At 38.6% G+C, this 576,716-nt stretch overlaps 3 protein-coding genes and 2 pseudogenes across 5 annotated transcripts; 2 read left to right on the forward strand and 3 right to left on the reverse strand.

Moving 5' to 3' along the window:
- Positions 1–259: 259 nt before the first annotated feature.
- On the reverse strand, positions 260–65,077 carry MRPL13 (mitochondrial ribosomal protein L13). Of its 2 annotated transcripts, XR_004026253.1 has the most exons (8): positions 64,761–64,856; positions 62,889–63,012; positions 53,558–53,651; positions 46,830–46,890; positions 41,379–41,465; positions 35,439–35,560; positions 16,927–17,043; positions 260–722 (listed from the first exon to the last, which is right to left on the reverse strand). XR_004026253.1 is itself a non-coding variant. In XM_012508102.2 (7 exons), the coding sequence occupies exons 1-7, from the start codon at positions 64,785–64,787 to the stop codon at positions 17,022–17,024; spliced, it is 537 nt and encodes a 178-aa protein (XP_012363556.1). In that variant the 5' UTR covers positions 64,788–65,077; the 3' UTR covers positions 16,762–17,021. The 2 variants fall into 2 exon arrangements, 1 of the variants encoding a protein (XP_012363556.1); XM_012508102.2 differs by lacking the exon at positions 260–722 and having other exon boundaries at positions 16,762–17,043; positions 64,761–65,077.
- A 33-nt stretch (positions 65,078–65,110) lies between these two features.
- On the forward strand, positions 65,111–143,749 carry MTBP (MDM2 binding protein). Its single transcript, XM_003256161.2, has 22 exons — positions 65,111–65,280; positions 66,124–66,204; positions 70,701–70,774; positions 70,869–71,020; positions 73,259–73,317; positions 74,854–74,998; positions 75,975–76,092; positions 78,605–78,739; positions 80,549–80,643; positions 83,062–83,131; positions 90,188–90,305; positions 107,491–107,664; positions 109,798–109,905; positions 116,895–117,056; positions 121,930–122,047; positions 126,321–126,476; positions 129,556–129,651; positions 135,809–136,075; positions 137,688–137,937; positions 138,541–138,654; positions 142,752–142,817; positions 143,404–143,749. Exons 1-22 carry the CDS (start codon positions 65,163–65,165, stop codon positions 143,440–143,442), a joined length of 2,715 nt encoding a protein of 904 aa, XP_003256209.1. The 5' UTR covers positions 65,111–65,162; the 3' UTR covers positions 143,443–143,749.
- A 12,130-nt stretch (positions 143,750–155,879) lies between these two features.
- On the reverse strand, positions 155,880–435,531 carry SNTB1 (syntrophin beta 1). The gene is made up of 7 exons (XM_003256162.4): positions 434,667–435,531; positions 317,513–317,729; positions 262,076–262,283; positions 192,358–192,497; positions 166,617–166,813; positions 161,937–162,127; positions 155,880–159,095 (listed from the first exon to the last, which is right to left on the reverse strand). Exons 1-7 carry the CDS (start codon positions 435,235–435,237, stop codon positions 159,003–159,005), a joined length of 1,617 nt encoding a protein of 538 aa, XP_003256210.3. The 5' UTR covers positions 435,238–435,531; the 3' UTR covers positions 155,880–159,002.
- On the reverse strand, positions 265,562–270,223 carry LOC105739688 (annotated as a pseudogene).
- Positions 404,070–405,817, forward strand: LOC100603244 (annotated as a pseudogene). The gene has a single exon (XR_001116117.2). The product of XR_001116117.2 is annotated as a 14-3-3 protein theta pseudogene (transcript).
- Positions 435,532–576,716: the final 141,185 nt, after the last annotated feature.

The following is a 576,716-nucleotide window of genomic DNA, read 5'->3' on the forward strand; positions in this document are numbered from 1 at the left end:
AGAGCATAATTGTTTGGGAATCACCACTGTTTAAGAGAGACTGGAATGTAAAGTCCAAAAATAGGAGTGGATGGAGATGAGGATGGAAAGGTGAGATTAGAAAAATCTTAGAGACCCTTATAGGTCTTGCTAAGGTATGTGGATTTTAGACCAGGTGATGGGAATAACTAAGTATTTTGGTTTGAGAATGACATGAGGAGACCTCTATGTTAGAAATATCTGCCTAGCTTCAACATGTGCATGAAGTAGAGCCTGGCTCAGCTTGGTTCTTTTGAAATTAGGACATGAAACAAGGATTTCAGGGAAGACAGTTTATTTGAAAAGTGACTAAAGGAAATAGCAGTAAGGGAGCAGCACAAATGAGACAGGGAACAAGGAAAAGCCAACCTAAAGCTGCATTATCAGCAGCAGCTATAGGCAGTGGGGAGTCAGTTCTATCTTGACCTCTGAGAAGTGAGAAGATGCTTCTTAGAACTGTCCCCTAGAGGGTGGGAGGTTGAAGCTTTCCTTCACTGATTCCTGAATCCTTGTGGTTGAGCCTTGTTTCTCAGGGTGTTAACTTTCAATCTCAGGGGCTGTCTTGGCATGAGTACCCTGAGACAGAACACAGAAGCTCCTTGCATATGCATGAGATATGAGCACCTGCCAGTGCCAGTGAGTCTGCTGCACTCTCACCACTGTCCGCCATGGCTCTGGGTAATGTCATAGTAAGCAGAAGGGATCTGTAACAACAGAGTAGAAATTAAAGTTCAAGAGACCCACTAGGAGCTTATTACAATTGCCCAATTTATCATGTACATTTGAACTATGGGAATGTATTTATGGAGCAGTAGCTATATATTCCTGGAATGCTTTGGGGTCTTGAAACACAAGCTTGAGCTTGTACTCTAGTGGGAATGACAGAAAATAAACAATAAACCTAATAAGTAAGTAAATGGTATACTGTATAGGAAAGATGTAGGTGTTATGGAAAAATAAAGGTAAGAGGATTGGGAGAGTTGAGGGTGAGAAGGCGAGGGCTCTAGTTTTAAATGAGGTGGTCAGGGTAGGATTCAAGCAAAGACTTGAAGGAGATGAGGAAGTAAGCCATGAGTCTATACAGTCATGCATCACTGCATGATGGGGATACATTCTGAGATATGCTTTGTTAGGCAATTTTGTCATTGCATAAACATAGAGTGTACTTAACCAAACCTAGGTGGTCTAGCCTACTACACATCTATGCTATGGTATAGCCCATTGGTCCTAGGCTACAAACTTGTTACTGTACTGAATACTGCAGGCAATTGTAACACAATGGCATCTAAACATGTCTAAATGTAGAAAAGGTACCGTAAAGATGGGGTATTATAATATTATAGGACCACCATCTTACAGGGGGTCTGTCTTTGACCAATATGTCATCATGTGGCACATGACCATATATCAAAGAAGAACATTCTAAGCAGAGGAAATGGGAAGAGCATGGCCCCCATGATGGGAGGATACCCAGGCTGTTCCAGGAACAGCAAAGATTAGTATGGCAAAGAAGGCGCAGACGGAGAATTGTAGGAGATGGAATTAGAGAGGTACTGGGATCCAGGTAATGTATTGAACTGTAGGCCATTGTATAAATACTGGCAGCCTCTTCCATGCTACATAAATGCCTCCCAAGCTCTTGACTTTGACTTACCTTGGCCTATAGAATGTTAATGCACACAACACAAGCATAGGGCTAAAATATGCTTGCACAGTTAGGCTTACTTTCTTGTGTTTTTTGACTTTCACCCTGAGAACATGCCTCAGGTAGGCAATGGCCCAAGGATAGCCAGGGACATGTGGACTAGACCTGGACCCAACCTGAAGTCTGGAGGCAAGCCCAGTTGAGGCCAGCTATGGAAATCAACAGATTTTTAGCCATCTGTCACACACAAGCAAAATATATATATATATATATATATATATATATATATATATATATTTTGGGGTGGTGTTATGGAGAATTACTGTGGTAATAATAGCTGAGAAATCTCACACTTAACATTTACTAATATAACTTATATATAACTTATATTTAATATAACTTACAGATTATGTTTGTTATCCACCTCCCTTCAGTAGAATGTACCTCCATGACAGCAGAAAAATTTGTTTTATTCATATATATATATTTATATATATATCAAGCATCTAGAATAGTTTCTGGGACATAAGTATTAGCTAAATGAATGAAATATATAATAGCAGCTGATCCCTTGTTAATACAGACTGCAGAGTTGGCTGTTTAATCACTGCTCCCAAGGTTTAGACTTCTGGATCAAATTTTCTGAAGAATACACATATTCGTATTTCCCCATGATTTACCAGCTCTGCATATACATCATGCTGCTAACAGTGCACTAGTAGTAAAATAACTGGTAATACTCTTCTCACAAATCATACAAATATTTTCTTTGGACAATGTGAATTTGCCAAAAAGTAAAAGATGCTTCACATTCAGAATTTCCTCCAAATAACCAGTCTTTTTAGTTTAGTGATTGCCAAAGAAGATGCCAAATGGCATCGTAATTTCAAAGTATTGATTCTAAATAATTTTGGTTGATGAGCTAGACCATCTATAAAGCACAGGTGTCCAACCACAAACAGAATGGTCTTCTAGTAGCCAGCGTTTGCAAGATTTTAATAGGTATTAACTTTGGAATTGAAAAGTGAATGCGGAGTTTAGTTTTGAAGTCAAGATTTGTTTGAAATCAAGGAGTTTCTCATGAATCAAATGGCACTAATAGAAATGTGTGTGTTTTTCAGAGGTCTTGTTGATGCCATCTTCATGTGGAAAATATATCCTATCCTCCCGGGCTGCTAGTCTAGTAAAAGTTGGCTTTCAGGGGGAGTTGACTGTCTTGTTATATTGGTAGCCAATCTCAGATTCACATTCTTCCAAGCTGAAGCCCCAAGCAGTAGTGATGCTGCAAAACTACTCAACTCCTATTTTAGAATTTTGGACAGAGTGGGAGAAATACCGTTTCTCTGCAAGACCTTCTATTTAAGTTGAAATGGAGCCTTAATATCTGTCTTGGAAAGATCAGACTTTCTTAAATAGAGTTCTATCCAATTCAAACTCCACACTGTAGAGATTGGCAGTAGAATCTCTCCTGGGGCTTCTAGGCTTTGTAGGCTCAAACCTTGCTACCTGTTCCACGGGGCAATTTTTAGCCAGGAGAGGCCTGGACATTTAATGTTTTTCTTGGCTGAATGTGGTACTAACCCTCTTTTCCAAGAGAAGATAGGAAAACAAATCAGTCAATGGCAGCACAGAAAAAAGATGAGCCATATGCATAGTGACAGACTCTAGATCGGGCTTGGAGGAAATTAGCGATAAAGGAGAGGAACTACAATAGAAATCTTGTAAAAACTGCAATTTACATGACTATTTTTAAAGCCTCCTTTATCCACATTAAACCTTACAAGTAAATGGAAACTTTGCTCTTCAATCAGTTTTAAAGATGGCAGCATTATTTCATTACTGCTGGCACATGGCGCAGTTTGCCTAAATCAAGAGACTTTTATAAATCTCACCTGTTATAGTTCTTGGTCGTTATCTTGCTAATTAAGAGTAAGGATTAGGATCAGGAAATGATGGAAACCTGGGCAAAGGATGATTGTAGAGACCTAGTTTAAAACCCAGCTTTATCTTGGCCCACCTGCTAGGTCCTAATGGTCTATGCCTGGAGCTAAGAACAGAATCTACCAATAGTGTCACTATGCCCACTCAAGAGGCATTACAGCGAGGTGCTCCCTACTCCTATCCAGGCATGACAAAGGGATTGCACCAGACTTATTAGTATGGTATCTCCCATGTGGCTCTGTTGCTGGGGTTGGGGAAATGTGACCCGTTAGGACTCTGGAAGAGGAGTCGGACCGGCAGAAGGATGTGCTGAACTAATAACTACAGTGAGTACAGTTGTTTTTTCTGTAATGTGATATATGCATTTCTAAAAATAATGCCTGCGTAATGGAATTTTGAGTTCTAAAAATAACAGGGCTACGGGAAAAGATGGAATTGGGGCAGAAACATCAAAACTTGCAGTCTTATAAAGCTACCACGATTCTAAACATCACAAATTCCTAATAAATAAAGGAATACTATAGTAAATATAGGACACAATTTTGACAGGATATGAAATTTGCTTGGTGCAGGTATTTATAGTGAAGGATTGTGGCTTTGAACTATAAGGAGTAGCCTCATGTGAGCTATGGGGAATTTCTACCTTTGTGGAAGAAAGATCATAGTTTTTACTTTATTTTTAACTGGCAAATAATAATTATATATATTTACGGGGTACAGTGTGGTGTTTCAATAAATATATACTTTGTGGAATGATCAAATGGGGCTAATTTGCATATCCATCACTTCAAATATTTATCATTTCTTTCTGGTGAGAACATTCAAAATCCTCTGTTAGCTGTTTTGAAGTATATATTAACTATAGTCATCATGCTGTGCAATAGACCATGAGAACTTATTCTATCTAATTGAAACTCTGTACCTTTTAACCAACATCTCTCTTTCCCTATACACTCTTGCCTCCTGACCAGCCTCTAGTAACCACTACTTTATTGTCTACTTCTATAAGTTTGACTTTTTAAACTTCTATATATAAGTGAGGTCACACAGTATTCAGCTTTCTGCGCCTGGCTTATTTCACTTAGAATAATGTCTTCCAGGCCCATGTCGGAAGGCTTTTCCTCTAAGATCATGAACAAGGCAATGACGCCCATTTTTATCACTTCTGTTCAACACAGTACTGTATTTCCTAGCCAGAGCGATTAGGCCAGAAAAAGAAAAGGCATCCAAATAGAAATGAAAGAAGTGAAACTATCTCTGTTTCATCATGTATTTCATTATCTTATGTATAGAAATTCCTAAAGACTTCATCAAAACACTGTAAGAACTGACAAAAGAATTCAGTAAAGTTGCAGGATACAAAATCAACATATAAAAATCTCTAGTGTTTCTATAAACTAACAATGCCCTATCTGAAAAAGAAAATTTAAAAAACCAATTCATTTACAATAGTGTAAAAAATAGGGTGAATTTAACTCAGAAGTGAAAGATGACACAAATAAATGAAAAGATACCCTGTGTTCATGAATTGGAAGAATTAATTTTTTTAATTTTATTTTTGTTTTAAATATTTCTTTTATTTCAATAGCTTTTGGGGTATAAGTGGTTTGTGGTTACAGGGATGAATTACATAGTGGTGAATTCTGAGACTTCAGTGCACCTGCCACCCGAGTAGTGTATGCTGTCCATAATATGCAGTTTTTTTTAATCCCTCACTCCCCTCCCACCTTCACCCTTCTGAGCTGCCAAAGTCTGTTATCCACTCTGTATGTTTTTGCATACTCATAGCTTAGCTCCCAACTATAAGTGAGAACATATGGTATTTGGTTTTCCATTCCTGAGTTACTTCACTTAGAATAATGGCCTCCAGTTCCATCCAACGTGCTGCAAAAGACATTATTTTGTTCCTTTTTATGGCTAAGTAGTATTCCATTATATAAAATGTAGTTGTGTGTGTGTATATATATATGTGTCTATTTTCTTTATCCACTCATTGTTCTATTGGCATTTAGTTTGCTTCCACATGTTTGCAAAATTGTGAATTGGGCTGCAATAAACATATGTGTACATGTGTCTTTTCCATATGATGACTTCTTTTCCTTTGGGTAGATACCCAGTAGCAGGATTGCTGGATCAAATGGTAGCTCCACTTTTAGTTCTTTAAGGAATCTCCATACAGTTTTCCACAGATATTGTTCTAATTTACATTCTCACTAGCAGTGTATAAGCATTCCCTTTTTACCACATCCACACCAGCATCTATTGTTTTTTTCACTTTTTAATAATGGCCATTCTTGCAGGGGTAAGGTGGTGTCTCACTGTGGTTTTAATTTGTATTTCCCTGATGATTAGTGATGTTGAACATTTTTTCATATGTTTGTTGGCCATTTGTATATCTTCTTTTGAGAAATGTCTGCTCATGTCATTTGCCCACTTTTAGATGGGACTGTTGTTTTCTTGCTGATTTGTTTGGTTCCTTGTAGATTCCGGATACTAGTCCTTTGACAGATGCATAGTTTGCAAATATTTTTTCTCATTCTGTGGGTTGTCTGTTTACTCTGATGATTATTTCTTTTGCTGTGTAGAATATTTTTAGTTTAATCAGGTCCCATTTCTTTATTTTTGATTTTGTTGCATTTGCTTTTGGGGTTTTAGTCATGAATTCTTTACCGAGGCCAATATCCCAGAGGTTTTCCAAGGTTATCCAGAAGATAACCTCAGAAAAATGTTTTTATGGTTTCAGGTCTCAGATTTCTAAGGTTTTAATCCATCATGAGTTAATTTTTGTATAAGGTGAGAAAGAGGGATCTAGTTTCATTCTTCTACATGTGGCTATCCAGTTTTCCCAGCACCATTTATTAAATAGGGTGTCCTTTCCCCAACTTATGTTTTTGTATGTTTTGTTGAAAGTCAGTTGGATGTAAATATTTGGTTTTACTTCTGGGTTCTCTACTCTGTATCATTGGTTCATGTGTCTACTTTTATACCAGTACCATGCTGTTTTGGTAACTATAGCCTTATAGTATAATTTGAAGTCACATAATGTGATGTCTCCAGATTTGTTCTTTTGGCTTAGGACTGCTTTGGCTATTTGGGCTCTTTTTCAGTTTCATTTGAATTTCAGCATTGTTTTTTCTAATTCTGTGAAAAGTGTTGTTGGTATTTTGATAGGAATTGCATTGAATCTGTAGATTGCTTTGGGCAGTATGGTTATTTTCATGATATAGATTTTTCCAATCCATGAGCATGGGATGTGTTTCCATTTGTTTCTGTCATCTCTGATCTCTCTCAGCAGTGTTTTGTAATTCTCCTTGAAGAGATTTTTCATCTCCTTGGTTAAGTATATTCCTAGGTATTTTAATATTTTTGCAGTATTGTAAAAGGGATTGAGTTTTCAGCTTGGCTGTTGTTTGTGTATAGCAGTTCTACTGATTTGTGTACATTGATTTTGTAACCTGAGACTTTATTGAATTCTTATTTATTTATTTATTTATTTTGCAGCAGGGTCTCACTCTGTCACCCAGGCTGGAGTACAGTGGCACAAACATGGCTCACTGCAGCCTTGACCTCCTGGGCTCAAGCAATTCTCCCACCTCAGCCTTCCAACTAGTTAGGACTACAGGCAGGCGCCACCACACCTGGATAATTTTTGTATTTTTTGTAGAGCTGGGGTCTTGTCATGTTGCCCAAGCTGGTCACAAACTCTTGAACTCAGGCAATCCACCTGCTTCAGCCTCCTAAAGTGTTCAGATTAAAGATGTGAGCCACCATGCCTGGACTGAATTCTTTTATTAAATCTAGGAGTTTTTTGGAGGACTCTAGGGTTTTCCAGGTATATGATCATATCGTCAATGAACAGCAATAGTTTGACTTCCTCTTTTCCAATTTAGATACCCTTTATTTCTTTCTCTTGCCTGATTGCTCTGGCTAGGACTTCCTGTACTATGTTGAACATATGTAAAATGGGCATCCTTGTTTTGTTCCAGTTATCAGGGGGAATGCTTTCAACTTTTCTCCATTCCATATGATGTTGGCTGTGGGGTTCTTGTATATGGCTTTTATTAATTTGAGGTAAGTCCCTTCTATGCCTAGTTAGTTGAGGGTTTTTTTTCTATCATAAAAAGATGCTGGATTTTATCAAATGCCTCTTTCTGCATCTACTGACATGGTCACATGGTTTTTGTTACTGATTCTCTTTATGTGATGTATCACATTTTTTGACCTGCATCCCTGGAGTGAAACCCACTTGATAGTGGTGTGTTATCTTTCTGATGTGCTGTTGGATTTGGTTAGCTAGTATTTTGCTGAAGATTTTTGCATCTATGTTCATCAGGCATATTGGTCTGTAGTTTTCATTGTTGTTGTTATTGTTATGTCCTTTCCCAGTTTTGGTATTGGTTACTATCTTCATAGAATGATTTAGGAATGATTCCCTCTTTCTCAATCTTTTGAAATAGTTTCAGTAGGATTGGTAACAATTCTTCTTTGAATGTGTGATAGAATTCATCTGTGAATCCTTCTGGCCCTGGGTTTTTTTTCTGCTGGCCTTTTCTTCTTCTTATTATTATTGCTGATTCAATCTCTCTGCTTGTTATTGGGCTGTCTGGGGTTTCTATTTCTTCCTGCTTAATCTAGGAGGCTTGTATGTTTCCAGGAATTTATCCATTTCTTCTAGGTTATCTAGTTTATGCGCATAGAAGTGTTCACAGTAGTCTCAAAATGAAACTCTCCAGGTTCATTTCTAATTGAGCTCATTGGAAACTTCTCTCTTCTTTTCTTGGTTAATCTAGCTAATGGTCTATCAATTTTGTTTATTTTTTCAAAGGATCAAGTTTTTCTTTCATTAATCTTTTGTATTTTTTTGTTTCAGTTTCATTTAGTTCTGTTCTGATCTTCATTATTTCTTTTCTTCTGCTAGCTTTGGGTTTGGTTTGTTCTTGTTTCTCTAGTTACTTGAGGTGTGACATTGGGCTGTCAGTTTGTGATTTTTCAGAAAAATTTGCTGTATGCATTTAGCAATATAGATTTTCCTCTTAGCACTGCTTTTGCTGTATCCCAGAGGTTTTGATAAGTTGTGTCACTACTATCATTTACTTCAAAGCATTTTTAAATTTCCATCTCAATTTTATTGTTAACCCAAAAATCATTCAGGAGCAGATTGTTTAAATTCCACATATTTGTAGTTTTGGGGTTTTATTTTAAAGCTGATTTCTAGTTTTATTCCACTGTAATCTCAGAAGATACTTAATGTGATTCTGATTTTTAAAAATTTATCGAGACTTGTTTTGTGGCCTATCAAATGGTCTCTCTTGGAGAATGTTCCATGTGATGATGAGAAGAATGTATATTCTGCAGTTCTTGGGTAGAATATTCTGTAATGTAGAATGTTTTGTAAATACATGTTAGGTCCCTTTGTTCTAGAGTGTAGTTAAGCCCCCCCTCCCCCTTTTTTTTTTTGAGATGGAGTTTCTCTCTTGTCGCCCAGGCTAGAGTGCGATCTTGGCTCACTGCAACTTCTGCCTCCTGGGTTCATGTGATTCTCCTGCCTCAGCCTCCCGAGTAGCTGGGATTACAGGCATCTGCCACCTTGCCCAGCTCATTTTTGTATTTTTAGCAGAGACAGGGTTTCACCATGTTGGCCAGGCTGGTCTTGAACTCCTGACTTCATGTGATCTGCCCACCTCGGCCTCCCAAAATGCTGGGATTACAGGCATGAGCCACTGCGCATGGCCATTCATTTTTGCTTTGTTGACACTGTTTCTTGATCTGTCTAGTGCTGTCAGTGAGCATTGAAGTTTCCCACTATTATTGTGTTGCTGTCTGTCTTACTTCTCACATCTAGTACTAATTGTTTTGTGTATCTGCGAGCTCCAGTGTAAGGTGCATATAAATTTAGGATTATAGTATCTTCTTATTGGATTGATCCTTCCGTCACTGTAAAATGACCTTGTCTTTTTTTTTTTTTTTTTTTTTACTGTTGTTGCTTTAAAGTCTGTTTTATCTGATGTAAGCATAGCTATTCCTGCTTGCTTTTTTTTTCTATTTGCATGGAATATCTTTTTCCACCCCTTTACCTTGAGTTTAGATGAATCCTTACATGTTAGGTGAGTCTCTTGAATACAGCAGATATTTGGTTTGTGATTTTGTATCTATTCTGCCAATTTGTATCTTTAAGTGGAGCAATTAGGCATTTACATTCAATGTTAATATAGAGATACGAGGTACTGTTCCATTCATTTTATTCATTATTACCTACTTTTTATATTGTTATTTTTTTTGCTCTCAATTTTATTGTTTTATGCTCTGTGAGTGTTATGCTCTCAATTTTATTTTTATGCTTTCAATTTTATTGTTAACCCAAAAATCATTCAGGAGCAGATTGTTTAATTTCCATGTATTTGTAGTTTTGGGGTTTTCTTTTGAAGCTGATTTCTAGTTTTATTCCACTGTGGTCTCAGAAGATACTTAATGTGATTCTGATTTTTAAAAACTTATTGAGACTTGTTTTGTGGCCTGTGATATGGTCTCTCTTGGCGAATGCTCCATGTGATAATGAGAAGAATGTATATTCCGCAGTTCTTGGGTAGAATGTTCTGTAATGTAGAATGTAGAATGTTCTGATGTTCTGTAAATACATGTTAGGTCCTTTTGTTCTAGAGTGTAGTTAAGTCCTTTTTTTTTTTTTTTTTTTTTTTTTTTGAGACGGGGTTTCTCTCATCACCCAGGCTAGAGTGCAATGGTGCGACCTCGGCTCACTGCAACTTCTGCCTCCCTGGTTGAAACGCTCCACTGCATTTTATTATTTAATTCCCTAAGTGTGTCTTTCATTTCCAGAAATTGATTGGATTTTCTTTAGGATATCTATCTCTTTAGAAAATTTTTTGTTCACATCCTCAATTGTTTTGAAATTTTCTTTGTTGTTTTTCACCTTTCTCTTATATCTCCTTGAATAGCTTAATAACCAATTTCAATTCCTTATCTGGTATTTCAACAGTTTCATCTTTGTTTAGATTCATTCCTGGAGGGCTGGTGTGAGATTTTGGGGGTGTTATAGAACCCTGTTTTGTCATATTACCAGAATTACTTGTCTCATTCTTCCTCATTTGGGTAGATGATTTCTTCTCATTACTCTTGAATTTGTGTTTGATTTGACTATGTTTTTTGTTAATTTCTTTTTTCCCCCTCAAGGATGTGACTTTAATGTTTGTAGTTTATTGCAGCGTAATTCAGTTCTTGTTCTTGGTGCTTTCACAGGTGAAGATTCTGTATAAGTCCCTCAGTTATAGAGTCTTTGTATGATGGCTTTCGCAGATGCTGGTTGCAGTAGCAATCTGCTTGCTGTGTCACCAAGTTCACTGTATCCTATAGGGTTGGAACGGCAGAGGTCTCCTGAAACTTGTCTCATTCCCTCATGGTGTGCACTATTTATTTATTGCCCAGTATTTTATTTACTGGGTTGAATAGTTCAATAGTTGAATAGGCTTCAGGCCAATAGGGGAGGTGTCCATGGGTAAAAACCAGCTTTGGCTATAGCAGGTGGATACATGTAATATCTAATGGTGTCCTAGCCTTGACAGAGGTGGCTAGGTGAACTCTCAGGAAGACACACTGAGGTCTTATCCGAGGGAAGGACAAGAGCCATCTCAGCGCCCCTGCCAGGGGAAAGCTATCAGCAGGAAAGCTATCCTCCTCTGAGACTAACTTCTAACTCATTGTTCTGGATATTCAGACCAGACAGGCACCTTTTGTCATCTGCAGGAATACTGATGTTCCAAGTAGAGAGAAATTGTGACTCTACCTCTCTTGCAAGCCTACACTTGGAAGGCGCTCCTCCTGTGGGATGCAGTCACCCAAAGTGTTCCTGTAAGGCTGTCTATAGGTGCATCCCTGCCAAGGTCCCATGGGAAAAGCCCCAGCTGTGTCAGCAATGGTGGATGAGGGAGAAAATAAATCTCCAAGAGCCTTCAAAAGCACCAGAGCTGCCTAATTGTTGGGGAAGAGCTACACACTTTCCCTGCTGAGCTCAGCACTGCAACTATGCCTCTGCTGAAAGAAACTTCCCACCAGTGGAAAGATCTGGGACTCAAGGCCTGCTGTCTGGGTTTTTTTGTCCCGCAGGGTTTTCCCTTGATGTGTTGTACTTCCTCTTCCTCTAGGAGTAAGAATACCTGAGAGCCAGAGACTAATGTGAATGCTATTGCTCCTCTGGGTCTTCCACACTCCAGGATGCTGCTGGGGAATGTTTGCAAGGGATCCAGAGATGTGATCTGTCCTCAAGTCTCCCAGCAGTGGGTACCACCACCAGTTCTGATGGGGGTGGCAGGGGAGTGATGCAGACTCTTAGATTCCTTGGTTACAGGTAGCCAGGTAGCCTCCATGTATTGGTGTTCTCAAATGCTGGTTGTAGCAGTAATGAACTGGTCACATGGACAGACTCAAGATCCCCTGGTTAGCCAGGGTGGTGCAGGCAATGGTGATAGCTGAGGTCACACACAAGTTTTCTCCTTTCTGGGTACTGTGTTGTTCCACCTGGAAATGCTGTAAAGAACTGTCAGTTGGCTTCCAGCCAGGTGGTGACACTTGCAAAAGAATACCAGCTGCAGTGGTAATGGTGGGATTTGTGCTTGCCTCATGTTACCCATGGAAGGTACTCTGGTTTCTCAGGTAATGGGCAAGGCCATTAAGCTTCCAAAAATTTCTGTCCTTTGTGTTAAGCTACCAGGGAGGGTGGAGGGACAAAGCCAGGTGGGGGCTGAGTTAGGGAGGTCTATGCTCTGACTCTGCATGACAGGCAAGCAGCAGCCCCTGTGGAAGTTGTGGGTTGGTTCTCTGGCCACTGGGGTAAGGTTTCAAAGAGGAGCATAGCTGCCTCTGTTGCACAGAAGTTTGTGCAGGGAGTAAGGAGCACCCAGCTTCCACGCACTTGGCAAGGCAGATCTCACACCTGCAGTTTTCTGCTAGCAGCAGTGAGCTAAGTTCCAGGCTGTCTACACTCAGAACTAAAAACTGCCCCAGGCCATAAGCCTTCACTGCAGAAATAGCAACCGTGGCTTTTAGGCCATACCCTTCCCAGTCCACCCACATAGCTCCTACATTTGTGGCTGCATCAAACTTCTCATTCGCTTCCCAGCCCCCCTCCCCCTGCCCCGACTGCTTCTGGCTAAGGGTGTTCCCCCTCACTAGAAGTTGTATCACAAAATTCATTTGCGAGCTTCTTTCAATCTGTGACCACTGCCTGAGTAGGCAGACCTCCATGAGGTCCCCGTGAGGCAGAATAAAGAATGGCTTCCCTTGGTTTGCAGTGGAGACTGGGAATGCATGCAAGGTTCGTCCTGCTGCTGTTCCTACTTTTATATTCCTCCCCACTCCCTAAATCAGTTCTAGCACGGTGTAGGGTTAAGGCCTTCCCCCGTGGCCTGGATTTCTAGATTTCCCGGTGGGGGTGTATATCCTGGAGGCAGCCTTTCTCCTTCTCACACTCTATGGACAAAGTTTTCATCTGGCTTATAGTGTAGGCTGCATCCTGCCACATCTTTAAAAGAAACTGTGGATTTCAGTTTTCCTATTAAGTTCCTGCATTGCTTTTTGAAAAAAAAAGTTCACAGTGTGAGTATCTACCCACTGTTTTGTCTTTCCAAGCAGGAGAGGCATGCTAATGATGCCTCCAATCTGCCATCTTGGAAAAAAAAAAACAGAATATCATTAAATATCCATCCTACACAAAGTGATCTACAGATTCAATGCAATCCCTATCAAAATTCCAATGTCATTCTTCACAGAAACAGAAAACACAATCTTAAAATTTGAATAGGGCCACAAGATCCAAATAGCCAAGACAACATTGACCAAAAAGAACAAAGCTGGAGGCATCACACTGCTGGATTTAAAAATATGCTACAAAGCTATAGTAATCAAAACAGCATGACACTGGCATAAAAATAGACACATTGAGCAATGAATAGAATAGAGAGCTCATAAATAAACCCACACACCTATGGTCAATTAATTTTCAAAAAGGGTGTCAGGTACAGACAATGGGGAAAAGGGCAGTCTCTTCAATAAGCTGTGTTGGAAAAAATGCATACCTTCATGCAGGAAAATAAAAATAAACCCTTATCTTCACCCCTTATACAAGAATCAACTCAGAGTAAAGATTTAAATGTTAAGACCTAAAACTATAAAACTAATAGGCGAAAACATAGGGAGAAACCTCCAGGACATTGGTCTGGGTAGTGATTTCTTGGATTGTTCCCCAAAGCACAGGCAATGAAAGCAAAAATGGACAAATGAGATTGCATTAAACTAAAAAGCTTATGCACAGCAAAGGAAATAGTTATCAGAGCAAAAAGGCAACCCACAGATTGGGAGAAAATATTTGTAAACCATACATTGTACAAGGGGATAAGATCCAAAATATATAAGCAACAAAGAAACAAGAAAACAAATAACTATTAAAAAATGGGCAAAAGACCTGAATAGTTGTTTCTCAAAAGAAGACATATAAATCATAGTTTTTTGAATGAAGTGGGTTAAAGAAAGATGGCTGTGGCATATTATCTTGTTTTTCATGTCTTCTAACTGCCTTTAAGCAGAAATACCTTTTTTGTTTTGTTAATTATCCCCTCTCATACTGAAGTTGTGTGGCTCCAGATGAAATTGGATGACACAAAGTGTGCTCATGCTGCATCAGGTTTGTAAGTTATCTTCAACTCCCTGCAAGTGCTTGTCAGTTTTTAGCTCTCTGGAAAGCAGATGATTATTGGGATGTTAATATTAAGCCTTTGTTTGTCTTCAGTGTTATCTGCTATGTTCATCAGTGTGATTACTTTAGGCCCGGTGGCTGTTGCAGTATCACATTCTCTTATTGTAAAACTTTGCAATATGTAAGTCTTTTCCTTTCCTATCACTTACAATAGGACACTTACTCATGTTTTACTGAGAAAGTACATAAATACAGCAGGATATTTCCCATAGGGCAATGGACTTGAGTAAAATGGGGTAAGAGAGGTAAGGTATATTGTATATTCTTCCCAGGTCATTATACTCAGTTGAATGGTGTCTTTCACATTTACTGATATTATCCAATAGTGCAATGCATAGTCATCTGGTGAAGAATGGCTTATGAACAAATATGATTTTGGTTTTGGGGATTCCTTATTTATCTGCACTAATTTGCACATTGAGGATACATATGGTAACAGAAAACATGTTAGTGTTCTTGTTCTTTCCAATGTTTGGAATAATTTGAGTTTCCTTCTTTTTGTATAAGAATTTGTATTATTTTTAAAAAGTCCTCTTCTGTTTCTTCTATTCATTTTACTTTGATAGGAGCTGCTATTCTAGGGTCCAGCTTATCTTCCTCCCTTGGACTACTGAGTCCCATACAGTGAGTTGTGATTTTTATTTGGCTACTTGAGGTTGTATTCTCTCAGGGTATGTACAGATCAGGCAGTTAAACTCTCAGACAATGGCAAGTTGTTAGGCAGTGGGAGGTGTAATAGTTTCTGCTTCTAAACTGTTGCACTATCTTGGCTTAAAGCCTCTCTGAAAAAAAAATAAGTAAAAGTTTTAAAATAAACTTTTCTGCTTCAGTTTTCTCTGAATGCAAAATGGAGTTGTCTCCTAATAGCAAGCAGTAGGAGCAATTCAGTCCACCAATATAGCCTCTGTTTAGGTCTACATGCATCAGCAGAATCGGGCAACCCTTCTTCTCATGCACAGCAAGTAAGAGTGAGGTTTATGGTGATTATTCTCAGTACTGTTATCGAATACTTCATATTATAATGATTTGGCTCAATATTCTTATAGACCATGTCTCTATGATCTTACTTGCTCAAACACTCAAGTTTTGTTAAAAATAAGGACCTTTCTTCAGTGGTCCTTCCGCCATCCAACAAACATGTGCCAGCACTGTTCTAGGTGTTTAGTACACACTGGGCAAAAATTCCTAATAAAGCTGATGTATCAGAAACTGGAGACTTATTTCATATTGGCTCACTCCCCTAAAATTACTCCATCAGAAGTAAGAAGGGGAGGTTCTTTCTGGTCCAACACCTTAAAATGTAACTGAGACGTCCTTCTGAATGGTAGTTAACCTGTGCTGGGTTATACGTGCTTTGTTAAAGAGTTTGTAATACAGAAACATACTCACCTTTTCTCATCTAGCAGTGGCTAAGTCCATGGGCTTTCAAGCCCAACTGCCTAGAAGCAAATCCTGATTTTACCTTGGCCAAATTACTTAATTTATTGCTGCTTCACTGTGTCCCCTTTAAATGGGGAGGATAACAGCACCTCCATTACAGTATGTATTAATTAAATAATTCATATAAAGTGGTCGTGCCTGGCACATAGTAGGTGCTTATGTCATATTTAATGCAGTTATTAAATAAACATGTTTACATCATAATTCACACAGTTGTATCAGCACATTTGACAACCAGTTTTACTTGTTTACAGATCTATCTATACTTCCTTCCCATCCTACAATAGACTCTTTGATGGGGCATGGAAGTGTTGGGGGCAACTTGTATGATTTCTTTTTCCCAGGACCTAGCACTGTGCCTGGCATATAGCAGTACTCAATATATATTTGCTGAATGAATGGGAAAGTTGGTCTGAAATTCATTCCTTGATTGGCTAGGGCAAGAGAAGAAAAAATACCACCATAAAAATGCTCAAATGCAGTGGCTCAGTATCTTAATTTCTAGACAGCATATTTTACAAGCAATAGTCATCCTAGCACCCCAATCTAAGTGCCAGTACAGAGATGAATGGAAGCCAACAGGACAGATATGGGAAAACAGTGTGGACAGTCTACAAACAGAATTACTGGCAGGGAAGAGGGATTTCTAACGAGCAGACAGGCATTATGTATTTTTGTGTCATGTGGGGCCAAGAGGCTATATGGGACACAGAAAAGATATCAGTTTATAAATATTTCAGGGCAAACTTTACCCTACTAAGCTGCAAATATGAATTTAGATGGATGACAGGTTAGATAAAAAAGCCACTGAAATGAAAAGTGAAGGTAGAGCTTGTTCACAAGGGACAAGAATAGTGACCTGCAAACTTGAGAAAATCTGCATGGAGAGGCATTTTTGGAATGTGTAACTGCAATTCTATACACAGGGTCTGTTTTTTATCATTAAATGCAACACTAGTCAACCAAGTAAGTGATTTTATTATTATCAACTATAACACTCAAATCAGATTACATAAAAATGGTTCTATAAAATTATATTTTAATTACAATTTCCTATTGAAGGACTATACCTTCCTGACCTTTCCCCACAGTGATTCGGCACATAAAACAGGTACTGAACTGCTGCAGTTGTTTTACCCCATCCTGTAGGTTAGAGAAACTCATCAGAAGAAAGCTTCAATCACTTCACTGTTATCTTCTGCAATTCTTATTCTCTTATAGCCGATAATCTTCAGGTCTGAAAGAAAAAATCAACATATTTCTTCATGAATCATTATTTCGTTTTCTCCTGACTGATGAAGATTATTTTTCCAATTTAAAATAAAAATAACTGTTCACCAAGAAATAGCTACAAACACTACATCTAAATTTTTGGTGAAAAAAAACATTAACATCAAATCTTTATAAAGTAGAACAGTTAAGTGACAACTCCAAAGTCTTTTTGAAAGTATAAATATAAGCCACCTTGTGCCTATATAAGAATGTATTTAGTAACTTAATAACTTGAATTCAATTTCTCTGTTCCATTTTTAAACACTTTTATAAAGTCCTTATTGAAAAGATTACTGTAATCTTTAAGAGTTTAAAAATCATACAAAGACATGGATTTATAGTACAAATGCAAATTTTGAGTAAGTGATTTTTCCTATTTATATTATCATATGCTAAATTTAATTTTCATTATGATCCATATACAAAATAAGTGTATAAACACCAGTCCTTTAATATTTATTTACAACCATAACTGGTTTTTCTTATTTATGCAATTATAAGATTAACCACACCTGAGAGCTGCTTTCATTAGTAAATTAAAAAAATTTTTCAGAAGTATTAAATTATAACAATAGACAAAATTAAAAATAGGAAATTATAAAATGCAAACAATTTGTCCTGTTATCTTTTCAAAAGTGTATTTGTAGGTGTTGGGTTTCCATATGGAATTTTCTGAAGGAAGTTAGTAACAAACTAAACAGATATTTTGGCCAAGATGGCTGATTAGAAGCAGCTGTGGTCTGCAGCTCTCCCAGAGGAATGAAAATGGCAAGTGAATTCGGCACCTTCAACTGAAATATCGAGGTTCTTACATTGGGACTGACTAGGCGGACAACTCGACCCATGGAGAAAGAACTAAGGAAATCAGGATGGAGTGATCGCCCACCTGGGAGTGGCATGGAGCCAAAGAAACCCCCACTCCCAGCCATGGGAAGCAGTGAGTGATTGTATGACCCCACCTGGGAAACCAGGTTTCTCTCACGGATCTTTGCAGCCTGTGGATCAGGAGATATCCTCGTGAGCCCACACCGCCAGGGCCTTGGGTCCAATACACAGAGCTGTGCAGAGTCTTAGCAGAGCAGTTGCTCAGGCTCACACAGAGAGCCAGGAGTTTAACAGACTCTAGCCCCAGGAATCCCAGTAAGGCAGGAGATCCATCCATAAATTCTCCGAGGAAGGGGGCTGAATCCAGGGAGCCAAGCGGTGTTGTTCTGCGGGCCCCACTTCCATGGCACCTCACAAGTTAAGCCTCACTGGATTGGAAATCCAGCCAACCAGTGCAAGAGGCTGGAGACTGCCTGAGATGGACAAGTTCCTGGGGGGACTTGTCCCTGGGGCAGCTGCCATTTCTGTGGTTAGGTCGACTCAGCCATTCTAGCCTGCCAGCTCCAAGGAGTCCACTGGACGAGGAGGAGTCGCCCACGATGCAACACAGCTGCTGTGCCAGATCACGGCCACACTGCTTCTTTAAGTGGGACCCTAATCCATCCCTCCTCACTGGGTGGGGCCTCCCTGCAGGAATTTCAACAACTCTAGCCAGGGTTATATGAACAGGACTCTGATCCCTCCCTGGGATGGAGCCCTGGGAAGAGACGGCCTCTGTTTCTGCAGTTCATTTGACACAGCCATTCCAGCCTGCCAGCTCCAGGGAGTCCAGGCAGTCCAGACAAGGAGGAGTCCACCATAATGCAGCATAGCTGCTGTGCCAGATTGTGGCCAGACTTTTTCTTTAAGTGGGATCCCGATCCATCCCTCCTCACCAGTTGGTGCCAGTGAGCACCAGCAACTCCAGGAATTTCAGCAACTCCAGCCAGGGTTATACAGACAGATCTCTGATCCCTCCCTGGGATGGAGCCCCTGGTGGGAAGGGTGGCCAACATCTAAGCAGTTCAGTCAACTCAGCCTTTCCAGCCTGCTGGCTCTGGACAGTTCAAGCAGTCCGGATGGGGATGGGCTCCCCACAATGCAGCACACCTACTCTACCAAAAAGCAGCCAGACTGCTTTAAGCAGGTCCCTGATCCTGTCTCTCCTGACTGGGTGAGACCTCCCAACAGGGGTCTCCAGACACCTCCTACAGGAGTGTCTGGGCCGGCAACAGGTCACTACTCCTCTAGGACAGAGCTCCCAAAGGAAGGAACAGGCTACCATCATTGCTGTTTTGTAGGCTTAACTGGTGATACCTCCAGGTAAGGTAAAAACTGAAACAACTAGGGTCTGGAGCAATCCCCCAGCAAACTGCAACAGTCCTATGGAAAAGTGGTCTGACTGCTAAAAGAAAAACAACAAACAAAGTAACAACAACAATATCAACAAAAAAGACCCCACAAAACCCCATTGAAAGGTAAGCCACCTCAAAAATCGAAGACAGATAAGCCCACAAAGACGAGAAAGAATCAATGCAAAAACCTGGAAAACTCTAAAAGCCAGAGTGCTTCTTCTCCTCCAAATGACTGCAACACCTCTCCAGCAAGGGCACAGAACTGGGCTGAAGTTGAGATGGCTGAACTGACAGAAGTAGGCTTCAGAAGGTGAGCAGTAATGAACTTCACTGAGCTAAAGGAGTGTGCTGTAACCCAATGCAAATAAGTTAAGAATCATGATAAAACAATACAGGAGCCAACAGCCAGAATAGCCAGTTTAGAGAGGAGCATTACTGACCTGATGGAGCTGAAAAACACAACATGAGAAATACATAATGCAATCACAAGTATTAATAGCAGAATAGACCAAGTATCTTTCTGAAATAAGACAGGCAGACAATATATATATACACACATACACACATACACACACACACACACACACACACAGGATGAAAAGGAATGAACAAAACCTCCAAGAAATATGGGACTATGTAAAAACCTATGACTAATTGGGGTACCTGAAAAAGACAAGGAAAACAGAACCAAGTTGGGAAACCTACTTCAAGATTATCATCCAGGAGAACTTCCCTAACCTAGGAAGACAGGCCAAAACTCAAATTCAGGAAATCCAGAGAACCCCAGTAAAGTACTCCATGAGAAGTGCAACTTCAAGGCACATAATCTTCAGATTCTCCAAGGTCAAAATAAAAGAAAAAATGTTAAGGACAGCCAGAGAGAAAGGCCAGGTCACCTACGAAGAGAAACCAGTCAGACTAACAGTGGACCTCTCAGTAGAAACCCTACCAGCCAGAAGAGATTGGGGGCCAATATTCAACATTCTTAAAGAAAAGAAATTCCAACCCAGAATTTCATGTCTGGCCAAACCAAGCTTCATAAGTGAAGAAGAAATAAGATCTTTTTCAGACAAACAAATACTGAGGGAATTCGTCACCACCAGGCCTGCCTTGAAAGAGCTCCTGAAGAAAGCATTAAATATGGAAAGGAACAACCATTACCAGCTAAGCCACTACAAAAACACGCTAAAGTACACAGACCAGTGATGCTATGAAGCAACCACATAAACAAGTCTGCAAAATAACCAGCTAGCATCATGACATGATCAAATTCATACATAACAATATCAACCTTAAATGTAAATAGGCTAAATGCCCCAATTAAAAGACACAGAATGGCAAACCGGATAAAGAGTTGAGACCCATCGGTATGCCGTCTTCAAGAGACCCATCTCACGAACAAAGACACACATAGGCTCGAAATAAAGGGATGGAGGAAAATTTACCAAGCAAATGGAAAAGAGAAAAAAGCAGGGGTTACAATCCTAATTTCTTACAAAACAGACTTTAAACCAACCAAAATTAAAAAAGACAGAAGGGCATTACATAATGGTAAAGGGTTCAATTCAACAAGAGTTAACTATCCTAAATATACATGCACCTAATACAGGAGCACCCAAATTTATAAAGCAAGTTCTTAGAGACCTATAAAGAGACTTAGACTCCCACATGATACTTGTGGGAGACTTTAATGCCCCACTGACAATATTCAACAGATTATCGGGACAGAAAATTAACAAAGATATTCAGGACCTGAACTCAGCTCTGGATCAAACAGACCTGATAGATATCTACAGAACTCTGCACCCCAAAACAACAGAACATACATTCTTCTCGTTGCCACATGGCATTTACTCTAAAACTGATCACAGTAAGGTAAAACACTTCTCAGCAAATGCAAAGAACTGAAATCATAACAGTCTCTCAGATCACAGCTCAATCAAATTAGAATTCAAGGCTAAGAAATTCACTCAAAACCATACAACTACATGGAAACCAAACAATCTGCTCCTGAATGACTCCTGGGTCAATAATGAAATTAAGGCAGAAATCAAGGAGTTCTTTGAAACTAATGAGAATGAAGAGACAACGTATCAGAATCTCTGAGACACAGCTAAAGCAGTGTTAAGAGGGGAATTTGTAGCACTAAATGCCCACAACAAAAACCTACTTAGATCTCAAATTAACAATCTGATATCACAACAAAAAGAATGAGAGTACCCAGAGCAAACATAGCTAGCAGAAGACAAGAAATAACCAAGATCAGAGTAGAACTGAAGGAGACAGAGACAAGAAAAATCCTTCAAAAAAAAATCAATGAATCCAGGAGCTGGCTTTTTGAAAAAATAAATAAATAAATAAATAAATAAATAAATAAATAAATAAATAAATAAAATAGACTGCTAGCTAGACTAATAAAGAAGAAGACAGAGGAGAATCAGACATAATCAGAAATGATAAGGGGGTATCGCTACTGATCCTAAAGAAATACAAACCACCATGCAAGGATACTATAAACACCTCTATACACGTAAAGTAGAAAATCTGGAAGAAATGGATAAATTCCTAGACACATAAACCCTCCAAAGACTGAACCAGGAAGAGATTAAATCCCTGAATAGACCCATAATTCTGAAATTGAATCAGTAATAAATAGTTCACTAACCAAAAAAAAAAAACAACCCACAACCAGACAGATTTAGAGCTGAATTTTACCAGAGGTATAAAGAAGAGCTGGTACCATGTCTACTGAAACTATTCTAAAAAATTCAAAAGAAAGGACTCCTCCCTAACTTATTTTATGAGGCCAGCATAATCCTAATACCAAAATCTAGCAGAGGTACAACAACATAAAGAAAACTTCAGGCCAATATGCCTGATGAACATCGATGCAAAAATCCTCAATAAAACACTGGCAAACTGAATCCAGCAGCACATCAAAAAGCTTATCCACCACAGTCAAGTCAGCTTCATCCCCAGGATGCAAGGTTGGTTCAACATATGCAGATCAATAAATGTAATTCAACAACATAAAAAGAACTAAAGACATAACCATATGATCAGCTCAATAGACACAGAAAAAGCCTTTGATAAAAATCAACATCCTTTCATGTTAAAAACTCTCAATAAACTAGGTATTGAAGGAACATGCCTCAAAATAATAAGGGCCATACGTGACAAACCTACAGCCAATATCATACTGAATGGCGAAAAGCTGGAAGCATTACCCTTGAAAACCAGCAAATGACAAGGATGCCCTTTTTCACCACCCCTGTTCAACACCGTACTGGAAGCTCTGGCCAGGGCAATCAGGCAAGAGAAAGAAATAAAAGGTATTCAAATAGGGAGAGAAGTCAAATTACCTTTGTTTGCAGATGACATGACTCTATATCTAGGAAATCCCATAGTTCCATCCCAAAAGCTTCTTAAGCTGATAAGCAACTTCAACAAAGTCTCAGGATACAAAATCAATGTGCAAAAATTGCTAGCATTCCTATACACCAACAACATGCAAGCAGAGAGCCAAATCATAAATCAACTGCCATTCACAATTGTTACAAAAGAATAAAATACCTAGGAATACAGCTAACAAGGGAAATGAAGGACCTCTTCAAGGAGAACTACACACCACTGCTCAAGGAAATCAGAGAGGACACAAACAAATGGGAAAAACATTCCATGCTCATGGATAGGAAGAATCAGTATTGTGAAAATGTCCATACTGCCCAAAGTAATGTATAGATTCAATGCTATTCCCATTAAGCTACCATTGACATTCTTCACAGAATTAGAATAAACTATTTTAAAATTCATATGGAACCAATAAAGAGCCCAAATAGCCAAGACAATCCTAAGCAAAAAGAACAAAGCTGAAGGCACTTTGCTACCCAACTTCAAACTATACTACAAGGCTACAGTAACCGAAATTGCATGGTACTGGTACAAGAACAGACACATAGACCAATGGAACAGAATTGAGAACTCAGAAATAAGACCATATGCCTACAACTATCTGATCTTCGACAGACCTGACAAAAACAAGCAATGGGGAAAGGATTTTCTACTCAATAAATGGTGCTGGGAAAACTGGCTAGCCATATGTGGAAAACTGAAACTGGACCCCTTCCTTACACCTAATACAAAATTTAACTCAAGATGAATTAAAGACTTAAATGTAAAACCCAAAACTATAAAACCCTAGAAGAAAATCTGGGCAATACCATTCAGGACATAGGCATGGGCAGATTTCATGACAAAAATTTCAAAAGCAATTACAACAAAAGCATGAATTGACAAATGGGATCTAATTAAACTAAAGAGCTTCTGTATAGCAAAAGAAACTAGCATCAGAGTCAACAGGCAACTCACAGAATGGGAGAAAATGTCTGTAATCTATTCATCTGACAAAGGTCTAATATCCAGCATCTACAATGAACTTAGGCAAATTTAGAAGAAAAAATAACCCCATTAAAAAGCAGGCAGGCAAAGGACATGAACATACAATTCTTAAAAGAAGACATTCATGCAGCCAACAAACATATGAAAAAAAGCTCAACATCACTGATCATTAGAGAAATGCAAATCAAAACCACAACTGAGATACCATCTCATGCCAGTCAGAATGGAAATTATTAAAAAGTCCAGAAACAACAGATGCTGGCAAAGTTGTGGAGAAAAAGAAACACTTTTACACTGTTGGTGGGAGGGTAAATTAGTTCAACCATTGTGGAAGACAGTGTGGCAATTCCTCAAAGATCTAGAGGCAGAAATACCATTTGACCTAGCAATTCCATTTCTGGGTATATACCCAAAGGAATATAACTCATTCTATTATAAAGACAAACGCATGTATATGTTCATTGCAGCACTATTCACAATAGCAAAGACATGGAATCAACCCAAATTCCCAGACTGGATAAACAAAATGTGGTACATATATACCATGGAATACTATGCAGCCATAAAAAGAAATGAGATCATGTCCTTTGCAGGAACATGGATGGAGCTGGAAGCCATTATCCTCAGCAAACTAATGCAGGAATGGAAACCCAAACACCACATGTTCTCACGTATGGGAGCGGAAAGATGAGAATACATGGACACATGGGATTGGGGGGAACAATGCACAATGGAGCCTGTTAGGAGGGGTTGGGGGAGGGAGAACATCAGGAAGAATAGCTAATGGATGCTGGAGATGGGTTGATCTGTGCAGCAAACTACCATGGCACATGTTTACCTGTGTAACAAACCTGTACAACCTGCATGTGTACCCCGGAACTTAAAATAAATGTTGAAGAAAATAAATAAATATTTTGAAAACAGCTGTAAAAATATGTAATAGTTTGAGTTCCTTTAAAAAGTAGATGACTTTGTTTGCCCAAAAACAACTTAATCTACTAGTCCCTTTCTATATTTATAAATTTATAAATGTTTTCTGAAACTGAATACTCACAGGATACCACATAGCCTACCTAAGAAGATTGACAGTCTACTAGCTGAGTAAAAGAACTCTACTAGAATTTTAAATTGTTTATTATTAAACTCTGAGCAACAAAGGCACTGATCTGGGAAACTAGCCACGTATGCTTTGCCATATCAGCCATCTATAACAATAAGAAGATAAACTGCAGAATTTTGTCACTTTGTTTGTGAAATCTATATCCAAACGTAAAAACTGCATCCAAAGTCTGGGAAATAACAATCTGATGACAGCTACACGCGGCTCCAGAATATACCCTTTTCTCCTTTGGTATGTGACTCAATATACTCAAAGCAGTTCTTAGTAAAGAGACACCAGTACATTTTAAGAAACAATTTATTATCCTATCCAGCTGGTTCATATAATTACAAAGGAGGTGGTGGTAATGCAATTGGAAAGAAATCTAAGTTAATGTCCCACAAGAAGTCTGCAACTCCACTCAATAGAATTAAATGTGTTTAGTCACAGTCACCAGCTGTTTCCACACAAAAGGTTAATTTATTTAATTGAAATGAAACGACAATACCACCTTTCAGTGGAATTTAGAAGTAAAATTGGAATGGTATAATCCACCACATAAAGGAATGTGGACATTGACCTCAAGGCAAATTTCCTCTTTCTCTTTTCTCTGCCTGGCAACCATGACTAATCTTTCAAAATCCACCTCAAATGTTACATTTTCTGTCAAGCTCTTCACAACAATTCCTTTCTAACACAGACTGGGCTCCTTTCTCTAGGATTGCCAGAAAGCTTAATGCATACTTCTACTACAATGTTTCTCTAATCATACTGGCTCTTCCTTGTAAACAACACATGCTGAGTGCTCATTAGGCGCCACAAAGTATAATAAAGACTTCACATGAATTATTTTATCCTCACAAGTACTTTGTAAGAAAGACACTTAATTTCATTCTACAGTGACAAAACTTAGGCTCAGAGTAGCTCAGTAACTTGGCTAAGGTTACACAGCTAGGAGGCAGATGGCAGGGATCTGAGTATAAACAATTTGACTCCAGTGCTTGCAAGCACCATTTTATTCTATATGATGCCTCTTAGGCTGCCAGTCCTTTGAAGGCAGGGCCCTGATATGATTATCTTATACTCCCAGCAGCTAGGGCAATGCTTGATACACCGTGGATGCCTAGTATATCTGAGCACAGTACAGACTACAGTGACCCCCTTGAAAATGCCACTTCATGTGCAAATTCATCTTTAAATAATGGGGATATTTTGCAGATGGTTAATTTGCTTCCAAAGGGGGAAAAGCAGTATCACGGCCAAAGACTAGATAGTTAAGATAGTGGCACAGCTGGAAACATCAACTCATACTGGAGGCAATTAATGATATACATTTTTCAGGAGGTTCCCCTGTGGGGAAAAGAGAGGTTTTTACACTAAATATGGTTTTACTTCTCTCTGTCTCAAACAGAAATGAAAACAAGCGTACAGACAACTTTTCTGTATTGCTTATTCCTTTCCACTAAAACAAAGAAATTCAAGGTAATATAAGAAAGGGGAGGAGAGGGCTATTTATGTCTGTGTTTCTCAAACTTCAGCAGGCATACAAATTGCTTGGATTCTTATGAGAATGCAGCTTCTGATTTCACTTATTCTGTGGAGGGGCTCACAATCTGGCAATCCTAACAAGCTCCCACTTGATGCATTGCTGGTTTACGGACCACATTCTAATTAGCATGGGTTCCCCTTAGACCAAAGGCAGAGCTATTTATAAGACAGAGGAGCACCTTCAGTAAGAAATTACTAATACTATCTAACAGAAGGTAACACACATACTTCTTCCTAAACTAGAGATGACTCCATTTGATACACAGTATCTTTGCTGGTTCTTTTCTCCCAAATTGTAGTTCAAGCAGCTTTAGTACTCAGCAAATGTATTTAGGTTCTTTAAAAGTTGGTAAGCCATATATGGTAACATTATGCAAACTAGAATTGAATTCTCAGATTATGTTGCTTACATACCCTATTTTGTGCTGAGATGACCTAATCTCTTCACTAGATTAAATAATTTTTAAAAACAAGAAGGGTGGCATCTAGCACATTACTTTTCATAGTATAAATGCTTAAATATTTGAAACTTAAATGAAATGGCTTAATCTTTTAAAAAAGGGATGATAGGTGAATGTATATTATACATTAGCCCTACTTCTTTGTCAGTTTCATTGGAAATAACAAATTAGGTAGTTTTAAAATGTGCGTTAATTTTACATAAGGTTAATATATTTGTAAATAATAACAGTATTCTAAAATAATCACATGAAATCTTTAGAGAGATATTTCAAATGCCATTTCTGAAAGCTAACACCTGTCAATTTTTTCATATAAATTTACTCCTTGACAGAAATATAAGTTGTATTTTAATGAAATTACCATGATTGTTCTTTAGACATGTAATACAAAGTATCCAAAACTGTATATATTAGAGTTGCATTAAAGCAAGGCCTGTTAAGAAAAATGTCTATTTTAGCTATAGGTAAACAAGATTTAAGTAAGCAGCAAAACCCAAAACATGAATTTATCACACTTCATGAACTGAACATCAATTTCCCTTTCAGGGAGGATACGATTCCATTCATGCATTCATTTATTCAACAAATTGACTGGTCAGGTCCTGCTGTGGGCACTGGGAATAAAGTAGTGAGGAGGACCAAGTCCTCATCTTTATAAAGCAGTTTCTAACAGTGGATTATATATGTGTGCATGTGTGTGTGTGTGTGTGTGTGTGTGTACGTGTGATATAATTGTTATCTAATACAGCTATGATACATATTTTATATACAATTTATATATAGTATACTTATATATAAAATATATATGAAACATATATAATACATATAAAATATACATATAAACTATACATATTTATATATCATATACTTATATATAAATATATATGAAATATATATACACAAGCTTTGATCTTTGAAGTGAAAGCCGAAAGTTTTAAACTTTCATTTATGTGCTTAAAATATACTTGGGAGATTAATGAATCATCTAAGAAATAGCTAACATAAAACTTTCTTTAATTTATTCTCTAAATTGTGCTAAACTTTCCATAGCTATCAAATGTTCTGTAACAACTATCTATTTTGCAGATACTTGTCACTAGCAAAAACTGCCTTTATACAAAGCAACTTTTGAAAATAGTATTACATTTTGAGTGAGAAAACAGAACTTTAAAAAGGCTCATCTGAGTTGTAGAAAATATTCTATGGTGCTTGTGACTGCTCAAAAACAGTTAAAATCACACCACATGCCACATCATTCTGTTTCCTATAGCAAATTCTTTACCATACGCACCCCTATGCAAAACACTGCCTGCTACTCATTAGATGAAACAAGCAAAATACTGCTACTCATTAGGATGAAATAAGCACATATCAAAAAAACAGATTCAAATTCAGAATTCAGAAATGACAGAGGTCAAAACATTTATGTTATCTTGAAAATGGAGTAATTTCTTACCTCTTAACATTAGGAAAAAACTTTTTGGAGATTTTAGTTTGTATTATAAAATGGTAGGAAAAATTTACTTGGTTGTGAATGAAACAAAACATCAAGTTATGAAGCACATGGTTTATGCTACAGTAAGATTAGTGACACTTAACATTATTGGTCCTACTTCCCAGCACTTTGGGAGGCCAAGGTGGGCAGATCATGAGGTCAAGAAGATCGAGACCATCCTGGCCAACATGGTGAAACCCAGTCTCTACAAAAAATACAAAAAATTAGCCAGGCGTGGTGGCGGGCTCCTGTAATCCCAGCTACTTGGGAGGATGAGGCAGGAGAATTGCTTGAACCCGGGAGGCGGAAGTTGCAGTGAGCCGAGATTGCGCCATTACACCACCCCAGCCTGGGCAGAAAGAGCGAAACTCTGTCTCAAAAAAACAAAACAAAACAAAACAAAAAATACTTTACTGGTCCTACTAAGAATAATCTATTTTTCAAGTAAAAAAATTCCCTATTTCAGCTGTAAGTCCAGGAAATTGAGTGTAGCTTAAGTGTAATAAATCTTAAAAATATTTTTTCTTCATTAAGTTTTATGTCTTTTCACTCTTAAATAATATTTCTTAGTATAATGCTTATTCTGTGAAACATTTAAAAGACTAAAATAATATTTAGATGGTGAACTAATCTTAAAAGCAATAAAAGGTCAGTTTGAGTTTTAAGTCACTTCCATTGTATGAATGAAATTATTTAGAATAAACCATTTCAGGAAATCTGGTGACATCACATATTCGTTAAAGATGTTAGCTATACTGAGAGGTAAAGTAATGGTGCCTTAATACTAATTTTCCTAGGCACTGTAGCACCATCCTGATCAGAAAAAGCTCAACATACATTAAAAAAAAAAAAAAGTTTTTTTAAATCCTTTCTTGATTATTCGTTTTTGTTTCTTCCCTTTAAGATCCAGACCTACAGATCAACGTACTTTTAAATAAACTAAACCTGTAAGATTGTTGAAAATTTTTGCCAAATGATTTTTTTCAATTAAAATGAACAGAAATTGCTATTACATTAAACTACACTTTTTTAGTCAAAATCTGTATCAGCTAGGACTTATGATTTTGTTTTTGTTGTTTAAATAGAGACTACTTTTTTATTTTAATAGCCAGTCCTGATCTGTTCATATCCAAAAGAACAGTACAGCTTAGAATGCCTAATTTGAGCAAAACTCAGGACTGGAAAGACTGAAGTCTATCATTGAAGTCAATGCTGAGCTGGTTGAAATAGGTAGGAAAGTTGGAAAGTAACCTTAGTCTGCAAGTCCAGCTAGTAACTTCTGACTGTGAAGGGCAGCAAATAAAGTTAAATTGTGTGGAGAAAATGCAACATGACTAGACTAGAATAAAATTATGGAAAATCTTAAAGCTGTCCAGATCCCAGCAACTTCTGGGATTAGAAAAGGTAAAAATCCTTCTACACTGTCTTTAAGTCTCTGATCTGAAGCATATTTTATAAAGGCATAGGTAAAAATAATCTTTTTCTGAGTATTAAGTAAATCTGAAAATGGGTAGTTTTTAGGATTAACAGCTTTCATATCAGAGAATATGCACTAAGCTTAAATCCGTGCTCTCTTCTAGAGCTATAGACTGAACAGGATGCTCACCAATGCAGTGCTAATGTTCCCAGCATCTGGAATCCAGCTTTTCTTTTACAGAGCTGAACAGATTACATATTGAACTCCCTAATCCTCATCCTACTTTCGAAGAGACAGTTCTGCATCAGTAATGGTTGTCCTCATACTTCCTTGTCTTCATCCTTACCATCCATCTCTCCTTTGCAGGCACATTTCTAACAGCACACTCTAGAGTATTGAAACACCAGGAACACAGGTTGCTGTTATAAAAACCTGTTTTCAAGCATGTATTGATGCTGAAGCTTTCCATGGTTAGCTTCTCTACAAACGTGAGAGTTTTGCTTAAAATAAGCATTTCTTACTGAATTAACATGTAAGGAAAAATAATGCAAAGCAATTCAAGTTGGATTTTTTCACATACCTAGTTTTCCCTAGGAAAAGCCCTCCTACATCATTTTGCAAAAATTGAAAATAAAGTTTAAAATGATCCAAGACTACATGTTGAAACATTTCCATTACAATGAACATGATTAATTTCCATGATTATTGTTGTGAAATGTGTTGGCAAAACTGCAATAATCATGTAACAATTGGTAGTATTAAAATAAATTGACCATTTTGAAGCTACAATCTTAAGCAACAGAATTGTGAAGAAAAGATAGTGCTATTTTTTTCCTTTAAAGAAAAAAGAAAAAAAAATCTAAGTATAAACCCCACAGTCACCATTTGCACATTGCAAATACTTATCTGCTTTGTACAGTCAAGAAATATAAAATAAACTTCATAACATATTTTCACAAAATGTATCCATGATTTATGTAAAATATACTAATACACCAAGAATATCCACTAACTTAAGAAGTGAGATGAATGGGCAATAGTACCTATAGTATATATAAAATGGTTTTTAGTTTTTAAAAAGTATAATTTTGTCATAAATATAAATTTCATTCCTTATCTCCTACCATAGCTTAAAAATGACAATAACTAATGATGGAACAACTAACAATTAGCAAAAGAAAACCTAATGTATGCTGAAACTAGGCCTGAAAGAATATAATCTTTGAAGATGATAAGGCCGGGCGCGGTGGCTCACGCCTGTAATCCCAGCACTTCAGGAGGCCGAGGCGGGCGGATCACGAGGTCAGGAGATCGAGACCATCCTGGCTGACACAGTGAAACCCCGTCTCTACTAAAAATACAAAAAAAAATTAGCCGGGCGAGGTGGCGGGCGCCTATAGTCCCAGCTACGTGGGAGGCTGAGGCAGGAGAATGGCATGAACCCTGGGGGGCGGAGCTTGCAGTGAGCCGAGATCGCGCCACTGCACTCCAGCCTGGGCGACAGCGAGACTCCGTTTCAAAAAAAAAAAAAAAGAAAGAAAGGTTAACTTTTAAAAAAAAAAAAAAAGATGATTTAAAATAATTTAAATAAAATCCCAACAATGCTAGCTTTTAATTAAGGTTAAAGCAATTTTGTTAATCACCTACTGGGTTCAAAGCTCTTTGATAATTGTTTCTGCTGCTCAGAAGCTTTTAGTCTCTAATAGAAAAGTTAATAAACTTATATTTAACCAAATATTAATAACAGTTCAAATTAGAAGATGTACATTTTAATATTACAAACATATTTTAAGTTTTATTACTAGGGCAGCAAACACCAAAGCAAGCTATTTTTGTGGCTATCTACTTGTGGCGCAGTGCAGGTACATTTGTTTCAGTCAAGTCTCTGCAGATTCACCATCAGATTTATCTTAAACAAATTCCAGTTACTACATTCCAAAGGAAGATTATATTCCTGGCTTAGCTATGTTGGGTAGAACAAAAGCATATCTTAAGCAAGGTCCTCCTCCAAAAGGCGAAAAAAATCTTTTTCTAATAAAGGCAATCCTTTAATAATAAAAACCTCATGTTCCATGAATTGAACTGCATGGCATATCAAATATTTTAATTCTAATTCTAAAGTATATAATATGTAATAGAACTTTATAAAATGGCATAGTCCAATAACTAAAATAGCATAGTCCAATAATGTAGACACTAGCCATATGAAGGTAGTGTAATTTTATTTACTAACATGTAATTTTATTTACTAAAATTACATCAAATAAAAAATTCAGTTCCTTAGTCACATTAGCCACAGTGCAAGGGCTCAAGAGCCACACGTCAACAGTAGCTAATGTATTTGAAGCTCAAATAGAGTTACCTCCCTTCCTCCATCCCTCCCTCCTTGCTTCCTTTCTCTCTCTTTTTTTTTTTTTTTTTGAGATGGAGTTTTGCTCGTCGGGTAGGCTGGAGTGCAATGGCGCGATCTCGGCAACCTACGCCTCCCGGGTTCAAGCAATTCTCCTGCCTCAGCCTCCAGAGTAGCTGGGATTACAGGTGCCCACCACCATATCCGGCTAGTTTTTTTTGTATTTTTATTAGAGATGGGGTTTCACCATGTTGGCCAGCCTGGTCTCAAACTACCGACCTTAGGTGATCCACCGCGCCAGGCTTCCCTCTCCCTCTCCTCCCTCTCCCACTCCCTCTCCCTCCCCCTCTCTCAACAAGTCTTGCTCTGTTGTTCAGGCTGGAGTGCAGTGGCATGATCATGGCTCACTGCAGCTGCAACCTCCTGGGCTCAAGAGATCCTCCTGCCTCAGACTCCCAAGTAGCTGGGACTACAGGTGTGTGCCAACACACCTGGCTAATTTTTTTGTTTTTTGTTTTTGTAGAGACAGGGTCTTGCCATCTTGCCCAGGCCAGTCTTGGGGAACTCCTGGACTCAAGAGGTCCTCCTGCCTTGGCCTCCCAAAGTGCTAGGATTATAGGCATGAACCACCATTCCTGGTTGAGAATTCTTTTCATCATTGTAGAAAGTTCTACTCAAGAGCCTTCAAGTAAATGATCATCTATTTCTTAGACAAGCTTTTGGTTAATCCAAAAATGACTATTTTTTTTCCTGGTCACACACTTTTCACGTAATAAAGACTAACTGGACTTGATGTCAGCTCAAATGTGCAGGGAGAAAGAAATAGAGAATGATTTATATTAAATGACTAGTACACCTATACTATCCGTACATTTCAGTAAATGTATACCTATTTTACTATTTTGAAAATACAAGTTAACATATGCGTGTGACTATTTATGAGGAAAAATCACAACCTTAATAAAGCATAAGGGAAAACCTAGTGTCTAATGCATATTCCTGCCTCAGGGAAATCTGGAATGAAGAGAGAGGGCAGGAAAATCCATTCCCAGAGTAGTAACTAAAAAATGCATCAAGTGGCTCTAAGTTTCTCTAAAAGTCTCCTTAAAAATAGCTATAGAAAAGCCCTTTCTAACTCTATTAATAAAATGAAGGCACTCAGGCACTTTCTAATTTGTTTCAAAAGAAAGCAGAAATCACTCGGCAGAATTGAGAATTTTGGTCAGTACTCTGACTATGATAACACTAAATATAATTTGTGAATTATTATATTAGTGTGGTGCCAGTTTAACTGATTTAGAATACACTTCAGAATATTCATGAAATATGACTTCAAGTGTATAATATGTATTTGCACATACATGACTTAACAGCACCTTTGTTATTTCTAATTAAAAAAAGTACCATTTTATTTTATTTATTATTATTATTATTATACTTTAAGTTTTAGGGTACAATGAATAAAAGTTGGTCTTAAAATTAAAAAAAAAAAAAGAGTACCACACCCCTCTTGGTCAGGAATATAAATTCATTTATGATGGTGTTTCTGTAAGAAAATCAGATACATATTTACAGAACTGTTATAAGAAGGTAACCTGTCAAAACTTCAAGGACAACTTAAAATGTTTTTAGTATATAACTTATCAAAGCTGAATATTTTCAAACTACATCAACTTAAGTACATTTACAATAAAACTCTACACTAGCAAGCATGTTAAGATGGTACAGAATTTGCAATAGCAAAAAAATTCTCCTATTAAAAACTTAGTCAACACTTCAAGTGTGCTAAGTTGCTCACTTATTCCTTCCAGCAATTCTCAGAAGTATGGACTGGCTGTAATTTACAACTGAAGAAACTGAGTTGAGATGAAGAAACTAAGGCTGAAAATGACAGATGACTTACTTAAAGTTATATAGTCAGCTACTATAGAGGCAAGATTTGAACCTTGGTTTGGATTTTTCTAAAACTTAATTAAGCTATTCATGACAATTTCACAATTAATTTTTAGGGAAAGAGCTCATGTCTTCATTCTTTCAAAAACACTTACTGGGTGCCCATTATGCGCCAAGTACTATTTCTAAGTGTTTCTAAGTATTTCTAAGATGTAAATGTTGAACCAGACAATGTCCCTGCCCCCTTGAAGATGACATGCCAATGCAAGAAGGGGCATTCCAGCAGAGTTAGGAGCATGACCCAGCAGCTAGTCACGCAGGCTTGAATCCCTAATATACCATTTGTAACTATGTGATATTAGTCAAGTTACTTTATCTCTCTGTGCCCACGTTTTCTCATTTAAAAAATAAAAATAAAAATTGTACTGACTCACTAGATTGCTCTGAGGATTACTAGATTAATACATGTAAAGCACACAATAAATGCTTTATTAGTGCTTGCTATTTTTATTATTGCCATGAGTGTAGAGAGACAAATAACAGACACGTATATAAATAAATTTATCACTATAAATACAGTAGATAGTGATAAATGCTGTGAAAAAAATGAAAAGTGGTCTTTGCTTCATATTTTCTAGAGATTCTTTCCTAAAGTCACTTATAAAAGATGATAAAAAAGTCTTAATTAATTTATTCAATAAATACTAGCTGAGTGTCTATTTAATTTGTCCAGCACCATGCTCAGTGCTAAATAAGACAAATACGTAACTCCCTCATGAAGTCTAGCAAGAAAGACAGATAGTAAACAGATAATTACACAAATATATAATTAGAGTAAATCAGTAAATGGAAGTGTACGGTGAGAACCCATGAGAGCCTAATCCGATTCAAAGATTACAGGAAGCACTGCCTGAGGAAGTTACACTTAAATGCTTCATCATCTGGATAGCCCTGGCAAAAAAGCCTAGAAACAACTAGATGGGAGAAAGAATGTTACATCTTAGCAGCTTTATGGCCTTAGATAGAGGAAACTGTACAGAGGAGAGCAAAAAGTATTTTTTTGTTTTTCTTTTTGGACCAAGACAACAAGTATCCAAAATTAATGACTTTTCATTAGATAATATTTTTAACTTAGAAACAATGTGGAAAACTGAGAATCATTACGTTTTAGATTAATAACAATTCATATATCATTCCTAAAGACTACCATCAGTCCAAGGAAGGTCAACCCAAACAAAATACTTGATAATTATAGGAACCTATGAACAGCCTCACACTTATCTAGCAAGGTCTTAATTCTTAAAAATTTTTGGTTCTAATACCTACATCTAGAGTTTATTTGTAGGTAGTAGCTGCTGAGTTCCCAGGGGAGCAAAAAAATGAGTTCACTTTTCCCGCCCTCAAGGATCTTATTTAATCATATGGCTGAGGAAACAGAGGATATCAAAAGAAAAAAAAAGACAAGAAGGGAAACACTTACGGAGTCCACAATCTTGGGAAGGCATCTATTTCTTCTTGTGTGTACTCATCTAGACGTTTAGGTATTTTTCGTGGTTGAGGAAGCTCCTCCACTAAATTCTTAAGAATATCTTCTGGAATATCCTACATTAAAAAAAATTTAGACTTCATTTTCTTAAAATATCTTTCTTAGCAATAAATTACTAATACTTAAGTGTTACAAAAATAAGCAAAAGAATGTTCGTAGAATAAGGAAAACATAAAATCTTTAAGATAAAAACCTTATAAAAATTCCCCAAAAGTACATTAGGTTAATAATACAAGTAATCTCATTATAATAAGATACCTATGTTTTTAATGTGCTGTTTATTTCCCTCTTTTCAATTGCAAAAAGATACTGCCATGGCTCATTCTCATGCTTTCTCATCTGACTAGTATATGTACTGGGTCTACCGGGTATAGTGCCACTACCTTTCAATCAGTGCTCCAACTGTGGCCAGAAAAAAATTTGAAAATGAAAATCTTTGAGTCATTTACTTATCTAAGAAACATTTATTGAACTTCTAAGAACCAAAAATTGTGCTAGGTGCTGGCCATATAAAGGAAAATAAAAAGATCACACCTTCTAAAGGCTTATAATTTTTAAAAAGTCATCTCTCAGCTTAAAATTTTTCAGGATAAAGCTCTAACTCCTTTGCTAAACTTGCTTAGCTAGACAGTGTCGTTACCACTAGTCCACCTCTCCAATGTCACTCTCCACAGACACACCCATGGTTTCTGACTAATCAACCTCCTCAACCTTTCATGTGTTGCTTTAGACTCAAATCATGATATCTTTATTAATTGTATTCCCCTGACCAGGACCACTTTCCCCCTATTATGTATCCAATATTCAGAAAAATGAAGAGAAGAGTTGGAAGATTGACCTGCCAACAGTAGACAGAATGAACTGCAGTGGAGAAATGCTGGAGACAAGAACAGTTAAGTGGCTGTTTCAGTAATCAATGTAAGATTTTTTAAAGTTTGAGTTTAGATACTGAAAGGCACACTAAAGAGTAAAGCACATATCTAAGACATTTTAAAAGAAGAAAGCATTGGAACTAGACTAAGGAGGAATGATAAAATGAAGAGTGTGGGTAACCAAAAGAATGAACATTTATATTGTACTCATGACGCAGAAATAAGGCAGCTGGGAGAATGAACTGTATTGTGAGACTGGATGATAAATTAATTTTGGGAACTCTACTTAAATAATGGTAAGATATCAGTATGGAAGTGTCTTATAGGCATTCTTATAAGGAGAGTAGATATAATTCCCTCTTCTCATTATAGTATGTGTACAGGAATTTTCGATAAAAGGATTATCACACAGTAAATTACAGCTCTCTGCAGAAAGCACTATTTTCGATAAAAGGATTATCACACAGTAAATTACAGCTCTCTGCAGAGAGCACTATTACAAGTGGGATTCCAATATCTGGCCAAGGACATGGCATCAAATAAGGCATCACTTTGACCAATTCTTAAGACACGTTGTCTTAAGACATATTGTCTTAAGAATCAGGATAAAATTTTATAACTTTAGGCTCACAGAGCTCTACTGTCTTGTAAGCTTGTTCTAAAACCCAATATAGCAAAATATTTATAATATTTTAAGCAATTTAAATGAATTTAAAAAATTGTGGTTTGGATAGGCTGGGTGATTATCAACATATAGAAAACACAATAGATACTATTGATAATGTGCTTCTTCACTGAAAAGCATTTAACCATATTTAACATCCTTTCTCCTATTGTTATCACTTCCTCAGTATATTCAAATCTGCACAATAATTACAGAGTCAGGGCAAGCAGAGGATGCCTGGACATATAAAAGATTGTTGGTGATACTTATTTTTTACTTATTGAAGGAGACTACCTGTCAGATATTTCCAAAGATGTATAAGTATTTCATACTTCTTTGGAAAGCTAATATAAAATTCCCTAGATCAGCTGTAAAGACAATTTCAAAAAGCTTCTAAGTGCTCACTCAGCATAGAGCATGTGGAACACAGTGGCTTCCTAGCAAATGTTTGCTGAATGGAATAGAATTTTGAATAGAATGAGCCAAATTTCTTTACTATTAGAGGATTTTGCAGAATGGTTAAAATCAATGCAAAATGAGGAATCAAAGTTTTTGATTCGGCATTACACATGAAACCAGGAAGAGGGAGAAGTATCTCCTTTAATGTGCATACAGAGAAGGTAACCCATGAATGCTAACTAAATGTGTTTATGGAGATTTAAGAGTTCTCTTTGGCCGGGTGCAGTGGCTCACGCCTGTAATCCCAGCACTTTGGGAGGCAGAGGCAGGCGGATCACGAGGTCAGGAGATTGAGACCATCCTGGCTAACACGGTGAAACCCCGTCTCTACTAAAAATACAAAAAATTAGCCGGGCGTGGTGGCGGGCACCTGTAGTCCCAGCTACTTGGGAGGCTGAGGCAGGAGAATGGCGTGAACCCAGGAGGCGGAGCTTGCAGTGAGCCCAGATTGTGCCACTGCACTCCAGCCTGGGCAACAGAGCGAGACTCCGTCTCAAAAATAAATAAATAAATAAATAAATAAATAAATAAATAAATAAAGAGTTCTCTTCACAGAGAGGTGGTTAACCTAAGGGGAAAATGAGGGAAAGAGTAAGAGCAACAAACAGAAACAGGGGTCAAGTGATCACTTTTTTTGCAACTTTTTACTTTAGAAAAATTTAAATTTACAGAAAAGTTGTGACAATATAATGAACATTAATCTAATCTTCACCTAAGTTCCCCAACTGTTAGCATGACATGTTTGCTTTCTCTTTTGGTCTGTCTATATACAAACACTTTTTGGGTGAACCATTTTAGAGTAATTTGCAAATACTTCAAACTAAATATTTCAGCATGTATCTCCTAGTCTCCCTATATAACATTAAATTTTATGTTCAGGAAAATTAACATCGATGAAATACTTTTTATCTAATATACAGTACATATTCAAATTTCCCAAATAGGTCTAATATTGTCATATGTAACTTTTCCCAGTTCAGGATCAGGTCAAGAATCACATGCTGCATTTAGTTACTATATTATGTTGTTTACTCTGTAGTCTAGTCTCCTTTTATCGTAAATTTCCTCACCTTTTCTTTAATATTTTCAAGAGTCCAGGCCAGTTATGTTGCAGAATTTCCTTTTATTTGGATTTATACTATTGTTGTTCCATGATTACATTCAGGTTAAGCATTACTGACAAGAGGCCATATAGTTTATGTTGAGTGTTCAGTGCTTCATAGCAGGAGGCACCTGATGTCAGTTTCTCCCAGTGACCAAAGATTTGATCTCTTGGTTATGGTGGTGTCCACCAGATTTTATTAATGTAAAAGCAATGGGAAGATTCCCATCACAAATAATTGAAAAGATTCCCTTTACAAATAATAAATACTCTGTAGTGTGGTATTTGGCAACGATAAATATCCTGCTCCACAATAACCTTTTACCCAGTGGCCACAGAATATGCTGGTAATGATGGCTTTTCTAGTTCAGTATTCCTTCTATATTTTTTATATGATATTCTTCTACAGAGGGCTTTTCTATCCTCAGAAAGAAGTGAGATCATAATAAGTTAAAAATAATTTTTGGATGGTCATTGTAGCCATATAATTTTTGTTTTCTTATTCAATGTAATCCCTTATTATTACCATGTGTTTTGAGGCTCACACAGTCCCGTATTTGGTAAGTAGGCACCACCTAAAGCTGGCTCCATGTTCTCTTGATGTTGCTCCATTAGTTTTTGAGTATTGCCTTATTTTCTGTTACTTTCTATTATTTCACTATTATAAATCATGCAGAAATAATAGTCTTTTGCATGTGTATACCCTATAATAATTTAGTTCTCTCTCTGCTCCAGATCGTGAATCAATCAGTTCTCCAAGAACTAAGTTCCTTTTGGTAGGGAATAGCACGTGGAAAACAAGATTTGGGAACTAGTTGTGCTCACTTCTACTGCTGCTCTCATTTTATTTTTCTAATATATAAAATTTTAACATGATTAACATAAAAAAGAAATTTAAAAGATAGTCTCTGAAAAAAATCTCATTCTTTCCCTATTCCTTTGTACCCATAGTCTAGTAGTTGCCAACTTTCTCTTCCCGTGCTTTATGCAAAAAGTAGTACACATAAATACATGCTTGTATGTAAACACACATAGGTATATATGCATACAAATGTAGTATGCCATCTACATTCTTTTTTACCTTGTTTGTTTTCACTTAACAATATATCCTGGAAAGTACAACTTACCAAGTCACAAAAATATCTGTCATTCTTTTTTTTTAAAAATTGCACAATACTCGATAATTTATTTCCTATGAATAAGCATTATTTATTTTTCTTATTGTACCATTATGAATACAGTGAAAATAATCATGTGCATGTATATCTTCAAGATGTGTTTTTATAAATGAGATTGCTGGATCAAGGATCAATCTTCTGATGTATGTATTTTTGTTAAATGCTACCTAATTAATTCCCAGGATTCCAGATGAGATGCACCACGTTGTGCTACCACCAACAACGTATGAGTGTGCCTGTTTCCCCCATGGGCTTGATAAAATGTACTGTCAAGCTTCTGAATACTTACCAATTCATTTTTGGGAACTAGGCTCATTTATTTTATAGTCTGAAATGAAGTAATTTCCTATTTAACTGAACTACCGTGAATACTTAAAATATCTACACTCAAACGTATCTTGTAAATGAAATAAATATTATTTTTGTGTCTTTTAGAAATCATGGTTTCTAAAGAAAGTGACAATACAATCAGAAATAGGAGTTCTTAAATTCTTGCAATTTCATCATGAAGTGATCCTTGGATGATGATACTGCTCCCATACATGCTACCTTAGAGGTAAAGTGAATAGTGGGAAATTATTCTACTTATTTATTTATAGTGAAGACAATAAATAAATCATTTTGATAAAGCATGAATAACTTACTAATTATTAATAACTATTCATGTATTGTTTAAAGCTTAAACAATAAAGAGCACATAAGTAGCTTGAAAAATCGTTATAACTTGGTATTTTGGAATAAATTTCTACATTATTCCTTCAGGAGGAACAAGAAGGACAATTATAACCATGGTAATGATAGCATCTAGCACTTATTGTGCCAGGTTCTGTTCTAAGCAATCTACAAGTGTATTTTACTTAATCCTTACAACAATCCTGTAAAATAGATACTATTATGTCAACTTCACAGATTAGAAAACAGAGATAAGTAACGAGCCCATGTCCATGCAGTCAGTAAATAATGGGGCACAGATTCAAAGCCAGGCAGTCTGACTTGATAAAATAAAAAATTATCTTATTATAGAAGCTTTAATATTTCATTACATTATATTAAGGAGAAAAGTTAAGTACTTAAAACAATATAATACTAATAAATAAAAATGTTTATACTTTTGTCCAAGTAATTTTTAGCTGAATCAACTGTGAGTATGAACAAAGATTCTAAAGTTAAATCATGGGAAATAATAGCAACCAAAGTTAAGCTATTTATCCATGATTCACAGAAGTTTTGCTACTGGTGACATAAAAAGTGAACTAAATTAACACATTTTCATAGTGAATGAAATTATCAAGAAGTACCTCAATTTAACAGGGTTTCTGATCATAGCTCCTTGTTCAAAAGCAAGCAGTGATTAAAATTTAAAAAAAAAATTTAGATACTTTCAATTTTTAGTCCAATGATGGTTCATTTTACATTTTAAAATATTAATAGAAGTAATTATCATTTTTTATACATACATATTCGTTTAAAAATACAAAAATATTTCAGAAGTTGACATAAAATTTTTGAAAATAAGTCTGTGGCATTTATTTAAAAAGAAAATAAAACATTTAATTGAAAATTTTGGAAAAGCATTGTTACCAATGACCACTGACTTACCTCATCTGGAAAAAGATGCAACCTTTCCATCATTGTTCTTCTGTGAAGGTTTTTTGGCAGCATGCCATAAATAGCTAGTTTTACAATCTGAAAAACAGATATACATAGGACACAATAAGAAAATTGTGACTTGCGATAGAAAACAAACATAATTAGAGATGACGATGAAAATGAGGGGTTTAGATTCAACACGAATATAGGAAAGAAACAGACCTAAGTGGATATGTGGAAGCAACAGACAAGAAACTTTTATTACTGTGTACATTACTATTTTCTTTTGACTCCATTTATTGTTTATTTAGAAAAAGAAAAAAGATTAAAAGTAACCTGTATGTGCCAATTTTAGATAGAATAATTGATTATCATATGCATTCATATTTCAATATAATTTGATGTGTGTTAAAGCTAAACCCACTAAAACAATACATGTTAGAACAGGGTTACTTTGTAAGAGGCCTTCCTCTTTTATTCTCTCATCAAATCAGACTACAAAGCCTCATTACATGCAAAAGCTAATGGGATACCATATACATTTTCCATCTATTTTCTATTAGTGTTAAGACTTTATGTTTTTGAGAGGTCATTTAATATATGTAAATATATATATAAACATATATAAATATATATATAAAATATATAAACATATATATATTTATGTTGTTAAAAGCAATTAAAAATTTAGTTCCTTAGTCATGAAAGCCACATTTCAAGTGGTCGGTTGACATGTAGCTAGTGGCTACCATGTTTGACATTGCAGACACAGAACATTTCCATCACGGCAAAAATTTCTACTACACAGCAGTGATTTAGTTATTAGCGTTTAAATTTTTCAATGTTTTAAAAGTTGTAAATTGAAACTGACAATGTTAAGACTATCTTTTCTGGATAAGCAAGTAATTATATCCTCTGAATATCATCATAAAGGCATTTTATTGTATTAGTAGTGTTACATGGCATTTGATTTTCATGTTTCTAAAAAATTTAGTTGTATTTATTTGAATTACTAAGTTGGTATTTTAAAAATCTGCCCTATTAGAAAATGCAAACTCCACACTCAAATTTAAAAAGGCTAGAAAATGTGAAAAGATTATAAGCTAACAGGGAAGAGAAAAGACAGACATACAAATGTACATAAACAAAGAAATACAGGTGAAACAACATGTACATGCAAAAAAGTAATTCTAGCTGTACGGACATAAAGTTTTAAGAAATTCAGAAAGTAAAAAAAAATAGAATAAGATAAAGTTAGTAAATATCGAAGACCTTCCTCATATAATCTATATCCCAGGGCACGTGCCATTTGTGCCACAGAAGTAACTTATTATTTATAGGAAGGGGAAAAATCAAATAGAGGAACCATGTTAGAAGAAAATACAAGGACACAGAACCACTTAAAGAAGCTAAAACATATGACAGAGAGAAAAAGAACATAAGGAAAGGGCTAAATCGATATATTTATTTGAAATTAGAATAATCTACATCATTTTGAAAAATTTTAAATATTCAACAAACTGTTACCTATTTAACTATTAAACATTAATTAACATATTTCACAAATAGTATTCCAATACTGTACTAATAATCAGAAAGCTGCATTGTGAAACAAATTCTTTGATAGGCCACACACAGTAAGAACTGATGAGCAAATTATGTCTACTGGCAGAGGCCTACTATTCCAGACAAACACTTAGGATTTGAATTAAAAGTAAATAATAAATCTCTTCCTTGATGAGCCATTCTTTTTCAAAACATAGTAAAAATTAAGACTTAAACAATTAAAATCCTTTAATGAGGTAATAATCCAAATGGATTTAACTCTGAAATATTTCCTAAGCCTTCCTCAAACATTTTGCAATCCATTTCAATTACTGCTCATAAACAATAATTTGAAACAATTTCTATAAATGTTACCTAATACCAAATTTTTAACATGAAAAAGTTATACTATACTGCCTCCTAGTGTACAGTTAACATAAAATAGAAACTTTCATTTTAACATTTAAAATATTTATAAAGTATTAAAAGTATAATTTATTAACAGCTGTGATATATGTTATCAGGAGCCCTTATAACTTTTAATGCTATTATATACAAAGCATATTAATATTCAAAATATAATATTTTGACCTGTAAGGCTTAAAAACACACTAGTTATGAAAAAATATTAAATATTTCCTAAGAAACAAACTCTGAGCACACTTTTATAAAACAGATATAAACAATACAAAATAAATAGTAAATCATGAAACTTTTAAATGGCATGTCAGGTCTTATTATAATAAAATATCTTTCCCCCCAACCTTACCAAGAAAATTTTAGGCAGTACTATACCAAACAAATGGTTGTATCCTGACAATAGATGTTTATTTTTATTATTTTAGGGAAACAAAAAATGATATTTTTAGGTCTAACACTTTGCTAATTTATTAATGTATTGCAGTAAAAAGATAAAATAGTCTCTAATAGGAAAAAATGCATCTAACCTATGAGTAAAGTTGAAAGTTTAGGTCTATCAATAGTTAAAGGAAAAATAAAACAACAGGAGACTTTGCCTTTAGCAATATTGGTGGCTAATGTATGAATTAGAACTTCTCCCAGTGTAATACACAAAGAAATAAACATTAGTGAACCATATAAATTTTCCATCTATTTTCTATTAGTGTTAAGACTTTATGTTTTTGAGAGGTCATTTAATATATGTAAATATATATAAACATATATATAAACATAAACGTAAATATATATAAACATAAATATATAAACTTATATATTTATGTTGTTAAAATTAAAAGCAATTAAAAATTTAGTTAGTGAAGTTAATTAATATTGTTTGTAAAAATATTTTTTAAAGTATGAAAAAAAGCTGACCTCACAAGGCATTGGGGCCCCAAATTCATCCTTCTTGTGGGGATCAAAATCCTGTAAGTCTAAAGTTCAGCTCAAAAAACTTAGGTTGTTATAGCCCAATTCACTTAGCCATAAGCTAAGTGAATCTTTTTTGAGGAAAGTCATTTTTAACGCAGGTCTTAAAGAATTCCTGGAGATGAAGTTTCAAGGTACATGAGCCTACCAAGTAAGTTTACTGAGCAGATATTATAAATTGCGGACCTACAAAGGCCACAAATATTAGAATCAGATCTAACGCTAAGAATTATGTTTAGTATGCATAAAGAAATATAAGAGTGAACCAAAACATGATAAACAGAAGACTATTGAAACTGATCAACAAATTTGTAAAAGAACCAAATAATAAAACTTTAAGAAAGAGAAAAATGATAATTGAAATTAGGACCTCAGAAAACGGTTAATCAGATTAGACACAGGTGAAAAGATACAGAACTGGAACACAGATCTGAAGAAATTACTGAGAATGCCCCACAGAGACAGTGAGACGTGAAGTATGAAAGAGAGGTACTGAATCATGTACAATAAAATGCAACTGTCTACTCTTATTATAACCAGATTTCCAAAGGGAAGAAACAGAGAATAAAGAGACCCAATATTAGAAGATTTAAGAGCTAACACATTTCCAGAACTGAAGACACCAGTACTCAAACCAAATAAATAAAAGACTGTAGTAGGAAGACATGAAAACCAAAGACAATGAAAAGGTCTTAAAGGTATCCAGAAAAAAAAGACAAGAGTACACATAAACAATTAAATCGACATCTGATTCATAAAAGCAATAATACAAGCTAAATTCCAATTGAATAATAGCTTCAAAAAGCTGAGGGAAAAAATAATGGAATAATGGTTATCTTAGAATTCCACATATAGCAAAACTATCTTTCAAGAATGAAAGCACAAAATAAAGAAAACAGTTTCAGACAAAAAGGGTGAGTTCAGTATTCAAAGAATGTGGCTAGAAGAATGCCAGTAAGAAGTACTTCAAGGAAAAGGAAATTGATACCAGAAGGCAGGCTGAGTTACAAGAAGGAATTGTAAGAAAAGAAAATTTAAAAAAATCATTAACAGAATAAAACAATAACAAGAATGTTCAATTGGAAGAGTTTTTTTAAAATCCTGAACAAAGAAAGCTTGTAGATTGGGAGGGAAGGTGGCAGTTAAAAATCTTCTAAGGGCTTTCATTGATTTGGAAGAAGGTAAAAATACTGATGAACCTTAGACCTATAATAAATCAATGCAACTAATCCAAAAGAAGGCAAGAAAGAAGAGAAAAAAAAAAATCTAGCTACATGATGTTTACAATAAAAACATCTATAACAGAATAACTTAGTAAAGTGTAAACAATGAAATATATGAGGCAAACACTAATCAAAAGTCTGCTAATGTAGCTATATTAATATCAGAACAAACAGACCTCAAGGTAAAAAGCATTATTGGAGATTAAGAGGATCAGTACATATTGACCCTGATCAATTGTTTAGAAAGATTACAATTCCAATCTTAAATGCATCTAACACTAAACCTTCAAAATACATAAGGCAAAAATTGACAGGAAAAAAAATAAAAAAAAAAATAAAACATAAACAAGCAGGGTGCCTACAGTCTCAGGTGTTTGGGAGGCCAAAACAGGAAGATTGCTTGAGCCCAGGAATTTGAGTCCAGCCTCGGCAATATAGCAAGACCCTGTCTTTAAAAACATAAATTAAAAATAGAATAAAGTCTGAGTGTGGTGGCTCTCGCCTGGAATCCCAGCACTTGGGAGGCCAAGGTGGGAGGATGGCTTGAGTCCATGAGCTCGAGACAAGCTTGGGCAACATAGGAAAACCTGGTCTCTACAAAAAATAAAAAGTTTTAGCAGGGTGTGGTGGTGCGTACCTGTAGTCCCAGCTACTTGAGAGGCTGAGGTGGGAAGATCCCTTGAGCCCAGGAGTTTGTGGCTGCAGTGAGCTATCATTGTGCCACTGTGCTCTAGCCTGGGTGACAGAGTGAGACCTTGTCTCCAGAAAAATAAATAAATAAATAATAAAATAAAATAAAATGAAAGTAGTTTTGTTTTTAAGAACTGTACTATTTTTTCCAGAATAAAATGGACCTGTAAGAAGAAATTAATCTGCAATTGAGATGTTAATAAATAAAAATAAACTCAGATAATATTCGAGTTAACAAAAACAGTCAGAATATAAGAAGAACACACTTAGCGTGTTTGAAAATATATGTATACACATACATACATACATATATCTCTCTCCTTTCCAAGGCATTTCAGCAAACTCATCATATACTAGGTGATCATGCAGGTATCAAAAATTAAAAAGAAAAACATCAGAATTCTTTGACTAAATGCAAAACATAATACCTAGCAATTAGAAAATACAGAGTTGAATATTAAAAATAATACTTATCAAAACTTGTGTGATACAGCTAAAGTGATGAATTTATATTCTTGAATGCTAACTATATTAAAATAATGAGAAGGGAGACTGACAAAACAGTATCTGAATTGGTCTTTCCAAAGATGATTAATAAAAAATACAAGAAACTTACTGCCACTGGATCCCTCAGGTGAAGTTGAGCAGCTGTTACTTGTCTAAATCCACCTGGGTAGCTGTTAAAAGGAGCAAAGACATTAAAACTAGGCATAGGCTGATACTGTATTCTTAAATTGATCATTCTTTTATAAGAAAACTATTTTAATAAATTGTTTCTGGAAACTATGCTGTTCATTAGTGTTTTCAAAATTAAGTAGTAATCTACGCTCTTTGAAATGCTATTCTCTTAAATGGTTAACTACCATTATATCATAAAAAGTTCTACTTCTTGGAAAAATTTATTGGCATAAGTATATTTCTATCTGAATTGTAAGTTATTAATTCACTCACTCATTATGGGGTATTTATTACTATTTGATTTAACAAAGAAATAGAAACAAGCCAGAATATTTCATGTCCTTTACCAAATTAGATAAACTGTATAAACTACGGGTTAGGTCTGGGGAAAATGTTGGTAGTCCACTTGGTTCTGAAGTCAAGTTCATACTCTAGACAGCCCGTAATCATGTTTCTTCTTAGCAGTTTGTAAAGGTCTCTAAGTGCTACATATTGGCTCTAAGTAATATAATATTTCATTGCGTTCAGATCGATTATTCTTTATAAAATGAAAAAAGTGGCAATTACAAAATATACATTGAATAGTACTGGAGACAGCTTAGCTTCCAGATACCCCAGATGCAGGTATGGAATATAGGTTTTGTCAGTGACCCCCAGTGTAATATCAGGCAACTCATTTTACCTCTCTGCATATAATTTTACTCATATGAATAAATAATGCTATCTATCTCACAAGATTTCTGGGTCAAATGAAAAAATATTTGTGAAAGGGATTGGGAAATTTAAAACAAAAACAATAAATATATAGATGTAAGGTTCTATTTTCCTAAATAGATGAAGTCCAAACGATTTTCAAGAAAGGGGGAATTGGAAAGTCAGTGTGGAATCTGCAAAAAACCTTAAGATTACCTAAATGTGATTTTTTCCATATGTTCCCTTCAATAAAATTTGAAAATATTTTAAAGATGATTTAAGAAAACACATTTTAGGAATAAAACTTATCAAAGTTAGAAGTTTGCTGAGAAAGATGGGTAGTTTTAAAATTGATATTCTCTTTTTTCATGGAATTTCAGTTTTAGAAAAAGAAATGCCTGTCTAGACTTCTGTTCCTGCATTCTTTCTCTCCATGGAAAAAAATATTTTACAATTTCTATGTTAAAAGATGATCTTTTCTAGTTTGAAAATTGAGATGGCAAATTCTAAAACATACCATTTACAATATATTTCAGAAGTCTGGACTTTATTCTGAAGTATTTGGAAAGCTAATGTAAAATTCTGAGTGGAGGATGACTTGAGTAATGCAACACTCAACTGATTTTTACTCGTAAGAAAATAACTCATTCTTTCCTCCAATATGGGATGGAATAAGAGAACATTTGTTTTAAATGCTAGCCAAGGGTTTTTCATTGAAATTAATTCAATAAACACTGAATGTGTATCATGCTGGAACTGGGGACACACAGATAAATACAACAAAATCCCGTCCTATTTAAAATTGAACAATTCTGTTGACACAACTAGTCGTTAAGTTGTATCTCTAACTCATGCCAATGTATTTTAGATGACTAAAGACTTAGATGTGAAAGTTCAAGGTGCACGCACACCCAATTCAACCAACCCCTAAAAAATTAGAAGTAAATGTTTATGAAAATCTGAACAAGAAAGAATTTCCAAGACTGGAAAACAGAAGAAATTACAAAGGAAAAGGCATGTGATAATATAAAATTAAATAACTACAGTAAATAACAAAAATTTTGTTAACAGTAAAAACTAAAACAGTGGATTAATAATATTAATAGATAAAATGTTCATAGAAAGTGATTAATTAACACTGAAACTTCATTATTATGTAAATGTAAATATTCAGCTGCATATCAAAAGACAACAGCCTTATTTTTAAAGATAATACTGTGCCTGCACAGATTTGGGATAACAAACATTTGTATGCTCTTCTATGTCTTAGTAAACTCATGATTGAAAATACCTATCAAAAGACCTATAAATGATCATTCCTTTGATATCGAAATACATTACACTTCCAGGGATTTATTTTAAATAATCCTACATATATGAAAAAAAATCAATGGACAAAGATGTCACAGGATACAAAATCAATGTGCAAAAATCACTAGCAAAAAGTCACTAACATTCCTAGACACCAGCAACAGTCAAGCGGAGAGTCAAATCAGGAACGTACTCCCATTCACAACTGCCACAAAAAGAATAAAATACTTAGGAATACAGCTAATTACGGAGGTGAAAGATCTCTATAAGGAGAACTACAAACTACTGCCCAAAGAAACCAGAGATGAAGGCTGGGTATGATGGCTCATGCTTGTAATCCCAGTACTGTGGGAGGCTGAGGTGTGAGCACTGCTTGAGCCCACAAGTTCAAGACCAGCCTGGGCAACACAGTGAGCCCCTATCTCAAAAGAAAAAAAAACTTTAATAATAGAAAGCAATCAGAGATGACACAAACAAATAGAAAAACATTCCATGCTTATGGATAGGAAGAATCAATATTGTTAAAATGGCCATACTGCCCAAAGCAATTTATAGATTCAATGCTATTCCTATTAAACTACCACTGAGATTCTTCACAGAAATAGAAAAAAATATTTCAAAATTCATATGAAACCAAAAAAGAGCCTGAATAGCCAAGGCAATCCTAAACAAAAGGAACAAAGCTGGAGGCATCATGCTACCCAGCTTCAAACTATAGTACAGGGCTATAGTAACCAAAACAGCATGGTACTGATTAAAAAAAAACAAAACAAAAAACAAAACAAAACAAATAAACAAACAAAAAAAAAACCAGACACATAGACCAGTGGAACAAAACCCAGAAGTAAGACCACACACCTACAACTATTTGATCTTCGACAAACCTGGCCAAAAAAGCAATGGAGAAAGGATTCCCTGTTCAATAAAAGGTGCTGGGAGAACTGGCTAGCCATATGCGGAAGATTGAAACTGGACCCCTTCCTTATACCACATACAAAAATTAACTCAGGATGGATTTCAGACTTAACTGTAAAACCCAAAACTATAAAAACCCTGGAAGACAACCTAGGCAATACCATTAAGAACACAGGCATGGGCAAAGATTTCATGACAAAGATGCGCACTGCAATTGCAACAAAAGCATAAATTGACAGATGGGATGTAATTAAACTAAACAGCTTCTGCATAACAAAAGAAACTAACAGAATAAACAGACACCTACAGAATGGGAGAAAATTTTTGCAAACTATGCATCTGACAAAGGTCTAATATCCAGCATCATAAGGAACTTAAATTTACAAGAAGAAAAAACAAACCCCATTAAAAAGTGGGCAAAGGACAGGAACATACACTTTTCAAAAGAAGACATACACGTGGCCAAGAATCATGAAAGAAAGCTCAAAATCACTGATCATTAGAGAAATGCAAATCAAAACCACAATGAGATGCCATCTCACACCAGTGAGAATGGTACTATTAAAAAGTCAAAAAATAACAGATGCTGGCAAGGCTGTAGAGAAAAAGGAATGCTTTTACACTGTTGGTGGGAATTTTACACTGTTGGTGGGAGTGTTCAACCACTGTGGAAGATAGTGTGGTGATTCCTCAAAGTCCTACAGACAGAAATACCATTCGACCCAGCAATCCCATTCCTAGGTACATACCCTAAGAAATACAAATTTTTCTATTATGAAGACACATCCACATGTGTGTTCACTGCAGCATTATTCATTATAGTAAAGACATGGAATTAACCTACATGCCCATCAAAGGTAGACTGGATAAAGAAAATGTAGTACATATATACCATGAAATACTACATAGCCATAAAAAAAGAACAAGATCATGTCCTTTGCAGCAACACGGATGCAGCTGGAGGCTATTATTCTAAGCAAACTAACACAAGAACAGAAAACCAAATACTGCATATTCTCACTTATAAGTGGAAGCTCAATGATGGGAACACAAGTACACATAGAGGGGAATAACACACACCGGGGCCTATTGGAGGGTGGAAGGTGGGAGAGAGGAAAATAACTAATGGGTACTGGGCTTAATACCTGGGTGATGAAATAACCTGTACAACAAACCCCCATGATACAAGTTTACTTATGTAACAAACCTGCACGTGTAACTGAACTTAAAAGTTAAAAAAAAAAAAAGAATTGAATAAAAAGATGTTTATCAGCCCTTTATAAAAGCCAAAATTTTCATTTCAAAAAACAGAACAATGATCAAGTATCGTAGATCATTTTGTGCACTACTACTTAGTAACCAAAAATAATACTTACAAAAAGGTTCTCTGAGAATTTTCTATTAAGTGATAAAGGATATAAACTTGTATATACAGTTATCCCTCTCCATCTGTGGAGAACTAGTTCCAGGACGTCCTGAGCATACCAAATTCCAGGGATGTTCATATCCCTGATATAAAATGGCGTAGTAATTGCATATAACCTACACACATCCTCTTGTATACTTCAAATCATCTCTAGATTACTTATAATACCCAATATAATGTAAATGCTATGTAAATAGTTGTTATACTATATTGTTTAGGGAATAATGACAAGAAAAACGTCTGTACATGTTCAGTATTGACACAATTAAAATAAAAAATCACAGGCCGGGTGCAGTGGCTCACGCCTGTAATCACAGCACTTTGGGAGGCCAAGGCAGGCAGATCACCTGATGTCAGGAGTTCGAGACCAGTCTGGCCAACATGGAGAAACCCTGTCCCTACTAAAAATACAAAAATTAGCTGGGCATGGTGGTGCACATCTGTAGTCCCAGCTGCTCAGGAGGCTGAGGCAGGAGAATTGCTTGAACCTGGGAGGCGGAGGTTGCAGTGAGCCAAGATCGTACCACTGCACTCCAGCCTGGGTGACAGAGCAAGACTTCCATTTCAAAAAACAAAACAAAATGAAAATTTTACATTTCCACATCCATAGATATGGAGGGCTGACTGTATATTAAAATGTTAAGTCATGGGATCAGGAGTGAATTTTAATTCCCTCTTTAAACTTCTCTATATTTTCTAAAATTAGTACGTCCTAAAAATTTTACAACTAGCAAGCTAAATTTTGAATATGTAATTGTAATATAGTGTTATGAGCATAATAAAGCAGTATGTCCAAAGTGTAAGTGAAGAGTCAACAGAAACAAAAAGCAATCAACTCTTTGAGTGATGAGGAAATAGCAAAGGTTTCCCAGAAAATGTGACATCTGAGTCAATTTTTAATGACTAGGAGAATTCCTCACTGTCAGGGGAACAACACATGCAAAGGCAGAAAAGGAATGAAATAGCAATATGTTGTCTAAGAAGAACTATGAAGCAGCAGTGGGAACTGGTTTCCAATGACTTGTAAAGGAGTTTGAATTTTCATCTATCAGTGAGAAAGCACTACTGACAGGGACACTACCAGCTGATGTACACATTATGGTAGCTGTTCACTACTGGCTGTGCTGTTATTTTCCTTCATTTGCAGTAGTACTACATATTATTGCTATAGTAATTACCATAGCATTTTGTGTCAATACTTCCCTTTATGCTTTTATCACGTTATGTTATTCTGACTTTTAATATTTCTTTCCCAATTACCTCTCAATTTTGTAGAACTTGGTTTATACATAGAGATCTGCTAATAGCTGAATTACTAAAGACGGACGTAAATTCAGTTTTGTTAAATTACATAAAGATTTCATGAATGTATTTTAAGGGAAGGAATGGGCAAAGGCTGGCTCAAGGAAGCAAAACAGTTGTTCCAAATATTTAAGATGCACTTGGGGCAAGAGATGAAAAGAAACAAATGGGAACGTTAAAGGCGAAGATGCAGTTGGAAATAAAATAGTGATTTTGATCAAGAATAAAAGATCAACATTTCTAACCATAACCTGAGTAACAGTATAGAAAGTACACTTAATTAAATGTGCACATGACCTGAAGCTGTGGGTTAACTAATACATGAGATGATAAAATCAGGATCTTAAAAGGCTGGAGATAAAATTTAACATGGAGTAAACTTAAGGTCTTGCAATTGAATTAAATCACAACTAAAGCACACAGGAAGGAGAAGACATGATTCAACAGGAATATACCTGAAAAAGACTTAGGAGTTTTAGCTGACAGTAAACTCAAATACAGAAATACTATGGCCTTGAAGAAAAGTTCTACTGCAACAGAAGATTGCCTAACTGAAAAATGGAGGAGAGTCACGTTGTATTTGGAAATCAACAAAACACACCCAGGTGAGTGTATTTACTTAAGAGCGATACTGACAACAAGATTTTATCTAGAGAAGAGCGACCATTCCTTAAACATCTTGTTAACTTTCAGGTGTCTGAGATGGTTCTGAAAACAGCAGTAAGATGAATTACAGGAAGCAGAAATACAAAGTAAAAGAGTGACTAAAACCTGAGAATAATCTCGTTCACAGGTTATATGAAACACTTGTAGGATAAACAAATACTGTCAGGTAATAGCTATATTTGGTATAGTTGTGTGGTTTTTAAAAATTGAGTAAATTATATACATGGCATGAGTAAAATTAGTAATAAATGCCGATTTTAAAAAATATCTTTTTTCTTTTAAGTAAGAACAATTGTATTCTTAAAGTAATATATTTTAACTACCTACTTTCCCTGACAATGGCATTATCTTACCCAGTATGCGAAGAGTATACTTTTTGTTCCCATTTGTTTCCAGAAAATGCAATGTGTCTTGTGTTCATTATAACAACATGATCCCCACAGTCACCTAGATTTTAAAAAGAAACAAGATTTTGTATGAAAAATAAAAACCTTAAGAAAAAGTGGCCTTGGTTATTTATAAAGCTTATCAAAGTTCAAACAACATATTAAAAAATAAAAAGCAAGTCACAGTGCAACATCAAAAATCCTTGAATAGATTTCTGTTACTTTTTAATATAACATCTAAGTATAGAAAGAGCTGGCTGGCTATTTGGAAAATCTCAACACTGCAAAGTAAAAGAAATTTAATAAGGTTGCCAATAACAACAATATATCTTTTAAAGGCAAATTACTGTTATTCTTATGACTTTTCCCATTAATAATTACACTTCAGTAAAAATGTTTGTATTAAGTGCCTTTAAATGTCTGATACAAAATTTCCCTGAAAAACAGCCAAGAAAATGAAAACAGTATGTATATAGATATAAAAAAGTATGTTTTACCTATAGGTAAATTGAAAACATATATAAAACATTACAATTATTATTTTTTGCAAATTTAGAGAATAGACTGCTATGATCTTATTAACTACCATGGAAAGGTTTCTTTCCAACTATGTTTACAGTAAATTTAAACTGCTACTCTCAACTATGACTACACAAGCATATTTGACAGGACAGATGACCTGAAAATCAAAATGTGTATCTGTATTCATTTTCTATTCCTAAGTTTGGCTGTTCATCTAAAAACGAACTAAAAAGTTAACATGTGCATTTTCAAATAACTTACTATACATAACAAAATCAAGTTATTAGAAACATTTATCAAATACCTATTTTACTAATAGAAAAAACAAACCAAGATATTCTAGAAGCTCAAGGAAAAAAAGCACTAAAAATAATACAAGTACAATATATATGAAAACTAAAGATTATAAGATTCTATGCAGAGCTCTAAATTTGAATGGCAGAATTTTCAGAGACGTTCATAGTCTATATAGGATAAGAATAAAGAAAAGAAGATAAAGCAAGTGGGTTTTCATCACTAGAGTGAAAGGAAATTCAGAGGTATGAATGAAAGACCTGGGAAGCTTGCTGTTATTAGATGGAAAAGAATAGTCTGACAATATTTAATTAAATGACTGAAGTTCCTAAAAGTGACACCCTGTTGGCTACTGAGGCAGTTGTGCAAATGCAGCAGAACAGCAAATAAAGAAGGTGAGAAGATAACCAGACAACCTCAAAAAACACTGAAATTACTTTAGCTCACATTCAGACATTTACAGCAGAAGATGATTAAGTAATCTGCAAAGGCTCACACACTAAGTTACCTAACACCCGGTGTAGGCTCTTTCCATAACATCTATTTGGAGGAAAAAAATTGAATCTTTAAACTTTCCACTAAAACTGAATTTATTTTTAAATGGTTACGTTTTAAATATAGGTAAAGCATCTTGAGCCACTCAAAAAATATTTATAGGCCGGGCGCGGTGGCTCACGCTTGTGATCCCAGCACTTTGGGAGGCCGAGGCGGGCGGATCACGAGGTCAGGAGATCGAGACCACGGTGAAACCCCGTCTCTACTAAAAACACCAAAAAAAAATTAGCCGGGCGTGGTGGCGGGCGCCTGTAGTCCCAGCTACTCAGAGAGGCTGAGGCAGGAGAATGGCGTGAACCCGGGAGGCGGAGCTTGCAGTGAGCCGAGACTGCGCCACTGCACTCCAGCCTGGGCGACAGAGGGATACTCCGTCTCACAAAAAAAAAAAAAAAAAAAAAAAAAAAAAAAAAAAAAAATTTTATAGAGAGCAAAAAAGATCTTTCAAGGGGCATTAGACAGATTGCCACAAAGCAAGTGAAAATCATATTCTTTCAGTTGTAAGGTATCACATCTAATCTGGGAAAAATTGTTCTTCCTCAATAATACATGCCAAATCTCTAGTAAATTCATTCTAAGAAGCATTTCTTACTAACTCTAAACAAAAACTAACCAGCAATTAAATACATGTTTTTAACCGTATTTCATTAACACTAAAGTCAGTATTACTGTAAGACTGTAACCCTGGATATAGCACAATTGTTTCTGTCTAAATTTCTATTAAGTTAAATACATATAGTTTCATTTTATAATTTTTAATTTAAAACTGCACATTTAATATATATGTACCAAGTGTAAATAAATCATAGCTCTAGTGCTTGATCAAGAGATGTTCTGAAGAGAAACTAAGTTGAAAAATAGTAAGCAATTTTTAGAAATAGGAATTGTGAGTTTATTTATAAAAATTCTAACCTTAAACTTCTAACTTTATCTGACTCCTCAGTATAATACTAGGTGCTCAATTAAATGGCCAAATAAATTCAAACTAATTCAGACAAAGTGAAAACTCAACAGCTTCATGTCAGGAAACCTAAGGTCTCAGGCAGGTTACACCATCAGGGGCACCTCTTAGTCCTATACCGCCTCAATGTTTTGGCCCATCTTCTCCCTTAAGCCAGAATTAAGTCATAATTTTTCCTCAAAATTGCCTGGGAGGAAAGGAAGTAATAATTATTCAACATCTACATGCAAAGCACTGAGCTAGGCATTTTATATTCACTTTTAACACTCAAAGTCTCACAACTATCTTATTAGGTAAAGCTAATGTACTCCCTCTGCCTGCCACCACTTTTACTATTTAATAATGTTTACTGAGAAAACGGAGTCAGAGGTTAAACTCAGCTAAAATTATATGGCTAATAAGTGGTAAAGTTAAGTTTCAAATACAACTCTAGTAAAACTTCAAAGGCAGATCTTACCATTTCTACCACAACCAGATGGCAAAAAGTGGTAGTTATAATGCCATAAGGAGACAACGATATCATTCACTAATTGATCACATATTCTTATCTGCTAAATTCTAAGATCTCAGAAGTCCTTCTCAGCAAACTGCTCACAGGTTACAGTTATTTGCCATCTTTGTACTTCCCCATGTACCAACTCCTTGGTTAGGGATTCAAGGAGACCTAGAGTATAGGATAACTTTTTGTAGCCTTATTTACCAGTTTTTCCAACACTACTGTCTGTGCCAGGTAAGCCATGCTATTTAGGTCGGTGCAAAAGTATTTGCAGTTTTTGCCACTGAAATGGCAAATTCTACTTTGTTCTAGCATTTGTACAATTTTTTTGGTCCTAGATCCTTGCTGCAGACTCTTAATTATAGATCCCTCACATAGAGTTACCAGACACAGTAAGTGTTTACAAAAATCCCTAGTGTTCATTTTTAACTATGTTTGAGATACTCAGATTCCATGCAAGGGCAGATTCAGATAGAGACACCAATTCAGCTTGCTAGGAGTCTCCAGCTCTTTTAAAATTTGCTTTATAATCCTTTTCCATTGATGAACAAATCCACTTGCTATGTATTACATACTTACTAATGCCGTGTACCATTCTTGATGCTGGGAATACAGCAATGAATGTAACTGAAAAACCTCTTTTTATTTTTTTAAAATTTTATTTTAGGTTCAGGGGTAAATGTACAGGTGTGTTATGTAGGTAAACTGCATGTCATGGGGGTTGAATATACAGATTTTGTCACCCAGGCAATAAGTATAGTACACAATAGGTAGTTTTTTGATCCTCACCCTCCTCCCACCCTCCACCCTCAAGTAGTTGTCTGTTGTTCCCTTCATGCCCATGAGTACCCAATGTTTAACTCCCACTTATAAGTGAGAACATGCAGTATTTGGTTTTCTGTTCCTGTGTTAGTTTACTTAGGATTATGGCCTCCAGCTTCATCCATGTTGCTGCAAAGGACATGATCTCATTTTTTAATGACTCTACAGTATTCTGTGGTGTATATGTACCACATTTTCTTTATCCAGTCTACCACTGATGGGCATTTAGGTTGATGCCGTATCTTTGCTATTATGAATAGTGCTAAAATGAACATATGTGCATGCTTTAAATTCTTTCAGAAATCACCAAATTGCTTTCCAGAATGACTGAACTAATTTGCACTCCCACCAGCAGTGTGTAAGCATGCCCTTTTCTCCTCAGCCTTGCCAATGTCTATTATTTTTTGACCTTTTAATGATAGCCATTCTGACTGGTGTGAGATGGTATCTCATGGTGGTTTTGACTTACATTTCTCTAATCATTAGCAACACGGGCATTTTTTCATTTGCTTGTTGACTGTATGTATGTCTTCTTTTGAAGTGTCTCTTTATGTATGTCCTTTGCCCACTTTTTTATGGGGTTGTTTTTTGCTTGTAAATTTGTTTAAGTTCCTTACAGAGAAATTCTTGTTAATCAATCTTATGCTCTAGTTGAAAAGCCAGACAATAAACAAACAAATAAATGAATATGCAATATGCCAGGAGCTGATGAACATGGGAAGATAAAGAGTAATAGGGTGAAGCAATTAATTGGTACAGGTTTTTCATGAACTTAATTTTCATTTCTCTGGGATAATGTCCAAGAGAAATGAAACTGCTGTGCTATACAGTAAGCTCATGTTTAGTTTTAGAAGAAACAGCCATATTCTTTTCCAGAGTTGCTGTACCATGTTACATTTCTACCAGCAATGCATGAGTAATCCAGTTTCTATGCATCCTCATCAGCATTTGTTGTCACTATTTTTTATTTTAGCTATTTTGATAGTTGTGTAGTATTATCTCGCTGCGGTTTTAATTTGCATTTCCCTAATGGCTACTTATATTGAACATCTTTTCATGTACTTATCTGCCATCTGTTCATGTATTCTGCCCATAGCCTAATTAGATTGTTTGTTTTTTTACCATTGAGTTTTGAAAGTTCTTTATAGTTTAGATATGTCTTTTGTTGATGATGTGGTTTGCAAATATTTTCTTCCAGTCTGTAGCTTGTTTTTTTCCCCTTTATAGGGTTAAATCCTTCCTTAAAAGCTGTTTGCTTTAGCATAGTGGTTTTTAAAGTGCAGGTGATTCAGTCTTAGGCTTCTAAAAGGTGACTCAAGGCACAAGGATCCAGGTTCTTTTTCCTTCAACTAGGACAGTACTGCTTTTATTTATTGGGTTTCCTTGAATATTTAGTTTGAGAAATGCTTGAAAAGTAGCTATTCTGAATTAGTGATAAACAACAAAATTTGGCTTTGGCCTTTATGTTTGTTTCTAAGTTTGGAAGGACAAAAGTCCAAATGGCTACTTCAGTGTTATTTTTGGCATCTCCGAACTTGTGCACAGCCAAAGTGATGAATGATCAGATAGGTTACCATAAAATCTGCTGAATGTATAGATACTGTAACATACAACAAGGCATATTGTTTAATTTATTGACAATATCGACATAGTCACTTCCAAAGAAGATATGTATTCTAGATATAGCCTGAAGCAAAAATCTCCTTCAGTGCTTTGTAGGATGATATTCTAGGAGTGAGGTGAAGTATAAATGTACAATTTAGATTGCAAAATTAAATTGCTGTGATATTAACATTTGAAATACATTTTTACATTTAACTGAATAGTAAGAGAAAAATATGTTAGCTAAGCAACTTTAAGAACAGCATCATAAACTTACAAGGCAGAATACTAGAGTAGATTTAGATCATAAATCTGATCTCTGTTGAATTGTTTGGTATGTTAGCATTCATAGCATTCATTTTTATAAACTGAGTGCAACTTTTGTTTCATTCAATGCAGAACAGAAATATTTTAACATAATCTGATTTTAGCAAAGCTAAAGAAAGGTTTTCCTCTGCTTCCTTTAAATACTCCTATAGTCCTCTTCAATGAATTAATCAGTTGGCAGTGAAAGGAGTAGAATCCTCATGAATAAGTCATACTCCACTAATCACCATATATAACTTATTTTTTGATTTATCAGAAACATGTTCAAAAAGTTCTCAAGTCCCAAATTCAGGAGGGAAGCTCTAAGTAGGAGGGATTCCTTTACTAGTTTCACATCCTTTCTACCTTAACCCACATTTTCCATAAAAAATAACCTTATAATGAAAAGACAGTTTCCACAACACTTCACAGACATCCATTTGACAAATAAGGTAGTTCAAATATTGTATACGTTATGTTCAGATACATTATTTGTTAATTTTTACAACCATTTCTAGAACAATGATCATCATTTGTAATATTATTTTTCTGAGAAACTGTAGGTCAATGTAAAAAAAAATTTGTTTATAGTGATTATGAGCCCATAATGTCTGCTCAATAAATGCTTATTAAACCACTAAATGTTAGAATGTACTCTTAAAACACAACATATTTATAAATTGAAAATTGTTTGCAATTTAAGTTTTGATTTTAGTGACATCTTGTGGACACGAGAAGTTTTGCTAATATGTTAATATTAAATACAGTGAGACATGCCCAGGCAAGGTGGCTCACATCTGTAATTCCAGCACTTTGTGAGGCTGAGGTGAGTGGATCCCTCGAGCTCAGGAGTAAGACCAGGTTGTGCAACATTGTGAAACCACGTCTCCTCAAAAACTACAAAAAACTTAGCTGGGTATGATGGTACACACCTATAGTCCCAGCTACCTGGGAGGCTCAGAAGGTGGAGGCTGCAGTGAGCTGTGATGGCTCCATTGCACTGCAGCCTGGGTGGCAGAGTAAGACCCTGTCTCAAAACACATAGTTAAACAAAAATGCAGTTCGGTCTTTAAAAGGTAAGTTTCTACTTTCACAGAAACCTAATAGGCAGCCACAACAGCTCTTCTGGTATCCTAGCAGAATGCCTATTCATCCGTATCTAAGGTATGCTTTTGCAATGATGACCTGGTTATAAGGAAGCAGAACTTGGAGTGGACAGATAGTGCTATATTTGGAGATGGAAATTAGGTGACTGCTACTAATTGCACTTTTCCTCAAATTTTGTATGATTTGCATTTCTGCAAAGACAACCTAAGAGATCTCATTTATTATGTGCTGATACCATTGCTAAGGAAAAAGCAGCAGGAAAACTCAGTACAAGTGGTTAAGAATCATCAGACTGAAGTGGAATGGGGAATTTCCTACATGAGAAACAGGTGCCTAAGTTCTAGTCCTAGTTCTACTATAATATAGCTGAATAGCAATGAAATCCTGATTTTAGTTTACTCAACTGTCAATGAAGAGATGAGGTGGTTAAACAAAATATCTGAAGTCCTAAGGAATTAAACAACTCTATGAATTGGTAATTCTATGACTATTTTTCTGGTCTGCCAAAAAATACTTTTAAAGTAAACAGGTTTATAAGTGAAAGTGTAAGTCTCCTGATCACTATTTACTTTCAAAATACAGTTGATCTCTTTATTCATAGATTCCATATTTACAAATTTGCCTACTTGTTGAAATTCATTTGTTACCCCAAAATCAATACCCATAGTGCTTTTGCAGTCATTCATGGAGATGTCTACTAGACAACAGATGAATTTGCTTAATAGAAATTTGTATATGTGAGTCTAGAATACAGGGAAGGGGTCAAAACTGGAGATTTAAATTTGGGAGGCATTAGCATATAGATGATTTTTAGATACATGAGACCAAATGCAATCATCTAAGGCATGAGGAAAGGTTCAAGGAGTGTGCACTGACGCACTTCCAATTTTCGGTGAGAAAAGCATTTGAGAGTTTAGAAAGCTGAGGATAGCCAAGGGGACTAAGAAAGGGAGAATAAACAGGGAAACAAGTGAATCCAGGGAAACAAGTGAAAAATGTGTTTCAAGAAGAAAGTTCTCCAGATGAAAATTAGCCTGGACTCCTCAAAAGGTTAATGAGAAGAAAATAAAAGAAGGATTATTCTAGATTAAGCGACTAAAGGAACCTAGGTTGCATCCTGGTTCAAAAAAATAATAGCTGTAAGAAACATACTTGGGACAACCAAAGAAATTTAAAAATACACTGAACATTAGATCATCTAAATAAAGTACTGTTTCTTTTCTTACGTGTGTCAATGGCATTCTGGTTACATAGAGAGTATCTTTATTTTTAGGAGATGCATGCTAAAGTACTTTGGGGGAATTATAATGGCATCTGCAACTTATTTTCCGATGGTTGAATAAAAAATATACGATAAAAAGTTAACAACTGTATTTAGGTGGAGAGTATAAAGAAATTAATTGTACTATTCTTTGACCTTTTCTGATAGTTTGAAACCTTTTATAATAAAAGTAAGAAAAAAGCAAAGGACAAACAACTCAGTGGAAGAATTGACAAAAGACATGCACAGACATTTCACAGGACAGGAAGCTATAAAGGCCAATAAATGAAAAGATACTCAGCCAGCCATATTTGTCATTGGGAAAATGCAAATTGAAATCACAAAGCGAGCATTTTACTTCTACCAGAATAGTCAAAATTAAAAAGAATGAACATATCAAGTGTTATTGAAGATGAGGAGTAATGGAAACTCTTGCATGCTACTGGCATGATAAAGACTCAATAGTTCCTATGCACCTTAAAACCCAGTAATTCCTGTCTTTTGGGCATACCTTGGAAAAATTCTTCCATGTGTGCTAAGAAAATGGCACAAGAATATTGACAGCAACATTAATGTAATATAACATAATGGCAAAAAAATTGGAAACAAACCAATGCTGAGTATATTCATTTCACCATTATAATTGTTATTATGGTTAATTTTCTTTAAAATATCACATATTTTTATATATACATCTTTGTATGTTTAATATATTGCACAATAAAAGCTAAATAAAAATGTGATCAATTGCAGCAAATGCTGTTGACAAGTCAACCAGTATGAGGACTAAAAACTGACATCTGGATCAGGCCATGAAGTGCTAGAGTAAATGAAGTCTATCAAAAACTATCTGTAAGCAGAAATCTTCTAGAATGAAAACAACTTTTTAATTTTATTTTGGAAAAAGGATACAGAAAAGCAAGTCTATTAATCTTATTAGTGAAAATAAGCTTCCCATACCTAGCTAGAACCATGTATTTTTCTAGGGGAAAAGATTTTTTAGAAGAGAGGGCAAAATTATTTCCCTTAAAAACTCTTTATATGCACGTCATCACGTGAAAAGACATACATAAAAGTGAAAGTTTAAGTCATGGGGCAAATCAGGTTATTTCTGAGTGTGAAAAGAAGGGCTACTAATAATTTCGCTGGGCACTAGCATAAAATAGGCTTGTTCCGGGTAAACTGATCCATACGGTTTCCCCGTGAATAGGCCAAATTCAGTTTTGGGCGCTAGTATGGTTTCAGCAAGAATGGAATACAGGATCCTCAGGAAAAATAAAAAGGGCCCTTAAACTCAGCCCCGTCAAACTTCATCAAGATTCTATTCTGGCATGAAAACTACAGTGGTTAATGACAGGTCTAAAATAATACTTACTCAGTGCATGGTACACAGGTTTATGTAATCCCTGAAGTCTTATTGATGCCATAGCAGCAAGTTTGCCAGGTGGCTGCATTTTCCCATCTAAGAGATACCATATTCTAGCAAAAGTGGCCCATTGCTTGGGGAAAAAAAAAAAAAGAAGAGGAAAAAATAAAGATAATTATCATTAAAATGGAAATACAGTAATTAAATTTATTATCATATATCATCACGTTTCTACAATTAATGTCAACAATTTCTTTGAAAAATAACTCTATTGCTAAAGAATTTTTGTTTTCATTTCTATTTCTGGAAAAGGGTTGTTTTTTCTAATCATTCTGCAAAGACAAATACAGTAATTATTCCTTCCTGGTTTCCTGTCAGCAATATGACTTATGTTTTGTTATAAATATCCCAAAGATATATTTCCCTTTACAGTATGACTTTTTTTTTTTTGTATAACACAGAATCTGGAGGGGCAATGAGAAGCTTGTAAGAAGGTAGAAGCTGTTTATGAAGGTCTTCAAAAACATTTAGAGATTAGTAGGTACATTATATTGAAAGCTGAGTGGCCAACTAGAAACTGAAGACGATTCAGGAGTTCAATTCCTGGGGAGAGTTAAATAGAACAATGTAGTTGGGAAAGTACAGATGGATAATGTGGAATAAATTTCAACTTTAAAAAGTTGCCTGAAATAGGTATCTTTAGGTTGCCTCAGGAATAGACCATTGTTTTTACAGTGGTCATCAAGGTATTCAAATTCTTAGAGAATTCTAGGCCAGAAAGATCTCCCCCAGATGCTTTCTCCATGCATATACACAAGAGGCTAAACAATGCTGGAAAAATACAACAAGGCTAGCTGGTCTTATTTTAAATTTACTTATCACAACCTCAAACTAGTCTACATATAAGAAAAAGGCCAGTTTTTGTCCCCATTCATTGTAGACTAATAGTTTGATACTTAGAAAAAAAAAAACTTTTTAATGAAAAAATACAAATGCTGGACGATGTCAAATTGCTAAAAAAGTTTTTTAAAGTTTTATTTTACTTCTTGTATTTATCTCATCACAGACAGGCAACAAACAGCCCACGGAAGGAACCATACTTGGAGCGGCACTGAGCTGAAAGTCATCTTAGACCGATATAACCCAAACTAACTCCTATTCTTCCACCTGAAACCTGGTTCAATCTCAGCCTTCCCTATCTCAGTTGATGACACACCCTCCAGTTGTACAAACCAAAAAACCTTGGGGTAATCCTTGTTTCTTCTTTTGAGGTTGGCCTATATTCAATCTTCAGCAAGTCCTACTGGCACTACCTTCAAACAAAACCTGACCACTTTCAACACACTCCATAGTATTTCTAGCGTGGCCTCTGCACCATCACGTCTCGCCTGGATTACTGTAACACCCTCCAAACATATTCTTTGCTTCTGTCCTCTACTAACCCCTATTTCTGAACAGTCTATTCTCGACCCAGCAGCCAGAGTGCTCCTTTTGACACCGGGTCAGATCATGTTACTCCGTGGATCGAAACCCTCCAAAAGGTCCCCATTTTACTCAGTCAAAAAACAAATTCTTACAAGGGCCTAAAATGCCCTAGGTGATCCACCTTATTACCTCTCCGACCTGCTGTAATCCTCTTCTCCCCCGCCCCCCAAAAAAAGACATGAAAAGGGCAGACTGAAAAGAAGAGGAGACGAGTAACAGACGAACGACATTAAGTGCTTGCCAGACTGACGACCCTCTTGTGCTTTCCCAAGGCACCTCGTGGCCGAGGGTCTCGGCTTCTCTGCCGCCCCAGCTTCACTACTTAATCTGCCGGAACCAACGCTCTCCTTCTGCCAGTATAATGAACCCCATCAAGCCATAAGAGTCCGAGCTCACCTGGGGCGCCCTAGAGAAACTCGACATATTCCTCTACTAGCAGGACGGTCCGTCCTTCTCCTAGTAGCCACGCCGGGTCACTCAGCCTTACTGGCCCGGCGGGAAACGCTAACACCCAAGTAGGACAGTTCCTAGCCCGTCGAGCACTTGTCGGCTTCTCCCTCTTCCTCGAGTTTCCTCCAGTCTTCTCCACGGCAGCAATTTCGTCATGAAAGGAGCAGATAATGCAGTTATTTAGGGAATAACTCCCGAAAATATCTCGCTTGGTGGAAAACTGCGGAAAACCGACGGAGGACATAATTTCCAGCCGACCTAAAGGAAGGGAACCGGAAGTGCGTCATAGCGCGCGTCTGTTTGGATGTGGAAGCCGAGACATAAAATTAGGGGGTGATCTCTGAGGAGATGGATCGGTACCTGCTGCTGGTGATCTGGGGGGAAGGAAAATTCCCGTCGGCGGCCAGTAGGGAGGCAGAACATGGGCCAGAGGTGTCGTCGGGTGAGGGTACTGAGAATCAGCCGGGTAAGCGCTGGGATGAGAAAGAGCGGGAACGGCTTGTGGAGACGGGAAGAAGTTTGAGTTTTGTCATCAAGTTCTGCTGAAGAGGGATCAATAGTAGTTGTCCCACGAAGTTGGGACTTTATCTGGGATAGAGTTAATGAGGGCTGCAAAAATAGCATCTTCATGGAAAAACAGGGATAAATTTGTGGATGCAAGATTCCAGCCCTTAGAAGTTCTTGGCATAGTAAATATTTAACTTAATAATTTTTCTATGCCTTAGTAATGGGATTGCCTGCTTTTTGGAAATATATGCATTTATTATTTCTGCTCCTGTGTTTCACATGCAGGTAATACAGAAAGGGGCAAGATGGACAAAGATCTTGCTGTCCTAGAATTTACATCTAATGGGAGGAGACATCCCACATATAAACTAAGTTTTAAAAACAAATGATGAATTTTAAATGATTTTAATTGTTTGCGATTGCACTGCTTTTTGGTGCACCCATCTAGATTCAATATTGCGTTTTATGTGTTCATTTGTTTCGATCAAACAGGCATTTTGAGGAGTAAATGTATGTGGTTGTGTATAAGGTATTGTCACAGAATTTCCCTTCTCTTTAAAATTATTCTTTTGAGGGGAATTTTGCATTCGTGCTAACTGACTGGCATGCACAGATTGGGAGCCTTTTCTATTTTCTCTGCTTGCTTTAGATTTTCTGTATCAAAACTTGAACAGATCTTGAGCAGCATTTAGTGCTTTTATGTACAACCTACTAGTCTTGAGAGTCTCTGATGGTGAAATTGGAGTAAGTTAGATTATGTAAATCTAGAGCCCTTTGAGTTAGTCTATCTTTTCTTTTTCAGACTTCACAGCAGCAAATGTTTATCACCTCTTGAAAAGAAGCATTAGTGTTTCAATTAATCCTGAAGATAGTACTTTCCCTGGTAAGTATAATAAATTTCTCTTTTCTTTGGCACAGCATTTGTATTGGAAATTAACTTAATTAATTTAGACCCTAAGGAGTACAAGGAAATACTTCTTGACTGTGTACAAGGCACTGAGTTACAGAGGTAACTAAGGGAGTACAAAACCGAAAAATAAATTACCCCTTTCTTCTAGATGCTTGAATATAGTAAAGTTATGAAAATTATTCTAGGTTCTCAGCTTGAATTTTGCTCTTTTTATGAAATTTTCTTGCCTATCTTAGTTCTGTATAACTAAGGGGAGTGTGGCTTTATGAGGATGATTTTATCATGAGTAAAGATATATAAATAATGTTCCCACACTGATTTCCTTACCATTTATTTATTTATTTCTGTTCTTAATTACCTATTTCTGTTCTGATTCTCTTAAAAGTACTTAATAATTACTAAACACAATGAGCTTTTCTCAGTTCTTATCTGCTTTGACTTTTTGAAGTATTTCGCTTTTTTGACCAACCGTGCTTTGTAAAAATCTTTCCTCCTTTAGCTTCTACTGGCATTATACAAATGCATTTACTGACTTTGATAGTTATCTTTTCTTTTATTCCTGCTTCTTGTCCATTACTGGGAATGTCCTTTAAACGTTCTGAAAATGGAGATGCCAAAACAGACCAATACCTAAAAACTGAAGGAAGTTTCTGTCGATGCAAGGAACGGTCTGCTCCTTTTGATAATTTTGTAGTTCCCGTGACTGTACAACCTGCACCTTTCTCTTCTTTCATTAGAGAACCTCTTGTCTCTCAGTGTCAACTAAAACCAATGGGGAATGATTTCTAATATGTATATGCTACCCTAGCCTGTTTTCCAAGGCCTAGTAGTACTCATTAATTTTCAAGTTGGTATAATTTTAGTCTATACTACTATCATTGCAGGAAAGATTTTCTTTGATTTGCACCTCAAATGTATATGTAAAAGAGTTCTTGGGAGTATTCTAGGGGTTCTTATGATAAATTTTACTTCCCCCTTGTGTGTTTAGGGGTTTCTTATACATGTGGTCCTTGTTTTGCATGATAGTGTTGTACTTTATAATTGATTGTGCAAAGCAATCCTAATATAATAATCAATGAGAAAAATTAGAATTGTCCCATGACCTTTAATATTTTTTGTCAAAACATTAAAAATTCTCTTATTGTTATACAATTTTATGGAAATAAAAAAATAGTAAAAATAAAATTTATTTTGTACACTGTAATTTAAAAACCTTAGGTACATTGAGAATTAAAGTGTTTTATTTCTTTGTAAAAACCTTACCAAGAGTAGTTTGAACAGTGCTTGCCACCTTTGCATCATCACGTAACTTACGATACAGAGTGAACATCTTTTCTTTTATTGGCGAATTATCATATTCCAGCTGTATCAACTTCCAATGTTTTATTCTTCGATTTTTTTTTTTTTTCTTTTTTGAGACAGGGTCCCACTTTTTTGCTCAGGCTGGAGTCCAGTGGCCCAATCATGGTTCACTGCAGCCTCAACCTCCCCGGCTCAAGTGTCACTATCCTTCTACCTTAGCCTCCTGAGTAGCAGGGACTATAGGCATGAACCACCATACCTGGCTAATTTTTTAACTTTTTGTAGAGACAGGGTTTCATTATGTTGCCCAGGCTGGTCTTGAACACCTGGGCTCAAGCAATCCACCTGTTTTGGCCTCCCAAAGTGCTGGGATTACAGATGTGAGCCACTGTGCCCAACCTGGACTTTCAATGTTGTGAAATATCTCTGAGTTCCTTTAATATTAAGGTTTTTGCTAGCCTCATTTTCTCTGGGACATCTTCACCTTTTTCATCAAAAGGTGTTTGTCACAGCAGCTATTTTGAGAACTCTGTTTACATTAGCTTTGAAGATTGCTTTCAGTGTTAGCACTTTTTGTTTCTTTGGTGTTTATCTCTCTCTTTTTAAAAAATTCCCTCATCCATTTATCCATTTTTATAAAATATCACATGGGTTTACACTGGGAAACCAGAAGGCAACACAGTTACATCCTTTGCTACCTGTGTGTGAACTGAGTGGCACTTGTGCAGTGACCAATCAGTGACATACTTTAAAAGTAGTAACATGATTGGTTACTGATCATGACACACATCTTTTATGTATACAGTGGTTTTGTAGACTGAGAAGCTTGCAATGAAGTCTTAAACTATGCAATTATAGTTAATGAATATACCATGGTAACTGAAATTTGAATCAGGTTGTTGGGGAACTGGTGTTATTTAAGCTGCAGTAACTGGAATTTGTGCATATCAGAGCCATGCAAATGGAAACTGCCTGCGCTGAATTTCCTGCCCTACTAGGATTATTGATTTCAGTAATATGGCAAGTTTGAGGGACGGAAAGTAGAATATGATTATAATTGGGATAAAGGTGGAGAGGTAGGCATGGCTATTTAGAGGATTTTGTAAATAGTGTCAAGGTGTTTGGATTTTTTCCTAATGGTAATCAGCAGCCATTAAAAGCTTTAATTAAGGAAGAGACATGATCAGATCTGTGCTTTTGAAGTATTCTCCCTGCAGTATAGTAGATGGATTAGAGAAAAGTATAGCTATTTCTGTATAGGGGGATTCTGTAGAAGACCAAATGAGGAATGGGAGAGGCAGCCAGGGTGGAGGAAAATGGATAGATCTGAAGGAAATTATGGGGGTAGAATTCACCTACCTTAGTGTTGAATTGGTATGATGTAGAAGAAGGAAAGGATGAGAAAAGAATCAAGGATGACATTAGGTTTCTGGTGTGGATAACGGCATGATGGTGGCATTTAGTGAGAAAGGAGAACCAGATTTGGAGGGACTATGACATGTTCAGTTTGGAACCTGTTAATAGTTGCCTGTAAGATGTCAAAGTAAAAAGTAAAAATGTAAAAATGTTTTACGTTTACTAAAATAAAATGTAAAAATAAAGTAAAAATGTTTTACAAAAGTTGGATATGTGTGTCTGGAACTCAAAATGTAGGAGAGGGCTGGAGATATTGGGTTGGTGCAAAAATAATGGCAAAAAAACAATTATTTTTGCACCAATTAATACAAATTATAGAACCAATGTATAGATGTCAGGTGAAGCCATGAGAAAGGATGGGATTGCTTATGGATAGTAGGGAGAACAGAAAGCCTCAAACTGAATCCCAGTATTTGGAAGAACTGAACACCAGTTTTTAAAAAGAATAAGGAGCAGCCAGAAAGATGGGTGCCACAGAAACCAAGTGTTTTAAAGAGAAAGTAGTCAAATATGTCATCTTTGATTCTTCTTTTATGCTGAGAGGTCAAATAACAACAGAACTAAAAACTGCTAGATTTAGTAACAAGTCAGTTATTGGTGACTTTGGTGAGTGTTCTTTCAGTGGCATATTGGAGACAAAAAACAAATTGAAATGCATTTGGAAGGAAGTGGAAAAGTTGACAAGGAAATAGAGACAGTCAGGTGTGGACAGCACCTTCAGAAGTTTATCTTTGAGGAAGAGCTAAGAAAGTGAAGTGGAGATGAATTTAAAGGGACCCCTTTTTTAAAAAAAGAAATACTTTGAGAAACACTTGTGTGTATTTAAATGGCAATGACAAAGAACAGACAGAAGGGAGCAGATTGAAATGCAGGAAAGATAATCAGTGGACTAGATAATAGAATCAGTGGTCTCAGGAGGTGTGGGGGATAACATTGAATTGGAAGGACAGTGCCTCTTACAGGTTAAAGGGGAGGAAAGAGGAAAGATTAATGGCAATACAAGTTGAGTTGTGTGTTTCCTGAGAGGATGTTATAGGGATTATTACCTAACAGCTTCTATTTTGTTAAGGCAGTAGGAGTCTTCTGCTGAGATTGTTGGAAGAAAGTGGTAATAAGAATTTAGCATCTTACCTAGCTTCCTTCCATTAGTTAAGCCTCAGTTACTACATTTCTTCTTCCTGTTTTGAGTCTAATTTCTATACATAGCTCTAAATTCTTTATGACTCCTTGACACATACCTTGAGGTGACCCTTAATTTTATATCTTCATGTAATACTCCATTCTCCAAGAAGAGCGTCTTCCTTATCTTTAGACTGGGGTTGCTCTTTAATGCCTCTGTCTCTAGTCAGGCTGAACCAACCTGCATGGTCTTTGGAGAGGGAATTGTTTTCACTAAAATGACTTACATGGTTTTGCTTTACTCAGTAGTAACTGAGTAGCTGTATTTTCAACATCTTTATGGTAGATTGTAATCTGTGTGAAATGATGATTAAAATAATAAAAAATAATAATACGAATTTTGAATTGTGACAAATGAAAGCCAAGTATTTATTGTGAGTAAAGAATTTTGCTCTTTAGGTAGATTGTTTTATTTGAATTTTTAGCAGGGATTTTTAAAAGATCCACATATATATGTTGGATAATTATGTAATATGTTTCAAAGTTATGGTCTGTAAGTACAGTATATATGCTGTGTCATCTACTTATTTATGGTATGCCTTTCTAATAATAAGTGTGGTTTCATTTTCAAGCCTGTTCAGTGGGTGGTATACCTGGTTCCAAGAAGTGGTTCTTTGCAGTGCAGGCAATATATGGATTTTATCAGGTAATATAAATTTAAAAATAGCTACTAATGAATGTCTTTACTAATATAAATAATTTCATGATCCATTATTTAATACAACCTTTTGATTTATTAGTTTTGTAGTTCTGATTGGCAAGAGATACATTTTGATACAGAAAAAGATGAAATTGAAGATGTTCTTCAAACAAATATCGAAGAATGTTTGGGTGCTGTTGAGTGTTTTGAAGAAGAAGATAGTAATAGCAGGGAATCATTATCCTTGGCTGAGTATGCTTATATGGTTTTTGTATTATCATTAAAATACTTAATATTAGACAGTTATTTTAATCCATGAGAATGAAGATTATATATTTTAGCATCTTTACTGACGAAACTCTAATTAATTGAAATTTTTGACTCTTCACTTTGGAAGACATAAGGCAATTTGGGCCTTTTATTTGAATAAAATTCTTTAAAATGCATGTTTCTTAAGCTTACGTAATGTCAAGAATCATAAAAAGTGATAATTTAATTAACATGTTACTTTCTTGAAGATAAATTCTGCCTAATGTTTTATTTTATTTTGAAACAGGGTCTTGCTTTGTCACCCAGGCTGCAGTGCAGTGGTGCAGTCATGGCTTGCTGCAGCCTAGACCTTCTGGGCTCAAGCGATCCTCCGACCTCAGCTTCCAGAGTAGCTGGAACTACAGGTGTGCACCACCACACCCAGCTAATTTTTGTGTTTTTTTTGTAGAGATACCGTGTCGCCATGTTGTTCAGGCTGATCTCGAATTCCTGAGCTCAAGCAATCTGCCTGCCTTGGCCTCCCAAACTGCTGGGAGTACAGCTGTGAGCCACTGTGCCTGGCCAATAATGTATTTTAAAAGCTTGAATAGAAATGTTATTTAATGTTAATAGCTAGCATTCATACCAAAGTATCATTTTCATTTTGCTATTTGAGGCCGAAATCTGTGACTTCTTTATGTGTATTTGCAGCATTTCAGGTACCTTTTAAAATCCATAGAGTTTGTGAGGATTATATATACATGATTGAGTTCACTTAGGTTTTTTTCAATTGTGGTACAATATGTAAGTTGATCCAGGTGACATAAGTTGTGATAATAATTTTTCTCTTCCTGAAATATACCACCTCTTATAGTTAATACCTTTTTTTAGTCTTTCATAACATTTCATGACAAAACTGCTCTTATTTTAGTATTCACATATCTGTAAGTAGCTATAGACTTAAAAAATTTCGTTTTCCTTTTTCCAGATCATATTTGTTTGTACTGATTAATAAAAGGAGACCTTTCCGAACCAGAGAAATATCACTGAACCAGGGATTAGTAGAGGTAGACTTTATTTACACAATCTGAGGCCAGTCACGTAACTTCTCTGGTCCTTTGTTTTCTCATCCATAAAGTACTGAAGTACTGTTAGATGATTTCTTAGGTGCTTTCATTTACCCTTAAAAACTCTTATCGTCCCATATGTTTTCCTACCACTATTAAAAGACAAGTATAAAAGTTTCTGATAAGTGACCTAATAATTATGTCCACAAGGGGGAGCCTGAAAACTAGAGTTTACATAAGATGCCTTAAGTTTCTAAGACGATGGTGGGTTTCTAATAAAGGATTTAAGTACCTTTATGCTATATAATAAACTTTTTTTGAGAAAAAAATTGCATCATATAGATAAAACTAATAAGTTCTGAAGATCTGAAGAGGGTGTCATATTCTTTAGTCAAGACTGTTAAATACCATTCAGAGAAAAATCGTGTCCTTTTTTATTAAAACACTTAGCATTTTCTTACTTTTAAGATTCAGAAAAATGGCTGGGTGCAGTGGCTCATGCCTGTAATGCCAGCACTTTGGGAGGCTGAGGCAGACGGATAACTTGAGCCCAGGAGTTTGAGACCAGCCTGGGCAACATGGCAGAACCCCGTCTCTACAAAAACTAAAAAAATTAGCCGGGCATGGTGGCGTGTGCTTGTCGTCCCAGCTATCCCAGCTATGCAGGAGGCTGAGGTGGGAGGATCTCCTGAGCCCGGGGGATTGAGGCGCAGTGAGCTGTGATCATGCCACTGCACTCCAGCCTGGGTGACAGAGTCAGACCCTGTCTCAAAAGAAACCCAAAAACCAAAAATAAATGAATAAATAAAAGGTTCCAAAAAAATGTTTGGTCTGTTAGTTATGATTTATATTTAATATGCTAGTTATAATTTAGGGAGTTTTATTCCCTTTTTTTTGTTTGTTTTTGGGGTGTGGGTAAGAACTTGTACTCAGGGTTTGAATCCTAGCTTCCATACATACTAATTATGTAACTTTAGGCAAGTTATTTAAAGTTGAGATAATAATAGTATTATAGTAGTACCTCCTGGAATTGTCATAAAGATCAAATGAGATTATACGTCTAACCTGTTTAACAGTGTCTGTACAACAATCTTTTTAGTTAATATTACCTATTATGATTATATATAAATATATTTGTGGGGTTTTCTTTTCCTAACTTACCCTTTTATTTTAGTCTCTATGAAGAAGCTGCAGAAAATTTGCATCAGTTATCAGACAAGCTTCCTGCTCCTGGTAATATTTTGTGACTGCTTTCAATAATTTGTATCTTATCTTATTACACTTTTTATGAATAAATGATAAGTTCGTTCTTTATGTTAGTGTTCTCACTCTAATCTTTAAATTAAAAAATGCAAAGCAATTTTTAATTGAAGTTGATACAGAATGTATCCATGAGAGTACATTACTGAGATGTAGCAGTTCTTTTCATTGTTTTCATTTAGTTAGGCAAAAATTAGAACTTAGAACATTAAATAACTATCTCTGTTTCTTTAGTTATTGCTGAAGAAGAATCTTTCTACTACAGACTGTTGCTTTTCAGAGACGTTCTGTAGAAGACTAATCCCATAAACAGCTCTTTAAGAAGGAGATTATTTAGCGTTGATAATTTGGATAACATTCTTTTATGGTGAAGTTACTATATGCATTATCAAATGGAATGTCATACCATAAAAGAAGGTGTTTCCTCAGCATTTTTTTTATCGAACCTATTTTTTCCCCCATAGTGGAAAGAATACTTTGTGAAATACTGTATCATAATATTCCTAAAACTGTTTTTTTTCTTTTTTCCTTTGTGTTAATCGAGTAGCTGTCTTCTAATATTTGGTACAGTTGGCATCCGCAAATACTTGAGGAGTATTCTTTTCTGAATACTTTGTTTATTGAAGGTCATTATTAAGTAAATATTTGTACTAGCAGCCAAGTGTACCATGATGAATAAAGCATCTGTCATTAACATAAAGGAGCTTATAGCTTATAGTTAGTCTGATCTCTATATTCAAGGAGATCATATATTAGTACAAAAAGCCCCACATAGAAAAATGACTGAATGAGTTGACAAACATATCAACTTTTAAAATGAAATGTGTTGAGTTCAAAGTATGCACTGAAATATTACATAGTTGTTTTGGCAAATTAGAATACTTTCATTATCAAATTTATCTCCAGTTTGTTTCATTTTGATTTCTGTAGTCCTTCGGGAAATGTATAATTTTATAAAATTTAAAGTTTTGGGAGGTTATTTTTTCTCAGGATCCAATGATGATGTCAGTATAATTGGTTTTCTGAGTGTTGTATTGTCCTTTATAAAAGAGACATCATTTATTTGAACATTACAGTTTTGCACTAATTCATTCTCTTTTGGATAACAAAATTATGTTTAGAAAAATATAATGAAATCGCACAGGTTTTTTTTTTCTCTGTTGAGTACAATAGCATTGATGATCTTAAGAGCAATGTGTGTAATTAACCACTGCTGCAGAATTGGCAAGTAATTATGATATAGTTTATTGTTTTCTAGTATATGCTAGCTATTTCAAGATAACATGGCTTTCAGTCAAATGATAAACATTTAAAAAGTTTGAATTCCTGAGGACATATATTGTTTTGAAGAATTTCAGAAATTAAAACTAAAATCTTCCTTTGTCTTCTAAATAAATATGTAATTCATTTTTCTAAATAAACATAAAATTCAGTTGTTCGGGGTACTCTTTTGAGACATTTCAGATCTAACTTTTTAAAAATTACAAAAATGCCTTTTTCTCTTTCTAGGTAGAGCAATGGTAGATATAATACTATTGCTTTCTGACAAAGATCCTCCTAAATTGAAAGACTGTTTACCTACTGTAGGAGCATTAAAACATTTGAGAGAATGGTATTCAGCAAAGATCACTATAGCAGTAAATCATTGTGAAATGTAAGCTTCTTTGTTCATATTTGATTATTGTCTGCGTTGTCTGTTTTCACAATTAACATACTATTCTCTTTTCAGACTCAGCATTTGAAAATTATTTTGATGTGACGAGATAAAATTTTATGTTATACCGTGATTGCAAATTTGTGTATTGAGAAGAATCTAGATGTTTCATATTTTATATTTCTGTTTCTGAGATATTTAAGTTTTTAGTAAATATTATTGATGCTGTTTTACAACCATTATTGAGGATTAATTCTATAAGCACACTGTATGCTTTTGAACATAGATACACTGGATTTGTCATGTTGTATTTGGTTTTCTGTTATGTGTCAACGTAGGAATAAATATACACTTGTATTTTATGATATTTTAGCAAGGATTAATTGTATATTACAATTTTGATCCTTAAATAAGCATTCAGTTGGATTTAATAACTTCATGATTTGTTTTCATTTAACGAATGTTTATTGAGCAATACCTTTACGGCAAGCATAGGAATAGACGCTGGTAAGTTAAGAAAGTGAGAAGACATGGTCTTTTTCATTGAAGTGCAGGGAGAAACAGGAATGCTAACAGTCAAGATAGTCTGTGATGAGTGCTGTTATAGAGTTCCATACAAAGCTGTATGGGGACAATATAGGAGAGCAGTTCTCTTTCTGAAGATAAGGAAGTGACATTGTGCCTGTGTGTGTGTTTATGTACATCTGACACCTTTAAGCCAATAGTAAGAGGAAAGTCTATTTCTTCATCCTTAGTACTAAAGATAATTACTCTAAATTTGTGAGGATGTTGGGAGTAAATGAACATGTGACAGCAATGCACTTAGAGACTGACTTAATAGGTGTTTCATATTAGTAGGAAAAATACAGCAATATAAATTTTGCAATTTTGCCTCTTAGGCTTGTAGTTAACTATAATGATTAAATTAGTGAAATATAAAACCCTGTTTTTAATTGTTGTAATCTTTTTTTTATAGAAACTGTCAGAAAATTGCAGAATACCTTTCTGCTAATGTTGTATCTTTAGAAGATCTCAGAAATGTTATTGATTCAAAGGAATTATGGAGGGGGAAAATACAGATATGGGAAAGAAAGGTAAATGGATTATTCACAGTTTGCCAAATGGGCCTTTCAATTTTATTTACAACACAGATATTTAAATAAATCTTAATGAAAATGTACCTTATAAAGATATTCTAGAATAGCACTATCTAAGTAGAACTTTCTGCAATAATGGAAATGTTCTATATCTGTGCTAATACAGTAGCCTATAAACCACTTATTACTACTGAGCACTTTATATGTGAGTAGTTCCACCAATGAACTGAATTTTTATTTGATTTTAATTAACTTTAATCACATAATAACATGATTATATTCGAGTGCTATTTCCAGAATGTAACGTTCTTTTAAAACGTAGAATTTGACATTAATCAAGTTCATGTTGTTTATCCAAATTGCTTTGTTTTATTACATGTGTAAACTACTAGAAAAATTGCTTAGAGCATGTTGTCTTCCCATAATACTACCTTAGGTGATTTTTGCTGTTTGCTAACCAGCCCCCAGATTTTGAACAAATTTTTTTAACATTACTGGACCCCAGATTTCTCAATTATAAGATGAGAATGTTGTATTAGGTGGACTCTTCTAATCCTGAATTTCTATGAAGTTTGTATTTCATTTTGACGTCTCTTACTATGAAAGAATGTTTGTGGGTTTTGTAAGTTATGTCCATTTTGAAATAAGTGTTCATAGTAATTTATGTATTATGTAGATAGGCAAAACTAAACTAAGAAAGTTTCTTAATGTTTATTTAGGGTAGCATGGGAGCATGAGTAGGCTTTTGAGTTCCTCTGAAGTTTTGTTACACTAATTACTAGAAATTTTTCTTCCTTTTTAATTCACCCTTAATAATGGTTTAATAAAATCTCTGATTAGACAACAGAAATCAATGTGGCTGGATTTGTCTTGTTGATTTGCATGCTTGCTCATCCTAATCTCAGACAGGTTAAATCTGCAGGTGAATTTTCTCTGTAAATGTTTTAATATAAAGAAATCCCACATAGGCAAGGCGCAGTGGGTGGCTCACGCCTATAATCCCAGCACTTTGGGAGGCCAAGGGGGGCGGATCACAAGGTCAGAAGATCGAGACCATCCTGGCTAACACGGTGAAACCCCGTCTCTACTAAAAATATAAAAAATTAGCCGGGCATGGTGGCAGGTGCCTGTAGTCCCAGCTACTCAAGAGGCTGAGGCAGGAGAATGGCATGAACCTGGGAGGCAGAGGTTTCAGTGAGCTGAGATCGCACCACTGCACTGTAGTCTGGGCGACAGAGCAAGACTCCGTCTCAAAAACAAACAAACAAACAAAAAAACCCAAAAAAACCCCACATAGCCAAGTGGAAGAGCGGAAGATAGAGTTTGCTAGAATTGCTTTTGTATGTTTTCTGAAACTGCATGTTTACAGGCAGAGAGATAATGGCAGAGTTCTTTTCATGTGATTCTTTTATTCTCTTGAATAGGAAATTAAATGTCCATATCTCCACTGGATGCATTTAAAACTTGAAATTACTTTTTTTGGTAGAGAACAGCTTTTTAGTCAAGAGGCATTACGGTGATTAAGGACATAGATTCTAGAGTTATATTGCCTACAATCAAATCCCAACCCTTTTTTCTTTCTAGCATGTTGTGTAATGCTTAGCCTCTTGGTGCTGCAGTTGTCTTCGTCTGTAAGATGATGATAATAGTTCCTATCACATAGATTTTTGTGAGGATTAAATTATTTAAAGCACAGAGTAACCACTCAGTAAGCGTTAGCTATCACTATTGTTGTGCCTACCATTACTATTATTAGCATCCTTGCTATTACTACTTCTGCAGCAATTGATCTTATCAGCAACATTTGTCAAAGACAAACTATGTGAGACACTGTACTAAGGATCTAGTAAAGAATAAGATAGAACCAGGTGTGGTGGCTCACGCCTGTAATCCCAGCACTTTGGGAGGCCAAGGCGGGTGGATCACCCGAGGTCAGGAGTTCAAGACCAGCCTGGCCAACATGGTGAAACCCCATGTCTACTAAAAATACAAAAAATTAGCTGGGCATGGTGGCAGGTCCCTATAATCCCAACTACTCAGGAGGCTGAGGCAGGAGAATCACTTGAACCCAGGAGGTGGAGATTGAAGTCAGGCAAGATTGCGCCACTGCACTCCAGCCTGGGCCACAAGAGTGAAACTCCATCTCAAAGCCAAAAAAAAAAAGGAACAAGACAGACAGCTTCTGTCTTTGCATAACTTACAGACTGGTAGGAAGCCAGATATTGAACAATGCAAAAGAGGTTGTTTGGTCCTGTGGCTGCATAGAATGAGCTTAACATACTCTTGCCAGCTGGTGAAGGGCCAATGAGAGCTTTTCATGAAAACCTGAAAAATTGATGTCTAAGTTAAAATAGGATGTGTACCTAAATGTAAGAAGCACACTTTTGAGCTGAGGAATCAAAAATATATACATGGGTTTCCCCTCAACTGTTACATTGTAATAAGATGTATTAATCTTTATAGCATTATTCATGACACTCATAACTGTGTTTTCTTGATCTCTTTTCAGTTTGGATTTGAAATTAGTTTTCCTGAATTTTGTTTAAAGGGAGTCACACCTAAGAATTTTAGTATATCTAATTTAAATACTGACTTCCTTGCCAAAAAGATAATACGATCAAAGGAAAAGAATATTTTGCCAAAGGTAATCGTGTTTAATTTTTTTGTGTTATCATTCATGTGTATTTTTGTTCCTATAAAATATGTTTGAATCTTGACTTAATATTACTAATATATGTACTTAAGTGTGATCACTAGCATAATTTTTAATATAATTAAGAACTTAAGTTATACTGTGTCATCAGCATTAAATTTTGGTGAAATTGTCATTGTTTTAGATGTTTAAAAAAATGTAATGATACTAAATGTGTATAGTCCTGAAACCATCTTTGGTTTGGACTTTACTATGTGACCTGTCAAAGACTCAGTTTGGAAAGAATATGACATAGAGAGAAGAGGATATGTTTTGATGTTAGGTAAACATGGGTTTGGAACCTAACCGTGTCACCTATAAGTTTTTGTTTATAACCTTGGGTAGATTGATTAACCCATTTGTGAAGTGGAGGCAATAGTAACACACTTATCTTACAAAGTTATGAGGATTAAATGAGGTGAGAGTTTAATATGTGACATAGTACCTGATATATGCTTAACTTATAGTGTAAGAAGTATCAGTTCTTGCCCCATATCTCCTGAACATTTGTTCTTAAAATGCAAGTAATTATAAAATATAATAATTAGGAAAAGGTTTAGTTGGCTTTTTAACATTGGAAAAATAACATAAGAAGAGATATTTATATGAAGGTACCTTAGAATTCATTTTAAAAGAACTAATTTAAGAACATGGAAAACAGTGGGCATGAAGTTAAAAGGATGTCAGATTGATGGTTAATATTTTCTAATCAAAGGGTGGTACAAAAAGAGGGTATAATTTGATTTGAACTCATTTCTCAATATTTGTTTAGAATTGCTTACTTTAAGTAACTTACTATGGCCATCTTTCACGGAATATTAAATTCTTTTCTAAAGATTAGAATCGTAAGATTCATGACCTCAACTTTTCTTCAAGTATGAATAATGTATCCAAATTTTTGCTACTGTTGAAGAGAATCTTAGAGTACAACTTCTTCAATAATGTAAAATTCATATTCTCTCTCTCTGTATATGTATAGACACACTGTATAAACACATATGTTTATGATTATAGATATATATACACATAATCATGTATGGTGAAATTACTCTGCTTTTTACAAGTCTAAAACTTTGTGTAACTTCTTCAAGAAGTGTGCCCTTTTCTTTGCCTTTCATGTGAAGTACTGTGGCTCCAACTGTTGAAATAGCTGACCTTCAATAACACACTCTAGTTTTAGGCTTTGCCCAAGAAATACAGTACTGAAATTTTATTTTTTCTAAATGGAGATTTCTATGTTAATTAGCACATGCTGGCTTCACTATCTCTCTCTGTAATTTATTTAGTCTTTTCGCTAGAATTTTTTTTTTTTTTTAATGTCAGTGTACCACTCAGCCTAAGTTCATCCTGGAGTGTCTTTTCTTTCACTTTTTTAGTCTGCAGATTCCGCCTGCAGAGGTAGGTTGCTAATTTGTTTCTTCAACACTATAGCCTATTGTATCACCTGTCTGTCTTGTTGGAGATAAACAGCAAAAGTTGAGAACACTTGTCCTCTGTTGCTTACCTCTTCCCATACTTACTTTCTCCTGTGAAAGCTCTTCCTGGTTACTAAGTGATCTCCATGTCTGTTTCTCTACCCTGAAAGGTAGAATTGAAATTGAAGAAATTCTGCTCTGCTATAGAGGATTAAATGCTAGGCATGCTTAATGTGTAAAAAGTTGCTTTTTAAGATCCATTTTAAAGTTTTAAACCCTTAATCACGAATTTGTTTACTTTCGTTTATGGTATTTAAATATTACACAATTTTAATTTCTTTTCTAGGTTTTCCATTATTATGGCCCTGCTTTAGAATTCGTGCAGATGATAAAATTATCAGATCTACCTTCCTGCTATATGTCGGATATTGAATTTGAGTTGTATCCTTTTATTTACATGTTCATTTTAGATTACATTTTCTGTGTCAGGTAGAATGTTCTGGTATTGTCGGGTAAATATACATGTTAGGTATATATTTTTCATCATATTCATTGTTTTGATGTTGATGTTCAAGTAGGCTGCTGGACTCCTTATTGTTGGAATTGCTGGGGAAGAAGTTCTTGCTTTTCCCCCCTCTTGGATCCTATACTTATTTTATCAGAAATCTTCCTCCCTATGCAAGCATCTTTATTTTCGTTCAGTATTGTTGAGACTTTTCTATGGATAGGGCTGTGGAAATAATACAGAAGTGATTGAGCCTTGCTTCTCTAATGCAATTATAATGTTCTCTGCTTGAGCACAGGACTGATCTACTCTCACACCTAGTCTAGCATTAACTGCAAATTTGTCCTTCCCACCCACTGCCCAGACACCACCACATATATATTTTATGTGCTTTTGTTAACTTTACTATTATTTTTTATAGTTTTAATGCTTTTTGGAAATAATTTCCCTTTTCCTGAAATCCAGGAATATATCTCCATGACTTCTATGTTTTACTCAATATGTTTCTGCTGAAGAAGTCTGTAACTGCAATATATCATAGTATATAGTAAGCACTCAATATTGTCAGATGAATGACTTTGGATTATGTCAGCCTATATCAGAATACTCATTATTTTCTTATTGAAAGTTCTTTGCTGCAGAAAAGATAACATTTACAAAGGCGTAGGAGAACCTTACCCAGCTGAGAACTGTTTGTACTCTAGAATCATTAGAGAGTAGTGGTTTTTTTATTTGGGGGTGTTGAGGGCAGTTGCTAAGTGATCAGATTGGAGAGCCTTTTCAGATTAATCAGGTCCTAAAAGACCTTACGTATCATGATTGGGATTAAATTCTATCCTAAAGATAATGAGGAATCATACAAGAATTATAAGCCAGACAGCAGCTTAATGAAAAGTAAATTTTAGATCATGCTGGTAGGATTTTGGAAACCTGAGCAAAGCTCGAACTAAACAAGTGGCATTTGGAATGGAGAGCCAGGAAAAGTACATGATGTGTTAAAGATGTAAAATCAACATGATATCATGATTTATTTATTACATGCCGAGAAAGTGAGAAGGCCAGAGAATGTAGTTGATTCCCTATGTTGAAACTGGTGTCACTAGTTGAGATAACATGAGATGAGCCATTTTCATAGAGGAAGAGGAATTCAGGTTCGGGTAGTTGGAGTGGTAATGTACATTGTAGTAAGTAGTTTTAAAAATTTTTTATCCATTGTACATTACTGTTGAGAACCATTTAGCCAGCATGCTACCTGGCAGTACTGTAGACGTTACTTTCAGATATAATCTATTATTAATACTTCTTTTCTCTGTCCTCATCTGTTAGCAGCTTGTAGGTCAGAAGCTATTTGACATATTTATCTTATATTAGATTCTTGCCTTAGACCAGTGGTTTTCAAATTATCTTCCAAGGAAAGTCGAGGACTCAGTTCTCCAGATAATGAGATTGAACGATAAGTTGAGTGGGCATGGCTCTTGGCCCCCTGCTACTGCAACCAGAGCAGCACCTGTTCTGCCCTAAATATTGGGTTTCCAGATAAAATGTCACTTGCAAAAAGTTTCTGCATCAAAAAGGTTTGCAAAGTGCACTGTAAACTGTTTTCATGGTACCACCCAACATTTAGATGTTTGGCCGTGTTTTTACATAATATTCAGTATACTTTTTGCTACCATTATGTTAAGAAAAGTTCTACAACTCGAAAAAAAAATCTTCCCTCAAATACTGTATTTATGCTTTTAGAATAGGCAGAGGACTTCCTGGTATATGGTATAGAGAGGAGGGAGAAATGTTAAGAATCTGTGGAAAATAAAATAAGTAATTTATATACTTAAAAAATGTTTAAATGTTTCTCCTGCCATCAGCATGAAGAAACAGAAGAATCAGTCAGCTGATGTATCGTTTTATGTATTTAAGTAAATATAAATGGTATCACATGTATCTGCAAATATAGTCAACATATTTTAAACTCTCTTTTAAAAATATATAAGAATGTTTAGAAATACACCTAAGAACAGAACATTTTGTATAAAAAGAAATTGTTATTGGCTGGAAATGAAACACTAGCATAGTGTTTTTGAATTTTTATTTAGAAGCTACAGTTTTTATAAATTTCTTGTTCTTATAGTTTATAGTAATGCTGTATATAGTAGCACTGTTTCTTAGCATATTTTCAGAATCAAACAAATAATTGGAAAAATATCCTTAGGGAAAGGTGTAATCGTTAATTGCTACAGTTAAATTTTTTAATAAATGAATTTAAGCAACTGTGGAAGAATTGAAATAATGAAACTTATTTTAAGGAGTACATTGTTTCATGGGTACCATTACATCATTTCTTTAACTCCTTAGTACAGAGGATTGACAAACAGTACCAAACAGAATTCTGTGTTGCTGTTGGAGCAGATTTCTTCTCTGTGTAGCAAGGTATTGAGGGTTTCTTGTGGGTTTTTTGTTTGTTTTTATACTTGCCATTTAAGGATGTGTAAGAAAAGGGAATGTAGCTTATTAATCCGTTTGCTTGATGACTTGGTTTCTTTAATGTAAAATAGGATAATTTTGGTCCTAACTCATATTAAGATATTTTGGACTTTTCATAATAACTGTAAAAGTACTCTGCAAACCTAAGTGACATTTTGTTTTTAGGACAGATTTTCAGAAATAAGCTTTATGACTGGTAATTGCTTTAAAGTTTTACAATTTTATAACATGTTATTGTTAACCTCCTTCAACATGCGATTTTAATTCTATGAGAAGACATTCATATACTTGCATTCTTTTTTTCATTGTAGGGCAGGGGATGAAAGTGGAAAAAGTTAAAGTTCTACTAAATTGTCATTTGGGAGTTTTCAATTTTTCTTTCTAAATTCTGATGATGTTTAGGAGATTTATGGCTACTTTAAAAGTTATTTTGTGTATATAATGATGTAAAATTGGTATATTTTTAACTTTAAAAAAATTACAATATAAAGAATTTTAAGTGGACTCATCTATTTAAAATCAAATTCAGTTTTTAATAGGAAAAAGTGAAAGTCTGCTTTTTTTCTGGTTATTTATTCAACTGTTATGTTTCTGTGAAAACAATTTTTAATGCACAAAATGTTTATTGGCAGTACTTACATTACATTTTCTTATTGTTTTAATAACAAGTAGACTAGCAAATAGTCCTGCAGGGAGAAAATGATTAGTGTAATTATAACAGTTTCCCTATGGTGCTATAATCAAGTCTTGGTTATAATTCCTATGGAAAATGGATATAGTAAAGGAAAAATGATTTTGACCTTAGGATGTATACTTGACTATATACTAACTTAAAATTTTGGCTTCTGGCCTCTTTTTCCATAAATTTAATAGTCCTTTGAATAGGGTGCCAAAGTATTTATTTGATGACGTGGCCTTTACCAATATTAACCTGGCTTTCATCCTCTAAGAATAACTAGTTTGCTAAATTTTGAAATTTTGAAATTTATCTTTTATCATTTATCCAACATATATTCTACTGTGTGTGAGGTACTATACTAGATTACGGGAACCCAGTAATGAAGTGTACAGAAGCTTCTATACTTGTGGAACCTACATTTTAGGGGACAAACAGAAAATAAATAACTGCAGACATAATAAGAATTATGAAGAAATAAACAGCCTGAGATAGGGAATAAGTCAAGAGACCCTACTTTAGATAGAGATTAATAAGGCCATACATTTCTCCAAACTATTTGTAGAGACATCTTATGAATTAGTATATATTGTTTAAGTGCACTGAGAATAAAAAATACTGTGCTTCTATTTTAATCCAGGTAGCTAAGTAGCTCTCTATATAACCCTGTCCAGTCACCTAATCTTTTGGAGCTGCTTCGTTGTATGGATTGAGAATATTATTATTTATCATTAATTATCTGTATTGTCAAATAAGGGAGGAAAGGAATATAGATGGTATAGTAGAAAGTCTTAAATAGAAGAGCATGTTTTTTAGAAAACTTGACTTTAAGCCATAGCTATGCCACTCACTGGCTTACGGCTTTTAATATTGTAAACGGGAAATAATAATCCCTCTGTTACCTATTTTAGAGTTGTAATAAAAACCAAATTGAAATGTATTTTATAAACTACCAAGTATGATATAAATGATAGTTGCTAACTAATTTTTTATTGTCTTTGAAGTTTATGTGGCCCAAATGATTGACACACATATGTGAAACAGTTTCCTTGAAAGTATAAAGCACTAGATATTAGATATTCTCTAAGTAATTTGAAGGTATGATGAAATTTATAGAAATTTTACAGAGAAATTTGTAAAAATCTTATAGAGACTTTTTTTTTTTTTTTTTTTTTGAGATGGAGTCTCGCTCTGTCACCCAGGCTGGAGAGCAGTGGCGCTGTCTTGGCTCACCGCAACCTCTGCCTCCCGGGTTCAAGTGATTCTCCTGCCTCAGCCTCCCAAGTAGCTGGGATTACAGGCATGTCTGGCTAATTTATAGAGACTATTTCAAGTCAAAATGAGATCTGTACCTATAGTTTAACACAAGTGTAACATAAGCATTAGTCCATCTAGTTATTGAAGATAGGCAACACTAATCCTAGAAACACCCTAAACTATTAATCTTTAATAATATATTTTCAGTTGTTTTGTTTTAAATTTGTTGTATTAGATTATCATTTTTTCTTCTTGAACCATGACTGTAAAATACTACAACATACTTTATTAGTAAGGAATAGAGACTTTATAACTATGTTCCCAGTTCAATGCAACAAAAGGGATTATTTTTGAAGCAGTATATTATGTAACTTAGAAAACAAATCTAAATATGAAGTAAATTATTTTTCTTACACATTGAGTTATGGTTTGTTTTTTACTCTTTTTTTTTTTTTTTTAGACGGAGTCTTGCTCTGTTGCCCAGGCTGGAGTGCAATGGTGTGATCTTGGCTCACTGCAACCTCTGTCTCCTGGGTTCAAGCAATTCTTCTGGCTCAGCCACTCAAATACCTGGAACTACAGGTATACACCACCATGGTTGGCTAATTTTTTTTTGTATATTTAGTAGAGACAGAGTTTCATTATGTTGGCCAGGCTGGTCTTGAACTCTTGACCTCAAGTGACCCACCCACCTCGGCCTCCCAAAGTGCTAGGATTACAGGCGTGAGCCACCGCACCTGGTCATTTTTTACATTTTTGAAAAAGTGTTTAATTACATACCAGTTCTTTGAAATCCAGTGCTTTATAACTTGGGTTTCAGCTGGGCGCGGTGGCTCACGCCTGGGAGCCTGCTGGCTCCCAGCACTTTGGGAGACCAAGGCGGGTGGATCACCTGAGGTCAAGAGTTCGAGACCATCCTGGCCAACATGGTGAAACCCCTTCTCTACTAAAAATACAAAAAATTAGCCAGTCAAGGAGGCACTTGCCTGTAGTCCCAGCTATGCGGGAGACTGAGGTAGGAGAATCACTTGTACCCAGGAGGTGGAGGTTGCAATGAGCCAAGATCGCGCCACTGTATTCAAGCCTGGGCAACAGAGTGAGAGTCCGTCTCAAGAAATAAATAAATAAATAAATAAATAACTTGGGTTTCATTTATTAAACAATTAATTTTTTTTCTTTTTTTAATGTTTTTACTGCTACTGTCTGTCAGATGCTTGTTCGTAATATTGGATAGAATAAGATGGACAGGCCCTTTCTCAGGAAACTTTCATGGTGCTTAAATTCTATTGCTTTATGTGATATTCAGTCAGCATCTTAGCTTAAACAAATTATCTCTCTATGTACCTATGATTAGCCCCGGAATATAGGTAAAAGCTTCTTGGAGTAAAGCTTATTTTACTAATAATTAAGCTAGATTAGGAAAAGACAAGATAGGATTATTAGGGAGTTATGATGTTCACTAATCTTCTGGCTGGGAAATATTTCTTCAAAGAGGAATTTGCAAGCTAGAAACCTGATTTCCACAACGACTGCTTGTTGGAGAGGACCTACTGAAAAGATTTAATCAAGATTTTGAAACTCAGGCCAGGTGCAGTGGCTCACGCCTGTAATCCCACCACTTTGGAAGGCCGAGGCGGTGGATCACTTGAGGTCAGGAGTCCAAGACCAGCCTGAGCAACATGGTGAAGCCCTGCCTGTACTAAAACAATAGAAAATATTAGCCAGGCATGGTGGCACGCGCCTACTTGAGAGGCTGAGGTGGGAGAGTCGCTTAAACCAGGGAGGCAGAGGTTGCAGTGAGCCGAGATCACACCACTGCACTCCAGCATGGGCAATGGGGTGAGATTGTCTCAAAAAAAAGATTTTGAAACTCAGATTTGAAATGTTATTTGGCGTTTATATTCTGGATATAGAATGATAGCCTGAACAGATCATCCTCAAGTCTCTCAGAGGTTATCTAATGATTAGTGTATGGGTGAGAACAAGTTATCAGCACCTAAGTGTACTAAGAATGCATTATAAACAACTGACAATTTTATTTTGTAGGGAATTATAGTTTGTGTGATTTAGAAATACTTATTTTCATATTTGTAGCAAATGTCTAGTCAATTTCAGGCTGTCTCAAAAGTGTGGCCATTTCAGCTAATGGGTCCCACCACATTTATATTAGGCTATAAGTAATGTATTGAACTGCATTTAGCATCCCTAAAATGTTGAGAAAGCTGTAACTGGGACCCAGTCTGGCATACTCACATTACAGCCTTGTCCACCTTTTTAACCATACAGTCTGGTCACATTTTTTGTGCTATGAAGTCTTATGTATGCAAGAAAGAAGAACTAGGATTTAATGTCGAGAAAATTAGATATATTTTTTATATTCAATGATTATTTTCTGTTGCTAAATATTTTTATTTTTAATTTCTAATTCTTAACTACATAAAATATATTTGACTTTAAAAAGATTATGGCTATAATAATAAAGAAAAACAAGCATATTTCTTTTAACCTTATTTTGTTCCTAACATATTAGGTTGGTGTAAAAGTAATTATGGTTTCAGAACATGAATTTTAAATCATTATAACTAGGCTCAAACACATCTTTATGAATAAAAATAGAAACCATTACAATCAAAACATTTTTGCCAATGAGAATTAAGTTTTTTTATTCCTGTAGTGTAAAAATCCATGCTTTGGAATTCTGTGAACTCTTGGAAAGCGTTTTCTGCATCCTGCCTTGCCTGTGGAAGCATTTTCCTTGCAAAAACTTGTTGAGATGCTTGAGGAAGTGGCAGTCAGTTGGTGAGAGGTCAGGTGAATATGATGGATGAGGCAAAACTTTGTAGCCCAGTTCATTCAACTTTTGAAGCATTCGTTGTGTGACATGTGGTCGGGCGTTGTCATGGAGAAGAATTGGGCCCTTTCTGTTGGCAAATGCCGGCTATAGGTGTTGCAGTTTTCAGTGCATCTCATTGATTTGCTGAGCATAAGTCTCAGATGTAATGGTTTCACCAGGATTCAAAAAGCCGTCATGGATCAGAATGGCAGCAGACCAGGAAACAGTGACCATGACCTTTTTCTTAGTGCAAATTTGGCTTTGGGAAGTGCTTTGGAGCTTCTTCTCGGTCCAACCACCAGGCTGGTCGTCGCCCACTTTTCGTCACACAATCTGATCAAGAAATTGTTCATTGTTGCGTAAAATAAGGGAAGACGACACTTCAAAACAACAATTTTTTAAATTTTTGCTCAGCTCACGAGGCACCTACTTATTGAGCTTTTGGGGGTTTATTTATTTATTTTTTTGTTTTGTTTTTGAGATAGAGTCTCACTCTGTTGCCCAGGCTGGAGTGCAGTGGCTCAGTCTGGGCTCACTGCAACCTCTGCCTCCCAGGTTCAAGCAATTCTCCTGCCTCAGCCTCACAAGTGTCTGGGACTACAGGCGTATGCCACCATGCCTGGCTAATTTTTGTATCTTTAGTAGAGACAGGGTTACACCATATTGGCCAGGGTGGTCTCGAACTCCTGACCTCAGGTGATCCACCTGCCTCAGCCTCCCAAAAGTGCTGAGATTACAGGTATGAGCCAACATGCCTGGCCTTATTGAGCTTTCTAATCTGCTTCAAATGCCGAATGACCATAGAATGGTCGACAGTGAGTTCTTCTGCAACTTCTTGTGTAGTTGTAAGAGGATCAGCTTCGATCATTGCTCTCAATTGGTTATTGTCAGCTTCCTATGGCCAGCCACTATACCACTCGTCTTCAAGGCTCTCGTCTCTTTTGCAAAACTTTTTGAACCGCCATTGCACTGCATGTTCGTTAGCAGTTCCTGGGCCAAATGCGTTGATGTTGCAAGTTGTCTCCACTGCTTTATGACTCATTTTGAACTCGAATAAGAAAATTACTCAATTTGTTTTTCGTCTAACATCATTTCCATAGTCTAAAATAAACATAAACAACAAGTAATAAGTTATTAGCAAGAAAACATAAAGTGAGTGTTGCTCATTAAAATGATGTATAACATAACCACATTTATTTAAGAACATATTCCAATATCAAACGGCAAATTTCAACAGTGAAAAAACCACAATTACATTTGCACCAACCTTAATATTTATTTTTATATCTGTGAATTAAGAATGCATAAGTAAAAATAATAAATAGCAACAAAACATTAAAATATTAGTGATCACATATTTCATGTAACTAGTCCATCGATATAGGACAGTTAAAAGTGATTTTGCACTAGCTTTAAGATCTTTGGCAAATGCTTTGCCTAAATTTTCCCAAAGTTTTAAAATGAAATACTTTTTACTGAGATGTGCCGATTGATGTAGCTGCATTTCTAAAATAACAGGAAAAATATGGCTTTCAGAACTGTGGTTTGTTTTATTCAGCCCTTAATAAACTGAGAATTTACCTAAATAGATTATGGTGATTTTGTTGAACCAATATTTAATAAGCATCTGTATCCCCAGCCCTGGCAATACAAAGATGAATAAGCTGAGTTTGCTCATAAATCAGTCAGAAGTTACTGTATGTTTTCTAGCATATAATTCATTGTCTTCTCATCAGTTTTTACCTATTAGCATTAAATCTCTGATTTCCAGGAACAAAGTTTCTAAATTGCCTTCAAATGTATTTTAATTCTGAAACTAGAACAATAGTTCATCTAGTCAAAAAGTTATACGATGATGGTTGAATATAACAAAATATTTTGGTGCTAGAACTCAGCCTTACACTGTTTTGTATATATACAAATAAATTATGTCCACAACCTGAACTTGAAGCAAATATTGTGAATTTTTCAGAGATGTATACCTCAGTGGAAAAGGGAAGACTGTAGCTTTGAATGCCTTTGCTGTTTTTGTTTGTCTGCATTTTAGCTTTTGTTTTGTTTTGACAGAGGGTGGGCCATTGTTCTTACTTTTTAGTTTTTATAGTGGAGTTTTTGGGAGAGGGCATTACTAATTGCATGTTAAATTGGTGAAATATGAGTGGAAAATTGTCAACTGGCACTATTCAAGAATGAATCTCAATGTGCAATCAATAAAAATATGGTCTGTTTTATTCAGGTTGGTGCTCTTTTTGTATTGCCATGTACCATTAGTAACATACTGATTCCACCTCCCAACCAACTCAGTTCAAGAAAATGGAAGGAATATATAGCTAAAAAGCCTAAAACAATCAGTGGTAAGTATTACATGTTTCAGTTGTTTTAATGATGCAGCATAGTTAATATATGTATCAAATTTGAAGTGAAGATAACATTTCTATATGAGAAAACAGTATTTCATATTATTGGTACTGATTACCAGGAGTCCACATCATTTTAAGATTTTTAATTGCAACCTACTGTAACATAAAGTATTTCTAACCATATTCATTTAAAATGCTAGTGATCTAAAGGCAGAACTCTTGGTTCATTAGATAGCTAATTATATTGAACATGGGTTTTTTAGAGATGTTTCAGGAATCAAATTTGTGAAAAGAGTGGTTCATTTATTATATGGTACATAAAAAATCTGTGATAATTTTTTGAAGAAATTAGTAGAAGTTATTTATTTATTTATTTATTTAGAGATAGAGTCTCGCTTTGTCACCCAGGCTAGAGTGTGGTGGCACGATCTTGGTTCACTGCAACCTCCACCTCCTGGGTTCAAGTGATTCTCCTGCTTCAGCCTCCCGAGTAGATGTGATTATAGGCACCCACCACCACGCCTGGCCAATTTTTATATTTTTAGTCGAGATGGGGTTTCACCATGTTGGCCAGGCTGGTCTCGAACTCCTGACCTCAAGTGATCCGCCCACCTCCGCCTCCCAGAGTGCTAGGATTACAGGCGTGGGCCACCGCATCTGACGTAAAGTTTTTTACTTAACAGTTTAACTATATGTTACACAGTATTCCAAGCATTCTATTTTAGAAATATTGATTCATTTAATTTTTGTAATAACCCCATATACTTATTTTTATCCCCATTTTACAGATGAAGGAATTGGAGCTTAGAGAAGTGACAGAGCTATTAATTGGCAGAACCTATGGCTCTGTCACTTCTCCAAGGGTTTGAACCTGTGCTCTTGTGCTCTTTACCACTACACTGTGTTTCCACTCTGTTCCTCTAGTATGTTCAAGTTGTCTTTATCCAAATGAAAATTTCTGTTATAAAATCAGAGATTAAGTCCAAACCCTAGTATTTTATGAGGTGACTCTGGCTTAGAATGTTAAAATTACTTACCCAAAGTCACATTGGTGAAGTGTGTTCCATCATACTTTGGCTTTGATGTGTGTTTTTTAAATTGAACAAAAATTTTTTACTTTTTTTTTAGCTTATAGTTTTTGTGACCCATAATGTGATGGGACTAAGAACTGTAGTTGAAACTATTATGAAGAAATCTGTAGAAATACTCCACAGGGCCCTTGAATTTTGAGGAATACAGTTTTAAAATCAGTAGCTTATACAGTACAGACTGTCTATTTTTCTGTATAAGAAACAGGAGAGATACTGAATTCTATTTTAACAGATGGTGAATTTCAAATGTAGGTAAGTTATCTATGTGGAAATTTAAATGTAGAGTTTGAAATTTAGATACAGATCTCTAGGTAATAGTCAGGGCTGGAGATCTAGATTTTGAGTTTTCCAGCAGTTTTGTTTATCTATTGTGTAATGAGCCACCCCAAAACTTAGTGGCTTGAAAGAGCAAACACTTTGTTTGCTTATAGTTTTCCAGTCTTAGCTGCCCTCATCAAAGTAGTTCTACCGATCTCACAAGAGGTCATTGATGTGGGTGTTTTGAACTTGCAGATCATTTGGAGGCTGGGTTCAGCGGAGCTGGCTGGCTTTCTCTCTCCGTTTAGTCTCAGAGCCTTTTCCTTGCCACATGGTCTTCTCACATGATCTCTCCTGCAAGTTAGCTGGAATTTTTCCATGGTGGCTCAGGACAAACATATAGAACTTGAAACTACCAAGACTTTTTAAGGCTTAATCCCAGGACTAGCCCAGTCTTACTTCTGTTACATTCCGTTATTTAGAGCTAGTTACAAGAATAGTCCAAATTCAAGGGGGAAGTACCTATCCAAAGGTGTAAATAATAGGAAGCCACCCATGTAAAAAGTCTACCATAGGTGCCTATGAGTTAGGAATGTAGAATGTTAGGAATGGTTGAAAACAACAATACATAAAGAACATGGCTAGAGAAGAGAGCCAAGGATAAGGTCTTTAGAAATACAGTTATCCCTCAGTATCCACTGGGGATTGGTTCCAGGACCCCTGTGGATAACAAAATTCCTAGATGCTCAAACCCCTCATATAAAATGGAGTAGGAGTTGCATATAACCTCTGCACATCCTCCTGTGTACTTTGCATCATCTCTAGATTACTTATAATGCCTGATACAATGTAAATGCTATGTAAATACTTGTTATACTATATTGTTTTTTAAACTTGTATTCTTTTTGGTTGTTAATTTGTTATTTTTAAAATTTTTTTGGAATATTTTCAATTCGTGGTTGGTTGAATCCACAGTGTGAAACCCATAGATGTAGAGGGCAAATTGTACCTGCATGTAAGGTGAAAGTGGAGGGAAAGTTAGGAAATGATATGGTAAATGGTCTTTGGAAGACCCTAGCAAGTTATCATTAACATCAGCATTAAAATACCATTTATATAAAGCGTGGTGCAAAGTGTGGGAAATAAAGGAGCATCAAACTGGGTTTTTACACTTGAGGAAGTAGATTCATCATCTTTTTCTTTGTGAAATTTATACTCAAGAGAGGAATGTACCTAGGAAAATAATTATAAGTCTGTTTAGCCAACATTGTGAAGGCAAGATGAAAGGTACTTCCAGAGCGTATGACCTAACATAGCCTTAAGAGCTCAAGAAAAGTTTCCTATAGGAGGAGACATTATTACTGTAACTTACTGCACCATACTAATACGTGAATAAGTACAGCTTTTAACCCTTCTCATCTCACAGGGAACAAATATATATTTGGTAATTTTGGCACTTGCTAAAACAAAATCAGAAATAGATTTTCTGAGTGGCAATATAGTCAATTTCACTTATTCTACATATAATCATGGGATAATATTGATCCATTTCTCAGCTTTACATATGTCCAAAATTGATTAGACATATGCAGACATATGCAATCAGTGAATCATAATATTAACATCTCCTCAATAAACTTGAGTGTATTCTGGCAGCCCATTCATTATTTATTTTTCCCCTTGTAACTTTCTCCAACTTCAAACAACCATTACGTTGGAACTTCTGATTTTAAGGTAGTTTACCCTTAACTTAGGTGTGGGTTTTTTTTGGCATGATTTCCATTGTAATTTTAAGAATATATCGTGGCTTGGTTTGATTTTTTAAAATTATCTCCTCTTGAAATTTGAGCATTCATATTGGTAACTTGTGAATAATAATAAGACACAGATCTCATAATCTTTGAAGCCAGATTGTTGATTACTGATTAGGCTGGATCATTAAGGGCTGATTAAGCTGACACTTAACAGTATTTAAAAAAAGGAATCTTAGAAGTAGAAATAAAATCAAACTGGACAGTTGATTATTCAGTTCTATTCTACCCATAATCCTCTCTGTAGGATAAATTCTTACCCATTGATGGAACTTTTTTTTTGTAAAAATAGAGAAGCTGAGTTTTAGCTAATGGAAAAGCTTCAATAACTCACACCTGGAAAACTTCCTCTCCCTTCCTAGCATCACTAACAATACCCTTTCTCACTATCCCAAATCATATAGTGACTCACAGATCATTCTCCTACACCGTGACTCTGTTTCTCCACAGTCTACTGCATTATGCCCAACTGTCCTCGATTGTTGCCACATATATTCCAGAATCTTCATTCTAACTTTGTACTGTTTCCTAAAAGTATTCCTTGATTTTATTCCTTTGTGACTTTATTATTCATTCATTCATCTAGTCAGTTATACCTTTTATTCATTTATTTGAATATACAGCAGATATTGTGTATCAAGCATGGTACTGTTATCTTGGGATTACTGATCCATGAGATAGACTTGAGTCTTCCTCTAATGGAATTTACACTGTACCACAGAAAATAGATATTCAGAAGTTATTATAACATTGTATTTAGTAGTCACTGACTAGAAAAAAATCACCAATCCATACTGAATGAAAAAAGCAAGGTATGCAATAGTTATGCTATTATTAATGGTAAAAACAACTTTGTGTGTATTGAGCATTTAAACATATTTTTATATGCATTAAGTATCCACTTTTTCAACAGATATTTTTATCGAGCACTTATAATATATTAGGCACTGTTTTACATGCTGGACTAGCAGTAAATAGAACAAAATCCTTGCCCTAATGGAGCTTACTTTATGGTAGAGGTAACAGGTTTAGTTTTTCCCCCAGATAGCCATTTGACTAGTTCCTAATTTTTTGAAGTCTTTACTCCAAAATCATTTTTCTCTTTTAGGACCTTTTTTGCCAGCCCATCTAAAGTTGCAAACAGACTCTTCTCCTGACCTCTTATTCATCTTCCTAGCTTTATCTTTTTACCTTAGTACTCATGCTGTCTAATATACTAAATGTTTGTCTACCTGACACTTAACAGTTACTCAAAAATATTTGTTAAATAATGAGTGAAGTATATATTTCTAGGTAGTAATAACTGCTCTCCAGACAGATAAAGAAAGACTTTGAATGGACTCCATCCATGTAGTGTGAACCAAAATTTGTGCTCCAGTTTTTATCAGTTTCCTAGGTTTCATCCTTTGATGAAATAAAAAATATATATGTATTAATTTGAACCATATGATGTTTTTATATATCAAAAATTGTTACATATCAGCAATTTCATATAGTTTGAACTAAAATGGACAAACAATGCCCAATTTGAAGTATGGTTTAATTATAATAGCAAATGAATGCCTTTTAAAATTGGTATTCAATAAAATACCCAGAAATTATTGTGATACAGGAAAAATGCAAAAGCACTGTACAAACAAATGCAATTAAGTCAACCTTATTACATTTCAAAAGAAAAATGCCTATATGTAAAACTTTTATTGAGAAGACAGATGAATAGTGAAAAATGTTTGGCTCACCGTGTTTAGAGAGATTTTTATGAAATTGTCAAAAAATTGAATGATCATCTGCAACCTAAACAAATCATAGATAAGTAATAAAAAATTTTATCTCCCAATATTGAAAGCCTACTATGTGCCATATGCTGTGGATTCATTATCTTTAATTCTCAAAACAATACTGAGAAGTAGGTTTTTAAAAAACCTTTATATTACAATTGAGAAAAATAAGGTAATCAAGGAAACCAAGAATCTTATCTAATGTCACAGGGTGGAATTAGAATTTCTACCTAATTTTGAATGTATCTAAAGGCCATGCATGATTTCTTTTGTCACATCATGTATACTTTTGTTGAAAATAATTTTTAAAACTTGGTCTTTTCGGCCTTCAATAAACTTAAACACCCCTTCATGCTAACACTCTCAGTAAGCTAGGTATTGATGGAACGTATCTCAAAATAATAAGAGCTGTTTATGACAAACATATCATACTGAATGGGCAAAACCTGGAAGGATTCCCTTTGAAAACTGGCACAAGACAAGGATGCCCTCTCTCACCACTCCTATTCAACATAGTATTGGAAGTTCTGGCCAAGGTAATCAGGCAAGAGAAAGTGATAAAGGGTATTCAAATAGGAAGACAGGAAGTCAAATTGCCTCTGTTTGCAGATGACATGATTGTATATTTAGAAAACTCCATCGTCTCAGCCCAAAATCGCCTTAAGCTGATAAGCAACTTCAGCAAATCTCAGGATACAAAATTAATGTGCAAAAATCACAAGCATTCCTATACACCAATAATAGACAAAGAGCCAAATCATGAGTGAACTCCCCTTCACAATTGCTACAAAGAGAATAAAATACCTAGGAATACAACTTACAAAGGCTGTGAGGGACCTTTTCAAGGAGAACTACAAAGCACTGCTCAAGGAAATAAGAGAGGACACAAACAAATGGAAGACTATTTCATGCTCATAGATAGGTAGAATCAATACCATGAAAATGGCCATACTGCCCCAAGTAATTTATAGATTCAGTGCTATCCGCATCAAGCTACGACTGACTTTCTTCACAGAATTAGAAAAACTACTTTAAATTTCATATGGAACCAAGAAAGAGCTCGTATAGCCAAGACAATCCTAAGCAAAAAGAACAGAGCTGGAGGCATTACGCTACCTGACTTCTAGCTATACTACAAGACTACAGTAACCAAAACAGCGTGGTGCTGGTACCAAAACAGAGATATAGATCAATGGAACAGAACAGAGCCCTCAGAAATAACGCCACACATCTACAACTATCTGATCTTTGACAAACCTGACAAAAACAAGCAATGGGGAAAGGATTCCCTATTTAATAAATGGTGCTGGGAAAACTGGCTAGCCATATGTAGAAAGCTGAAACTGGATCCCTTCCTTACACCTTATACAAAAATTAATTCAAGATGGATTAAAGACTTACATGTTAGACCTAAAACCATAAAAACCCTAGAAGAAAACCTAGGCATTACCATTCAGGACATAGGCATGGGCAAAGACTTCATGAGTAAAACACCAAAAGCAATGGCAACAAAAGCCAAAATTGACTAATGGGATCTAATTAAACTAAAGAGCTTCTGCACAGCAAAAGAAACTATCATCAGAGTGAACAGGCAACCTACAGAATGGGAGAAAACTTTTGCAATCTATCCATCTGACAAAGGGCTAATATCCAGAATCTACAAGGAACTTAAACAAATTTACAAGAAAAAAGCAAACAACCCCATCAAAAAGTGGGCTAAGGATATGAACAGACACTTCTCAGAAAAAGACATTTATGCAGCCAATAAACATATGAAAAAAATCTCATCATCACTGGTCATTAGAGAAATGCAAATCAAAACCACAGTGAGATACCATCCCACGCCACTTAGAATGGCAATCATTAAAAAGTCAGGAAACAACAGATGCTGGAGAGGATCTGGAGAAATAGGAACACTTATACACTGTCAGTGGGAGTGTAAATTAGTTCAACCATTGTGGAAGACAGTGTGGCAATTCCTCAATGATCTAGAACTAGAAATACCATTTGACCCAGCAATCCCATTACTGGGCATATACCCAAAGGATTATAAATCATTCTGCTATACAGACACCTGCACATATATGCTTATTGTGGCACTATTCACAATAGCAAAGACTTGGAACCAACCCAAATGCCCATCAATGATAGACTGGATAAAGAAAATGTGGCACATATACACCATGGAATACTATGCAGCCATAAAAAAGAATGAGTTCATGTCCTTTGCACAGACATGGATGAAGCTGGAAACCATCATTCTCATCAAACTAACAGAAGAACAGAAAATCAAACACTGCATGTTCTCACTCATAAGTGGGAGTTGAACAGTGAGAACACATGGACACAGGGAGGGGAACATCACACACTGGGGCCTGTCAGGGCCTGGGGAGTTAGGGGAGGGATAGCATTGGGAGAAATACCTAATATAGATGATGGGTTGATGGGTGCAGCAAACCACCATGGCACGTGTATACCTATGTAACAAACCTGCACGTTCTGTACATGTATCCCAGAACTTAAAGTATAATAATAATAAAAAAAAAACTTGGTCTTTTCAATTTTATGTCTTGATATTTGTGGAAATAATTTATTCTCATGTAGCAGAGTAATAGTATCTGACAATTTTATAATTCTAGATGTTTGATAATTTTAGAAGTCTGAACTCCAATATTGCCTCATATTTTTAAAATTGGAATTATTTTGAAAAGAAACATGTTAAAGGCACTCTTGGAGAAAATAATATCTGATTGTTTTGTTGACTAACAATTCTTCTAATAAAAATATTTTTAGAGGGACTAGACTAATGACTGATAGAATGTTTTGAAATGGTGAAGCATGTGCCTTTTCCACATTCAAATCACCATGGTGAAAGTGTTTCAAAATAGTGGGCTGACATCAACAGTGGATTGGATAAAGAAAATGTGGTACATATATACCAGGAATAGTATGCAGCCATAAGAAAAGATCGTATGTATACGCTATGGAATACTATGCAGCCATAAAAAATGATCCATAAACACTATGGACTACTATGCAGCTATGAAAAGATGGTACATATACACCATGGAATACTGTGCAGCCATAAGAAATGTGGTACATGTACACCATGGAATACTGTGGAACCATGTCCTTTGCAACACCATGGATGCAACTGGCGGCCATTATCCTAAACGAATTATCACAGAAACAGAAAACCAAATATCGTATGTTCTCACAAATGGAGGCTAAACCCTGGATATACACAAATATAAAGATGGGAATAGTAGGCACTGGGGACTCCAAAGGAGAGAAGTTGTGTACTATGTTCACAGTCTGGGTGACAGGATTAATAGAAGCACAGACCTTAACATCACACAATATACCCTTATGAGAAACCTGCATGTGTACCTCCTGAATCTACACTCAAAGTTAAAATAATAAATAGTGGGCTGAAACAGATAAGGTTAAAATAGTACAGTACAAGTGATCTATAAATTTCATCTTGAGAAATAAAGGACTGATAAGGATTTTGAAATAAATTTTAGTGACAGAGACAAAGTATTCTTTTAGTCAACAAAAATTTTTCTGTGCCTGCTGTGTGCAAGGCATTACTGTGGTGCTAGGAATACAATGGTAAACCTTTCAACTAACTTGACTACCAACCTTTATTGTACACTTAACTTTATACTCATTCTTTTCAAGCGCATATGAAACATGCTTCAGGACAGACCTGTATACATGCTAGCCCATTAAATGAATCTCAGTAAATTTAAAAGGATAGAAATAATACACATGATATCCTCCAATTTCAATGGAATTAAGTTAGAAATCGACAACAGAAGGAAACCTGAGAGATCTCTCAACTATTTGGGAATTAACACACTTCCAAATAACCTATAGGTCAAAGAAAAAATCAAGAAGGAAATTACAAAATAGTTTTAACTGAATGAAAATAAAAACAAAACATAAAATGTATGGAACACAGCTAAAGCAGTACTAAGAATATCTGAAATGCTTATCTTAGAATGGAAGAAAGACCAACAATCAATAATTTAACCATCAACCTCAGTAAGCAAGAAGACCTAATCTAAATGAGTAGAAGGAAAGAAATAGACCAGAAATTAATTAATAAAATATTGAAGAATATGTCTACCAAAAGAAGTATAAGACATACACTGAAAACCCCAAAACATTACTGAGAGTAATTAAAGAAAATATATGTAAATGGAGAGATATACCATATTTAGAGTTTGGAAAACTCAGCATTATTAAGATAGAACTCCAAATTCAACCCAATGCCTATCAAAATTCCAGCAGGCCTTTCTGTAGAAATTGACAAACTGCAGGAGTTCAAGACCAGCCTGGCCAACATGGCAAAACCCTGTGTTTACAAAAAAAAAAAAAAAAAATTAGCCGGGCGTGGTAGCAGGGCCTGTAGTCCCAGCTGCTCTGGATGCTGAGGCAGGAGAATCGCTTGAACCCGGGAGGCGGAGGTTGCGGTGAGCCAAGATCTCGCCACTGCACTCCAGCCTGGGCAACAGAGCGAGACTCGCATCTCAAAAAAAAAAAAAGAAAAAAGAAAAGAAATTGATAAACTGATCCTAAATTTATATGGAATTGCAAAGCACCTAGAATGGCCAGAACAATTTTGAAAAGGAAAAACAACATTTGAGAACTTATGCTACCTGATCTCATGATTTATTATAAAGCCACAGTTCTCAAGACATGGTGGTATTGGGCTAAGAATACATAGATCCATGGAACAGAACAGAGTCAGATGCCAATGGCAAAAGGACAATTTCAACACACTGCTGGAAGAACTGGATATCCACATGTAAAAATTATGTATATATATGGATATATGTATTTAGACTTTTACTTTAAATGAAAATTAGCTCAAAATGGATCATGTAACTAAATTCAAGAGCTAAAATGAGAAAGCTTTTGTAAGATAACACAGATAACAAATCTATAAATTAGAAAAAGAAAACAAATTTATAAAGTAGAATTCACCAAGGTTCAAAATGCTCACTTTTTGATAAACACTATTAAGAACATTTAAAAACAAGCTACTTAGAGAAAATAGTTCCAGTCATATATCTGACAATGGACAGATATATTTGAAAAATTCTCCCAATTTTATATATAATAAAACAACCCAATTAATAAGTGAGTGAAATGCTTGAATAGACATTTCGCCAAAGAAGATACACGAATAACTAGTAAACTCCATGAAAAGATGCCCAACATCATTAGTCTCTTGGGAGATGCAAATTACAACCAAAATGTGATTCTACAACACACTCACTAGAATGGCCGTAATTGAAAACAGTGACTATCAAATGTTGATGAGGATGTGGAGAAACTGCACATCTCACACATTGTTGCTGGGGATGTACAATAGCACAGCTAGTAAGGAAAACAGTTTGGCAGTTAAACTTGCACTTGACTGTGCAATCCAGCCCTTTCATTCCTAGATATTTACCCAGGAGAAATGAGAACATATGTTTACATGAAGGCTTATATGCAAGTGTTTATAAAAGTATTGTTTGCAATAGCCAACACTTGGAAATTATGCAAATATTTATCATCTGGTGAAGAGATCTTTTTTTTTGCATATAATGGAATACTGAAGAATGAGAAGGCATGAAAAGTTTGGGGTGTACCTGAAAAACATTATGCTTAGTTTATAAATAAAGTCAGACAAGGTTAGATTATTTATTGTAAGATCATATGTATGAAATTCCTATAAAAGGCAGAAGGAGACAGCAGATCAATGGTTGTCTGAGGCCATGGGTAGAAGGGATATTGACTGCAAAGGTGCGATGGAAGTTTCTCAAAACTGGATCATAGTGATGGATGCACAGTTGTTTACATTTCCCGAAATTTGTTAAAGTTAGACTTTAATATATATGTACATATGTAAATACATATATAATTTTACATCATTAAAGGTTTTTATTTTTTATAAGGATCACTTTTTATAAGAATCATTCGGGTCCTTCAACCTAAATGCAGAGTTTTGTTTATCTCTCTAGTTTAATGATTCTTAACACCAGCTATAAATTAGAATCATTTCGACAGTTATTTAAAGTTATTTAAAGAATCACTTTTTTTCTAAGAATCATTTAGGTCCTTCAGTCTAAATGCAGAGTTTTGTTTCTCTCTCTAGTTCAATGATTCTTAACACCAGCTGCAAATTAGAATCACCTTGACAGTTATTTAAAAATGTCAAGCTGAGCTCCACCTGAAAATAATTCAACCCAAATATATGGGGTGGGCCCAGGGTGTCAGTGGTTTGTTAGAGCATCCTTGGTGGTTCAAATGTATATCCAAGATTGAGAACCTCTGCCCTAGGTGGTGCTTTCCCCAACACGAGGTGAAATCACTGTCACTGAAGAATCCTTTAGATGCTCTGAGGCAGAAAAAAAATTGAGAATCGCTACTTTAGGCCTTTAATTCCTTATCTAGAAAATGAGGATACTACTACTTACTTATTGTATCTCAAACTTGTTTGAATCAAACTGGTAATGAAGGTACACACTTTCTAAATTCTGCAGTAGCTTTTTGTTATTCTGTCCAATCTTCTATGCTTCTGTGTCTGTGGAACAATAAAGAAATCATTGCTATTCATAATGAGTAAGATCTGGAAATATCTTCTGAATGGCTTCTCTATTCATTGTAGCTTTTGAATTGTATATTTTATTATATAGTAATTGAGAGGAAATGTATATAGTTTATGATCCTAATATTACTTAATTGTTTAAAATAGTCATGGTGGAATTTATAAATCCTGTGTTTTTATAATTTTCACAGTAGTGAGTTATACACCTGTTCAACAGTACTATTCTTTTTTTTCTTTCTTTCTTTTTTTGAGACGGAGTCTTGCTTTGTGACCAGGCTGGAATGCAGTAGCGTGATCTCGGCTCATTGCAACCTCCACCTCCTGGGTTCAAGCGATTCTCCTGCCTCAGCCTCCCAAGTAGCTAAGATTACAGGCACATGCCACCACGCCTGGCTAATTTTTTGTATTTTTAGTAGAGATGGGGTTTCACCTTGTTAGCCAGGATGGTCTTGATCTCCTGACCTCGTGATTCAACCACCTCAGCCTTCCGAAGTGCTGGGATTACAGGCATGAGCCACCGCACCCGGCCAGTCCTATCATTTTTTTTAACTATTTTAGATTCTTTTTAAAATTGAGCCACAGTCATTTTCTTGAACAATTTCCGTGGCAGCCTAGTTCTATGCTAAATTATTCAAAGCTTAGTCTGATGAATAGGGTGGGGTATCAAGCTAGGAGATACATTTTTGAAGATGGTTTATGAATATAAAGTAATTAGATTTTTTTTCTTGTGCCTCCCCAGCTGGCACTAAGGGCTGTTTCAAAAGTTGAGTCTAGAATTAAACAGTGATCTCATTGTTGAAAAGAGTGTAGCCTCCTAAGATGCCTACATTGGAAACTAGATTTTGTTTTATTATTTCATTTTTGGAATGATTATTAAAATAATTGGTTATATTATTTTGCCATTTCTTTATGAACATATATAATAACTATCAGTAAGTCAGAATATTCACTTACCCAGAATATCCTGTTTCCCCTGTAGTCCTGGGATATATTTTTTCCTTCCATCATGTGGAATATTATTTATCCTTTAGATTATTATAATTTTGTTTTCATATTAGCTGTTAAAATGAGTATTATAAGGTTTTAAGAACCACTAAGAAACTTATTGACAAAGAATATAACTTGATTTTTATTATGTAAGATTTTTTTGCTAATACTAATAAAGACATAAGACTTTATTGTGGTTTATGTGTTATCTGTAAACTTTGATGCAACTAATAGACACTTGGTAGTTTCTGCTTCTCCCATTTTATCGGTATAGTATATCCAAAATATACGTATGCTTTTGGTGGAGAGGGGCATACAAGCCAACACCTTATCAAATGATAATGTAAATAAACATAACAGTTGAAAATAGACTTTTTTTTAGTAATCATTTTCCCTTATTACTTTAGGAAGAGTGATGAGGCTGGAATAACTATGCTAATTGTAAATCTGTTACTCCCTGTGGCATTTACATAAAAGTTATTTAATAAGTCTTCAATTAACACCTGCCAAATCTGGAGCAACATTTTTTAAATGACTGCAGAGTCATTATGGCTAAGAGAGTTCTTTACAGTAAATATTTTTCTTTTGAGGAAAATAAGATTGTTGTAATTACAAGCTTCGGTGATTAAAATGCAAGTAAAGGTGATGAGATTTAAAATAAATGTGGAAAGAATGTCAGATTGAAGAGAGAGATATATATAAGTTGAATCAGCAAGCAGCTAAAATGGTAAATGAATTAAGGTCGCTGTATCTTTTGGCAAACCTTAATTTCAAATAAAACTGGTAACAACAAGTGTTTTTCTTTTCTAATAACCTTTATTTAAATTCATGTTCTAAAACTGCAGTTTATGAGCAGAATTAATGTCACTCTAGCTATCTAATTGTAAAAATCGTTTTTGTTACTTCATCATTGTTTTCGGGAATAGACTATAACGCACAGTATCTTCCTATCTATGAAATAAACTGTAGCTATTGTAATAAAATTACAGTACTTTCTTAGTGTTTTGGGATGTATATATGTGTATATATGACATTCTATATACTACATAAAAGAATCTTTTATTTGCTGTGTGGTTGTCTATAAAGAACTGAAGTACTGTTAAGAACTTTCTTTTTGTGAGCAGAACTTTACATTCCTAAGATAATTTTTAAAAATACAGTTTTATTGAGATATAATGCATACCATACATTTTACCCTTTTAAAGTTTACAGTTCAGTGGCTTTTAAAATATAATCACAGAATTGTGCAACTGTCACTACAATCAAGTTTAGGGCATTTTAATCTCCCCAGAAAGAAACCCCATATGCATTAGCAATGATTGCGCATTTCCACCACCCATTCCTCCCCCTACCCCTAAGCAACCATGTATCTATTCTGGTCTGTATAGATTTGACTGTTCTGGACATGTCATAGAAGTGTAATCATATAATGTCTAGTTTTTAATGACTGGCTTCTTGGACTTAGTATAATGTTTTCAAAGTTCATCCATGCTGTACGTGCTGTAGCATACGCCAGGACATCATCCTCTTTATTGCTGAATAATATTTCATCACTTAGATATACCACATTTTATGTATCCACACGTCAGTTGATGGACATTTGGGATGTTGACACTTTTAGGCTATTATGAATAATGCTGCTCTGAATATAAAGGTACAGGCTTAAAATAATTTTCAGTATAAGTCTAGGAGTGGAGTTGCTGGGCTTCATCTTTTTTCAGTGTCTTAAGGTAGAAGGTTAGGTTATTGATTGAGATCTTTAACACTACTTCAGCTATGTTTGATAAATTTTATATCTTTCATTTATCTTAGAGTATTTTTAAATTTCCATTGTGATTTCATATTTGACCCATTGGTTATTTGTTGGTGTGTTGTTTAATTTCCACATATTTGTTAATTTCCCAAATTTCTTTGAATTATTAGTGTCTAAAAGGACGAATGATCTTAGTCCTTTTAAGTTTATTGTACTTTTCCACTCCAGTGTTTCCATTGGGTTTTTATTTTATATCTTTTCATCTATGTTCTCTATTTGATGAGACATAGTCATCATACCTTTCATTTCTTCTTTAAGCATGGTTTCCTTTAGTTCTTTAAATGTATTTATAATGTTTGCTTTGAAGTCTTTGTTATGTTTAACTTCTGGGACCTCTCACAAGTATTTTCTATCACTTGCTTTTCCCCTTCTGTAGGTATTACACATTCCTGTTTCTTTGCATGTCTCATAATTTCTTGATAAAGATGACAATTTAGGTAATATATTGTAGCTATTGGTTAATTTATCTCCCCCCTTATTAGGTTTGTTTTCTTGTTGTTTGTGTATTTATTTGTTGTATGAGTTGGCTAGGCAATTTTAATGAAGTCTGTTTGACTTTGGTGTCACTCTTCAGAGGGTGCGGCCTTCAGTGTGGCCACATTCACCCTGGGAATCCAGTGGTCTCTACCTGACTCACTTTGCCTTTCCCTGATACCTTCTTTGTCTGCCTCATTTGCTATCACATGTAGCTGCTTTATACCTCACTAATTGCCATCTTCACTAATTGCTTTATTGTTTTTGACAATGCATTGGGGCTTAAATTGTTCCACATCTGTTTAAATTTGATTCATTTTTGTGGCCATTCTTCAATTTGAATTCTGACACCAAGATGACACTTCTTAGCTGTCTCATTCCCTGGTTCTCTCTAATGAATTAGATCTTTTGCTTGTTTCTCTTAATTAAGTGAACTACCAGCCTCCTTTTATTTGCTTATTACCAAGTCTCCATAGTTTTTGAGACCACTTTTAGGCTCCAACTTACCCGCAATCTGAGTCAGATAAAGTCAGTTTCTTTGGGTAGAGCTTAGGGCCTTCTGTTTTAAGGTCTCTTCCCCTGGGTAAAATCTCTGAGCCACTACTTCGGTAGCTGGGCCAGCATGTAGCTTCTGGTCTTCTTTATGTACCTCTCCCAGTGTAGAAACTGCCCTGTGAATGCGCTGAGGTGAGGACGTTTGGGTCCCTATTTTCTCAGCTTTCCTATCCTGGGGTTGAACCTCTACCTTATCAGTAGGGGCTAGGTGGAGAAAGGAAGTCCCTGAATTCTCATCATATGCATCAGGAATTTAGTCTTTTCAACTCAGAATGAGGGGATGAGAAATTGCTGACAGCCTGCTCCTTCCCATGAGATGCTGTAACCCTTTACTGGAAGCCAAGGGAAAAGGGAGACCCATCTTTTTGGCCACAGCCGCTTGGATTGGAGTTTCTGTCCATCTGCGTTGGGAATGGGTGGGGAAAAGCAGGCTGTGGCTGAAGTGCTGCGGACTCTTAAAAACTAAGCCACAACCTGCTTCTTCCCAACCCATTCCCAACTCAATGGATAGAAGCTCCAATCTGTCCAACCTGCTTCTTCCCAATCCTAATCTTAGTATATTTTCCTGAAAAAATGTTTCTTAATTTGGTATATACCCTTAGGATCATTTCACCAGTTGTGCTTGTATTGCTGGGGAGTGGGTCCACAGACTTTCTCACCCTGCCATCCTGATAGCCCCTAAAATAAACTTAAGGGAAATAGAGACATAGATAACTTTTTAAAGAGGTAAGCATTCACTTTGATTCCCTGATAATCAATCAACCCTTAACTCTGCCTTATAGATCTCAAGCCAAAGACACTTTGTTTTACCCTCTCCAGAGAATAAGCCTCTAATCTTCTGACAGTCATTTGCCTGAATAGAATAAGGGATCAGAAGGCCTGTTTCTTAAGTTGACTTTCAAACTCTGTTCCTATTCCAGCTTCATTTTGCTTCCAGTGCCATCTGGGGTCACCATTCCAGAGCCTCTTGAGGACGCGTGTATAAATTGTGTTGCTCTGGGGCTTTCTCTGTTGTTTTTCTCAGCCCCTTAGCAGTGGAGAGATTGAAGTTTGTTACCAATTGTTCATATGCTTTTCTGCTTTCAAATTTTAGTTGTTGTCTCTTCCAGATATTAGTTCTTGTAGATTTATGCTATTTTTAAGATTTCTTTATTCTCATTTAGTGGAATTTCAGGAGATAGTGAATATAAATGTTTATGTCCAACTCACCATCTTCAACAAAAAAGATTCTACTTCTATTTTTAATCTCAAAGGTTTCACAGTTTTTCTTCAACCTTCACTATAACCCTCACTTGATTTGCTTTTAAAATATACTAGACACTGTCTTAACTGACCTTCACATAACTGGCATGCCAGATTAATGAATGCTCTCCATTCCTTCTGTAAAATACATTATGGATGCCCACTGCAAAAAGCTACTCCCAAGTATAGCTGTATCCTTCTGCTCCCACCAATTAAGTTGGTGTTTGTAGGAGTCAGTTTATTCCTCTTTAAAGAAATGGAAGCTGTAAACATTATTGATGTGGTTATTTAAGAAATATACTGTAGAACTCTGGTAAGCCATATCAAAAGTTAAAGAATGAGTACACATACTTTTAAAATAAAAGATTTATGCTTTGTAATTGTTATGATTTTTTGCTTTAACAGCTTTCTCAGTTAAACGAACAACTACTAGCCCTGAATGTATTAACAGCTTGTTTTAAAATAACAAAAAACTTTATTATATCCTATGGATCAAATGTATGGTTCTGTTGTGTTGTGTGCTGAATTTTCACATACTTAACAAGATAATTGTTTTTGTTTAGTTCCAGATGTTGAAGTGAAAGGAGAGTGTTCTAGCTATTATCTCTTGTTACAAGGTAATGGCAATAGAAGATGTAAAGCCACATTGATTCACTCAGCCAACCAGATCAATGGCTCATTTGCACTCAATTTAATTCATGGAAAGATGAAAACAAAGACAGAAGAAGCCAAATTGAGTAAGTGTTAACTTTAGGTAGAAAAACATGTTTACATTGTTTGTGTGTGTAGTTAGCATATGTGGCTTTAAGTAGAAGAAATACTAAAAATTTAATGAATTTATTTTCACCAAACTCCATTCTCTTTCATTAATTTACCTTTTATTTAAAACATATTGTGACATATTTTTACAATTTAATGTGCAAAGAGCAAATTCCTTTTACATTATACCTAGTAAAATTTAGTAGATCAGCCTTCAAGTCTAAAAATGAAATTTTTAGTATTTTCCACTTTAAATACATAGATTTTGTTATATTTCTCATTTTCATTTATATCATCTCAAGCCACATGTTCTATTTTATTGCCTGTCTTTCTTCCCAGGCTTTATTATTTAGGTTATCGATTGCTGCATAACAAACTACCCCAAATTTAGCTTAAAAACAGCAGTTTATTATTATCTCTCATGGTCCTGTGGGTTGAGTGGGCTCAGCTGGATGTTTCTATTTTGAGGTCCTGCATATGATTACAGTCACATACAACTATGGCTCCAGTCATTTGAAGATTCCACAGGGCTTGATGTCTAAGATAGCTTCTTCACACCCATGTTTGGTGCCTGGGCTAGGATGACTGGAACAGATGAGGTCTGATTTTCTCTTCACAGGCCCTTTCCTCACAGCTAGCTTGGGCTTCCTTACAACATCATGGCCTTAGGGCAGACTGACTTCTTTTTTTTTTTTTTTTTTTTGAGACAAAGTCTTTCTCTGTCACCAGGCTGGAGTGCAGTGGTGCAATCTTCGCTCACTGCAACCTCTGCCTCCCAGGTTCAAGCGATTCTCCTGCCTCAGCCTCCCGAGTAGCTGGGACTACAGGTGTGCGCCACCATGCCCAGCTAATTTGTGTATTTTTAGTAGAGACGGGGTTTCACCATGTTGGCGAGGATGGTCTTGATCTCTTGACCTCGTGATCTGCCTGCCTCAGCCTCCCGAAGTGCTGGGATTACAAGCGTGAGCCACTGCGCCCGGCCTAGGCTGACTTCTTATATGGTTGCTGACTTAGAGCAATTGTTCTGTGAAGCTACAAGGCTTTCTGTTTCCTAGCTAGAAGTCATTCAGTGTCACGTTTACGTTACCTTATTTGTTACACAGTGTGAAGCATGCCCAATAATTAGCAATATTAAGGGAGGACTGCTACAGCGTGGAGAATAGGGAAGATCATCACTATGCCAACCACCAGTAATGGGAGTCTAAATACGTCTTTCTGCTGCCCCCCTGGGCTACTATTTAGGTCCACCATGTACTGGTTACCAATTTGTCCTAGTCCGGTGTGACAGAGCACACTCACATACAAGTTATGTGAAGCAGGTTTATTACTTACAGATAGGCAGCAAGGAACAAAAGAAGCCTAGGATCTGTTGTGAGCCAGGCCCCCAAGGCTCATGAAAGCTTCCCAGGACAGATGGAGTCTTGACTGCATGTGCACCATTTGCATCACAGCTAAGGGACCCCAAAAGGCAGCCTGACCTGGCTTCTGTATTTCAGGGGCCATGTGACTCATTGGGCAACGCTTTGAAGGACATCCTGCTTTTAGGGGAGAGAGGAAAAAAACCCAAGCTATCCTAGGCAGTTCCTCCCTATTTCAATACAGTACATTTCCAGTGCATTCTACAGTTATTCTGAGTACAATGGGCATGAAGAATGGGGAGAGAGACACGGCTAAGGCCGTCGTGGGACCATCCAGCACACTTATCTAGGTTGGATTCATTGTGGAGGGGACTGCACAAAAAGGAATAACAGGAGATGTGGTTCATTCAGTGGCTTTTGGGGGTATCTTTAGAGACTAGCTACCATTCCCTATCTGTGATTTCTGATCAGGTAGAAGAAAATGTGATTCAGGGAATTCTACTTTGCTATCTAAATTCCCTCAATTTAAAAATCAGGTCAATGTTTAAAATGCAAAATAATTGAGTATGCTTATTTTCTGCTGCCTAATTATTATTATTATTATTTACTTTGAAATATATGAGATCGAGAGAGGTGAGTGATTGACTTTTATTTTTTGTTAAATCATTGCTATTACACATTTCCTAGCAACTGAGTACTAATTGTTGGCAAAGGGCATTGTTAATGTTGACCTTTTTTTTTCTTATTTCTCAGATTTTCCTTTTGACTTATTATTACTTCCACATTTTTCTGGGGAGCAGATTGTTCAGAGAGAGAAACAGTTGGCTAATGTTCAAGTTTTAGCTTTGAAAGAATGCCTAAGTAAGTAACAATTTGTATATTTCATCCTACTCTAAAAATGTTGACTTGTTTGGACATAAGCTACCTTCATTTGCACACTTTTTCTTATATAGTTGGTCTTTTAGTTATGCTACTTATTTATAGAACTATTTTTGAAAGCGATGATGTAGAGTAGAAGAGACATTTTCACTAGATTCAGAATATTTCTGTTTGTTTGTACATCACTGTTAACATTTGTAAAAATATTTCGTCAGGGAAATTTTGTATTTCAAAATTTGTTTTTAATTGTATGCTAGAAAAGGTATGTAAGTTTTATTTTTCGGTTTAATGTAGATCTCTTGATAAAATATCCTTTTATATATTTTTGGTAGCAGAAGTTGGATGCTACAAATAGGAAAAAATGCAAGTCTTAGGGAAATTAATGTGTTACCTTGAGCATTGATTCTTAGAGTTTAATAATGATCATCAATAATAAGTAAGAACATTTCATGTACTAAGTGACATTGGCATTATAGATTTATCTTATTCAGAAAAGAGTCATAATTTCACATTTTTTCTCTTTTACAGTTAATTTGACTTTCAGTCTTATTTTTTAATATAAATTTTAAGCATTCATTTGTTGCCTAATTGAACTTATTTATTGTTATGTAATTTCTGTGAAATTGATTCAAATTGTGAGTCCTCCTTAGTTGTATGTAGAAAAAAAGTTATTCGAATTATATATTACATATATTATAAAATAAGAGCTATCATTCCTTTCTTTAAAAACATATTTAAAAATTGTGAATTCAGTAGCCTACCTATTTGGTAGAAGATAATTTTAGAATAGTTGGTCTCAATTATTCATGGAAAGATTGCAAACTTTTTCAATTGTAAATATCCAGGGTAATTGTGTAGTCTTGAGCTCCTCTAACCATTGGTGTTTTTTTTTTTTAAACCAAGAAAATGATGTTTGCTCAAGGAAAGCATAATTAGAAAGGCAAATCATTTTTAATAAGTGTAGTACATGCTATAACCAACAAATACATAAATGCACACACACACATATGTACTGAAATACCAGTATTGTTATGCATATAAAATGTTTATTTCAGACATCAGCCAGCCGTATTACTCATTTTTTAGCTTTGCTCTATTCCTGCCAAAAACCCATCAGGCCCTGATTTCCTTGCCATAAGCCTCTTGCAGCTTTTTATAACTCAGTTCCTTCAACATCTCCACTGTTTCATCTTCCCCTCTGTTCCTCACCTTTCCAAACAGAAAAGCTATCAGAAGAGCAGGGACCTCTCTGAAGCTGGTGCATCTCTTCTTTGTGAAAGGAGAAGACTTAACCCCAAGAGGGCCGTCCCTCCTGGTTGTGTGGGAAGGGAAATATGACATCTATAAGTAGGTTGCTGCCTAGAGGTGTGAGTGAAAAGTTCAACAGAGTTGGTGAGAGGGCAGGAGAGGGTACAGAAATGCTAAAAAAAAAAATCGTAGGGATGCCACTAGACTGGGCAAAGAGTAAGGTGGGAACCTGAAACTGAAGAAGACCTTAGAGCTGGTTGCTGCTAGAGACACTAGCTCTGGGTATGTCCATGAAATGGCCAATTTGCAATTGGAAGCATTAAATCTTGATTCAGATAAATGATCCAGTTAATCTATTTATGATGAAAATGCTTACTGAACAAAACTCTTCTCTACCCAGAGAGTTAATACTGGATTAAAAACTTGGAGACAAAGATGCATCTGTTTAGAATGCCTGTGTCTCAAAAGGCAGAGGCAAATGACAGCAAAAGAAAGTTTCCAATGTAAGCATGTCTTAAGTGTCTACTTCAGTGATTTTCAAATAAGTGAAGTGTGAATATAAAAGTACTTAAAGTAATGCAGTTAACTTATTTGTACATGATAAAAAGTGAAGAATATAATGGGAACAGCTCTCTTTGGAAAAAAATTAGTGGTTCAGTATCCATACAGAGATTATAGTGTTGACAGAAAAACAAAATTTGTTCAAAAAGATTTCCTCAAATTATCAACAAAACACGGGGTAGACTTGTTACTCTTTTTCCACTATTTCTCTAATACTAAATTAGAAAGAATAGCCAGAAAAATTTGCACAAAAATGTACTCAAAAATGTACTCACTAATAACACTATTGAGGCACTTTGTTTTTTAAAATAACGCGAAATAAAATTTATTAGGGCTTAATTTTTAAAATTAGTTTATTTTCATTAATTTTATTTTGAAAATTACATCTAATACTATTTAATTAGAATGATATTTAAAATTTATAAGCTTGTGACTTATTTTAGCAAGTTTGTTGGTAATTTATAAGTTTTCGTATTTGAAAATATTAAAAATCTTGTTTCACTGATTTTTCAAGAAAAGGCTTAAGAATGCTGAACGATTTTTAAAGACTGTTCAGTATGATGCAAGGTAAATATGAAAACAGCAGTATTATCATTTTGCTCCAGTATTGCAGTCTCTACTCTGAGCTCCCTACATCTTTGTTAAATTTATAAAACACAGTGCAAAGCTTATGCTCGACCTGCTGATTCCTTTGGATGTTCTGCTTCTACATTTTTCTTTAATAAATCCTTAGTTATTACTAGCTTTCTCAGGAAAATAGCATTTTTATGCTAACTCATTTTTAGACTTTAGTCCAATGTTTTCCTCTCAAATATTTATCTGCCACTTATATGCAAACTAATTTGTGTGAAGATTATGTTTTACCTAGGTAAATTATCCTGCTCATAACTTGTAAACTTCATCTGTTTTCTCTCTCCATTTCTTCATCATTAAGGTCAATATGGATTCTTACTCTGTTCTTCAAATTGTAATATAATTGACAGGTTTAATAAATATAGGTCAGGTTCAGGTTCAGATTTGAGAGTGTGTGTGTGTGTGTGTGTATAATTTTTTTTTTTTGAGACAGAATTTTGCTCTGTCAGCCAGGCTGGAGTGCAGTGGCATGATCTTGGCCCACTGCAACTTCCACCTCCCTAGTTCAAGTGATTCTTGTGCTTCAGCCTCCCAAGTAGCTAGCATTACAGGCATGTACCACCACGCCTGGCTAATTTTTCTATTTTTAGTAGAGATGAGGTTTCTTCATGTTGCCCAGGCTGGTCTTGAACTCTGGACCTCAGGTGATTCACCTGCTTTGGCCTCCCAAAGTGCTGAGATTACAGGAGCAAGCCAACACACCCGGCCAGATTTGAGTATATTTTTAACATTAATAAAAACATAGGGGCTAATTTCTGAAGCAGATTACTCCGTACACCTCCCAGATAAAACCAAACCGTCGATAACTTTTTGTTTTAGAATGGCTCCCAGCAGATTGTGCAGAAAAAGACAATAAGCCTTATGATTTTCTCACTAAGAAGATGTAATAGAGGCAGAATATATTACAGCTCTCATTTTACTGTTACTAATGTTCTTGATTGTGGAAGCCATGTTAGTTATCTTGGGTCAGATTTGGAAGGACCCTACCAATGTCCACATTGGTGATGCAGGATTTTACAGAGGCTTGTATCATGAAGCTGATGTTCTAAAGTAGAACCTTGATACTGTTTGCCTCCTTCTTATTCTACTCCCTTGCATTATTTATGTGCTGACCTCAGATAGTGTAATGTAATAATGCTTTAATCCTCTGTGTCTAAGGACACAATACAGTGCTTTTTAGGCAGTAAGCTCTTAAAATTAATAAATGTGTGTTTTGTTGAATTCTCTATGAACTTTTAGGTTACTGTTTTATTGTGGAAGAAAATGTTACTAGTCTAGAAGTGTTTTAAAATGGACTATTTTTATCAAAGTAATACACGGATATAGTTTGAAAAGTCAAATGATACTGAAAAAACTTCAAGTGGCAAACAGCAATGCACTATCCATGCCTCCCCATCTTTCAGTCCCTGTGTTCATAGACAGCTATCCTCAGCTCTTCCAGGTGGACCCCTATACAAATAATGTACGTATGCTGCTGTTTCTTTTTTTTTTTTTTTTTTTTTTTTGAGACGGAGTCTCGCTCTGTCGCCCAGGCTGGAGTGCAGTGGCGCGATCTCGGCTCACTGCAAGCTCCGCCTCCTGGGTTCACGCCATTCTCCTGCCTCAGCCTCTCCAAGTAGCTGGGACTACAGGCGCCCGCCGAGGCGGGCTGTTTCTTGATTTACCAGTTTCAGGCATTATCTTAACATCTAACTATGGGAGATAAAAACTTCACTTTCCCACATAATCCTCACTTTCTCTTTCTGCTTCTTAAAGTGAAGTCATGAATTTTGGTTAAATCAGTGGTTGGCTTTAACATTATTATAATTTTATGAATAAGTTTACTGCTGAGCCATGGTATAAATGATGATGATCAGATCTCTCTTACATAATTTTTTGTTTTTCTTATGGTTGATAATCACCTTATTTTAAATTTGCCTACTCTTCTGTATAGACAAAACATTGCTATGTATTTCCAGAGGCTCCAACATTTCTGCTGCACTCCTATCATTAACATTCATTGTGTGTTCAAATACATCAGTTCCTTTATATTTCTCTATTGTTTTCTTTCCTGGAGTGTTTCATATTTTGCTCGACTATGGACTGATTGCTTATATCTTGCTAATATCTTGAAGATTTCCCTTTCCTCTTTTCTTCTTTTGCAATGTTCTTTTTCCTAGACCCCTTATTCTCCTTTTTCTTGGACTGTGCCTTTGTTTGGTTGGTGCACTTCTTCCAGTCACTTTTTGAGCAAAGGTTCACGGAGCACAAATTTTTTGAGTTCTTGCATGTCTGAAAATTTATTAACTTCACTAATAAAATTCTAGGTTAAAAATCATTTTCCCTCAGAATTTCAATGATACTACTTCGTTGTCTTCTGCTTTGCTGTGTTTCTGTTGAGAAGTCAAATATAATTCCTATTCTTTGTGGTAATCTAATTTTGGTTTGTTTGGTTTTTACCCACTTTCTGGAAACTTTGTCTCCAGAAGCATTGTCTCTAGAAGGTTTACTCTGAGTCATACTGTGTTTATCTTTCCCCTCTTCCCCACCAGCCCCTGTGTAGGCTGGTATTGGCAATTTAAATGGGAGAGTCATATCTTGAAACTGTGTAGTTGATTGGCAATTTAAATGGGAGAGTCATATCTTGAAATCTGAAATTTTTTTTATCCTTTTAATAATTTTCTTCCTCCTAGTCTCTCTCTTTCTTTCTCTTTCTCTCTGGAGCTCTGGAGCTCTTACTAGATATTGACTTTACTGGACAGAATGCCTGATTTCCATTCCTAGTTTCATATTACTATGTTTTTGTTCTAGTTTTGGGGGGATATCTTCCATTTTATTTTGCAGCTCTTGTACGGAATTTTTGAAATTTGATCTCTTGTGTGCTTAATTTTAGAGTCTTTTTTTGTTCATTGATTTTTTTTTCTTTATCAAAGCATCCTGTACTTATTTCATGGGTGCAGTATCTTCTCATACGTCTATGAGAAAATTATAGCAAACTTTGTTTAGTTTTCTACAATGCTTTTGTTTCTGCTGGGCTCCCTTTTTTCTGTTTGTTTGTGTTAGTCTCTCTTTTGGATGTTTTTTAGTTTGGGATTCCAATGAATAATACCCACTTCTCCCCCCAACATTTGAACCAACTGAAAAATAAATGTAAGAAATATACAGATGGAGAGAAATTATAGATGAAAGCTGTACTAAAGGATATGGCTTTTTAGATCTATGGCCAAGTTGGCCTTCTCATACATACACCCAGCATCGAATTTTGCCACTGAATGGCTGTCAGAGCTAGGCAACTGCAGACCAACCCTGCAGCAGAAGTCTGCAGAGAAAATACATCCTGAAGACTTGCTCACTCAGATGAAAGTCAGAAGAATCTATCAGAGCATGCTTTGTTCATGACTAGCTCAGTGAGTGATGGGAAGGAAGAGGGGAGCTGAAAGTGTTAACTGAATCAAATCTTTACACAGGGAAATAAAGAGCTGCCTCTCCCCCTCAACACCTTTCCTTAATGTCTGGAGATTCTTTTGTTTCCATCCTATCTTGAAATGGAAGTTTTGTATGCTTACTTCTAAAGTAATATCTGTCAAGCTTCACTATAGTATGGTGAAGTGACAATTCAACATTTTGTTCATGAGCTTCTACCCCTAACTCCACCCCTTGCTATCTAGAGTTCTTTTCTCTGACAGCATTCAGTTTAACCAAAGGAGAATCCTCTGATATTTCCAGTGGGGCATTTGTGGATGTTAGCTTTCTGGTATCAAGGCTTGGAGTCCAACCTTTCAATGAATAGACTTTTCCTTAATCCCTTAGTTTTAACCCCAGCCTCAATACTATCTTTTCGTATACCTGATGTTCCATACAAAAAAAAAAAAAAGAAAAAAAATGCAAGCAATGTTGCCTGTCTAATAGGAATAGGTTGCGTAGGGGAAGGACCTGCAATTCTAACTTCCTGTGCTACATCCAGTCCTGTTTCAGTCCAGCATCTCACCACCAACTTTTGTAGTCCTCGGTAGTGCCTCTCTACAGGCATCCAAGGTGGCTGTTCCTCTACTCTGCAGACTCAGTTACCACTCGGCTGTCATTTATGTCTTCCAAAATTTGTTGAAAAATGTCATTATTTATCATTCCTTCTTTTGTTCTCCCTTTTTGTTTCTTTGCTGTGATTTTAGGTTTTGAGAAGAAGAAACAGAAGTGGCCAAGTTACCATATTTAACTGAAAGTCTAACAGGTTTTATTTCTACATAACCATGAACATAAGACCATTTTAATGCTCTGCAATATATTTCTGAAGGCTTTAGTAAACCTGCCTTTATCTGTTATCAACTTACAGTATCAATGAATTACTTCTGTTTGTCTCACAAAACTGGAAATTCTCCCATTATCTACAAATAGGATTAAAGTGAAAGAAGGCCTACAATCCTGAAAACAGGAATGTTGATTTACTAGAGAATTTCACTTGTTTTACTTCTGAAAATATTTTCCACAAAAGAGTAGTAGATGAGCTCCAAAGAGAATAAAAAATAAGTCAGTTGTATTGATTTGTCTTATAGAAAGGAGAAAGTTGGCAAAGCAGCCTGAAACAGTTTCTGTTGCTGAACTCAAAAGTCTGTTAGTACTCACAAGGAAACACTTTTTAGATTATTTTGATGCTGTGATTCCTAAAATGATTCTAAGAAAGATGGACAAAATTAAAACCTTCAATATATTAAATGGTAAGTTTTTTATTACTTTAAATTTTAGTTCTTTGTGTGTGTGTGACAACTATGACATTTATTATTAAAACATAAAATGTATTGGTCAAATCAAAATGTATTTCGCAAATTTAAATAATAATAGATACTTATATAGATACAAGTATGTATGTATATGTGATGAACTGTATTACTCATTTAAACATTATAAATTTTCTAGTAACTTTTTTCATTAAGTATGTTCAGTGTAATTGTTTTTGGGCAGAGGAAGAAGCACTTTAAGATGATGCCTCTCTTTAGTCTTACTAAGCTGCTGAAATGTGTGAATTTCTATTAAGCTACATTTCCATGAAGTGTGGAAAGCAAAATCTACATAGTAAATTTAATAGAGGTAAAAGTCCATATGATAAGATGATGCATATTTAACATTCAATAGGGGAGGAACAGTCAGACTTCACTGAGACAGCTGGAAATCATTTCATTATTTAGTTGTATTTCTTTCTGCTTTCCTGAGTTCCAGTGTTGTGATGAATTTGAATAACCTTGTTTAAGGACACAGGCTGTGGAGCTAAATGGTCAGGGTTCAGATCTCACTTTTGTTACTTGCTAACAATGTCTTTAGGCAAGTTATTCAACTCTTTGCCTGTTTTGTCATGTTTAAAATGGGAATAATAATATAACCCACTTATTAGGATTATTGTGAGGATTAGTAGGGTTATTGTGAGGATTGAATGAGTTGATACCTGTAAAACACTTAGAACACAAGTACCAAAAGAGATGTTATTTGTTTTATCATTATCATCACCATTGCATATCAGTACCCAAGTTAAATAGCATACAGAGTATTCTGAAAGGTGCTGGAGACATTTTTAGATTACCTGTAAATGGGGCATGTGTTCAATAAGTGAGAGACCATAGCTCCATGGTTATAGCATGGACTCTGGAGCAAGACTAGCAGCTTACTTGCTATGTGACCTTGGGCATGTTTTCTGATCTTTGTGCCTCTGCTTCTTTATCTTGAAATTAGGGATGACATAGGTAGTTATGAAGATTAATTATTCCTAAATTGCTTAGGCAGTTGCCTAGTGTAAAGTAAGTGCTGGTTAAATAAATATGAATTTTGAGGAGAGAACTACAAGTAGGGTAGAATAGTCATGAAGGCTGATTAGGAGCCAAGGAAGTTGATGTAGGTCTTGAATGATGCATAAGATCTAGATAGAGGAAAGATAAGATTTGCCAGGTAGAAGCACCATATTCAGGGTCATGGAGGTAAGAAAAGGCAAACTGGATCGAGAGAGAGATTGGCTTACCAGAGGATTTGTATGGGAGATAAGGGTTGAAAGATAGGAAGGGCTCAAATAATTGCTAGGGCTTTTAAAAAAGTTTAAGGATATGTATCTTAGAGTTACCTGTACAAAGGACACCTGACACACTGAGCTGCAGGAGAGCTCATCTTAAAATCAAAAAGGTTTGAGCGAAGGATGAACACAATCTACAGTCAGATTATGTCACTCCTTTGCCCAGACCTTCTTGATTGCTTCTAGTTGTACATAGAATGCATCATCCTTCATATGGTTTGTAAAAACCTTAAATGGTATCTGGCTTCATACTTATTCTAGTACCAGTACATTTCTGTTTCCTTTCTACCACAGGAAGTCCTTTCTTTCCTTGGACATGTTACATTTCTTTCTGCAGTGTCCTCTGCCTGGAATTCTTTTCTTCCAGCCTTTAACTGATTAACTGACGATCATTCTTCAGATCTTGATTTAAATGTCACTTTCTCAAAGAGGCTTTCCCAGACCTTCCCCAGTTTCCGTTGTTTTATGTTATACTCTCTCCCTGTAATTTTTTTTCAAATTATTGGATCACATTTTAAGATTGTATTTATTGAATAAATGAAAGAAACTTGAAAGATTTTTAGAACCTGAACTGAAATTAGACAGGTTATACATTTGAACATGACTCCTAAGAATGAAGCTGTGATTTTTAACATCTTTTGTTGCTTTGATTTGCATAAATACATCTACTTGTAAATTACATAATGAAAGAAACACTAAGGCCAATTAGATATCATATTCTAACTCATTTGCAAGCATGCATATTAGGAGTTATTAGTAATTAATAAGGTTATTTGATCTGCTTATTTTTTGGTAAAAACTAGCATGTATAACAAGTGACAAGTCAGTATGTAGAAAATGCCTAATATAACCATTTATTTACACATTGTCACAAAGTTGCTAAAGACTTTGACAAAGTCTAATGTGATATCTGAACTCATAATACAATAACTGTAATAACTGTCTCCTTTGTATGGGCCCATTGGACACATCAACACACTGCATAAGTTTTCCAGGTAATTCTATCAGATCATTATTTTATTACTTCAAACTCTTAAAAAGGATCTTCTGGCATTTATTTATAATTCTTGCTTTATTAATTTGCAATATAACATTTTCTTTGTGATTTATTCATATTTAAGTATGTAAGGTTATAGTGGCCTCAATTCATTAACCACATAATGTCATCTCTTTTTGTTTGCTGTGATTTGTGATTTTATAGGTCAGTTTTCCCTATTTCCCTGTTGTGTTGGTTCTATTGTTCTATTTCTGTGTTTCCTGTAAAATGGTTTTTTTTTTTTAAAGCAGTGTTCTTGGTTTCTCAGAGAGCCTTTGTGCTTTTTTGGCTGTCAGCATAGCCCAGCGTTTTGACTGCCACATAAATGAAATGTTGTGTTTTATTTTATTGTAAGAATTGTATTAAATGATTCCACAAAAGACATGACACATATAAATGTTTTCCCACCTATTTCTTAATATTTAGCCTATGTTATTTATTTTTTAGGTTGTATATTATAATATTTAGGAACAATTTAATGTTTACTGTTATTTAAGATTGCTTATATTTTTTTATGAACTCATAGCATGAAGCTGTGCAGAAATGCAAGTGATTTTTTTCTTTATACTTTTAGTGGAAAGCCACATGAACATTCAGTAGCATGTTATTTTATTATAAAGCTCATTACTTTTTAAAATAGCATTTCACCACCTTTACTAAAAAATGTGAAGTGTTGTATTTGGATGGTGTTTAGATAGGGCAGTTCAATATAGGTATTGAAAATATTTTAAACTATTCAAGGTTAAATAGTTTAATAAGTAAAAGGAAAATAAGATGCAGTTTGCATTCATTTTCATTTATGTTTCTTGTTTAAAAATTCCTTTAACAGGCCAGGCATGGTGGCTCACGCCTATAATCCCAGCACTTTGGGAGGCCAGATGTTCGAGACCAACCTGGCCAACATGGTGAACCCTTTTCTCTACTAAAAATACAAAAATAGGCCAGGCGTGGTGGCTCACGCCTGTAATCCCAGCACTTCGGGAGGCTGAGGAGGGCGGATCACGAGGTCAGGAGATTGAGACCGTCCTGGCCAACATGGTGAAACCCCGTCCCTACTGAAAATACAAAAAATTAGCCGGGCATGGTGGCGCGCGCCTGTAGTCCCAGCTACTCGGGAGGCTGAGGCAGGAGAATGGCGTGAACCCAGGAGGCGGAGCTTGCAGTGAGCCGAGATCGCGCCACTGCTCTCCAGCCTGGGTGACAGAGCTAAACTCCATCTCAAAAAAAAAAAAAAAAATTAGCCTGGCGTGGTGGCGGGCACTTGTAGTCCCAGCTACTCAGGAGGCTGAGCCAGGAGAATGGTGTGAACCTGGGAGGCGGAGCTTGCAGTGAGCGGAGATCAGGCCACTGCACTCCAGCCTGGGTGACAGCGAGACTCCGTCTCAAAAAAAATAAATAAATAAAATAAAAATACAAAAATAAGCTGGGCATAGTGGCATGTACCTGTAATCCCAGCTATTTGGGAGCCTGAGGCAGGAGAATTGCTTGAACCCAGGAGGCGGAGGTTGCAGTGAGCTGAGATCACACCACTGCACTCCAGCCTGGGCGACAGAGTGAGACTCTGTCTCTGGAAAAAAAAAAAAAATTCCTTTACCAAATCATTATTTTCTCAGTCCTCTCAAAAATATAAAATGAGTATTTTCGTTAATGTTGATAGTTAGTCAAATAGCTAATGTTAATAATTTTCAATGAGTTTATTAGAACAATGTTCAAAACAATTCTAAAACCAGATAGTTTTGTAATCCAAAAAGTAGCACAGTTAGTAATTTTGCCAGTGTTAAAACAGTTCGAATATATTAATACTATTTATAATAATTTCTATTAAGAACGGAAACTGTCCCTTTAGGTTTTCATTGAAAATCCCAATATTATCAGCAATCTCAATATTAGTTCACTGCAGCATATTATCTAGAAAGATAAGCACACTCTTACATATAATATTTGATTAGTAGAAAATAACATTGAATGGTAGTGATTTGAAGGTGTGTGTGTTTAAGCATCTTGGTTTCTGCGAGAGAACATCAGAACATCATAACTTATCTATTATTATTGTAGTTTTGAGAATAAGGTAATCTCTTTTTAAACAATGTAATTTTTTGGTCTACTTGTGCTAATTCCTATTTCTAGTATGAAAATCACACAGAATATCCAATATATTCTCTACAGAGTTATCTTCTTTTCATTTAGAACTGTTTTCACCCAAAATAGCAAAGTTATGCTTTTATTCCATAGGAGTCCTAAATAGTGCTAATTCAATTTTGTGAATTTTAGCTTATGACATTTATTATGAGGTGATACTTTATTTGCAACAAACATTTCTATGGCCTTTTGCACAGTTTAGGCCATCAGAGAGGTCTTTAATAAATGCCTGAGATAAGTATGCCTTTATAGACACACATACACAGACACGTATGTATGTGTCTATAAATACACATTTTTTTATTAACAAAATTCAGTACGTTAATACTTTTCAGACTTACGTATATTTCTTTCACTTTAGATTTTAGTCCAGTGGAACCTAATTCCTCAAGTCTAATGGAAACCAATCCTCTGGAATGGCCAGAAAGGCATGTTCTTCAAAATTTGGAAACTTTTGAAAAAACTAAACAAAAAATGAGGTAATATTTGAATCTGTAGTAAAGCATGTGATAGCTCAGTAATTTGAATGAACTCTTTTTTAAAATAGTTAAATTATGTTCATGAGATTTAAGCAGCTTATAGTTTTATTATAAAAGAAATACATACTGTGAATAGTTAATCACTAGAGTAGTGTATCAATTAAAAGGGAAGTGCTCATCTTGCTCTGCCCTGCACTTGTACTTTCTAGGTCTGTGTCATCACAGTGAACATTTTGGTGTATAGCCTTTCAGACCGTCTTCCATACACATACACAGTATATGAAGATATAAGAAAATCTTACTACAAGAACATGTAAAATGAAGTAGAAGTACTTGCCTCATTTGAACCACTTTGATCTGTTCCTATTTTACATTCATATATGTTTATACAGTGCCTATTAATGAACTGTACGAGGCAGGATTTGTTGTTTTGTTTTGTTTTTGTTATTTTGGTTCAGTACATAGTAGGCCCTTAGTACATAATTGTTAAATGATGGAATAAAACGGGAGAAGCTAAGCTCTCTTACATTACTTTTCTCCCAAATATTACAAATCACATTTTTATTTTTAGCTTCTCCATGGATAGTGTTTTGTCACTTGCTATAGCTTTGTTTCATACACATGAAACAGGCATTTATTGAGTACCAACCATGTGTCAGGCACTGGGAATATGAGGAATAACAAGCTGTGCACTGCCCCTCTCATCTAGAGCTTACCTTTTAATGACAGCAGCAATCAAAACAAGTAACCAGACAAATAAATATAATAGTTGTAAATTATTCTGTGTGTAATGAATGAAATAAAAAGACTGGGGGAGAATAATTTTATTTGTTGTGGGGAGGGAAGTGGTAGTACTCACTTAGATGAGGTAGATGGTCAGGGAGACCTCTTAGAGGACGTTACATTTGAGCTGAGACCTAAGGGATAAATGGGTGAAGTATATTCAGTCACACAGGACCAAATAGGTCCTCATACACGGTTCGGATTTCATTGTAAGTGCATTGGTGGGAGATTTCATATGAAAGAGTGATGGAATATGATTTAGCAAAAATTTTGCTTTCTTGCGGCAAATAAATTGCAGGAGGGAGAGATTAGAGCAGAGAGACAGATGGCTCTATCTGTAGGCTAAGTGAGAGATGACTGTGATTTCAAACTAGAGCAGTAGTAGCGGGAACAAATTTGGGAGATACGTTGGTGGTAAGCTGGTGAAAAGCTTCCTATGATGCATTAGATGTGGAATGGAGGGAAAGGAAACGTTGAAGATCATTTAGATTTCTGGCTTCAATCGAGTGAGTGCTGTTCTTCTGGGGTAGATGGGTGGAAACTTAGGGTGAGGACAGCCTTGGGGAGAAAAAATCAAGAATTATTCTTTAGGGATGATACGTTTGATCTATGAATTATCCAAGTGGAAATAACAAGTGGACTGTGGGGATATCTGGAACTCACTCAATTTGGAGTTATCATCAGTAGGGGTTTCCAAATACATGATGGTTGATGAGTCACGTAGTGAGACTATGAGGCGAAAAGAAATGGAGGCTAAGACCACTCCTTAAGAATCCCTGGTGTTTATAGGTTAGGCAGAAGAAGACAAGAAATAAGAGTGAGAAAAGGACAGGTTCCCCACGAGAGAACCTCAATTTCTTGCCTACCAATTTTAGATGACATCTTATAACTTCCCACTGGGAAAGATGAGTAATTAACACCCTTATTTTTCTTCCCTTTTTATCTTCTATCTCTAAACCTTATGCTGTTTGCAGTATACAATTCTTAATTTTATTTTTCTTCTGTCCAAGTTCCTACTCTAACTTGGCTGACTCTACCTGCATATTTGTTATCCTGGTATTTCTTTTGATTACGTTTTAGATTAGTTCTGTATTTTCTTGGATTTCATATATTAAAGAGAAGTCTGATGCCAGATCGATTTTTGTTCCTCAATAAGTATTTTATTTTGTCTCTAAAACTTTTAAAATTTTCTATTTTCTTTAATGTTCTGAAATTACAAGAGGCCATGGTGTGAGATATTTTAGATTCAAGTTTTTTGTCTTTTTGTGGCTCTGAGAAATATCTTATTATTTCTTCAATACTATTCTTCCCTTCATTTTCTTTTTTTCTTTCTCTCTGAAATACCTATTTTAATTAATATTAAACATTCTGGATTGATGTTTTTTAATTTGATTTTTTTCTTAATAATCTATCTCTTTAACTTTTCTGCTCTATGTTCTGGGGAATTTCCTTCACCTTTGGTTTCATCTTTTCTGTTAAAATTTTTGGTAGTCATATTTTAAATTTCTAATAATTTGCTCTTGTTCTTCTGCTGTATTTTTTCTAGCAACCTATTCTTTTATTAATAAGACTTGAGATGATACTATAAAGATATTAATTAGAATTTTCTTTAAACTTGTTTTATCTGTTTCTTGAATGATCTCATTTCCATTTGCAGCTGTTTTATTTGCTCTTCTGGTGTTTTTCTCTTATGTGTAATTTTTCTCCAGTGTCTGGTGGTCCTTGATTTTCTGTTCATAACTAGGAATATAGGGCCGTGTTGCTTTCTATAGGTAGTTGGTATGTATTTTCTTTCCGTAGGTTTAGTCCTGTTCCCCACGTCTCTCAGTTATATTAATGTTAGGAGAAGGGAGAGCCAGGGTAGAGAATGTTTGTCAGGCTTCACTTTAGGGCATACTTTAGGGTATCAGCAGGCAGGAAGCATTGGTGCTTCACCCAGCACTAAATTACGGGGGCTTTATTCTGGGCCATCACCACTGACACTGAGACAGGCACTGTATCTTTACAAATTAAAATCATTGTATAGCTCCTACCCTGCTGGAGTATGAAGTCCAGAGAAAATTTGAGTGTTTTGTTGACTGTTTTTATTAGATTAATATTTTCAGTTTAAAAACAAAGGAATAGGAAGAGGAAAGAGGCACTGTCAGTATTTTATTGACCCTTAATGTACAGAAATACGTTTAAAACCGTAATGTCAACATTTTAATCATGTAATTATCAGTAATTATGCTTAATTTGAGTAATAAAATAATCAGAAATAGTTGAATTAATATAAAGTTAGGAGAAATTAATTTTCTGTGCACATGTTGAAATATTTTAGTTATGCTATGGTAACAGAGCTATGGTGATATGTGATTCAGTGCATAGTGAAACCTGTAAGTGAAACCTCTAACTGGAAACATCTAACTGAAACTACAGTGTTTTTCACTTGCCAGTATTTAAAACTTTCTGTGAGTTTTTTTTCGTTTATAGAGTCATAGAGTAGAAATGGTAACTAATTTGGAGTTAGTCTGGTTCTATCATTTTAAATAGCTGTATCACCCTGGGTCTGTAATGTAACCTTTTGTATGTTAGCATCTTTACTTGACAAGTAGGAATAATGATTGCTTTTTAAGCTTGGCATGCCGATTTTCACTTTACAAAGTACTTATTTTTAGTTATTATTTCATTTTGAGATAAGACCTATTTCATCTTTTTCAAGGAAACTTGTGAGGATTAAGAATATATTATATGTAAAGCAGTTTGAAAAATATAAAGTCCTGCATGTATTTCAGGTATATAATAATGACTCAGTGCTTATTCATAATGTCATAATCATGGCTACAAGAGACTTTGGGGAGATTTCTGATTATTGTCTAATTTCATGGTTGTGCTTCAAGTAATCTTTCCAGTTCATGGAAAATTGGAACATTCAGTCGCTTCCCTCAAAAATTTATAGTACTGGGGGGAGCGGGGAGGGACAGCATTAGGAGATATACCTAATGCTAAATGACGAGTTAATGGGTGCAGCACACCAACATGGCACATGGATACATATGTAACAAATCTGCACATTGTGCACATGTACCCTAAAACTTAAAGTATAATAATAATAATTTAAAAAAATTTATAGTATTGTGGGGTTTCAGAACATACAAGAGAATTTAGATTTAAGTTTTATAGAATTGGTAACTTGACACCACTGAATAATAGACCATCATTAATAGACAATGTAATTATGTTTAAGTAGTTAAAATATTACTTGTTGACATGATAACTGCAAGTTTTATTGTCACCTAAAGATTTTTAAAAACATAGTTAGAAACTAAGTTTTTTGCAAATATTTTACTTTATTGTCTTTCCTAAATGTTTAATACTCCAATGTTCCTGGTGTGTTTTTCTGGTTTCTGCTGACATCTTCTTTTCCTGACTATACTTTTTTTTTTCTGACTCTGGCTTCTCTCTGGATTGAATCCACTTTTAATAAGTCTGCATAACATTATTTTCCCAGAACTGGTTCATTACCTCATTCATCTGAACAGTTGCTGGGCCACAAAGAGGGTCCTCGGGACTCAATCACATTATTGGATGCTAAAGAATTGCTGAAGTACTTTACCTCAGATGGATTACCCGTTGGAGATCTTCAACCTTTACCGATTCAAAAGGGGTAGGTTATAAACTTATAATTTCCAATTAACTTTTTAAAAATTACTTTTAAATAAAATTGTGTTCATTTCCTTAGTTAATTGACGCCCTATGCTACTCAGGGAAAATTTATAAGTTTGATCCCAATGTTTGTCTGTTGGCCTTAATCTTCACTTTTTACCTTAGCAAAATATCCTACTGCTTTGTGGTATTGAATATAAGAGAAACAGAAATAAGAAAAGCAAACTCACCATATGCCCTGTAGAAGTCAGTAACTTCTATTTGGTATGCAAAGGACAATACTTTCTAATAAAAAATTGGAATTTGACTTACAAAATTTTTTTTTTAGTTCTCTTTTCTTTGTCTCTCTAGTGTTGATATTGCCACTACTCAGCATGAGCATTGTCAGGCAGGCCTAATAGTAGCAAAAAGCATGGCTTTTCACCTGAAGAACAGGAAAGTGTAATAAAAGTGCTTTTGAAACTATGGCATTGCCAAGTAAGAATTCAGTGTCTACGTGAATAATTTACAACTAATTTGACTTCCAAGACAGTTTTCACTAAGTTACTAGTTAATAAATGCTGCATGTTGCTGATGTTGGCAAAATTGCCCATAAAATTGTGACATCAAATACCTGTGAGAATTGAATAATTTACTAATTACTCTAATATCTTTTTAATTGTTAATTCATTATTTTGAAAACCTTACAAAAGACCTTAAAAATTATAGATCACTTTGATCACTTTTATAAGCTTAATTGGAATTATACTGTGATAAATATTGCCTTTAAAGGTGAATTTTAGAAAGGAGTTATTTGAAGGCAGTTATATCTCAGAAATATTGCTGGAACATTATTGCTTTATGGGCACGTTCACTAGAGAGAGAGATAAAGAGCAACTGAAAATTTGAGAGTCTTAATGACTTAATGATTTTAATAACAAAAATTATATAATTTTGGAGTAATTTTTTTCTCATAACTTTAAAAGATTGATAACCTTTTGTTGTGGGAATCAAGAAAGTAAAGAAATATACATGTTTTAATCTATTTAGTTATTGGATTACTGTCCTTTCAAATCATTAAGCACAAACTGGCAGAGTCAGTTGGTTTGCCTATACTGAATTATTTATGTAAGTTGTACTCTTTTTGACAGAATGTCTTTCTAGATGCATTGTAGGGGAGATAAAGTTAGTTCTTTCTGGAAACTAATTGTAGGTGATTTATTTAGGAAAATTTGATGTGATTCTTCAATGTTAGTAAAGAACTGCATGGCTATCAAATGTATCTTCTGTTAACATTAGAGTTGAAGGATGAATTTTCATGGTAATAAATCAGGAACCTATATGCTCTTATTAAATGTTTACCTGCACAAGAAGCCATCCAAAATGCTGTGTTAAACAAAGTACAAACATGACTCCTATGTATATACCAAGGAAATAATAAACATTGACAAAACACATATTTATCAACATGTTTATTTTAGAAAGAAAAACTTATGAGTGAAATTAAACAAAAGTAAGGTTGCTGAGGGCGATTGATATGAGAAATGAGAGACACTATGGTAAAGGGAAGAAGTAAAATGCTAGATACTTAAAGATTTCCATTTTACAAAATTATTTTAATAATCATCGAAATACTGGGGTCATTGTAATTTACTAATGTTACTTTTTGTGGAATAATTTAAATGGATGCATTTGAATATAATGTCTGCTTTTTAGGATTCATTAATTGGCATGAATTTTACATTTTAATGTAATAATTTCAAATGCTCATCATAGTACCCTAGATAATTTTCATTGGCAGGACAGTTTTCATTACTAATGCCATAGTGGGGAAAATATGATAGCAAATTTATTCTTAGTACTCTACTATTTACTTGCCCTTCTACATACCATTTCCAACTCTTCGGAACTCAAGCCCCTGGTATTTCATTTTACCTATTAACTATTTAAAGACTACTGTTGCATAATTTCCCCATTTCCTGAACTTCTGAGCTTCAGGACCATGATCCATTACATTACAACAGTGGTTTCCAGCTCAGAGAAGGATGGCACCTATCAGAATAATCCAGAGAGCTTAATCTAATTGCAGGGACCCTCTTCTTTCCCAGATTTTGATATATCTCTGTAGTTCTAGGTGTGGAAAGGCTTGAGCATGAATATTTTATGTAAACTCGACATATGATTAGTTCTAACATGCCAGTTGATTGAAAACCTACTTCAGAAAAAGAACTGAAATCAGCAGTTAGTCTCTATGCCCTCTGATATTTAAAAAGTTACTGACTCTTAAAGTAGGTGTCAATGACTAATTCTCAGGCAAAGAAAGATCTGGGTCCCACATGTGTTATAGTAGGAAGTAAATACTTTTATTGTTACCAAAGATTCAAGTTGACTTTAATTATTCCCCTGCAGAGAAGGATTTAACTAAATGCCTAAACGTTAGTTTACTCTACCAAGGAAAAAATCTTCTAGAAATAAGGCTGCTTCTTGGCTGGACGCAGTGGCTCATGCCTGTAATCCCAACGCTTTGGGAGGCTGAGGCTGGCGGATCACTTGAGGTCAGGAGTTTGAGACCAGCCTGGCCAACATGATGAAACCCTGTCTCTACTAAAAATACAAAAATTAGTTGGGCATGGGAGCAGGTGCCTGTAATCCCAGCTACTCGGGAGGCTGAGGCAGGAGAATAGCTTGAACCTGGGAGGCAGAAGTTGCAGTGAACTGAGATCACACCACTGTACCCCAGCCTGGGCGACAGAGTGAGACTCCGTCCCCACCACCCCCCCCCAAAAAAGAAAGAAATAATACTGCTTCTTGAATTTCCATTATAAATCATATTCCATTTTTGTTTTACCCATTTCTCAGAATAGTTTTGTGCAATAAATAACATCATAACTTATTGAGGTACAGAAAATGTAAGTGATGAAAGCCAAGGCCTAACTTTGCTTCATTTCCTTCTCATACTTTCTGGTGTGCCTTGACCTTTATCCCATATAAAATTCCAATTGTAGAGGAAAAAGTCAGATTTGTTTCATTAGATACTTTCTTTAACTTTCTCTTTGTCAGTAAATAAACTTTGAATACAAATGAAAAATTTTTTCTTTCAGGGAAAAGACTTTTATTTTGACACCAGAACTTAGTCCTGGGAAACTTCAGGTCTTACCTTTTGAGAAAGCCTCAGTATGTCATTATCATGGAATTGAGTAAGTTTTTATTTGTACTTTACTCTTCTGTATGTTGTTGATACAGTCTCTCTTGTGTGAAGAGTGACTATAATAAAATGATATAAATTGAGACAGAGACCAAGAGGATATGTCAAAAACCTCAAAAAGCAAAGCAGTGCATACAAAAATAATTTGTCTTCTGTTGAAGAAGTTATTTGATGATTAATCAGCTTAACAGCATTTAAGCATCCTATTATTAGTTACTAGATATTTTAATCAAAATTGTTTTGGTCCCTACGTTATAAATGTATATTCACACTATGGGTCACATTAATATTTCCTGGTCACCAATTACATTGTAGTTGCTCAGAAATTGTTAGATAGGGCCCAGCATTTCAATACTAGATATTTTTCCAAGAGAAAGACTTATACAAGTATGCACGTAATAGTTTAATTCTCAATATCCTCAAACTGGAAAGAGACTAGGAGTATATCAATAGGAAAATAGATAAACTATGGTATATTTATATAAAGCAATACTATTCAACTATAACAAGGAACAAAATATCGATACATCCAGCAACATTAAATATCTGTCTGTGTGAAAAATATTTGAAATAAGGATTTGAGGCCAGGCACGGTGTCTAACGCCTGTAATCCCAACACTTTGAGAAGCCGAGGCAGGTGGATCACTTGAACCCAGGAGTTTGAGACCAGCCTGGGCAACACGGTGAAACCCTGTCTCTACAGAAAAAATACAAAAATTAGCTGGGCATGGTGGTGTATGTGTGTGCCTGTAGTCCTAGCTACTCAGGATGCTGAGGTAGGAGGGTCGATTGATATTGGGAGATTGAGGCTGCAGTGAGCCATGAGCATGCCCACTGCACTCCAGCCAGGTGACAGAATGAGACCCTGTCTCAAGAAAAAAAAAAAAAAGAATTTGAAGACTTTGAAATTAGCAATACGAAGTATAACATTCAATAGTGAATTATTTCTAAAAGAAGTCCTGTATGAAATGCTAATTTGAATCTAAATGGTAAGATAAGATTTTCAAATTGTTTTGTGAACAACAGATAGGCAACTTGGAGATAACTACTAAATCATAAAAAGATAAGAAATGCCACCTGATCCATCTTTTTAGTTCTGCTGTTTGACTAAAGGATTCCATGTTTGAGAGGATTATTCTTCTCCCTTTAACATGAAAAAGGTAGGGATGTTTCCCAGATAGCCTTAAATTTAGCTGAAGCTTTTACTTAAACTATTATTTTTAGCCATATACTCTTCTGTGCATTGATTACAAAATTTTACTTCTCTTTTTTCTTTTCCAGACAGTCTCACTTTTTCACCCAGGCTGAGTGCAGTGGCACAATCTTGGCTCACTGCAACCTCTGTTTCCCGGGTTCGAGTGATTCTCCTGCCTCAGCCTCCCAAGTAACTGGGATTACAGGCATGCACCACCATGCCTGGCTAATTTTTGTATTTTTAGTAGAGACAGAGTTTAGCCATGTTGGCCAGGTGGTCTTGAACTCCTAGCCTCAAGTGATCCACCTGCCTCAGCCTCAAAAAGTGCTGGGATTACAGGCGTGAGCCACCGCACCCAGCCCAAAATTTTACTTTTCATTTATACTAAGTTTATTAAATTTAAGTGGTAACATCTTGTTCTACTATATAAACATTTGATTAACAGGATATATTTTTCTGTTTTCCCCCTTTTGATTTTATTAAAGACCTAGAAATTAAACATTACAGAAACGTTTATAATGAAAACCAACAATTCCTTTCCTTATTACTATCTACCTGCAGTCCCAGTTTTTAGAAAAAAAAGAAAATTTTTATTTGTTTGGTTTAGTTTCCCTGGTGGTTATCTCTCATTTTAAAAAATATCCTTATGTCAATATTTTTAACTGTCACAATATAAAATATTGACTCTGCTATGAAGATTTGGTTCTTCTCAAGTTGAGCTCTCCACTATTTACTTTCATGTTTTTAAATATATATACATTTAAACTTCTCCTTCTTATTCCATCAGCTATAAAGCAGTATCTCCCCCACTTTGTTGGATAAGAATTTTAGGACCTCCTAATCTATTAAAGGAAACTAATGAAAAATTTTAGGTATTTTGTATTTAATTTCAATGTGAAAGTTGAAACCAGTCAACAGTGTTTATATTATTATTATGAAAAATAGTGTTCACTGTTGAGAAAATGTACTAGTATTAACATTTGCTTTGCTACATGGCCAGAATACCCCAGGACACATCTGTTTTTCAGTTCTTCGGCCCTATAAACACACTGAAGCACTAATTTGAATAAAATAAGCTACAATAATTACATTTTAACTGCTGACTAAAGTGTCCATCATATCTTATTTAGATTATTTCTCCCAAAATTTTAATTTAGTTTTGTTTATTCTATGTCTCCATCTCGCTACTTTTTTTTCCTGCTGTTTTTAATTTACTATAGAAAAAATCTTGATATATACAAATTTATAAAATTTGTCAAGGATATGTTCTTTATGATCATTTATCAAAATATTAAATTAAGACTTGAGTACTGTGTCCTGAAGGGCTTAAATCTCACAGAGCTTTATTAACTTATACACATACAATGTTATGAAATTCTGATTCACTGTAAAAAGTAATTCTCTTCTCCACTACCTACCTACTCCCATAAACAAATAAACAAATCTATCTGTGACTCACTTTTTTTTACTGTAAATTTATGCTCATTAAACTGGGGACATTGAGACTAGGCTGACAAAGTTGTAGGAGGTGAGCACCATGAATTCAGAAACATGCTTTTTTCAAGCAGATTTGGGTGTATAGTATGAGAGCCGATTTATGTTCAACATAGATTATGGAGTAGAAACAAAGCTAAGTAACATTTTAAAGTAAATATGAAACTACAAAAAAAGTTCTCTTACGTTGTTGTGGGCCTTTAGAACCCTGGAGCTCTTTCTCTGATACAAAGGAATATTTGGAAAAAATGTGTTAATTGCATGGGAGCAAAACAATGTTTTTTAAGGCAAAATAAAATATTAACCACCGTTGGCTTGTTTGTTTTTTCACTTATTTACCCTATCCTGGAATTTAAGATGCCATTAATTGTAAAATGCATTGTTTTATTAAACGGCAAATTAAACTCTGCTCTCATACTCTGACAATCATTTGATCACACCAGGCTCTCATTGCTTTGAAATTTCCTTCATCTACTCCAAGAGATTTGGCAGTTTCTTCTGCCTTAATTGGTATTGGTTGGTTTGTGATAGGCACTATTTTGTCTATTTCTTATTTACAAAACAAAAACAGCTTCATTGTCTTATGGGTGTTTTTCTTTTTTTTTTCTTTTTTCTTTTTTATTATTATACTTTAGGTTTTAGGGTACATGTGCACAATATGCAGGTTTGTTACATATGTATCCATGTGCCAACCCAAATGTCCAACAACAATAGACTGGATTAAGAAAATGTGGCACATATACACCATGGAATACTATGCAGCCATAAAAAATGATGAGTTCATGTCCTTTGTAGGGACATGGATGAAACTGGAAAACATCATTCTCAGTAAACTATCACAAGGACAAAAAACCAAACACCGCATGTTATGGGTGTTTTTCTTTGTTAGGACCCATAAAGCATTTGCTTATTGTTTTGTAAGAAAATATGGAATTGTAGTCATTCATCCAACAATAAATTTTTACTTCACTAATATCAAATATACACCCTGCCCCCTGCCTCTCTGTTTTTCTCTAATTTACAAAGTAAATTTTTGTTCCAATGGCAAATCATAGTATAGTCATTTTAAAGATATTTTAAATGGCAATTAACATCAACATGTACAGTGTGCATAATTCAGTTGAAGCTATGACATTATGGACAGCTGTGATCAAGAGATGTTAAAACTGGAAGAAAAAATCTGCATTTTAGAAATAAAATCTTAAGGTGGAAAGAAATATTCATCTTAGAATCAAAATATGCATCTTTTCTCTCAAAAATTTTCTGTATTCAAGCTCATCAGGCATTATCTTGCCTCTTGCCAGACTCTTGAAATTCACGTTTCTAATTTTACTCTAGATTCTACCAATTACCCATGATAGAAGTAGGACTCATCAGTAACCCTTAGGGTTGCTTCTGGTTTTTAATGAAATATGTTTCTTAAGCAACAGACTAGAGAAAGAATATTAGCTAGAGAGATGCCAGAGACCTAGGTTCTACTCCCTACTCTGCCACCAACTCACATGCAGATTTAGAGTTCAATTTTGTCACCTGTTAAATTAAACTGAGTAGATCAGAGATTTTTCAGTCCTAGTTATAATTTAGAATCATCTAGGTAGGCTTTTTAAAAAGTGTGTATTTTTAATATTTAACTACAATTAATTTTAATATAATAAGATGTTTTGATGTACGTATGCATAGTGAAATGATCACTGTAGCCAAGCAAATAAACATAACCATCATCTCACATAGTTACCTCTTGTTTTGTGTGCTGAGAGCACCCAAGGTCTACTCTCTTAGCAAATTTTCAATATACAGTACGTATGATTAACTATAGTCCTTATACTGTAGGCTAGATTTCTAGATTTATTTATCCTACATAACTCTGCAACTTTGGACCCTTTAATCTACATCTGTTCATAACTTTCGCCGTCCCCATAACCACTATTCTACTCTGTTTCTATGGATTTGAGTAGTTTTTTAGGAATCACCTAGGCAGATTTTTAAAACTGTCAATGACAGAGTATTACCCTAGACCAATTAAATCAGAAACACTGAGCACGTAATACTTCTTGAAAGCTCTTCAGATGGTTCTAATGCTCAGCCATGTGTTGAACAGGAGTAAGATGATTCTTAGACTTTACATAGAGATAGTATACCAAGATGGTTAAAGTCAGGCTCTGAAGTCACCAACCTGGGTTTACATTCTGGCTGTGCTACATATTATCAGCATACTGCCAGCTTTACTGTGGTAGGAAATAAATCTAATGATGATGATAATAATAATAGTAACATACATTTCTTGACTGCCCTGCTTGCATGTTTCAGGCACTGATTCTAAGTGTTTATATGTACAATTCAAGGAATTATCACAATAGCTTTTTCAGATAAGTACTGTAATTCTCATTTTGCGGGTGAAGCAACAGAATCATAGATAAAGTTAAGTAATTTGGCCAAGTTCTCACAGCTAATAAGTAGAGGAGCCTGGATTTAAATCCATGGAATCTGATTCCGTAAGTCTGTATCAAATATGTAAGTGTCACAAGGGAAAGATAAGGTTCTTAAAACCTCCATCAAGCAGTCAGATGTTCAGGAAATGATACACTCCTTGGGAGTTGAACTAAAATCTTTTGGATACAAAAATCTGATTTTAGGCAGTATCTTAGAATTTTGCAGGTAAAAATGACAGATCACAGAGAAAGGTTTTAATTTGTACAGTGCTACCATCACATATGTGAAGCCATTTGTGTTTTTTTAATGCTGTTGTAGATAGGGACGAAAGTGAAGAGTTTTCCAAGGTCACACAGCTCCTAGGTGATCTTCCTGATATCCTTGTTTGTTGTACTTAACAACCTAGGATTTCTTTGAGTCCAGAAGCATTCACTGAGCTGACATTTCATTGATGCCCTGAATCAGATTCAGCTAGAAACCACATGCACAGACAGCCGAAGTGTTTGAAGGAAAATCTGTCAATCAGCTAATAAGGTGGGAACTGAGTTTCAAAGAAAAAATTCGAAATGTTGTAAGCTGTTTGGTGAGCCAGTTTAGAATGCCTTTATACCCTTTTAATCTTTGTGTTGAGAATAAACTTGCCCTTTCTAACAGAAGTCAGCAGTTCATGTTGTCATAGATCAGCCATACTGAGAAATCAGAGGTTGGTAGAGTTTTAAAAAGCATTAAAACAGCAACTGTATTATTTTGAAAATAAGCCAAAGGATTAACTTAATCTGTTGCCCAGAAACATAAGTGAAAGAGAAATCAGATTGTACTTCACATTTTTTAATCTTTTGCCATGTCATGTAGCAAACTAGAAGAAAACTGAACTTGGGAGGGAAATAGGCCAGCCACTCAACCTTCCAGCAATTATTAGGAAATTAAACAAGAACTCTTAAAGTAAATGTCCTGCTATTTTCTAATTGACAGGGAAAAGTCTGTTGCTCTCATGGAGGTTTACATTTTAATGCTCTTTCACTCATTTTAGATATTGCTTGGATGACCGAAAAGCTTTGGAAAGAGATGGAGGATTTTCTGAACTTCAATCTCGTCTTATTCGTTATGAAACTCAAACTACCTGCACCAGAGAAAGTTTTCCAGTACCTACTGTGTTGAGCCCTCTTCCATCTCCTGCAGTTTCGTCAGAGCCTGGAAGTGTCCCTGACGGAGAAGTTTTACAAAATGAACTTCGAACTGAAGTATCCCGATTGAAACGGAGATCTAAAGATCTGAATTGCCTTTATCCTAGAAAAAGGTGATATATTACATGCACATAAATAGTATATTGACAGAAAGTATTTTAGTCTTGAGGATTTTTATTTTATTTTATATTAGTCTTTCAGGTTAATTTCTTCATGGCAAGAAGTTTGTTTTATGAGCTGTTCATGATTTTGCTTATAAGTTATAAAAAGAAATGATTTGGGGAAAAAAAAACCAGTTTCTTGCTTTATATGCTAATATACAGTCCATTAGCACAATGGATTGTAAAGTTTTTAAGCCGTGGAACAGTGGAGATTTCACCCCATAGATTAAGCTGCTGAGCTGCCCTGTTGAAGAGACTGTTTGGGGGTGGGATTTCTCCCATTAGCTCTTCCTTCCCTTTCCCCTCAGTTTCCTGCCTGCATTGTTCCCTTGAGCAAGAGATTCCATGAGGTACCATTTTTAAAACACCTGTTACCTATAAAATATAGCTTTAAACGCTACATAATGATAGAATATATGAAACTTTTCTGGATGCGTTATTTTGCTAACTAAATAAAATGTCCAGATACTTGATCAGAAGTTAGAAGTTTATGTAGTGAACACTAGTTTTTATTGAATTTATGTTATCTTTAGAACCTTTGTCAAACTTAGCTTCTTGGCATCTAAAACAAGGCTTGAATTCTTATTGTATTTAAACCTTGCAAAAAGTATGAACTATATGAAAACATAACTTTCAGGTCTTTTTTTGAATAGTTAAAAAAGTTAGAATACTGTTACCCTGATATGGAAGAACTCAGTCGTTGTTATGAGGACTTTATAAATTCATGGTACTTTTTATACCTGATAAAATTAAAGCGCAACAGTGACATTTGGGGTACTATATTTATAGCCATATTTCTTATTTCTGACCTGTGGCTAATAAAAATATATGTGTTCCTAAAAGGCAAGTACACTGTGGCCTCTGGGTCAGCAGAATTGAGGGCTATAAGACCCTATCTTGTAAAGGGAAACATTTGGGTCTTCTCGGGAACAAATGTAAACATTTTAGGAAGATTGAAGTATGAGCCAGTTTTATAGTTTATTTGTGTTTGTTTTAACACTGATTTATTTTGCAAGGGAGTTCCATGGGTATAAAAAGATACAGGTTGTGGTGTTTCTGTTCAAATTATCTTAACAGAAAAGCATAAGTATTTAACAGATTAGTATTATATCTATAAATAGCAGCACTCTTGGCATGCATAGCTGATTTATTTGAGAAATTATAAATTGGAGGGATGGGAGAGAGTATAACAGTATTGTTTGTTGCTTTCTCTATTAACAAAAATCCTAGTTTGCTATTCATTACCTTCTATGTTTTAGTTACTCATCTGAAGAACTCGGGAACAACTTTATAATATCATGTTTATTGCTTACTTAAGGTAGTAATAGCAATAAATTTTGTTTGCTTTTCTTGAATTTATGTTATAATGGATATAGTGGTAACACTATAACATAGTGGTATAGTGTTATATATTATACCACTATGTTGTAACATAGTGATAAGACAGAAAATGAACTTCGATGTTGATTCGCTTAATGGATATAGTTGTAACATTTAAGACAGAAAATGAACTTCGATGTTGATTCGCTTAATCTATGTTCTTGATTTTTTTCCCCTGCTATAGACTTGTGAAATCTGAAAGTTCAGAGTCTCTTCTTTCTCAGACAAGTGGTAATAGTAATCACTATCATCATCATGTGACATCCAGAAAGCCACAAACAGAGCGGTCCTTACCAGTGACTTGTCCGTTGGTTCCAATTCCTAGCTGTGAAACTCCAAAACTTGCTACAAAGACCAATTCAGGTCAAAAAAGTATGCATGAATCAAAAACATCAAGGCAAATTAAGGAATCAAGATCACAGAAACACACACGGGTAAAGATTTATTTCCCATTTTTCTTAGTTCTACATGGGAAGACTTTTAAAATTTGATTACTTTAAAATATATGTCTAAAAAATTTTATGAATGAAATGAAACGATGTCTAGAATTTACCGGTGTAAGATGGATGATAGGAAAGTAGGTGGGGATATAAATGAAACAAGATTAGCCACAGATTAATCATACTTGAAGCTGGTTAAAAGATATATCAAGATAGAAATTTGTTATAAAATATTCTCTGCATGTCAAATATTCTCTACTTTTCTATGCTTGAAATTTCTCATAATAAAAAATAAATATACACTTACATATCCCTGCTGTGTGTAACTTCAACACTCAGATTTCAATTCAGAACTCATGATTTGAGTTCCTTTCTTAAGACACTGTAGTCATTTCCTGCTAACATATTATTCCTGTGACACTTCTGACCATGTAAATGTTAGATTTTTTTTTTCTTAATCATTTTGTCTTAATGAACCTGTCTGTCTTTTAGCACAGCAAAATGAATGTGTAATTCACAGGATTGAACTCTAAAGCTGAAATAATAGGTTTGTGCCTTTTCCAAGAAATATTAGTCATATGTTATGTTCTGTTCAAGATACTGAAAGAAGTAGTTACTGAAACCCTGAAGAAACACAGTATTACCGAGACTCATGAATGTTTCACTGCATGCAGCCAGCGTCTCTTTGAAATCTCTAAGTTCTATCTAAAGGTACAGTATCTTCTCTACTAATGGCAAAATTTAGTTCATGTTCTAATGTTCCTGTTTGACATAAAAAAAAGTTTGAGTATTTTTTATACTGAGAGCATATACTTGCTGCCAGATTTATTAAATGATGGAGATAGAAAAATTGAAGCCAAAATACTTTATATTTGATTTGATTTGAGTTCTCATATATAGAAAGCTACATTTTAACCAATATCCTATTTCCCCTAACATGCGTTTAACTTATAGGTAATAAGCTTCATAACATGTTTAATTATTAATTTTTTAATACAGTTGGCCCTCCATATCTGTGGGTTCTATATCCATGCGTTCCGCATCCGTGGGTTAACTGCAAATTGAAAATGTTCTGGAAAAAAAAAAAAAAAAGGATGCTGCATCTGTACTGAACATGTACAGACTTCTTAAAAAGTATATGGGAAAATGTGCATAGGATATATGCAAATACTACACCATTTTATATAAGGGACTTGACTATCGGTGGATTTTGGTATTCACAGTGGGATCTTGGAATCAGTCCTTTGCAGAGACCAAGGGATGACTGTGTAGTAAAAAGGCTACTGGACTAAATATCAAAACACCCAGTTTCTAATTTTGCATCCATTATCAGCTAGTCGTAAGACATTGGATAGGTCAGCCACTCAAGATGATGGTTTTCTAAAACTTAGACAATGTTAGATTATGTCCAGCCTTAAGAGTTTCTGACCTGAATCACAGTTATCTGTGGGTTTCTGGTTAAAACTGCAGATTTATCACATATCCAAGAGAAAGGACAGGAAAAAACTAGAAATGTTTTTAATACATATTGAACAATAACAAAAAAGCACATGGAAGCATGGTGTAAGAGAGTGAAAAGAATTACAATTTAATTGGGTGCCTAGTGGAATACTAGTGAGAGGCATGTTAATTCCACAGAACCTGAGGTGCTCAGGATTTGAAGACACCAGGTGTCATGGAAAGCAGGGCCAAGGGTCCACGTAGAAAGCAGGGAAGTTAAATAAAGATCTACAAAGTGACCTGGAGATTGTCCAACTTGCTCTGCATGCCCTTCTCCCACAATGTTAACTACAAGGTCTGTCATGCATAGATTTTTCCACCCACCTCAGTGACAGTGTACGAAATAGTTGCTGGGGAAAATACTGGAAGCTGCAGTGGAAAAGCTAACTGACCATCTTGTCACTCTACCTTGAAAAGAAACCAGTGACAATCTCTGCACAGAGTTTCCAGTCAGATTTTTAGTGTCTCACTTTTAAATATGACTAGACAGCCACGGATTAGCAGGCTTTGAGGAAAGCTTCTAACACAATTGATGCCAAAACATAAAGGAATAAAGGGAACTCTGAAGAAGTAGGAAGTTGAAGAAAACTTCATAAAAACTATAATTCTCATAGAAAGAAGATAATCGCCTCCATAAAACTAGAACAGGATGCTGTTTCCAAAAAAAGCATAAAACATGAAAGCTCCATAACATTAAAAATATGATAAAATCAATTAAATAGAAAGGCCGAACAGTTGAGATGAAAAAAATTTACCGGAAATTAGAATCAAATGACAAAAACATTAAATGCAGGATAAGAAAATTGGAGGATTAATACAGAAGATCAAAAATGCTAATAATATAAATTTTGTATTTTTTGAACAGTTTTATCTCCTTTGTTCTCAAAGTTTAGAAGAGAGAAACTTGTTCGAAAATGTAACAAACTTTTCCAGGAGTGGACACAAGCGTCCTAGCTTGTCCAAACCAATGAATGAAAATTCTTCAATGAGTCACATAATTATGGAATTTCACACCTCTTAGCATGGAGAGAACACTTTCTAAAAGCTTCCCAGGAAATAATCTAGTTTATATGTAGTGAATCAATAATCAGAATGGCACTGGACTTCTCCACAGTAACACTGTATGCTAGAAGATAGTAGAAAAGTATCTTCAAATTCTGAGGGATGTGTATTTCTAGAATTAAAAAAAGAAGAAAGAAAAGAAACTTCTGAGGGAAAGCAACTTACCTAGTATTCTATACCCAGTCTGGAATGCAGTCAGGTATGAGGATTTAATGAAGATACATTCAAACATGGAATATCTGAAAAAGAATCTATTTTACCTTTTTGAGGAATCTGCTAGAAGATGAAGTTCAACAGAACAAGGGACTAAATCAAGAAACAAAGCAAAAACTAATCTAAAATTGAAAAGACAAGTCCTAGTAGGACCAGGCCTAGGCAGCAACTAGAACAAATTAGAGGAGGCTATGGGAGAAAGATCTCCAGGTTTAAAAAATTTAATTAAAAAGACCAAAAGCGGAAAGGAAGCTGAACTGAGAGATTATCCTGTATACTTCAGGGCTTGAAAAAACTTTGCTGTACATTTAGCCCATTTATTGCCAGTATTTAGGAGTGAAAAACCCAGAATTATATACATGGAAAGCTGAACAAATAAAAAAAGCTAACAGGTAGTTAACAGGATAAATAGAATATTGGAAGAAAGATAAATTATAACCATAATTAATTAGCACACAATTGAAAGTATTTACATAGATAAAATAGTACAAACACTGCCTATTTACTAATCAAAAATTGTGGTACAACTGTTCTTCAAAGGAAGAGAAGGAAGATTTTGTGTATGAGACCTGAATCCATCCATGACTGTTCTCCCTAACATCAGTAGTCACTGTCTAAAAGTGTTTAATCACCAAGTAGCAACATAAGCATAGTAGTTAGAAACATTAAGGTATAAATAAGGGAAAAACCTGAAAGAATTGAAAGTGGTTGCCTTTATGGAGTGTAACTTGGAAGTGCAACAGATAACTGCTTCTTATCTTTTTAAATACAATTCTGTTTCTTTTACTTTGTAATTTGATATAATCACTAAATTTTTAAAAGTGAGACATCAGCTTCCTTTTGTATGTCATTCTTCTTTATGATGGAGTCAAATAGCCAAAATGAAGAAAAAATATCTTTTACCTGATAAATAAATACAAACCATATGTTTGTTTCTGGGGTAATGCAGCATTAGTGGATGCTCACGGTGGAGGACAGGAGAGTAATGCAGCATTAGTGGATGCTCACGGTGGAGGACGGGAGAGTAATGCAGCATTAGTGGATGCTCACAGCAGAGGACGGGAGAGTAATGCAGCATTAGTGGATGCTCATGGTGGAGGACAGGAGAGTAATGCAGCATTAGTGGATGCTCACGGTGGAGGACGGGAGAGTAATGCAGCATTAGTGGATGCTCACGGTGGAGGACGGGAGAGTAATGCAGCATTAGTGGATGCTCACGGTGGAGGACGGGAGAGTAATGCAGCATTAGTGGGTGCTCACGGTGGAGGACGGGAGAGTAATGCAGCATTAGTGGATGCTCACGGTGGAGGACGGGAGAGTAATGCAGCATTAGTGGATGCTCACGGTGGAGGACGGGAGAGTAATGCAGCATTAGTGGATGCTCACGGTGGAGGACGGGAGAGTAATGCAGCATTAGTGGATGCTCACGGTGGAGGACGGGAGAGTAATGCAGCATTAGTGGATGCTCACGGTGGAGGACGGGAGAGTAATGCAGCATTAGTGGATGCTCACGGTGGAGGACGGGAGAGTAATGCAGCATTAGTGGATGCTCACGGTGGAGGACGGGAGAGTAATGCAGCATTAGTGGATGCTCACGGTGGAGGACGGGAGAGTAATGCAGCATTAGTGGGTGCTCACGGTGGAGGACGGGAGAGTAATGCAGCATTAGTGGATGCTCACGGTGGAGGATGGGAGAGTAATGCAGCATTAGTGGATGCTCGCGGTGGAGGATGGGAGAGTAATGCAGCATTAGTGGGTGCTCACAGTGGAAGATGGGAGTTATTTTAGGTCAGCTCTATTCGGAATAGGAGAGGAGAGTGAGATCGACTTATGTATATGTGTACGTATTTTGGTTAGAGTATTTTGATGTTTCGGAATGGAACTAAATTATAATCTAGTACTTAGATTTTTTTGTTGTTGTAGTCTGTCCCTAATCACATTGATACTTGTAGAATGATTTAGGATAATCTCAAGTGTATTTTCTTTGTAATTTAATGTGCAGATTGTAAAATACTGTATTTTATTATGTTTAGGATCTTAAAACTTCAAGGGGTCTATTTGAAGAAATGAAGAAAACAGCAAACAACAATGCTGTACAGGTAAAGAAATTATTCCCAAGAAACTATATTCAATTAAATTGGTATTTTATTTCAGGGTTGCTCTGTTGCCATTATATATGCAGCAGTAATTAGTTACTGGTCTTTTTCAACTCTGTCCCTAGGAAAACTCTTTAAGAAACTTAATAGGCTTATTTAGGCTGAGTATTTCATAGTATTTAATAGATTGCTGTGTCAGCAAAAGAGTTTCTAAAGTGACGCTTAGAAAGCAAAAGAAAAAATAAATTATCTGACGTGCTGGAAAAACCAATCCATTTTGGTTAGCTGTTTTCAAAGTTTAGTTTAGTTTATTTGATTGACCATTTGAAACATACTTTCATATAAAGGTGAGAAAATGGAGCAGAATCTTCATTTCATCCAGTGAGAACATTATTGTACTCAGTATTGGAAGTCCAACAAAAATGTTCTTCCATTAGAAAATAAAATGTGTATTTAAGTATAAGATTTCAATATCCTCATTTTTATTTTAAATTTTCTACCATGTTCTTTTGAAGTTTTTACAGTATATTTTTCTATTACTTGTATTTTCAAGAGAAATCTTCTATAATCATATTTTTTCTCCCCCTAGGTGATTGAATGGGTATTAGAAAAGACAAGCAAGGAATGATACATAATCATTCTCTTTAAGACAATTATAAATTGGATGGAGCTATTATTCACTACTTCTTTTCTTAATTTGAAAAGTATAAACAAATTTTAAACTTTATTCAAAGAATAGGTGTTATATTTCTAAAGAATTTCATGAATATATATTCTATATTTGTATAGTTTGAGGGATGCTACATTAATGTATTTTTAATTAGATACATATTTTGTACAGTGTTACTATATTTTAATGTTAAAGTTATTTTTATATGTTTTAAAATGTTTACTCTTATTTAATTACTACAATAAACAGAATTTTTTTTTTTTTACTTTTTGGATTTCATGTCTTTGTTGTTAGGTATACTAAGTTAGGCCTGCCTTACATTTCTTAGACTTTAGTAAGGTATTGCCAATGGCTTTTCCCATGTGTTCCAACAACATAGTTTATTGGACTGCTCCCGATTTAGAGCGTATTGGCAAAAAAAATGCAAACAGGCCTCAGCCCTAGAGCCACCATTGTTGGGGCTGTTAATGTTCATTTGGTATCAAAAATGAAGAAACGATAAATTGTGAAAATAAGACATAATGAAAATGACACTAAGTACAGTCTCCCAGGAAAAAAATTGTCTTTTCCCATGGTAGAAAATTTGGAAAATGCAGAAAATACAAGGAAGAATGAAAAAAAATTACCAACATTTCCCCCTACCGTCTAGACATAACTGCTATATTTTAAAAATATATGCAATTATTTTTAAATACTTTCAAAATTGGAATCATATAATATGTTGTTATGCATATGTCTGTGTTATGTGTGTATTAATTTATAACCTGCTTTTCACATAACAATATGTTGTGAATTTTATGTCATTATTTTAATAACTGCCTAATGCAAATGAACCACAGTTTGTTTAATCCCCCATTATTGGACATAAAGATTCTGTTTTTCCCTGTAACACCTAACACGTTAATGAATCTTCCCAGTATGTCACTATTTTCCTAGTATGCTTTTTTAGGAGGGGAATCTGTGGGTCTTAAGCTTTTTTGTAAATATTTAAAATTGCCCTCCTGAAAGACCAGTATGAACTCCCACCGGCAGAGTCCCCATTTCCTTTTTTGATGACTGAAAATAGTAAGGGTGAATTTTTTTAAAACATGTTGACATCTCTGTAATTGTTTATTTCTAGCTTTTGCCCATTTTAATTTGAACTGTTTTTGACTTTTTCCTATTTGTTGATACATGTTCTTATGTATTAAGGATATTGGCCCTTTGTCTTTTTGTTTCTAGTGTTCTGAAATTTTTAGTTTTTATGTAGTCAAATCTGCCACCTTTATAGTTTCCTCCAATTAAACAAATTTGCTTATCACATATGCTTTGCTTGCCTATGTTGAATTCAAAGTGAATGCTTTCAAAAAGCATTTCTAGGGTTCCATGAAATTGCTGATTTGAAATGCTCCTTTATGTCTGAATTGTTCACTATCATAGGAATTGCAAGAGTGAGCCAATATTCGAATATTCTATTAGGTTAGCAAAATTGTCTTTTGAAATGCTGTACCATGGCTGGGCATAGTGGCTCATACCTGTAATCCCAGCACTATGAGAGGTTGAGAAAGGAGGATTGCTTGAGGCTAGGAGTTCGAGACCAGCCTTGGCAACATAGTGAGACCCCATCTCTAAAAAAAATTAATTAGCTGCACATGGTGGCACGTACCTGTAGCTACGTAGGAGGGGTCTTAAGCTACTTAGGAGGCTGAAGTGGGAGGATTGCTTGATCCTAGAAGGTCAAGGCTGCAGTGAGCCATGATTTCGCCACTGTACTCCAGCCTGTGAGAAAGATCAAGACCCTATCTCAAAAGGAAAAAAAAATGCTGTACCAATAGGCGTTTTTAAATGTAAAATTATTTAATCAGACTAATAAAGATTTATAACATGAGAGGAGCCAGTTGGTTTTAAAGTACAACAGATTAGATCAGGCAATTTGAAAACATTCCTGGGAACAGAGTAATGGTCATAGGAAAGAAAAACTCTCATAACCTCAATTTGCTCTTCTAAAAATGGGGTAAATAATGCTGACTTCACAGGGATCATGAAAAGATGATAATCATGGCCAACATTTATTGAGCACTATATGACAGACATTATCTTAATCATTTTACATTATCTCATTGAGGCCATATTAGGTAGCTATTTCCCATTTTATAGGTAAGAAATTGAGGTGTAGCAAGATTAAGTGTCATATCCAGGATCACATAGCTCAGCAATTACAGAGCCAGAATGAGAACTTGTATTTGTTGAACCACACTGCTTATCCAAACATAGGATCTCTGCAAGTGTTGGTGTATCCATTTTTTTATTTGTTTTTATTCCTTTCTTCCAAGGATCCTGGTTTTCTGCTGTACTTAATAATATCCATGAAAACAAGTTTGAAGATAACCTGTAAGCCTGATACCATTTAAAATATTTCTTTTTGTGAACATGCTGGATAGACTTTTGTAATGCTGTTTGAAATTTAGCATATGTAAATTACATCAGTTAACCTGATTGAAAGCAAAAGTATAAATGAAAAAACTAAATTGATGCAATCACTTATTAAAAGGACATGGGATAGCCAAATAACTTTGTAACAAAAGAACAAAGTTGGGAGACTTGTTTCTTCACTTCAAGACTTACTATAAAGTTACAGTAATGAAGACAATTTGCTATTGGAATTAGAATAAGCATATAGGTCAATGGAACAGAAGAAAAGCTTATAGGTATACCTATATATCAAACTTTTCATTGAAGAAAAAAAGGTCTTTTAAAAAATTGAACTTGAATAAGGGGATATCCATGCATATGGAAAAATAAGTTACCTTCAACCATAACTTCCTACCTTTTGCAACTATTAATGTGATATGGATCATAATTTTATATTTAAAATCCAAAACCATAAAACCTATAGAGGAAAACATAGAAAAATCTTCATCACTCTTGGAATAAAACAAGGATTTCTTAGAAAGGACACAAAAAGTACAAAACATAAAATTAAAAAAAATAAATTTTACTTCAAAATCTAAAAGCTGCTCTTGGAAAGGCAACACTAGGAGAGTGAAAATGTAACCCATAGACTGGGAGAAATTATTTGCAATGCATATATCTGACAAAGGACTTTTATCTAGAATATGTGAGGCACTCTTAACAGCTTAATGATAAGACATAACCCAAATTTTTTTAAATGGGCAAAATATTTGAAAAAAACATTTCACGAAAGAGGATATAGGAATGGCAATAAGCACATGAAAAGATGCTCAACATCATCAGTCATCAAAGGAATGCAAATTAAAACCATAATAAGATGCCTCTAAACACCAACTAGAATGAATGCAATTTTGAAATAGACTTTACCATGTCTTGGTGATTATATGATGCATTTGGAAATCTCTTTTTATTCATGGGTGGGGGTGGAAGAGGGTCTTGCTCTGTTGCCTAGGCTGGAGTGCAGTGGCAGGATCACAGCTCACTGCAGCCTTGACCTCCCTGGCTCAAACAATCCCAAGTAGCTTCCTGAGTAGCTGGGATTATAGGCAAGCACTGCCTTGCCTGATTTTTTTTTTTTTTGTAGAGATGTGGTCTTGATATGTTGCCTAGGCTGGTCTTGAACTCCTGGCCTCAAGGGATCCTACTGCCTCAGCCTCCCAAAGTGCTGGAATTATAAACATTAACCACCTCAACCATTTGAGGCCATTTGTTTGGGAAACGGAGTCACTGGGCCCAAGTAGCTCAGATGTGTTACGCAGTGGTGGTACATTTAGCAAACTGTTGCCCAAATAACCCAGAAAAGAGAAATTCTTCCTAATGAACTCATGGATCTAATTAAGGATATTCCCAGACAATGCTGGAAGTATCAGTGGCCATTTATTTGTTTGTTTAGCTGAATATGATAAGGTATAGGAAATGATAGATAAACAAATTCAAGAAATGTTCCGTTTTCTGGCAGAATTTAGAGGAGATATGAAGGGCTTAGGATATTCTGGGTTGGAAAATAAAATGATTTTCCACTTTCAGTATCCCCAATGGCAAAAAATTTTCTAAGTCAGAAATAGAATCAATCCAGAGGTGTGGCTATATAATCCTTTATTAAGACATTTAAAATAGTTAATGATTTAAAAGTAGGCCCTTTCAGCTGGACAAAAGGGCTTTTAAGAATCTAAAGAGTAGTGTTTCACAGCACCCGACACTGTCAATAAAGAGAGACCTGTCATGAAAAGAATGGGGGGTATGGCTGTCATCAATAGACTATAACGATACACAGAAAGCCCACGAAGTCTCTTTTAGTTGAAATGTAATCATACACACTAGAATTCGTCCTTTAAAGTGTATAATTCAGTGGTTTTAATCCATTCACAAAGTGTGCAATCATCACCCACATCTAATTCCAGAACGATTCATCACTCCAAATGGAAACCCCATATCTGTTAGCAGTATTTCTTATTTTTCTTTCCGCCATTCCCTAGCAACCACTAATCTACATTTTTTTCCTTCAGCTTTATTGAGGTATAATTAACAAATAAAAGTTGTACATATTCAAGGTGTACAACATGATGATTTGATATACATATACATTGTGAAACAATTACCACAATCTGACGATTACCACATCACACATTGGTGTGTGTGTGTGTGTGTGTGTGTGTGTGTGTGTGGTGAGGACATTGGTCATTAATCTGCTTTCTGTCCCTGTGGATTTGCCTATTCTAGGATATTTCATATAAATTGACTCATATGGTATATACAATATATGGCCTTTTGTGTCTGGCTTCTTTCCCTTAGCATAAGGTTTTCAAAGTTCATGTTGTAACATGTATCAGTTCTTCATCCGTTTTTATAGCTGAATAATGTATGAATCTGCTACATTTTGTTTATCCATTTATCAGTTGATGGACATTTGGGTTGATTCCTTTTTTGGTATTATTAATAGTGCTGCCATGGATATTTGTGTACAAGTTTGTACATGGGCAAATATTTTCTGTTATCTTGGGTTTATACGCCTAAGAGTGGAATTGCTGGGATATATGGTGACTTCATGGTTAAGTTCTTGAGAAAATGACAGACTGTTTTCCGAAGTAGCTATACCGCTTGACATTCCCACCAGCAATGGATGAGGGTTCTGGTTTCTCCACAGCTTGCCAACACTCGTTATTTGTCTTTTTTCACAAGAGAATGATATGAAGTAGTATCTCATTATGGTTTTGATTTGCATTTACCTGATAGCTAATGATGTTAAGCATCTTTTCATGTGTTTTCTGGCCACTTACATATCTTATTTGAAGAAATGTTCACTTAGATCTTTTGACCATTTTTTAATTGGCTTATTTGTCTTTTGTTGAATTGTAAGACTTCTTTATATATTCTGGATTCTAGTTTCCAATCAGATATACAATTTGCAAATATTTACTCCCATTCTGTGAGTCTTTTACTTTATTGTTTAGTTCCTGAATTTAGGTCTATGACCCATTTTGACTTCATTTTTGTATAGACTTAATTTTGTGAAGGGATACAGCTTCATTCCTTTGCATATAGATATCCTGTTCCAGCACTATTTAGTGAAAAGACTGTTCTTTCCCCATTGACTTTTCTTGGCACCAGAAATCTCATAAAATGGTAAGAAATTTGTATCAAACTGAAAAGAGGCCTGCAAATTTCAATGGACAGGAAGCAGGATAAGAAAACTCATCAGTTGCATCCTTGGACTGCAGTAAGTCCTCAAGTCATCGATAGGTTCTTGGAAACTGCAACTTTAAGCAAAACCACATACAGAAGATCTCGAATAAAGTCGTCTCTTCCTAGTTGGATTTCAGAATTACTGTGAACGAGTGACTAGTCCCATCTCTTGCAGTTATCCTGTCTCTGCCTCACCATTGTATTTCGGATGTATGGAGGCAGTTACCTTGGTTTTTGTAGGTCACAATATTGTAGATTTTAAGAAGCCACACCCTAAGAGAGCTGTCCCTACCAGATGATCATGAAATATTGGACTTCAGGCTGTATTAATTATTTTTCATGTGGAACGAATGAAAATAATTGTATCCAGAGGGTAGAATATGGTCAAATATAGCCACAAAGCTTTGAGCTCCTCCCACCAAGAGATGGAATCTGTTCCCCTAGTCCTTGCATCTGAGCTGGCAATGTGACTTTCTTTGACCAGTAGCATGTGGCATAAATGACATGCTGTGAGCTGGAACCTAGGCCTTGAGGTTACTGGAACCTAGGCCTTGAGGACCTTATAGCTTCTCTTTTGCTTTGTAGAACCTTGTCCTGCATATAAGGGAGCCACATAAGAGAACTGGTCTAGCCTATTAGAAGGTGAGAGGCCATATGGAAGAGAATAGAGGTTCCCTGACAGCCACACCAGCTGCCAGGCATGTGAGTGAGGCATCTGGGATCTTCCAGCCTAGTGCATGCTCCAGACAAATATGGCCACATGAGTGAGCCCAGGCAAAACCAGTAAAGAGCTGCCCAGCCAACCCTCAGAATAATGAGAAATAATATGTTGCAGTGTTCTAAGCCACTAGATTGGGAGGTAGCTTGTTGTACATAAACATTAGCTTCCACTCACATCCAAAAATTCATTGAGAGGCCAAGTGCAAGAAAGAAAGTTTCAAAAACGTCATTTTTTAAGGCCGTAGTTTGAAGGCCATAGTTGAAGATAAATGAAATTGCTTACTTTTTGGACTGCGTTTCCCTTTTTTATGAGACCCAGAAAACTTGCAGAGGAAGAAGTTCCTTACTCTCTTGTGCGGCCGAGAATTAGGAAGCAGGGGAGCTACAATTCGTTAATGAAGCATTATTCTTAGTGTTTCCTGGAATTGCCTTTGAGTTCTTGGGAGTAAATAGGCTTTATTCATCCAAAGAATGATACAGGAAAGTTGCTGAAAATATCACTGGCTTTGTTTCTTGAGAAGAACAACGTTTTCTTTCAACGTTCCCAGGCCCTGGTCCAAGCCAAGGCAGAATCACAGCCATGAGGCCAAGCATGAGAGCAAGAGCGTCTCCACCTCTGAGATCAGAGTCAGCAGGAGGGGCTTTGTCCATAGGATGCCTTTTCCTGACCACGCTGCCAACAGGCAATGGATGGTCTGATTGTGTGTCAGTTTCCTATCCTGCCTCTTGTCCCCGTAGGGCTTTCTTATTTTTCACTGTCTCCCACCTCTGCCCAGCTCTTCTTGCTGTGACACTGTCTGAGCAATGTTCCCTCTATGGACTCTTACACTCTTCCAAGAAAAAGCCTCATTTATGTACAAGGAAAAAAATAATAGAGAATAAAAGGCCAAAAGAGAGGTTCCTGCGGCTTTTCTGTTATCATTCAAATGTGATTCCATACTCTCCTTGGACATGGTTTAGTCATTTTAATGAGGTATTAGACTTGCTTCCCTCAGTGAAATCAAATTTAGTGTAATTTAGAGGACTCTAGGTGACATGATAATTGATTTCTGGTCACACATTCAAATAGTTCTATTATTCAGGATTTTATAGACAGGTTAAATATATTATTCACCATATCGAACATTAGCCATAAAAAAAGAACCTTTTTTAAAAGGGAATTTTGAAATGCACATTTAAGAAGTTCATGTAATCTAGAAGGGTATTAAGGTCATACCCATCATCCCTAGTCCCATTTCTCAGCAGTAACTGATAGTAAGAGGCTTTTTAAAATTTTTTAAATGTATCCTTCCAGACATTTTAATATATGTACAAGCATATTATATGTGTCCATTGTTTCTCAACTAATCAGGCCCAAACACCCCTTCTATAAGCAGTACTTTTAATGTCTCCTTTGCTGTCACAAGGTGGAATTCATAAATAATGGTCTTAGGCCAAGTTTCCTAGAAAACAAAATCTGAGGCAAAGATTTGTGCTGATGCTTTATTTGGGAGACATGGAGGTGATGAAAAAAAGGGGGGGAAAAGGCAGGGAAGGCAGGAAAGCAAGGCAAGGTGACATTAGTGCTTCATGAGGCCCGGAGAGACATAGCCAACCACTGAGTAGGCATCTTCTCAGTCACATGGGATGTCTCTCAGGATAGAGGGTGTACAGAGAAACCAGGCCTCACATAAGTATGTAAAAAGAGGAAGAAGAGGCCGGGTGCGGTGGCTCACACCTGTAATCTCATCACTTTGGGAGGCCGAGGGAGGCAGATCACTTGAGGTCAGGAGTTCGAGACCAGCCTGGCCAACATGGTGAAACCTCGTGTCTATTAAAAAAAACACACACAAAAAAATTAGGTGGGGGTGGTGGCATGTGCCTGTAATCCCAGCTATTTGGGAGGCTGAGCAGGAGAATAGCTTCAACCCAAGAGGTGGAAGGGTGCAGTGAGCTGAGATTGTACCACTGCACTCCAGCCTGGGTGACAGAGTGAGACTATGGTCTCAAAAAAAAGAGGAAGAAGAGGATTATTTATTTGCTCTGCTCCTCCTTCTTACTGACTCCTGTTTGGCCCCACAAAGATTTAAATCCCCTATAGTTCTGCCTTGCTCAGGTTATTACCCAGCAGCTGCTCTGGAATCCAGCTCCTGTGCCCTGCAGTGTGCTGTCGATCCAAGTCTGGAATTGATGATAGAACTCAAAAATTAAAGTATGTGTCTCCTCTGCCTGGCTGCCTGACAGCCACCAAACAGAGATGGGAGGGGAGGCAACATTTCCAGGCAAGCAATTGGTTGGCTCTAAGTGGCTAAACACTTAGGTGAAGCAGATCCAGCTATGGTGGTGCCTAAGGTTGGGTAAACAGCTGGAAGTTTAGGAGACACCATGATGGCACTGAAGGAACCTGAGGATATACCTAGGAATTGTCCTATACAGTAATCTAACCTATACATACTTAGGCTTTTAAAAATTGCTATCTCTTAACCATAAGGTAAAATTTTTGGAAAACCAAAGTAATTATAATAAAACAGTATGCATTTCAATATGGAGATGCTGGAGTACGACTACACTAAATGACAAAATGAAGTAGTCAAATGTTTGACTTTTACACCAATTAGCCATGACTGAAGTGGTACTGAGTCAGTTGTTTGTAACTCAAGTACCACACAGACTTGTTTTTGTAAAATGTTAATACCTTTTGATAATGCCCTGAGCAAAACGAAACACAATCTTTCTTTCATATACATGGTAGTTGCATATCTAGAAAAGTCAGAATATATTGAATCTGTCAAAATGTTTTCATATTTAAAAGGTAGTCAAGGTCTAGGCTCGGATTATCAAACAGGTTTTTCACCAACACAAAAAACCCAGGACACTCAAAAATTGTGTGGGAAATGGTTCCATTGGATGTAGGGCTGTTATCAGTATTATATCTACCAACTCCGGGTCTTGTTCATTAAATGCCAATAATGTGCCCCCTTCCCCCAATTATTGTGACAACCAAACAGCATTACCACAGATTTCCAAAATGCCTCCATGGGGTGTGTGGAGGGTGTAGTTTGACTCTTCTGGAGAACCATTTAAAACAAACAAACAAAAAATGGGAGATATGCACCTCGCAGAGCTGCACTTAGAGATTTTGTCCATATTAGCACTTAAAGATCGACCATTCTTTGTAACAGTTGCAGAATATTCAAGCTATCTCTGTGCCAGGATTTATTTAGCTAGTGATGGTCACACTGACTTTTTCAATGGTCTTGCTGCAAGCAACGCTGCAGAGATGATCTTTAGACATTAGCCTTTGTGCACTCATACAGTTATATCTCTAGAATAAATTCCCACAAGTCAAAAGGTACATGTATTTTTAAATTTGTATGGCTATTGCCAAATTGCTCTCTCAATTATTGCCAGATATCTGACCACTAAGTATTGTAGAAGGTTTTAATCTTGGTAACTGTAGTTCTTTAAAGATGAAAATGAAGAACTTTAAATGCCCTACTGAAAGCTGTTTTCAGACCATTTTACATTACTTAGTAGCTTCCAGCCTTGACTTGTCTTTTTATATAGGATATTCACGTGGACAGGAAATTGGACTTCCAATATTTTCTAGGGTAGAACCAGGGTCATGACTGAAAGTTAGGCAGACAGAAATTTGTTTTGTTTTGTTTTAAAGATGGAGTCTTGCTATTTTATCCAGGCTGGTCTCGAACTCTTGAACTCCTGGCCTCAAGTGATCCTCTGACCTTAGCCTCCCAAAGCATTGGGATTATAGGCGTGAGCCACCACATCCAGCCAGAAGTTTTGGCTCTAACAATGTAAGAACTTTCAAACATCTCTACCCATCCAGCAATGGAATGACCTGCCTGGGGAGATGAGGTAATTCCCTCTCATATCTGGAAATTTTCAATTTCAGGCTAGATGAATAATTTCAAGGGATGTTCAGGAAGAGATTCCTGAGTTTTATGGAATATTATACAAGGTCAGTGTTTCCAAAGATGTAGTACCTGGGCCATGGCGTATGTGTGGGATGACTTTAAGTGGTACAAACTTTAAAAAGTTTTAATTGGTTTATATTCAAAAAGTTTTAATTGATTTATATTCATTTTTATATGTATATACAATGTTGCTATATTACTAGCAAATCATATACCCTGTTAGTACTGTTGAAATAAAAGAAAGCTTTTTACGGCTGGGCGCAGTGGCTCACAACTGTAATCCCAGCACTTTGGGAGGCAGAGGCAGGTGGATCACTTGAGATCAGGAGTTTGAGACCAGCCTGCCCAACATGGTGAAACCTTGTCTCTACTAACAATTACAAAAATTAGCCAGGCCTGGTGGCAGGCGCCTGTAATCCCAGCTACTTGGGAGGCTGAGGCAGGAGAATACCTGGGAGGTGGAGGTTGCAGTGAGCTGAGATCATGCCACTGCACTCTAGCCTGGGTGACAAAGTGAGACTACGTCTCAAAAAAAAAAAAAAAAAAAAAAAAGCTTTTTACAGTTCGAATCTTCTGGAAACATCAGAGAAAGACTGTCCTTGCCATCCACACTACAGCAAAACTTTGGGACCTTGAACTTTGGGTTCATGGTCTTGCAACTGAGAAGGGTCCCGCCACACTTTTGGAACTGTGCACCCATTGGAACCCCTAAGAGACCATCAAGCTTCAGGTGATCATGCAACAAAGGCTCCAGCCAGTTCCAAGGTGAAGACATCACCCCTGGCCATCAAGAAACTACCCTACCTCCACTAGATAGAGCAGCGCGAGAGTTCCGTGATCCCCAATAGGTAGAGACTACGCCTCAAGTCAGCATGAAGCAGTTACAGAAAAAAAGACCATCGGTCCCTCTGCCTCCCATAAAGATTTATGAGGATCACATCTCTAAGTGGAGAGATGAGGCAGGAAAATAGAGTCTGGAGGCAGGGAACATAAGGCCGATTCACACTTCAGCTATAACAGGAAATAGCCTCTCCATAGGGCGTACACCAAGTAAATGACTTTGTAACTTTACTTCATCCTCTTCGTTTACATAGGGCGTACCCCAAGTAGAGGGTATTTAAACTCACAAAAATTCTGTAACAGGGCCTTTGACCGGCTATGCTCAGGCCCACACTTGGAGTGTACTTTCGTTTTCAATAAAACCCTTCATTCCTTCAAAAGATAAATAAATAAATAAATAATAAACTTTGGGCTAAAATATGGTTGATAGCCTCTAAGATCTCTTCAAAATTGTGATTCTATAGTTCTGAATTTAATCTTAATATTACTAAAGTTTCAACTAGTAAAAAGACTTTGAAACCCCAGTCCATGACATTTATTACAAGCAATTTAAACAAAACCAAATTCTAGTACAACAGAGAATTTGTGTATTTGGAGCTTGGTGTATGTATCAAATCCCATGAAAAATGAGTTAAAAATGAGAGCCCTAAGTCCTAGGTGAAGACCCATCCTGCAACTATATTCAACTTAATAATTTGGGGACAATATTAATATTCTAGGGATCTGTTAAACTTTGCTGCAATGGGGAAAAAACAAAAAACAAAAAACTTTTTTTTTTTTTTTTTTTCCGAGATGGAGTCTTGCTCTTGTCACCCAGGCTGGAGTGCAATGGCATGATCTTGGCTCACTGCAACCTCTGCTTCCTGAGTTCAAGCAATTCTCCTGCCTCAGCCTCCTGAGTAGCTGGGATTACAGGCACCTACCACCAGGCCCGGCTATCTTTTGCATTTTTAGGAGAGACAGGGTTTCGTCATGTTGGCCAGGCTGGTCTCGAACTCCTGACCTCAGGTGATCTGCCCACCTCGGCCTCCCAAAGTCCTGGGATTACAGGCGCGAGCCACTGCGCCCGGCCAAACCCGTATATTTTTAAATGAATTCAGAAAAGCAAAAATAAGTGAATACACAAACATGTTGCTGGTGGCATCCTGTTTATCCCTCGGCACTTCATGGAAGAGAATAGTAAGACTTGCCTTCCTACTCCCATGCTCTTCTATGAGTATTGTAAAACCACTGTCCAGTTCACCCTATTATATATTTAAAATATAATATAAACTTCTGCACTGGAAATCAGAGGTGAATATTTATTTAAGTCATATATAAATTTTACATAATATTCATGGTGCTATAAATATAGGCACATTTTTTAGAAGTCCAGGTACATCCAAAAATTACCCCCTACTCCAGCCTACTCCAATCCCCTCAAGATGGAATATCTAACGTGTTTGGAAAACAGGGCCCAGATAGGCCCTGCCCATTAATTTTAAAACTTTCTGATCATCAAGACCACTCTTTCCTGCTTCAACCAAGCAGAGTCAACAAGGATCATGTGTTTTCAGGGTTTTAATTGCGCTAGTTGATGAATTAAGTAAATGTCTCTGCCTGTGTAGTTTGTAATAGGTTTATGGTTTGGTTTCTCCTACTTAGTTCAAGTCAGAGAAAGAAAAACCAGTATCTATATTCCTATTGGCCTTCTTTAAATCCCTATGAGATGGCTTAAAAGGTTGTCACTGCACCAGAGGACTCACTTAACCACATCTACTGACAAACAGGCAACTTCCCATAAAGTACAGATTAAAACATCATTCATTTATATTGGTTTTCATTTGGGGACAAACATTGTAAATTTAATAATTCATGGGATTGAGCACAGAGCAAATTGGACAAAAACAAATTCCTCAAAGTGACTCGGTTGATTCATTGACTGTACCCAAACATGATCCAGACTTATGAGTTTGTGTCATACATACCAGCACACATCAGACAAGATTAAAATCTACAGTGTAAAGTCATTGTAACTTGAATTCAAAATGAGAAAGAAATGAGTATTGGAAGTTGATTCACTAGAGCCTCTCTATTATGATACATTTTAACTTGGGGGGAAAAATGATTCATATACACAATTATCTTAGTCAAATTTTCTATTTCTTGCTAATAACATTTTAATTTACTCCAGAAAATGCATTAATTTTATTCAAATATATTTTCCTAAAATATAAATAATTAAATTAAATTTTTATAAATGTAGAGAATGTAGTTTCCATTGACCTCCACACAGATATTAATCAGCCAAAATTTAAGTGATAAATCATATTTGTAATTATGATCATTTTAATTTGTCTATAAATATATAATAGAATCTTGACAACTTAATTATGAGCAGTTAACTCATACTTCATGTAGAACCGAGCACCTTAGATTACATATTGTTGAATTTAACTATTGGCATTAATATATGTATTTTAATATGTTATTTACAATACACAATTATAATTCTCTTGTATAACAACATTCCAGTGATTTTGAAAATATATAGTGAAAGAGTGCAATATAATTTACAAATGCATCAAAGCTTTTCTATGGTATTCAAGCTGGGACTTGACTTTTCAGCATTTGAAAATAGAAATAAACAAAAAGTCAATATCCTAAAGCTGTGTTTTCTAAAGCATTTAAAAAAAAACAAAAAAACAAAAAAACAAACCACTAGCTTCACAAGATGCTCCATTAGAAAGGAGTCCCGTAGGTAAGTGTGAGGAATGGCTCACCAGATTTCCCCTTGCAGAACCACAATGAACTTTAAAATCTTCAAGGAGGCAATCGTGAAATCTGTTTAACATTTTTCAGCTCAATATTTAGTAAAGCGTATTAACAAATCCCTGTCTCCCCCTAGCAAAACACCACTCAGTCAAGCCCCTTGGAACTCGCGTCATATGATATATTCTTTGGGGAAATGCTGATTTAAAATAAAACTTTGCAATTCAATAAACAAATATGTCTGAGTGAGTAAAATCGTGTTCCTTTAACACGGTTTCACTTTTTGAAGCTCTTTGCATGGGTATTTGTTAACATATGATTCTTTAAAAACACACAGGTCTAACAATAGATGTCTGTCTGTGTAAACTACAGGAAAAGTGTTAGAAATCTTTATAGAGATCCTAGAGCTCATTTTCAAGGTTTGAGAAAAGTGACTTCAAAATCAATAGGTGTTATTTTTAGTGAATTTGTTTTGAGAGATAAAAGCAAAAGCATTAAATCAGTAACGTGCTATATAATGTCTGAAAATATTCCTGTAGAAAAATATCAGGTCGTTATATTATTTCCCTGGAATTCTGAAAGAACGGCAGATACTATCAATAGATTTGATTATAGCACTCGGTCTATATGTAAAACCCAGCATTATCCAGAATTAAATGAGGCCGCTCTATTACTTGCTTGAAAATGCATGCATACAAGCACAGGCAAAAACAAGGGTCAATAAGTTGCTTAGTATTTCCACTGAAAACCATGAAATGGGGATAATTAGTTAACTCCAACAATGTGGGTTGTTTTATGTGTATATCAGATGACAATATTTTCTGAAAAAATACCCATAATTCACTCTCTATAAATAAAGCTGTAATTCTTGGCTATAAGACAGCAGACGTTGGTGTGAGTATAGTCCCAGAATTAATCATCCTTTGTGCATACAACTCTTTAGCAAAGCTTATCAATTTAAGCAGTCTACTTTGGCTCAGATTCTACTAGCTTACAGCTCAGATCAGTATCTGATGCTTTATTTAATTCCTACTCAGTATATGCTAATGGAGACACTTTGGAATCATTCTACGCCATTGAAAGATAATTCATTTTTTGTAAAGTAACAGCTGCTTCATACTTAAATGAAAGGTGGGTTTCTATTTGAAATATTTTTTCTTTTCCTACAAGGGAAAGTCAACTCAGCAAGAATTAGGAAATAAATCACAATAAGAAAAGGGATCACTGTTACTGGGGATAGGGGGCTAGGAGGAGTAGGTAAAAATGGCCATTTCTCAACTATTCGGCCCTTGCGTACCTGGTGAACAAGCTGCCTAGGAACTGGGATGATTAAGATCTGCACATGCTGTTCTAATGGACATGTCCTTGGTTGTCATTATTTCAAAGCTATGCTGTGCTTTTCCCATCACCTCACCTCTTTAACCTTGTACTGTTCTAGAAAGTTTTACTCTGATATTTCTCATGGTACTTTCGCAGGGTATCCCTTGTAGTTGCTGAAACTGATAGAAGAGTCTGGGACAGTTACATATGACTCTTGAGAGCTAAAGCTGACTGTAGCACGCTACATCTGGTGCGCTGCTCACTACAGATGGTGTCTGACGTCACGTTCTCTGGTGGCATTGCAGCCCTTCTTTTCTCAAAGGCAAGTTGCCTCTGTCTTCAGGCCACCAAGCCCAGTCTTGTAATCTTAGCTGACAGGAAGGAATGAATGATGAAAACAATTGGCTTGGGGCAGGAATGAAGGTCCAGTTGCTGAAATTTAAAAAGAAGAGAGCATGAACGATTTTACATTAATGCTTGATGTAGATGAGTGATTTGCACATCAAACGAATCTATATGCACTTTCTTCTTTTAAGTGTTGACTGGAGCAATTATGCTCTAAAATCATTGCCCCTCAATGAGATAAAGGAACAACTCTTTGAACTTATTCCTTACATCTCATATATCTTTTTTCCAAAATAGTTCCTGTGAAATTCAGATATACCAATACCATAAATATTGATGTTGCCCTTCTTGACTGTCTAAGCCATTTATTTTCGGTACCACAATAGTGATATTTATTCATGTTGGATTTGATACAGTATGAAGCAGTACTAAATTTCACATCTGAAGATTAGGTTTGAATCCTGGTTCTGATGCTTTTTAGACGTACAATCTTGGATAAGTCTCTTAAAATTCTTCTCAGTCCTACTAATTCACAGAGTCATTAGAGTATTAAAGGAGCTACTATATGTGAAACTTCCTCGTAAACTGTAAAACACAGAACCCATGCTAAGCAGCCGTGTTGTCACCATCCTCTAGTCTTGAACTGTTTAAGCACGTATGCCACATCTCTGGGAAGGCACCATCTGAAGTCTTATGCTTCTTGATGTGTTCCTTGAGAACCTGGCATATGCAAAACTTACAGTCTCAGCAGCAGAGTCCTTCAGAAGTTGAATTTTATAACCTGATCTAATTTAGGGAAATTGGGAGAGTTGTTCTCAATTCTCTTCTGCTGTCCCCACTTTTGTTCTGATGATGACACTGTTGGAGAATCAGAACAACCCGAGCATATTATAGCTACCAAAGTTAAGGTGGTACTCATTATGAGCCAGGTACTGTGCTAAATATCTTCCATCCACTATCTTATTTAATTCTCTCTCACAGCGTCCCGATGAGGAAGCTATTGTTATTATCTCCATTTTTTTATATAGGGAAACTAAGATTCAGGGAAGTTATGAAACTTTCTGAAATACAGATCTTACAGTAAATAAACAGTGTGGACTCAAATGCAAGTCTGTCTAATGCCAGAGCCAGGGCTTAACGACAACATTCTATGTCACTAACACAGAAGGAAACTTTTGAAAGAGACATTAAAGATTAGCTACTTCAATCCATGTATTTTATGGATGGGGAGACTGAGATAGAAAGAAATGAAAGGACTTCCCCAAGAGAGTTGGTGAGTTTGTTGCAGACTCAGAAAGAGAACCCGGGTCTTGACCCTCAGTTTATTGCATTTCTTACAGCTCATCTCTGCTCCCTTCCCCCTCCACACTGGGAAGGTCTGTGGCCCACTTCCAGGATTGCTTAAACAGACATACGGGGTAGAGGAGAAGGAGGCTGTGTCTGAATTTGAGCTCGTCAACTAAATGTAGTGGCAGTAAAAATCAGTTCTTCCTAAATCTTCCAAGTCAGGCTGTAATTACAGGCAGAAAGGCTGAAATTTAGACATAAGTGATTTGCCTCATGGGCAAAAATAGCCTTGAATTTTTAAGCCAAGGATAAAGCAGGAGACTGATTCTTGTTCTTTTCCACTTTGCTAGAGAGTAGTCACCTTTAGGAAACAGTACACGATGGGTGATTGATAGAGCAGCAACTGAATTAGAAATATTCTTAGTAAAATGGACTTTCAAGTCACTACTTTATTTCCAAGTGGGTGCCTCACACTGAACCTACTGATTGAAACATACAAACAAACAAACATTCGATAAAGATTCTGTAGATCCGTTTTAAAAGTTAGAAAAATGCTTGGCTAGAAATAACTCTCAGAAAGTGAATGTCAGCAAACCAAGTGTCAGCCACAGGGAATGGCCTCCATCGTGGCTGCCTGTGGCACTCATGGCAAGAAATCTGGTACTGTCTTGGTGCCAGAAGTATGGCATCATTTAGAAGAGCGGGGCTGCAATTTTGAGAGATAAAAAGTCCCTAGGGTCTGTTAAGTGTGTTCTGCCCTTTCCTTCCTGAAAGCCAACAAATTCATTGAGTAACCCAGTGGCCAGGGAGGACCTAAACAGAGATTAGTCATTACAAAATCAAAGTCCTCTTTGAAGTTCTACATTTGACAGCTTAAATGAGATGCTATGTTTTCCTGAAATGCCAAGGATGACACTTGCTAGAGAGCATAAGAATGTGCAATTCTCACCCTTCTGTGCAAGTGAAGTCATATACTTTTTCATTATGGCAGGCAGAAACCATCTCAGGAAATTATGAATTTCAACACATGGACTACTTGCATTGAGATGAGACGTATGTTACTTTAACGGATAAATTTGCTAATTTTATTGCATATTGTTTGACGTCAGCTCCATGCTTCTGTGCCCTCCTCTGGACCTCTCTCCACTCCAGTGGAGTTGATCAGTTTCTTTTCATTTTCCTGCTGCCCTCTTGCTCTGCTCCTCATCTGGCCCCTCCTGTCTCTTTGCTCTCTGTCTTCTCCTCGGAGACTTCCCTGACAGTAGGGACCATGTATTTTACTTCGCTGCATCCCTAATGTCTAGTACAATGCCAAGGTTATATGAGACACTTGATACTTTTTAAAACTGCAGAGTATGTTTTTTAAGCTGGTGAGACCCTATTTGATAAGAATTTAATCTAACTTTGTAAAGGATTCTTTCCTTTGACTCAAATATTTATGTAGTCTTCTAATGGAAAATGAGACTGAAGAATAGAACTTCGAAATAATTGAACCTAATCACTGTTTTTCAAGGATCAAATAAAACATGGCTTGCAAGTACATCGTTAGCAGTCAAATGCTGAATAAGAGTAGGCAGCGTTATGTTGCATAATGAAATATGAATATATGAAATCACACTGTCTAAAGAAAAGTACACTTACAATCTCTCCATCTTTGCCTCCAAAATCTAAATACAGCATCCTGATTCCATCATCTGAAGACGTTTTGAGCTTTTCATAAGGAGACTGTATGATGGTCTTGGGAAAGGCACCCTCCTGTGGTTCAGTGGTAATAGAAAATCCATTCTCATAATGTATGGTCAAACGGCACTCCTGGTTTTTGTAGGTGCAAGCTGAGAGAGAAAGAGAGAGAAAAAGAGACAAGTATGAACCATGGCGATCAATCCATTTTCTCAATCACTCACTTCATGCCTCCTCAGTCTCAGCAATCAGCTACAAATTTCTTACTAAAATAAAAATATAGTCATTGTTCATGAAAATATTCTCCTTTGGATTTATTTTGATGTTGTAATTTTAAAAGCCCCATAGAACTAAGGAAAAATAATGGAAAGAAATTCCTTTTTCTAGGATCTACTGAATGTTATCTGGGTTCTAGTCCCTATCTAGCCAGCTAACAACACACAGGTCTATAGGTGTACTTGCCTTCCAACGGCCCTGTGGGCCTTGTCTCAAGACAGAAAAAACAGAACTTTGATTTAAATAAGGCCAGTGGGCACACTGGCTCACACCTGTAATCCCAGCTTTGGGAGGCCGAGGTGGGCAGATCACTTGAGGTCAGGAGTTCGAGACCAGCCTGGCCAATATGGTGCAACCCCGTCTCTACTAAAAATACAAATATTAGCCAGACGTGGTGGTGTGTGCCTGTAGTCCCAGCTACTCTGGAGGCTGAGGCAGGAGAATGGCTTGAACTTGGGAGGCAGAGGTTGCAGTGAGTCGAGATTGCTCCACTGTACTCCAGCCTGAGCGACAGAGCAAGACTCTGTCTCAAAAAAAAAATTTTTTTTTAAATAAATAAAGCCACCTTTGAATCACCAACCTATCATCAACACACACACACACACACACACACACACACACACACACAAAATTATATCTACCACCTGGTGAAAGAAGACAGCATACACCCATGACATTATCAAAGTTAACTAATGTAAATACATAAGTCAGGAATGAGTAGTTTAAAAATGGTCTAATTTTTAATAGTCTAACAAATCTCTTTTTAGAAATTGAGAGGGGTGCTCTTTTAATTTCGCTGATGATCTTGGATCCTGGAAAAGCTGCTGTTGCTGACAGACCTCAGATGGCATCTTCCATGAAGAACACCCCGAGTGTGGCATCCAGGAATCTCAGGGGTGGTATCCACATGGTGCCCTCCAATCCAAAGAAACAAAGCAAAAACCTTTTGAGCAGGTGCGATGCCAGCTTTTATCTGGGATTCTCACTATGTTTAGGAAAAGAGTCCTGCTCTTTAAGCTTATGAGCTGGGCAAGGGGACTGCCACAGCATCCTAATTCCTATTTAGGAAGACTTGTGAATGTTTAAAACTGTTGATCAAAGAGTTCTGAAAAAGGTTATTCAGGATCAGATTAGATTTTTTGCTTCACAAAACACCACATTTAACAGACCCTGACAAGTAAATTGGCTCAGGTTTTGATCTACATCTAAAAGTTATGTAGGGAAACCAGGACACTCACTGCTGGGGGTGGGGCTTGGAGGCATAAGAGTGAGGGCTTTATTGATTCAGAACTTGCTGTACATCATCATTTGCTCCACTCAGCTTTATAAACCACACACTTCTGAAGCCGGAACACAGCCCAATATTATAGGTGGAAAAAGAAAAGCTCAGAGAGGTGAACACATCACTACCCAGGTTGTTCGGCTTTCAAAATTCAAGTTCTTTCCACTCTGTCCTGTGTCCCTTCTCATGCTCTGGCACTCAGGACAAGGAGGGATGTGGGGAGGGAGCTGGGCACAGAGTCACTCAGCTTTCCTACCTCATGAATAATGACAGTAGGCGAGGAGGCCTCCAAAGTTTCGGGGAAGAAATAGGGATTTCTATTGCTCACAGAATGCGGTGGCTTTTAATCGAAGCTCTGATTAAAACATATGCCCCTTCTCCAGACTGACTTGCAGATATCTTTCGACTTGTAACTAGGGCTGATCTTTTCCTCTAACAGGTCTGTAACTCCTTCTGGGCACAGTCCCTGAATCCTGCCCTCCGCCAGCCATCCCATTCAAGGATGTCTAAGGACAGTAGCATAGAGATTGTGCTGATAGCACTGCCTCCCCGTCTTGACCCCTCCGTTTTTTTTTTTTTTTGAGACGGGTCTACGCTATGTTACCCAGGTTGGTCTCAAACTCGGGGCTCAAAGGATCCTTCCGCCTCAGCCTCCTGAGTAGCTGGGGTTACAGGCGTGTGTCCCATGACTGACGCCATTTTGATACTCTTCATTTCTACGACCCGCACACTATGTGGGTGAATGGCTGTAACAATGGTGTTCTTTTCCCCAATGTTTAAACAAATGTTAAAGCTATACCATCAGATATTCTGAATTAACTGATTGTGATTACTTTTAACTCTAGTTGACTTCAAATGGCATTTGTGGAGTATCTGACCTTGAATACTCTGGTTGACCTCAAATGGTATTTGGGATATTTGTGATCCCATTCTACATAGGATGGAATCAGTTATCTGAAGATGTTCTCAATCTATACAGAATAAATTGAACACATTATCAAGTTAATTGAAGCTCTGATTAAAACATAGGCCTCTTTCCCCAACTCTCTGCAGGCATCTTTCAAATTATAACCGGATCACACTTTGGGTAATTTCCATACTTTCTTCTCCACCACCCAGCTAGCTCACTTCACAGAATTATTTGCTATTCTCCACTGATTAGTCTATCAATAGCCCCAGTGTTTTCTTGTCAAAGCAGAGTTCAGCTTATTAGAGAAAGATTTTACAAAATTTGTAGAATGTAAATTAAGCCAAATGCCTTTGAGCATCTTCATTCTTTCCTACAGCACTCCCCAAATGGTTGCACAGGGTCTGAACTTCTCTGTTATTACACATGTAACCTTAGTAAACTTAGTATTCAGGTGGCTCAAGCTTCTTCCAACTCTCAAGTTCAAAACTTTTTTTTTTTTTTTTTTTGCCATTCAGAGTAGGCATCAAAAATAAAAGCTTCCAAGATACTCCTACAAGGCTTCAACAATGATGGGAAACATTAGAGGACACTAGTTTCAAGATAGTTACAAAAAGGCACTGATCATCTTGGATATGTTGCAGTAGAAGTTCTGGAAAACATCTCATTTTTCATGGTTACATAAATAGAGGAAATTTGGAAAAACTCTACTACATGTTAACATGTGCCACATCTTTCAGAATACTCCTGGGTGGAACCGGACGTGGTGGCTCATGCCTGTAATCCCAGCACTTTGGGAGGCCGAGGCGGGTGGATCATTTGAGATCAGGAGTTTGAGACCAGCGTGACCAACATGGTGAAACCCCATCTCTACTAAAAATACAAAAATTTGCCGGGCATGGTGGCAGGCATCTGTAATCCCAGCAACTCAGGAGGCTGAGGCAGGAGAATTGCTTGAATCTGGGAGGTAGAGGTCGCAGTGAGATCATGCCATTGCACTCCAGCCCAGGTGACAAGAGCAAAACGCTGTCTCAAAAAAAAAAAAAAAAAACTTTGTTTTTCAAAGTATGAAACTACTGACACATTAAATGACTGGCATATAGCAGGTCCTTAATACATACTGTACTATAGAAGGGTTCTTCCTTCTACACACATCTCCCATTTCTACCACCGACTTGCCCTTTCTAAGAGCTCTGTGTGAATGTGGCCTGTGCTCACTCAGCACTTCCATTCTGCCTCTGCCTCTTCATTCACACCAGGGCAGGGGCACCGGTCACCCTTCGCAGAACTGTCCCTTTGCTCTGCTTATCCCCAGCTCAATGCCTTTGGCTCCTGCTCTTTTTTACTCTTTTTACTATTCCCTCCAAATCTCATGTTGAAATGTAATTCACAGTATGGAGGTGGGGCTTGGTGGAAGGTGTTTGGGTCTTCGGGGCGGATCCTTAATGAATAGCTTGGTTCCCTCCTCCTTTCGGTAATGAGTGAGCCCTTGCTTTGAATTCACGAGAGACCTGATTATTTAAAATAGTGTGGCACTTTCCTCTCCTCTCTATCTCTCTCCCCTCTCCTATTGCCATGTGATATGCCAGTTCCCATTTGCCTTCCATCATGATTGGAAGCTTCCTGAGGCCCTCACCAGAAGCAGATGCCAGGACCATGCTTCCTGTACAGTCTGCAGAACTGGGAGCCAAAGTAAACCTCTCTTCTTTATAAATTACTCAGCCTCAGGCATTTCTTTATAGCAGGCCAAAAAGACTCACACACCTGTTTTCTGATCAATTCTATTAACTGCCTAATATATTTCCAATAATTTTATTCTGTGATAGATTACTCAGAATCAGTTTCTGTTGTTTGTAACCAAGAACACTACTCATTCATGTCTCAAAATTCATTCCTTCAGGAAGCCACCCAGAGGTTACAGGTAGGAAATCTGTAACTGACTATCCAACTTACCAACTTTTCTTGAATGAAGATAGGATAAGTCTTTTTATTATCAAAGCCTTAGGTTACATTTTAGTAGGGTATAGAGCTCCTTAATTTAGAAGAATTTAAATTTGCTTCTAGAATTTTAACTATCCCCAGAGAGCAGTGATGAAAACTACTTTAAGGCCCCGGTGGAGTAGAGGGTTCATCTTCCCATAACAGTGTGTCCTTGGTAGCCCACTGCAGTACTCACCAGTGCTGATTTCAGCAATGAGTTCAGCAGAATTGTGGCAACCCTGTACTATGCTCCTTGTCCAGTGGGAGAGGTCCCTGCTGGTCTCTGCTCTGAAGAGGTGTGTTTCAATCCCTTGCCTGGTACCAGTTCGTGTTGCAAAGGACAGATCCACACCAGCCTGGGGTGATCCCTTTCCTGGACCTGAATGGACCAGCCTGGAGACAGAGACAGAGAATGACAGAGAGAGAGAGATCATCAAAATGGAGACTAGTTTATTCACCTGGCATATCACCTTGTATAAGACCCAAATTGGTGATCTGCTCTCATTTTTCTGGTCTGGAATCAAAGAGCTCCACTATACCCTGCTCTTCTGCCATCTCCTCTCCAGTGAGGTTAAGATAGCACCTAAGAGCTGGGCATCTGGACGAATATGCAAGGGAGTTCAATAACATGACTTTAATTTGTGCAAATTCAACTATAAGAAAAATAAATAAATAAATGTGACAGAGAAAAGAATTTAAATACAGTGTAAAATTCTCTCCAGTATTCATTTCCTGAGCATCTATATGTCCCAGCACAAGCATGAAATAAGACTGAGAATCTATTATTTCCTGGGTTAGGCTTCATTCCCCTGTGTATCCTGTAGTTTGAACATCTGGCTGCATTGAATGTACTTCTGGGTGTGGAATTTTTCATGCATGTATCCCCTAAATGCAAACAAACAAGCTGGAACTCAGTTGAAGCAATAGCCAGTGGTGTATCTGATAAAGCTCAAGGAAGAACCGTCAATGCTGGACTTCTTGAGAAGTGGTATGGAGCTGCACTTTAGGGGAGATTTTCAAGAGAGATTTTTACCACACAAGATTTTCACACTGACTTTTGAACTTACACTCAGCATAAAATGTGACTTCCATAGTAAATATTTTCTGAAAGGCCAGACTTGAAAGAGGAAGAATCAAAGTGCTCTGAGGGCCACCTTCGGAGCAGGGGCTAGGTCTTACTTCTCATTCATTGCTTTTAAACACTGGGATCTTTCATGTCTCTCCTACTCCTAGATATCTCAATCTCCTTTTGGGAGAGACTTTTATATCAACCATTTGCAGGGTAGCATAAGTCTAATTTAGTAAATGTGACTTCTCTCTAGGGTATTTGCAATTTCAATCTTACCTTTTAATCCAGAAAGCAACACTTTACAATTTGCTAGAGAAATGCCAGGTGTCTAACCACATGGTGGATACAAGAGTTATTTTCTTAGGCAAAAGGCTTGTTATCCCTAGATTAAAATTGCACAGAGGAAATACAAAAGCTTATGTTCTCTTATAAACCTAAATACTGTAGGAACAAAATTATCAGTAGAATAAAGCATATTATTATCTGTTGAATTTCTGGCAACAAGCTTGTTGTATAACTTGGAGGAGCTTTCTTTAACTTACAAAGTTAAAATTAGGCAGGAGGGGTGGTTTGCAATGCCAACTCTAAGAAAAAGGGTATTTGAAAAGCCTTTAGGTTGGAAGAGTCATTAAAGATATGGAAGGCCAGGCACAGTGCCTCACACCTGTAATCCCAGCACTTTGGGAGGCTGAGGCGGGCAGATCACCTGAGGTCAGGAGTTTGAGACCAACCTGGCCAACATGGGGAAACCCCGTCTCTATTAAAAATACAAAAATTAGCCCGGCATGGTGGCATGCACCTGTAGTCCCAGCTACTCGGGAGGCTGAAGCAGGAGAATGGCCTGAATCTGGGAGGCAGAGATTGCAGTGAGCTGAGATTGCACCACTGCACTCCAGCCTGGGCAACAGTGTGAGACTCTGTCTTTAAAAAAAAAAAAAAAAAAAAGATATGGAAGTTCCGTGAATCTTACTGAGAGTAGAGTCTAGGACTATGTGAAGGGAAATGACTGCTGGCATGGGTGCCCACACACGGGGATTTAACATGTAGAGATTAAGCCCAATTCATTCAGGAGGGAGGAGGGCATTTTGTAATAAGTGAGCAAGAGTCTCTGAGAAGCTGCTAGAGGATTCAAATGCAAGTGAGGCTAAAGAAAACAGAAAGCATTTCTCTGAAGGCTAGCATAGGCTTTAAAGGGATTGAGGATAAGGTAAAAATTCATTAAGAAAAGGTATCTACAAGGAGCAAGAATGTATATTGTGTTTTCTTATTTGCTCAAAAGTGTTTGTGTTTCAAAAAAAGTTTTTAGACTTGAAAGTGTTTAAGCTTTAATTGCTTTAAGAAATTAAATAGCTTGGCCAGGCGCGGTGGCTCACTCCTGTAATCCCAGCACTTTGGGAGGCCGAGGTGGATGTATCAAGAGGTCAGGAGTTCAAGACCAGCCTGGCCAAGATGGTGAAACCCCGTCTCTACTAAAAATACAAAAATTATCTGGGCATGGTAGCACGCACCTGTAGTCCCAGCTACTTGGGAGGCTGAGGCAGAAAACTGTTTGAACCTGGGAGGCAGAGGTTTCAGTGAGCCAAGATTGCGCCACCGCACTCCAGACTGGGTGACACAGAAAGACTCCATCTCAAAAAATAAAAAAAGAAATTAAATAGCTCATGCGAGGTGCCGTGGTGTAATGGTGAGCACTCTGTACTCTGAATCCAGAAATTAAATAGCTCACCCTGCCTTTTTAAAATTTTAACATCTGTATCAGTTGAGCAAAGCTGGCAGGCTGCATGTTAAACTGAAAAAGGACATGGTTTGGGAGGCATACAAAGCTGTATTAGAGCCGTATTTTGTCTGACATTTGTTAAACTTTTTAAGAATCACTACTTCTTAAAAAGTAAGGTCGTGACCACCCTGGCTAACACAGTGAGACTCTATCTCTATTAAAAATGCAAAGAATTAGCTGGGCGTAGTGGCATGTACCTGTAATCCCAGCTACTTGGGAGGCTGAGGCAGGAGAATTGCTTGAACCCGGGAGGCAGAGGTTGTAGTGAGCGGATATCGCTCCACTGCACTTCAGCCTGGGAGACAGAGTGAGACTCCATTTCAAAAAAAAAAAACGAAAAAAAAAAAGTAAGGTTGTTTGTGTTGTGAAGATTAAATAACCAATGCTCTGTACCTATCACAGAAACTAGCATACGGTTTGTGCTCCATTCTTACCCCTACTCTTAGTTTCCTCATTTTAAAAATATAATACCTACCCCATAGGATTAGGATTAAATATAGTAAAATATACAGAGCACTTTGTTCAGTATTTAGTACGTTATAGTCAGCGTTCAATAAAAATTGGTTCCCTTCTTCCTTCCCTGGCTGAACGTGCTCTCATTTTCCATACCCTAAATTTCCATCCAGAGGACATCAACTCTGTCATGATCCAGAGCCAGCATAAATATATTGTAGAGGCAGAAGCAAAGTGAGAAAAAGATATGCCACTCTCATGGAGAATCCTAGGAGTTTCTGTGAATTTCCTACCAATATTTATTTTTCTCCAGAGAGACTATAAAATTGAAGTAAATAATAACTGGGAAAATGCAATTTGTTAGAAAATCCACATTTGGTAGCTCAGGGTATGAGGAATGGAATTACTAAGAGAAAGGAAAGAGGTCTAAGAAAACCTGGAACCAGGCTGACCAATACCCTGAACAGGGAGAGCTTGATGGGGAAGTCCAGTGTGTTCGAGAAGTAATAATGAAGAAGGCTTTTATTTATTTGTTTAGACGGATTCTTGCTCTGTCACCCAGGCTGGAGTGCAGCGGTGTGATCTCAGCTCACTGCAACCTCCACCTCCTGGGTTCAAGCGATTCTCTGTCTCAGGCTCCCAAGTAGCGGGGATTACAGGTGTGCACCACCACACCCTGCTAATTTTTGTATTTTTAGTAGAGATGGGGTTTTGCCATGTTGGCCAGGCTGGTCTTGAACTCCTGCCTGCCTTGGCCTCCCAAAGTGCTGGGATTACAGGCGTGAGCCACTGCACCCAGCCAAAGGAAGCTTTTAGAGCAGCAGTGCCAATCTTTTTGGCACCAGGGACTGGTTTCCCCACCTTTCAGGATGAGGTGGGGAATTGGGGATTGTTGGGAGATGGAGCAGGGGATGGTTTTGGGATGATTCAAGTGCATTACATTTATTGTGCACTTTATTGCTATTATTATTACATTGTAATATATAATGAAATAATTATACAACTCACCATAATGTAGAATCAGTGGGAGCCCTGCGCTTGTTTTACTGCAACTAGATGGTCCTGTCTGGGGGTGATGGGAGACAGTGACAGATCATCAGGCATTAGATTCTCATAAGGAGCAATAGAGTTAGAACTCTTGCGAGAATCTAATGCTGCTGCTGATCTGACAGGAGGCAGAACTCAGGCGGTAATGCGAGCAATGGGGAGTGCTGTAAATACAGATGAAGCTTTGCTTGCTAGCTGCTCACCTCCTGCTGTGCAGTCCTGTTCCTAACAGGCCACAGACCCATACAGGTCCATGGACTGGGTCTTGGGGACTCCTGTTTTACAGGAAGGACTGTTGGTGTTCTGTATTATTCATCTCATCATAAAATTCTCATTGATTAATAAAAAGAGAGAAAAGGAAAATTGATTTTTCAACTAACCAAGTGTATATTCTCTAATATTTATATTAAAGAACCTTGATTTGCCATCTGAGGAACGGCAGACATGTTGAATTATGTGTCCTTTTGGATATGCCAATATTGGCTTAATGAAATGTACAGTACTGTATGTAAACTCTTAGATAAAGCAAATTGTCTTTTCACTACCTAGTGGGTATGCTGTAATAAAAGGATACTTTTCCTAGATAAAACTCAAGTGAAATACGTCAGCTATTTGCTGTATCCATGTGTGTGCATGTCCTCTGGATGCAGTATTACACACCTTGAAATTATAAGTACTATGTGTAAATGTGGGAAAATGCATCTATATTATGGGAAAGCTCTGTAAATGTAACTCAAGGATGTTAAAGAAAAGCTTGAAAACAAAACCATTAAAATGTAGAGCAATTTTATGGCTGATTTTATTTCTTCTTTTTAAAAAATTCTTAAAATTTTCTCTAAGAGGCTAGACAGGGTGGCTCAAGCGTGTAATCTCAGCACTTTGGGAGGATGAGGCGGGTCGTCACGTGAAGTTAGGAGTTTGAGACCAGCCTGATTAATATGGTGAAACCCCGTCTCTACTAAATATATAAAACTTAACCGGTTGTGGTGGGTGCCTGTAGTCCCAGCTACTGGGGAGGCTGAGGCAGGAGAATCGCTTGAACCCGGGAGGCAGAGGTTGCAGTGAGTTGAGATTGCGCCACTGGACTCCAGCCTGGGGAACACAGTGAGACTCCGTCTCAAAAAAAAAAAAAAAAAATTGCTATAAGAAACATATACATCAAGTCCTTAAATATTTTCATTCCATTCAACATCATTTTATTATAACATTAGTGAGAAAAGAAATCGATTCCCGGGGAGGTCCACTGCCTGTGTGGAGTTGGCACATTCTCCCCATGAGTGCCTGGGTTTTCTCTGGGATCTCCAGTTTCCTCCTGCATCCCAAAGATGTTCCCGTTCGGTGACATGGCGTGTCTACATGGTCCTGGGGTGAGTGTGAATGTGGGTGTGAACGTCTGTCCAGGGTTGGTTCCCGCTTTGTGCCCTAAGCTGCTGGGACAGGCTCCGTCTGGCCACCCTTGACTCTGAACTGGAATAAGTGAGTTGGAAAATGAGTGAAGAAATGCATACAAATTAGTATTAAAAAAATATGACATCTACAATAATCATCCAGATGTAGGACAATCAGAGCTGGTTGAAAGCACTCAGCGAGCCTGCCTCATTTGTGATTGGTTTTGACCTGCGTGGTGGGCGGGGGGTGCTCCTTACAGTTTTCACTCGGCAAACATTAATTCTTTAATGAAACCACCACCACTACGACTGCTGTCACTGAGTCACCAAAAATTGGGTAAATAATTATTTTACTTGTTTTTATTCATCTTTCTTAAATGCATGAGAAACTCACATTTATTTCATTGTTTAATATTAGAAGTGTTTCGAGTCTAACACCCAATGCCCGCAGGCTATAGTTATGGAGTAGCCCTTCTCAGAATAAAGTTAACTGATCCACATGGGATGAAACCTACACCTGTGGCCTCATTAATCCCTTACACTGACACACTGGCCTCCAGCAAAGGAGATAGCAGAGATGCTGAGACCTGCCAGTTGAAGGTATAGGATCTTTTTGGACTCAGGGGTACTCTCAGAGGTCACAGAGAAGCTCCTTGCTTTGTTCAAGTCCTTTCTCCCTTCCTTACAAAAGAACACCGAAAATCACTCACTCATTCATTCATTCAGTCAATCTATAAATAAAGATTTCTTCATTCACCAAGTGATATACTCAACAAATATTTATGGAGCACTGTTATGGACTGAATTGTGTCCTCATAAGATTCATATGTTGAAGCCCAATATGACAGTATTTGGAAATGGTGAAGTGGCTACCTTGCCCGGGGTATATTCCCGCCAGGAATATCTGGGGTTGTCCCGCGCCAGGAAAATTTAGAACACGGACATACACTAGGAGTTTAGGAGTGGAGGTTTAATAGGTAGAAGAGAAAGCGAAACAGCTTCCTCTATAGCGAAAGGGGTCTCCGAGCAGAAAGGACCGGCTGACAGCCAATGCGCTGAATTTTACAGTTCGGTTTGAGAAGGCGGTGTCTGATTTAGGCAAGACTCACAGACTGGTTCCATCAAGTATGACTTTTACCTACTGCAGGGAAGGGCTGCTTGCCCTACCCCAATCTTCTTATGCAAATGGACTTTCCAGTTGATCTGTGCCATCTTGTCTGCTTCTTGCTGTACACGTGGCTGGCAGAGAAGGGAAGATGGAGCCGCCATCTTGAAAATGTCTAGTCCGTAGTTCCTGCCGGCATTCACCCCTGAAAGCTCCCAGCTTTCTTGTTTATGTCAGCAGTTCAACTTACAGGCTGCTCTTTGTTAGAAAATGATTTGGGGCTGCTTTTCATTAAAAAGAACAGCCTTACTGAGGACTCCCGTGCCCTTGCTATCTGCCTAAATAATTCCTTAACCCCTATAGCAATAGGACCTACAAGGAGGTAATAAAGGTTAAGTGAGGGGGTCCTAAGAGTGGGGCATTAATCCAATGGAACCGTGTTCTTATAAGAAGAGGAAGAGAAGCCAAAAACCTCTCCCCCTCCCGTGCACTCACAGAGGAAAGACCATGTGAGGACACAGAAAGAGGGCAGCCATCTGCAAGCCAGGAAGACAGTCCTCACCAGAAACCAATCCTGACAGCACTGTGATCTTGGACTTCCAGCCTCCAGAACTGTGAGAACTAAGTCTGTTGTTCGCGCCAGCCAGTCTGTGGTATTTTGTTATGGCCCCTCTAGCAGACTAATAAGCACCTACTCTACACAAACCCAAGTCTAGGTACAGCGTGAACAGAACGGGCATGGATTAAGCCTCAAGGAGACACAGTTTAAAAGGAGAAATACTGTCTCCCCTCCTAATTCCCATGGCCTCTTTACTCCAAGTTGAGCTCCAGTTTTGGGGAGACTCATTGCTGGATTATGGAAGAGAGTCAGAACCAGCTTCTGGTAGATGACAAGCAAAGAATATGAGCCAGGTAGGGTGGATGGGTGGAGAATTATTCCTCCTCACTGGAGCAACCTGATCATTATAAAGATCTTCCTCCAGAGAGGGAATCTGAACTTTCAGGAAAAGCAATTCTTTAAAAATGGAGATCAGTGATTATGGCACAAAGACAAAGAAGGAATCCCACATTTATCAACATATTTGTTATTTCATCCCTATCAAGGTGTTGGAAATAATAGATTTCACTTATTCTTTATGTCATTCCCAACGAATTGCTTCTGATTATCAACAATAATAAGTTGGGGATGAAACATACGAATGTGGACATTCATCACTATACTACCTTATACTGACTGAACAGACAGCTGATTGCTGTACATATTATGGCATTGCAAAGATAAGTCAAGGCCATCGGACAAGATAAGATTAAGATCCTTTCTTTTTTGTTATGTGAGCCAGCAGGGCAATAGGAGTAGCGCCTCCAGAAAGAAATAGAGAAAACTAGTGGAATAATTCAGTTTATAAATGCTCTGTGAAATCTTCCTCTTGAGATTAATTTGCATTGGCATATTACCAACTCCCAGCCAATAAATAATATTGGATATACAATGTTGGATACTGTCTATCTAACAGCCTGCTTACTGATCATCTCCACTCCGATGGCTCACAGGCATGTTAGACTCCAGATAAGCTACAGTCATATTGCATAAGGCCTTTAAGATCTTAAGAACCGAATACTTGAGTTCTAAGTTAAGTAACACCAGGATCCCCAAAGGGCCATGTCCACTGCAAAGGAGAGGAAGTTTATACTGGGAGTCAAAACAGTATTCAAAAGAAATAGTCATTTAGATTGGAAATTGAGGGTCTACATACAGAAAAGTTTCCTAACAATGCCAAAGACAACATGAGTTTGTCTGGAAAAGAGAAGATTTTGTGTGAGGAATGGAAAAGGGGAAAGGGTAAGCATAAATGTTTGCACTATCTGTGGAAGTGTTCAAGCATGGGTTAGTTATTGACTTCCCCAGGGATGTTATTCTCCCCTCAAAAGCCCATGTTTTCATCAAAGCCATCTCTGGACCTTGGCTAATCTAGGAGAGAAAACCATACTTGGAGCAGATGTCTTGCTTCTTGGAAGCCAAGATGAAGTAAGTGCCCTTCCAGCAAGTCTGAGGTTGCCTAAGCTGGCAGCCAACACAGGTTCTTGGGTGCTTACTCTGTAGGGGTTGTTGCTTATGTATCAAAGTTGACAGCTCCTGGGTAAGAAGATAGATGTTGGGGAAAATAAACTTCTGTTGACAGCAAAGTGATCTACTGGAGCTCAAGACCATTTGCTATCTGATCTCCTCTTTGATCTCTTTCTGGAGATAGGCATCCCTCCTCTGGATTCCCACACATCATTATCAATCCATCTACCTTACTGTTTCATAATCACCACCTGATCTCCCTTACTAGACCTTGCTGTCTTTCAGGTAGGAGCCTGGTCTCCTCTCTCTTTAACTTCCTGGAATCTAGCACATGGTAGGTGTTCAATAAATGTTGGCTGGGTAACTGCATGAATACATGTTTTTCAAAAGGTTTTTAACATGTGAATTCAGTTTTGCAAAGGAAAGTATACACATACACAAACACACAACACAACACAATTCTGAAATATTCTGATATTCAGGGCCAGTGAAATGGCCTCCTAATGTGCTCTTTATTTGTAGATCATACTTGGAAACACATTACTGTAGCCAGATTCTGGGAACTAAGTACCAAGTAAATGTCAGCTGGACATTAAGATTTCACAAATCGTCATTTGGACATTTGAAAAGGTAAGGCTAACATCTGTCTGCCTGGCTTTTTCCTATTCTGCCAGGAACAGCCTTTTTACATTTCTTCCAAGATTCTTCCCAAAGATCTGTCCTGATCTGCAGTCTCGGGGGCACTCTGAAATAGCTATTGTTTATGTTTCAATTATTTTACATTTTAAGGTATGTGTGTATCCTTAAAAGGATGACCATCTGTCTCTTATCTGTGGCAAGAACTAAACTATAGCAACCAAGAAAATGCTGTCTCCCTAGAGAAGATAACTTTCTTACCCAGCCAGAAAAAAATACTGGCACCCTGGGACAGGGTTTCAAGCTGCAATTCACACCCAATTTCTAAGTATTATCTGAAACTGCTTGGGAAACCCAAGGACAGGCTTTGTTCTTCACAAAATTGATTAGTTACAAAATTCAGAAACACATTCCCATGGTTGGAAGCAAAGCTACAAATCCCAGAAAGATTTTACATTTCCTATTAGCCAGGAGTGTGAATAAGTGAAAAAAGAAATAGGACCGTATAATATCAGAGAGGGGCAACAGAATGAAGCCATAGGTAGGAGGAGGTAAAGCAGAAATTCAGATACCTGGATTCAAATCCCAGCTCTATTACTCATTATGTGACCTTGGCAAGTTTCTTAAACTCTCCATGCCTTAGCTTCCTCAACTGCAAACTGGGGATAATAATATGGTCACCTCATGGTGGTGTTGTGAAAATTAAGTTAATAAATGAATATTGCATGGAGCAGTGCTTGGCACAGAATACATAGTAATAGCCATTATTATCATTAGAACATAAGCTTGATCAGGATAGAAATTTTTATTTGATTATTCCCTGCTGTATTCCTAGCACCTAGAACAGTTCTAGGCACATAGCAGGCACTCAGTATCTGTTAAATGAACGACTAAATGAATAGCTAGAATATAAAGAGAACAATTTCCCAAGAAGTTTGTGATTAATGACTACTATATGACTCCTCTTCCACTCTCAGCCCTTCAACCAAAGCAGTAACTAATACTAAATCCAAAGAACTTGGGTTTATGTCCACTACATGCTAATTTCCAGATTAATTCAGCCCTGAAAAAAAAGTGATCTTGAAAGGTAGCTGAGATTAGATGTTTTATGAGAACAGCCTAACATCCATTTCCTGCTTCTTCTTTTAAATCTATCTTTAGTGACTGGTGTTTTCAGTAGTAACTTGGTTGTTTAGGGAGGTAGAGTTACCTTCTTTTGGTCTGGGGGATAGAAGTTGCCTATTTTTTGGAAAAAGTGAAAGTTATTAAGATTTCACATTCATGGTCAGCATGGATCCAATTTGAAGACTTATACATAAATGGGTCCCTAAGCAAGATAAAAATAATTTATAAAATGTCTTTAAATTACTTTAAATGCCCAAAGTGATGAATTCCATGAGGCTCAAACTGGCTGCCTGATAGGACCACTTGTGGGCCAAATCTTTGTCCAGGACATTGGGGAACTCATTCCTGCAGGACATCAGGCCAAGTGTTTCTCTCTCCACTGACAACTGAGGTATCAGATTGCATATTGTTTCTGGATCTTCAAATATGCCCCCTTAGCCTGACTAGTTTTGAACAAAACAAAACAAAAAATCCCCAAAAACCTGTCTTTCAGGAAATGCTTATGCATTAATTTAATTCTGGAGAAGTATCAGAGAATGTTGCATAAAATGTTCCATACAAAAACATTATTATTAATATCCTTAATTAAAACACAAACAATTACAGCACACAGATTCAGCCAAATTAGTAAAATTACATATTAGGTAACTGGGTTGCTAAGCAATATTACATCCTCATTTTACTTAATTGCTGTAATTAGCATCTCCCAGCAGATGCCACAATGCAAGCCACAAAAAAAAAAAAAAAAAAAAAAAAGCAACTGGCCAGATCCCTTACATGGTTCTGGCAATCTCAAATACTTTCATCCACTGGCCACCCCTAATAGAGCCTGGGAGTCAACAGACCCTTCAGGAAAGAAATGAGGGTCAAAGAATCACTAACAAGTACCAAATTGTCAGGTGAGAGGGGCTTCCCAGGAACACTCTCTAACTCCCTGCATCATTTCCCCAGCTAGGAATAGCCAACCAATTGCCTCATTTATATCTTCTAACCTCCTTTCATCTGGGCCGGGTGCGGTCGCTCATGCCTATAATCCCAGCACTTTGGGAGGCCGAGGTAGGCAGATCACCTGAGGTCAGGAGTTCGAGACCAGCCTGGAAAACATGACAAAACCCTGTCTCTACTAAAAATACAAAAATTAGTCAGGCTTGGTGGCGGGCACATGTGATCTCAGCTACTCGGAGGCTGAGGTAGGAGAATCGCTTGAACCCTGGAGGCAGAGGTTGCAGGAGAATCGCTTGAACCCTGGAGGCAGAGGTTGCAGTGAGCTGAGATTGTGCCATTGCACTCCAGCCTGGACAACAGAGCGAGACTTCGTCTCAAAATAAATAAATAAATAAATAAATAATAAATAAATAAATAAACTCCTTTCATCTGAATATGGTGGTGAAAGGCAAGGTCCCATGTCTCAGAAAGTTGATATTGAGGGATATTGACTATAAGAAACGAACAACTTAGTACAGGTGAATAAGCAGCAAAACAGCTTGGAGTCAATTCCTGACTATTCAGTGGCATTATCCAGGTAGATTTCCGGAGACAAGTGACTGTCCTCCATACCTTTCTTTGTGCCCTCATGACCTGCCATGGCCATCTGCCAGTAGTATTATGGACAGAGAAAAGTGGATGTTCACCAGGTGAAAGGTTGTGTGGATGCGTTATCTTGTTTAATTTCCACAACGCTTCTTTGAAAGTGGTATTATGAGCTGCACTTTATAAACAAGGAATCCATGGTTCTATGCAGTGAAATAACTGCTTAGGATCCCACAGTTAGTGTCGAGAATTTGAACCGAGGGCTATATGACTACAGAGTCCATACTCTTTCTGTCACACAAAAAAAGGGCCAAACTCCAGCTCACCAACTATAGGTGGGGAAGGAAACGGAAGGGAAAGAGGCTGGGCGCAGTGACTCATGCCTGTAATCCCACCATTTTGGGAGGCTGAGATGGGTGGATCACTTGAGGTCAGGAGTTCAAGACCAGCCTGGCCAACATGGTGAAATCCCATCTCTACTAAAATACAAAAATTAGATGGGCATGGTAGCACATGCCTGTAATCCCAGCTACTTAGGAGGCTGAGGATCGCTTGAACCCAGGAGGCGGAGGTTGGAGTGAGCCGAGATCGCGCCACTGCACTCCACCCTGGGTGACAGAGTGAGACTCCATCTCAAAAAAAAAGAAAAAGAAAAAAAAGAAACTTGAAAGGAAAGATTAGAATGCAGACTTCAGGTCATCCATGAGTTAAATTTATCCCTGTGCTGCTCTTCTCCAGAGGTAAACAAGACTTATAATCTGATGGATATTCTCACGTCATGACAGTCCAATGTCTTGGGAAATTTTTCCTTTGAAGTTAACTGTTTTTTTTTATTATTATTTAGCACTCTTGGAGCTATACTTTTTAAACAATTTTTTGAATCTTTTAATTAACTCTTATATATTCTCTTGTCTAACTATGCTTTAATTAGTTCAACATATGTCCCACTGTGTGTGTAGAATACACAGTATAAAAAGACCTTCAGGAATGTCTGCATGTATGGTAATGACTAAAATCAGTCCTATTTTAATGGAAAATTGAAACCATGAGCAAATAACCTGAACAATCAGCTCTTATAACACTCAGCTTTTCCTCTATTTCATACTCCTTCCAGAAATTCTCCTACCATCAGCCCTGGCTACTATCTTGCCCACTAATAGGAGCCTATCAAGTTTCTCTAACTGAAATGAACATTCCTACCCCAAAGAGGAAGCCATCTTGCAGGCCTCCTGTCTGTGGAGCTGTTACCAGTAGCATTTAGAGCTAGCTCTGTTGTGTGTGCCAAGGAGTTCCAGTCTCCCGACTCCATCGTACCCTCCCCAAACCCATCCAAACAGCCAACAATTTCATTAACCTCAGTCCTTAGAGCTCGATTACTGTGATTTAAGACACTAGGATTCCCAGATAAAATGCAGAGTCAAATATGTCAAATTACTTACTTTAATTTCAATTATTTTCTCTGGTCTTTAACAATTGCTAACATTTATCAATCACTTATGTCTCAGTCATATGCTTAATGTTTACATATGCTATCTCAATCAGTCCTATCAATCACTGTATAAAATGGAAGATACTACCGCCCCCTTTGTTCAGATGAGGAGACTGATTCTGAGAGACTGGTATTTTGCCCAAGATCGCATTGCAAGTAGAAGTCTCAGGATTCAATACCTGGTTTGTCTGATTTCAAAGTCCATGGATCTCCTCACTCTTCTTATATCCCACCCACCACTCCTGAGGGGCTCCTGGTTAGCAGGAGGGAGGACCGGAGACCAGACACCGGAAGATCACTAGGTATATGGGGACAAGTGGGATGGCTGGGTGTGGAAGGCAAACCCCACACTTTTCAGTTTGACAGCATGTAGATTATTGGGCATGTAAATTTCTTCATGCCACCCCAGGCAATGCCCATAGAATATGCCCCACATTCTCTACCAGTGAGGATGCCTCCCAGGGTTAGCATGGAAACCACAGGCTGATTGTAATTTAATGTTTGACAAATGCAATTGGCCAAACTTTCTAGTGAAAAGAATTCCTAAAATTTCTGAGGCTGGCTGACCTGACGCAGCTGCTACTTTTAGCACTTAGAAACGGGTTAATTGCAGGCAACCTTGTTGGGTCCCCATCCACCCTTCCACGCTGTGGAAGGTTTGTTCTTTCGCTCTTCACAATAACCCTTGCTACCGCTCAAAAAAAAAAAGAAGAAAAGAAAAAGAAATGGGTTAGTTGCTTAGGCACCAAGGATTACCCGTCAGGCTTAGCAGAAATATTCAGCATGCCTGGTTCCCAAGCCGTCTGGGAGTAGAGACATGCACATTCTTCAGTTCCCCTTTCAAGGCAACCCCACACCCTTCCCTCAGGCCCATGGGACAATAAACTGGGCTCAGAGCAGTGTCGCCCTTTTTACAAATTCTGTGTTCCCGAAACTCCCACCAGCCACTGGGACTGGCTGTGCAGAATTTCTGGGTTAAACCTCCTCTATAACTCCAGAAATAATGTGACCTTAATCCTCACTCTCCGTAGACCCATCTCATTTGCCAATTATGATGACAGTGACCAAAAAAACCAACACTCTTACTCCATACAAGTGAGCATACCTTTTTTCTTTTTAATGTTCAGCAATATCAAATAAACTTTGGCTAAGCAAAAAATATTCTCCCAAGGACTCATAAAAAGCTGAGGAATGAGAATTGCTAAAATTACAACATGTTTGCAAACTTCCTGAGCGCACTGCTATAAATTGTACCACCAATGGACTCATAGGGGCACCACCGAAGTTTGGCAGTGGAAGAGGAGAGATGACTGCTCATAAACATCTCTGCATGGCAGTCGACACCAGGAACATGTTGTGAGCATTTCTGGTGCCACTTCTATGAAACACAATCAAATTTTCATCCTCCAGAAAAATATAAATTAGATGTGCCTGGGCCTAAAAAGAAAAATCCAAGCAAAGAAACACATCAACTATGAACTCTTTGAGGGAATAACTTGATTTAGAAGAAAACTGTTTCCTACTGGCTATAGTCCTGGCCATTCCCTCTTGTGCTAGAGAAAAGACTGAACGAAGCTCCCTAGCTCTGCTACAGGGAAGAGAAGGGGACTGACAGTCACCTGGCCCTACTACATGTGTTTGTGAAAAATAAGGCTGGCTGGGCATGGTGGCTCACATCTGTAATCTCAGCACTTTGGTAGGCCAAGGTGAGTGGATCACTTGAGGTCAGGAGTTCGAGACCAGCCTGACCAACGTGGTGAAACCCCATCTCTACTAAAAATACAAAAAAATTAGCCAGGCATGGAGGCTCACACCTGTAATCCCAGCTACTTGGGAGGCTGAGGCAGGAGAATCACCTGAACCTGGGAGACGGAGGTTGCAGTGAGCCGATATCATGCCATTGCACTCCAACCTGGGCAACAAGAGCAAAACTCTGTCTCAAGAAAAAAAAAAAAAAAAGAAGAAGAAGGCTGTACATAGGTCATTGCTATGAATGGCATTGTGCCCCTTTCCACCCAATTCATGTGTTGAAGCCCTAACCTCCAAGGTGACTGTATTTGAGATAAGGCCTAAGAGGAGCTGGTTAAATCTAAATGTGGGGCCCTGATATGATAGGATTAGCATCCTCAGAATGGTAAGAGACAATAGAGAGCTTGCATTCTCCTTCCATGCATGCACAGAGTACAGGTCATTTGAGAACATTAAAATAGGGCAGCAGTCCCAGGAAGATGGTCCTCACCAGAAACTGATCATGCTGGCACCTAATCTGGGGCTTCCAGCCTCTAGAATTGTAAGAAAATAAATATCTGTTGTAGAAGCCACCCAGTCTGTAGTATTTTGTTATGGCTAATACATTTATTATATTTTAATTTTCATAACTTCCCTGCAATAGATATTATTATTCTTTTTTTTTTCTTTTGAGACAGAGTTTCACTCTTGTCACCCAGGCTGGAGTGCAATGGTGCGATCTTGGCTCACTGCAACCTCCGCCTCCTGGGTTCAAGCACTTCTCCTGTCTCAGCCTCCCATGTAGCTGGGATTACAGGCATGCACCGTCATGCCTGGCTAATTTTGTATTTTTAGTAGAGACGGGGTTTCTCCCTGTTGGTCAGGCTGGTCTCGAACTCCCAGCCTCAGGTGATCCACCCGTCTCAGCCTCCCAAAGTGCTGGGATTACAGATGTGAGCCACTGCGCCCAGCCTATGATTCTATTTTTTAGATGTGGAAACAGATCAGAGAGAAGACGTTACTTGCCCGTGGTCATAAACTGAGGCTTGCCTGGGCAAAACTGCAGTGTGCACCCAGGTCTGTCAAATCCGATATGATGAAACATTGTTTTCCCTCTCTACCAGCAAATCCAATTGTCTTCCATCTATTAAGGAGATATTTTTGGAGACTTTTTGTTGGCTTATTTCTTAATTTTTTAGTTTCTGCTAACAGGATGGATTTTAAAAGTTTTTTTAGCATTCATGTTGAAACTGAAGCTCCAATGCAAAAGTATTAAGAGGTAAGGCCTTTAAGGAGGTGACTAGGTCATGAGGGCCCCACTCTCATGGACAGGATTAGTGCCTTCTAAAAGGACTTGGGGAGCCGGGTGTGGTGGCTCATGCCTGTAATCCCAGCACTTTGGGAGGCTGAGGCAGGCGGATCACCTGAGGTCAGGAGTTCGAGACCAGCCTGGCCAACATGGTGGCCTATTAAAATACAAAAATTAGCCAGGTGTGGTGTCTCTGTTAAATACAAAATTAGCCGGTGTCTCTATTAAATACAAAATAGAGACCGGTTGTAGTGTCCCTATTAAATACAAAAATTAGCCAGTGTCTTTATTAAAAATACAAAAATTAGCCAGGTGTGGTCGTGGGTGCCTATAGTCCCAGCTACTTGGGAGGCTAAGGCAGGAGAATCACTTGAACCCGGGAGATGGAGGATGCAGTGAGCTGAGATCGCGCCATTGCACTCTGGCCTGGGCGACAAGAGCAAGACTCTGTCTCAAAAAAAAAAAATAAATAAAAGGTGGGGGAGGCTTGGGGAGTCTGTTAGTCCCTTTGCCCTTCCACCCATGTGAGAACACAGCAACAGGCTCCATCTATGGAACCGAGAACATGACTTCACCAGACAGCAAATCTGCTGGCACCTTGATCTTGGACTTCCCAGTCTCCAGAACTGTGAGAACATTTCTATTATTTATAAATTACCCAGGCTAAGGTATTTGGTTATAGCAGCCAAATGGACTCGGACACACCACAAACCCCTGAGAAGATGGGAGGCAGCAGCACACAATCTTCTAAATCAATAGTTCTCAAACTGTAGCCTGTGTCAGAAACACCTGGAGGCTTGTTAAAATCAAAGATGGACTGGGTCCCATCCCCAGAGTTTCTGATTCAGTTGGTCTGGGGTGGAGTTGAACATTTGCTTGTTTAACAGTCCCAGATGGTGCTCCCGCTGCTGGGTAAGCCAGAAACTCTAGGTATCTGATTCTATCCACAACTCTGTCCTCACTCTGCGTGATTAGGGGTAACAATTCCCTTGATTGTTAGCTGGAATAAGAGGCCACCTGTTGCATGATTTATTTGTTCAGGAAAGAACACTTTTATATATGATACACTCAGCAAATTCTAAGAGCCATGGAAACTCTAGGAAATAAGGACATGCTCTTAGGAAGCTGCATAGAATAGTGGATAAGAATCAAAAGGTAGAAACAGAATCTCAGGTCCATCTCTTACTGTTACTGTTGCATGACTGTGGTAAGTAACTTAACTACTTAGTTCTTCAGTTAACTGATCTGTGAAATAGGAATAAAACCTTAAACTTATGGGGTTGTGAGGGTTGAATGCGGTAACCCTGAGAAACATTTTCCTGATGTTTGTTAAAAGCACATTCTCCTGATCCACAACCCCAGCCTAAGCCAGAATATCTAAGGCAGGGTTCTGAAGACCTGAATCTTAATAAACAGCCAGGTAATTCTCATATTGGGCAAGGTTTGCAAACCCTAATAGAATCCACCTAAAGCACGTAGCCTTGATCTATGCCAAATAAGGGCCAGCCACTACTTCATTACAGGGTTGATCTACCTTTTTTTTTTTTTTTTTTAAGAGACAGGGTCTTGCTCTGGACCCAGGTGCTGGAGTACAGTGGTGCCATCATAGCTCATTGCAACCTTGATCTCCTGGGATCAAGCAATTCTCCCACTTCAGCCTCTTAAGTCACTGGGACTACAGGTGTGCACCACCATGCATGGCTAATTATTTTTTATTTTTTGTAGAGACGGATCCCCCATGTTGCCCAGGCTAGTCTTGAACTTCTGGGCTCAAGCAATCCTCCCACCTCAGCCTCCCAAAGTGCTGGGATTACAGGCATGAGCCAAAGTGCTCAGCCCAGCTTGATCTATTTTGAAAATAATATTACCATGGCCTTCTTGATAATCACCCAAGGTGATTAGTTAGTAGACACAGTATAATAAATTTTTTGAAAACATAGCTCTATATCCATAAGTAAAAATTACACCATACCTTTATGATTTGTGCACATTACTATTTATAAATTAGACCTCAATACAAGATTTTTAAAATAAATTTTTAAAAACAGGAATGGATCCTCTTCTTTAGAAATATACAAAGACAAATAATACTACTAGACAGATTACATACCTATGTGGTCATATATAAAGGACATGGTGCTGTATATGGCTGTATAGAATGCATTGGAAGTAAATGAAAGAGTCACCTGTTGAACTTAAATAAGTAGCTAAAAAAGCCAGTTAATGGAAGTGCTGGGGTAACCACTGCAATAGAAGGAGTCTGTTTCCCTTTGAATGCTACCACTTCTGGCACAGACTGTCCCCCACAACCTGCCAGAAACCAACAGCATCAGCCCAGCTTCCCACCTCAGAGAGCCACCTTTATCCACAAGGAGATAAGAGTTTCTATTTCAGCTGGGGTGGACCCTGCCTCCTACTGCAATTCATTGGGAAGCTCAGCCTGGAGCTGCAAAGGGGCTACATCTCCCTGGCATCATCCCACAGAGAAGGCAGGGGTCATTTTTTTCCCATTGTTTGCTTTCTAAAAGTCTTTTTCTAGGTACATCCACAGGGTCTTGGAGAGAAGTTGATCAGGACTGATGCTCTGGTAGCTGATGCTCAAGCCAAAAGGTCAGTTAAAAATCTATTTTACCAAAGTATATTTTCCTTTGGCTTTGGAGACAATGGCATTCCAGTGAGTGTGTTCCACAGATGGGGATTCTGACAGAGGGAGCTGGGGTGATGAGGCTGGGGTTAAGCACTCTTCTGGAGGAAGGAAGACTAGGATGCAAACTCCCAGCTCTGCCATTTCCAGGCTGCCGCCCAGGAGCAGGCAAAAGCTCACCTACTACTTGGAGAGGATAGAGTGAGAATGAATAGCCAGTGCCACCTAAGATCCTGGACATACTCTGCCTCATGGGCTACCAGCCAGAGACCACGGCAATCCTTACAGGCCTAATTGTATCATTCCTCATAGGGCTAATATTCACACAGAATAAGATTTCCTCTTGCAGTTCAGTGCTTAAGCTGGGTAATTTGGGAGAGGGACAGTGAGTTGAGGGGACAACTATTACAACTGGGTCTCCTTTATGGTTGCATCGTAGACACAGATTTTTTTTTTTTACTACATCTTCTGGTTTGTTTGTTTGTTTGTGTGTTTGTTTTTGAGATAGAGTCTTGCTCTGTTGCCCAGGCTGGAGTGCAGTGGCGCGATCTTGGCTCACTGCAATGCTGCCTCCCAGGTTCAAGCGATTCTCATGCCAAAGCCTCCAGAGTAGCTGGGATGACAGGCACCCACCATCGTGCCTGGCCAATTTTTGTATTTTTAGTAGAGACGGGGTTTCACCGTGTTGGCCAGCTGGCCTCGAACCCCTGACTTCAGGTGATCTGCCTACCTCGGCCTCCCAAAGTGCCAGGATTACAGGTGTGAGCCACTGCGCCCAGCCTGCATCTTCTATTCTAAATGATCACAGTGATGCACTGAAGAGGTTTCTGTTTCCTGTTTGCATATTGGATGCAGGCTTATGGGTTTAGGCTATTCATCTGCTTTACTCTCAGTTCAGACCTGGCACCCCTGTCACTTGTGAACCTGTAGCAGACACTTTCAGTGCTCCAGTCAAACCTCTTCAGGTCCCATTTACTGTTTCTGCACATCCATCCCTCCTTCTGGACCTTTGCTTTTAAGGAATCACACTTAGGACTTTCCTGCTTGTGCAGAAGCCTGAAGAGCCTGTGAGATGACATCTCTCCAGGCAGTCTCAGCTGTCCATGGACTGCTGTAGGAATGTACAGGTCCAGTCACTTGCCTGAGTAGGGAAAAACTTGGAAGGAGTCATTTACATGCTCTAGGAAAGTGCTATCTGATAGAATTTTGGTGGTGATGGGAATGTTCTAGATCTGTGCTGTTCAAAGTGGTAGTCACTAGCCACAGGTGGCTATTGGACCCTTGAAATATGGCTAAGGAGGCTGAGGATCTGAATTTTTAATTTCACTTAAATTTAATTACTTTAAATAGCCACATCTGGCTAGTGGCTACCATGCTACACAGTCTAGCCCCTGTAAGGTCAGGCTGAGGCTGAGACTTTGCCTGAAATCCTAGCCTCCCTAACTCCTCCCCCTGGGAGCATTTGCTTAAGATACTCACTGCCACTTCAGTCCTTGTTGCCTTCTCTGCTTCTGAAAAACCAGACCGAAGGCAGAGCTTTTCTCAGTCTCCTCGTCTTACCAGAGGGTTGGAGTCCCAGTGCTAAACCTGGTTACAGGATAGGAAAGCTGAGAAAAAAAACAAAAGAGGGGAGACTCCTGGGGAGCAATTTATGTCTTCCTGTAGCTGAGTACTTTGTATCCTCACAGAAATTTGGTTTTATTTTTATTTCTTTTTCTTTACAATGGAATCAGGATCACTGCAAAATTGTTTGGATTCAGCAGTCACCCCTTGGACATTTGTTATTTGACACCAAATATAAAAATATCTACCCAGATCACATCCATGACTCTTATCATCCCCAAAGACTCCTGCTGTTCCCCACGGTTCCAATTTCAAAAGGTACAAAAGGATACGCTAGTGAAAAGTCTTCCTCCCTATCTTTCACCTCTGTGCCAACCCCCAGTGGTACCAAGGCACAGGTATGCAAGTGACACACAGTCCCAGAACCGGAATCCCACCTCCATCTCTCAGGAGCTACACCACCTGGGGTGATTCCTGAACTCTTCTACGCCTCAGGTACCTAATCTGCAAAATGGACACACTAATACAGGCCTTGCAGAATGGATACACAAGTTGTAAGCGGTAACTTGTGTCAGGTGCTGGGTACTTAGTGAGTATCTGATTCATTTCCCCTCATTCCCCAGGGCCGTACGTGGTGCTCCAACGGGGCCACGCAGCACTGCATGAGCTCTGTGCTTGGATCTCCCCTAAGTCTGGAATGCCCACGCCCCTCTCTGGGCTCTCTTCCCTTGTTCCTCTGGTGAGTTTTCCCTCAGGCTTCAATTCAACATGACTTCTATTGCAAGGAGTCCTCCACCACTGTCCAGGCAGAGTTTGGCATTTTTTGTTGTCTTTATTGCAAACGGTTCCTTAAGTGTTCCTGCACATCAACACACTTTGTTTCAGATAATGCTAGGTTCACAAGTTTGAATTTTTTTCACCTCTTTATCCCTTGCCCTAATTGTAACTCTTGGCACATAGTAGATGATTTATAAATGTTGACTGACGAATGAATGAATGAATGAAAAAGCAGCCCCCATTGTTCCTAATGCCCAGAAACTGTAAGAACAAGGCTATGTATTAGGGTAAATTTTATTTTCATGTTGCCTAAGAGTTGCAGAAACTACCTTATGTCAACTTTTGTGTCTGAAAATCATTTCAAGAGGCTTGGGTCCAATTTTGCTTCTTAGTAACTGGAATCCAGTGACTGTGGTCTAATCTTTCTTTGGTTTCTGTTGTGGGAATGTCTCAGAATCTGAAGATAATGTTGTTCACAGATGAGGACTGTGGATGCAAAGTACAGAAGGCAATAGCGATTGGGCCGAATTCTCATGGGCCCCAAGGCACAGCCTGAGTCTTTGTGTGCAGTTAAGGATGTTTACATTCTGATTATTGAGGTTTTTTGTTTTTGTTTTTTGTTTTTTGAGACGCAGTCCCACTCTGTCACCCAGGCTGGAGTGCAGTGGCGTGATCTCGGCTCACTGCAACCTCTGCCTTCCAGGCTCTAGTGAGTCTCCTGCCTCAGCCACCTGAGCAGCTGGGAACCACAGATGTGTGCCACCACACCCGGCTAATTTTTATATTTTTAGTAGAGATGGGGTTTTGCCATGTTGGCCAGGCTGGTCTCAAACTCCTGATTTCAGGTGATCTGCCCTCCTTGGCCTCTCAAAGTGCTGAGATTACAGGCGTGAGCCAGCATACCTGGCCATGATTACTGCGGTTTTATTACAAAGCTGTATTGTACTTTAATAGCCATTCTGCCAAACATTTTGAAGCCTGAAAGCTTCAAATATTAAATTACTTTTAAATGTTATTTTTTTTAATGGTGATCTAGGCCTGGTTCCTTGCCCCTGAAAACCTCCTCTATTCACCTCTGGAGCCAATAATTTCCATCTTTAGCTCCCCACCTCCCCGGCCCCACCCCCACTACTGGTCTTCATTATCAATCATGACTGGAAGTAACAAGGATTTTTCTGGAATTTCAGCTCTATTCACTACTGGCATTTTAATCTTGTGTTACTTCTTGCTCTGCTACTGGGTCTCATTCTCCTCCTTGCAGCCAGCTGGCCCTTGACCATAACCTGTTTGGCAGCTCAGTCCTTCCTAGATGAAGAGCCCATCTTATTTCTTTCTACATCTTGCTCAGGTCAGATGCTCCAAAACCTCTGTGCACTATACTTTGTCTCTTGGACCAAACTTCTTCCAGAGTTTGTCTCACATTGTTCAATAATTCATCCAACAGGCATTCAAGGGCACAATATTGCCAGGCACTCTGCCAGGAAGGACACGAATATGACTTTATCATGCCTAGCTTACAGGTAAAGAAACAGATATAGAAGGAATGCAAACAGCTCACTGTCATAAAGCACAAATAAAAAGAGCTGGCAAGAGAAGTCAGGTCTGGGAAATGTCAGCTACTTGAAAGCAAGACTCGAGTTTGATTCATTTCTGTTTTTGGGATATAAGCTTTCAAAGAGGGGGACAAGGATACAACACATTAAAACTGTATTTCAGGCCAGGTGCAGTGATTGAGAAGAACGTCTATAATCCCAGCACTATGGGAGGCCGAGGCAGGCAGATCACCTGAGGTCAGGAGTTCAAGACCAGCCTGGCCAACATGGTGAAACCCTGTCTCTACTAAAAAACAAAACAAAACAAACAAAACAAACAAACAAACAAACAAAAATTAGCTGGGCATGGTGGTGGGCGTCTATAATCCCAGCTACTCAGGAGGCTGAGGCAGGAGAATCACTTGAACCTCTGCTGGGAGGCAGAGGTTGCAGTGGGCCAAGATAGCGCCATTGCACTCCAGCCTGGGTGACAACAGTGAAACTCTGTCTCAAAAATAAATAATTAAAAATCAAACTGTATTTTATGTCTTTGTTGCTGTGAATAATGTTGCAATGAACATGGGAGCGTAACTACCTCTTTAAGACCTTAATTTCAGTTCTCTTGGATATATACCCAGAAGTGGGATTGCTAGCTCACATAGAGTTCTGTTTTTAATTTTTGGAGAAATCTCCGTACTGTTTTCCAGAGTGGCTGCACCATTTTACATTCCTATCAACAGTATACAAGGATTTCCTTTTCTCCATTTTACATTCCTAACAACAGTGTACAAGGGTTCGCATTTATCAAACGATAAACAACACTCGTTATCATTTGTCTTTTTGACAATAGCCATCCCAACACACATCCTAACCACATCCTCACTGTGGTTTTGAATTGCATTTCTCAGATCATTAGTGACATTAAACACCTTTTCATACGCCTGTTGGATATCTGTATGTGTTCTTTGGAGAAATGTCTATTCAGGTCCTTTTTGAATCAGTTTTTTTCTTTTTTTGCTATTGAAATGTAAATCTTTATATATTTTGGATATTAACCTTCAATTAGATATGAGGTCTCCCATTTCATAAGCTGCCTTTCCATTTTGTTGCTTGTTTCCTTTGCTATGCAGAAGCTTTCTAGTTTGATGTAGTTCCATTTATTTATTTTTGCTTTTGTTGCCTGTGCTATAGGTGTCATATACAATAAATCATTGCCAAGGCCAGTGTCAAGAATATTTTTCCCTATGTTTTCTTCTGGAAGTTTTACAGTTTCATATCTTACCTTTAAGTCTTTAATCCATTTTGAGTTTATTTTTGTGTATGGTGTAAAATAGGGTTCATTGTTTTGCATATGAATATCCAGTTTTCCCAGAACCATTTATTGAAGAGAATATCCTTTCTCCATTGTGTATTCTTGGCACCCTTGTCAATGATCAGATGACCACAAATGGGTGAATTTATTTTTGGGCTCTCCAATCTGTTCTACTGGTCTATGTGTTTTTATGCCAGTATCATAAGGTTTTGATTATTATAGGTTTGTAGTACATTTTGAAATAAGGAAGTGTGATGCCTCCAAATGTCCGTCTATAGATGAAAGGATAAAGAAAGTGTGGTATTTACATATAATCCAATATTATTCAGCCTTAAAAAAGAAAGAAATCCTCCCATATTTGACAACATGAATGAACCTGAAGAACATTATGCTAAGTGAACTATGCCAGACACGCAAGGACAAACACTACAGGATCCCATTTACATGAGGAATCTAAAATGACGAAGTTCTTAAAGCAGAGAGTAGAATGGTGGTTTCCAGCGGGGAGAGGGAAATGGGGATGTGCTGGCCAAACGGCACGAAATTTTTGTCATGCAAGTTGAATAAGTTCTAGAGATCTACTGTACAGCATAGCACCTGTAGCTAACAACATGGTATTATATACCTAAAAGGTTGCTAAGAGGGTAGATCTTATGTTACATGTTGTTATAACAAAAAATAAAATATAGAGAGAAGGAGGAAATTTTTGGAGGTGATGGGTATGTTTATGGTATCGACTAAGATGGTGGTTTCATAGGTGTACGTTTATCTCCAAATTTATCAAATTGTATACATTAAATGTGTACACAACTTTGCATGTCAATACCCCGATGAAGTGCTTTTTAAAGACATATTTCACATGAATAATAAATGTGCATTGAAGGACCTGAAAAACAGAGCCTGGCAGCCACCCTTCCACAGGAAGCATCATGGAACTGAGAAATAACTTGTTATGAGATTTCCTGCTGAACAAGCCTTAAAAAGCACAGTGGAGCATTCCCATACAACATTCTTTTGTGCCACCAAGTGAAGACCCTTGCTTGGTGATTCTACTTGGACTTCAAGACTACACACATATATGTCTAGTTCATTTCACAAAGGGAATGAGATGGAGATCCAGGAAGGTGGCTAAATGAGGACCATCTCACAGATGTCACTGTTTCTTGATGATGGATGAGTATTTTGTTCTTTGTCTCTGTGTTGTTGCTTCATGTTTGGCCATAAATGATCATTAATCTATGTGGCTAAAAACGTGTGGCTATATTCTTAAGGAGCTCTCAGCCCCTGCTGCAATAGTGAGCAGTAATATAACGTGTTGAGCTAATTGTAATTCATTAAAATAGAATCCACCTACAAACACATCAAACCAAACACAAGGCAATGGCTACCTGGTGGCAAGAAGAGGGTATGTGTGAACTGGGCTGAACCAGGCTTCCTTCCTCCGTGGCATGCTGTCATAGATTAAAAGGTCTTTCTCAGTCAGCACAACCAGGGCTGGTTTCCACTGTTTCTCGCTCTCCCCTGGCACCTGAAAAAGAAAGCAGGGAACTGTCAAACGACAGCCTGAGAAAAGGATGATTATGAGAAGTTGGCATCCCCCTAATCAGAGGACTCAGCAATACATTGAGTGTCTTTTGGTTTGGTTGCAAAATCAAAATGGAAAGAACCTTGTCTTTATCCAATGCTTCCTGATCCTTGAAAATATCTGTTGTCTCAAGGGCCCTGAAATGTATAGTCAGGACAGCCAAGAAGCAGCCCAGCTGCCACACATCTGTCACTGTTTCTCACCTGCCAGTCAGCACTGAATCTTTATTTCATAGTGGGAGGCAAATGCCTGGGGGAATAAGTACTTCCAGCTGATTCTCTGGTACAGTAGCATTTTGTTTTATTATGAAATGGTGAGGTCTAAAAAGTTTTTGAATAAATATCTAAAGGCTCTGAAAAATGTACTATGGTGGCAAATGTCTACCCAGACAGAGTGAGACATCACAGCCTCTTTCCCTAGTCTTTTGCTCTTAGATTGGTTCTATAATTCAGGCATCATCTTGAAACTTTTCTGGTTCTGTTGAATGTCCAGTTCCATTCACCACCCATAATTTATTAACTCAAGGGTTGAGATGACCTGACAGGAATGTGAAAGGATTGTGAAACTCATCAGTAATGATTGGACCAGATGATCTTTGAAAACCCTTCTAATCTGGAGAATCTGTGTAGCTCAGCTCTTACCTCATGAGCCATCCCCTTGGCCCAGTGTTTGCCCTTCCCAAACTTCCTATATGTTCTTCTGTCTATAAAAATGCTTTCCTTCCCATTTGATGGGCCCTAGGATACATCTTTAAGCTTGGTTTAAAAACTCAGTGAATGCTCAATTCTTGCTACTCAAAATATGGACTATGTTCCAGTAGCAACAGCATCATCTGGGAGCTTGCTAGAGTCTCAGGCCCATCCAGATCTGTTGAATCAGAACCTGCATTTTGACAAAATCTTCAGGTAATCCCTATGCTCATTAAAGAAACACCACTCCAGATGAGGTTAAGATTGCTTTTGACACTGACAACTAATCCAAGACTTCATGTTGTCATAATAAGTCACAACTCAAAAATCTATTCAGAATCAAAGTAAATTAGTAAGCTAAATAAGTGATAAAGCTAATTTCTTCCCTTTCTAGTCTTATTATTACTTTATGACACAGTGGAATCTGTATAGAGATAGAAGCATGTGTGTAGCTCTTGCTTTAGGCTAACACCCTAGTATGAGGAATGAGTGATCAAAGTAGAGAAGATTTACAGAATGACGTAAGGCTTGAGTTCTGTAGGTCCTACGTGTAGGCTGCCTAAATCTGAGTCTGTTATTTATTGCCTGTGTGATTCTGGTCAAGATATTCTCTGTACTTCTATTTCCTTACAGATAAGGATAATATCATATACAACAGTGGTTTTGAGTGCTGACTCGGGAGCTAGCAGGCCTGCACACAAATTTGTGTTACTCAGTTTACTAGCTGTGGGGGTCTTGGGCAAGTCAACTAATTTCTTTGTATCTCAGTTTCTGGATCTGTAAAATGAGAAATAATAGTACCTATAGCAGAGGGTGGTTGTGAAGATTAAATGAGCTAAAATTTGTAGAAATACTTAATGCAGTGCAGAATAAGCATCATGTAAGTACCTGTTAAGTAAAGTAGCACTTACCTCATCATGGTATAGTGGAGATTGAGACAGTGTGTGTAATGTACTTGGCATGGTAGCTGGCAGATGGTAACGCCCTCAGTAAAACACAGGATGGGGAAATTGTGTCAGACACCAGTTTTTGAACATGTCAAAAATGGTGTCCTTTGGAAATGGCATCACTATGACAAGGCAATGACTTTCCTTGGGAAAAATTATAAGACAAGCCAAGAATAAGCTTGGTGCTAACAATTTCAATACCTTTTTTCCCATCCTTTCCAAAGTTCTCCCAGGAAGAACTCATTGCTTGATGATCACCTTTATATTTTAATGCCTCCCTTCCAGCAATTCCAAACAAAAACTGTGCTTCTGAAGAAGTGCCCTCCCCCACTCCGCTGCTGTAAAGCTATTTATACTAGAACACGAATGACTGTTGACATATTCCTCACTTTGTGTATTTTTTGCATATTTTAAAAGCTAGCTTTAGTTTATTGCTTTTGTAAAAGGACTTTTTTCCAACAGAACAGCATCTTCAACAGATGAAAATGAATTGTTAGAGAAGGCAATGTACCAGACCCTGCAAGGTGAATAAAGTATGGTCTCAAGGCATAAATTGTTTGGGGCAAGGGGAAGGGGGTTCAGAATAATTTTTTCCAGCTTCTACATTAAATTTAGTAAATTACTTTTCCCGCTCATTAAATAGGACTGGAGAGGCTACAAATGATCCTCCCAAAGTGACTATCTTACTCACCTAGTCAGATGCAATCCATTAACTTTGACCAGAATCAGTCATTTAAAAGTGAAAGCAACCAAGCATCATTCTTCAACAACAATATTAAGTTTGCAAAATAAGACTCAACAGTAAATACCAACAGTATAATGCAGGCTTCTCTACTGGTGGAATCACAAACTCACCCATGTGTCAAGTGGTATATGTAGGTTTAAATAATCCCAAAGCCCTAAAACATTTTGCAGCTTATTGAAGAGTGCTGTGTGGATATGGTAAACTCTACTGTGAGAATACTTGGAGTGGGCACATTCCACTATTCCTGTATGCAGAGCTGTTATTTTAATGCTAATGTAAATGCTTAGAGGTAGAAGGCTGCCTATGAGGACAAACAACTTTCCAAAGGGGAAAAAAAAATCATGTTGAAGAACAGGGATTTTTTTGTTTGTTTTGTTTTGAGACGGAGTCTTGCTTTGTCGCCCAGGCTGGAGTGCAGTGGCAGGATCTCGGCTCACTGCAAGCTCCGCCTCCTGGGATTCACGCCATTCTCCCACCTCAGCCTCCCGAGTAGCTGGGACTACAGGCGCCCGCCACCAAGCCTGGCTAATTTTTTGTTTGTTTGTTTGTTTGTTTGTTTGTTTTTGTATTTTTAGTAGAGACAGGGTTTCACCGTGTTAGCCAGGATGGTCTCGATCTCCTGACCTCATGGTCCACCTGCCACGGGAAGAACAGGGTTTTAAAAGCCATACCTTGTGCTACATACGCTTCATTATTTCAAGCCTTTGAAGACCAATTTTTGTCAGGCTCAAATATTGGTGCTATTGTTCTAGTGACAATGTGCATTACAAATCCAGCTTTCCTGGCACCCAAAGGTATTCTGATATGAATACGACAGTTTTGGAGATGTGTCTGCATTTTGTTAACACATGACTCCTGAAACAGATGTGATTTGCATCTCTGCCTGGCTTCCTGCCTTGAGTGTTGCAGTCGTCAGTTTCTTAAGAACTGATCAGATTTCTAATGAAGAAGGTGAAGAAAGGGCAACAGGGGAATAAAACATTCAATTCTGAAATTATTCTGATGCACAACTTTGGTGAGCTGAGTCCTGTCCTTCTAATCACTTCCACAGAGCATGAGAGGAAAGGTTTACAAAATGGCAAGAATTTGAGAGCTGGTGGTAAGAAGTAATTGGTAACAATTATGGAAGTGTCCTTAATTTGAGACAGGTCTCCCAAATCATCTGGGTCAGTGGCTTCCAAACTCTTTAAATTCAATGATCTCTCTGTTCAGATTAAGTCATAAGTCCTAGAACAATATGTAAAAGAATTGGATGAGCGAGGTAGCTCGGGCCTATAATCCCAGCACTTTGGGAGGTCGAGGCGGGCAGATTGCCTGAGGCTGGGCGTTTGAGACCAGCCTGGCCAGCATGGTGAAACGCCATCTCTACTAAAAATACAAAAATTAGCCAGGCGTGGTGGCAGGCGCCTATAATCCTACCTACTCAGGAAGCTGAGCCAGGAGAATCACTTGAACCCGGGAGACAGAGGTTGCAGTGAGCCAAGATCGCGCCATTGCACTCCAGCCTGGGCAACAGAGCGAGACTCTATCTCAAAAAAAAAAAAAAAAAAAAAAAAGAATTGAAAGAGACTTTATATGGGGTTGCCTCCCAGTGGGGATCTTGGCCCCTCTGAGACTTTATGTCTTCATCCTAGCACTACCCATGCCTCTAAGTGGGGTTGCTACCAATCTTTGGAATATAGTTTGAAAACTGATCTTGTCTCTTCTAAAATATCTAGAATCTGGCAGGGCGCAGTGGCTCATGCCTATACTCCCAGCGCTTTGGGAGACTGAGGTGGGTGGATCACTTGAGGCCGGGAATTCAAGACCAGCCTGGCCAACATGGCGGAAACCCTGTCTCTACTAAAAATACAAAAATTAGCCGGGCATGGTGGTGCATGCCCTGTAGTCCCAGCTACTTGGAAGGCTGTGGTGCAACAATTGCTTGAGCCCAGGTGATGGAGTTGCAGTGAGCCAAGATTGCACCACTGCACTCCAGCCTGCACAACAGAGTGAGACTCTGTGTCAAAAAAGAAAAGAAAACAAACAAACAAACAAAAAACCTAGAATCTTCACATTATTTCCAAAGAGACAGTTTTACCAGAACTTTCAGTGCCTTTTTTGTGGGTTCTTCCAAGGAAAAGAATGATACTGTTGTCTCTTAGGCAGAATTGTAAGGATTAAATGAATTCATGCACATATAGGATTTACAAAGCTGTCTTACAGACAGTAAACAGGCAATCCTTAAAAATCATAGCTATTTTTTACTATTATATTAAGGTAAGGAGAGTGCACATCAGATTAAAGATCTGAGTGAGCTTGGGCAAGAATTACTTGCCTTTGCTGGGTCAAAATTTCCTCCTCTGCCAAATGATGGGGTGGGACTAAATTATTGCTAGCACCTCCTCAACTTCAAAATCCAATCATCTTTTTAAGTTTAAAGTTATCTGCTACTAGGCTGGAACTGCTTCAGCTACTGAGATTCTTGCTTTACCAGCTCTTTGTTCAGTGCACTCTTTTCCTAAGGCAAAAAGCAATATGTGGGTCTCTTTTTCTTGCTTCATACCAACTCACTCTTCCTAACATATTTACTTTCCACCTTCTACTTGAGCACGCATGGCAGGAAGAGCTCACAGTCTTTAGAGCCCAACAGCGTGTCTTCAAAATCTGGCTTTGCCACTTCCCAGCTGAGGGACATGAACAGCTTACTTAAGTGCTCTAAGCACTTGTTCACTGATGTGTCACATGCTAAGGATGGCCTCCCATGCACGTGTCTTTGAGAATCAAATGAGACAATGTATATAAAACTTCCTACATGATGGGTACTCAAAATGATAAACTGCCCCAGTTGCTCACCTTGAGACACTGTTTCCCCCAGCTCCAATGAGCAGGAAGGAAGGTCTAGATGTAAGGGGCAGAGAACACAAAGTGAAAACGTTCACAAAGGAAGAAGGGCCATCATGGCTTTTGTATTGCAGATCGTGTTCATCTCAACAACTTTTTAATTGAAGTCTGTTTCGCCTCAGGTTGCTAGGTGTTTAGAACAAAGGACAAGCTATCGGTGTAATAATAATAATTAGCATTGATCAACTTCCAAATGCTTTACAAACATTAGATAATTAATCCCTGCACCAACTCTCAGGGAGGCTGATAAAGAAGAGAAACAGCATTGAAATGTGGCCACAGGCACATAGGGACAGGGCTAAGCAAGGCCACTCAAATCTCCAGCTCTCTTCTAGCTTGCCCTGAACAATCCCCAGGACCCAGGAATCAGGAGTCAGACAAGACATCTAGAGCTGGTTGGCATGCTGGCTCACGCCTGTAACCCCAGCTACTTGAGAGGCTGAGGCCCGAGACTCACTTTAATCCAGGAGGTGGAGGTCACAGTGAGCTGAGATTGCACCACAACACTCCAGCCTGGGCAACAGAGTGAGACCCTGTCTCAAAAAAAAAGAAAAAGACATCTAGGACATCTAGAGCTGAATGAAAAGGAAGAGAAAGCAAAGGCGAATGAGAAAAAAGGCTGGAAAAAGAAGAAAAGTGCTCTATGGGAGCCTCAGCTTTCTAGGACTAACTTCTCTCTTCTCACAAGCTGTCTGGTACCTGGATCACCTGCTGAATTCAAGATTGGTGTCAAGAGGGGAGCAGAGGCCGGGCATGGTGGCTCACGCCTGTAATCCCAGCATTTTGGGAGGCCGAGGTGGGCAGATAACCTGTGGCCAGGAGTTTGAGATCAGCCTCTACTAAAAATAGAGATCAGTCTTTACTAAAAATTGAGATCAGTCTCTACTAAAAATACAAAAATTAGTGGGGCATGGTGGTGCACGCCTGTAGTCCCAGCTACTCGGGAGGCTGAGGCATGAGAATCGCTTGAACCTGGGAGGCAGAGGTTGCAGTGAGCCAAGATCGCACCATTGCACTCCAGCCTTGGCAACAGAGTGAGACTCTGTCTCAAAAAAAAGGAGAGAAGCAGAATGAGTGATGTATCATGTGGATGGATGTTAAGATAATGATGAAAAATAAAGTAAGGTGAAAAGGATGACATGAAAAATATGGTCTGATCATGGGACACTAAAGAGGGTGTCATTTTTATTTTTATTTTAGTTTTACTTATTTATTTTTTTAGACGGTGTCTTGCTCTGTCTTCCAGGCTAGAGTGCAGTGGGGCCACCTTGGCTCACTGCAACCTTTGCCAGCCTGGCCAACAAGGTGAAATCTCTAGTAAAAATATAAAATTAGCCAGGCATGGTGACACATGCCTGTAATCCCAGCTACTTGGGAGGTTGAGGCAGGAGAATTGCTTGAACCCGGGAGGTGGAAGTTGCAGTGAGCCAAGACCATGCCATTGCACTCCAGCCTGGGCAACAAGAGTGAAACTCCATCTCAAAAAACAAAAATAAAAAGCAAACAAAATATAAAAACAATAGCAGAACACCCACTCATGTCAAGTACACATAGAATTAACAAGATAGACCACACTCTGGGCATTAAATCTAGTTTCGATAAGTTTAAATGTATTCAAGTTAAACAATGTATGTTCTTTGACCAAAATGGAATTAAATTAGAAATCAATAATGGAGATCTATGGAAAATAAAAACACAACATATCAAAATCCTCAAGATGTTGCTAAAGAAGGACTAAGAAGAAATGGGCAATTAATGCCAATATTAGAAAAGAAGAAAGGATTCAAGGCAATGGTCTCAGCTTTCACCTTAACAAACTAGAAATAGAAAAAAAAAATTTTAAACCAAAATAAGCAGAAAATAGAAAAAAATAAAGACTAGTACAGAAATCAATGAAAATGGAAACATAAAAGCATCAGAAAGTTCAACAAAACCAAAATCCGGTTTTTTGAGATCAATGATCAATAAACCTCTAGCCAGCCAGACTGACCATGAAAATGAGAGAGAAGACACAAATTATGAATATCAGAAATGAAATGAGTTCATGTCCTTTGCAGGGACATGGATGAAGCTGGAAACTGTCATTCTCAGCAAACTAACACAGGAACAGAAAACCAAACACCGCATGTTCTCACTCATAAGTGGGAGTTGAACAATGAGAACACATGGACACAGGGAGGGAACATCACACACTGGGGTCTGTTGGGGGATGGGGGACAAGGGGAGGGAGAGCATTAGGACAAATACCTAATGCATGCGGGGCTTAAAACCTAGATGACAGGTTGATAGGTGCAGCAAACCATCATGGCACATATATACCTGTGTAACAAACCTGCATGTTAGGCACATGTATCCCAGAAATTAAAGTAAAATTTAAAAAAATGAAACAGGAGGCATCACTACATAGTCTGCAGATATTAAATATAAGACTGGGTGTGGTGCTCTCATCCATAATCCCAGTGGTTTGGTAGGCTGAAGTGGGAGAATTGCTTGAGGCCAGGTGTTTCAGAACAGCCTGGAAAACATAGAGAGATCCTCTTATAAATAATAATATTAATACATATAATATTAAATTTATGATAATGGAATGTATGAAGAATTGACAAATTCCTTGAAAGACACAAACTACTAAAGCATATTCAAGAAGAAATACTGGAACAGCTGGGGATGGTGGCTCACGCTTGTAATCCTAGCACTTTGCGGGGAGGCCAAGGTGGGGGGATGAGGTCAGGAGGTCAAGACCAGCCTGGCCAACATGGCGAAACCCCATCTCTAATTAAAAGTACAAAAATTAACCAGGTGTGGTGGTGGGTTCCTATAATCCCAGCTACTCCTACTCAGGAGGGTGAGGCAGGAGAATTGCTTGAACCCAGGGGGTGGAGGTTGCAGTGAGCCGAGATCGAGACACTTCACTCCAGCCTGGGTGGAAGGGGAAACTCCGTCTCAAAAAAAAAAAAAAAAAAAAAAACTGGAACGGTACTATATATCTTAAAGAAATTGAATTGGTAGTTTAAAATGCTTCTCCCCAAAATACTCAAGGGCCAGATGACTTCACTGAGGAATTCTATCAAACACTTAAGAAATAATACCAATTATATATAATTCTTTCAGAAAATGGAATAGTAGGGATACTTCCAGCCCATTCTACAGACTAGCTTATGCTGAACCAAAATAAGACAAATATATTACGAAAATAGAAAACTATAAACCAGTACTCCTCACAAACATAGATCCAAAATTTCTCAACAAAATTTTAGCAAATTGAGAATGAAATTATATTTAAGTGGTAATACATCCTGACTAAGCAGGGATTAATCCAAAAAAGCATTACTGTAGCTATCTAATAACAAATTAAACGTGAAGATTGCAGAAGCCTCGGTAGCAGATGCGATCAACTGGAAGAAAGGGTATCGCTGATGGAAGATGAAATGAATGAAATGAAGTGAGAAGGGAAGTTTAGAGAAAAAAGAATAAAAAGAAATGAACAAAGCCTCCAAGAAATTTGGGTCTATGTGAAAAGACCAAACCTACGTCTGATTGGTGTACCTGAAAATGACAGGGAGAATGGAACCAAGTTGGAAAACACTCTGCAAGATATTATCCAGGAGAACTTCCCCAATCTAGCAAGGCAGGCCAACATTCAGATTCAGGAAATACAGAGAACGCCACAAAGATACTCCTCGAGAAGAGCAACTCCAAGACACATAATTGTCAGATTCGCCAAAGTTGAAATGAAGGAAAAAATGTTAAGGGCAGCCAGAGAGAAAGGTTGGGTTACCCACAAAGGGAAGCCCATCAGACTAACAGCTGATCTCTCAGCAGAAACTCTACAAGCCAGAAGAGAGTGGGGGCCGATATTCAACATTCTTAAAGAAAAGAATTTTCAACCCAGAATTTCATATCCAGCCAAACTAAGCTTCATAAGTGAAGGAGAAATAAAATACTTTACAGACAAGCAAATGCTGAGTGATTTTGTCACCACCAGGCCTGCCCTAAAAGAGCTCCTGAAGGAAGCACTAAACATGGAAAGGAACAACCAGTACCAGCCACTGCAAAAACATGCCAAATTGTAAAGACCATCGAGGCTAGGAAGAAACTGCATCAACTAACGAGCAAAATAACCAACTAACATCATAATGACAGGATCAGATTCACACATGACAATATTAACTTTAAATGTAAATGGGCTAAATGCTCCAATTAAAAGACACAGACTGGAAAACTGGATAAGGAGTCAGGACCCATCAGTGTGCTGTATTCAGGAAACCCATCTCACCTGCAGAGACACACATAGACTCAAAATAAAGGGATGGAGGAAGATCTATCAAGCAAATGGAAAACAAAAAAAGGCAGGGGTTGCAATCCTGGTCTCTGATAAAATAGACTTTAAACCAACAAAGATCAAAAGAGACAAAGAAGGCCATTACATAATGGTAAAGGGATCAATTCAACAAAAAGAGCTAACTATCCTAAATATACATGCACCCAACACAGGAGCACCCAGATTCATAAAGCAAGTCCTGAGTGACCTACAAACGGACTTAAACTCCCACACAATAATAATGGGAGATTTTAACACCACACTGTCAACATTAGACAGATCAATGAGACAGAAAGTTAACAAGGATATCCAGGAATTGAACTCAGCTCTGCACAAAGTGGACCTAATAGACATCTACAGAACTCTCCACCCCAAATCAACAGAATATACATTTTTTTCAGCACCACACCACACCTATTCCAAAACTGACCACATAGTTGGAAGTAAAGCTCTCCTCAGCAAATGTAAAAGAACAGAAATTATAACAAACTGTCTCTCAGACCACAGTGCAATCAAACTAGAACTCAGGATCAAGAAACTCACTCAAAACCGCTCAACTACATGCAAACTGAACAACCTGCTCCTGAATGACTATTGGGTACATAATGAAATGAAGGCAGAAATAAAGATGTTCTTTGAAACCAACGAGAACAAAGACACAACATACCAGAATCTCTGGGACACATTCAAAGCAGTGTGTAGAGGGAAATTTATAGCACTAAATGCCCACAAGAGAAAGCAGGAAAGATCCAAAATTGACACCCTAACATCACAATTAAAAGAACTAGAAAAGCAAGAGCAAACACATTCAAAAGCTAGCAGAAGGCTAGAAATAACTAAAATCAGAGCAGAACTGAAGGAAATAGAGACACAAAAAAACCCTTCAAAAAATTAATGAATCCAGGAGCTGGTTATTTGAAAAGATCAACAAAATTGATAGATCGCTAGCAAGACTAATAAAGAAGAAAAGAGAGAAGAATCAAATAGATGCAATAAAAAATGAAAAAGGGGATATCACCACCAATCCCACAGAAATACAATCTACCATCAGAGACTACTACAAACACCTCTATGCAAATAAACTAGAAAATCTAGAAGAAATGGATAAATTCCTCGACAAATACACCCTCCCAAGACTAAACCAGGAAGAAGTTGAATCTCTGAATAGACCAATAACAGGTTCTGAAATTGTGGCAATAATCAATAGCTTACCAACCAAAAAGAGTCCAGGACCTGATGGATTCACAGCCGAATTCTACCAGAATTCGGTACCAGAAGGTACCATTCCTTCTGAAACTATTCCAATCGATACTAAAAGAGGGAATCCTCCCTAACACATTTTATGAAGCCAGCATCGTCCTGATACCAAAGCCTGGCAGAGACATAACCAAAAAAGAGAATTTCAGACCAATATCCTTGATGAACATTGATGCAAAAATCCTCAATAAAATACTGGCAAACTGAATCCAGCAGCACATCAAAAAGCTTACACACAATGATCAAGTGGGCTTCATCCCTGGGATGCAAGGCTGGTTCAACATACGCAAATCAATAAATGTAATCCAGCATATAAACAGAACCAAAGACAAAAACCACATGATTATCTCAATAGATGCAGAAAAGGCCTTTGACAAAATTCAACAACCCTTCATGCTAAAAACTCTCAATAAATTAGGTATTGATGGGACGTATCTCAAAATAATAAGAGCTATCTATGACAAACCCACAGCCAATATCATACTGAATGGGCAAAAACTGGAAGCATTCCCTTTGAAAACTGGCACAAGACAGGGATGCCCTCTTTCACCACTCCTATTCAACATAGTGCTGGAAGTTCTGGCCAGAGCAATCAGGCAGGAGAAGGAAATAAAGGGTATTCAATTAGGAAAAGAGGAAGTCAAATTGTCCCTGTTTGCAGATGACATGATTGTATATGTAGAAAACCCCATCATCTCAGCCCAAAATCTCCTTAAGCTGATTAGCAACTTCAGCGAAGTCTCAGGATACAAAATCAATGTACAAAAATCACAAGCATTCTTATACACCAATAACAGACAGAGAGCCAAATCATGAGTGAACTCCCATTCACAATTGCTTCAAAGAGAATAAAATACCTAGGAATCCAACTTACAAGGGATGTGAAGGACCTCTTCAAGGAGAACTACAAACCACTGCTCAATGAAATAAAAGAGGATACAAACAAATGGAAGAATATTCCATGCTCATGGGTTGGAAGAATCAATATCGTGAAAATGGCCATACTGCCCAAGGTAATTTATAGATTCAATGCCATCCCCATCAAGCTACCAATGACTTTCTTCACAGAATTGGAAAAAACTACTTTAAAGTTCATATGGAACCAAAAAAGAGCCCGCATAGCCAAGTCAATCCTAAGCCAAAAGAACAAAGCTGGAGGCATCACGCTACCTGACTTCAAACTATACTACAAGGCTACAGTAACCAAAACAGCATGGTACTGGTACCACAACAGAGACATAGATCAATGGAACAGAACAGAGCCCTCAGAAATGATGCCGCATATCTACAACTATCTGATCTTTGACAAACCTGACAAAAACAAGAAATGGGGAAAGGATTCCCTATTTAATAAATGGTGCTGGGAAAACTGGCTAGCCATATGTAGAAAGCTGAAACTGGATCCCTTCCTTACACCTTATACAAAAATTAATTCAAGATGGATTAAAGACTTAAATGTTAGACCTAAAACCATTAAAATCCTACAGGAAAACCTAGGCAATACCATTCAGGACATAGGCGTGGGCAAGGACTTCATGTCTAAAACACCAAAAGCAATGGAAACAAAAGCCAAAATTGACAAATGGGATCTAATTAAACTAAAGAGCTTCTGCACAGCAAAAGAAACTACCATCAGAGTGAACAGGTAACCTACAGAATGGGAGAAAATTTTTGCAACCTACTCATCTGACAAAGGGCTAATATCCAGAATCTACAATGAACTCAAACAAATTTACAAGAAAAGAACAAACAACCCCATCAAAAAGTGGGCAAAGGACATGAACAGACACTTCTCAAAAGAAGACATTTATGCAGCCAAAAAACACATGAAAAAATGCTCATCATCACTGGCCATCAGAGAAATGCAAATCAAGACCACAGTGAGATGCCATCTCACACCAGTTAGAATGGCCATCATTAAAAAATCAGGAAACAACAGGTGCTGGAGAGGATGTGGAGAAATAGGAACACTTTTACACTGTTGGTGGGACTGTAAACTAGTTCAACCATTGTGGAAGTCAGTGTGGCGATTCCTCAGGGATCTCGAACTAGAAATACCATTTGACCCAGCCATCCCATTACTGGGTATATACCCAAAGGACTATAAATCATGCTGCTATAAAGACACATGCACACGTATGTTTATTGCGGCACTATTCACAATAGCAAAGAGTTGGAACCAACCCAAATGTCCAACAACGATAGACTGGATTAAGAAAATGTGGCACATATACACCATGGAATACTATGCAGCCATAAAAAATGATGAGTTCATGTCCTTTGTAGGGACATGGATAAAACTGGAAAACATCATTCTCAGTAAACTATCGCAAGGACAAAAAACCAAACACCGCACGTTCTCACTAATAGGTGGGAATTGAACAATGAGAACTCATGGACACAGGAAGGGGAACATCACACTCCGGGGACTGTTGTGGGGTTGGGGGAGGGGGGAGGGACAGCATTAGGAGATATACCTAATGCTAAATGACGAGTTAATGGGTGCAGGAAATCAACATGGCACATGGATACATATGTAACAAACCTGCACATTGTGCACATGTACCCTAAAACCTAAAGTATAATAATAATTAAAAAAATGCACTAATGTAAACATGAAATTTGGTTTTCTCTTTTGAAGACGATGTTCATGTAATGTTAAAGATAATGAAAGGGTTTTGTTTTCTCCTTTGGGTAAATGGCAGGGAAAAAAAGGAAAAGGAAAAGACAGATTCAGCTCACCTCATGCTATCTTCATTGGGTGCTGTTTGGAAAGCTAAGTCTCCTCTGTCAGAGTTAAGGTTTTTCTTTTTTAAAAAATTTTTTGGAGTTATCATTTTGGCCAAATGAATGACTTATGGTGACCTGGGATTGTATTTTGTGATATCCAGTGTTTTAAACCTTTGATATTTGACAAATTTTCTAAAATCAAATTATAAATTGTGTCTCTTTCTATATCTAAAATATTAGGTCCTCTAAAGTCCAAAAATGACATTTGGCTTATTTGGTACAAAAATCATACAGGAAGCATTGTCAAATATGAAATGGTGTTTGGCTTTCTTTGGTCTACGTTTGTGTAAATGTGTTATTAGTATATGTTCCAAAATTATGTAAAACTCCTATAATTCTAATATGACGTAGTATATGTCACCAGTAATAATAATTATTATGTGAACAGACTGTGTGCCACAGAGGTAACAAATTTCCTTGCCAATTGTATCTTTAATTGTGGCAGCCCTAGAATGTTTTTGTCATCCACAGACAATTGTTGTCTTGTTTTGGTCCTCTTTAAAAGATGGTTTTATAATCAGCTATAAAATTTAACAGGTGCTCTTAAATGCAGGATTCTGATTAATAATGCTGGAGATTGTGACATTAGACTAAAGGAAAAACTTTTAAACAGAAAAGTAAATGGTGGTTGATTTACTTTGGACTGTATTTGTATAAATATGTTATTAGCATATGTTCCAAAATTATGGGAAACTTCTATAATATTGATATAATTTAGTGTACATTATTAATAATTCTAATTGTTATGTAAAATTGTTATATGCCACAGAAGTAACTAAAATTCCTAGTCAATTATAGCTTTAATAGTGGCTATAGACTTTTGTCACCCACAGGCATTTTGTCTTGCTTTGGTCCTTTGCAAAAGGCAGTTTATAATCAGATATAGGACTCTAAGTGCAAGTCTCGGATAACTTTAAAAATTGTGCTATTGGAATAGAGGAAAAACCCAATCTTCTAGGACTCTCATGAAAAGATAATGTGTTAAACATTGCTAAGCCTTTTGTTTTCAGAGTCAAGGGAATTTATTTCTTTAGAGCCATTTGGAACTTGTAACGACTGAGTAAAATATACTCCTATGAACAAAATTTGAAGCATATTTGTTTCTCTCTACCTGAGTTCTTCAAAATTTGGAAACTATTTGTGACTATTCTCAATTTATGGCAGTACAGTTAATTACATAAGTGCAATAAAAATCTGTTTTCTTTTGTAACAGGGCACAATTGGAGAAATTGGTTATTTTACCAAGGCTTTGACTGAAATGGCATGATTCCTTTAAAGAATCAAAGTTAGCTTACAGAGCCAATTAAAGCCCGTGGGGGAGTCTGGCCTCATACCTTATCCATGCAGAGTCCCTGTACAAGGTTCCTGACCTGTGGTAAGTAAAGAATATTATTATTATCTTTTTTGAGATGGAGTCTTGCTCTGTAGCCCAGGCTAGAGTGCAGTGGCGCGATCTCGGCTCACTGCAAGCTCCGCCTCCCAGGTTCATGCCATTCTCCTGCCTCAGCCTCCTGAGCAGCTGGGACTACAAGCGCCCGCCACCACGCCTGGCTAATTTTTTGCATTTTTAGTAGAGACGGGGTTTCGCCGTATTAGCCAGGATAGTCTTGATCTCCTGACTTTGTGATCCGCCCGCCTCGGCCTCCCAACATGCTGGGATTACAGGCTTGAGCCACCGCGCCCCGCCTAAGAATATTACTTTCTAACAGGCCCAGGAACCCCAAGTTATCCTGGGACCTCAAGAGGAGAGGAATTTGCCCAATGATAGATATTTAAGGGTATAAACCCATGGCTGGGCTCAGCTTTTAAAAAGTCTTATCTGAGATCCTTCATGGAACAGAGTTCCATCAAAGCCAATGTAAAAAGCCTAAGTGAAAAATAATTATTCTTGCTGCAATTTATGCAAATAATCAGGCCAAGTATAGTAAGACTGAAGTTTATTTTGTAAACAAATCAGTTCTATCCGAATTTGCTTTTAATAAAAATGGGGATTGGAGGCCGGGTACAGTGCCTCATACCTGTAATCCCAGCACTTTGGGAGGCCAAGGTGGGCAGATCACGAGGTCAGGAGTTTGAGACCAGCCTGACCAACATGGTGAAACCCTCTCTCTACTAAAAATATAAAAATTAGCCGGGCACGGTGGCGTGTGCCTGTAATTCCAGCCGAGATTGTGCCATTGCACTCAAGCCTGGGTGACAGAGGAGGACTCTGTCTCAAAAAAAAAAAAAAAAAAAAAAAAAGAAACTTGAAAGAGAAAAATATGCTTCAAAAGAAAAACTATAGTACGCTGTTGTTAGCTGTTCTTGAGGTTTTTTCCTGCAGTTTAGACTAAATTCTAAATTCTTCGTGGATTAGAAGTCCCCAAACTAATGCTTTCAAATCTTGGCTTTTAAAATTGGGAATCATGCTCCTCATCCTATAGGACTTGTTACACTGCAGTAAAACTATAGATAAGACTGGCTCCCACCCAGGAACGGACTGAGCACAAGAAGACAGCTCTGACTCCCTATGATTTCATCTCTGACCAATCAGCACTCCTGGCTCACTGGCTTCCCCCCCGCCCACCAAGTTATCCTTAAAAACTCTGCTCCCTGAATGCTCGGGGAGAGTGATTTGAGTAATAATAAAACTCTGGTCTCTGGCACAGCTGGCTCTGCGTGAATTACTCTTTCTCTGTTGCAATTCCCCTGTCTTGATGAATTGGCTCTGTCTAGGCAGCAGGCAAGGTGAACCCCTTGTATGGTTACATCCAGAACACATACAGTACTCGCAAAACTCAGTAATAAGAAAGAAACTCAATAAAAATAAATATAAACAGTTCAACAATGAAGATACACACAAACCTCAAATAAGCACATTAAAAGATGTGCAACATAGTCATTAGGGAAATGCAATTTAAACTACATGAGGTATCACTACACCCTTATTAAAATGAATGGAATTAAAATGACTGACTATACCAAGTGATAGTGAGGATGTGGAAAAATTGAAATTCTCATACATTGTTGAGACTGAATAATGGTACAACCATTTTAAAAAATGCTGTGGCAGTTTCTTTAAAAGTTAAACATACATTTACCATTTGATCTAGTGATTTCACTCCTAGATATTAACCCAAGAGAAATGAAATATATGGCCATATAAAGACTTGTATAGAAATATTCTTAGTAGTTTTTAGTATCCATAGTTCAAAAAGCCCAAATGTCCGTCAATAGGTGAATGCATAAGCTAATTGTGTATCTATGCAATGGAATAATAATATTTAGCCAGAAAAAGGGAATAAACTATTGGTACATGCAACACCATGGATGAATCTCAAAATAATTTTGCAGAGTGAGAGAAGCCACACAAAAGAAAGAAAAATATGCATACTGAATAAAATTACAGAAAATGCAAATTGATCTATAGTGATAGAATGCAAAACAGTGTTTTCCTGGGAAAGAAAAAACTATATATTGTTGTTCGGGAAAAGCAGCTTCCAAAACAGTGAAACATCATGATAACTTTTTTTTTTCCATAAAACTACACACAGAAATAATTATCTCCAAAGGATAGAATTTTGGGTAATTTTTTGTTTTATTATTTTATTAAAAATAAACCACAAACAGGAATTACTTATGTAATTTTCTTTCTTTCTTTCTTTTCTTTCCTTTTCTTTCTTTCTTTCCTTTCTTTCCTTCCTTCCTTCCTTCCTTCTTTCCTTCTTTCCTTCTCTCTTTCTCTCTCTCTCTCTCTCTCTTTCTCTCTTTCTTTCTTTCTTTTATAGAGTCTCACTCTGTTGCCCAGGCTGGAGAGCAGTGGCACGATCTCCGCTCACTGCAACCTCCGCCTCCCAGGTACAAGTGATTCTCCTGCCTCAGCCTCCTGAGTAGCTGGGATTACAGGTGTGCCACAACCCCAGCTAATTTTTGTATTTTTTTAGTAGAGATGAGGTTTCATCATGTTGGCCAGGCTGTTCTCGAACTCCTAACCTCAGATGTTCCACCCGCCTCAGCCTCCCAAAGTACTGAGATTACAGGCGTGAGCCACCTCACCTGGCCTACTTATGTAATTTTCTAAATGCTATAATAAAAATGTATCAAAGAAACATATGGCTTCTATTGAGATAAGGAAGGAGGTAAAGAGACGAAAGAGGCCTGGTGTTGCACTATTTAAACCAGAAAGGTCACAAGACTATCAAAATTCCTGGGCTCCCCAGCATCCTGTCCTCAGAACTTCCTACCAAGGCATAAAGACAGGAAATTAATAATAAGAAAGTGGCCCAAACACACTATATTTTCAGTCAGTTTTCCAGTTTTCTTTTTTCCCTTTGCATACTTGCAGAAACCAAGTAGACGTTTTGCAAGTTATCTTATTTACTGAGCATGCAGAAGGTCAGATGCTAATGTACTCTAACAGAGGCCCTTGATGATTCTATTAAAAGTAATGCCTTGGTTTCTGGGATTTCATAATGAAGCCAACCTTAGGGCAGGGCACACATATGTAAGGAGATAAGTGTGCAGCCCAGGTTTTAAATCTCCTCTCTTCATACGGCATTGCAAGAAGAGGAGGTGGAAGGCAGAGGAGGGTCTGTGTAGGCTTCGTCACAGCACAGGGCCATGTCAACCACATGAACTTGGCCCTTCAATTGCTTTGCCTCATTTGCTGACTGCTAATGAGACAGCATTTCAAAATGGATACATTCCAAAACGCATTCCAGTTAAGTGGTTCCAGCTTCTCTTCTTGCTTTAAAAGGGTTGTTGGTAGGCAGGCACGGTGGCTCAGACTTATAATCTCAGCAATTTGGGAGGCCGAGGAGGGCGGATCACCTGAGGTGAGGAGTTTGAGACCAGCCTGGCCAACATGGTAAAACCCCGTCTCTACTAAAAATACAAAAATTAGCCAGACGTGGTGGCGCATGCTTATAATCTCAGCTACTCGGGAGGTTGAGGCATGAGAATTGCCTGAACCCGGGAGGCAGAGTTTGCAGTGGGCCAAGATGGGGTCATTGCACTCTAGCCTGGGTGACAGAGCGAGACTCTGTCTCAAAAAAAAAAAAAAAAAGAAAAATCTCCTATTGTAGTTTGGCCAGGCACAGTGGCTCACACCTATAATCCCACCACTTTGGGAGGCCGAGGTGGACCTCCTGACCACAAACCGGCCAGGAATTAGAGACCAGCCTGGCCAACATAGTGAAACCTCGTCTCTACTAAAAATACAAAAATTAGCTGGGCATGGTGGTGCACGCCTGTAGTCCTAGCTGCTTGGGAGGCTGAGGCAGGAGAATCGCTTGAACTCTCTCTCTAAATATATACTATTTAAAAGCTTTAAATCACCATGAAAAATAGGTATTCTTATTCCCACTTTACAGAAGATGAGATTAAAGTTCAAAAATATTAAGTGGTGGCTGGGCATGGTGGCTCACACCTGTAATCCCAGCACTTTGGAAGGCTGAAGCGGGCAGATCATGAGGTCAGGAGTTCGAGACCAGCCTGACCAACATGGTGAAACCCCGCCTCTACTAAAAATACAAAAATTAGCCAGGTGTGTTGGTGGGCACTTGTAATCCCAGCTATTCAGGAGGCTGAGGTAGGAGAATTGCTTGAACCAGGGAGACAGAGTTTGCAGCAAGCCAAGACCAGGCCACTGCACTCCAGCCTGGGCGACAGAGCGAGATTCCATCTCAAAAAAAAAAAAAAAAAAAAAAGGTTCTTAGATTCTACTTGAGTTACTCTGCATCTCTGTTTTACTGCACGTTCAAGATAAACACAATCAAGTCAGACTAATAAATTGCCAAGAACCGGGCCCATTCGCCTGAGGCTGTGGCTCAATAAGTTTCTTTGTGGATTAAAAGTCCCCAAACTAATGCTTTCAAATTTTGGCTTTTGAAATTAGGAATCATGCTCCTCATCCTATAGGACTTGTTACACTGCAGTAAAACTATAGATAAGACTGGCTCCCACCCAGGAACTGACTGAGCACAAGAAGACAGCTCTGACTCCCTGTGATTTCATCTCTGACCAATCAGCACTCCTGGCTCACTGGCTTCCCCCCACCCATCAAGTTATCCTTAAAAACTCTGGTCTCTGAATGCTCCGGGAGAGCATTCTGGAAAAGCCAAATGGAGCCCTGCTGAAGGATTATTTCAGGGAGAAAGAGTGTCCCCCATTTCTTTCTTTCTACTTAACTCCCCTCTGAGGAAAGAAGCATTATTAATCTGATTGTTCAGATCCAAGAACTGTCATCAGGCCTCTTTTAATAGGAGGCATTGTCATGTTTGCCAATAGTCGGTGTCTGTGATCACTACTCTATCACTCAAGTCCCTGTGTCTGCACAGTGAGAACACACACACCTGGCTGATCCTGGGGCAGACTGGCCAGTTTGGTCCACCTCATTAACTTACTTTGTAGACCTCAGCATTCTAGAGTGTGCAGGAGGCAAGACACATGGCTTAGGCCATGTTCTATGTAATCTGACATTTACCCAGAGTTTGGCATTAGTGCTTACTGGGCACTTGCTCAGCTATTAATGTGTTTCCTTGTTATCGTTGTTGTTGATTCCCATTAATTCATCATTCCTTCTGGCTCTCAGTTGGGAGCCACAGAAGGGAGAAAGGGTGAGTCATTACATTACCAGCTCCTACTATGATCCTCCACCCACCCCACGCGGCACTCTGGGAGAAATCCTGGCCATGAACTTAGACCACAAACTGGATTTGCTGTGTGTCCCCCTTGCCATTTCCATGGTGAATGATTTTGTGTGCATTCTCTGTGACTACATTGTTTTTACTCCTTGACAGCTTACTGTGTCCCTTCACTCCCTCCAGAGAAACCCTGACTCCGTGACTGTGAAACTGTTTTCACCTCCCAGATCCAGATTTCTGGATGTAGACTTGCTTTCCTCATCATCCCTGCTCTTATAAAGGGATGACTTCATGAGAAGTCTTTCACTCCTAGAAGGTTTTCTCAGCAACGATCCCATTTAGAGTCAAAATATTTATTTGCCACACACCCTCAGTGTCTTGGCTCAACTGGGAACACCCGGGTCTCCCAGGGGACACTCATTTCCTCAGGACAGCTTCAAAGTACCAGCTGTTGAAAATGAAGGCTTCTTGTTGTATGAAAATAAATTCCTTCTAGTGCTTTATAATGGATTATTCTTTAAACCTGTAAACATTCCCTTTTAATATGTTTACCTGTTTGCTTAGCTCATCTTTCTCTGAGCAAAATCTAAAAGCAACTTTCAAGTCCATGCCCTGCCTGAATTATACAATATTATGTTTCAATAAGGTCAGAATTGTTTGAGATTTGCTCTACCTTTGGATCTCTTAAAAGTGTAGTAAGTTAGGGCCAGGCACGGTGGCTCATGGCTGTAATCCCAGCACTTTGGGAGGCCAAGGCGGGCAGATCACCTGAGGTCAGGAACTTGAGACCAGCCTGGCCAACACTGAGAAACCCTGTCTCCACTAAAAATACAAAAATTAGTTGGGCATGGTGGTGGGTGCCTGTAGTCCCAACTACTTGGGAGGCTGAGGCAGGAGAATTGCTTGAACCCAGGAGGCAGAGGTTGCAGCGAGCCGAGATCGCACCACTGTACTCCAGCCTGGGCGACAGAGCGAAACTCCATCTCAAAAAAAAAAGAAAAAAAAAGTGTAGTAATTTAGAAGGAGCAGTTAGGAGAAAAAAGTTTAGGGAAAATGTAATATATTTGGTTTTGAGTCATTTACAGCTGGTGATTTAAAAATCTAAGTGACAGGGAAAGAATTCTCTCTATCAAGGGAGGAAAGGGCTGAGGGAGTGAACATGTATGACAGTCTACTCTGACGAGCCTTAACTGTGGGTTAAACTGTGTTCCCCCAAATTCATATGTTGAAGTCCTGACCCTAGTACCTCAGAATGTGACCTTATGTGGAAATAGGGTCGTTGCAGATGTAATTCGTTAAGTTGGGATAAGGTCATATTGGAATAGGTTGGGCCCCTAATCCACCATGAATGGTGTGCTAATAAAAGGGGAAATGTGTACGCAGACATGTACACAGGGAGGAGGCCACGTGAGCATGAAGGAAGAGACCAGGGTGATACGTTTCCATGCCAGGGAATGCCAGAGATTGCCAGCAATCTGATGGTGACCTGAAGCTAGCAGACAGGCATAGAACACATTCTTCCTTATAGTCATCAGAAGGAACCAACCCAGCTGACATCTTAATCTCCGAATTCTAGCCTCCAGAACTGTGAGACTATACATTTCTGTAGTGTAAGCCACCCAGTTTATGGTACTTTGTCATGGCAGCCCTAACAAGGACATTCGAGCCCTGTGCTGTAGTTCACCACTCTTAATCCCTTCAGCAACACTTTAAGGTATTTATTATTATCCCCATTTACAGAAGAAGAAACTGTGGTTCTGAGAGGTTATATACTGGCTAAGCACAGGCAGTTAGAATTATAAAGCCACTCATGTGGCTCATGTGTGGAGCTCAGCTGGACTGTCTCCTCTCAGTTGGAGTGCACGGGCCCAGCTCAGTGCAACTGTGCAGCAGGCCATGCTTCTCTTCGGAGCTCTTCTTTCTGTCGTTCTTTCCTGCCTCCTGGCATGTGAGGCTTCACTCAGGCCAGATGTCAATATTTTGATCCAAATATCTAAATTCCCCTCTTAATAATCAAAGCTCTTTATTCCCCAAGCCTCACATCTGCTTAAAGTAATTCAAGACTAAGGTGGAAATGAGTCATAACCCTTAATATGTTGTTCCAGTAAGAGACCTTTCTATTTATAACAAGTAGCTGGGGCAAAATTGGTCCCTTATGTTTACTCTTGATTGCACAATTGAAGGGCTAGTAAATGAAACATAGTCTGTTCTCTAAAGGAGGTGAAACATTTCCATCATTCTATCAATTCAGTTTGCGTGAATCTGTTACTTTAGCAAATCCTGTTTTTTTGCTGGTGTTTTTTGCTCACCCCAGGGCAGATGTTTGCAAGTTTCTAAAAGAGTGAAGTCCAATGTAATATGCTGTGCAGTTTAAAATCAAACATGTCATATGTTTAACAACATATAACACGAATACAGTGGGTTATGAAACAACATTGGAGTAACTACCAAAGTTAGGCTATGAAACAGCATTTGCAACTCCCAAACTTTTTGAGATATCTGCAGTCTAGGAAGTTAAGTGGCTCTTGACCTTTCCAGCTCATGAGATAGAAAACACTGGACACAAAACACATCCCTTCAGCAATGTTACACTAGCTATATTAACCACAGAACCTTCTAGAAAAGGAGTCATAAATTCATATTATTACAGAGGACCAGGTATATAAAGAGAAATAACCTCCATATCACTTATGAGATAACTTCTTTTCAGGAATTAGCCAATTATTACCAAGAATGATTATGGGCATGGCATTGCCAAATCTTCCAGTGTTTCAAGAGAAGCCAGGAATGTGAATGTTTTTATGTAAACTCTCCCTATGTTTAAAAGCTAGTGTATTTGTTTCCTATTGATGCTGCAAGAAGTTTCCACAAACTTGGTGGTATTTGCTATCCTATAGTGCTGGAAGTCAGACGTCCTGAAATCTTGGTGTTGGCAGGGCTGGTTCCTTCTGAAGGCTCTGGGGAGAACCCACTTCCTTGCCTTTTCCTGCTTCCGGGTCCCCCACATCCCTTGGCTCATGGCTCGGCATCATGTTACCTTTTCTCCTGCAGTTTCTGTCACCACGTCACCTTCTCTTGCTTCTGACCCTCCTGCCTCCCTCTTAGAAGGACACTTGTGATGACACTGGGCCCATCTGGATGATCCGGGATCCTCTCTCTATTTCAAGATCCTAAATTTCATCGCATCTGCAGCGTTCCCTTTCCCAGGTAAGTCAACACACTCACAGGTTCTGGGGGTTAGGACGTGGACGTCCTTGTGGGGAACGTTATTCTGCCTACCTCAGGTGGCAATGAATTTAAGTTGAAAAATAACGTATGGAGCGAAATGACAGGAAGTCTGGAATTTGCTTTAAAATCCCTCCCTGGTCCCTTCTAAAAATGGGCAGATGGGGGAAACAAGGTAGATAAAATAGTGACAATTGTTGAAACTGGAGGTTCATTATTGTTTTTTATTTTCCTTTAGGTAAATTTTAAGAATCCCTAAATGGCTGAGTATGGTGGCTCACACCTGTAATCCCAGCACTGTGGGAGGCCAAGGCGGGTGGATCACCTGAGGCCAGGAGCTCGAGACCAGCCTGGCCAACATGGTGGAACCCTGTCTCTACTAAAAATACAAAAATTAGCTGGGCGTGGTGGCGTGTGCCTATAATCCCAGTTACTCAGGAGGTTGAGGCAGGAGAATCACTTGAATCTGGGAGGTGGAGGTTGCGGTGAGCCGAGATTGCACCACTGCACTCCAGCCTGGGCAACAGAGCGAGACTCTGTCTCAAAAACAAAACAAAACAGACAAACAAACAAAAAAACCGAACAACAACAAAAAAGAAAACTAATGTTTTACGGGAGGAAATTTGTATGTGGCAGCTTTAAGAGTTCAGCACCTTTCAAAGTTATTGAGGCACAGTTCTCACAAATTATAAAGATCTCCACAATAATCCTCTGGCCCCATCCCACTACCCATTCCCCACTCCTTTACTAATTCCTTCTAGTTTTGAAAAATCAGCCTCTGGAAATTCTCACATTGTGTGGGATGCCTGTCTTTTGTGTATCATGGTTCCATACTTTATATATCCTTAGACCCTGTGGAATGACTGGAGTACAGTGGTGTTCAACAGATTCTTGCTGAACTCTGAGCAACTAAAGTCACACCTAGTCAACTGTGCCTTAGGCCGCCCCCAGTGAATACTGTAAACCGTTTAAGCATCATTGTTTGAAGAGCTCAGAGGCCTGAGATCTATGTGCTCGCTCACGGACCTTCTTTGCCCACCCATGGCTCCAATTCCCATTTTCCTTCATTAGGTGTGAGCGGTCCATACTCAGCTTCCAGAAATGGATGAAAGGCTGCTTCTAATCTGTGAGCTCACAGATAATTAAATTAGCCTCCTCTCAATGTGGTGGGGAAAGCTATTTTACTTTCATTAACTCCAAAGGGCCATTTCAATTAAAGTTTCTATTTGGTAAACAAGTTATCTTTGACTTACAGACTTTACTTCCTTAACTTCCAGGAAAGATGCCCTTTAAAGGGATGCTGATATGCAGAAATTGACAATTTTTTTTTAAAAAAGCTATCTTTTGAAAGGGAGATAACATTATTGCTAAATCCAAAAACAGCAAGCTGTTTGGGAAAAAAAAATGTATGCTTCAACATCCTGTGTTTTGTTTTCAAAGGATAAAAGGTGGGGTGCGTTTGTGGGCTTCCTTGTCTACTTTCTCATTTTATTGTTCCATCAAAAAAGAAAGCCAGAAGTTCTTTGAAGGAAGAAAATGTTAAAATGTAGGGAGTGTCCGGCCTCAACATCACACCAACATTTCCTAAACTCATGGCCTGGCATTATGGCTATTCGGTAATGTCAGACACCATAATACCATTTACTATATGAACAAAACATCAACATGCTTGCTTTCAGTGTGATCTACCAAAGCTTTATGACTAACCAACCAAACAAAAAAAAACAAACCAAGAATTGGTTTTAGAGAAATTGTAAAACTGTGTTCCAAGGACCAAGTGACAAACAAATTCTGAAGCCCACTTATCCTGCTTTAAACTCCTTCGTAAAACATGCCCCAACTGGGAATACTCATTTTTTGTTTCCTCTGACTTCCTGGCAGCAAGGACGGAATCTAGTAGTAAGGACATAAATCTTATCTGACACTTCTAGTTTGCAACTCAGCTTAGTTATTTTCACTGTGATCTTGAAGAAGTTACTTATCTTCTCCATGCTGCAGTTTCCGCATCTGTAAAATGGGGATATTACTTCTTCTCTAAGACTGTTAGGAGGATAGAATTAGATAATGTATTTAAAGGTGTTTCTCAAAATTTCATTGGTAGATTATCTGCTTCAGAATGAGTGGGGTTGCTGGTTACAAATTCAGAAGTCTGCTCCTTCTAGGATCCAATTATTCAAAAGTGCTGTGGGTGTCTCCCAGAAACCTACATCTATAGGAAGGGGCCTGGGTAAGTCTTCTGCATACTATTGTTTGAGCATATCTGTAATAAGCACCAATTACCATCACTACCATCATAATGTATATACCACTCATTTTCTACCAGTGACCAGTCTCCTTGGATTCCCTGCCTTGTATCACTGGGTATTTGCTATAAATAGATCCTTGAATCCCTGATTCACTGAATCCTGGTATCCAGGAACTGAGACTACACATCTGTATTTATATACCCTCTTTTGAGGACTCTGATGTGCAGACTGCTTTGGGAATCACTGACCCATGTAACTGATTCTGATACTGCATTATAGCCCTTTATTACTTAACAATTTAGCCAGTGTCTACAATACTATCATAAATGCTCGCTGAGATCAGTTGACCGGAATAAAGGTACATCTGCCAAAATAAACCTCCAAGCTATGATAAGCTCTGCTTAGTGATTCCTCCTCCTCATTTCTTTTTAATGTTATATTTATGAACATTTGATTCACTCACAGTAATTTTTCCAAACTCCAAGTCATTAATGTACCACTGTCATGATTTTTGTTGTATCCATTTGTACTGCTGTGAGAATTGCCAATTGCCCATCCATCTTAGTCAATCCTGGCTGCTATAACAAATTACCATAGACTGAGTTGCTTAAATAACAACATTATTTCTCACAGTTCTGGAGTCTGGTAAGTACAAAATCAAGGGACTGGGAGACCTGGTGTCTGGTGACGGCCCCCTTCCTGGTTTGTAGATGGCTATATTCTCATTGTATCCTCATATGGTGGAAGGAGATAGCTAGCTCTCTTGCTTCTTCTAAGAATGGGATAGTTCCCATCAGGACCTAATGACCCCTCATGACCTAATGACCCACCCTCATGACACAATTACCCTTACCACCCCCCGCCCCCAGGACCTGATTCCAAATATCACCACATTGGGATTAGCATTTCAATATATAAATTGTCGTGCAGACACAAACATTCAGTCCGTTGTACTACCCAGAATTTACTCTTTCCTTCTATTTCCTAAAATAACTCCAAAATTATTAGAAGTGATAATATATCCAACCAGAAAATTCCATTTTCCAGCTCCATCTTATCTTGCACGTTCACCCTCCTCTAACAATTCCAACACTTCAGAGTCTTCCACCTCCACCTCATTAGGCTCAGTCAATATCCAAGTTCACATTCCTATGGACAGGCTCATCCTACACTGCAAAGAATCTGCTTCATGCAGCTGTCTTTACCGCAGCTGGCAAATTCTTTGTAGTTATCAAATAGGAAATGATATAAGTGTGATTTCCAAATAGAAAAGTAGCTGTGAAAATGTGGGGCGACACGCCTTGTTCCTCTCTCTCACTTTATTTTTCCCGCTCAAAATTTCCTTTTGCCATGAATGATACATAGGTGGCCAATATGCTCCTTGCTGGAGTTAAAGAATCATGAGGCTTCTTTCTTCTGTCTTTCAATTTCCTACTAGTACCTAATATCAGCCTGATTTAAGTAGATAATAGTATCTATTTCATAGGATTATTGTGACAATCAAATGAGGTAACAGATGCAAAGTAGGAAGCACAGGAAACATTATATAGAGTACTTGCAAGAATGTGTGTTGTAAAAGTGCAGGCCATAATGATTAATGCTTTCTGGAATCCCCACACTCCCTGCTGGTCCTGCAGGGCCCATCACATATGAAATGACATCCGCTGTCTTATCAGCATATCCTTACCCAAGTCTCATCTTTGCTTCTCCTGTGTTCATTATAGGTTTCTTTCTTTTGTTTTCTTTTTCTTTTTTTTTTTTTTTTTTTGAGACGGAGTCTCGCTCTGTAGCCCAGGCTGGAGTGCAGTGGCGCAATCTCGGCTCACTGCAACTTCCACCTGCCGGATCCCGGTTCAAGCAATTCTCCTGCCTCAGGCTCCTGAGTAGCTGGTATTACAGGCATGCGCCACCATGCCTGGCTGATTTTTGTATTTTTAGTAGAGACGGGGTTTCACCATGTTGGCCAGGCTGGTCTTGAACTCCTGACCTCGTGATCCACCGGCCTCGGCCTCCCAAAGTGCTGGAATTACAGGCGTGAGCTACTGTGCCCGGCCTCATTGTAGGTTTCAACCTAACACATAACACTTTCATTCTCTGGAATGAAATACCTGCAAGGCATTAAAGTTTCCAAGAGACAGCATCTGCAGAAGTAGGTACCACACAAAACATATACCCTAACCAGCCTAAAAGTCAGCATCGTGGATTCTCAGATGCTTCTCTCCTAGATTTTCCTCTGTCCTTGGATCAACAGCAAGTTCTGAAAATTAGCCACACCAAACTCCTCCTCAAGAACATGCTTTTTGTCTTTTCATATTTCGCTTCTAACAATTTACTTCTTCCTCCAGCGTCTTCTTATGTGTTCCTCATTTACCAAGCGCTGTGAGATTTAGTCTACTTCATCCTGCCTTTTGACTCTTTGAGAATTGGTGACCTTTTCATTATAGTCAACTTTTTCCTCTATCCATGTTAAGACCTAAGGGTCAAAGGTGTACATGCTATTCTAGATAGATTTGTCAGAGATGCATAGCAACCCCAGGACCTCCTTGCTCTCTGCCAGGAAGGAATGTCTAAGAATAACTCTGGCTTTATACCTCACAATGTGAGGAGTATGAGGTTTTGGACAGAAAACACATTATCCATGATAATGCTATGGGTAGTAGATGTACTGCAGCTGGTATCAACAACTGCTCTGTTTTTACGGCTCTGTAAATGCTTCTTTTGCACCTATTCTGGCACCTCTTCTTTTAGCCTCATACTAACCTCACCCCAACAAATTTCTGAGTCCTTTAGAGCCTTGTTCCCCTGGGTGTCCTATGTAATCCTGTTCCATAAAAACTCAGTTCTCCTCTTTTCCTCACTGTGTGCAAAGAGTGTGATTTAGGATAAAGAAGGTGATTTCCTTGATATGCAAGCATTTCAGTCTCAGTGGTTACAAAGATCCATTTTCACTAAATTGCAAAAGGGACAGCTCAGTTAAAGATGATGATGATGATGATGATGATATCACAAATAAAAAGTAGACCACTTCAGTTTAATTTTTTACTACTTTCTCGTAAAGGGAATGGTAAGGGTCAAACTTTTCCTACTGCTTCTATTATGATAGTCACTAATTATATACAGTTGATCCCATTCATGAAGAAAGCTAAATCACCTATGAAAATAAATTTCGTTTTATTAAAAAGTATGAAAAAGGCTAAAACTTTGATAGAAAGCTACTAAAAATGTAAATTAACAGTCCAATTTCAAGCTAATAAGTAGTTTTTTTTTTTTTTTTCCCAAGAGCGAGGGCCTAGCTCTGTTACCCAGGCTGGAGTGCAGTGTCGTGATCACGGCATGCTGCAGCCTCAAGCTCCTGGGCTCAAGGGATCCTCCTGCCTCAGCCTCCTTTAGCTGGGACTACAGGTGTGTGCCACCACACCAGGATAATTTTTTTTTTTTTTTTTTGTAGAGTCAAGCTGTTGCTACATTGCCCAGGCTGGCCTCGAACTCCTGGCCTCCAGCAATCCTCCCACCTCAGCCTCCCAAAGTGCAGGTGGGATCCACTGTGCCTGGCCAAGCAGAGAATTTTTAAAATAATTCATTTATACCATTAGAACAGCCTTTTCCAACTAAATGAGATAATATGTATTCTTTCATGCTATAAATATTTGCTAAGCCCATGCTGTGTGCCAGACACTGTGCTGGGAGCTACGCACTTTGTGACAAACAGAAGTAGACAAGCTCTCCCTCAGATGGAGCTTTTAGGCTGGCAGAGAGGACAGGCATTACATAAGCCGTCAACTAAAGAAAGAAATACATCATAAACTGTGGTAACTGTTGGTATTCATCATGAGGCATATATAAGAGCTCTATTGAGTCAGTTTCCCTTTCTCCTACTCTGGGGTCTTTGCAATTCCTAATTCTGAATAAATGAATTAAATGCTACTGGGGAGGTGTTAACAGGGCCAGCGAATCTGCTGTATACACCTGCAATAACGCTGCTGGCGTTCTGTAAATATTTCTGCAAACAGCAGATTCCTTTGCGTATGATCCTTTCCCCACACCCCGTTCCCATGGCTTTTTTGTTGTTGCTGTTGGCTAAATGTTTACACAGCTGTTAAAAAGAAAAAGGGAGAATAAAACAACTTTGAGGACACAAAACAAAAACAAAAAAACTCAGACACTCCTATCTTGCTTTGATTTTCCATCTTCTCAAACTTAAAAAAAATCAGTTGTAAAGTTTTGATTCACAGGGTAGATCATGAAGAGAACTATGAGGTCAGTAAAGTTTAATCGTGGTGCCGGGGGTGATATTCAAAATATTTAACAACCGGCACAGACTCCCACTGAAGCAGGCACCGAAAGGAAAGATGCCCTAAGCCTACGCAGTACACAGCAGCTGAAAAGCCATCCAGGGCAGCCTCGCATGCTCACACCACATTTCTTCTGCCTTCCATTATGTCTCAGCACCCTCGGGTCTCATGTCTGAGTCCATTATCTCAAGGTCTTGTAGCCAATCAAATACTTATTGAGTACATCCTGTGTCACTCCATCCCAGGAACTGGACAGTGAATAAGGCTCAAGTAGTCCTTTACCTAATGGGACTCAGTGTCTCTGTTGGTGATGGACAAAAGGAAGGAAACAAACAAATGATGAGATAAAGGAGAAAGAAGAAATGACTCCATTTAAATAAACTCATTCTTACAGGAGGGTTAGGGCTCAAAGAGTTAGTCTTATAAGCAGTATTTGCATCTTAAGAAGGGACAAATCATTAGGCCAAAGAAATGAATTGTTAATGATAGGATTTCAGCCATAAAATGGCATAATGAGAAAATTATTTGGGGAGATGGCACATCCGACAGAGGTTTTTCCTAATCGCATAAATCACCTCATCTGGAAAGCTATCTGGGGATTCTATTTTTAAAGCTGGCCCAAATTCACAAATACAAAAAGTCCTTGTCTGGAAGAGGGGACATACCAAACTCTTCAGGGGATCTTTCTTAAAATGGCATCAGGCAGGGGAGAGAGGAGGGACTTCCATTGTTCACTTCACTCAATTCAATTCTGTATCATTTGAGATTTTATGAGCCTTTGATACTTTTGTTATGTATTATGTACGTAACACATCTCTTCTAAAGAGCTCAGCACATGTCTTTGTTTTTGTTTGTTTGTTTGTTTGTTTTTTTGAGACAGGGTGTCACTCTGTCACCCAGGCTGTAGTGTGGTGGTGCAATCATGGGTCACTGCAGCCTTGACCTCCTGGGCTCAAGTGATCCTCCCCCCTCAGCCTCCCGAGTAGCTGGCACTACAGGTGCATCCCACCACACTGAGCTATTATGTATGTATGTATGTTTTGAGACAGAATTTCTCTCTTGTTGCCCAGGCTGGAGTGCAATGGCGCAGTCTCAGCTCACTGCAACCTCCACCTCTCAGGTTCAAGTGGTTCTCTTACCTCAGCCTCCCAAGTAGCTGGGATTACAGGCATGCACCATCAAGCCCAGCTAATTTTTGTATTTTTAGTAGATGCGGGGTTTCACCATGTTGGCCAGGCTGGTCTCGAACTCCTGACCTGAGGTGATCCACCTGCCTCGGCCTCCCAAAGTGCTGGGATTACAGGTGTGAGACACCACACTCAGCCACTAATATTTATTTTTTGTAGAGACAGGGTCTTGCTATGTTGCTTAGGCTGGTCTGGAATTCCTGGCCTCAAGCGATCCTCCCACCTCAGCCTTCCAAAGTGCTGGGATTACAGGTGAAAGCCACAGCACCTGGCTGCTCATGTCTTAATGTATAAATCTCAAATGATTTCAATTGAATTATCTCAAACTTTGAGTTTCCTCGTGTGTTGTTTTAGCACCTCAGAGGGATATGTCTGCCCTTTCTATAGCTCATGGGTAAAAGTAAAGGCAAAAGAGGACAAGGGTAATGGGAACACTGTTTGATAGGTGTGGGGTTTCAGTTTGGGAAGATGAAAAAGTGCTGTGGCTGGATGGTGGTGGTGGTTGCACAACAATGCAAATGTACTTAATGGAACCATACAAGAAAAAAATAGTTAAAATGGTCAATTTTATGTTATGTATATTTTACCACGCATTCACACGCAAAAAAGTGAAGGCAAGAGTCAAGCAGAAGGCCCAGAGGCTAAAATAAACCTCCTCAGATATTAACTGTCCTTGGTCCTCCTTGAGGCCTGACTGCACAGGCTCCTGGGCCACATCGCTGTGCTTTGTCTCTGCAGTGGACTTGTCAGAGGTGTTTGAACCAGAGCAACTCCATCTTGAATAGGAGCTGGGTAAAATAAGGCTGAGTCCTACTGGGCTGCATTCCCGATGGTTAAGGCATTCTAAGTCACAGGATGAGAGAGGAGGTCAGCACAAGATACAGGTCATAAAGACCTTGTGGATAAAACAGCTTGCAGTAAAGAAGCTGGCCAAAACCCACCAAAACCAAGGTGGCAACAAGAGTGACCTCCGGTCATTCCTCACTGCTACACTCCCACCAGCGCCCTGACAGTTTACAAATGCCATGGCAACATCAGGAAGTTACCCTATATGGTCTAAAAAGGGGAGGCATGAATAATCCACCCCTTGTTTAGTATATCATCAAGAAATAACCATAAAAATTGGCAACCAGCAGCCCTAGGGGCTGCTCTGTCTATGAAGTGGTCATTTTTTTTTATTCCTTTAATTTCTTTTTTTTTTCAGACAGTGTTTAACTCTTGTTGCCCAGTGTTTAACTCTTGTTGCCCAGCCATTGAGCAATGGCTCAATCTCAGCTCACAGCAACCTCTGCCTCATGGGTTCAAGCAATTCTCCTGCCTCAGCCTCCCGAGTAGCTGGAATTGCAGGCATGCACTACCATGCCTGGCTAATTTTATGTGCTTAGTAAAGATGGGGTTTCTCCATGTTGGTCAGGCTGGTCTCGAACTCCCGACCTCATGTGATCTGCCCACCTTGGCCTCTCAAAGTGTTGGGATTACAGGCGTGAGCCACCATGTCCAGCTTATTCGTCTACTTTCTTAATAAACTTGCTTTCACTTTACTCTATGGACTCTCCCTGAATTATTTCTTGTAAGAGATCCAAGGATCCTCTCTTAGGGTCTGGATTGGGACCCCTTTCCTGTAATGGACTCACTTTCTTGATCAATATGTTGAGCTGCTTTTTCATGCATGTGTGTCTGTGTGTGTTAACTACCTTCCCTGCCCATGTTCAATGACATACATATAATCACATACATCCATACCCCCCAGGGGCAGGGGATAAAGCAGAGGGATGTGGATGGTTTCACAAGCTGCTCTTCTTAAATTTTTCTATGTCTTTTAAGCTAAAACAGCATTTTCCAGTGTCTCTCTACATAACATACACACATTAAGGTACACATTCGCAAAGGTTGACATTCACTAAACCAAAAATCTATCATGATATTTTCTCTAATCAGAGACCAGAACATCAACATTTATTAATTTTGAATATATCTATATGTCTGTTATTTGATACCAAAAACTTTAATAAACTGAGGCCTCCTCTGTTTATTAAACCCACTGTTTACAGTGGTGTGTTAGTTTTCTATTGCTACAAACCAATCATGACCCAATGCAGATTTATAGCTGCACAGGTCACAAGTCTGACACAAGTCTGATTGGGCTGAAATCAAGATGTCAGCATGGCTGTGCTCCTTTCTGGAGGCCCTAGAGGAGAATCTGTTTTCTGGCTCATTTAGGTTGTTGGCTGAATTCAGTTCTTTTTGGTTATAAGACCGAGGTCCCCATTTCCTTGCTGACTGTCAGCTGAGGGCCATTCCCAGTTTCTAGAGGTTGCCTGCATTCCTGGGCTCTTCTCCACCCTCCCTTCCATCTTCAAAGCCAGCAATGGTGGATAAAATTTCTCTCCTCCTTCACATCCCTCCTGTGTCTTTCTCTGTGCTCTCTCTGACCACAGTCAGGGAAGTGTCTTTTCTTTTAAGGGCTTATGTGATGAGATTGGGCACATCTGGATAATTCAGGCTACTCTGTTCATTTCAAGGTCCATAACTTTAATCACATATGCAGAGGTTTGGTGCTTAATGCACAGACATCTGTGGTAGGCTGAACAGTGGTCCCCCCACAAATGATGTTCATGTTCCAATACCTGGAACCTGTGCTACCTTATACAGCAAAGACTTTGCAGAGGTCTCGAGATAGGGAGACTAGCCTGAGTTATCTGGATGAGCCCTAAATGCAATCACAAGCCTTAAATGCAATCACAAGAGGGACATTTCAGATAGATGAGCAGAAGGCAGTAGATCATAGAGACAGAGACTAGAGTGATGTGGCCACAAGCCAAGGAATACCAGTGGCCACCAGAAGCTGGAAGAGGCAAGAAATAGGTTGTCCCTTAGAGCATCCAGAGGGCACGTGGCCCTACCAACACCTTGATTTTGGCCCAGTGATGCTGATTTTGGACTTCTGAATTCTAGGTCTATGAGAGAATAAATTTCTGTTTTAAGCCACTGGGTTTGTGATAATTTGCTATAGCAGCTATAGGAAACTAGCACAACACCTCCCAGGGAGCCATTAATCTGCCTCCCACAAGTGATGCGATGGATTTTTATAAGCATGTGTGATTTGCACACTCTTGTTCCATAGCCAGGGTTCCTGCTGAAATGGCATTTTCACAGGACAGCAGTTTTCAGGAGTAGCAGGACACCACATTAGTGAAAAATGAGTATCCTTACAACAAAACCACAAAGAAGGATCCTAATGCATGTGTTTGCTAATTGATTACCATTTTGGCAAGCTCTTAATAAGGATATAAGTCATCAGGTAATTATACAAAGTAAGAATATGGGAGCAACATTATGGAAGGAGGCGGAGCCAATGAATTTGCTGATCTGTGCATTGCAGACTGAAAATGTTCCCCTAGAACTGAGCCACTCTGGCAGCATCAGGACGCAGGCCCCGGCCAGGGATGAATCAGGCTTCTGGCCCATCCTGCAGCCCCAATGATTTACAATCTTAATCCTTCAGAGGCCTACAGTCCTGGAAAGGTTGCGGTTTTGTCAACTTATATATAATTCCAACTAAAATCAAGACAAATTTAAAACAGAACATACATTGTATGTGAAATTAAAAGAGTTTCTTGGTAGATTTTCCAACTACAAAAGTCTTCATTAATTCCTTGAGAGTAAACTTTTCTCTGTTTGGGGATGGGAAGATGCTTTGCTGGTGCTTATTCTGCTCACTGGGAAAACTATATGCACACAAGTCCAGAGCCATCCAGCCTGAAGTCCCACTTCTGGCTCTCACGCATCCCTTTCCATTCCAATTTGTTGTTTTCCTCTTGGTTTTCAAAGTTCCCTCAATCTGGCCTCATGTCATCCCTCCAGGAAGAGTCTCAATTCTTCTCAAGGGAACTCAGGGCTTATCTGGTCATTTCTTCATTGGGTCTCCACAGTTCCACACGACTTCTTCATCCTCATCTCTGCACATTTGCATATAACGGAGCCCCTATCTGTAACGCCAGCTCCACTTCTTTATGCCAGGCCAAACTTTCTTCATCCTTTAGCATTCACAAACTTTCTCCAAACAGCCTTCCCCGAGTATCATTTGTGGCTGAATCACTTAGTATACATTTACTCTGTGCCAAGTACTTAACTGTGGATAGCAGTGAAGAAGTCAGACAAGGTCTCACCCCCAGGAGCTTAGAGTCTAGTGAGGGAGATGAGAATAAAAACAGGGAAGCAAACCAAGCATACAGATTGTAGCAGGCACCAAGTTCATTTCCTGTGCCCCTGTAACACATTACCATAAACCAGGTTGCTTAAAGCAATATGTATTTGTTCCCTTATAGTTCTGGAGGCCAAAAGTCTGAAATTCGAGTTAATGGGGGAAAGTCAAAGCATCCTCAGGGCTGCCCTTCCTCCTGATCCTCTAGGGGAGAGCCCTTTGCTTTGCTCTTCCTAGCTTCTAGAGCTGCATTTTTTTTTCAGCCCTGCATCTTCAAAGCCACAGCCATAGCATCTTCTCTCTCTGACTCTGCTTCCATCGCACGGCTCCTCCTCTGTGTGAAGTCTCCCTTGGCCTCCCTCTTAGAAAGATGCATGTGGTTACATGTAGGACCCAGTGAAATAATGCAGGCAGGATTATGTCTGCATGGCAAGGTCTTCAATATGTACAACTACCCTTTTTCCATATGGGGTAATGTTCACAGGTTCCAGGATTTAGGATCTGGATATGTTTACAGGCCATTATTCTGGCTACCACAGGGCCCTGTAGAAAACAAGCCAGGCAGGAAGAAAGGTGCTACCTCTATATAAGGTGGCCAGGAAGGTGAATGTCACCAGGGAACTTTCAGTCAAGATTTAAAGAGTGAGAACAAGCCTTGGTCCTTGATTATTCATCAGTGGCCGTTACAAAATAGAAATACACATTAAAAGTTAATAAAAATACTGCACAAATAATTTGTATTAACGGTGAGCTGTATAACTGTGTGATTTCTATCTCATCAGAACCTAATGATTACCTCCAGAAAACGTGAGGTTGACAAAATGACCTTGTGTACACATGCAGATTTTTTTTGGAATGTTTCTGAAGCGAATCGCCGCTTGATGCTTTTGCTGTAAATCCAGGTTTTATATTTATTCATGCCTCATTTCAAAATAAATCTGAAGAATTAAATATCATTTTGACAATGATAAATGCTTAAATAAGCATATACATGATCAGTCAGTTCACTAAATATTCAGACTGGCCATTTCACTGTTGGAAAATCCCACTTCTATTCATTTGCTGGAGATTGTTGGAGATTAGCCAACTGAACCCTGAAATCTATAATTTGAAGAGAGTTATTTTACATATGTCAAAGAGATGTCATAGTTGTAAAGAATACAAGATTGGAAATAACTGTTTTTTTAAAATGATAGATGCTTCTCTTTAAATATTAAATGCTTTACTCTTTGCAAAAGTCATAGCTATTGAAGGTTTCTAAAATGCTGCTAATGTTGTCTTTCTTAATGTGGATGCTAGCGACATGGATAGGTACAGCTGGTTAAAATTTATCAAGCTATACTTATAGCATTTGGATTATGCATAAGCTATACTTATTAAAGTTAAAATAGCAATGTATTTATTGTTAAAAACCAGAAAATGCAGGGAAGTAACAAGAAACACAGAAAACATGATCTAGCTCCTCAAAATTTTAGTAGGAATATTTCAGTTCACCGCTTCTTTATCTGTTTACCTGTCTCTGTGTGGCAGCTTAAGGATGGCCACAAATCCATCAAGAGGTAGAGTCTCTTTCTCTCCTCTGGGCAGGCCCCGTGACTTGTTTTGACTAAGAGGATGCAGCAGAAGTAATGCTGTGCAGCTTCTGAAACTGGGTTTGAAGACATTCTGCACCTCCTGCTTTCGTGCACTTGGAATACTGCGCCCCTGGGATCCAGCCACCATGCTGAGAGAGGCCCAACCCATACAGAGAGAGCACATGGAGAACAAAGGTGCTCCAGTTGACAATCCCAGCTGAGCTCCCAAATGACAACCAGGACCAATTATCAGCCATATGTGTGTGCCATCTTGGATGGTACAGCTCAGTGAAGTTTCCAGATGACTGCAGGTCCCGCTGACAGAACACGGAGCAGAAGTTCTTTCTGGCTAAACCCAGTCAGCCCACAGAATTGTGAGAGATGTTAAATTGGCTGTTGCTTTTAAGCTGCTGCCCCAGTGAAAAAGCATTTAATTAAGGTAGCTATTACTCAGCAATAGGTAGTGGAATTCCTTACTTGTCTTTTATTCTATGTATCAATTTGTCATTTAATTTATCTATAATCTATCTTGGTCAGCATAGTGTGGTAGCTCTACAGTCCGACATACAGTTTTGCAGTTCAGTTTGAGGCTGACCATAAGATGGGGCAGCAAGAGAAAGAGGGGAAACTGGGCTTAGTCACAAGGGAGTGGGATGAGGCACAGCTGCAAGGCTGTAGGGTGAAGGAGGCACAAGCAAAAGACACAGGGCAGGGCCATCCTGGGAAATTTGAGTGACGAGATGGGGCACAATGAGAGTCCAGCCCAGCCTTGCTCAGCTTGACTCAGCCCGAGCACAGGGGATTGGTTAGACTCAGATGGGAAGGAAAAGCAAACAGCTCATACAGAGGACAAAACACCACTTCCCCACACTCACATAGGTAAAAGAGCTTGGTGCCCAGCAGACCTAGACAAAGAGGAAGGCAAAGCAGCTAGGCTGGCTCCCCATGGAGTTATGTCAAGAGGTGCTGTCTGCTAGCACTGCTGGGAATCCGGATGGGTCAGACACAACGAACACTTTCACTCTGCAGAATAATCCGAATCTCAGCAAAGAGATTTGCTATTCTTGCAGTCATCATCAGACTGATCTCTAGTGGGGAGGGGGAGTGGTCAGCCTAGGGTGAGGGGCGGTATGCACTCATTACATACCTAAGGGTGGTGAATGTAGATGGTAAAATTTAGATATCGTTAGTCTCATGAGGATGAAAACATCTGATATTCCGAGACAGCTTACTTGGATGAGACCATTTGAAATTATCTTTAAAAATAATTTAAACCGTGTTTTCCAAAAAATACCCCATGGTATTATGTCTGCATGGCAAGGCATACCTGAGCCTAACCCCATTTCTAATCCAGTCGAGAGTTTCACCATATCCTTCGTGCTAAAAAAAATTCAAAGACACAGTTTTAAAGTCCTTTACAAAACAAAAAATACAAAGTAATGTGTATTGGAGACAACTTCATCTACCTCTTGTGTCTCACTCCATCCCTGACTCTCATTGTGTGCTCTGCTTGTGTCTGCAGTGGGAGGTCAGGACTGTCAGCTCTGCACTTGACTGGTTAAGAAATCGCAATATTTTTATGTCTTTGAAGCTGCCATGCCAAAACAGCCTCCTCCAAATAAATTGCTTGGGTGCACATTAATGAAACAGCGAGGCTTGGCTTAATCATCCCATTGTGTCTACAAGATGCGCATGCCAACCTACACGTGTTTTCCACTTGGTTCAGTCATCCCGGGCTTGGCTTTACAGCCCTCAGACAGTCACAAGCACATGGCTGTCTACGGTAATAAAGGTGAGGGCCAGATAGCCAGATACGGCTCCAGAAACCTTGAGACTACTTTCTTTCTACTAGGTCTTTAAGTTAGAGGCAAAACAAACAAACAAAAAACAAAAAACAAACAACAACAAAAAACTTGATTAAATTTCATTTAGTATGCTTTCACCAAAAGTACTAAAGCAGCCTTTTTGTTTTGTTTATTTCATAAAGTTTTTGGTACAGTCATCTGTCTGCATATGAGGATGGAAAGCAGAGGCTTTTGTATTTTTTAACCCATGACTCACAGTAATGAAGGCATTGAAAATCACAAGCCAGTTCACACATAGGTGAGTGTGCAAATGGAAACAAACTTTTCACAAAATGCTATTTTTACTCTGTATGATGGTAAATTTTATGTGTCAACCTAGCTAGGCTATGGTATGCCACTGTTTGGTCAAATATCAGTCTAGGTGTTGCTTTAAATGTATTTTTTAGATGTGATTAACACTTAATCACATTGACTTTGAGTAAAGCAGATGACCCTCCATCAGGTGAGTGGGCCTTATCCAATCAGTTGAAGGCCTGAAAAGACCAAGGGTCCCCCGAAAGGAAGGAATTCTGCCTCTACACTGTCTTTGGACTCAAGACTTTAACTTCATCTTTTGCCACAATTTCCAGCCAGCTAGTCCACCCTGCAGATTTCAGATTTGCCAGCCCCTATAATCATGTGATTATCTTTCCCTGTGTTTTATATATCTATCTAGCTCCCTCTCCATCTACTCACACATCCTATTGCTCCTATTTCTCTGGAGAACCCTGATATACTACATAAACACAATCTAATATTTTCTATTCTATTTAAGAGAAAAATATTGTTTGCAATCTATTAAATTAATTTTTAAAAATTATATGTATAAATTATATGATAAAAAGCATTTAAAAGTCATTTTAAAGTCAATTCTGTGTATAAGCTATATAGCAAAGCTGTTTCAAAGTCATTAAACTTTTAAAAAGCTTTTAAACATTAATAGCTGTTTAAAAGTCATGTTAAGATGACTTTTACACAGATTTGCTATCATGTAATTTATATACCACCACATTATCTCATTTAAAATATACAATTCAATTATTCTCGGTTATTTTTGTGGTGCTATCATCATAATATAATTTTAGAATATTTTCATCATCCACCCCCCTCAAAAAAAACTCTAGATTTTTTTTTGTTTGTTTTTTGAGACGGGGTTTTGCTCTGTCGCCCAGGCTGGAATGCAGTGGCGCGATCTTGGCTCACTGCAAACTCTCCTCCCGGATTCAAGCAATTCTCCTGCCTCGGCCTCCTAAGTAGCTGGGACTACAGGTGCACCACCATGCCCGGGTAATTTTTGTATTTCTGGTGGAGACGGAGTTTCACCATATTGGTCAGGCTGGTCTCGAACTCCTGGCCTCAAGTGATCCACCCGCCTTGGCTTCCGCAAAGTGCTGGGATTACAGGCGTGAGCCACCGCGCCCAGCTACCCTAGATTTTTAGTTGTCATTCCACGCTTGTCACTTTTCTTTTCCTTTCTTTTTTGACAAGAATTGTTCTAAAGCAGTGTAATTCAGAACCAGAATCATCAGCATTGCCTGGGAACCTGTTAAAAATGCAAATTCTTGCATCCCAAACCTACTGAATCAGAAACTCTTGCAGGGGAGTCCAGCAATCTATGTTCTAACAAGTCCTCCAGGCAATTCTGATGCACGCAAAAGTTGAAACAACACTGATCTATAGGACATGACACTGTGCCCATATGCTTTCAGGATGAGAAGGGGAAACTGCTGGGTCCTATGTCACCCACAGGTCCTGTGGGATTCAAGTTTCATTCAGAAATCACCTCAAAATGTTCAGACCTAATATTCAGTTCATGATCAATTCACAAATCAATCTTGGGAGGAATAAAGCTCTTTCTAATGGAATTGGAAAGTGGTTGAATGAAGTTTCCATCTCCCCAGAGGTATATTTTGACCAGGGATGATGAAGAAGAGGTGTCTGCAGCCCTTCTTAGTAGGGACTAAGAGACTTGTCAGGCCAAGGCTTTGTCAAAAGGAATCCTGCTCTTCCAGGGTTCCATACCCAGGTGCCTGCGAGTGAAAGGTGGCATTGGTCCAGATACTCTGATTACAGAAAAGGAAAAATGACTGATATGGGCCCAAATAAAGAGGGAGGTGTAAGTTGAGGATGCCAAGGTCTCATGGAATGCACAGATCAAGAGAGAAACTGAGCCAGGCCTCCTGGGAACTGGAGAGCCATCAGAAACAGAACTAGTTATCTCTTCTTTTGATATCCCCTTGGCGTCTCTGTCGGTATAGTCATCCGTCTCTGCCTGTGAGTGTCCTCTGCTTTCCTGTGGCTCATGGTGGTGCTCTGAATACCTGAATCTGTATCAAATGTCATTTTGGGTTCCACAGCTAAGTGGCCCACTCTTGCAGCCTTTCCATATATCAATTCTTCTCGGGTGGTCATATCATAGGCCACTAATCAGCCCATGGCTTGGAAGCCTATGACTTTTGCTTTTTTTTTTTTTTTTTTTTGAGACAGTTTCTCTCTGTCTCCCAGGCTGGAGTGAAGTGGTATGATCTCGACTCACTGCAACCTCTGTCTCCCGGGTTCATGCAATTCTCCTGCCTAAGCCTCTCAAGTAGCTGGGGTTACAGGTTTTAGTAGAGACGGGGTTTCACCATGTTGGCCAGTCTTGTCTTGAACTCCTGACCTCAGGTGATCCACCTGCCTCGGCCTCCCAAAGTGCTGGGGTTACAGGTGTGAATCGCCGTGCCTGGCCAACTTTTGCATTTTGAATTCATACAGACAACTATTCCAAAAATAGAAGCATCAGACCTAAAGACTGAACTATAGCTCAGTAACCATTCCTGGTAAAAAGATATAAACCAGAATTCAAAGCTAGGCAATTGTTTCCACTAAGATGTGGTGCTTCTTCAAGCCATTGATGTTCCAGAGACTATTAATACTTACAGTATTCGTAAGTCATTGCTGGATGAATGAAAATACTTGAAAAATCTCAGGAGCAGCAGCATCCTGAATCCCCAAGTAGAGGTCCATGTCATATTTTAATCTCCACTCTCCCATTACCAAGAGTGTGGTCCTGAATTGGTCACTGCATATTCCTACACCAATGTGCCTTTGTGTACGAGGAATGCGGAGTGGATGATGTATAAGATTCCTTCCACTTTAATAATTTGATTCAATGGTGCTGACTCTGCAGTCCCCTTTCTATAGGGCTTGGAGGAACAGCAAGAAATGGGCTGAGTCCTTTGCAGTGCATCAATGCCACAGGAAATTTATCTGCTTTCCAGAGTCATTGTGCTGCTCCCATAATTCACAGCTTGTCTCTGAAGGGAGGTTTTACTTACTCCATTTCCTATGGAGATACCAAGCTCCCCAGAAGTAGCTACAAGGCTAACAGCTGGGAACCTGTAGTTTCCAGTGATATTACCATGTCTAACTGTGCTTTTTTAGAAAGTTTACTTGAGACAAGAGTAGTGTATGTTCACAAGCCCAGCCATGACACGTATCTTTGGTTAGCGTTTCTTAAGTAGCCATGCTAAGTTACGTGTTCACCTCTTTTTGTATCTACTGTGTATTAGTGACCCCTGCTTGGTAGATGTCCAGTAGATGTTTGCTGTTGATGGTGATGAAGATGACATATGTCTCAAAACTGAGATTTACATAATGGGAACCTTCTGAAATGATGACCTCACGTTTGTTAAAACAAAGTCCAGATAGGGCAAAGCCCCAGTGTAATACTAGTGTGCGGTTGCACTGTGACTCCTGTGAGCTATGCATGGAATTACGCTTTAGGGAAGTCAGTGCAATCCATGGCCTGTGGTGTCAGCCTTATGGAATCTTTAAGTGAATGATGAAAAGGTGCCCCCTTCTGGGAAAATGCAGCCCTGCAGGTACAACATTTAGCTACAGACAAAAAGGGGCCTCTTCTGGTGAGCCATGACCCTGCCAAGGTGGGAGGCTTGGCAAGTAGAATGTCAATTAGATTTCGCCCCTACTCATCCCTGCATCTGGGAACCTTTGTGGAATGCACAAACTGCACAATCTTGCAGAGTGGCCCTTAGTGAATGCCACCAACTGGCATCTGTGTAAGTATAAACAGATCAGACTAGGGCTTTGCAGTGCTTTATGCAAACATCTTAAAGTAATAGCTATTACCCTAAAATTATATACTGATATGTGTATCTCTATATATAATTATATATATCATATGTTATATGATATGTAATTATAATATAATATAATTATATATAATAATATATAATTATTTATAACATAATTATATTATATAATTATATATAATGGTAAAGTATATATAATACTATATATACTGTATCCTGTATAAATATGGTATACTTTATAAATATATAGTTGTATATTTATGTCAGTATAAAATACTATTATGTCAGTGTGTGTATATATATATACACTCCAAATCATTACACAGCTTCTTAAATTCTTCTCACTTGCTTTTTAGCAAAGAAGACCAGATTTGAGTTTCAGTAAGAAACAAACAATAGGAAGTTTGTGAATACGCAGGTATTATCACTACATTTGGTAACCAAAAGTGGATAAAACTTCCACCTGCAGGTACAGTTGAAGGTCATTATTCACTGAGGTAAAATTTTCAGTAAGTTGTCTTTAAAAGAAAATTGAGCAAGTTGGTTTTGGTCTCACTAAATCAAGTGGTGGTGAGAATTCAAACATGACCATGTACAGAAAACTGCTTTTAAATTCTAAAGACCTATACAAATGTTCATCACTTTAATTTGCAAGGTAGCCAATGTGAAGCTTAACAAGAAACCACAAAAAACATTATTGCTTCTTGACAACACAAGAAACGTTCCTGTTTAAATTAGGGAAAATATAAGAATACTCTTTATCCCCACAATTACATACCATTGTTAAGAAACATCAATCTAGCAAGAGAAATTAAATGGAGACATAAAATATTAGGTGAGAGGGGTAAAATTATCATAATTTTGGGATGCGAAGACTGTATCCCTGGAAAAGCCAAGAGAGGCAGTTGGAAAATTATCATAAACAAAGGAATCCAACAAGTAGGCACCGAATTAGTATACAGAAATTACAGCCTTTACATAAACAAAAAACATTTAGTAGAAGTTAAAATAATAAAGATTCCAAGTATAATAGTCAAAGGTAATAAAAGTGAATAAAAAATAAAATGAAGTACAAATTCACACAAGGAAAAATTTTAAAATCTTATAGAGGAACACAAAGAGTATCTAAACAAATATCCAGTTATTGAGAGGGAAGATTCACTATTTTAAGGCTGTTGCTTCCACCTACAATAATCTATAAATTTAATGCAATCCCAATGAACTTGCCATTTAACTTTTCATTCTTTTTTTCTTTTTTTTTTGTGTCTGGCTTTTTTTTTAAAATTATACTTTAAGTTTTAGGGTACATGTGCACAACGTGCAGGTTAGTTACATATGTATACATGTGCCATGTTGGTGTGCTGCACCCATTAACTCGTCATTTAACATTAGGTATATCTCCTAATGTCAAATGGCCATTTAACTTTTCATTCCAGCAATGAAAGACTTGTTATCTTGAAAACCCTTTTACTACAGATACCTAAAAATGAAGGATAACATCTAACTTACATCGTTTTAAATGAGTAGCTGAAAGCCACTGATGCAAGAAAAAGAAAAAGGGAAGTGATGCAGTGTTGATGCTATGGCACAGCTGGGGTAGAAAGTCTTGGGGAAAATGAAGATCTCCATAATCCCAGATAGGTTTCAGCATGACTTGTGAATAGCTGAGTGCTACACAACTCCATCGGTGGTTCCTGCAAGGTGAAATGTTGTAACTGATGTCCACACTTAAGTCTGGACCCTTGAAAGAATGCACAGCTCGTGAAAGGATGAAAAGAAAAGGTTTTATTGCCAGCAGCTGTGATTTGGATAGGATACAAGGTCTCTGATCATTTACAACCACAGGCTTCTGCCTCATGAGGGTCTGGGGTTAGCATTTATATTGCCTACATGACCCAAGAAACTGCAAGTTTGGTAATTATCATAAACATTGAACAGCGTTGTTGAAACTGTGGCAGCACCTGACAGATCCTTTGGGATAAAGCTGCTCTGTAGGAACCCACCTTTGACCCAGGCACACAGAATTCCCAAAATAAACACCCAATGAAGATGAGCTCACTGTCCAAAATTTCAGATCACAAAAGATAAAAATTCTCCATGAGAACTAGTTAACAAACACATCATATAGGATTATTAGAAGAACATGAACAACAGTTATGGGCGAAATTGTCCCTCCCCACCCCAATTAGTATGTAGAAGTCCTTACCCCCAGTTTCTCAGATGTGACTGTATTTAGACACAGGGTCTTCGAAGAGGTAATTTAAGTAAAATAAAGTCATATGTTTGGGTCTTAATCCAATATGACTGGAGTCATCATAAGAAGGAAAGATTAGGGCACAGACACCCACAGAGGGAAGAACAGATGAAGACACAGAGAGGAGACAGCCATCTACAAGTCAGAGGGAGTGGCCTCTGAACAAACCAGCCCTGCTGACACCTTGATCTCACACTTCCAGCCTCCAGAACTGTGAGAAAATAAATTTCTGTTATTTAACCCATTCAGTCTGCAGTACTTTGTTATGGCAGACCTAGCAAACTAATTCAGCTTCTATAATACAATAAAAGGATAGAGACGGCACTAGAAATCTGTTTAAAATACTAGAAAAATACAGGAGAACACATTTTGGAAGAAAGAAAAGGACTCTTCTGAAAAAGAAAATTACTAAAAGGAGTACTTTATGAAGAAGGAAACTGAATTCCCAAGGAAGTAGTGGGACATAGAAAGCAAAGGTGAGCAAAGAAACCAACGTGTGTGCGAACCTAAGTGATTATTAAATGGATTTTTAAAAAAGTAATTGCTACCTTGGGGAGTGTAAAATAAGATGATAAATAAGACACTGAACAAAATAACATGTTAATATAGGAGTGCAGTAAAATCTTGCTGAGATCCTTATATTTAGGGGGAATGAGTTAGAGATATTAGTTCTGTTTAGATTTTAGGTCACGTATGCGTCTAAAAAAGTAAAGGATGACTACTAAAAGAGCAGACACAGACTGCATAGTAAGTCTTATTCCAAAATCCATAGAAAGGAAAATAAAACAAAGGAAAAGAACAAAGGAAAAGTAATAAATCTAGTACCAGGCAAGAAAAAATATCTTAAAAACTAGACAAGCCAAAGATTCCCAGGTAGAAAGAGTTCAGTGTGGAATTGCCCGCTTCCCTCCTGTGTTAATGTTCTGTTTTCCTTAAACTGAAGACAACAGTGAGTAGACCAGGCATAGGTCCATGCTGGAGTTTTTCTTTCATTGTCAACATATGCCGGGGATCAAATGACCACCTACCAGCAGTAATCCTGCCACCAGGCAGCAGGGGCTGGGCAGGACACCCCTAGCCATCAGAAGAGACTGCTGCTGCTGGTGAAGTACGCAGTTCCCTCCCAACCTGCCACCTGAGGGTGTTGGAGAGCCCCATCAATATGAAAGTATCTTTGGGGAGCGCTGCCAAGCCCTGCAGAACCACCTTTAAAAAATTTGTAATCACATTGAAAAAACAAATAGAAAATAGTTTTTACAATGAGTACAGATTACTTTTTAAAAGAAAATTAACTTTTTAAAAAAAAATCACCAAAAACAAATAAAAAACCGTGTCAAACCTCTCTTTCTGCCTGAGAGGGGGAGAAATGAGAGCTGTCTCACTTTATTATTACATATTACGTGGCGGTACACACAAGTATTCCAGCAGTGTTGGCCACTGTTCTGTCTGATGTTTTCCAGGCTTTGTAAGAGACCGTGGCCCAACACTTCCTGGGAACCATAGCATAGACATCTTGCCCCATGAAAAGGTGTGCATGCAATTCCTAAGGTTACCACAGGTGAGATTTAATAAATTCATATTCTCCTCCCAAATCCTGTCCTTTGGGATCCTCCATGAGGCTAGATCAATGTTTTTAATTCTCCTGATCTCACATTTTTCTAGTTAATCACATAAAGATATAGGCAGTGGTTTAATCAGCATAAGATTATTTTGCTTTGCACACAAAGTTTCTTTATTATTCACTATTTGATTTTGAAACTTTTTTTTTTTTTTTGAGACAGAGTCTCTGTTGCCCAGGCAGGGGTGCAGTGGTGCAATCTCGGCTCCCTGCAACCTCTGCCTCCCTGGTTACAGCGATTCTCTTGCCTCAGCCTCCCAGGTAGCTGGGATTATAGGCACGTGCCACTGCGCCCAGCTAATTTTTGTATTTTTAGAAGAGATGAGGTTTCACCATGTTGGCCAGTCTGGTCTCGAACTCCTGACCTCAGATCCTCCTGCCTCAGCCTCCCAAAGTGCTGGGATTACAGGTGTGAGCCACTGCACCCGGCCCTGATTTTGAAAATTCTTAACTGATTGTTGCCTTCATTAATCATCTTATAAACCTTGAGGATAGGGCCATGGTTTGCATTTGCAGCCCACTGAGCAGGGCTAAAGTTTTTTGTTTGTTTGTTTGTTTTCCAGAGCAGGAGTGGAAGTTTATTAAAAAGCTTTAAAACAGTAAGGAAAGGAAGAAAAGTACACTTGGAAGAGGGCCAAGTGGGCAACTTGAGAAACCAAGGGCACAGCTTTACCTCTTGACTTGGGGTTTTATACTTTGGCCTACTTCCGGGATCTTGCATTGCTTCTCCCCACTCCTGAGATCTTGTTGGGAAGCTGCTGATCAGTTTTAGGTGTTTTCTCTCTGTTAAGAGACTGCCTTCCCTGGTGCCAGCTGTGATCAATTATTACTTTAGAGAGGCAATTAACAACGGCCTAACCATCGCCTGATGATCGCCCAACACACCTGCTGAGTGTGTGTGTGGGGAGCCCGCTCCTGCCCTGCTCATACCTGACTACTACCTACTGTAACACTTCCCCCCTCGATTCCAAGGCCCCAAAGATTTGGGGGAAAACGGACAAAGGTTAGTCTTCTGTAATTGTTTCCTGCTGACACAGAGGTGGTGGTGGCGGTGGTTCTGTGGGTCTTGGCCTCTTGCTGGCCAAATAAGAGCCCTGAGCAGGTCTGACCCTACAGCAAGCACCTAATCTAAATGTGCAGAATTTTCTTGATAACGCTAAACAGAGTGCATATGAAATTAATGCTGGTTGTTAGGCTTATCTATCAGTAAGCTTTGGATTCCTTAGACCTTTGTTCAGGGTCACTTTTGGCCAGCTGGTGGCCAGTTAAACCTTCCGCCAAGAGTGCAGAAGAGGGAGAAAAGGGAGAAGAAGCAAAATCAACAGTTGGCAAATAGCAATTAGAAGCTCTAGAAAAAAAAATCGTTAATAAGGAAACTGGGACTGTTATTTTAAATTATTTAAAAATATTTGTGGAGTTATATGGTCCACATTCCTTACAGCAGTCTGTGAAGAAAATTAAGTCAGAGAAAGAATAATTACCTCTGAGACGAGAGGTAATGGGAAGTCATGCCACACAGCTATCAAGAAGGCAGTGCCACGCCAGGTGCAGTAGCTCACGCCTGTAATCTCAGCACTTTGGGAGGCGAGGCAGGCGGATCACAAGATCAGGAGATCGAGACCGTTATGGCTAACACGGTGAAATCCCATCTCTACTAAAAATAGAAAAAATTAGCCGGTCATGGTGGCAGGCGCCTGTAGTCCCAGCTACTCGGGAGGCTGAGGCAGGAGAATCGCTTGAACCTGGAAGGCAGAGGTTGCAGTGAGCTGAGATCACGCCACTGCACTCCAACCTGGGTGACAGAGCAAGACTGTCTAAAAAAAAAAAAAAAACAATAAAAAAAGGCAGTGCCAGACGTGGCAAATTTCCTTTGGGTTTCTGGGAAGTACTCTCAGTATTACTTATTTTTCTGTGTATTGGTGAGATTGGTTCTTACCTAGAAGGCACCTACTTCAAGATCAGCTCACATGTCTTCTCTGGTGAGCCTTCCACAAGTCCCTCCAAACAGAGTGAGTCGCTGAATTTCCATTTGATTTCATTCATGTCTCCCCTGTAGTGCACATCATGGTGCCTGCAGTTAGCTGCTAAACTTTAACACCGGCAGTGAACAGTGAGCCTTCGAGAAAGCCGTTATGTTTAACTGATCTTTCCACTTTGCGTAGTGGTCTTTATAATAACAATAACAGTAGCCATTACTACGAGTGAGATCTTATTATAATATCAGATGTTATAACAAGCACATTGCATATATTATATCATTTAATCTTCATAAAATATTTGCAAAGTAGTTATTACATCCCTTTCACAGATAGGAAAACTGGAGCTTAGAAACATTAAAGTAGCTTGCCCAGGTCACAAGGCTAGTAAGTCATAGAACCAAGGGGACTAACTCCATAGCATGTGGTCTTCCACAACACAGTATACAGTGGTGGTTATTAAACACTGTTGGGTATCAGAATCTCCTGGGAGCTTGCTGAAAATATAGATTTCCAAGCCCTAGCCACTGGGGTGATTCTGAATCAGTGGGTTTAAGGTAGAGTCCCCAAATCTGCTTTTATTTTATTTTATTTCCTTTTATTTTTTTGAGATGGAGTTTTGATCTTGTCACCCAAGCTGGAGTGCAATGGCATGATCTCAGCTCACTGCAACCTCCGCCTCCTGGGTTCAAACGATTTTCCTGCCTCAGCCTCCCTAGTAGCTGGGATTACAGGTGCACACCACCATGCCTGGCTAATTTTGTATTTTTAGTAGAGACTAAAGTACAGCTGGCCATAATTTTTTTGTTGATACATAATAATTATACATATTCGTGGCACACATAATATTTTGATACATGTATGAAATGTGTAAAGATCAAATGAGGGTATTTAGGATAACTATCACATCAAACATTTATCATATCTTTGTGTTGGGAACATTCCAAATCTTCTCTTCTAGCTATTTTGAAATATATAATATATTGTTAACTATGGTCACTCAGATGGAACTGGAGGTCATGAAGTTAAGTGACATAAGTCAGGCACAGGAAGAAAAATATTGCATTTTCTCCCTCTTATGTGGGAACTAAAAAAGTTGATCTTGGCTGGGCATGGTGGCTCACATCTATAATCCCAGCACTTTGGGAGGCTGAGGTGGGTGGATCAGCTGAGGCCAAGAGTTCAAAACCAGCCTGGCCAACATGGTGAAACCCTGTCTCTACTAAGAATACAAAAAATTAGCCAGGCATGGTGGTGGGCGCCTATAATCCCAGCTACTTGGGAGGCTGAGGCAGGAGAATTGCTTGAACCCAGGAGGTGGAGGCTGCAGTGAGCCGGGATTGTGCCACTGCACTTTAGCCTGGGCAACAAGAGTGCAGCTCCATCTCAAAAAAAAAAAAAAAAAAAGTTGATCGCATGGAGGTAGAGAGTAGAATGGTAGTTATGAGAGGCTGGGAAAGATAAGTGAGGTATGAAGAGTGGTTGGTTAACGGGTACAAAATCTGCATTTTTAATTAACACCATCCCACCATCTCCTCTCCAGGCAACACTCTGGAGATCAACATTACAATACTGCTAGCATATAGTAATGTCATGTACTACAATAGTGTACCAGATGCTCAGTGACAGTGAATGAATAAATACAAGTTTTACTGACATTTATATAGGAAAAAGTACGTGGCATTCTTTGTTTCTGTCTTTATAAGGATAAAATGTAGAATTACCCTGTATCGGTACTGGTTATTAATCTTTGTTGGGTATCAGAATGGTGAGATTGATTTAGGATTCACTATATTAAACAAATTCAAATGTATTTGTTTGTATCAGGACATCTCACTTTTCAGTTATTTGATTGTGGACTCTTTGTTTTCTTTTTCTCATATAAACTGTAGTAACAGACTTGGGGAAGCAGTGTCTTGGAAAATAAATTAATAATAATAGCTTATCTTTATATGGGGATCTAAAGTTTATGCAGTGCTTTCGCATGCATTATTTACCATTTATGAGGCAGGATGCAGGAGCTCAGAGAGACTGTCAGTGGTTTGCCCAAGAAAAAACAGCTTGAAAGAGCAATGAGGATGAGAATTGGTTCTTTAGGGCTCCATGCACACTGTTTATCCACAGCATTACAGCAGGCATCTTTCTTTCTCATATAACATAAATTCTTAGGGAAACCAGTGCAATACAGTGCAAAGTTATTCATCCTGTCTGTGTCTCAGTTTTCTCATCTGTAATATGAGGCAGCTGAAACAAATTTAAGAGAGATACCCTGTCCAAAGTAAAACAGCTATCCTTAGTAGCTTGGTGGAGTGTATAATCAATTTTCATGACTCCTTAACCAGTTCAACCAATCTGTCTTAAACTAGTGGCCAGAAATAGTGGTAGACACTTCAGGGGCAGGAACAAATTAGACACAACTCCTTCTCTGCCATATTATGTCTTTCAGAGTGTGCTGGTAGAAATTCTTTACACCACTGCCTTTTGAAAACTTATTTCCAAGGCCAGAGTAGCATGCCCTTCTATGCCCTAGCTCTGGCCTGCCAGCTCTTGAAGAAAACAGACAACACAGCACTGTCTTGAAATGTCACCAGTGTGCCTGTGGTCAATGCCACATAGCCATGCCTGGAGGTCTTAAATCTACTGTTACTCAACAGCAGGGCTGGACATCAGTTTCCCCTTGGTAATAAAAGCCATTGTCGGACTCTTCAAACATTTCAACTTTTCTCCCTATTTCACAGTTCATAAAGCACCTCTCTGAGGTGGAGGGATTTTTTTTTTTAATTTGAGAGGAGAGGTAAGACAGTATGTTTTTTCCACCTCTAGATTGCATATTACTTCCCATAAGCCATGAAACAGGCATTCTACCAACACGGCTCTTCTAATTGTTCACGTTTATTAAGATGACCCCAGCTCTTTGGGAGGCTGAGGCAGGTGGATCACGAGGTCAGGAGATTGAGACCATCCTGGCCAACATGGTGAAATCCCATCTCTACTAAAATTAAAAAACAAAAAAAAATTAGCCAGGTGTGGTGGCACGTGCCTATAGTCCCAGCTACTCAGGAGGCTAAGGCAGGGGAATCGCTTGAGCCCAGGAAGCAGAGGTTTCAGTGAGCCGAGATTGCGCCACTGCACTCCAGTGTGGTGACAGAGCGAGACTACATCTCAAACAAACAAACAAACAAAACCCCAAAACAAACAAAAAAATGCTAGTGCACTGGGCATCTTGCTTCCCTCCCCGCTACTCCAACTCACTGTGCATCTGGCATTAGCGTCGCCAGAGCCGGGGTTAATGTGTACACCATGAACTCATTAGCTGCACATTAGTGTCAGAGCCAAGAATCAACATGACAGATCCAACAATATGTCTGATCTTAGGTCAGACTCTCAGCTGAGGGCTCACCAAATGCAAAGGTCAGCAGCTTGGCATCAGCTCAACAGTACACACTGAGCACATCTTGCTCAAAGTAGCCATTGGGGAAGACGACGAATATGGGGCCTCATTAAAAATTGAGGGGAAGAAAAATCCCTTTGCAGAACCCACAGGGCTTCATGGTTATCAATTTGTCTTTCTGCTTACATGAAGAATTTATTGGATTTACCACCAAAATAGGAGAAAACTGAACATGAAAATGGCATTATCATATTTCCAGGAACCAAATACCACTCATTAGATGGCCAAGTGAGCAGCCTCAAGGTCAGGGCTGAAAGTTTTAAAGCAAGTCTCTTTAAGTGCAAACGTTATTTCTGCCGTCTGAATAACATAAGCCAGTTTGAATCGAATGGAGGTAAAAAGATTACAGCACGTCTTTCTCCTTCCTTAGTTTTCTTCCTTTCCTTTCATTTCCTTTCCTTCCCTTTATCTTTTCTTCTTTCTTTCCTACCCATTTCTCTCTTAACTGGATGTAGCTCTTTAAAAACTAACTGTTCTTCTCCCTTTATCTTTTCTTCTTTCTTTCCTACCATTTTTTTCCTTAACTGGATGTAGCTCTTTAAAAGCTAACTGTTCCTCTCAGGGTGGGGCCTCCTAAATTATCCTCTGTAATTCATCATTCAGCACCCACATAGTGCCTACACACCTCCTATCACCTTTTCCTGGAGGACAACAAACCCTAATAATATTAGGAAAGGAAGCCTTCCTCACATCTCCAAGTCGGTAATGATTCAAAACTAATTATTTAATAGTACATTTTGGTAGTATCATCAACTTTCCTTTTCTTTAAGGGTGGACCAATGAGGAAGAGATTACTAGCAGTTGGTGATTTTAGATTCGACTGCTTGACTCAACAGTGGTGCTTAAGATTAGCTTGACTTTTTTTTTTTTTTTTTTTTTGAGACAGGGTCTCACTCTTTCACATGGCCTGGGGTACAGTGGTGTGAACATAGCTCACTGCAGCCTTGAATTCCTGGGCTCAAGTGATCTTCCTGCCTCAGCCTTCCCAGTAAGCTAGAACTACAGGGGTACACCACAACACCTGAGTAATTTAAAAAAGTTTGTTGTTTTTTTTTTTTGTAGAAATGGGGGGCTCTTGCTACACTGCCCCAGGCTGGTCTCAAACTCCTGGCCTCAAGTGACCCTCTCAACTTGGCTTCCCGAAGTGCTGGGATTGCAGGCATAAGCCACCATGCCAGGCCTGGCTTGATTTTTGTAGTCCTGGTTTGAAAAAGAAAAACAAACAAATATAATATTATGTTTAAAATTACACAGCATGCAGCACTTCCATTTGCATAAAGCCACTTAAAAAATTAAAGGTCAAACCAATCATTTCAGCACCAAGGATCGGCTTTCTTACCAGCACAATTCAAAGAGTAGTTATTATTCTCAATGATCACATCTTTTCTGGCAGAATCCCAATAAGCACTTTGCACCATGACGACCATGAGGTGCACACAACATTGCTGAAGATGCCTGTGCTCCTCCTGAAAGGGAACGTGGCTCCTGCAGAGCGAGGCCAGCAGCCTGGTGCACAGGCACGTGCTCACTCATCAAACCAACAGTGCTCTGGCAGATAATGGTGTAGGACAAGCTTGTCCAACCGACGGCCCATGGGCCACATGTGGCCTGGGACAGCTTTGAATGTGGCCCAACACAAATTTGTGCTGAAAACATTATGAGTTTTTTTGCAATTTTAAAAAGCTCATTAGCTATCGTTAGTGTTAGTGTATTTTATGTGTGGGCCAAGACAATTCTTCTTCTAATGTGGCCCAGGAAAGCCAAAAGATTGGACACCCCTGGTATAGAATCAGTGAGCTCTTAGCATGTTAAAGGCAGTAAGGAATATAAAATCACTCTATAAAGCACCAAGCAAATATTTAATTTTGCTATTATAACTCGTGTGGTTCTTAGAGTTGGGACACCAAGGAAGAATATTTTTGTGGAATGAGAAACTGGAGTGTTCACTTCTAAATCTACTTTGGTATCATACATAAAGCTCTAGGCTGTATTTCACAAAAGCAATTTGCTACGTCTGTCTAATTTTTTAAAAGAAAGATAATCCACAGATTTATAAATACTGGGTGAAGACTGAATTGATATGTAAAACTCACTAGAATGAGTGCTAAGGTAGAATAGAACATCTACCTGACCCAGTGGTGGGGACTCAAAAAATGCTGTTGAATTATTTTCCAAAGGAACTTACGGCATTGGGCTTCCTCATGCATTTGGGATGCGGTGTTTTGTTGGTCAGCCTTGGTTGGCATAATAGCATGTCCAACCTCGCTTCATACTCAGAACTCGCCTCCAGATCCCTAGCTCTGAGAACGGAGGTCTCCTTAGAATAGGTACAAGGTGATCGGTTAAGCCAAACAGGGTGAAAGTGAAAAAGAGAGAGAAAATACATTTGGACTAAGGGGGATGCCCACGTGACTGTAAAGTAGATTTTCATATACTGCCTTTGAAGGCGATTCCAAAGAATAATTCTAAAAATGCAATACAGCAGCAAACGAGTGAAGGTACAACTGCCTAAGGGTGTTGCTAAGAAAGGCAGTATCACCTCTCTCTCTCTATATATATATTTAGTGCTCTAGCCACCTAAGATTAATGGCTATTCTTAAACGAGGCCATGCATTTTGCGTCTTTAAGCCTTTGCACATACTATTAATGCAACCCAGAAAGTCTTTCTCTACCTGATTTTTAAGACTCAGTTTAAGAGCTTTCTTAACCTCCTAGTCCAAGTGAGCTGATTTCTTCCTTTGAGCCTCCACTGATTTAATATGGAAATAAATTATAGCACGCACAGGTCTGCATTTGAAATTATTAGGTTCCATGTTTGTCTTCCTCATCTGTTTGTGAGTTCCCTGAGAACATCTTTGTATCTCCAGCTCACTGCCTCACCTATTATAAACAATTATCTAAAATTAATCTCCTTGTCCCCTACATTCATATTGCTCATTCTCTTTATCAGCACATATCACCATCTGAATTGTTTGTTTCCTTACAAATTATCTACCTCCCCTGCTGAAAGTAAGCTCCAGTGCAGCAAGGAACTTGTCTGACGTGTCACCATCATAGCCCCAGTACTTTCACTTGCTTGGCATATTGTATGTGCTCAATAGTTACTTACAGAATGAATGAATTATAGGTGCTGAATAGTGTTTATCAAATGGATAAGAAAATGACTAGTCATATATTTGTTTTTTTAAAAAAAATCACTTGATTATTTATAAGCAAAAAGATGTTCAATCCCTAAAAGATGAGGGATAAATAAAAAATAGATTTCTGTGATACTTCCATTCTGGTTTCTGGCTGTTGGATGCTGGATGAAATTACCTTTCAACCCAGTCATTATTCAAGTTAAAGCCTTGAAGCTTGGCAAGGAGGAAAAACAATATGGTAAAAGGGCAAAGGGTGGAAAATCTAGAGCCGGGAGAAGTTGGTTTCCACATTTCTGAGGCCCATTTTCTCCAAAAAATTCAAGGTTCATGGTTAAGCTTCCAGAAACCTGTCTTTTTCAAATGCACCATAATAACTAGCAATTATGTTTAAGGTTCTAGTTTGTTAAAAGTTTAAATAGAAAAATGAGAAAACAATAAAATACATATCTATGGGTTGGTTTCTACAAAAGCCATCAAGAACCCTAAAATTCCTAAAAATACTTCTTCCTTCAATTTCTGGTCTCTTGCAGTGAAAAGAAATACAGCAATTATGAATACATTATTTTATGCTTTTGTTGAAAGATCATTTGTATACTAATTTAAAATTGCCTTTTAAAATCAAGTTTATATAAACTTTAGAAAGGTGTTCTTATAATTTACAGTTCATTAAATATGGAGTTACTTCTATAAGATTCATAATGGGGTATTGGTGAAAATTATACATATATATATAGAGAGAGAGACAGAGTGAGAGAAAGAGAGAGACAGAGAGACAGAGAGAGAGATTTCATTTTCAGGGAACTTGGAATTGATTTACGTAACTCTGACTTATGACCTCTTTTCCAGACATGAAGTAGTATGTTCTTTATTTCAGGACCTTGTGAAATTAGGCAGCAGGTCATCTATGATCCATTTGAAGCTTTTAAATCTTTCCCCTTTTGAAGACTATTCAGCCTGATTTTTCCCATCAAGCTCTCCTTGGAAACCCCATTTCACACTGTGCATTCTCCCTCCCTAATTTTGTCAGCACTATTGTTAAGTATTGATTTTGATTCTTTATTAAGTTCACTTTTTACTCTACCATTTACGGTAGATCTTTGGCCTTCATGATTTAATACAGTTTTTACTCTGTGTGACCTTGAATGCTGATGACTTGCACTAATTTGTCATTGTGTTAAGGGCCAGTTTTGAAGTGTGGTCTGACACTCGGACCTGGAGGAGGCCCAGATAACCCCCTCTCTAGGCATGTCAGCATGGCTCTGCTCTCCTACCCTTGCATGAAGGCATGAAAGACACACACATTTTTGTAAAATGGCCTGAAAAACCAAATGATGGTGTTGATGATGGAAGTTCTATGAAGATGATAGTTCTTTGCCAGAAAATAGAAGTTAGGGATAAATTAAAGAATAGAATATTGGATCAGTAGTTCTGAGCCATTTGGTAAATCAATATTTCAGTAAAAAAGTCCAGTACAACTCATTTTTATTGCACTTAATAGAAGAAAGTGTGTGTGTGTGCACACACACGTATAGTAGCATTCACAAATTTGGAGATTTCTAGAGGCCTCTATACAAACTCCATTCCAAAAATACTCCAAAAGTAACTGCTACTTTTCTAATAAGACATGAAAACTGGAGAGCTGACTGCCTTCATCTGCTGGATTACATTTATTGGATGCTATGTGCTGGCCCTGTGCCAGCCATTATACAAAAACAATTTCAATTAAGTTGTATAAATTATCTTTTGCAGTAGGTATTAATGTCTTTTTTTTACAGACACAAAAAGTGAGGATTAAATATTTTTTAAAAACTTGTCAAAAGTCACTCAACCAGTAAGTAACAAACTGGGGATTAAAATACAGGTAGTTCTCCATGCAAAGCCCCTGCTCTTCCTTCTATAGTATGGTGTATTGCAACCTTCACTGCCCTTCCCTGCCTCCCACATATTCATTCAATAAGTTCTTATTGCATTTACTTGACCCCAATTTTATTTTTAGGTTCTCCAAATTCACCTTAGCCAAAATGGTTGATGTTTGAATTCAACAGCTAATACATAGCCAGTTAAATTGTGCAGCACAACTCCCCCCACCCCCACCCCCCCACACACCAGGGATATTTTTGTGTTTTCAGCACCAACACTATTGACTTCAGGTTATCTTATGGTGTGTTGGGAGATCCAGGCACACAAAAGTGAATGTTTGCCTGAAACTTTGTAAAATACACAGACATGCCTACTGATGGAATCTTCTAGCACACTTTTTTCCAATGCCTCTGATGAGAATCCAATTGGGTTAAAATACATCTTCCTCCCTCCCTCCCCCCCTTCTCTCCCTCCCTCCCTCCCTTCCTCCCTCCCTCTCTCTCTTCTTCCCTCTCTTTTCTTTTCTTTCTTTTCTCTTTCTTTCTCTCCCTCTCCTTCTCTCTCTCCCTCCCCTAGGCTGGAGTGCAGTGGTGCAATCTCTGCTCACTGCAACCTCCACCTCCCGGGTTCAAGTGATTCTCCTGCCTCAGCCTCCCAAGTAGCTGGGATTACAGGCGCCCAACACCATTCCCGGCTAATTTTTGTATTTTTAGTAGAGACAAGGTTTCACAGTGTTGGCCAGGGTGGTCTCGAACTCCTGACCTCAGGTGATCCACCTGCCTTGGCCTCCCAAAGTTCTGGGATTACAGGTATAAGCCACCATGCCCGGCCTTTATTCCCTCTTTCATGCCCACTAGTGGAGGTGCTACTGAGCAGGAAAGTGACCCTATAAGTGGACAGCTAACTAGGGAAAAGAAGATGCAGTAAAGTGTCTAGGGAATCTGTAACTGAGAAGATGCCAAGATTAGTTCACGGAAGATTTAGTCTGTTTGTATACAGAGCAGAGAATAAAAGAACAAGAAGTGAGAAATGGGAAGGTGGAGCGGTAGGGAAGGGAGGTCAGAGAGTACAATGAACAGTACAGCCACATGTTTTGTGAGCCAAAATAAAGTATTGGGTTGGTGCAAAGGTAATTGCATAATTAAAGTAATGGCGAAAACCACAATTACTTTCGCATCAACACAATAGTTCAACAAACAAGTGTAGTAATAGGCATTATGAGTTATATTTCAGAAGCTTTTCAGAACAGAAGGAATGTGTCAATTCTACATAGGGCAAGAGAGAGCTTGGTCAATGGGTCACCGTGACCAGAAACCAACTATCATTCCATCTTCTTCCTCCTTTCATGCTCTCCAAGGTTTCACTCTTTCATTCTCTTTCTCATTTTTCCAGAGGTCTCTTCCACGTTTTGACTCAGACCAGGTGCCTGCCTCCCCGATCCTCAGCAAAGCCACTTTGAACAAATAATGTGAATTGTACCTCATTCCCAGAGAAAATGTGTTGCAGTGTTTACTGGCAACAGGGAATCATTTTCTGGCTAATATCACTGGTCCACCAACTCATGCATTCGACAAATGTTAAGTTGACCACTTACTATTTCCCAGACACTGTCTAGGCACTGGAGCTATAGAACTAAATAAGAAGCAGCCTCTTTTCTCGGCAGGGTTACAAGCTGCAGGGCCAAAACACATGGAGAAATATTTTAGGGCCTCTCTCTCTGAATCACTGTGATAAAGTGACTAATGTAATTCTGAGAGTCCTGCTTGGCCTCTGCAGCTCTGTAAAGATCTCTGTTTTCACCTTGATGCAGCCCATATGTAGATATGGATGTTCTTAAATCAGATTCTAGAATTATAGCTTCACCTGTATTTCTATCCCTAATTATAAATAAAATCAATATTTTAAAAACTTAACATTGACTGACTTGCTAAACCAGAAAATGAATTCAGCTTACAAACCTGAAAATACCAACTTAAGAGTGTTTCAGGATGGAAAATGAAATGTGTTCATTTCCATTGCATAGCAGCCCAGTACTATTAGAAGTAATAAAAAGCCCAAACCAAACATGTAAGGATGCAAAGAAACTCTGAAAATGACGTTTGAGAATTTCAAAGCATTAAAAAAAAAATTATTCCATGATGTGAGGGACAAGGGAGCAAGCAAATGCCAATGTGAATTATCAGAATGTGAATACAGCTGTAAATAAAAGTAAACTTCTAGGTGGTGGCTATAACCTTCAACATGTCACAGTTCTAGCCATTATATTTAAGTCTGTCCCACCTAAAGATCCCATATACCTAAAGGAATCCCTGCTGGAATGCCTTCCCTCATGGGAACACAGCAGTGATTATAGCAGATGTTGTTGGTCCCCTGCCAAAATTCCTTTTTTTTTTTTTTGAGACAGAGTCTCGCTGTCACCCAGGCTGGAGTGCAGTGGTGGGATCTCGGCTCACTGCAGGCTCCACGCCCCGGGGTTCACACCATTCTCCTGCCTCAGCCTCCCGAGTAGCTGGGACTACAGGCGCCCGCCACCACGCCCGGCTAATTTTTTTTTTGTATTTTTAGTAGAGACGGGGTTTCACTGTGTTAGCCAGGATGGTCTCGATCTCCTGACCTCGTAATCCGCCCGCCTCGGCCTCCCAAAGTGCTGGGATTACAGGCATGAGCCTCCGTGCCCGGCCGTCAAAATTCCCATTGTTAGGCCAGTGCACCCTAGCCTTACCTGATGTGCATGTTGACTGGTCACAGCTTAACCTTTTCCTTCTCTAGAGAATTGCCCTTGGCTGATGGGAATGACCTCTCTCTACCTCTATGGAAGCCCACAGCCAATGGCTGCCTTATATGGGTGTACAAAGTCCTGGCTCCCTTGGCTAAAAGTGGGAGAGCTCTGTGCTGCTATTCCTACTTCTGAGCTTCAGTGGGATCAGGCTGAAACTAGATTTCAGCTAATACTACATTTCTGTTTACCTTCCTCTGCAGCCTAGCCTGCTTCACTCACTTCCTTACAGGTTTCTTCTAAGAGCCTCACTCAGTTAATTGCTCCCCAAGAATCTCCATCTCAGACTCTGCTTCTAAAGAATTTGGAGACACTGATCAATGTAAGGCCTCATGATCATAGTAAGGCTTAAAACTTCATGTGTTGCCTTGACATATTTGAGCCTCACATGGCTCCAAAAGCCTACTGGTGAGTTAACCTGGTTCCCTTGATATGCCTGCCACCCAGCTAGTTCTCTTATCAGCTGGACCAGCCACACTGCACCTAGTCCTCAACCTAGTGGGTTTTATTTCCCTAACAGCCTGTGAAATTATTCAAAGTATCCAATCACATCCTCCCCTGGGAACCAGGGCACACCTCATCCTCCTATTACTACAAAATATGCTTCCCAGTGCTTCTGCTGTGTCACTCTGCTCCTGAGTGCAACCCCAATGTGGCCCTGCATGGCGTGCAGTGTCCTTCTCCCAGGCTGTGAGTATATGTGACTAATAAACTGCTGCTAGTCTCATCTGTCCAGTGCTGAGTAGAGTGTGTTCAGCCATCTCATCCTGTTTCAGGTGGGGAATATCTCGCTTACCAGTGGGGCAAAGAGGAGGTGACCACAAAAATCAAATAATAGAAATTAATAGGAAAATCATTGTGTTTTCACCAAAGTCAGGCAGCTCTTCTGGAACACATCTATTTCATAAAGAAAGGGCAATCCGTAATGCCCAATAAGATTAAAGTAGGTTCAACAGAGTCTGCTAGCCACGTGCATTAGACTGTTTTGTGTTGCTATAACAGAGTACCGTAGACTGGGTAATTTTTTGTTTGTTTGTTTGTTTTTTTGAGACAGAGTCTTGCTCTGTCACCCAGGCTGGAGTGCAGTGGCACAATATTGGCTCACTGCAAGCTCTGCCTCCAGTGTTCAAGTGATTCTCCTGCCTCAGCCTCTTGATTAGCTGGGACTACAGGCGTGCGCCAACACACCTGGCTAATTTTTGTATTTTTAGTAGAGATGGGGTTTCACCATGTTGGCCAGGCTGGTCTCAAACTCCTGACCTCCAGTGATCCACCCATCTCAGCCTCCCAAAATGCTGGGATTACAGGCATGAACCACCGCACCTGCCCAACTAGGTAATTTATAAAGGAAAGACATTTATGTCTTATAGTTCTGGAGGCTGGGAAGTCCAAGGATGAGGGGCCTGCACCTGGTGAGGACCTTCTTGCTGTGTCATCCCATGGCAGAAGAAGCCAAGGGCAAGAGAGCATGCACATGAGAGAGACTGGAAGGGGGTCAAACATCCTTTTTATCAGGAGCCCAGTTCTGCAATAGCTAACTCACGCCCATGATAATGGCATTAATCCATTCATAAAGACAGAGCCCCAATGACCTAATCATCTCTTAAAGGTCCCATCAATGCAACTCTGTTGCATTGGGGACTAAGTTTCCAATGCATGAACTTTGGGGACATATTCAAACCATAGCATTCCACACCTTCCCCCCAAAATTCATGTCCTCCTCACATGCAAAATATATTCATTCCATCCCAATAGTCCCAGAGTCTTAACTTGGTCCAGCACCAACTCAAAAGTCCAAAGTTCAGAGTCTCATCTACATCAGATATGAGTGAGACTCAATCTACAATTCATCCTGAGGCAAATTCCCTCCAGCTGTGAGTCTGTGAAATCAAAACAAGTTATCTACTTCTGAAATACAATGATAGGACAGGCATAGGAAAGACATTCCTGTTCCAAAAGGGAGAAATAGGCAATAAGAAAGGGGTATCTGGTCCCAGTTAAGTCCAAAACACAAAAGGGAAAACAACATTAAGACTTAATGACGGAGAATGATCTCCTTTGACTCCATATCTCAAATCCTAGGCACAATGGGACAGACGTGGGGCCTCCGGTGCCTGAGGCAGCCCTGCTGTCTGCATGTGAACTAACAGGAAGTGGCATGAAGTCATCCTTTTTCTCAGGAACCCACTTCTGAAATAACTAATTCATTCCTGTGATAATGGTATTAATCCATTCATGAAGGCAGAGCTCTCAAGACCTCATCACCTCTTAAAGGTCCCAACTCTGTTGCATTAAGGACTAAGTTTCCAACACATGAACAATGGGGGACATGTTCAAACCATAGCACCATGTGACCAGGCACAGGGGGCTTTCTATCTCAAGTTCTATGGTTCTCTCCAAAGAGATTGAAGCAGGCCCATATGAAGTTGTACGAATCAGCCTACAAGAAATAAAATGTACAGACCCCCCTCTCTTACAATGGGCAGCTCTGATGTTTCCACTTTGGTGAGAACAATTCACTTTACTAAATTCAATTTACTAAATTCACATGACTGTGAAGGCATGCAGAAAAGTGGGCATATTTCATACTGCCTCTGCCACCCACCTACTCACTCATCCCAATTTAAAATCTCTGATGTTTCATTTGAGAGAATAGATGATGGAGGCAATCTGAATGAAATTCGTACTGGCACATTTAGTTTAAACACTTGTAGCAAAAGACTAATGGGAAGATTCCCAAGCTGCTGCCAGATTTTTTCTTAGTCTTGCTCCATCTCAGAGGTGATTCACTCAGGAACTTGATGACTCCCTTTTAAAGCAACACAACAGGACTATTAGCACTTAATTGCATTAACAGCCTGTGTTTTCTACCATAACCAATAGTCTTGATTTAGGGATGATGCAAGCCGGGGTAGCTTGGACAGTAGTTCTATTTCTATCTCTTATCAGATGGGAGTTCCCTCAGGTCAGAGACTATTTTCTCCCTGGAAGAAGCAGTGAGAAATTCTGACTTAGGTAATTTTTTTTAGGCAGATGGTGGGGCTGATATATTTAGAGGCTCCAAAAATATCATTCTGTTAATTACACTGTCAAGATCTTGATTACGGCAGCCTGTTTTACTAGGGCCAGGGCTATTTTACATTCACACTGAGATTCTTCTAATGTAGGTGGGCAATGTAGCTAGAAAATGCAATCACTTGGTTCTAGTTACCTAGAATTGGGGGTGATGAGTAAATTGCTATTGTTGGAACTGAAAATTAATGGTGATCTAACAAATTATGTAAGAATATAGACTATAGTATATATATATAGAGAGAGAGAGAGATCAATATATTCACATAGATAAATAGGTAATTAGATAGGGATGAATAGATAGATACAGGGAGGTAGACAGAATGAGATCTCTCAGTTCTGCCTTTGCACAGTAGTGCTGGGTAATAAAAATGACTGTGAAAGCTGAAACCACACTAAGCAATCTTAATCAGTTGGAAAAATTAGGATCATTACATGACCTTTAAATTTTTTTATCAAAATGTTAAAAACTGTCTTACTGTCAATTATATAAGCATAGGGAGATGAAAAATAGAGTAAATGTTTATTTAGTAATCTCTCATTTAAAACATTAGAAGGATTGAGGATTAAAGTGAAGAGTAGTTTGAACAGACCTTTTTGTCTTCTCCTCATCTAACTTATATAGAACAAGCATTTTTTTTTAATGTGTTGACAAATTGTCATCATCCCTTCTAAGGTCGGATCAGCTAGCAACATTTTATCCTTTGCACTTTCAATGATGTGGGCTATCTCTGAGAGTTTCTTTAACGTGAAGTTTTCACAAGTGTCACCTCCTCTGGGGCATCTTCATCCTTTGTCACAGCTACAGTCTTCGTTTACAGGTTATAAGTTTACCTTCCCTAAGTTCTTCTGGTTGCTATCTTGAACAGTATCAGTGTGAACATTCCCAAGGCCAGCTATTTCTGCTATCATTCCACTTATGTTTGATGCAAATTTCATTTCCAGAATTACCACTTTTTGTACCTTTGCTGCACTGTCATCTTTGTGGGACAACTCCCTCTTTCTAGGATCCATTCTTGTGAAGTGTCATATGGATTTGTCACTGGGAGACAGGGGGGAAAGGGAGTTATCTCCTTTGCTGTCTGTGTGTGAACTGATTAACAGAGGTGCCATGGCCAATCACCCACAGACTTTGAAAGAAGTGAAATCCCACTAGTTACATAGTGGGATTTGTGAACTGAAGACTTAGCAATGAGGTCTGTATTTATGAAATTACTCACAGTTAATACGCCGTGGTAGCAGAAATTTGAACCGTTTTGTTGAGAGACTGGCATATCTAATTAAATAATGTGATAACTGAAATTCATGGATATGTGTGTGTGTGTATGCGTATATACAAATTGCCTTCCCCTAATCTGCTGTATGAAATATGATTTCAGTCTCTGTAGGACCTGTTCTTTGAACTTTTATAGTACAAAATTAGGAAGGAAGAGAAGGGAGGAGAATTACTATGTGGAAGATAAAAGAAGGAACCTAACCAGAGAGGTTCAGTTGATTGACATAGTCAAGAATGGAAAAGAAGGACAGAAAGGAGAGAATCTCTTCTCCTTGTTTTTCTTCTTTCAGAGTCATGAGAAGAATGGAAGCAGTTGAAGATATAGGATGGATACGAATAGGAGAGATGAGAAGATCTTGGTAAGTGTCGCCTGGCCTAGGTATATAAATTTCCCTTATTTTCATAATTGTAAAGGATTTGAATTATCTTGGTAAGTCTCTTAGCTCTGGAGCTGTGCTTTTGGTCTGTGATACTGCTCTAGATGGGACTGTTGGAGGCATTACTCATAAGGATAGATGTTTCCTGGGCCCCTTTATTAGCTCAGCTTAGTGGAAAGTGCTGGACTTTAGAGTTAGAAAGAGAAGCTCAAATTCTAAATCTACCACATACTAGAGGAGAGATCTTAGAAAAGTTACTCAAATACTACAAGTTTACCTCATTGGATTTGGATTATTTGAAGCATATTGCCCATAATAAGTATGAATTACCAACTTCCTTTTCTCCAGTAACACCATGGGGTGGCACAACTACATAAATGTTCCCATTTGAAAGAATACGAAATGGAAATGAATAAAGCTGGTACCTGAACTTGCATCTCAGAGCTCCCAACTGGGCTTTTGTTTCGCTGTGTTGTGTTTTTGCGTATTTAATCTGACAAGAAATAGTTTGCAAACCGAGATAACAAGGGAAAGCAAAGGGAACCCTGATGAACTAAGCACAAAATATAACTCAACAATTCTGCTGTGTCCCTGTTTTTTATTGTTTTTCTAAGTAGCAAGAGAGTCAGAACTTAGCTTGTTTTTCTCTTATCTGAAACGTAATGATAACTGTAAAGGGATTAGATGAACTAAGAAACAAAGATTGGGAAAAATGTGTTTGGGGCATGACACATTTTACAATTCACAGGAGTTGGTATTTATGGGTCATCTTGGGCCAGATGGGGGCTTGCAAGGAGTTAAAAGATTTGAGGCTGGCTGGGTGTGGTGGCTCATGCCTGTAATCCCAGGACTTTGGGAGGCCAGCGTGGCCAGATCACCTGAGGTCAGGAGTTTGAGACCAGCCTGGCCAACAGAGCAAAACCCCATCTCTACTAAAACTACAAAAATTAGCTAGGTGTGGTGGCATTTGCCTGTAATTTCAGCTACTCGGGAGGCTGAGGTAGGAGAATTGCTTGAATCCGGAGGCAGAGGTTGCAGTGAGCCAACACTGCGCCACTGCACTCCAGCCTGGGAGACAGAGGGAGACTCCATCTCAAAGAAAAAAAAAAAAAAGAAAGAGTTGAGGCTAATATGGTCATGGGAAAGGCTTTACATTGATGTGCATGACCCATCTACAGGTGACAGTGCTCACAGAGGAAAGCAGATCATCCATAATTGATAGCCAGGTGCAGTGGCACATGCCTGTAGACCCAGTTACTTGGGAGGCTGAGGCAGGAGGATTGCTTGAGTCTAGGAGTTCCAGCCTGGGCAACATAGTGAGACACTGTCTATTAAAAAAATAATCTTCCATAATCAAGTTCTAGTCAAGGTGTCAGGTCCGCTTGTCACTTTTCTCCAGGATGAACTCTCGCTTCACTTTAGATCAGTCTCTGGTCCTCCCCCCACTACCCCAACAAACTGTACTAACACAGGCCTTCCTTCTTTCTCCTCTCTTGGAGTGCAGGGAAATTTCTCCATTCACTCAAATCCCTGTCATTTCTCAGAAGCCATTCTTCAAGTCTCCTGACTATCTCATGAAGAAAAATAATGTTAATATTAAATTTTCCTCCTGTGTAGTATTGAGGAGGTTTTAGGATTTGCACTAAATTGAATTTTAAAAAGGAAGTTGTTGTTTCATATTTTTTGAGTTCATATAAATGCCGCTTCTAAAAACTTGAAATTAAATTAAATATAATCTGTACAACCTTGTCACAGAGTGACTGTGATAAATTTACAAAATCAAAATGTAACAATATAGGAAAAGACAAAGAACATCAATTTAAGATAAATTACAGCTAGATATATATAGGATCACATTTTATGTCTTTACAAATACCAAGTGAATTCATGATACTTGTGATAATATAAGAAAGGCATCGTATTAAGGATTTGCCATTCATTGTAACATTTTGCCAAAAACCATTCATATATCTGCACACCAGGATTCAGTATTAAATATTTATTCAAAAAAATCTAGTTTGGATTTGTTCCCTTAAACTTGATCTATGGTAATCTTCTGAGAAGTGTGAAAATGAAGGCAATAAAAGACATTCTTGCTTCTCATAATTATCCATGATCATTATTGCTCTTACAGATACTCTGCATAATACCCTTAAGGAGACCTCTGGAACAATGATCTGAAATTACATCATAAGAACAATCACATGCTAAAAACAGGAAGAGCTTTATATGCACATTTATTACTGTTCCATGAGAATGTCTAATAATATGTCTGCTAATAATTTGGGATAAGCAAAAGGCAGGAGACAAATTATAGGTGAGAAAGAGTAACTTTTGGAAGATTTTTTAATTTCATGAATAATGGTAATGATTTTAAACATAGCTTGTGATTGAAGAGAAGAGAGAAAAGTACCTTCAAGAATTAAGACCATCAACTTGGTAGATGCAGGGTTGTATGTGTTGGCCAGCCTCCCTTTGCCCCTTCAGATCCAGTCTCTACCTTTCTCATCTTTCTCTGTACCCTGGAAGACTCACCTTAGGAGTGCATCCGTGGGGCTTCTTGCCTCTGGCTTCCAGCCAGCTTCAGCCCGTGGAAGACACTAGCAGGGGGTTAGTGGGCAGGGGTTGGCAGGGGCTGCATTTCTCTTCCAAAGACCACAGCTGGTAGTGGGTGGCACTTTTCTACAGCTACAAGCCTCCCTAGTCTCAGGTAACTGCTGCTTCTCCTTGCCCTTTCTGGTCAAGGGATGGTAGTGGCCTCTTACTACTGTTGGCCCTGGAGTTCTTCTCTATCTCTTATTGGTTTCCCAAACCTTGGCTATACCTTATAAATTATTCCTGCATTAAATCCTTTCCAATGATCCCTTTTGACCTTCCCATCCATCTCCTGCCAGGATCCTGAAATATGTGCTATACCTCCAAGTCCACTCAGAACCTTAACCAAGCAAGAGCATTTTTCATCACAATCAGCTCCTTCTCTTGTTCTACAGTAAATGTTTGCTTTTGCTTCCCTGGTATCCATTCATTCTTTTTCTTGAACAGCACCTGATTTTTTCTATTAGAGAACCACCCCTCCTTGTCTCCACTGCAAATGACTTAGGTGAGGCTGATTTCAGCACTAAGACTGAGCAAATTATCCAAGTCAACCCAATTAGACTTATAATCTCAGGACTTGCGTTGAAACAATTGGGGCAAAGAGGCCTTTCTTCACTGAGACAACCAGGAGCAAAGAAAACATAAGCCTGGCATCGTCAGGCTGACTAGAGAGGAAGCCTGGTAATAAACTAATGAAACGACACAGAAAGACAGAGATGGAGACTTAGACCTAATACATTATTTAAGTGCCTGGATCCCACCATGCCTGAAGCTTATCTTTGGACATTGCAGTTATCAGAACCCGGGCATGCTCATTTTGCTCAAGCTAAATTGAGTTGAGTTTTCTGCCACTTGTAATTGAAAGATCCTTGACTATCAGGCCTTTTCCTAATAAAAACACATACATTTGGAGAGAGTAGAAAGTGGGGAGTAATAGAGATGTGACTTTCAAAATTACATCAGCCATCCAGATTTATGGTCTTGTTTTCTTCAGGAACCCTAACACATAAACTCATGAAAGGCTACGGGTGGTTTGTGTTTATTATGAATTTGGATGCTCCTACCGCCTGCATTGTCCCTTTGGTTCTTTGAAATCTTTGAGAGATAGGACAATACCAAGCCAAACAACCCATTTGGTGTTAAATTTTTAGGCTAAGACCTATGCATGATCTGCTGCAAACAAAGAACAATGGTGGAAAACAGCTAAATGGTGTGTTCGAGTATTATTTCAGGTGCCATTTGACTGGGCCTTCTCAGATGACAGGGTTCTTTGGCAGGAAAGGTGTTATTGTGACGTTCACTATTCCCATTTACTGTCTATTAGAAAGTGAGTCACTGGGAGGTCAGACTATCCCCAAAGTCCAGTGTTCCTGAGCACTCAAGGTCAAATTCAAGGGACAGCAATCATGTGTAAGGACAATGGCAAAGGCTCAATCCTTTGAAATAGAGTAACTCCAAAGAGATGGCCACAAAGTGAATTTTACTATCTTTAACATATCACATAACTTGGGAAAAAAAAATCAGGGACCGTGTTAATATGACCCAAAGTCTTTTCCACAGCAGCTTTCCTCTCTGAGACAGAGGCTAAGTCTTTATTATGTTTTCACTCCCTTCCCCACTCCTGCCTAGCACTGTGCCTCACAAAAGTAGGTGCTCTTTAATGATGACATTAAAGAGTGGCTGGCTTAAGAGCACAAATAAAATATAAGGTAACATAAGAAAAGAGCCAGCATAGTAATTGCTCAACTAATTCTTGCTGTTATTTGTAAATATATAATTGAATCATCTCAAAAGTGTCTGTGTTATTAACAAACAGGCTCATCAAAACCCACACAAACCCTTTTTAAACAGTAATTTTGACTTCCTTGCCTCCCAAAGCAACAGCTCTGTTCTGAGTTTGAGTTATTTTCCCTTCCCTTCATACATAGATATTAAAATCAAACTATTCCTCAACTCACTCATTCATCCATCCAACAACCTGGACCCCATGCAATTTGCCACATGTTTGACTAAGTGCAGGTAATCAAAGTTGATTAAGACAAAACCCCTGTATAATGTAAAGGCCCGTAGCCTGCTGGAGAGGAATGAGAAATCCACACAGACTGTGAATGAGAGAATCAGCCTATGGAATGCGATAACTTTAGTGGTTATGAGCGCTGGGGGAATCTCGGGGAGGATGACTATTACAGAGGAAGATATTTTCCTTACCTTTTCTGCAAGCCAGCCAAGATGCCTAATCTCTCGGCTCCCAGCAATGCCTGTTTTCCCCAGCTGCTCTCTGACTTCAGCAATCACTCGGGTCAGCAGGTCATTAACGCTGGAATGGATGGCACTGAACCATGCCTGGGCGGTGGCTGAGTCCTTGCTCCTTAGGATCACGGTGTGCTTAGCATCTGGAGAGTGGATTTCAAGCTGCCTAGAGGAGCACAGAGAAAAGGGTTAGAATGGAATACTATGCAGCCATAAAAATGATGAGTTCATGTCCTTTGTAGGGACATGGATGAAACTGGAAACCATCATTCTCAGTAAACTATCGCAAGGACAAAAAAACAAACACCGCATGTTCTCACTCATAGGTGGGAATTGAACAATGAGAACACATGGACACAGGAAGGGGAACATCACACTCCGGGGACTGTTGTGGGGTGGGGGAAGTGGGGAGGGACAGCATTAGGAGATACACCTAATGCTAAATGACGAGTTAATGGGTGCAGCACACCAACATGGCACATAGATAAATATGTAACAAACCTGCACATTGTGCACATGTACCCTAAAACTTAAAGTATAATAATAATAATAAATAAATAAAAAGAAAAAAAAAAAGAAAGTTTCCTGGCAGGTCCTGCTTCGTCAAGATCTGGGTCATAAAAGTAAATTAATTCTTTACTCCTACTTTTAGACTTTGTCAGTTTCTAACAGGATGCCTTAACAGTCCCGCCATCCATTCATTCACTCATTAATTCATCCACGCATATTTACTGGGTGCCCAAGTACTGGTCTACATACTGGGAACACAGCTGTGCAACCACCAAATCACCTAAATTAAGGTTATCTGATTTTCTTGTTATTCAGCTGATTTGCTGATTAGTAGTATCATATCGAGACTTCCAAACTGTGAGCTGATACTAATTTGCTTTACTTCTTAATTAACAGAGGATTTTAATAATATACTCACATCCTTGCTGCTGCTGGCAGGAAATAGATTGAAATATATCTAGCCACATGCTTAATCCTGTTGCTCAGTGTTAATCAATTGAGAATATTTTAGAATTGAAGATGACCAAACTTTGCATCTTTTAGGAATTTTGTCTGTAGCACATTTAGCTTCCGCTTAATCCTCAGACCCGTGGTGTAAAGGCATGAATTGGCCTAGGAAGGGGTAACAATGGGGAGAGAGATGCACTTAAAGTATTCTATTTAAAGTCCAGGCCCACCACACTGGCTCACACCTGTAATCCCAGCACTTTGGAAGGCTGAGGTGGGCAGATCACCTGAGGTCAGGAGTTCAAGACCAGCCTAGCCAACATGGTGAAACCCGTCTCTACAAAAATATAAAAATTAGCCAGGCATGATGGCGGGTGCCTGTAACCCCAGCTACTTGGGAGGCTGAGACTGGAGAATTGCTTGTACCTGGGAGGCGGAGGTTGCAGTGAGCCGAGATCAAGCCATTGCACTCCAGCCTGGGTGACAGAGTAAGACTCAGTCTCAAATAACATAAAATAAAATAAAATAAAATAAAATAAAATAAAATAAAATAAAATAAATAAAATAAAAATAAAAGTCCAACACCAAACCTTATGCCAGAACTGTAATTGGATTACTGGAGAAACAGAGTGAGAGATCTGTATACTGTAATTGTGGTAAAAGAAGGAAATTCTCAACAGATACTTTATGTCATTAACTTTTTATTTTGAAGTAATTATAGATTAGCATGGAGTTGCACAAATAGTACAAAGAAGTCTGGGATGCCCTTTACCAGTTTCCCCCAATGGTTATATTTTACCTCCTATAGTACAGTATCAAAACTAGGAAACTGACATGGGTACAATGTGAATGTATAGTTCTGTGCCATTTTTTTCATGTGTAGATTTGTATAAACCCCACTGCAATCACAATGCAGAACTACTCCATCACCACAAAGCAGAGATCTTTAATCTCCCCCGCAACTACCCCTTTTTAGTCATGTGTCCCACACGCCCACCACTATCCCAAATCCCTAGGCAACAACTAACCTGTTCTCCATATCTGTAAATTTTAGACAGATACTTTTTAATTGCATAAAGAAAAAAACCCAATATTCATTCATGTATATATGCAATAAATATCATTTATTCATTCATGTTTACATTAGCAAGATACAGGGATTCGGAAATTCAAAGCTCAATAGAATTATCCATTTATTAACTTCCTTTCATCTCTTAATAATCATGGTATTATTCACTAAGAATCTACTATGTGCCAGGCAAACTTTTAAATCATTTTATATTATTACATATAATGCTTCTAATAGCCCTATGACTGATATTATTAACCCCCCTTAACAGAAGAAAAAATTGAACTTCGGAGAGAGAGAGAGAGGAAGAAGCAATTTACCCAAGGCCACACCGTTGGTGATGCTGGGATTCAAACCCATGTTAAATAGGCTCAAAAGCCTGTGAATTTAAATACTATACCACGATGCCTCTCCTTGAGATTGGACAATGTCCCATGTGGGGCACTCACTGTCTTCTGCAGTGATGTGAAGTGTAGTATTCATTATCAACAACTATGCCCAATAATGTCCCACCTAGATCCTGAGTTTCAAAATAACAATTTTGCAGATGGCCTGAGAGTTAGAAGACCCAATGCAACTTGGCCTTGAAAACATTTGAAACCAACCTTTTACAGTGACTAAACGGTTTTACCACAAGTGTAAGTTGTAGAAGAGAGATGATTTGGAAAGTGGGATGTCACTAGGGGGACTTTAGCCATAATTAGTATTCTTTTTTTTTTTTTTTTTGAGACGGAGTCTCGCTCTGTCGCCCAGGCTGGAGTGCAGTGGCGCGACCTCTGCTCACTGCAAGCTCTGCCTCCCGGGTTCATGCCATTCTCCTGCCTCAGCTTCCTGAGTAGCTGGGACCACAGGTGCCCGCCACCATGCCCGGCTAATGTTTTTTGTATTTTTAGTAGAGACAGGGTTTCACCATGTTGGCCAGGAAGTATTCTTTTTAAGGAATTTGCAAAGCCAGTCTCCACAATAAGATACAAAAATTTTATGTGGTGGAACAAGGAATTCTTTAGGTGACAACTGTCCTTACACAGAAGAAAAAAAATCTGATGCCTCTTAGGCACTTTTCAAAAAAATGGGTAATAAATCTAAGGTGAGAGTTTCCATTCTCTCCCTAAGTTGTCGTCACTCTTCAGTAAAGTTGCAGAGCAGAATACAAACTAGCATTCTCAAGAGCATTAATGAGAGCTCAACTTGTTTTTCTTCTATTTCTTTAAAACTTTATTTTTAATTGACAATGATGGTTATTAACTGGCTTTTCAAGTTATTCTACCAATATTCATTATTCTAGGAATTTAAAACACACAAATACTTCATTTACAATATTTTCTTTCGAAGGCCTTTTAAAAAATTTTGACAAGGGTAACTTTATTAAAGCAAAGAACTGAAGATAATTTTAAAGAACTCTACCTCCACCGTCTTTCCTAACTTCTATCTTCATTGAGAAGTTGGGCAAGATTAAGTTTACTTTTTTCCAGCACTGCTGTTCTGGCTTGCCTTGGTAGTTTCATCTTCATTTCTGATTCTGGTTCTAGAATTTCATGGTCACTTTCAGAGTCAGCCTCAGCAATCTGATGTCTCCTCTTCATCCTAGCTGAAGCTGTGACTTTTCTCTGTCCCCTGTTAGTCTTTTGCTGAGTAGATTTTGATGCCAGGGTTGCTTTTACATCCCTAAGAAGAGTCATATGTACTTCCTTATTCTTTTTATCTTCATTTTGAAAAATAGTTGTAGTCAAGCTGGCATCCTGTGCTGCTTCAGGCTGGTCACCAAATTCTTTATTTCCTTTTTGCTAACTGAATCTTGATTTTCTCCAAAGCTTTCAGACATGCCGTCTCCTTTACTTGCTCCAGAATCCCATTCAATAGAACCAGAAGATCTTTTGCAAGATGGCTATTGAGTTCTAAAGAACTCAAGGCTTTTATAGAGACCTGAATTTCTGGTGAGCATGGACTTCTTAAGATATCACTGCAAATTTTTATAGCCAAATTGTCATGTACTGTTAAGGCCTGATAATCTTAGGAATTCTTGGCCTGAGGATTTAATCTACTTGTTCTTGTCAAATCTGTAAGTAACTCAACAACATTTCTGATATCAATTTCAGCTAAAGGAGAAGATGCAGGAGCATTGGCCAGTGTTTGCAGGCTTGGAAGAGAAACTTCTTCAAAGCATTCCTGATTAGTCCTGCTTGCCTAAGCAAACATGGGGGAGAACATGCCTAGGCAATGTCGAAGTCGAACATCCTCTTCAGTCACAGGACTCTACCATAACAAAATAAGATGGGAAAAAGTCCTGCTGCTCACCAAAAGCCCAGAGAATATCAGCTTGGCTAATCCTTCTGTGGCTCCTGTCCTAAGTGTAGACACCTCACTACCTAAGAAATCAGAAAGGAGTTTCAGAACACTCTTCGCTGTAAGGGCCTTTTCAACTTTTTATGACTCTTGCTCATCAATCACTGTTTATCTCTGCACCTTCAAATTAAAAGGCTTTGATTTTTTAGGTTTAAGTGGTTCAACCCCAAACATTATCAGCTAGTCAAAGATTCCCCTTAAAGCACTTATTTTTATTGTGACATCATCAATTTGCAAAACCTGCAATAATAACACAAAGTGTTACGTGCAAAATTCTGATTCTGTAGTCTGCAGCTCCCGAGCATGAAACAGCCAAGTTTCTTACTATAGGGTAAACATTTATTATTTTAGGAAGAATAAAAAATTCAATGATCCCATTCATGGCTGCACTTATGCCTGTTGAAATGGACATCTGCTTCAACAGTTCACAGCATAAGATAAGAGATTCTGTAATGTTTCTGCGTCATTCTTCTCTACATGGACTTCTTTAATTTCAAGTTGCTCTGTCTCTTACAAAAGGTTTTTTTGACATCTTCTAATGCTCTTATTTCTTCTTTTAATTTTGATGCCGAGTTAAAATCCTGTAAGGTAATGTAATTTTCCAAAGCTTCTTTGGCTTCAATATGCTTAACTTTTATTTCAGCCATCTTGAGTCCTTCCTTTCTTGCATCAGCTGGGTCATCATTAACACCAACAGTAACAATGGGTGCCCCAATCTCTGAGATAAATTCCGTTCTCTTATTATCATCTAGAATAATGTGGAGCAGTCCTTCAAGAAAAGGAACCAGGGATATTGGGGTTGTGGGTAGAGTAAGAATCTCCTGTCAAATAGCCAGCATTTTTTTTTTGTGTGTGGGTTACCAGACATCCCCTTTATCAATAAGAAAGGTTGGATTTTCATGGTTGGTGGATAGGCTGCTGCAAATCTACCCCTTCCTACATCTTCAGTGTGGAAGAAGCTGAAAAACAGTCTTCTCCACTCTCCCACTATCCGTCTCAGTGCCTCGCTGGAGACTTCATACATCTTGATGGGTTAAGGCATGACTATGCCACAGAAAGAGGAATGAGTATTTTCTTATTTATTTATTTATTATTAATTATTATACTTTAAATTCTAGGGTACATGTGCACAACGTGCAGGTTTCTTACATATGTATCCATGTGCCATGTTGGTGTGCTGCACCCATTAACTCATCATTTACATTAGGTATATCTCCTAATGCTATCCCCTCCCCCCTTCCCTCACCCCACGACAGGTCCCATTGTGTGATGTTCCCCTTCCTGTGTCCAAGTGTTCTTATTGTTCAATTCCCAGCTATGAGTGAGAACATGTGGTGTTTGGTTTTTTGTCCTTGTGATAGTTTGCTGAGAATGATGGTTTCCACTTCATCCATGTCCCTACAAAGGACATGAACTCATCTTTTTTATGGCTGCATAGTATTCCATGGTGTATATGTGCCACATTTTCTTTATCCAGTCTATCACTGATGGACATTTGGGTTGGTTCCAAGTCTTTGCTATTGTGAATAGTGCTGCAATAAACATATGTGTACATGTGTCTTTAGAGCAGCATGATTTATAATCCTTTGGGTATATACCCAGTAATGGGATGGATTTCTAGTTCTAGATCCTTGAGGAATCACCACACTGTCTTCCACAATGGTTGAAGTAGTTTACAGTCCTACCAACAGTGTAAAAGTATTCCTATTTCTCCACATCCTCTCCAGCACCTGTTGTTTCCTGACATTTTAATGATCACCATTCTAACTGGTGTGAGATGGCATCTCTTTGTGGTTTTGATTTGCATTTCTCTGATGGCCAGTGATGATGAGCATTTTTTAATGTGTCTGTTGGCTGCATAAATGTCTTCTTTTGAGAAGTGTCTGTTCATATCCTTTGCTCACTTTTTGATGGGGTTGTTTTTTTCTTGTAAATTTGTTTAAGTTCTTTGTAGATTCTGGATATTAGCCCTCTGTCAGATGAGTAGATTGCAAAAATTTTCTCCCATTCTGTAGGTTACCTGTTCACTCTGATCGTAGTTTCTTTTGCTGTGCAGAAGCTCTTTAGTTTAATTAGATCCCATTTATCAGTTTTGACTTTTGTTGCCATTGCTTTTGGTGTTTTAGACATGAAGTCCTTGCCCATGCCTATGTCCTGAATGGTATTGCCTAGGTTTTCTTCTAGTGTTTTTATGGTTTTAGGTCTAACATTTAAGTCTTTAATCCATCTTGAATTAATTTTTGTATAAGGTGTAAGGAAGGGATCCAGTATCAGCTTTCTACATGTGGCTAGTCAGTTTTCCCAGCACCATTTATTAAATAGGGAATCCTTTCCCCATTGCTTGTTTTCGTCAGGTTTGTTCTGTTCTGTTCCATTTGTCTATATCTCTGTTTTGGTACCAGTACCATGCTGTTTTGGTTACTGTAGCCTTGTAGTATAGTTTAAAGTCAGGTAGCATGATGCCTCCAGCTTTGTTCTTTTGACTTAGGATTGACTTGGCAATGTGGGCTCTTTTTGGTTCCATGTGAACTTTAAAGTAGTTTTTTCAATTCTGTGAAGAAAGTCATTGGTAGCTTGATGGGGATGGCATTGAATCTATAAATTACCTTGGGCAGTATGGCCATTTTCACGATATTGATTCTTCCAACCCATGAGCATGGAATGTTCTTCCATTTGTTTGTAACTGCTTTTATTTTGCTGAGCAGTGGTTTGTAGTTCTCCTTGAAGAGGTCCTTCACATCCCTTGTAAGTTGGATTCCTAGGTATTTTATTCTCTTTGAAGCAATTGTGAATGGGAGTTCACTCATGATTTGGCTCTCTATTTGTCTGTTATTGGTGTACAAGAATGCTTGTGATTTTTGCACATTGATTTTGTATCCTGAGACTTTGCTGAAGTTGCTTATCAGCTTAAGGAGATTTTGAGCTGAGACAATGGGGTTTTCTAAATATACAATCATGTCATCTGCAAACAGGGACAATTTGACTTCCTCTTCTCCTAATTGAATAACCTTTATTTCCTTCTCCTGCCTGATTGCCCTGGCCAGAACTTCCAACACTATGTTGAATAGGAGTGGTGAGAGAAGGCATCCCTGTCTTGTGCCAGTTCTCAAAGGGAATGCTTCCAGTTTTTGCCCATTCAGTATGATATTGGCCGTGGGTTTGTCATAAATAGCTCTTATTATTTTGAGATATGTCCCATCAATACCTAATTTATTGAGAGTTTTTAGCATGAAGGGTTGTTGAATTTTGTCAAAGGCCTTTTCTGCATCTATTGAGATAACCATGTGGTTTTTGTCTTTGGTTCTGTTTATATGCTGGATTATATTTATCAATTTGCATATGTTGAACCAGCCTTGCATCCCAGGGATGAAGCCAACTTGATCATGGTGGATAAGCTTTTTGATGTGCTGCTGGATTTGGTTTGCCAGTATTTTATTGAGGATTTTTGCATCAATGTTTATCAGGGATATTGGTCTAAAATTCTTTTTTTGTTGTGTCTCTGCCAGGCTTTGGTATCAGGATGATGCTGGCCTCATAAAATGAGTTAGGGAGGATTCCCTCTTTTTCTATTGATTGTAATAGTTTCAGAAGGAAGGGTACTAGCTCCTCCTTGTACGTCTGGTAGAATTTGGCTGTGAATCCATCTGGTCTTGGACTTTTTTTTGGTTGGTAGCCAAATAGCCAGCATTATTTTTTCCTCTTTCTTCATTCATAGCCAAAAACTTAATAATTAGAATCAATTGTCAATCAGAAAAAACCTCATGACTTTTAGGTTCTTTTCAAATAAATGGGTAATACATCTGGGGTGAGTTCATTGTCTCCCATAGTTCTCACTGTTCAGTAAAGTTGCACTGCAGAACACAACCTAGGATTCTCAAAAGCATTAATGAGATCTCAGCTTGCTTTTCTTTCCTTTCTTTAAAACTTTATTTTTAATCAACAATGGTGGTTATCAAATGGCTTTTCAAGTTATTCTATCAATATCTATTATTCTAGGAATTTAAAGCATGCAAATACATCATTTACAATATTTTCTTTTGAAGGCTGGCATTTGTTTTCAAAGAAACGACATCTTGGGAAACAGCCACTCCACAGGTATCACACACACAAAAGTGATGCCAGCAAAAATGAAAGAAAGATAAAAGAGTATTTTCTTTGTTGGGTTGCCAGCATGGCCCTAGGATAAAGCAGACTTGCAAACAGAGGTACAGATTAGTGATGCAGAGGCCCATTTCTTCCAGGTTTTGACAGTGCTTATCATTATTATTAATTTTTAAGTAAACTTTTAAAGTCTAACATACAGATGGAAAAGTGCACAAATTGTAGGTGTCCACCTCAACTGTATTTTTGCGAAGAGAACATATTTGTGTCACCATCACTCAGATCAGGAAATAGAATATTACAGTCATCCCAGAAATTCCTTTTGTATACCCTTTCTAGCTCCTGTCCTCCAATATAATCACTATTTGAATTTTTTCTAACACTGTGGATTACTTTTGCCTCAGGCAAAAATGGATGAATTTTTGTTTGCTTTTATTTTTTGTTGTTACCTGAAGTGTAGGGAGGATCTAGGACAATTTCTGAGGCAAAGTTGAAATACCAGGTCCCATACTTTTTGGCAGTGATTCTCAAGGCATGGCCACAGACCAGTAGTATTTGCATGCAAATTATAGGTTCCCACCTCAGGCCTACTTAACTAGGAACTCTGGGGGTGAGGTCCAGCCATCATCCTCCAGGAAAATCTGACTCTAGTCAAGTTTGAGAAGGGCTGTGCCATAGGTTCATTTAAAAAAAGGACTGAGCTTAGTTGTTTGCTAGGCTTCTCAGTAGCTGAGAGGGACATGGAATGGTGCACTGAGCTTGCCCTGTCAGTTTTCAGAGAAAGAATACAAAAGACACAGAGCAGAGAGGCCTGTTGCTTTTTATCATCAAAAAGAACAGCAAGGTTCTCAACCAAAAGTATTCTTCAGATATCCTTTAATAGGCTTCTTTTTAAGAAGTCATTCAGTTAAATATAAATGGTTGGACCCTATCCCAGTCCTACTGAGTAAAAATCTCCAGAGATTGAAGCCTGGGCATATGCTTTAAATGTTCCACAAATTATATAGATTAAAGACCACCGCAGGGCTCTCTGAGGCTAAGCTGGAGCCCCTAAGGAGATGTGCCTATTGGTAGTTGTCCCCAGAAGGGCATACAACAGATGGCTCCTGGAGAGTATGTTAGTTATGGACTACTGACCAACAAATTCCTCCCGATTAAAATTTGGTTTAAAATTCCAGGCCAGCCACAGTGACTCATGCCTGTGATCCCAGCACTTTGGGAGGCTGAAGTGGGAGGATTACTTGAGCTGAGGAGTTTGAGACCAGCCTGGGCAAGTAGGAAGGCCCCAACTCTACAAAAAATTTTAAAATTAGTCAGGTATGGTAGTGCACACCTGTAGTCCCAGCTACTCAGGAGGCTGAGGTGGGAGGATAGCTTGGGGCCAGGAGGTCAAGGCTGCAGTAAAAGCCGTGATTGCACTGCTGCACCCCAGCCTGGGTGACAGAGCAAGACCCTTACTGAAAAATAAAAACAAAACAAAACGAAACTCCAAACATCTGTTATCTCACAGTATCTGTAGGTCATGAATTTGGGAATGGCTTAGCTGAGTGGTTCTGGCTCAGGAATTTGTAGTCAGGATGCTGACAGGGGTTGCAGGCATCTGAAGGCTTGACTGGGGTTGAGGATCCAGTTCTAAGATGGCTCCCTCTTATGGCCATTGGCAGGAGGCCTCAGTTTCTTGCCATATGAGCCTTTCCAAAGGCTGCTTGAGTGTCCTCCTGACATGGCAGCTTGTTTCCTCCAAAGAAAAAAAGGAACTGCTATGCCTTTTCTGACCTGGTCTTCAAAGGCACACACCATGTTTGTTGTTATTGTTTCTTTGATTTTTAAATTTCAATAGTTTTGGGGGAACAGGTGGTTTTTGGTTACATGGATAAGTTCTTTAGTGGTGATTTCTGAGGTTTTGGTGTACCCATCACCAGAGCAGTGTACACTGTACCCAATGTGCAGTCTTTTATCCCTTACCACCCTCCCACCCTTCCTCCTGAGTCCCCAGAGTCCATTAGATCATTTTTCTGCCTTTGCATTCTCATAGCTTAGTTCCCATTTGTAAGAACATATGATATTTGGTTTTCCATTCCTGAGTTACTTCATGTAGAATAATAGTTTCCAACTTCATCCAGCTTGCTGCAAATGCCATTATTTTGTTCCTTTATATGACTGAGTAGTATTCTGTGGTGTATGTTTATCACATTTTTTTATCCACTCATTGGTTGATGGGCATTTAGGTTGTTTCCACATCTTTGTAGTTGTGAATTGTGTTGCTATAAACATGAATGTGCAAGTGTCTTTTTCATATAATGACTTCTTTCCTCGGGGTAGATACCCAGTCATGAGATTGCTGGATCAAATGGTAGTTCTACTTATAGTTCTTTAAGGAACATCCATCCTGTTTTCCATAGTGGTTTTGCTAGTTTACATTCCCACCAGCAGACACACCATGAGTTCTGGTTTATTCTTTTTGTTAGAAGTGAGTCACTAAGTCCAATATATATTCAAGAAAATGAGAATTAGGCTCCACTGGGATACAAGGAAGAGTACCAAAGCAATTGAAGACATATCTATATCTTAAAACCACCATAGAGAAGCTTTCAGATGAAGTAAACTCCTGCAAAAAGCCTGTTTGCAAATGTAGAGGGAGAGTTTTTGGAGCTGTGAACAGTAGCCTATGAAGATCTTGCAGATCCAAGTAAAGAGGGAAATCATTCTTTTTAACTAAGCTTTGGCTCTGGATTATAAGATGAGACATATGTTAGACTTAAGATAGGAGTCAATGACAATAGGAGAGTTGAGAATGAGCCTCTCACTGACAACACATGAGAGCAGCATGAAACCACCAAATATGACTGTGGGCTAAGAATTGTTGGGCTGATCTGACAAAACTTTGGCACGGAAAAAGTGTCAATTATTTGTGTAACGAGTAATTAAAAGAATTCAGCAACCTACCTTCCCCCCTTTTTTCCCTCACCCCCAACAAAACCCAAAGGGAGAGAAGAAAGGGCTATAAACTTCCTCTTTTAAAATCAATGAGCTCTACTATCTAAGGCAAATGATAGGTACTTGGTATCCCTGAAGTCCTTCAAATCTCTGGGTGACAACTCAAGATTCTCAACAAGGTCATGGGGTGATTTTATACCTATATATCTCTATTGCCTAGCATTAAATGAACTTCAAACACACACATTTTGACCTAATTTGTTATTTGACCTCATTTTACCAAAACATGATCCAGTGTAATGCATGTTCCAGAATAGAAAGTGATAGAGAGTAAAGAAATTCCATTCCTGGCTGGCTGTGCGGTAGTTCTTTCAGCAGCCCATATTCTCACCAATTGAAAAGATGCATGCTGGAATGCACAATGGCTTTATGACTTTCAGATTGGCTTTGTGACTTATTGGATTCAGATTGGCTTTATGAGTTATTGGCTGTGAAGCATTAGGTAAGTTACTTAAACTCCCTAAGCCTCGATTTCTTTATCTGTAGAATGCCTCAATATACTTGTCTATTGAGATTATTGAAAAGACGAAATAACATGCATGAGATGTCACAGTGCCATGCTCATCTTGATCAGTCTTCCTAGTTTACAATGAATAGTCTTTCCAAATTTGTGCACAATAAAATTGTATTGGTCCAATGAAGCATGGAGAGTCCTCCAGGGCAGGTGGGCTATAGTCCAACTCCGTTCCAGAGTACTGGGATTTGCAGAAAAATGCAAGCCCCAGGAAAAACTAAAAGGTTATACAAAGGCTCTTTCTCTTTCTACTATCCTGGAATGGAAAATAAAATAACTTTAGGGAAAGATGCATGAGTCTTTTGCAAGATACTGAAAGATTTGGGGCAAACCTGATAACATGTCACCCTTTAACCCATCTACCTCTTTGTTCTAAAAACAAAAAAGAGCTATAGGAGGTTCCTGTTAAGGGGCACAAGTTAATGAGAGTTGTGGCCGTAACTAGAGCTACAATTAGCTGTTGAAGTCTCTTTGCTTTCTCATAGCCTGAGCTAATCAGTGACTCTCTAGTGAAAAGAGATGAGAATGGTTTCATTTTTTCAGTAGGTTTTTGCTGATAACGTACCTCAAAAGAACCATTTTGTAGGGTCAAATGTTTAGTATTATGTGTTTTTTTTAAAAAGGTAGTTTCAACTTCAACAATTACATCATGAACATATGGAAGGAGGTAAAATGAGGAAATGCAGTAAGAAGAGGGTAGGGAGAAGGAGACAAAAAGGAAAACAGAAAAAACTCAAGAGTGAAAACTAAGTGGTGTGTGAAAATGTCATTGTGCCTGGGTGGTTGAAGTCATTAAAGTCAGAGAGCCAAAAATACCTAACAGAGTGGAGTGAAAAAAGAGCCGGACAGAACAGTGAGAATAATATATCACTGATGTAAAAACAACTCATATGATGCTTGTAAATGTGGAAACTATAACTATCCCTGGAGGGGTATAGAGATGAGTTCAATTAGGAGGGAAACTGAGTGACAGGAGGACAAAATTGGAAGGGAGATTTTTACTGTATAACTTTGTATCTTTTAAATTTTGTTCCAGGCGCATTTATCATGTATTCAATGCATTTAAACAGAAGAGGAGAAGGACGGGCCATAGGATAGATCTATTGGTTAAAACCATCTTGTCTCAAGCCCAAGCTGTCATTTGTAAACTATGCTTCTTATGGATATCTGTTGTTTGTCTGCCATTTCCATACCCTGCTTTTCTGGTAACAGGCTTTCTCCTCAATCTCATTCTATGTGGTCTGGGGGATTTGATGGCTTGAGGGTTGTAGGTGTGAAACAATTTGGACCAAAGAGATCCAGGCCCAGAGTTTCTGCTGAATCCAGCGTAATGCACATTCCAGAATAGAAAGTGATAGAGAGTAAAGAAATTCTATTCCAGGAATAATGTTAAGGAGACTGTTTCCCCCTCATTGTAAATACTGGGGGGTTGGATGCAATCATGGATTTGTGATGACCACCTTGCCATCCAGAGGGAAGGACTTGGTCTTCTACGTTCCTTTTTTTTTTTTTTTTCTTAAGCCAGTTCAAATTGGGCTACTTTCAAAATACAACCAAAAGTCCTGACTCATACACTGAACTCAAATAGGTCTTTTCATTTCTCTGAGCCTCAAGTTTCTTCATCCCATATAAAATTGAGATGGTGGTGGTAATGATCAAAGTGGTGATGATGATGATAATGAAGGTGATAACATTCACAGGGTTACTGGAGTATCAAATGAGATAATAATTATGAAAGTGCTTTGTGACCTGATGTTAGTAGTTGTCACTTATGTTTTTAGCATTTTAAGACTTTCTGTTGACTCAGTAAATTGGGGGAAAAAACTACATTAGTGAACATAATGTTTTCCTATTATCTATACCTATAGGTCTCTCTTAGAAATTCTATTAGTAAAGAGTCAAGGCATGCATATTGAAACAGAAAATTCCAGTAAATCTCTTGGGTTACAAAACGGAGTAAGAAACATGCAATGCTGTCACAGCTAATTAGCAAGTGTTCTAGAACACTGATGAGGTGTCTGGTGTGTGTCATGTGCTGTAGAGGCAACTGGAGTACATGGTCTCTGCCTCCAATTAACTCACCCTGTGCAGTGCATTGAATAGTATCCCTCCAAAATTCATGTTCCTGGGGAACCTCAGGATGTGACTTTATTTGGAAATAGGATCTTTGCAGATGTAATTAAGGGAAGGATTCAGATGAGATCCTTATCTCATTATTCCACCCAGTGTATTAGGGTGGGTCCTAAATCCAATGAGAGTGCTATTATAAGAGACAGAAAAGACACAGAGAGACATGCAGAAAAGAAGGTGATGTGAAGGAGGAGGCAGAGATTGGAGTGATGTAGCCGCAAGACGGGGAATGCCAATGTGGGCAGGCAACCACGAGAAGTTAGGACAGAGGCATGAAATGGTTTCTCCCTGAAAACATCCAGAAGAAACTGACCCTGCTGACATTTTGATTTCAGACTTCTGGTCTCCAAAGCTGAGACAGGATAAATTTCTACTGTTTTAAGCTACCCAGTTTGTGGTACTTTGTTATGCCAATCCCAGAAAACTATTACACAAATGCATCATATAACTATCTTCCTGGGTATAGCAGAACCAGGACTGCACTACTATTTAAAATATATGGGCGCTTAAAGAAATTCATAAGATGAATTTAGATCATTTAGAGCTGTGGAATCATGTGTCCATTTTAGCTCACTTTGGAGTTAAAAAGTTGTCTTCTTAGGGCCGGGCACTGTGGCTCACGCCTGTAATCCCAGCACTTTGGGAGGCCGAGGCAGGCAGATCATGAGGTAAAGAGATCGAGACCATCCTGGCTAACATGGTGAAACCCCATCTCTACTAAAAATACAAAAAAATAGCCGGGCATTGTGGTGGGTGCCTGTAGTCCCAGCTACTCGGTAGGCTGAGGCAGGAGAATGGCATAAACCTGGGAGGCAGAGCTTGCAGTGAGCCCAGATGGCGCCACTGCACTCCAGCCTGGGAGACAAAGCGAGACTCTTTCTCAAAAAAAAAAAAAAAAAAAAAAAAAGTTGTCTTCTTGGCAATAAATCTTACTCCCACCAACATTCAATTTTATAGCCCAGAAAGAAAACGGGGAACCATTCTGAAGTAAGGAACATATATAAAGCATGCTGGCCCACGGTAGGTCTCTATTCAGTAAAGGACAGTGCCCTCAACTTCCTTCTTGGGGTAAAGAAAATCTAGACAACTTCCTTGCTGGCTGATGAGCCGTACATTTCTGGAACTGGGGAAAAAGAGGGAGGGAGGGAGTAAAGCAGCAATAAAGTCAGGATGGCTGATTGGAGCTATTTTCAGCAGGCCAGTCTTTTATAACTCCTATTTTGTTCCCCAGTTGAACTGACCACTGCTTGATGAATTGTGTTTATCTGTAGTTCAGCGATAAAGTTCTCTTTTAATTCCCTGCTGAATAGAAATATTTAGGGCAATGCCACAGCTGTGTTTATTCTCACACTCCACCACAGTTATGTAAATACTGCCTATGGAACTATTTCTGATAACAGCCCATCCCAACCCCAAGGAATTATACGCTCACTCTCGATGTCTGCCAACATGAGCTGTTTCGATCCAGCTTGGCACAGCGTATGAATGATATCACAGCTTCTCAGAGATCATTTGGCAAAACTCACAATAAAAGAGTAATTTTCTTCCCCTCTTGCTCTCTCAAAGGCTTCCATGGAGCCAAATGATAGTTCCCAGCATCCTCTACTTCCCCTGTTTAGAAACATGAGGCTAATACATAAAACTTGAAGCCTCCTACTATGAAATTAATAAACAAAACTCACAATCTGACAACAAAAGTTTCAAGTGACCTTTCCCCTCCAAGTGACTCTGGAGAAAACACAGATGAAACTAGTCAGGAGGATGAAGTCTTGCTGGCTTGCAGCAACTTTGGGGAATCCAGGAGAATTCAAACCCCATGGTCATTATGGTCGCTTTCAGTTCCTCAAATCTGTGATTCCTATGGTTGATGAAAAATACTTCTCAACAGACAAATAAATAACAGTGGTTAACTCCAGATCATGACATTTTGGGGTGTTTTTATTTCCACCTTTCTGCTTTTCTGTAGTTTCTAATTTTTTTCAGCGTAATCAGGAAAAAATTAGAAAACTTAAAAAAAGAATATCTGTAAACCTTTTGCAATAATGTCATTGATGAAATGCTTCTGTAGAAAGAAAGATTCTTATGTGAAAAAGATAACATCAAAGCAAAAATTAGATTGTTTAAAAAATCCTAAAATGGGTTGTGGCTACAAGATGTAAAAGAAAGAGGTAAAAAGATTGGTAATAATCACATTTGTAATAAGGATAAGCATTTGTTCCGTGAAGATGCAAACTCCACCACCATACTTGTTCGCTTTTCTCATTTTATCCTCATACCATCCTATGAGGTGAATGGTATTAATGTGTCTGTTTCACAGATAAGAAGATGGTGTCTTAGCGGGGTAGCCCATCCTGACTTTTCCCATTAGTAAGAAGTAAAACTGGAACTAGAATCAAAGTTCATTGGACTCCAAAGCCCATGTCTTAATCATTATGCTCCATCTAGCAGGATGGTTATAAAATGTGGTGTTTTGAAAGCAGGGAACATATTTTATGTTGGTTGCTGTTCAGTATCTTTTAAATACCCTTCCTGTGTATTTGGAAAATTTTCCAAATTATACGTTGAGCTTCCCAAAGATATAAGCTAGAATCCAAGTTCCCAGCCTTCCTTGTTGCTCAAGGACAGAACCACTCACACTGAATGGCAATTCTGAAGGAGGCAACGTCAGGAAGCATATGTGCATAGACATGCACAGACTCCATCCTCTGGAAGGCAGGAAGGAGGAGGCACCCCATTTCTAGGTAGAGCTCGGCCAATCTCAGGTGTCATTGGTGTGAGCTGAGGCAGTGTGTGAGTTGTGAGACAGTTGTTATGGAGATGACAACAGGGGTATTTTCCCTAGAGCAGCATTCACAATGCGGTTGGTGTTGAGCTTCCATAGCCTGTTTTTTTTTGAAATTTTGAGGAAATCCGTGAACACCACAATATCCTTAACTAGAGTTGATTCTATTGCCTGAAACTACAATCCTCAGCTAAGAATGTGGATTTAGGAAGCAGGTTGCCTTGGTGGGAGCTGAGGAGATCATTTAAGGAATGTGTCAAGTGTGAGTAGTTAATGAAAAAGAAACCAGAAAAGGTGTTCTGCTATTTTTCACAAAATCCCATTTCAAAAACAGGTCATGCATGATATAGTATTCTGCTAAGCTCTGAGGGAACCTGACCATATCTCTTGTGTGGGCTAGATTTCAGTTTTTCAGTGACACATACATTTACAAAATATGTGAAGAATTTCAGCACTTTGACCTTTCCTGGGGAAATGATATCATTATTAGTTTTAGAGGAAAGGTCAGCTAATGTCAAAACTAAAGAAAACATTTTGTTTTCTCACTATGCATATCATCTATACCTCCCAAAGTATTCTGTGGTTTCATCTTGCTCAGCTGATTTAAAAAAATAATAAGCCATCTAAATAGGCAAGGTGCTATGCAGGGCAAATAAATGTGCATTTGTCTTATAATCTTAGTACTTACATTGATAAATAATCTATCCCACAGCCCAATCTAGATCATAGCATTTAGAGTCTGAGGGCCTATTTTTACTTCTTTTGAATTCGATTATTTTAAACTAGGGTCGTCAGAGTTAGCAAATAAAAATGTTCGATGACCAGTTAAACTTGAGTTTCAGATAAACATGGAATAATTTTTTAGCATTAGTATGTCCCATGTAATATCTAGTGGTGGAGATGGCGTAAAGTACATGAATTAGAAAAAGGTATAGAAAATAAAACCGACCATATGTTATGATAGATGAACTGTGAGGCGGCAGGGAAGAGAGAAGTGTCAAGGTGATGCCTAGGTTTTGGGCTTAGACAACTAAATTAATGACAGTGCTATTTACTACGATAAAAAACTGAAAATGATTTCGAGTTGGAGAGAAACATTGTGAGTTTGGTTAAATATCTCCATTCTCGTTTGGATGTCTTGTTACAATCTCAGATTTATAGTATATACATGTACAAGCTACTCTTCAAGAGTCCATTTATCCTATGATTATTTTGTTTTAATGCCATCAATATCTTTCCAATAATTGAAGTTGGATGACCCAACATCCTTGATGCCTCTTGTCCTCTTCTCTAGGCCCCAGTGTACAAGTTTTCCAGTATTATCTTGGTGGTATCTCCCTTTCAGAAGAGCTAGCCAGACTGTAAGTTACCAAGTTTTCTCAGTGGAGTTGGGGCAATCACTAACCTAGGATGAGATGTAAGTTTTATTTTCTAGGCCAACTTTGATTAAATGGTAGCAGTTGCCTGAAATGATGTCTTGAAAGGAATCTGAGATCTCATTCCAGGCTCATCTAGGATAAGCATCATAATCATTTATGGATGTTTGCTGTGGGCATGGAAATGGGAATTGGCAGCACTCATGCTGCCTACTTAACATTTCTAGAAAGCATTTTGACTTATACCTCTCCAAAAATAGGCTACTTTATCTCCTCATTGCCCCACCCTTGGATTGAGTCCTGGATTTTTTTCATCTAATAATCTCTCTTTCAAGTACAATCTCTCATTATGTCAGAGTTTCATGTAAAATAATAAGATTTATCTGTCTGACCCATTTACAAAATTGTGAGAAAAATGCCTTTTCATTCATCGACTTATCAATTATTTTTTAGTGCCTAGTACTTGCCAGACATGCCAGGAGCCACGTGAAGAGAACTCAACACAGATATTGTTTCAATAATCACTGAGATCATACTCAAGCAATCTTGAACAAGCACACACTCTCTTAAATTTTCAAGTAACTCAAGAAATTCCTAATGTGAGAGAATCATTTGTACCTATTTTAGGTGCAGAGAATCATCATTCAATTCTCAATAAATTATTAAAGCAGTTATTTAGTATGTGAAGTTAGCAGTGCTTCAACATAATAACAGTACTTCACCATTACCAAAATAGCACTCATCCATTCCGTTGTAATTTCTACTAAATCTTTCCTTAGTGAGGGTACAGGAGGAGAAAACGGGAGAGGATACAGATAAAAGCATTGTGTCTCAGGCTTCCATATAAATAAAGATATGTTACCTGTAGAAGGCAGTAAGTTAAGCTATTAGTATCCAAGAACCTGTTAACAGGAACTATCAGTAGCTGCCACCCAGCAGAGAAGAGAGCCATGAGAGAACGGTGAAGAGGAGACAGAAGCTGGATGGGACAGGAAGGATTTAAAGAGAATCTATCACATAAAGGGACTAGAGAGTAGCCAGGGAATTTGGGTTCAGGAAGTAGGAAACACCATAGGTAATTTAGTTAGTACAGGAGAACTAGATACCGACATAACTCAGGGATATCGTGGGTTCAGTTCCAGACCACCACAATAAAGCAAATACGACAATACAGTGAATATCACAATAAAATGATTCTCAGGAATTTCTTTGGTTTCCTGGTGCATGTAAGAGTTATGTTTATATCATACTGTAGTCTATTAAGTGTGCAATGGCAATAAGTCTCAGAAAACAATGTACACACCTTAACTTAAAAATACTTTAATGCTAAAAGTTGCTAATGATCATCTGAGCCTTGAGCGAGTTGTAATCTTTTTGCTGGTGGAGGGTCTCGTCTCAATGCTGACGGCTGCTGACTGATCAGGGTAGTGGTTTTTGAAGGCTGGCGTGGCTGTGTCATTTTCTTAAAATAAGACAATGAAGTCTGCCACATCAACTGACTCTTCTTTTCACAAAATATTTCTTTGCAGCATGTGATGCTATTTGATAGCATTTTACTGTCTGCAGAACTTTTATCAAAATTGGAGTCAATCCTCTCAAATCTTGCTGCTGCTTTATCAACAAAGTTTATGTGATATTCTTTTTTTTTTTTTTTTTGAGACAAAGTCTCACTCTGTCTCCCAGGCTGGATTACAGTGGCCCTATCTTGGCTCACTACAACCTCCGCTCCCCGGGTTTAAGTGATTCTCCTGCCTTAGCCTCCCAAGTAGCTGGGACTGTAGGCGCATGCCACCATGCCTGGTTAATTTTTGTATTTTTAGTAGAGACAGGGTTTCACCATGTTGGGCAGGCTGGTCTCAAACTCCTGAACTCAAGCAATCCACCTGCCTCGGCCTCCTAAAGTGCTGGGATTACAGGTGTGAGCCATCGTGCCTGGCTAGTTTATGTAATATTCTAAATCCTTTCTTGTCATGTCACCAATTTTTACAACATCTTCACCAAGAATAGATTCCATCTCAAGAAGCCATTTTTTTTTTCCTCATCCATAAGAAACGACTCCTCCATTTGTTCAAGTTTTATCATGGGATTGCAACAATTCGGTCACATGTTCAGGTTCCACTTCTAATTTTAGTTCTCTTGCTATTTCTACGACATCTGCAATTACTTCTTTCATTGAAGTCTTCAGAGTTACCCATGAGGGTTGGAATCAACTTCCAAACACCCATTAACATTGATATTTTTACCTCCTCCCATAAATCACAAATGTTCTTAATGATATTTAGGATGGTATATCCTTTCCAGAAGGTTGTTAATTTACTTTGCTCAGATCCATCACAGGAATTAATATCTATGGCAGCTATAGCCTTATGAAATGTATTTAAGAAATATATCTGCCTGTAACTAGTTCTCCTGTGCTAGAAATACATTTCATAAGGCTATATGATTCATGCCTTCACTCATGATCATGTCTTAAATAACAAGACATAAGAGTTAAAATTACTCCTTGATCTATGGGCTACAAAATAGATTCTATGTTGGCAGACATGAAAACAACATTAATCTCCTTGTATATCTCCATCATAGCTCTTGGGTGACCAGCTACAGTGTCAATAAGCAGTAATACTTTGAAAGGGATCTTTTTTTGCTGAGTAGCAGGTCTCAACAGTGGTCTTAACATAGTCAGTAAACCATACTATAAACAGATGTGCACTTACCCAGGCTTTGTTTTCCATCTATAGAACACAGGCAGAGAAGGTTCGGCATAATACCTTGTGGCCCTAGGATATGTAGAATGGCAAGCAACCATTAGCTTCAACTTAAAGTTACCAACTACATTAGCCCCTAACAAGAGAGTGAGCCTGTCCTCTGAAGATTTGAAGACAACGACTTCTCTTCTCTAGCTATGAAAGTCCTAGATGGTATCTTCTTCCAATTCTAGGCTGTTTAATCTACACTGAAAATCTACTGTTTAGTGAAGCCACCTTCATCAATGACCTTAGCTAGATCTTCTGGATAATTTGCTGCAGCTTCTACATCAGCACTTGTTTCCTCTTGCACTATGTTATAGAAATGGCTTATTAAGCCTTATGAACTAACTTCTGCTAGCTTCACACTTTTCTTCTGCAGTATCTTCACCTCTCTTAGTCTTCAAAGAATTGAAGACAGTTAGGGCCTTGCTCTGGATTAGGCTTTAGCTTAAGGAAATGTTGTGGTTGGTTTGATCTTTTATCCAGCACACTAAAACTTTTTTCCATATCAGCAAAAAAGCTGTTTTGCTTTCTTATCATTTGCATTCACTGGAGTAGCACTTTTGGTTTCCTTCAAAAACTTTCCCTTTGCATTCACAACTTGGCTAAGTGTTTGGCACAAGAAGCCTAACTTTCAGCCTATTTCAGCTTTTGACATGCCTTCCTCACTAAGCTTAATCATTTCCAGTTTTTGAATATAAGTGAGAAACGTGTGACTCTTCTTTTTAGTTGAACACTTAGAAACCTTCAAAGAGGTATTCACTGGCCTAATTTCAAGATTGTTATGTCTCAGGGAACAGGGAGACCTGAGGAGAGGGAGAGAGATGGGAGCAAGGGAAGAACAGCCAATCGATGGAGCCGACAGGGTACATACAACATTTAGGCATTAGGTTGTCTGACTTATATGGCTGTAGTTTGTGGTATCCTAAAACAATTACAACAGTAACGTCAAAGTTACCGGTCACAGATCACCATAATAGATACAAAATAATGAGAATGTATGAATTACTGTGAGAATTACAAAAATGTGACACAGAGATACAAAGTGTGCACAATGTGTTGGAAAAATGGTGCCTGAAGACTTGCTCAAGGCAGGGTTGTCACAAACCTTCAATTTGTTTAAAAAAAAAAAAACAGAGTATGTGCAAAGCACAATAAAGCAAAGTGCAACAAAATGAAGTATGCATGTACAGAGGAAAAGCAGAAACCAAAGTTATTCTAGTTAAATGCATGAATGAATAAACGATCAAAAACAATTAATAAACTAAAAGGAATTTCGAGGCCATTTAAATCAATCACTCATTTCACAAGTGAAAAGCCTAACTTCTGGAGAAGAGAAATTATTTACCCAAGGTCACACTTGCAGGTACTACTATTGAGCGTAGAGTCCAGATTTCTTTTTTTTTAAATTTTAAATTTTTATTTTACTTTAAGTTCTGGGATACATGTGCTGAACATACAGGTTTGTTGCATAGGTATACATGTGCCATGGTTGTTTGCTGCACCTATCAACCCATCATCTAGGTTTTAAGCCCCACATGCATTAGGTATGTGTCCTAATGTTCTCCCTCCCCTTTCCCCCCAACACCCCATAGGTCATGGCGTGTGATGTCCTCCTCCCTGTGTCCATGTGTTCTCATTGTTCAACTCCCACCTATGTGTGAGAACATGCAGTGTTTGGTTTTCTGTTCCTGTGTTAGTTTGCTGGGGATGATGGCTTCCAGCTTCATCCATGTCCCTGCAAAGGACGTGAACTTATTCTTTTTTATGGCTGCGAGTCCAGATTTCTTAACAACTAAGTTTATCTATGTTCAGAGAATGGGGAAGGAGTAGAAAACTCGTGGTGTGCTGGAGGCAATTTTAACTTTTTAAATCATTTTCCAGAGAGCTGGTCCTAAATTTGTGACTAGTAGCTCTTTTTGTATTTTAAACACTCACTGTACTTTGTAGATATTTCACTGTCAAGGTCTTTATGGAAATGACAGCTCCATAATTATTTTCTCTGTGGAAGCCTTTGCTCAAAGACACTTTCGCCTCTTTTGTAGATAGCAATAATCATTTTCATTACCTGACTGATTTAAACAAGCACAAACAAATAAATCAGCTACCCACAAAATTGCTATTTTAAAAAATCTATATCTAAACTATCTAGACAAGTTTTAAATTGTCATGCAATTCTGCAAAGAAGGACAAAAATCAGAATAATGCAAATGTTCAACTCAAGTTTTAAAAGGTCACACTACATGAAATTCAATCTTTCTCATCTTATAGTAAATGCCAAGGTGCCAGACAAGTTGGGAAGAAAGTCAGTCTCTCTGTGAAGCAGCAAAGCTATGGGGTCAGATTTGTTTTGTTTCAACTTCATTAGGTCCTGTTTTTTAAGATAATGTGTATTAAAATAGTAGAACAGAAAAATTGTTACAGATGAAAGAAATTAACCCAAAACTTTCTACTTCTTGGCATCAAGGTGCATGGAGTTGGTTGGGAGGGGCAGGCAGTGGAGAGCGAGAGGAGAATTGTGTGTGTGTGCTGCCAGGGAGACCTTCTGAGCTCCTAGGTGGTCAGATGTCTGCCTCTGCCTCAGAGCATTCCAAACATTTGTTCCCTCCAGATGTGTGAGTCAAGTGACTAAACTTTACATCCAGCAGTGTACCCTTGGGCAATTTGTATGAGGGGTGTTTATCAATTATCATGAAAGCATGGACCGACAGCAAGACTTAAATGTACCTTTTACAAAAACGTAAACTGAAAGAGGTCAGATTTTTGGGTGCACCAAGTACAAACAACCTTAATCATGTTTGAATCATTCATTCAAAAATAATCCTTGAATGTTTGCTTTCTGCTAGGCAGCCTGCTAGGTACTAGAGATACTGAGGCAGAAAACATAGCTATGGCTTTCAAAGAGCTCACTGTCCACAGAGGCTGAAGTGTGAGAGTGTGTGTGTGTGTGTGTGTGTGTGTGTTTGTGTGTGGTGGTGGGGCAGGGGGGATTTGGGGGGTGGCAGAGAACCCAGTGACTGCCATCTAGGAGAGGCCACACAGCACAGAAGTTAGAATGTTGTTAACAGAGCCAGTTTGCCCTGGTCCATGTACTGGCTATGAGCTAAGTGGCCCTGGAGAAAGAAATTACTTCTCTGCATCTGAGTTTCCTCATCTACAGATAGAAATGGGCTAAATTACATGTACAATGACTAGAACAGTGATGACCCTAAAGCTTACTTTTGAATGAAGAGGAAAAGTTAACTAAGCCAAAAAGGAAGAGTAGAGGCCAAGGGGAGAGCATCCCAAGGAGAGCAGCAGCCTGAGGAAGAGACATAAGTATGAGAGTACATTGCACATGATAGAATGTGCAAGGAGTTCTTTTTCTCCTGCCTCAGCCTCCCGAGTAGCTGGGATTACAGGCATGCGCCACCATGCCCAGTTAATTTTTGTATTTTTAGTAGGGAGGGGGTTTCACCATGTTGACCAGGCTGGTCTCGAACTCCTGACCTCAAGTGATCTGCCTGCCTCGGCCTCCGAAAGTGCTGGGATTACAGGCATGAGCCACTGCACCCGGTCACAAGTAGTTCTTGAGTGGCTTAGAAGTGTAGGGGAAAGGTGGGCAAGAAAGCAAAGGGACAAACAGGAGGCAGCGTGAGGACTCATTGACAGAATTATTCAAGCAGAGTGACCTGATCAAGCTTGTATTTTAGTGATATCATGCTGAGGAAGACAGATTGGAAAAGACAGAGACGGGGGGCAAGGAGACCAGCCAGAATGTCTCTGCAGTTATAGTGGGGGCGCAATAAGTGCAAAAGAGAGAATGCTTGAGATACTAAAAATCCAAATACAGCAGAGTGGGAGGGCATTCTATTACGACAGTTTTATTTCTGAATTAATGCTTGTATATTTAGGAAATTGTGTCCTCCAAATACTGAACTCAAAAATTACCCATCCATCGTTACAGAGTCTGCTAGGCATAGGAAGACAGGGGATACAAAGATAAATTAGATGTAATCTAAGCCATTTATAGCCTAGTGAGGCAGATGGTACCAAAATAATTATAATACATGGCAGAACAGGTGTGCTGTTCAGGAAGCACAGAGTATACAAGGAAGGAAAGCCATGATATGTGTAAGGATCAGGAAATACTTCAGGAAGATGAAAGCATTTGACATAGGGCTTAAGGAATAAGGAGATTTTGACAGGTGGAGAATGAAGAGAGGGTATTCCAGTCTGTGGGAACATGATGACCAAGGACAGAAATGCATGAGAGCTGAGGATGTTCAGGAATAGCAAATAGTCCAGTTTATCTGCAAGACTATTTCTATAACTGCATTTATTTTTTAATAGCTTTGAGGAATAATTGATATGCAATAAATTGGACATACTTTAAATGTACAATAATTTTAGACATACATACCCCCCATGACAGTCCTTCCCCCATTTCTCTCATTATAAGATTAGTTTGCATTTTCTAGAATTTTAATAAATAAAATCATATAGTATGTCTTCCTTTTGTCTGGCTTATTTCACACAGCATAATTGTTTTAAGATTCATCCATGTTGTAGCATGTATCAATAGTTCATTTGTTTTATGGGTAAGTGATCCATTACATGGATACAGTACTGTTTGTTTATTCACCTTTCTATGGGAAAGTGTGTTGTTTCTAGTTTTTGGTTATAGTAATAGCAGCAAATAATGCTGCTATGAGCATTTGTGGTTTTGTATAGACACATACTTTCATTTCTCTTGGGTTGATAGCTAGGAGAGGAATTGCTGGCTCATATGGTAGGTGTGCCTTTAACATTTTAAGGGACAGCCAAACTTTATCAGAGTGACTGTACCATTTTTCATTTTCAAACTGAAGTATATGAAGGTTTGAGTTCTTCCACATCCTCGCCAATACCTAATATAGTGATCATTTTTAATTTTAGCTAGATTCATATGAATGTAGCAGTATCTCACTGTGGTTTTAATTTGCATGTGTGCATTGACTAATGAAGTAGATCACCTTTTCCTGTGCTTATTTTCTATGCATCTATCTTCTATGATCAAGTGTCTGTATACATTTTTGTCCTTTTAAAAATTGCATTGATTGCCTTTTTATTGTAAATTTAGAGATTTTTTAAATATATAGACTCTTGGCTGGGCATGGTGGCTTACACCTGTAATCCCAGTGCTTTGGGAGGCTGAGGTGGGTGGATCACTTGAGGTCAGGAGTTCAAGACCAGCCTGGCCAACATAGTGAAACCCCGTCTCTACTAAAAATACAACAATTAGCCAGGCATGGTGGAACGTGCCTATATTTCTAGCTACTCAGGAGGCTGAGGCAGGAGAATTGCTTGAACCTGGGAGGCAGAGGTTACAGTGAGCTGAGATCATGCCACTGTACTCTAGCCTGGGCAACAGAGCAAGACTCCATATCTAAATAAATAAATAAATAAATGAATAAATAAAATATTTATTTTATTTATTTAAATTTTTTATTTTTAAATAAAAATACTTATTTTTATTTATTTAAATATTTTATTTATTTAAATAAATATTTTATTTAGGATACAAGTCATTTATGAATACATACTTTGCAAGTATGTTCTCCCAATCTTTGGCTTGTGTTTTTATTCTCTCAATCATAGGTTTTTAATTTTAATGAAATCCAATTTATCAATTTTTGCTTTAGTTATTGTGTTTTTGGTGTCTTATCTAGAACCTTTTCCAAATTCAGATTCAAAAATGTTTTGTTTTCTGCTAGAAGTTTTATAGTTTTATGCTTTACTTTGAGGTTGATGATACCTTTGAAGGAATTTTTGTATATGGTATAATACAAAGATTGAAGAACTTTTTTGCATTTGGATATTCAATTTTGATAGCAATGTTTGTTTAAAATACTATTTTTCTTGAATTGCCTTTGTACTTCTGTTGAAAGTCAATTACCCATATATATGTGAGTCTACTTCTGGACTCCCTATTAGGTTTCATCAATCAATTCGTCTATCTTGATGTCAATACCCCACTGTTTTGATTACTGTAACATTATAAAAAGACTAGAATGAAGTGGTGTTTGTCCTCTAGTATTGTCTTTTTTAAAGCTGTTTGGTTATTCTGAGTCCTTTGTATTTCTATATAAATTTTAGAATCAGTTTTCCAATTTCTATTAAAAGTTCCACAGAGATTTTAATTAGTATGACACTGGATTTACAAATCAATGTGGGAAGTGTTACCATCGTAACATTATAGAGTTATTTCTTTCTGCAGACACATATTTCTATTTGATGTAATTTTCTTTCTGCCTGAAGTCTTCCTGTAGTATTTCTTGTAGTACAGGCATGCAGGTGATGCATTCTTTGAGCATTTGTATGTCTGAGTAAGTCTTTATTTCACCTTAATTTTTGAAGGACATTTTTGCTCGGTATAGAATGCTACTTGGCAGTTATTTTTATTTCAGTACTTGAAAGATGCTGCTTAAATGCCTTCTCATTTGCATTGCTTCTAGTGAGAAATCAGCTGCCACCTCTTTCTTCCTCTCATCATAGATTAGTTTGCATGTGTAATGTGTCTTTTTTTTCTTTGGTGGCTTTTTAAAATTTTCTTTTTATCACTGGTGTTGAGCATTGTGATTACAATGTACTTTGGTGTCATTAATTTCATATTTCTTGCACTTATGGTTTATTGAGCTTCTGTGGACCTGGGGGTTTACAGTTTTTATCAAATTTGAGTAATTTCCAGCCATTATTTCTTCAAATGATTTTCGATTCCTTCTCCCCTTTGTGGACTCCAACTATAGGTGTATTAGGCTGCTTGAATTTGTAGCATAGCTCACAGATTCTCTGTTCATTTTTTAAAAATTATCTTTTCTATGTTTCATTAGGAATAGTTTCTATTACTAGGTATTTTTTTGCTATGAATGCCATTTGGTGTGTTTTTCATCCACACATTATAGTTTCATATTCAGAAGTTTGATATTAATTTTTTTTAAATTTCATGTTTTTACTAACTTTTTGATCATAAGGAATACCGTTATATTAACTATCTAAAGGTCCATGTTGGATAATTGTAACATCCGTGTCAGTTCTGGGTCAGTTTCAGTTGATAGTTTTTCTCTACATCATGGGTCAGATTTGCTCCTTCTTTGCATGTTTGGTAATTCTCTCTCTTTCTGTCTCTCTCTCTCTTTTTTTTTTTTTTTTTTTTTTTTGTAAGAGATAAGGTCTTGCTCTGTTACCCAGGCTTTGCTGCAGTGGCACCATCATAGTTCACTGCAGCCTCAAGCCTCTGGGCTCAAGCAGTTCTCCTACTTCAGCCTTCTAAGTAGCTGGTACTACAGCTGGCTCTAGTGTGCCACCACACTACAACTCACACTGGTGAAAGCTGGCCCCTGGCTGCCCCTCCCTTGCCCAGTAATGTACCTGCCTCAGTGGTTTGGTGGTCATGGAAATGGAGAGAAGTGTTTGGAAATCCATATGTGAGGAAGAATAGACAAGACTCAAACAGTTCATTTAGGACACAAGGAGATACAGGAGGAGAAAATTTCCCAGAGTCTTAGAATAATACACCAGTCAAAATGTGCATCACACCTGGTTAATTATTTTATTTTATTTTATTTTTTGTAGAGCTGGGGCTCTCGCTTTGTTGCCCAGGCTGGTCTTTGGCCTTAAGCAATCCTCTTTCCTTGGCCTCCTAAAGTGCCGGGATTACAGGAGTGAACAACTGCATGTGGCCCTGGTAATTTTTTCATAGATGCCAAACATTGTGAATTTTACCTTATTGAAGGTTAGATATTTTTATATTCCTAAAAATATTCATCAGTGTTTTTTTTTTCTGGGACACAGTTATTTGGAAACCATTTGGTCTTTTCAGGTGTTGCTATTAAGGTTTGTTAGGCAGGACTGGAGTGGTATTCCATCTGGGGCTAATTCTTTCCATAGAGGTGAGGCCCTTATGTGTGCTCTACCCAATGTCCCATGAATCATGACATTTTCCAGTCCCACTGGCAGGACAGGCATTATTTCTGGCCTTGAGTAAGTGCTGAGCACTATTTCTTCTCATCCTGTGGTGTAGTTTTTGCCTCGGCTCTGTGTAGTTTCCTCCTACACATACACTGATCACTTCTCAGCTAAATGCTACAGGACCCTTTTCAAAATCTCCAGAATTCTCTGTGCAGTTCTCTCCTCACTGGTATCTGCCTCGTGAACAGTGGCTGTTTCGGTCTTCCAGACTCTCAGTTCTGCCTTCCCAACCCAGGGAGTCTGTCAGGCTCTCCTGCGGTTCCCTCTCCCTGGGCCGTGGCTTGAGAGATCAAGGCAGGGGCACTTCTCAGAGGGGCATCTCATTTGTTTCCTGTCTCTCAGGAGTCACTGCCTGATGTCCGAGGTTTTGAGCATTGTAGTATCACACATTTTACGCTTTTTTGTTTGTTTCAGGAAGAAGGGTAAATATAGTTCCTGTTACTCCATCTTGGTCACAGTGGAAGTCTTCTACCATGCTTTTTCAGATAAGTCTTTAAGATGTTGTCTTTTCAGTGTGACAGTCTTTATTATGAAGGCATTATGGCATTTCCTTTGATGTTCTAAGTGACAGATAATTAGATTGTATTTGCTTCAGGTCAGTTGAAAGGTATTTATTGGGCAGCTTCTATGTACCAGTTACTGTGTCTATAAACAGGAATCAGTCCCAAAGGGTCTCTATATTCCTGGCATCAGTTTACAAATATAGATAATTGGAAGGGACCAATTATAGGGTTTGTATATTATCCATGCTTTTAGTACTCTCTCCTTTCTTCTGGCGCCTGCTAACACCACCACTAATTCTGCATCGAGAACAGCTGGAGAAAATAAGAAATTCAAACTAAATGATTTTACTAATTCTAATCAGCCTTAGTAAAAAGACTTAGGGGCAGAAGTTGAAACTCTGGAGAGAAATACTTCATGCCGATGAGCTGTTGCTTTCTCTGTTTCATGCTATTACTCTACTCCCATAACCATAATAGAAAGTTGGCTCAACTTCAGATAGGAGAAAATGAAGCTTCAAACGCCTCCACCTTAGAAGCTGGGGGGATGAATCAGGCTGGGACAAGGGCATAAGACTGATGACATCATGGGGTTGGACTGCATACAACCATCAACCATCTCCGTGGTGACTCTGGCTTTGAGATGAGCATTTCATAAAATGTTTGAGGCAATTTATTGACCTTTCATGAGTTGGAGCAGTTGACATTTTGCCTGAATCTGAGCCAGAGTGGGTGCTATTCTAAATGAGAAAACAGTTATCCCATCTGCACTAAAGGAACTTTTTCTGATCCTTTGTTAAAGCTTTATTTCCAAGGCACTGAGTGAATTTAATTAATTTCACTAGCACCATCCCCTCCTTAGTAAATTCCTCACACATGTGGATTCAGTAAGAAATTGAATTTCATCTCTAGAAAATAACAAAAAAGGACATTCAACTAAAGGATGAGAGATTAGTTTGGTGAAAGCTCAGTGAGCTATTCAAAATGAAAATGCCTGTTAAACTGTAATGGGATGAATCATATTAAAATGCAGATTCTGATTCCACAGGCCTGGAGTGGGGTCTGAAACTCAGCATTTCTTACAAATCCCCAGGTGATGTGATGCTGCTAGTGTCCCTGTAATACACTTTGAGTAGCAAGAAGCTAGAAAACGACAAGACATCAATCATTGTCTCATTTTGATGCTAAGTCACTGTTGTAGCCTGGAATACCTTCTCAATTTGACTTTAGTATAAAATTTTCTCTAAGGTTCCTTCCAACTCATAAAAATGTATCATGTCCTAGAAAGTATAGGTCTAGCTTTCTCATTATCCATACATTCCTCTAGTCTATTGTCAGACATTTGTTGAGCACCTATTATGTGCTTTAGGACACAAACGAAATATGGGATTGTGCTTCAGCATGGATAACAAAAAGGAGTCATAGTTTGGTGGAGGAAATAGGCTTTCTTTCCCATAAGCCATACAATGTGGTTAGGGTAGCTTTGGAAGGGGTTTGAAGACAGTGTAATACGATGGTTCCATGCCACATGGGCTTTGAAGTCAGAAAGGGCTAGCTCAAACCCAATTCTGTCACTTAATACCTTGGTCTTCATACGGCAAGGGCTGGAAAAATGATAGCCAGGGTTTCTCAGAATAACAATATCAACAACTCTGGTCTTGAAGGAAGCAGACAGAAACGACTACTCAGAGTAGGTGATATCTGTATGAGGACTGAAGGATGACCACAGGCTTGTGAAGTAGATGTTAGGGGTTGGTGGGTAGGGAAGTGAGAGGATGATTGTAAGCCGAAGATGTCACGTAGGTATCAAATAACCCATTGCTCTATTTACTTAGTATTTTCCAATAAGTGTGCAAATATTATAGCTTTGTAAGTAGATCAAATTAAAACTCCCCTGGGGGAACCTAGATCTTTAAAGGAATCCTATGGACAATTCCTCTTTGAAGTCAAAAGGAGGGGCAAGATTTCGGTGGAAAGTGCATGGTGGACATGCACTCAGAAGCTCTGGGTTTGAGTCTCAGGTCTGCTCCTAGCAGCTCTTCATCATTCGGAGTAGATGGACACAATGTTCTTTCCATTTCTAGCAGCCCCACAACGTAGGTACATGGACACAATGTTCTTTCCATTTCTAGCAGCCCCACAATGTAGGTACCATTACTGTTACTACCATTCTATGAATTAAAAGACTGGAGCCCAGAGACATAGGTAAAATGCTCAAAGTTATCAATTAGTAGAAGGCAGAGCAAATGTCTGACCTCAAGTCCACTGGATCAGGTTTTGTACTTTAGGATGTTTGCCTTTGTTTGATTATTTCAAAAGAGCATTTCTCATACTTCCCCAATGATTACACTTGCCTAGAAAACCTGTTGAAACTGCAGATTTCCAGGCCCCTTTTTTGGAGGTTCCAATCCTATGGATCTGGGATGGGGCCAGGAATCTATATTTTTATCCACTGATATTACCCCCATCTCCCCATACAAGTCTTATTTTTAGAGGAATTTGAGAAGCAGCATGACCTGCAATAATGGGTTGAATAGTGTCCTCTCAAAATTCATTTCTACCCAGAACCTCAGAATGCAACCTTATTTGGAAAAAAGATCTTTGCAATGTAATTAGTTGAGATGAAATCATATTATAATAGATTAGGTGGACTCTACATCTAATGACTGTGTTCTTACAAGAAGAGGAGAGGACACACAATGATACACACATACAGAGAAGGCCAGTAAAGACTGAAGCGGAGATTGCAGGGATGCAGCTACAAGCCAAGAAATACCAAGGATTAAAATACCAAGCCAAGAAATACCAAGGACACTAGAAGAAGGCAAAGGCAAGGAAGGAAGATTCTTCTCTAGAGGCTTCGAAGTGGTACCTTGCGGTTTTGGCCATCAAGACATTGGCCCTACCAATGCCTTGATTTTGAATTCCTAGTGTCCAGAACTATGAGAGAATACATTTCTACTGTTTAAGACACCTGGTTTGTAGTAATTTGTTATGGAAGTCTAGAAAACTAATATACCTGCCATTTGGAAGATTGGGGAAATAATTACTGTCTTAAATTGACATTTTAACATAAAAAGCTGGCAACAGTATTGCTTCTTTGAGAGGAGAACCAGGTGGCCTGGATGTAGGACTTAAAGATAGACTTACTTTTCACTGCAAGTCCTCTGTGCCTTTTGAATATTAAACTAAGTGCATGTACAGATGGTCCCCAACTTACAGTGGTTCGACTTAGGATTTTTCAACTTATGATGGTGCAAAAGCAATGTGCATTCAGTAGAAACTGTACTTCAAGTACCCGTACAACCTCCCTGCTTTTCACTTTCAGTACAGCATTCAATAAATTACATGAGATATTCAACACTTTATTATAAAATAGTTTGTGTTAGATGATTTTGCTCAACTGTAGGCTAATGTAAGTGTTCTGAGCATGTTTAATATAGGCTAAGCTAAGCTATGATGTTCAGTAGGGTAGGTGTATTAAATGCATTTTTGACTCATGATGTTGTCAACTTATGATGGGCTTATCAGGATGTAACCCCATGTAAGTTGAGGAGCATCTGCGTTACTTATTGAAAATATAAATGAATAAATCATGAAATATTTTAAAGTGATACCCTAGAGCAACATGTAAGTTACTTGGGACCAGAAATCTGTATGTTTCTTGCACTCCACCAAAGAAATAAATAAATCACATTAAAGCCATTAAACATTATGGTCTCATTCCAAAGAATGACTTTCAGGGTCAATCCTGAGGGTGAAGATGATTTAACTCACTGATCACAATCTTGTACAATGATAATACAACCTCTGCAAGATGGCACAGAGCTCCCGAAAGACACCAAAGACCAGAATCCTCTACTTGTTAGGATAAGAATGGGGAACACATTTTTATCTCTAGTTTATATCCAGAAATACACTCGAAGGCACGAAGTGACTTATTTCACATAACTGAGAGAGTTAAGTATCAGAGCCATTCAATCCATTCAGTGTAATATTTATTGAGAACGTATTGTGTACTAGGAAGTAAAGACATAGGGAAGAATCAGATGCCTTCCTGTTGCTGTCCTGGGACAGTTTGCCATCAAATCCATTCCTTGCACTTTTCCTGAGTTTGGTCAGTTATCACAGGGGGATGATTCCCTGAGGCTTCTGTGTCACATGGCTTCTGCCAAATAGGAGGCTCTGAAGGAGACTGGAGGGCAGGAGGAAGGGAAAACCGTAGTACCCCAGGTCCCCCACTTGACCTAGTGTGGAATCTCCAGCAGCAAGTGTCTTCTCTATGGCTCCACTAGCTGGGCGTCCACTGTGGTTCTGGCTTTTGCAAAGTGGCTCTGCACCCTGGATGCTGGTAGCATCTTCCCTCTTACTTTGCCCCTGTAGCCTAAGAGAGGTGGAGCTTCCTGCTATTGCTAACCTCCAAGTGGCCTCATCATTTCCTGCTGGATTCTCAGGTCCTTCACCAACAGTGAACCAATTCCCTGCATTCGATTCTCTGCTAAAATGCCCCAGAGTAGTCTGGACCCTGAAAGACCTCTGCAGACTTTGATTTCCCATGTTTTTTTTTTTTTTTTTTTTTTTTTGAGACCAAATCTCAGTCTGTCACCCAGGCTGGAGTGCAGTGGTGTGGTCTTGGCTCACTGCGACCTCCGTCTCCTGGGTTCAAGCGGTTCTCCTACCTCAGCCTCCCGAGTAGCTGGGATTACAGGCATGCATCACCATGCCCAGGTAATTTTTGTAGTTGTAGTAGAGACGGGGTTTCACCATGTTGGCCAGGCTGGTCTCAAGCTCCTGACCTCAGGTGATCTGCCCACCTCAGCTTCCCAATGTGCTGGGATTACAGGCATGAGCCACTGCACCCGGCTGATTTCCTGTGCTTTTAAGCCATCCTCTCTGCTTGGGCTATGATGGACAATGGAGCAGCAAAAAATCTGTCAGATTCCCAGAAGTGCCTGTATCAGGGCCTCTTGCTGTATTATGACTGGTTGGCACCAGGGCCTCCTGGATGGGGAGGGACACTGTCCCTCCCAAGGCCAACCTCTGTGCCAACCTTTCCTCCCAAACAGCCCCTCTGGTTTAGAATTTAAGGTTCTTCAGGACAAGCGATTCTAAGCTGAAAGGCTGCAACTGCAATTTAAAATATCTGCCACATGGAAGTAGGGAGGCTACCTATGATAATCTTAAAGCTATGCAGCTCTCACAAGTAGGCCTACAGAAGTCACAGTTCTGGCTATCATGAAAAAAACAAATATGCCATATAGTGGCCACAGTTGGAGAATATTTTCCCTCATAAGCAGAGCCTCATGGGTTTGGCAAACTATTATACTGACTGAGGCAATCATTGTAAAAGAGAATTTTTTCATTTAGGGACCGGGACTTGGGAGTTCTTGGGGAATATCCAAGGCACCATTAAAAAATCATTGCTGAAGAAATTCTAAACATCTGTTTGACCTGGCCCATAGCAACATGTAGACTGCAGGAATGCTGAATGGGAAAACTGAGAAGCTCATCTCTATTTCCTGGGTCACCCTTGTGTTCCCTTTGCTTTATCCACTCATCAGTCCATCTAGCCATCTATCCATTCTTTCAGGGAGTATTTATTCAATGCCTACTCTGAGCCAGTCACTGGAGTTGGACACTGGGAGATGGAAGGAAGAGCAAAAGCAAACAAGGCTGCTTTACTCATGGAGCTGGTGAGGAAGACAGATGTTACTAACAACAAAAGACAAAATGAAATGTGAAACCACTACATGGTAACAGATATAAGGAGTTGAGGCATTGAGACTCAAGTTGGCAAAGCTCATAGCACACAGTTGCTGAACAGCAATAGGCTGTGGGTTTCTTATGGGCCCTAGTGATGGGGCAAGGACGTCTTCAATGAGATTTGTTTTTTTCCTTACATTCTTATAGCATCATAGTTTATGAAATGCTTCAACACATATTGCCTCATTGGACTGCACACCAATGCTGTAATGGCAAGATTGGAGAAAAAAAGAAGGTTGAGAATTACTGTAGCAGAAGTTAATTCCGATGAAAATATGACAGGAAGGGTACAGAAGTGAGGGCAAAAAGAGAACAAAGTGTTTTCAAGTCTCTATTCTTTATTTTTCAAAAATTAGTGGTCTTGTCTAAAAAAAATCCTATAATTATAAGCTAGGAAGGCAGAAGGAATGTCACAAACTTACATTCTAGCATTTTAGCTGTGGCACAATTTGGTTACGCTACAGTTACACTTAGTTTTGCTGAGGCAAACAGAGACAAGGGTTCCTTTTCTAACAAAGGTATCTTTAGACCCAGAAGGAAAGAAAGTCTGCTGCAAATAGTAAAGGTCTCTAAAAGCAACAGCTAAAATTGCAGTAACAAATAACACTTTTCACATGTTTTAAGTGTGAAAAGGCCCAGTGGTCTTCATCTGGGACCTCTGGGTTACAATCATTCACTTGGATGGCTTCAAGTAAAAAGGAAGTAACATGGCAGCCTTTGGGGCTCTGTATTAAGAACTATATAAAGTGAGGAAGAGAAAGAAAAAATTTCATTTACAAAACAGTCTAAGCTTCCTGAGAATTACTGGTGTTTCTCAGCAAATATTAATCAGCTTGACTGAACTCTTAGTACATTTACATCATGATCCCATGAGTTACAATAGGATAGATTTATACCACGGTATCAAATGGTCCTGAAATCTCAGTCACTTAGTACAACAAAAAGTTTATGAAAATAATATGCTGTATGTCCACAAAGGGTCCTATGTGTCAGAGTGGACACATGCTCCATTAGATTACTGGAGAAGCCAGGCTAAAGGAAGCTCTGTCATTTTGTACTTGCACTTCCAGGAACACACATACTTATCATTGTCTCAGCCCAGAAGTGCATACATCACTTCCAGTCATATTTCATTAGCCAAAATTAGCCACAAGACCCAACATAACTGTGGGAAGGCCTGGAAATGCAGGGGAACAAAGGGACTATTTGGTGAGCACTACTCTCCTTGCCACAAGAACCTCTTTCCAGAATTCCACAAAACTGATCACAGGAGGTAAACCATCTTTGCCACAATTCCCCAAACCATAGTCAGGGCACAGAGTTTCCCTTAAAATCTTATTTTGAGTCTTTAAAAGAGAAGAGATGAGAATTAGCATTTCTTGAGCTTCTACCATGTAGCCAACACTTTGTGCAATGGATACTGTGAACTTACTCAACCTCATTGCATCTTCTTTGTGATGTACCTTGCTGTACTGCAGAGGATAGAATGCTTAAAGATATATCCACGTTCCCAGATTCCCTTGCAGCAAAGCTTCTGGAAATAGGTTCTGCCAGATATATATTTTATGTATTCCCATGAGATGTGGAATGTAGATGTGAAGAGAGGGAAATACTCCTGACGTTTTGGCTTCCACTGCTGGTAAGCAAAGCTGTGAGAAGGATGACAGGCAACTTGGAGTTCTAGTGTCCAATCCTCAGCTTTCTGGGTGTCAGAAGGCAGTTGCAAGGTGCCAGCTCCCTCATCCCAGTTTTCCAATTCAGGGATCACTGTTCTAGTGTAGAATAGTTTCAATGGCAACCTCCTGGTTCTCCCGTTTCACTTTTCTATCAGTTTTGTAGAGTTCTAAGGGTCACTAATGGAGACCCAATCTAAAGTCTTTTCCCAGAGCCTTCCCTTTTTTTTTTTTTTTTTTTTTTTTGACAGCATCTCACTCTGTCGCCAGGCTGAAGTGCAGTGGCACAATCGTGGCTCACTGCAACCTCTGCCTCCCAGGTTCAAGCGATTCTCCTGCCTCAGCCTCCTGAGTAGCTGGGACTACAGGCACTTGCCACCACACCCAGCTAATTTTTGTATCTTCAGTAGACATGGGGTTTCACCATGTTGGCCAGGATGGTCTCAATCTCGACCTCGTGATCCACCCAGCTCAGCCTCCCAAAGTGCTGGGATTACAGGCATGAACGACCGTGCCTGACCCCAATTTTTTTTAAATAGGCAACTAATTCCTTTTATTAAATCCTTTCTGCTGAAGTTACCTAGATTGGTTTCTATATCTTTCACTGAATCTGACTGTGATAACACTTGCTAAATATTGTTATATACGTAAGTTCTTTTAACAACTTTCTGAGAACTCTTGATTGTTGAAATAAGTAAGCTGTGACTATGGGTAGTTTAAGTTTGACCTTAAATAACTACAAGCATAAATTCGTTTGAAGTCTCATGTTGTACTTTGTCATAAAATGAACTCTACAATAAATTCTATCCTTCCAAAATTCAGAGTAAAATTCATGTTCCTAGAAGGTGTACCTTTTCATTCAGTGGCTTTATATATTCCCTGGTAAAATTCATCTTATTCAAGAAGTTATGCGCTTTGAGAGGCAGGCAAACTCTGGCAATTCTGAAAAGTAGATCTTATTATGCCCATTTTATATATGGATTAACTGGGGCATAGAGAGGTGAAGTATTCAAGATCACAAAGAGACAGGATTCAAACCTAGGTCCATCTCATTACAAAGCCACATGCTCTTTCCACTACAACTTGCAGACTGCTGTGAGAGCAGCAATTCATTAGTTCTCAGCTGCTATGAGCATTGGTTTTTAATGAAGTTTTCATTAGTTTATTTTAGCTAAATGCTGGTATACAGCAGTTAGTTTTCTCTTCCACAGCTGAAAAAAGCTCAAAATGTGTACTTCTCACCCTATGAAGGATTCCAAAAGAAAAGGTGGACAGAGCACAACAGAAATAGCTGGAGAACTAGGAAAAAAATGACCAAGGTACATGTTCTAAATTGCTGGTGGCACAATTAAAACTATATAAACAGCTGGGCATGGTGGCTCACATCTGTAACATCAGCACTTTGGGAGGCTGAGGCAGGAGAATTGCCTGAGGCCAGGAGTTCAAGAGCAGCCTGGGCAACACAGTGAGACCCTGTCTCTACTACAGATAATTTCAAAAATTAGCTGGGCATGGTGGGTTTTGTGCACCTGCAGTCCCAGCTACTCAGGAGGCTAAAGTGGGAGAATCGCTGGAGCCCAGGAGGTCAAGGTTGCAATGAGCTATGATCATGCCACTGCACTCCAGTCTGGGTGACAAAGTGAGACCCTATCTCAAAAAAAAAAAGAAACTTTATACACAGAGATAATAATAGATTTGTAAAGGCTGGAAACCTGATGCACATGGAAGTCAACAGAACCCTGGGAAATATTTTGGTCCAAATTTCCACTCTGGCTCATGTACCTTGTTTTATTTGTCACTCTCCTTTTCTACATATCTGACAGCAGGCCAGAGAACTGTGCCATAAAAATTTATTGGAATATTTCTATAAAGCCATATATGGCCTTGGAAAGCTTCTACACCTTCTTAGTGATTCAAGGCCTGTCTCTGTGTTTTCTGCAGAAATTAATCTAAAGATGCTATTTGCAAACTGACCTAGTTCTTCAAACTGTCAGCTACTACAGATGCAGGATTAGAAGTATATAAAATCATGATGTGGTTTTCATTTACCCAAATGGCTATTTTATACTTTTCAACTGAATATACGACTTTCCCAGGACTTAATAAAACCCTCTAAAAAATTCTTAACATATATTCATGATACTGAAAGAATCCTTTGATAAACTTAGTAGGGCTGGATTTTTTTTTTAAGTGGGAAATTGGAGGATTTTACATTTGCTAAGTGTCTAGTATGTCCCAGGCATTAGGCAGATGTCAACTTATTTAATTCTAAAAATAGTATATTCATAGAGATACTATCATCCTCATTTCATATATTCAAAAAATTCAAAGAAGTTAAGTAAATTGCCAAAAGTCACCCAGATAATAAGTAGAAAAGATGGTAATGAAATCCAGGTTGGCCTGGCCTGAAAGTCAATTATCTTTTCAAGGCTGCACAACGGATTTGGTAAAAAATATTGATGGAGTGCTTGAGAAAATAGCTCCAAGAATTCTAACTTCTGGATCTAGGGTTTGGTTTCCAGGTAACATGAGGAAACATTTTCCAATCGTCTGAATGTTTAATAATACAGGCGATGAAAACAAATTGCACTGCTTGGCCTTTATTGTGTGTTTCATAACAGAGATCCAGGAGAGGGTTTACTCTAGGGTGAAAAAAACACCACATTATAAGTCAAAGTGTGCACATAAAGGGTAAGTGATTTGGCATTTTAAATGAAAGTAAATTAATGTTAAAACACATTTTTGCAGCCTAGAGTTTTGATTTCCACTGAGAATAGTTACTGATCAAATGTGCCCCCTTCCTCTCCTTATATCCCGTCTGTCTCTCTGCTGCCTTTTTATGGATATGTCACTATCAAAACCAGCCTGGCGTTGTGACAACGTTCTTACTGGTGCCTTCTCTAGTCTCCAGTTTTGTCATAATGGAAGAACATGGTTCCTGCAGACCTTGGCCACTTTCTGAGAAGAGTAAAAAACTAATCTCCAACCCTATTTCAGAGCTAAGCTGCCCTGTTCTCTCCCTGATACGTAGCTCTTTTGCAACTTCCAGCTTGACCAAAACCAACTCTGTCTTCCTCTGAGCCTCTCAATTGTCACTTCCCTATCCAGCTCATATCACAGTGGCTAAAAGAAATCTTTATCAAAACTCTTTTATTAAACAACTTTTATTAAACAGGAAGCTATAAATACTGATTTGGGCTACCCAAGACATTTTTCTCCAACAGGGTCAGGAAATGAAGTATATGGATTAACCACATTTTCTTATAACTAGTTATCACTTGTATTATACATATCAGACCTATTTTCAAAGAGGCAGAATGTAAATGCAATTTTGTGACTTTTTTTCTTTTTGCCTCCAGATTCATTATTTGCCACTCTTTGCCTTGCTCTGTGCTCCAAGAGGTCAACCTCTATGGGCTAAATGGCATCACTCAGGCCTCTCCCTCAACTCTGGCTTCCAATTATGCATGGCCAACCAGAAGCCCCAAAGGGGATTCCATGGTGGAAGAAAAAGGTTGGGGTACTGACCTACCTCCAACCCCAGCTGGGCCACTGTTCCCCTCCCAGGGCTATAGTCCTCTCCAGGTGGTAGTAACTTGCTCTTTTTGCTCCTCAGACCCAAGGGTGGTAAGAGCTTCCCACTGGGTGCAAGGTCCTCGGTGCTTCCCTATCCCTTGTTGGTTCCTGAGACGGCCCCTTCCTCTGTCTATAGTTCCTGCATTATGCTCTTTAGCTGACATTTCAGGGATGACACCTGTCTCCTGACTGATATCACTCATTTATTCTTCTGTATTTAGTGAGTGATTTCTATATACTATATACGATGTATTTCTATATTTACTGTTCTATAAATTGGCAAATACAAAAGAAAAACCATACATGCTGCTGTCCTTAACAAGCTTGGAAATCCAGTAAGGAACACAAAACTCTCAAAATGCAGTCATATTCTAAGTCTCAATTTAGGCAATATCTCCAAAAGCCTAAACCTTTCCTATGCCTCCACCTACTTCTGCCCTCCATCGAGGCATACCTTGACCTCAGTCCTGTTGACTCAGGACCAGTGCAATAAGCTAGGTAATAGTGGCCAGGTGTGTGGCTGACTATGGCTCTGAGCAAAATTAATTCTGGAATACTTCTTTTTCCTCATCCCTCCAAGCCCATTTCATCACCAACTCCTGCCGATTCTATCTCTTTAAGTCTTTCAAATATATGTAACTATTCTTCAGAATCACTGCCCTAACCTTGTAAAAGAAGCCAGGATTATTTCTCACCTAAATTTCTGCAACAGCCTCCTAGCTGGTCTCCCAGCCTCTAGTCTTGCCTCCTATTGATCCATGCAGCCAGAGAGATCTTTGTTACATCACTCCATGGCTTCAGACCCCTCTTAGAAAAAAGTCCAAGTTATAAAGTGGCTTAGCTCTCATCATGATGACCTCTCCAGACTCATCTCTTGAGACATTCTTTTTTTTTTTTTTTGCTTTCTTTTGAATTTTAATGTTTGTGGGTACACAGTAGGTATAGACACATTCTTCTTACGAATTGCTCCAAAGAAACTAAACCTCCCATTCTTCAACGGAACTACAGAACTATATTTTTTCTTGCCTTAGTGTCTGTACTTACACTAGTTCCTTTGCTGAGAATACCCTCCCTGTCTTCCTATCTCAACCTTTGACCTGGCTTACACTTACTTTACTATTCAAGTCTAAGCATAGACATCACTTACTTTGAGAATCATTCCCTGTTGACAACACCCAGCCTGCTTTAAAAACAGAACTTTGGATTCAGTGTCCTTCCTGCGAGGAAGCCTCCATAGCATCTTGTACTTTCCTCATTGTCTTTCTATGAAATTGTTTGGTTAATTACCAACTTACTTGGAAATTAACTTCCCTACCTAATGGGAAGCTATGTCAGGGCAAGGACTCTGTCTGATGCAGCCCCAACATCCAGCAAAGAACCAAGATGATTGAAACTATCTATTGAAAAGTTGAAATTTAAGAAAAGAAGCAATATGTCAATCAGGTTCAACATATTAGCAATGTCAAAATTCCTGTTACAGTATTGTTTAGGATCAAAAGGAGTATCGGCCAATAGATACACACCTTATATATCCACACAGGTCTTGTTTTAAGTGTATCTGCAGTGCTGTGTCCCAAACTCATTCTCCACTAAGGAAATCCAAATTTCACATGTGTCAAAAGAAGAAAGAGCAGGGGTCTCTTTGTGATGTTCCCATTTCCACTGTAGAATCTCCAGGGTAGGTGATGCCTGCTTGAATAGAGGATGCCTGCATGATATCATTGGAGTTATTTTCAGAGGCATCATTATCTCTGCTTGAAAATCCTTGGGCAGCTTTTTGCAAACAAAATAGAGTTCAATTAATGTATCAAGAACAAAGGATCAAGACCTATATATTGAGCCAACGTTAGCAAAAATCCTTCAGCACCCAGATGGTCAAGTTTAACCTCTCAGAGTGAACTTAGGAAACGCAAATTTTCCAGGAATGGTGCTGATAGCTATGGACATGGGCTAAAATTAACTCATAAGGAGCTGTGTATTGATGAAGTCATAGAACCATGCTTGGTGAGCCCTCTCCTCAACTCTTTCTCAAGGTAAACTGGAGGTACTTAAATTCATTTTTTAACTAGCTTACCATTGCCAGTGAAACCTCATTAATTCATTCACACTGATTAAAAATGTATGATAATTAGGATGAACGCTGAAGTTTATCTAGGAGGAAAACAAATTTTCTTAAAAATAACAAGACTAGAAAAAATTTTTTAAGCTCATTAAAATGAACCTTTTGTGTACTCTGTTATATACCAATATGCAAATTATGCAAGGATTCTCATTGGGAAAAACAGTGGTTTGGCTATTCATGTTGATCTCCTGCCTTTTGTAAGATCCAGTGAAAAGACAGTAAAGGAGGTCTAAACTCACAGGAGAACAAGACAGGCACGACATGTTTGGAGGACAGACAGCGATGGAGCTGGGTTACTGACTCTGCAGAGTGGAGGAAGAGTATAAAATGCTATAACCTAAAGGGCCACAAAGAGAATTCCAGCCAGATGTGAGTCCCTTGGCTCTGCACAACCTGCATGGGCTCAGAACCTCCAGAGACAGCGTAGGGGGTGATATGGCCCTGAAAAGAGGGCCCTAAATGAAGTCTGTATGCTGAGTGTTGGGACTCTCAGAACAGTGGAAAATGGGTATTCTCCCACTATCTACCCCCAATCCACACTCAAAAAGACAGAATGATTCTCCCATAAGTAACTGAACAGACCCAGGTAAAGCTTCTAAACACTGATATTTGCAGAATTGGGAGGGATCTCTTGGTAAGGCTTGGTTCACCAAGCAATAATTCTATGTGAATTCTCACCAGTTGACATCCCCTTTCCCACTCTCCACGTAGGTTCCAACATGTTTTACTCAGTGCAAGAAATGAACAGATAGCAATGGATCACCAGACATTTGAGAAAACCTCCAGTAAAGAAGATGAAGATAAAAACAAACAAACAAACAAACAGAAAACAGTAAATGGAGGAAAAAAGAACACAAAGAAAAGTAAAAAAAGATAATTAATACTCTCCAAGAATTAACAGAAAATATGACACCCAAAAAAGAACAAAATTCTATAAAAGAATTCAGAAAACAAAAAGCTAAAATATGACAGGTAAAAGGTAAACAAAATATATTCATGAGAAGGATTAAAAAATAAAGTAAAAAAAAGTAATGTAAGCAATAGAGAAAAAAAACCTTACAACATCAATCTAGAAGCCCCAACATCCTTCTAACAAGACATGTGAAGAGAGATAATAAAAAGAGAGGAAGACATTATAAAATTAATAAATTCCCATTGCTTTAAAAATAAATCTTTTAGATCTATTTGAGTTTTAAATTATCTGCCTTTATCATTTTGATAACATTTACAATTTCACTTAAAATAACTTAAAAAAGGGAGTGTGTGAGATCTATTTTGTTAGGTCTGTTATGAGTGCCACCAGGCAGTACTTCTTTACTTACTTTCATTCACTATATATGCTTAAAAATAATACAACCATTTAGCACTTGCTTCCTATTTCAAATTTCTGACAAATTCAACCCAACCTCTCTGAACTTCTCCTTCCCAACCACCATTAAAACGATTGCTGAAATGTTACTATGTATTCTACTTCCTAAATTTCTCAAATGCAGAGTGCCCACACTGTTGAATCCAAGGCTAACATCACCTCTCTTTCTATGTATACCCTTCCTACAGTAACAAAGTATTTCACATGGGTTGCCTAAGTGAGAAGCAAATACTGACATGTATGTAGGTGGGTGGGTACATAGGTGGATAGACAGATAGATAGATAGATAGACAAATAGGTAGATACATAGATAGCTGAAAAAGCATGACCAAAATGGTGGTTCTGGTGGTAGAGGGCAGTCCATAATTTCAAATGAAGGAGGTAAATTATCCAAACGATAATACTCATAGTTTTTTGGTTTTAGTTTTTTTTTTTTTTTGAGACGGAGACTCGCTCTTTTGCCCAGGCTGGACTGCAGTGGCGCTATCTGGACTCACTGCAACCTCCGCCTCCTGGGCTCATGCCATTCTCCTGCCTCAGGCTCCCGAGTAGCTGGGACTACAGGCGCCCACCACTGCACCTGGCTGATTTTTTGTATTTTTAGTAGAGACGGGGTTTCACTGCGTTAGCCAGGATGGTCTCGATCTCCTGACCTCATGATCCACCCGCCTTGGCCTCCCAAAGTGCTGGGATTACAGGCGTGAGCCACCGCACCCAGCCTGTTTTTAGTTTTAAATTGAATGATAAACGTTTAACTTCTTATGTTAAATTACACTTGAAAAAATAGAATATTGACTTTTGTTCATGATATACACAGCCGATTACAAGCAATTCCACTGCCGTGTTTCAGGACGTTTCCAGTTCCAGCAAAATAATGATCTACATAAATTCAGGAATGCTTCTGCTATTGACACCTGGGTTTTCTAGATAAAGTATAATAAGAAAAGTGTGCTTGTTTGTGTAATGCTGATCTTACAAGAAAAAAAAGGAAACTCCCAGGTGTCAAAAAAAGGGGGTGGGGGCGGCATTAAAAATCAGAATGGTGAGTATTTGAGCTAATCATAAAGCATCCCTAGGAAAGTGGGTAGGGGTGGGGTTGTGACAGGTAGCATGTAGTGGGTCAGGTAGTGGTGGGTGAGCTGAGGACTTGGAATTTGACAAATAAAAGATAGTTAAGGTATTGAAAACCCATGAGTTGGGAAAATGGAACTGAGGTCCCTACAAAAAGCCAGAAATCTCAAAAGGCTTAAAAATGTCTGTAGAAGAATGTCTTACAAAATAATCTCTGCTTGACAGCTTGACCTTCCAGTTCTCTCTCCTGGACTCTGAGTACAGAGAGAAAAAAAATCCCCTTTTCTTGCACCCAGCAATGAGGATATTTTGACTGAAAGCTACATTTACCCCATAGTAATCCTGCTACCAATTAGAGGATACCAACATTAAGTCATCTAATCATAACAATCAAACATGATTATATTATTGGCCACATTTTATTGATGATGTCTTAGTCTGTTAGGTAATGTCTTAGTCTGCTATAACAAAATACTTCTGACTGGGAAACTTATAAATAACATAAATTTATTGATCACAGTTCTGGGGACTGGAAAGTCCAAGATCAAGGCACTAGCAGATTTAGTGTCTGGTTAGAGCCTCATAGTGCCTATTGTGTGTCCTTATGTAGCAGGAGGGGCAAATAGGCACCCTTGGGCCTCTTTTATAAAGGCACTAATCCTGTTCATGAGGGTGGAGCCCTTATGACCTAATCATTTTCCACAGGCCCCATCTCTTAATACTATTACAATGGGGAGGAGTTGTCAACATGAATTTTGGGGAGACACAAACATTCAGACCATAACATTCTGTCCTGAGCATGCCCAAATTCATGTCTTTCTCACATGCAAAATACATTCATTCCATCACAATAGCCCCCAAAATTCTTAACTCATTCCAGCATGAACTCAAAAGTCTAAAATCTGAAGTCTCTCTAAATGTTGTCTAAATCACATGTAAGTGAGACTCAAAGATATGCTTCATCTTGAAGCAAATTTCCCTCCAGATGTAGGCCTGTGAAATCAGGCAAGTTATGTATTTCAAAATGCAATGGTGGGACAGGCACAGAATAGGAGAGAAAGAGAAAAATAGGAAGAAAGAAAGGAATAACAGGTCTTGACCAAATCTATACCCAACAGGGCAAAAATTGAATTTTTTTTTTTTTGAGACTAAGTCTCATTCTGTTGCCTAGGCTGGAGTGCAATGGCATGATCTCGGCTCACTGCAACCTCCGCCTCCTGGATTCAAGCAATTCTCCTGCCTCAGCCTCCCGAGTAGCTGGGATTACAGGCATCTGCCACCACACCCAGCTAATTTTTTGTATTTTTAGTAGAGATGGAGTTTCACCACGTTGGCCAGGCTGGTCTTGAACTCCTGACCTCAGGTACTTCACCCGCCTTGGCATCCCAAAGTGCTGGGATTACAGGTGTGAGCCACCATGCCCGGCAAAAATTGAATCTTAATTCTCCAGAATAATTTTCTTTGACTCAAAGTCCCACCTTCCAGACACACTGGGATGGGGGTTGGGCTCCCCAGGCTCCAGGTAGCCCTGCTCTTCATGGCTTTGATGGGCACAGCCAATGTGGCAGTTCTCATGGGTTGAAGTTGCATGCCTGCAACTCTCCCAGGCAGGAGTTGTACACTGATGGCTCTACTGGTGGGAGGTCTTGTCCCTGATGGCTCTGCCCTTATGGCTCTGCTAGGCACTGCCTTAGTGGGGGCTCTCTGTGATGGTGCCGGCCTCACAGCTCTAGTGGACATTGCCCTAATGGGGGTTCTCTTTGGTGGTCCCACCTCTGTTCTCTTTCTGGGCCCCAAGGCTCCACATGGCATCCTTTGAAATCTAGGTGGAGATAACCATGTCCTCACTGCTTGTGCACCCTGTGTATTGGTGTAGTGGCACCTTGCAGATACTGCCAAGTTTTACTACCTGTGCCTTCCAGAGGGCAGCCTAAGCCGCCTGGGGCCACTTGAGCCACAACTGGGGCAGCCAAGGATCAATGTAACACAAGGCACAGAGCAGAATCATTAAATTGTTCTGTTCCCAAGGCCCTGGCAGCCTTAAATCTCCAAATGCCTTCAGGGTCATTCTTCCATTGTCTTGATGAATAAATAGCATCGGGATTCCACCTACTCATCCTAATCTCCTTATCAAAGGTTCATTGAGCTACACTCTGTGTTCTCTCCAGAACACATTTTTTTCATTATTTACAACAGGCTGGGAATTTTCCAGATCTTTAAGTGTTGCATGTCTTTTGATTATAAATTCCATTTTTAATCGTTTCTTTCTTCTTGCCTTTTACTATAAGCAGTCAGGAGAAGCCATGCCACACCCTCAACACTTTGCTTAGATATTTCTTCCATCAAATATTCTATTTTATTGTTCATAAGTTCCTCCCTCCACAAAACTCTAGGACATGAACACAATTTAGCAAAGTTCTTTGCCACTTTATAATGAGGATGGCCTTTCCTTCATTGTCCAATACCAAGTTCCACATTTCCATCTGAGACCTAATCAGAACTGCCTTTACCACCATATTTATACCAATATTCTGACCATAGCCACTTAGATAATTTTGAAGAAGACTGAGGCTTTCTCTACAGCTCTCCTCTTCTGAGACCTCACCAGAATTGTCCTTAAATCTCCTTTTACAGCATTGTACCTCAAAATTCTTCCAGCCTCTATCCATTACCCAGTTCCAAAACCACTTCTACATTTTTAGGTATTTGCTATAGCAACACCCCAATTCTGTACCAATTTCTTAGTCTATTCAGGCTGCTATAAAAAATATCTTAGATTGGGTAGTTTACAAACAATATAATTTTTTTTCTCACAATTCTGGAGACTGGACAGTCCAAGATTAAGGCACCAGCAGATTTGATGTCTGGTGAAGGTGTGTTCCTCATAGCTGGTACCTACTATATGTCCTTGCATGGTCTAAGGGGAAAACAGGCTCCCTTTAGCCTCTTTTATAAAAGGGCACTAATCCCATTCATGAAGTATTAACCTCATGACCTAACTGCCTCCCAAAGGTCTCATCTCTTAATATTATTACATTAAAGATTAGGTTTCAATATAAGAACTTGGGGGATGGGGGGACACAAACATTAATACTATAGCAAAGAAGGAACCTGAAAATCAGAGAGATTGGATAATTTACTTAAAATTAAAGGGAATAAGTAACAGACTTGGGATTTAAACCCATATTTTCTATAATAACTGCAACTCTAGAGTTTTATTCACTGATACAAGCATGCAGTTAATCTGGACCTGTTTTTACATACGTAAAACATGACCACTTGTTACAGCACCATATACATATACTTTATATATATTTTTTTCTGTTTCCAAAATGTAATGTCAATCATGAGTTATGGCAATAGTTTCCATTATGAAGCCACCATGACGTGCCTGACAAAGAATGAAGAAACTACATTCAGAAAATACATATTTTGTAGGCCTCTTAAAAAGAGATGCACTTTTCACAAAGACTTACAGAGGAGAAAAGACAGGAAAAAGTACCTCATAAATCATCATTCTCAATGCACTAAAGAAGGAAATGTTTCAATAGTATTCAAAGTTTAATAAATACATTTGAGAGTTCTATATAAGACATGAGGGGGCAATAATGTACCCCCAAACACTGGGAAAAAGGAGAAAGGCTGAACTGGTAAAATGATTCCTCTCTTGTTGGTAGCCACCAAAGACCATCTGTCTATGAATGTGTAACTAAAGTATTTGGAAACATCTAAAACTCAAAACAGGGTACTATGAGAACAACTTCAAGGAGCCTAGAATGAAAAGTGATTAAATTTGATAAGCAAAACCCAAATCCACTGTTTTGTACTCACAGGAAGAAAGAACCATGTTAACTGAAGGGGATAAATTAGCCATGAAAGGGCAGGGAAGGGCCACATGGGAAACCTCAGGCTATTTATGTACAGCTCAAAGGAGTGGGAGGGTTGGCAAAGCAGAAATTTACATACGGGTTACCTCGGCAAGGCTCTCCCCGTCCTGGAAGGGAGGGCTTTCAGCTTACTTGCCTAAAACATACTTCCTAAGGTCTATTAGCACATCTTCTATTGATTCCACACTCACCAAATCACTTTCTTGACAATTTAATTTCTTGTGTAGCTTATCTACTCAGAAAGGGTGCATCGCTCTGCTTTGAAAGTCCACATTGTTTTGAATTATTAATACTTAGCGTTCTGGCATTCTGCTCATATTCACATTTGTCTTCCAATATAGCCTGCTCACAATGAGAGGGTATATAAATCTTCCCATGTGGGCATTTCTGTCTACTTGACAACTGTGTTGCTCATCATAAACAAATTTTGCCTATTTGGTTAATGTGAGTCAACCCCTTAGAGATGGATCTGCTAACACTATGCCCACTAAATCAAGTTTCTGATCTTCTGTGGCTGAAACTCAAGCACTGGATTGTGGTGACATCACTAAGGGTACCTTGTAGCAACATATCCAGGCATCTTACAGGACTTAACAGATCGTACCCCTCTGAATTGCAGTGCAGCCTAGCAGAGGTTTTCCATTTGAAACCAAGACAGCACCTTCTGTGAATGTTTCATTTGTGCACCATAAATAGAGATGTACACTGTTTCCCAAGAAAGATGATGTAAATCTTTCCATAATTTAAGCATGAAAATCTACAGTGGACTCTGTTACGTAGCAGTACAAAGAGCCATGACTTAAAGCCTCATAAACTACCCATTGTAGCACAGTTGCTCACAATCCAGTGACAGGCTTGGTTAATGGATTGTCCTGGTTTCTTTAAGCTTCCTATGTCTGTCAGAAGAGAACTATGCTTTTATTTATTCCCTTATTCCCAAGACTATTTAGTGGAGTATTTTTTCAAAAGACATTTTTAGAGAAGAATATGAACAGCGAGCAGATAAATATACTATTTATCATTTATGAACGAAAATAGTTTTGAATGCCAAAGTTCTAGATATCTGGGGTAATAAAATGAAAATATGGAGTGTCTCAGACCTCAAAAACCTTATGACTTAGGAACTGAGTAGGCATGTAAGAAAAAAATCACAAGTTATTATGAAGCATGCTATAATGAATTAGTTGACACAGAAGGTGTAACAAGACATTGATATCTGAGAAGACTGTTTACCCTGAGGCTTAAAGGGCAAGTAGGAAGTTGTCAGGAAGGGAATTGTAGGAAGTATGCAAATTATTTAAGGGACGCTGGAACAGAAAGGATGAGGTAAAGAGGAGCTGGACAATTAGGGAATATCTAAAGCCTAAAGGGGTTTTTATGCAATACTGAGGAGTTTAGATATGAGTGCAGGTGACAGGGAGCCATTTTGATGGAAGGGGTAAATTTCAGGTTCCCTTGGCTAGCTAGGTATAGAGTAGATGGTGGGAAACGGGGAAAGAGCAAACTAGCAACAAAACACCCTGTAAGAAACATACCCAAATACTCTCAGGGACTAAGGATGTGGGCCTGGCTCAGGGCAGTGGCTGTGAAGGCAAAGAGCTGAATATGAAAAACAAGAGATATTTAAGAGGTAGAATAATAAAAATATATTGTAATTACTGACAGCCACTAGCAGTGACATATTCTTGTGGATTCAATGCCTGCTGGGTGACCTTTTTCACAGAAAGAGCAGCAATCCTGCCTGCTGTTCTATGGCTGTTGTATTTGAGAAATTGAACATTAGAGTTTTTAATGCAGACTAGAGGCACCTGTGTGTCACCAACTGAGGGGATTAGCCCCAAGATGCTGTGGCATTTGTCATCAGTTCTCAGGTTTTAGCTACCAGGAGACCATTAACTCCTGGCCAAGGTGCTTACAGTTCCGGCGAGCTGCTCTGCCAGGTGCTGAAGTTAGAGGCAATGTGTGTGATGATTCAGAAATTGGGCTTGGGGTCAGCTAGGCTTGGGTTTGAATCTGAGATCTACCGTTTGCTTCAACTGTCATTTCTCAGCTAAGCGTCACTGTCTATAAAGTAGAGAGAAGAGTTCCCGCTGCCTATGATGGTTATTTTAATTAAACGAGATTCTTGCTTAAATTCACATATAAGGGATAGAACTAAGATTCCACTGTGGGTCTAACTGACTGCACACTCTACACTCTCTCTTCATCCTTCTTTCTCTTCATATTTAATGGATGCATTATTTTCATTATTATTTATTTTTGAAGAAATGCAACAATATCAGCTTATAGTTCCCTTTTGACCCAAGAGTTATTTTACAGAGAGCTTTAAAAAACCCATGAAAAAAAGGCTTTGTGTGGTTTGGTTTTGTTATTGATTTTCTAGTTTTATTCCACTGTCATCAGAGGCTGTTGTTTATATTATTTGTACCTAATGGAACTTACTGCATTTTCTTTGTGACCTGATCTGTGGTTAATTTTGTCAGTGTTCTTTGTGGACTTGAAGAGTAAGTGTATTCTCTATTATCAGAGTAAAGAGTTTGCAATGCATTCAGATCTACTTTATTTATTATGTTGTTTGGGTCTTCTATATAATTACAGTAAGTTGTCCCTTACTTACGGTTCCACTTTCCATGGTTTCAGTTATCTGAGGTCAACTGCAGCCCAAAAATAAGTACAATAAAATATTTTGAGAGAGAGAGAGAGAGAGACTATATTCACATAACTTTTATTACAGTATATTGTTATAATTGTTCCATTTTATTAGTATTGTTGTTAATCTCTTACTGTGCCTACTTTATAAATTAAACTTTATCATAGTATGTATGCATAGGAAAAACACAGTTATAGAGGAGTCAGTACTATCCATGGTTTCAGGCATCTACTGGGGGTCCTGTTACATTCCTTCCATGAATAAGGGGGGATTACTGTATTTATCTGTGTCCTCTGCTTGCCCTTACATGGATGGAAAGTGGTATATGTTGAATATCTAATATGAGTATGTTTCTGTCTATTTCTTCTTGCATATTCTGCAGTTTCCACTATAAATGTTGCTGTTTTGTTATGTGGTATGTATTCATAACTACTGGATGTTGCTTGTGAACTCTGGCCTTCAACATAAATCAGTCCTTCCTTGTGCTACTTTATGGACATTTTACTTTGGACATTTTTCAGCCTACATTTTACCTTGTCTTATATCAAGATCAAAATCAATGCTTTCTGTTGTTATTTAATAGTTTGCATTTGCCTTGTAAGCTTTTGCCCATCCTTGTATCTTTCACCTTTTAAAATCACTCTGTTAGGTGTGTCTCTTGCATTCAGCATAGAGTTGGGTTTTGCAGATTCCACATTTTTGACTGGTACACCATACTCTGCTCAGCCTGTAACTGGAGTTTCATAAAATATTTGTTTCTTTTTTATTTTCTTCTTTTCCTCTACCATGGGCAAGCCTCACCTAGGCCCCCAATCTTCTTGTTAGAAGCAGTTTGGGACTTGTCTGGATCTGAAGTCCCTTCAGAACCATCTGGCTTAGCTGGATTCTCATGTTTGATTCTGCCCTGCTGGTTCTCACACCACAGCAGAACAGGCTCTCCCTCTCCCACAGGGAAGCCCTATGTATAATCGTCAGTGGTGGACTTGACGAGCACCAATATAAAAGTTTGAAACTTATTCTCCTCTACTGGCTTGACATACAGACTGAAGTTTCCAATATCTAGATTAAGGTCTGATGTCTCCCAAAATATTCTTTAAAATATAATTAAATGACCTGGGAGTACTGTCGTAACGTATAAGTCCTACTTCTGGAAGAAACCCAAGAAATCATCTATTCAAATCTTCTCCCTATTGTATGAATTGCTCCTACAATGTCCCAGTAAGTTTTTGTCTCGGTTTGCATTTTTCTGGAAATGATTAACTGACACTGTCACCCATTTTATAGGCATGAGTTTGAAGCCCAGCTAGATGATATAACAGCTGTATAATGTTGAGAGCTTATATAAAGACTTTTTGTCTAAATTTTTTGTCTGTAGAATGGGGACAATGAAAGAAACTCAGAGAGCTGTTAAGAGGACTAAGCAGGGTTACAAATTCAAAGATCAGGCAGATAATTAATTGAATTCCGTAAGTATAAGGTAATAGAAATGATGAGGAGAGTTCATTCCCTTGTCAAAGGAGAAAACTCTACTGAGCTCTGGTATATTACTGCCCTGCCTGCAACAATGTGGGCCCAGTAACATCACCAGTTCTTCCAACTTTTCTAGAAAAACAAAAACCTGGCTTTTTAAATGTGAAATTTCTCAGTTATTGAACATGGCAACTAATTCCAATTTATGTAAACACTTAGACTATTCCAAAAAAGAGAAAGAACATATCTGTGGGCTGGGTATACCATAGGCTGCCACTTTGCAGTCTCTGGTCTACATTAATTAGCATAATGCACATGATAGGCACTCAATACTACATCATGAATTCATCACATCTGAAAACTTTGACATCAGATCCTTGGGAGATGGGACTTGTTTGATTGGGTGAGTGAATGGCCAGGGAAAAGGAGACTTAGAGTAACCAGCACGTCGACCGCAGGCCCAGGAACTCTGCAGAAATTGTGGGGAACAAAACAGAGAACAGAGTGAGAGTGGACCAGCGATGAGCTGTGTCCTTCCCAGTCTGTCTGCTCTTACCCCTCTTGCCGATACTTGCTGGCTTTCTTGTACAACTGGCCAATCCCTGTACAGAAAGAACTAATACAGGAGGAGTAGGGAGAGCGGGGTAAAAAGATCCTGCAGCTGGCCAGAGCCAGAAGGGCCCTGGCAGCATCCTTAGAGTGAGCTAACTGAGATGAGAACAAAAAAGACATTGAGCTGGGAGCCAAGGAAGCAACTTTCTCCCTGCCCCTATTCCCGATGGCTTTTCCCCATCAGCAACTCTGAGCCTAGCCAAATACTTTCTATTCGGGTGGGTTGCAGCTGTCCCACACACATTCTAAATAAGGGCCAGTCGAGCGGTTCCTATTTTTAGCACTTTAATGTGGATTCAAAGGTCACTAAGATTCCCCATTTGCTGGCTCAATTCCTCGCTTTCTTTATTTCTCTTATTTTCCTCCTAAAATGTATGTTTTCTCTTCTACTGAGCTAAAGTAAGAATTCTGGGGGATGAGGGACCCTGAATTTTACTTCCTCTTGGCTGCATTCCTTATAATTGCCATGGGTTGGGTGATATATCTAGCCTGTGGCATGCAAAGTCATGTACCGACTTTGGGAAACAGCATTCCAGACTTGGACCAAAGCCACTCCTTTTGTTCTCTTGAGCATAAAGAGATGCTTAAAGTAGAAAATAGCCTTAAAGCGACTCTCATCTAACCCTCCAAGTATACAGTTGACAGCACTGAGGCCTAGTAAGGTGAATTTGCTTATTACTATTTAACATTAATAAGAAACTATATAATATTACTATATTATATTATATATAGTATATATATTATATATATTATATATTATATATTATATTATATATTATAGTATATATATTATAATATATATACTATAAGTATTACTATAGCTTATATTCATGGAAGGTTTTCCTGTGCTGAGCACCTTACATGGTGCATTAATTCATTTTGTGTTGCTTTAAAGGAATACCTGAGGCTGGGTAATTTAAGGAAAGAGGATTATTTGGCTCACGGTTCTGCAGGTTGTACAGGAAGCATGGCACCGGCATCTGCTTCTGATGAGGGCTTCAGGGAGATTCCACTCATGGTGGAAGGAGCAGGGGGTGCCGACAAGTTACATGGGAAGAGAGGGAGCAAGAAAGAGCAGGGAGGTATGCCATGCTCTTTCAAATAACCAGCTCTCACTTGAACTAATAGAGCAAGAACTCACTCACTACCTCGGGGCAGGCACCAAGCCATTCATGAGGGATCTGCCCCCATGACCCAAACACCTCTCACTGGACCCCCATCTCCAACATTGGGGATCACATTTTAACATGAGATTTGGAGGGGACAAACATCCAAACTATATCACATGGATTTCCTAATTTAGTTCTCACAACCCCACAAGGCATCTATTTCAATTATTCTCATCTTAGAGATGACAAAACTGAGGCTAAGCGGTTTAAGAAACTTGGCCTAAGTCACATGGACTGGTAATGAGCCCTGAAGACATTTAGGAGGCTGATTCCAGTTCTTCAACTCTTTCCAGAACCAGTGCTCAGTGTATAGATTCTCTCTCTCCTCTGTCTCTCTCACTCTCTCTTTCACACACACACACACCACACACACACACACACACACAATTCTCAGCATGGCCCTTTCATGCTTTTCTTTGGAAGCTATGATGTGTTTTCAGAACATGAGGGCAATCTGGTGAAAGCCCCCATTTAGCCTGAAAGGCCAAGGAGCTGCTCTATACAGTGGAGAGTTTTGACCCTATTTACCTGTTCTCAGGGTCGGCCAAGGCCATACTCCGAGTGACGTAGCACATTTTGAGGGGGATGCTTTTCCGGTCTCTGTGGAAGGAGAAGGACTGCGATGACGGGGGGTCTGAGGTGCTGCCCCCTAACCGAGGGGATTCAGGCGGAGGTGTTTCCCACCCAATCTCAGATACTGGGGATCCTTTCTTCACATAAGGCGTGGCTTCTCGCATGTACTTCACTGCAAGCAAAAAGACAATAAGTGCTTTTAATACATCACGGCTGAATTTCTGGGAAGTCTGATTGTGTTTCTGAAATACACTTGCATTGGATAAGCTCTTAATACTGAACTTCTTAAATTCTCAATGAGATTTCGAATTTCTGTTCCACTCAAGGTAATTATCTTATTATTTAAATTATATAGCTCTGTGGACCTTAGAACTTGCTGTTATGATGTCCTACAGTTGAGAATTGTGTGTAGCTTTTTTCAGCTGTGACAATTTTTACATTTTCTGATTTTAAGTTTTGCATTCTGGGAAAAAGGCTGAAAACATGGGCAGAGATTAGGCTAAAAGATACATTATTCAATATAGATGTAAGGAATATGGCAGCCACATTCATTACCCATGATGCCGTTTTTCTGTTGAGAAACAATCATAGGGTTTTCAATTTAATAGTGTTAAGGAAACACATACAAAGAAATATATATAAGAACACATTTTGTAGTGGTAAAAATGTGTAATAGCAAAAAAATTATTTGTAAGAGCTGAAAACTAGAAACAATGTAAATATCCATTAAAAAGGGACAGATTAAATAAATTGTAAGACATCTATATCATCATTTAAAAAATGAAATATATATATATTTCATATATATATCTGTAGATGATATATATGTATATATGTATATATATATATCTGTAGATGTATTGATGTGGAAAGACCTGTAAGAGCTATTATTAGTGGGGATAATAGGAGAAAGCAATACATATACTATAATATCTTTGTATATAAATTTGTAAATATATGTGCTTATATGCCTACAATTATTTCTGGGTAGAAATATAAGAAATTATTAACACTAGTTAGCTGTGAGAAGTGCAAATAAAAGCCACAATGATTAAGAAATAGGTGTTTACTATTTATTACTTTCATATCATTTTCATGTTCAACCATATGTGTGTATTACTTTTATACAGCTTAAGAAAACAAAAATAACTTAAGAAAACAAAAACAGCTTAAGAGCCCAGTGAAGCAGACGGAAGTTCTGCTCTTTGATATGTTTGCCTTGGTATTAAGAAGTATTTTTGCCTATTCTGAATTTGAGCATTTGGTCTTTAGACAGCTTTTGAGTTGACGGGGCAACGAGATTCTTGGAACATGCAATATAAACTTGCATATTCTTCTTTCTGTCACCCACATACTCTGCTTCTTTGCTGCCTGGGGAGATTGGGCTAAGTCCCTCACAGGTGTTTGTTATTACAACTGGCAGTGAATTGGAATGACAGCAAACTAGGGGGCATTTCCTCCAGATCTTTGACGAATCGGTTCCACCAACTAGTGCCTTCCCTGTGCAAGACATTAACAAGATTATGGAGACTACAGAGATGAACAATACACTCTATACTCAGAGTTACAAGATCATGGGTGACTACAGTGGATGCTGTTGGTGTCCCATCTAGGACCCTTTTCCTATAGCCTGGTTGCTGTGTGTTGGGTGACAACAACTCATAGCTGCCCCCCAATCGTGGCCCAACAGAAGCTGCTAAGCTTGGGAGCCTGCAAAATCACTACCCAATCCCCCAGACAGATGCTCTGCTTCTCAGAAAACCACCTAAGATAGGACATAAGACAAAGTACACAAACTACGGCACAAAGTAGAATGAGCTATGTTTTATAAAAGGAATAAAATGCCTTGGAAGAACCCATTAAAAAAAGGATCTAGGAGCATGAAAGACAGTTCAGGTTCACAAAAATTTAATCAGCAGTTCAAATATACCCAGATGCATGTAATATGGACCTTTATTGAGGCACTCAATCATATCAAAAATAGCCATATTAATACAAGACAGAGGAGCAGTCATTTAACACCAACACATATTTTCAAGGAAGATTTCAGGGTTTTAACTGAAAATAAGTGCAATTAGGAGAAAAGAGCTGCATGGCTGCTCCAAACCTGTTAGCACAGGTTGCAGTTACAGAAGGAGAAATATTATTCATGGACTGTGTATTTTAATAAATATTTATTTCTGGGCAAAATATTTAAAGAGGAACACAGACATACTCAAGAACAAATGCAGAAATTTAGGGGGACATATTTAAGCTGTCTGAGGCTGGAATAAATATACTTCTTTAGAAGATCCTGAACTTGGGCCACACGCAGTGGCTCACGCTTGTAATCCCAGCACTTTGGGAGGCCGAGGCGGGTGGATCACGAGGTCAGGAGATCGAGACCACCATGAAACCCCATCTCTACTAAAAATACAAAAAATTAGCCGGGTGTGGTGGTGGGCGCCTGTAGTCCCAGCTACTTGGAGAGGCTGAGGCAGGAGAATGGCGTGAACCCGGGGAGTAATAAAATGGTCGAGATGGTCCTTCTTGCTGGAAGAGACTCCAGGTCATTTTTACAAGGCTCGGCTATCAATTGTAGACATAATTCTACTGCCAAGCACTCCTGTCCCCAGTCACCAGTTGAAGTCTGAGACTAAGCAGCCCCAGGCAGGGAGTGAAAGCAGGGTAGCCATGCTTGGGTGTGGTAAAGCAGTGGTTCTAATTGGAAATAGAGTGTGTGAAACCTTCATGGTTCTCTGTGCATTAGTGTCCTGAAATTTCTATACCTGGCAATCAAAATAGTTAAGATATCATCTAATTTAGGGAAGGGAAGGTGTTGCTTAAGAATAGATTTATCTATAATAGGCAGCCAACATTAGTGTATTAAGTAATACAGGAGTTTGTTATTCATTTGTCAAAAGTCTAGAGTGAAAGAAAAGGGCTGCTGGGGCAGCTCTGCTCCCTGAAGTTGTCAGGGACTCAGGCTTCTGCTTCCTGACTGCTCTGTATCCCTGTTGTGCTGTCTAATGATCCAATATGGCTGCTGAGTTCCAGCCATCACAACCAAATTCACATTAGTAGGAAAGACGAAGAAGTGAAAAACACACCAACCTTCTTGCTTTAAGGCCACTTTTCAGATATTGACACACTATTTCTGCTTACAACCTGATATGGTTTGAATATTTAGCCCCTCCAAATCTCATATTGAAATGTAATCTCCATTGTTAGAGGTGGGCCTAGTGGGAGGTATTGGATCATGAGGACAGATCCCTCGTGAAAGGCTTAGCACCATCCCCTTGATAATGAATGAGTTCTCACCCAGTTGGTTCACTTGAGATCTGGTTGTTTAAAAGAGTCTGGGACCTCCCCCTTCTCTCTCTCTTTGTCCCATACTTGCCATATGATGTGCTGCTCTCCCTTTGCTTTCCACCATGAGTAAAAGCTCCCTGGGGCATCACCAGAAGTCAAGCAGATGGTGGCACCATGCTTCCTGTCCAGCCTGCAGCACCGTGAGCCAATTAAACCTCTTTCCTTTATAAATTACCCAAGCCCAGGTATTCCCTTATAGCGATGCAAAATGGATTAACACACAACCCATTGGCCAGAACTTACTCACATGGCCACTTCTAGGTGGAAAATAAATTTTTTCTTTATTTTTGACAGCTCTATGTCCACTCAGCTAAAAATGGTAGGGAGAGGTGGCTATTACTGTGGAAAATGAAGAGAATAAATATCTGGAGACAACAGAGGAAGACATTCCTAATCCTCTCAGGACTTAGCATAAATAGATTTTATAACACATAAATACAAAGAAATGTGTTAGAGCAATCAATTAAAAAAAATCATGACTATGTTCCATATACTTTGCTAAGTGTTTTTTTGTGTACTAACTCATTTGAACCTCACAACATTATAGGCATTATAATCATCCCCCTTTCACCAAAGACACTACAATCGAGAGGGGTTAGGTCATTCGCCCAAAGTCACAGTGCTGGAAAATGGCAGAAGCATGAGATGAATCCAGGCAGACTGGCTCTAGAGTCCTTAGGTTCAACCAGGAAGCAATACTGATTCTTGCTCTGAAAAAAAACTGTGTGTGTGTGTGTGTGTGTGTGTACGTGTGTGTGCGTGTATTTAAGTCAATATTTTTATGTGCTGGGAGAAAACATCCAATTAAGAGGCTGTTGCCTGTAACATGAGAGAGTTTGATTTTGTAAGCTTGAACTGTTAAACTATGGCATTTCAATAAATGCCTTTTAAGACACTATAATATGTATTCATAATAGAGGGTTTAACCTGGCAGAACTGAACCACTAGTGTCTGCATAATTACACCTCCATGTGCTTACCGGCAGTAATTTCAGGCAAAGAGCTGTTGAAACTGATTTGAAGCAGCCAGGCCCAGGTTCAGGGTGCCTAGTAATCAGAACTAATTAATAAACCATGTCCTTTTTGGGCATCATGATTTAAAAGCTGTGGTTTAGCAATTAAAATTCCAATCTTCAGTTGTAAGAAAAGGGGCGGAGAGAAGTAAGAAGTGGTCTTCAAACCAATAATCCACCAAGCCATTTTCAATATGTTTGTGTTTTTCATTTGAAGGACAGGCAGTTGTGAAGATTTCAAAACAGCATTCAGTAAAGCCCAAATTTGCTAAGGCTCCAAGTTGCCACAATTAAATCTTTGTTGGGTTGGCCAGATGACATTTGAAAGAAAAAGCAGCACACAGGCTACTAATGAGGAAATGCTTTAGGCAAATCCAATCAACTCTCCTACCAGACTGGTTTCTAAGGAGCCGGAAAGTCCGTCTGATATGTCCAAGTTTTCTTAAAAATAACAACAAACACAACAACAAAAAAAGAATTTCCAGATTACAGGAAGGAAAAAAAAATTCATTGCTTTAGAGGATGTAAACACAAATGTGGAGTTTTAAAAATGTGATTAAGGAGAAAGGGGATTAGCTGGAAGCAAGAAACCTGGGAATTCAGACTTTTAGTGAAATGTTCAAGCTGGGGACAGGTTGGTGACAGTGGGAATTGCCAACAAAATGCAATATAAGATTTACCCTCAATGGCATTTTCCCAGATCATCTTAGGGAGGAAAGATGCAGAGAGAGATTATCAATATTTTCAAAAGGACCAAGAAATGATGAAAGAGGTAGTATGTTTCTCAGAAGTTGTAGCTAATGTCTCGAGAGGCTGAATGATGCAGAGGAAGGACAATTGGCCCTGGGAGTCTGAGACCTGGACTACAGTTCCAGCTCTGCCACTAACTAGCTCTCCAGCCCTGGGCAAGTCACTTCCCTTGCCTGGATCTCATTTTCTTCGCCTGTCAAAGAGGGAAATAAGGTCCCTACCCTTCAAACATTCTCTGATTCCTTGGGAAGCTGCCTTTTCTGACAACATTAAAGAAAAAAAAAAGAATGTGTTTTACCTCATCTTGCTATTTATGTCACCACCAAGAAATAGCCCTGTTCAAATGTGTGCCACATTCTAGACAGAGGCCTTAAACAGATGTGTCTTCTGACTTTTTAACCAAACCCTACAGGCACCTGATAAATAGGAATATAAGTCCACATTGAGATTATGTTCTCAAGTTACTTTTTCTTAGGTTTGGCAGCATTATCTAGAAGAATGACATTTTCATTCAGTTACCAATATTTATTTTACTTCCATTCTGCCAGCTGAATCCTGGTATAAATACATCTGGAAGGGAAGAAGCATTTGAAGGATGGCCAAAATGTTCTGAAGAAGTCATAGGACATTCTTGGAGAGGCGACTGAGTTTTAAAATGTGGAGTTGAGAGTAAAATAAACTAGGTATGAATTTGTTAAGTAATCTTTGGCCTCCAAAGAAAAGATTATCTCAAAATTGTCCTATTTTAGACTAATCCACTCATTCAACATGACCTACCTTGATTCTTCAACAAAGCAAGGTAACTGACGCCAAAGTAAGGCAATGGGCCCACAGAAAGTATCCCATCTCGTGAGTAATCCCAACCATCCACAGCACACTGATTGGTTTAGTTATTAATTAATTCCACAAATGTTTAATGAGCTCTTTCTGTAGGGAGGGCCCTGAGCATTGGAATAGTCACAGTGAATAAGACCGACTGGCTCCCTACCCTTAAGGTGCTTGCATTCCAGTACACATGTGCCTGCTGGGGCATAGGGTGGAGGCATTGAACAAGCAGACAATATAGGGCATTGTTCAGAAAGTGACATGCACTAGAGGACAGGAGCCTGTCCCCATTCACACAGAGCCATTCACCATCTGGCATCTGCCTACTTCCTGACCTAATCTTAGCTGACTTCTTCTCCACAGTTTACATGCAAGCCACAGAGAAGTACTGTTTAATTCGCTGAACATGCCATGTTCTCTCCTGCCTCTGTTCTTTGCACGTGCGGTTTCCTCCACATGGAAAACTTTCTGGAAAACTCCCTACATCCTTTAAACCTCATGCTGGATAAGACCTCCCTTTCAAAGCGCTCCTGACACCTCCAGGCATGCCTCCCTTAAACACCAGCTATGCTTTGTAGCAGCTTCCGCTGATATCAACAGCATCAGGACCATAAACATCGTGATGATGGCTTATTCCACTCCAGGCACTGTGCTGATTAGCTTACAAATATTTTAAAAAGCCCTTATATTTATATGCAATTGTTTGCATAATAAGTCTTTCTAGTAAAACCATAAGGTCTTCAAAGTTGAATGACTACTTTACAAACTCTAGACTCTGGAGCCAGACTATACAGTTCACATCCCAGCTCTGCCACCTGCCAACTATGTAAGCTTGGGAAAATTTCCTTACCCTTTTGATACCTTCACTTTTCCATGTGAAAAATGAGGATGCATAGCCATTCTTACCTGACAGAATTGTTATAAGGTTATGAGGATTAAATGAGTTAACACACACAAAGGGCTTGGAGGTGTGTTTAGCGCATAGAAAGTACTCATTACTGTCAGAAAAAATAAAAACCCAGGGACATGCAATTAACACAAATGTCTGGCTACAAAACATGGAATTGGTGAGCAAATGAACAACAAATAAATCTCCACAACATACTTTCTCAGATTTTTTTTTTTTTTTTGAGATAAGAATCTGGCTCTGTCACCCAGGCTGGAGTGCAGTGGCACGATCTTGGTTCACTGCAACCTCCGCCTCTTGGGTTCAAGTGATTCTCCTGCCTCAGTCTCCTGAGTAGCTGGGATTATAGGTGCACAGCACCACGCCTGGTTAATTTCTGTATTTCTAGTAGAGACGAGGTTGCACCATGTTGGCCAGGCTGGTCTCGAACTCCCGACCTCAAGTGATCCACCTGCCTTCGCCTCTCAAAGTGCTGGGATTACAGACATGAGCCACTGTGTGCGGCCAGTTTCTCAGAGTTGTTCTCTAGGAGCAGTCTCATAACCAATCTTTATTACAGATCAAGTAGTAGAGGCCAGAGAATATCAGTCACTTGCCTAAGGTTACAAGACCAAGGATTCACAGATGAGGGTCAGAAACCCTGCACTCTATCCTGTAAAATGGAGGTAGGCAAGATTTTTCTGTCAAAAGCCAGAGAGAAAATGCTGAGGGCTTTGTGGACCTTAGAGTCTGCGTCATAACTTCATTTTACCATGGTTGCACAAAGACGTCACAGGCTCTACACAAATACATCAGTGTGGCAGCATTCCAACAACACTTCATTCACAAAAACAGGCAGAAGGCCAGGTTGGACCCATGGGCTGTAGTCTGCCAACTCCAGCTTTAGAACAATAACAAAAACTAGCAATTATTGATTACTTACCACGTGTTGGACCTGGCTCTAAATGTGTAAAGTATGCTCATTAGGGAGCAATTCTATGAAGTGGGCATACTATTACACCTATCTTATAAGAAAGAAAATTGTGGCATGGAGAACTGAAGTGACTTGCCCACGGTCACACAGTAGCAATTGGCAGCACTGAGATTTGAATCGAGGGTGTCTAGCTCTACAGCCTCAACTTCCAATCACTTTACCATACTTTTTTCTTGTATCCTGGATGCTGCCTCTAAACATATGCAAATGTTCATGCCTGAAACCTGTTTGTACAACCACAAAAATTTTCGAAGTCATGTTTTTAAAAACATCTTTTAGATGAGCATGGTGGCTCACACCTGTAATTCCTGAACTTTGGGAGTATGAGGTGGGAGAATTGCTCGAGGCCAGGAGTTAGTGACTAGCCTGAGCAATACAGCATGACCTCATTTCTACAAAAATAAAAATTAAAAAATTATCCAGGCATGGTGGTGCACACCTGTAGCCCTACCTGCTCAGGAGGCTGAAGCAGGAGGATCACTTGAGCTCAGTAAGTTGAGGCTGCAGTGAACTATGATCATGCCACTGCACTCCAGCCTGTGCAAAAGAACCAGACTTTGTGTCAAAAAAAGAGAAAAAACAAAAAACTTTTAATCTGCAATGTTTTCTTTTCATCATCTCATAAACTGATAAAATATCAATGTTTGTGTTTTCATAAAGAAAAAAGATAAGCCAGGGTAAAAAGAGGCTGGAACTACCGGGATCTTGCTCATTTGACATCCAGATATTATAAAGCAGCTGGCCCACACCCCTTCAAAGCCTGAAGGTGGCAATGGTTGAATCTAATAGATGAGGTACATAATAGGTGTTGCTTTTATTACTTCAACTTACTAGATAGCTTCTGGGAGAGACACCTAATGCTTATGATGACAAAATTGAGATTTTAAGAGTTTCACATGGGCACTAAATAAAAAGATGAAATATAATAGGGATAAAGTAGAAAGTTTTATCATTGCATATTCAAAATAAAAATCTCTAACATGTAGGACAGGGAGAACTGTGTTAAAAGCTGTTGATAAGAATAAAGATTCTAGGGATTTTCATGGCTATGATTCCCAAAATAAAGTAATAGGATATTAGGCTCCAGTGATAGAAGTATGGCATTCAGAAAAGGAGAGAGAAGTCCTTCTCTTTGCCTCCTTCATCAGCCCATACCTGAAGCTCTAACAGGTTAGACAGGTTAAATGAGGGTAAAGCAAGTGATCACCTTGTTGAAAGGCTCAGGAAATAATTAAACCACACGTTAAATGACAGACATTAGCACAAAAGAGTGAAGTGTATAAACTTTGGAGTCTGACCCTGGGGTCCAATTCCAAGCTCTTCTATTGCCTAGCTCTGTGGTCATGAGCAAATTCCTTGGTTTCCCCACATGCTTGTTCTTTCACTCACTCATAGAATTGTTGTGAGGATTCAATGAGTCAATGTAAGTAAAAATCTACAAGAAACTTGGGATAGTAAACACCGAAAGGTAAACTACAATTATTAGAAGTTGTTCAACCTAGAAAAACAATTTACAGGACTTAATAACTGGGGATTGGGTTAACTTCACTGTGTGTATGTCTGCAGAATACAGCCATGATCAGTGAATACAATCAACAGGGGTAAGATTTGGGTTCAATATAAGAAAAGACTGAGAGGTGATGACTTCCCTATGCTAGTTACATTTCAAGCAGAAACTGGATGAGCTATCTCCCAGTCACATTGCAGCAAATAATTCTACTTTGTGGAAGAGTAGATTGTTTCTAAAATCTCTTCAAGTTGCCATATTCTGTGATTCCTTCTGGAATGTGGTTAATTGAGATGCCTAATCCAAAGACTCCAATATAGTGAGATTGATTCACAGATACATTACCAAGCATAAAATTGTGCTGTACATTTCTTCATTATTATATGCTTATTAGCTACATATTAGTAGTGTGACAATGAGACAATCTGTTAAGCTATCTGGGTCTTAGAATCCTCATCTGTATAATGCGGAAAACATAGATAGGCAGTACAATGTTGCCTTAGATAGGCAATACAATGTAGTGGTTTAAAATATGAGCTCTAGAGTCAGAGCATCTGGGTTGGAATCCCAAATCTTCCATTTACAAGGTGGACTTCCTTAAGAAGGTATATAACCTCCCTGTACCTCAGTTTCCTTACCTGATAATAACAGCACCTATCTCATAGGATTGCTACAAGGATTAAATAATTTCAAAAAATGTATACAAAGCCCTTAGAACAGTATCTAGTGTATGCTTATCACTCAAATTTAAATATTACTATTATGTCATTGCTGTTATTGTTGCTATGAAGTTTCAATGAGAAAATGCATTGCAAGGATGTCTCTTTTCGACTCTTAGAACTGTCAAAATAAAAAGTGCTTGAAAGTATCATTTCTTTCATTCATTTCTTGCGCATAAATTAAGCACTTATGCTGTGCATTGTGTGGGACTAGACATTGCAGGATAGATAATCAATTGGATATACGAGTTACTGCTTCTGAGAATTTTATAATCATGCCAGGCAGAAAAGGCATACAAACCTAAAATACCAAAATTTCTATAGAATATGATTCAATACACACAAATGTAGTCTAAAGTTTATTCATCAGATATTAGTAAGTACTGAGAGGACCTGGATTAATTTGCCAGCAAGGCCCTCACCATCAAAAATAATCATAATTTCTCTTCCCTGGGAAAATAAAGTAACTATTTTAACAGCTATACTCTAACATCTGAAGACAGGAAGTGAGTAACAGGCAGAAAGGATGTTTGAATGCTCAACTCCAAATATTGTTTTTACTCCTTGCTAGACAGAAGATCACATGTGAATGAAACTTTACGTCAAAAGAAGGAAGTGTGTCTCTCTCTTGCCCCTTACAGGTATCTCTGGAAAATAAAACTCTATTATTCCAGGTGTAGCTTCATAATAACATCCTGCAAATCAAACTTGGGGCTCAGTAAATTTGCAGTTATTTTTCAGTGACAGAAGTCCAGAGTCATAAAGCTTTTCCAAAGGAAACCACGTTAAGTAAACTAAATACCATTACCAAGGGTAGAGTCAGGAAAGGTATGACATTTTTCCACCTTACTCTGAATATGCTGCAAATCTAAAGTACTTGTAGAGGCATCTGAAGGTAAGGTAGATGGTGACGGGTTCTTTGAAACATCAGAGTTTGTCAGACTAGACAATGCTATGGATACCTCCTATTCTGAAAGTGTTTTATAGCACTTCCTTGCACAAAACCTCATTGCATGCTTATTGTCACCCTCATCTGAAATATGCATAAGTTGCAAGGCCTTTTAGAATCTGACTATGCATCTATTTTTTGAGACTTCCATGACCCAGAGAGTGAAAGCCTAACAACTTTCCCCATCAAATTTTACCTCCTCCCCCAAACATATGTGCACACATAAACACATCTTGCTCCATAGAACTAATGCCTTTAAGACTCAGCTCAATGTGACTTCACTGTGCTTCTCACTGGATTTTCTCCAAGAGGCCAAACTTAGCTTGGCCTTGCCTCATACTCTCTCAGGAGAGTAATTCCTAAGAATTACACCAGGATGACAGAGGAAAGGCCTAAGCAAGCTTTAAGGTTCTGTCAGAGTCAGAAGAATAAAACCTCACAAGATTTAATGCTAAACCTCTAGAAGATTCACTTGAGGCATGGCAGTCAAGATAGCTGGGCCTTTGTTGTTTTTTAAAAAGGTAGGAAAGGAATGATGGTGAGCATCAGTGAATGGATACAACTCTTTCAATAAATAAACCCATAGAAAAATTTAACAATAAAAAGGTAGGCAAATTGAGTTTCATAGGGTTTAAATGTCTTACTGCAATAGATATTCCAAGCACCAGACCTGGAATTTGATCCCACATCTTATAAATCTAATTTGAAAATCCCTTTCACCATAATCACAGATGTAATAATACATCTACTTCAAGTAATATGAAGACATGAGCTAGATTATTGCAGTTAATGAGCAATAAATTGCTATTGATGCTGGGAAAATCTATGGATATTGGAAAAGGGAACTAAATTAATAAACATACTCTGTGATAATTACATCAGAATTGATGTTATCAAAATATTCCACATGCACCATAAGAAAAAATCTAAAGGTCATATAGGAAATCCTAAAAAACAAACAAACTGTCACATTTGATGAAAATTTAAAAATTGACATAAAATTTGTAGTATAAACAAAAGGGGAAATGACATCAGATATAACATAGATTAAAATAATAAACTCTAAAACATAAAAGAATACTTTTGACAGTTTTATCGTAATAAGTTTGAAAACCTGGAGTGCACAAATTCCTAGAAAAAAATAAATGTAACAAAACTGACCTAAGAAAATAGAGAGCGTGGTTAGTCTTGTAACTCTTAAAGGAATGGGAAAATTCTTTAAAAAGAAGTTTAAAATTTATTCTTTAATTTTAAAGAAAATTTTTAAAAAGAAAATACTAGAATCAGAGCTTATTAGTGAATTCTACCAAATCATTAAAGAACGGCTCATTCAAAACTTAATCAAACTATTCCAGAGACTAGACACAAAAAGAGTCTCCCCAAATTATTCCATGAAGCTAATATAACTTTAATAACAAAAGAAGTCATAGAAAATTTTTAAAAGGAAAATTGCCCATCCATTTTCCTAAATATAAACATAAATTCCAAATGCCAAACAAAATATCAGTAAACCAAGTCCAACAATATATATAGAAGACAGTAGTACAGCATGACCAAGTTTGGACTGTGTGATTTTCCTAAATATAAACATAAATTCCAAATGCCAAACAAAATATCAGTAAACCAAGTCCAACAATATATATAGAAGACAGTAGTACAGCATGACCAAGTTTGGACTGTGTGAATAATGCAAGATTGATTCAATATTAGAAAATGTATTATTTTCATTCAGTATATTAACAAATAAAAGGAGAAAAGTATATGACTACTTAAGTGAGGAAAATACATTTTGTATTTTATAAACTTTAATAGATAGTTATAGGAAACAAAAGAAGCCCTTAGTAAACCAGAAATAGAAGGTAACTTCCTTAACTTCCTAAAGACTATCCACTAGAAATAAAACCAAATTGACATCAAACATTCTGAATAAGGAAATGCTGTAAGCATCTCCTTGAAAATCAGAATGGAATTAACAATACCCTCCCATTACCCCTCTATATAATGTTGCACTGGAAGTCCTAGGCTGTGCTAAATGACAAGAAGAAGCAATTCAATGTATAAGGATTGGAAGGTTAAAAATATTAAACAAATGAATGCATGAATGAATAAGTGAGAGAGTGAAAAAATGGAAGGAAGGGAGGAAAGGAAGGAGGGAGGGAGAAAGAGAGGGAGGGAAGGAGGAAGGAAAGAAGGTGTAGGACAAAGCACCTAGAACTTGTTATACCTGAATTTCCATCATGGCTGGGGTCCTAATTTTCTGAGTAGTTGTTAGCAAATCATTTAACCCTCCAGTGTTCTTAAATTTCCTATTCTATAAAATCAGGGAAACTACCTTGGTTAATTAATTCCATTAAAAAGGATAGAAAATATGGGAAGAAATACAAGCTTCTGGGATGAGAGTGAACTATTTCGGTTTTGGAGATGTGAGGTTTGTGCTGTGGACAGAACATCCAGGAAGAGATAGAGGTCAACAGACAAAATTATGAGTCTGAAGCTTTGGGAAATGGTCAGAGCTTCATCTCAGTTCCAGTGGAAGGAGATGTTACATGACAACCATAATGGTTAGCACTTATTGAGCGCTAACTAAATGTCCAGGGTTTTACACAGATTACGTCTTTTAATTTTCACAACCACCTTGTGAGATAGTACTGTTATTATTAACAGTTTACAGACGAAGACACAGAAGTCAAATAACTTACCTAAGACCCTACAGCCTCAAAGTTGTGATTCAAGCCTGATTCCAAAGCTTTTCCTCTTTCCCACTGTGCTGTGAAAGTCTGCCTTTTGGAATCAGATCTGGTTTAGAATCTTTTCTCCCCAAAGAGCCTTGAGGTCTGGACAACTTGCTACAGTTCTCTAAGCCTGAGATTTCTTCTCTTGAAAAAGAAGAAAATAATACTAAAAGCATGGGGTTGTTGTGTATATTTTACCAGATGATATATGTAAAGTGTCTGGTATTAAAAAAAAAAGGGTATGCCATAAATACAAGGCAAACCTCCTAGAAGCAAACTAGAGAACAAGGACAGAGGGAGATAGCAGGTATGTAACATCCTAGAGCCATTTTCTTATGTTCCAAGTTATCCATATCCTCACTATCCCCCCACCGTTTCCGCAGACAGCCCAGGGGCAAGCAAAAGGGCAAAAGGCAGACATCAAAGCTCAAAAGGGAAATAGATGTTGAACTGAACAGATGACTTAAACTCTTCCTCCTATTCTAAAACACTATCTATGTTCCCTGATCTAATCTTGGAGCAGGGAAGAAGGGGGCGGAGGTTGTGGGTGTCGTGAAGGGAAAACTCAAACTAAACAACAGGAAGCTTATTGGCTTGAGTACCAGTATAGTTGAGCTAAAAGATCACAGACTTTGAGTCAGATCAATCCAGCTTATGTGGCTGATTGCTGCACAAATGGCTACGGGGAACATTTCCTGACCTCTCTAAGACTCACAGAGCCTGTTAACATGTAATGCACAAATTTGCTATTAAATTAGGTAACACTTGCTGTGGTTAGAATGCATCCCCTCCAAAATTCACGTTGAAACTTAATCCTCATTATGATAGTATTAAGAGGTGGAACCTTTTGGGAAGTGATTAGGTCACGAGGGTTCTGCCCTCATGAATGGATTAGTGCCTTATCAAAAGGCAGGAGGGAACTAGCTTAGGCCCTTTTTGCCCTTCTGCCTTCTGCCATGTGAGGACACGGCATTCATTCCCTCTGGAGGACAAAGCAAGGTGCTCTCTTGACAGCAGGGAATGAGGTCCTCCCCAGACACCAAACCTATCGCTGGCTCAGTCTTGGACTTCCCAGCCTCCAGAACCATAAGAAATAAATTTTTTTTTCTTTATAAATTACCCAGGCTCTGGTATTCTGTTACAGCAGTACAAATAGACTAAAACAATATAAAATATTAAAGGATATTTAGCACACATTCTGAAATGTGTTAAAAGGCAACTCTCCCTGGGTACTGATATGAATCTCAAAACAATCACCAGAAAATATTTTAGGGCATATTGACCTGCACTTGGAGAAGAATCCAGAACAAAATCTTTTTGGCTTGTGCAAAAACCAAAAACCAAACCAAAACAAAACCCTACTTTTTGGTGTTGTCTGTGGTAGAACATTGAAACCCAGGTATTCACTGGCAGAAAACAAAACGAGAGTTTTAACAAGCCTGGGACAAGTAGCCTGAAAAAATCTCAAATCACTTCGTGATTCATGTTGTTGTTTAAATGGTGATATGGTTAACTGAATCTAGGTATGAAACTTAAGTTTCCTCCAGGTTGAAAGTGGACTTGAAGTATTTCAATGTAAATAACACCTTTAAATATTACATAATTTAAAAAATCATTAAAAAAATCTTTATACATTCTAAATTGTATTGCCCTAAGGCAAAGTATACTCCACATTTCAAGGCCTCACAGCTCCCTCAGATCAAAGCTCTAGGTTAGCTAAATGGGAAATCCTGGCTGTGAGTTACAGACGAACACTCTTATTATCCATTGTCCTAGGCCTCCTTGCTTCCCTCCATGCAAGACTGTTTACTGTGTAAACAGTAGCTGTGCAGGCCGTCAGGTGTTTTGCACCAAAGAATTCAACATATTTCTGCATGAAAAAATACAAGTGTTTTACTTTCTGTCAGAGTCTAAACTCTTCACCCCTTTTTCTTTTCTGTTCAACGGATAACGCATATTTAAGTATATGACCTCATTAAGTATAAGACAAGCCTACAAGTCATGCAGGATTTCTGACTTAAGCAGGCTCTGAGGACCCTAGAACATAATAAAATATTTGTAGTCTAACATGCTATCAATTATAACAGGAGCAGAACCCAAAAAACAAACTTTTATCTTTAGAGTAGTATATCTTGTTTGTCAATATAAAAAAGAATACATTCATTTTCTTTTCTTTTTTAAATCCTTAGGTAATATTCAAATATGTTTTAAATGGAATCTTCTGCTTTAAGAAAGTCCACCGCATTATACACATAATATTCTAATTACTTCCAAGAAATGCTTCCTTCCAAGTTTGCAACCATTTACAAACATTAAGACATACTTCAGTGAATCACACTGAGAATTCATGGAATTGTAGATTTATAAGTGAATTACACTTGGAATGAATTTTCTTTCAGAACTTAGAAATACATGACAGGCCGGGCGCAGTGGCTCACACCTGTAATCCCAGCACTTTGGGAGGACAAGGCAGGCGGATCAACGAGGTCAGGAGATAGAGACCATCCTGGCTAACACGGTGAAACCCCATCTCTACTAAAAATACAAAAAAATTAGCCAGGCGTGGTGGTGGGTGCCTGTAGTCCCGGCTTCTCAGGAGGCTGAGGCAGGAGAATGGCGTGAACCCGGGAGGCGCAGCTTGCAGTGAGACGAGATCGCGCCACTGCACTCCAGCCCTGGTGACAGTGTCAGACTCCATCTCAAAATAAATAAATAAATAAATAAATAAAAGAAATATATGACATTATTTGTATAGTGAATGAGGTACACACCATCCTAAATTTTTCAACAATTCCTGTTACCAAACAAGGAGGTCAAGGATAGAAGCACTATTAAGTCCTAATTTTACATGCATTTTTTATGTGATGATAAATTAATTATGTAGCAACTTAGAAAAGCTCAGTGGAGACGAAATTGTCACACTGTAAGCCATTGTAATCACATGGTAAACTTATTAATACCACAGGGGCTTTTATTCACCCTTTAACCAAAACTGTGAAGAAGTATCATAGCACCCATTCAGTGATAGTTCATAGGCAATTATGAACTGTCCATGAATGATCAGATTTATGCCTCACTACAGTTTATTTTCCATATGAAGAAGCTGAATCTCAGGAAGGTAGACTCACCCAACTTCTTACGCTGCATAGTAAGTGGCAGAGCGGGAATCTGAACTCAGGCTTTATGATCCAGCACTAGCATTAACCATTACACATGCTGCACACCTGGGACACCGTCTTCTCCTCGTTACTATTGCCAGTACCCCGTCATGTGGTTTCAGAAACCCATCTCTATTCCCGGGAAGAAAAACATCTAAAATGCACTGACTCCATAGTGGAGTAATATAAATATTGTCATTCTTAGAAATTGTTTTAGAGTGGAAAAACCTGAACTAAAGAGTTACGATCATCTGGGTTGACGTGCAGTTCTCTCTTTCAGCTGCATGAGAATGGACAACTCATTTCATCTTCCTAAAGTTCAGCCTCCTCATCTATAGATACACCTGATAGAATTTTTTTTTTTTTTTTTTTTTTTGAGACAGAGTCTTTCTCTGTTGCCCAGGCTGGAGTGCAGTGGCGCTATCTCGGCTCACTGCAAGCTCCACCTCCCGGGTTCACGCCATTCTCCTGCCTCAGCCTCCCTAGTAGCTGGGACTACAGACACGCGCCATCACCCTCAGCTAATTTTTTGTATTTTTAGTAGAGATGGGGTTTCACCGTGTTAGCCAGGATGGTCTTGATCTCCTGAACTCGTGATCCACCCGCCTTGGCCTCCCAAAGTGCTGGGATTACAGGCGTGAGCCACCACGCCCAGCCCTGATAGAATATTTTTAAAAATTCAGGCATAATCTACACAGAGTGAAGTAGTCAGACCTTACATGCATCTTTCAGTCTGGATAAATAGATATTACATGCACTTCATAGGTTTCATTTTCATCTGTCTAGACATTTCCCTCATGCTCCTTTTCAGTCACCCCCACCCCACAGAAAAGTAGCTACTGATCTGTTTTCTGATTTGCTTTCTCTATATTTTTCTATAAATTGAATCATACAGGCTGGGCATGGTGGCTTATTCCTGTAATCCCAGGACTTTGGGAGGCCGAGGCGGGTGGATCGCGAGGTCAGGAGTTCGAGACCAGCCTGGTCAATATGGTGAAACCCCATCTCTACTAAAAATACAAAAATTAGCCGGGCATAGTGGCACATGCCTGTAGTCTCAGCTACTTGGGAGGCTGAGGCAGAAGAATCGCTTGAACCTGGGAGGTAGAGGTTGCAGTGAGCCAAGACTGTGCCACTGCACTCCAGCCTGGGCAACAGAGCGAGACTCCATCACAAAAAAAAAAAAATTGAATCATACGATATGTACTTTTTTGTGTATGTCTGTCTGGCTTCTTTCATGCTGTGTAACATGTTTGAGATTCACTCATGTTGTGGTGTCTAATTACAGTTCATTCCTATTAATAATAATTTGATGGAGGCATTAAAAGAGATAATGTACATTATTACCTGTAAAGGGCTCTATAAAAATACTTACAATTATTATTTAAAAGAGGAAGCCCAGGAACAAGAGAGTGTTAGAGCCAAGAAGAGGAATATCTAAGTCTGTCATAGGCTAGGGTATATTTGGAGTAAGGGGTTCATTAGTGTCTGCCATATCACATTCTTTGTATGTTTAAGGTCATCCCATTCCAGAAACACGTAAATTTGGCTTGTTTGGTCAAACTGAGTTGGATTTAGTCTACCAGACCAGAATTTATGTTTTTTGCTCAGCACAGACACCAAGAGTACCTTCCACCTGTATTTCTGAAACACTCTCTTTTGCCCACCACAGAGACGGAACCCCTCCTCTGTTAGATTACATTTAAGAAACCAGCGTGTGCAAGCTATCCATAATGCTGTCTTCAGAAAGAGTCAAAACTTGTGGTGTCAATTCCAGCCAGCTGTGCAATTCAGTTTTCCCAAGAGAACTTGAGCCTGGCCCTCATGAGTAGGATACAAATACTCCATTTCACAGAAGGTGATTTGGCCACAAAAAATAAATCCATACTCCAGAAAGAAATGGAATCATGGCGGTATATAAAGTCCTTTTTTTTTTCTGGCAAAAACATTCTTCATTAAAAGCAGGATCTTCAAATCTAGACAGGAAGCAGGCACCATTCCCAAAGATTATTTGCAAGAATTACTCTAGAGGATGAGGTATAAATATAAATGCTGAGTCCCCAAGCAAAAATCTCAGAAGCCTCTGTTAATTGAACTAACAGATGGGCTATGGAGATAGTGTCTTTGTCAAGGTGGTAAATTGGGCAAGAATGATATCCTTAAAGGAAACATCAAGATATAGAAAGTTTATTAAAATATCACAGCAGAAGGTTTCAAATCACATTTAGAGGAAGGTATAGAAGAAAGTCTCCTCAAAGTTGCAGCAAGCCAGTGGGTGTAAGTTTCCCTCCTGCTTCCTGCAGAAACAACATCTGTTCTTACATTCAACACAGGCCACCTTTGATATTTATTGCATTTGCTGAATGCTGAAAGGATCTGAAATGTGAAACCTCTTGATCTGTCAGCAGTCTTGGATTTCTGTGAAAAGATGAGCTACATAATAGCACAAATTGGAGAAATTTCTTTTATCTAAAAGACATAAATCTCCATCACAGTTGAATTCCCTTTCAATACACAATTGTAGAAGTTATAGCCAACCTTTGTCTTGTAACTTCCCCTTATTTTCATTCTCCTCTACATGCACAGCTCCATTTCCTTCAAAAAGATGCATTCCAGGTCATTCAGTCTTGACTTTAACCCATTCACTTCTCCAAAGCAAATGTAGCCTAAATGAGTGAAAGTCAAAACATGCATTTGTTTGGTCTCATTAAGCTCACAGTATCCTTGTGAGAGAAGAAGGAAATTTGGTTCATTAGTTTACCTGTGAATGAAGGATAACTTGCTTGTATTTCAGTGGAATTTATATTTTATTTTTATCCAATGCTCAGGTTTCTTGGTTCTCATCAAAAAGTGAGGCTGGTTACTCAACAGAGCCCAGAAAACAATAGCAAATTTTAGTTGATATCAGATGAGTTGTGTATCTGGGGCGCATAAATGGTTAAAAACAAAAAAACAGACTTGGGTTTCATAATTCAAAGGTATCTTTGAAAGAAGCAATAATAAAAGAGGATGCCTAGAAGATATGATAAACAAAGAAAGTGGGTGAAAGGGTGGGAGACTCGATTAAGTTTCTGTGAAGATTTCATGTGATGTCAACACTGAGACAGTTACTTAGCACAGACCAAAGGGTCCAATTGCCAGAGGTTAAAATGACAGGTAATTAGAAGAGGTGGTATTCTTCTCCTTTCCTTTTTTTTCTCCCCTCCTTGTTTCATTTTTTAAGTGCACCCTTTATTCATGATGCTGTCCCACTCACACAGCAGCGGAGAGACTGTTTTGAGAAAGTAATCCGAGTGAAGGTTGGTAAGAAAGCCAAACCTCTAACTCATCAAGGAACTGGAGATTCTGGAGGAGGCAATGAAAAGAACCAGCCGTTATCAATCTGTGATGTCCCATTTACCCTGGGAAATTCCTTCTGAGTTAATCCAGGTGCACATCCTCAGTTCCACAGAACCCTTGGCATCTTTTCTCAGTGTCATAATGAGTGGTTTACATCATCATCTTTCCCACTAGATTCTGGGCTCCTTCTTAGGGGAAGAAACTCCGGTCTTTCATCCTGGTCATTTTAGGGCTGAGCCCATAGTTGGTAGTCAATAAATATTTGATGAATGTATACATAAATGAATGAATGAATGAAGGCATAAATTTTTCTACCTCAAGCATGTCTGCCACAGACTGACTGCCTGAGAAGAATATATTCTGTGCAGAATTCTATTATTATTATCATGACTATTGATAATTTTCACCTGAAATATACTTCAAAGTGTTTTCATGCATTAGTAACTTGAAATTTTTATCCCTATTGAAACTATTCACATAATAAAATGTTATTTTCTTCACATAGCCACACACAAAACAAAACTGATTCCTTAGCCAACATTTTAGGCAAAATATTCTATTTTTGTGAAGGTCAATTCTTGTAGTATGACATCTATTCCAGCAGCTGACTTTGCAAATACACATCCTCCCTCACTTGGGGAGGATGCTAGAGGTTAAGATATAGGTCTCTGTTTTTAGACACTTGATGTTCAGGATTTTGATAATAATGAGAACTTTTAGTAATCAGAAATGTCCACAGCTACAAGCAATGAGTTCCCTCTCCTTGAAGGTGTCCCATGGAGGATGAAAGTCAGCTTGGCGGTGCCTTGCAGAGGAACTAAGCATCACATTGCTATTCAGTTTAGATGTCCTTGCTTTTCTCTTCAACCTAAACTTTTAAAATTTCATGATTTAACATGGGAAATAGAAGATTTTTTTTTCTAGCACTATTAGGTGGTTTGGGGTCTGCAAAATAATTCACATGAGGGCAAAGACTAAGACTAAAGTCTGGGTCTCTCTGAACAGAAATTTCCTTACTGATCTTTCAGCAGTTTTCATGGATTTTAGTACTGCAGCCAAATGAGCTACTCCTCTCTGCAGAAATCCTTAGGTTCCCCAGAAGTGATCCTTTTATTCATAGCACAAGGCCCTTTAACTTGTCACTGAATCTCTCCTTGGCTCATCACGCTCCAGGCATTCTTGCAGATCACTTTTCCCTTAAGAAAGGTGGTTCAGACTTCCTCTGCAAACTAATCATAGGCTTGTAGGAGGCTGCCCAGGAAAATATTAGGCAGACTGATTAGAATGCTCGGATTCTGATCCTCAGGCCACTACGGACCTCACTGATAATGGAAATGCAGCTTAATGTTCCTTTCAGCGCTGTGTAGGCGACATGAAATATCACCTGCAATCCCAGAGTCTGTGGTGCAGCCCATTGAACCCCGCTCAAATGGGCTGCTCTATATTAAGACTCTTCTCCCACTGCACAAGTCGAGAGCTAGAACACAGAGCCCTTTGCAGAAAGACAGCCCAAGCTGAAGGAATGCTTGGGTGACTCCAGTGGCCTAGGGAATGTGACAAAAACTCATGCTCATCAGTTGCTGTTTTGTTCCAACTTTGCCACAATGTACTCTATAATTTCAGTTTTCCTGATGGATTCTGGGGTGGGCAAATAGTGCTAAGCCTCCGAAGCAATGAGGTTGCCTTTCTTCATCACGGGGAAGCTTCCAGCCTTTGCAGCAGAGAACGGGCAGGAGTCCATATAGCTGATTTGTATTGACAGCTTCACCCCTCTCCTGGCACAGATGGGAAATGGCCAAGAATGATGTGCAGAGTGGAAGGCAGTCTGGGTCAAGGCAGATGTTCTATTGTGTTGCTCCAGATACAGAAACAGGGCCAGGGTCAAAAGCTGCTTGTTCAGTCCCCACACTGTTAAAGGAAGGATCTGCAGGGCATGTTTAGAGAAAGCAAAAATAAAATGAAAAACAAAGCCCTCTTTCCTCAAAAAAGAGCCATTCAGTGGCGTGAACCCGGGAGGCGGAGATTGCAGTGAGCCGAGATTGCGCCACTGCACTCCAGCCTGGGCGACAGAGCGAGACTCCGTCTCAAAAAAAAAAAAAGAGCCATTCAGTAGTGCCACTAAAGATGGATGGCTTGAGATGGAAGAAAAGAGGTACTAGATGTGTCTTGTCCATTGGCCCGGAGCAGTCCTGCCCTTTGAACCAGGCTAGGGAGGCCTTTGTCCCTTTTATTCTTAGAGGGCTGTGCTCTGGTATTTTGCTATCTTTCTTCCCACGTAAGGGAGAGTCCTCCAGGCCAAGGGGATAGGCCCAGTTGGAGCCTATGTTCCCCTTCTGCACCCTGGATTTGTCTAATTGGTGTGATGGCTAATACTGAGTGTCAATTTTATTGGATTGAAGGATGCAAAGGCTCCAAGCTTGGGCCTAGGGCCTGTGAGCATCTGTCCTCCCTGTCTGTCCTCCTGAGGGTCACTGTGCCACTGCTTTCAGAAAACCTCTAGGCTCCAGGAGGGCAAAGGGAGCCATGTTTACAGGGGCAGGGCAAGGATAGAGCTTGCATGCTGGGCTGTCCACACATGTGAGCAGAATTCATGTTGTAGTGCCTATGGAACCACAGGTGGGAAAAGAAGAGGGGACGGGCTTCAGGCCAGGGCCACTTCTCCCCCTGGTCTCCCACCAATTTCTCTTCTTTAGGCTCTGGCAAAGAAGGTGGCCAAATATATTTTATTGCATGTTTGTAAATTTGATTGATAATGTTAACGTATTTAGACCTATAGTATATGGACCTCCATTCATACTCATGTTTTGGGCTCTGAAAATATTAGAAGTGGGTCTGGTTCTGACCTCACCCCCTTCCTCCTAACTGCTTCTGGAAGGGGAAGGAAAATAAAGACTTAAGGTGGTTTGACAGGTGGGAAGTGAGGGTGTTGGGGGGCTGAGTAGGAGGTACTTTGCAGCTACTAGAACCAAACAAAAAGTTTAGAGAAAGTAGAACTACCAGGAAGAAATCAAAATAGAGTATGTTTTCTCTCTGTGGTTCCCTATAAACTCCAAATGTTACAAGTGCTAAGGCAAGAGTGTCAATTCTACACACACACAAAAAGGAAGGATGCTATCTCTTGGCTTGACTTGGTAGGTTCAGAGTGACTGTGATACTGTGACTAGGAAAGTGTGGTGAAGGTCACTGATCAGCATCTGCTTCAAACCCAAACTCACCATCTCGGAAGCAAACAGCAAGGTAAAAGGTTTGTCCAACAGCAGAGGGATTGAATAGAGAAGGAACTCATCAACCTGGTGTGATGACTAATACTGAGTGTCAATTTTATTGGATTTGAAGGATGCATGATCCTGGGTGTGTCTGTGAGGGTGTTGCCAAAGGAGGTTAACATTTGAGTCAGTGATCTGAGAAAGGCAGACCCACCCTTAATCTGGGTGGGTATCATCTAATCAGCTGCCAGTGTCGCTAGAATGTAAAGCAGCCAGAGAAACGTGAAAAGGTCAGATTGGCTTAGCCTCCCAGCTTACATCTATCTCCAGTGCTGGATGCTTCCTGCCCTCAAACATTGGACTTCAAGTTCTTCAGCTTTGGGACTTGGACTGGCTTCCTTGCTCCTCATCTTGCAGATGGCCTATTGTGGGACCTTGTGATTGTGTGAGTTCAAACTACTGAATAAACTCCATTTTGTATTCAGGCACACTCCTAGTTTCTTAGAAGCATGGACAATTGGTTGGTCCAAGTCTGTCTAGCTTGCCCAGGTTGAGATGGCTGATCTGATGGGTATCCTTGCCATCCATCATTCCTCCATGTAATTCTCCCCCAAAGCTATGACGTTCAGTCGAAGAAGGTTGAACTCGCTGTCTTAGTTTGGCTTCCCCCAAAAGCAGACCCGAGACAAGGACTTGAGTGCAGGTGGTTTATTTGAGAGGTGAATCCAGGAAGCACAAACCAGGATGTAGGGAAAGAGAGACAAGGAAGACAGAAAAGCCAACATGGTGTCCTGGTGTCTGCTCTACTCACTACACTTACTCTCCCAGATTTCACCTTTGTTCACATCATTCCTCATGCCATGGAATGAGCCTAATCTTTCTGTCTCTCATGAAGAATTCCACTTACGTGAATGGCGGGCAAGGCTCAAAAAACCTTGCCTTCCTATTTGTAAAATGACTTCAAACTGTCTACATAGTTCAATTAAAATTTTATACACTTCCTTCCAGGATTAGAACACAGCTTCCAAATTCTCTTAAATGCCTGGGCATCCATCAAACCTTCCGGTGATCGGTGATGCAGTAAATACGTGGGTTAGGGCAAAGGGGCTGGCAGCAAGACGAGGAAAATCTCACTATCTAACATAAATAACCTAAGTCATAAGACTGTGGAGAAAATTCCCATATGTACTTTCGGGCAGCCCAATCCTGAGATGTTATACCTTCCTTGGCACTCCAGATGGTGAGGCTCTCCTCTCCCTCCAGCTCCCTCCTTGGCCCCTGTCTGAGGGCCCAGTATCCTCCCCGTTCTCACACGAGTCTAATGTGAGTCAGAAAGGATAGATTTACGTGCTCTCAGCACAATGCATGGCCAGTGAGTATCAAGTCCTCCTGACTCTCTGGCCCTGTGACCCTATTCTGACAACTGAGTCTTTTCCGTATGCCTCAGATCTGCCTACCATCTCCTGTTTTCATCTGCTGCAAATGAATCCAACTCCCCAGACAACTATTGAACATTCAATTACTGGCTCAAGTGGACAACTCAAATTACTGGCTTTCCCTTTCTGCCTGACCCAGTGCAGTGACCTCTATCCTATAGTGACTTATGACAAGTAGTATTAGAGCTTCACATAAGTGCTATGAAGAGCATTGATCAGTATATTTTGCAAACCCACCCTGTAAAAATGTATCAAGCCAAATGTTTTCTATGCAGAGGTGACTTGCAGAAGTCATTACTGTTTTGGCAGGATGTTGGGCTAATCAGAAAATGATACTGCCTAATCGTGGTAATCACAGTACCAAGTCAGGAATGAGTGGGAGACTAGATCATACTTATTTGGTGAGAAGAAGAGTGGCCAATCACCTACCTTACCCTTCCACAGGAGCCTCCATCTGTCAGTCAACAAGTCTTTTCCAAGAGCCTTCTATATACTATGCTAAGCTTAGGCACCAGCTTAGGAAACTCAAGTCAGGCATGAGAAGGAGTTTTCTGACCATCATTAGGGGACTTAAATACTTGGGTGTATTCCTGAGACAGCCTGGGTAGCCTCCCTGTTTTGCAGCTTTTATTAATGTGTTAGACTTTTAGGGAAAGCTAAATCAGTGATTTCCTAGCTGAATTTCAGAAAACCCTAGGGTGTCATGGAACCCTAGACTTCTATAAAGTGTGCTTTAAGGGATTATACACATATTTGGTTAAGATTTCACTTTTTAATGAGAATTTACTTTTGACTGTTTAAAAAACGGTAAGAAAAAGTGGCACCCGTGCATTTAAATGTGTCTTATATAAAACTTGGATATGTTGGAACACCAAAGTTTAGGTGCTGCTACAAGGTTAACTCATTTTTGTGCGGACTTGAAATCAAGCTTCTCCTGTGGCATGTATTTGGCTAATTGCAGGGGCATCTGTTAAACAATGATGTTACAAATACCTGTGTGGAACATGATTCCCCCACTCCTATACAATGAAAACAAGATACTGAGGCTTATATAAAACTTCAGCTGTCATCCCTAACTTCCAATTAAAAATTGCTGCCTAGTTGAACGAGCCTTATTACTCTAATTGGCTGGCTTTTTAATGAGTAACTGTGACAAAGCTGTACTTACAAAATGAATTCATACAAATATAACCATAATGCCATTTTTTATTTATGCCATCCATTGATGTTTTATATAGGTTTCCTTAGGAAAAAAAATGAGTCATAGTTAAAAATAACTTTGAGACCATTATTTTTTTTTTCATTTTTAAATTATTTATTTATTATACTTTAAGTTCTAGGGTACATGTGCACAACATGCAGGCTCGTTACATAGGTATACATGTGCCATGCTGGCCAGCTGCACCCAATGACCCGTCATTTACATTAGGTATTTCTCCCAGTGCTATCCCTCCCCCGCCCCCCACCCCATTACAGGCCCCAGTGTGTGATGTTCCCCACCCTGTGACCATGTGTTCTCATTTTTCAATTCCCACCTATGAGTGAGAACATGTGGTGTTTGGTTTCCTGTCCTTGTGATAGTTTGCTGAGAATGATGGTTTCTACCTTTATCCAAGTCCCTGCAAAGGACATGAACTCATCCTTTTTTATGGCTGCATAGTATTCCATGGTGTACATGTGCCACATTTTCTTAATCCAGTCTATCATTGATGGACATTTGGGTTGGTTCTGTGAACAGTGAATAGTGAACCGTGAATAGTGCCACAATAAACATACATGCACATGTGTCTTTATAGTAGCATGATTTATAATCCTTTGGGTATATACGTAGTAATGGAATCACTGGGTCAAATGATATTTCTAGCTCTAGATCCTTGAGGAATCACCACACTGTATTCCACAATGGTTGAACTAGTTTACACTCCCATCAACAGTGTAAAAAGTTTTCCTATTTCTCCACATCCTGTCCAGCACCTGTTGTTTCCTGACTTTTTAATGATTGCCATTCTAACTGGTGTGAGATGGTATCTCATTGTGGTTTTGATTTGCATTTCTCTGATGATCAGTAATGATGATCATTTTTTCATGTGTCTGTTGGCTGCATAAATGTCTTCTTTTGAGAAGTGTCTGTTCATATCCTTTGCTCACTTTTTGATGGGGTTGTTTTTTTCTTGTAACTTTGTTTAAGTTCTTTGTAGATTCTGGATGTCAGCCCTTTGTCAGTTGAGTAGATTGCAAAAATTTTCTCCCATTCTGTAGGTTGCCTGTTCACTCTGATGGTAGTTTCTTTTGCTGTGCAGAAGCTCTTTAGTTTAATTAGATCCCATTTGCCTATTTTGGCTTTTGTTGCCATTGCTTTTGGTGTTTTAGACATGAAGTCCTTGACCATGCCTATGTCCTGAATGCTATTGCCTAGGTTTTCTTCTAGAGTTTTTATGGCTTTACGTCTAACATTTAAGTCTTTAATCCATCTTGAATTAATTTTTGTATTAGGTGTAAGGAAGGGATCCAGTTTCAGCTTTCTACATATGGCTAGATAGTTTTCCCAGCATCATTTATTTAATAGGGAATACTTTCCTCATTTCTTGTTTTTGTCAGGTTTGTCAAAGATCAGATGGTTGTAGATGTGTGGTGTTATTTCTGAGGCCTCTGTTCTATTCCATTGGAGACCATTAGTTTAGATAAAGGTGGGTAATGACTTCAAAATTCCCTTCCAATCTGATTATCTAATCACAACACTTGTTCCGACTATATTGCAGCAATGATACTTTAATAGGAAGAATACTCACGGTGTTATGTTGTTGCTATATGAACAAAGCAGGTTCAAAGAAGCTGTATACAACATATTATATATATTGCATATTCATACATACATATACACATATATACTACGTATGATTTATACTTAGAAAAGACTAAAAGTAAATATGCCAATGCTACAAACTATACAAAAAGCCAATTAAAATTATTTTTAGAAGGCAAAAAACGTGGCATTTCTTCAGTGTAGATGGATGAGTGTGATTGGCATTATTTCCAAATGTACAAAGTAAATAAATGTGGGAGATGAGCCTAGAGTTTGCTAAGCCCACTCTGTATATCCCTTCATTCACTCCTAGTTGGTTTCTTGGCCAGGAGACACATATACTGAAGCAGTGAAGAGGCTGTACAGCTCACCAGTTAGGTGCACTGGTTCAGACAGATAGGCGACTGGGCCCAAGTTCCTCTTATGTCCTTCAAAAGCTGTATATCCCTGGGCATACTTGACCTCTCTCGAATTTTCTGATTTACAAAAGGGGATGATAATATCTGCCCAGCAAGACTACCATAAAGAACATGAAATATGTTTAGAACCCTAGGACAATACCTAGCACATATTGAATGTCCAGTAAATGGCAGCTATTGTTATTGCTAGGAAATGGCTCCTGCCAGAGGGTGTTTCCAGTCTAGTGGGGAAGGCAGCAGACATTTGAACAGATGAATTATACTACATCCCAATTAGCAATGCTATTGAAGCAAAGACTGTGTTGGGAACTCAAGAGAGGCATGCTTAATGGAGTTAGAGCTAGAGAGTCTGAAACTCAGCTTATTCTCCATGAAAGAAAAAGATTACTTCAGGCTCTGCCAAGATCTTTTCAGTCTCTGAAGCTACAGAGGAAACCTATGGAACACAGCAGAAGGCTTTGGAGATGTGCCAGCCTTTTTGCTACAGGTTCAACCTGGGGACTCTGCAAAGGAGCCCTGTTTCAGGGGACCTTGCCCAACACATGGGTAATATGGCCAGTCAGAGCTCTTGTACACTCTGACAAAGTTTGGGCTTTAAGATAAGTGACAGCCATGGGCCCAGGCCTGCCTGCTTTAATTAGTTCCATTACGTGCCTTCAGTGCTGCAAGAGAACACAGAGCCCCTTCGTCTTGTGTCACCTGCCAGGTAAGGGGTATGTGTCTCCTGAGACTGTCAGAATAAAGTTCTCTCCACGCATGCACAAGTTGAGCTCCTCAGCCCACACCACATTACTGCTTTCAAACACTGAAAGCTATTTTTAGTTGAGATTCCCTTTTAGGGAACATGGAGTAGGGAAGAAGGTTTGAGTAATTTGATGGAAAGGAAGCACCAGATTTTAAAGATTCAGCTGCAAATTAGCTCACAATGTTGTGTACAAATCTCTAATCTAATGTAACATTTCAGCTTTGGAAACTACGTTTGTTTTTGTTGTTTTAATGAAATGGAAAGCCAGATAAGAAAGATGAGGCTTCTAAACAAAGATGATTTTAGCTAGAGAGGAAGGAAGAAAAGCCAGGGTGGCAGAATTGCACAGTTGAACTAGGCATGCAGGAGGGAGATGGAGCTGGGGATGAGGAGAGAGGCAAGCTGACTTAGAGGGGCCATGGAAGACTGTGGGTGAAATAAATGCACAAGGCAGAGTGTGAACAGGAGGGAAGTGGGCTAGGAGGTGGAGATGCAGGGCAATTAAAAAATGTGGCAGCTGCTCATGGGATTCCATGGCCCATGCCTTTGACCACTCCTGACTTGAACCACATCTTATTTTAGCTGCAGATGTGATGAGCAGTTCCTTTAACCAGTGAGGACTTCCTGTCTTAAGGCTCCTCAGCTCCTCTGCTTCAGAACTTTCTGCAAAACTGCAGAACCCACTTGGCCAAGTATGGAGGAGTTAATGTGAGGCTGGGAAGAAGGAGGTAAGTGGAGAGAGGCGGGGCAAGGTGAGGGGTTGTTGGATAATGCTCCAGCCTTCAAACCTATGGGAGGTGGGGGGCATCATTATTCTAAGTGCATTCTGAACAATTGCTCAAATTGTCCCCAGTCAGATCCCGCCCCAGTTGCCCAAAGTGGTAACCAGCTCCGTATTCATTCTTTAAGGACTCTCCATTCTTCCCTTTATCAATCTCTCTGCTCTTCATTCCACTTCTTGAGATCACCTCCAAAATCAACTACCTGCACCTAGGTCCTTGTCTCAAATAGACTCTGCTTTTAGGGGAACCCAAAGTTTGAGTAATTTGATGGAAAGGAAGCACCAGGTTTTAAAGATTCAGCTGCAAATTAGCTCACAATGTTGTGTACAAAGCTCTAATCTACTGTGAAATTTGAGCTTTGGAAGCCACTTTTGTTTTTGTTTTTGAAAGTAATGGCAAAACCACAATTAATTTTGCACCAACCTAATAAAAGAGGATTGAAGGAAATGAGTTGGTGGCAGCAGTATCTACAACAGAGAAAGGACAGATTAAATTATGCCCATGGAAAGGTTCCACCATACACAATATTCATCATCGTAACATAGGGCTGAAAGGACTTTTAAGATACTGTCTAATCTGTATTCTTACCTTAAGGCAGCTTCTTCATCTCCTCAGACAGGAGAGCTTTCTTAAGAGTTGCTATTTGAAAATTTCTCAATATCATTAGCAAAATGTATGAAGTTGACAATTATCGTTAGTACTGATAATAAATTAGAACACTGCCACCATAAACTTAAAGTTATCACTGTTGACTTGTTACAAACCAATCTGATCAATCTGACAGATAACCATGTGAGAGGTAAGCCTGGGTGTTCAGTGCTCAATATATTGAAACGACTGCCTCTCTCCCTTCCCACCTCAATGAGGATTTCTGTTTCTCCCATGTATTCAACAGGAAATAAAGTTTTCCCCATTTGCTGATGCCATATAAGCAAAACTATTTTGCTCATCATTGTTTAAGAACTATGTTTATTCAATTTTGAAAAATCTATTTTTGTACACATACATTTCTGAAAAAGTCCTTAGATACCATTTAAAAACCTGAATATTATTTTAGCACTAAGATTATCTTCTCTAGTTTCCTAGATATTCTCAGAGACATTGTTGACTGGAGAGTATACATTTTTTTGGGATAAGGATTAAATTTGTTTCTCTACAAAAGAACCACCTATTTCTGTAGCAATGCTATTTTCTTGACAAACTCAACCCTCTGTGGATTAAACTCCTCTTTCAACATTGACATCAAATATGTAATTCCCACAATTATTCAAATGGCTAAACAAAATTATGAATGAATCTCCAGATAACATGTGAGATGAATGTGGACATTTTGAAATAGACTCCTGTTTAAATATCGTTACCAGGAAAATTCCTCTTCAGCAGAAAGAAAACAGTTCTGTTTTCATGGTACATGGGAAAAAATACAAGATTTAAAAGGGAAATTTAGAGCCATTATCTGGACTATTTCTGCTAGTGCCATAGAATACAGAAAGCTATTAAAGATCTACAAGATAGGAAGTGCATGTAGCTGGTTGTAATCGACACTGAACTTCCAGTAGGGTTTTGAAGAGGCACATCCTGGCAATGTGGGAGAGTGTTGGTAATTAAACAGTCATAAAAATCTGAAACTGGAATGCTGACAAGAAAGCATCCTGGCGTTACCAGCACTAATAGTCTAATAGTGTCTAATAGTCAATCTGCAGTGCTTCTCTTCAGCTTAAATAATGTTTGCCAGAAATCTCAGTCAACACTTTTTCCCCCTTTCTTTTTGCATTACGCTGCAGGAATTATAGGAAGCCTGCTGTGATGGCAAGAGATTAGAAGGCAAGGATGTTCTCCAGGATAGTTTGGTTGGGAGACAGAAGTAAGAGAAACCAGAAAATGCACCTCAATAAAAACTCTTGCCTGCTAGCCAACGCAGTAAAGAATAATACGGGATCTCTGACATGTGGGGTCAAAGGTTGCCTTGTCCTGTTATTTGTAGTTGTAATGCATTAAAAAGCTGCCTAAAGCTTTAGGGGTGTGTGCCAGAACTCAGCTGAGGTGATAATAACTCCGTTTCTCTTCTGGGGTGTCCAAGGGTTATGTCTACAGAGAATAAGACCATTTGATGCAGACAAGAGGCAGGCAAGGACTGTGAGGAGCAGACATGTTGGGGTCAGCCAGATGAGTCTATTTACTTGAGGGAACAGTGAGCAAGTTATCTTATGTTTCTCTTCAGTTTCTGGCCTAAAGATAATAGCAAGAATAGTTATTACCTTGTAGCGTCGTGATGAGTATTAAATGTGATCACATTGGCACAGTGCCTGGCAATAGTAATACTCCATAAATGCTAGCCATTGCTTTCAGAGAAGAAGAAAACTACCACCAGGTGTTTTTTAATCATATGTAGACTATTGCAACAAGACCCAAGTTGAAATTTAGCCAAACTACTGTAGAGAAGATTCATGAAAGAGCAGAAGTTTTTATTATTCCTGTGTAAAATTTACCATGTGCTCAGCACCAGGCTGTGTGGTTGCCTACGAGAATTTTCGGTTCATTGATTGCTGGGCTAATAAATACGGAACACATTCTGTGTGAGTTTGACTCCAAGCCCTATGGTCTTTTGGCTATACCATATAGCTTCCTATCCTAGACCAGAAGAATTCATGAAAGATTAGAACCCTGGCTTCCTAGGCGAGTCTTTCTGAGTGTAACTGTGGTACGGTATTACTATGCAGATATTCCTTCTCCCACCCCTTCCCTCTTGCACGTTGCCTTTGTGGATTATTTTTTATTTTTCATTTATTTATTATTTTTTCTTTTTTTCTGAGCTAGGGTCTTGCTCTGTCGCCCAGGCTGGAGTGCAGTGGCACGATCTTGGCTCACTGCAACCTCCACCTCCCAGGCTCAAGTGATTCTCCACCCCAGCCTTCTGAGTAGCTGGGACTACAGGGGTGTATTTTTGATAGAGATGGGGTTTCACCACGGGCTGGTTTTGAACGCCTGAGCTCAAGCCACTTGCCCACCTCAGCTTTCCAAAGTGCTGGGATTACAGGCATGAGCCACTGTGTCTGGCTGTGAATTATTTTTTAAACAAAATATTCATTATTTTTTCTCCTTTTTCAAAATTTGTTTTATATTCAGGGGGTACATGGGCAGGCTTGTTACCTGGGTATATTGTGTGATGCTGAGGTTTGGGACATAAATGATCCTGTCACCCAGGTACTGAGCATAGTACGCAACAGTTGATTTCTCAACCCTTGTCCCCACTCCCTCCCTCCCACGGCTAGTAGTCCCCATTGTCTATTGTTGCCATCTTTATGTCCAAAATCACCCAATGTTTAGCTCCCGCTTATAAGTGAGAACATGTAGCATTTGGTTTTCTGTTCCTGCATTAATTCACTTAGGATAATGGCCTCCGGCTGCATCCACGTTGCTGCAAAGGACATGATTTCATTCTTTGTTATGACTGCATAGTATTCCATGATGTATATGTACCAAATTTTCTTTATCCTGTCCACTGTTCATAGGCACCTAGGTTGATTCCATGTCTTAGCTGTTGTGAATAACGCTGCAATGAACATATGAGTTCATGCGTCTTTTTGGTAGAACATTTTGTTTTCTGTTGGATATATACCTAGTAGTGGGATTGCTGGGTCAAGTGGTAGTTCTATTTTAAGTTATTTAAGAAATCTCCAAACTACTTCCCACAGCAGCTGAACTAATTTACATTCCTAGAAACAGTGTATAAATGTTACCTTTTCTCCATAGCCTCTCCAGCATCTGTTGTTTACTGACCTTTTTTTTTTTTTTGAAATGGGGTCTCACCCTGTCCCCAGGCTGGAGTGCACTGGTGCTATCTTGCCTCACTGCAACCTCTGCCTCATGGGCTCAAGTGATCCTCCCACCTCAGCCTTACAAGTAGCTGGGACTTCAGACACAAGCCATTAGACCCGGCTAATTTTTGTATTTTGTTTTAGAGGCGTGGTTTCTACAGCCATGTTGCCCAGGCTGCTCTCTAACTCCTGGTCTCAAGTGATCTGCCCACCTTGGCCTCTCAAAGTGTTGGGATTACAGGCGTGGGCCACCGCACCTGGCCTGACTTTTTAATAATAGTCATTCTGACTGATGTGAGATGGTATTTCCACTGTGGTTTTGACAAAATATTTATTAACAGATCTCTATGTGCTGGACACTCTTTAAAGAAAATCTTATTTTCCAAGCAATGTACAGAATTGTTCAAATATGTTATTACTCTGTGAGAAAAAATAATGTATGAATATATATGTGCTTGTATATGTCTAGATATCTCTGAAATATTCTGGAGGAGACTGGGTGAATGGAAGTGAGGGCTGAGGGTGAGAGTTTTGGTACTTGTTGAATTCTCTACTCCATGCATGCATTGATATTCAAAATTAACTTTAAAAATAATATTTCCCTATGTAGCTATAATTCCAATTGCTATCATTTTGATTAATAGCTCTATGCTCTGCCTACATGAATCCAAGTTTGTCTAAGAGCCCAAAAATGAGAGTCCTGTTGCTTTCAGAGCAGCTGATAGAGCAGAAGAGGGACTATGCCGAATTTACCATCAACCTCACAGGATAGTGATGCCACTGAAAAACATGCCAAAAGGGACATTCAGTTTGTTAGATGCAGTCTTTCCACTAACATATTTTTAAGGACAGAGTGTGAGTTAGTGTACCAAGACTTTACCAGAACTGCTGCTCCTATAGCCACCATGCACATGACTGTGGCATCAGGTCAACTGCAAACACAGAGCCTGCAAAAGCAGTTGTCTCACTCAACATACAACAGGTACACTGCTAATTCTGCCAACAACCAGTTAGTGATGTCCCACACATAAATCTCATTTTTATAAATCCAAGTATCTGTTCAACCAAATTAAGTATCCACCTATTCTATGCCAGGAACAGTTCTAATGAAATTTTATTTATTTATTTTTTTTATTATTATTTTTTGAGACGGAGTCTTGCTCTGTTGCCTAGGCTGGAGTGCAGTGGCGCAAATCTCAGCTCACTGCAACATCAGCCTCCTGGGTTCAAGTGATTCTCCTGTCTCAGCCTCCCGAGTAGCTGGGATTACAGGTGCACGCCACCATGCCCGGCTAATTTTTGCATTTTTAGTATTTTTGTAGAGTATTTTGTATTTTTAGTAGAGTAGGGTTTCGCCATGTTGGCCAGGCTGGTATCAAACTCCTGACCTCAGGTGATCCACCCTCCTTGGCCTCCCAAAGTGCTGAGATTACAGGTATGAGCCACGGTGCCAGGCCCAGTTCTAATGAAATTTAAATATTCAAGTGGTAAGCTTAAAACCTACCTCACAATAAGTTTGATTTTACAACAAACTGTTTTTACAAATGAAAGCATTACACCTTCTTACGTCTCTTCAAAATGATTTAAACATATTGTGATTAGGATCTTTGGGATGAATTGGAATCTCAGGTCCATCACTTAGTAACCCTAAGCAAGTCACTCAATATTTTTGAACTTTAATCTCATCTTCTGTAAAGTGGGAACAATAACACCTATTTTTCATGGTGACTTGAACCTTTTAAATAGTATATCTTTAGGGAGAGAGTTTAGCACAGTGCCTGCCAAGGGTTTGCTTAATAAACAATAGTGGCCGGGTGCAGTGGCTCACACCTACAATCCCAGCACTTTGGGAGGCCGAGACATGCAGATCAGTTGAGGTCAGGAGTTTAAGACCACCGTGGCCAACATGATGAAACCCCATTCTCTACTAAAAATACAAAAATTAGGTGGGTGTGGTGGCGGGCACCTGTGCTTTCAGCTACTCGGGAGGCTGAGGCAGGAGAATTGCTTGAATTCAGAAGGCGGAGGTTGCTGTGAGTCAAGATAGTACCACCGCACTCCAACCTGGGCAACAGAGTGAGACTTTTTCTCAAAAAAAGTATAGTAATAAAAAATTAAACAAATAAATAAATAATAGTTAAGAAGAAAAAGTACAGGTATTTTCAGTTAAATGAATAAACCGCTGTTTTATAAATCCAAGTTAAATTATACCCTGCCTATTTCAGCTTGCTCAAGAGGAAAGAAAAAGAATGCTTAGCTCTCTCTTTTTTTCTTTCTTTTCACAAGTCAGAGCAAAGAAAGTATACAACCACAATATACAGGAAACACACGTGTTCTGTAAAAAGGGGCAGCAGCTCTTTACTTTCAGAGAGAGTGAAAGATGTGAAAGCTAGTCAATGGCGGAGCATTAGAAACAGGATCAATAGGAACAATATCACCTCTCTGGGTCAGCTGATGAAAGCCTGGAAGGACTGGGCTTGAAGAGATGACTTCCAAGGCGTCTAGTCCTGATTGCTTAATATTTCATTAGAAAAGGTTAGCTCCCCTGCCTTGCCCGGAGTCATAGGAAGTCAGTGCAGGAAAAGATCTTGGTGATTGTGCAGATATCAGGCTCATTTTACATGGCAGGGGCAGAAAACTGGGGCTCACTGAGAAAAGACTGGCCCTGAATCACCTAGCAAGTGAGTACCAGACCCAAAAACAGAAGCCAAACCTGCAGATGTCTATGGCAGTACTTGTTCCTCTCCATCACCCAGACCCCAGCTGTTGCTGTATACCATGGGCTTAATTCTGGGTTATGATTATGACTTGTTGATTTTTTAAGTTCTCTAAGATGAACTTCAACAGAAAACATTCAGTATTCCCAAATGTTGTATAACTTCTGCAAAGGGGACTAGTATGACAATTTTATTTTGTGGAAATGGGAGGAGTTTATAAGCAGTGAGCAGTGTTTCAAAACTGGAGCTTCCTTTGAAAGCCCTGTAAGGCAATTGGGCTCTTTTGAAGATGCTTATCTCTTCATGAGGGTATGAAAATTAAAAGTTGGAGGCACAATGCCTTTGTAAAGAGCTTTATGACTGACACTTTTAACAGGGTACTGCGGCAGTGTTTGTTTCTTCAAAGTGCTGATAAGACTTGCGGGTAAATCAGCTACTTTTTCAAGTCTCTTTCTGTCATCAAATGGCTTCCTACAACTTGTAGGTTAACTCGACTCATTTCTGCAATGTTGAACAACCAAGAGGAAGCCAGCATTACAGTTTATGATTAAAATAAAGCGAAAGTGTCCAAAATAATGTTAGCTGTGTCTACCAGAGCTCATGCTTTAAAGTAGACTTTTCCAGTTAATACTCATGTTTAACCAGAAAAGCAGAAACCTCACTCTGAGGATGTGGCTTCTGCCTTCTTGAGCTTGAAAGGTTTCCCTTCTGTTCTTCAGATAATTATATCATTTACTTCAGTTAAGAGTTAATCATTTCTATTTTGAACAAAGAAATATTCTATAAATAGGTAATAAACATTTCTTTGAGACACTTGCAGGCTACTCAATAGAAGGGGCATGATAGACTTTGGGAGGCCAAGGTAGGCGAGTTACTTGAGACCAGGAGTTTAAGACCAGCCTGGCCAACATGGGGAAACCTCTTCTCTACTAAACATACAAAAAATTAGCTGGGCATGTTGGCGCATGCCTGTAATCCCAGCTACTTGGGAAGCTGAGGCAGGAGAATCATTTGAACCCAGGAGGTGGAAGTTGCAGTGAGCTGAGATCACGCTGCTGCACTCCAGCCCAGCCTGGGTGACAGAATGAGACACCATCTCAAAAAAAAAAAGAAAGAAAGAAAGAAAGAAATGAAAGGACATGATAGCCTACATAACAGGCATGAGCCAACTCTGCCTGTCTATGCTTTAAGGAGTTTATGCTTTGGGATAAAACACATCTGTTGCAAGGAGCAATATTATTAGAGCGTTTTCATTAGAACTGTTGCTATTAGGTAGTATCCAGAATGCTAGTCCATGTAACAGACATCACACAGATGATTGATAGAGGAAACTAATTTCATTCAACAGGCCCTGACTGGGAGTACAAATCGTGCATATGCCAAGTATGAGGTAGACAAATAGCCTTTCTAACAAACACAAAATGGTAAAATATTACAATAATTTATTTCAGAAGCATTGAGTAGTCTGTTTCTTTCCTCCTCCTAGAGTGAGTCATCACACTTGAGGTATCACTTTGTATGAATGAGAAGGTCTATCCGTGTTAAAAATCTGGCTGTGGTTTTAAATTGAGGGCGCCAAAAGGTATCCTTGGCTGGCGATTGGTGGTCAACGCATAGGCGTCTGTGTCATCTTCCTCCACACAACATTGGTTTTGTGTTCAGCACACTGCTCTGTGGAATTACAGGGCCCAGTCTCAATGATTCTGGAGCTCCAAGCAATAGATCTTTTCCAAACTCCAATTAAGCCAACCAAGTAATATTTCTCTTTCTTCAGCTGCCTTTTATCAGGATGTTGTCTGCGATTTCCAAACTACTTGGTTCCTTTTAAAAGAAGGAATGAAGCATGAATATTTATCTCCTGCTTACAAGGTAATTACAAATAATTAGCTCTGACTTAACAAACAACCATATCCCTTCCATTTCTTTCCATCTCTAAGATTTCAGGGTTTTCACTGATAAGACTCCTAAGGAATGCGAAAGTTGATTATATAATTTCACAACATGTAGTGCTTAGCAATAGTAAGGAAACTCTATTTAAACTCCAAGATCCAGTAATAACTATAGGAAAGTAGGTACTGCCTCAAGGAATAGTAGGCTGCTATAATTATTGTATTATAATTATTAGTTTAACATATGACTTTCTCATTGTACTGTAAGATCTGACAGGAGTGTATAATATCTGTCTTGTTCAAGGCTATATTCTCAGGATTGTAAAGTTCTGTTGGTAATAATATCAGACTTAAGGCTTATTATGAGGAATTAAATAAGATCAACAAATGTAAAGAACTTAACGCAGTGCTTAGAAGATAACAGATATTCAATAAATGTTTTGTTTAATGCAAATAATAGAGGAGCACAAACAGGAGAAGGAAAGCTTATGACCGAAGAAGTTCCTGCCTGTCACAAAGTTTTATTTGCAGGCCAGGCACGGTGGTTCATGCCTGTAATCCCAGCACTTTGGGAGGCCAAGGTGGGCAGATCACCTGAGGTCAGGAGCTCGAGACCAGCCTGGCTAATATGGTGAAACCCTGTCTCTACTAAAAATACAAAAAATTATAGCCAGGCATGGTGGCAGGCACCTGTAATCCCAGCTACTCAGGAAGCTGAGGCAGGAGAATCACTTGAACCCGGGAGTCAGAGGTTGCAGTAAGCCGAGATTGCACCATTGCATTCCAGCCTGTGCGACAGAGCGAGATTCTGTCTCAAAAAAAAAAAAAAAAAAAAAAAAAGCTTTATTTGCAAAATTGTCACGAAAGCTAACATTTATTGAATGCTTGCTATGTGCCAGGCTTTATGCCACCTTACTTCATGTCTGACAGCAAGACTAAGAAGTAGGTTCATTATCACCATTTTATAGATGAAGAGGCTAAGACTGATGGAAATAATGCTCCTGGGTTATCGAACAATTAGATGGCAATTCTAGGGTTCAACCTAGGATTTACCCCAGAACCTGAAGGATGAAGCCCCATGATGCATGCTGAAACACAGCTTGGTGGAACCTCCTCCAGAAAGCGCAAAATTGCAGCGTCTATGTCACGTGGCCAGCACTAAACTGGATGATGGCTGCCTTTTAACTGTCTGCAAAGTCTTGAGAGGAAAAAGAGCCCTCCAGCTTAGAGATTTCTGAGAGGGTCCAGATGGTTAAAGGATGACTGGCTATAAGTGGATGAGAAAGCTTTGGAAGTGAACACATCTCAACTGTTTTTCAAACCAGCCCATAAAAGAACTTGTGAAGTTCTAAGAAGGAGAGGACATAAAATAGAAAGAATGAGTCAGGAAAAGCAGTCAAACTACTTAGGGGCACTTAAGAAAGAGAATACCAGTCTGTCCATTTTGTGTCTTAAGAAAAGTGTCGTTGCTCTGGTGGAAGAGAGCTGTAGCCCAAGTCAGCAGATGAGGCTATGGGCATGTGACAACCCGAGGTCAATGCCACACAGTTTACACAAACCCCAAAGGCAGCTTGAATGTCAGCAAATTTTTGCAGGAGAATAGGAGAGTGGCTTGGAGGACGACACAAGGGACTTCCATAAGGGGACCCTGGAGCCCTGAAGTGAGACCACATGAATGGAAAACAAGACACCAAAGAAACCAAAAAGGGAGGCAGCAAGGCATGAAGGGAGCAAGGTGACGAGATGTTACGGGCCGAGTTGTGCCACCTCTTACAAAATTTATATGTTGAAGCCCTAACCCCCAGGACCACAGAACTGTACTGTATTTGGAGATAGACAGCCTCTTTAAAGAGGTGATTAAGTTAAAACGAGGTCATTAGGGTGGTCCCTAATCTAATCTGCGTGGTTGGTGTCCTTATCATAAAGGGTTATTAGGACACACATAAAAGAAACACCAAGGTTATATGTGCACAGAGAAAGGCCATGTGAAGACACAGGAAGTAGGCAGCCGTCTGCAGCCAAGGAGAGAGGCCACAGAAGAAACCAAATCTTGACCTTGGATTTCTAGCCTCCAGAACCATGAGAAAATAAATGTCTGCTGGCCAAGCCACACAGACTGTGGTATTGTGTTTTGGTAGCCTTGGCAAACTAATACACCAGGGAACAAATGAGCCATCTTTGGATTCTCCTAGGAAGGAGGAAGAACAGGCAGGAGGCAGGAAGAGGTTGGTTCAAGCAGCTCCATGGGTGGCTCACAACAGTTCGCCAAGTATTTTTATTGTAAACTCTGTTCTTTTGAAAGTATCCCCTTCTATTAGTCTGTTTTCATACTGCTATAAAGAATTCCCCAAGACTGGGTAATTTATAAAGCAAAGAGGTTTAATTGACTCACAATTCAGCATGGCTGGAGAGGCCTCAGGAAATTTTCAGTCATGGTGGAAGGCAAAGGGGAAGCAAGGCACCTTCTTCACAAGGCGGCAAGAAGGAGAAGTGCCGAATGACAGTGGGAAGAGCCTCTTATAAAAACCATCAGATCTCATGAGAACTCACTATCATGAGAACAGCATGAGAACAGAACTGTCCCCATGATTCAATTACCCCAACCTTGCCTCTCCCTTGACACGTAGGGATTATGGGGATTACCATTCAAGATGAGATTTGGGTGGGGACACAAAGCCTAACCATATTACCCCTCAACTGGTGAATCATGGAAAATTGGACATATAATAGCTAAGGCCCAGGACAAAAGTTGATATTCTGAAGAGACCTTAGACAAACATAAGACTCTGCAACAGGCAGGTATCAGTGAAGAGAACTAAAAGTATGGCAAGGAGGCCAAAAAGAATAACAAAGAGCCAATGACCATGAACCTGCTTACTGCTGAATTCTATCAAGAGCTGGTTTTGCTGGAGACCAAAGCTTCAGTTGCTGGAAATAACATTTCCGTGATGTATGCTGGGAGGTCAAGAAGCAAAGTAGATATAAAAAGGCTTCACAAATACCTTCAACTGAACCAGCTTGGATTTTATTGCAGAGGACCTCTCCCTCACCCTGGGCTCCCCAGGGATTGCCAACCATCTATTAATATGCAAAGGCTGGTGTGGCAGAACTCAAACACTGAAGCCTTAGAAGCGGGGAGCTGGAGGCAAATTAAATGCATTTCATTCCCACAGCCCTTTTGATTACATAACCACACCTAAGCCATAGGCACACATCATTTTTACGTGATATCCTAATCACACCTGGGGGAGGTATTCAACATGTCTTACCCGTGTCTTAGCCCATCAGTGTTCTTAAACTCCTCTCTCTCCATCTCTCTCTCTTTCCTTCTTTCTGTCTCTCACTTTCTTTCTCAGCAGTTTGTAACATGGAATTTAAACCTAAATATCAAATGGTTTGACTGTTCATCAACATGATATATTAGCATGGTGGAGTGGCAGTCCAAGTGATAGATCCATCTTCAACTTGTTCTGTGACCTTCAGCATATCACACATCCTTTGTTTCTTCATCCATAAAATATGGATATTAAAAATAAGACTTTTCTCTATGCCCAGGGGTTTGTGAAAAGTTATTTACAAATTTTGTCTCATTTAATCCTCTCAACCTTGCAAGGTAGGTATGTATTACCTTAATTTTCCTAAAAGTACTGGGGTTACCTACTTCATAGAGTTACTGCACTAAATAAATTATATACAGCATGAAAAATCACTTTGTCGACTATGAAGCACCAAAGAAATGATAGACAGCTAGATATTTGTTCTCAGTTCAAAGAAATCTCATGACTGTGTACTGTATGTTCCTTCTATTGTCATTTCTAAGAGAGGAAAGAAAAGTAATTTGTGTCCAACTCTGACATATCTTATGAACTAGCAATTTTTGATAGAAGAAAATGAAAACCAAAACAAGCTCAGAAAGATCTAATCACAAGCAATATGCAGAGATTAGAGTTCAGAAGCCAATTAGGAGAACACAGCAGCTGTTGATTTGTATGGCTAAGGGCAAACCTGGGGCCAGCCATGTCAAGGTATGTCTTGGTAAGTCTGGCTTCAGCATGCTCTCCACATACCTTGCAATGCAAACCTCATTTCTTTTCTGTTATCCTCCAATTCAGAGCTTTTATCCACCCCTTTCAATTGTCATAATGTATAATCCCATTTTTCACTCTTCTTAGGTCTCCTAAGAAGGCAGCATATAAGTGGCTGAGCCAATCCAGTTGGTATGTCCATAAATGCTATAGAGTTAGTGTGTTATTTTCCCAAAGTGAGAACTTTATAGCACAGTAGGCCAGTGAATGAAACAATTTTGGGTGGATCAACTGCTATGGTCTGAATGTTTGTATCCTCCCCAAATTCATATATTGAAATCCTAACTCCCAGGGCGATAGCAGTAGGAGATGGGGGCCTTGGAGAGTTGACTAGGTCATAAGGACCTCATGAATGAGATTAGTACTCTTAGAAAAGAGGCCTGAGAGACAGTGCTTCCCCCTTCTACTATGAGGACACAGCAAGAAGACACCTTCTATGAACCATAAGTGGGCCCTCACCAGACACCAAATCTGCCTTGGACTTCACAGCCTCCAGAATCATGAGAAACAAATTTTTGTTGTATATAAGCTACACAGTTTATGATATTTTGTTAGGGCAGCCTGAACAGATGAAGACATCAACTTTTCCTGAGTCATAATAATGTAAGCAATAACACCCACTAAAACTTCTAAAGTACTCTTTGGATGAAGCAATACTTTAATGTAGAGTCTACTGCAGGTGATCCAAGACCTTATGGGACAGATAGGGTAAGAATTATTATTATCTTAACGTTTTAGAAAAGGAAAGCAAGTCTTAGAGAGGCTGAGTGATTGACCTTTCCCCCCTCCTTCTCCCTCCCTCCCTCCCTTTTTTTCCTTCCTTCCTTCCTTCCTTCCTTCCTTCCTTCCTTCCTTCCTTCCTAATGTAACAATGTTCCTCCCTATAACTCACAATCATCCATCCTAGCACTATCTTCTACAGCTATTACTGGAGGTTATCAAACAAAAACCTCAAAACCAGTACTTTAAACCTGAGAAGATAATGTACATAAAAGTCCTATGAAAATTGCAAAGCACAATACAAATATAAGCTATCTAGCCTCAGATTGCATGCATCACCATTAAGGTTTCTGGGGATTTTTCTTTTTAAGCAAAATGGCATGGTTTTTATTTCTATTTTTCACCATACACATGGCAGCCTCAAGAATTCCTGAATCTATTCTGTGCTCTGTTCCAATAAACAGTCACTAAAACAACTTCACTCATCAACCATGTCTGCAGTTTAGAAATAAACTAAAACTGCAAAGCAAATCACTGTTAATAAGAATTGTTCTTCTGTTCGACAGTTGAAGTGGGTGTGAGATGGGCATAGCAATGAATAGTGGGAGCCAGTGAGGTCCTCAGAATGTGGCAAACTCCTCTGTGAAAATGTATCCAGGCAAATGTTTACTGAAAATCTCTAGTAATTTCAAGAGAAAACAGAGTTGCTCTGGAAAAACCCCAAAGCATTATTTAAAAGCCTTCTCTTTTTTATGTGTTTATTTATACTCAATTTACCTAGACCCCTCCTATCAATCAGCAAACCTTCCTCAGGGGAACAGGTGCAAAATCTGCTTAGTTTCAAGGGCCCAGTAGGGTTGTGAAGTTGAAAGAAAATTATTTGAGCCTTTCTGTGGAAATGAGCTAGCCTAATGAGAAGTGAGGACTTCCAACAATGGGAGTTGTTCTCAGACAAAGGCATTCAGTCCTCTTCAAACACAAAGAGGTGTTTTTGTCAAAAAAGGGAATTTCCCAAGAAACCTAAGTTTTTCTGTACAAGCATTTAGGAACTCAAAGTGGAGAGCAGCCCATGCAGGATCCTAATAAACTAAAATTATCTTTTGTAGAGGAATTCGAATGAACTGTCATTTAATGGTAGATGGGAAATATTTGGGCATAGTAGAAGAAGAAAAATAAGACAAGGAGAAAGGGTCAGAAAAGTTCAAGGTTCTCTGTGTTTGGACTGGGGAATTAAACACATCTAAAGAGCTGTCATAATAAAAAGATTCATGTTGGGCTTCACACTCTCCTGACATTTACCTCAACTACTAAGTATTAAATATTTACAAAACACTTGGGCTTGTGGAGTGCTTTTTAACTCTTCTTTACATTTTTGCCTTCTGCCCAGGTGGGGAAGTGTTGCTATTACTCCCATTTTATTGGTGAGGAAGTGGAGGATCATAAATACCATGTGCCATATTCAAATTACAAAGTTAATGGAAGAGTCAGAGCTGGCATGATTAAAAATGACACAGCCATACATGACCCCATGTTCCTGGAGTAACCCATCTATACCCAGGGGAAATCAGTCAATGGCCCTAAGAGAAATTCAGCAGGAAAGCAGTTACTTGCTTCTTTTCCATGATCTGTTTTTGCCAGAGGGTGAATACTTAGATTCTTTAAATTTAGTGACAGGAGGAGAGCTGGAAGAAAAGTGATGCACCTCTTATATATTTGGCTGAAGACAAGATGGTCCATAGCAGCTGCTGCCCTCATTACTTCCTCCACCTTCTGAGCCATGAAGCTGTCACAGTCAAGAACTTGGCACATGTTATATTTTATATAGAATGAAGCATCCAGGTTCAGATTCTCCATCACCTTGGCATCTTTCTTCTAGAGTATGATCTCTCAGAAGAAAATTATCCATTTCCTTTCACTGATTTTGCAGTAAAACAAAAAGAGTAATCACAATAATAATAACTAATATTTACAGAGCATTTCCATGTGTCAGACGTATTTTAAGGACTTGAGGTAGAAGGAAAGAGGATGCCAGAAGAAATTTTAGCTTCTGACATCTACAGTTACAGCAAACAATCGACACAACCTAACTCCTAGGCAAATAAAGAAAAAAGAGGTGGGGAACTGGAACTGGCTTACAGGCCATGGGTAATTAAGCCTTATGTTACGCAGCTCCAGGCATTCCACAACAGTCTCCATAGCAGCAAATAGGAAGCTCTGGCCCAAATGGAAAAACTGATTTAGACTTTGTCCGGAAGAGAGAATGATGGGCGGCCTGTAGGCAAATCCAAACACAGTTATTTTCTTTTCTTCTTCTTTTTTTTTAATCACTTTTATTATTTTTTTTTTGGAGCACAAGAAAAAGAAAAAACTTTAACACATTCTATTACCCAAATATATCAAGCATTTTTAATCTTCTCAACAGCACACAACCACTAGGAAGTGGTTACAATGATGACAGCCATTTCACAGATGTGGAAACTGAAGCCCAGAGAGCTTAAGACTGGTTACCTCCCAGCTAGTCAGTGGTTGAGCAAGGATTTGATCCCACAGCCTGTGACTTTAATCACTAGCACAATAACATCACATCAGTCCTGTCCACACCCTAATGTCAGGCAGTGAGTTTGCACAGGAGGATGCATCTTCTTAGTGTCCAGTGTATCCACTTCTACTTTATACAGCTCTCTTCCTTTTGGATGAGACATTAACCTCACATGATCATATTAGAGATTCATGCCCACATTTACTAAGTCTTCATGGCAACGAGTCGTTGATTTTCTTTCTTTGTTTTAAGCATTTCTAGGCAATTTTGATTAATGTTCTATGAATTTAGACTCAGATACATGTGGTTAGAAGTATAGTGTTTTACGGCCAGGCACGGTGGCTCACACCTGTAATCCCAGCACTTTGGGAGGCCGAGGTGGGAAGATCACCTGGGGTTGGGAGCTCGAGACCAGCCTGGCCAACATGGCAAAACCCTGTCTCTACTAAAAATACAAAAATTAGCTGGGTCTGGTGGTGAGCCCCTGTAGTCCCAGCTACTCGGGGGGTTGAAGTGGGAGAATTGCTTGCACTTGGGAGGCGGAGGTTGCAGTGAGCTGAGATCACACCACTGCACTCCCGCCTGGGTGACGTGACAGAGCCAGACTCCCTCTCAAAACAAACAAACACACAAACAAACAAACAAAAACACCCAAGAAGTATGGTATTTTACCCTCCTAATTTTTAAAAACATGAATCTAAGTGTCTTCTCCACTTATCAGTGGTCAGTAAACTACAGCCAATCCAGCTCTTGGTCTATTTTTGTAGCACCTACATGCTAAGAATAGTTTTTACATTTTTAAACGTTGTAAAAAAGAAAAAGAAGGAGAAGAAGGATAAATAGAGAAGGAAGAGGAGAAAGTGGGGAGAAGGAGGAGGTGGAGTATGCCATAAAGACTCTATGTGACATGCAAAGCCTTCAACTCTATTCTCCAAAGTATTCCAGGGTCAGTATTGAGGTAGGGTATGTGTAAGGGATACAGAAGTAGCCATATAAATATTGTGTTTTATAAACAAAGTTGAGAAAGTAAAAGTTTAATCCGTGGGGGATGGGCAGGTAGAATACACAGGTGAATGGACTAGATGAACAACTGTAGGAAATAATAGGACCCATGAAAACAGGAGAACAGAAGCAAAGACATTCAACTTAAAAGAAAAATCAATTCCTCTGACAGCCAAGCAAAGCACTGCCTGCCATCTTATGGTCCCTGGCTTAAGTAAACCCATTTTGACGTAGAAAGCTGTGCCTTTAAAAAAGATTTTCTTCATTCTCTTGGATGTTGCATTCCATTGATTCAAAAAGCAATAAAAAGATTTTTCACGAGATATCAGTAGAAGTGTACCAACCCAGAATGACTAAGGGATAAGTTACTGAGGCAGGTGACTGGCTCGCCTGTTCTGGAGGATGTAAGCAACTGAAAGAATCACATTTGTCTGAGGCGATTTATTTCTGATTTATTTCTTACAGGAAGCAAAGGGATCGAGTCACAGGATGGCACCTGATCATCCCTGTCTCAGCTCAGGACTCCTTGCTGAGCTTCCTCCTGCAGCTGAGGGCCAGCGTAAGTTCTCCACCTTTCTCACATTGGTGAACCCTTCTAAGGCATATGGGCAGTGTTTCATTCAGCTGTTCCTTTCAGGAGCTTTATTTAAATGGTGCCTTTCCAGATGGGAATAATGAATTTGCCTCTTACAGTAAGACATTTCCTTCCTCTTTCCAGAAATTAACAGACTGATAGGTATCTTTTAGATAGGGAACTTTACACAAAGAAGGTGCTAAACACTGCATGCATCTCTAAACACTAAACTAGGGCTCTCTTCTGGGTCTTGCAGAGAGTGGGGAGGACAGATCAACTCACACCTTGGGAGTGTTGGGGAGGGACAAGTGAAACCAATAGTGATTTCTGGGGACCAGCATAAAGCCAGATATGAATTTCAAAAATTCATATTTTTGAAAATGAGAAGAGAAGAGGTACAGAGACTTGCAAGTGTGCAGAAGTAAGATATTTAGAAAAAAGTAAAGTGAGGTAGGAGTCTACTACAGGGGGCTCTCTGGAGGGTCTTTAGAGGTCACCATAGGGACTACCATTTCTCTGAAAGCAAGTCAGTGACTGTACTATAGAACAGAAATTCTTCTTTATGGGTTTTTCTGCTCAGTTGTTCCACAAGGAAACTTCTGATTAGTAGAGACCAAATACGTGAGGACAATCCTAGTGAAGTTTAATCTTCAAAGGACACAGATCTGGTAGACTGGCTGACTGTGTAATTGGATGACTGTGTTTTCTTATCATTTGGGGTCAGGAAATTGCATGTAGCACAGAGGTAATTATAAAACACGGTTTTGTAATTACAAAACACCCTTTCCTTGGTTTCTTGATTGACATTCTTGATACCTGGCCAGCATTACTCGTGTTAACTGATATCCGCAATGCAGGCAGGAGTGATCGGACTATATTAATGGAAAGTTGCGTAAGGGGTCACGCAAAGACCTGTGTTTAAAGGGTTGTGTGTCAGTGAAGGAAGATGAAATTCTAATGGAGTTTGATTTGCAGCAAAGGTAGAAGTAGTAATTCCCTATTTCCTGATAAAGTAAAACCCCCTTTCAGTCTATGAATAAAACATTCAATAAAAAGCAGGTGGTCTAACGACAGAGGCACTTTTAGAGGTGTGGGGTTTTTCGGGTGTCATCGTTACAACGTTGGCAGGTGGCAATGAAATAGCCTAAATCTGTTCCTAAACTTGTGTGTCTCACACTAAAGTACAGAGCCCACTACTGTTACATCACAGGGCCCAATACAATAAAATGTCATTTCTTTATAAAAATTTAATTTGGGGCTGGGTGCAGTGGCCCATGCCTGTAATCCTAACAGTTTGGGAAGACGAGGCAGGAGGATCGCTTGAAGCCAGGAGTTCAAGACCAGCCTGGGTGACAGAGGATACTTTGTCTCTACACAAAATAAAAATTAGTTAGCCAGCCATGGTGGCATATGCTTGTGGTCCAAGTTACTTGGGAGGCTGAGGCAGGAGGATCACTTGAGCCTAGGAGTTTGAGGCTGCAGTGAGCTATGATTGTGCCACTGCACTCCAGCCTGGGTGACCCTGTCTCAAATTTTTTTTTTTTTTTGGCAAGGGAATCCTTCATATAAGAAGGTAATGGGATGGGGAAATTCAGGTCTTCGCTTTGATTTATTTCCAGTTCCATTGGGAAGAGAAGCCGATTAAATCAATGCTTGGAAGAGTGCATCTACATCTCTTACACTAAAAATTAACTAGCACCTCTCATTTCCTTCTAAAAACTAATGCATCCATTTAAGCAAATGAAGATCAATGTTAGCAATGCAATTTGGTGCAACAGAAAAATGTACAAAGATTCCTTGAGCTACACAAGAAAACAGTCATGAACTGTCATTTGTCTTAGCCCCTCTACCAACCCTGGAAGCTGACTCATCTGCAGAAGATGGATCATTCTCACCCCCTTAGAATACAAATGCAAACCTTTCAGTTACTCTTAGTATGTTTGAAGTGGCATAAATTCAACTTCATTTTTACCAGTAAATATAATGTATTGCTATTATTGCAGAGGAACTCACTGAGAATAATTTTTCCTTCTATTTTAAAATTTTATTATTTTTGAGTGTTGGTAGGTTTTTTTTCTGGACAAAGGAAACTTTGAATAGATACTACACGTGGATTAAATTGGAAAATATTTCAGACTCCTAAAACCAAAACAAGCAGCAAATGCAAATCACATTTGTATGATTTGTATTTGTATTGCTGTCTCTTCTTCTATGTCCAAAGCACCTAATATTGTTGCCAGATTAAAAATAATAATACAATCATATATTACGTGAAATAATGTAATACCATAATTTGGTAGATTTTAAAAATATAGCTATCCCAACTTCCACAGCTTTCTTTTATTATCCAAATAAAATGGCTGGTTAATCTCCATGACAACTTCTTGCCCCCAAATCCATCGTCTTTCTTGATGTCCTGAGAGACTGACCTCTGTGGGCTTCATTAACCAGTCTCGCTTGTCCTCTGACTTCTATTTGGTGCAGACATTAGGACCATAGGCAGAAGAACAAACGTGGAAAAAAAGAGGTCTCGGTGGTTATTTTAACTGTCCTCCCCAACTAGGTGTCCTCTCTGCTCTTGGCTGCACAGACCCACAAGTGTTAGCAGTGGGGCAGAGTGGAGAGTCTTCCCTGCCTGCAGCTTTCATCAGCCCCTGTTGATGCATCTCCCTCTCTGGCCTCCCATGCTTGGGGTGCTGATGGCTCCCCACTGTCACTAGTCCCTGACATCATCCCCATCGTGGTTGGTTACCTAACCTGGGTCACACCTCTACTCCAGCATTCCATCCATTTCCTGCCAGAACCTTGCCCGATATAGCCCCATCCTACAGACGGAGAGAAGCCAGCACTCCCCGGGGGGACTTCTGAAAATTCCAGAAGAGAAGCAGAATTACATTCTGCTGTCACAGTTTGTCTGGATTCCCTCACCTAGATTAATTCTCAGACACTCCATTCACCATGACACCTCCTGGGGATATGTTTCTTTTTCCACCTACTCCTTGGGAGGAGCCCTTCCTAGCTCCCCTCATTTGTCAGTAACATTTTACTGAAGGCTTTGGAAACATGGAGGAGAACTCTTATTTGGAGCAAAACAGGAAATATCTTAAAATTAATTTTAGACATGATGCAATTCCTCAGCTGAATTTCTTCAGCCACCCACCCACACCATAGGGAATTTCTCTCTGGAAGGCTTTCTCTGTAATCCCTACCAGTTGCCATGACACTGGACACTCTGTCTCACCCCAAAGTCCTGTCCCACTGCCCCCATATCTTTACTGCCTCTAACTGCTGCCTCTCCTCCCAAGAGTTACTCCATCATGCACCCTATTATTGCTCTGTTTTGGTCTGAATCTAATCCTTACAGACCATGCCCAAGGGTCTATCCCAGGGGTTGGTTCACCCCAGCTCTGTGGGTCCAATCCGCCTGTGTTTGTAAATAAAGTTTTATTGGAACACAGTCACACTCATTATCCATGACGGTTTGGTGCCACTGCAGAGTTCAGCAGAGTTGAGCCTTGAACAACATAGGTTTGAACTGCATAGGTTCACGTATACTTGGACTTCCTTTCATCTCTGCCACCCCAATGCAGCAACACCAACCCCTCTTCTTCCTCCTCCTCCTCAGCCTACTCAACATGAAGATGATGAGGATGAAGACCTGTATGATGATCTACTTTCACTTAATGATAGTAAATATATTTTCTCTTCCGTATGATTTTCTTTTCTTTTTTTTTTTTTTTTGAGGCGGAGTCTCGCTCTGTTGCCCAGGCTGGAGTGCAGTGGCGCAATCTCGGCTCACTGCAAGCTCCGCCTCCCGGGTTCACGCCATTCTCCTGCCTCAGCCTCTCAGAGTAGCTGGGACTACAGGCGCCTGCCACCACGCCCGCCTATTTTTTTGTATTTTTATAGAGACGGGGTTTCGCGGTGGTCTCAATCTCCTGACCTCGTGATCCGCCCGCCTCGGCCTCCCAAAGTGCTGGGATTACAAGCGTGAGCCACCGCGCCCGGCCTTCTGTATGATTTTCTTAATAACATTTTTTTCTCTAGCTTACTTCATTGTAAAAATACAGTACATAATATATATAACATACAAAATATATGTTAATTGATTATGCTATTGGTAAGGCTTTGGTCAACAGTAGGCTATTAGTGGTTAAGTGAGTGGGGAGTCAAAAGTTATATGTGAATTTTCAATAGCGCAGAGATTGCTGCCCCAAGCCCCGTGTTGTTCAAGGGTCAACTGTGGTTGCAACAGAGATCTTATAACCCACAAAGCCTAAAATATTTACTCTTTGGCTCTTTACAGAAAAAATTTACCTACCCCACCTTTAGCTTTTCATATCTAAATAAACCAAGTGGGCATTTTTCTAAATAAAAGTTACAGTCTTTCCTTAAGATTAATTGTGCCGTTTACTATGATATCAAGATGAATAGACAGGCAGCTTTCAAAATAATGATTTCTTTCTGTTATTCATTATCATAAACATTCAGTATTACTGGACATGGGAGAAATGGCATTTCCTATATTCAGGCTATAGACTGAAACCATGTTTCCAGGGACAGTTTAATCATCTTGAAAATATGCATGGTGTTTAGTCCATTCATGCAAATGTAATTAATTTATCCTAAGGAAATCAGTAAGTATTGAACGAGGATTCAGTCAGTCACAAGGATGTTATCATGAATAGTTTGTAATAGGAAGCAACATGCACAGTCAACAACTGTTGTAGATCTAGGCATGGAATACTCGGAAGCAATGAATTATTTTTTCAGAGAAGAATGTCCATGGTGTATTTTTAAGTAAAAAGAAAAAAAAACGCAGGTTAAAATACAGAATATATCACATGGTCTTATTTATTTATTTAATTTTAAATAGGCATACCCCATATACACCATGGAATACTATGCAGCCATAAAAAAGAATGAGATCATGTCCCTTGCAGGGACATGGATGGATTTGAAGGCCATTATCCTTAGCAAACTAATGCAGGAACAGAAAACCAAATACCACATGTTCTCACTTATTTATTGATTTAGTTTTAAGAAGGGTCTTGATCTGTTGCCCAGGCTGGAGTGCAGTGGCACAATCTTGGCTCACTGTAACCACCGTCTCCCGGGTTCAAGCGACTCTCATACCTCAGCCTCCTGAGTAGCTAGGACTACAGGCGTGCACCACCATGCCCGGCTCGTTTCTGTATTTTTAGTAGAGATGGGGTTTTGCCATGTTGGCCAAGCTGGTCTCAAACTCCTGACCTCAATTGATCCACCCACCTCAGCCTCCGAAAGTGCGAGGATTACAGGCATGAGCCATCACACTGGGTCCATGTTCTCACTTATAAACGGGGACTAAATGATGAGAACACATGGACACATAGAGGAGAACAGCACATACTGGGGCCTTTCGGAGGGTGGAGAGTGGGAGGAAGGAGAGGATCAGAAAAAATAACTAATGGTTACTAGGCTTAATACCTGGGTGAAGATATAATCTGTACAACAAACCACCATGACACAAGTTTACCTATATGACAAACCTGCACATGCACCCATGAACTTAACATAAATTTCAAATTCAAATATAAAAAAAAGGCAAACCCATACACACATATGTATATACACACAAAATAGTCGAGAACAATGTACTAATTTTTAAACATGGTTGTCTCTGGGTAGATATAAAAATTAATATTTTTCTTCTTTCTTCCTCTACTCTTTCACCATAGAAAAGATATATTATGCATTGCTAGTTATTTTCCGTGTGATGAGCCCTTGAATGGACTTGTTTGCCAGAGTTTAAGTGTTTGATGCCTGCTAAAGAATAACTGTTTGCTTTTCTAAATAACTCAAACCTTTCACTCCCCTTTCTCTTGTGCAACCAGGCATCCTCTCAGATAAATTAGTTTGACTCTACTCAAATAAGCTCTGTTGTGGCAACAGTGGACATCCTGTCCATTCTACTCACGGCAAAGTCTCCTGCATCCTCTGTATTAGATCAGGAAGTTGTTTGTTTTGGAGTGGGTTTTTTTTTCTCCCTCCTTTTTAACTTGTTCTAAATATATATCTATCCACATAAATAGAGATGACAAAATACAAAAAATTTGGTCTTCATCCTTCCGTAGTCTGGGAACTGCAGTGTGGAAATTCAATACAAAGGATCTGTTTTCTGAAGCATCTGGCTCATGCAGGAATTGTAAAGACTAGAGGGAAAGGGATGGTGAAGTGATTTGCTGTCCGGAAAAGTCAGATTCATGGATCAGGGGGACTTTGACTTCACAGGACCCAGAATACAGTATATAACATACAAAATATGTATGTTATAAAGCTGCCCATAGAAGAAGTGTGTAAGCCCTTCAATTTACTATGAACCTTCAAGGCAGATAATTCCAAAGGAAAATAAAAAATGGAAATTTCTTCCAGGGGTTATGCTGCTAAAGCTTCATTACCCAACAAAAGACTAGAATGGCACTAAATACATATCCTTGTTTTATTGTATAGGGCAGCGATCTAGTTTCATTAAATATGGCGTAGTAAGATCAAAGGAAAGCCTGGGAAAGAATGAGAAGACATCCTTCAATGGATTAGTTAGGAGGTCTGGGCTGTAGCCTATTTCTAGCTAGTTCTTCCAAAGACCCGTTTTCTCCAATTTTTAAAATCTGCTTGGGCAAACCACAGATTGCAGGAGGTAGTAAAAAGGAAAGGGAAAGCATTCTCTTTCTTCTGTACATGTTTGCAGAATCTGGTTATGGCCAAGGCTAAATCTTAAATTATTCCTTTCACTGTACAGTAGCAGTGGGCCAAACTGCTTACTGAAAAGTCAACTTATTTTAAGGAGGCTACTTAAATATATTGATTTTTCCATGTCTAGAAGTTGGATCAATATACCCTGCATAAACCACTACAGCCCCTCTATGTATCTACGTGATGTATCTTATTCTATTTTTTTCTGGTAGCATCTTGTGGCTGTCTGTATGCTGTGAAGAGGCCCTCTCTTGTGGTTGCTTGTTGAGTTTTTCGGTTATTGAGAAAGTCTTATGAACAACTGTTGATAAAGGTTTGCAAAAAAGGAAACTGAAACAGACTCAGGGGAAGTTAGAAGCCAAATATCTTTCTCGTCTTTACATTTCCGCTGAAAGTCTAGGTATGGCTCAGCAACTGCAATATGTGGGTTGGCTTGAAACATTAGTATGGAAAAGTCTGTGCTGCTCTTGGAATTCCTGTCTGCTAATTCCTGTGAACTCACCTAACTCCTCATGAGTCTAGATTCTGTTTCTTTTTCAGGTGCAAAAACTGTCCAAGTCTTTGACTCAAAGCCATAACATGGTTCTTTCTAAGTTTTAAAGTTTTTGCTTTATAAACCTCTAGCAATCACAGAACATGAACAGAAATTTCCACTTGCAAATTTTTAGTCATATAGCCCAATTATTTTAATTATTAAGAAGTACTAAGAAAGCTTGGTTGAGCTTGCAAGGCCAGCCCTTCCTGTCAGAGACAAATTATTCAATTACTAAAGCTAATAATCCCTCCCTCCTTCCCTCCCTCCCTTCTTCCCTCCCTCTCTTCCTTCCTTCATTCCTTCCTTTTCACCATTGCCCGCTTCCTTCATTTATTCACTCAAACCTTTGTATCTCCAGCACCCTGTGCCCAGGGTCTGGCGATAGCAAAAGGTCAACAAGTATCTTGAATTAGTGCATTTATACAATTAATCATTTTATGGAGAGTGTCTACAGTGTGAAATGAATTGCTGAGCTCTCAACTTCCCCAACGCTGCCGATTGGCTTGCCTGAAATTCCTTCAGTGGTGATTTCCTTGTTGAACTGGTTTCTCTAGGTGTCACCTTATGTTGATAACACACAAAATTCTTATCATTCATCAAAATCAAATTTGTCTTTTCATATTCACTGTCTCTTAAATTGCTGTCCTCAGATGCATTCACTGTGCTCTGACTTGTAATAATGTTGCCAATACAGTTTGTAAAGGGATCTCTGACTCTTGGGAGAAAGATGCTGCCGAAAAGGGAACTGATTTTAAAATAATTGAATACACTGGGGTGTATCTGGCCTTCTGTTTAAATGAAATTGACTCACCGAGGGTCACGAATGCTCATTTGTTCAGAGAAGAAGGATGCTGAGAGATAAGAAAGAGAAGAGGGAGGGACATTTCCATCTATCATGAGGTGTCAGGTGGAAAATGAAAGGCCGGCTTCCCTCTTCCAAGCAGAATCAGCTTTATGCATTAGGAAGGGATTTAAGTACGGGGAAAAGCTCCTGCAGAATCTAAAAGAATCCCCCTTCCCCAAACTACCCCCCATCTGGATATACTACAATTCAGATGTTGAAAACACATACAATCAGCCTGCTACTTAACTATTATGACATTGTCTTCTAAGAAGCAGAAAAATCTTATTATCTATGGCTAAAGGAGTCCATCTAATAACTGACCTATGGTCACCCACTGCTAGCTTTAGAGAACAAGGTATCAAGGAACAGAGAGTCACAGAATGGAGAAGTTCTGATAGAGGAGCGATAATGAAGTGAGATTCAGTGCTTAAGTAAAAAGTGGAGTGAGGACGCTAAGTTATCTCGGGAGAGGGAAGAAGGGGGAGTAAATATGAAAAGACAAACTGAATTTTGATGGAAATCTGATATGTGATGAATGTTGTCCACATTAAGATGACACCTAAAAAAACTGTGCAAGGATATTAATTACTAGGGAAGGAATTTCTGACATGACAACTGGGTAGAGGATATCCTTTCAGACAGGAGGGTTTTGTGAAGGCTCTGAAGTTACTTATTCTATGTGTCTATTTCTACTTCTTTTTATTACTACACATTCAAATAGCCATACAAATTAAATCTTAAAGGATACTTTTTTGTGTGTGCAAGAAATCTGTCCCCATGATCCTTTCTGCACCTGCTATGGTGACAATATTGTTATTGGCACTGGAAGTAAATGTCTGGTCTTACAGCTGGCCCCCAATTTTTCTTTACCCATAAGCATTTGACTTATGATGAAAGCTTCCTTCCAATGAACTATTATATATACATTTATATATATAAATTCCTGACCACCAGCTCCATCACTTACTAGTTATATCTTCTTAAGCCACCTACTTAACCTCTATAGGCTTCCATTTATTTTTCTGCAAAATGGTGATAATAATAGCATGAGGTTTAAATGAAAAAAATATGTAAGGACTGAGTACAGTATCTGCACACAATTGGTGCCCAATAAATAGCAGACATTATGATCGGGTCGCTTTCTCAACCCATTCTCACTTGTTCATCTTGTTCTGGCTGAAAGCAGTTAATGGAAAATGGTGCAAATCAGTACACAGCTCAGCATATCATTCAAAATGTTGTAGACGATCTTGGCATTATAACCTGCTGCCAGTTGTTAGTGATCGTCTTATTTTTCTTCTTGCCCATAAACCTCTCCCAAACACTGGTTTGTCTCATTAAAAATGACATACACAGTGAGAAGAGAAGAACATCAAATTGAGAGAGATAATTAGCAAGAGCCAAGCCTAAGAGAAGGGCAGGTGTATGTGGTTCATTAGGCCAAAAGGGAATGAAAATCCAATTTGATCTCAGATCAGGCACCTTGGCTAGGTTAAAGCTCACAGAAATGCTGAAGTTAGCACATTATATCTGTGTATGTGTATACATGCATATAGCATATATATTGTTTCATACCTATTATATATGTAATATTTAAAAAATCACATTTTTGTGTCTTAGCACATGAACATCAATTTCCTCTTCAGTAAAGTGAGAATAACTTCCCTGACCATCCTCATAAGAATTTGATCCATCGATCTCATTATTGAGTATATATCTAAAGGAAAATCAATCATTCTAGGAAAAAGACACACGCACAACTATGTTCATTGTAGCACCATTCACAGTAGCAAAGAAATGAAATCAACCTAGAAACTCATCAGTGGAGAACTGGATAAAAAAACTGTGATGCAATGTTATTCCATACACACCATGGAATACTACACAGCCATAAAAAAGAATTAAATCATGTTCTTTGTAGCAACATGGATGCAGCTGGAGGCCATTATCCTAAGTTAATTAATGCAGGAACAGAAAACCAAATACCACATGTTCTCACTTATAAGTCTGAGCTAAACACTGAGTACACATGGACATAAGTAAAGGAACAATAGACACAGGGGCCTACTTGAGGATGGAGGGTGGGAGGAGGGTGAGGATTGGTAAACTACCTGTTGGGTACTATACTCACTACCTGGGTAATGAAATAATTTGTACATCAAACCCCAGCAACATGCAATTTACCCATGTAACAAACCTGGATATGCACTCCCTGAGCCTAAAACAAAAGTTGGAAGGAAGAAAAAAAAACAACAAAAGACTTGTTTTTACTGGAAAAGAAGCAATATGTGCTCCTTTCCAAGATTTTCCTTGGGGTTGCTAAGCCTGATGGCACAGGGTGTTTCAGAGGCCCTGGAGGAACATCACAGTTGGGCCATCACTGGCAGTTTGGGAATAGAAATCACCTGTGTCAATCCTGAGGCACCACATTAAACTACTGTTTGAAACTCATATAATACACACCAAGGAAAAATGGTAAGTGTATCAGACCAGTCCACTCACATGCTAGGTTCCTTCCAGCATCATGCCTTCAAGATGGTTTGAAACATGGTAGGATATAATTGCATAACTTTAAAAAGTTCTTCCTTTATGCTGTCTTCGGTCTTCCAATGCCCACTCCACCTCCCAGACTTGTAACCCCATCTCTTTACTCCACCAACCAAATCCAATCTCCAGTTCAAGTCCTTCACCTTCTCTGAAAAGTCTACTCTAAATCCTCCTCTTAAGACCTGCCCTATTTCTCAATAGCACTACTGTGTAGCTCCAAACTGTCAAATAATCCCATGTGTATAATCTTGTCACCTCAACAAAATGGGAAGTTCCCTGAGGGCAGGAACAGAACTTCAGTCCACACATGTATCTTATGCCTTAGATATGTGCCTAAAAATTTGTGTATACAATGAATTTTTCATAATCAAGCTGAAATATCAAAAGATAGAATTACTGTATCAAGGAAACCCTATGACTGACCCTGCAATCATAGAAACATTCATTCTAATTTGTCTCATCAATCTAAATTTGGGAGTATGATGCCTACTTAAATCAGGGACTAAAGTTTGTAAACTAATACCACAGATAAAAGAAATTTCCCAAAGTCTTCTACTTCTGGCCTGCCGACAGTAACTCACTTTCTATCTGAAACTATAAATACATGGCCAGATGGCCAGAGGCTGCATCACAGAGAATAGAACCTGAAAAATTATCTCACTGTCACACAGGTCCTGATGGAATCATATGGGGGAATAGTTAAGAAATATAGTTCTTGGGCCTGGCACTGTGACTCATGCCTGTAATCCCAGCACTTGGGAGACTGAGGCGGGTGGATTGCTTGAGTCCAGGAGTTCAAGACCAGCCTGGGCAACATGGTGAAAACAAGTCTCTACAAAAAAAATCAAGAAAAACAGTAGCTGGGTGTGGTGGTGTATGCCTGTAGTACCAGCTACTGGCGAGACTGAGGTAGGAGAATCGCTTGAGCTATAGTGAGCTGTGATTGTGCCACTGCACTCCAACCTGGGCAACAGAGTGAGACCCTGTCTCAAAAAAGAAAGAAGAAGAAAAAAAAGAAATCTAGTTCTGGGATTGAGATTCCTTGTCTAAGTCTCAATTTTCTTATCCCTAAAGTGGGGATAAGAAGTTTTCCAAATTCAGAGGGTGATTCTGAAGATTAAATGACATCATGCATGTGAAGTGTAGACGTAGAGAGTATATGAAGGCAAAGCGAATGTGTAATAAATGTTACTATTACCATTAGAAAAGCAATGGGAGAAGCTGGTTTGAAGGCCAGTCCTTCAGTGTACTGTCTGTGCCCAGGGCACAAACAACATCATAAGCAAAGGTTACAGAAAGGTACATGAGTTTAAGAATTCAATTACTACTTTCCTTCCCTAATATTAGGTTGGCAACTTGCATCATTTAATACATTATGGACTGTAGAGTTGTAAACGAGGAGGAAAAGACGACAAGCAAGATTATGAGCCAGCAGAAACATTTAAAACAGACGCAATTTTGACTTGCACATGGAAGAAACTGGTATAATAAAAGATGCTCCAGTGAAATACAAGCAACCTTTGTATCCGAGGCAATGGTGTTGGTTCTCATGTCACCCAGTGTGGTTGCAGTGGCCTTCACACAGTAGTGACACAGTGGTCTTGACACAGTACATAAATGTTGAGTCTGTGCTATGCTGTGGTATGTTGTGTGTGTGTGTGTGTGTGTGTGTGTGTGTGAGAGAGAGAGACAGAGAGACAGAGAGAGAGAAGAAAGAGAGAGAGGGGGTTCCATCCAAGGAGATTATAAAAAGAAAAGGTAGGACAATATCCTGCTCTAGAGCACTTATGTTCTGGGTGTAGATTGAACTAAATACTAACATAATAAGGCAATAGCTATCAGAACAATAAATGGTAAGGGCCAAGTGAGTGGTATTAACAGAAGTGGCTTGGGGATTTCAGAGGAGGAGGGTGTGCCATAGGCTGTCATGATCAGGGAGAGCCAAACTATGTTGGGCTGGACGCTTAGCTCTGGAGGTTATGGTCGACAGGTCCATCTGGGACCACAAACTGAATATTTATGTGAAGTACATTTGAGTTCAATGTGAAAAGGGGCAATTTAATGAACAGACTGTCAAAAAAGGAAACTCATAAGATGAGGAACTTCCCAGCTTAAAAGTCTTCTGTCACTAGAAAACACTAATAAAAATAACAATTATAATAGTAGTAGTAGTGGTGGTGGTAGTGATACCAGGAACCATGCCAAATGCATTATCTCACTTATTGCTTATGCTAACTCTATGAGGTAAGGAAGGTAACAACAGCTAACACATATTAAGCACTATGTTCCAAGTTATGTTCTAATAGCTTTACAGACATAACTTCATTTAATTCTCCCAACAGCCAACAACTGGAGGAAATAGTGCTATTATAACCCCCATTTGCCAGATAAAGGATAATAGGTCGCGAAGATGGTAAATTAGTCAACCAAGGTCAGCAAGTGGTTGAGCTAGAATTCAAACCAAGGTCAGTACAGCTCCAGGGCCTGTACTCTTAAGATCAACGGTGCATCATCTCCATGGATTGCTATCTTTCAGAGGTGCTGTGAAAGAGATGCCTACATTGGAGCATTCTGGACAAGATGACCTTGCCTTCTGTGAACCATAACGAGCATATCCAACATAGTCAATCTCTACCCTTCTACCTCTGACATCATTTTCTCTTTCCTTATTTTGTTTTAATTTTTAATACACTTAATACAACTGACATTAAAGCATCTATTTATATTTGTTGTCTGTTTCTTACACTGGAATGTACATTCCATGAGGCCAGGGACTTGGTCTTGTTTACATCTGTATCCTCAATGCCTAAAATAGCAATTTTTTTCAATGGATGGATGGACAGATGTAAAGCGATGAATGGACAGCTAAGGTGGTAAAGATGGGTAGGATTTAGTTTGATGCAGGATACTCACTGGGGTAACGATGTGATAAAATATTCAGATGTGCTTATTCACAGAGTGGGCTTTGGGAGGGGAAATTAACCTGATCTGGATGGGTAGAAGGTGAGTACAACAGAGTAAGGAAAAGTAGACTACAGCCAAAATTTGGGGAACCTCAAATGTCAAGACATTTAGCCAGAGTGAGAATATAAAAACTATGTTTCTTCAATGGAGTTGTAAGAGTTGAGCTAGCACTTTCAGTAAAGCCCCTGACAAGAGTCATCTCTGCCTTTATACCCTCTAATAGCTGACCTGGATGGAATTAACTTTCTAATCCCCTAGCTTGGGATAATGGGGCTTTTATATCCCTCAAGACAATTGGCTTAAAACTTGAGGTAGAAAACAAGAGAAAAGCCACTGCTACATTCCCAGTGGCCTAAGTGCTGGGACTGACATTTAAGGCTTGCAAGAAAAAGAAACTGAAGTCCCGAGGTCCAAATTTTGCCCATGTGGTCAAGTCACCTCTTCATGCTGGCTTTGCCAGGATAGGAAGAATCTGACCTTTTGCTCCATGGGCATGGGATGGAATATAAATTCTCTAACCACATTTTCCTTTCCTTTGGGATGCCAGGAATTGATATAAAAATAATGATGACAGTAACCACAGTTACTGTTTATTGTACATCTACTATCTGCCAGGCCTTGGGCTAAGAACTGTGCATAACTAATCCCTAATCCTTACAACAACACCGCAAGAGGCTGAGTCAATTTCTCAAGGTCATACTTTTATTTAGTAGGAGAGACACATGAATCAAAACAGATCTATTGGGTTCCCAAACCTGTTTGCTGCTGAAAGGACTGCATTCCTACATGATACTGGGTGATTGCTCTGCAGCAGCCAGGCCAGCTGAGCAATGATTAAGGGGAACTCTGGGGACTAAAGCAGGGTGAGAGATGGCAAGGTGATTGCAGAGGTTAAAGAAAAAGAAGAAATAAGAAGTCTACAAGGGTCCTGTTAGAGCTGAAAACTGGAGTAAAAGGTAACTCAGAGACAGGAGACCTGGGTCAGTAGAATGTTGTAATGTGCCAAGTCGTCAGACATGGCAGCTGCATTTAAATATCTGAAAGGTCACAAATGAGAAAGAACTGATTCATTTCGTGTTTCAGAAGACCAAAGTAGGAAGTATAAGTATTCAGTTTAAATTTATGAAGGCACTCCTAATCACCCCAGATGTCTCTAGCAGCTTTCTAGTTGTGTCAGCTTAACAAGTCTTCCCTTCTTCTGTGAAAAACTTCCCTCTATTCCAACTGTAATGTTCTAGTGAGGGTATCCTTCCTTCCTGGCCACTGTGACCACAGAGGTATAGACACTGGATTAAAGTTAAGCTAATCAGATTTCTCCCTAACATGGGGAACATAAGAAACAGAAAGAAGAAATCCCAAATGTTTTCTAATTGTGAAGCAGGGACATGTGAGCTTGGAAGTTACTGATGGCCATGTTTTCCGCTAAGTGGGAAAGACACTCTGAAAGATTAAAGGAGAAGAACAGAGAAAACTGGAAAGAGAAGTAGTAACAGCAGTGGTAGTGGTGGTGATACCAGGAACCATGCTAAATGCATTATCTCATTTATCGCTTCTGCTAACCCTATGAAGTAATAAATGTAACAACAAGTAACACATATTGGGCACTTACTATGTTCCAGGTGATGTTGTAATAGCTTTACATAGAGAAAAGGAAGGAGGGAAAGAGATGAAAAATTAATTATTGATTTCCAATATTTAAATCTTATTTATATTCACTTTTGAAATTTGCCCTTCTCAAATTTTGTCAAGAGAGCTAATAAATATTGTTTTTTGCTGAAACAAATTGATTGTGTCACTTGCAAACCCAAGATCCCTGACTAATGCAGTGTCTAACACTGACGCACATGGGTTGAGGGGAGGATATGAGTTTCTCACCTCCAGACATATTCAATAAGGGCCTGGATGATGATAATAAGAGACAGATTTCATTAAGGTGACCTTTACATTGAGTTAGAGGTCCTCATCAAATCTATACTCTGTGAGAGATTCAAGAGAGTCAATATCATGTTCCTTATTTGTGCTTTAGTTACTTTTGCATGGGTTATTTGCTTCACTAATTCTCCAGCTCCATTAACATGCAATGTAATATACTGATGGCCCATGGACAAGATCTGCTGGGTGGATTTCACAATCACTCTGATAAAAAATATAAGGCAGCAAGGGAATATACCTGTTTCCAGGCCAAACCACAACATAGTGTACAGTCAGAATTACAATTTGGGGACACAGCCAGAAAGACTCAAGGACACTACTCAGTTGCAAACTAGGCAAACCTTAATATACTGTGGCCTACACAGGGGGCCCAAGAGTGGTCACCTAACTTTCCTAAGGAATCTGGACCTCAGGGAAGTTGTGATTAATTAATAAAGAACTCCATATTGTATATTTCCTCGTTGTCTGCATCCATCCTATCATATAAGTCCAGTATGGACCCTTCTGAGCATCAACCCACTTATTTATTTATTTATTATTATTTTATAGAGACAGTGTCTTGCCATGTTGCCTAGGCTGGTCTTGAACTCCTAGACTCAAGCAATCCTCCACCCTCAGCCTCCCAAAGTGCAAGGATTACAGGCATGAGCCACCTTGCCCAGCCCCAACCCACTTTAGCTAAGGAGGCATTTCTGACATCTTATAGCTGTTGTAAATAACAAGAAGGACTGAAAGAATTTCCATCCAGGCCATAGACAAAGTTCTGGAGTTCTACTGTTCTCTACGGAGATAATAACATACATGTATTATAGGATATACATGAGCTAAACAGTTTGTGGTTTATCTTTCCTTTTACTTGAAATCTCTTCAGAGGGCAAAGCAAGTGGGTAAACACTACTGGCAGAGTTCACGATCAACCCAGAAATGTCCAAGCATTCTACCCTTTATAAATGTTTAGAAAACTCTCACTGGTCTCTACTTTCTGAAATTAGGTTGATGGTTTGCTTTGAATACTTTTCTGATACATGAGTCCACTCTTTCCTCAAATTAGCATACTTCTTGATAACTGAAGAATAAAAAAATCATAATGAATAAAGTATGCATGTTTGAAAGTGGCATTACAGTACTGAAGTGGCCACAGCAGCCATAACTGTTGGAAAGATTGGAGCTGAAACTTCTCAGTTCTCAGAAAGTGCAATACATCAATGTCCACCTGAGCTTCGCACTCCTTAAAAGACCCAGCCCTTGGCCCATCATCAAGAAGTTCCTGTTCTACCAAATAGGATGAGCTCCAATGACTTCCCTATGGCCCAAGACGAACTTCATAGCCTTTCATTCTGAACCACTCCAGTTAAATTCTTATTTGGTTGGCCCTCTAGCGTTCCCCACAAGCCTAGAGTCTCCTCAAGAGAAGGCCTATGTCTTCACTCATCTCTAAATGTGAGGATCCTTTCCAGCCCTTGACAGGTGCCCCATCATTTGATTTTCAACTCAAGCACAGTGTCAAGGGATTCAAACTTAACCAGGACCTATGTCTAGAGTGTACTAAAAAGCAGCCATTTCTGTAAAGGGCCAGATGATAAATAACTTAAGTTTTGCTGGCTGTACAGTCTCTGTCACAAATACTCAATCTGCCATAGACTACATAAACAAATGGGAATGGCCATGTTTCAACAGAATTTTATGAACGCAGTATTGAAGTTTGAATTTGATATAATTTTTCCATGTCACAAAAAATTATTTAAAATTTTTTCAATCATTTGGTAATGCCAAAAAACATGCTTGGCTCACAAGCTATACAAACACAGGTGGTAGACTTTGGTTTCTGGTTCTGTAAATAAAGATCATGGTATGATATTTGTCACTCCTGTCCTCACAATAAGAAACAAGCCAAAAAAAAAAAAAAAAACCCTGAAAATCAACAATTCTTCCTGGGTCTATCAGAGAAGTGAGGTCACAGATCCAATCACCACTGCTAAAACCAAAGAGAGGGGTAGATACAAAGAACTATATCTTATTTGGGGCAGAAATCTCACTGGAGCCAGCGTTGGGTAGACATATTTAGAGGATAATTTACTAATTACTGGAGACTGAGCCTGGCCTAGCTTCAGAAATTAAAAACTCCTGGAGACCCAGCCTGAAGGAGGTGGGTGAGGCACATTTGTATGAGTTTTACCTGCGGAAGCTTAACCAGGTTTGCACAGTAAAGGTCAAAGAAAAATCCCCTCACCTTCCTGCAGGGGGAGGGGAAAAGCAACCATTTTTAACAGACTGTTCTGTTCTCCTTAACACGACCTGTCTTTGAGGAAGACTATTTTACCAGAGCCTAACCTAGTAAGATTTTATCAGAGCTCTCTCTGATGAATCAGAGCCCAACTGACCTAGGAGAAGGGAAATACCCAACTCCAGCCCCATCTAGTCTTCCTGTCTCATTTACTAAGGGGTGAAAACCTGAAGACCTTGTGAAGAATTTTATAGTAAAATTTATTAATATTTAAAATTTTTTCTGCATGAAAAAATACCATAAAGTCAAAAGACAAATAGGAAACAGATTTGCAACTAACAAGAGGCTAACTTCTTAAAACTATAAAGAACACACGCAAAAGTTAAGCAGTCCAACAGAAAAATGAGCAAAGACTATAAACAAGGAAAGGAATTAAAAGGTTCTTAAATCTATAATGATGGAATCATTAAAGACTGAGAGCAAATCATAGGGTTATCGAGTGCTTCCCCTTTACCACCACCTGCATTTTAGCGCCACATCAATAGGATTCCAGTATAACAGAGGATGATAGCTGAAAAGAACTGTGATGCTCAGATTCTATTTATAAAGGAGTCTCTAGGGAAACCCAAGACAACAGGGACCCCCTAAAAACAAGGACGCCAGCAGAAATTTTAGCCTCTGACACCTACAGTTACAACAAACAATAAGCACAGACTAACTTCTAGGCAAATAAACAAAAAAGAGATGGTAAGCTGGAATTGACCCACAAGCCATAGACTAACTCCTATGTTAGCAGCTGCAAGCATTTGACACTAATCTCTATAGTTGCAAATAAGAAGCTCTGGCTCAAATGGAAAAATTGATCTAGACTTTGCCCAGAAGGGAGAATAATGGGTGGTCTGTAGACATACATACCTAACCACAGTTCTTTTATTTTTGATCATTTTATTTTATTCTACAGCACATAAAATTGAAAAAGAAAAAGAGAAAACTTGGAACACATTGTATTACCCAAACGTATCAAGTATTTTTAATTGGAGAGATCTCTTCAGCACCTTGACCATATACATATGGGGTGATCATCAGGTAGATGCCAGCTGGAAGAAAACTACTTTTTTCAGTCATCACTTCCCAGACATTTTCTTACACTATGGTACAAGCTCTACAATTATAACATTGCATAGATATAGGATACTTGATGGGGCACCCAGGGACTTTTAATAGAAGTGTTTCTTTTTTATTAAAATAGTAATTCAGACTAAGATGCAGGATTCACATCAAGGCTGGGTTCCAGAAGTCTGTGTATTTCAGCTCATGGATTGCTAGTTCTTAATAAAAATAAAGACACTGGAAGAGGGCCCATAGGATTCTTTACCAAAAATGTCTCTGATACGTTTTCAAGAACAACCTGTTTTTCTTAACTTCTCAGTTTTCCATTTCTGGTGGGGCAATACCCACGTTTAGAAGCCACCATTGCAATGAATTCCAGAGGGCTGAATTTGATTACTCATTATGCCTTGGCTTTCCTTTAAAGATTTATTATAGTATATTTCAAGAGGCACATAAAAGAGCACTAATAGCACCAGCTGGCACGGGGCATGAGACACACCAGCATTTTTATAAATGTCCTCCCTGTCACTACAGCTCTATTCACTGACAAAGGCCCTGCTGTTTTCAACCAACTGCAGGTCCAGCAAATTGCACTTAAATAGGGTAGCGGTTCTGCAAAGCAGGCAAAATGTTTACCAGGATGAGACCAGCCAGGAAACCCATTTCCTTTATCCTCTAATCAGAATGAAAAGCAGGACTGGGGCCATGAAAGGCTGTGCATTAGGACCTGATCCCTGTGCTGTCATCTCTTGTTACCTGATGAAAGAAGGGGATTGTTTGGGTTTGGAGGGTAGGGGAAAAGCTTCTCCTTGATTTTGCAATCCAGCTGCTATTCATTCATAGGCTCATTGCCAACATGTTACTTTGCCATATGTGCCATTCATACTCTAGATTACAAATGCATGGTGCTTTGGGGCCTTATTGATTTAATAAGTAAATTTTATCAATATCTTGCCTCCATACCTCTGTAAAACCTAAGGCTATGGTCTTTGGGAACAGGTACCTTGTTTACTCTTGTTTATACCCCAGAATCCAGTACAGCGTTTAGTACACAGTGTGCACTCAATAAATGCTTGCTGAAAGAAAAAAATACTAGGCAATGGAATTGCATCCAAATAGAGTAATAACAAAATAACTAATATTTATTGAACATTTAAACTTTTAAAAAATGCATAGAACTTTTAGACTTTTAAGAGTGCCTGACAAGAATCCTATGTAGTAGGTAGTATTACTATCTCCATTTTAAAGATGGGGAAACTGAGGCTCAGAGGTTCATAGCCAGGCACAGAATTGGATCTGAACTAGCCTTTCTGACTAAGAAGCTCACTCTCTCACCACTATACTGAACTATCTCAAAAAACTTCTTCCTCTAGAACAATTTATTGATTTCCATTAAATTTCTTTTGTTATTTTTTAATAGATATCATGAGTCTTATATATCGCATTACTATATGTGTTTGTTTTCCAAGAACTGCCTGGTAATGATGCCCATTGTAAAAAGTAAATTTCTTCTTGGAAAGTAGATAGAGGACTGCAGAAATAAGAAATATAGCCTTCCTGGAATACTCTTAAAAATGGTTAGCTTACCAAACCCTGAAGAAAACTACAACAAGGAGTTGATTTCATTGTTGGACTAATTGTGAAAATGTTCTTCCAGGAGGAGCTAAAATTGGCTTCCTTGTAGCTGGTAGTTACACTGGTCTTTGTGCTACCCTTTGGAAAAACAAAACTAACTAGGAAAAAATTGACCTATTAAAACAATCTTAATGTGAGATATTAAACTTTCTACATATGATGTAAAATCTGCATGCCATTTAAAAGTCAATAAACTTGACTACATAACAGTTAAAAATTTTTTTCTGCATGAAAAATACCATAAACAAAGTAACAACCAAATGGGAAACATTTGCAACTAATAAGAGGCTAATTTCCTTAAATTATAAAGACAACCTATAAGAATTAACCAACCCAAGAGAAAAATGGGCAAAGAATATAAATAGAAATTTTTTTAGCTCTTAAATTTACAATATGATACTCAACCTACGATTTTTTTTTTGTTTATTATATGAGCAAACACCAAAATGTTTGTTTGTTTTATAGAGATGGAGTCTTGCTATTTTGTCCAGGCTGGTCTTGAACTCCTGGGGTCAAACGATTCTCCTGCCTTGGCCTTCCAAAGAAGACCAAGTGTTTGGTCACACAATGTAATGAGCAAAAATATATCATCAGAACACTGTTAGTAGAGTAAAAACTGCCATGATACTTATGGAGTGTAATTTGGCAACGTTCTCAAAGTCATAAGGTCAAATGCCTTTTGACTCAGAATAAATTCTAAGTCTTGGAGTACTTTTACACAAACACAAAATGACATATTTCCAAGGTTATTCATTATAGTCTTACTTATAACACAAAATATTGGACTCTAAAAATGTCCAGCCAAATAAATTATTGTATATACAGTTCATCAAGAGAATAAATAATGGTATATCCATGCAATGATATACTAGCCAGCTGTTAAAAACAATGAGGCAGCTTCTCAAGTATGACTTGGAAAGATATCCAAGAAATACTCTTAAGTGAAATATTCCATGTGCAGAGAAGTATGTCTGATATGGTCTCATTTGCTTAAAAAAATAAACTAGATTACATATCCATATATGCATTATAAGCAGTGACTTTATCCAGAAGTCTACACAAAATTTAAATAGTGGTTAGTCACAGTGGTTACTTCTAAAGACAGGGGCTGAATAACTGAGAGCCAAGGGTGAAGAAAAAATTACTTTTTAGTTGTTTTTTCTTTTGCCCCTGTTGATTTTTTTAATGTTTGTATTACCAGTCAAATAAATTAATAAATACCCTTCAGTAATCCCTAGCCATTTTCAATTGCCCTACTTTCTAAATTCAATCTCTCAGAGAATATATATCAGATAAAACTCACAAAGGAAAGCTCCATCAGTTACTTTAGGACCCCACCCCAGGCCCTGCTCAGCTGAAGTAAACACACTAGACATAAAATTATTAAATACATAAGTGTAGACTTTAATAAGTGATGCAAGAAGTTCCCATCCAAGAAAACCATCAATCATTTTGACAGCTTCTTTGTTGCCTCCCTAATATCAATTCTTCCTTTCTTCACTAACATTAGAACCTCTATTTTATATGGGGTGGCTAAGATTCCAGCTTAAAAAAAAAAAACTCACGGCTCGGCACAGTGGCTCATGCCTGTAATCCTAGCACTCCAGGAGGCCGAGGCAGGTGGATCACCTGAGGTCAGGAGTTTGAGACCAGCCTGATCAACATGGTGAAACCCCATCTCTACTAAAAATAAAAATTTAGCCGTGCATGGTGGCAGGCACCTGTCGTCCCAGCTACTCGGGAAACTGAGGCATGAGATTCACTTGAACCTGAGAGGTGGAGCTTGCAGTGAGCCAAGATCGTGCCACTGCACTCCAGCCTGGGTGACAGAGCAAGACTCTGTCTCAAAAACAAAACAAAACAAAACCAAAAAAACTAAAAAACTCACATTTCTCTGTCTTCTTTATAGGGAGTAATGGATGGTATAAGAGATAAGTAGAATTTGTGGGTAGGGATTCCAGGAGAGTTTTTGAAGAGAGATAAGCGAAGTGGAAGAAATGTCCTTGACTATTGCCCTTCCTCTTCCTATAATGTAGACTGTGGTTGTCTGAGTCCATTTTGTGCTTCTGTAATAGTATATCACAGGCTAGGTGACTTTTAAGAAAGGACACTTATTTTCCATGGTTCTGAAGGCTGAGAAGTCCAATATCAAGGTGCTGGCATCTGGTGAGGGCCTTCTGGCTGCATCATCCTATGGTGGGAGGCAGACAGGCAAAAAAAGCATGCATGCAAGAGAGCAAGAAATGGAACTCACAGCCTTGAGCCCTTTAATAATTGGCACTAATGCATTCACGAGGATGAAGCCCTCATGACCTAAACACTCCCACTAGGTCCCACCTCCCAACACTGTTGCACTCGGTATTAAGTTTACAAAACACTTTTTTTTTTTGAGGAGCACATTCAAGTCAGCAGTGGCCATGATACCTAGAGTTTCAGAAGCCATTCTGTGACCTGGAGCATGGAAAGAAAGTGCTAAGGTTGGTTGAACTGAAGGAGAGAAGGGGGTTGTGTCCTTCATAAATTCATGGAGCCACACCAGATCACCTATGTCTGAGCTTTATGTAAGAAAACAAACCCCTAATTTGTAAAGCCACTACAGTTAGATTTCTGTTTTTAAGCAAGGAAACAGAGTTTATGGTGCTCTTCTTTTTAAAATTATTCAGTACTCAGCAGCCATTTGAAATGTTTAATAGAACAAGGCATTATACTGGCACTAAAGAACTGTGAAAATGACAAGAAGAGGGTTCTCACTCTTGGGATATTTATTGACCAAATGCTGCATAACCACTGAGAACAGGATACATCTCTCCCTCCTTCACTTTTACCTACATTTCCTCACTTAATCCTCACAACAAGGTTAGTCTCATTTTTGTAGATGATGAAAATAAGATTCAGAAAGGATAAATAATTGGCCAACCTACTAAATATCAGAGCCATGATTCAAATCCAGGTATGACTGATTATAAAGCCCACACTCTTACCACCAATTTATATTTGTATTTCCAACAGATTTTGCCCCAAGTGGTTTATAGCAATGCTCTTTGGCACATAAAGTTTCCATTTCATTATGTCTTCACTATTGATTATACATTTATAATCACCCACTCTCCTATATATAATATTTTTTCTTTACTATTTTCCTTATATTGTTATCCACTCATTTTTTAAAAATTCAATAAGTCATTTAGCATATATCTGAGCACCAATCATACACCAATTATATATTGGCAATACCAAATTGAATAAGACATAGTGTATCTTCCAAGTAATTAGAGAAGATGTTAACCAACAAAATACTGTATAGTGCTATAATTGGCTAGAATATTTTTAGTCATTAGGTAATGAATGCAAATCACTGCATATCATTGTTAAATCTACTTTGGTATATTTTATATTTTAATAGAAAAATGTAAAGCTATGTATTTGCCATGGAGCTTACACATTGGGGTTCATTGCTGTTGTTCATTTGTTTTCTTACTGTTTCTCTTCCATTATTTCTTTTCCTAAATAGGCTATGTTTTATATTCTATGCCCATTTAGAAGCCAGGCATCTTATTTCTAATTATATGAATGATTATCCCAGAGTTTTTTTCACAAACACAAAAATATTTATGTAATCAAAACAAAGTGTTTAACTATGTTTTACAAATGGCCAGAAACCTAGTACTTATACTTCTCTCACCCTACTCTCCTCCATTTTCCAGCCTTTATTAATTTATTTTGGTTCCTAAGCCTAGTCACTACTTTGTGTGTGTATGGTGAATTTCAGTTTTCTTTTTTTAATTCTCTCTGAAGAACCTTTTTTTGTCCTGTGTATTCTAGTTTGTTTCCATAGTTACAGCAATTATTAGCATCAGCGCTTATGTTGACCCTTAGTATTTTTATTCATCTGATCTTAAAGTTCAAGGAAAGCTGAATGATGATTCTCTGGGGACCCCTGCATTGGGTGGGAAGCTGAAATAAACTTCTAAACCCCCTCCTACTCCAAAGTACTTTATAATTGTACACAGTGTATATAAAGTGTTCATACACACACCATGCATATATATTTCAATAACACAAAGAGCTTGCAAGTTAGTTGGCTTGCTTATACACTCTTTAGACCTTGAAAATGTTAACAACAAAACACCAAAAAGGTGGTAGAAGGATCTAGTGGTATAGCTATTTAGAACATAGGCTCTACAGCCAGACTGTCTTGGTTCAAATCTGGATTCTGACACTCATTACTGTGAGACCTTGGGCAAATCACTTAGCCTCTTTGTTCTTCTTCCTCCTCATCTGTGAAAGGGAGATTATAGTTCCTTAGAGGATTGTTCTGAGCCTTAAATGCAATCAGACACCTAAAGCCATTGCAAGAGTACCACAATAAAAAGTTCTTTCCATTGTAGTCTTTTATTATGCTCTGTTGTTTGTTCAGCACAGTGGCATTTTTATTAATATACTGGTAACTGGCATGTATACCTTTCTGCACATTCCAAGACTAACTCTCTCTCATTCTTGATAATTCCTAAATGATGATTCTGATGGATGAAATGGGAGATGCCACTTCTTTATTCCCCTCAAAAGTCCTGCAGGGATTACCCAGGGAAGATAGTCACAACCCAGCCAAGCAACAATATCTTTCTGTGGCTCAGATTTTTAAATTTCAACTGCATTCAATTGGTTTGTTGATCTGCCCAAGAGCCAGTTGTTTTGAGGTTGTAAGTGCACTGCTGGAAAGGCAGGCAATTGATCCTGTCCACAAAACTTGTCACAGAAAACAGCAGCTAAGCCAGGAACATCTTACCTGGAAAAGAGACTTATCCCACCTGTACATGATGTTACTGCAGTCTCCTATGGAATGCATTGACCTCATGCTGTTCAAGTCCCAGTGAATCAACACCAGCACTAGAACTTCAGCCATGTGCGAGTACCCTACAGCCAGTAGTGATTGGTGCATGGCAGCCCATATCTTCAGAACTTCATGAAGGGGACATTCTAAAGGCAGCAGGTATTAACTATTATCGGGTACACAATGGTACATCGTGTGTGCAAATAACACTAGCTACATTGGTACCTCTTCTATATTCCAATGATATCATTTATATTTGATCCAATTATAGTGGGAGGAGGGGCAGACAGCAAACACATGAACGAGTACACTTACACTATGCAAGATGGTAATGTAATAAGGGATATGGAGAGAAATAAGTAAGGGTGGGTCTTGGGAGTAGTGTGTTGGGGAGGTAGTAAGATTTGCCACACATATATTTGTTTGATTTTTGAGATGTCAAGAGAGAGGATGATGTCCTGCGAATGTGCTTCAAGTCCTTATCAGCTTGTTACTCTGGAAACTTGGTGAATCTATTCCAAGCCTCAGTTTTCTTCTCTGCAAAAGATGGCCAATAATCCCGGAGTTTTGGATGGTATGGGGAAGAAGAAAATGCCTGATGCATCCCTGCCCTCCTCACATTTTTAGAAGAGACAGAGACTTGATCTACTTCTTAAGAAAGGGCAGGAATGAAAGAAAATTCAGGTCCATCTCATCTCAGTGGCTCCCCACCACAGGTGGAGAAGCTACTAATCAGACTGATGCACATTACCAGTGGGTGCCTCAAAAGAACGACAGACTCCCAGCCTCTCTCTTGGCCTGTGGACACAGACCTGTTTGCCTCACCTGGCAGGTCCAGCCAGGCGTCTTCTCTCTCAGTTCCAGACAAGGCATCTGACTGTGTGGATCAGCCAGTTTAGACCCAGGGTCCCTCTATTTGAAATTCAGGATGAAAGGGTAGGACAAGCCCCCATTTCAGCTGGAGGAAGTGTGGCTTTTGGCACAGTTTTAGCACCAACAGTGTTGATTATTTTGATAATCATTTGGCAATAGTTCCTTATATCCTTTTTTCAAGCAGATTTCTGGACAAGAGGAACCCAGTTAGAACCTTTTCCAGAAGTATTAAGTAACATAGTAAAGATGACCGCACCTGCTTTGACACTCCTCCCATTGACAAGTGAGTCAGTTTCTCCTCTTCTTTAATCTCGAGGAGCTCTGAGACTGCTCTGACCCCAGTGGAGCACATGGCAGAAATGATGTTGCTCCAGTTTGTAGGCCCAGACTTTCAGAGACTAGTAGCTTCCACTTCCTGTCTCCTGGATGCTCACTCTGGGTTGAGGGGGCGGTAGTGCCAGCAGCCATGTAAGAAGTCCCACTATCTGAGATCAGCATGCTAGAGGAAGCCCAGGTCAACCACATGGAGACACTGTACAGAGGGAGCTGCTGCAAGAATCCTCATCTGATCCAGCCATCTCAGCCTACGGGTTGCAGTCAGGTGAGTAGAGCCTTCCAACGCCTGACAATTTAATTGCAACCATACGGAGGTACCCCAAAAAGAGCTGCTGAGCTGTGCACATTAATCCCCAGAATGGTAAGAAAGAATACTTTTTTAAAGTTATGAAGCTTTGGATGGTTTTCTACACAATAGATGATCAGCATATGCACAATGCCTAAAGAATGCTCACTATATGCCCAATACGTAATATTATTATGTGATTTACTCAAACTCAAAAACAAGTTTGCTGTTGGACAGGGTCGAGAACAAAAACAGGGTTGAAATCTTAGCTCAGTGTTGTCTCTACTGCACGTAGTTGTTCTCTTACTAATCAATGGGAGTTGGTTGTAACCAGTCACTATATTGTCTGGGAAACATTTGTATGCATCCTAGCTGTCTTTTCTATCAGGAAATGCATCTCTTCCTACCAGTTTATGCTGGTAGCTACTTCAACATCTGACTCTACAGTAGTCATGACTGTGATGCCTTCTCCTATTCGTTGATCCTACATTGCCAGGTGGCTTTTCCTCCCAACAAATATTGATGCTGGTGGAGGAACTGATGATACAAAGTAACAAGAGAAACCACCACCATCCACTTTGCAGAAAGTGAGGTCAGTGTGGATCCTTTCCTTGGCTTCACATTCCCTACAGACGACATCCACCTCTCTCCTTAAGATATGAGCTAGGTCTAGTAATAAAGCATTTTTTTTTTTTGCCTTATTTCAAGTGCTTATCTGAAAACCAGATCTTACAAAAATTTGGTCTCCGGTATTAAAAAGGAGAATATAAATATAGTTTGAGAGAGGTATCTTTGAAAGTACAGACCTTTACGCCAGGCACAGTGGCTCACACCTATAATCCCAGCACTCTGGGAGGCCAGGGCAGTCAGATTATTTGAGGTCGGGAGTTTGAGACCAGCCTGGCCAACATTGGTGAAACCCTGTCTTTACTAAAAATACAAAAATTAGCTGGGTGTGATGGCAGGCACCGGTAATCCTAGCTACTCAGGAGGCTGAGGTTGAAGAATCACTTGAACCCAGGATGCAGAGGTTGGAGTGAGCTGAGATTGTGCCACTGCACTCCAGCCTGGGCAACAAGAGCAAAACTCTGTCTCAAAAAAAATTTTTTTTAAATTACAGACCTTTAATGATGGAACCATCTAATTTCAATGGTCTGTGCTTATTTTCTTATGCAGTTTATGTCTAGTACGCATGTTTACAGACATTTTAATTAGGCTAGGGAATGGGTAGAGGTGCGAAATAATGATCTCAGAATACTATAGCAAAAAGAGTCACTTTGGATCATCTATTTCCTGGATTGTCATTTTTTACCCAGGAGGTTGGTCACTCAGTGGAAGGGTAAAGTAAGTTATTATGTGGGAGGAGATCAAAGAGGCTTTAGAGATGCAGCAACACTGGATTTGTGGGCGGAACAGAATAAAACTAGCAGCTCAGAATCCTCAGGAAGGGAATCTGCTCCGTCCCAGAGGGAGGTGAACAAGGTTTTGGGAAAAGAGAAGGGCCCAGGGACCCAGACAATAATTAGAATCTCTGAATCCAGAGAATGAGATAAAAGATCCAAATTTATAAAATGGAAGAAAATGCTAGGTGGTATGTTCTCTTTTCATTTCTACCATTTCTGTCATCTGGAGAGCGGAAAAATAATTATTCTGAAGAAAAATGCACCTGACAAATTTCTGTTTCCATATGAAAATAAAGAAAAAGACAGATTTAGGAAAAATGTATAAAAAATTTCTGTTCCAATGCATCACAAGTGTTTAAGTTTCTTCTCTAAGAAAACAAATGCATTAAGATTGTGTAAATGCAAGTGTAGTACGCTTACAGCTTCTTTCTAGTAGTCACTCCATTTGGACTGGAGAAGCCCTTAATTGGTTTCTGTCTTCTCCCTAATCAAAAATCACTTTCAGCTCAAGGGTGTGACACAAAGAAATAGAAAAACATGCTCAAAACAAAATGAAACCATGCCTCATTTTTTTTTTTTTTTGAAACTTAAACCCAAACAGAGAGCTTTAATTTACATCAAGCTCTCTGAGCATCTTTATAATTTGGCCCTACTAACTGAAATCTAAAATATATTGCTCTTAAGAATTATGTTAACAGTGTTTCAACACGTTTTGTATCTGTTTTATTTTATTTTATTTTATTTATTTATTATTTATGTATGTATTTGTTTTGAGACAAGGTTTCACTCCCCTTGCCCAGGCTGGAGTGCAGTGGCACACACTTGGCTCACAACCACCTCCACCTCCCAGGCTCAAGCGACACTCCTGCCTCAGCCTCCCAAATAACTGGGTCTACAGGCATGTGCCACCACACCCGGCTAATTTTTGTATTTTTAGTAGAGACAAGGTTTCACCATGTTGGCCAGGCTGGTCTTGAACTCCTGACCTCAAGTGATCCACCTGCCTCGGCCTCCCAAAGTGCTGGGATTACAGGCATGAGCCGCTGTGCCCGACCTGTATCTGTTTTATATCTGTCCTGTCCAGAACCCTCTAGATTGTCTCTCACATATGGGGTTAGGGTCACACAATTTTTTTCTTCTTTTTTTTTTTTTGAGACAGAGTCTCCCTATGCCGCCTAGGCTGGAGTGCAGTGGCGTGATCTCGGTTCACTGCACCCTCTGCCTCCCAGGTTCAAACCATTCTCTTGCCTCAGCCTCCTGAGGAGCTAGGATTATAGGTGCACACCACCACACCCAGCTAATTATTTGTATTTTTAGTAGAAACGGGGTTTCACCATGTTGGCCAGGCTAGTCTCAAACTCCTGATCTCAAGTGATCCACCCACCTCGGCCTCCAAAAGTGCTAGGATTACAGGTGTGAGCCACCATGCCCAGCCAGACGCACACTTTTAAAATGTGTGTGCGTGTGTTTGTGTATGTGTGTAAAATAAACAAGCAAAGGAGGAGGATAAATGTCTCCTGACATCCAATGCCACTGAAGTCAACTAAGCTGAAATGAGAAGGGTGAGAAGCAACCCACATTGTGTATGCCTGCCACAGATAGGAAAGAGGAGAGAACAGGTTTTAAATTGATGGGCTCTGGGATCCAGGGCAGGAATGGAAGTTCCTCTAGTCTAAAACAGGGATCACAACACTCATTCAAGGCTGGAGGGGCCCTTGGAGAGAACAGAAAGAGAAGAAAAAGAAAAGATGGGGAAAAAAGATGCTACCATGAGAGGCAACCCGACCAGGTAACACACTATTCAATGAAAGCCCCCACAACAAGTGTGCTACTGTTGGTGGCAGCAAGATCACGCACAGATCACAGGAGGGAGGTAGTCCAGTCCCCTATCATTTACATGTCAACTACATAGCCCCCAAAATTAAAAATAAACAAATGAAATAATTTAAGAACTGAAAAAAAAGCCCACTGAGGACATACATGTGAAATAATAATTAAAAAAAAAATCAGCAAGGCAACTGGAACTGAGATTTAAAAGAGAGCTCTGAATGAACTTGGGGTAATATGGAGGAAATCTTCTTAGAGAACCCTGTTTTGAAGTGGGTTTTAAAGAGAGATTGAGGCCAGGCATGATGGTTCACGTCTTTAATCTCAGCACTTTGGAGGGCTGAGGAAAGAAAATTGTTTAAGCCCAGAGTTTGGGACCAGCCTGGGCAACAAAGTGAGACCCCATCTCTATTAAAAATAAATACATAAATAATAAAAATAAAGAGAGATTGGCATGGATGTGAGCATGGAGCAGTACCCTAGACGAATTCCAGATTGGGTGGCTGACCACAGTCCAGAAGTAAAACTTCAGATGAAATGTGCCAGGCCTTATCCATTTGAAGAAGTAACTTCTGAACACTTACACTGTGTTCCATGGTAGCCCCTGAGGATACAAGTATGAGTAAGGCACCATCTGGTCCTTTTAGGAATCCTTAATAGGGAAAAAAATGTGTAAACAAATAATTATGATACAGCAGGGCAAGTATGGGAAAAAAAAGATTACTGCCAAAACCCACTGTGTGATTATTGTGTGCCAAATACAATAACCTTATATTTATCTCATTTAATATTCCCACGCACCTTATCAGGTAGGTACTATTATTATAGAGATAAGGACATCGAAAGGAGAGTAATTTGCTCAAGTAAATGTAATCGTTCAAGGTCACTCACGTAAGTACGTGGTGGAGCTAGGCTTTAAAGCCACATCTTCTGGATTCAGGGCTATAGACTTTTAACCACCATGCAATTTTCTATATAAAATTTGCTATAGAAAGGAAACTAATATTTATCGGAAACCAAGTGCTTCTTTGTTTAATTCCCTCAATAGTTCTGTGAAGCTGGCACTGTGTCTATGTTATGGTTGAAGCAATGACATTCAGAGTGGAACAGGTTCTTAAGTTTTGTTTGTGAAACTCCAAAGCCCATGTTCCTTCCAGTAAATCAAATCCAAGTGGGAGGATGATGCAACCAACTACCTGAGAGGCCTTGGAAGACTTAAATGTGGAGAGAGTGAGCTGAATCTAGAAGAAAGAACAAAATGTGACCAGTTGAGAAAGAATATTGCAGGTGGTGTGATTAACTGGAGCAAAGATGCAGAGGCATTCATGAGCACACCCCATGAAGGTGTGGTCAGACATCCAGTGTGGCTGCAGCATGGGTTATAGCAGGGCTACCTCGATGAGCTGCAGCCAGGGCCATGTAGCTATCTCATGCTTAAGAGTGTGCATGTGTGACTCTGAGTCTAGGGAATGCACAGAGCTTTTTAAAGAGGAGGATGGCACAATCAGATTTGCATTTTAGACAGATCTCCCTGGCAGCTGTGTGGCATACGGAGTGGAGGGAAGGCAGTAATTGGATTCGTTTAGGTGGCAGAATTGACAGAATGTGGTGAATGAGAGAGGAGTGTAAGATGAATTCAAGGTTTCTAGCTTGGCAGCCTGGTGGCAGATTCAAAAACCAAAGAAGAGCAGGATTTGTTGGTTTGTTTGCTTGCTTGTTGGTTTGTTTGTTTTGAGATGGGTCTCGCTCTCTCACCCAGGCTGGAGTGCAGTGGCACAACCTCGGCTCACCGCGACCTCTGCCTCTGGGTTCAAGCCATTCTCCTGCCTCAACCTCCCAAGTAGCTGGAACTACAGGCACACACCACCACGCCCTGCTAATTTTTGTATTTTTAGTAGAGATGGGGTTTCACCATGTTGGCCAGGCTGGTCTCAAACTCCTGACCTCAAGTGATCCACCTGCCTCAGCCTCCCCAAGTGCTGAGATTACAGGCATGAGCCACCGCGCCCATCCAGAAGAGCAGGTTTCCAGGGGAAAATGTTAAGTTTGGGCTTGTTTGAAGTCTTTGGCACATTGAGCAGTACTATCTATGAGGCGGCTCAAAGAATTTAGAAACTTCAGGGAAAATCTAGAGTTAAATTTTTGTCATAACATACTTGTCTAAAACTCAAAGAAAAGGAATAAGAACAGGATGAAACAGGAAAATAGTCAATCTGGCCTAGTTTGTCTTCTTTGTGTTTTGAGGGGAGAAGGGAGATGCTTGCTTTGTATGGGTTTTTTTTCGCTCTCTCTCTCTTTCTCATATAGTTGGGACTTATCAAAAAAACTCATTGCAGGCTTTGAATCCCAGCGACATTCATTCCGCAACGTACTAACCACATCCTGGTGATCCCAGCTTCAGAGAGGAGAACACGGGGACTTGAGTTCACTATTGCGGTGAAGTCCTGCTCTGGCCCCAGGCAGAAGTCAAGATCAAAGCTCACAATGCAAATATTGTTCTGATTAAAACCAAACTTTCTGCTTTTGATGTGGGCCAACCTCCACTGCTGGTAGGAACAAGGGAGGAGTATAGCAAAAAGATACTAGCAGTAAGTATAAAACCAGGGTGCACTCAATTTAAAAGACAGAGAAAGAAAGAGAGCGATGAGGCGGGGGTAGACAAAGAAAGGAAGAACAAAAGAAAGAATGAAAGAAGAAAGGAAGGGAAGGAAGGAGGGAGGGAGGGAGGAAGGAAGGAAGGAGGAAGGGAAGGAAGGAAGGAAGGAAGGAAGGAAGGAAGGAAGGAAGGAAGGAAGGAAGGAAGAGAAAGAAGCTAACATCAGCCCATGCCTAGGGAGTGGTGCAGAGGACCATGTAACAGGGTAAAGCACAGTATAAGTGCCATTCTTTTGTCAAGGGCCCAGTTCTTTTTTTTTATTATTATTATACTTTAAGTTCTAGGGTACATGTGCACAACGTGCAGGTTTGTTACATAAAAATGTATACATGTGCCATGTTGGTGTGCTGCATCCATTAACTGTAAACTAGTTCAACCATTGTGGAAGACAGTGTGGCGATTCCTCAAGGATCTAGAACTAGAAATTCCATTTGACCCAGCCATCCCATTACTGGGTACATACCCAAAGAATTATAAATCATGCTGCTATAAAGACACATGCACATGTATGTTTATCAAGGGCCCAATTCTATGGAAGAAACAGCAGAGCTCCTCAGATTACCAATCCTCCATTCTAGTCTCACTGTGCCGTGAACTGCCCGTGGGTCTTAGGGATGTCCCCCTGCACCTCTTTCAGGTCAGTTTCCTTGACTGACACATAAACACTGAAGGCTCTCTGTGGTTTCTTCCAGCTATCTAACATTTATATTCCATGGCTGCTTCCAGATGTTCTCTTATCCTGGGTTACCACCTGCATTGTTTCTTGGCGAGAAGGATGCCTGATCTCCTACAGAGTAATGAGACACAAGGAGGGTGTCTGAGCCATTTCTACAAACTCCAAGAGGTTCTAACCAGCCCAGGTCACTTCTACTTTTGAAACCTGTGGACATGTTATGATGTTATGAAATGCCAAAGCAGGATTACCAAAACTCTCACATATTTTTAAATGCTTGTATTTTGCAAATGACCCTTATTTACAACCAAAATAAAACTTTGTTTGGGAGCAATGTCAAGAGTCTTAATGTGAGGCCTTTTATAAATATAAGGCCTCCTGCTAAATGGCCCACCTGCTTCCCCCCATAAGCTTGGTCATATTAGTACCCCCAGGAGCTTGGCACATGTTTGTCACATGGTGAATAATGAAAAAGTACTTCCTAAATGAATAAGTGCACACATGGATGAATAAACAATCTACATGTCCTTGGGCTCTGCATACTTCATTAGGAAAGTAATAAGGTGGCAATAGGGTTCTCTAAGAAGCATGCAGATTAAAGTTCCCCTCTATGGTTGGCCAGAACCCAAGAAATCACCTAACCAATAGATCCAAGGAACAGAAATGAGGCCTTTTAATTAGAAGTAGGAATTAACATTCCAGTTTTAGTAGTAAGCATCTAGTACCAATCTTCAACTAGGATACATTTCTACCACTAGATTTAGAATGGGGAAGGACAGAACTTTCCAGGAGCCATAGACTTGGCCCTTTGAAAGAATTCCTACTATGGTTTCATCTGCTGTTGTGTACTTCATACATGTTTTTGCAAGGATTAGGAGGAAATAGTTGGTTAAACAAATCCTTACCCCATGGATAAACAGGGGCCTCAAAAGACTGACAAACACGTTGAACTTGGAAAAATCCCAAGACCATGCATCACAATCTTGACACTACAAGTATCTGTTCCCCACCCAACTGAGCAGATGTTATTGCTCTCAAAGCTTCATTTTTCAGCCAATGCCTCCTGCTAGATTTACCCACTGAGGATTTCTGATTGATAGCTATAGAGAGGAGAGCCACCTTGAAGTTACAATTTTTAAAAAATCAGCCACTAGATTTTGGGTTTGAACATCTCAAAATGATAGGCCCCTTTCTCCCAATTTGCCATGGTTATGTCCCAAACAGTCTGTGCAAGTCTGTGCTTCAGATTCACAGCCCTTAGAAAGAGGAAAACATAACTTGACATCTACCTTCCTCACTGGATTCATGAAGAGGATTAATGAGTTAATAAGCATTAAGTACTTTGCAAGCCACAGGTGACTGGAAAACATTATTAGGACCACATTTTTCCTAACAAAGTGGTTCAAGCTTTGAACAGAAGGTTAAATCCCAGGAGAAATGTCTACTTTTAATACAGGAAACTGGATGCCTACTGTCAGGTAATAGGATGCCTGTTAAAATGCCCTGGGTTATCCAGTCACTAGTGACAGGGACAGATTTAGACAATATGAGGGCAAGAGTATCCCCCAAAGCACTATTGAAAGTAACTGAAGTAATAAGCAACTCCAATTAACAGTGGCATCTGCAGCAGCAGCAGAAACACTTTGGTTAGACTGATGTTTCTCTGAACTCACTCCCTTTCTCCAGTCTGAAAACCTTTGCTGTTTTGCAAACTACAGCTCTGTTAACAATGTCCAGTCATTTACTTCTGCCACATCCAAACTTTGTGTGCGCACAAACATGACCTAGTTGAACTGCAATAATTGTATTTATTTGATACAACCCAGGTGGGTTCCAAGACTCCTGTTAGCAGGGAAAACACAAAGTCATTAAGTTCACTTCGGGCTTAGATATGTCTCCTTCCTGTTCCCAGGAACATTTCTTCCTGACTCTATATTTACTCACAAAGTACAAATAATGTGAAATGGCTAAGCAGCTAAAAACTTACAGAAAGATCTCTACTACCCCCACAAAATGATATTCTATTTATTTCGCAATCCAGCGTGCCTAAAACTCTAAAGCAACTTTAGTCACCAAAAAAGGTGGAAACTTCGGATGCATTTAGGAAGGCAATGACCTCTAAATCAGGAATCCTGACCTCTAATTTCATCAATGCTCTGGCATTTCTGCAAACTTTTCATTTTCAGAACAAAAGGATTTGTCTAGTAGGACAATGAGGAGGAGATTTTAGGATGAGAATGGAGGTAGGGAAAACACTTATAAAGCTATTGTAGGACTTCAGGAAAGATATAATATGACTGAAAGAAATTAGTGGTGGTGGGAATTCAAACATGGATTGATTTCCGAAGAGCATCGGGCTTTTTGCTAGCAGCTGAGTCTTCACTGCCGTCAAGAGTCCCTGTCTCTGTGAACACCCAACACACATATAAATAACCTTGACATATATTAACTGCTACAACTGTAGCATGAATAAAACGTCTCAGAATCACAAGTTGAGAAGCAATTGATTGAGACTGGAATAGTCTAAAAAAACTAAAAAAAAATGACATATTGAATAGGATTTCACCTATATCAGAAGGAGGGAAATAGCTTTCTTGGCAGCATGATGCATGTATCTGTTTGGCAGGCTCAATGCCTAGTGAGTCATTTATTCATTTATCTACTCCATCATTCATTTGTTTATTCATTTATTTATCAGGCCTCTGCAGTATGTTAGGCTCTACATGGGTCCCTGGATATATTATATTGAGTAAAGACCAGTAGGCACAGATGAAAAAGCGTTGGATGTCAGGCTATGAAGTTTCAGTCGTATCCTGACAGTCATAGTATCTAATCAAGGATTTTCGAGCAGGCAAATGACATGATCACCACCTCTATCAAGTAAAATAGCTCTGGCCAAAAATAAAATGTAAGACCGGGCGTGGTGGCTCATGCCTGTAATCCCAGCACTTTGGGAGGCCGAGACAGGCGGATCCCGAGGTCAGGAGATTGAGACCATCCTGGCCAATATGGTGAAACCCCATCTCTGTTAAAAATACAAAAATTAGCTGAGCGTGGTGGTGGGCGCCTGTAGTCCCAGCTACTCGGGAGGCTGAGGCAGGAGAATCGCTTGAACCCAGGAGGCGGAGGCTGCAGTGAGCCCAGATTGTGCCACTGCATTCCAGCCTGGCAACAGAGCGAGACTCTGTCTCAAAATAAAATGAAATAAAATAAAATAAAATTGTAAAGTGGAGAGTTAGAAGCTGATGACTGAGAGCCGAACTATAGATGATATTGCTGTAATCTAGAAACAGGATGAGATCTGACTAAGACAAAGGAAGAGGGCATAAAAAGAGGAATAAAAATTTGCAAGCTGTGGGTAAAATGAACTCTGAGAGACAGGCAGGGACAGAGCCGGAGCGTTAGTTTTCTGGCTTGTGTTAATAGATAAAACATGAGTCTGTTACCTAGAAGGGAGTTTGACAGGAGAGTGAAAGATGATAGTTTTGGTTTGAGGTATGTCACACTTGAGAAATTTCTGGGTCGTCCATGTAGGAACATCCAGCGGACATGCCTGAAGTTCAGGATAGAGGCAAAGGCTAGAGAAAGGGATTTGAGGGTTGTCTGCAAAAAACAATATAATATATCCACGTAGGGCTCTGGACATATTATATTGAGTAAAGACCAGTGGGGGCTGATGAAAAAGTGGTGGATGTGTTGCAAAAAAGTAACAGTGGATGACACCTTATTAAAAGCCTATTGAAGACATATAAGGAATGATGTTCTAGTTAAAAAAAAAAAAATCCATGTCAGAGCAGGAGAACCAGGAAAGAGTGCTATTATGAAGCCAACAAGGCAAGAAAGAATTTCTAGAAAGAGGGCTGGTATGCAGCAGAAAGTGCTGAAAACACAACCCCTTCTACATTTCTTTTCACCCCACCACCAAATTGGCTTGCCCCATTTGCAGACATATCCTTGAATATCTCCTCTTAAGCTATGCCTTAATATTTATCTGTGACTATGGCATATACAGTAGCTAAATATGAAACTCCATTAACATCAGGGTTTTCTGACTCCACTTTGGTGAGTCATTCAACGTAATCGGGACTTAGAAATGAGCAACAGATGTGTCACATTCTTTGAGCAGTGCTCAAAGAAACCCAAAATGGTCAACATGTAAACTTTTCTAAAATATGTTTTCCTGACATTATGGATGATAATGAGGTTTTCTAAATTATAAGTCAGAGCCATTTACTTTATAGCATTTCTAGGAAAATTTGAATTGCAGAAATGCCATGTTTCCAAGAAACAGTAATGGTTTCAACTCTGTTTTCTCTCTTATGTCTTACTCTTTGGATAGCCAATAGCAAATTTCTGGAAGGGGAAAGCTGCAAAACCAAATCAAACTGGCACCACAAATGATCAACTGACATCTTCATAGCAGTTTACTTCATGTTTAAAATTGAAGAATAAAGCACCATACCTGTTAAGTATCTCTTAATAAGTGGTACTTCTTAAAGAAATGAGCTATCAGGGTAGATAATTTCCCTTTTTATAAAAATAACATACAATATTTTAAGTTCACCTTTTGTTTTAATTTTATTTAAAATAAATGTGGTCAGACAGAAAAATATAAGAGTAAACTCATTACAACTCAGGCCCAATTTGACCTTGAGTAATTAAGCCAAACCCCTTCTCATCCTGTGCTATGCCCCGTGATCATCTAATCTCTGGTTTCCTTAGAGTGAAGCAAAAGCTCTTTGCTCAAATTAGATCCATAGAGAATGAGACTCCAAAAGAGGTCTGTGGACCTACAGGCTATCAGGAATGTCTGCTGAATCAGTGATTCTAGTAGTAAGTGGTGGGGAGCAAAGAGATAATGTCTAGAGTTGATCATCAAGGAAATGTAGCATAAGCATATTTTTAAAGTTAGGGTGGTAACCACTAAAAGAGCTAAATATGGAAACTGTTAAAAGTGGTTTCCTCTGAGAAGTAAGCTAGGCATTGAGGAGGATGGGGACGGCTGAAGCAGACATTGTGCTTTGCATTATAAGACATTCTGTACTTTGCCACTTTTTTTTTTAACCAAAGGTATTTTTCACTTGGATAATGTATGAAAATGGTGAGAAAAAGAACCAAGAAAACTATTAAGTGTTATTACTACATATTCACTTACTTTGGCTTATGTAATAAAGATATTTGAATTTAGACTTACAAAGTCACAAAAAGACTAACTTCTATCTTACAGATAAAAAGACTGAGACTCAGATAAGTTAAGTAGGTGACCCAAGGCCATGAAGCATAGAGTCAAAGCAAGAGCCGAGCATTCCTACTAGGTCTGTGTATTATACGTGTGTGGCCAACCTACCTCTTTTTATGAATTTCACAAAACAGACAATGGACTCATTCTTATTCAGGAATTTTCAGATGATTCTATAGGCCCTCCTGGAAAATTATATCACAGCTCAACCTTAGTAGACATTAGAAATGTCTAATGTTAAAGAGAAGAACAAGGAAAGTCCTAGGAGCTGGGGCATGGAGTTGGAATTTCTAACATAAAGTCTCTCTCTAGTATGGGAGAGACCATATCATTCTGTGTGGCAGCCACTACTGACATACAGCCAGGTGTATTAGTTTGCTAGGGCTGTCATAACAAAGTTTCACAAGCCAAGTGGCTTAAACAATGGAATTTTGCTGTCTCATTATTCTGGAGACAAGAAGTCCAAAATCACGGTGTGAGCAGGGTTGGTTCCCTCTAAGGGGCTGTGAGAGAAGGAACTATCCTGGGCTTCTCTCCATGGCTTGCTGGTAGACCACCTTCTTGCTGTGTCTCTTTTCATGGTCTTCCCTCCATGCATGTCTGTGTGTTCAAATTTCTCCTTTTTATAAGAATACCAGTGATATTGGACTAGGGGCTAATCCTACTCCAATATAACCTCATTTTAGCTAATTATATTTGCAACAATCTTATTTTCAAATGCAGTCACCTTTTGAGATACTGGGGGTTAAGATTTCAATATATGAATTTTGAGGAGACACAATTCAACCCATGAAACCAGGAGAAAACAAAATCCTTGAAGCCTTCCCTCGAACATTTAGAGTTTCTTTTTTTAAAAAAACTCATTTTTAAAAAAAGTATTTTGGGGCCCCGGCCCCATGCCCGCCATGGAGAAGACTGAGCTGATCCAGAAGGCCAAGCTGGCCGAGCGCTACGATGACATGGCCACCTGCATGAAGACAGTGACCGAGCAGGGTGCTGAGCTGTCCAACTAGGAGCGCAACCTGCTCTCCGTGGCCTACAAGAACGTGGTCGGGGGCCGCAGGTCCGCCTGGAGGGTCATCTCTAGCATCGAGCAGAAGACCGACACCTCCGACAAGAAGTTGCAGCTGATTAAGGACTATTGGGAGAAAGTGGAGTCCGAGCTGAGATCCATCTGCACCACGGTCCTGGAATTGTTAGATAAATATTTAATAGCCAATGCAACTAATCCAGAGAGTAAGGTCTTCTATCTGAAAATGAACGGTGACTACTTCCGGTACCTTGGTGAAGTTTCATGTGGTGATGATCGAAAACAAATGATAGATAATTCCCAAGGAGCTTACCAAGAGGCATTTGATATAAGCAAGAAAGAGATGCAACCCACACACCCAATCCACCTGGGGCTTGCTCTTAACTTTTCTGTATTTTACTATGAGATTCTTAGTAACCCAGAGCTTGCCTGCACGCTGGCTAAAACGGCTTTTGATGAGGCCATTGCTGAACTTGATACAATGAATGAAGACTCATACAAAGACAGCACCCTCATCATACAGTTGCTTAGAGACAACCGAACACGTTGGACATCAGACAGTGCAGGAGAAGAATGTGATGCAGCAGAAGGGGCTGAAAACTAAATCCATACAGGGTGTCATCCTTCTTTCCTTCAAGAAACCTTTTTACACATCTCCATTCCTTATTCCACTGGGATTTCCTATAGCAAAGAAACCCATTCATGTGTATGGAATCAACTGTTTATAGTCTTTTCACACTGCAGCTTTGGGAAAACTTCATTCCTTGATTTGTGTTTGTCTTGGCCTTCCTGGTGTGCAGTACTGCTGTAGAAAAGTATTAATAGCTTCATTTTATATAAACATAAGTAACTCCCAAACACTTATGTAGAGGACTAAAAATGTATCTGGTATTTAAGTAATCTGAACCAGTTCTGCAAGTGACTGTGTTTTGTATTACTGTGAAAATAAGAAAATGTAGTTAATTACAATTTAAAGAGTGTTCCACATAACTTCTTAATGTCTACATTCCCTCCCTTACTCTTCGGGGGTTTCCTTTCAATAAGCAACTTTTCCATGCTCTTAATGTATTCCTTTTTAGTAGGAATCTGGAAGTATTAGATTGAATGGAAAAGCACTTGCCATCTCTGTCTAGGGGTCACAAACTGAAATGGCTCCTGTATCACATAAGGAGGTCTTGTGTATCTGTGGCAACAGGGAGTTTCCTTATTCACTCTTTATTTGCTGCTGTTTAAGTTGCCAACCTCCCTTCCCAATAAAAATTCACTTACACCTCCTGCCTTTGTAGTTCTGGTATTCACTTTACTATGTGATAGAAGTAGCATGTTGCTGCCAGAATACAAGCATTGCTTTTGGCAAATTAAAGTGCATGTCATTTCTTAATACACTAGAAAGGGGAAATAAATTAAAGTACACAAGTCCAAGTCTAAAACTTTAGTACTTTTCCATGCAGATTTGTGCACATGTGAGAGGGTGTCCAGTTTGTCTAGCGATTGTTATTTAGAGAGTTGGACCACTATTGTGTGTTGCTAATCATTGACTGTAGTCCCAAAAAAGCCTTGTGAAAATGTTATGCCCTATGTAACAGCAGAGTAACATAAAATAAAAGTACATTTTATAAACCATTAAAAAAAAAGTTTTTTAAAAGTTAAAATCAATTGAAATACAACATTTATTGGTTAAAGATTTCCTGCACATTTACCTATTTTTAAAAACTCTATTAAATAGAGAACAGAAACCACATTATCTCCTAGAATGTAATAATGATTTAAATTATGCATAGATATGTATACATACATACCTACACACACACACATATATGTAAAATGTTATATTATAAATGTAACAAATGTTATATAACAGAGTTACCATCCAATAATGTAAAAGCATTCACCTAACAGATACACGAAAAAGTTCAACCCTCAAGAGGATATGTCACGTTTTAAGAGGTCTTGTCAATTATAACTGAACCACTAAATGAAATCTGAGCACCTCAAACTGGGAAAACGCACATGAAAATTTAAAATCCAATTTACTTTTCCATTTGACCATGATATTTACCTTTTGCTTTTTCACTCAGAAAGAAAAACAAGGATAACAAGTTTCTTTTTGATTTCCAGTCAACTCTTCATGCACTGGTCTTTATACTAAGAATATATCTCTTCACAGGAAGTTTAAGAGAGAAAAAGTTTCTCTTGATGAGTGTGTCTAATCGATAGTTGGTCTATAATATGCAATTGTATCCTAACCTAAAAACCTTCTGCAAATATGTTTATCTAACTTGGCTTAACTATTCTGGTTAATTTTGAACACAAGTTCTGCTAGCAATCTAACAGAATAGCAAGTATTTCTCATGGAATTAAATTATATAAATTATATATCACTGATATTTTCCAAATACACCTACTTCTCACTCTCAGTTGGTTGGTTTTCACTAACTCATTTCACCTACTCACTCACTTTTACTGAATCATTCAACAATCATGGGAAAATCTCAATCTAAATGTGGGTTGCTTTTTTAAAATTTATAATATTGCTGCTTGGACTTGGAATGCATTGTTTAAAATGAAAGTCATGTTATACATGTAGAATACACATTGAATATTGTACTGAATACACATGTGCATTCAATAAATGCATACTTAATCATGAGATGAAAAACAATGATGTCAATACCCCTAACCAAAACCTAAAATAATATGAAATGTTTTCTTATGGAAAAAAACCTTTCTCCTTATTTTTCATCTTTTTTCAAATTCTCCCTCCTCCTCCTCCAACTTGCCCTGATAGAGTCCTGGCTTTCCCCTGAAAATACCACTTTGTAACCCCTTTTAGTCCTTTCCAATTCTAGACACTGCTGCCTCAATCTCTGTCCAACTTCAAGGGCAAAGAAGAACAATCAGTAAACTCTTTGTTCCCTACTGCCCCCTCCAGATCCAGTTGGTCCTTCCTACCTGTAGGTTCTGCATCCGAGGATTCAACCAACCGCAGATGGAAAATATTCAAAATAGATAAAACAAAAATTTTTTACCAATAAAATTATTTTAAAATAATGCAAGTAAATAATAATACAGTATAACAATAATTTACATAGCATTTAGATTGTATTAGGTATTATAAGTAATCTAGAAATGATTTAAAGTATATGGGAAAATGTGTGTAGATTATATGCAAATACTCCAGTTTTTTTTTTTTTTTTGAGACAGAGTCTTGCTCTGTTGCCCAGGCTGCAGTGCAATGGCACGATTTCTGCTCACTACAACCTCCACTTCCTGGGTTCAAGCAATTCTCCTGCCTCAGCTTCCCAAGTAGCTGGGATTACAGGCACCCACCATCACGCCCAGCTAATTTTTATATTTTTAGTAGAGATGGGGTTTCACCATGTTGGCCAGGCTGGTTTTGAACTCCTGACCTCAAATGATCCACCTGCCTCGGCCTCCCAAAGTGTTGGGATTATAGGTGTGAGGTACTGCGCCCAGCCTGCACCATTTTTTTTAAAGGGATTTGAGTATACAATGATTATGGTATCCAAGGGAGTCCTGGAACCAATCCACCTCAGATACAGAGGGATGACTATACTAGATCTCCTATAATATCTCACTAAATCACATTTCATAAGCGACTCCATGATGTAGCAGGTCATAACCATGAGCCACTTCTCAGAAAGTGTGCTCACAGTCCTGGCTGAGTGGGCATCTAGCCACATGGCCTGATTTCCTGGACACAGCTGTCTGGACAAAGGAGAGACACCTGACCCAAGCCACACTAATCAGATCCCTTCTCTCTCCAGAATTTGGAATTGGAATATTCTTGGTGTGGAATGCTGTGGAAAAATGATGTTAAAAATGGCAATGGTAGCTTTTTCTTTCCAAGATGGTGGATTGGTGGCATTGTAAGCATGCCTCTTCCACTTGAAAAGACAAAATAGTGTATTGAGATTCATGCTGTAAACAGTTTTCCAAGAAGCAACACAGGAATTTAAAAGAAAAACAGAAAGAAACTGCAGACTCTTGGAAAGAAGCAGTGGGCAGCAGCCCACACTGTGAACCAGGAGAAAAACTGAGTCTGCAGAGTTTAAGGAGGGGAGAGACTGCCTCTGTGACACAACCCCACACTGGGGAGTCCAGGACAAGGGAGAAGACCTCAACCCTACTAAGTGCTGGAGCTGATTTAGTGAGTGCTGGGGAATATATGAGAAGGAGTGGCATCAGGATGTCATCTGAGTGCACCCTCAGACTCCGGCAGGGATGGAGGGAAACCATTCTTTATTCCACCTCACAGGGGACCTTGCAGAAGTCTGCCAGCTAATTCAGGCAGTGGTCACAGGTTTAGAGAAACCCCCAGCTGAGATCCATGATATAATCTTGAGTAGAAATGAACCCTTGTGACCAGAACCATTGAGAGAGCAGGAAGTGTGCTACCGCCATGGGCACAGGAGTTGGGCATTTCTGGTTCCTGGCTGGACCAGGAGGGGTATGGCCTGAAAACCATGATTTCTGTCTCAGTCAAGAAGGGTTATGGTCCGGGGCAGTTTTGGGTTCTGAGTACAGGCTGCCTGGAACCCAGCTAGCTGCTGCTAGCAGAACACTATGGGTGTCAGACCTCCCTTGCCAAATGTGTGGGAGCTGAGTGCAGCTTACTGCCACCTGCTACTCCCTGATCCCCACACAGATCATTTTGTGCAGTGGAGGCAGCTGTGCTCCTCACTGGAACATTACTGCAGCAGCCAGAGCACTGCCCTCTGATCCCCATTGGGGTTGCTGCTTGAGCCCGCACATGAGAAGCCAGTGCATGGACTTGCCTGACCTGGCCCCCATGTGGCTTTGCCCCTCCACCCACCCTGGTAGTGAAACACAATTAACAGGGAATATTGGGTGCTCCATGGCCCCGCCCACTGCCTGAGACCACAGAGTACCTACTCTGGGAAACACAAGGCAAACACAAATCCCACTGTTACTACCACAGCTGACCCTCTTTTGCAAGCATCACCTCCTGGCTGGAAGCCAGCCATCCCAGCCCATTACAACATCTGCAGGCACAATAACACAGCACTTAGGAAGGAAATACTTGCACCTCAGCTATTGCCATTGCCTGCATTACGCTGGCTAACCAGGAGGTCTTGAGTCTGTCCATGTGCCCAGTACATTACTACTACAGCTGGCATTTGAGAAATTTGAGAAAGCCAACACACTAAGGCTATTTATAACCAAGGAAATATCACACAATCTACGTGACTTCCCTCCTACTCCCATCAGAGCTGATGCAGTACCTGCTGCTGGGAGACTAGAGGACAGGTTACACCACTGAACCCTCTGCAGATATTCCCGAGCAACAGTCTGGGGTGTGGAAGCCCCACTGGGTGGCTAGACTAAGAGGAGCAGAGGGATTTCCAGTAGTCTTGCCCTCAGGGATTATTACTCCTAGGGAAGAAGGCATGCACCACATTAAAGGAGCACCCTGTGAGGCAAAAGAAATCAGGCTGCAGGCCTTGCATCCCTGCACTTTCTACTTGTGGGAAGTCTGTTTCAGCAGAGGTACAGATGCAGTGCTAGGTTCAGTGAGAAAAGTCTGGCGCTCTAGCCCAACTGTCAGGCAGCCCTGGTGCTCATGAAGGGTCTTAGAGAAGGGACTTCTCCTCCTTGCCCACCACTGCAGATACAGCTGGGGCTTTTACCACAGGAGTTCAGCATGGGTACATCTGTAGACAGCCTTTCTGGAACACTTCAGGGTGACTGCATTCCTGTAGGAGGAGTACCCTCCAGGTTCAGGCTTGCATGAGAGGTAGAGTCGCAATCCCTCCCTACATAGAACATCAGCATTCCTACAGATGAAAAGAGGTACTGGTCTGATCTGAATAGCCAGAATACCAGGTCAAGAGTGTTACTGGAAGGAGGATTGCTTTCCTACTGGCTTGCAATGGAGGCTGTGGTGGCTCCTTCCTTTCCCCCTGAAATAATTCAGTGCATTTCACAGAAAGCTTCCCCACCTACCTCTGTCAAGTCTGGGACCTTGGCACACTGTTAGGGTAATGTGTTTGTCCACCCACTTTAGCCACAGCCAGATTTTACCCACAGCCATCTCCCACTCACCTGAAGCCTAAACTGTTCAACCCAATGAAGAAAGTACTAGGGAAAAAACATTTTTTTAATGCATACCACTGGGGAATAAGATAAGCTTCATGAGACCTCTGCCATTCCAGCCCAACAGGAGACAGTGAACCTGCTCACATATCTAACACATCACTTTTACAAACAGCATCTGAGAAAGCCATTACACAAGGATTCTCTATAAACAAGAAACTCATACAGAGTATTCACCATGGAAAACACCCAGAGCTGAAGCTAGGTGACAATAACCTATAAACATTAAATTCACATCCTCAAGAGAATAAAAATTAAAAAAAAAGTTGAATCAAAAATAAATTTTAAAATAATTAGATGAAATAGTCTACCTAAAAAAGAAAAAATGGGAAAAATAATTCAGGCAATATGAAAATAAAACAGCATTCTCTAATATCCCCAGAAGAGTACACTAACTCTACAGCAGTGGATCCAAACCCAAATGCAATCTTTGAAATAACTAGATAAAAATTCAAAAGGTTGATTATTAAGTCACTGATGGAGATACAGGAGAAAGGTAAAAAAAAAACCATAAATAAATTTCAAAAACAATTCAAGATATGAATGAAAAATTTTCTAAAGAGATACATATTTTAAAGAAAAACCATCAGAATTACTGGAAATGAAAGACATATTTAGGTAACTATAAAATGCAGAAGAAAGCTTTAACAATAGACTAGATCAAGTAGAAGAATTTCAGAGCCTGAGGACAAGGCTTTTGAATTAACCAAATTAGATAAAAATGACAAAAAAATTAAAAGAAATGAATAAAGTCTCTAAGAAATACGGGATTATGTAAAATGGCCAAACCTATGAATCATAGGTGTTCCTGAGGAGAAGAAAAAGGAAAAAGTTTGGGAAACCTATTTGAGGGAATGATGAAGGAAAGCTTCCCTGGCCTTGCTAGAGACTTAGACATCCAAATAAAAGATGATCAAATAATTCCTGGAAGATTAATTGTACAAAGAAAATCATCAAGACATATAGTTATCAGGCTATCTAAACTCAACCTGAAAGAAAGAATTCTAACAGCAGTGAGACAAAAGCCATCAGGTAACCTGTAAAGGAAAATCTATCAGACTAACAGGAGACTTCTGAGTAGAAACCTGACATCTAGAAGGGATTGGGGTCCTATCTTTAGTCTCCTTAAATAGAATAACTGTCAGCCAAGAATTCTGCATCCAGCAAAACTAAATTTTATAAATGAAGAAGAAATAAAGTCTTTCTTAGGTGAGCAAATGCTGGGGGAATTTGTCAATACTAGACCAGCCCTGCAAGAAATGCTAAAAGGAGTTCTAAATCTTGAAACAAAAGGCTGCTACACATTGGAATAGATACTCCTGAAAGCTTAAAATTAACAGGGTTTATAAAACAATAAGCCAAGTAAGAAAACAAAGTCACTAGGTAACAATTAACATGATGACTGGAACAGTCATTCACATTCACATCTTCATATTAATGTTGAATGTAAATGGTCTAAATGGTCCAATTAAGATATACAGATTGGCATAACTGATTTAAAAATCATAAACCAAATATCTGCTGTCTTCAAGAGATACAACTATCATGTCAGGAACTTATAGACCCAAGGTAAGGGGGTGGAAAAAGATATTTCATGCAAATGGAAACCAAAATCAAGCAGTAGTAGCAATTCTTATATCAGATAAAACAGATGTTAAAGCAAAAACAGCACAAGGAAAAGACAAAGAAGGTCATTACATAATGATAAAATGATCAATTCAACAAGAAGATCTAGCAATTCTAAATATATATGCAAATAACTCTGAAGCTCCCAGATTCATAAAGCAGTTACTATTAGATATATGAAAAGAAATAGTCAGCAGCACAATAATAGTGGGGGACTTCAACACTCCACTGACAGCACTAGATAGAACACTGAGGCAGAAAATCAACAAAGAATCACTGGACTTAAACTGTACTCTAGCTCAAATGGATCTAAAAGACCCTTACAAAACATACTACCCAAGAACTTCAGAATACACATTTTTCTCATCAGCACACGAAACATTATCTGAGATAGACTATATGATAGGCCACAAAACAAGCCTCGATAAATTTTAAATTATTGAAACAGTATCAAGTATCTTCTCAGAGCACAGCAGAATAAAATTAGAAATCAATTCCAAAAGTAACCTTCAAACCATACAAATACATAGTGATTAAACAAATCTGCTCCAGAATGATTTTTGTGTTAACAAAATAAAGATGAAAATTTAAGAATTTTCTGAAACGAATGATCACGGTGAAACAAATGATCAAAACCTCTGGGATATAGCAAAAGGCATGCTAAGAAGAAAGTTTATAGCACAAAATGCCTATATCAAAGAGTTTGAAAGATCAAAAATTGATAATCTAACATCATGCCTCAAGGAAGTAGAAAAAAAGAACAAACCAAACCCAAAGCTAGCAGGTAAAAAGAAATAAAAGGGATTAGAGCAGAATCTAATGAAATTAAAACCAAAAGAAAAAAAAATCAATGAAACAAAAAGCTAGTTCTTTGAAAAGATTAATGAAATTGAAAAGCCACTTGCTAGATTTACCAAGAAGAGAAGAAATTCAAATAAGCTCAATTAGAAGGGAAAATGGAGACATTACAACTGACACTACAGAAATACAGAAGATCATTTGAGACTACTATGAACACTTCTACGCACACAAATAAAAAAATCTAGAGAAATTGGATAAATTCCTGAAAACATACAACCCCCTACCTTGCTTGAATCAGGAAGAAATAGACATCCTGAACAGATCAATAAAAAGCAAGGAGATTGAGTCGGTAATTTTTAAAAAGCTGCCAACAAAAAAAGCCCAAGGCCAGACAGATTCTCAGCCAAATTCTACCAGACATTCAAAGGAGAATTGGTACCAATTATACTGAAACTATTCCAAAGATTGAGAAGGAGAGAATCCTTCCTGACTCATTCTACGAAGCCAGTATTACCCTGATATCAAAGCCAGGAAAGAATATAACAAAAAAAGAGAAAGCTACAGACCAATGTATTTGATGAATATAGATAGAAAAATCCTCTACAAAATTCTAGCCAACCAAATCCAACAGCACATCAAAAAAAGTAATTCACCATAATCAGGTGGGTTTTATCCCAGGGATGGAGCCTGTTTCAACATATGAAAGTCAATAAATGGGATTTATCACCAAAACAATTAAAAACAAAAGCCTTATGAACATTTCCATAGACACAGAAAAAACATTCAATAAAATCCAGCATCCTTTTTATGGTACAAACCATCAAAAAACTAGACATACAAGGAATATACCTCAAATAATAAAATCCATATATGACAAATCCATAGCCAACATCATACTGAATGGGAAAAAATTGAAAGCATTGCCCCTAAGAACTGGAACAAGACAAGGATGCCCACTTTCACCACTCATATCCAACATAGTACTGGAAATCCTAGACAGAGCAATCAGGCAAGAGAAAGAAATAAAGGGCATCCAAATTGGAAAAGAGGAAGTCAAATTTTCTGTTTGTCAATTACATAATCTTATGAGTAGAAATCCCTAATGACTCTTCCGAGAGATTCCTAGATCTGATAAATTAATTCAGTAAAGTCTCAGATTACCAAATCAGTGTATACAAATCAGCAGCACTGCTATACACCAACAACAACCAAGATGAGAATAAAACCAAGAACACAATTCCTTTTACAATAGCAAAAAATAAAATAAAATAAAATACTTAGGAATTTACTTAACCAAGGAGGCAAAAGATGTCTACCAGGAGAACTACAAAACACTACAGAAAGAAATCATACATGATACAAACAAATGGAAATACATCTTGTGCTCATGGATTGGAAGAATCGGTATCATGAAAATGGACATACTGCCCAAAGCAATCTACAGATTCAATTCAACTTCTATCAAAATGTCAACATCATTTTCTAAAGAATTCAAAAAAAATCATCCTCAAATTCCTGTGGAACTTAAAAAGAACCCAAATAGCCAAGGCAATCCTAAGCAAAAAGAACAAATTTAGAGGCAACATATTACCTGACTTCAAATTATACTACTATAGTATATAGTACTATATACTATATACTATATATAGTTTTGGTTACATGTTTTGTAACCAAACATGTATACTATAGTAACCAAAACAGCATGGTGCTGGTATGAAAGTAGACACATAGACCATTGGAACAGACTAGAGAGCCCATAAATAAAGTCAAATACAACCAACTGGCCTTCAACAAAGCATACAAAAACATAAATTGGGGAAAGGACACAATAAATGGTGCTAGGAAAATTGAATGGCCACATGTAGAAGAATGAACCTGGATCCTATGTCTCACCATATACAAAAAGTAACTCAAGACGGATGAAAGACTTCAATCTACGACCTGAAACCATAATAATTCTAGAAGGAAAACTAGGGAAAACTCTTCTGGACATCAGCCTAGGCAAAGAATTTATGACTAAGACCCCAAAAGCAAATAAAACTTCACTTCAACTGAAAAGCTTCTGCACAGCAAAAGAAATACTCATCAGAGTAAACAGACGACTTACAGAATGGGAGAAAATATTTGCAAAATATGCATCTGACAAAAGACTAATATCCAGAATCTACAAGGAACTCAAACAAATCATCAAGAAAAAATCCAAATAATCCCATTAAAAGGTGGGCAAATATCATGAATTCTTGAAGCTATGAATTTCTCAAAAGAAGATATACAAATTCCAACAAACATGAAAAAATGCTCAACATCATCAGGGAAATGCAAATTAAAATTACAGTGAGATACTACCTTACCCCAATCAGAATAAACATTATTAAAAATTTTTTAAAACCCACACAATAGATGGTGGTGTGGATGTCATGAAAATGGAACACTTATACACTGCTGGTGGGAATGTAAATTAGTACACCTCTATGGAAAACAGTATGGAGATTTCTCAGAATAGATCTACCATTCGATCCAGCAATCCCACTGCTGAGTATTTACCCAAAGGAAAACATTAACTATATTAAAATGACACTGGCATGGGTATGTTTATCACAGCACAATTCACAATTGCAAAGATATGGAAACGACTGAAATGCTCACCAACCGATGAGTGGGTACCACTCATATATATATGAGTACTAAAGAAGCACACATACACACACACCCACACACACATATACACACCCACACACACCATGGAATACTACTCAGCCATAAAAAAGAACAAAATAATGTCATTTGCAGCAACTTGGATGAAACGAGAGGCCATTATTCTAAGTGAAGTAACTCAGGAATTGAAAACTAAATACTGTATGTTCTCATAAGTGGGGGCTAAGCTACAGGTACATAAATGCATACAGAAAGGGATAATGGATATTGGAGACTCAGAAAAGAGGAGGGCGGGTGGGGGTAAGTGATGAAAACCTATCTATTGGGTACAATGTACACTAGTTGTGTGATGGGTGCACTAAAATCCCAGACTTCACCACTATAAAATTCATCCATATAACAAAAATCTACTTGTACACCCCTAAAGCTTTTAAATCTTTTTTAATTGCAATGGAAGAAGAAATAATTCATGTTAATTCATTCACTCATTCTCCTCCAAATATAAACTAATTGCTTGCTGCTAGCCAAGTACCATGGCAAGTCCTATATTTTACAGTGTTTTTAGATGGTAAGTGGAATAATTTAGCTAAAGTATAGCGTTAACCTGGGAAATGGGAAAATTGGGTTGAAGCTAAATTGTAGCAAGTTTTGATGGTATTCCAAAGGTTTGGGATTTTATTTTATGAAAAGGTAGCTGGTTGTACAGAATGTTGTACACTACCTGATTTACATAAGAAGTCCTCTGCTTCTCCATCATTTCCCTCTCAAGACTCATACTTTTAATGGAATCAACATTAACTGAAATATAATTTCAACCTTTTATGTTACTAAGATTGAAGTGTCTATTACACTATGGTTCTCCCTGACTCCAATTCAAGGCAAACTCTATTGGAAGAAAAGAAAAGAAGGTGGCCTCTCTATAGGTCTGTGTGTTGGTGCTTTGTTAATACATTTCTATCTCTGGAATCTACTTTAGGGCTCCATACTAAGAGGTGCTCAGTGTGTGCAGACCTGAAATGAATAAGAAACATGTATCATGAGCTTGGAGATGCAACTGGGATGGAATGAGTTAAAAAAAATCAGTCAGGATTTCTGAAGGAATACCTTGCTGGGTGTGGAGAGTAACTCTGGGAAATGTGCCTTATTTGGCATAAGGAGAGGGTGGGGGAAAGAGAGGTGGAAGGAGAACCAAATACTTTCAAAGAACAACATTGCACCCTAAGAAGAGAGTGATTTAACAGTATGCAACATATCTGTGCTTGCCCAAAGGCACAGTGATGAAGAAATACTGCTATCGACTTCAAAAGCAAGTTTTCTGAAACATTAAATACGATAACCTCCTGGTGGATTTTTCCACAGCAGTTGCACTAACCACTTCTAATCATGCTGCTAAAGAGATAAAGCAAGTTGAGATCTAAGAGAGAGGACACAGGCTGCCCGTGAAGAAATGCTGTTCCCAAATGTGATCTATCAGGATACAATCTATGAAGTGTTCCACTCAAGGAACCAGCTCCAGTTCAAAATCTTTTTTTTTTCCAGTGTCCTGGGTTTCTGAGAACTGGAATTATGAAGATTTGGGTGTTTAGGGTCTAAGGAGTTGTGTAACTGCAGATCAGCCTATTAAACTTAAAACTCTACATTGTTCTAACTAGTCAAATACAGGTTTTCCTAAGGTGATTTTTAAAATCCTATTTATTTGATACAAGATTCTAGAACACATTAACAATTAAAGAATTAATCTGAATTTTAATGTTGCTGCCAAAACCCCCCCAAATTATTGAGTTTTTGAAATATTCATATATTTGTTATTTGAAGCATATGAAAGAACTTTTATAGTGTGACTAGCTCACAGTCTTTCTCAATGATAAAATATGCCTCAGCTTATTTTTAATATAGATCAAGCGTGAATAAATTTTTTTATACCGTAGAAGGAAAAAAATCCTGCAATTGGTTTAGTTCTGACAATAATAGGGTGAGATCAGGAAAATGAGGCTTTCTTTCCATATGGCTCCCTTCCCCTTCATGAACAAACTGAAGGACTGGGCAGAGATGGTGAATTCAGTATTAAGAAGGTAAGCTTCAATACCAGTCAACAAGAAACTGGAGAGACTTTGAGAAGTCCCTTAGACCATACAGTATTCTGAAGGATGACACAATCCAGTAACTTGGAATGGAGCACTGAAATGTTTTCCAAGTATATTTCCCTCTCTAAACTTCCTGTACCAGCATTCCCAGCTCCCATCAGCTCAAGTTAATTTATGACAGCATTAAATTTCTCAGACCTTCACTTACAAAACTCAGAAGGTAAGCCCCTTCCTTCACTTCTTTCAAATGACTAACTAGAGGGACTTCTGTAAAGTCTGTGTTACTTAGAGAAAGCTATTCAATATATAAGTAGTGTATGTACTATTACATATGTATATATATATATATACACACTCAAGTACATAAAAATATATACTATGAGGTACAAGGTAAATATATAAAGAGGGGCTGTTATTAATGATAATCTTGTTAATTAGTTTTACAACAGCATCAAGAGACCGATTCTTTGATTTTCACTTGGTAAGTGCTTTAGGTTATGTTGGTAATATTAGTTTTTATTAGTATTTCAGTCAGTACTGATTGAAGATTTACTGCCATCTCATTCCTTACCCTTTTGCCCCATTTCTTAGTTGCTGCTCCAAGCTCTGGTTCCTCTAAAATTGGTGAGAGGAGCCAGGGCTTCAGAGAAGGAACCACACCTTCCATCAGCTGTTCTTCAGTCTTCTGAGAAGGACCATGGCCATACCTTCCAAAGAGCTTCTTGGTTTACCATTATCTTTACAAACCATTTTAAAACCATCTACTTTCTGGTTAGTCTATCTCTAGTGACTCCTGGTTTGCTGCAAACCAGAGTCTCAGACTGGCTGAAAGGCTATAATTTTGAAAGTCACATAAATAAGGTTGCCAGATTCGGCAAAGAAAAATGCAGTTGAATTTAACTTTCAGATGAATGACAAATATTTTTCATCATAAGTATGTCCCATGCAATATTTGGGAAATACTTATATATTTAAAATTTATTTATATCAAATAACTATTTTATTCAGCAATGATACGTGTAAAGATTTTAGGAAATCTAATAATTAGTTCAGTTGCATAGGTATCAGATTTTGACTCTTTTAGAAAGTGGAGAAGTTAAAAAACAACAAAACAAAACAAAAAGAAAGTGGAGAAGTTGCTCTCTGTTAACTGTACACATTGCAAGGCTGGCATGCATGAAAGCAAAATTTAGTGGTGCTGTATATACCAGGGGACCTGGTCCCACCTATTTAATAAATACAAATTAATCTGAACAACCTTCACCATTGCCCAGCTCTCTCTGTCCTGACCACACACCTAGAGGTGATCAAGAATTCATCTGAACATTTAGTAAAGACAGGTGGTGTCATTAGATATTTGACAAAGAGAAAAAATATCTAGAATGCTAGAATTTAGTTACTATTTACTCATTTCATACACTCCCTGTTAACTTCTAATGAAATTTATTCTAAATCCTCCTACAGTGGGTGTTAGTTTCCTAGGCCTGCTATAACAAAGTACCACCAACTGGATGGCTTAGACAACAGGAGTTCATTGTCTCACAGTTCTGAAGGTTAAAAGTTCACGATCCAGGTGTCAGTAGGGTTGGTTCCTTCTGAAGACTGTGAGGGAGACTCTCTTCTGTGCCTTGCTCCTAGTTTCTCGTGTTTGCTGGCAATCCTTGGCTTGTAGATGCATCATCCCCATCCCTGCCTTCATGTTCATATGGCCCCTCCCTGTGTGCATGAATGTTTCCAAATTTCCCCCTTTTATAAGGCCACTAGTCCTACTGGATTAGGGCCCACCCTAATGACCTCACTTTAACTTGATGATATAGTTTGAATCTGTGTCGCCGCCTAAATCTCATGTCAATTTGTAATCCCCGAGGTTGGACTAGGGTCCTGGTGGGAAGTGACTGGATAATGGGGGTAGATTTCTCCCTTGCTGTTCTCATGATAGTGAGTGAGTTTTCAAGAGGTTATTTCAAAGTGTGTAGCGCCTCCCCCTTAGCTCTCTCTCTTTCCTGCCACCATGGTAAGACATGCCTGCTTCCCCTTCTCCTTCTGCCATAATTGTGAGTTTCCCAAGGCATCTCCAGCCAGGATTCCTGTACAACCTGCAGAATCATGAGCCAATTAAACCTCTTTTCTTTATAAATTACCCAGTTTCAGGTATTTGTTTACAGCAGTGTGAGAATGGACTAATACACTTGATTACTTCTATAAAGACCCTATCTCCAAATAAGACCGCATGTGAGGTACTGGCGGTTAGGACTTCAACCTATGAATTTTGGGGTGACACAGTCGATACAAAAAATAGGGATTAAAAATGCAAAAGTAGAAAGCCTGGAGAGGAGAGCCAGAAATCAACAACACAGGTCTGGAGTTAAAAACTGAAAGAAAGTACATTTGAAGTTGGAGGTTCCCAGTGCCTGGGACATGCTCCTGAGAGTCTAACTAATCCGACCCAGTAGGAAAGGGCTGATGAGGAGACTTATATTAAAGCTTCTTTTCAGGAAAAGCATGCTGTTTTCACACAGCATGAAAATAGGCAGGGGCAGACAGGAATGAATTATTTTGCATCCACTTTCAGCCCTGGCTCTGCAAGAGAGCATTCCTTCCCATTCCTAAGTCTCAGGATTCTTCCCTCAGTCTATGTGTATAGCATTTCTATTTGAACACCCATGTGGCAAAGCTGTCATATAGTGTTATGTATGTTTTATATGTATGCTCTTTCTGTACAACTATGAAAGAAAAAGTTTCAGCCTTCCCAAAGTATATTTTGTGTGCATGTTTTACATTATATGCACTCAAATATTAATATATAAAGAGGTATACATTTTTAAAAAATACAGTAGCTGAGAATGGAATTTTACAAACCATTTTCTAAGATTCCTTCTTTAAAAAGTTTCTTTCAGATAGTTCTCCCAGGCCTATGGCCATTTTCAAGGAATATATGATTTAATTCAGTGTTTGGAATAGCTGTAGAAACTTACATTTATTTTTTCTCTGATAAATACAGATTGATAAACACACCATACAAAAACATGGTGTCCTGTCATTTCATATCTGAGGCAAAGATAAATTTGCAGAGAATACATGTTCTAACAAAATGAGAAATACTGATCCTGTGACACGTTAAAATTTTAAATAAAGTGTACCTGTATAAAAATTGTAAAGTGTTTATAATATTTGAAAAGCAGTAAATCCATTTCAAAATTTTATTTTTCTACTTTAGAAGTAAGGATCGGGATAGCACATATGGCTTTGTTATTCAGGGGTTGATATTCAATGAGGGGTTGATATAACAAAAGCCCATGGCCTGGCAACATTTTTGAGTAGTTGTTGACCCAAACTAATGCACATTATTTTACAGCCAGTAAATATCATTAAGCAAACCAACTCGTTTTTCTTTTTTTTTTTTTTTGTCCAAATCCTTCTATGTGAAGGCCATGGCTAATGACAAACAGACAATTGCCAATGGGTTAATTTTGCTCAGTTCACTGAAGTTTTAAGATGGATAAGACCTGATCACTTAGGAGCATATATTCAAGTGGAGGAAGACAAACAGTTTGTAATAAGAGTCAACACATGCTGATCTCTATGTGCCAGATACTGTACCAAGTTCTGTATTAACTCTTAATTGTCACCTCAGCCCTATAAAGTATCATTGCTATTCTTATGTTATCAATGAGAAAATTGAGGCCAGGCAGGTGCAGTGATTGCACAAGGTCACAAATCTGGTTTGTACACCTTTATTCCACACCTAGCTTTTGATCGTCACTCTGTGGCTCAATAGTTCTCTTGTCACACAAGAATAGTACTTGTCACACAAGAATAGTACTTGTCACACAAGAATAGTACTATTAAAAGAGAGGTGTGCTAAAAATGTCTTATGTTTGCTACAAAGCACAAATAAAGAGAAATAAATCCATAAGAAGAGAAGATCTCTTCTATATGGCAACAAGATGCCCAGTTTAACACAGGCCCCACCATATCTGATTGTCTTACACTCAGCAAGTTTCGCTGCCCTACAGTTAATGACCAGCCTTGATTGTAGATTAGAATCACCTGGGGAACTTTTAAACCTTCTAAGGCCCCAGACTAATAAAATCAGGACCTCTTGGGGAAGGATCCAATCATGAGGGCTTTAAAAGCTTCCCAAGTGTCCATAATATGTGGTCAAGTTTAAGAACCAGAGCTGTAGGCTGTACACCAGTGCCTCTCATCTGGGGACTTTTTGCCCTCCAGAAAACACTTGTCAATGTCTGAAGACACTTTAGTTTAATACAATTAGAAAAAGATAATGCTACTTGCACCTAGTGAGTAGAGGCCAGAGATGCTGCTAAACATCCTATAATACAAAGGACAGCCTCCACAATAAAGAACTATCTGATCCAAAATGTCACTATCTCTGAAGTTGAGAAAACTTGATGTACACAATATCCCCTTTTAGTTCAATCTAACTTGTACATAATCTACTCACAGGGACTATGCAATCAGCAATCGGCTGGATTTGACAAACACTCTGCTAGCCATGCATTCCAAGAAGTTTTTAAAAATCTGGTATAGGTAGCCGAAAATATTGTCTTGCAAGTCTTCCCAAGGATAATATATTCAATCTTGCTCATGTCTGAACCAGCTTTTTATAAACGATTTGAGATGAAAATGTGTCTAGGGCTGCGTGCAATACACCTTCCACCATGATTTCCTCTGAACTCTTTTAGAATAAAGAATGTGATTATGATGAAGCCTAATGTTAGCATGTTATGTCTCCTCTGCATTCAACTCCACAGGCCGAAGGTTGCTTACAGAAAATACCTTCAGTTCTCTCCCCGAAGGCATCTTTTTGTTGGGGGTACACACAGCCCTCATAGAGATGCTGGCCAGGGAGTTAATGTCCCAGAAGCAACCCTTAACGCAAAAATGGTTGGAGAGTTGGTAAATCCATTTTACCGGCTTTCCCACTCACTTTCAATTGGGACATGCTAAGCTCTAGAGGGACTGAGCAACTAACAGTACGGCCTTTGTTGGTTCATTCCCTTCACTGTCTCATGTCTGCACTTTACTGCCAGTGTTTCCTAGAATTACATCCCAAATAAACTCCTTGCACTTAGATTCTCATTTCAGATTCTGTCTCTTGGGGTACACAAAGATGGAACAAATCTCAAAATAGATGAAATTATCAGATATGCATAGCACACTCAAAAACAAAGTAGAGAAAAAGGAACTTGGAGACATCTGAGTCAATACTGGTGCAAAAAAGTTTTCAAAAAACTATTATTAATATGCTCAGACAGACAAGCAAAGATAATGTGTCTACAAAACAACAAGAGGATGCTATATAAAAAAGGAACAATCAAAGAACAAGAAAATGGTTTGGGAACTTAGAGATATGATAGATGGAATGAAAAATCAATACAAGAGTTGTAGATAAAAATCTAGTTCTCCAGAATGAAAAAAAATTAACAAAAATGAAGGAAAATTGGAGAAAGAAACAATAAGATAGCAACAAGAATCAGTTTATTAGTGGGTCAATATGGAGAGTCCAACGTTCAGTTAATAGGATTTCCACATGCAGATAGTGTAAGAGTCTTCGGTTCAGAGGTCCCAACTTTCTTGGTAAAAGGTGCCCTTAGTATCTTAGTGATTTTTAATGACACACTTGGGGCCCAAAGAAATACCTAACAAATCTATTTATTAAGTAATTAGGCCCAAACAACAGTAAGTATTTATGTCCTAAAAACTTGACACCTACTGGGCATTATGCAACTTTTCAAACCTTGAAATTATACTATAATAGATATTACCACTCTCATTTCCTGTTCCATACTAATTTTCATGACTTTTTGAAAAATCACAGCTACTGCAGAAAACTCACTTAAAAGATATCACATCATTGAAGGAATGTAGCAATCTTATGTTGAAACTCAAGTTATGATTTATCTGGTGTCCAAAAGATGTTACTACATCTCCCTTGAAATTGTAAAATATTCTCTGGCATCCTGGCAAGTTCACTGGGGCACCCTATGTACCCAGGGGAACTTCCAAACATAGTTTAAAAGTCATGGCTTTAGCTTATTAGTGCCTATCACATGCTTAGCAAATTGATTAACAAAAGCCCCATGCCAACTTTATACAACCTAGACAATTAGTGATTTTAAAAAAAGTTATTAAAAGAGAATAAAAAAGCCATACAATTTCTCACCAGTAACTCTGGAAAGTGCTGAAGGAAAGCAACAGCTAATTTAGGATATCATACTCAAATTACCCATCCAGTGAGAGATTAAAGACATTTTCAGATATTTACCTACCAAGCGTCCTTCTCAGGAAGCTGCTGAAAAATGTGCTCCAGCATAACTAGGGAGTAAATTCAGAGAAAAAGTAACAATGGATCCAGGAAAACAGACACAACAGAAAGCCAAGGACAGCCCAAGGAGGAAGGTCATGCATCAGACCTAGATGGGACCAGTCCAGAGAAGCAGCGCTCCAGGAAAAAAATTATACAGAATGGGTGGATTGTTTGATATGCATGAGTATTGAAAAAGTAAAATTACTGCTGGAAATTAATAAATCTATTGTTGTATTCGAAAGAAAAAAATTAGGATAAGTACAAAAATACTAAGCAAACGGAAAAAAGAGAAGTGGTTAATAACTCCAAGAAATCTAATCATAGATATTACTTGGCTAAAAATGGAATGATACTGTCATGGTCATAATTTTGTAAACATAGCCTGATTTAGTTAATAATGCCTAGAATTGATATATCAAGAAAAAACAGTATAAGCATATTACTTATAATATTAAAATATATTCTAATATGAATATAGGTTAAAATATTAGAATATATGTTTTAATATTTGAATATACATTTTAATACTCTAAGTTTTGTATTCTGGGAAATATATAGTCTAATATTCTTGGCAGAAGAGGCTATGGAGAAAGGTATGCAAAGAAATGCTGTAATCATATGTTATTTTGCTTTAGAAAAATTCTAAAAATGAAGCAGAGAACAGAGGAAAATATAGGAATATTACAAGCAAGCAAGAAAAAATCATTAACCTTGATTTTCATTGCAGATGAAAGAATGTTTCAGATGAAAGTATTTGAAATGCAAGGCCTCAAAAAGCCAAATAATTACCTATATTTTAAGTTTCACTTTGCTAATGTAACTCTACTATATAAGTCACCTTTTCTGTGAAACATTCCATTCAATTTCAGATATCCGTAATGGTTTCTCTGGTCATTCTGTAAGTTCTGTGGCAACATTCACTCCTTTATAATTTATTATTGTTTTATAAAATCTATTTGTAACTTATATGTATGTAATTTATTACTCTACACCTGTCTCTCCTCCAGACTGTTCTATTTTAGAAGGAAAGGAGTTTAATTTCATTCCTGTAATGGAAATTTCATTCCATTTTGCTTCAATCTATCAACGAGATCTCACCTTACAAATATTGTCAAAATTCATAATTTTAACAATATTGTATGACTATTATGCACTGTATTTAATCAATTCAAACTGTCCGATTTTTTCATATTTTATCATCTCTGATTTTGAGAATGTCCTTGAAAATGGCTGACATCTTAAAATCCCTGGAGACTTGGATGGAACTAGAGTTCTTCCAGAGAGTATTCACAGCTGCTCCTATCATTTGTCCAGGGGCCTCCCCACCTGAGACCACTTTAAATTAAATTATCTATCTAAACATTTTTTTTTAAATTCACAATGACACTGTAAAATCAAAATCTCAGGGAAGATATTTGTCCTTCCTTCTACTAGGACCAAATTTGAGACCTGCAAGTTCCTTTGTTGCAAGTTCCCTTTCTGAGTGATGGGTCTATTTCTCATTTTTGCCTGCATTGAAGAGATAACCCTTTGGTGTCCCAACTTTAAGCAGGTATCTTATTAGACTCCCCATTGAAGACAGTTTTTTCTTTCTTAAAGGTGCATAAACAATGATATATCTTCCACTGGATAGCCTCTGGGATTTCATGAAGCACAGGACTAAGTAGAGAATAAAAAACTAAAGTATAGTGTTGGTTTAATAACAATTATGTTATTACATTTATGTAAATTTATAGAAAGAAGTTTTATAAATTAACAGTCAATAAAAGAAACATTTTGGCTTTTTTTGGTTAATATTTCCACATTTCCATAATTACTGGAAGATTGAAGTAAATGAAAATTCAAACTTTCAAAGAAGTTTGAATTTTGCTGTGTAGGTTAAATCCTTATGTGTTGGCTTTCCCTTTACAAAACAGTTTCCTGCATGTTTCTGCACAACCAGCATTTTAATACAGATTTCATATTTGCCCACCAAAACCCACAGCAGCCTACACTGTGGTCTGGTTGATGGAAAACATCTGATGCTGCTTAAAAATCATCAAGGAAATACACCCGTGTGGAATCATAACTCTCACCCCACAAAGCAAACAACCTCGCCTTGGTCATTCGTTACACTGTTCCATTCCCTATATGGCAAATCCCAAATTGTTCCTTGTACCCCTAAACGACTTTATATAACATGTTTAAACCCTATAACTTATACGATTGAACTCTATTGTATTATTGAACTCTAAGTATTATTGGGAAATAATACTTAGCTAAGCATGAGATGTGACATATTATATAATTTAGGACTTACTAATTCCAGGCAATCAGTTAACTGTTTCACATACATAATCCTTTTATTCCTCAGAACAAACCTACGAAGAGGAAGTTACTTTACTGATTAAGAAATTGAGAGTTGTAGTTAAGTAATTTGCACACAGTTAGAAATAAATGGCATAGGAATTTAAGTCCAGACAGAGTAAATCTAACACCCATCCTCTAAACCACTGCACTAACCTGCTTTGAGAAGAGAAAAAAAAAACTGTGACAGGAAGAAACAATGGCAGTTTGAACAGCAATGCAAATAAACAGGATATGTCAAATGCAGTGATACTCACCAACCAGTCAGTTTAGATATATCTTTCCACGTTCACCAACATGCAAAGAATGATGCTTCAAACCACAGGTAGAAGTAGTCGTTTATAAAAAAGTACTGAGCTAAAAAGTATGGGTCATCATTTTAATTTCCATCATAATCACTATTAATCATAAGCTTTTCCATCTTGTCTACCCCTGTTTGAGAGTGGTGCTCACTTGCACGAGTCTGTTAGGGCATTGGTTTTGTGGTGGGTATTATATATTTTTGTCTTAACTGTACAGGCCAGAGCTAAAGGCAAGCATCATTATAGGTCAAGGCCAGTGAAGTGGGTAATGAGGTTTGGTATCTAAAACACTTGGTGTAAATGCAAGGGAACTTCTGGCTTTTAGAAAACATTAACAGCTTTGAAGTGCATCATTTGAAATGGAACACTTAGTAGGCCAGTAGCTACCACAGAATAATTTTCCTTCACCAAACAGACCACTGGTAGATTCAGCTAGAAGCTTTTCACAAATATGGAGCCACGTGGAGTGAGTTATTTTTAATACACACTCCATGGGGTGACTGCTAAAATGCACCACTGAACATGAAGAGCATTACCCAACCACAGCAGAAATAAGGAATGAAGGGCTGTTCTGATCAGCTTCACGGAATGAAAATGGTCTGAATTCTTACATTGCTACATACGCTTAAAAAAGAAGCAATTAAAATATCTAAGCAGACAGTTTTCATCTCCTCAGGTAGAAAATGTTCTTACATATTCAGACTTGTAGCTCCCTGAGCCATAGGGGGTCAAAAGAAAGGTGGTTATAAATACCTGTATAACATTAAAAGGATAATTACATCACCTATACCTTTTGTAATCATGTCTGGCTCCTCTTTCGTCAACCATCTTTCAAGATTGGCTTACATTAAATGTTTCCTAGGTCTATAAAGTCATTCTTTACTCCCCTACAGAACAAGGTATAGCTTTCATTATACCATGTCTAATGTTTACCACCATAGTCCAGTAGTACGAATGGTGGATGATGTGAGTCATAAAATGGGCAACTAATCTTCCAATTCTTTCTCTCCCTTCCCTCCTTCTTTTCTTTCTCCCTTCCCCTTTCCTTTCCTTCCTTCCCTCCTTCCCTTTCTCCCTCCCTTTATTCCTTCCTCTTTCCTTCCACCCATCCATTCATCTATCCTTTAGCATTTTTTCCTTTCTAACACATTTTAACAGCCTAATATGTTCCAGGCACTGTGCTAAAGGCTAACTTGTATCGCTAATCACTGGCTCAAGTACTTCATAATCAGCCTCAAATGCCCTACCTCCTCAATTACTTGAAGCTCCCTGAAATCAGAAGCCATGCCTTATACCTCTTTAACTTCCTTTTGTCCACCTCACAGTGTCTTCAGTTTGTGTAGTATACAGCAGGATGGGCCTGATGAAGTGTTAGATCATCTGATTTCCAGCTCCTGTTTGGAGAGTAAGAAGTCACCTACTAGCCTTACTAGAGCCTTACCAGAGCCTTACCAACCTCATGTTACTCTAAAGGGTGATCTACCTTAAATGCAAAACTGAGCATGACATTTCCCTGCTTAAAACACTTTACCCTCAATCTGAAATCCAATTCTGTAATAAGCCCCCCCAAGGCATGGTCCTCGATTCCTTACTTTTTTTTCCCCACTCTTCCCCCTCAGTAGTCTGAAGGTCACATTCTGCCCTCTTAGCCACACTGACCTACAGATGAGGCCCAGGCTCTTTCTTAGGCTGCCTGAAGGCATTTGCCTTCTATACTGCCCTGTCCAAGAACAGACCAGATACCCTTCCCATGGGCTACCACAGCATCTCATAATGCCCATAATGTAGCCATTTTTCCTCCCTCTTGTAGGTATCTGCATGGTGCTTATCTGTATCTGTCAACAGAATGTTGCTTCTTTAGGGCAATGTTCTAGTAGTGTATAGTACATAAAAGACACTCAATAAATTAGTTGTTAAAAGAGCAAATATATAAATCAATGAGAAACTCTCTTGCAATGAGAGAGGAAGTGATTATTTATAAAGGTGCGGTTCATCATCTAATGACTACCCAGGACATTTCTTACCATTACAACTTCAGCAAACTAGATTTGGTAGGCAGAAGAATGCCCACCCCCCCTCCAAACACACCCACGTCCTGGTCTTCTCCAGATCTTGTGAATATGTTAACTTATGTGGCAAAGGGGAATTAGGGTTGAAGATGGAATTAAGGTTGCTAAGGAGATGACATTTAAATGGAGAATTATCCTGGTGTGTTTGTTAGTGACCAAAGTAATCACAAGGGTCCTTAAAAAGGAAAGGGAAGCAGAAAAGAGACTGGAGTGATTTGATGTGAGACCGCCATTGCAGGCTTTCAAAGTGGAATGGGACCAATAGCCAAGGCATGTGGGTGGTCTCTAGGAGATTCTGGAAAAGATTTAAAAATTAAAATTAAAAAAAAAAAAGGTTCTCCCCTAGACGTCCAGAAAGGAATAAAACTTTGTTGATGATGTTAGTTCAGTGAGACCTGTGTCAGACTTCTGACTTTAAAAACTGTAATAAATGTGTGTTGTTTTAATTTACTAGGGTTTCTAGTAATTTGTTATAGCAGCAATAGAAAACTAGTACACCAGATAAGAAAACAGAAGACCAATGCTGACAAATCATTCCAACCTTTGCAGCTTCACTTTCCTAATCAACAAATTGGGGATAAGCATCCCTTATCTATTTATCTCCTAGGGCCATTTATGAGAATTAAAAGCTATAAGGCCTGTGCTTGAATCTAAGACTCAGCACTTATTCACGGTGTGAATAAGTGGCAAGTGACTTAAACTCTGTGCCTCAGTTTTCTTGTCTGTAAAATAGGGATACTAATAGCATCGGGATCCAGGGAGTTAATCCGTGTAAAGTGCTTAAAACAGCATGTGGCACAATGTTTTGCATGTGTTAGCTATTATTATATTCGAAAAAGAGTTTGCAAAAGGTTAGGCACTACAAAGTGATGAGGCAGAATTAGCATTCTTACAGGACACCAGTTCTCAAGAAGGTGGGGTCCATACCTCCCTCCCGAATGGCAGTTCAGAAATTTATGAAGGCTTTTTAGCGATGAAGTGCAGAAGGGGTGTCACACTGCTGGCATTTAGTGAAGGAAGCCAGGGAACCTGGAGATCCTGGAACACCTGGGGTAGTCCTTCACAGTGAAAGGCTTGTCTAGCTCCTAAATGTAAATGATACCACACAGCCCTACTTATCTTCATGTGCAGCAGTGCATTGGTAGTGATTTAACATAAATAGTGCCAGCATCTAACTCTTTCATTATGACCTCTGGTGTAGTTGTGTCCATGCATTTATCTATTGAAACATGTTTTTGTTTTAACAATTTATTGTTTTTGTTTTAACAATTTATTTCTCCTTTATATTACTACTAGGGCATACTATTGCTGTTTAAACTTAAATTAGAGTTAGGCTATGTTATTTGTGAAATTCACTTTACAATAATAAAAGGGGTGTTAAAATCTTGTTATTAGTGATGTGCACTGGGTCTGAGTTTATAGGATTTAAGACAGAATAAGGTTTAGAGATGGCTTAACCCAGCTCCCTATGCTTTCCAGTAAAGAAAACTAAGCCCTAAAAAGATGAAATTTCTTGTAAAAGTGAAACTAGTAGAAGATAAAAACCTGGGTTTCAAGACTTCAATCCCAGGGTATTGGGTATTCTTCAAGAATCTGTACATCCTAAATAAAATAAGACTCCTTAAAATTCAAATTTTCTTCCAATCCTGATATTTTATTCCAGAAAATCACTGCCCCTCCCTTGCTCCCATCTTCCTCCTTGATCATTCCCACTTCCACCTTTGGAGAAAGTGATTGTGAAAGCGAGGTTCCAGACCATCTCAGGCAAACATTCCAGGGGAGCATTGCTGAAGGGGAAGCTCTAATGGACAGGGTTAATGTCAACAACTGTCCTTGACTTTCTTCTTTGAGTTTCCACTTTTTCCAGTCCAGTTCCATAGGAGACCTTTTGGATCAAAGGATTATTCAGTCCACCCCACCTCCATACTCCAACATGAGTCTTCCAGAAGATTCTGAACTTCTTGATCTCAACAAAGTTATGGATAAATTAATTTCCTTGTAGCTTCAGTTACAAAAAAGTTGACCTATTTCAAATTACTATTTTACTATCAATCTAAGAGCAAAAAACTCCTCTGTCCCCCCTGACCTGGAGCTGCCAAGGACGTCTGTGCAGGTGCACTGTGCCCAGCTCCAGAGGGTGCCATTGACACTACAGCCTATGTGAATGCTGTTGTTGGAATTACAGGTCCAATACCTGCATGGCTGGATGCGCAGTCCCTGCCCCTACTCCTTAAAATGAGAAATGAGCTTGTGGTGTGAAGATTTCTGATCTTAACTTTAATGAATATTGGCTAAACACCAGCTTAACTGGCAGAGCTTATTCACGATATGAGTTTGGATTACATTTAGTCTCCTTGCTGGCCATGTGTTTAACCATGATAGGGCTGGTCCATGTTACAGCAGCTTCGTTTTGACAGCAGACACTTAGTGCATTAGGTTTTTAAGACTCACTCCTCTTTCCCGTCCCTCCCTTTTGAGTGGCCCACGCAATTGCTGTTTCCTGCTGATTTGTCCCAAGCACTTCAGGAGTGGGGCAGAAGAATGCTTTGAACCCAATAACTCCAACCAGTTCAAGTACACAGTTCCAAGTGGAAGCTCAGAGCATCAGTATTGCCTAGAGGTTAAAAGTATAAGCTTTTATATCAGATAGATTTGGAATGCTCCTGGCTATGTTATATTACTTATATTTACATTTTTTTTATTTTTTATTTTTTGAGATGGAGTCTTGCTCTGTCGCCCAGGCTGGAGTGCAATGGCATGATCTCGGCTCACTGCAACCTACGCCTTCTGGATTCAAGAGATTCTCCTGCCTCAGCCTCCCAGGTAGCTGGGATTACAGGCATGGGACACAATGCCCGTCTAATTTTTGTATTTTTAGTCGAGACAGGGTTTCACCATGTTGGCCAGGCTGGTCTTGAACTCCTGACCTTGTGATCTGCCCACCTCAGCTTCCCAAAGTGCTGGGATTATAGGCATGAGCCACCGCGCCGACCACTATGTTACTTTATGCAAAAAACTTAATGTCTGTAAGCTTTAATTTCCTCATCAGTAAAATGAACAATAACAACAGTATTGGCCTGTTACTATAAGTGTAACAGGTAAAGCCTGGCACATATTAAGTGCTCAAGAAATGTTAGCTATTGTTATGATGCTCTTTCTCCAGGTTCTGTTTAACTCCTTTGGTCCCACAGGAATGGTCTCCCAGCATTACACCATAGTACAAAAAAAAAAGTGTTATAAAAATGAGAAATATAAACTCCAGTAAAGGAAAAAGGTAGGACTGTCCTTGAGAAGGGACAGTTTCATGTTCATTTCATTTGAATTGTAAAACCAACTACTTGCAGCAGATATTTGATATATGCCTTTCATTCTCAATGTGTTCTTCCATACAGCAGCCCTGAAAAGTCAGCAGGTCCAGCAGGTTTTCTTATTCCCATCTCGCGGATGAAGACACTGAGACTCAGGAAGGTTATGTTAATTCTGTGGCGGAATCTATGCCTAGAATGCAGGCATTGAAACTTTTCCAGGGTTTCACTTTACAAGGTGTTCCACTCGTAGAGGTAGTAACTCTCCACGAGGGGGCGCATGTCATGCAGTGGGGTGCATACAGGCGGTGGTTGGAGTACTAAACTAATCTCCATTTACTCCCCCAATAAACAAACAAAAAGGAATCTAGGTTTAAAAAAAAAGGGTGCACTTGCTATATAAATGTACCTTTAAAACATCTCCCTTTGCCCTGTCATACAACGAGATTACATTTTCAAAGCCTCTCCTATGTAGAAACTCTGGAATCCACACTGCATTTCAGAATAAGAAGCAGGTACGTATTTTTTTTTTTTTTTTTTTTTTTGAGACGGAGTCTTGCTCTGTCGCCCAGGCTGGAGCGCAGTAGGTATGTATTTTTAAAAAACCCTTGAGGTGATCCTAATAAGCCCCTTCAACTGGGAATCCCTGTATTAGACTAAGCTACAAAAGAGAGGATTGTGATATTTGACTTAATGGTATTTGATGACTACCATTGCGTTGAGAATGAACACTTTGGCTCAGAACAAGAGACACTGTTCTGAGCAGGGCCTCCGCCTCTCTCATTAGCAGCTGATTTTGAAAAACTTGGGCTGAGGATAAGGCTGCTACACTGAGCCAAAAAGGTGCGTATCTAGGAGACCCACAGGGTTTCTCCAGAGGTCCTGCCTGTGACAAATGACAAAGTGTTCTAAGAATGTCATGTTAGAGGATTTTATGAAACTCACTTTTCAGTTTCTGTTTCAAGAAAATCACATAACTGCTTGATTTTTTTTTTCTTTCTCTAAGTTTATTTTCAATTGCAGAGAAATTTCTTCCTCTTTTTGGGTGAGAGATATTTTTTACCTCTTTACCAAGTCATTATTCATTAAACTGAAAGCAAGGAGAAGAAGAAAAAAAGGGACATAATAAAAGATGGTACCTAAAATAAAATGACCCGCCTTACGCCCCACCCCCAACCCCTCCCCCAGTATTTACAGTAAGTATTGCAAACTGAGCAGGTGCCCAACAGTTTATAGTCCAAATAACACTTGCCCCAGATCCCACCTGCCCCTTGTCACACAAACCAACACACACTTGAATCAAGAAAACTTTTTTCTGTTACGTTAATCATCAAGCCAAAGCAAATAGCTTTCCACTTTCTGGGTCCAGGGTGGCAATTGACTGTGAAGACATCACAAATCCTCTAGACAAACAAGGTTGGTGGGGGAGGATTTCTCTGCATTGTGGGCCAGGAGGTGGACCATGACATACCAGGGAGTTGCATCAGCTGTCACACACTAGCGATGCTGGCACCCTTACTTTAAACTTTCTGTTTCACATACTAGTGCCACGACTAGGTAAGCAGAAAATTGACTTAAGTCCTTAGTTTAGGGCTTAAATCAATCACCATATTACAAGGTCTCAGCTGAAATAGTCTATTTCAATAGCTATGGGTTCATTTATTCATTTACTCAGCATGCATGTCATGGAGCAACTAAGCTCAAGAGAGACTCACCACTAAATAAAAGACTCCAGATACCGCAATCTATAGCTAGGCTAGGCTGAGTAAACAGATAAAATAATTACACGTTATTAGCGCTGACAGAGGCACGTACACAGCACTAAAGAGAAGAGAAACAAGTGAGAAATGCAGCTGTAGCCAGACAGGAGAATTCAGTTTACTACCATATGCCCTTCTCCCCCACATAACTCAACATAGCCATGAACAGTGCAAAACGGTGGTTCCTATTCTATTCACATTCAATAATGAGGGGACTGGGGACATCAGATCTCCAGAGAGAGAGTAGTTTCTCGGCTTCTCGCACGCAGGGGAAACTGTTTACAAATGCAAAGTTGTTTCCACACCACTCAGATAGGGCTCCAGAAAACGCAGCCAGAAAAACCACTTCACCAGCTCTCCACCCAGAGGAACCTGGAATCCAGACTGACCGGCCAGATGCCCGGTAGGGAAAGTGAATTTTTCCCAAAACTGCAACGTATTTCCCGCCCCCTGACACAAATCTCCAGGCATAACCCTAGTTCCCCATTTGCAGGGGGAACGTCCAGAAGGATAGTCGGAGTTTTAGCATTCACAATATTGCCACCTCTCTCTCACCCCTTTATGAGTCAACCCTCTTCTGCTGGGCTGCCCAGGCTCTGGAGTGGGAAATTTTGCCAAAGCGGAAAACTATGAGTTGCAATTACGCAGTAGCCCTGCTTGGCAACGTTGGATGTAGGAATATTCTAAGTTCACCCTTCATTCTCAATTCCATATCCCAGTCCCTACACTCTACCAGGATTATCCACAGATAAAAATGAAACAACGTATACTAAGCAGGCAATCCGGCTGGGAAACCGTGCTAGCCTCGCTTTTCCATACACCCCTCCTGGATTAAAGCCTGGAAAGACTGCGGGCTGGAGACAAATTGCCCCCAGGGTGGGTAAAAGTTGACAAAACTCTATGCTGCCACTCCCTCCACCACCCCCCCACACACACACACACCCGGCCCCCTGGGGTGTGTCCGCTTGTGGCCGAGTGTGAGTGTGAGCGTGCGGGTGGGAAGCCGAGCAGGTGTGTGCGCGCCCGGCGCGGCCCGCGCGCTGTTAACCCCTTACCTTCCAGCAGCACTTCCTTGCCCGCGCGCTTCAACGCCTGCACCGCCTCGTCGTGGGTGGCGTCCCGCAGGTCGGCTCCGTTCACGGACAGGATGGCGTCGCCCACGTACAGGGCTTGGGTCTGGTCCGCCGCCAGCCCCTTGAAGATCTTGCTGATGAGGATGGGCATCTTGTTCTCCTTGCCCCCCTTGATGCTGATCCCCAGCCCGCCCAGCTCCTGCTTCAGCACCTTCACGCCACGCTTCTGGTTCGAGATGGACTCGGGCACCTGCTCGGGCAGGTCGGTGAAAGCGGTGCGGACCCCGGCGGGCGAGTCCGGGGGCTGCGCGCCGCCCGCGCCCGGGTGCCCGGCACCGGCGACCCTGCAGAACGAGCCATTGGTGGCGGTCCCGATGCCGTTGTACGCCGCAGCGCCCTCCTCGCTGCTCAGAACCAGGGCGTCCTCGCTCAAGTTCACCAGAACTTTGTGCCAGCGATCCCGCACCAAAACTTCCAGGAGTCCGCTCCGCTGCGCCCGGCCGCCTCCCGCGCCAGCCGGCCCAGTCGCCGCCGCCGCCGCCGCTACCGCCATCTTTCCGGCATTCTTAAAATGCCATGTGATTGGAAAAGGGGGGAAAAGTGGGGAAGGGTGGCCGGGGGGAGGACGCGGGGCCCGTGGGAGCGAGGAGAGTGCGTCCCGCGGGGAGGTGGCGGCCGGCGGGACTCCGCTCCGGGAGTTCGCAAATGCACTCGGCGGGAGTTGGCAGCTGCAGTCAGGCTGGTTCCCCCTCGCCTGATCCTGAGCGGGGTGGAGCAACCTAAAAGAAGAACGAGAGACCGAGACAGGGGAGGGGAAAAAAGCCAGCAGCCAGTTGCAAAACCCCAAAGCAAGCGGAGCCGCGGAGCAGCTCAGCCTGGAGAGAGTCCGTGGGAGGAGGCACGCTGGCGGTGAAGGGCGGGGACCCACAACCCAGCGGCCGCTCACCTGTTCCAGCCGCCGCAGCCTCGGCGGTCACCCGCCGCCCGCCCGCCCAGACCTCCCCTCCTCTGTCCCCAGAGCGCACCACGCCGCGGGGACAGCTTCCCGAGCGCCTTCCCCGTCCCGCTTCTCTCCAGCCCACCGCAGCCCCCTTTCTTCCCAGCTCCCCCACTCCGTGGGCGCCCACACTGCACCTTCTCTGGGTGCGTGCGTCCCACCTTGGTGCCCTCACTCGGTCCTCCTGAGCCGCCCTCCGTTTCACACCCAGCCCGTAGAATTGTCCCTGGGTCTTACAACTCATTTGTAACTCGATCCAGGTCTCCTCCCTCTGCTTCCTGAAACCCAGGCTTCGCTGCCTTTGCGGAGTTCTTACCTGTCTCTCCTTTCCACCCGGGTTCCCGGGAGGAAGCTAAACTCAGACTCCTGGGCTCTCCAGGAGTTAAAAGGGAATATGCTGTCCCAATGAGAGGTGACAGCGTGCTGGCAGTCCTCACGCCCTCGCTCGCTCTCGGTGTCTCCTCTGCCTGGGCTCCCACTTTGGTGGCACTTGAGGAGCCCTTCAGCCCACCGCTGCACTGTGGGAGCCCCTTTCTGGGCTGGCCAAGGCGGGAGTCGGCTCCCTCAGCTTGCAGGGAGGTGTGGAGGGAGAGGCGCGAGCGGGAACCAGGGCTGCGCGGCTGCGCGCGGCGCTTGCGGGCCAGCTGGAGTTCCGGGTGGGCGTGGGCTTGGCGGGCCCCGCACTTGGAGCAGCCGGCCGGCCCTGCCGGCCCCGGGCAATGAGGGGCTTAGCACCCAGGCCAGCGGCTGCGGAGGGTGTACTGGGTCCCCCAGCAGTGCCGACCCACTGGCACTGCGCTCGATTTCTCACGGGACCTTAGCTGCCTTCCCGCGGGGCAGGGCTGGGGACCTGCAGCCCGCCATGCCTGAGCCTCCCACCCCCTCCATGGGCTCCTGTGCAGCCCGAGCCTCCCCGATGAGTGCCACCCCCTACTCCACAGCACGACCACCCAAGGGCTGAGGAGTGCAAGTGCGGGGTGGGGGACTGGCAGGCAGCTCCACCTGCAGCCCCGGTGGGGGATCCACTGGGTGAAGCCGGCTGGGCTCCTGAGTCTGGTGGACATGTGGAGAACCTTTATGTCTAGCTCAGGGATTGTAAACACACCAATCAGCACCCTGTGTCTAGCTCGAGGTTTGTGGATGCACCAATCGACACTCTGTGTCTGGCTGCTTTGGTGGGGCCTTGGAGAACCTTTGTGTCCATACTCTGTATCTAACTGAGCTAATGGGGACGTGGAGGACTTTTATGTCTAGCTCAGGGATGGTAAACGCACCAATCAGCGCCCTGTCAAAACAGACCACTCAGCTCTACCAATCAGCAGGACGTGGGTGGGGCCAGATAAGAGAATAAAAGCAGGCTGCCCGAGCCAGCAGTGGCAACCCGCTCGGGTCCCCTTCCACACTGTGGAAGCTTTGTTTTTTCGCTCTTTGCAGTAAATGTTGCTACTGCTCACTCTTTGGGTCCACACTGCTTTTATGAGCTGTAACACTCACCGCGAAGGTCTGCAGCTTCATTCCAGAAGCCAGCGAGACCATGAGCCCACCGGGAGGAACGAACAACTCCAGACGCGCCGCCTTAAGAGCTGTAACACTCACTGCGAAGGTTTGCAGCTTCACTCCTGAGCCAGTGAGACCACGAACCCACCAGAAGGAAAAAACTCTGAACACATCCGAACATCAGAAGGAAAAACTCCACACACGCCGCCTTTAGAACTGTAACACTCACCGCAAGGGTCCGCGGCTTCATTCTTGAAGTCAGTGAGACCAAGAACCCACCAATTCCGGACACACCCAGATTCTAGAATGAAGAGTCAACATAGCCCAAGTGGCTTAAACCTCCTGTCCTTAAATGCAGGAAATGTTTTCTATCTTGCCCTGGGCAGATGTCTCTGCTGGCCTGGGGTTTTCAACAGGTCATGCCTGACTCAGACCCCAGGGACAAATGTTCTTCCAGCTGTAACTCATTCTATGCTCTTAAGCTTTTGACCTATCTTTGTTTTCCCAGTGCCACACCAAATGCTGCCTGGGGACCTCTCTTTCTTCCTGAGTTCCCATATAAGAAGCCCCCTATTTAAGAATTCAGTTGGAATGGGTTGCATTTCAAAAGTTGCTTTGCAGGTTAGTTATTTAGATTTCAAGTTGCATTTTTCCAGGGTAACGATATTATAGTGGTTGTTTACCTTTCCAGACCAATCCAGAAATGCCCACATAACCCATGCCACACCTGAACGAGCCTGAGTTGTTCTATCCTTGAACTTCTCAAGTTTTCCCGTAACTCTAAGCAGGTCTCATGGTCCGCTTAAGGTGTTTCATGCTTCTCAGTTACGTCCCCTTCCCACTGCTGTCTACCCTCTCTCCAAACACAACACAAAACAAAACACACAGTTCTGTTAATTCCTGAAGTAAACCCAACCCAGCAAGGTGTTGAGAGGAAATAAATCTTATTGAACACATTCCCATTGATGTGTATCATCGTTGAAAGTTCTCTAAATCTTTTAGAATGACTCACACTTTTAATCAAGGAGGCTTAAAGGCTCAGATGACTCCCTAAAGAGTGCAGTCCCAGCCAGGTCAAGGAATGAAATGAAAACATTTGGACGTTTTCTTGAGAAGGCGGGGTCACTGCAGGTGAGAGGGTGCTCTGGGTTAGTGCTTCTGCTTGTAGCTCTCCCTTTTCCTATATTTTTAACTCACCCATTTTCCAAAAATTCTTTACTCTTTCATGCAAAGGTGGCCAGAGCAGGGATGGCAGCCTCAGGCGCTCTCCAGCCCTTTGTGATGTGCGGAATCAGACAAGGAACTAATAGAGGTGGTACCACCATCCACTCTGAGGACGGAAAAGCAGCTGAAGCTGGCCCCTTGCTTTAGAGACTGAGGACTCACGTGCATCATTCTTCAGTGAAACCAGAGCCTGAGCATCTGCGTTGAAATCCAGACACACTAAGGTTGAGATAGGCACCAGAGTGCTAGTGTGAAGATTTACATACCAAAACAGATCTACTCCTGGAACAGAAATCCTGCATCAACATCATGCCTGCATCTTGCCTCTGTGGCCAAGCAATGTGGGAGGCCGAGGCACAACCACGGATAATATATTGATTTGCCATAAGAAAAATTGTAGGCTCTGGGATGGGAATTTCTCAGAATCTCTGTGATAAGCACATTTTTTTTTTCTGTGTAAGCAAACCTACATGGGAAGGAGTATGTTGCTTTTTGAAAGTTGCATCGGAATGAGAGGAGACAATTATTAGGCCTGAGGCATGTATGTTAGCCAGAGATGGCTTTGCCATTGGAATCATAATTACAGCCCCTATTCTAAGTGCTTTACACATATTAACTTAATCCTCCCAGCAATTCTTGAGGATATTTACTATTACTGTCATTCCCATTTCACAGGTGAAGAAGGGGAGGTTCAGGTTTAATAAGTTGCCCCTGTCATGTAATTAGTAAATGGCAGAGTCAGGATTTAAAGCCAGCTGCGAGAGTCTAGACTCTTAACTGTTGCCCTTACATTCTTGAAAATCCTCAAAGCCTGTTAGCTACAGCCCCTGTGTTCGTCTGCACACTGAAGCCAGCCTTTTCACTGGGAGGGAGACACTGAGGAGGAAGGCCCTTCCCCTAGACCATATGGAGAAGGGTGGAACCAGCTGGTGCCTGTGGCCTTTCCTTCTTTCCAAGGTTAGAGAACACCCTGCCCTCCCCCAGTGAACACATTTTTTTTCTATAGACATGTTAACAAGTTGAAACTGGTGACTTGTGGTCTTGTTATACTTCGCCTGTCTTTTTTAAAAAAAAAAAAAAAAAAAACTTATGGCTAGGCGCAGTAGCTCATGCCTGTAATTCCAGCACTTTGGGAGGCCCAGGCGGGCGGATCACCTGAGGTCAGGAGTTCGAGACCAGCCTGGCCAAGATAGCGAAACCCCGTCTCTACTACAAATACAAACGTTAGCTGGGTGTGTTGGCGGGCACCTGTAGTCCCAGCTACTTGGGAGACTGAGGCAGGAGAGTTGCTTGAACACAGGAGGTGAAGGTTGCAGTGAGCAGAGATTGTGCCAGTGCACTCCAGCCTGGGTGACAGAGCAAGACTCCGTCTCAAAAACCCCCAAAAAACAAAAAGTACTTTTTAATTTTAGGTTCAGGAGTACATGTACAGGTGTTTTATATAGGTAAAATGCATGTCACAGGGTTTGGGGTAATAACTCACATAATAAGCATAGTACCTTATAGGTAGTTTTTCAATCCTCACCCTCCTCCTGTCCTGCACCCTCAAGTAGGCCTGAGTGTTTGTTGTTCCCATCTCAGACAACTCCACATATCTGGCCTCTGATTGTTAATGCTGACTCTCAAAGGCATACCTTATTGACCTCATTTTTCAGTTCAGTAAGGCTGGGACAACTGCACTGCGGCCCCATGCTGTGTATAACTAGGAAAGCATGTACTCTCTTAGGTGTCCCCTTTCAGAGAATGGTCACTGGAATGGTCTGAAGCGACCTCCAGCTTGCTTACTCATAGATGTGGCATTTGAAGCTCAGAGCAGTGCAAGGAAGGATCCAAGGCCACACTGTAAGTTTGTGTCAAAGCTGAGTCTAGGAACAGTCCAACTTCAGGATTCTGGAAATTATACCTAAAGCCCCCTTTTTACCAGATTTCTTTCACTGAACTCTGTCCCCTGTTCTGTATCCTCTTCCAGTCCTAACTTGGACTTCCATTTCCCACCCAACCCAAACTGGGATCCTTCTGTTGCTCTTTCCCGTGAGATACGCATTTTCCTATGGATATTTGGATGGATTTAGCCTTGTAAGAGTAGGTCACACAATCTTCAGCCCCACAGTAGCCACAGATACATAACAGTATCATGTGGGGAAAGAACTGTGTTCTGTTTATTCCATAAAATTCTATTGTGCCCCTACCATGTCCCAGGCACTGTTCTTGGTGCTGGGATACAGGAGTGGACAAACCAGCAAAGACTCTCTGTGAAGCTTGCATTGTAGGGTAGGGTGGAAGTGGAGATGGACTGTAAGCACATCAGATACATTCATGTAGAAGTAAATGCTAGGAAGAAAAAGCAGTCATAAAATTGAGAGCTGGTGAGGACCAGGGGCTACTGGAGATGCTGGCTGTTAAGGAAAGCCTTTGTGAAATGGTGACATTTAGACTGAGACATGAATAATAAGAGGCAAGCCTTGTAAAGATCTAGGAAAGAGGGTCCCAGGGAGAAGGAAAATCCAATGCAAAGCACCCGAGACAGAACCAAGCTGGTCTGGTTCAAAAGACCCAAAGGAGGTCAATGTGGCTGGGGCAGCCCATGGGAGGAAAAAAGAGGTAAGAGAGGAGATCAGAGAGATAGGTTGGACCAGGCCACAGCTTGAGGCCTTGGAGGATCATAACACAGACCATCTTCCTTGTCCTCTTTGAGTTTCAACAACCATATGTTTTGGGTTTTGAAGAACAGTCCTGTTTTCAAAAATTACTTTCAATTACCTGCTAAGTAAATTTCTACTGATTAGAATATGTGCTCCAATATTTCAGTTTGGAAAATATGATCACCGTGCTTTTGATAGTGTTTCGTGAATAACAGATTGAGCATCTTTAAGGGGATTTTTCCAGTGCGTGTAGAATGGAGAGTGGATACAATGCGAATACTGGAGAAGAGGAAATGGAGAGCTCTTTGATATCTATGGGTATGTCAGAGACCAGAAGGAAAGCGGAGCAGGAGGGGTTCTTGAGATGCAAAACTCCCAAGATGAGGCCTGCCTATTTAAACAGGTATCAACCAACAGTTTCTGAGCGTATACTTTGGTAAATAACTTAGGCAGGTGCTGGAGACAGGCACACCCAGGGATGCAAAGATGATCAAGACAGGATGACAGACATGTACACAAAGAGCCCACAGGGAGAATTAGGTAGCTGCAGGGCTGAGAGTGAAATGAGTCTGGAAGCAGCCAGCCTCCAGATTCCAAATCCCAATGCTAGATTAGTGATTCTTATTTTAAAGGTAAAGCACTGAGAATGGGGGATGGCACATGATTAGAAGGCTGAGTGGTTTCTTTCTTCTCTGGTGTGCCCCAGTTGGCTAGCAGGTATGTCACCATTTTAAAAGGATTGGGAAACTCTCCCTATTGCATATACCTGCATAGACCTGGGCAAGTCCTTGGTAAACTAGATAGACCATCACCCAGACTCTCAGCCAACCAGTCAGTCAAGTGAGAGTTATTTGACTGCTCAATATGTTTAGAATTTGATTGTGGGGACGTTTTCAGGCTTAGCCTAAGGCAGAGTTGTGAAGTAATTAGTTGTTTATCCTTCGTCATCTGTTATTGATTTCTACTCTTTTTACTTCTCTTCTATAACGATCACTGTTGAAACAAACTTTGTACTAGTATTTTAATATCTATGGTATAAATTTGTCATTTTGCCTCAGGGATTATACATTTGAAACTGTGGAATGATAGATTCCATTTGGCAGACATGTCAAACATAACAGATCTGTCAACTCCTAACAGCAAGCTATCCCACTACATACTAGAAACTTCAGCAAATGGGCCTAAGTAGGTATATCAGATGTGGGAAGTAACAAGGAATAAGAAATCAAAGTTTCACCCGTATGCATCTTTAAAATAATATGAAAAGAAATTTGAAATAACTATTTCAGGACCTTGCTAAACTATTAATACTCTTCAAATTGCAAAGGAGATTGGTTATTAAATTACTAGGAGAACATTTGCCATCGGGGTCTATATGTGAGGAGACCTCTGCATCCTTTCTCCACCATCTCTACTTCCTTTATGGAGTCATTTCTGTGTCCCTCCCTTGATTCATGAGAAATGGCAAATTTCTTTTCTTACTCTGTATCATAACCTGCTGGCTCACTTTTGTTTATAACTCACCTGACCCACTGCTCTCTGCTCCAGCAGTTTCCTTCCAGACACCCCGCCCCACCCTGTTACCTCTTTGTGCTGGACTCTTAGTCCATCAGTATGACTAGCACAAATTCTCTTATATCCTAAATGGATATCTCTTCCTTCTATTCCTTAACTATAACTGAAACTTGGAATAGTCCCCAAATACCACATCCTTATCCCACTGCCTTCTCTGGCAAGGGCCTCAAGTTCTTCTACTGCTCTGGGAATCTCTTAAAGGTAAACCAAGACTTTTGCTGCCTAGGAATATTTCCAGATGATGGAATGTTTAGGGCCTTTCATTTTTCATCATTGAACGAACTGTACCACTTCCTTTAAATTATTTTTTATCTTTCCTCCCACTCTTCTAACAACATAGACATTTTGCAGTGACTTAAGCTACTGGCGCATGCTTTTCCTTTTCAGTGCATTCTTCACTATTATCAGTCAGACGTGAGTATCTTTAAGTAAATTGTAATGTTTTTTACCTGAATGTCTTTGTGATTTGGAACTATCTCTTCACATCTAGACTTTGGTTTCTTGCCTATAAAATGATAGAATTTGATTTGATGGTTTCATTGAGCCCATAATTTTGATTCTAATTTGGTAGAAAGGAAAGACATAGCAAGAATTAATGACCTAATAATTAGAAATAATATGAGATGATTTCAGTACTTTCAGGTTTTAGAATCTAAACTTTAGATGTTCAGATTGTGCTTATGGCAAAAAAAATTGGGTTTCATGGAAAAGGTAGGCTTTGAGTTGAGTCTGAAATAAATTACAGCCTTTGGAGCATAAGAGAAAACATTCCTAGCAGGGAGACCAACTTGGTCAAAGGCAAGAAGAAAAAGGATGTGCATTTTCTTCATTGAGCAGTGGGTTGACCAGCTTGGATGGGTTTGGGAAAGAAGTAAGACAGTGATCTGGTGAAAAGATAGTGTTATTAGTCAGAATACTTGGCTCCAAATGATGTAATTTCAACTGACACTAAGTGCCAATGGGAAATGCATTGGTTCACATAGCCAATCTGCCAGAAGATCAAGGGAAAAATGAGCCTCAAGTACAGCTAGAATGTGATACCAGCACACTGCATTTTCTTAGGCTGTACAAGGCTAAACCATGGCCACTGGCAGCTTTCAGGTTCATGGTACTCAGCTTGGCTTCCAGGAAGGAAAGGACACTTTTCTCCTAATCTCAATTCGAGAAAACTTTCATGAAAAGGGAGGAGTCAGGTGACTCAGCTTGAGTTACGTATCTATCCTTCTGAACACAGATAGAGAACATGATTGACAGCCAAAGCTCCATGGCTAGACTGGGGGCAATAAGCAATTCACCAAAAGAAAGCTATGTGTTTACTAGAACACATCTGGAAGCAGACTAGGCCGGACTAAATGATAGCTCTTCACTATGAATATGTTGGAAACTTACTGTAGAATTTATCTAAAAGCCCTGAGAAGCCATTCATTCCTCTTAATCAAAAGAGAGGTGTTATCAAAACAGATACTTGTGACAGATTGAGGAATAAGTAGCTGGGAAAGACTGAGATGCTTTAGCATGATTCCTTGCACACAATAGGAATACAAGCCTTTGGCAAACTGAAGCAGGAAAACGACTTAAGGAGATTGTTCAATGGCCTAGGCAGGATGGCTAAAAATCAGTATTTCTGTGGAAATAAAAGAGATGGTTTTAAAAAAAAGATTTAACAGCTCGTGATGATTTATTTGGATAGAGACTAGGAAAAGGAGAAGAAGCCAATGAAATAATAATTAGTTTTTATTAAACCTTTACACTGTGTTAGACTCTGTGTGTACTTAACATATACCATTGATTCCAGACAGAAATTATTTGAGGTAGGTAATATCATCCCCATATTACAGATGAGAATGTTGCACTCAACAAGTTCACACTTCCTATAAGCATTTGAGTTGGGGTTCAAACCTAGTCTAACTTACATCTGTTCTCCTCCAAAGCTTGTGCTCATAACTGTTACAATATAAGGCACGAACTTAGGTAGTCAGAAAGAGTGTGAGAGAACTTGTCAGGAGGTGATGTGAGTTCATTTTAGATTTGTCAAGTTTGAGGGAATAGTGGAACACGAAACAGGTCATGGCCTAAAGGCATTATAGTTGAGGGCCTAGATAAGGGCATTTAGGTATCTATTATGGTTTGAATATATGTGTTCCCCCAAAACTCATGTCAGAACGTAAGACCCAATATATGATAGTATTAAGAGGGGGGACCTTTGGGAGTTGATTAAATCATGAGAGTAGAGCCCTCATAATGCAACTGGAGACATTATGAAAGGGCTGGAAGGAGCTAGGTAGCACCTTTTGCCTTTCTATCTCTTCTGCCATGTGAGGACACAACATTTATCCCTTCTGGAAGATTCAGCAACAAGGTGCCATTTGGAAGAAGAGACCGGTCCCTCACTAGGTGCCAAACGTGCCAGTGCCTTGATCTTGGACTTCCCAGCCTCTAGAGCTGTGAAAAATACATTTCTGTTGTTTATAAATTACCCAGTCTCAGGTATTTTGTTCTAGCAGCACAAACAGATTAAGACAGTATCATTTACTTAGATGTAAAACTTGGAGGCCAGAGGAAGAACACACATTTAAAGGCAAAATGCAATTGCTGTACTTCCCTTCTGAAATGAAAATTCAAGCCCTTTGAGGTATCACAAAACACTGCATTTACATACAATGTCTGCTGACCTAAACTCCAAAAAGGCAACTGGATGTCTGAAAGTTCTCATCTGCCTGGTGAAGGGACAAAGAAAACTAAAGCAAGCAAAAGGCAGAGCTTGGAGACAGTCTAAGGCAGCTGCCTCCTTTTCCCATCTCCATGAGTATAAATATTTTGCACCACAGAGGAAGGGAATTGTAGTGGAAGTAGAGAGGGGAAAGAATTCTCCCAGGAACATACTACAATAGAATGGCAAATTTCAGGAAGAGCCAGACTGACAAGTATACAGAAGAGTGAAGAAAAATGCTTTCAGAAGTAATTTAAAGGAGAAAACAAATCATCATTGGTTAACTAGAATCTCTGTTTTTCATATGTTTATGTTGAATATTATTTATGCTGGGAAGGGACTATGTTTAAAGTTTTATGGCTATTATAGAATTAAAGAGCTTCAAGGTAACATCTAGCAGTTGTTCCCAAACTTTGGAGGGAATTAGAACCACATGGAGAGCATGTTAAAAATGTAAGAAACATATCTAATAATTCCTTCTACCTTTATCAGCAGACATACTTCTGTAATGAAGAGCTAGTTCTCCCATATACAGCTATTTTTGTTGCTGTTGTTTTTACATTTCATTCAACATAGATTCTTCCTTAATATGCCATAATTCATTACTATCATTATTCTGTTTGTTGTTTTGATATCCAAAATTTGGCCAGTATGAGCCTGTTCAAGCTGACTCCTGTGTTCTTTTGACAGGTCCCCTTTGTCCTTAAGCATTTTTCTGTTTGTTTGTTTTTTGCCTTCTGGCAGGATTAACTTGTATTTTATCTGCCTAGTCCTGGTATCAGCCATTCCTTTAAAGATCCCTGATTCCTTTTAGTAAGAAAGGTCACATAGGAACCTAGATCTGGAGCACAAGTAAGAAAGATCACATAGGAACCAGGTAAGCTTACTGCTACTAAGGAAGACAGACAGCATTCATACTTATATCACCAGTTCAAACCTAATATCATAAGGCGCTTCCTTACCTTTCCTTATTCACATTTGTATCTCCCAATAAGTGAGAAATTTGGTTTTCAAAAATACCAATAGATTAATTCATTTTTCTGTGTTCTACAATATAAAAGAAAATTGTTTCAGAATTACTGTTTCAATAGCAATACCAACAACAAAACTACTGAACAAGTTCAAAATTTCCTTGCAGTTTGTTTTGTTCTTATATATCCCAGTAAAAGTGCATAAAGTACCACAAGATGCTTAATCTAATCTACCATCTAAATACAGGCAAATAGGCAGATCCAGACTATGGGACATTCAAAAAAACAAGTGGCTTGGGTTCTTCAAAAATGTCAAGTTATGGAAGACAAGAAACAGGGTGGAATTGCTCCAAATGAAAGAAAACTAAAGCAACATGAAAACCAAATAAAAGGCAAAATCTTGGATTAAATCATCAAAGAGAAACTACAAGGACTTTTGTGTGTGATGAAGAAATTTAAATATAGACTATATTTTATAATAGCATCAATGTGAATTAAATTTCTTAAGTGTGATAATAGTATTGTGGTTGTGAAATGTCTTTGCTCTTAAAATATATGTGCTGATGTGTTTAGGGGTGACATGATGTCTATAACTAACTTTCAAATGGAGAAAGAAAATAACTCTCTAGGAAATATGGTAAACTATAAACTAACTTTTAAATATAGAGACAGAAACAAAGAGAGTGTAACAGCAAGAGAAAGAGATCCAAATGTGGAAAAATTAGCAGTAAGAGAATCTAGTGATAGATAAATGGGTTTAGGCTATATGATTCAACTTTTTGTAGGTTAAATATTTTTTTTTCAACATACAGTTGGGGATAACAATGCAGAAACCTGAGCCCCACCTCAAAACATTCTGATGATTGTGATCTTAGTTAGTGTCTGAAAATGCAAATTTTATCAACAGGATTCTGATGCAGATAAGATAGCGTTTTAAGAAAGATTGAGTAGATACATTATGGAAACTCAAGGCCAAAGACTCTTCAAGATCATATATCCTTGGCTAAAGAAACAATTTCTTTTGCCAAGCCAACACTAAAACTTCCTCTACCAAGGAATTGGTGATTCTAGATCAGTCAAACCCAAGAAGATAGAGGGAACTCAACAAATATTTAATAAATGATTGGGCATGGTGTCTCATGTCTGTAATCCCAGCATTTTGGGAGGCCAAGGTGGGATGATTACTTGAGGTCAGAAGTTCAAGACCAGCCTGGGCAACACAGCAAAACCCTGTCTCTACAAAAAAATAAAATAAAACAAATAAACATTAGCTGGGTGTGGTGGCACAAACCTGCAGTCACAGCTACTTGGGAAGCTGAGTAGAAAGGATCACTTGAGCCCAAGATGTCCAGGCTGCAGTTAGCCATGATCACAGCACTGCACTCCAGTCTGGGTGACAGAGTGAGACCCTGTCTCTTAAAAATAAAAATTGCTGGATAATTGTGAATGCTTAGTAGACTAGAAAAACAAAAAGGAACTGATTTAGTGCCCCATGATTGTTACTCAGGTATTTTCAGATACTTTCACTGTTGTAATCTTTCCAAGAAACCAGTAAGATATAGATTGATAATTTATTTTTGTGTGTAATAAAACTGAGGTTAAACAACTGTGAAGTCAAATTACCTAGATATAAATTCCAGTTACTTAATTTACTGACTCCGTGATACTAGGAAAAGTAACCTTTCTAAGCTTCCATTTACTTGGCTTTAAAATAGTGTTTCCAAATTATTTTTATCTCATAGGATTATTTTAAAGATTAAATAAAATCGTGCATGTAAGGCAGTTGACACAGGACTCACCTAGAGGAAGTGAGCAATAAATATTAACTAGTCTTACTATGTCTGAGAGCATTGAGCTAATAAGTGGTAGACAACCTAGTTAAAGTAAATAGCTTAAGACAAGTGGAAAGATTATTTTCTCTATATTTAGTTAAAATAATAGTGTAATGAATATAAATTCACATTGAATTCTTCAGCTATTTCTTTTCTCCCTTTTCCCTTGCCTCCCTCTCTTTCCTAAAACAAACTGAAATTTTTATCCTAAGGCATTAAAATTTCAATGTGTACAGGATTCTGAAGTTTCATAGTAAAATGCAAAGATTGGCAAACTATTTTCCATGGACTAGCTACACGATTTCATAAAGTTTCATTGGAACACAACCACACACATTCATTTACATGTTGTCTATGGCTACCATTCATGCTACAATGGCAGGCAGAGTTGAGTAATCCTGACAGAGACCATAAGGCCTGCAAATCTTAAAATATTTGTAACTTGACCATTTACAAAAAAAGAATAACACCTGCTCAAATGTCTTAAAATGCTTAGAAAAGGACTGGAGCAACTTTAAAAGCAGGGAAATCTGGAAGTTAGGGTAAGGGGCGCCAGTCTGGCAAATATAGTCAGGTGTCACTTAATGATGGGGATATGTATTAAGAAATGCATTGTTAGGCAATTTCTTGTGCAAATAGCACAGAGGGTACTTAAACAAATCTAGATGCTGTAGCCTACCACACAGCTAGGCTATGGACTAATTCCTAGACTACAAACTTGTATAGCATGTTAGACAAATATAACACAATTGTACGGGATCACTGTCATATATGTGGTCCTTCCTTGACTGACACGTCATTAGGTGGCTCATAGCTGTAATAGGCATTCCAGTCTATGGTGGCTATCATAATGATAAACAAAGGAAATAAAAAAGAGAATCTGAACCAACATTTGAGAGGGCCTGCGATTAACCAGTTTGCCATATCTTCTCATGCAAGCCTCACATCAACTCTGTAAAGCAGAAGTCATCCCAGTTTCATAAATGGAGACTTGGAACACAGAGACATGAAGAAACCTGCTCAAGGTCACATTAAGTGTGAGCGGAAGGATCGGAATTCAGACTTAAGTTTGACAGAGTCCACATCTTGTCCCCTTTCCACTGGGCTTCAGTCAATTGAAACTCAAATTTTACATTCCTGATTCTCTGAGTGAGGACCTTTAAAATTATTTTTAAAGGGAAGCCCCCAAGAGGATTAACTTCTTTTCCGAAGAGTGAGTCTGTCAGCCTTACATGGCTATGCTTTAAATTCTGTCCCTTAGGCTTCCTGAAAGATTAAAAAATTGTGGCTCTTCCTCTTAGTCACCAACACCAATGCCCCCAAGTCCGATCAGTGTTACATTGCAGTAGAAATTTCATTAAGATTGCAAAACCTTTTACTGCCTTTTACTTTCTTTCCAGAAAGTTAACCAACTGAAAAATTTGTTTGGGGATATTGGGGATCCCTTCCTTCCTACTCCTCTCTCTCCTTTCTTTTTTTTTTAAAGGGAGCATTTTGTTTTGTGTTTTCTACAATAAAATCCACTTAGAGTGAACTTAGATTTTGCCATAAAACATCCTTTAAAACCAGTTAGTTCTGAAATTCTTTCAAGGTGAAAATTATTATGATTCTTTGGCAAATGTGGAAGCCTGTAACCGAAGGAGAATGATGGTAGGTACATATTATATTTATATATATCACATATGTGATTATATCAGAATGTTGTTATTTATTTATTTATTTATATTTTTTGAGACAGTGTCTCATTCTGTCACCCAGGCAGAGTGCAGTGGTGTGATCACGGCTCACTGCAGCCTCTACCTCCTGGGCTCAAGCGATCCTCCCCCCTCAGCCTCTTGAGTACTGAGGACTACAGGTGCATGCCACCATGCCCAGCTATTTTTTGTATTTTTTGTATAGATGGGATTTTGCCAGGTTTCCCAGGCTGGTCTCAAACGCCTGGACTCAAGCAGTCTGCTAGCCCCGGCCTCCCAAAGTGCTGAGTTTATAAGCATGAGCCACTGCACCTGGCCAGAATGTTTATTCTTTGCCTTCAAAAGGAAACATGTCTTCTTTCAATTTTCTTGAAACAATCTTCCCTCTAGCCTTCTATTCAGTTTTCCAAATTTTTATAGAGTCATAACCATAGGAGAGATATGTCTCTATTACAAGAAAACAATGCAAGTACCATAACAAATGGCCCCATGTTTGGGGAATAATCAGAAATGGTGAGAGAGATGTGCAAAACTAGAGCGTATAAACTTCATGTAAAGGGGCAGCACTGCTTAGCTCCAGCCAGCAATTGCTGCCATTCAGAAAAGCACAGGGGTCAGATCTTCCAATTTTCTAAGATTGTCAAGAAATATACTTTTAAATTATTTTTAAAAATTGGCTCAAATTGTAAAAAATATCATTTGGCCCCACGAGTAAAATAAAAGGCAAGCAAACCAAAAAGACTCTTGCAGGCTGGATTTGGTCTTCAGATCATGAATCTGTACCTCCCAATTTAAGTAAGTGAATTGGAGGTCTGGATTTCTATATGAGTCTCCAGGCTGTTTGCATAGGGCAAGTCTAGCCTCAACACCGTGATCTAGTCTCATGTTCTGATAGAGTGAAGGCCCTGAGTTCCAAGGACCACCGGCCCCTGCTCATATAATTAATGCAACCCTGCAACCCTGCAAAAGAGGCTTCTTGGCAGTGAGCCGACTGGCCTTCCTTCTGCTTGATAGCATGCTCCATTGACCTGCACCAGCGCTCAAACGCTTGGCAGAAATAAGGATGGCAGACACTTTGTTTTCTGCTGTATGATTCCACGTGAGAGTAACTGCTTTTATATTAGGTTCTTTCAGAAAGGCAAGAAACAACTATTAGATAGTAATTTTCCACCCTTTGCTGAACTCCCAGTTGTCAAGTGACAAAGACTTCCACAGACTAGCAGTAGAATCAAATGTAAAAAAACCAAAACAACATTATGGAAAAAGCTTTAAAAATGGAACTTGGATAGAGATAAAGTTTGGGTTTACTTTAATCTATAGGGATGCTGGAATTCTCCTGATTTGGTTTGGCTATGTCCCCACCCAACTCTCATCTTGAACTGTAGCCCCCATAATTCCTGTTTGTCATGGGAGAGACCTGGTCGGTGGTAATTGAATCATGGCGGCGAGTCTTTCCTGTGCTGCTCCTGTGATAGTGAATAAGTCTCAAGAGATCTGATGGTTTTACAAAGGGGAGTTTCCATGCACAAACTCTCTCTTGTCTGCCACCATGAAAGACATGCTTTTGTTCTTCCTTCACCTTCTGCCATGATTGTGAGGCCTCCCCAGCCACGTGGAACTGTGAGTTCATTAAACCTCTTTTTCTTTGTAAATTACCCAGTCTCAGGCATGTCCTTTTCAGCAGCATGAAAAGGGACTAATACATCTATGCACTTTTAATTTTCTATAAACATAGTCAACCCAGAGAAAAACATTTCTGGTTAAGCACCTGGCTTTGCTCCATAAGTGTTCCTAGTATTTTAGAAATTAACTTTAGCCACAGCAGGCTTAACACGGTGCAGGGATAGAGTTTGGGAAGCAAGAAGACCTGGATCGTAGTAGCCTTGGGAAGTACAGCCTGACCTATGGTCATCCTGGAGAGGATGAGATTATGTCTGCATTTCAAGGCTTCAAATCCAAACAATGCTGGGAAACTGGGAAGTTTCCAGGAGAAACAGCCTGCCTCTTTCTTCCTTTCCCAGGTAATTACAAAAAGTGTAAGTTATCCAGCCATTCTCTGGTGTTTTGTTTTTATATTATATTAATTTCTGTTTGAAAATGTTTTCATTTCAAACAGTCATATGATGATGGCCATTGATCCTTAACAATTCTTGGAAATGCAGGCAGATCAGGTGGTTTTCTAACGAGGACATAAAAGCTTAACAAGGTGTTGGACTTTACTGAGGATACTATAACTCAGTTTTTCGGAGTCAAACTTCAGTGTTTTTTTTTTTTTTTCCTTCAGTGTCTGGAGAATCACCATTTTACACAATACTGCACCAATTCTGTTGAGGCCATCAACTTTTAACCCTGAGTCATAGATCCCTCATGACTTTGACCTCAATATTATATAAACATTCCAGTAATTTCAGAAACAATTATTGACTAATCCATAAACAGCCTATACTAGACACTTTTCTGGGATTAAAAAGTAGGTCTCAGTTTCTGTTGTTAAGTAATGGGCAATTTGCAGTTTAAAAGAAAAGAATTAGGTGAAACTCCCAGGTAATAGAGGTAAAACTAAGAAAGTAGGTCTCATAGCATGTGTCAAACGGAGAACTAAGTACTTTACATATGCCATCTGATGTAATCCTTGCAGCAACTCTCCCAGGCCACTGTGATTATTCACCTGACAGTGGAAGAAACTATTGAGTAACTTGCCCTAATGACAGAGCTGGGATTCAACCCCACTTCAACCAGAGGTCAAAGTTCTGGAGAGTGTCACTGTGCTATTCTGACTCACCGAACACACACAGAAGCCCATTGTGCTGGGGACTGAAGACTTAAATACCCAGAAAAATATGGAAGTTGGGCATTCTTAGGGAAGGCCAGGACCAGAGGTGTGAGCTGTTGAGTTAGAGCTTGAAAGCAATGGTGGGCATGGATTGGTGAAGATCGGGTGGTGGTGAGAAGGTCACGGATGGATGGGAAAAGCATGAGGAATTATGGAAGAGTAGGTTGGTACTGTGTAATGCAGTTGTTCTCAGAGGTCAGATGGCTTATCTGGTGGAGATCTATAGGGATAGCACAGTGGTGAGCTCTTGAAGCTGGATTTGTAACTGTACTCTTTGTTCTGAAGGAGAATGTGTTGCTTTTGCCAAATGCCCTCATTTCCTGAGATCAGGTACTTCCTGGGGTAGATGAAAAGCAAGGTTTTGCAAGATCTATGGGAGGACAGTGAAGGGGCTCACCTGAGTAAGGAAGAGTGGGCTCAACCATGCCTTTTCTTGAGAATTGTGAAGGCAGGTTTAAAGGGCCTCTTGAGGGTGTTACACACACTTGTTTCACAAAGCAAAGCTTTGTACACATTCTCGAAAGAGTGATTCAAATTTTGTGCCTTTCAGAATCATGGCCCACAAATATATTTTATTTGATTGTCATATTTTGAGGAACTGGGAAATTTCATCTAAAAATTAATTGTTTAGTTTCTCTTGGAAAAAAAATCAGATGCCTGTCAACACTGAGTCTATAATCACTTATAATAATTGCTATATGTATGCAGTGACTACTATGTTCCAGGTACTGTTTTGATGATATTAGTTTTCTTAAAAATTACGTAAAGTAGTATTGATGCTTGTCTCCATTTTTCAGATTGGAAAACTGAGGCAGAGGGCACAGACTAACTCAACTGAAGTGATCGAGCTGGGATTTGAACCCAGGTAGTGTAGCTCTAATGTCCGAGCATTTATCAAGAATTGTACTACCTTTCATGCCAGTTTGCAGCTAGAGCTGATCTGCTCTTTTGTATGTGGCCAATTTTAAAACTGGCCTTTAAAATTAGCCACAGATTGTTTGCTGCTCCTCTCATAAAGAGGTGGAGGTCCATGTTCCCTCCTGTTCAGAAAAGAAGGTCTAAGGAGAAACCTTAGTGGTACTACTATAAAGGTATCTTAGAGCTGCTCCAAGAAGGTCAGAGAGAAAACCAAGTGGCATTCAGTTTTTATGTTCATCTATTCAGGCATTCAATTAGTCATTCAACAAGCATTAAGCATTTGTTCAGGCAAAGACACTGGGCCGGGCCCTCGTTAATATATAGGTGCATAGGATACAGTCCTTCCCCTCCAAAAGTGCTCCCGAGGGACCTCCATGGAACTTCTGCCTTTGAAAGCTATTGCTAAAGAGAAGGAGTAAAGAACTACTTCTCTACTATTACCGCTACTGGTAGGACAACTACTACTATTAACAATAATAACATATAATAGCTATAAACATAATTGTAGAGTCCTTTACAGTTTATAAAATATTTTTACAATATACACTTTCATTTGATCTCCACAATAACTCAGAAGTAGAAAGGACAAATCTTTTCTCATTCACAGATGAAGAAGTAGAAGATGAGAGAATTTAAGCCCCAAGTCTTAAATTCCAGTGCCAAAGTGTGACACTAACAGGTGGTGGAGCTGGAGCTGGAGCTGGTTTCCTGACCTCCACTTTCTCTATTACATCCTCAGTATTTTGGACCTGCAGTTGCTGCTAGAAGCTGTTTCCCATCATGTGAACTAAGCATGGCCCCAGGCTTGGGAGACCTTATTTCCTGGAGGACTTTGGCCCTCTTAGCCATTCCCAAAGGGATTCAATTCTGACATGGGATGACGGTAGGATGGTAGGACTTGTTGGGCTTTCTGTGTAGTCCTCACTAAACAGCAAGCATTTCTCTCCAGGATATCTTGTGCTATTGGAGACGCAGGACCTTTGGGTGAGGACTCGTGACAACTTTGAGAGACCTAGAGCCACATAACTGATCCTCTCACCTCATGGAGGAGCCAACGCTTTGGAAAAGAGGAGCTACAATGTTTTGTGCTGTTGCTTAGAGATCCTGGATTGGTGTGTCTAAATCTGCCCCCGCAATTCCCTCCCTGACCCATGTAGGACAGGGCATTTGGAGCCAGGACACTCAGGCCAAGATGACAACTGAATGGCCAATGTCAGAAACCAGAAATGCAGTAGGAGTCTCTATGTGAGGCTGCCCAGGCACAGAAACCCAGAGTCCTTCAGGAAATGGCAAGATTCAAATACAGGAAAAGCATAAATCAACACATTCCGTAAAAAAAGAAATAAAAGTGATAATAAATTTTCAGAAAGGTTCTCAGCTTCGTTTGTAATAAAAATTAAAACAATGAAAACGTTATTTTTCATCTCTCAGGTTGGCAACCATTTAAGAAGTTTGAAAACATCCAATCTTAAAGATAGTGTGGGGAGATAGAACTCCAATTCCCTATCAGTGGACTGCACACTTTTTTTAGAGAGCTTTATAGCAACATCTATGATGTACATACACTTTGACCCAGCTACTCTATTTTGGGGAATTTTTCTGACAGATGTACTCACACAAGTGCACAAAGATACTGTGCAAGGAAGTACATTGTAACAATTTTTTAATAATAGTAAGAGTATGGAAACAATTATGATGCCTATGGTATTCCCTAACACCAGGGGAACATTTTCTAAAATGTCCAAATGCTATTGAGCAAAAAAAGCAAGAAGTAGAATAGTACATATGCTAGGAACTTTTTTGGTATAAAACAACAAAAAGACATATCTCACTCAAAGGATTTCTCTCTGTCTCTCTACATGTCTCTGTATGATTCTCCGTGGATGAAACATATCTGAAAGCATACCTGTGCAAGAGTTAACAGTGGTTGCCAATGGGAGTGAGAGTGGGAAGACCAGTGTAGGAAGGGGTTTTAGTTTTTACTTTAATGACTTATACCCAACTTGAATATTTTTAACAGTTAATGTTTATTTTTTATAGTTCAAATAATATTTTAAATAAACTACTAAAGGAGTAAAATAAACAAGAAAAACCAGCCGGGTGTGGTGGCTCACGCTTGTAATCCCAACACTTTGAGAAACCAAGACAGGTGGATTGCCTGAGGTCAGGAATCCAAGACCAGCCTGGCCAACATGGCAAAACCCCATCTCTAGTAAAAAAGTATAAAAATTAGCCAGGCGTGGTGGCGCACACCTGGAAGCCCAGCTACGTGGGAGGCTGAGACATGAGAATAGCTTGAACCCAGGAGGTGGAGGTTGCAGTGAGCCAAAATCGTGCCACTGCACTCCAGTCTGGCAACAGAGTGAGACTCTGTCTTGAAAAAACAAACAAACAAACAAACAAAACAAAACCCTATAGTAGGAATATCAACTGTTATCAACATCAAGGTCAAATTGTCAAAGGTACTAATAATAATAACAAGAATAATAATAGCACACACTTAGGGAGCATCTCTTTGTGCTAGATGATGTTTTATAATAAGCATGTTATATACATTTACTTATTTAAGACTTACAATAATCCTATGAGGTAGTTACTATTCATGTCATCTTTTTTATGCTGGGGAACTCAGGCATAAAGAGGTTAGAACTAATATACTCTAAGACACACAGCTAGGAAGTGGTTAAGCAGATATGGGCGAGGTAAGTCTAGCGTTTGTGCTCTTGACCTTTATCCTACCTTGTCTCTAGGTAAGATAAAGACCCCTAAGTCCAGAATTGAGCTGAGGATTGACCTGGAACTGACAAGTAAGGGCCAGGAAATTGCTGTAACAGCCTGGGAGGTTTCCGTGCTCATATTTACCAGCCACTGAGTACCTGATGGTATATGAGTTAAACTGCCTCAAAAAGCCAGAGAGATAGTATTTCTTCCCACATGAGTTTGCCTAATTTGATTATTGTATCAAATGAGAGTTAGAGTTAGGTGGAGCCATATAATAGGAACCCCCTGCAAATTGCTTAAATAAGATAAAGGTTTATCTTTATGTTTTTGCCCGTATAAAAGAAATCTAGAGTCGTCCAGAGCTAACTTGTGGCTGTGTGAAATCAGACCAACTTTCCTTCCAGCTCTCCATCCACCATCCCTTGCACCTGTCCTTCATATTCACGGTCGAAATGACTACTGGGAGCTTCAGCCACAGCATCCATATTCTAGGCAGAATGGGGCAAAAAAAGAGGAAAGAGGGGCTGCATACCAGATATCTAAATATGCTTCTTGAAAGCTGCTAAACAGAAGTTCCCCTTAAATGTCATTGTTTAGAACTTAATCATTTGCTCACAGCTAAGGAATCTCACAGGTAAGGATGCTGGGAAAATATATTTCAGACAGTCACTTGCCTGAGTAACAATGTAAGGTTCTATTACTAAAAAAAAGGAGGAGAAGGGATTTTAGAGTAGGCAAATAGTAGTTCTGTCAAAAATGACCCATTCCTGGATGTTAAGACAGAGTGCTCATCCCGTAGATTTGAAAGATAGAATACTATGCTGCTTATGACTTTGATCTAAGTAGCTGACAAAGGGTGATCTGAGGACACTGGGCACCTAAGGGTGCAGAGTGGGTAAGCAGATTCTGAGCAGACATAGGGACTCTAGGCAAGGATGGAAAGTGCTGAGAAAATAAGTTCCACTCCCTCCACAATTTTTACAAGGGTCAAACTTGAGCTTTGACAATTTTACTTTATCAGAGCCTTTCCTAAAGAAGGCTTCCGTGCCATAATTTCTATAAGGGCTTTTAACTTCTCATCTTTGGGAAACTAAGGAATGTTCTCAGATTCACTACACTTCCATGCAGTATGAAACTGAAGGGTCATTTTCTGAAGACATCATTTCACTTATTGGTTTTCTCATCTGTACCTATAAAGGAATGGCTTTCTTAGAGGGATGTGCTGGAGAATAGTGAGGGGAAAACCAAATGGAAAACAAACAAAGTTCAAGGCTGAAAGAACAAGAGGTAAAGTTTCCCCAAATATTTCAGATTAATGGCAGGGCAGGCCTACTGTAATGAGTTCTAATTGGCACCCCCATAAGCTATAACATTCTTACTTTGAGCTAAGTGCAATCCAGGAAGACAAGAAATTAGTTTCTACCCGAAAAAACATCAAAGAAAATCTAGTAACTTACACTTTAATAAAAACAAAGACAACAAAGATCTCCGACATTACAATTGAGGAGAAAAACTGCAGGAAAGAATCAGATACTTGGGCATAAAATGACTCAAGGCAAAGATAGAGAATCACTGGCTCATGGGCCAAATCTGACCTGCTACCTGTTGGTATATAGCCTGCTTTTGTACAGTTGAGAATGGCTTTTACCTTTTTAAATAGTTGGAAAATGTCAGAAGAAGAAGATTTCAGGAAGACACAGGAAAATAATAGGAAATTCAAATTCAAATTATCTGTAAATAAAGTATTATTGGAACACAGCCATGCTTATTGATTTATGTATAGTTTATGGCTATTTCCACACCACAGCACCAGAATTACGAGTAGTTGCAGCGAAGACCACATAACCTACAAAGCCCCAAATATTTATTATCTGACCTTTTATAGAAAAAGTTTGCCAAATCCTGATTTTAAGCACCAAAAAAATCCATGCCTCCATCGTCATCACTTAAAAGTTGTGTGAGCTCATAAAAATAATTTTTGAGTCTTCATTTTCCCATTGTTCTGATGCAAGTAAGAACGTATTTTGCAGACTGTTGTGAGGATTAATTGAGCTAGGTTATGTAAAGTGACTTACCATGAATCCTGGAGCATGGTAATTGGCCAATAAATGGCAGTTGCTGTTTACTCTTTTGGTGGCTAACTTTTAATTATCATTGAACACTCAGCTTGCTGCTCGTGCGTTCCGTGACCTCCCCAAGCTGGATCAGGTGACTTTCTCCTGTGCTTGCACAGTACCCATGCGCTTATTTCAATCATTACTCACCATATTATGTTGTAATTATATATTTATGTGTCTGGTCCCTACTGCGAACCATGAGTTTCTTGAGGGCGGAGACCATGTGGCTGTCACAGTGAATGTGATGTAGCAGGGCTGGAGTTTAAGGGTGTCCCACGACTAGGTTGAGGATGTTGCTTCCTAATGCTGAACTCCAGAATTAGATACAACTTCCCACTCAGTCACAGGTACTACTGGGGCGAGACAGGCCTCCCTTCACAGAGGCAGATCTTGCCCCTTAGCTGTTAAGGAATAAAACAGGCTTGTCCCTTCTCCCAAACTCCTTGGTTAGACATATCACTTCTTTCCTGGGGAGGAGGTCGCAGAGTGGGGAAGGTGGCCAGGAGGGTGACTTTAGTGTTTCTAGTGGGAAATGTGAAACAGTGGAGAATAGTGCTCCCTCTTAGTAAGTGGGCACTCCTTGTATAAAAGCCAAATGAATGACTCTCATGGGGTAGGTCTCAACATTATCTTACTGTCTTTTCACTGTGCCTTAGAATTTGCCGTCACTGCCATGTGAAAACCAGTGGTACTTTTAGGCTGTCTCCTAAGCTATATAGTTGTATAGGAAATACTGGGAAAGGCTTCATGTCATTCTAAATTATCCCGACATTTATCTTTTCAAAGGCCAGAGCTTTGCTTAACATAAATGAATATATGTCACACATAAACACACAGACATATTTAAAAAAACCCTTCTGCACTGCATATATTTTTCTTCCTTTACCTTTTTCCTTAAAATTTTTTTACTCTTATGATATCTTTTTAAAAGGCAAATAAAGGGAAATTTCTAGATTCTTGTGTTCATTCCTCTTCAGTTCACTTCATCAAATCTTGATTGGAAACTCTACTGTGGTATAAGTGCTGGGTCCTGACTAGAACACATAGAGTTAAGAGCAGAAAGTCTTTCCTTTTCCATGGATGCTCCCTGCCCATGGGAGGATCAGTGAAGAACAATAAAAGAAGAAAAGAGATAGAAGTTCTGATTAAAGGGATGGAATGCTCCTTCCTTTAATCAGAAGGAAAGATTAAATTTAGGGACATTCAGAAAATTTTTCCCACTCCAAGTGATGTCTGAGCAGGGTTTCAAAAGTAAATGGAGTAATAATTGTGGGGCAAGACAGGGAAGGGCATTCATTACAAAAGTCAGATTGTCAATGACCTGGAAGCAGGAAGCAGCCAGGTGAGTTCTGGGTGTTACAGATAACTTGTCCTGGCTGGCAGCAGACTCTAAGGGTTATGGTGCTAGAGGATGCAGGAGAGACAGGTGGGGCCTGTGTGCCATTTCAGTGTAACCCATATCCTTCCAGGCCTCAACCCAAACAAGTGTAAAAACAGCTACATTATAATTAAAACCCACATTTCCTGGTCATGGCACCCCTTTGCATTTCTGTGGTACCTCGGGTCTGTGCTCCAAGTGACATTGTCTAAGATTCCCCACAATGTCTCACAAGAGATGAACCTGTCACATTCTGGCTCTCCATCTTCTATGTCTATGTGCACTCATCATGATAATGCTGATTCCTTGCTCGCCTAACATCTTGGGGCATCCCTGAAGCCGTGCAGTACCCATTGACAATATACTCCTCACTGTCCTCAGGCCACAGCATGTCCCTTGAAGATATGGAAAGACTGCCTATTTTCCTAACCCAGGACCATCATTTCTCTAGTGGGCACCAAACTGGTTGTGCCTGAGGTTTAACAAAAATCTCAAAAGTTCTTTAATTTTCATTTATAGCCCCCTTTTGCTTTGTGCTCAGGCCGAGGGCCTGGTGTTGGATTGGATTTCAAAAAGCTCATTGTCCTTTCCGTTGTCTTCTTTCCTGGACACACCTTCTCATATATATTTTTCCTTAAATATCCCTGACTCCCAAAGAGAATAAATTCATGTTATTTGAGTTATGTGTCCAGGTGAGAGTTAAACCTAAATGAGTAGATTAGATTCTGCAGAGAACATGTAGCTACAGTAGAGAAAAAAGTAGTGAATGAAATCTTGGTGTTATGGACTGGATTGTGTCCTCTGCAAATGTGTATAATGAAGCCTTCATGCTCAGCACCTCAGCATCTGACTATATTTGGAGCTAGGGTCTTTAAAGTTTAAGTAAGTTAAAATGATGCCATTAGGGTGTTCTGTAACCCAATATAACTCATGTCCTTAAAGGAAGAGGAAGAGATGCCAAGGATGTGCAAGCACAGAGAGAAGGCCATGTGAGGACACTGCAAGAAGGCAGCCACCTGCAAGCCAAAGAGAGAAGCTTTAGGAGAAACCAAACCAAATTTTGGACACCTTGCCCTTGGACTTCCAGCCTCCAGAATTGTGAGACAGTAAATTTCTATGCTTGAATCCACCCAGTCTGTGGTATTTTATTATGCTAGCCTTGGCATATATGTGCAGAACACCAATGATAAAGAAATGGATGTTGAGGGGGACAGAGGTTGGGATGAGGGCAGAGCCTCCTTCACCCTGACTCATATTTCCACACTGAGGGACTTGCAGGACTTCTGTTGGAGTAACAAGCCTGACCCCTCATTGCCCTGTCAGTTAGAGGGCAGAGGAGTTGCTCATCAGTTTGGTGCCTTTGAAAGGAGGAACTGTCCTTTCAAAGCTGGGAAGGCTCAATCCTTTCTTCCCCATCCCATTTGGCATCTGCCTCCCTATAAAGAGCTCTTTGAGAAGCAATTAAAAATTTTCTGCCCCCATAAGGAGGCCTATGAGGGTTCACCACTGCCTGCAACTCAGTAAACATGTCTACTCTTGAGTTTCGGTTTTAGGAACTTCATTATCGTTGCACAAGTAAACCACATCTCCAATATAGCTTTCATCAATAAATATAGCTTACATTTTTATCTCCACTTGCCTGACTTTCCTGTCTGTCTTCCAGTTGAAAGAAAAGAAGGTATTATTTATTGGGCCCCCACAAACCCACAACAGGAGGAAACACAGTTTTCAAAGGATACTTAGAGTTTGCATCCATAAAAATAGGAAGCAAGCCAGGAGAGCATGTATTAAAGTCACTAAGAGTGATAGCCTCAGCAGTGGTCAACAGCACTTCATCTTGGCAAAGAGGTCAAGGAAGATAAAGACTGAAAAAGTGCTCCCTGGACTTAGCAACTAGGAGAGTATTGGTTACCTTGGCAACAGCCACTTCAGGGTTTTGTGGGTAGGGTGGGAAATGCCACAGTGCAGTGTGCTGAAGAGGGAATAGAGATGGGAGACTTTGATTGCTCTTAAAAGAATCTTGAGGGGGGAAAGAGGAGTAACTGGATAATAGATAGAGGGAACTTGAATTTGAAGGATTAATTGTTGTTTATTTTAGTGTAAAAGACCCAAGCTTGCTTACATATGGAGGGAAGAGAGTGAGGCGAGAGACAAGTTGGAGATACGACGTAGAGAATACCGTTGATGGGTGGGGATTCCAGAAGAAGCAAGATGGATCCTATGGCAAATTGCATTATTATGCAAAATTAAAAGGATTATATATCTCCATCCCATTGACTTTGGGCTTGGCCATTTGACATGCTTTACTCAGAAGAATATGAGTGGACTTGACATACATCATCAGTTCTCTTATTCTTCCCTTTTACTATGAAGAAGATGTGTTCTACCTGGGGTCTGCTTTCTCTGCCTGCATCCTGGAATGAGAAGACTTGTGCAGTAGAGCTGTAATCTAGAGCAAGTCATAGCTGGCCCACCGATGACACACACACAACTGAGATGTACAACTTTAAACTCGTAGGTCACTAAGATTTTGGGTTTTGACATTATAGCAAAGCTAACTAACACAGATCCCAAACATAGAAGAGCTTGCTTTCAAAAATGGGGAATCAGAACCAGAAGAAAGGTTTAAAACAAACAAAAAAAGAACAAAAAGGGAGGAAACATTTATTATATGGAAGAGGGATTGAAGGAGGGAAGGATAGAAATGAGTGCAGATCATTTTATAGTGGGTAAGGCAAAAATTGAGTCCTGTCAATCTGAGGACATGTTGAAGGCATCAGAACCTCACTCACACTCTCTCTTATCTTTTCATTTATTTTTCTCTACATGGAAGCTGATTTTGCAGGGGCTTTTGGCCTAGCAGTCATTTGCAGACTCTTTTCATACTAAAATTGGAAGGAGATTTACCAGTTTTGCCATCAGAGTTCCTCATGCAAAAATGGAAAGAAAATAGGCCCACAAACTTTTTGCTTGTTAAGACGTTTGAAGTGTCTGAGATTGCATCTTCCTAGTCTGACACATGCACCACTGAAGGTTCAGACCGTAACAACGAGGTCTATTTCTTTTATATTGAGATAATTGCCACATTGATAGACCAAATTAGGTGGGCATCCTGAGAAAATGACAGAGATAGCTTAAATTTGATATGCCTTAGGAAAGGTGGGTCAATATAAATCTCATTGAATATTCATTCACTCATTCAATTATTCATTTATACAATCTGTATTTGTTGAGCCGAGTACTAGCTATTGGAGATAGGGTAAAAACACAAAGAAGCCGTCGTCTAAATGTGTGGTTTTTTATAGTGCTTCTTTCAGCTTCATTGGTTAAAACATCCATTTATGCTTTTTTTCTCCTTGTATTTTCTATTCTTACCTCTTGTACCATATCTTGCTTCCGGTATCTGGTAGAAGCCAGAGCCTTAGTAAAAGCAACCTCGGGTCAATAACTCTTTTTGTCTTTTGTGAAATCCTATGGGCATTTAAAAAGATCATGTCCCAGAGGGAGAGATGAAACAGTGAAGTCTTTGAGGGCAAAGAAATGGAGAGAAATTCCTTTGAATGGAAAAGAGGAGAAAGATTTATGTGTTTCCAGACTAGTATAGATGTGTATCCTCCCTGAAGAGGATACAGAACTCAGAAGTTAAGACTATAATGAGTGCCTGGGGAGGCGGGACCTGTATCATGAAGGTATCCAGCCTTAGAAATTGTCTCCTGACACTTGAGCAGCACAGGAGTTAACAACCATGAGAGGCTGGAGGACTACTGTGGCTTGGACTCTGAGATATCAATGGTCATCACATAAAGTAAAGATTAGAAGGCCATATCTTTTCTTTTTTTAAAAGATATTGTTTATGTATTTTATATCCTGATGGAAACCTGGGAGAGAGGAGACCCATATAATGTCGGAGATTGAATATTCCGCCAGCCTGGTAGGATGGGGTAGAGAATCAGAATTAAATTGAATTTAAAAAGACAAGGGAAGTTATATTTCTTATGGTTTTTAGTTTATGCATTTCACATGATGTGAATCTTCTTCCTCAGCATCCCACTCTTCTGACCAGAAATCAGGTTACTTTTTAGATTCTCAATAACTCTCCAAAGCTCCTAACCACCATGAATTTTGGGCATAAACTTTTCTGCCTTCTTGTAGGGAGTATGATAGTGTTATCTGTGGCATCCCCAGATCAATGGGAACTGATGCGCATTTCATTAGGAATGAGTCACACTTCTCAAAGGCAAAGTGCTCAAAGCAATAAAGTCTTCTTGGCCTAACACCTTATGTTTCTGTGGGTACAATTTAGAAATTGCTAAGAAGGCCAAGAGGCCAAAATTAGGATATGATTCCCCTACCCAAGGCCAGAAGGGGAAGACAATCAAGATCTAGAGTAGCATCAAACATCAAGGCTTGCAAAGCTAAATATTGACTTCTGTCCAAAGAGCAGAAGATCCCAAACAAGGCAGGCAATCAAAGGTCAGAAGCTGAGAGCCAACTGGACTGAAATGGAAGAGGTTTAGAAATAAGTTGTAGAAGGACCCGGAATACTGCTTCTAAAGAAGCTCCCAGTGTTTGATAGAGGGGGGCTATTTTCCATTTTTCTTATTGACTATGCTTCTTATTTACTTTATTTTATAAAGGTTTAATAAAAATTCATGGCCAAAAAATACTAGTTAAAGAAAATCCAGCCAGGTGCGGTGACTCATGCCTGTAATCCCAGCACTTTGGGAGGCCGAGGTGGGCAGGTCACGAGGTCAGGAGATCGAGACCATCCTGGCTAACACGGTGAAACCCCATCTCTACTAAAAATACAAAAAAAACAAAAAACAAAGAAAATCCATTTATTTGACACACCCCCCCACCCTGCCAAAACTGAGAAAAGATGACTACTATTATCTTTCAGTAGTGGATCACTCCACATCAGTCCAAGAACACCACTGTTGAGAGAGAAATCATTTGATAAAAACTGCCTTCCCTGTATTACAGAATCTTCCACAGCTCTTCTGTTTCCTTCTGTTGTTTCTTGATGAGTGTGGTATTAAACTATGTGACAGGAACCATATTAGGCACAGAAGGTACAGAAACGAGAAGCCCATAGTCTAGAGTGCTGCCCAATAAAAATATATAAATATATAATGCAACCCCCAAGTGGGAGCCACATGAAACAGGTGAAATTAATTGTAATGATATATATTTATTTGTATGTTTGTGATTTAACTCAATGTATCAAACCATTATTTTTATTTCTACATTTTTAAAAAATGACTGAAATACTAAAGTGTAAATACATGCACGTGTGTGTCTTTGGAACCTTAATTCCCACCACCTCCTTCAGTACACTTAATGCTCCAATCCTACTGAAAGTACACAGTTCCCTCAAACTGCCATTATATTTTACGTCTCTGCTGGGACTCCCCTTGTCCTTCTTGTCTGTGGAGAGAACTCCTACTCATCTTTCAATCTTGGTGCAAACATCTCCTCTGGAAGCCTTCTCGGGGCTTCCCAAGTGGAGTTGATGACTCCTTTCTTTCTGCCATCAAGGCACTTGGAAGAGTGTCCTGTCATTGCACTTGTTACACTGCTTTATAACTGCAGATTCACATCTGCCTCTCCTCAGACCTGGGACAATTGAGAGCAGAGGGCATGTCACATTCATCTCTTCCTTACTCCAAGTCTTAAATTACAGACTTATGTGAAGCCCCCTAAAATACTTCTAACTACCTTCCTTGATGGTAGACAGTTTCTTTGCCCAGCCATTATAAATTCCTTATTTAGACATAGTGGATAAACTATGGATAATAGGATTGTATAAAAACTCATAAACCAACCTGTTTTATTTTCAAAATTAAGAAATAAGACTGCTTTAGAAGCCAGATTCTCAACATTACGTATCATCAGACTTTCAAAGATTTCAGTTAGACTCATTCTATGTATGAACAAGATAGAATAGCCTGGGATAGAATCTGGTTGAGAATAATAATTTAGGTGCTTTTCAGTGTTCCCTTAGCTCTTCTGACTCTGGGGTGTCATTTTACTGAATGAGTATTTCAGTTTATTCAAGGGTATCTTGGTCCACAAAAGAAGTAACCCAGAATCCCCAAATGTTTGCAGCTAGTGAATTACACATGTGTCGGGCCATCTATTATGGAACAAAGGCTTCAAAACTAATTTTTTAAAAAGAGGCATTTGAATTCAATTTATTTCTGTAACTCACTTTTCAAGCAAGTGTCATGAACATTTTATTTTTAGATTTAAAGCTTAAACAGCTGTAGTATACTTGGTGCTCTATGATAGATTTTTTATAGACCTCTCTGTTTTCTCAAATGACAGTGCTATTAATGTTGATTTCCAAATAGTTTCGATTCTGTAAGAAAAATTTATAAAAAATAATTTTAGTTTCTGGGAAAAAAATTGAGTCATTTCAAATGCCCTGTCAAACATCTGATATCCAAAAAAATACAGCTTGGATAAAAATATAATTTAGGAAAAATGCCAGAGAATATTTGGGTAATATTACAGAGAACATACTATTTTCTCTTTGCATGTTATGGAAAAGAACCTGAGAGAAATCTTTTCATTACTGTTCAGATTGCTAAATACTTACGTTCTTTAAGTCTGGCTTTTGATATTATTTTTGAATTTGTGTTTTTATTAGATTGGTGCAAAAGTTATGGAACTTTTGGCCATTCCTTTTAATGGCAATGACGGCAATTACTTTTGCACCAACCTAATATGATCCAGGTTTTATTTAAATGCTAAAAATACAAACAACTCTTTCCCATCTATAAAAATAGAATAGAAACGGCATGAAGCAATATTCATAGGATAGGTGTTGAGAATGGACTACTTCAATAAGGTCTACTCTGCTGAGAAATATGGAAATATTTCTCATATATTTAGAAACAATGATATGGAAACAATGAGAATAATGGGTTTTCCCTTGTGGCACCCTCATAAGCAATATTTTATTTTCAGGAGGTACACAGCATTGACAAAATGCCCTCCTTCATTGCAGTGAATTTTCATTGCCATTGTAACAGTAAAAGTGTGTATTTCTTGCCAGGAAGTTTTAACTTGTGAATTAATAAATAGGATGCCTAGGTATGTTGTTTCTAGTCATTAAATGCAAAGGTGAAGTTGTTCTTTCATGGCAGGTGGGCCAATTGGCATCTTTAAAAGGTGCTATCATTATGACAGCAAAAAAAAACCCAGGTTTGCTGTTGAATAAAGATTTCATCTCAAAGAGCTCTTTGAAAACATGGACTAATTGATGTGATTCAGAATGCTCAAATAAAAATATGTTCTCTGCTCTTAGACCTCTAGCTTAACAGAAGTACATTGGGAAACAAAGAGGGATCAATAGGAAAGTTATATTTCCTCTTTGCCAGTTGTCATCTAGTTGCAATACAGCTTTTCAATGGCTGTTTGTGTCAGAAAGAAGACAACTTATATTTTACCATGGAAAACATATTTTTTAAAAAAATAGTTACACTTTTATATCTGGAAACATCGTCAAATAGACAACCTGAAACTCTCCTAACAAAAACACCTCATAGTGCTAGTTATATCTTTTGAAAGTGTGGCCTAGATTATCAGTAAGTAAGGGAAGACACTGGATGCCCAGAGAGCTATAAAAGAATGTGTCAATATCGTCGTACTGTGCAAGTCCTAGAGTGGGTGGCTTCTTGCCTTAGTAACCTAGGGTGCTAGGCTTACACACTGGCTCAGGAGAAAATGGGCTAGCATGAAACAAAAGATTGTAGCTGAGACCATTGTGTAAAGCCTGAACCCTTCAAAAAAAACCCTTAAAACTTCAGAAGTGTTTCTAGCTTCAGGAGGGCTAGATCCAGTTGTGCAAATAATGCCATCAGGAAATTGCCTAGTTCTCTCTCTCTCTCAGCTCTGTCTTCCTCAGTTTAGGATTTCCTCTCAGGAAACCATTTCTAATTGATGGTTAACATGGTCACCAGAATTTCCAGGTTTACCTCACTCTCACAGATAGAGATCACAATCACAGGGAACATAAATTCCTTTTTCCTGAACGTTTCAGCAAACGTTGACATTCTCTGACCTGCTGACATCAAGTGTTGATCCCTCAGCTGATCCTTTGACCCAAGGATGGAGTTCTCTTCCTGTGTGTCCTCCCTGATCCAAGGGGATGAAGTTCTTCCAAACCATATGAACCAAGAGTTAAGGGAATAAGGAAAGGCATGGTTCTCAAAAAAAAAAAAGAAAGGCTGGGAGGCAAACAACAACAGATACTATTTCCTACAAACAGCTGCCACTTTAGTAAAAATGATGTAGAGATCACAAAATGATTTTTTTTTCACCTGGCTTTATTCTTAATCAGGGAAACCAGATCTAGCAATGTTTATGATATAAAGTAGTAGAAGAGGACTCCTCTTTTGTCTCTATCTCTTGTCCAGTAGCAGGAGTGAAACTGAGACCTTAATCTAACTTGGATTTACCTTTATACATAGTCTTAGTTTGTTGTTTTTTCCTCTCAGCATTTCCAATCATGCTGCATTCTCAAGAAACATACATTGAACTAATAACTAACTACACTCCTAGCACTCCCCATACTCCCCTTACTTAGGATCCTACTGCAAGAGGAAAAAGTACAAGACCTGTGTGGAGTCTAGAATGGAGGTGGCTTTCCCTTCAGCCCTGTATCCAGTCTTTAAGAAAAAGGAGAAAAAGTAGGAATGGAAAGAATGAGAAAAATTGAGGGGAGACCGATAAAATATTCTGCTGTTTTTTACATAGCTCATGAGCTACTTTAACTGAGAACCATATGGAATTAGGTAAAATTCAAAGGACAGTGAGACTAAAACATCATACATTGAGATTGTATCAGTGAAGTATTTGATAAACTTTAAGTTACTACATAAATGTGAGAAATTCAACTACATTTTGTCCCAAGTTCTTGTCTTTTTTGCTTCTTTGCAGATGTAACTGAGCAAACTGTGTTCTACAGAACATTCTGTGAAATAGATTCTGAGAAAATGTTTCCACAATCACATCCATTTGGTAAATCCAGCGTATCTGTAGTCGTCCTGTCTATCCATTCTTATTCACATATTAAAGGTCATAGATATAGAAATTCTTAAATTTTATTTAGTCCAGTATTGACCATTGGACCTTTCAACCTCTCTCTCTCCTGTCCCACTCCCCCTTTTTTTCTTTTCCTTTTTTTTTTTTTTTGTTTTGAGACAAGGTCTCATTCTGTCTCCCAAGCTGGAGTGCAGTGGCGTGATCATGGCTCATTGCAGCCTTGACCTCCCCAGGCTCAAGGGATCTTCCCACCTCAGCCTCCCTAGTAGCTGGGACTACAGGCATGCACCACTATGCCTGGGTAACTTTTTTTTTGTAGAGATGGGGTTTGGCCATATTGCTCAGGCTGTTTCAAACTCCTGGGCTCAAGCAATTGCCCACCTTGGCCTCCCAAAGTGCTAGGATTATAGGTCCCATTTTTTTTTCTAGTAACACTTGTTAATATCTGACAGAACTAGCATGTCTTTCTGCATACCCTAAGAAAGACTAATTTTTTTCTCCTCTAGGAGGAACTACATGTGGAAATCAGTAATTGACTTACGAATACATTTTTGTAGGTTTCCCATGCTACTGCTTCTCCTTCTTCTTCTCCTATCTCTCTACATCTCCCACTTCCCCACCCACTGACCTTTGATAATGATATTAATCATAAAAACGCTGATTGTTTTCAGACACCGTCTTATTCAGCCTTTACACTGAGGCAACTGGGTATGTTTCTTCACTTCCTGAATGAAGAATATGGGGGTCAGAAGCTTGCTTGGGGCCATGTGATTAAGGACATCAGTTAAGACTTGGCATTGTTGCTGACAACAACAACAAAAAACAGTAGTTGGCTTGTAAGGGAGTTGAAAAAAATGGTGGCTTGCTGGAGCCAAGGGGGTGAAACTGCTATCACTTCCCTTTTACAGGCTCCAGGGAGTCATTCTCATATATGGAACCCTGCTCAGCTTTTCATTTACCCCAAACATTGTTTCCTTAAATCATTGTTCTCAAGGTTACTTGGAGACAAAGAATACTTAAGTGATTATGACAGTCACAGTTACGGTACAAATTATGTGTACCACACTATTGAACAGCATACACATTTATTCATAATAGCCAGCAAAATACCTGTAGTAGCTAAGATGTAGGATAAGATCAGGTTTTGGGTAAGATGAAATGGAGCTAAAATTTCAAGTTTGGCCGGGCGCAGTGGCTCACGCTTGTAATCCCAGCACTTTGGGAGGCCGAGGCGGGTGGATCACGAGGTCAGGAGATCGAGACCACGGTGAAACTCCGTCTCTACTAAAAATACGAAAAAATTAGCCGGGAGCGGTGGCGGGCGCCTGTAGTCCCAGCTACTCAGAGAGGCCGAGACAGGAGAATGGCGTGAACCCGGGAGGCGGAGCTTGCAGTGAGCCGAGATTGCGCCACTGCACTCCAGCCTGGGCGACAGAGCGAGACTCCGTCTCAAAAAAAAAAAAAAAAAAAAATTCAAGTTTGACACAGGTCAGGTTTGGGATTATTGTTTTTGGATTATTGGAAAAGAAGTAGTACCACAGATTTGCCAGAACCTAATGTCTGCCTGGCTTAATTTGAACAATTGGTAGTTATTGACTACTGGGGAAAAGTGGAGGATAGAGGAATGGAAAAACAGAGGAAGGAAAAGTAGGCGGTAAGTACAAGGTCCACTCAGCTACAGAGTCCATCTTCCTCCTGTAACACCTCACTGAACCTACTAGCCTTTATCATGCAAGTCACCGAATCTCTTGAATCTTATTAATCGTTTTTTATCTGTAAAATGGGAGTGATGGTATCTTTTTCAGCTACTTTGCAAGGTTGTTTTAAGGCTAAAAAAAGAACATATACAGGGTTCACTATGAGTAAGAAGCAATACAAATGTCTTTATACATTTCACAACACAGTAATGAACATGTATAAATCCAACTTGGGACCATGTGGTGTGATAAATATGACACACATGCTGCATATGTGGCGGCCAAGTAAGGATGTGAGCCTGAATGAGGCTCTCTGCAGTTTGGCAGGTGGACTACACAAAGCAAAGAAAAAAAATGTGAAAAATAGAAATGGCATAATTGAATTATTCTAATGAATTAAATCAAAGTCACTCTCAGAATTGGGAAAGAGTGTTGTTAACACTGGTTCTGCACAGTTATTTGGAACCGAGTTCAACTATTGCTCTGTGGCCTTGGCCCTTTGCTTCAGTCTTTGCTTTTTGCTCTTTTTAGTTGGTGTGTTCCTAACTTGATGACCTTGTTTCAGGCTCCGGGAGAATGCCAGTGGCCAGAAAATCACATCTGAGGGGTTGATTTGGCTCCCTTAACCTCTCTCTGCTACCTAAGACATAATGGAACTAACATTTCAAGGTGGCCCCAAGTTAGGATTTAGATTATTACTTGGGAACAAGAGTATGGCCAAGAATTCGTCAGGCAAGTACTGAACAAAATGTCCTACTCACTTAAAAGTCAAAGGTGCTTATGAGGTTGATTTCAGCTTTTGCATGTAGGACCACTGATGATACCTTTAAAAAAAAGGAGAAAATCCCAGAAAGTTTTGGGTCCTCATATTCTTCTTGGATGTTTAATATTCTAAAGAAGTTATTGAATTAGAAATTTTGTTAGTGTTTCAGGCTTTTGTTTTCATTTTTTTTGCTTTTGATAGAAAAAAATACAAGTGTCTAGGCCTGAAAATAAGGTCAATTCATGAAATTCTTTGTAGGAGCCTCAGGTAAACTTTATTTATTTGAGTTTATCATGCTAAAATGTCCTGGCCCTAGACAAAAAATTCTTTTTGATAGTAGAGACCACACATGTCTTGATGAAGCTGTCAAATTTGTAGACTGATTGACCTGGAGATATGATTTCCATTATTACTTTTGATGGTTCTGGAATTTATATCAAGAGATAACCCATTTGGCCTTGGGAAACAATTTCTACTGCTGGGGGCAGGGGATGTACATCATTGTAAGTGCATGAAATTTTATGAACCAGTTGGGTTAGTTTACTCCAAGAGTTTCATAGCCATTTATTCCCTCCTGCTCAGTGGTAGTCAGGACTGTTTTGTAGAAGTCATATATGCATGACCTTCCCATTAGAGCCTTCGGAGTCAACAGTGAACAGACATGACTTGATTCCCAGATCCTCCATCTCCTAGCATTAGGAATTTGGGCAAACACTTTCCCTTGGTACGTCTCAGTTACTGCTGGTTTTATGAAAATAATATTGCCTACCTGGGAGGACTCAGGAAGGGGTAAATGATCCTAGTGTGCCCCCCAAATTTATATGTTGAAGCCCTAAACCCCAGTGTGATAATATTTGGAAGTGATGTCCTTGAGAGGTAATTAAGTTTAGATGAGGTGATGACGGTGGGGACTCAGGATAGGATTAGTGTCCTCATTCGAAGACAAAGAGAGACACCTGCTCTCTCACTTCCTACATGATATGAAGACACAAAAGGAAGGTGGCCTTTTGTAAGCCAGGAGGAGATCCCTAACCAGTAGTCAAATTGGTTGCCACCTTGACGTTGAGCTTTGCAGACTCCAGATTAGAAATAAATGTCTATTATTTAAGCCACCCAGTCTGAGGCATTTTATTACAGTAGTGCGAGCTGAGACACTAGTACAAGTGCCTGGCACTTTACTATTATTAATAAACATCCTCCAAAAGGATTGATTATACAGTATTTACAAATCTTTGTTTTGATTTGAAACTTTTACAGTTTGTAGAGTATTAACATTTTGTGTGTGAAGATCTCGAGGCAAGTATTAAAATTTCTCACTTTAAACATGAAGAAACTGAAGCAAAGAGATAGAAAATGAATTTTTCAAAAGTCACACTCTAAATCATGGCAGAACTGGAAATCTATTTTAGCTGAAGATTATTCCTTATTGCCTAGTATAGGGTTTGGCTTTTAGTAGGTCTTAATGTTTTTGTTGAATAAATGACTGAATGGAAGTCCTTAAAAACAAAAATTATCTACATTTCAAGTTCATTGCAATTTTTTATGTGCTAAAGCTTCCTGTCTAAACCAGGGTCATGTTTACTGGTAATCACAGCAGAATTATGGGCATTTAGATAAAGTAGAGTTTGCTTAATCTAAGTGGGACTGAATCATACTTTTATTTTCCAGATTGTTAGAGGAATCTCTTTAATTTTTTTTTCTTTTATAGAGACAGAGTCTTGCTAAGTTGCCCAGGCTGTTCTTGAACTCCTGGACTCAAGAGATCCTCCCACCTCAGTCTCCCAAAGTGCTGGGATTGCGGGTGTGAGGCACCAGGCCTGGCCTGGGATCCTCTTTTAAAAAGAGGCTTATTGTGTGTATAGTCTTCAGGGCACTTCATTCAGATGGCTGAAGCACCCTCAGCTATCCGGAAGGAGTGATTTACCAGAAACAAACCGCTGATCAGGTTACCTGAAAAGGATGAACTCATGAATCTTTAGTCTTGAGACCAAAAGTCCACATAAGCCACAGAACATGCTCCACCAGGAAACATGCCTCCACCTAAAGGAATACATTCCTTTGATTTCCCCTAGGCTATCCAGTGTAGAAGGACATCCCTTGCTTGAGTGGAAAAGGTAGTATTGATTCAATGAGGAGAAGGCCATGAGAAATCTTCCTAGATTTCATGTTTGAGCACTAAGAAAATTTGCTGGAGGAAGATACTTACTTGGCACTCATTCATGGCAAAGAAAATTTGATGGTGAATTACAGATGTCACTAACAAATATTTCTGATGGCACAGCCTGCTGTAGTGGAAAGAAAGCAGGATGAAGATGTAAGAGACTGGGTCTTAGTTCCAACTCTGCCATTCGGCAGCAGTGTTGCTGTTACCAAGTGTCTCAGCCTCCTGGGCTGCATTCTCCTCTATACATGAGTTGGTTAAATAAATAACATCAAAAGTTCCTTGCAGTTTAAAAATTCTGAATCTGTATTTTCATGAGAAATGTTTTTGGTCCACTATAATTAAAATTAAAACCCCTCCTTCATTTTTCTAAAAGAAGCTGGGTGACAATCAACATTGAAAGAGAAATTAATTTCATTAGCATTTTGAAAATCTCAATGGCAGTATTTCTCAAACAATGACTCCCATTGATGGCCTGAGTGGGCTATTGTGCCTTCTGCCAGTTAAACAGACACCACTTTATTCTTAGCAGTTGTGATCCCTAATTGGAAAAGGGACTGGTCCAAAAATGTAAAAGGAAAATCACATCACAGTAAGGAAAAACAGTGTGGAGCTCAAGGGCTTTGGCCACCCTGGTCACTGTTCCTCCCTTGAGCTTCTTGTTGAGGAATTTGCCCTTTGGAAACCAAAGCTCCACAATAGCTTAACTTTTAGTTTTGGGGTATTTGTTTGAAAAGTTTCCCTTTCCTGTCTTTACTGGTTTAAAAAAAAAAAGGGTAAAGAAGAGTCCTATTGGTAGAACCAATTCCTCATCAAAGCAGTATTCCCCATGCTCCATTCTACTTGGAGTTAAACAAGCTCCATTTTCCATTTCCAAAGCATTTTGAAATAGAGCAAAGCAGAAGAAAATACACAGATTCTTTAATCAAGTTCTGAGAATAGCAGATTCTCCAGATTTACTGAAAATATTGGACATCAGTGCTGCTGTTCCCTGTGCTTGGGAAGCTCTCTAACCAGATGTCCATGGCTCTTGCCCTTCCCCAGTTAAGGGCTGTGCTGAAATTTATCTTCAGTGAGGCCTTCTTGTCCAAGCATGGGCACTACCAGGCCTTCCCCTAACCTTGTTTCTTATTCCACACCCCCGATGTGTTTTTCATCACAGAATGTTTCTTCCTAGAACCCTGTGAAAAATAGAATCTTTTTGGATTTTGTTTACTATTAGATCTCAAGCACTTAGAATGGTGCCTGATACACAGTATATGCCTCATACATATATGTCGAATGACTGAATGTTGAATAGCCCTCTAATAGATATTTCATGAATGGATGAATGAATTACTAAGAAAGAAAGTTCTTTGAATTTCTGCTGGTCCTTTCATTTCTATTCTGGCAGAGCACAAAAGTAAATTGGCTGGCCATTTGATGCAGTTTTTCTGAAAGTCACGTACATCTAAAGTGTTTCCTTACTGTTGGGGGAGACGATTATACCCTCCCCAGGAGAGGAAGGCTAGCAAACACCAAGGAGAAAAGCTAGATTTGCTCTGGTGCACTCTAGCTTTCTTACATACTACTCAGTCTTCTCTTGGTTTATCCTGGGTGTTTTTCCTTTTGTCTTGTCTTCTCTAGTAATGTCTTATCTCATATTCAGACTGCTAAGCATGTTAGATGTGGGAAGGACCATATAGTCTAGTGACTCCTAAGCCTGGCTGCACTGTTATAATCACTTGGAGAACTTTTATAAGTACTGATACTCAGGCCTCACCCCAGAGTGTTAAATCAGAGTCTCTGGAAGTGGCCCCTATCGGAATAATTCATAAGCTCTCCCACTGAGTCTCCTGTGTATACAGAGTTGAGAATTACTGATCTATTCTGCCTTCCACCTCCAATTCAGCAAATGGGAAACTTGGACTCGAAAGTATGTATTGGTTTCCTAGGACTGCTATAACAAATTACCACAAACTTAAAACAACAGAAATTTATTCTCTCACAGTTCTGGAAGCCAGAAGTCTGAAATCAGCAGAACTGGGCCAAAATCAAGGCATTTACACAGCTACACTCCCTCTGGATGCTCTAGGGGACAACTTGGGTCCTTGCCTTTTCCAGCTTCTGCTGGCTGTGAGCATTCCTACCATTGATTGTCTCATGGCCCCTTCCTTCATCTCATGGCCAGCAGTGTAAGCATCTTTGAATCACTTTCTGCTCCATTTTCACATCATCGTCTTCTCTCCATGTGTCTGAAATCTCCCTCTGCCTCTGTTTTGTAAAGATATGTGTTGCTATGGTTTGTGTCTTCTAAAATTCATATGTTAAAACTTAATCAAACAAATGTGATATATTAAGATGTGGAACCTTTAGCAGGTGATTAAGTCATGAGGGCAGAGCCTTCATGGATGGGGTAAGGGCCCTTATAAAAGGGCTTTAGGGAGTGGGTACACACCTGTCCATTCCTTCTACCATGTGAGGATACAGCATTTGTCCCCTCTGGAGGTTGCAGCAACAGGCACTATCTTGAAGGCAGAGAGCAGCCCTCACCAGCATCAAACCTGCCAACACTTTTATCAAGGACTTTCCATCCTCCATAAAGATGAGAAATAAAATTCTGTTCTTTATAAATTACCCAGTCTCCACACAAATGGACTAAGACACTTGTGATTGCATTTAGGGTCCTCCTAGATAATCCAAGATAAACTTCTCATCTCGAGAACCTTAATATAATCATACCTACAAAGATCCTTTTTTCATGTAAGGTAACACTTACGCATTCAAGAGATTAGGACCTGATATCTTAGGGGGCTATTATTCAGCCACCTACTGGTGTTCAGGGATCAGCCCCAGATTACACAGCTGATACTAGCAGGGCAAGATGGTACCAGGTTTCTGCTCCCCACTGGAAGCCTCTTTGACTAATTTTACATTAAATGACCTACACAGAGTGAGTTCCACCTTGTGATTTTTGCCTTATAATGTAGCAAAAGTTTCTCCACTATGAATTAAGTATCGACCAGAACTTCAAGTAGTTATAATACTTTGAAGTGTCAACATATATGTTTCCCCCAGTCCATTTCCCTTGAACCTGAGGTCTGAAGCCCTTCCTGTTACCAGGCATCTAAATATATATTATCCATTAACTCGAGGAATGTCAAAACAGAGGGTCAGAGAAGAGCGCACTCAAACTCTTGAGTCTTTAGCTTTGAAAACTTGGAAATAACTGGAAGATTATTTGGTCCAGTGTAACTTCTCCAGACCTTCCGTGCTTGAGAATAGATGAAGATTCCACAGTATAGAAGAAAGAGAAGGGAGGAGTGGCATGGATAAATTAAAGTAACAATGCAGGCCTGAGCAAGGAACAGCTACAGCTTGCATCAGGAAGCAGGATGGGGACCAGTCACTGTTCCCAGACCATCTACTCTGGACAGGTCCTCCCATCCTCAGCCTTCTCTACTCATACTGGTCATCCAGTAGAATGTGACCTAAGTGTGCCTCACATTTATTCAGTCTTCCTCTAACCCACTCTATGTGGACAACACAGTTTCCATGAGAAGGATATGGAGGAATAGAGGAGAGTGTCCTGAACGCCTAAATGGTTGGAGACAGTGGCAGGGCCAGAAGTGGTAGCTAAATTGCCCAGTGGGAGAGTGGTGAAATATACTTCCCATTACATGAAGAACTAGTATTCGTATAGTGCTTTACAATTTATAAAATGTTTTATATGCATTTTGATGAGTCCCACTATATTATGAGATTATGTTATTAAATCTGAGATATTACTTACAGCTAGTACATGGCCAAGTGGAGCCTGTGATTCTCAGTTTTACCTACCAGCTCTCTGGTTTGACCCTGTGGAAGTGCAGAGATTCCATCGGCTAGATGCCCTGGGATATTCCTGTGACTCTGAGGAACTCAGAGCTTGAAGTCCAGGGTCAACAGCCTTTCAATTTGTCTCCAAGAAGACTCAGAACCCAGGGTCAATTTCTGTTAAGGGTTTATCTTGTTCTTCAGACCAAATACAATAACAAAGGATCAAGTTGGAATTTTTATGGGCAGAGAAAGCAGGCAAGACTGAGTAGCTTTTAAATATTCAGTTTACATGGGAATTAGAGTAATGGTAATAAAGACATCTTTAGAAAAATAAATCATGTATGCAGAAGAAGCAATCAAATATAGTCTTGGAATAAAATCACTGTCCTTGACAGTAGGATACTTTGAAACTAGCGTTGGTAACTGATATGGTTTGGCTGTGTCCCCACCCAAATTATATCTTGAATTGTAGTTCCCATAATCCCCATGTGTTGTGGGAGGGACCCAGTGGGAGGTAATTGAATCGTGGAGGCAGTTTCCCCCATGCTATTCTTATGATAGTGAATGAGTTCTCATGAGAACTGATGGTTTTATAAGGGGTTCCCCCCTTTGCTTGGTCCTCATTCTTCTCCTTCCTGCTGCCATGTGAATAAGGACATGTTAGTTTCCCCTTCTGCCATGATTGTAAGTTTCCTGAGGCTTCCACAGCCATGCTGAACCATGAGTCAATGAAACCTCTTTCCTTGATAAATTACCCAGTCTTGGATATGTCTTTATTAGCAGCATGAGAATGAACTAATACAGTACAAATCTCATGTCCTCATATTTCAAAACACAACCGTACCTTCCCAACAGTCCCTCAAAGTCTTAACTCATTCCAGCATTAACCCAAAAGTCCAAGTCCAAAGTCTCATTTGAGACTAGGTATATTAGTCAGGGTTCTCTAGAGGGACCGAACTAATAGGAAAGATGTATATATATGGGGAGTTTATTAAGGTGTATTGACTCACACAATCATAAGGTGAGGTCCCACAATAGACCATCTGCAAGCTGAGGAGTAAGGAAGCCAGTCCGAGTCTCAAAGCTGAAGAACTTTGAGTCTGATGTTCAAGGGCAGGAAGCATCCAGCACAGGAGAAAGATGTAGGCCAGAAGACTAAGCCAGTCTAATATTTCCACATTCTTCTGCCTGTTTCTATTCTGGCTGCACTGGCAGCTGATTAGATTGTGCCCATCCAGATTGAGGGTGGGTCTATCTTTCCCAGTCCACTGACTCAAATGTTAATCTCCATTGGTAACACCCTCACAGACATTACCAGGAACAATACTTTGCATCCTTCAATCCGATCAAGTTGACACTCAGTTTTAACTTTCCACCTATGAGGCTATACAAACACAATTGTGAATTTAGGAATATCACTTATGTTCTTTCTGCTCTTCTTACCTCACATCTGTAAAACGGAAATGATACATAATTTACCAGGAAAATATATGAAGAATATAGAAAAGGAGACTCGTACGATGTGAATGCAATGTAGCAGTATATTTCAAACTAAAAGAATCTGGAATGTATGTGTAATGGGTTGAATTATGTCCCACACCCGCAAGTATATATATTGAAGTCTTAAATACTCAGCACCCAGAATATGACCTTATTTGAAAGGGTCATTTGGAAACAGGGTCTCTGCAGATGTAGTTAGTTAATATGGGGTCCTACTGGGATAGGGTGAGCCCCTAATCCAATATGACTAGTGTCCTCATAAAAACGGGGAAATTTGGACACAAACACACACACAAAAAGAAAGTTTTGTAAGGTTGGATTTATGCTGCCATAAGGCAAGGAACTACCAGACACTAGAAAACAGGACTGCAGAAAATCATTCCCTAGATCCTGCAGAAAGAGCATGGCCTTGACAATACTTGACCTTGGGCTTCTACCCTCCAAAGGTATAAGACAATAAATTCCTACTGTTGAAGCCACTCAGTTTGGGGACCTTTGTTACGGCAACCCTAACAAACTAATATATAGTGTCCCTGAAATGGTGTTCCTGTAATGAGGAAAACCTGGATGTATCATTTTTTCGTCATTTAGATTCGACAATTCTGTTAAAAATCTAGATAGTGAACATATAAACATCCTAGTAAAGATCAGGAAGAAAGCTTCTTTTTTAAATATGCAAACTTCTTAATTTTTACAGATGAAATTGAATATTAGGGATGTAATATCATTTTTCATGGTCCTCTAAGGACTATAGTTAAATATGTGAAATTATTGGGCTCCAAAGAGCAGCTGATTGAAAGCCCCTTCTCTTGTCAGGGGTAAGTGACATATAGATACGTGCCTTGTTCATTCACTCAATTATTACTTATCGAACTTTTTGAACATATTGATTATATAGGGTCTTGCCTCCTCTTCAGAATAGTGAACATTTTAATGGTAAGAAATTTGTAGACAGAAGTTGCCGACTATCATTTATCCCCACATTTGGGCATCCTGAGTACAGACAGTAAGGAGGAGGGCAGGATAAATCACTGTATCCTACTTCCTTTCCTCTTCTCCTTACTTCCTTTTTAAATTCAAGATTTTTTTTTTCCCCACATACATTACTCTAGATTTGGATAAGAGGGACCTTGGTCATAGGACTCCATTTCAGAAAGTTTCACCTAGCACAAAAACAGTTCAGGCCCCAGCCAAACACTTCTCCATATCTCGGTCCTGGGTGGGATAATATTGGAGATGGATATTAGAATATGGAAAGAAATTGACTGGTAGAACTCTTATGTAAGAATAAGATAAATTAATGAGCTTTACAGATGGCATGAAGTCAGTAGATTTTGCATAGTGAAACATGGTTTCCAAGTAGGGACAAGGCAGTATTCAGAAATTCTTACAATATTGGCAACATTGGGATAAATTCAGACAAATATTTTGCAATATGATAAATTCATACTACTTCTAAATATATTCAAATGTAAGTTGAGATTTCTGCTGTCCAATATAGTAGCCACTAGTCAAAAGTGTCTAATTAAATTTAAATTAACTAAAATTAAACAAAATAAAACATTGAGCTCCTCGGTCATACCACATTTCAAATGCTCAACTGCTGCATATGGAGAGAAGCTACTGTATTAGACAGTTCAAATATAGAACATTTCCATCATTGAAGAAAATTTTACTGGACAACACTGATCTGGATGTAACAAGTGTGAAACATAATACCAATTCTTTACATCAGTCATTACATTGGCACTAAAGCTGAAATTGTAAATAATTTTATTTTTACAAAAATATTTAATGTAATTTAACAAATTCTCAAAAAACTAAATAAAACTATTCAACTTTATTGAAGTAATTAAGAGACCACTGACAGCAGGCCTAGGATAATGGCACAAACTTGGTAGATTAAAAAGATTGTCAAAGTAGAATGTTGGCTGAAATACAGAAACATTTTATGTACTCTGAAGGATACATATTTTCAATTAATTTCCTCAACTATGTCTATAGAAATGACATTGGGATCAATTCAGAGATCGTATATTTTTTTTTCTGGATTTAGGCAAAGGAGAGATGCCTTAATGAAACATATCAAGTCCGACATCATAACCAGTCTCAGATACCCACTGAGAATACTGACTAAATGCCATCAACTAAATTAAGTTCCAACAGGACATAAGATTCACTAGAAGAGAAAAATGAAACACATTTATCTTAAGAAATACTATAGAATTTGAATATTGTCTAAAGAGGTGATAAAATTAAAATGCAATTGTGCCTTATTTATGTGATAAAATTAAGATTTTTAATGACATTTCTGTGGTTATAGTTTGTGACCTCATTAAAATGTTTTAACATGATATGTAAAATAATAATTAATTTCTGAATCTAAATATTGTTTAAAGAGTTCGTTGACAATTCCAATTGCTTATTGCCTCAGCATTTCTCCTAATTGAAATTAGTTTTTAAAAACTAAGAACTACAATGACTCAAGAGAAGTGTATGTAATTTGGCTTTACTCTCGGTAGCACACAAATTATGAGAAGCTCTTTAACAACATAGTTATGTGCTGAAATAAAGGTAAGAAAATATTTATGTGGATGGAATATATAATAGTTAAAATATTTTATGTCTTTAGAACTCATCCTAAAATTGACATCTTTCCAATAGAACACCCCAACTTGAATTAAATTTCAGTTTTCATGTTTTCATTGATATCATGCTGGCTTCCAGTCATTTAAAATAAATGATATTAGAAATATTTTCCAAATTTTGTCCTTATGAAGGTATATTTTCAAGGAAGGACAATAGAACATATTTTAATGAGCAGTGTGTTAGCTTGGTTTATTCCTTTAAAATATATGGTAAACTATTTAAAATATGATGAATGGGCGTCAATTTGTCATCTTTGGTCTAGGAATGATAGGAATAGACCTGACCTGGGTATCCTTCTAGAGGAAGTAAACATTACTTTTTACACAGGGTAGTTGGAATCTCCTATTTCTGGCCCTCAGGGAGTCCACTGAAATGAATGCGTGGATTCTAGTTCAACTTTATGGCTCGCTCACCACAGCCACTTAGTCCCAGACATTTGGGAGTTGGAGATATTTAGAGAAGGGAAGACTGTGTTTGCAATGTGTTGTACTGTAATTTAGTGGATACTGACCAGTCTCACAACATCTCTACAAATACAGAACAAGAGAAGGAGGGCCCATTAAGCTGTGGTTTGAGGGATTTCATTGAGACACCAGGAAACATGTGTTTGGCAGCAGATTATTCTTAAACCTTGCAATGGTTGATTGAGGAAAATAGTGAGAGCCTCTGCCTTCTCTTCCTTTGGGCTACAGCTGGATTTCTCCAATATGAATGTAATGACCCAGGTGTAGCCTTGTCTGAAAGCGGAGGAGTGGGGCATACAATGATATATAGTCCTCAGAGCTCTAGAAGTTTAGGATTTCAGGGCCTGCTGTTTAATCATTACACAATCACACATAACTGCAGCTCAAAGGCAGGAAATGAGTTTTACCACAATTTCCAAGCAAGTAAGGAAATGGTCTGCATGGGCTGCAATGGACTGTGCTGTTGCTGTTTTGCATTCTTGCTGAATGCCTAAGGGAGCCCTCTCACGCATGGACCACTGGTAGAGGAGGAGGGGGGCTTTGAATTCTGTTTTGCCAGTGACACACTCCATTGTGAATGACCACTGAGAGGGCCAGCCTGAATTATGCTCATACAGGATGAAGCTGCAACATGTTGTAGTAAGGAGCAGCTTCCTGAGTCATGTGTCCTAAGTGAAAGCCACCCTCATCCTGGGCTGAATGGCCATCCCAGGCCCAGCCTGTACCAGCAGTCACAGGGGAGGGTCATTCATGGAGCAGTCTGCTTGAAAGGGCTCCTGGCTCAGGTTTCCCAACAGCAGCTGCTTGTCATGTAGGCATCTGAAACCTTTGAATAGAGTATGCGAGATGTCTGTCTGACTTACAAGAAAAGCTCTGCAGCTCTGAACTCAGGGAATGAAATGGCTTTGGAAGGGAGCAAGAAATGGCAGAGGCCACTAAATAAAAGGAGCAGGCATCTGTGGGCTGAGATAACAGAAAGAGGACCACACTTTTTTTAATAGAACCACTTCAAATTAGTATTAAATATATATATTTATATATAAATATATATTTTTATATAAATATGTAATATATTTATATATTATATATATTTATATTTATATAAATATATAGATACACACACACACACACACACACACATATATATACAGCTGGGGGAAATGCTTGCGATGATGGCTGTCCAAAATGAAGGTCTGGAGCCCCTTAGGATGTGAGCTATGTGAAGGAAAAGATTGTTCATTCCTGCAATGCCAGGGCCTGTAAGATTGCTGGGTGTGTAGGTGGTACTCATTAAGTATTGTTGAATTAATCAATCAGTGGATGGCTCAATGCATCTATAAATTTCATGACAGGCCACATGGTCTAAGTGGAAAGAGCTTGTAGGCCGGAAACAGACATTTACAAATTTGAGATTAGCTCTTTCTCTTTGTGTGTGATTTCAATGCTTTTAGCCTCAACTTTAAAAGTATTTTAGATGTGTTTAATAATAACCACCTTGCTTGGTTGGGTGAGAATCAAATGAAGTATCATATTGCAGTTCCAGGTATATGTTTACATTGAGGACTTAATTCTCTTAAGTTCTTTATTTCTTTCCTGGAGTTGGGGAAGTGTAGTTGTAAAAGAACAACCCACAGAATCTGCTTCTTATTCCCAAAATTATTCAATACTTAGAAACAAGGCAAAGACAGTTGTGTGTCCTTTCAGTGTCATTCTGAAGCACTGTATAACAGACTTACCCAAAGACTACTTAATAATTGAGGCAAATATGCCTGTATTTGCTATCCTATTTATTAGATAGCAAATCAGAGCCCTGACTTTGTTATGCCACATTTTAACTTATAGGTTTTTGTCCAGTAGAGATGCAAATAATTTCTGTCTAGTAGAAAATGTAACTGCAGAGGACAGCTTACTAGTTTTATATAGAATATTTTATTTGAATATTCTTTCTTTATTCCCTTCTTTCTTTCCATAAATTTTACTTGAATATTCTTTCTTTAATCCTTATAAATTCTCTGTTGCTTAAATGCTCTTTGATAATATTTTATGATTTCACTGATTCCTTCTGAAGTTAATATAAATTAATCATTATATATTGTATGTGAGTCATGTTTTTATCTTTTTGAATATTATACTTTGCTAGTACTTAGCGATTTCCATTTTTTGCTAGCAATACCTATACATACTGGATACTCAACTTCAAAAAGCTTGTTGAAAACAATGAGCGAATGAATACATGAAAGCATGAGCCACAAAACGAAGGCTAAGTGAGCCCTGAGTACTGTTAGCCCCACCTCCTCTCTAGGAGCTTCATTGGCAACTTCAGACCCAGTCTTTCCACTTCATACCAGCTGCACAGAAAGTTTGGTTTAAACCTAAATGTTATGTCAGTATGAAGGGAAGTTGGGTGCACTCTACACAGTGGAGTGTACTATCAGAAGAGTTCATGCTGTTCTACGATGCTTAGCTTTGATGGGAAGCCTCCATCTGCCCTTGGATGCGGCTGCTGATGTTAATCCAGTCTAGGCATTGATGGCTGAAGTTCTGTGTTTTCAACTATTTAATACCTAGCACCTGGTCCGTCTCTTCACCACTCTTCATTCTGATTCATGATTTCCTCATATCTCTACTTTTTGCTCTATGTTTCCACCTTGGAGGGTATCCTACGTGCTTCTTTCGACAATTCCTAGTCCCTATATTTGAGCATCTAAACTCTTTACTTGACACTCTAATAATTTCTTCATGTATAGCCACATTTTCAATTTTTTATTTTTATGTTTTTAAAAAAGATCTGTTTGTATCAATGATTCGTTAGGGATTGTGTTCTGCTCCATGTCATGAGAACTTGCAAATATGGTTCCTTAATAATTCAGGGATCTATTTCTCTTTCCTATAAATAGAAGTGCTGAGAGGGGCAGTTTGGACTTAATTTTGTAGCTGAACAACACTCCCAGCAACCCAGGTTTCTTCTGTGTTTCCACGGAGACTCCCTTGGCATGGGGTTTTTATTTTCAGAAATGTTTGGTGATTGTAAAATGAATGCCCCTTTTCCAGTGTCAAGTTCACAATCTACATAGAATAAGGGACAGAGGTGAAGGGCACAGCATTTATTTTAGTTAAGTTTGACTTTTTTTTATGGAGCTTTCCCTGAATCCCCTCCTAGTGATTTCCAGTTACATCTCCTCAGCCACACTGTGTGATGTAGCTACCATTAGCCACAGTGGAAGCTGAGACAAAGCCAGCTACCCTGAACCAAACCTTGGTTCTCTTACTAAGGAAAAAGGGGAAACTAAATATAGGGTGGGTATCTAGTAATGTTCACCATACATTTTTTATATTTATTTTAATACATTTCATTTTGGCCCTCTGTCTGGGATATCTCTCAAAATTTACAATTATATGAGAAAGAAAGAAATATTTTTTATGCCATTGTTTTAAGTCAAATGACTTGCCAGTGTCAGAATGGATAAATTGGGGCATTGAGAAATAACATAACAATCAGACATTCAGACATATTATGCAAATTGGAGTTGAATCCTCACCATGCAGTTTACAGGCTATGTAACATTGGACAAATTTGATTAAATATCATTTCTATCAATCTCTAAAATGGGAATGAAAGAATAGCAATGCCTAGGCATGGGTTTCTTAGAAAACAGAGTCTATGACACAGCTCACATATTAAGGCTTTTTGGAGGGTCCAGTGTCAGGGCAGCTAGAATAGGAGTGAAATGAGAAGAATTAGAATATTTAATGAGGTTTCATAAATTTGTACCAGAGTATTAGAATTCTGAGATAATTTCTTTCCTACTGGGGTTAAAATGTTCTTTATGTTATGAAATTATGGTAATCGTAGTTTGAGTTTACTTTTTAATCCTCTCATTAACAACAAAAAAAGGAAAATTGATATCTCTGTGTTTCCTGTGTTGCTTCCTAGTTTTTAGAAATGTCTTGACTTGATCTCTAAGATTTCTTCTTTACCTAATATTATAATTATAGGTAGATGAGATCTTTAATTTACAAGACTCAAGCAAAAAACAAACAACCCCATTAAAAAGTGGGCAAAGGACATGAACAGACACTTTTCAAAAGAAGACATATACGGGGCTAACAAACATGAAAAAATACTCAATATTGCTAATTATTAGAGAAATGCAAATCAAAACCACAATGAGATACCATTTCACACCAGTCAGAATGGCTATTACTAAAAAAATTTAAAAATAACACATGCTGGAAGAGTTAAGGAGAAAAGGGAACACTTATATACTGCTGGTGGGAGTGTAAATTAGTTTAACCATTGTGGAAAGCAGTGTGGTGATTCCTCAAAAAACTAAAAACATAACTACCATTCAACCCAGCAATCCCATTACTGGGTATATACCTGATATGGTTTGGCTGTGTCCCTACCTAAATCTCAACTTGAATTGTACCTCCTAGAATTCCCAAGTGTTGTGGGAGAGACCCAGGGGGAGGTAATTGAATCATGGGGGCCAGTCTTTCCCATACTGATCTCATGATAGTGAATAAGTCTCATGAGATCTGATGGGTTTATCAGAGTTTATCAAGTTCTTTCTGCTTTTGCTTCTTCCTCATTTTTCTCTCGCTGCCACCATGTAAGAAGTGTCTTTTGCCTCCTGCCATGATTCTGAGGCCTCCCCAGCCATGTGGAACTGTAAGTCCAATTAAACCTCTTTTTCTCCCCAGTTTCAGGTATGTCTTTATCAGCAGCATGAAAATGGACTAATATAGTAAATTGGTACCAGTAGAGTGGGGCGTTGCTGAAAATATACCTGAAATGTGGAAGTGACTTTGGAACTGGGTAAGAGGCAGAGGTTGGAACCGTTTGGAGGGCTCAGAAGAAGATAGGAAACTGTGGAAAAGTTTGGAACCTCTTAGAGACTTGAATGGCTTTGACAAAAATGCTGATAGTGATATGAACAATAAGTTCCAGGCTGAGGTGGTCTACTATAAAGACACATGCACACGTATGTTTAGTGCAGCACTATTCACAATAGCAAAGACTTGGAACCAACCCAAATGCCCATCAATGATAGACTGGATAAAGAAAATGTGGCACATACACCCCATGGAGTAGTATGCAGTCATTAAAAAGAATGAGTTCATGTCCTTTGCAGGGATATGGATGAAGCTGGAAACCATCATTCTCAGCAAACTAACACAGGAACATAAAACCAAACACTGCACGTTCTCACTCATAAGTGGGAGTTGAACAATGAGAACATGGACACAGGGAGGGGAACATCGTACATGGGGGTCTGTTGGGGGGTGGGAGAGAGAGCATTAGGACAAATGCCTAATGCATGCGGGGCTTAAAACCTAGATGATGGGTTGATAGGTGCAGCAAACCACCATGGCACATGTATACCTATGTAACAAACCTACACGTTCTGCACATGTATCCCAGAACTTAAAGCTTAAAAAATTTAAAAAAAGATTTTCAAAACTTCCTATCATTAAATGAAATGGCTGTTCATGAAAGACATTGTATATGCAAGCCCTTTTATTTTATTAATATTCTAGTCAACTTCAACTTTTAGTAGCTCCCAGGATAAAGGAAGGAAAACATCCTTTTCACCATTAAAAAAAACAAAACCATGTGGTCTATGTCAAAGGTACATGTAATATCACCAAGAAAGTACAGTGCCAGTGCCTGGAATATACAGGCACATATGGCACATACAGTGCTCACATGTTTGTGGAATGAATTTATTTGCTGGTTTCTTCATGTCTCCTGTCTTTGACTGGTCAAGCCTCACTTCCAGGACTTTAACTCCCCAGTATTTCACACATTTATAGAATAAATGAAAAAAATATAGGCCTGGTTTGAGCATCTACAGTAACTTTACATTATAAAACATAACCTTTTATAATCCTATGGGTATTAAATGAGAACATTATGTGAAACTTAAAACAATTTTTTAATATCATTAAGGAATGACAGGAGTGAACTGTGGCAGTTACTATAAAGCTAACCTTCTAAAAGAGCCTCACACACACTTCACATTCTCTTAGGAGGGTGAATTAAAGATGAAAGGGTCAACAGATTTTATTTTTTAATTCTCTTTCCCACAACAGATGACAGTGCTTTCTTCAAAACAATTGCCGAGAAAGTATACTCAATCAGAAAGAACACAACTGTCAGAAGAGAAATAATAAGCCAATTGTCAAATTGAAAAAATGACAACTGACTGTGACACTGTTTTATAACTCATAAAGTAATGATAAGTTGATACTAAATTTCCAATTGAAAGATGAGATGTCTACAAATGTGGTGGCATTACTGAAGCTTGTTTCCAGTTCCTCGTGACTATCTGTTTTTTGAACTTTATTTAGGCCACCTTCAGCATTCAGAATGTTTGGCAATTAGTTTTAAATATAGTAGTGATTTGTTTTTTCCTCTGGAAAAGTAGCTTGAGCTGGAAGGCAGGAGCTGAACCAATATTTGAAGTTGATGAAAAGGTGGTGAGTAGATGAGGAAACTCATCTAACCTTCAACAAGATTGTTAGGGCATCAGTTGATGTGAGTATACTTAAATCAAATGTGCGTGTGGGAATGCAGGAGGAGCTACCCTTTTAACTTGGTCCACGTAAATGAATTGTGAATACTTTCCTGTATTCCAAGAAACAGGAATATCTACATGGAATTTTCAGATATGTGCTCCTCCAACTTGATATCACTCAGCTCAATGAATAGGCATGAGAAAATCCAGGCTCAGATGGACTTTCAGCTGTTTATGCTATGTAGACCTAACTAGTGCTTCTTATTCTGTTCTGTGGCCACAGCTCTGTGTGGGTAATAGTTCAAGACATTTTACACTGTTGAAGTAGCCTGGGGAGAGTTCTCTGTCTTTACAGTTAAGTATCAGTAGTACCCCTGGGTTATGTTGCTTGCAAAATTACAGTGATGGTTAGGTAACCATCTTCCATCTTTGATTTATCTCCAAGTAAATCATGTGTTTATGGATAAGAACATTTTTTGAGACTCCCCTTACTTGTTCAATTTCTCCATTCTTGTTTGTTTCAAGGTAATACACATTTGGTACTCACAGGACTTAAAATGAGCACATATTATTTTTTTCATTTGGAAAATAATACACATTCATTATGAAAGAAGGTTCTAAAAATCACCTATATTCACATTACTCAAGTGATGATCACTGTTAACTATTAATATTTGAGTAGATGACCTTTCACTTTCTTTTAAAAAATGAATAGTTTATTTTTTATATAGTTGTTAACATACAGAATATACAAGTTTGGGTAGGACCTTGAACTAGACCTTAATGATTCATATCAATGAGTGACAGAAAATAAAAACTGAGGTAAGTGAAAAACAAAGATAGATCAAAATTCTCACTCTGAATAATGATTCAACTTCTTCTTCCATAGAATTTTCTCTTAAAAGGCATTCAGTTTCAATTACTTCTTTAAATAAAGGAATTATGAGGTTATTGGGATTGTTTTTTAGGTTATCTCATGTGAGCTTTCTAACAAATATAATAAGCAGCAGTTATACCACCCTTTAACATTAATTGAGTTGCCGCTAGATGCCAGGTGTCTGAACTCCATGGCCAATGTTCTTTCTGTTACATCATGATCCACCCTTGGGATTTGCTTGGCTGCACATACTCTAGTGAATCTGCCCTTGCCATAACTGTCTTAGTTGTCTTGTGTAGCATCCAGACTCAGGTAAGATACAGAGGTATTGGAGACTTGGTCCAGACTCTAAGGGTCTGGCCTGGATCCCAAGTCCAGAGGTTATCTGGGAAGTTAGTTGGTTTGTTCAGGTGTGCCTACAGTATGAACCTTTGAGTATCTGAAAAGCAGACATTTTGGTTGGAATCTTTGTTCCATCAATCCTAGTTGTGTGACTTCTGAAAAATTCCTAAGCTCTCTTAGCCTTAGGTTTATGATCAGTAAAATGGAGAGAATCCACTTTATCTCTTACAGCATATTTTTATCTCATTAAATATAATCACACATTTGTAGCACTGTCCACTGATAGAAGCAACTGGTAGAAAGTACCCATCACTTATTAGTAGGAGAAACCCAACTCACTACTGAGAAGACTTAAACCCTTGCTGAGGATTCTGCTGAGAAACAGCCTCATCTCCTAGAGATACTTCAAACTCTGGGTCGCAGAGAATCTGACTTAGCACTTAGCCTTGCATAAATGGAGAGATGCGGATATAGGAGTCTGGTTGGAAAAAAGAATGGAGGTAACCCAACAATGTACTCATTGCTTTTCAAAGACCTTTACACAACAGTGACCCACCATATTTGTCTTTGAACCTCAAGTACCCAAGCATTTACTGAGTGACTAATATGTGCCAAAACCTTTCTAAATGTGAGTGATGCCCTTATGAAAATAATGGCTTGTCAAATGAATCTGTGAATAGAGGGGGAGACTTGTGCGCATTGTAAGGGCATGTTGTGAAAAGAGCTTTTATCTTATTTTCTTCCTCTTTCTGCTCTTCAGTTTGGACCAATTTATAAACAATCTTATTCAGACTCAACTGATATTATTAGTCCTAGGATTTGAACTCAAGTTTCCTGGCACCATATCTGTTTCTTCTTTTACTGTAAAGACTTACCATGCCTTCACATTTATGGCAGCCTCAGAAGGGACTCAGTAAATGTCTTATGAACTCTACACTCAAAAAGCAGAGGGGACAATACCAAATGTAGGAAATAACAGAGACTTATGTAAGACAGTACATTGATTCCTAAGTATCTCCCCTCATAAGAATGAGGCACATTGCATAACTAAATTTTCTAGAGAATTGAGGTAATACTCTGCAAAGCCTAATATAATTTTGATTTTCATCATCTTTTCTGAGAAATCATATCCTAGAACATTATATTATTTTCTTCACTTTTATCCAGATAACTCTAAACATATTTTACCTTTGTTCAGGCATTTGGGCATCCATTCTTTGCTACGTCTTTCTCGGACTTCAGTATTTCTGTCTCTCTCTCTTTCCTCTAAGTCTAGATCTCAGCTATCCTTTCGGCTGTGTTTGCCATCATTTCCTCCCCCTTCCTTTCTCTCATTCCTTTCTTTTCCCTTCTTGATTTCTTCTTTCCTGTTTGCTGATGCTAATATTTTTGGCCTAAAAATCAGATGTCTAAATGAGTTAACACTTTAGCCAAGGTCTTGTATCCACGAAGTAAAGAACAAGTTTTAATAAAGGTGTTATTTATTCCTCTTTTGCCCAAGTTCATGTCTTTTCCCATTTACTTCAATTGTGGTATTTTAGGGAACTAGAAAGAGAGCTTAACCAGGGACAAATTCAACTCCAGGTAAGTGAATGTGATACTCATTTCTTCAAGAGTGGCAAGTATTTAAGAATAGATGGAGGTAGTAAAGGCTGGGTGGTCAGGGCTGGAGCCAGGCTTCTGGAAGAATTAGATCAGGGAATTCTAGAGATTGGAAAGAGGAGGAGAATGACAGGAGGCAATGCATGAGAGGAAGAAAGAGTAAATGCCAGGAGGGAAAGGGAAAGGAACTGCCCCATGTTATGCATCCACTATAGCTGACTGTTTCATGTAGTCCTCAGAGTAAAGTTGTGTAGTTACTGTGCCATTTATATACCCTCCTGCCCCATCCACGTTCTACTCCCTACCCTTCTTTTTTCTCCATCTTGTCCTCTAGCTTCCTGTGGGGTTCAGTTAATGGCACTGGAAGGCAACTGGAAGGTGAGAGGAGAGTGAAGTCCGCAAATACGGCAGAAATATCTATTTCTCTGGGTCACTGTAGGTTGGCTGCATTCCTCTCTCAAAATGTCCAGCTCCTGTTGAGCCGTCTTCCCCATACAGCTCTCTTCCAGTCACTGTTCTTTCACCTGCCCCTTCAGGCCTTGATATAATTGCTACACATTGTTGGTTCCACAAAACTACCCTCGTCTTTGTAAATTGATCTGGTATCGAATTCTCTTCAACCAGCAAACTTGGTTGTGTCATCAGTATCCTGCTGTTATTGTGACTGACCCAGGCACCATTTTTTTTTTTTCTGTAAATGGAATAAGTAAGTTGTAGAGATTTTTATGTAACATACTCACTGTCATACAACTAGTAATAGTTGGTTCTGGGATTTTTAACCCAGATTTGTCCAGTGCTCCACTGCCTATTTCTTTTGTGTAACACTAATCTGTGTGAATATTTATGGGAAAGTTAGAGAACTAGTGTTCTTAGCTGAGAAGAATACCACTATGGGACAGAGAAAGAAAAAAAAAACTAGATTCTGTGAACACTCATTGACTGCCTACCCTGGGCAAGATGCTGAAACTATAGGATAATGAGATATTAGACCTGGAATGGCCCTTCTTGGCAAGTAGTTTTCACATTGTACTTAAGGGAGTCCTAGCAGTTCCACATAAAAGCCTCTGGAATTTGCATGAGGAGCAAATGACATATCGGGATGGCTTTAGATTTCCTCATCTACTTCATCAGGAGCTGATATACTTTAATTCTTTTTTCATTCTTTTTTCTTCGTGTTCACCAAAGAAAATCATGAGAACTAAGGTCCTAAGGTTTTCCTTGATTTCTTCCTAAAATGAGACTATCTTATCCCATAGGATTGTTGGTGCTATTGTTCAGATGGCATATATAAAAAACCTGGTTCTCAATAAGTGTATATTTCCTTCATATTTCTGTTCTTTTTTAGTACATCCAGAGAAGAAAAATCCAGTTTAGGCTATGAAGTGTTTCAATTCAATCCCTGATTTAGTAGACATAGATTAGACATTAATACCTCTCTAGGTGTGGCTTTGGTCTGAAAAACTGTAACAACCGAAGGGTGGAAAAAAGGGACATGAGCTCTACTCTAAGCCCTGGCATGTCAAACAGGTGCCTTCCCAGGTAGGATTCATTGCTAACCATTCTGGATCACATTAATGAGCACATAATCAAACGGTTAATCCATAAAATATAGCCCCTTATCCAGTTACACACAGCTGTTCCTAATGGCCATCAGTTACTTGAACAGAATTCTCTGCTCTGTCCTTAGAATTAGCTAGGCACACTCACAGTTAGAAAATATTGTTTGCTAGGTTTTATCTTGAATATTTCTTCTCCAATAATAATGTTTGAGAAGTACAGATCTAGAGACCTAGGTAGAGGGTATACTCCACGTATATATGTATACCCAGTTGTGTGTGCACACAAACACCCCCGCCCCCCACACACACATATCCACACTGCATGCATCTGTTTTTAGTGTAATATCAGTCAGTAAGTACTTCAGTATACCAAGCCAGTGGTTTTCTCAAACTTGGCTGCATAATAAACTCACTAAGGAATCTTTTAAAATTTCTGATGCTCAAGTGATATCGCAGACCATTTAAATCAAAAACTCTGAGAGTGGGCTCCAGGTTATTGCATTGTGCAAACATGTTTGAAAATTAGTGTACTAAACTAGGTCTTTCTTATAATGAGATGCTCTTGAAATTAATTTACTTTTTTAAAAAATGCATTTCAATAGCTTTAGGGGTACAGTGGTTTTCGATTACATAGGTGAATTGTATAGTGATGAAGTCAAAGATTTTAGTGCACCTATCACCTGAGTAGTGTACATTGTACCCAAGAGGTACTTTTTCATTTCTCACTCCACTCCCACCCTCACCCCTTCTGAGTATCCAATGTCCATTATAACACTCTGTATGCATTTGTGTGCCCATAGCTTAGTTTGCATTTGTAAGTTAGAACATGCAGTATTTGGTTTTCAATTCTTGAGTTACTACATTGAGAATATTGAGAATAATGGCCTCCAGTTTTATCCAAGTTGCTGCAAATGACATTTTTCTTTATTGTTGAGTAGTATTCCATGGTATATACATACCACATTTTCTTTATTCACTCATTGGTTGATGGGCACATAAGTTGATTCCATATCTTTACAATTGTGAATTGTGCTGCGATAAACATATATATGTAGGCGTCTTTTTAATATAGCCACTTATTTTCCATTGAGGAGATACCCAGTAGTGGGATTGTTGGATGGAATGGTAGACCTACTTTTAGTTCTTTAAAAAATCTCCATACTATTTTTACAGAGGTCGTACTAATTTACATTCCCACTAGCACTGTATAAGGGGTTCCCTTTTCACCACACCTGCACTGACATTTGTTGTTTTCTGACTTTTTAATAGTGGACATTCTGGCTGGGGTAAGGTGGCTTTAGTTTGCATTTCCCTGATGATTAGTGATGCTGAGCATTTTTCCATATGTTTCTCGGACCTTTGTATATCTTCTTCTGAGAAATGTCTGTTCATGTCCTTTGCCCACTTTTTAATGGAATTATTTGTTTTTATCTTGCTGATTTGTTTGAATTACTTGTAGATTCTGTGTATTAGTCCTTTGTTGGATGCATAATTTGCAAATATTTTCTTCCATCCTGTAGGTTGTTTGTTTATTCTGATGGATATTTCTTTTACTGTTCAGAAGATTTGTAGTTTAATTAGGTCGCATGTATTTATTATTGTTTTTGTTGCATTTGTTTTTGGGATCTTAGTCATAAATCCTTTGCCTAGGACAGTGTCCAGAAGAGTTTTTCCTAGTTTTTCTTTTTCTAGAATTTTTATGGTTTCAAGTCTTAGATTGAAGTATCTAATCCATGTTGAGTTAATTTTTGTATATGGTGAGAGATAATGATCCAGTTTCATTCTTCTACATGTGGTTATCCAATTTTCCTAGCACCATTTATTAAATGGGGTGTCCATTCCCTAATTTATGTTTTTATCTACTTTGTTGAAGATCTTCTGGTTGTAAGTATTTGGCTTTATGTATGGGTGCTCTATTCTCTTTCAATGGTCTATGTATCTACTTTTATAACAGCACCATGCTGTCTTAGTTTCTACAGCCTTGTAGTATAATTTGAAGTCAGGTAATGTGATGCCTTAAGATTTGTTCTTTTTGCTTAAAATTGCTTTGGCTATTTGGGCTCCTTTTAAGTTCCATATGAATTTGAGGACTTTTTTTCTAATTCTGTGAAAAATGATGTTGGTATTTTGATAAAAATTGCTTTGAATCTGTAGATCATTTTGGGCAATACAGCCATTTTCACAATATTGATTGTTCCAATCCATGAACATGGGATGCATTTCCATTTGCTTTGTGCCATATATGATTTCTTCCAGCAGCATTTTGTAGTTCTCCTTATAGATACCTCTCCTTGTAGGGGTATGACATTATGTTGTCAGTTTGTGATCTGTCAGACTTTTTGACATAGGCATTTAGCACTATAAATTTTATATAGCTTTTGCTATAAAGCAAAAGCAGTGCTAAGAGGAAAGTTTGACTTTCGGTCAAGTTACCTTCAAAAAGGTTTTGGTCAAAGGTAACTGTTATCATTCATTTTGACAAATTTTTAAATTTTCATCTTGATTTCATAGTTAATCCAAAAGTCATTCAGGGTCAGATTGTTTTATTTTCATATCTTTGTATATTTTTGAGGGTTTCATTTGGAATTGAGTTCTAGTTTAATTCTGCTGTAGTCTGCAAAGATGCTTGATATAATTTCAGTTTTCAAAAATGTTTTAAGACTTGTTTTGTGGCCAATCATATGGTCTATCTCGGAGAATGTTCCATGTGCTGAAGAGAAGAATGTATATTCTGCCATTGCTGGTAGAATTTTCTGTAAATATCTACTAGCTCCATCCATTTGTTCTAGGGTGCACTTTAAGTCCAGTGATTCCTTGTTGACTTTTTGCCTCAATGATCTGCCTAGTTCTGTCAGTAGAGTGCTGAAGTTTCCCACGATTGTTGTGTTGCTGTATATCTCTTTTCTTCGGTCTAGTAGTAACCGCTTTATGAATCTGAGAGCTCTGGAGCTAGGTGCATATATATTTAGGATTGTCATTTTTCTTTAATTTTTTCTGATTGGGTTAATTTGAAATCCTGGTCTTTGAAGTCTGAAGTTCGTTCTTCTACTTGATCTAGTCTATTGTTAAAATTTTACACTGCGTATTTTAATTCCCTAAATGTGTCTTTCATTTCCAGAAATACTGATTGGTTTTTCTTTAAAATATGTATCTCATTAAAATTTTTTTTCATTCCTATCCTCCATTTGTTCCCTTCTCCAAGACCCTTTGTGAATGCTAGGGCTGCCTGACTATTGGGGTAGATCTGAGACTAGACTTTCCCCAGTGAGCCTAGCAGTGTACCTGTGCCTCTGCTCAAAGAAACTTCCCACAAGAGGAAAGCTTGGGGACTCAGGGCTTGCAGCATGATTTCTTTTGTCTCATGGGATGCTCTCTTGAGCATCCCATGAGATGTTCATGGTGCATTCCCTCTTCCTTAGGAGTAGCAGTCCCTGGGGTGGGGCAGACTACTGTGAATCCTGCTGCTCCTCTGGGTCTAGCCACCCAGTGGGGCTGCTGTACTCCAGTCTGGTGCTGGGGAATGTCTGCAGGGGATCCAGTGATGTGATGTTCCTAGTAGTGGGTAACAGCATCATTCCTGATGGGGGTCAGAGGGTAGTGCTATAGACTCTGGGATTTCCTGGTTATAAGTAGGCTTGTCATAATAATATACAAATACGTGGATAGACTCAAGACATCCTGGTTAGCCCGGGTGATGCAAGCAATGGTGATCCCTGAGGTTACATAAAAGTATTCTCCTTCCTGAGTGCTGTGTTATTGTGTCTGCAGATGTTGTAATGGGCTGTGCCAGCTGGCCTCCAGCCAGGAGGTGGTGCTTGCCAAAGAGCACCAGCTGCAGTGGTAGCAGTGGAATTTGTGCTTGCCTTATGTTACCCACTGCAGGTACTCTGGTATCTCAGGTGATGGGTAAGGCCATGGAGCTTCCAAATATTCATCTCCATTGTGTTACACTACCAGGGTAGGTGGAAGGGCAGAGCCTGGTAGGGCCTAGGTCAGGCAGGTTTGTACTCTGGCTTCCCATGTGTGGACACGAGCAGTGGCCCCACTGAAGATCAGAGGGCCATTCCCTGGCTGCTGGGAGGAGCACAGCTGCCTCTGCTGCACAAAAAGATCCATGCAGGAAGCAGGGGATAGCAGGTGGCAATAAGCCCCACTCAGCTACTCAGCTCTTACTTATCTGGCAATACAGGTCTCACACTTGGGTTCCAGGCAGCCTGTACTCAGAACTCAAAACTGCCCCAGGCTCTAAGCCTACTCAACTGAGACAGAAACAGTGGCTTTCAGGTTATACCCCTTCCAGTCCATCCACAAAGCAGGCACCCAGCTCCTATGCCCATTTCTTAGCACACTTCCTGCTCTCCCCTTGGTTCTGGCCATCAGAGTTCATCCCCACTTGAGATTATATCACAAATATCAATTGGGAGCTTCTGTCAACCTGTGACCACCGCCTGAGTTAGCTGGCAGACTTCTGCAAGGTCCCCTGAGACAGGATCAGGAATGGCTTCCCTCCACCCCTGCTGGAGTCTGAGACTGCACACAAAGCATATCTTCATGCTGCTCCTTCTTATATACTCCCTACCACTCATTAAATCAGCTCCAGCACTGGGTAGAGTCAACACTTTTCTCCAGGGCCTGGACTGCCTGGCTCCCCAGTGGGAGTGTGTCACAGAGGCAGTCTCTCCCCTTCTCACACTATGCAAACCCACAGTTTTTCACCTGGTTCATGGTGGAGGCTACTGCCTCCTGCTTCTTTCCAAGAATCTATAGTTCCTTTAGGCTTTTCTATTAACTTTCTGTGTTGCTTCTTGGAAAAAATTTCAGAGTGTGAATCTCGACACACTATTTTGTCTTTCCAAGTGGGAGAGGCGTGCTAACAATGCCTCCAATCTATAATCTTGAAAAAAAAAACCCATTTACTTTTTAAGAAGAAAACATTTTTTATTTGTATAAGTTGCCAAATTTCATACATGCTTACCTCAGCTTCTGACTATAATCGGGTAACCGTGATGGGACTTAATCCTCTCATAGTAAACAACTAGATAACTGGATGAAATACACAAGGCGACTATTTCTAGACAGTAGACAATAGGCAGTGCAGGGCTGTAATTTATGAGAGAAGGGAAACAAGCAAGGTGAATGCATTAGGTCCTTCTCACACTGCTATGAAGAAATACTCAAGATTGGGTAATGTATAAAGAAAAGACGTTTAATTGACTCACAGTTCTGCAGGGCTGGGGAGGCCTCAGCAACCTTACAATCATAGCAGAAGAGGAAGCAAACACATCCTTCTTTACATGGTGGCAGGAAGGAGAATAATGAGAACCGAGTGAAGAGGGAAGCCCCTTATAAAACCAGCAGATTTCATGAGAACTTACTATCCCGAGAATAGTATGAGGGAAACCACCACCATGATTCAATTACCTCCCACCGGGTTTCTCTCATGACACGTGGGGATTATGGGAACAACAATTCAAGATGGTATTTGGGTGGGGACCCAGCTAAACCAAATCAGTGAACATTATGTTCATCTGACTTTGTGTCCAGAAGCACTTTCCAGATAGCACATAGAAGGAGAGCAATTGGAATTTAGAAAGAGTGAGACATCTGGAATTTAATGAGTAAAACCAGAGATTGGGAAGCTGCCCAGAGAAAGAGCTCCCAAATCTGTATGATGAAGACCCCCTTGAATACTAAACCACAGTTGTGAAGGGTGAGACTCCATGAGGCTGGGTAAAGAACAAACAAGAAATCGTAAGTTGAAGAGTTTCTAGAGTACACGCAGGGCTGGGAGATGTTTGTGTTCTGGTCAACCATAGTAAAGAGCCCTTGTTAAAGCTTTGAGGTATTCAGGGGAAACACTAGAGGGTCATGCCTTGCAAGAGTGAAAAAACAAGTTCTACAGTAAAGGACACTTGAAACCTGCTGTAACAAAGCTTATAGGAAAAGTTTGAAAAGCTCAAGCTGATCAACAAGTAACTTAAAAGTTTGCTAGAATAAAAAAAAATTAAAGGAACATTTTATGTGTGTGTGTGTGTCTGTGTGTGTGTGTGTGTGTGTGTGCAGGGAATCCAGGGATGTGATGTTCCCTCCAGGCTCTTAGTAGTGGGTACCAGCATCAGCTCTGATGCAGGTTAGAGGGTAGTGCCACAGACTCTGAGATTTCTTGGTTATAAATAGGATTGTAGTAGTAATGCACTGGATACGTGGACAGACTCAAGACCTCCTTGTTAGCCAGGGTGATGCAGGCAATGGTGATATCTGAGGTTGTGCAAACATATTCTTACCAGCGTAACATGTACAATGTCCAGAATCTAATTAAGAATAGTAGGCATTTGAAGAAGTAGAACAATTCAATTGATTACAGAAGCATCACAATTTATATTATAATAAAATAACATAAATATTATATATTATACAAATACATTATATTTAATTAAAATGTAAGTTAAAGTCTATTCTATTACAAAAAGCATCAGTCACCAGAAACAGATTTTAAAAAATGGCAAAGGCAATGGAATTGACGGAAAAGAACCTTAAAAGAGCTTTACAAATATCTTTAAAATTTAAAGGGAAACATAGCCTAACGAGGAGCGGGATGAAGGATTAAAACTGGAAGTTCTAGGAATGGGATAATATATGAATGAAAAATTTCACTGGAGGAGATTAACAATTGATTAACACCAAGAAAGCCAGAAAAAAAATTACTGAATTTGAAAGCATAGCAATAGAAACCATACAAACTGAAGCACAGAGGGAGAAATAATTGAACAAAATAAACAGAGCCTTAGTGACTCAGGGGACAATATTGAATGTCAACATTTGTGTGATTTAAGCTTAATAAAAGGGGAAAAATAAGTTAACACATAAAATTATTTGAAGAAATACTGGCAAAAATTTTTGCAAATTTGATGAAAATGGTAAATTCATATATCCAAGATGCTCAACAGAAACTCAAGCAGGATAAACACAATGAAAACCATATCAAGGCATATTATAATAAAATTGTTGGAAACCTATGATAAAAAATAAATCTTGAAAGCAGCCAGACACTGTATACAGAGTATATCATAATAATAGGCAGACTTCTAGTCTGACACATTATAGGCCAGAAGACAATAGAATGGCGTCTTTAAAGCCCTGAAAGAAAAAATAAAATAAAAAATCTATCAGCCTAGAATTCTTTTTTTATTTATGATGATGATGATGATGATTATTATTATTATTTTGAGGCGGAGTCTCGCTCTGTTGCCCAGGCTGGAGTGCAGTGGTGTGATCTCGGCTCATTGCAGCCTCTGCCTCCCAGGTTCAAGGGATTCTCCTGTCTCAGCCTCTTGAGTAGCTGGGATTCCAGGTGCGCATCACCATGCCCTGCTAATGTTTGTATTTTTAATAGATACAGGGTTTCACCATGTTGGTCAGGCTGGTCTCTAACTCCTGATCTCGTGATCAGCCCGCCGCGGCCTCCCAAAGTGCTGGGATTATAGGCGTGAGCCACTGTGCCTGGCCCAACCTAGAATTCTCTATTCAGTGGAGATAGCTTTAAAAACAAAGGCAAAATAGACTTTCAAAGGAGCAAAAGCTAAGATAATTCATTGACAGCAGACTTGCACTAAAAAAGATATTAAAAGAAGTTTTTCATCTGGAAGGAAAACAATACCCAGCTGAAAACTTGAAATTAAGAGAATAAAGAACATTGGAAATGGTAAATATGCTGTTTTATATATTATCACTTTTCTTTACCAACATGTAATAAATATATATAAATATTTATGAGGTCTTTTACACTTGTTTTTCCTATTAAATTTTTGAAATCCATGTGTTTTACACTTATATCACATTTCAGTTTGAACTAGCCACATTTTAAGTATTCGGTAGCCATGTGTAGCTAAGGGATTAGTCATCTGAAAATAATGTGTTTGTACTTGCGTTATTTACTTTGTCTTACTCTACTAGAATGCAAGCTCTGAAATAGCAGTTACATTTTCTTGTGCACACCTGTAGCCTCTGTAGCTAAAACAGAACCTAGGACATGGTAGGTACTATTATTTATTTCTTGGATTAAAAACGTTTCAAGGAAGAAGACATGGATACTGTATACAGCCGATAGAAATTATAAGATACGTGTTTTGGGAGCTAGAATGGTTCTTAAAGGAGGTTTAGTCAGTACAGACTTTCACATTTGATGGCAGTAGGTTTAAATCTCAGCTCAATCACCTGCAGTTGTGTGGCCTTAGGCAAATGTTTTAACCTTGATTCGGGGTTGTCTAAAGTGGATAGAACCTGAAAGCAATTGATCCCAGGAGGGTTTTTTTTTAAATCTCTGACATTGTTTTGAGTTGCTGGGGCATGATGATAATAAAAAGTCTTGTTGTTATTATTTTAAAAATTCCCAAAAGACAATGCACCCCCACCCCTTGTCTGTGCTTGAGTGTACCACTGTCATGGCCTCATCCTTGATATGCTACTGCCTCTGTGGGCTTGCATTTTCTCACCTTTAAAATTAGTTTTGTCATTTTATCTAGAAAATATTTTATTGCCCTTATTACATGCCAGGAAATTCTCAATGATACACACACACACACACAGACACAGACACACAAACGTGTGTATGTCTATATATATCTATATATCTATCTATATATCTATCTCTATTTCTATCTCTGTTTAATTCTAGCAGCAATTCTGGGAGAAAAGCAATTTTTCTATTCCCATTTTACAGATGAGGAAACAGAGGCCCAAGTTTACATAGCTGGGAAGAAGCAGAGCCAGGTTTTTAACTCAGGAAGTCTGACTCCAGAGAACACACTCTTATATTGCCTCTCCATAATAAGACCTACCAAATAAAGTTGGAGATACTGAATGGAAAGTAGTCAGCATAGTGTCCAGCCCACAATAGATATTCAATGGACAGGAGCTATTCTTATTATAACTATTAATAATATTTTTATTGGCTGAGAATCTGAAATCACAGGGAGGGTAACTAGCACCCCAAGTGTACACCACTATTCAGAAGCAGACAGGGCTTAAAGTATATTACCTGCTGATTTCCAGTCATGCCACGTCTGTCCACTGTTAACCCTTATGGGAAACTCAGAAGAAATAACCACTGGAGGAGTAAAGAAGAAGTTTCAACGTTTTAATTAAATACACGGAGAGTTTGTTTTTTTCTTGTGTGGTTTGAAGTCTTATTCTAGCTGATCCTGGGAATTCGCTCATACACTCCACAAGGATTTTTATAAAGAGAATATTCTAAAAGCATCATTTCCCTGCCCCAGCTTCTTACCCACAGAGCAAGAATAGTATTTAATATTCTAAGGCTATTATATGTCATGATGTTTTAATCTTTATTCACGCTTAAATGTTTCTATACGTTTTTAAAGCATGATTTAAACTTTCAAATATTTTAAAATTATGGTGAAATTTACATGAAGTGGACCAATTTTAAGTGTGCAATTCAATGAATTTACACAAAAATGTGCGTACAGCCATGTTACTACCACCCACATCAAGATAGAATATTTGCGTGGTGCAGTGACTTGTGCCTGTAGTCCCAGTTACTAAGGAGGCTGAGGCAGGAGGATCACTGGAGCCCAGGAATTGGAGGTGGCAGTGAGCTATGATCACACCACTGCACTCCAGTCCGGGAGACATAGCAAGACCTTATCTCAAAAAGAAAAAAAACGAAAAAACAAAAAGATTTAGAATATTGCCAGCACTTCAGAAGGCTCCCTCATGTCCCTTCCTTGACAATACTCCCACCAAAAATAACACCATTCTGACTTCTGTCAACTTAGATTCATTTTGCCTGTTCTTTGAAAGGAATTTGGGGTCTGGCTTTTTGTTGTTGTTTATTTAACATGATGTCTACAAAGTTCATCTGTATTGCTGTGGGTAGCTGTAGTTAGTTTTTTATTGTTGAACAGTATATTTTGTGATTATGCCACAATTTATTTCTCCATTTTTTGTTTTTGGACACTTATTAGTTTCTGGTTGGAAGTATTCTAAATAAGGCACCTATGAAGTTCTTATATATTTTATTTAATGGACACAAGACCTTATTTTGATTGGATACATACTCACTCATGGAACTGCTGCATCACAGGGTATGTATATGATTAGAATTAAAAGTTAATTCAAGGAATTTTTCAAAGAAGTCGTACTAATTTACAGCTCTTCAGTGTGTATAAAGGTTTTAGCTGCTTTATATCCTCAACAGTTGGCATTGCTACCACAACTCTTCAGAAAAATCTGTATTTTGAATATTCTGTTTCATTTTTATACCATGTGTTAGATTATATGTAATTAATTAATTAGAAAAAGATTAAATTCTCATAGTTTAAGAAATTCCCACTGACAATTACAGCATTAGGGCCGTAGGTGTTTTTGTCTGTAGTGTATTTTTAAAATCAGCATTATTAAAGTAAAATTCACACACACAACAAAATACGCCCATTTTCAGTGCAATAATTTGTTGTGTTTTGATAATTGTATCTGGATATGCAACTGTATAAAACTACCAATTGTGTCGTCTCCATAGTAATCATAAAATGTAATATTTTCATCATCCTAAGAAGTTCCTTATGTCTCTTTAAGTTGTTAAAAGAAAAACTTCAGCGGAATTAAACTTAAATGAGTTAGTTGAGCAGCAAACTATTCGGGAAATGGGCAGCCCCCAGAATCACAGCAGATTCAGAGAGACTCCAGCGCAGCCACGTGGTAGAAGATTTACAGACAAACAAAAAAAGAAAAAATAAAAAGGAAGTGAGGTACGGAAATCGGAAGTGAGGTACAGAAATAGCTTTATTGGTTACAGGTTGGCGTTTGCCCCATTCAAACACTCCGCAGTGTATGCGTCGTTGATGGATGGCTGCTGGGATTGGCCAAGTCTCAGCTATTGTTACATACTCCTAAGTTAGGTTTTGAAGTTTGTCTGCCCATTAAGTTAGGTTGCAGTTTCTCTAAAGGACTCAAATTCAGAAATACGGAGTTCTTCTCAGGCCGTAGTTAGTTAGCTTTAACAAAGTCGATACCCTCTCCCCAACTCCTGATTTTTGGAAAATATTGATCTGCTTTTTAATATTTATTTATTTATTTATGTATTTATTTATTTATTTTACTTTTAAATAATTTTCCATGAATGAAATCACATAGTATGCAGTCTTTTCCTTCACTTAGCAAAATGTTCTTGATATTATTCATGTTATTGCTTTTATAGTGGTTTATTCCTTTTTATTGCTGAATTGTATTTCACTGTATGTGTATACCACATTTTGTTAAACCATTCAGATGTTGATGGAAATTTGAATTCTTTCAAATGTGAGGCTATTATGAATAAATCTGCTTTTTGAGTACAAGTGTGTACTAATATTTCCATAACTTGGATGAACACCTAAGAATGGAATTTCAGGGTATATGGTTAAAGTATATGTATAACTTTTATAGAAATTACCACTGTTTTTAAGTGTGTATTCTCACTAGCAATGAAAGAGAACTCTGGTTGTTCCATGTACTTGTTGATAATTGCTATTGTCAATCTTTTTAATTCTAGCTATTCTAATGGATGCATAACGGTATCTCATGGTTTTAGTTTGGATACATATGTAGGCAATGTATATACACACGCATATATACACACATGTGCATATATATAAGGTCATTGCCTCATTATTGTATTGTGTGATTCCTTGTATATTTTAGATGCAAATATTTTATTAGCTACATGCATTGTGAATATTTTCTGTCATTTGTGATTATCTTTTTATTAAGTCTTTTGAAGAGCAAAACTAAAATTTTAATGAAGTCATATTTGTCTATTTTTTTCTTTTATATTCCATTCTTTTGGGTTCTACTTAATTCTATTTAATCCTTACTAAATTCAGAATCACTGAGATTTTTATGTTTTTTTCTTAAGGCTTGTTTTGGCTTTTATGCTTAGGTCTATGATTTGAATTAAAAGTTAAAAATGGTATAATGTAAGGGTCAAGGTTCAGGGTTTTTTTGAATTTGGATATTCAATTATTCAAAAATTATTTCTTGAAAAATATTATCTTTCCCCACTCAATTGCCTTAGCTACTTTGTTAAAAATCAGTTGACTATATATGTGTGTGTCTATTTCTGAGGTCTCCTATTTAATTGATCTGTGTATCTATTTGGCATCAGTACCACACTGCTTCGATTACTGTGCCTTAGGAGTAAGATTTAAAATCAAGCAGTGTAAATCCTCTGACTTTGTTCTTCTTTGTCAGTGTCATGGATTATACTAATTCCTTTGTCATTTCATGTACATTTTAGAATAAACTTGCCAGTTTTTACAAAAGTGTTGAAATTTTGGATAAGATTGCAACGAATTTATAGATCAATTAGGGGACAATCAACACCTCAACAATAATTAGTCTTCTAATATATATCTTTCCATTTATTTAGATCTTTAACTTTTCTCAGCAATATTTTACCATTTTATATGAAAAGGCTTGCATTTTTTAAAAATTTATTTCTAATTATTTTAAATTACGCTTTTGCAAATAATCCATTTTAAACTTTACAATGTCAAAAGAATATAGGATATGTAATTGGTGTGTCTTTACTGAGTTTGTTATCTACAACCTTACTAAACTCACTTGTTAGTTTTAACATATTATTTTGGAATATTCTACAAAGGCAATCATGTGTTCTGCAAATTAAAAAAAAGTTACTCCTTCCTTTCCAATGTGTAAACATTTTATTTTTATTTCTTGTTTCATTGCATAAGCTAGCAACACAATTACATGTAGAATTGATATAGTGAGAGAAGGCATTTTTGTCTTGCTCTAATCTTCAGGGTAAAGTATCTGTCCTTGACCATAAATGATGTTAGTTTTAGGTGTTTTGTATATACTCATTATTAGTTTGAGAATGCTTCCCTCTATTCCTAGTTTGCTGAGAGTTTATTTTTATTTTTATTATGAATTTGTGTTGAATTTTATCCAATGCTTTTTCTGCATATATTGAGATGATGTGCTTTTCTTTTTTAGTCTAGTCATAGGATAAATTATATTAATTGATTTTCAAATAGTAAATCAACTTTGCATTCATGGAATAAATACTAGGCCATGATGTATTATGTTTTTCATATATTGCTGAATTCTACTTGCTAACATTTTTAAAAGAATATTCACATCACTATTCTTAAAGGATATTGATACCTAGTTTTCTTATAGTGTTTTTGTCTGATTTTATTTTCAGGGTAATGCCGAACTCATAGAATGAGTTAGGAAATGTTCCTTTCTCATCTTATGAAAGATCATGTAGAATTGTTACTATTTCTTCCTTAAGAGTTAGTAGAATTCTCCAGTGAAGCCACATAGAGCTGGATAATTTTGTATGAAAAGTTTCTTAAGAAAAAATTTAATTTTTTGAATATAAGGTATTTGAGTTATCAATTTCTTTTGGGTAGTATGTGTATTTCAATTTATTTTCCTGTTTCATCTAAATTGTTAAATTTACTAGCATAAAGATGTTCACAGTTTTCACTTATTTTTAAATATCTGTAGGGTCTTTTGTGATGTTCTCGCTTCTATTTCTGATATTGGCAAATTGTGTCTTCTCTCTCTGTCTGTCTCTCTCTCTTTTTTATTTTTTTTGATCAATTGGCCAGAGATTTATCAATTTCATTTATCCTATCAAAGAACCAGCTCTTGGTTTCATTCATGTTCTCTATTATTTTTATATTTTATATTTCAATAATTTAAACATTCCCTTTATTATTTATTTCTCTGTTTAATTTGCAATTATTATTTTTTTCATTTTCTAGTTTCTTAAGGTGGAAACTTACATCACTGATATGAGACCTTTCCTCTTTTTTAATATAAGCATTTAAAGTCATAAACTTCCCTCTAAGCACTGTCTTAGCTATATCCACACATTTTTATGTGTTGTATTTTTATTTTTATTCAGCTCAAGGTACTTTCTTATGTTCTTTTTGACCCATAGTTTATTTGGAAGTGTGCTGCTTGATTTCAAATAATAGAGACTTTTCAGAAATCTTTTAATTATTGATTTTGAATTTAATTTGTTATAATCAGAAAACATAATTTACATGATTTGAATTCTTTTTTTTTTTTTTTTTTTTTTTTTTTTTTTTTTTTGAGACGGACGCCCGCCTCGGCCTCCCAAAGTGCTGGGATTACAAGCGTGAGCCACCGCGCCCGGCCACATGATTTGAATTCTTATTAATCTGTTGAGATTTCTGATTCAGCATATGATATACATTGGTTAATGTTTCATATGTACTTACGAAGAATGTGTACTATGCTTTTATTGGGTGGAGTGTTGGAGAAATTCCAGTTAAGACCAATATACTGTACAAGTCTTCTAAATCCTTATAATTTCCTGCATATTTGCTCTATCAAATATTGAATGATATATCTCAAAATCTCCAACTATAATTGTGGATTTGTCTATTTACGCTTTTGGTCTAACAACCTTTCATTGAATCTGTTATTAGGTGTATACACATTTAGAATTGTTATGTCTTCTTAATGAATTTGTTAATTTATCATTAGATAACATCATTTTATATTCCTGGTAATAGTTCTTGTCCTGAAATATTAATATAGCCATTTCAGCTTTCGTAATCAGTGTTTATATAACATATCTTTTTCATTCTTTTACTCTTTTTAGCTATGTTTAAAGAGTATTAGTTATAGATAACACAGAGTTGGATTGTCATTTTTAATTTTTAAACACAATATGACAATCTTCCTTTTTTGAGGGGCAGTGTTTACATATTACATGATTTTTAATTTAAATCTGCCGTGTGAATATTTTTCTCCTTGTTCTAGCCATCCCATGTTTTTTTTTTTACTCTCTTCTCACCTTCTTTTGGAGTTATTACATGTTTCACAATTTTATCATATTTCCACCATTGGCTTATTAGGTGTACCTTTTTGTTTTGTATCTTTATTAGTATTCTTATCAGTAGGCTACTTTTCTGATAGTTGAGAATGAGGATGAAGGCAATATGTAAGGGCTGCAGGTTTATGGATCAAATTCTTATTCAATGTAATTATAATATGTGTGTTTAGAGACAATTAAGATAATCATAAATAATAATATTATGTTAGTACCTAAGCAATGGAAAAAATGACACCCAGCAGTAATGTCAGTATGGTTTAATGGGAAAGATAGTGGACTGGTAGCTGTCCTTATAGCTATATTTTTGTCTTAATCATGCTTTATGAATGTGTCTTTAGCTTTACTTTAGCATTGCTTCTCTCGGCCTCAGTTTACTCATTCACAAAATGAGAAATTGTAGGCGAATATTTCAGTGGAGAAAAGGTTCCAGTTCAATATCTCCTTGGTTTTGCTCCTGTTCACTTAACATCTTCAGATCATCCAGTCTCTGAGATGTTTCTGCTTAACAATTATTCCCAAACACAGATCGTACTTGCATTTCACTCTTCCAATAGCCATTTGGAGTTGATGGTAGACATCATCTTTCCATGGAAAACTTGTTATCATACCAGTCTCTACCAAAATCCAGAAGCACAGCCTTTGGCCTTTCTGCTTTAAATTTGATATTCTTTTTGGAACAAATCCAAATTTGTTTCCATTCAGATGACATCTCTAGCCCTCCAAACATTTGCAGTGAAAATATGGCTAATGTATTCTGTCCCATTCCCCCAAATCCTTTACTTGACTTTGACAGGCTGCTCTTTAGAACACTAGTCAAGGCTGAGGTCATCCTTTGGTCATCACCAAAACCTACTTGGTTTTCTTTAAACCTACTCTCAACTCACAATTTTCATTAAACTGTCTTCAGTTGGACTTTTTGAGCCTGCCTGTCCATTGACTGATACAATCAACATAATCAACTATCAGTGGGGATTCAAGACTTACAATGCTATAGTTATTATCCAAATCTGTTCATTAAAAAATACTCACAAGTTATCTGGTCTTAAGGCATAGGTAGATACTTCTAAATACTACTTTATACCTCTGCCTTTATACTCAAGCATAGATTTTGTCAAGCAAAACCTGCAATTTCCTTCCTCTTCCCCAGCCCCCTATACTATTTGAGCAAAGAGAGAATTCAGAAATTTGGACTAATTGGAGTGTTATTCAAACTTCCTTTGCCTCTGTATTTCTCTATAGTATAATGGAAAGGGTTGTTTGTGGGCATTAAGCGAGAGAACATTTGTAATGCATTTGCTACTATATCTAGAATATGACTATTGTCATTTAGAGAACCTTTTAGTTCAGAAGCCTGATGATTTTATTCTAGTCTCTCTTGACCTTCATTTAGTTTAGGTTAGATCCTTTTACTTTCTTTCTTCTAAATTGTTTCTGTAATCAGATAGCTTGTTTGCACACATAATCTTTAGATGTGCCTTAATGAACCTAAAACTTCTCTGCTTTGGGACATAATGCAAAGTGTTCACTAGCGTATGTTTTCTAATTTTCTCCTCCCTCTGCTTGTTCATTTATTTCTATAATACAGTATTAAAGCAAGTGTCCACTGTGCTTTTGGGAAGTGTCGTCTGAGTACTTTCGATTAAAAGAGAGGGGTAATTATTACAGACATTTTTTTATTTAGTTACATAAATCAGTCCTTGAGACTATTATCTGCTATTGAATCTGAGTTCACCCTGCTTAAATATGCAGGTCTGCTTTATTTTGTAATTTTTCTTGATCATCATCTTCAGTAATTTTGTATTCCTTTCATTATGGTTGGACACATACACATATTTAAATTTCTTTTGCATTTCAGCTCTTAAATGTTTAAAGCAGAAATACAAGCAAAATTATAGGGAAAACTTAGTGCCATGAAATCTGTGGAAATAAACTATAAATGACAAGATGACATCAATGGCTGAATTATGTTTGTTTGTTTATTTATTTATTTATTTATTTTTGAGACAGAGTCACGCTCTGTAGCCCAGGCTGGAGTGCAGTGGCGCCATCTCAGCTCACTCCAACCTCTGCCTCCTAGGTTCAAGTGATTCTTGTGCCTCAGCCTCCTGAGTAGCTGGGACTACAGGCATGAACCACCACACCTGGCTAATTTTTGTATTTTTAGTAGAGATAGGATTTCACCATGGTGGTCAGGCTGGTGTTGAACTCCTGACCTCAGGTGATCTGCCCTCCTTGGCCTCCCAAAGTGCTGGGATTACAAGCATGAGCCACTGCGCCCAGCCTTGAATTAGGTTTTAAGAGAATAAAGCTTCAGAATCACTTCATACTTTCAGAAAGTGAGACATAAAGTATAGTTCAAAATTAAGTTTTTCTTTTCTTTTTTTTTTTTTTTGAGTTGGAATCTCACTCTGTCACCCAGGCTGGAGTGCAGTGGCGTGATCTCGGCTCACTGCAAGCTCTGCCTCCCGGGTTCACGCCATTCTCCCGCCTCAGCCTCCCGAGTAGCTGGGACTACAGGCACCTGCCACCACGCCCGGCTAATTTTTTGTATTTTTAGTAGGGATGGATTTTCACCGTGTTAGCCAGGATGGTCTCGATCTCCTGACCTCATGATCCGCCCGCCTTGGCCTCCCAGAGTGCTGGGATTACAGGCGTGAGCCACCGCACCTGGCCAATTTTTTCTTATTATAAGGATCATACATACATATATACGTGTAATATATATGTATGTATATCTATATCTGTAATATCTATATATTCTTTAGTGTTGTTTTTGCCTTTTGGGCCCTTTCTCCCTCTCTCCTTTCTCCATAAAACCACTGAAATAATCCCTGCTGTTTCAAAAAAATTATTAATTTATTTAATTTTATTTTTTAACAAGTTATAACAGTATATTATTATGGGCCACACAGTGATGTTACATGTATATACTGTAGAATAATTGAATCAAACTAATTAACCTATCCATCACTTTAAATACTTACCATTTATTCCTCTTAACTGCAACTTTGTACTCTTTGAACAACATCTTCCTATTTTTCCTACCCTGCAGCCTACCCATAGAAGCCTACTCTCTGCTTCTATGAATTCGATTTTCTTAGATTCTACATGTAAGTGAGAACACACGATATTTATCTCTCTATTCCTGGCTTCCTTCATGCAGCATTTCCTTCAGATTCATCCATGCTGTTGCAAATGACAATATTCCTTTTTTTTTAAGATCGACTAGTATTCTATTGTGTATATATACCACATTTTCTTTATCCGTTCATCCATTGATGGGCTTAGGTTGATTCCAAAAGTTGGCTGTTGTAAGTAATGCTGTAATCAATATGGGAATGTAGATACCTCTTTGACATACCTATCTCATTTCCTTAGGATATATACCCAGAAATGGAATTGCTGGATCATATGGTAGTTCTGTTTTTAGTTTCTTGAAAACGCTTCATACAGTTTTCCATAATGGCTGTACTAATTTACATTTCCATCAACAGTGTACAAGGATTGTCTTTTCACTAGATGCTTGCCAAGACTTATCTTTTGTGATTTTGATAATAGCCATTGTAACTGGTATCAGGTGATATCTCATTGTGGTTTTAATTTGCATTTCCCTAATAACTGGTGTGATGTTTAGCATTTTTTTTCATATATCTGCTGCCCATTTGTATGTCTTCTTTTGAGAAATGTCTATTCAGATACTTTTCACATTTTAAAATCAAGGGTTTTTTATATTGAGTCCTTTTTTGAGTTTTTTTTGTGTGTGTTTTGTCTATCAATACCTTATCAGATTATTGATTGCAAATATTTTCTCTCAATCTACAGGTTTTTCTTTTTTTTTTTTTTTTTTTTTTTTTTTTTTTTTTTTTTTTTTTTCTCTCATCTCAGGTTTCTTCACTCTATTAATTGTTCCCTCGGCTGTGTAGAAGCCTTTCAGTTTGAAATAATCCCATTTGTCTATTTTTGCTTTTATTGCCTGAGCTTTGAGTGCCAAATCCAAAAAACCATTGCTCAGATCAACATTGTGTAATTTTTCTCCTATTTTTTCCAGCCTTTTTGTAGTTTCAGGTCTTATATTTAAGTCTTTAATATGTTTTGAGTTGATTTTTATATACAGTATGAGATAAAAGGTCCAATTTCATTCTTATTCATATGAATATTCAGTTTTTCCAACATCATTTATTGAATAGAGTGTTCTTTTCCCACTGTATACTCTTGGCACCTTTACAAAATCAATTAACTGTAAATGTGTGGGTTCATTTCTGGGCTATTTGGTTCATTGGTGGATATTTCTATTTATATGCCTATACATGCTGTTTTAATTGTTACAGCTTTGTAATAATTTAAAGTCAGGTCATGTGTTGCCTCCAACTTTGTTCTTTTTGATGAAGAGTGCCTTGGCTGTTCAGGTTTTTTGTGGTTCCATATTAATTTTAGGATTGTTTTTCTATTTCTGTTAAAATGTCATTAGAATTTTGGTAAGGATTACATTGAATGTGTAGATAGCTTTGGGTAGTATGAAAATTTTAACGTTGGATTATTTCAATCCATGAACACAGGATGTCTTTCCATTTATTTGTATCTTTTTCAATTTTTTTTATTGTTTTATAGTTTTCAGTGTACAGAAGTTTTACCTCCTTAATCTCTATTATGGCTAAAGTTAGGACTCCTAACCTTTCTTCATGCTTGTGTAATAATATTATAGAACAGTTATATACATATTTTAAAAGCTCACATATATTCAACATTTGCAGTATATTAAGTATTGTGATAAATGCTTAGTATTCTATTCTTAGTATTCTATTTTGTGGATGTAAAATAATTATTCAGCCATGATTTGTTAGCGGATCTCAAGGCTGAATTTGCTTAGCTATTATCATTCATTGCAATGGTTAGTATCAATACATTTATTTAAAATGTTTATTAATTGTCTTCTATGTATAATGTAGAGGATGCAGTGATAAGTAAGACATTATTAAAGTAATGAGCTTCAAATTTAATAGAATATGTGACATTATTGGCTCTGAAATAAGAAGAATGTGAGACGTTTCTAAAGAGAGGATCAAAACCAAAGTGTTACAGGAACACAGAGGAAGAAGAGAGTGATTATGGTTTTTGGAGGTCCTCCAGAGGCTTAGTAGACAGGATAGCCTCTGATTATGACACCAAAGAATGGGTATCATTTTAAAGAAAAGAGTTTGAAGAAGGGCATTCATGTAGAGTGGTTGTCCGAGCCAATGCATTCCAACAAGAATGTGCTGACTTCATATCATAATGGGGCATAACATGGCTGGTTTGTCATAGAAAGAAATGAAAGAGAAAGGTGGGGATGGGGCTGGAAAGATGGGTTGTTACAACATCATGGAAGGAGAAGACTCAGATCTTTATTTTATAGACAAAGGTGTGCTATCATTCAAGCCCTCAAGAGACATAGACTCTTGTTGGAAGAAAGAACATAACGGATATTTGATTATATAATAAGGAAAAATATGTCACCAATCAATAAGTATCGATCCTTAGCTTTGACCCATCACAGTTACACAGTGAATTCTTGTTGAATGAATGAAGGTCAAAGGTAGAAATTGTGAATGTAACTCTTATTCAGAATAGGAGGAGCTTGGCTACAATGACTAAGAAAAAATTCCCAAGTCACTTTTTCATACTTTAAGGGAGTGGCTTGACATATTAATCCCTTCCACTCTTGTTTTCTTTCCCTTAAAATGCAAGCTGGCCACTGAAGATTGTTTTCTTCATTTTCGGAGACTTCACAACCGTGATATACTTATCATTACTGATGGACACATGTAGATGCTAACAAAAGGGTCTTTCTTTCTTTCTTTCTTTCTTTCTTTCTTTCTTTCTTTCTTTCTTTCTTTCTTTCTTTCTTTCTTTCTTTCTTTCTTTCTTCCTAGAAGTTGATATAAGGAAACTTGACAATAGAACCCAAGGGTCTTTTCATAGGTGATATAGTAGGAGAAAAGCTGTTCTCTCTCATCAAAACACCTTCTCCCTGAGAGGCTGTATATCATAGTGATAAGAAGGATTTATTTGTATTGGCCCAGTACAAAATGAGCAGTCATGCGGTAATGATACATAAATGTATAGTATGATTAGGACTTGATTCAGTCAAACATTTCACTGGCATTTATGCCAGAAAATTCTAGCTGGGATTTGGCCTGTCTTGAAATGTCCCTCTGTCTTACTTATGTCTAGCATCTCCAATGATGTTTTTGGTATCTCCCTGGAATTTAGTAGATCTGTGTAACATCTGCTACTGAGGCCAAAACGTCCACATTGAAGTCAAAGAAATTACTCTGGAGTCTGTGTTTCTGTTTATTATGGTCCAGCCACCTCCTACCATTATAATGAATGTTGCTTTGTAGGAAAGTGGAAGTCCATACTGGAATATGTGCATTTGCCACAATGAATTAACCAGTAGTTGAGGTAATTGTGCATTTTGAAGTTTAATTCATTTCACAGAGAAGTAATACTTTGATTGTTCACTCAGTTTGACTTTTATTTTCATTAAATCAGATTGTAGGATTGGGTTTGGGAGTCCTTTCTCCCTTTATGTTAATAGTCTGAAAAGATACTATCTACCCTTTTTTTTTTGTTGTTTAACAAAAGGGAAAGCAGACTAAAGATGGTCAGAGAACAGCTTGCCAGGTAGCAAATTGGAGAAGATGAAAATTATGTCAGACTTCTGTGAAGCTTTTGCTGCTCTGGCCTTAAAATCCCTCATCACCTCAGGGCCCTCCACTTTTCTGTTATGGCCAAGTGTACACCCATAGTTAGACCCAATTAGCTCCCAGAGAGGACAGATTTTGTCTCTCTTACCCATTCATATAGCTCCCCAACCCAAGATGAGTAGAGTTGATCCACTCCCCTCTGACACTTGTTTCCATGGAAACCCAACAGGGAACAGGAAGAAGAGTCCAAAATTATGCCTCTTTCAGGGGGCAGAATCCATTAGGCCTGCACATGTGACTGTGGGTTCCTTCACACGGTTATTTTAAAGTAATGAACCTAAGCCTTTCCTGGGTCTGATTCATGCTTTTAAAAGGTAATGAGAGAACACTTTCTGAGAAAGAGGTTACCGTTAGTCTATGTTCATCACTAAAGGTAGACTTTCAGATCACGCACTGCTAGATGAGGCCCTGTCATTCTGCTGTCATGTGAAAGCTGACGTCAACTTAAGGCTTTGGTTTTACAGGGTAAATGCAGAGACACTGCCAACAGTTTCAGAGGCTTCTAAGTTTTCTGCCTGATTTAGTCTCCTTCCCAAGATTCTTCTCCATCCCTGTTCTTGGAGCCAAATCATGTCAGATATAGAATAGTGTGGAGTAGTGTCACATACAGAAAAGGTTGTATAGGCAAGAAGGTGACCAGTATTATCTGAAGATCTACTATTTTCCAGGCCTTCTGATAGGGATACACACACACACACACACATGCACACACAAATTGAATCCTGACAGTAACATTTTGAAGTAGATATAATCTCTGGACAGAGCTAATATTTTTGATATGTGTACTTCTAAAGTATCTCTTTCGTGTGTGTGTGTGTGTGTGTGTATACAGGTATGTTGAAAAATATTTGCAAAATTTGCATGAATTGGATTATATTGTTGTAAAATCTTTCTGCTTAAAAAATGGCGTCATAGTATTTCATCATCCTAACACACCAAAGTTTATTTTCCAGTCTTATATTGTGGTTATTTAGGTTACTTCCAATCTTATATTCTTGGTTATTTAGGTTGGAAAATATTCCATCATATGTGCTATCACTGATTTATTTAACCACAGCCTTTTTTATATTTAGTAATATCCTTTTATTCCAACTCAAATAATATTGTGACAAACACTATTGTGGTCACTTTTTGTATGTATTTAATAATTTTCTTATGGTAAATTACTAGAAGTAAAATTACTAGATTAAAAGGCATGAATATTTTTAATGATACTTAATACATATTTCCAAGTTGGCCTGAAGAAGAATTATTAATGCCTTACATCTGCCCTAGAAGTATATGAGATGGTCCCTTTCCCACACCCTTGCTAAACTAGGTACTTTCAATCCTAATTTATTAACCTGAGGGGAAAAATATAATATTTCATTTTAAGTTGAACTTTCTGGTTAGAGTTTATCCCAAGTAAACTTTATTGGTCAAGAAAAACAGAACTAATTTCTACTAAAATAAGAAAAGTTAAGGATTGTCATGTTAGTACCAAGGATGTATTTTGAAACAATTTAAAACTCAAGTGAGTTGATTAGAACTTTATTTTGGCTGTTCATGGTATTTAGGGACTCTTTTTGCCTGTTGAATCATGCTGGGTATAATTGCATAAAGACACAGCAGGAGATAGATGTTTTTGAAAAAAATTCAGAAGCCAAATTGGAAAGGCAGCCCTCATGATTCACGTCCTTCTGACTTTATCAGTAATTATTTTGCAAGCATTTCCACTCAGTTTGAAACTTCATAGAAGCCACCATTTTTTTTCTGGATATCGTAGAACTATGCACTGGAAAATATGAATGGAGGAGGATTTTTGAGTTGTTCCATAAAAATTGGAAGATTACGAGACCTGAAAATATCTCTTTTTAGTTTACAATTGTCTATTTGCTTCTACATTTAAAAAAATCTTAGGATGTAATATGTACACAATTTGGATAATGGTATACAATGAAAAAAGTACTATACTACCTGGAAGGAAATTTGAGTTTTAACCCAGGATTTATTCAATAGGAAGCAGTGTAACTTTAGCTAGATTATATTACTTCTCTGGTCTTCAATATCACAATGCACAAAATGAAAGAGATGGAATAGACAATGTTTATAGCCCTTTTCCAAACCCAATATTTAGCTCTATTATTTTCTGGGTGGGAAGAGAGATATCTTAGTGATTAATTTTTGCGTAAGTAACCAAATTAACTACAAATTTGGCATTTTCCATTGAATATTCATCAATAACAGGAGGTATTGGGAAAAGAGATAATATCTTTTACTGTCTATCTACTGTTCTATATTTTTAACTTAAAGAGAGAAAGGAAAATGCCCTGAATTTTCATGTTGACTCTTAGGTTGGAGGTGTATACTTCATGTATCAGGTGGCTGAAATTTTAGTCGTGCATTAAAAATGCATTCCATTTCTTGAATGTTTAATATCATTTTCATAGCCAATAAGCAGAATGGACTATGACAGCTATTTTTCTCTGCTCAGCATGTTTTCTAGCCCCGTTTCTGGTTTCTGGAGGAAATCGTAACCCACTCCTTATAGTTTTGATGGAGCTGTCAATCATAGTGTCTGTTCCCCTACCTAAATCCACTCATTGAAAAGCAGGTGACTGAGCTAGGCCAGTTAAAGCCAACTCTGGGACAAAATTTTTTGCTGCATTTGGAGGGAAAGATTCTCTCTTCCCTTTGAATCTCAAGTTAAAACTTGTAGAGCTGACCTTGCCAGTGGCCGTCATTCCCAACAGGTGGAAGTAGCTTGTCTGCAAGAAGACAGAGTCAGGCTGACCAAGAAAGAGAATTAAAAGTGGATAGACATGAATAGCTCTGATGATACTGGTCGTATCCCTGAATCCTGCAGTATACACATGATTCAATGATTCCATTTTGAAAATTAAGCTTTTTGAATTGTTTTCCAATGTTAGCAACTGAAATGATCCTAATATAGCAAATAAAAGGGAAGTTAAAACCAAAAACAAAACTGTCTCCAAATACTTCTTTTTGGAGGCTTGTTCAGCACATACATGCATTCTGATGAATAGTGAAAAATAATTATAATGATAGTAGTTCAAACAAAGAGCTCTGGGTTGTTAGTTTGGACTAGAGGCATGCTTATCAAATAAGTACTTCTTGGGTCAAAACTACCAACAAAATATGAGACATTATTATAAAGCCATAGATAATTAAAAACTACTTGGAAAAATTGCACATTTGTAACAGATTTTAGCATGTGCACATTTGAAATAATGGTACTGTTGGTAAGAATCCTGAAAAGAAAATTAAGAGAACTGGGCTGAAGTCCCAGTTTTATATTTAAAGGTGTGTTGCCATGGGTAGGTGGCTTTTTCCCGGGACTTAGTGTCCTCTTCTGTGAAATGAGGTGTTTGGGTTTTGTTGCCCTACGGGTCTTTTCAGTTCAGAAGCTCTCTCTTCTCCTCTCATCCCCTCTCCTCTCATCTCTGCTTTTTCTTGCACTATGGTGTGTAATTCTGATATCTCAAGTCGTGAGAGGCATAACTGAGCTGGAGAATTTACAAGGAAGGGTGGTCAAGTAATCAAGATAAGAAAAACACAAAAGCAAAGGATTCTTCAAATTGGAAAATAGTTTGAGAAGGACCAGGTCAATAAAATTAAATGTACTTTGTGGTTCACCAAACCATTTTCCCTTTGGCTTCTGAGCACATACTAGATTATATTTCTGGCTATGATTGCAGTGAGGTGTGGCCTTGTGAATGAGTTATTGCCAATAAGATATTAAAATAAATGATGTACACCAACTGTAGGTCTGGACCCTAAACTTCCCACTAAGTCCTCTACATTCATTCTTTTCTTTTCTCTACTGATTGAATGCAGAGGATCCAGTGGTGGACTCCAAAGGCTGTCAGGATAAATGGAAAGAGCCTGAGTCCATGAATGACTGCATGGAGCAAAGCCATGAGTCTTTTTCTTTATTGATTTATGTATCCTTCCTTATCTCACTTATTTATTCATTTATGTAACATGGGCCAACATTACCCTTCACCAAAATAACTTTAATAGCACTGCCAAGGACAGAATGCTCAGTTGAATAGACTCTGACCCTGACTCATTGTCTTATTTTTATTTTTTTCTATTTAAATAAAATGTAACATGAAGCAGTAGAATACAGGTTTCAGGGATAGTAACTGATTTTTTCATTCTGTACCCAGACATTTAGCATTATGTACCTGTTACAGCCTGATATGGTGTGGATCTCTGTCCCTGCCCAAATCTCATGTGGATTTGTAATCCCCAATGTTGGACTTGGGGCCTGGTGGGAGACAACTGGATCACGGGGGCTGAGTTCTTACGAATGGGTTAGCATCAACCTCTCGGTGCTGTTCTCATGATAGTGAGTGAGTGAGTTATTGTGAGATCTGGTTGTTTGAAAGTGTGTAGCACCTCCCTCTTCTCTCTCGGTCCTGCTCCTGCCAAGTAAGATGCCTGCTCCCACTCTGTCTGCCATGATTGTAAATTTCCTGAGGCTTCCTCAGAAGCAGAAGCCACTATACTTTGTGTACACCCTGCAGAACCCGGAGCCAATTAAACCTTTTTTCATTATAAACTACCCAATCTCAGATATTTCTTTATAGCAGTGTGTGAGCGGACTATTACACAGCCAATGCAAGTTTCAGCAACTCAACACCTCTTTATTTGTTTTATGTATCATTATGGTTCTGATGCCTGCTGTGCGTTTCTTAATCTTCCTAAAGAGAGCTCCCAGAGTCTGTGATCTCCTCCTGAAAACTTCGTTGACTCTTTTGTCTTCACTCTGCAGCAAAGGGATAAATGTTCTCTTGAATAGCAGGGATTATTTATGGCAAAGGTTTCCTCAATGTCAATTTGTCCACAGAGGGAAGTACAACTCCAAGGGCATGTTCTTCTCTGGATGCCAGACCCAACTCCCATTAGCACTAACGAGCACTACGTGTGTGACTGTTGCCTTTTCTGGGCCACTGCAGCGTAGAGAGAAGCCTTTTCTCATCCATCACATCACCATCAACGCTTGCTCACTCACTTCCTTCTTTTCTAAGTAGCTTTCCAAACGAGAAAGTGGAAACATTCCATTGTTTATCTCTGACCAAAATGTTCTTTTCAATAACAGCGATAAGGTCTTCCAAAGCCAAAAGGTCTTCCAAAGTCCAGCACCGTCCTCTGTCCTGTGCTCTCCCTGGACACAGGACCGTGCTAAAGGACTTGGCCTCATAGAAATGTCAAATCTTGATTATTTATAGGGCTGATTGTAACCTCTTGAAGCTGAGGAACTCTGACTTCTTTGGATCTAACACAGTACTTGGCATCCTGCTAGGTGAGCAGCAGATGTTCCATAACCATAGCCGGGTACTTGCTATGGCCTTGCAGCTGTGGTGGAGGCAAGACTGCCCATGAGTAGCAGAGGTGATAGAGATATATCTGGCCTTGGCCAGGATGCTGTGAGACATTCTACAGTGCTCAGAGCAGCCCGTGTCACAAAGGAGTCTATCCCAAAGTGTCAACAGTAGGGAGGCTGAGAAATCCTACACTAGAGTCAGTTTCTATGGCTCATAATTAATAACTTTTCTAAAATAGGTGATATTATTAACCGTATTTTACAATGAGGGAATAGACTGAATTAGATTAAATAAAATGTTTAGGAATATATACTAAAGATAGCCTGGTAAAGGAGAGATTCATTTTAGTCCAGATTTTAATGATCTTTTGTTAGGGAAACTATGGTGTTTTTTGACAAAAGGCACAATTTGACTTTGTGGTGGCTTTGTAACATGTCAACTTGCCTACAGTGACCTACATTTTCCCCAAATCCCTATTTTTTGCATGTTTCTGGATAGGATTGAACAAAAGAGATATTTTTGGGTGAGATATGTGGGGCAGATGTGATGCAGCTGCTGTTTTGTAGTTCACACGTATTGTCACTGACTTGCAGGCTCACCTTTGGTGTGAGGCCGGAGCCAGCCCACAACCATTTCACTTTCCCTTGGATCTGCCTCCAATTCTTGCAACTCTTGGGTCAGATGTGTGTGTAGTTCTGTGAGGGAAGGGCCTAGCTTCTGTAGGACACCCACTATAACAAGAACAGACAGGGGTTTCCATCTGTGCTTGTAGGCTCCAGCTTGTGACTGTGGTTCTAGCTTGATCTTGCTTACTCCCACATAGCATTCGTCTTCTCTTCCAGGAATGTCTGCCCTCTGGACTTGAAGTTTCACCATCAGACAGGATGACAACCATCCCACAGTGACTGCTTAACCAGCTCTCACAATTGTAGAAAGTCAAATCGCTGTAGCAAATATGTGTGTGTATGTGCATATAGACAGACACACAGATACAGACAGACACCCACACCCACATATATATGTGGTTTTGCTTCTCTGATTGCGCCTTGATATAACTGGTAACATTTTTGATAAAAGTTATTATTATGAGAAAGTTATAAATTAATAACTACATAAAAAGTTTTGAATAAAGTAAAAAAGCCACTTATAATCCCCTCATCTTAAAATAACTACTATTCAGTTCTGTAATCGGCTTCCTCTTTCCACAGGTATACACTAAAACAAAAAAGCAATTGTCAGGTAAATGAAAACGTGTGCATCTCTAGGTATCAATTTATTTTTTGCCTTGGCTTCCTCACTTCTGTTATATTCATATCCAGTGTTCTCTGCTGCCAATGAGGTGGACATTGGTGTCTCTATTCCTCGCTTTAACATCCAACATTGAAATGGGGAAAATACTTCTTACACACTCTTGTATTATGCCCTGTTATAGCATCTTGTGCTGTGCTGTTATAGAAAAAATATAACATTCCTTGGGATCTCAATTTATTAGTGATATATATTTTTAATTTTTAAATGTATTTGTGTAATATCTTCAACAGCTTGGAGGACATCATGAGGTATAGGATGAAAGGCAATTTGAGAAGTCCACTGCCTCTTGTCCTCAAATTTACCCTTTCCCTGCTTTAATGATTCATAACCCTTTGCAAAGGGAATGGGCCTTCATCGTGTCTTTCCTTAGGCTAAAATTTCTTTCCATGAGGAGGATGGCAATATAATTTGTTGTCCATTCTAGGACCTTCTTGAGAGAAGAGGGAGTATGACTAACAATGCTGGGAGAGTAGGCACAGATATTATCTTACTTATGAGGCTGTCTGGCCTGTCATGAAACAGACCATTCTTATGTCAAACCCATCTTACCTGGGACAGAGGCATTTTTACATATTTATAGTCATACTCTATACTGCACTGTTTTACAGACCACCAACAATGTATGAGTTCCAATTTCACTACATTCTCACTAACACTTGTTATTTTCCATTTAAAAAGAAAATTCTAGCCATACTAATGGGTGCGAGATGACATCTCATGGTTCTAATTTGCATTTCCCTAATGACAATGATTTTGAGGATATTTTCATGTCCTTATTGACTAATTATTTATCTACTTTGGGGAAATGTCTATTTAGGTTCTGTATCCAAGTTTTAATAGGATTATTGGACTTTTCGTTTTTGAGTTCTTTATATATTCTTTATACTAGGCCCTATGGTTTGCAAAAATTTTATCCCATTGTGTAAATGGTCTTTTCACTTTCTTGGTAGTGTCCTTTAATGTACATAAGTTTTTATTTTTGATGAAGTTGAATTTATCCTTTTATTTTGTTGCTTGTGTTCTTGGTGTTATTTTAAAGAAACACTATCTAACCTAAGGTTAAAAATATTTAACCCTATATTTTCTTCCAAGAGTTTGAGTTTATCTCTTAAATTTAGGCTTTTGATTCTTTTTGGGTTCATATTTGTATATGGCATGTGGTTGGAGTCTAAATTCATCCTTTTGTATGTAGATATCCAGTTGTCTCGGGAACGTTTGTTGAAAAGACTGTTCTTTTCCCATTGAATGTATTGGTGCCTCTGTCAAAACCCAACTGACCCTAGAGCTATGAGTTTATTTTTGGTCTCCCAATTCTGTTTCATTGATCTATATATCTATCCTTACGCCAGTAACATACTGTCTTGACTATTGTGACTTTGTAATAAGTTTTGGAGTTAGGCAGTGTATATCTTTCAACTTAGTTCTTTTTTATAATTCATTTGGCTATTCAAGTGCTCTTGCAATTCCATATGAATTTTTGTTTCAGCTTGTCAATTTTCATGTCATTCATATGTAGATAGAGCTAGTCTTACTTTCTTCCTTTCTCATTTAGGGGCTTACCCTGCCCACCAACCTACCTTCCCTCCTTCCTCCCTGCCCCCGATTACCCTGACTGGAATGTTGAACAGAAATGGGGAGAGTGGACATCCTTGTCTTGTTCTTGATTTTAGGACCGAAGTTTTTAACATTAAGTATGATGTCAGCTGGAGCTTTTTCATAGATGTCTTTTGTCAGGTTGATGAAGTTCATTTCTGTTCCTAGTTAGTTGAATGTTTTTTCTTATGAAAGGATGTTGGTTTTTGTCAAATGCTTTTTCTCCATTTTCTGAGATAATTATATGGATTTTGCTTTTATTCTATTGACATGGAGTATTACATTAATTTATTTTTAGATGTTAAACCAACTTTGCATTCTCACTGAGTCGTGATTTATAATCATTTCAATATGCTGCTGAATTTTGTTTGCTCATATTTTGTTGAAGACTTTGGCATCTATATTCATATGAGATATGAATTGGTGGTTTCCTTTTCTTGCAGTGTTTTTGTCTGTCTTTGGTATTAATAGTAGCCTGATATAATAAGTGAGAAAGTGTTTCTTCCACTTCCTTTTTTTTGGAAGAATTTGTGAAGGATTAGTTTTAATTCTTCTTTCTGTGTTTGGTGAAATTCACCAGTGACACCATCTTCACTGGGATTTCCAGTGATAAATGGAAATTTTGATTACTAATTCAATATTTTTGTTGTTGTTATAGGTCTATTTATATTTTCTATTTCTTTTTGAGTCTGTTTTGGCAGTTTGGTGTTTCTAGGTTTTGCCAATATCATTTAGGTTATTCGATTTCTTATTATCTTTTCATTTCTGTAAGATCTGTAGTAATGTCCCCACTTGCATTCCTAATTTTAGAAATTTGAGTATTCTCTTTTTTTCTTGGTCAGTTTAGGTAAAGCTTTGTTAATTCTGTTGATGTTTGGAAAGAAATAAATTTTTGTTTTGTTGATTCTCTATTCTTTTTTACTCTTTATTTTGTTTATCTCCACTGTATTCTTTATTATTTCCTTCTTTATGCTGGCTTTGGGCTTACTTTGCTATTGCTTTTCTAGTTTCTTAAGGTAGAAGGCTAGGCTATTGACTTCAAATCTTCTTTTTAAATTGAGTCATTTATAGCTACATATTTCTCTCTGAGCACTACTTTCACTGCATTCCAGTTTTGGTATGCTGTGTTTTTATTTTCATATATTTGAAATTTTTCTTTGATTTCTTCTTCGACACATTGGTCGATTAAGAATGTGTTGTTTAATTTTTACATATTCATGAATTTTCCAGATTTTCTTTTGTTATTCATTTTTAACTGCATTCCATTGTCATTAAAGAAGGCTTCATATTATTTCAATCTTTTAAAATTTATTGAGACTAATTTTATTGCCTAAAATATAGTCTTTCCTGGTGAATTCTCCATGTGCATTTGGGAAGAAGAGTGAATTAAGAAAGCATAAGGAGAAAGCCACAATGTCTTTTGTGACCTAGCCTTGAAGTTATTGTTCCATAATTTTTGCAATCTTCTATTGGTTACATGACCCATCCTTATTCAGTGTGGTAAGGATTATATAAATACATGAACACTAGAAGGTAATAATCATTCAGGGTCATGTCAAAGCCTGACAACCATAGTCTTCATTCTGGTTCCCAGTGATTCACAACCCTCACACGTGCAAAATATACTCACCCTCTTACAAGCCTCCAAAAAAATCTCACCCTATTACAATATTACACAAAGTCCAGAATCTCCTTATCATTTAAATGGTCCAGATGTGAATGGGGCTTCTAAGGTACTCCTTAAGAGCATTTCCTTGGATATGGTTTCTCTCAAGCTGAAGACCTGTGAACTAAAACTCAAGTTATTTCTTCTACTCACACCCAACACAGAATCATGGCATTCCCATAAGATAGTAGCTATAAAATCTCCTGTTCAGGGGCAAGAAGCCTGGCCAGAACTAGGGGAAGGGTGCAAATCAAATCAGGCATGCAGATTTCATAGGCGGGGGAAGAACTAAACCCCTTTTTTCTCACAGCTGGGAGTCAGATAGCCTCAGGCAAGTTTTTAAGCCCATCACCCTCCACCTGGAAACAGACTCTGGGCTGTTGGTAAGGGGCACAGTGTGAGTGAGAAAGGCCTTTTGGATTGCATGGGAGCTGAGTGAGGCCTGTGACTGCAGCTTTCCTCCTTTCCTGACAACCTGCATGACTCAGCAAAGACAACCATAATCCTCCCCTACACAACTCCAGTGACCTGGGAATCTTACCCCCATATCCCACAGCAGCCTCAGCGAGACATGCCCAAGGAGAGTCGGAGCTCAGACACGCCTAGCCCCATCCCCACCTGATGGTCTTTCCCTATCCACCCTGGTAGTGAAAGATAAATGGCGTATAATCTTGGGAGTTCTAGGGCCCACCACCAGTCCTTCTCCACACTACTACAGCTGATGCTTTCTGGAAAGTACCACCTCCTGGCAGGAGACCAACCAGCACAAAAATAGAGCATTAAACCATCAAAGCTAAGGGCCTTGCCAGAATCCATTGCACCCTCCGCCACCTCCACTGGAAAGGAGCTGGTATCCATGTCTGAGAGACACATAGACAGTTCACATCACAGGAGTCTGTGCAGACAACCCCCAGTACCAGCCCAGAGCCAGGGAGCCATGCTGGGTGGCTAGACACAGAAGCGAGACAACAATCACGGCAGTTTGGCTCACAGGAAGCCACATCCATAGGAAAAGGGGGAGAGTACTACATGAAGGGAACACCCCATGGGCCAAAAGAATCTGAACAACAGCCTTCAGCCCTAGATCTTCCCTCTGACAGAACCTACCCAAATAAGAAGGAACCAGAAAATCAACCCTGGTAATACAACAAAAGAAGGCTCTTCAGCACCCTGCCAAAAATTACACTAGTTCACCAGCAATGGATCCAAACCAAGAAGAAATCCCTGATCTACCAGAAAAAGAATTCAGGAGATTAGTTATTAAGATAATAAGGGAGGGACCAGAGAAAGGCAAAGCCCAATGCAAAGAAATCCAAAAAATGATACAAGAAGTGAGGGGAGAGATATTCATGGAAATAGATCTCTTAAAGAAAAAATGATCAAAAATTCAGGGAACTTTGGACACACTTTTAGAAATGCAAAGTGCTCTGGAAAGTCTCAGCAATAGAATTGAATAACTAGAAGAAAGAAAATCAGAGCTCAAAGACAAGGTCTTCTAATTAAACCAATCCAACAAAGACAAAGAAAAAAGAATAAGAAAATATGAACAAAGCCACAAAGAAGTCTGGGATTATGCTAAACCACCAAACCTAAGAATAATCTTCTTCTGAGGAAGAAGATAATTCTAAAAGCCTGGAAGAACATATTTGGGAACATGTTTTTTCCCAAAGAAAACTTCCCCAGCTTTGTGAGAGACCTAGACTTCCAGATACAAGAAGGATAAAAAACACCTGGGAAATTCATCGCAAAAAGATCTTTGCCTAGGCACATTGTCATCAGGTTATCCAAAGTCCAGACGAAGGAAAGAATCTAATGAGCTGTGAGACAGAAGCCCCAGGTAACTTATAAAGGAAAACCTATCAGATTAACAGCAAATTTCTCAGCAGAAACCCTACAAGCTTGAAGGGATTCAGGACCTATCTTCAGCCTCCTCAAACAAAACAATTATCAGCCAAGAATTTTGTATCCATCGAAACTAAGCATCATATATGAAGGAAATATACAGTTGTTTTCAGACAAACAAATGCTGAGAGAACTCACCATTACCAAACCACCACTACAAGAACTGCTAAAAGGAGCTCTAAATCTTGAAACAAATCCTGGAAACATGAAAACAGAGCCTCTTTAAAGCATAAATCACACAGGACCTATAAAACAAAAATACAAGCTAAAAAGCAAAAACGAACAAAAAAAAAAATCAAAGTACACAGGCAACAAAGAGCATGGTGGAAGCAACAGTACCTCACATTTCAATACTAACATTGAATGTAAATAGTCTAAATGCTCCACTTAAAAGATACAGAACCGCAGAATGGTAAGAACTCACCAACCGTCTATCCGCTGCCTTCAGGAGACTCACGTAAAGCATAAGGACTCACATAAACTTAAAGTAAAGGGGTGAAAATGGACACCAAAAGCGAGCAGGGGTAGCTATTCTTACATCAGACAAAACAAACTTTAAAGCAAGAGCAGTTAAAAGACAATTGACATGTTGAAATACAAAGAGGGACAGACAGTATATAATAGTAAAAGGTCTTGTCCGACAAAAAAATACCACAATCCTAAACATATATGTACCTAACACTGGAGCTCCCAAATTGATAAAACAATTACTAATAGACCTAAGAAATGAGATAGCAACACTGTAATAGTGGGGGACTTCAATACTTCACCGAGAGCACTAGACAGGTCATCAAGACAGAAAGTCAACAAAGAAACAATGGATTTAAACTATATCTTGGAACAAATTGACTTAACAGATATATATAGAACCTTTTATCTAACAACCCCAGAATACACATTCTATTCAACAGCACATGGAACTTTCTCCAAGATAGACCATATGATAGGCCATAAAACGAGCCTCAGTAAATTTAAGAAAATTGATATTATATTAAGCACTCTCTCAGACCACAGTGGAATAAAACTGGAAATCAACTCCCAAAGGAACCTTCAAAACCATGCAAATACATGGAAATTAAATAACTTGCTCCTGAATGAGCATTGGGTCAAAAATAAAATCAAGATGGAATTAAAAAATTCTTTGAACTGAATGACGATAATGACACAACCTATCAAAACCTCTGGGATATAGCAAAGGTAGTGCTAAGAGGAATGTTCATAACCCTAAATGCCTACATCAAAAAGTCTGAAAGAGCACAGACAATCTAAGGTCACACCTCAAGGAACTAGAGAAACAAGAACAAACCAAACCCAAATCCAGCAGAAGAAAGGAAATAACCAAGATCAGAGCAGAACTAAATGAAATTGAAACAAAAAAAAATACAAAATATAAATGAAACAAAACTGATTCTTTAAAAAGATAAATAAAATTGATAGACTATGAGCAAAATTAACCAAAAAAAGCAGAGAGGAAATCCAAATAACCTCACTAAGAAACGAAACAGGAGATATTACAATTGACACCATTGAAATACAAAAGATCATTCGAGCCTACTATGAACACCTTTATGCACGCAAACTGGAAAACCTAGAAGAGATGGATACATTCCTGGAAAGACAAAACCCTCCTAGCTTAAATCAGGAAGAATTAAATAACCTGAACAGACCAATAACAAGTAGTGAGATTGAAATGGTAATTTAAAAATTACCAACAAAAAAAGTCCAGGACCAGACAGATTCACAGCAGAAATCTAACAGACATTCAAAGAATTGGTACCAATCCTTTTGACGCTATTCCACAAAATAGAGAAAGAAGGAACCCTCTCTAATTCATTCTATGAAGCCAGCATCACCATAATACCAAAACCAGGAAAGGGCATAACCAAAACAGAAAACTACAGACCAATATCCTTGATGAACATAGATGCTAAAATCTTTAACAAAATACTAGATAACCGAATCCAACAACATATCAAAAATATAATCCACCATGATCAAGCGGGTTTCATACCAGGGATGCAGGGATGGTTTAACATATGCAAGCCAATAAATGTGATACACCACATAAACCGAATTAAAAACAAAAATCACATGATCATCTCAATAGATGGAGAAAAAGCACTGGACAAAATCCAGCATTCCTTTGTGATTAAAACTCTCAGAAAAATCGGCATACAAGGGACATACCTGAATGTAATAAAAGCCATCTATGACAAACCCACAGCCAACATAATACTGAATGGGGAAAAGTTGAAAGCATTCCCTCTGAGAACTGGAACAAGACAAGGATGCCCACTCTCACCACTCTTCTTCAACATAGTACTGGAAGTCCTAGCCAGCATAATCAGATAAGAGAAAAATAAAGGACATCCAAATTGGTAAGGAGGAAGTCAAACTGTCACTGTTTGCTAACAATATGATCGTTTACCTTGAAAACCCTAAAGACTTCTCTAGAAAGCTCCCAGGACTGATAAAAGAATTCAGCAAAGTTTGTGGGCACGAGATTAATGTACATATATCAGTAGTTCTTCTATACACCAACAGCGACCAAGCAGTGAATCAAATCAAGAACTCAACCAATTTTACAATAGCTGCCAAAAAAAAGAAAAAGAAAAAGAAAAAGAAAAAAATATTTAGGAATATACTTAACAAAGGAGTCAAAAGACCTCTACAAGGAAAACTACAAATCATATTATTTTCACGACACAAACAAATGGAAACACATCCCATGCTCATGGATGGGTAGAATCAATATTGTGAAAATGACCATACTGCTAAAAGCAATCTACAGGTTCAATTCAATCCCCAACCAAATACTATCATCATTCTTCACAGAATTAGAAAAAACAATTTTAAAATTCACATCTTTCCAAAAAAGAGCCTCAATAGCCAAAGCAAGACTAAGCAAAAAGAATAAATTTGGAGGCATCACTCTACCTGATTTCAGATTATAGTTTAATTCCATAGTCACCAGAATAGCGAGGTACTGGTATAAAAATAGGCACATAGACCAATGGAACAGAAAAGAGAACCCAGAAATAAACCAAAATACTTAAAACCAACTGATCTTCAACAAAGCAAACAAAAACATAGAGTGGGGAAAGAATACCCTTTTCAACAAACGGTGCTGGGATAATTGGTTAGCCACATGTAGGAGAATAAAACTGGATCCTCATCTCTCGCCTTATACAAAAATCAACTCGAGATAGATTAAGGACTTAAACTTAAAACCTGAAACTATAAAAATTCTGGAAGATAACCTTGGAAAAACCCTTCTAGAGATTGGCTTAGGCAAGGATTTCATGACTAAGAACCCAAAAGCAAATGCAATAAAAACAAAGATAAATAGCTAGGACCTAATTAAACTAAAGAGCTTTTCCATAGCAAAAGGAACAGTCAGCAGAGTAAACAGACAACCCACAGAGTGGGAGAAAGTCTTCACAATCTATATATCTAACAAAAGACTAATATCCAGGATTTACAACAAACTCAAACAAATCAGTAAGAAAAAAAAATCCCATCAAAAAGTGGGCTAAGGACATGAATAGACAATTCTCAAAAGAAGATATGCAAATGGCCAACAAACATGAAAAACTGTTCAACATCACTAATGATCAGGGAAATGCAAATCAAAACCACAATTCAAAACCACCTTTTCCCTGTGAGAATAGCCACAATAAAAAAATCAAAAAACAGTAGATGTTGGCGTGGATGTGGTGAACAGAGAACACCTCTACACTGCTGGTGGAAAAGTAAACTAGTACAGCCATTATGGAAAACAGCATGGGGATTCCTTAAAGAACTAAAAGTAGAACTACTATTTGATCCAGCAATCCCACTACTGGGTATCTACCTAGAGGAAAAAAAGTCATTATTCAAAAAAGACACTTGCACATGCATGTTTATAGCAGCACAATTCACAATTGCTAAATCGTGGAACCAACACAAATGCGCATCAATCAATGAGTGGATAAAGAAACTGTGAGATTAGATAGATAGATAGATAGATAGATAGATAGATAGATAGATAGATAGATAGATGGATGATAGATGATAGATAGAGATATATGATGAAATATATATATATGATGAAATACTACTCAGCCATAAAAAAGAGTGAGTTAACATTTGCAGTGACCTGGATGAGACTGGAGACTATTATTCTAGGTGAAGTAACTCAGTAATGGAAAACCAAACGTTGTATGTTCTCACTGATATGTGGGAGCTAAGCTATGAGGACGTAAAGGCATAAAAACAATACAATGAACTTTGGAGGCTCCAGGGAAACAGTGGGAGGGGGCAAGAGATAAAAGACTACAAATATGGTGCAGTGTATACTGCTTGGGTGATGGGTTCACCAAAATCTCACAAATCACCACTGAAAAACTTACTCATGTAACCAAATACCACCTGTACCCCAATACCCCAATAACTTACAGAAAAAAAAAATCTCCTGTTCAAAAAGTGAGAAATAGAAGGTATGTAGGAATCACTAGTCCATAGCCATTCTGAAAATCATCAAGGCACAGGTAGTAGTTTCTTAAATAGGACTGAAGACTTGAGAGTAATTCCTTATGGCTGTTGGCTCTGCCTTCTAGGCTCTTGTCTCTATTCTCTGTCTGTGAGTTATTGTTATTTTTATTTTTTTGTAAACAGTAGCCATATTTTCAGGTGTGCAGTTTTCTCAGGGATTCCAAAGACCTCTTTTCATTTTATCTGTATCTGTCCCTTTCAATCCAAGCTAGTGGCATTTCTGCTAATTCATTTTTCTTAAAAACCTTTGTGACTGTCCTGGGAATTTTACTGGGGTTCATTTCACTAGACAAAAGTTACCTCTATGAATCTCTTTAAGAAAACATCTTTTTTTTTTTTCCTGTAAGCTTCTGCTGAGGCTATCGTAGAACAACATTCTTCAATTCCTTTGAAGCTCTAGTATTTTACTGGATGAAATTACTTTAGATCTGTATGGAGTCTTAATCGAAGGAAAGAAGCATGCACAAAAAGCAGCATCTTAGAATCCAATAAGAGGCTGGGGGATGAGGAGGGTCTATCCTTAGAATAAATCAGAACTATGGGGTCTCTGGTTTCTACCACACATAACTTATGAGGCTTAATTAGTCCTGCTGCTGCCAAAATAGAGAGGTTCCCCAAGTGGAAAAGAGAAAAGGGCCTCCTTGTTAGCACCCACCTATCTTAGTTGAATGTTGTTTTGATTCACATGTTCAGGTATAGCTGAAAATTTGTTGAAATTCTAAAAATTGAATAATGTATGCTACATGCTGTGTCCCAGGATTTGCCTTATTATCTAAATTTTGCACACTTTAATATGCCTCCCAAGAAGGTGCCTTGTTTAAGTATCACAAGAAAACAAAAGAGATACAAGAACTGCAGAGAAGAGAAAATGATTTTGCCAAATTATTTCAATGCTTTGGTACATGAATTTAAATTAGTAACTGAATCTATTTCTGCATAAATTTTATTTAAAGACAAATGTTTTTGTTCCTTCCCAGTGAAATGAATACCGGACATTAGTGTGAAATAGCATCCAATTATTAGCTACTGAGAGGACCTGATTGTCATGGTGTGAACCTGCATAAAAATCAAATAAATAAGCAATGAAACAATGGAACAAAATATTGTGGACTTGTTCCTATACATTGGGTGGATTATAAATCACGCCTACATGGCTAGGGTCCCCAGGAGCAAAGACCACCCTGAAGACTTCACCTTAGAAAACTGTTTGCTATGGACTGAATGTTTGTGTCCACCCAAAATTCATATGTGGAAATCCTAATCCCACTGTGATAATATTAGGATGTGGGGCTTTTGTTGGTAATTAGGTTATGAGATGGGAGCCCTCATGATGTTATGAATGCTCGTGAAAGAAAAGACGCAAGTGAACTTATATCCCCTTTCTCTCTGCTCTTTGCTCTGTGTGAAAACAAGAAGACAGCTGTCTGAAAACCAAAATGGATGCCCACACCAGGCATCACATCTGCCTGCACCTTGACCTTGGAATTCCCAGTCTCCAGAACTCTAAGAAATAAATGTTTGTTGTTTGAACCACCTGGCCTATGGTATTCTGATACAGCATCCCAAACTGACTCAGGCACTGTTTCTCCTCTTCATGTGAGCACATGAAGGGATTGTTTGTTTGTTTGTGTTTCCAAGAAGACAACAGGTTTTCAAATAAAATTACTCATCCATTTATTTTGTCTTTTTATTAATTTAAGAATAGTTATTTATATACCTCTGATGTACATAATTATCCTAACCAGTTGCGAATTTTACCTTTGAAAAAGAAATGGCTTATATATTCATATACTTTCAAAAATTAATTGAGAATCTTTTATATATCAGATTTTATGTTAACTGCTGAGTATACATGGATGAATAAGGGACACTCTCAGCTCCTTAGAGAACATATGGTGGAGTTTAGGAGACAAGTTCAATATAATACAAAATTTGCTAATGGGTAAGATGAGTGTTGGGGCACAAGAAATCATGAATGTGATGCCTGGTTCAAATGCTTCATTCAGCAAAGTACTAAGCGAAATTTGTCACCAGATCATACCCCATGGCCATTAATATCTCCCAAAGTTCAATTCATACACATTAGGCTACTTTAAAGACCATATTGAATAAATAATTGGATAACCCAGTAGGTGACTAATAGCTTTTTGCTTACTTTGGAATAAGCCCTGTGTGATTCTCAGAAATCTCTTAATTGTTTGATTATTTAACAAAAGATTCCTGCTTCTTAAGACTTCAAAACCCATTAAAGTCATAGGAAGAATTCGTTTTTCATGCTCCCAGTCATACTGTGCTCATTTCCCCCTTGTTCCCAAGAGGGGTGATAGGATAGGTTTGTTTTCAAGGTAGCCATTATTAAGCGAGATGGTGCCTGGTCTAACCAGGCCCTCAATCTAAAGCAGGACATTATCTCCCTTAATCTGTGTTCTAGTTATTCCAAATAGGGTCACAGTGATTATTAGCTCAGTAGGTGATCAATAAACGTTTGTGGAATGAATGAATGAGTCATTTGCTGTGGTTCAATTTCTAAAGTTGATTATCTGATTCTGTTACATTCCCAGTGCTATAGCTGCACACCTTATTCAGTATGCCATGCAGTTTAGTTTTCATTTTCAAGGACATAAGTGCTGTGCTTTTGCCAATGACTCACCTAGTGCTGTGATGCAGAGGTAGGTATTATCTTGAAATGATACATTTCTATATTCTGCAAGGTACAGTCCTAATCATTAGGTGACACACTGTGAAGATGAACCTTTCTTCTAAATAACCAGCCATTGGAGTAAGCAGAAGACCTTGCCACTGAATGACATAAGATTCTTTTGCACTTGTGGTTTACTTTTTATTTAACATTCCACACTTCATACTCTTTGTGCATCAGATTATCCACAGTTTACAGTATCTGGAAACCAAATCAAACCCTTCTAACTCCATCTGCCATCAGTCTCTTTAGCAATCATAGTTGATAAGTGCCCTGTTGATCACCTTTTTGGAGAAGTTCTGAGAACCGTATATTTTTGCTTTTTGAGAAAATAGTTCAAACATCCTTCTGCTTATAGCTTAAAAAAAGGATTGTAAAAGGTATATTAGCTTGGCGATTTCAACCAGTACAAGAGATGGAGACAATTACTGTTACTTAAATCCAGCTGGGCACCTTATCAGCGACTACAAAATAGATGTATATTTGCCTACTATATTGAGAGAGCAGCAGCTGAAATGGCCTGGTAGGGTATGCTGGCCTCTACCTTGAATAATCATCGTTCTTCCCACCGTGTCCTAAAGCCAGTCAAGGAGGTACATTGCCAACTGCAAACTTGACTGTTACTTCTATATCTTAATAGAGAACATTACTCCTATCAAAGGTGCTTAAAGGAAAACTCTAGATTCTTGTTCCAAGCAAGCAAAGTTCTTAAATGCAAAAACTTTGGAGACACAATGACTGAGGCTCTAATCCTATCTCAAAGTTTGGGGCAATTGTAACCTCTCTAAATCTTAGTTCTTCATCCTAATGTGAAGCTAAAAATAACTTGCAAATAAATAACTCATTATATACTGATATCTTCTCCTCCATCCCTGCCTTGGTCAAGGATTGGCTCACTCAACACAGATTCTCAAATACCTTCTTTGCTTTTCTCTAACATAGGGGATAGAGGATGAAGTACTCATTTTTCTCAGTCACAGCCTAGCCAGCAGTGGTGATATGCCACAGCTCTGCCCAGTGATATATACGCTTACTTCTGATGAGAGGGGCTTTCATTAAGTAGAAGAGTTTGGACCCTCCTCCCTTCCTCTTGCTTGAAAAGCAAGTGTGATAATTAAAGGTGCAATAGATCTCCAGCCACCGTGAAGAAAAAGTCATGTGATAGGATGGTGGGGCAAGAAGATAGCAAGAGCCTGGCCCCTGACCATATCATTGAGTAGACATTCAAAGGTATTGGGCAGGAAAAAAAAAACCTTTAACTCAGGAAAACTTTTCTCATCTTTCATGAGAAATTAGTTTTCTTCCTATTAACATGACATTGAATTCATTTCTTATAAAATAATAATCTAGTTTTGCTATCCTACGAAAGAATGTGCCCTCTAATTGCCTTGAGTGAATTATATTTCAGGATGATTTAATGCTAGAAGTATCATGTGGTTCAACTTTAAGTATTTAACAGAGTCAATACTCAGACTCAAGTCTTTCTGATTCTGATGCCCCTGTCACTAATCGCTGCACTCACATGGTGCCCCAATGCCAGGTACTCAGCAAAAGCTTAAAGAAAGTAACAGTTGTTGATTGATGAATTAAATAGCCCCTCTCTACTTATACATTAAAAACTCCTCTTTCAACACAATCTCATACTGACACTGAAATCAAAGGTTTCCATTAGCTGACTTTCCTCTCTATAGACGTGAGAACTGAATGGAGAGATAGCTGAAATAAATTTTGTGTGGCATTGGCCTTGAAGGGACTGATAAAGGGTGCGCACTGAAGTTCCTTGGCTGGGCCCTGTGGGATGCGCACTTGTGGCCTTGGAGGCATGGCACTGCAGAAGCACTTAGAGGAAACTGCCAAGTGCACGTGCAGCAGGAATGAGCCTGCGCCTCTGATCGTCATGCTTAGCTTCATGTTTGCAGTCCTTTTAGGGGGATGCTAGCAGAGACAGCAAATTCCACGTTAATCCACTTTTTAAGAAGAGAAGAGATATTGTTTGGCATTAGCCAATAAGATCTGGTGACTCATACATGTGTCACAGACATTGCCTTTTGCCCAGGTTCATGGCCAAAAACATACTGGGCATTGTGTCCAAAATGTGATTAAACTAGTCCCAGTTCAGATAGCTTACAACCTAGATTAAATGGCTTAGTAAAACACTGTTCATCAGAAACAGAATCTAGACTTTCCCCTGAAGTACTTGTTTCAGACATGGAATGTTTGGGACAGCTATTCATTTTCTGTTAAATGCTCTGTTGCCTATTTCCAATAACATAATGAAGAAAGCCCCAAGTAGGCATTACTGGTTGTAGTTTGAAAATCAAGATAATATTATGTACTCATGGTTAAAATTTATAGAGTATTCAAAGATGAAAAGCCAAAAATAAAATTCCTCTGATCTCATAGTCTAACTCCCTAGAAGATATCACTGTTTATATTTTCTTGACTACTGTGCAGAAATCTTCTATGAATGACAAACATATTGTATGGGTTGAATTGTGTTCCCATGAAAGATGTGTTGAAGCCCTAACCCCTAGTACCTTAGCATGTGACCTTATTTGGAAATAAGGCCTTTACAGAGATAATTTAAAATGAGCTCATTAGGGTGAACTCTAATCCAATATAACGCGTATTCTTACAAAAACGGGCAATTTGAACACAGAAACAAACACACCCAGGGAGAATGCCATGTGAACATGAAGGCAGAAATTGCGATGATGCTCCTATAAGCCACGGAATGCCAAAGACTGCCAATAAGCCACGGAATGCCAAAGACTGCCAGCAAACTACCAGTAGCCAGGAGGGAGGCGTGGAACAGTTTCCCCCTCACAGTCCTCAGAAGGAAATAACCCTGCCAATATCTTGATTTTGGATTTCTAGCTTCAGGAACTGTGAGACGATAGATTTCTGTTGCTTAAGTCACCCAGTTGATGTCGTTACAGAAGCCCTAGCAAATGAATGCACATATGTTGATATTGATATACAGATCCAGTTATACACATAACATTGTCTTATTTTTCCATTTCATTTCTTTGTAGAATCACAGCTCATTCTGGTCCTTCCTTGCATCTGTCTGGTTTTAGTAGCTCCGTGCTGGATTTTTTTCCAGTTTAATGACAGTTAAGATTTCAAAAATGCTGTTATCCTCATAAATCTTTCACACTGATTAGCATACATATCTTTTGGTCTGAAATGTATGGTCACTATTTCATAGCTTTTCATAAAGTGCTAGATGGCCAGTAGGCACTAAGCCTTGGGTGAGGTTTATGAAGATGCAGAAATAAGGAGACAATGTGTTGGACCTCTTCTTGAAGGTAAAGAGATTGCAGCAAAAGAGCATACCCAGGATAAAATACCATATTTATGATTCAAGTGCCTGGTGCCAGCTCTTTTTAAGTTGACATAGTAGATCAAGAAGGTAGAAAGATGTACATATCTACCCAGCAGATAATAAAATTACTTATTAAGATCATCAGATTCTCTTTTCTCTGGTTTTATATGCAACATGCAAGCTTTTTTATTTTTATCAAGTTCCTATAGGGACTTTTCCATTAAAGAGGCTTGCCTGATCATGATATGATAGATTTACTTACCACTGTATCCTCCATGCTAAGTTCAGTGCCTGGATCACAGCATGCACTCATTAAATATTTGTTGAGTTGACTAAATATTATGCACAGTCAGCAAATATGGTTGCATGCCTACTGTGAGTCAGAAATTACGCTAAGCATTTTTGAGTGCTAAAAGTTAAGTTTTCGCAATGTAAATTAGTAATTTGACACTGATTAATTCATCATCGATTTATGAGTCAGGTTAATATGGGTTTAGACCCTCACATCTCATCACTCCATGTAAAATGTAGTTCTTGAATATGCAAGCCCAAATTTGGACACTTCTGTAAGTCTTTAAGCACTTTGAAAAGCCCTATTGACTTGGCAAAGATTTCATGATGAAGATGTCAAAAGCAATTGCGACAAAATCAAAAATTAACAAATGGGACATAATTAAACTAAAGAGCTTCTGCATAGTAAAAGAAAGTATCAACAGAGTAAACAGTCTACAGATGGGAGGAAATATCTGCAAACCTTGCATCTGACAAAGGTCTAATAATCAGAATCAACAAGGAATTTGAACAAATTAATAAGAAAAAACAAACAACTCCATTAAAAAGTGGGCAAAGAATATGAACATACCCCTTTCAAAAGAAGGCATACATACAACCAACAAGCATATGAAAAAATGCTCAACCTCACTAATCATTAGAGAAATTCAAATCAAAACCACAATGAGATACCATCTTACACCAGTCAGAATGACTATTACTAAAAAGTCATCAAGTAACAGATGCTGGTGAGGTTGCAAAGAAAAGAGAACACTTATACACTGCTGGTGGGAGTGTAAATTAGTTCAGCCATTGTGGAAAGCAGTTTGGCAGTTTCTCAAAGGACTCAAAGCAGAATTACCATTCAACTCAGCAATCCCATGATTGAGTATATACTCAAAGAACTATAAATCATTCTATCATAAAGAATATGCATCGCATGTTCATCACAGCACTATTTACAATAACAAAGACATGGAATCAACCTAAATGCCTATCAATGGTAGACTGGATAAAGCAAATATGGTATGTATACACTATGGAATATTATGCAGCCCTAAAGAAGAACAAGATCATGTCCTTTGCAGCAACAAGGATGCAGCTGGAGACTATTATCCTAAGGAACAGAAAATCAAATAGTTTATACTCTCACTTATAAGTGGGAGCTAAACACTGAGTACATATGGACACAAAGAAGAGAACAATAGACATGGAGGCCTACTTGAGGGTGGAAGGTGAGAGGGGGGTGAAGATAGAAACACTAGCCATCAGTTACTACGCTTATTACCTGGGTGATGAAATAATCTGTATCCTAAATCCCTGTGACATGCAATTTACCAATATAACAAACCTGCAGATGTACTCTTGAACGTAAAAGTAAAATCATGAAAAGCCCTGTTGAACTGTCCTTCAGACTCATTTATTCATCATTCAATTGTTCATTCAGTTATTTTTTCAAATCTTTCCTTCATTTGATTTTTCTTTTATTCTTTTGATTAATGACTATCAATACCTACAATGTGTCAGGAGTTATGCTTGGTATTGAGTGAGGATTTAAAAATATTAAGACAAGGCTGGGCACAGTGGCTTACACCTGTAATTGTAGCACTTTGGGAGGCCGAGGCAGGTGGATCATCTGAGATCAGGAGTTCAAGACCAGCCTGGCCAGCATGGTAAAACCCCGTCTCTACTAAAAATATAAAAAAATTAGCCAGGTGTGGTGGTGGGCATCTGTAATCCCAGCTACTTGGGAGGCTGAGGCAGGATAATTAGTTGAACGTGGGAGGTGGAAGTTGTGGTGAGCCAAGATCGTGCCACTGTACTCCAGCCTGGGCGACAGAGTAAAACTCCATCTCAAAAAAAAAAACTACATATACACATATATGTATGTGTGTATATACGTCTATATATAGTATACATATCCGTATATATATACACACATATATATACACATATATATGTATATACGTATATGTATATATGTGTGTATATATATACATATATGTAAAGTATATATAAAATTATTGTGCTGAGAGAACTAATACACCATATAATCTTTAAAAAAATTGCTGGGAGTTACACCCTCTGGCCATTTTGAAGGTAACGTATAATACTGAGAGCCTCTTGCTTCCTGCCAAGCCAGTTTTCAGGTTAAGGGAAATGATTGCAGGCACCTGGATTCCAAATCCTGGTTGTAGCCTCTCTTCTCTCCACACCAAATTCCAGGCCTGTCACGGAAGACTTGCAGCTTGGGAGAAATTCTAAAACTCACTCAACTGCAGAGAAGTTTAATGAGGAATTCAGGACAGGAAGTTAAATTTACTATTATGTTTTCAATCATGAAAGGGAAACTGTTTGGATATCTATTTTGGGGCAAACACTGTCATCTTCTGTTTTACAGTAGTGTTTTTTTTAGAAGCTATTTAAGACTATATGACTCCTTTTATAATTATCAAGATTTCAGATAAGCACTGAGCTGCTCCACTACATAATTGTAGCAGTGAGTGTGGGTGCCCCACCCATTTGAAGATAGATTAGAGTCAGCCCACATTTATATATTTGATGTGGTTTTATAGGAAAAGCCCCAAGTGAAATTCTTCCATACGGTGGCTCTTTGGGACCTAATCCAGGTGTCTTACTCAAAATCAGGGTTTTCAAATCTGAAGCGAAGTACAATGGAGCCTTTAAAGAATTCAGCAGTTGGCAGTACTTTGATGATTTAAAATGCATAACTTAATGTAACCAACATTTATTGAGTGTTTATTACATGTACTAGATATTTTCACAGACATTAACTTGGTTACTTCTCAAACTAATGTATTGAAATAAATATTTTTTTATAAATGAGAAAATAGAAGTTCAGAAAGTTTAATCAACTGCCCCCAATTCAGAAAGCTATCACACATTGGAAACATGTCTAGTTATAAATGTTTTCTCCCTTTCATTACTAATGAAAGCAATGCTCCTCAGGTTTGCTTCCTTCTTCAGTCTCTCCTTTCTTTTTATCTTCCTTCCCTTTCCTTCTCCCTTCTTTCTCTATTGTATCCCTTCTCTCAATTACCCTTCCTCCATCCTTTCTTTCTTGAGTGTCTGCTATGTGTCAGGGCCTGCCCTGGGACTTGGAGATTCAGACGCCATGATCTAGCCCTTTGTGAGAAACAGACCGGATGGTCACAGTGAGATATTCACTAAGAAATCAGTTGTATAATCCTGGAGCTTGACTGAAAGAAAATTTGGGGCAAGAAATACTTTGTGAAATCACACATGCTTTTAAGACCACCTAAAAGTCTACTTAGAGTTACAGGAGGGTCAAGAACAAGGACCCATGAAATATTGACTTTCATGAAGATTCATGGAAATCGAGGAGCCTCTGAGAGATTCCAAGGAGGAAATGGCCTCGGTCACGAGAAGCAAATGGAAAGCTATTTTTGTCATTAAAAGTGTCACAAAATTCAGAAAAATTAACACGACTGAGCTTCCATGGTTGGAAAGTGGAACGGTCATAGGTAAATATCATTATTAGGAGGAATATTATTCCCCATTCGTATATTTCCGTATAGAATTAGTGTCGCTATTTCTGTCCCTTAGACATGTCATCTCGGTGGAGAGAGGGGATATTCTACTGATGACTGTGGGGGAGAAACAGCCCTGCATAGCTCCCTTGTCTTTGGGATCTGCCCGGTTGAATAAAGCACAATTTTTTGTCTCCTCTGGGCCATAATAAAATCTTATCAGCAAAAGCACTATCTAAGGTAGATCAGAGCTGCCTGTCACTGGGAGTGTGCAATCCAGTATAGGTAAACCCAGTGTAGCTGCATACTTAAGCAGCCTTTCTGTATCAGCATTATCAGTATTACATCTGACATTTTTTTTAAGAGACAGGGTCTTGCTATGTTGCCCAGGCTGGAGTGTAATGATTATTCACAGGCGTGATCATAGTGCACTATGGCCTCGAACTCCTGGGCTCAAGCCTCCTGCTATAGCCTCCTGAGTAGCTGCGACTACAGGCATGCACTGTTGTGCTAAGCTAAATCTGGTATTTTTTCCTTCATTTACCTAACTCTCTTTCATTAGAGTCTCACCTTGAATAAGAAAGAAGGGTGATACTATTTTGGGTCCCTTTAACTTTAACAACCATAAACAGTTCCCTTTATTAACAAACAACAAAGAGCATATTCCAATAATATAGTTAGATGTAAAAATTGGCAACAACATATTAATATTTGAGGAGTGCAAAATATAATTTGGGAAGCCATGTCTTCTCAATTGTTGCCATTTATGCAGTGTCCTCCTTCTGGTTTTCTTTTCTTTTCTTTTTTTTTTTTAGATGGAGTCTCGCTCTGTCGCCCAGGCTGGAGTGCAGTGGCACAATCTCGGCTCACTGCAAGCTCCGCCTCCTGGGTTCACGCCATTCTCCTGCCTCAGCCTCTCCGAGTAGCTGGGACTACAGGCACCCGCCACCACGCCCGGCTAATTTTTTGTATTTTTTAGTGGAGATGGGGTTTCACTGTGGTCTCGATCTCCTGACCTCATGATCCTCTTGCCTCAGCCTCCCAAAGTGCTGGGATTACAAGCGTGAGCCACTGCGCCTGGCCTCCTTCTGGTTTTCAAAAGTACCATGTTAGTCCTTCTCCATGGAAATTTCTACACTTATATGGGAGCAAGGGATTGGAGGAATGGAGTAGCAAGAGTTCCCCAAATGAGGGAAACAAACTGATATGGTTAGGCTTTGTGTTCCCACCCAAATCTCATCTTGAATTGTAATCCCCAGAATCCCCACGTGTCAAGGGGAGAGACCAGGTGGAGGTAATTGAATCATGGGGGTGGTTTCTCCTATGCTGTTCTCCTGATAGTGAGTGAGTTCTCACGAGATCTGATGGTTTTATAAGGGGCTCTTCCCTTTTTGCTCAGTATTTCTCTTTCCGGCCGCCCTGTGAGGAAGGTGTCTTGCTTCCCCTTCACCTTCCACCATGAATGTAAGTTTCCTGAGGATTCCCCAGCCATGCTGAACTGTGAGTCAGTTAAACCTGTTTCCTTTCTAAATTACTCAGGCAGTTCTTTATAGCAGTCTGAAAATGGACTAATACAGTAAATTGGTACCACAGAGACTGGAGTGCTGCTATAAAGATACGTGAAAATGTGGAAGTGACTTTGGAACTGGGTAACAGGCAGAGGTTGGAACAGTTTGGAGGGCTCAGAAGAAGACAGGAAGATGTAGGAAAGTTTGGAACTTCCTAGAGAGTTGTTAAATAGCTTTAAACAAAATGCTGATAGTGCTATGGACAACGAAGTCCAGACTCAAGTGATCTCAGATGGAGATGAGGAACTTGTTGGGAACTGGAATAAAGGTGACTCTTGCTATGGTTTTTTTTTCTTTACATGTCAGAGACTAGTCTAAGAGCTTTACATATATTAATTCCTATAATCTTTGTGATAGCCTCATTTGATAGAAGAAAAAACTGGGGCATAGGGAGGTTAAGTGACTTGTCAAGATCACAGGGTCAAGGGAGTGGCACAACTGAGGTCTGATCTCAGGTGTTCTGTCATCAGTTCCCATCCTCAGCTGTTACACTCTTTCTCTTCCTGTGCTCTATTCACTCCACCTGCTTCACCATCTTCCTTAGGGCAGGGCACCATAGCAACACCTGTCCTAAATAATTGCAGAGAAATGTAAACTCGAATGGTCAGATAGCCCCCGTTTTAGCCTGTCTTGAAGTCACCAGGTGGTCTGAAACGTATGTGGCCCTAAAAGCGGTACAGGGGAGGCTTTATTCGCAAGGTGGGGTGAAGAAGAGCATAGGCAGGGACTTTATATGTTTCCATGTTTTTTCCAGGGAGGAAACAAGCTCCTCCAGTGGTGGGAGATGGAAGGAGTTAAGGAGAGGAGGGGGCATTCTCCACCTTTGGGGACCTTGGCATTTTGTCCCATGAGAATGGTTCTGCCACTGTATGCTTTGAGGTGGGAAACATTTTTAAACTCGGCTATGTTGGATTGGGTGTGTGATTTGTGAAAGTGGCTGATTGTGTCTGTTAAAGGAGGTGGGTAGGTTGAAAATCTGTGAAATTAGAAGCTGAACCATGAGGTGGGGGCAGAGGATGATGCTTCCATAGTGGTATTTACCTCCTGGACCCACAGGGCCTCTCCCTGCATTCATGATATGTGTTTGCTGACCACAGCAGCTGCACTAAGCTGGGCACAGCCTGTAGGCTCTGGGGCCTCCTGGGTTTCATAGTTTAGGGGCATGTGGCAGCACGGTGGGATGCTTTGGTCATGAATTCACCACTGAGGCCACATGACTTTCACCTTAAGACATTGACAGCTGCAGCAGGTTTGAAAAAAATGCAGCCACTGGTAGGACTGATCAGATCTTCTCTCCGGAAAACCAGGACAAAGTACTTGCATTAAAGAAGGCCTTCGGGGGAGTGGGAACCTGAATAAGGCAAGAAGCTTCTCATGATGACAATATGAGGGCTGGGGTGAGAGAGGTTATTTTAATTTAAATATTAAAACAGCTGAGTTTGAGATTGTTTCATTCCCTAAAGGGGTGAAGAAGTAAGTGTACAATTCCATTGTGTTTCATCCTCAGAGTATCCACTGCAACACATATTATCAACATTTTGTGGATAAAGAAATTGAAGCAGGAACGGATTGAGTGACTTTCCCAGGGTCATATGGCTGGTAGATAGGTGAACACCAATTTGGCCTGTAAAACAATGATTTTTACCTTACGTTGTGTAGCATCTCTTCTCAAGAGAGAAGCATGAACATACTAGTACAAAAAATGTGAGTGTCCAGTTTTACCAGCATGAGGTGTATCTACCCCTCTGGGTCATCTGATAACCATAAGAAGCATGTGGCTTGGCAAGGATATGCCATTATTACTGTGTTTTGTAATAGGCATTATTAGGGCAGAGAAGAATGAACTAAGATGTGACATGGGATTGGGCCAGTGTGCTAGAAGGCCTTCCTTCCTCTATCCCTGCCTCTTTTTTAAAATGCTTAGGTCACATCTGGGTTAAGCTATCAGGATGAGTAAAGGATCAATCGCTGATTAGGCAGCAGCTTGCAGGGACTCTAGCTAGCAGCATTGAGAGGCTGTCTCAAAGTCGCTCTAGGAGCTGCCAGCAGTGATGAAATCACACTGGCCATAGTTTCTAAATCTACAATTGGTGAAGTACCATAGGCGTGACCCTTCAAGTGCCTGCCTCCCCCTAAACTCCCTTTTGATTAAAGTAACTTCACATCACTCCTTACCTTAGCGTTCTCCAACTCCAGTGCCCACAAGGGTCAGGTAAGGGAGTGAAACTCTGGCAGTAGCCCGACGTAGGGACTCTGGTGAACTGAAGAGCTCAGGTGCTTTTTAATGGCTCATATAGTACTCAGTATCTGTTGACTGTGGCTAGTGTTTCTTGGCTTTCTAATTTTTCAAGGAAAGCTGGAAATCTGAGTTTTTATGTGAAATTTCCCTATTCAAAAATCATTCATGGTTAAACATTAAACTTAAATAAGTACTGTGTGAGCCAATGTTGTGCAGTCAAACTAAATATATCTGTGGCCAGTTCTAGACTCCTGTTGGCAATAGTCACCTTGCACAAAGATTGAGTCCTTTATTCAAAGCACCACTGTGTTGCCTTCAGCAGATTGGAGAAAAAATGGAACTGGAGCAATGGCAACACTCTTTGGGTTATCCCTGGAGAACTTGAGAAGCATTCTCCTCAATAGGGAAGCCTAAAACCAGAGGGCAATTGTTCCATCAAGTCCTTGCTCTTAGGGAACTGGAACAGAAAATACAGAGAGAGTTAAGTCGTAATAATAGAAGTAGAAGCAGAGCCATAGACTCACCAAGAAACATTTAATGGCAGAACATTCCAATTGGATAACTGTTGCCACGTTAATCACAGGACCAAGTGGCTAGAACTTCTGCTGTGTGGAGTAGATGTTGGTGCTACTGCTGTTGTCCGAATAAACTTCTTTTTCTATAAGACCTGGCTCCAAGCCTATTAAGTCAGCTTCAGGGTTGTTTTTTCTTTTTTTGTCCCATTTTATCTTTACAATAAAACTTAGTGACCCAGGTAAATCTGAGTATGTCTGGGAATCTTGTAATTTCAAAGATGCTGGTGAATGCAGGAATCTGTGGTCTAATACATATGTTTGTAGTAAACCCCTTTTTCTTCACTGATGGGCTCCGGTGACCATGTGACCCCGCCCCTTCCTGCTGATTGGATAAGTGGGAGATAACTCAGCCAAGTTGAACGAATCAGACTCTCTACCTTGTGAGTTTGCAATCATGTTTGTTCATCCGTGATGACTGCTTGAGGTAAGAGGTGATGGAAACTCAGGACTTGAGCTGCTTTTTGCAGAATGGCTATTCCCGGTAAAATTTATTAACATCCTTTACAAGGCCCAGCATGATGTGGCTTCTGCTTTCTTTACTAGCGTCATTGCTCATCAGTCTCCCTGACACTCTCTCTGCTCCAGCTCTTCTGGGCTTCCTTCAAGCCCACGTGGGGCTGTGCAGGTGCTATTCGCGCTTTCTGGTGACTAGCTAGCTCCGATATAACCTTTTGATCTCAGCCCAAATGTCACTTCTTCAGAATGATCTAGTTACGCTTCTGATTAGATTAGATCTTCCTCCCATTCCCCACATTACTGCACAAGCTTGTGGCACTACACATTTTCTGTTTCTTTATAATATTAGTTTACTATGCCCCTAACACTGTATATGGCTTTTCTTCCTGCATCTGTTTCTTGTCACACAGGTGGCTAGGAGCCTAGACTCAGGAGTCAGAATCATTGGGTTCCAATCCTGGCTTTAGATACATGACTTTCAGCATGTTACTTGATTTCTCTGTCTTAATTTGGTCACTATGAGGTAAAGATGGTAATGATACCTACTTTAAATGATTGATGTGAGGTTTAAATGAAATATGCATATAAATCAATTAGCACAATGCTTCCCACATGGTATCTACTCAATACACGTTTTCTGGTATGATTATTATCTGATTCTGTTGATTGTTCCTCAGTTTAAACTTTTGAAAGCAAGAATCTGATTGGTTCAGTTCATCTTTTCACAGTGGATCTTGTTGCAGATATCTAGTTACCAACCAGTGTTGCTGCAGAAAGGTGTGTGTGTATATGTGTGTGTGTATGTATGTGTGTGGATATGTGGAGGTGTTATGGAGTCTATAATGTTGTTTACTATTTCTGCCAGTCAGTTTTTTTCTGGGCCACAAGGAAGTGACATGCACAGATTGTTAACAAGGATAGGAGTTTATTGCAATATAGATGGTGAGATAGAGGAAGAAAAGGTCACATTAGCAGTCAAGTCACTTAGGAGAGCCTAAGATGGTATATGAGGCACATTTGTTATGAAACCAGAAGACTCCGTCCATTGTCATTTGGTGCAGCCACTGGACTTGAGTGAATCTTCCTATCTTTGTGTGTGCCCTGAATTTATGCTTCCAGAAGACTGTTTTTTGGATAGCAATTTAAATGATTTTTTATTCCTACTATCTCCTTTTGCCACTTAGGTAATAGAAAGGAGGTTCTAAGCTCATTGCGAGAAAATAACGGCACATTGAAAGGAGAAACAAAGGGTCTTTCCTCGATTTTTGTATTTCAAAAGTTTGGGAATTCAGAGGGAGCCTAAGAGGGTGTGTTTGCCAGAGATTTGGGAGAATGCAAATTAGGAAAGAGATAGAAACAGCCTTACTGAGTTTTTGTGGCTCTGTGTGGCATGGCGCAAAAAATATCATCCCAAGTGCTTAGGAAGAATAATCCCAAGTGTCAAGAGAAGGCCTGTGTTCAACAATTGAGATGACATATCCCAAACCCAAGTGCAGCAATGACTGAAAACCAGGAGGGGGACCCAAGGAGGAAGACGACTTGATAGATGCTGGTGAGGATAAACGACAACCCAAATCAGATGCCCTCTCCCCAACAAAGCATTGGCACTCCATAAACTCCCCCAAACTAAAGGTAACTTCTCCCAAAGAAGGGAGTCCTTGAATTGCCTGAGATTGATCCCCAGTCAAGTGGAGACTTGCACTAAAAATAAAGTTCAGAAGTTAAATACAATTCTCTCACACAATGGAGCTTGAAGACTAACATTCTTGCATCTAAAAAGAATATATGATGAGGTTGTTTTGGCCCCATTTGATAAGAGGCATATATATATATATTTTTTTTTTTCCTGTAGTTAATAATAGCCACTCCAGAGGTGATCAGTTCATGTGCAGTTACTTGAGTCATGCACCTGTCCCTGGTTGGCTGCATCAGCAATGGCAAGGGTAATGAGTGACTGTACCTTTTTAACAGTAATGACAACTTAAGCAAGAAAAGCCTTGGAGTACAAGCGTATCTCAGAGATATCGTGGGCTTGGTTACAAATTACCACAATAAAGTGAATATCATGATAAAGCAAGTCAGACAAATTTTTTGCTTTCCCAGTTCATGTAAAAGTTATGTTTATAAGACATTGTAGTCTATTAAGTACAATAGCATAATGTCTAAAACATGTACATAATTAATTTAAAAATACTTTGCTGCTAAAAACTGCCAACAATCATCTGAGTCTTAATCTTTTTGCTGGTGCAATATTAATGTTTTTGCTAGTGTAATCATAATCTTTTTGCTGGTCTAATCTTTTTGCTGGTAGAGGATTTTGCCTCATTGATGGGTGATGGTCACTGATCAGGGTGGTGGTCACTTAAGGTTGGGGTGGCTGTGGCAAAAAAATATATATATATATATTCACAGCATTCTCCCGCCTCAGCTTCCCAAGTGGCTGGGACTACAGGCGCCTACCGCCATGCCTGGCTAATTTTGTTTTTGTATTTTTAGTAGAGATGGGGTTTCACCGTGTTAGCCAGGTTGGTCTTGATCTCCTGACCTTGTGATCCACCTGCCTTGGCCTCCCAAAGTGCTGAGATTACAGGCGTGAGCCACCACGCCTGGCCAGCAATTTCTTATAAGACAACAATGAAATTTGCCACATTTCAAGAGTTCTCTGTGACATATGAATTTTTTTGTAGCATTTTACCCCCAGTAGAACTTCTTTCAAAGTTGGAGCCAACCCTCGCAAACCCTGCCATTCTTTATCAACTAAGTTGACGTAATATGCTAAATCTTGTCTTGTCATTTCAGCAGTGTTTGTATCATCTTTACCAGGGGTAGATTGCATCCCAAGAAACCAACTTTCTTTGTTCATCCATAAAAAGTAACTTCTCATCCATTCAAGTTTTATCATGAGACTGTAGCAATTTGGTCACACCTTCAGGCTTCACTTCGAGTTCTCTTGTTATTTCCATCCCATCTGCAGTTACTCCCTTCAATTAAGTCTCAAACTCTTCGAAGTCATCCATGAGGATTGGAATCAACTTTCTTAAAACTCTGGTTTATGTTGATATTTTGACCTCCTTCCATGAATCACCAATGTTCTTAATGGCATCTAAAATGGTGAATCCTTTCCAAAAGTTTTTCAATTTACTTATCCCAGACCCATCAGAGAAATTACTATCTACAGCAGCTATTGCCTTACAAAATGTATTTCTTAAATAATAAAACTTGAAATTAACCCCTTGATTCATAGGCTGCAGAATGGACGTTGTGTTAGCAGGCATGAAAACAACATTTATCTACTTATCCATCTCTATCAGAGCTGTTGGTTGACCAGGTGCATTGTCAATGAGCAGCCATATTTTTAAAAGAATCTTTTTTCAAAGAAGTCTTGACAGTGGACTTAAAATATTCAGTAAATCGTGCTGTAAATAGATGTGAGGTCATCCATTGTGTTTAAATAAAATTCAAAACAATAAAATCTCATTGAGCACAGGCAGAGCAGATTTCTTAAGGCCCTTAGGATTTTCAGAATGGTAAATGAACACTGGCTTCAATTTAAAATCACCAGTTGCTTTAGTTCCTAACCAGAGAGTCAGCCTGCGCTTTGAAGCTTCAAAGCCAGGCACTGACTTCTCTCTAGCTATGATAGTCCTTGATGGCATCTTCTTCCAAATTAAGACTGTTTTATCTACACTGAAAATTTGTTGTTTAGAGTAGTCACCTTTATCAATGATCTTAACTAGACCTTCTGTGTAACTTGCTGACTCTTCTGCATCAGCTTTTGCTGCTTCACCTTTGTACTTTTATGTTATAGAGAAAGCTTCTTAAACCTCATGAATCAACCTCTGGTAGCTTCCAAATTTTCTTCTGCAGGTTCTTCAGCTCTTTCAGCCTTCATAGAATTGAAGATTAGGGCCTTTGTCTGGCTTAAGCTTTGGCTTAAGGGAATGTTGTGTCTAGTTTGATCTATCCAGATCTCTAAAGCTTTCTGCATATGCTGTTTCTTATCATTATTCATATTACTTTCTTATCATTAATGTGTTCAATGGAATAACATTTTTAATTTCCTTTGCATTAACAATGTTAATTTTCTTTGCATTAACAATGTTGCTAACTGACTGGTGCAAGAGAATGAGCTTTTGGCCTGTTTTTGGCATAACTTCCTCACTAAAAATCATTCGTAGCTTTTGATTTAAAGTGAGAGATGAACGACTTTTCCTTCACTTGGACACTTAGAAGCCATTGTAGGGTTATTAATTGGCTTAATTTTAATATTGTTGTATCTCAGGCAATAGAGAAGCCCAAGGAGACAGGGAGAGATGGGAGAACGGTCAGTCAGTGGAGCAGTCACAATATACATAACGTTTATCAATTAAGTTCACAGTTTTATATGGGAGTGGCTCATGGCACCCCCAAACAGTTATAAGAGTAACATCAAAGATCACTGATCACAGGTCACCATAACAGATATAATAATAATGAAAACGTCTGAAATATTGCAAGAATTACCCAAATGTGACACAGAAACATGAAGTGACCACATGCTGTTGGAAAAATGGTGCTGATAGACTTGCTCGAAGCAGAGCTGTCACAAACCTCCCGTTTGTAAAAAAAAAAAAAAAAAAAAAAAAAAATGCGGTACACGATCAAGTGAATCACAATAAAATGAGATATGCGTGTACTTTCCTGGGAGAGTAACTCGGTTTGTGGCAGGCACTTAAGGATTTATAGACTTTTTAAAGATAGAGGATGCTTGAGCCATGAGGCTTTAGGGAGAGAGGCGGGACACTAAAGTGGATTAAGTTTCATAAAATAGAGTCCCATTGGGTGCTCTGGTTAATTTCATGTAGGATTTGCTTCGCGTTTTTAGAAGAGGACTGTTACAGATTTGACACTGTGTGTGGGGTCTGGGGGACTCTGAGGCAAGGCTGCACGCCCATGAAGTATAGATTTAAAAACATAGGATTGTTGGGGAGGAGAGAAATTTTAATTCAATCAATGCATTAATAGATTGAGGGTGGTAAGATTTCTGGTCGTCTTAGGGAGGCCAGATGAAAGCTGAAGTCTTATGAGTAATACTGAGCCACATTTTAAGAGGAAGACATATACGATAGAAAGTAATCAAGAAAACGAAACCATGTTATAGAAAAGATGGCTGAAGGACCTGGGAATATTTACCCAGGCTCCAGAAAGAAAGCTCAAGGTGTCATGATTACCAGTTTTTAATATTCAAAAGCTTGTCACTTGGAAGAGGGATTGCACTTCCTCAGAAAGGCCTCAAGCCAGACCTAGGATCACTAGGTGGGAGTTATAGAAAGACAACTTTTAATTCACTGCATAGAGCAGGCAATTCAAATAGAGATGTCTGAGGATGGGATAAACTGAGTTCATGGACTGCCTCAAAAAAGGAATTCAAGCATACACGGGCAGGAATATTATAGAAGTGTGGTGGTGCATGTAGTAGTTAAGACATAGAGATAAAACTGGGTTCCAGTTTTAATTCTTCCACTTACTAAATATGGGACCTATGGCAAGTTGATTTTTCTGCTTCAATATCATAATTTTTAAAATGCAGTTAATATCCACTGCACAAATGTCAGCAATAATTAAAACAATTAACTTTAGTCCTTAGTGTCTAAAGAGAGACAGGTGTGTGTGTGTGTGTGTGTGTGTTGCACATACATGCAACATTTCTGGTTTCTCCTAACCTGAAGTGGTATGATTCCAAAGGCTTTGGGAAAGAAAAGTTTTAAAAAACTAGCTATCCTTCTGCATTTCTTAGATATTCCCCAGTATTTTGATATGTGCTTAGAGCCTTTGAAAGTGTTCCAGTTTCTTTCTTTTTTTTTTTTTTTTTTGAGATGGAGTCAGTCTCACTCTGTTGCCCAGGCTGGAGTGCAGTGCATGATCTCAGCTCACTACAACTTCCACCTCCCAGATTCAAGTAATTCTCCTGCCTCAGCCTCCTCAGTAGCTGGGATTACATGTACATGCCACCACACCCAGCTAATTTTTGTAATTTTAGTAGAGACCAGGTTTTGGTATGTTGGCCAGGCTTGTCTCGAACTCCAGACCTCATGTGACCCGCCCACCTCAGCTTCCCAAAGTGCTGAGATTACAGGCGTGAGCCACCACACTCACCATCTTCCAGTTTCTTATGAAATTGTTTTAATATGCTATTTCCCAATCAAAAATTCAGTTTAAAGCAGATGGAAAATATTTGATGCTCATCTTAATGCTACCCACAACTGAGAAATGCCTCTCAATTTGCTTGTACACAATGAGGTATGAGGATTTTTTTACAGAGGAGTGGAAAAGACAGAGAAGGATGAGCGATGACAATTCAGTTCCCTAGTTAACAGCATGATTTGATTGTATTTACATATGAGACTTGTGTTTGGGGACCTCTGAGCCTTACAGTGCACGTTTATCAAATTGCAAACAGCACCACTTACGCACTGCCTATGATAAAGCACTACCACACAGCCGAATAGATGATTATTTCCCAAGATAAAAGCTGACTACCTGACCTACCTGATGCCAAAGCAATTCATCAATTCAGTGACAAAGAAAAAAAATTAGACCAACCACTCCTTTGGTGTAATGCAGAGGAAACAATTGGTTGATTGACTGTGACTGAATTTTGGCTGCAAACACAGCCAAAGCAAACCTAAAACAGTATGAGATATTCCTCAGAATTCCCATTATAATGTAATTGTTTCTGCTAAACTTTGTTTTCCAATTTGCTTCCAAATTAACTATAGGGATAGAAGTTAAGTGGTCAATCATCATTAAGGGAACTAGATTTGTTTGCTAACAAAAATTGTGGTCTACATTTTGAATTTGATGTCACTGGGTAGTTTTTCAATGCAAACTTACGTGGAGGGGAACTATTTTGTTTGTAAAGGAAGAAATACTATCCTGATATCAATACACTGCACAGCAGACATCTCGAAATCCAAGGGCAACCACTGTTTGAGTTTTGTTTTTCCAGCTACAAGCAAGATGAAGTGGAATAACTCTGGGCTTTGAAGTCAGAAGGAACTCATTCATTTGTTCATTTATTCAATATGTTCTTATTGAGCTCCTTCTGTGTGTCAGGTACTCTTAGGTTGGTGCCAAAGTAATTGAGGTTTTTGCCATGGCAAAAATCGCAATTACTTTGGCACCAATCTAATATGTTAGGCTCTGGGGATTTAGCAACAGACTGATGGGCTGCTGGCTTCCACAGATATTATAATTTAGTAGGAGGGTGGAGGTGGAGAGGTCTGACAACAAACATATAAATACTCTTCAGCTCCCAGCCTCCGTATTTTCTATTTTTGTGATATAAGGTAAGTTGTTAATTACTCGGTGATGTCTCACACAGCAGGTGCTCAGCAAGTGTTGGTTCTCTACTCTTCTTTACTCCTGACCCTACAGGGTCCATGTGAAAAAACAAACTGACTCCTTCTCAATTTGATTGATGCCTTTTTTGAAACCAGGAAAATGAAGATCCTTGTTATCTCCATGAACCACAGATAGATTTGGAATGAGCTGGCTTCATTGTCTAATGTTCCTGTGAGTGCCTTTCTTTCAAGTCTGAGAGTGAATCATCCTCTTATATTTTACTCTCCGTTTTGCCTTAACAAAGAGAATGCTTTGGGATAAACAGCTCTGAAACTATAAACGCTACTTTATAAAAAAATAAACTACTGCAAATTGCTTGTACTGGCTTATTCTACCTTTTACTGAATTCTGCCAATTAAGGTGTTTAAGAAAAGCTGTGAAACGTAACGGTTCTTAGAATCACTTTCTAGTAGATGGAGCTCCTCTTGGGTCAGCTTGACCCATATTAGATCACTAGATCTAATACGATTGCCTCACTAGAGATTGTGACATAGAAGACAGAGGGTGAAATTTATTGATAAGGAAATATCATCATTAATTGTTATAATTTTAATGCAAATACTGTTTATGATGGATTAAAAAATGTAGTCTGTAATGATGTTTCTCAAAATATGTCCAGAGTTCCAAACACTTGCATTCAAACAAATATTTACACTGTAGCTTGCTGGGGCATTGAAGGAATGGATATGATGTGAATTCAATAGTCCTTTTGCTCTCTCCCACTACCCTTCTCTTGCTCCAGGCAATTGTAATATATATTTTATCCTTGGCATAGATTTTATATGAGACACCAACATCTTTTCTTCTTTAAGAAATAACAGTAAATCTATACTATGTGGCAGAAAAAATATTAACAAATAGTTCAGTATATTAACAAAACTCCCACTCTCCCAACAAAATGCATAAGTTGCTCAGGTAGCTATCAAGTAGTTCTTCAGTTGTGTGTTAATTGAGGACAGGAACCAAAAGAAATTGTGGAGAAGACTAGAAGAGACAAAAGGGATTCTTTTTTCTTTAAGTTCTGGGATACATGTGCTGAACGTACAGGTTTGTTACATAGGTGTACATGTGCCATGGTGGTTTGCTGCACCCATCAACCCATCATCTAGGTTTTAAGCATCGCATGCATTAGGTATTTATCCTAATGCTCTCCCGACGAGGGATTTTTGTGGGAAAAGGCAGAGACTTACTGGCAGGAGGAAAACAACAATAAAAAGAAAGGACAAAGGGACTAGGAGGCCGAAAGTATGTTATTGGAGGTCTTGAGAGCATGGAGGTGGTTAGGAAGAAGATTTGGTTTTGTGGGTAGCTGCCATATGTGACATATGTAGACAGGGAGAATGATAAGGGAAAGAGGCTTTTAAGAAGTTTGGCTCTGAGTTATAAATGTAATCTACTCCTGGCTCCTTTTTAGGAGACTACAGTAAAGACATAAATTACATTCAATTATTGTGTCTGCAGGATCTTTTTTTGTTTGTTTATTTTGCATGTAATACTAAACAGAATTGGGGCCTCTGAATGGCTTTATAAAGGCTAACTTTGAATAAAGCATTTGAACCATTCTGCCATTTTTGTGCCTTAAAACTCCCTGTTTCTCCAGGCATCCTATAAGACATATCTTCAGTACTGAGAAGAAATCGCTAAAAATCCAAGGGCTTTGAAGTTAGACAAATCTGGGTTTGACTTCTGACTGCTCACTTGCTAGCTGTTTCTCATAGTGCAGTATCACCTTATAGGGCAGTATTGCCTTTCCTCATCTATAATATGGAGTTAAGAGTATCTACTCTGTAGGACGTTGTAATCATCAAAATAAAACATCTAGCAAATATCATAAAAGAATTGGGGCTTCATCAGTCTGAGTTCTGCCAGAAAACATGGCCCATTCAAATTAGGAAAACTTGAGGAAAATGTAGAGCAGGGCAATGCATAGGCAGAGCAGAGGAAAACTACAAAATATAGTACAATATTCTGGGGTCACCAACTTTAGGCCTGAAGATGTGAGCAGAAGTGTTTCCTGGGATCCAGGGAAAACCTAAGAAGGCTGTGTAGGGAGAACTGTCAGACAGGTGGTGAGACCTTTTGTGGAAAGATGTGGCCAGCCCTTGGCAATCACTGGGGAACTGGGAAATGAATTGTGTAGCTTTCATCCCTCTCTTTTCGTCCCTCTAGTTTCCTCCGTGGTCTTCCATTGGTTAAACCTAACTTGAAGCCATTTGGTAAGGAAGTCCATTAAGGTCACAGGAGTGAGCTATGAAACAGATTAAATAAGGATTGAGAGTGGATCTGGGGCAAACTAAACAGACTCATCATGCTCAGTAAGTATCAGTTCCCTTCTTATTTTCTTCCCAATAGCGTGGAAAAGAGGGTGTCTTTCCCATGGAAGAATAATCATACAGTAGAGGTGTCATTAGTCCCTGAAAGACTATCCCTTATATGTAAGTTCTGCAGATTGTGATACATCACAGACACAGCTCTGGAGTTGGAAATCAACACCTATCAATCTTTGTTCAAAGGATCAGCAGGAAGAGCACGGCTAGTCTAGTGGCCGGCTCTCTGAGAGTGAGTGATGCAGAGAACTTGCTATGCTGGTCAGAGATAAACAGGAGCTCTTGTTTCAACAGTGGCTTTTCAAGTTTGCCTCTTGGCATGAAGCTGACTTTGGCAGAGGGTATCATATAAACAGGGCATATGCCCAAGCATGTAAGCCAGGCCCAACTTGTTGGATATATTCTCACCCTCTAGCCCAAGACTCATGGCTATCTGACAAAGCTGATGGTAGGGAATTTTTTCGGAAGACTGACCTTGGACTTTTTTCAAAATTTGTAGATAAACTGAAGACTCTGTTTGGAAAACAGAATGCTTGGTCATCACTTTGGCAGAGCTTTGATTCACTTCACTTGTTAAGCTCCTGACCTTTGAATGAATAACTCTTCTCCTTTGCCTCCTTAATGGCAGTCCCTCAGAAGATATATTCATATCCTAGTCCCCAGAACCTGTGAATGTTGTGATGTTTGGAAAAGTGTCTTTGCAAATGTCATTAAGTTAAGGATATTGAGAAGAGGCGATCATTCTGAATTATCTGGATGGGTCCTAAATCCAATAGCAAGTGTGCTTATAAGATACACGCAGGGGATAGATACAGTGAGAAAAGGGCTATGTGAAGATGGAGGCGGAGATTAGTGTGATGTAGCCACAAGCCAAGAAAGCTGGCAGGCATCAGAAACTGGAAGAGACATGGAACAAATTCTTCCCTAGGGGTTTTGTTGGGAGTATAACCCTGGTTGTAGACTTCTGGCCTCCAGAATGGTGAGGAAATCGTGAGGAAATAAATTTCCATCATTGCAAGACACTAAGTTTGTGGTAATTGGTCGCAGCAGCCCCAGGAAACAAATATATCTCCCATAAAACCATCTGTGTTAGCACTGTGACTGCTGAGCACTGAATATTAGCAGCCTGAAGAACTATAGAAATAGTGCAGATTTTATATACTTGAAAATTGGGTTCTTATCACAAAAAAAACTGATAAGTATGGAGGTAGTGCATATGTTAATTAATTTGATTTAGTCATTCCACAATACACACATTTCAAAACATCATGTTATACACCATAAATATTTAAAAAACCCACATTTTTATTTTTCAATTAAAATATGAATAAAAGAAAAAATAGTACGGAGTATAAATATCTCAGAATGTATTTTTCTGAAGTTTCTGAGAAGTCACCACAAATCCTGAGAAGTTGCGCTAATTTACATCTTAAGCACTTGAAATGAAACATTACATTGAAAGAGAGGCAGAAGGAAGAACATTGGAAGACATGTGTTCTATACTGGTAGCTACTCACTGGCTGTTTGACCTTGGAAAAGTCATTCAAGTATTCTAAGCCTAGATTTTCTTACCTCCAAACCACTTGTCTAACCAACTTTACAAGGTTGGCAAAAATATTAAATTATAAAAGGTGCTTTGAAGCAAAGTGCTATCCATTAAACTAACATGTTACACAATTTGTTATTCAATATATGCAGAAATATATTTATTGAGTTAAATGAAACCCTAATAACTCAGAGCTTGTGATGATTTAGAAAAAAGTCTACATAGAAGTCAGAAAATCAGGGATTCAGTCCTGGCTCTGTCATGAAATAACCAGTTAAATGACCTTGGACAAGTTACTATACCATTTAGGGCTATAGTTTTCTTAATTACTAAATGAAGGAGTTGGATTTGATCATCTCTAATGCTTCTCCAAGCTCTCTGATTCTATAGTATTTTAAGAATATTAAGATTAGCAGGGTGGTTCTCTCTCTTGGTGAGCTTGTCTCTCTCATGGTTTAAATTTTCACTAAATTCTGATAATCCTGAATTTGTCCACTGAGCTTCAGATTCATATAACCAATTATCTGGATGTCACAAAGTGTATCAGCTGAGATTCTCTGAATGTAAAAGAAAGGCAATACAAAATTTATTTGCACCAAATAAATCACAAAAATAAAGAATATAAAGGAACTTATTGGCTCACTTAATTGAAAACTCTATGAAAAGAGTTAGTTTTAGCTACAGCTAGATTTACGGCTTATATAATGTCATCTAGATTTACTTTATTTTAGTCTCTCAGATCTGCTTTCTACAGGGTTGGCTCTGCCTTTAACTTCACTGGTGCAGTAGTTGCATTGCATCATCTCGTTTATGTGTTGAGGAAAAGGAAGTTTTTTCCCATGCTATATAGCAGGAGATTCCTTGCACCTCATTGGCTCTCATTGCCCATCTCTGAACCAATCACCATGACCAGAAGTTATTCAGTGCACTGACTGGCTTAGGCTTGGGTCACGTGCTTTATTGCTAAACACGGGAGATAACCAGTAGTGTGCTAGAGTGAGCCTGTTAACTACATTTCAGTATTTTCTGAGCTGGTTGTTAAATTGTTTGTAGCATTAAGTTGGAAAAGTGGGATTATTTAAATCACAACTTAGGGCTTTATTTTAGAAAGTTTGTTTACCAGCACACCACTGGGTACATCCCTGTGCAAGATATAGGTATGGGTAGATCACCCTCAAAAAAAGGAGGTTATCAGAATAGGGCAAGAACAAATGCTGTAGGGGCAAATGAGTATCCGCTAGACTTAAGAGTTCAAACTCAAAATATTCAGTGCTGAACTCATGCTCTTATTCCTCAACGTCTTTGTCTCTCATGGATTTTCTATCTTGAAAATTAACTCAAATTTAAAATATGACATAAAATTTTTGCATTTTTCTGCCTCATACAACAATTTTATCTTTTTACTATTTCTCAAATACATCTATTTTTTTATTGTTTGCTTGTTTGATCTCACCCTGGGTTATTTCAGGATTCTCTAAATTTGTCTGTCAGCTTTCAATATTCTCATTTTCAAATCCATCAGTTTATCAGCACCAGGGTGATTAACCTAAAATACAACTTCCTACTTCCTAAGTCACTCTTTGTTGTTTGATGGATAAGGCCTATGGTGATTTTAAAACCTACTAACAAATTCTCCAAGGTATTTCCCTTTGATAGATAGAGTTTAACTCTCCTCCCTTTATATGGGCTCAGTAAACAGAAAAAAACAGAAGCGATGGTATGGGACTTTCATGGATAGGTCATAAAAGGCATTACAGGTTTCTCCTTGCTCTTTCTCTTAAATCGCCCACTCTAGGGGAGGCCAGTTGTCATTTCGTGAGAACATTCAAGCAGTACTATCCGAGGGATCCACATAGCAAGAAACTGAGATGCCCTACAAAAGTCAACTTGGAAGTGGATTCTCTAGTCCCATTCAAGACTTTAAATGACTAAAGTCCAGGCTGATGTCTTAATTGAAACCTCATAAAAAGTTCTGAGCCAGAACTACCTGTGTTACTCCCAAGTTGCTGATCCATTGAAAGTGTGAGATTGAAACTGTTGTTTTAAACTGCTAAATTCTGGGTGCAGCAATAACAGCTAATATATATTTACTTAATCTGGTCTTAGCCTACCACTGTTTTGTTTCTTCTTCCTTTTATCATCGTTGTGTTTATATTTAAGCACCACCAAAGTGCTTATCTTTTTCTACTTACACCTTCTATTTTGGCCTTTGTGCCTTAGCTCAGGCTTTCCCTCTTTGCTCCTTTCTTTTCTTTCCTTTCCTCTTTTGTTTTTTCTTTCTTCTTTCATATCAGGCATCCTTGGCAGAGAAAACAGCAAGTACAAAGCCATATGCTGGGGAAAAATGTGTTTTGTTGGACAAAATAAAGGAGGTCTTTATGAATGCAGCATAGTGAGTTAGTAGAAGAAATCGATGGGATGAAGTTGAAAAGACAAGCAGGCACCAAATCATGCATATTTAGAGACCCACGGTAAGGAGTTTAAATTTAATTTTAAACACAATTGATAATTATTGAAAAAGTTTAAAGTAAAAGAGTGCCATGGTCTGGTTTGCATTTTAAGCTTACTCGTGCTGCTGTGTAGGGAATGCTTTGTAGGTTGGCAAGAAAAGGTCCAAGGAGATCATTAGCAGGAAAAACCAGCACTGGATGATGATACCTTGGATCAGGTTGGTAGCAGTAGAAATAGGCAGAAAAATGTATATATTGGAATAAAATTTGTAGTTATAACTTATAGGACTTCCTGGTGACTCAGATGTGGGTGCTAAAGGGAAGAGAGGATTTCTGCCTTTGGTAAAAGACTTGCACTTTATTTTAAAGCAATAGGGAGCCATGGAAGGTTTTAGCAGAAGAGTGTATACTCCTATGTTTTCCTGCAGGAGGCCCTCCTAGTACCTCCTGTTGACATTAATCTCTCCCTTCTCTGTGCCTAATGGTTTTGACTCTTACACAAAAGGTGGCATAGGTACAGGTTAAAAGCATAAGGAATTTTGTGGCTGAACCGAGGCAAGTTGATTTGTGTTCCATGTCTACTTTCTATGAAATGTATGACTTGGATAAATCCAATTCTGTGCCATTCTTCTTCAAATATGAGTAGCATCTAAATTAAAGTTTTGTTGGATTAATTAAATGAAACACTGAGTGAGAGAAATGTACTTTAGGAAGGGGAGGGAGAATACCTAGCTTTAAGTTTAGGGGAGTGGCACTTAATAATTATTATATCTGATATTTGTGGAGTACCTACCATCTGCCAGATACATTCTAAGTGTTTTACTCTTTATAACAATCTGATGTAATTACTATTGTTATCCTCCTTTAAAAGTGAACAAATAGATGCCCATAGAGCTTAAAAAATATACCCAATGTTATACTGTAATGCTTAACTCATATGTAAGTATTTCTCTGTATTTTTATTTATATCACTCTCAGACAGCAGGGAGTGGTGTGTCTTCTCCATCTCACTCTCTTCTCCATCACTGGCATATTGCAGAAAATAAATTCACATATGTGGAGTGAGTGGACTTCCAGCCTTTGACTCACATGTCAAACTTCCTGTTTTGATTAGATGGAGAGCAGAGTTTTGGAGTATTGGCTTTTTTGAGCATGTCCATGCAGCTGAGCTTGGAGTGTCTTGAGTGCAGCTAGCTAGGGAAGCTACTCAGCTCCTGATGAAATCAGATCCCCACATGGTCAGCCAAGTGCTCAGCTGCCCAGTCCATGGTGCGATGATCTTGTGGCTAATTTGCTTGTGCTGTTTGGTCTCAGAAGCTTAGCAATGACACAATAAAACCTTTATTAACAAGACTATTCAGTGACTACTGGGGCAGAAAAAGAAAGCTGCTTTGTTTAAACCCTTTTGCAAAATCTCTAAAATGTCGTGGCTGACTCCTTCTGCCTTGGTTAAAAACTGTGCAGGGAATATGATTTGTGTCTTGAAATTGAAAAGTGAATGATCCTCATATCTTAGAATGATTTCAGTGATGACTTTGGAAAGGAGGATGTGGGAAGAGATTGGGCTAAAAGTGCTCTGAGATGAGGCCTTAGCTTGAGATGCTCATTTTAAAATAACTTGATTGGGGTGTATTTTCCCTCAGAATTAATCTTTTCCCTTAAAAAAATTGAGTGGATAAAAGGGAAAATTAATGAAAGTTTATGGCTATTGTCCTAAGGCTTCCTCCAAATCTCACTGAATTTCTCCTCTAAAAAGTATGTAAAATGGTTTTTACTGACTCAAAACTGTGCTGCTCTGTTTGGTTTGGTATATATAATTGTTCATTGGTCTGTAGGATAAGAAGGAAGAAGGGGGAAGTCACTGTTAAGGGGCACAGTAGAGAATGGATTGTTCTCTATCCTTCAAAGGGAGTTTTGGTGGATTTATTAGGGGAGCACCTGGGTTCAGAGCACACTGTGATAGAATTGACATGTTGTGATTTAGCAGACACTGAGAAGATCCCTCTGCCCAAAATAGACACACCTGCTTGTGGATGTCTGGCAGGCCTTTAGCTGGGGACAAAGCCAGAAAGGCCAGCTGTTTCCTCAGATACCCTCCCCACAGGCTGGCTCAGGCCTGAAATTCCAGCCTTGAACTTAAGGGTAAATTTTTCTCCACAATCTACTGCAAAGCACATACTTACTTCTCCCCTCTCCAACTCTAAAATAAAGGTGTCAACAGACATTTTCAATGTAGTATGAATTACATGGACTTGTGCAAATAATAGAAATTATGGAAGCAGAGAATTCTTCTTTCTCCTTCTCCCTGCTTAATTCTAAGACTTTGGTCAAGTCTTTAACTGCTTATATACCAGTTTCCTCCTTTTAACATGAGAATAATAAGCCAAACTGACAAAACTCTACGGAGGACTAAATAACAAATGTAGAAGACCAACTAGCAAAAGGCCAGAAACCCAAATGTCTATCAAAGGGACATTAGTTAAATAAATTGGGATATTTACACAATGTCATATAATGTACCCCTGAAAAGAAAAGAAACATATCTGTATGTCCTGAAATACAGTAATGTCCAGGACACATTGTTAAGCAAAATAAGCAAAATGCATAGCTGTATTTATCGTCTACCACAGTGTGGATAGGAAAGGAGAAGAAATAAGAAATACATGTTTGTTTATGATTGCAATAGCAAGATAAAACAAAAATCAATAAAAAATGCTTGCCTGTAGTTGGATAGAGGAAGCAGGCGAATAGGGGATACGGAAGAGCTATGCTTCTCCACATACCTTATTTTTTGACTTTGAAATTATGTAAATGTTTTACATGATTAAAAACGAAAGGGAAAACCACATCAAAATATAACAATTTCTAAAAATTTAAAACTGAAAACAAAGAACTTAGGCATATATCAATTCTGTGGCACAATGATCTCAAGAATTATTTTAAGTGACTTTAGAACACATATTTTGATTGTACGTCCTTAGGGAGATATATCCTAAGGACAAAAAGAAGTACAAAGACATCTTAGATTGAATTTTGTTAGCTAGTTTTTAGTGGTGATATTTACATTCTTATTGAGTTTATTATATCTAAAATAGGATAAAGCAATTAAACAATTAAATTATCCTTAGGAGATAAAATTTTCAGAGCAAGAAAAGATGAACCTAAACAATCGTTAAAAACTCTGTAGTCCTTATTTTGAACTAGAAATACTGGTATGAATTTATAGTTTATTTTTCTTTTTCTTAAAACTACAAATTTCTCAGTCATGTCTACTGACAAGGCCCAGAACTGTGATCAGTTCAGTAGCAATAATCACTCCAAGTACCCAGAATTTGATATCTACGTGCCATTTCCATGTTAAAGGAACCAGGTCTCCTTGGAGAAATGGCTGATTCTAGCATGAGCAGGAAGTATTTGAGATGAGCCTGAGATATGCTATTATGCCCCAATGCATAAAATATATGAGGCAGCTTAAGGAGCTGATATGGTTTGGCTGTGTCCCCACCCAAATTCATCTTGAATTGTAGCTCCCATAGTTCCCACATGTTGTCAGAGGGACCGGGTGGGAGATAATTGAATCATAGAGGCAGTTTCCCCCATACTGTTCTCATGGTAGTGACTAAGTCTCACGAGATCTGATGGTTTTATAAGCGGTTTCTCCTTTCACTTGGTTCTCATTTCTCTCTTGCCTGCTGCAATTTAAGATGTGCCTTTGCTCTTCCTTTGCCTTGCACCATGATGGTGAGGCCTCCCCAGCCATGCTGAACTGTGAGTCAATTAAACCTCTTTCTTTTATGAATTACCCAGTTTTAGGTATGTCTTTATTAGTAGTGTGAGAATGGACTAATACAAGAGCTCCCACTGGGAAAACTTGGGAATAATTTAAAAGCAAATAGTGACTACAATGTTTTGAAACATGTTAAATATGCAAAATCCACAAGTTCATTTGAAGGTTGTGTGGGCACTAACTCACTATTCTGAAAACAGATGAAAGAATCAGGCATTAATCTGGCTTTTGTTGTTGTTTTCAGATAAACAATTGATGAGGAAAAATTGTTCTTTATTAAAGAGTTCCAGCTAATAAATACTGGAGGGCTGATAGAATTAGGAAATATCCGTTTTGCTAACTGTAATGAAATAATGGATCCAGGAGGCGATCATCAATGGCTGCTAAAACTGTGAAGACTGATGAGAAACTCTGCAATGAAGGGATCAGATAGACATCACCAAAACCCACTAATCAGTACTAAAGTGAATAAACATATACAATTGGGAATCCTGGGACTCTAGATATGCTATATAGGTAGTGTATTCAATACCTATGATAGATTCTTATTACACACACAAATACGTCCTTTGGACCTAACTACACGACATAATAATAAACAACATGACAAAAAGATAAATCAACAAATAAAGAATTTAGGACAATCTACAAGTCAAATAATTCATCTTGACTTGCAGACAGATGACATAAAAATCTTGGGTGAAGATAGGAGAAAGGGAACTGTTGTGGATCACAAGAGTCTTAGGAGACTACCAAACAAATGCAGTGGGTGAAGCTTATTGCATCTCAATTTAATCAAACCGACTGTAAAAATGCATTTTTGAGCCAATAAGGTAAATTTGAATGTGGCCTATTTATGGGATGATTTTATACATTAATTATTAATCTTATGTGTGATAATGACATGATCGTGTTTCTGTAACAACCTCTTACCTATTAAAGACACATAATCAGGTATTTAGACTTGAAAAGATGGGATATCTGGGAGATGCTTTAAAAATATGAGGGATAGACAAAACTGGCAGGCTCTTGAAGATTGCTGAAGCTGGAGATGGGTAATGGGAGTTATCTTCTGGTGTTCTTTTGTGTTTGAACTAAAAATAAGCAAAACACCTGTTTCTAACACATAGCAGATCTTAATGAAAGAGTTCTTATCCTTTTATTTTTAACCCAAATTCTGTTTTGGAGGTCAGACTTTTTCCCTGGTTAATGTTTATAAGCATGGGGGAACCACTCGCAGCCTGGTTTGGGTGGCCATAGGAAGGGAGGAGAAAAAAGTGTTTTAAAGGAGAAGAGTGGGATAAAACTAGGATGTGCCTGGGCATGCCAAGATGATCTTTGTTATTTTTCTATTTTGCTGGCCCAGATCACTGGCTATCATCACAAATGTATGCAGTGTCTTCATGTAAATTAGAAATAGACTTGCCAGGATGTGTGGTGAAGAAGAGGATTTTGTAGGATTTTAATTCCTCCTTACCCAGAAAGCTGGTTAAGAGGTATACACAACACAGACAAATGAAGTGTGGGCCCCGGCCGTGTTGTCAGGTGCAGAGAAGAAAAACAGACCCTTGAGATTTTTGAGTGGTCTGAGAGAGATAGCTCACCCTTCTTACATACCCCTGACTCTGTTTTCTACTTCTAGAATTGAAAAGCTGTTGGGGATTTCTACATTCTTCATTCATTTTATTATTATTATTATTATTTGGTAAGACAAGAGGATAAATAGCAACAGAAGTTTTGTTGAAGGAATCTATCATTTTTCCATAAGTTAGTGCCTGAAATACATCAATAAGATTCCAGGAAAGTGGGCCTGGTGTTGGGGGATTGTGTTGGGGATTGGGGGGCAGGGGTGGAGGGTGCTTGGCCTTTTTGCAGAGACATGAGTGCAAGGGGCAAACTAGGAGTTATTTCCAATCAGGAGAAAGGGTTCCGGGGGTATAGGTTGACTTTAAGTTCATTATCTGCAGGTATATCCCAGGCTTGGCCTGGAATTGGAAGTAGCTGCTGTGTGATGCTCAAAACAAAAATAAACAGCAGGTGGCTCAAATATACTATGAGGAAGACAGTGTGGTAGGACAAAAATGGATTTCTCCACTGTGAGTACAGACAGGAGAATGCCCAATTGTCGTGGGTGGAGGTAGAGAGTAATTGCAGAATTACTGGGTTGATTTTGGCAGGGGATAGGACACATATTTTTCCACCATCCACTTTCTGATCCTTTCTATCAGCTGAGCAGGGTGGGAAACTGTCCCCCCATGCAGGGGCAGGGGCCTGGGCTGACCTCAGCATGTGGCCATGAGTCCTTTCCCATCTTACCATGTCTGTAGCCACTGAAGAGGAATGTCTTCTGTTGGAGTTGGCAGTCCTCCACCACTTAGTAGTTGTGGGATCTTGGGCATGTTATTCAATCTCTCTGAGCCTTAGTTTCCTGTCTATGGACTGAGGATGATAACATAGGGTTCTTGGCAGTACCAAGTGAGATAGTATAATTCAAGTGCTTAGCACATCAAATGCCTGGAGGAGCTGTCCCCAATGCCAGAAACAACTTGTGAATCTTAGTTCATTCAAAAAGGAGAAGGAGCCTGGAGCTGTGTAGCTGTTTCTATGGAGGCTTTATTTGCATGCTCCTTTCTCTCTCTCAGGGACAACTACAACTAGTCAATTAGAGCAGAATGTTGGCTAGGAAAATTCAACCCAGCTCAGTAGAAGTGAATGCTGTAAAAGGGTTCTTCCGTTGCCGTATCACAGCCTTTTGACTGTTCAAGTGATATTGGAAGTTAAAAATACTGGGGCAAATATGCTCTTGCAATGGATCATGCTGATATGATTTAAGGTGAGTGAGGTAATGATTTTAGGTAAATCACTAATTCATTTTGCTCAAGGCATTTCACCAAAATTTGACATAAATAGCTTCATGAAATAAGACTTAAGTTTGCTCACCTTACATGGAGCCAAACATCATGTCACAGTAGGGGAAAGGAGCATTTTCAATAGTAAAACTTGAACTAAATAAAATGGTTTTTAAGAACGCCTATCGTTCCATTGTTTTTTGGAATCCTCACACACTGAATACCCAGAGGAATTTTTTTCCCAGAGAACAGAAGGGTCTATACAAAAACAAGCTATTTTATGGGGAATGGTAGGAGAAAATGAAAATTTAGGCCTATTGAAACACTATTCCGGGAGTCCGACTCACCTTCCACCATACAGACTGCTTTACTTTCCCAAGTGCTGCTCTAGTCCGCCTAAAAAACTGAGTCAGGACGACACAGTCACTTGTCATTGCTGCCATCTAATGGTGTCGGGTCATATCACAGGACAAAGTTAAGACTTCAGGTGATTTGCTATTCCCTGGAATACCAGTGCTCTTACAGGTAGACTAGGCTTTCGTTAAGAAGAGGATGAGACTGATTATATGGTGTGATTTTAGGGGTGAGAGGAAAGCTGGACATTTCCTCAACTGCTGATATGGTCTGGCTCTGTGAACCCACCAAAATCTCATCTTGAATTGCAATCCCCACATGTTAAGGGAGGGACTTCGTGGGAGGTGATTAAATGATGGGGGCAGTTACCCCATGCTGTTCTCATGATAGTGAGTTCTCATGAAATCTTATGGTTTTATAAGGGGCTCTTCCCCCTTTGCTCTGCACTTCTCTCTCCTGCCACCTTGTGAAGAAGGACACGTTTGCTTCCCCTTCCACCATGACTGTACGTTTCCTGAGGTCTCCCCAGCCATGCAGAACTGTGAGTCAATTAAACCTCTTTCCTTTATAAATTACCCAGTCTTGGGTATTTCCTTATAGCAGTGTAAAAATGAACTAATCCAATAACCATTATCTTTGAGAAGAATAACTCTAGGTCAATGCTATTCTAAATGTCATCTAAGCACGCATGTCAGCCGAAGAGAGTAACTTTCTTTAATGTTGGAAGACTAGGGTGAGATCAATACCATATCCTGAGGAAACAACCTTGACAGTTGTGTGACACCAGAAATGTGTAAAATGACAATGAATTGTCACTCAGGGATGCGAATGATGCTGAATATACATAACATTCTTCTGAGTAGCACTTTTATTTTTAGGGCTCTTTAACATGTATCACATCATCAATTTGGCCTCTAGATGGGAATTAGGATTTCCTGGTAGGATTGAGGGGTTGTGGGAAGCCTAAACTACAAATAAGCAAATTAGTAATTAGAGACTATTTATAACCATGTTTAATTATAATGGATAACCAATTCTGTGCTTCAAAATTTTGCATACCTTCCTTTTGGTTTATTGTTAAATAGCCACATAGCATTGTTTGCAGAATATTTTGGTTATGATATTGAAATAGCTGAATTGTTTGATAAACTTACCAAAACACTTTATTTAGTTTTCCTGTCTGAAAGCAAACTTAATGGAACATAGTTAATGTGTTTCTTCTGCCCATCATTTTAATAATTATAGCAAATACTTATTAAATAACTAGTATGTATAAAGTACTATTCTAGGAACTTTGGATATCTTTTAAATATAAAAAGTGATATAGTCTTAGTTATTCTGAGAAATTGTCAAGTGACGTGCTGTGTTCCTTTGGAAATCCAGAGAACGGTTTCCATTCAAAAGCATAGTAACCATCTCCTTAAGGTTAATCAACTGTTTAGGAATTAGATCCTGGACTGAATATTTGAATAATTCCCTTCTTTCCATGCTGTAGGTTCTTACTGAAAACAGTAATGTCAAAAAGAGAGTTTTTACTTTTAACTTAAAGGATATTTGTGATAGCAGAAACGATATCTGCCACAGGTGCACATTAGCACCCTTGGCCGATCAGTAGTCTCACAGCTTCCCTGAGAAGGTGCTGCATAATTAATAGCGAGCTGGCATCCAAACTCCATCCAATGGCAAACTAGTCAGCAGCGGGTGATCTGCTGATGAGGGGATGTGTGTGTTTTGTTTTGTTTTGTTTTGTTTTGAGCAGGTCGGTTGTAGAATTAGGAATTGGCAGCTAAAATGACCTTTGCCTTCTTTTACTTATTTGGCAGGACAAGTCCTGTAGTCATTTTCCTAAAAGCATTAGCAAGTAAGGACAAGGTGTTTAAGCAGCTATTAGAGGGACTTCAGCAGTATCAGAGGTTTGAAATTAACTACTGACAATGCAGCCTTGGTTGCCAAGAGAGAGCTAGGACAGTGAAGAGAAGGCATTGATCAAGGGATTCAAAGAATAATATATCTGTGTTTTTAAGGTCTTCTATGGAGATACCTTCTCACAGTATTTAAGGCTAAGGGACAGAAACATTATCCTGGTTACAAGGTCTTTTACTAGGAAAAAAGGCAGGGTAGATGCTGTCCTTGAAATTCACAAGAGCAAATTGCATGATATGGATTTGTGTACATTTGAGTGTGGTTAGATTTGGAAAAAACATCCTTTCAGTATATGCTATCACAACTCACCAACATTAATCTCTGGGAAACCAGAGTATAACACATGCTTTAAGAAATATCAAGTGTGGTGTGAAAGGAAAGTTTTCCCCTATTGTGCCATATGTGTTCATCCCAAGAATAAAAGAGCCTGAATGGATTAGCCAATGACCATTTACTAACCTGCCATTTCGCTAGCACCTATTATGTGCTAGAAACTTTGTATAATCATCTCTAATTCTCAAAACAATATGTACCTCATTTTTTACTATGAAGACAGGAAAACTCAGAAAGATTAAATATATTGGGCAGGAACATGCAATGTATAAGTTGCAGAGTAGCTTGTTCTAGGGAATCACATGAGTTTTCTGCATTTATTGTCATTAATGGGCAGAAATCCAATTGCTACCCCCAACCACCAAATAACCACAATATATATTCTTTAAATTAAACCTATGCTTTCTTCTAAAAGAAACTCAAATAATGTTCTCCCAGTGTACTGCTGATGTTGGGGTAAAGCAGATATTTTCTTCGGATGGTATTCTGTGCCTTTTATGGGCATTTGAGCAAAATTACAAAGAGCAGTATCATTAATCATGCAAGTTGTTCCCATCTGTAAAGTGTCAATGAATTACATTCTTCAGAGTGCAAGTGAGAATGGCCATCTCTGGCATTATGTATTGTGAACAGTTCTAAATTAGTGTGAAACCACCTACTCCTAGTAATCATGACAGTGTCAGGAAGTAATGGGGCATTTAATTGAAAACAGCAGACAGTATCCAGATCTTTGATAATTGCTTTTGGAAAATATTACATAATTTGGACAGGGGGAACATTGTATTTCATAATTATTTTATTAGGCTTATGTAAAAATGATTTTTGCACCTTTTTGATTCTAGGAGAATAAAAGAAGTAAGTGGCCCAGATACTCTGCTAAGCAAGAAAAAACGCCCAAGGTTAAAATGCTGGGCTGCATATGAAAACATAAATTATAGCCAACCTTCTATATCTTAACGTCACTTTCCCCAAGGTTTTTCATTGTTTATATTTGGTGTGTGCTAAGTATTTATAAATGCATTAAAGTTATTAACCATTTTTATTCAAGTTGTTTTGCTGAACATCTTTAATCAGTATTTTCACTCCATATATGTAAATAAAAACACCATGTGTTCAAATAGACACTCCAAATGTATCTGAAAAAGTTCGTTCTCTTAAACAGCATAAAGCATTCTTCCATATTTCTCTCCTCCAATTCTGTTTTTTTGAGACGGAGTCTCATTCTTGTCACCCAGGCTGGAGTGCAATGGCGCAATCTTGGCTCACTGCAACCTCCACCTCCTAGGTTCAAGCAATTATCCTGCCTCAGCCTCTCGAGTAGCTGAGATTACAGATGCCCACCATTGCGCCCGGATAATTTTTGTGTTTTTAGTAAAGGCAGGGTTTCACCATTTTGGCCAGGCTGGTCTTGAACTCCTGACATTGGGTGATCTGCCTGCCTCAGCCTCCCAAAGAGCTGGGATTACAGGCGTGAGCCACCGTGCCCAACCCCCTTCTCCAATTCTTGCTAACCAAATTTGCTTAATAGATATATTCTTATGATCCAAAGGCAAATGTCTTCTCCAAGTTTGGCGAGTTATTATGAATTCTACAACAATGTAGAACAACTTGAAGTTTTACTGTATTAATTAATGTATTTTTGTAGCAAGCAAGTACTGGGTATGTAGTTATGTGTGTATGTAAATGGCATATTTGTAGGTATGTGTTTGTAACATATATATTCATTATATGTTAAATACATAATATATAGATGTATATATGCATGTACAGATTGTTTTGTGTAGTATCTATTGAATTTTTAATTCTTTTACCAATGGAAGTTTTTTCCCATTGAAAAGTGGTGTTTTCTAAACATGAAGTTAAAAACAATCCCGAGATGTATTGACTAGGAATTCATGAAGGTGAAATTCAAAAATTTATTTGCTAGATTCTAACAAGTAAGTATAATTCTAATACTAGAATTACCGGGTTTTAATATTGGGAAATATGTAAATAATTAAAATTTTCAATTTTTACCAAGGTGGTTGGTAAAATAATAATAATTTATTTAGAACACTATTTACAGAACACTAGAACTTACTCCTATCTAGCTGTAATTTTGTATCTGTTAATTAACTTCTCCATATCTCCCTGCTTCCCAGCCTCTAGTAACTATATCCTAATCTCTGCTTTTATGAGACCAAATTTTTTAGCTTCCAAATATGAATGAGAACATGTGGTATTTGTCTTTCTGTACCTGGCTCGTTTCACTTAACATGACCTTCTCCAGGCTTATCCATGTTGCTGTGAATGACAGGAGTTTTTTCTTTTAATGGCTGAATAGTATTTCACTGCATATATATATATATATATATATATATATATATATACACACACACACACATATATATACACATATATATACACACACACGTATATATATGTGTATATATACATATATACACATATATATGTATACATATATACATATACACGTATATACATACGTATATATACACGTATATATGTGTGTATCTGTGTGTGTGTACATAGATACACACACCACATTTCCTTTTCTTTTGCTGGACATTTCAGTTAATTTCATGTCTTGGCTATTGCAAATAGTGATGCAGTTAATATAAGGCAGATATATTTTTGACATATCAATTTCCTTTCATTTGAATATATACTCAGCGGGATTACTGGGTCAGATGGTAGTTCAATTTGTAGGGTTTTGAGGAACCTCCATACTGTTTCCCCTAGGGGCTACACTAATTTGCATTCCCGCCAACAGTGTATAAGGATTCCCTTTTCAGTTCTGATTTTTTTTTTTTTGGTGGAGTCTTTATGTCTTTCCATTGCATACTCATTAGAATTTGTTATTTTTTGTCCTTTCTAAATAATAGCCATTCTAACAGAGGTAAGATGGTATCTCATTTTGGCTTAATTTGCATTTTCCTGATGATGAATAACGTTGAGCATTTTTTCATGTTGGCCATTTGTATGTCTTCTTTTGAGAAACGTCTATTCAGGCCAGGAGTGGTGGCTCACACCTATAATCCCAGAATTTTGGAAGGCAGATCACCTCAGGTTAGGAGTTCGAGACCAGCCTGGCCAACATGGCGAAATCCCATCTCTACTAAAAGATACAAAAATTAGCTGAGCGTGGTGGCATGTGCCTGTAATCCCAGCTACTTGGGAGGCTGAGGGAGGAGAATCACTTGAACCTGGGAGGTGGAGGTTGCAGTGAGCCGAGGTCGCACCACTGCATTCCAGCCTGCATTCCAGCCTGCACTCCAGCACCACCTCATTCAACAGAATGAGACTCTGTCAAAAAAAAAAAAAAAAAGTCTATTCAGATCATTGCCTATTTTTATTTTATTATATTTTTTATTTTTTGAGATGGAGAATCGTTCTGTCACCCAGGCTGGAGTGCAGTGGCATGATCTCGGCTCACTGCAACCTCTGCCTCCTGGGTTCAAGTGATTCTCCTGCCTCAGCCTCCCAAGTAGCTGGGATTACAGCATATGCCATGACGCCCAGCTAATTTTTGTATTTTTAGAAGAGACGGGGTTTCACCATGTTAGCCAGGCTGGTCTTGAACTCCTGACCTCAAGTAATCCTCCTGCCTTGGCCTCCCAAAGTATTGGGATTACAGGCATGAGCCACCACACCCAGCCCATTGCCCATATTTTAATCACTTTTTTTTTTTTTTTGGCTGTTGAATTGTTTGAGTTCTGTATATATTCTGGATATTATTCCCTTGTCAGATGAATAGTTTGCAAATATTTTCTCTCATTCAGCAAGTTGTCTTTTCACACTGTTGGTGGATTTCTTTTCTGTGCAGAAACTTTTCAATTTTATATCATTGTATTTGTGTATTTTTTTTCTTTTGTTGCCTGTGCTTTTGAAGTCTCATCCATAAAATATTTGCCCTGACAAATGCCTTAAGGCCTTTATTCTATATTTTCTTCTTGTAGTTTCCTAGTTTTGAGTCTGACACTTAAATATTTAATCCATTTTTAGTTGGTTTTCGTACCTGTGAGGGATAGGGGTCTAGTTTCATTCTTCAGCATACAAATATCCTGTTTTATAGTATCATTTGTTCAAGAGACTGTCTTTTCCCCAGTATATGTTCTTGGCGTCGTTGTCAAAAATCAGTAGCTGTAAATACATGGATTTATTTCTGGGTTCTCCATTCTGTTATGTTGGTCTATATATCAGTTTTTATGCCAATACTAGACTGTATTGGTTACTTTAGCTTTGTAGTATATTTTGAAGTCAAATGATGTGATGCCTCCAGCTTTGTTCTTTTTGCTCAGGATTGCCTTGGCTACTTGTGGTCTTTTGTGGTACCATTATAATTTTAGGAGTTTTTTTTTTTTTTATTTCTGTGAGAATGTCATTGGTATTTTGAAAGAGATTGCATTGAATCTGTAGATCATGTTGGGTAGTATGATCATTTTTACAATATTCTTCCAATCTATTCACATGAATGTCTTTCCATTTTTTGTGTCCTCTTCAATTTCTTTCATCAGTGGTTTATAGTTTTTATTGTAGAGCTCTTTCACCTCCTTGGTTAAATTATCCCAATGTATTTTATTTTTTGTAGCTATTGTAAATGTGATTGCTTTCTCAATTCCCTTTTTCAGATAGTTCGCTATTGGTGTATAGAAATGCTACTAATTTTTGTATATTGATTTTGTATCCTGTAACTTTACTGAACTTGTTTTTCAGTTCTAATTTTTTTTTTTTTGGTGGAGTCTTTATGTCTTTCCATGCATAAAATTCTGTTATCTGCAAACAGGGATAATTTACTCCCTCCTTTCTCATCTGGATGCTAGTTCTTTCTTTCTCTCTCCTAATTGCTTTGGCTAGGACTTCCAGTACTATGTTGAGTAAAAGTGGTGAAAGTGGGCATCCTTATCTTGTTCTCGTTCTTAGAGAAAAAACTATTAACTTTCCCCTGTTCAGTATGATGTTGGCTATGGGCATGTCATATGTGGCTTTTGTTGTGCCGAGGTATGTTCCTTCTATACTTAGGTGGTTGAGAGCTTTTATCATGAAGAAATGCTGAATTTTATGAAGTGCTTTTTCTGCATCTATTGAGATTATCATATAGTTTTTGTCCTTCATTCTGTTGATATGGTGTATCATGTTTATTGGTTATATAGTGTCTGTTTTGTTTAGATCTAAAATTGAGGATCTGTTGATTTGACAAAAGATTTGAGTGTTGGTTGTTCAGTGGGGAAAAACACTTGCAATGGGGATAAGCTAGATTTCTCATGACTTGGTCATATTAATCATAACTATTTTATGCAAGAGAAGCTATTGGTTCCCTTGTTATGTAATACGCTGTGACCTTATATTCCAAACCATAAAACAAAGCACATTGTTTGACATTGGATTGTTGTTCTGTTTCAAGTGCCAGGGATAGTCTAAGATATAGAACTTGAACCCCAAAATGTTGGTTTTAGACAATATAATGGTTAATGATAGGAAGGACAAATACATTTAATCCATGTCGACACTATTCAGTTGGTAGTGGTTGCAGTGTGGAGGGGAATTCTGAAACTATACCTGGGCTACCCAGATAAATGTTATCTGTCACAGAAAAAGGTTGGTGAATGAATAGCACAATTTTAACATTGTTTCTGAGTAATTATATTTTATAAAGAAAATTCTAAAGTTACCAAAGCATCTTCTGACCTATTACTAAAAGATTATGTTATAAGGAAGGAAGCTATATTTTTTAAGTTGAATAGGTGTTTTAAATTATGTAAGTTTAACAACAGTAATAAAATTTTATTAGTGTCACATGACGTTTTGTACACTTAAATTTCAACCACTTGAATTGCTTAAATGAATTACTTTAGGAAATAATCAGACCGTAATATTTCAATTATTGTCAGTGCCTTACAAATAAATTATATAAATGTATGACATTTTCAACTCTGAAAAATGCATGAGAATGGCTGAGCATGTGGTCTGTGAACTCACCTGGTTGTTGAAAACCAGTTTGTCTCTTTAAGGCAGGAGATTTATTTTTTTTTAATTTTTTAAAATTTTTTATATTTTTATTTTAATTTTTTTTAGTGTGTGACACAAATTTCATACTTAGTAAATTGAGGTGATATATATTTGATACTAAAATAACTTGTCTGCTCAATGAAAGAAAAATAAAATAACTGCTCAATGAAAGAAAAATCTGACAGGTTTTTTTGGGAGCATCATAACCACTAAAATAGTAAAAATTTTACACTTGATCCAGGTTTTCTGACACGTAGGTAAAGATGTCATCTATCCATGACTGCAACATGTTTGAACAAAGAATGAAAACTCCATTTTGATAATTTATCTTATAGGTATATGATTTAAACAGACCAGCCTGGAAAGCAAAAGGCGTAAGTGGGCAACCAATCATATTTTGAGAGGATCAAAGAGTATCCCCAATATCAGTTTGTTTCAAGGTATTTAGATTAAGACCCACTGTAAAAAGTGCATTTTTACATCACAACACAGAGCATACACAGTGCTCACACACATAACTGAACCAAGGATTTACTTAAATATCCTTACTGTATTACTTCCTTCTTACACTGCTAACAAAGACATGCCTGAGACTGGGTAATTTATAAAGAAAAAGAGGTTTAATGAATTCATAGTTCCACGTGGCTGGGGAGGCCTCAGAATCATGGCGGAAGGTGAAGGAGGAGCAAAGGCATGTCTTACGTGGCGGTAGGTAAGAGTGTGTGCAGGGGAACTGCCCTTTATAAAACCATCAGATCTTCTGAGACTTACTCACTATCACTAGAACAGCATGGGAAAAACCCACCCCCGATTCAATTACCTCCCACTAGGTCCCTCCTATGATGCACTGGAATTATGGAAGCTACAATAAAAGGTGAGATTTGTGGGGGGACACAGCCAAACCATATCACGAGGATTTACTTAAAAATACTTATTCTGGGCTGGGCACAGTGGCTCACGCCTGTAATCCCAGCACACTGGGAGGCCGAGGTGGGCAGGTCACCTGAGGTCAGGAGTTCAAGACCAGCCTGGCCAACATGGTGAAACCATGTCTCTACTAAAAATACAAAAAAATTAGCCAGGCATGGTGGCGTGTGTGTGTAATCCCAGCCACCTAGGAGGCTGAGGCAGGAGAATCACTGGAACCCGGGAGGCAGAGGCTGCAGTGAGCCGAGATCGTGCCACTGCACTCCAGACTGGGCAACAGAGCAAGACTCCATCTCAAAAAAAAAAAAAAAAAAACAACTTATTCTGGCTGGGTGCAGTGGTTCACACCTGTAATCCCAGCACTTTGGGAGGCCAAGGTGGGTGGATCCCCCGAGGTCAGGAATTCGAGACCAGCCTGGCCAACACGGTGAAACCCCATCTCTACTAAAAACAAACAAAAAGCCGGGCATGGTGCACCTGTAATTCCAGCTACTTGGGAGGCTGAGGCAGGAGAATCACCTGAACCCAGGAGGCGGAGGTTGCAGTGAGTCGAGATTGTGCCACTGCACCTCAGCCTGGGTGACAGAGCAAGACTCCATCTCAAAACAAAACAAAACAAACAAAAACTTATTCTTACTGTGTGTTATTGGCTGTAGTGTTTCCTGTTTTTATCTATTCCATGTTTCAAAAGAAGTTGATTAGAGTGGACTAAATTGATTTCACATCTCCATAGTGAGTTGCTGTCAATGGATGGAAAAACAACTGGACCAGGCAATTTGAAATCTTTTCAGTGACCACTTGTTTTGGCAGCATATATGTGCAGTTTTGTTTTAACTGTCAAACTTGAATTGTAGCATGATTAAATGAGGTAATTCTGTGTGAGAGTTAAGCAGAGTGGGAAGAAACAGAGGTATGAGTTTGGGTTTTGGCTTCAGACACTTGGTTTGCATGCACTCTAGTTGAGGGCTAGTTTTGCATGCTGGCAAAGAGTATAGATTCTGTAGTCAGACTGCCTTTATCTAATTTCTGGCTCACAGTTAGTTGTGTTCATGAACATGAACAAGCTACTTAACTTCATCGAGGCTCAGTTTCTTCATCTATAAAATGAAAATAATGTGACCCTTTTTTGACATTGTGAGGTTTTAAGACGTACAGAATAAGCATTCAATAAATGTTAGCTGTTATTGAAAATCCCATAAAAATGAAACAAGAAGAGTGTTCAAATATCTGTCTACATGTTCACATGGTCAAATTGACATAGGTGTTGGCTACAGTTGCTGTACATTTGTCATGTGGCCGGCCCTGTGCAAAGCACTCTATGTGCATTTAACCTTTGCAACATTGGATAACGCATTATTTGTCTCATTTTGAAGATGAAGTAGTTGAAGCTTAGGGAGCTCAAGTAACAGAGTTGGTAAATGGCAGAGC

Source organism: Nomascus leucogenys, chromosome 16 (genome assembly GCF_006542625.1).
Source record: "Nomascus leucogenys isolate Asia chromosome 16, Asia_NLE_v1, whole genome shotgun sequence".
Classification (NCBI taxonomy): Eukaryota; Metazoa; Chordata; class Mammalia; order Primates; family Hylobatidae; genus Nomascus; species Nomascus leucogenys.

What these genes read in the sequence shown, in the direction of transcription:
- MRPL13 (XM_012508102.2), bottom strand. Translation starts at nt 64,787, where the DNA reads ATGTCGAGTTTCTCTAGGGCGCCCCAG. An exon ending in ACCTGTGTACCATGCACTGA is followed by an intron (nt 53,652 to 62,888) that starts GTAAGTATTATT and finishes TTTAAAATCTAG; the next exon opens with GTGACTGTGGGGATCATGTT. An exon ending in TTCCCAAGATTGTGGACTCC is followed by an intron (nt 17,044 to 35,438) that starts GTAAGTGTTTCC and finishes TTTTTCTTTCAG; the next exon opens with ACCTGAAGATTATCGGCTAT.
- MTBP (XM_003256161.2), top strand. Translation starts at nt 65,163, where the DNA reads ATGGATCGGTACCTGCTGCTGGTGATCTGGGGGGAAGGAAAATTCCCG. An exon ending in TGTCATTATCATGGAATTGA is followed by an intron (nt 129,652 to 135,808) that starts GTAAGTTTTTAT and finishes CACTCATTTTAG; the next exon opens with ATATTGCTTGGATGACCGAA. An exon ending in TCTCTAAGTTCTATCTAAAG is followed by an intron (nt 138,655 to 142,751) that starts GTACAGTATCTT and finishes TATTATGTTTAG; the next exon opens with GATCTTAAAACTTCAAGGGG.
- SNTB1 (XM_003256162.4), bottom strand. Translation starts at nt 435,237, where the DNA reads ATGGCGGTAGCGGCGGCGGCGGCGGCGACTGGGCCGGCTGGCGCGGGA. An exon ending in TACCCTCTTCTTGCCACCAG is followed by an intron (nt 166,814 to 192,357) that starts GTAGCCATTGCC and finishes CTCTGTCTCCAG; the next exon opens with GCTGGTCCATTCAGGTCCAG. An exon ending in GAGGCAAAGATGGAGAGATT is followed by an intron (nt 159,096 to 161,936) that starts GTAAGTGTACTT and finishes TTTAAATTTCAG; the next exon opens with CAACTGGACCTTCATTCCTG.